General features: G+C 40.1%; 4 protein-coding genes and 1 pseudogene across 39 annotated transcripts; 1 reads left to right on the top strand and 4 right to left on the bottom strand.

The window, feature by feature from the left end:
• Positions 1-6738: 6738 nt before the first annotated feature.
• On the bottom strand, positions 6739-43930 carry WDSUB1 (WD repeat, sterile alpha motif and U-box domain containing 1). Of its 13 annotated transcripts, XM_089519945.1 has the most exons (13): positions 43895-43930; positions 42102-42195; positions 37230-37361; positions 35995-36411; positions 33130-33314; positions 24008-24100; positions 22196-22289; positions 18890-18923; positions 17201-17241; positions 17005-17111; positions 15319-15498; positions 9727-9867; positions 6739-7344 (listed from the first exon to the last, which is right to left on the bottom strand). In XM_089519945.1, exons 4-13 carry the CDS (start codon positions 36390-36392, stop codon positions 7166-7168), a joined length of 1452 nt encoding a protein of 483 aa, XP_089376071.1. In that variant the 5' UTR covers positions 36393-36411; positions 37230-37361; positions 42102-42195; positions 43895-43930; the 3' UTR covers positions 6739-7165. The 13 variants fall into 13 exon arrangements, with proteins under 13 accessions (XP_089376071.1, XP_089376072.1, XP_089376066.1 ...); XM_089519946.1 differs by lacking the exon at positions 37230-37361 and having other exon boundaries at positions 35995-36414; positions 43895-43924; XM_089519940.1 differs by lacking the exon at positions 37230-37361 and having other exon boundaries at positions 43895-43924.
• An 8978-nt stretch (positions 43931-52908) lies between these two features.
• On the bottom strand, positions 52909-343938 carry BAZ2B (bromodomain adjacent to zinc finger domain 2B). 19 transcript variants are annotated; one of them, XM_089519924.1, is made up of 38 exons: positions 343529-343938; positions 253847-253889; positions 168241-168399; positions 145434-145622; positions 139279-139440; positions 134714-134907; positions 132772-132984; positions 128879-129274; positions 125067-125685; positions 123089-123385; positions 120405-120465; positions 117174-117282; positions 116804-116905; positions 111992-112202; positions 106374-106466; positions 106181-106242; positions 104500-104565; positions 103036-103101; positions 101861-101905; positions 101571-101603; positions 100265-100330; positions 96631-96771; positions 89396-89650; positions 85728-85942; positions 85274-85348; positions 80159-80402; positions 78372-78434; positions 76958-77102; positions 73440-74113; positions 69837-70113; positions 68869-69024; positions 68430-68590; positions 66533-66843; positions 66000-66135; positions 63211-63357; positions 59495-59760; positions 57493-57636; positions 52909-54086 (listed from the first exon to the last, which is right to left on the bottom strand). In XM_089519924.1, the coding sequence occupies exons 3-38, from the start codon at positions 168395-168397 to the stop codon at positions 53933-53935; spliced, it is 6705 nt and encodes a 2234-aa protein (XP_089376050.1). In that variant the 5' UTR covers positions 168398-168399; positions 253847-253889; positions 343529-343938; the 3' UTR covers positions 52909-53932. The 19 variants fall into 19 exon arrangements, with proteins under 19 accessions (XP_089376050.1, XP_089376046.1, XP_089376058.1 ...); XM_089519920.1 differs by lacking the exons at positions 253847-253889; positions 343529-343938 and adding an exon at positions 220288-220306; XM_089519932.1 differs by lacking the exons at positions 253847-253889; positions 343529-343938 and adding an exon at positions 220288-220306 and having other exon boundaries at positions 66638-66843.
• On the bottom strand, positions 91392-93051 carry LOC149313836 (uncharacterized; annotated as a pseudogene).
• A 76961-nt stretch (positions 343939-420899) lies between the features above and the next one.
• MARCHF7 (membrane associated ring-CH-type finger 7) lies at positions 420900-445734 on the top strand. Of its 6 annotated transcripts, none has more exons than XM_089519912.1 (11): positions 420900-420980; positions 431045-431207; positions 431951-432109; positions 433113-433287; positions 434538-434702; positions 436474-437572; positions 439472-439641; positions 440116-440225; positions 441513-441626; positions 442365-442413; positions 444863-445734. In XM_089519912.1, the coding sequence occupies exons 2-11, from the start codon at positions 431055-431057 to the stop codon at positions 444919-444921; spliced, it is 2253 nt and encodes a 750-aa protein (XP_089376038.1). In that variant the 5' UTR covers positions 420900-420980; positions 431045-431054; the 3' UTR covers positions 444922-445734. The 6 variants fall into 6 exon arrangements, with proteins under 6 accessions (XP_089376038.1, XP_089376044.1, XP_089376040.1 ...); XM_089519918.1 differs by lacking the exon at positions 420900-420980 and adding an exon at positions 421108-421175; XM_089519914.1 differs by lacking the exon at positions 420900-420980 and adding an exon at positions 421110-421175 and having other exon boundaries at positions 444866-445734.
• Positions 445735-446371: 637 nt separating this feature from the next.
• CD302 (CD302 molecule) lies at positions 446372-460558 on the bottom strand. Its single transcript, XM_089519919.1, has 6 exons — positions 460309-460558; positions 453474-453584; positions 452199-452321; positions 450795-450968; positions 449454-449480; positions 446372-447798 (listed from the first exon to the last, which is right to left on the bottom strand). Exons 1-6 carry the CDS (start codon positions 460418-460420, stop codon positions 447605-447607), a joined length of 741 nt encoding a protein of 246 aa, XP_089376045.1. The 5' UTR covers positions 460421-460558; the 3' UTR covers positions 446372-447604.
• Positions 460559-463565: the final 3007 nt, after the last annotated feature.

Below are 463565 nucleotides of genomic sequence, written 5' to 3'. Positions count from 1 at the left end.
ATCACAGTTGTGTAAAATATTACTGGTGATAACTTGCTCATTTAATTATTCTACTCTGCATGGTTTGATGGGTTTGCCATTTAGTTCTTGATTACGCGTCACTGAAGATAGTATGTGAGAGCTAATTAAAGAAACATTGTCAATGCTGTCTCTTGAGCATGAGTAATGCTGCCACTCCTTTCTGACTAGGATCCTGTGCCACTTGTAAGGAGGACATGCAAGCTTCTTCTTCGTGGTCTCTGCGAATCATACAAATGGGTTTTACTGCGCCTGCGCAGTGCTGCTCGGAACCTTCTGGAATCACTGGGCAGAGTTAACTCTGCAACATATTGAAACTTTTTGGCGGTAACTCCGCCCACCCGTTATAAGGCCCCTGCCTTCCCGCTCTTTTCCCCAGTTCCTTTTTTCCGCCGCGCTAGCTGCTTCAGGGAACTTTCGCTTGCTTCGCTTGTTTGGAATCACTTTCGTTTTTGACCTCGGACTGTATCTTGACCATTCTTTGTCTCCCGCCCCTGGTAACTTCGGACCTTCGGACTGCTGACCTCGTTTCGGATCTCCCTTCGGCTTGACGTTTTTGAAGATGCCTGCGCCTTTCAAAAAGTGCGACATCTGCAAGGGCAAGGTGCCCGTTCAAGACCCGCACTCCTCCTGCCTGTTGTGCCTTGGACCCAGCCATGATCCCAAGGCTTGCACGCTCTGCGGATCCCTCTCTACTCAGGCCCGTAAGAACCGTGAGTCCCGGCTCACGTCGGCGATCGCCCTGGGGAAAGTGCAGGAGGGAGGTTCACGGTCCTCTTCTGTCCCGCCGCGGGCGCCCCCCGCTTCATCGTCCCGGGCAAGTGTCTCCAGCGTGGGATCGGGGAGAGTAGCCGTCCCCAGTGTGGTGTGCGTCCCGGCCGGGACCCCTTCCACCACCTCCGATGTGGCCCGTGGCTCCAAACCGCCCAGCGCCACCGACAAGCCCTCCAAACGCCCCCAGAAGTCATCGGGGGTTGAGGGTACCGAACGGGCCTCTAAGCCGAAGAAGGTATCGGGGGGCTCCCGTTCGAAGGAGGCTACCGAGCCTAAGGTCCATCTGGCCTCGCCTTCCTCCTCTAAGGCGTCCAAGACATCGCGCCATGCGGCACCGAAGGACGGGACCGAGCCGGTGCAAGGGACGAGGTCACCGAGGCCTTCGTCGTCGACAGCGGCCGCTGTCATCCTGGACCTCCCGGACAACCCGTTCTTCCCATCCGAGGAGCCTCCCAAGCATGGGAAGAAGAGGCGCCACGAAGAGGCTGGACGCGACCCTGCCCCTAAAAAGGCGAAGTCCTCCAAGGATCGGACCGCTACCGACCTACCGGGACCGAAGGAGAAGAAGCGCTCCCCCTCCAAACAGGCTCGCGCATCCGCTCCATCTGCTCCCCGTGACCAAGAACCGACACTGGACCAAGGGGCCCCGGTACCGGTCACGCCTCTGCCTCCTCCGACCATGGATTTCATCCACGGTACGGATGATACCGCGCCTCCTCGCTCACCGGAGCACCGGTCGCCCTCTCGCTCGGTAGCTGAAGATGAGGACGGCTTGCTCCGCGAACAAGACGTTCCGGACCTCTTCTACGACATGCAGTCGCGCCGCTACTACATGTCGGTCCCGGAGGACAAAGCCTTGAGGGAGTTCACCAAACTGAACCCCCCTCCCGCGGACCGGCCTCATCCTTCCACGTCGGTTCCGACCGTGTCTGTCTACGACAGGTCGTCGATTCCACCCCGTAGACGTGAGAGGTCGCTGTCTCCACCCCGTCGGCGCTCCCGTTCTTCGGTTGACTTTGCTCCAACCCGCCCGAGATCCCAGGTCAAGGTGACGGATCCCCTCTCTTCCGACCTGGACTCCGAAGATGAGCCGCTGCTACCCTCGGAGGCACCCTCGGACGAGGATGTCCTCTCAGGCTCGGCCTCCCCCCAGAGGATGCACAACCCGGAGCCATCTTCGCCGTCGGACGATGTCAGGTCCTTCACGGAGCACGTGATCAGGATGGCGAGGGCCCTCGACATCGAGCTCGCGTCTGCAGTGGACGACGCCGAGGACCCGGTTGAGCGTCGGGTGCATGGTCGAGTCCCCACTCCGCCGTGCCTACCTCTCCTTCCCTCTCTTCAGACCATCGTGAAGAGGTCCTGGGACTCCCCGGCCGCCCTTTCGGCACCCTCCCGCAAGGTGGAGTCACTTTACAGGGTCGCCCCGGCGAGTTGTCCCTGGTTGGCCGAGCACCCCCGGCCCAACTCTGCCATCGTTGAGGGAGCCCAACACAGCTTCGTCCCGAAGCAGGCCACTTCCCCTGTCGACCGCGAGGCCAAAAAGGTGGACGGACTCGCCAAGAAGGCGTACTCGGCTTCGGCGCTTGGGGTCAAGGCCGCCAACTACACCGCGTGCATGGGGGCCTACATCCAGACCCTCATGGAGCGGATCTCCCCCCTCGTTCCAGATGTCCCAGACGACGTCCAGAGGCAGCTGGTGGAGATCAGGGACGAGGCGCACTCCATTGGAAGCTGGCTAATCACCACTTCCAGAAACCTGGTGGACTGCTCCGGGAGGGCCATGTCAGCTTCCATGGCTCTTCGGCGCCACGCTTGGCTGAGGGCCTCCGACCTCAACCCGACCGTCAGGGCTGCCATCGAGGACATGCCGATCGACGGGACCGGCCTCTTCCACGCCGAGACCGACGACCGCCTAAACCGCAAGTTTAGGATGAAGGCGGCGGCGAAGAAGCACGGCATGTCCTCCGCACCGGCTTCTCCCTTCCGGAAGCGCCAACGCCCGTGGCAGCCACAAGGTCAGTCGCAGGGGACCTTCTCCCGGGACCGACAGCCCCAACAGCAGGGCTCTCAGAGGCAGCGCTTCCCCTCGCAGTCTTCCTCCTCCTCTGGCCGTCGTAACTTCCCGCCTCGGTACCGCAAGTCCCGCCGGCAGGACACCGACCAGGGGAAGAAGAGAGCCTGAAGGGACGCAGCGCGCTTCGTCTCCCCTTCACCCCTCTTCTTTTTGGACATCTTGAGGCCCTATCTTAACACCTGGGCCTCTATAACATCGGACTCGTGGGTTCTCGACATCGTCCGTAGGGGTTATGCCCTCGAGTTCCAAGAGCTCCCTCCAACTGGAGCCTTCATGTCCACTCCCCCCTCGGACACCCTTCTCGACGAAGTGCGCACCTTGCTTGCAAAGGGGGCAATCTCCTCCTTACCGCCCGACCAGTGTTCTCGGGCCTTTTTTTCCAGGTACTTCACGGTACCGAAAGCGGATGGGGGCATCAGGCCCATCCTGGACTTGAGACAATTGAACTTGTTCCTTGACTACCGTCGCTTTCGAATGGTAACCTTGGCTTCCATTCTACCTCTGCTCCACCAGGGCTTGTGGTTCGCGACCGTCGACTTGAAGGATGCCTACTTCCACATCGGCATCCGACAGTCCCACCGGAGATTCCTCGCCTTCGCTGTCGGGCCCGACTCGTACCACTACAACGTGCTCCCTTTCGGCCTGGCCACGGCTCCACGGGTCTTCACGAAGTGCATGGCACCGGTGGTGGCATACCTTCATCAGAAGGGCTTCATGGTCTTTCCCTACCTGGACGACTGGCTGTTTGCAGCCGAATCCCAAGACGAGCTGCGGGAGGCAGTCTCCTTCGCCTTGCGCCTCCTGGACTCCCTCGGGCTGGTCGTCAACAAGGAAAAGTCCCACTTTACGCCGACCAGGCAGGTCAAGTTCATCGGTGCCGTCCTCGACTCCGAAAACTGCCTAGCTCTCCTTCCCCCGGATCGGTTTCAGGCCCTGACAACATCCCTCAGGCCGTGCATCTCCCACAGAAGGGTGAGAGCCAGAGATGTCCAAGTCGCTCTGGGCCACATGGCGTCGACGACATTCGTCACCCCCTGGGCAAGACTTCGTCTTCGACCCCTCCAAGCCTGGTTCCTCTCCGTTTTCTCCCCGTTGGAGGATCCGCCTTCGAAGTGGCTCACGGTACCGAGACCGGTGGTTGCTTCCCTCAGATGGTGGCTAGACAGTTCCAACGTCTGCACCGGGATGTCCTTCCATCAGCCTCAGGCTCAGTTGACCCTAACAACCGATGCATCCCTGGAGGGATGGGGCGCCCACCTGCTCGACCTGGTCGTCAAGGACAGGTGGTCCACACAGGACAAGCGCCTCCACATCAACGCCTTGGAAATGCTTGCTGTGGAAAAGGCTTTGAGAGCGTTCGAGTTTGCGGTCTCGGGAAGGGTGGTCCTCCTCAGGACGGACAACACCACCGTGATGTACTACATCAACAAGCAAGGTGGTACCAGATCCAGGACCTTACTCGATCTCACACTCCGCATCTGGGATTGGTGCATCCAGAGACGCGTCCTCCTCCAAGCGATTCACCTTCCCGGAGAGGACAACGAGCTGGCAGACCGCCTCAGCAGATCTTCTTCGGTGTGCCACGAGTGGAGGCTCCATCCCGAGACGGTCAGCGACCTCTTCGATCGGTGGGGAACCCCCCGGATCGACCTCTTCGCGACCAGCTGGAACAGCCACTGTCCCCAGTTCTGCTCCAGGAAACGAATGGACGGATCCCTCGGAGACGCATTCGCCTTCCTTTGGACGGGAGAGCTCCTCTACGCTTTCCCTCCGTTCCCTCTCATCATCAGGGTGGTGTCCAAGATGGCTACGGACCGCTCGCACGCGATCCTCATCACCCCGTGGTGGCCGAGACAGCCGTGGTTCGCATCCCTTCTCCACCTCTCCAGGAGATGCTTCCTCCGTCTCGACCCTCGCCCGGACCTGCTTTCGATCCAGGACGGCCGGATTCTCCACCCCGACATCGAGAGCCTGCCGCTGGTGGCCTGGAGGATTCGGCGCTGACTACCTTGCCGGAATCGGTAAGGGCGGTGATCCTGGCTGCGAGGAAACCCTCCACCCAGCGCTCCTATGCCCTGAAATGGAGGAGATTTTGCCTCTTCCTGGACCAGAAGGGTTTGTCTCCTGCACAGGTGTCCACTCCAGTGGTGCTGGAGTTCCTGATGGCACTTTTGGATGGAGGGCTGTCTCTCACATCCATCAAATGCTACCTGTCTGCCATCTGTGCCAAATACCAGTTCGGGGGGAGGGTTTCTTTCTTGAAAGACCCCTTGATGAAGGGGTTCCTGAAGGGTTGTGCAAACCTTTACCCTCCTGTGTCGGTACCAACGCCGGCTTGGAGTTTGGAGTCGGTATTGTCCGCCCTCCAATCCAAGCCCTTTGAACCGATGGCCACAGCGGACTTGAGACTATTGACTTGGAAAACCGCTTTTCTTGTGGCCATCACCTCTGCCCGCCGTGCGGGCGAACTCTGTGCCTTACGTAGGGACCAGCCATTCCTGAGGTTCCACAAGGACAAGGTGGTCCTCCGGACGGACATTACCTTCCTGCCTAAGGTAGTGTCTGCTTTTCACATGTGCCAGGACATTGTGTTGCCCACTCTAGCATCCAATCCTACATCGGATGAGGAGCGACGCCTGCACTCCCTTGATGTCAGGAGGGCACTAGCCTTCTACCTGGACAGAACTGCTGCCTTCAGTAGGTCCGAGAGACTCTTCCAGTGCTACTCGGTACCGAAGAAAGGATTGCCTGTGTCTGCGCAGAGGTTGTCCAAATGGGTGGCTGGTACCATCCGCCTCTGCTATGAACTGATGGGCAAGCCTCTCCCTGGCAGGGTTCGGTCTCACTCCACAAGGGCAATGTCAGCGTCCTCCGCATTCCTCTCGGGGATTCCTTTGGAGGATGTCTGTAAGGCTGCTGTCTGGTCCCAACCACTGACTTTTATTAAGCACTATAGGTTGGACACCAGGGCCATCCGAGACGCAGCTTTCGGGAGGGCTGTGTTGGTTTCAGGATTACACTGATTGCACTACTGATGCTTATGCTTCAGCATTTATGTATACAATGCCACTGTTTTACAGTCTGTTGAATGTTATTTGCACATTTCATTGGGACTGGTCTTGCACGACCGTGTGTCCTCTTCTCAAGTTTAGCAATGTTGCTGCTATGCATTGATTTGGACATGAACAAAGGCTGACTCCTTTGGGGTTTAAGGTGTTTATTGTTACAATAAATATACCTTTGGTTTACCATAGCTTTGGTCTCAGGACACTCCCTCCGCCGCTACCTTAGCTTGTCAGTCTAAACCCATTTGTATGATTCGCAGAGACCACGAAGAAGAAGGACAGGTTGCTTACCTGTAACAGTATTTCTTCGAGTGGTCATCTGCGAATACATACAAATCCCACCCGTCCGTCCCCTCAGTGTCCTGCTCTCATTGGCTCTCTTCCTTCGCCTGCTTGGCGGAAAAATTGCGGAACTGGGGAAAAGAGCGGGAAGGCAGGGGCCTTATAACGGGTGGGCGGAGTTACCGCCAAAAAGTTTCAATATGTTGCAGAGTTAACTCTGCCCAGTGATTCCAGAAGGTTCCGAGCAGCACTGCGCAGGCGCAGTAAAACCCATTTGTATGTATTCGCAGATGACCACTCGAAGAAATACTGTTACAGGTAAGCAACCTGTCCTTTTCGGAGTCCAGTTCTTTGCCTGCCTAGTCAGAACAGATTGCCACTTAAACCACTGAGGATGAAGCACTTAAATTCTACAAGGGTTCAATGTGCTGAACTATAAGGGGACATGAGAGTCTTATCCCTTCCCAATAAAACTAATTTTGAAACAATATTTTTCAATTAATACTTTATTAACTTACACAAGATTCCATGAAAATTAAACTTTTTTTTAAAAAAACTCTTTCTTCCAGTAATTCACATTAGATGCCAGTACATACATCAAAGTACTTAGTTGTTAAATGCATAGGAGCCATGAGTGTAATTTGCGTTCTTATCAACTATGATCCAGCATATTGCTTAAGAGTATAGCCCTATGCATACAGCCCTGTTCAGGGGCAAATCCCACCAAGCTGAGTAAAGCCTAGGTAAATGTATAGGAGTATAAACTTAAGTGTAAAAAAAAAAAAAACCCTATCTAAACTCTTAGAAATTACAAATCATGATACCTGGTTTTTGTTCTTTGTCAAGGTACTTCATTTATAAAGTTCAAGGAGCTTATAACTGACTTGATTTCATATACCTATGGTCCAGCTTCATTTCCATTCATTAAAAAAAAAAGCTCAATCATTTTTTACGATGATGGGTTTTCATTATATTTTGGATGAGTTTCTAACCAACGATTGATAGCCATTTTCAAACTTCGGTTTGGCGTAAGTACAAGTCTCTGAAGAGGGAGATTTGTCATAGGACTGGAGTGCCTTTTTTTAATGAGCCAGTTTTCCATTGCTTCTTTTTCATAAGAATAGCCATCTGAAGAGAGAATTGAAAACATTTCTGAAAATGCATAAGTACTGTATTACGAAACAAGCCTAACTTTAAAAACAAATTTTAGAAAGATGCTTAACAGAACAAAATGAAAAGCTTCACATTCAGATTGTAAGCTTAATACAACAGAGAAAAATATTTTTTTAAAAAAACACAAATTACAGAAATGACAACCACTTGGGAACCTATGAGCACCTTTTTATCTGTATTTCAGCTCCAAGATATTAACTGAGTTGACTTTTCTGCTAAATAAATGTTGGCTTGAACCCTAGACCCACTGAATCTGCTGCTCCACCAATAAGTAAGTAAATCCTACTAACAGAGTGTGTGTGCACCCTACTTGGGACTAAACAGTGTTCAGATGACTATCAAACATCAAGTGAAGAATGAGTACTTTGCTTGTGTAGCATATTTCAAGCGGGTTGGACAATCAGGAAGTACTCATGCAAAGATTTAGCAGAAACCATTTATCTTTTTTTCTTTTAAAAAAAACCTAGCATGGGCTACTCCACAAACTACTTTCTGTATTTGTTGGATGTTACAATCAATAGATTCACCAAAGTTTCTGTCTCAGTGATGTCAAATAAATAAGCCACTGAAGAAAAGAACATACAACAATTTTCTCACTTTTTAAGAGCAACTCTAAATGTAATGTCTGCAATAGAAAAGTAGATAATCCAGAAAGGACATTATGTATGTCCAACCTATAGAAAGGTTTAACCACTGGTCTCAGGTAAGGGATTTTATGCAACAGAGCTGAGAATCACTGGTACCTGAAATTTTGGAGAAGCACTGCAGTGCAACACCCCACCCTAGTTTGATGGATTTTGTCATATGAACATATGCAGCTGCTTTATCTATTTCCTATCTGCTTGTGAATATCCAATAGATGACTCATGTGCGCACTACTTCTCCCAGAGCTGCCTCTTTTGAGGCCAAAGCAAACTTGGATTTGCAACTGTGCATACACCAAACCGAACTATGATAGTTGTTTGACCAATGATGTGTATTTATGTGGATGATACAAGTGTTTACAAGCATTTATCAAAGACACACCTTGCAAAGTGTGGATTTGCTAAGCCTTCCCTCTACTGACTCTACTATTGGTAAAATTTGACTGGAAACTCCATTGAATAGGGAGTTTCTATTTGCATATGGACATCTACAAACAAACATATCTAGGGAAAGCCCTGTTGGCAAACAAAGGGGCTTGTAGCTTCACAAAAGGATGGAGACAAACTGGATCTCAAAGGGAGTAGCTTTTTGTCTTGCTAATGAAATTTAAATTTTATTTCATGGACTTTAAGAATCTCTTGAGTACCCACATAACCAGGAAGAGGAGGAGCCTGCCTGCATTATTACCCCTTCATACCATCTGAACTGAGTACAACAACATCTTAACAAAATGCAGACCTGTGACTAACATCATTTTTTCATTCCTGTATGATTTTAACACCTTTGACTGATGAAAAAGGTCACTGTTTTCTGTGGATAAACACATTGCCAACCATACTTTTCCAAGTGTTTACTCAAGTGATTCTCAGCATATCTATTCTATGATTTTAATTGTTGTTGATTTATGGCAACCCTAAGGCAAACCTATCATGGGGTTTTCTTGGCGAAATTAGTTTACCATTGCCTTCCTCTGAGGTTGAGAGCATGTGACATGCCCAAGGTCATACAGTGGACTTCATGGCTCAGCTGGGATTCGAACCCTGGTCTACAGAGTCATAGTCCAACACTCAAGTCACTACACCAAGCTGGCTCATTTTAATAGTGGCTTTAAGATTTTTTCACCAAAGTGCATTGCAAATCTATCAGAGGAATCATCACAGGTGTTATGTAAGGTCCCTTGTGATGACATGTCTTTCTTATATAAAACACAAGCACACAAAACAGTGATATGGCAATAAATTGTAGTTGACAATCTGCATTTTAGTAGGCACTTATTCAGAACTGCTAAAAATAATGATTGCCTGGACAATTTTTCTAAAATACATTTTTTACTTAACATATAAGTCATATGCTTTCTGCAGAAGCTTGAACATTTTTATTTGGAGATAAATGGACATTTATTTGGATGCTACATGCTTTTCATCCCTGGTTTTCAAAATAATACTAAGTGATTTATAATAGGGTATAACCAATTATGGCTTTGGCTTAGTGGAAAGCACCTCTGGTCGTATAAGGTGGAGTAAAACAGTTCTTACAACTTCCCGCAACCAGCTTAGGTCAGTATCCCCATAAACTGCCCCCGAGTGGGCCCCTATTCTTCCACAGTTGTCTACCCCATTCTAAATATACATCTTCATTAACAGATGAGGCTTTATTTTGCTCTTAGATATTGAAGAGAGAAGGATAGCCTACCTGCAGCAATGACTGGCTCTTTCATAAGCTCTCTTGTTATGGGGCACAGGAATTCATCAGGTATTCCCAGACAGGCTGACTCCATCTCATTTCTCAGCTTCTCGATGTTACGCAATACTTTACTGCGAAGACCTAGGGACTCTGGAAAGGAATTTACATATTAGCTATATCAGACCAGAACAAACTTGAAAATAATTCAAACCAATTCAGTCAAATACAGAAATTTCTCCTTTTTCTATATCACTGATAAATATCCATCACTCCATCAAAAATGATATGCAGGGTTCATGTCCTATTCATACAACATGAATGTGAAATGACTCTTAAAGGTGAAAGCAGATTTTTTTAAAAGAAGCTGGAGGATGTGGTGCAAGCAAGAAGTGCTTCCTTTTATGTGAATTTCTCCCTGTGTACACAAATCCAAACTGAGGGAATAATTTAAGCTTCAATATCTGAAAGACAACTGTTTGCAGAAAGCACATAGACTGGAAAGTACTATGCTTCTCAACTAACACTGCCAAAATGAATGTAACTACTGCAGCAGCATAACCAATTTGACATTCTCAGCCAATAACGTCAAACTGGTCAAAATCACACCCCAGGAGTCACTTTTTCTGAAGGAAAATAAAAACTGTATCCAAATCTGACCAAATTAGATAATCTTGATTTATATTTATCATAATGAAAAAAATTCATGCAACCTAAGCCGAATTCTCCTTTAGAACATGGCTAAGTAACTGAACTTAATTGAATCAACTACTTATGTCTTGTAGCAATACTAATAATTCCTGATTTGTTTGATAGACTTCCATGCATAAAAAAATGCGAATGTGCTCAATGTTTGTTCAGTACCGAATATTCTGCTGATATTTTACAAAAAAACATAATAAATGAGAGGGGTAGAAGGATTTTGGTGAATGGGATGTATTTATATACATTTCATTAATCCTACTGTGTAACAGAATTGAATATGAATGAAAGCAAAAATACCTTACTTTGTTTTGATGCACTCTGCCGTCCTAATTTAAATGTTGCTAATGTTGTTATATGGCAATTAGCTTTGGAAGAGAGGCTAGTTCTATTTGCATGGTAATGAAGTATATTCTTCCAAAGAGGTGTCAAAAACAATCAAACAGCCTAATGAAATGCCACGTGAACCACCTGCTGTTCACCTTCTCTTCAATTAAAAGCCTCTGGGAGAAAACTAACATATGAGGAGAAGAACCAAGCAATTACCAGACAACAGTGAAAAGAGAAGTCCATGACTTGCACTCCCATAGTCCACAAACTTCAAGGGCACTCACTTATTTTTTTTTTAAAGACACAACAAAACAAAAAACACAACTGAAAATTGGGAAAATGTATATTTTTGAAAGGATACTAAGAGTTCTGTGTGATTTCCATAGGCCCATGGTGGTGAATCTGTGCATGCGTGCACGCAAAGACCTCTCTGAAGGTATATGCGCAGTAGCCCCTGTCATGGCAGAGGTCAGGAGGAGTGAGGGAGAAGAAGTGTTCTGTTTCTCCACCTCTACCATCCTGGAAATGCCAGTGGAAAATCTTTCCAGGGTAAGAGGGTTGAAGGAAAGGAGGCCTCCTTTTCTCCACCCCTTCCACCCTGGAAAGGCTTCCCCCCAGCATTTCCAGGATCGGAGGGGTGGAGAAACAGAGCCCTTCTTTCCTTCACCCCTCCCACCCTGGAAAGCTGGAAGAAGCCACCCCAGAAGCCACCCCCCCCCAGCACTGGGTGATACCCAGTGTGGGAATGCCACTGAGTTTGGGCATTCAGTCTCTAAAAGGTTCACCACCACTGCCATTGACTTAGGCATGTTTAATCTCAGACAGGCAGTAAGAGAAAAACAATGTGCAGCACATAAAAATGCTTGTAAAGTATGACATCCAAATGCTGGCATGCTGTTAGCAAAAAACCCAAGAAACTCATTTTCTAGTGCATGAAGTCCATATATTCAGCATGTGAACCCCAAACAACAAATAAGAAATGGTGCAATCTGATATCTCTTGAGCATCTAGCAGAAGCTAAATTAATTAATCTACCCAACTCCTCGTTCATCTTTTTTAAAAAAAATATTATTATTGAATAAAAACTACATAAAATAAGAATTGAATAATTCAAATAACAGCAACAAAATAACTGCAACAAAACTACAAACTACAAAAGATAAAAATACACATTTCTTAAGAAATGTAGCAGCTAACAGAATAACAAAGAAAAAGATGACTTCTATATATCTTCACTGTTGGTGTAATTCAACTCTAATTCCCATCCCTCCTACTTCTAATTATTAATTATACCTTATCTATCTATGCAAATAATTCATGTTAATTAATAAACGAACAATCCTCAAACTGTCCCACTCTTTTTCAAAAAGTCAATTATATTAGATTACCTCTATATGTTTTACTCATATAACAAAAATCTAATATTATTAATGATTTTCTTTTTATCCTAATAGACACTAACACCCTTTAGTTACTTTATTCCATCATTAAGCTCTCCCCACTTTCACTATGATTCAAATACATTTTTATTCAATACTTTAAATTTGTTACTTCAAAATTTTCAATAATTTCCAGTAAAACAATCCAACATTCCACATTCTCCAAAACCAAATAAATTCCATCCTCTTGCATTTATTTCTTGGGTTTATACTTCACTTGAGGTTTAATGGGAATCCCAAATAAAAATTAAGCCAAGTAAGGAAGAATCCTAAATAAATACAATCGTCCATATGAATATTTCTGTCTCTTTCCACTTTAATTCATTCATATGTTGTATGTGAATTTGCCAGGGGTAGTAAAGAGTGCACATCACCATGTTCTCTAAACCTATATGGTACAGAGTTTTTTAGACAGGCAGAATAACTTGTACTTTAGCTTTTAGTTCTCTATAACCCACATCTTGTCACTGGGAGAACTCAGGGGTACGTATGGCAGTGGGTCTTAGAGTCATGATAAAGTGACTTGGCACAACTATGTTCAGTTTTAAATTAAGCACCCAAATTTAATACAAGTCATCAAGACAAAAATTTAAAAATACTTATATAAATAAGGGCCTCATATCGGTAATAATTTTGCACTAAGAGAAAAACAGGCCCATCCAACTAAAAGACTGCCTGATATGTTTCTATTTCATTACTTTTTGTAAGAATTAATAGAAGAGAGTACATTATGCTAAGTAAAATATTTTAGATTTTGTTTACCCACTACATCACATAACCTGTCTCATTATGACAAGCTCTGCCAAATCTTCTTTTATTTTCTTATTTGTAGCTCATAATTAGTTCTCAGTGGTGTCATTAAAAGTCCCAGTAGTCAGGCAACAAGTTGTTATGTTGTTTTTTTCACAGAGTGCTAGTGTGTGCACTGGAGGTCAGCTCATCTAGGGACTGTATCTTTGGTCCCACTGCTTTCAATTTTCATATAAGCTTACCATCAGCATTATCTGATTAGTCTCAGCTGATAAACTTGGCAACTTTGTCTTCCTTGAATTTCACAGGCATGCATACATAAGCACTTTCTTCTCCCTTTCTTTCTTTTTCTTTCTTTCTTTCTTTCATTTCCTTTTTTTAAAATGTCTGACAAACTATAAACATTGTTTATGGGTTCCAATGTTTGAACAGAACGGTAAGGAGTAACTGTGAACTCTAAAGCCTGTAATGAGATCATTTATCAATTGGTATTCAATAGAGCAGCACTAGCACCACTAGGCAGAATAAAAAAATCAGAGAAACAACCAAAAGGCAATACATAGACATTTATATTAACTTAATTACACTGAAGAGAAAATAGTGTGCTAGAATGATCTAATAACTTATGACACCACCCAAACACCAAAGCATTATAGAACTGAAACAATTTGAAATCATGCAAGTCCATTCCCATCTTCCATGCACAACTGTATTCACATCACATACATTAGAGTGGACAGCCCAGAACAGCTGTTAAATAAGAGATACCTAGTACAACACAGGTTACATAAATACCGTAAATTAACCCAACAATATGCCACACAGAAAGATGAAACCCACAGCCATAATTCTGGAGAATGTTCCTTTTCGGTTCTAAGGGTAACTCCATAATTATATTTTACACTATTTATCTAAAAATGTAAAATGTCAGCAGGACAAACCATGCCTACAAAGACAAATAAATATGTATGATCAGTTGTATCTCACTCTTGTAAGTCCAGGGTCTGCAGCAAATTCAGGTAATGTGTAGAGTGGCATTTTAAAATATAATATGTCAAAGTGTTTTCACAAAAGTATCTCCCCCAACCCCCATAAACAGGAACTTCTCTTAATTCTCCAGACAAGCTTACTCTTTTTCTAACATATTTGGTTCACAAAACAGCTCTATTCAACATGCCATTTCTGGTTAAAACTATCTCTGGTTGGGAGGAAGGAGCTTCTGAAGATGATGGAACATACCTGGCTTTAAGCACAGCCCTAATTCAAATTTAATTTCTATTACCATAGTCTAGATCAGTGGTTCCCCTCTTGGGCTTCCAGAAGTTACTGGACATCAGCTCCTGAAAGACCCAGCCAGCAAGGTCAATGATGATGGAGTCTGGAACTGTAATCCAGCAGCATCTGAGGACCCACTGATCCAGAAAATCTACTTTAGATAGCATATGGTCCTCATTCTTGCTTCCTTTTATGTACACATTTCAGTCCTTATGTGCAACTATGCCTTGTTCAAGAGAACTAAAATCAGGGGATGGTAGGTGTGTCAACTGAAGAACCAGGAAACTCTGCTATTTTAAAAGACAGAGGCACTACAGATCTATAGCAGGCATGCATAACCTTTTTGGTCCCAAGGCCCACAGCCATGATATACTGGAAGGCTGCATGTGCATGCGCACTAATCCACACATATCGTATATACTAGACTATAAGTTGACCTCATGTATAAGTCGAGGGCAGGTTCTTCTTTGTGCTCTCTGCAAATCAGACAAATGGGTTTTATCTGCACCTGGCCAGTACAACTCAGCAAAAACCCATTTGTGTGAATTCGCAGATGGCCACTCAAAGAACTACAGTTACAGTAAGCAACCTGTCCTTTTGCAACCAAAATTATGGATTTTGATATGACCCATGGATAAGTCGAGGTAAAACTTAGGGGCATCTAACAAAGGATGTAAAGGACGAAGCAAAGGAAAACACTACTAAAGAACTTAGAAAATTCCAGCAGGCATAATTGTTTGTGCTCATACTAAAGGCTGGACGGATTAAGAAAATACAGGGGGGTTCAGTGATTCCAGGGCAGATGACACTTTTGCCTTTTACCAGGGAACGTTTTTTTTTAAATGAGAATTAAAGTACAGTACTTACATGGACCCATGAATGAGTCAGCTTAGGTTTTTTGGGTCAATATTTTGATCTACATTTCTAGAGTTATATATGAGTATATATAGTATATAAATATAATTCTAACTGATTAGCATATTTTCCAACCAAGCATAAAAAATACAGGTCAATTCTTTGTAAAGCTCATATTCAGCATATGATAGAACATATCAAATAAACAAACAAGAATGATCATGTAAGGCTTATTTTTTAAAAATTGATTTACCTATTTTTAAATCATCAGTCAAGCCTTCCTTTGTAAGACTCAGCAATTCTTTACCATCAATGTTGTTCCTTTTGAAAATCTCAACTAGATCTTGTAAGTCATGTCTGCACAACCAAGCTGAAACATCTTCTTCAGACCAATTATCAACAGCTATCTTTGGTTCCTCTATTAATGCACTTCCTGAGAGAAGATTAAAAGGAAAAAAAGTACATATCTGAGATAAAGCAACTGAAGTATTGCCAGGAATTTTGACCATTGACACAAAATTTTGACACATTCTGCACTTAAGTAAAGGCATATGTTGTTTCAATTATGACTTGTTTTTAATGGAGTCTATCCAGATTGCCACTCAGTATAGTTCTGCTTCTGCTAGAAGAAGGAGATAAGGTGGCAATTTTGCTGATTCCTCCTTTCTTATGAAATGTCATCTGCTCCCAAAAAACCTGGTTGACAGACTATTTCAGAAGCATGAGATGTGGCACTGATGGTTTGATCAAAACTGACAGTCTTTCCCTTTCCCCTTTTCCTTTCTTTCTTCTTTCCAGCACGGAAACCTCTGCTGGATCTTATTTTCCTCCTTTAATAGAAGATCATATTGTTTAAAAAAGATGTAAATTCATCTTGAAGCTAAATGCAAGATATATTTATTGTGTCTCTGCATTTTTCTTTTTTCTTTTTTAACCACTCAAAGCTATATTAAAGTTCAAGTACATTTCAGCTGTCTAAATTCCTTTTCAGGATCATAGGATCAGTTATGTGTTTTAATACTATACTAGTGTACCGTATATACTTGACTATTAGTCGACCTCATATATAAGTCGAGGGCAAGTTTTGGGGGCAAAATTATGGATTTTGATATGACCCATGAATAAGTCGAGGGTAAAACTTAGGGGCATGTAATGAAGGATTTAAAGGATGAAGTAAAGGAAAATAATGCCAAAGAACTTACAAGATTCCTGCGGGCATAACTGTTTGTGCAAACTAAAGGCTGGATAGATGAGAGAGTTGAAGGTGGTCAGTGCTTCCAGGGCAGATTAAACTCTTGCTTTTCACCATATATATATATATATATATATATATATATATATATGCTCGTTAACATACAGTACTTACATTGACCAATGGATAAGTCGACTCAGTTTTTTGGGTCAATTTTTAACCTAAATTTCTAGACTTATCCATGAGTATATACAGTAATTCTATGTTAATGTTCACTTTTGTATATCTTAACTGCATTATTTTTTTAATTTGTAAGCTGCTTTGTATCCCAATTTGGGGAAAAGGCAGGATATAAATACCACTGCTACCACCACCAATAATAATAATCGAAACTATTATTAATGAATATAATAATAATAATAATAATAATAATAATTTTATAAATTGTTTAATTGCTTGGTTAATTTTTATATTTATCCTTATACTGAAGTTTTTGCATAGTATTGTTTTTAAATATGTTGTTAGCCTCCTTGAGTCTCACTGAGAGGTAGGTGGGATATAAATAAATGAATAATGATAATTATACTTTGCCTGAGGGTTTGGGAAGCCAGTCCCACTCAGATAAGGCAACAGTGAGAACCAATTGTCTGAGTTGATATAGCTTCACATATAGCAGTTTCACATTTATTTCAAACCAGCTTAATAAATGGAATTGCAAAACTGTTAAAGCATAATTCCCATACTAACCTATAAAAAGCTGTTTTGGTTCAAACTGCCAGATTTTCACACACTTATCCATTGAACCTGTAGCAAATAATGGCTTATCTGGTGCAAAGGCACAGCTTGTAACATACCTAGAAATAAAAGCAATATGGTAGATGCACATGGTATGTTAAATAATCTTTTTGACTAATAGTGTGAAAAAAATACACTAAAAACAGACCTTGTATGCTGAGTCAAAGTATGCAGGATGTTTCCAGTGTTCTGTCAACAATAAAAAAAAATACATTTATTGTGGAAAGCAGAAATGCCATGTACAACCAGTAATCTAAATTTCTACTGAAGGTTTTAATCCAAGAAGTACAAATGTAAGGAATATACTTGAAATACTTTATAACCAAGGAACACAGTTTGTCGAAAGCAGTTGAATCTGAATCATTAGCAATGACAGAAAAGTATTCCAAAATGTAAACATGTAAATATAAAGTGAAACTGCTTCACAAAACTGTGCTACCTGCCATATTTCATCAAGGAATATATTGGAATATCACCTAGTAATTCATTGTTCTCTGATGACAAACTTTTAAGAATTGTGCCACACTGAAAAATAAAGCAGTAACTGAAGCATGATTGGAATTATGCTGTTATCTTTACATTAGGTAACAATTCAAAAATCCTGTGATTAGCATACTTGGCCACTAGATGTTACCCTTCACAAATATATTTTATACTCTCATTGCACTGCATTGTAAGACATTTTAAATATATTTCTTCCTCTTAAAAAGTTATTTCTTTACATTCTGTTTTCAGGAGACACTGTATTTCGCTCTTAAAATAAATCTGTTAGTCTTTCTACAAAGTGCTAGAAAAGTACTTCTGCAAATGACTACGGTAGGTTCAAAAAAGCATGCAGAAATAATCCAGTGTGAGACCACTTTAACTGCCCAGGCTCAATGCTAGGGAATTCTGGGAACTGTAGTTTGATGAGACATTTAGCCTTCTCTGTCAGAGTTCTGGTGCCACAACCAACTACAATTCCCAGGATTCCCTAGTGGTCATCGGGCCACGTTGGGGTTGGGGCGTGCATATGACGCATGCCCTGAATGCAGCCGGAAGTTGGCCCTGGGCATGGCTCTTTTCCAAACAGCTGATGCCAAACCAGCCCAAAAAGGAGAGGAAAAATCCGTGGGTCAGGTGGCGATCATGACAGCAGCCTGAATTGGGGCCGGGTGCATGCAGTTGCTGCAGCCCCAACACGAACATGCCCCGCACAGTCCTGGGGCAGCCCTTTTGGGCTGTGTGTTTCATCCCTATGTTATGCCATGGTTTAGTTTAAAGAATAAAAACTACAGTCAGCCCTCAACATTTGCAGTTTTGACACTTGCAGTTTTGATTATTTGCAAGGTCATGGCTGCGTGCCCACACTCTCCTCCTCTCTTCCAAGCTTTTACCCTCAGGAAAAAAGCCCAGGAGGGAGGGAGAAGCCGGGAAGGGTGCATGTGCCAACCCCACACCATTCCGGGTGGGATAGCTGTCTTCCCCAGGCAGCTATCCTACCGTGAAAAGGGGGAAGAGAATTGATTCCCTCCCACACCTTTCCCAGAGGGATAGCTGCCTGGGGAAGGCAGCTATCCCAGCTGGGAAGGTGCAAGGAGCCAGTTAAAGGGACAGGAAGGTGGAGAAAGTGCCTGCTCCTCTTCCCCTGCCCACACATCCCTTTAACTGGCTTCTCTGGGGGAGAGTTATTCCACATTCGCAGAGGTCTTGTTCCCCTAATCCCTGTGAATGTGAAGGGCCAACGGTATTTCTTGTTGCAAGAAAACCAGTACAGAGATATGATGGTTTAAGCCAGTTTTTATGCACTGTTGTTGCTACACAGTAATGTATTTCTTTTACACTATTAAATACTTACAGTTTCAAAAATCATTACGGTTTTATCCACTGACCTAACAAGAAATAAAATAAATGATTGATATATAAAAGAAAATTAAAAAACAAACTCATCCTAAACACTTTTGCTAATAGTAGGAAGAATAATCTTTTTGGCTTTGGACATGTTGACCACTGCCCTGGGGGACACCACTCTTCTCACATTAAGGCTACATCGGCACTGCAGAAATAATGCAGTTTGACATCACTTTAATTCTAATGGCTCAGTGCTATGGAATCATGGGATTTATAGTTTGTTTAGGCACCAGAGCTCTCTGATAGAGAAGGGTAAATGTCTCACAAAACGACAAATCCTAAAATTCCATAGCATTGAGAGATCATCCAGATCCATGAGCTCAGTATTATCAGTACGCTGATGACACCCAGATCTATCTCTCCATGTCTCCGACTGACACAGTGACTAAGGATGGCATCTCTCCTCTGGACGCCTGCCTGGGGTCAGTAATGGGTTGGATGAGGAAAAACAAACTCAGATTGAATCCTGAGAAAACAGAGGTACTCATGATAGGTTCACCTGGCCCGGGCATGGGATTAAACTTTCCCTGAAGGACAAAGTACGTAGTTTGGGAGTACTCCTGGATCCATCCCTATGTTTATCATCTCAAATAGATGCGATGGCCAGGAGTGCCTGTTATCAGCTTCGGCTGATACGACAGCTGCGTCCCTGTCCGGACCGAGGGGACCTAGAAAAAGTAGTACATGCACTGGTAACCTCTCGTTTGGATTTCTGCAATGCGCTCTACATGGGGCTACCTTTGTATCAGGTTCGGAAACTTCAACTGATCCAAAATGCAGCAGCCAGGCTAATTACGGGCACAATGCAATTTGATCATATAACACCTATTTTAAAATCTCTACACTGGCTGCCAATTCGTTTCCGGTCCCAGTACAAAGTGTTGGTTATTACCTTTAAAGCCCTAAATGGCTTGGGCCCGGGTTACTTGAGGGAACGCCTCTCCCTTCATAATCCTCCCCACACACTCAGAATTTCTGGAAAACTGTCTCTTAACCAACCTAAGGTGAGGTTGGCGTCCACTCAACAAAGGGCCTTTTCGGCCGTGGCGCCCTCTCTATGGAATGCCTTACCTGAAGGGATCCGTCTTAGTGGATCAGTGGAAGCCTTTAAGAAGGCTTTAAAAACGCATCTCTTCCTTCAAGCCTTCCCTCCTAATTCCGTTTAAGAATATATTCCCCTATCGATGTATAGTATCTATGATTTTTGATTTTAACAATGTCATTGGATGTTTTTAAATTTTGCTTGCATTTAATCTATTTTAATTATCTGCTTTTAAGATGTGGTTTTTACTGTTCTTATTGTCTGTTTTTAACAATTTCTGTACACTGCTTTGATCGTTGGAAAAGCGGTTAATAAATGAACAATTTATTTATTATTATTATGGCAGTTAAAGTAGTGTCAAACTGCATTAATTTTATGGTGCCTAAGAAGCACACCAGTTTGTAGTTTACAGCTGATACACACATGCTTGAAATCCAGGCTTCAAAATTGAGTGTGGATTTGGTTGAAGACCTCTTGTTACAGACTCTGCTATCTAGGCTGAAGGAGATGTCTGTTGCATATTCTGCTCTCTGGGTTAGTGGAGATATCAGGTTAGAAGACAATCTGCTTCCATGCTGAGTGTGGATCTTAGGTATTGGGTAGAGATGGACTGAAATTAATGCTCCGTCCAAGCAAAGAGATGAGTGCATGGAATCTGGACCCTCTCTGCATGCAGAGGTCAGATTTCACTGGGACCTGAACTGATCAAGATATGGTGGTCTTAACACAAATAAATAAACTAAGGCGCTGCACAGACAGGCCCTACAGGGTGCCGTTGTTATGTGCAAGGGGTAGTGCTTCTAGATGCGATTCGCCACTCGCATGTGACAAGGGCGTCAAAATGGCGGCGCCCTGTACATACAGGCGCCGCCATTTTGACGTGACGGACGCCTAGCATCCGCACGCCTCAGCGCCTTTGTGATGCCGCAAGTGCACCATTGGCGCCTTGTGGCATCACAACTGCGCTGCAGAAAGAACCTGCTTTTTGTGGGTTCTTTTTGCTGTGCGAGGAAGCCGCGCGGTTTGTCCACTGCGGCTCCCTTGCATAGCAAACCAGGGCGGCGGGAGACCGCCCTTTTTGGGCGGTCTGTATCCCGCCTAAGTTAAGAATGAGCAACGATCCAAAGGTCCCCCAGGCAGGCTCTTCACTGACCACAAGTAGAGCAAGTTGTGTGAAAGTCAATGGTAAAATGTAATTTTCATTTGACAAAGACTGCTTATTTTTCTTTTGTTTTCATTTATCTCAGTATTTTTCCCACTTAGTTGGACTCTGTAGCACAGAGGATAAGAGAGGACAGACAAAAGAGAATTTTTAAAAAGAAAAAGAAAAGAGGAGAATAGTTAAGAAGAATAGCAGATATGTAAGCCAAATAGTACCTCTCTGAATACCAGAGAGGTATTCAGCTAGCCGTGTTCTGGATGATGCCAGAGAAGAAGTTGAAGAGAAGAGACTGGGTCCTCAGTAAAAGTCTAACAAGGTCATGTGAATCTTGCTTCTCTCTGGACAGTGAGAGGGATAACCAATGCTATGTGGGTTGGCCCTCTCCATCACTCAAAGGAAGTGGGATTTAGATGGATAGTTTATAAGTGTAAGGGAACTATCCGACTGGGTTTTTGAAGTTCATATAAATGTCTTACACAGAAACTGGGATGTTTCCCTATTTTCAGATGGATTTGTCCTTAGAGCATTGCATATGCTATAATTAACTGTCTTCCTAAAGTATATTTGTGATTACAACATTTCACAATTTACACATCATAAATAAAACTATTTTTATAAGTATTTTATATGTTATGTACTAAATTCTGATGGCTTATGGCAGTAAATAATGCAGTTAAGGAAAAAAAGAGACTAGAATGAATTTAAATATCTGTAGAGGAGCCAGAGAGCCAGCGTGGTGTAGTGGTTTGAATGTTGGACTAGGACACTGGGAGACCAGGGTCAAATCCCTGCCCAGCCATGAAAATCCACCAGGTCACACTCTCTCAGCCTCAGAGGAAAGCAAGGGCAAAGCCCGCTCTGAACAAATTCTACCAAGAAAACCCTGTGATAGGTTCACCTTAGAGTCACCATAAGTCAGAAATGACTTGAAATCACACAACAGCAAAAGGAATAACATTATAACTATATAATGAGGCAATTAAGAAATCAAGCAAAAGATCCAAACTGAATGTAAAATTGAAAGACATAAATTAAGAAAGGATTCTTACCCAGAGATTAAAGTTTGTCCATCATAGGAAAAAGCACAAGCCAGAACTGGGGCAGTATGTCCACTTAATGCACACTTAAGTTTCAGTTCGAGTCCTATATATATAAAGAGTGGATACAAACTCAATTAATTTAATGAAAAGTTTTTCATCACATGAGAAGCTTTCCACATCTAAATAAAAAACCTGAACAACCTCCTTTACTTTTCCTGTTTTGACAGAAGCTGATTAAAGTAATGTCAGTTCAAAAATAATTTAGCAGGACTATGTTCTGTGTTCAGGCCATGTCTGTTCCTTAAATATATTGTGACCTTCATATCAAGAAAGCAGTAAATAATGTAAACAAAGCATCTCCTCTCTAGGAAGGGGACACTACATTATAGGAAGACAGTCTTTCATTCAGCTTCAATGACAGAGTCTTCTCTTTCCCAATTTATCCAAAAGCGACTCCTGACAGCCCTACAAAACAGGCCACAAGGTGAACAAGGAGGCAAAGTGAGTTCTGCTATGGTACTCATAATCCTGAATTATAAGGAAAATGCTAACAGCAGCCTAAACTGTGTTTCCTCATTTAAAAATATTATTTTATTTAAATCCCCTGGAATTAATGGCTGACAATACATGTGCACATCCTTGATCTGGGCGGCGGCATAGGCAGAAGAGAGATGTTCTCTAAGACAAAGTGTAAGTAATTTTCATCCAGAATTTTGAAGCCTTTATCATACAAAAGATGGACTTTTCCCTATCCTTATTTTTCAGCAGCACAGTATTACTGAAATAAGGAGGTTCTGTTGTTGTTTGGTTTTACTATCCAAGCAGTTTTGCACAGTAAAGTTCAGTATATATTGAAGAAGTTTCCCCACTTATGTGACCTTCAGAACTGTTGGACTACATTTCCATTGTCCTGGCCATGATGGGTGTGGATGAAAGGAGTGTAGTCAAGCACATTTGGAACGCATGAAACTGCAGAAGACTGCTTCAATTTTCAAGTACATTTATTTTCAGAGCAAGTTGTTGCAGAAGAGACCATCATGAAAGGGTTAACTAGGACAATTTGGCTGTCCCCTAAATACAATTCTAGGAAACACTATGACTATATGCTAATTTACTGTGGAAAAGATCATTGCTTCATGTTTCAAAGCATTAACACATGCAGTTTTACAGCATTAAAATTAAATTATGCGATTAAAACATGAATAATATGCAAAGGTTTACATAGCATTTCAGGGTACTGGAAGAAATGAAATGAGTGCAGCAGAAAAAAAGGGGAAGAGAAAAAATCTGTTGTTTTTAATATATGAAATTATATTTTTAGACTTAGATTATTAACATAGAGTATGAAACAAAAATGACACTCTGTCATGAACAATGAGTATTATGTCAGTCAATAAGTCATTTTATGTAGTTTGACATTTATACATTGCTTCAGGACGGATCTCTTGTTATTACTTGCTGTACCTTCCTGTGCTTTATTTAAAAAAAACCTTTGTTATGGTATTGTATTGCTTTTATCATGTTTTTACAGTAACTTTTATGAATTTGTAGTCTTACATTGCTATAAACTGTCTTCAGAACTATGACTACAGCAGAAGGCTGAGTTATACCTATGCTAAAATATCATAAATAGATTTTCTTTGTATTCCTCATTGTTCACTAGGATGTACTAAGTTTATTACTTTGCTAGTAACCCTTAATCTGTATGCACAGAATATGAACAAAACATTGTGAAGGCTAGAAAAAGTATAGGATAATAATAATAATAATAATAATAACAACAACAACAACAACAACAACAACAATTTTAAAAATACATACCAGTGTCTTCAGTAAATGAAATAAGCCATATCTTAATTGTGCTATCTTGACCAGAAGATGCCATCTGGAAATATTTAACATTTTCCTTATTACCTGTTGTTGTTTTTTTTAAAAGGCAAATATTGAAATGTGTGAGAAACACAGCAAATAAGGATTTTTTTTTAAAAAAAAAATGCATCTATGCATTTGATAAGATGGACAAATTGTATGCAATTCAAGTGGATGGGTTGGATCCAGACAAACAGACTGAGCAGATGGGCCAGGATAGCCAAGCCAGTGCTATCCTAACCCGGGTCCTGAACCTAGCAGTCCCCAAGCCGGTACGTTTTCACACCTGGCTGACACAGCACTATAGACCCACTATTGCCACATGCCCCTAAACCCCTTCCATCATCGCCTTTACTGAGAAGACCTCTGTTGCAGCCTCAAACGTGGAAATGGGACACTTGGCTACACTTGTTTTAGGTGCCCCCTTTCCACATCAGAGGCCATGACAGGGGTCATCTTAGTACAGGTGACAGCAGAGGAAGGTACTGTAAGGGGTGCACAGGGCCATCATATCTGCCAGGTGTTGCTGCAGTGTTTCCTATAAAGTCCACAGCAAACCACAGGTCTTTTTGATGCATGCCAATACCGCTTTGAGTGGAGATTGGACTGGGACCATCAGACTGGCATCCAGTCTACCCAATCCCAGATAGGAGGTATCGACCTACATCATTCAAACAGGACACCACAAGGCTGGAAGGAACACAGGCATGCCCAAAGATGCATGAAATTGGCCTGGTGGAAGGAGATTTCTGTGCCACGTTCTCTACACAGTAGTTTCTTTACCACCTTGAAAATGCTACAGATAATAATAATAATAAATAATAATAATATGGTTTATTTGTAATCCGCTTTTCCAAATATAATGTCTATGGGTCATGCTGTGGTTTAGGGAAATAGAGGCGATTCCCCCAACTAAGACAAAGGCACCTGAGTACAACTGAATACAATCTATACAGAACTCAACTAGTCATATCTTCAAATGTTCCACCCTTAAAACGTGCTCATATTCTCATATATATATATATATATATATATATATATATATATATAGCAAAAATACCATTCAGATGAGACGTGAGTGGTGATGCTAATCACACTTACTCAGAAACAAGACCCACTGACTTTAGGAAGTCACAGTTTCAAAAATCCATGTACATAATTCTAATGGGTTCTGGGAATTCAAAGGCATACAGGCGAAAGCAACTGAGCACTACTATAATCTGAGAATATTGTCTCGCTTTGATCTGGAGGAAAGGCGGTATACAAATAAAAAGTTTATTATTATTATAAATTTATTTTATTTTATTTTATTTTTATCCTGCCTTTCTCCCATATAAAACAACACATATAAAACAACACATATAAAACACAATAAAACAACAATTAAATTCATACAACTAAAATTGAAAAAAATATTAAAAATTACAAATATAAAATTTAAAACATACAAAGTAAAAAATAATAATCTAAAACCAACTCCCTCATCCCCCAATAAAACCAAGCCTGCAAGATCTTAAAAGGCCTGTTTAAATAAAAATGTCTTCACCTGCTAGCGAAAGGCCACCAGTGAGGGGGCAAGCCTAGTTAGTCTCTTCTGGAAGGGCGCTCCACTGAGAAGGCTATCTCTCATGTCCTCACCAGGTGAACCTGGGATAGTGATGGGACCAAAAGAAAGCCTTCTCCTGAGGATCTTAGGGCTCTAGGTGGTTCGTATGGGGAGATACAGGCCTGTTACAGACTGCCAAAATAAAGCTGCTTCGGGTCTCTTTGGAGGTATGCTATTTAAATGATGCATGCATCCTAAGAATCCGGAAGCTGCACCAAAGCTGCACTCCAGTGCTTAGGAATGGAGTCTGGCTTTGGCGCAACCTCCGGACTCTTAGGACCCATGCATCATTTAAATAGCATACCTCCAAAGAGACCCGAAGCAGCTTTATTTTGGCAGTCTGTAACAGGCCATAGTCTGTCAAATAGTCTGGACCTAAGACATGTTGGACTTTATAGGTCATGATCAGCACTTTGAATTGTGCCCAGAAACAAACCAGTAGCCAGTAAAGCTGTTTCAATACAGGAGTTATACGTTCCCTGTAACTGGCTCCGGTCAGCATTCTAGCTGCAGCATTTTGGACCTGCTTAAGTTTCCGAACAGTTTCCAAGGGCAGCCCCACGCAGAGTGGGTTACAACAGTCCAAATAGGATGTAACTGAAATATGTGTCACTGTAGCCAGATCTGACATCTCAAGGAATGGGCACAGCTGGCGCACAAGTTTTAATTGTGCAATTACACTCCTCGTCACTGCTGAAACCTGGGCATCCAGGCTCAGAGTGGGGAGTCCAGCATACCCAAGATGCAAGCCTGAGATTTCAGGGGGAGTGTAACCCCATCCAGCTCAGGCACAGCCCCAATTCCCTGATCTGCCTTACAACTGACCAGGAGCACCTCTGTCTTGTCTGGATTAAGCTTCAATTTGTTTCCCCTCATCTAGTCCATTACTGAAAGCAGACACTGGGTTCAGCACAGACAGCTTCCTTGGAGTCAGGTGGAAGGAGAGATAGAGTTGGCTGTCATCCGCATACTGATGATACTGCAGCCCAAAACTCTGGATGACCTCTCCCAGCGGTTTCATGTAGATGTTAAACAACACGGGGGACAAAACAGAACCCTGTGGGAGCTCACAAACCAGCAGCCAAGGAATCAAACAGGAGTCCCCCAACACCACCTTCTAGGTCCGCCCCTCCGAGAAAGACCGGAACCACTGCATAACAGTGCCCCCAAGTCCCATCCCAGAAAGGCAGCTCAGAAGGATACTATGGTTGATGATATCGAAAGCTGCTGAGAGATCTAACAGGACCAACAGGGGCAAACTTCCCATCCAGTTTCCTGCGAAGCGCATCCACCAAGACAACCAAAGCTGCCTCTGTGCCATAACCAGGCCTGAAGCCAGATTGAAATGGATGTAGATAATCCGTTTCACCCCTGGAGCTGGGAGGCCACCACTCACTCCAGAACCTTGCCCAAGTATTTTTATTAGAGTACTTATACACCGCCCTTCAGCCCTAAAGGCTATCAGAGTGGTTTACAATTATTGTTTTTAATTAGACGGTTCCCTGCCCTCAAGCTTACCATCTAAAAATATTAGATATATTAGATAATATATCTAATTTTTATTTTAAAAAAATTAAAAATATATTAGATAATATTAGAGACTGGCCGGTAGTTATCAAGGATGGCGGGATCCAGAGAGGTCTTTTTCAGTAACAGCTTCACCACAGCTTCCTTTAGGCAGGATGGAAATTTGCCTTGCTGCAGTGAAGCATTCAGCACTCCCTTTACCCTATCGGCCAGTCCCTCTCTAACTGATTTCAGAAGCCAGGAAGGGCAAGGATCCAGTATGCATGTGGTGGCCCTCACGTCTCCAAGGATCCAGCCACAGGATAATATAGAATATCTGCAGGTACTACAAGTTCTACAGATCTGAGGCAAATAAGTGGGTACAGATCTGAGGCAAATAACTGCAGCTTTAGTAGAAAGAGATTAATGTTTATTTTTAAAGAAATCTTAGAATAAGAGTGGGAATTGTGTGGCCTCCAAGATGTTGTCAGACTGCAGTTTTAGCAACCCTCGTCAGAAGACAGACAGATAGACATATGGGGGGGGGGGGATGAGATGGTGAGGTGGGCACTTGCTCCCTCTCTCTAGCCAAGCCTCAGTAGCTGTTTAAACATCTCTGGCAATGAAGGAGGGTGGAGACTTCTTTTAGGGGTTTTATAAGCAGTATTATCATATTGCCCCATATATATTTCAACCCTGGATTTTGGAGTCAACTTTGGGGCGTAAATTTAGCAATTTATAGTTGAGTATATACAGTAGTTTCACCCCATAGGTAATTAAGAAATAGCAAAAACTGGAACACACTATGCAACCTTTTTATTATTGGTACTAATACTGCTGTGATAGTCTTATTTCTACAGATTTTACTTCTAGAATACAGCTGCAACCCACTCCTTCTTTGCTACTGAAAAATTTAAAAATATTTGACAGTAAACAAAATAGCATTTTACAAGGGAACCACAAAACATCTGATATGAAGGGAAGAAAAGTTATTTATAGAATACATTCAGTTCTAAGATGTCAATTAGTAAACAACCACAGCGAAGGAGTTGATGTAACTGGCAGGTTGGGAAAAAATAAGATCTTTTGTAGTTTTCCCAAAAGAGAAGAAAAGTGAGGGGGCATTTATAGTTTGTGCATCACTGTCAAAATCAAAGGCAACAAACTATAATGTTGTATACAAGTCACAGAAATAGCTGAATTAAAAAATCAACATCTGTACCAACAGAAAACGGAGCTCTGTCAGAGATCATCTCTGATGGAATAAGTGAAAAAGAATTCTCAGCTAAAATAAAAATGGAAAATATAAAATACATACACATGTAATGTTAAAATGATTTTATGGAATAAATGTTGTAGCCACAAATCATTGCACAGAATATCCAGTCTAGAGAATTACTTCACTGTAAAATAGCTTACCCATGATATCATATAGCAAAGTACTTGATCATGACAGGATAAAGCAACAGCTGGATCTGGCACTCTGAGAGTAGTCTGACTCATTCTATCACCATGTAAAACCAGTTTCCATTCTTCTCTCAAAACAGGAAGAGGAGGTGTGATCTAATCACTGACCATGATGTGTGTTGCTCAAAAAATCTGATCGGATTACAGAGGCCAAACTAGACATGATGTCAGTCTTGTAATTAGTAATTACATGCATAGCTTTTCTGGTCACGGGATGCTGATCTGAATCAGGTCACAGACTTTACTCCTTTGCTCCTTGCTGAAGTTCCAGTCCAGGTGAATCTGGCCATTTGCTCACATTTGTTTCATAGGAACTTGCCCCCCCTAAAGTTCATACTGGAACAAATGGGAGTTAGTTTTTTGTGGGTTTTTCGGGCTATGTGGCCATGTTCTAGCAGAGTTTCTTCCTGACGTTTCGCCAGCATCTGTGGCTGGCATCTTCAGAGAATGTTTGCCTGGAAAGGACTTGGCTATATATATTGTGTGCCCTGGAAAGGCAGGAGTGATTTGCTGATGTGTGTTGTTCTGCTGCTAATGGCAGGCCTCAGGGTGTGAGGGTCTGCACAAGAGGATTAATGTCTGCTTGATAGTGCTCATTGTCTGCTGGGAGAGTTCTCATTTGCATTTGTTGAGTCTTTATCTTGCTGTCTTTCAGGACTGGTAGCCAGACCTTGTTTACTTTAAGGGTTTCCTCTTTTCTGTTGAAATTGTCCAGGTGTTTGTGGATTTCAATGGCTTCCCTGTGCATCCTGACATGGTAGTGGTTGGCATGGTCCAGAATTTCAGTGTTTTCAAACAGTATTTTATGCCCAGGATGGTTTGTGGCATGTTCTGCTACTGCTGATTTTTCTGGCTGGCCCAGTCTGCAGTGTCTCTTGCGTTCCTTGATTCTGGTTTGTACACTGCGTTTGGTGGTCCCTATGTAGACTTGTCCGCAGCTGCATGGTATGTGGTAAACTCCTGCGGCTGTGAGAGGGTCTCTCTGGTCCTTGGCTGAGTGAAGTATTTGCTGGATTTTCTTCGTCAGTTTGTAAAACATTTGCAGGTTGTGTTTCCTCACCACTTTGCCCGCTCTACAGGCTAATGGTTATTCCAGCTCAGACATCAGAAGGGCTGTCAGGCCCAGGAAAACCCAGAGGAGTGAAGACAAACAGCCACCCAAAGGGAAGGTATTTTTACCATACATCAAAGGAGTCACAGACAGAATAGGCAAAGTCTCAATCCAGCATTTCACTGGTAGTTGCAATGGACCTTTCCTCTCATAGAATCATAGAACTGGAAGAGACCACAAGGACCATCAAGTCCAATCCTCTGCCATGCAGAAACTCTCAATCAAAGCACCCCCGACAGATGGCCATCCAGCCTCTCTTTAAAGACCTCCAAAGGAGACTCCACCACTCTCCATTCTGTTCCACTGTCGAACAGCCCTTATTGTCAGGAAGTTCTTTCTAATGTTGAGGTGGAATCTCTTTTCCCTCCCTAAGTTCAATACCTTACATTTCTCTGTGTTGAAATACATTTTGTTACTTTTGGCCCAGCTTTTTAATCTATTAAGGTCATTTTGAATTTTGATCTTGTCCTCTGGGGTATTAGTGTTAGAATCCCGTAGTATTCTACCAGATGTATTCTAACTGTGGATGCTGGAGGGATGGGTTGCGCTTCGCATAGCTTGTAGGGATGGTGATAGGGAGTACTAGGCTGGACCAGGTGTGAGTTATCTAGTGTCCTGGCCTGCAGAGACTTGGAATGCAGTTTTGTTTCTCAGGGGATAGGGATGGAGGATGGGAACTAGTGCTGGGAAGGAGGGGTCCTGTTGCACGGGCTTTTGCTAGGGGTGGAGTGCTTTGGCTTCGGGGGGAACTTATGCATTGCTTTGGCTGGGAGGGGTCAGTCTCAGCTTAGAAGCTAGGTGATGTGACATCGCTGATCTTGGAACCTTCAATAAAGTTCTGTTGTTTCAATAAACAAGCTGACTGATTGATTGTCCAGGATTCTGGTCCTCACTCTGACAATTAGATACTCCTCCTAATTTGATGTCATCTGCAAATTTGATAAGCATTCCCATTATGCTTTCATCTAAGTCGTTGATAAAGATGTTGAATAGCAGTGTGCCCAGGACAGAACCTTGTGGCACCCCACTGGTCACCTCTTTCCAGGATGAAGAGGCGCAATTGCTGAGCACCCTTTGGGTTCAGCCAGTCAACCGGTTATAAATCCATTTAACAGTTGCACTGTCTAGCCCGCATTTTACTAGCTTGTTTACAAGAGTGTCATGGGGAACCTTGTCAAAGGCCTTACTGAAATCAACATATTATATATCCACAGCATTCTCTTCATCTACAGTACCAAGATGGTAATTTTATCAAAAAAAGAGATCAGATTAGTCTGGCATGACTTGTTTTTCAGAAACCAAAGGTTTTCCAAGCCCCACAGATCCAGCTTTGAAGTCCACAAGAAGCTACAGTGAAGTCGTTCTTCCTGCTCCCTGGATAATATTCTACCAAAACAATATAAACAATGGAAACTGCCCTATGTTCATCAGTGTGCATGCACTCTGGATCACTTAACTTTTAATAATTATTACATTCATATCAGATGTTTAAGTATTAATAATTAATGATACCCTAACCAAAAAGTTTCTGACTATCCATTCAGGTTCTGTAAATATGACATATATGGTAGATTATGAGGCTTGAAAATGAAGAAACAACTTAGATCATGAAGGACTAAAACTAGACCATCCTTGTCTTAAACCATGTTTCAAGTTTCACTGTAGCATTTTAACTATCCACATTATTTTTTTTAAAAAACAGGACAGATGGCACTATTTCACCTAACATAAGAGTTTTTTTTTAAAAAAATCTGAGCCACCATGAATATTGAGTTTGTATTAATAATATGTAGGAAGGTCAACAAAAGATTATTGTATTAAGGAGATGTATTTTTGTGCATGCCTCTTAAGCCCAAATATATGAGTCTCCTGCTGTCCATCATGTAGCCATAATTCTTCTCCTGCTATACACCTCAGCTTCCTCCAAATTCCAAATCCTACTCAACACAAGTACTGAATACTGACAAAGCATTATGACTGTGAAAAATAAATTTAAAAACGCACACATTCATCCTCAACTATATTAGCATTTCTGTTTTCTATGTATTGTTATGAAAGCTAAACATTGATGAAAGCTAAAAGGAAGAGAATAAATTAATTTGAATTGGGATGCTGGGAGAGAGTTCTATGGACTGCCAAAAAGACAAATAAAGGACTACTAGAGTAAATCAAGCTTACAAGCCAAAATGACTAAAATGGACCTATAGTACTTTGGACACAACACAAAGTAATATGAGTCAAATGAAAAGATGATAGTGCTCAATAAAGTAGTAGGCCATAGGCAGTACAACTGAACTCACTCATTCATAGGGTTGCCATATCACCATGACAGCAAACAATAACTAAATTTTGATAGTGAAAAATGGAAAGGGTTTCTAGTAGAGAATGGTTTTTTTGTTTTTTTTTTTAAAGACACAGAATTATATCTTTGTATCAGGGGGGCTGTGGTGCTTCCTCCCCCCTCTCTTTTTTTATGGTTTTTTGAAAACCTAAACAGGGCTGGGAATCATCATAACTTTTAGATATCTGACTGCAATTTCTAGCAGCCCTGGCCAGCAGAGCCAAAGGTGAAGAACACTGGGTATTGTAATCCAACATTTAGAGGGCTACATGATTTTCACTGCTGAGTCAAACTAACTATGAGTGGAGCTCCTTGCACAAATCTGCTAGAAGAAGGGGGAAGAGATAATCTTTTACCAGTTTTAACTTCTTCTTGCAGTCCCTTCTACCTGTCTAAAATTGCTCTACCAAAGCAGTGGGAGCATCTGTTGAATACATACTGGTCTTTTTCAATATTAGAATGGTAAGTCTGAACCCTACAACAGCCCTTCATTTTAACATATTGTACAACACTTTAAACATGTGCAAGACTTTACATTGCTCTCTGTGTTCAATGTGGCTTATTTTTCTATTTAGGGTCAGGATAGTACAGCATTAGCTCCACATGTCTGCTCAAGAATATGACCAGTAAGCTCAACTGAACTTACTTCCACCTTAGCCTGTACAAAATTGCAGTCTATTTATTCTTTTCACTCTGATTGTCTATAAAGAACTAAAGAATGTTGAACCTGAGCATTAGGAAAAGCGCATACAATTGTCTCCTCTTAGAATAATTCCCTTTATCACAAAATTTAGGATTTATCACAAAACAGTACAGAGTGCTATTAGCATTTCACATATATGTCAGCCATGCAGGTAACCTTCTAGATATTTCCCCTCAATTATGTTGAGCACAAGGTAACTATGAAGAAATGAAAAGGATTCTGGAATAGCCAGTTTCTGCTCCCATGCCACAGGCATCAAGAACAAAAAAAATGTACAAGAGCTAGGACTGGAGATGAAAAAATTATTAAAAGGATTTATTTAAATAGTAAGTTAACTAACCAGAAAGTGGCTGTGAAGAAAAGTCACAGCAGGTGACTCCAAGGTCATGAGCTTTCTCATTATACAAGCACCTCATTTTGTCATCCCAGACAGTTAAATCTCCACATGATGATCCCGTTACAAAGAAACTTCCATTAGGAACAAATGCACAGGCTACCAAAGAGCCATCTTTAACGCTACCAGATCTGAAAGACAAGGATAAAGGGATTTGAACTTTGGAAGTGCAAAACTAGGAAAACATTACACAAGTCTGAAAGATACAATAGTCAAAATTAACCCATATATGAAAGGGGAATATTTAAAAATAAATCAATACAAGGCAAACAGACAGATACACAATGCATATTTTATCCTATTTAGCTCGTTGGTAATTTAGACTATGGGCCAAACCCCAAAGCTCCATAAAATAAGGCTAGAAGTTGGTTTATTTTACCAAACCGCAGTTTGTCTGAATTGAGATGACAGGGTGAGCAATGACCAAAATTAATGGAAGTAAAAACTCCAAAAACCTTTCTCACAGCCACATCAAAAAGAGAATGGGGCCTGGGACAGAAGGATTACCATGCCTCATTCTTGTTAACAGTAAAATATGCTGTATTATAGCTGTGGGCAACTGTGGAAGGCTAGGAAGCCACATTAGCCCCCCAGGAGACCTTGGAGGGCCACACAATCCACTGCACACATGCCCTTTTAAAAAAGAAATGTTGCCCAAATGCCCCCAGGCATGGGGATATTCTCACCATGTTTTGTAACCCTTTCTAGACCCAGGCGACACCTTTTTTAAACAACAGGTCACTTCATGTTCACTTCCTATTCCAAACAAGGCCTGTCCTGGCACAAATTGGCTGAGGAAAATGTAATGGAAATGCCTCACCCCAACTCCTGCTAGACGGCATTTTGGGGCAAACAAAAGTTCTGAAAAGATTTGCAAAAAGATTTTTCTGGGGGGAAATACATAGTCCAAACACCCTTTAATTTTGGTGGCATTCTGAAGCAAAGCATAGTTGACCCAAGAGGCACTGGGGGCCACAAAAGCAGCACCAAGGGAGGCACATGCAGCACTCCTAGTCCAGTATTACATCCAAGTGAGGCCACTGAATCACATAACTGTAGGGTCATACTTTGGTATTTTAATTGCATATTAAAATGCATTTATTTATTATTTAACTGGTGTTATGTGTGTTTAATCTGTGCTTCTTCACAGCCACTATCCATAGGGAGAGGCAAAGAACAAATATACAGTAATCCTCCTCCTCCTCCTCATCATCATCATCCCAAAGTGTAGAATTTCAAGCCTGTTATAATTGATTGGACTCATGGATGGGCATTTGGTTCTCAATAGACAAAATATTAATTGTAGCTATGTTGGCACACAGTATCTTTTAAAAATGATGCTGATACCTAGGAATTTGCAATGGTTTTATATAAGTCCTTAAAACAGTAACAGTAACTGTGTAAAATTGTGTAAAACAGTTCCTTCACAAGCTTTGCCTTTAGAAGCCTTCACCATAACAGGTTCCAACCAAGAACCTAAACTTGCCGCTTCATCAAGGACAAGATATTTCTTATTACTGGAGTGGGCAATCATGTTCACAGAAGGAACTGTAAATTCGGAAAGAAAAGAAAAACCATAGGTGTTTCACTGAATTAATTACAATCCAAGGATTCACTTTAGTTCACTGAAATCTGAGGATCAAGATTTTCACTAGAAAATAATAATGATTAAAAATACAATTGGCCCTACATATTTGCAGCTTTGATTATCTGCAGATTTGGCGTGGTAGAGTGCCAAGAAGAAGCGGCCGGGAGCCACCTCTCGTTGTTGCAGAGCAGCACCACAGCAACCAAATTGCACGGCGTTGCTACACAGAAAAAAAGGACCACTAAAAAGTGGCTCCTTTTTGTGCCGTCACAAATAGCTTGCGGTGGCGTGAGCACGTTGCTGCTGCATGGCTCCATTTGGATGCCATCCATTCTGGAAAGACTAAGAGCCCTCCTCCCGACCACCATCTTGAGGGGGAGAGACGAGGCCTGGCCTGGAAAGACTAAGCGCCCTCCTCCCGACCACCATCTTGAGGGGGAGAGACGAGGCCTGGCCTGGAAAGACTAAGAGCCCTCCCCCCGACCACCATCTTGAGGGGGAGAGATGTGGCCTGGCCTGGAAAGACTAAGAGCCCTCCCCCCGACCACCATCTTGAGGGGGAGAGAGGCCTTGCAATTTTTTGTATTATATTGCAATTTTTACTGTACACCGCTATGATCATTGCGGAATCGCGGTCTATAAATAAAATATATTATTATTATTATTCACTACCATGCAGCAAGGATGCCCTCGTCACAGGCGAGGGGCGTGTGGGTGGGACGCCCCTCACACGTGACAAGGGCGTCCTTTGGAGCTGGTATGTACTGGGCCTTTGATCAATATGTTATCTCTAAGAATCTCTAGGTCCTACAGTGTAACTCAATTTCCACTGGAAGTTGACCATAGAATTCTTCTAGAAATTCCTAGAAAGAACATTTCTCCAGGCATTTGTACATCCTCTAGTGCGAGTCTATGGCCAATGTCTGGCAGAAGTTCATCACGGAGTTGCACTGCAAGACCTAGAGATTCCTGGAGAGCTGTTCTCTCAGGGGGAAAAATGTGGGTTTTTTTATTTGTCATTTTTCTACTTTCATGGACGTCTTGCTCCCCTAACCCCAGAGAATGTGGAGGGTCCACTGTACTACTATGTTTAACAGTTTTTTCCTGTGTAATAAGGTGTTCCAGTATAACATCAGGTGACAACAGAGATGCAAGTAACAACCTTTAAGGATAGAGGACTTGTGTAATACCTTTCTGCTTATCCTTGCACATGGCATACTCACCGGTACACTTTCAAGGACTGAACATTCCAAAGATTTACACTTCCATCTGCTGCTCCTGAAACCAAGCAGCTGGAATCAGGGGAAAATCGACAAATTCTTACAGGGTTTCTACAGGGGTGCTCCAGCACAGCCAATTTCAATCCATTTTGAGTATTCCACAGAACTGTATTGCCATCCGTAGAACATGAAGCCAAAGTATGTCCCAAAGGAGAGAAGCAGCAGCAGTGAACAGCGTAAGTGTGGCCTTCTAGTGGCGAATAAGGAAGCTCTTCAAAATTGCTTAAAGAATACAGACGGACAGTTTTGTCTAAGGAACATGTAGCCAGGTAGGAAGAGGAGAAGGCACAGCAGTTGACATCATCTCTATGATCTGTCAGAGTGCAAATCAATTTCACCATCTGGTCATATATGAGCAACCTGCTAGAAAGAAGAAAAGCTGTAACAGTTCATAAAGTCTAGATTATATTCCCTTTTATTAATCATCCTCCTTAAAAAAAAAACCTCATTTACCCCAATGAAAATACTGTATATGAGACGTTTGCAAAGTACTTCAATGGGGACAACGTTAAACAAGTTAATTTAAAGCAATAATCCAGGTACTAAAGTCTGACATTGAAAATATCCATCTGGATTACCAAAAGGAAAATGTTTAATATGTTGAAAATTAAGCATTCACTGTAGATTTGTATCTTGCGGTTATCTTGAATATTTGATTTAGTTAGGTGCCTGCCATAAATTGCATTAATCAGATGTATACCCTGAAGCTGCAAAGAAACACAGTTACTGGTACAGAATATTTATTTGCAAACACACTCTTATTACTGGGACTGTACAGCAGAAGGGAAAGCCCTGCCCATTGACCGCAAGATGGTTATACCCTGTAACTCCCAGGAAGAACATCACAGTTCTGGAACCATCCACTGGGCAGAGGAGGGGCAGCTTCAAGGAGCTTTCTTGCCAGAAAGAACACTTGGCTCCAACTATTAGTTGCCTTAGTTTGTTGTTGTCATTTCTGATTTATGATGACCCTAAGGCAAACCTATCATGGGGTTTTCCTGGCAAGTTTGTTCAGAGGGTTTTGTCTTTGCCTTCCTCTGAGGCTGAGAGTATGTGACTTCCTCAAGGTCACATATGGGCTTCATGGCTGAGCTGGGAACTGTACACTGTTCTCCAGAGTCGTAATCCAACACTGAAACCATTTGTACTGCAAATTGAAAAGGAAGCTCATTCATCACCTGGAGGACTAAAGATTCCTGGGTGGTGTCTGTATGGATATGTAAAGGCAGGGAGTCTCTACTGGAGCCTGTTTCCCATTACCAATATGAGGAGCTCCTCTATTTATGGGATGCAACTTTGGATCCAACCTACTGAAGAAACACCCATGAATTCTCTGTAATATCACAAAGGGTCTTAGACATGCTATTGGGGTGTGCTAATGGGCTGACACAGCCATCCTAATCCAAAAGCCTTGAGGGGACCTCCCCTAACAGTTTTGGAAAACAAGCCTGTTAAATTCATGAGAATACATTAAAGTCTCTTTCCAAAGTTATACACTGCACATTCCAGTATTGTATGAGATGGCACTGAGTCCCACTCTCAGTATTTCCAACAACTCCATCTGACTTTAGCAAATCAGGAAGAAACATCACATTCTTAACCACTTCAAAGTTTAAGACAATGGCTGCAACCGCACTGCAGAAATAATCCAGTTTGTTATCACTTTAACTGTCATGGCTCATTGCTATGGAATTCTGAAAATTATATTTTCCTGTGGCACCAGAGTTCCCTGACAAAGAAGACACAAAACTATGCACTCCAGAATTCCATAGCATTGAGCCAAGGCAGTTAAAGTGGTGTCAACCTGGATTATTTCTGCAGTGCAGATGAAGCCAATGGTTCCTAACCTTGACTCCAGATTTCTAGCTATTTATTTCAATATTTATATCTGCCCCTATGTAAGAGGATATCAGGGAAGCTTATAAACAATCAAAGTAAACATGTCTATTCACTTTATTAAAATATTTCTCTTCTCTTGCCCTATATATCCATGTACCTCAGTATTCACAGCATTCAATGAAATCAGTATAAATTGTTTCAAACAATTTAACAATTTAAAATATGAAACTGTTAAAAATAATTTAAACACTCTAAAAACACATTAAACAATTTAACAATTTCTAAAAACTAAATAATCTAAAAACCATGTATACATACAGGTCCCAAATGTTTTAATAAAATTCATGTTTCAACTTGGTGCTGGAATGGTGCTAGAGAGCAACCAGGAACCACCGCAGTGAAGGGCATTGGCATCCTCACACAGTGTATGGCTCCCATTGGAGATACACAAAGGTAGGAGGCCTTTACAGGAGATTTCAGTCCTCAGTCAAACCTATATAGAGGAAGAGATGCTACTTCAAGTCCTGAGGTGCCAGGCCATTTAGGGTTTTAAATGACGCCATCAGCCTCTTAAAATTCAGAATACTCACAATTTCCCTCTAAAAAAGCACAATATGGCTTCTGTAAGATACTCCACCTAGGTTCTAAACACACTGTAGAAATAATCCAGTTCGAGACCTCTTTAACTGTCCTTGCTCAATGCTAGGGAATTCTGGGAACAGTAGTTTTGTGAGACATTTCGCCTTCTCTGACAGAGAAGTCTGATGCCACAATAAACTCCAATTTCCAGGATTCTCTAGCACTGAGCCCAGGGCAGTTAAAGCGGACCCAAACTGATTATGTCAGCAGTGTTTTGGATCCTAGTTCATCCACCCAGGTCCTAGTAATACATACCAGGTCAGCCACAATCAAGCCACAGAGAGCAGTTGTTTGACTGTGGACTGAGCTGGCATTCAGTGGCAGCAGATGGTGAGATAACAACATAACCCAATCTGGACCATGGGGTAAGGTCTTAAGGACCAAAACAAGGGACAAAATTCAAGTATCTACTGTGGCTTTCCCTTACTTGCATATCCATTTCACAGGACCATTATCTCCCTTTGACCGAGATTACCACCATGTTCCTCTCCCTCTTCAAAGATTCCCCCAAACATATGTACAATATGTACAATAAACAATATCTGACAGCACAATATGGAATAAATAATAAGGGACCAATGCAGCAATTCAAAATGAGCTCTAAAGATCTCCTAGAACCATCTGTCAAGAAACTACAAAGTTTCTGCTGAAGAAATGTAGGTTGTTTCCACATACACATACACACCCCATAGTGCTCACCTTCTGCAGGAGCACTTAATGTTACTTTTTGTAAAACCTGCTTCTCCCTGAAGGACTTTGAAGATTGCATCCCAAGAGGGTCCACTTAATTTCTACTGTGTTCTTGGATTAGTATCCCTAGATGTCCCAGCCACCATGACTACCGTTCCAGGATCCTGGGAATTTTAATACAGTACAGCATAATTGCATGGAGGATTCCAAGGCTGGGAACCTTAGAGGAACCCACATATGTTCACCAAAATGTGTGTAGACTACCATTACAGGTTTTTTGTTCAACATAGAAAATACTAGGGAAGTCTGTAGACACAGGGACGTTAGAAATAAACCCAGTCAATACACAGGTGTGGCTCCTTCCTCCAAAGTTTATTGTAAAATGTGAAAGGTAATGTCTGTTGATGACCAATACTCCTGGATGTCTCTCATTCAAAAGCTTATGTCAAAGTCAAGTTGATGGTAAATAACAATGTCTATGACTTCAACATTTTGCATTGAGTTTCAAATTTTTACTAGTGATATTCATTCTAAGGAGTTTATTAAACGGGAAGGAAGTGCCCAAATCCCATGGATAAAGGGGGTTTAAACCCATGAATATTCAGCAAGAGCGGGATTGTTTTCAGACGACGCCACTCAAATTCGCAATTATCCCAGCATTCACCTGTGTTAGAAAGCCGCAAAATCATGCCGCTTTTTAACTTCAGGAAAATCCCCAAATTAAAAAGCGGCACAATTTTGCGGCTTTCTGCACAGCTTAATGTTGGGTTAATGTCAAAATCACCCAATATGTCTGAAAACAATCCCGCTCTTGTGGGATATTCACGGGAGTTAAACCCCGTTTATCCATGAGTTTTGGGCACTTTGCCTCCTGTATGATAAACTCGTTAAGTGAGAAATGCCAGATGTCTAAACTGGGTTTAGGAAAGCAAGAGGTACTAAGGATCATATTGCAAACTGATGCCTGATACAGACAGGCCAAAATAAAGCTGCTTCGAGTCACTTTGCAAGTATGCTGTTTAAATGATGCATGCGTCCTAAGAGTCCAGAAGCCGCACCAAAGCCACGCTCCGGTCCTAAGGACTGGAGTGCAGCTTTGGTGCAGCATCCAAACTCTTAGGACACATGCATCATTGAAACACCATACCTCCAAAGTGACCTGAAGCAGCTTTATTTTGGCTGTCTGTATAGGGCCATAGGTTGGCTAATGGAACACACCAAAGAATTTCAGAAGAAAATCAGGTTGTGTTTTATAGCAAAGCCTTTGATTATATAGAATGATCATGAAATACTTTGGATCACTCCTAAGGAAATGGGTGTGCCACAACATTTGATTGTATTCAGGATAAGTGGCTACTGTCAGAACAGGATATGGAGAAATGAAATGGTTTCCAATTGCCAAGGGGGTCAGGCAAGGCTGCATTTTATTATCCTGTGTAATTTGCATGCTGAACATATCATATACAAAACAGGATTAGACTCAGAAGAAGGATGTGTGGAAATGGTTTCAGCATTCGACTATGACTCTGGAAGCAGGGTTCAGCCATAGAACATCACTGGGTGACCTTAGATAAGTCACACTTTCTCAGCCTCACAAGATGGCAATGGCAAATTCTGTCTGTAGAAATTCTGACAAGAAAACCCTGGTCCAATCCACACTTCAGAAATAATACAGTCTGAGACCACTTTAACTGACCTGGCTCAGTACTAGGGAATTCTGGAAATAGTAGTTTATTGTGGCCCCAGAGCTCTCTGACAGAGAAAGCTAAATGTCTCACAAAACTCACAAAAAAAGAATTCTCTAGCATTGAGCCAGGGCAGTTAAAATGGTCTCAAACTGGATTATTTCTACCAGGTGGATGCACCCCCTCTGATAGATTCACCTTAGAGTTGCAATAAGTCAGAAATGACTTAAAGGCACAACAACAACAACCATACTGCTAACAGAGAACATCAAAGGCTTAGACCATGAATGAAGAAAGAGAAGAAGGAAAATGCAAACGCAGATTTACAGCTGAACATTAAAAAAACATAAATAGTGACCCCAGATGATTTATGTAGATTTAGATGAGGAAGACATTGAAACAATTCAAAATCTTCCACTCCTGGGCTCAGACGTTAATGAGAATGGAGACTGCAGTCAAGTTAAGATACATCACTGAATACTAAAGTTAGGATTGTCCATCCTAGTTCCCATTTCTTTGTATGTCTGTGAAAGATGGGCAGTGAAGAAAGCTGATAGGAAGAATATCATTTGAGATGAGTTCTGCACATACTATGGACTGCTAAAAGACAAATCAACAGGTCTTAGACTTAGAGAAAATCAAGCCTGAACTCTCCCTAGAAGCCAAGATTACTAAACTGAGACTGTTGTGTTTTAGCCATATCATGAGAAAGCATGACTCACTTTCCAAGCAGATGATGATGCTTAGAAAGGTAGAGGGCAGAAGGAAAAGAGGATGACTGCATCTCAGATGGAGTGACTCAGTCAAAGAAGCCATGGCCCTGAGTCTGCAAGACCTGAGCAGGACTGTTGATGACAGAGTGGCTTGGAGGTCTCTCATGCATAAGGTCACCATAAGCTGAAGTCAACTTGATGGCAGTTAAAAACAAATAGAGGGAAACACAAGTAACATTGTCAAAACAGAAAACCTTCTCCACGAGCAGCACATGCGCAGGATTGATGGAAAACATTAATGATACTCAAAAGTTATTTATGTTGTTCCCAGAAAAGCAACAACAGTTCTACTGTGATTAAATGTTAGTCGTGCAATTGTTTTTGTAAGAGCTGGTGTTTTTCCTTCTAGATTCCAAGCTTCCTAGTATCTAAATGTCTTGTTTTGTATGCTAAAGGCCACCAGAGGGACGCTCCCAGCACCTACCACTCAACACTAAATGAAGGTGAGAAACTGCAGCTTCTAGATCTTGCACAGGTGTTTTCTTGCCTGTATTGTATGCAGGATGAGTCTTCTTTACCTGGAATTCCAAAATACGAATTATTCCAGAAATCAAAACTTTTTTCATGGGTGGCTGAGATAGCAACACCTTTCATTTCTGATGGTTCAGTTTATACAAACTTAATAATAATAATAATAATAATAATAATAATAATAAAAGTTTATTTATATCCTGACCCTTGAGGTCAATCGGGGCGGCTAACAACGATAAAATACAATACACTGTAGATCAAAATTCCCCCCTTAAAAATTATTAAATCAATTATAATTAAAACCAACTAATTAAACAACATTAACACATACACATTATTACAAGACAAAAACAAAACAGAACAAAACAAATAAAAGAGTAAACTACGGTAGCATTTCCAAAATTATAGCATCATAGAGTTGAAAGAGACCCCAAGGGCCATCCAGTCCAACCCCATTCTGCCATGCAGGAACTCTCAATCAAAGTACTCCCATCAGATGGCTGTCCAGCCTCTGCTTAAAGACTTCCATAGAACTGAAATGCACAATATACTTGTTGCAAGCTTTTGAAGCTCCATGGGCTTCTTCATCAGGCAAGACATGACACCTTGGAGAAGCCCGTGGAGCTTTGAAAACTCGCAACAAGTAGAATCATAGAGTTGGAAGGGCCATCCAGTCCAACCCCATTCTGCCATGCAGGAAATCCCGATCAAAGCATCCCCAACAGATGGCCATCCAGCCTCTGTTTAAAGACCTCCAAGGAAGGAGACTCTATCACCCTCCGAGGGAGTTTGTTCCACTGTCGAACAGCCCTTACTGTCAGGAAGTTCCTCCTAATATTGAAGTGGGATCTCTTTTCCTGGAGCTTGCATCCATTGCTCCAGGTCCTGTTCTCTGGAGCAGCAGAAAACAAGCTTGCTCCCTCTTCAATATGACATCCTTTCAAATATTTAAACAGGGCTATCATATCGCCTCTTAACCTTCTTTTCTCCAGGCTAAACATACCCAGCTCCCTAAGTCGTTCCTCATAGGGCCTGGTTTCCAGACCCTTCACCATTTTTGTTGCCCTCCTTTGGACACGCTCCAGTTTCTCAATGTCCTTTTTGAATTGTGGCGCCCAGAACTGGACACAATATTCTAGGTGGGGCCTGACCAAAGCAGAATACAGTGGCACTATTACTTCTCTTGATCTAGACACTATACTTCTATTGATGCAGCCTATTGTGCATTTCATTGTCCAATAAAGGTGTCACTGATGGATTTTTGTTTGCGTTTGCTAAAAGGCCAAGACAGCCACCCTGAATGCTTTCTGTACTTTGCCAGGTTCATTCCTTTTCAAAAAGGCCGCTCTGGGAGGAAGGCTTTTGCCAAGAAAAGCGGCACGAAAGGGGGAAAGAAAAGTGACATGTTGTTTCCGTCTATGAGGGTGACACTTCAGCAAGAAGAGCTGTGAACACAGTTAACGAGAATAAGCCTGTACTGTTGTTGTTGTTGTTGTTGTTCCCCAGTCCCTGCCCAAGGGCCACTGAGGGAGACCCCTGGCAAAAAGCGCATGCGCGTCACTCAGCGCGAAAAGCCCCCTCCCTCCCTTCTGAAACGAGGGAGGGGCGTGCCAACTGCCAGCGATATAAAATTGAGGCGACCTCCAACCGCCTCTCTGCGCGCGCGACGCTGACTCGGTAGGGGAGGGGGGTTCCGCGAGCCCTCCTTCCTTCCCTCCCTCCCACCCAATTTTATTCCTTTCCTACCTCTTCGTTGCGGCTGCGCAGTCGCGTCTCCTCTCGCCGTCGCGAAGCTGGTCAGCAGAACATAAGCAAAAAACAAACAAGCCGCCGGTCACGTGGGCGCCTGGCTCGCTAGCTCGCGCGCGACTCGCCTCTAAGGTGAGAAAAAAGGAAAGGAGATTGATGATTCAAAGGGATGGAAAGCAGGCGGAGAGATCGTTTCCTGATGACGTCACCAGAGATGGGCGGGGCTCTCGTTGAGGGCCTTTCAGAATGGCTCCCCCTTTCTTTGGTTCTGCCTTTACTGCAGGCTACTGCCCTCTGAAGGGTTAAGAGGAAACAGAGGGGATGAGGGAATCAGAGATGTCTCTGGGAATCATTCCCATGTTGCAGCCCAAGAATATTAGTATTGATTTCATTTTGTAGACAGGCAAAATAAAAACACATGATGAAATAAAATAGGTTTTAAAAACCCTACAGTAATTTAAAAAAGTTAAAATAATTAATTAAAACAGTATAAAATTAACATTCAAAACACACCAATTAAAGCATAAATAAAACACAGACCCCATATAAAACCTCCTTCGGGATTTTATTACATTAAAAATAAATGAAAAGGTTTATGTTTGGCGGCAAAAGACCTGCAGGGAAGACTCATGGAAGGCCTCACAATTTCTAGCCCCACTAAAGAACAGCCAGCTTCCCTCAATTCACATAACAATAAGCGGTGCCCAGACTTTGGTCCTCCAGGTGTTTTGGACTCCAGCTCCCAGAATCCCAGACTTTAGGCCAAGCTGGAGTGCCAGAGTTTGGGAATCCCATGAGGCTGAGCCTCACAGTCTTTCAGGGTGCTTCCCAATCCCCAGTCACCTGCAGGAGATGAAAATATAAGGCACAGAGTTGGCACTTTCTGCTGTCAGACACATAGGTTAGGTGATCCCATCTACCTTTCTAAGAAAACCACCATTGTGGAAAATAGATGTGAAGTTGAAACCATTATAAAAAAATGTTACTGTGTGCCTTACAGTCATTCCTAACGTATGGCGAATCTAAGGCGAACGTATAATGGGTCTGTTGTTGTTGTTTTGGCAAGATATGTTCAGAGGAGGTTTGCCATTGCCTTCTCCTGAGGCTGAGAGAGTTTGACCTGGCTAAGGTCTTTCAGTGGCTTTCCATGGCTTAAGCCAAGATTCAAACCCTGGTTTGCAGAGTCCTAGTAGTCCAGCGCTCAAGCCACTATGCCATGCTGGTTCAAACTAGTTCCCATACCTAGGCTCAAACATTGATCAGAATGGAAACCTGTGGTCCATAAATAAGAAGGCTAGGAATGGGAAGGACAGCTATGAAAGAACTAGACAAGATCCTAAAGAGTAATGATATGCAACTGAGCACTAAAGTTAGAATCGTGGAAGCAGAAAATTGTGGTAGGAAGAGCAGGATTAGACTCAGAGGAAGACGAAATTAAGATAGGAGGAAGGAACATCAATAATCTAAGATAGGCAGATGACACCCTAATACTAGAAGAAAACATCAGAGGCTTGGGACAGCTACTGAAGAAGGTAAAAGAAGAAAGTGCAAAGGCAGGCTTAATGCTGACATTATAAAACAAAAACAATGATCACAGAAGAAATACGTACACTCAACCTAGATAATGAGTAAATTGAAATAGTTAAAGAGTTTCCCTACCTTGGATCAAACATTGATCAGAACTGAGACTGCAATCAGGAAATCAGAAGACTAGCACTGGAAAAAGCAACTATGAAAGAACTAGATAAGATCCTAAAGAGCAAAGATATGAGTCTGAATACTAAAGCGAGGATCGCCCAAGCCATTGTATTCACCATCTCCATCTATGGATGTCAGAGCTGGATAGTGAAGAAAGCGGACAAAAAGAAAACTCATTTGAGATGTGCTGGAGAGGAATGCTGAGGATACTGTGGATAATAATAATATTTATGGGCCAGATGGATAATAATAATTATCCATGGATGATGATGATGATAATGGCTTTCTGGATGGCAAACAAGTCCTTGAACAGATGAAGTCTGGAAACCTAGATGATTAAATTGATGCTGTTGTACTTGCCACATTATAAAAAGTCATGTCTCAGTCAAAAAGACATTAATGTAGGAAAGGTAGAGGGCAGCAGAAAGAGGAAGATCACATGCTAAATCAAGGTGACCAAATGTCCTCCTTTTCCAGAGCCTGTCCTACATTCCAACCTTCTGTCCAGGAGGGATTTCAAAATGTCCTCCATTTTGAGCATGACTAAGAAGCATGTTTTTAGCTTTTATTTTGCAATGTCCAACATTTTTCTTGAATGCCCTACATCTTGCAATGCTTTGTCCTCCTTTGCAGTTATGACATATGGTCACCCTGTGCTAGGCAGATGTACTCAATCGAGGAAGACAGGGCCCTGAACCTCCAAGACCTAAGCAGAGCAGTACAGAATAGGGGGTCTTGGAGGTTTCTCCTCCACACATGGGTTGGGTTGACTCAAGGGCAGTTAACAACAACAACAACAAAGTGTAAGTTTTATTAATCAATTGGAGGAGCAAGAACAAAACATGCCTGAATAGCAGGGTGTGTATTACTTGGTTACAAAAAATCAGAGAGAGTCTTAATGACAACTTAAATCTTAACATGGCATAAGCTTTCATGGAATAGAATCCGGTGTTATTTTTGTGGATGTGATAGGCCGCTTCACAGTAAAGCTCAGTACTCCAATTGACCTTCACACCGATGTTCAATACAATATTTCATGGTGAACCAGTATAGCAACTGGTCCACCTGCTTCCTTTTCAACTGCTTTATTTGTGTAGCTCTGCTGATATGATAAGAGTAAAGCTACAGTGCTATAATCCTCCTGGGAGTAAAACCCACTAATCTCCTTGGGGCTTACTTTATAACACGTGTGTAGGATTGTGCCATAAACTATCTTAATGACAGTGTAAATATTCTTTATTATGATACATCTTGGACACATCTGCCATTGTTCAGTTTATTCTACTGGATTGCGGCTTTTCTATATCTAAGCGAACGTCACCTACAGCATAGACTGTACATGTTTCAATCCACAAGGCATTTAAGCCTGGCAATATTTGTCCTCAGTCTGAATCATCAAGGTGTGCAAATATCAGTTGATGGTAATTGAATGGAAGCAGTTTAAATATGTAGGTGCAGGTAGTTAATGGTCTCTGACTGATACCATCTTGATTGGATTCTATTGTGTGTAGGCTAAAAAAAGATTTGAAAAACATGCCTTCAAGTATTGCTGATACTGAGCAATAGCGGATAGACAAATCTATCTGTCAGCCCCTTCACTGATTTTAATTCTCCAAGTGTTTTGTAAACCTTCATTAAACTTTGCACCATCCCTCCAATGCAGGACAAGCGTTAATAGCCCAAAAGACAAAACAGTCACACAGGTCCACTGACTATATCTCCCCAATGTGATTTCTAGCAAGTCAGTAATATTTTGAACATCTCATGCAATTTTTATCCAGTTTTTCTTTTAATTGCTCTGAAAGTGCTAACAGACACAAGTGTGAAAAGACAATTTTGGGACAACAGTTTAGGAAAACATGAGCAACTGTAAGAATTGGGTGGCTGCATTGGTCCCTGTGGGACCTTGAATGCCCTTGTCCCCCCTCCTAATTTTTTAATTTTGTAAAAATCAGTTTGGGATTTTTCAAAACTAAAAATGGCCCACAGACAGCCCAGAGATGTGATGGGATTATTTTACCATGGCCCTCACTCCAGTTTTTTTAAGACCAGGATTCAGACACTTACTCTTTTGAGTCTCTACCTTCAACTAAGGTTTTAAACTGAGTTGCATTTCACCTAACAGTTTTCCTAATGCAACAGCATGGAGGCTTGTCTACCTAACAAAGGAGCTGGTGGCCTCACAAAGGACTGAGGAAACCTGGATCTGAAAGGAAGTATATTTTTGTGTTACTGATGGAATTTAGGCCTTATTCACACAATGAAATTAATCCAGGTTGAATTCAGGTTGAATCCCTGTTGTTCACACACACTCGAATGCAGTTTTGGAGGGGTACAAAAAAAAAACCAACCCTTAACCCCAGATGTATGACACTGAGTCATTTCCCAAGTTTTTAAAAAATATATGCATTATCGGCAGTATGAATAACGATGCACACAGATGTGGATTAAACTCAGCATACCTTGCACAGGTTTCGAATACATGTCCATTGTTGACTAGTTGGCAGGGCAAGGCTCCACCTGGCTGACTTTACAAGGAGAGGCTCCTCCTCCTCTTTCCCTGCACACCCGTTGCTACGGGTGGCTTCCAGGGGCTTAAGCAGCATGTTTTCCCTGCTCAGATCGTAGAAGCAGAGTCTAGGACCATTTTTGGGGCACCACCTATTCCTAAGCTGCCATCTCCCACTAAAATCCCGAAGAGGAATGCCATTTCAAGTGTGAATAACAAAACTGGAATGCATGCGTGGAGATATTTGCATTGTTCTGGTAAAAAAAAAATGTAAATGATCCTTAAATTTTATTTTTTGAACTTGTCCACATGGCCAGGAGGAGGAGTGGCCTGCCTGCATGAATATCCCTCCATACCATCTAAACTAAGAATCACCACCACTACCACCACCATATCTTGACAAAATGCAGGCTAGTGACTAACACTGTCATATTTTTCCCCTGTATGACTTTTAACATCTTTGCCTGCTGTCTGTTTAGATAGGACAGTGGGACCACCTCCATAGCTGCCCATGATAAACTTTCTACATTCAGTCATGTTTCATGCTTTTTAGTTGGCCCAAAAAAGGAGTTGCAGTTTTGTGGAATTTTTATTTTGTTGTATTTTGCTGCATGACCAGCATGGCTACCCAGAATGTGTTTTCTACATTAAGTTGATCACATTTGAATTCAGCTTACTCTTTAGCTTCTGAGCAATGACATTCTGATGATTAAAAAGGCTATTGCTGTGACTGTGGTATATGTGTGCTTTTGCATGTAAAATTTCGCCTGGGATCTAGTCTTGCAACCACTAAAAATATTTATAAATTTTCCTGACTCTCCAGTTAAAATATGTTTAATGGCTGCAAATATATTTTTTTAAATTATACTTTACTATTCTGTGATATATGGTAAAAGTGTGTGTGTATGTGTAATGTGAAAGTAGACATCTTTCTTTCCGTCAACCAGTGTAGATTTGTCAAGAGCACTCACCATTTTTAGTAATGAGTGTGAGCATAAATATGGGGAAGTCATGTAGAACAAATCTTCTTGTAAGCCTTTGTATAGTGCAGATAAAAAGCTGATTCTAATTTGGATAAAACAAAATTAAATATTCTGAATAAGGTACTGAAATAAATTACTCACTCTCCAGCCACATGGATTAGAATTTAAGAATCATGCAATTCTAGTGCTACATAATTGGGTGCAAGGATACAATCCTGAGCACACTTCCCAGGGAGTAATACATTGTTGGTGTTTTTTAAAAACATCTCAGTAAGACAGACAGGTCAAAAGATGCAGTTTTAGGCTGCTTTGGGGTGGGGTATGTAGATGACACATGCCCCTAAAGTGGCCGGAAACCATGCTGTGTGCACTCTAAAGGAGGAAAAGTTAGACTGAAAAGAAGTAGAAATAAACTGCTCTAGCCCAGAAAGTGCACACTTTTGAACATGCATATAAACATCCCAGCACAAGACCGGAGTGCTCCATCCTAAGCCTAACCCTAAATCGGCATATAAATACACCGGTGAAGGTGGGCATTTGAAAAGGACGCAGCCAGCAGTTGTGGGGGGGGGGGAGCAATGGAAAAAAGGATAAGTGTGACACCCCCAGTGGCTACAGCTACAGTGTTTTACAGGGCACACCTCTGCTCTGATACGCTGTCCCAGTAGAGGGTCGCAAGTGCATGATCAAAGAGGGAGGCCATCCAATGAGCAGCAGGCAGTTAGCGGTTTGTTTATGCAATAATGTGCATGGATGATGGGGGGGGGGTTAAAAATTACCCAGCAGCGCAGCTTGACACTGCACCATGCAGTCATCGCATGCACATGTGGGCCACCTTGGGAGCAAGCAGAGCGGTCAGTGGGCTCTCAGAAGAAGCAGCTCCGGGCCATCCTTTCCTGCCCATCTGCTTGATGCTTGAGACTTACTTTCAAGAAGACACTAGAGCTCTGTTCTGTACAAGCGTAGTAATAAAACATTTAAAACCAAAGAAAAACACATTCCAACATAGTAAGCTTTAACATCAAGGAGAATCTCCTGGACAGCTGCACTGCCTGAACCTGGTGTAACTAACTTATCTTTTACTGTAATGAAGGGGCTGTTCTCATAAACACACCCACACCATGCTTGCTTCTCTAATAATATATCAGATGTTTTGCCATATTTCTCGCACTACACTCCCTGTTCCACTTAAAACTTATTTTGCCTAAACTCTTTAGAGTAGACCAACTAAGATACTTATCCAAGTTTAGATAGCTTTGAGTGGCAGCATACTCCTATTTGCAAGTTATATAGCTGGCATTTAAGATACAAGTGTTGGCATAAATAGACAGAAACACAGTCAGAAAGCAACAGGACAGGCTCTCGGACAGAAAGAGGCAAGATGTGGCTCCCAGGGCCATTTTGCAGCACTCCCATTGGTTAATAGTTTTTCAATTTATTTAATTGTTCTTGCCCCCAATTACCTCCACTATGTTTTTGCTTCCCAACCGCAGGGCCTGGTCAATTCATACTGTAAGAAAGGCCTGTTTTGGGCTTAAAAACATGGCAGATTTCCCCCCTGTATCCCATAAAAGGCATTTTGGGGGTATTAAATTTGTATTATTTTTCTTTGCAGGGGAGGGATAAAGCAAGGTTTCTGGTCCTCCAAAGTCCCTTGGGAAGTTAATGTGACCCTCTTAGCTTTTCACAGTTGTCCATCCTAAATAGAAGTACAAAGTTTCTTTGGTGCCTACCACATCAGCCTACTTTAAAAAAAATATTTATACAGTAAATATTGTAATAAGCATATACTGTATCAACCTTCTCAAAGCTAGTGCTCCCAGATATGTTGCATCCTGAACCAGATGGTATATATTATTTGTACTGCTTATAATGCTAAATTCAGAATAAATAGTGTTCCACTGATTTTTATCTGGAACAAATGATATGAAACTAGACCCTGAAAAAGAAACATTCTTGAAAGTATGGAAATTAATTTTCTATAAGTGGCACTTCTATCTGTAGCACTGGGTTGGTCCCTCTTTCCCCAGAGGTGAGGTAGACATTGAATCATTGATCTAAGCTTGGCACCACTTTCACCTCAGCTCATACGGCTTAGAATCATAGAATCCTTTGAGATAGGTCAACAAGGACCATCTAAAACGTCCTGCCGTTGAGGAATACACAACTACATTGTGTGCTTGCCTTACGCAGGGAATCTTGCCACGTAAGGCAAGTTCCATGCATACTTGAGCCCCATTGAAACTAATGGGGCTTGTGCGTGCAGCTTGGCACACACACCATTTTCTCTTTGATGCGCAGCTTTCAGTGTGAGCTGAAAGCCACGTATAGCGTGCCTGCATATGACGCACACTCACTGTATAGTACTACTGAAAGATGCACATCCAACTTTTGTTTAAAGACCCCCAAAGCTGGAGAGTCAACCACCCTCCAAGGCAGTCCATTCCACTGCTCTTCCAATATAGTTCTTCTTAATGGTTAGACAGAATCTCTTTTCTTGTAAATTAAGCCCATTGGTTTGTGTTCTTGAAGTAGCAAAACACCACCAACACCGACAAAAATCCACCTTGCTCCATATTTTACATGACATTCCTTCAAATATTTAAAGATGGCTATAATTTCACCTCCCAGTCTTCTTTTCTCCAAGCTAAACATACCCAGCTCTCAAAGTCATTTATCTTAAGGCCTGATTTCTAGACCTTTGAACATCTTGTTCACTCATCTCTAGATATGCCGCATTCAAGAACTGGTATCCTTGTCAGTATCCTTCTTGACTGGCAATTCCTAGTGTGGCTAAAGAGAATCCCAGTTTGTGCACTTTTAAGACTGGTCCTCCATCATGACTGAAACACAGTGATGTATGCAAGTCTCAAGTCGAGTTTCAAGTCAAGTCTCAAGTCCTTGCAAGATATGTTCAAGTCAAGTCTCACGTTGAGTTTCAAGTCTGGGAGCCAACTTTAACAGAAGAAAAGAAGGTGGTGGTGGGGTTTAGGTCTAGTCAGCAGCTTGCCCTCACTGAACATCAGAGGAGCTTTTCCTAGGAGCAGCAGCAGTCAAGATTCGCCTGCACAGCGAGGGACAGTGTGTGTGGCACATTTCTCAAAGGAGAGTAACAACACATTAGGCAATGGGCTTGAGGCAGAAGGATCCTTCTATAGCAGCAGAGACAAGCTGCTAAGTAGACGCTGACACCCGCCTCAAGCCCACTGCCTAACACATCTGCTGTTTCTGGATGACATTAGGCCAGCAAGTCAGTGGCTAAAAATACACAAGTCAAGAGTTGAGAGACGAGTGTGTCATTTATTGCCGAGCTGAGTCTAAATCAAATTACTGAAGCAACTTGACTTCAACTTGAGTCCAAATCATTTGACTCAAGTCTACATTACTACTTAAACCTGGCTGGAAATTCAGTTTTCCTTATTGTCCCCACAGCAGGTTGTCTTTTTATGTCCTTCTGTTAATAAGCAATTAAAAAATAATAATCTGAATGCAATTTACATGAAATTAAAATAATCAAGAAAAAAAATTGGTTTGCAAAACAGCCTTTTATTGTATCCGTGCCACACATACTAGTGAAAAATAACACTCCTAAAAAAAAAGAAGGAAAGAAAGAATGCTACCTTTTCCACAACGTTTTGTTTTAAATGAAACTTCAAGTACTCTTACATAGGTACAAAAAAAAATCTGATCTATCTGCCTCCGAAGGGCCACCACAACACACAGTAGATAAAACACAGTGTTTACAAATGTCTTTTTTGTTATTTCTGTGGCAAGGCAAATGGAGAGAAATGTTTTTATGAAAAAATACTGTGCGCATAGGAAATTGTCACAATTTTATTCCACATGGATACAAATGATTATACTTGAATCTGAGGCCCTGGTGGCTTGAAATTATATAACAAAATAGAAAAATGGAAAACTAATATCCCCTACACCCTGTTTTAAAGGCAGGCACTACAAAGATTAAGGAGACTCCACAGTGTTGGTAGAGGATAATTACTGTACAAGCCATATAGCTATAATTACCTTAAAACTAAAATAAAATGCTACAGTCCTTCTAAGGCATAAACAATAATGTCTGCAAACAATATGTACACATCATACATATTTAAAACAAGACTTAATATAAACAATAATGAACAGTATATACATATGCCTCATTTTTTCTTCACGGTCTCGAAATACAATTTAACTACACAAGTGATGCAGCAACATATATATAAATGTACTTGTAACTCTACAGTAAAGTTTAATTTTTCGTGCTTTTTACAGCACATCAGTGTAAACAGTTTTACTTGGCTTTGTTTTATATTTTAAAACATTCCTTGTTGTATTTTCAAGATTTAAAGCAATTTTATTTTCTAATTCTTCCTTTTCACAGAAAACGAAGAGTCTGGATGCTATTTAATCATAAATAATTCATAAAATTAAATACATTTACTAAAAAATTAACTACAAAGTAAAAAAATGAAAAATAGATATTTATTGAAAGGGAAAAGAGAACCTTTTTCCCCAAGTAGAGCTCTGGTGGTTGAATATTCAGTGCGTTTTGATATATTTTAAATTGCTATTGCACTATTACACCCCTTACGTTTAAATTCTTTGGGTGTGCTTCCCTGTTCTACCTAAAATAGTTTGATAAAACACACAAACCAAGAACCAAGGGCCATGGTTGCTGTAGGAGTGAAGCCTCAAGAATTAGTACCACACCCCTGTGATACTATAAGGAAAAATAAAACAGTCATTAGTTATGCATGTGCCTTGTACTTTAATGTAAATACAGTTCACATTGCTGGTCTCATTTGTTCTCATTTAAGAAAAGAAAACATGTCGACTGGGGTCACTTCAGCTCACTTTAAAGATCTCTGTCCATTTTTTTTCAAAATATTTCCTCATGTTGTGGCCAGCCCGGCCTATATCGGAGTCGTCTTCATTAAACGTTTCACAGTTGTCGAACACAAGCCTGACATCAACAGCAAAAGCTTCAAGATTAGGATACCTGAAAGAGTTTTTAAAAAACAACATTTTTGAAAGCACATACTGAAAGCAAGGAATCTTTAATCCTTAGAAATGAGAAAGGAAGAAAGAGAGAAAGAAGATTTGTTGAGAACTATAGTGTGCCAAGAGTTGCCCCAAAGCTTTATTATTTTTTACTAGTCAACTGTAAAGTTTAATCTCACCAAAATATTGCAGTAGCAATATACTCAGGCCCATAGTCAGAAATCTTTGAGTCAAATGGCTTAATTAACACAGCCGGCACGGTTAAATGAAAGGAAGGTAAAGCATTTAACAATGTAAATACTTCATTAAATAGGCACCACATCCTCCTGCACACTGGTATGGCAAGTGTAACCCAGTGAGATCAATGCCCAGTCTGTCCCTGTTCTGGGAGAGGAGATCTAAAAGATGTTTGAGGTGACTGATCTCCACAAGCCCCTGTGGATGATACTGATCAGCTGTCCAGAGGGTGTTGGACTCCCAGTAGCCCAAGTCTATCCAACGGTAAAGAATCATCAAAATTAATTAATGTTATTTTAATTTGCTGTCTGCCATTATTTTATTGAATGTTAACATGTACTAATATGTATTATATTTAATTATTTTCGTAGCATGTATGCCATAGGCAGGTTTATTTCATCTATTTTAATTGATTGTACAGTGCTGTGTAAATTTACAGTGCTATATAAATAAAGCTTAATAATAATAATAATAATGATAAAATTGCAGTCCAAGAACATTCTGGAAGATTGCGAGATTCATACCTCTAGTCTAAAGTAATCAGACATTACACTTAGAATGATGGGAATTAAAGCATATATATTTTTAAAATTTAATTTGGGCTGCTGTTGTTTTAAAAGAGGAGACACTTTGCAATTCAAAGAAACACACTTAGGGTGGACCACCTGGCTCTGCAAAAAAACTAAAAGGATGCCTCACTTGTTGGCATGCAAATATCTTCAGGGCCCAAAAACATGGGCTGAAACAAATGATGGCAATTATAAATGTGTAACAATGTTTTCAGTTGCCAACAGAAGGAGAGCAAGGAGAGAGCCATCCTGGCTTCTTTAGAGAGGGATTCCCAAAGACTGGGAGCAACCATTGAGAAGGCTCTCTTCCTTGTTCCCACCAAATGAGCCTGAGAAGGTGATGGGATAGAGAGAATCACCTCTCCAGAAATATTATAGCTCTGATATGTTCACAATGGGATGTATGGACCTTCAAATAGCCTGGACCCAAGCTGTACATCAGAAAGCAAACGTCTTTTGTAGTATCTATGGAGAAAGGGGGAAGCAGTGACACTCAGCATAGTTTTTATAGGGTCAGCAGAAGTAAAAACCTGCTGCCCTGTAAGTCAGGCTTGGGTGATTTTTACAATCTCTACATGTTCCCTATGTTATTGCATAGGAAGGGATTGTGAATATAATTCAACAACAACAAGTTTATTAATTAATTAGCTGACCGTATCAAGAAATGCACAATACAAATTGCAAAATACAAAATAGAAAATTTGAGTGTCAAAATACATACAAAAATAAAACTTGGTCACATCTAAAAGCTCATATAAAATTAAGACAAGAGTTAGAAGTTAAAACCAATACTAGCTAAATAAAAGGAAATTTAATAAAATAGGGTGCAAAATACATTAGACTAAAATGAGACAAACCACCTAAAACAGAGTAGAAGAAATCAATAAGGGTATTAAATAAACTCATCTCCATGACACAAGACCCTGTTTTGTATGATAAATTGGTCTCTTAAATAAGCAGCTTTTACAATAAATTTTGCAATGCATTGCACTAGGTATAAATTCTCTCCAGAAAGGAGATGGGACAATTTGACAGTGGGCTCCCAGTTGGTCATGTTAATCAAAAATGGTTGTAAGTAATGGGATCTCTCCTTATCATATAGACAACAATCGAACAGGATATGTGTAATGTCTACAGCTGAAGCACCACGAATACATGTGAATATAATTCAGTTATGAATGTGTAACTCTTGATCAGTGGTCTCCAAACTAGTTTGTACTACCACCCCTTTCCTCCTGGATGACAACTCTAGCACCCCCACCTCAAACTTGTATTTCCTGGTATTAGGTCTACTGTTCTACTGCATATTCAAAATAACCAGTCGCTGCTCCCTTAGCCACCCTGGGAGCAGCAACCGAACAACTGGCTGAGAAGTGACTGAGAACTAGCCTCTTGCCTGTGCTGGCCTTGTGGCAGAGGTGTCACAAGGGGGCATGCAGGGTGTGGGCCTCACTGAGTGACACCTTAAGTGATGAGGCAATCAGCATGGCTCTGCAGAGGTTTTAAGGGACCCTGAAAAGAAGTTTCATGCAATCCTCATTCCCACCATGGTCCTAAAGGCCACTGGTTCTCCTTGTCTTTTTTGACACCAATACTTTGACTGAAAGCCCCTTGCTGCCCCCTCCTTTTCTCCTCACTGCCCCCCTTTGATCTTTCAATGTTAACTTCCTTATCCTGCTCCTCTTCTTTCTGACACAGTTCAAATATGGGCACAGGCTGCAAAGAGTCTTGTTCAGATGGTGGACATATGCCTGAGCCCATTGCCATTTAGCCCTAGGAGGTCTATATCGCACAGTAAAATACTTTTTGTTGTGTGTAAGATGCATAGAACTCATTGAATACTGATTATGCCCTCATAGCTGAGGCTCACTGAGTATTTCCTCACTGTTTGTACCTTTCAATACATCCCTAAGTGAAATTTCAGTGGAAGCATGAAGAACTGGATACACCTCATTTAGGTCCATCCAAATAAATAGAAAGCCAGTAAATGTCTGCCCAAATTTGTCAGTATATTTTTACACTAAATGGCTTCAGAATCTCAGATAAGGAAAGGCTGGGAGACACTGGCTCCAGGGCATCTCTAGGCGTTTCTGAACTCCTAACATCACCACACTCTCCTTTTAAAAGCAAGCTATTTCACCTAACGCCAGTCCAACCATGGTTATCTTGCACATTAGAATTATCTTTATGGCAAGTCTGACATATATGTATCTGGCAAGTTGCTTTGCAACATGTGTTCCAAATCTGATGTGACTCAATTCTCTTGTGTCTTTGCCTATGTGAAAAACAAACTTTAAGCTGTGTGATACACTTTGTCAGTAACTTGAGACATGTCAGTAACTAATGACATGTCATTAGCAAACCCCACTGAAGTAAAAAGTTAACATATGGTGTGCCTCCACATCTATTCTTCAGTCTACAAATCCTCTCAGCATTTGTTTGTTTACTTGGTTACAACATCCCAGAAACTAAGTATAATTGAAATCTGATTTTAACTAAGTTGTGATTTTAAAAAGTGATATGTTTTTTATTATTGTTGTTGTTTACAATCAACAGATCAGACATCCACTTCATATGGTACTGCTAAGTTTTACTTACTGTCCACTATTTAGCTTGTCTCGAATGGTGGAAAAATCCATGGGTTTTTTGATAACTTTCCTATAACCAGGAACATGTTTCAAGTTTACAGGAAGTAGAAAAGGCCATGCATCTTCATGAGTTTCCAATTCAGACAAGAGCATGCTGGGAAAAAGCAAAACCAAAACAAGACAGATCAGTTTCTCAAATGCTTTCTGTTTCATATATTGTTTAGTAATAATTCTTTAAATAAGGATATCCCTTTCTGTAATACATTGTCAGCAGGAGATGATGAATAAGTTTTATATTTTTAAAGCAAAGCTTGAAAATCAAAATGTATATGATTTGAGAAGAGAAACAAAAGAAAAAAAAAACTGTCACCTTCACAAACGGAAGGAAAGGATATCAAGCAACCTTGTAAAGTTTTGTATGAGAAATAGGTCTTTATCACACAACACTGTTATACTGCCATAGCAGCGGTTTGGTCCCTCTTTTGTCTCAGTCTCACTGCATGATGTCATGGGAACTTGATTTTTTTTCATACTGAAAACAATTTGCTATTGAACACCTTTCCTGCTATGATTCAGTAGCCAGTTTGAGTGCAGATGTCTCACTCCCACTTCACTGAGGCCTAATTCCCACTACCTTTCAAACCAGATTGCAAAACAGTTTGAATCAGTTCAAATTACCCAGGATCCCCACTTGAACCAAATCGCTGAAGCGATTTGGAGAGAGGGGCCATGCACTAGACCCATCTAACTTGCATCTTTTTGTCACTGATTTTTTCCGTGGTCTTTTTGGATAAAGCCATTCCGTGCAAGTGTGAATAGGGTTGCCATCCCTGAGGGCCTCCAAACTGGGAAAAATGTAGGACATGGTTTTAAAATGTAGGACCTTTTTTTATTTCCTTGCCAGGAAATTAAAAAAAAAAGTCCTACATTTTAAAACCTTGTCCAAGGCCTCCCTGGGGCCTGGGAGACAGCGCCCCCCCAAGCCCCAGGGAAGGCTTGGAGGAGGCCGTTTCCAAGCCTTCCCTGGGGCCTGGGAGACAGCGTCAAGGCAGTAGGCAGGCAGCCACCCGCCTCAGCCTCCTCCTCTGCCTCCGCCTCCCGGGCCCAAGAAAGTGCCCAGCACGGAGGCGCGCCAGGAAGAGGAGGCGGTGGGTGGTTGCCTGCCAGTGCTTGCTGTCCTGGTGCGCACGCACGCGCACAAGGAGCACCAAGCCAGGCAGGCACCTCTAAGCTGAAAAACAGCCATTCTGTGAAGCAGAAAAGGCTTTTTTACAGTGGGGGAATGCTTAGCCATCCAACTCCAGTAACCTTAGTGATCATGGCTCATGAGGAGGAATAATGGGACCTGTAGTCCACAACAGCTGGAGGACTACAGATTCCACATCTCTGTGCTAATAGATAGATACCATTGGCTCCAACCCAGTGACATCTATAAATCTGAACAGTAATTTATTTTATGTGACTACTAGATACCCATCTCCCTCAAAAGACAGGCTCAGGATGAAACCAGGTGAGACAGTCAAATCTAAGTCTTACCTCCATTATTTCTTTCTTTTCTCCTCAATTTGTGCTCTAAGTAAGTGGTTCTCAACTTTCCTAATGCCACGACCCTTTAATACAGTTCCTCATGTTGTGGTGACCCCCAACCATAAAATGATTTTTTAGGCCCATCAGAAATATGTGTTTTCCGATGGTCTTAGGCAACCCCTATTAATGGGTTGTTCAACCCCCAAAGGGGTTGCAACCCACAGGCTGAGAACAGCTGCTCTAAGTAGACAGGAGCATCCCTGGAAGAAAAGTGCCCTAAGGGGAGCTTCAGGGAAGAAGGGTGATAAATCACACCCCATCAATCCCTTTGATTCTGAACAGGGTGCCCTCCAACTTTCTTGTTTCCATATGGCTAGGGAAAACCAACGTTTAAATAAATGAATCAACTCCCATCATTTGTCATTTAGGAGCTTCAGTTTGTCTTCAAACAAGATTTAAAATAAATATACGCTGACAGGCAGTACCTGCATATAGCCATGTCTTTAGATTCATCTCGTGTAGCTTTCTTCACAGGGGAAACACTTTCCTGTTTTGATGGGCTAGCAGAAGTATTTTCATCTATTTTCCTCTTTTTCGATTCTGTTTTCCCTCTTTTGACAGAGCTGCTTGTAGATGCAGAGTCTTCCTCGTCCATCTGTACCGTCAGAGGCAATTTTTTGCTTTTCTTGCATTCATTACTTTTTTTCCCTTTCATCTGACTCTTTTTTACCTTTAACGTCTGACCACTTGCCTGCATCAGGAGAAAAAGTCCCAATAAAATGAACACAATATAATAACAGACAAGCCAATGTTTATATCCATTGGCAAAGCAGTAACACAAGCATGAAAATGCCAATATTAGTTTTATCGGAAGAGTATAGTATGAAAGCCAGTTTAAATAACATACAGCTCATGTGTACAAATATACATGTGTGCGCACGCGCACAGACACACAAGTACTTACCTATAGAACACTGCAAAGATCCTGACATCTTCTTCAAAAGTTATTTTAATCCACGTGGGCACTCCTTTTTGAGTAACTGTGGCACGTTACAGCCGGTTGCTGCGCCCGGGAACCGCAGCAGCCAAACTGCGTGGTTCCCGGGTGCAGCAAGAAAGAAGCACCAAAATGGTGCTTCTTCCTGCGCCCCGGAAGGGGCACCACAAGGCGCAAGGCGCGCACTCGCAGCATCACTTCTGCTGCGTGATGTCCGGACGCTATGCGTCCGCGACGTCAAAACAGCGGCGCCCATCTGTATAGGGCGCTGCCATTTTGATGCACTTGTTACGCGCGAGGAGCAAGGCGCGTCAGGAAGTGCTGCCCCTCGCACGTAACAACGGCGCCTCATGGGCCCGTCTGTAATGTGCCATTCACACATTAAACACAACTTTCCCCTGGACCATAGGCTGTTATTGTAACTGGAGGAATGTGTACTACCTGAATGCATAATTCTATGAGTCAGGCCTAGATCTTTCTAAATTGGGGGCTGGTTCATGATAGAGTTTGCCAATGCCACCGAACAGCCACTTATGTCCTATTTACAGAAAATTTACTACCTGTTGGAAAGATGGAAACTTAATGCTCACTGCATTCATTGCATAAGCAGGCTCTCATACCCTCCAATATTTCACAGATGAAATCCAGGACATGTGTGGTCAGGCAAGATCAGGATGTGGGCAAAACAGCAAGCTATTAATGAGGAAGAAAACACAAGCAAGGAGAGGCTGCAGCAGTTTGCTTTTGCCTGTGTTTACTGAGAAGTGCAGGATTCCACCCCGCCTCTTTTCTCCCGAGCTGAGTAGAAATTACTATTGCACTTTGAACTCAATTTGCAGCCACTGAAATAAGGTGAGGACAAAAGGAAAAGGAGGAAGAGGAGAATGAAACTAGGACATTTTAAAAGCAGCTGGAAAATGGGATATCAGGATTAATCGAGAATGTCCCTGCAAAATTAGAAGAGTTGGAAGATATGGGCTATAAAGCCTCACGAGGCAGTGGCAATGTTCTGCAAGGAGGCTTTTCAGCACCTGTTCCTACCAAGAGGCCCTACTCCATACATGCCCTCTGGAGTGGCACCTGACAGTTAAAGGAAATAAATATTTGCTATCCTATGGACATGCTTGTGTCTTCTATTTGCACTGTGCAGACAGAGATTGGATTCCAACCTTCTCTAACAGAGATAGAAGCTGGGTGGCTCTCCGGCTGTTACTAGACAGCAATAAAACCACTGGACACATGTTTCCCACACCTGTTGTGTATTCAAATGCTAGATTTCTACACTGAGGTATGTTAAAACATATATGACAATGAGTCTTGTAGGGCCTTAGAGGCTACCAGGTTTTATGTAGTATGCTTCATCAGGTGAAGCCGATAAAGTTGGCTATTGTCCATGAGTGCTTATTCCAAATAAAATCCATTACTCTTTAAAGTACCCCAAGGCTCCTTGTTGGTTTTGCTGCAATACGCTAAAATGGGCAGCCCAACTGGGGAGGGGAAGTAATTAAAAACAAATCAATCATCTTAAAACTAGGGCAATTTCAAGGCCACTCTAGAGTGCCACAGCCATTCTCAGACTATGCAGCCTAGAAATTAATCACCATAATTATTGTGGTGACTCAGCACTGCTCAATCAACTTTACACAAAGACTGCAAAAATTACAGTAAACAATTGGGTAACCAAATGAAAGCATGTGTTTTAGGACACAAACTATTTAACATTTTTTAAAAAAAAATTAGATCTGAACAAAAAGCCCATAAATTAAACTGGCTCTTGATATTAAACTCTACAAAGATGTAAATGAAATGGAGATGAAAAGGGAAAGCACGCTAGTGGACACAGACAGACAACAAAACAATGCTTGAGAAAGCTGAAAGTAACATTCGATGTGACAAAATAAAAAGCTGCCTTTATTTTCAGCAAACTGATTTTAAAAAATTAAAAAGTAATGATGTATTAGCTGCAGCTACAACAGATGATATATTAGCTGCAGCTCTTGATGTAAGGTTACCTACACAAAGCAGGCACTAACCTACTTCCATCAAAGGAAGCAATTGACATTTCTTATAAATTGTGCAGATTTACATCTTTTGATGCATTAAGCAGCAGCTAATGTGAGCCAATCCTGTCTCCCGGACAGATATACCATTGTGATAGATATGCCTGCTACCTGCATATATTGCAATGAAAATGAACTGAGATTTCTTAACACACACTCGATCTATTCCATTTCTCTCTTGACAGTTATAACAACTTCAAAAATGTTTTTCCCACAAGTACATATAAAATGTTATGTGTGATCCCAAAAATGCAGTGTGTTAAGGTGCCTTGAATGCCAAGAGTGAAAAGCAGTTGGCAAATTATATGTAAAGAAATGTAAATAATTAATCTCTCTAGACTTTCAGAGATCCTGCTTCCATGGTTCATGGAACAGTTCATTTTAAAAACCAAAGAAAGATGTATAGTAGCCTCATTCTAAATGGCAATTTTCTGATCAGGGCATGTGGGCAAAATCCTTCACGTAATAGATCTATTTAGAAATTCTCAATCTTTCCACATTTCTCAGTATTTTTCCACCTGCGGTATAAGACCTTTATAACCACACGTTCACATCCCTTATGCAGAAATAATGCAGTTTGACATCGTTTTAACTGTATTGGCTCCATTCTATGGAATCCTGGGATCTGTAGTTTGTTGTGGCACCACAGCTCTCTGACAGAGAAGGCTAAATATCTTACAAGACTAATAAATACCAGAATTCCACAGCACTGAACCATGGCAGTTAAAGCGGTGTCAAACTGCATTATTTCTGCAGTGCAAATTAGATCTTAGAGGATTTTGTTTCCTTTAGAATGTGCTCCCCATCATATTAATAAAGCAACACTAAAGCATGCATGTCTCTTAACAATATGCTCATGAATAACTGAGCATATACCCTTTCATCTGGTTGGCTTGTCTAGTCAAAATTGCCTCTTTGGACCCAGACAATGAAATGTTTATAAACTGGAAGACAGTAGGACACTTCCCCTCTCCCCCAAAGACTTTCCATTTACCATGCAAAGTGGCCGATCTAATATTTTTGTGGACGACCACATTTTGCAGTCTCTGCAGGGAAAGAGTGCAGCAGTGACAATTATTGGAAGGTGTTGAACTGAAAGTCTCCAAGTCCCCTCCCCATGCATTCACCTTTAAATTAGCCTTACCTTTGCTATGCAGGCAGGACAGAACCAGTCACCATCTGGAATAGTACTGATCTTGGGCCTATGGCAATAGGTATGGCAACCTTTGTCACAGCCATCACAGAGAAGAAGCAGTTCCTCGTTATCTCCTTTTCTACATATTTGGCAGTACTGCAATACAGACAAATTACTTCAGATAAATATGCTGCCTATAATCATGTGACATGATAAACAACATATGATGTGCATGTGCTTAAATGCAACTTAAAATAATGTTCAGTCTATGAGCCATTTACACATAGAACCTGGGCAGTAAAGAAAATGGTCAACCAATCCCCCCACCTCCACCCCTCAACTATATTAGATTTAGAGACTGAATCCTACTCCCAGATTCTCAGCAAGGGATCACATAGTTCAGTTAGGGAGAATGTTTAGGAATTATAAACATTTTGTAAGCACAAACAATGTTCTTCTCAGAGGTTACACCTCTATTCTGTATCTATTTTTATAACGCTTCCTCTTCTGACATTTCCCAGATTCATTCTACTATAACTTAGCCTGTGCTAAATTTGTGATAATTAGGAGTTCAGAGAAAACCCTGAGTGTTACCAAAAATTAGCATAGCACTATATTGGGAGGAGACACAAAGAGATCATGAGTTATGAGCATATGGATAATGCAATCTCATCTGAGCAGAAAAACAAATATGCACCACAAAACATGGGCAATTCTAGTAATGTTTTCATTTGGTTAAAATCTAAAGTTAGAGCAGAAGAAGCTAATATATGAAATATCACATTTTATTTAAGCAAATCTAAATGCCATCAGAGAATTTGTGTCTTGATATTCTGTGTGACAGATTTAAAAATCACTGAGATCATGTACAAAATCAATGTAACATGGTATTTTCTTGGTGGCCTCCTACTTCCCTTATTTCTAGATGACATGATACTAACCTCTGAGCTAGGAGTATATTAATTTTGTGAGGGCAACTCAAGACAAACTTTAAAAAAAAATCATGCTGGTGATAAGGGTCACAACTTCCACCAATCCTAAGAATAATACCTTTAAGGGCAATAATTATGCTCTGGGGTGCTTTATTAAGAATTTACTTTCATTATTTAAGTCTCGCGACTCTGAGGCTCTCCAAACTGCCCCTAAGGGGTGGCATGCAGCTGCTCCTTTATTGGCCAGATTGAGGCTATGGAAACCTCATGCCATGGCCCCGATCCGGCCTCTGGAGAACACAAAAAGGAGCCGCACAAAGCAGCTCCTATTTGCACCTTCCAAGGGGTGCCATAGCCGTGGCGGCCCAGCTTTATGATGCCTCTTCAGCGCTGCATCATGTGGATACAGCACCGGAGGTGTGTCATGATGTTAAGCACTATCTGGACTGGCACGCCTCAAAATGGTGCCATGAAGTGCAGTTAGGGCACAGTGAAGATGCTGTGTCCTGACTGCCCACAGGCTGTCACAAAGTGCTGGTCTGTATAGGCCCTCTGTTTCTCAAGAAACAGAACATTTGATAGGATTTGCCTGGGCATATGGCCCCAGCACTATTTCTATGGCCTCCAGCCCCCCCCCCCCAGCTGATTTATTTTGTAAAAAAATAAATGCAAGATACATTTTAAAAATTGCTCCAGAATGCTATCAAATGCATTCTATGGGCATTTTACCACATTTGGAGGCCATTGGCCCCTCAGGGGTCAAAATCCAGTTTTTACAACATTTTTCAAAAATAAAAAAATTGCCCCCAAATGCTTCAAAATGCCAATTGGGGGCGTGGAGCCCATTTCCACCACATTCTATGGCACCCTTGGGCCAATTTATGTCCAGGAGAGGCCTTTCAAAATATTGTGAAATGCTTCCATACCCCCCCCCCCCAGGACATTTGTGGGGAATTTATTTATTAACTGCGGGAGCAGATGCAGCTCCCCCAATCTCCTAAGGGGCTAATGCAGCCCCCTAGCCTTTCACAGTTACCAGCCACTGGCGTAAAGTCAGCTTAAGATTTCTTTTTTCTCTTTTGTTTTTTCTTTCTCATTGCTTGCTATATAAATGAAATGCTGGTAATAACTGGGTAACAGTAACATGTGAAAAAGAAGTCTAAAAGTTTACAGCAAGCATAAAAGTGGGAGAAGGCAGTAGTTATTTCAACAGCAACATTATTTAATAATTAACACTTACTCATTGAGTACTATAGTATGAAAAGCTTAATTTTCAGAAATTTGATGCCCAGGATTCATGCAAAATCTCCTTACATGCATTTGCATGCCTTTTATGAATATGCAATTAACACAGCAGTGCTTGTTAATTTGTCATTTCTATGCGGAGATGGACATTTCAGCCTGTGTGCCTGTAACAAGTCGTCCAATCTGCACGTAAGTTGTATTAAGTGGGCATGCAAAGAAGCCATGCGCATCTTTTAAGCATGTACTTTGCATCTCATTTTTCTGAAAAAGCCTTTAATTGCAGTCTTTGACACCAACTCCTCATAATGGCCTTGTAGAAGGTGTCACTTTTTTCATTAGCATAGTGACCTCTCCCAAAGAGGCAGAAATGCCAGTTCCAGTTTTTAAAATCAACTCAGTTCAAAATATGCCAGCAGAAGGGCTACTTGTCATTAAGAAAGTTCAGAATGATGAAGTTAGCTACAAAAGAGCACAGTTTCATCAAAAAATTATTCTAATCAATACGAAAAGTGCAATTGAACTTCTGTAATTTTCATAGGCAGCAATGAAAGATACACTATCAATTGAGGTATCTGGAAAGGAGGAAAATAAGATACATAAAAATCAGTTCACAACACTTACAACTTTCATAATAGATTTTTCCCATGCTATTGATTTCTGTAACTGCTGAATGCACAGAGCTACCTGTGCAGCACTGCGAGCTTCTGACAATGCCCTTCTCCATACCCTTAGCCCTGGAGCAATATCCTCTTCCATTCTGCATTGAAATATAGAGAAATTAAGCAGGTCACATCCATTTTCAATCAGGTTCTGAACGCGGAACAATCATTGTCACATTGAAAGCCAAGCAATGACAAAAACGTACACAGCCAGTAAGGGTAATAAGGCTTAAGCAACTAAATTTGATGTAGTGCACAGACTGTGGCTACGTGCCTCAAAGCTTAGTCACAACCAGTTAAATGTAAGATAACGTTGCAGGATTAACATATGGAACAGGGGGAAAAATAAATCTTTACAAAGCACCATGCATAATAAACGTGATCCGTGTGGATCAGAGACATACAAGAAGATACATAGATAAAACACACAATAGAAAATAGGCTCCAATTAGCAAAGAAGCACAATAATTTTTCAAGTTAATCTCAATAACCTACCCGTCACCATCACCACTAACGGATGGTGCAGGAGCAGGGACAGTAACTGTGCCCACATTATCCAGTTTGATCTGAATGGTGGTACTTAAGGGGCTCTTCAGATACCTTCGCTCTATGTTCCGCTCCAAGTCAGCAAGTCTCGTTACAGCTATATCTAGAGGGTTGTCACTCTTCCGTTCTAGAGTACTGCTACTGCCTTCTTCTCCGACAGCACAATCACCATCACGCTTCTTGTGCAATTTAGTTATTGACTTATGTTCATAATATACCAGGTCTTCCCTTTCCGATGCAGGTTCAGGACACATCCAACCCTATATTTTAATAGAAAGGTTTGCACATGTTTGTTTGCTACTGTAATCTTCTTAGTATGGTCAATGGACCCTTTCATTGTCCCATAAATTTGTCTGCTTCCAGAAGGTTTCAAACATTTGGGGCATAGAGCTTCTTACTTTTTCTTTCCTGTTCCACTTGGATAACAAGAATTACTTTTAAGAAGAAGAAAGTTTTATAGCAACAGTATTCTGCCTAACATATAGTTGGGGGAAAAAAAGAAGAATCAGCAAGACAAATCTTACATAAAAGGTGGACATAAAGCAACATCCAAGAGGATGTTCATACAGGAAAAACTCACCTAACCTATTAATGTTTCAAAGTATTGCTTTTAACTCTACAGATTATCTTGGATAACCTACACTGTCCAACCTAATTCACATTAATTATTTTTGACATTTAATGCCTTCATATTATACATCTTGCTAGTATAACAAGAAATACTTTTAAGTACATTGGTTCATTCCCCTCCCCCCCCCCCCCGGCCCGGCATTTTATTTTTAAAGTTAAAAAGGTACCACTGAGCCCACACAACTTAATCACTGGTAAAGTATTGCATGTCTTGCCTGCTACTGAGCATTATTACAGTCCAAAAGTCTACCATAAAAATGCCAAAGAGCTTGCTCTCAAAATGGAAGCAATTCTGGAAAGTGGCTGTCAAAATTCACACTATTGTGTGTCTTCAAGTCATTTGTGGTCTAGGGCAACCCTAAGGCAAACATATTACAGGGTTTTCTTGGCAAGATTTCTTCAGAGGGGGTTTGCCCTTGTTATCCTCTGAGGCTGAAAGCGTGGGACTTGCCCAAGGTCAACCAGCGGATTTCTGTGGCCAAGCAGTGATTGGAGCCTTGGTCTCCTAGTGTCCTACAGTGATATGGTCTCACTCACACCACTACACCCACTGGCACTCAGTTCGGTATTACAAGAGAAGTTAGGATCCAATTCAGTATTAGAGGGGACACAGAACTGCTACCAACCTATCTTCCCAAAATTTAATACAGTGGGGCTCGTGCATGGCGGCACGCGGGGTGCAACGGGCACGCGCACCCATTCAATTGAATGGGACGCGCCGCCCCTTCCGCCCCGCGGCTTGAGCGCATATGCTCAAGCCGCGTAAGGCGCGCCCGCGTATGGTGCAGGCACACTGTAAAAACTCAACTCACAGGTGTGAGCCAGTGAACCAAGCAGGGAAATACTGAGTGTGATGAAATGCTGAATGTAATGATATCTAGTACATGATCCCAGGAAGGGACTCATGTGTTGCTGACAGCCACATATTCCTCACAATGCCTATTCATGCCGTTGTTCATATCCATTGTTATTGCCATTGTTCATATACTATACCTGGCTCATGTTCTCTGCTGTTTTAAAACTTTTTTAAAAAAGGATGATATATATTAATGCTAGATGTTGTTAATCTAATGAAACTATAGAGGATTTCTTTTCCAGTGAGACATTACAGAGAAAGCACTTATCCTGAACTGTAAAATAGCTGCTCTCCAAAGCTTTAAATTATCACTTTTGCAACAACATTACTGAAGAGAGATTTTACTTAAGTATATTTTACCTTAATTTGCAAACTAGCTGATGCCACTCTTCTTTCTAAGTCCTCCACCTGCTGAAGAATAGCAATATCCATGTCCATGGCCTGTTCTTCTATAGACCAGTTCTCCACAATATCTCGAGTTACCTGGTGTTCATCATTTTCATTTACTTCAATAATAGCAGCTGCATTTGGGAATCAGATTAGGTTGTTTTTAGTACACCTTCAGTCTAACAGTGTTTGAAAGCTTGGGTGTATGTGCATATGTTTGTGGATTTTGCTTTTCTTGCTGAAACAAAATTTTCCTTTTTAGATATACACAAGCTGATAAGCCATTAAGTATTTAGGACTCACCTGGATGAAAACACTTGTCATATGCGTCATGGAGGGCACAAAATTGGCTGACATGGTATTTATCATTATGTTTTTCACAATACTTGAGCTTATTATCTCAGCTACATACCATCTTTATTCTTGAGGCAGGCTAGAGTAATATAATCCATATGTTTTTGTATTTGCTTCTGTAAGGCCTTCTCTCTAATTCCCCTGAAATGCAACACTTTCTGCAAAGCTTTTAGGTCCTCTGGGTCAATAATTCTCCACCAGCCAAACTGCATTTCTGAATAAAAACAATAGGGTTTTTTTTTTCAAACAGTTGAAATGTAATATGTTTTTATAACAATAAAAATGTTGGCTAAGATCCAGAGCTAAAGATATGGGCACAGGGGAGAACTGTAGGCACAGCTGAGACATGGCTTTCTTGCTTGTCTTGCAGCCATTCCTACTACTGAGAAACAAAAACACTTTTTAACCATCTGAATAAAAGTGTAAGACAATTTCTTCTGTGACTTGGACAAAGAAAAATAAAATTAAGAAATATTGGACTGCAAATCTTTGTTTTTCTAAGAATATTTACTATCTACCTATTATTTGGATTTATATCCTGCCTTTCCTTTGATGATCTCAAGATTACCAGATAAGTATTGTACTTCTCTTTGGTACATGTTTTTAAACTGTGCATCTAATTTAATGCTGTTGATTTTGTCTTGTGTGGGAATGGTATTCTTTTATGTAATATTAACTGAGACCCACTGTGTATTTGATCTTTGCAAGAAAGATGGGAGATAAATCTCACAATAAATAAATGAGTGTATACCATTCTCCTCTTCCCACTTTATTCTCACAAAAGCCTGTGAGTCTGAGGGAGAGACTGACTAACCTAAAGTCACCCAATGACAATTTCTGGGTATCTGAAACAGATTCTTATAAGTCCTAGTTTATTTAAACCAACTTTCCAGAACTTTCTAACAATTATCCCACATAAATCTCATAAATTTAAAAATAGTCCTGGCTCTTAACTCCAACTCTGAGGGGTTGGAATAAAATTCTAGAAGTAGTACTATCTCGTTTATGGAAGAATATAGTACTTACCCTCTGGGATAGGCTTTGGACTAGTATAATCTACTGGTTTGGCTACTTCAACCACAGCAGACGTTACACAGGCCTGTTTTTCAACTTGTGGCACAGGTGATTCACTTTTACTTGTTGAAACATTGGGTGTCAAGAATGAATTGCCATTTCCTTCTAACAATCCCATTCCTGATCCTATGTTAGGCAAAGGAGATGAGAACTGAAGATTTGAAGTAATAACTCCAGTAGGCCATCCACAAAACTGAAGTCCCATTACTGGCAATCCTGTCTTCATCTGCTAAACCAAAAATATTTTTTAAAAATCACTGTTAGTTCTACAACAATTTCAGGTTGAATCAGGGAACAGGACCAGATTATTGTAATATAAAAGATTTTTTGATGTATCATATATATTATAGGCAAACACACAGTCTTGATTACTTCCCATCTTTAAAAACTAAAGAGTGAATCTCACATGAGTGTTGCATACCACTCCTGTAGCAATTTGGTATGCAAGCCATATCTCTCCATTTTGAGAGGAAGACCCTGGCAAGTAGGGGAGAAGGTTGCATGCTCCAAGATGCTTCACCAAAGGAAGTAGAGAATCAAGTGCTCAGGAGTGACAGCCATCTTCTCCTGTCACCATAGTTTTCCTCCTCCTTTCCTCACCTTCACCTCTGCTGTCACCGTAATTATGTTTGCAGGGGTGTAGGATCAACACCAAGATGTGTGCGTGTGTGTGTGTGTGCGCGCGCACGCGCGCGCGCGATTTTAATGAAAATGAAAATAAAAATGAATCATTAGAAAGTTATAGTATCCATTAAACCAGTGGTTCCCAAACAATGAGGTGGCAGTTGCTCAAGGGGGGGGGGGGCAGGCATGAGACGTGGAAGTCATGATCCCCCTCTCTTCCCAAACTTTTTTATATGCAAAATTCACACAGGCCTGGAAATAAATATTTCATTTACTTAAAAAAAAATTCTAATTTGAATGATGTTATTTTGTTATAAAATGCTAAAATATGAATATACTTGAATGTGTGAATGAAAATATGCACACTATATAAAGATTCCCCCCCATACACACATATTATATGTCAAGTGGAGGCACAACGTTCACATGTAGGTGTAAAAGGGAATCCCAAGGGTAAAAAGTTTGAGTACTACTGCATTAAACATTTTTATTTATACACACACACACACACACACACACACACACCCAACCTCTGTTTAAAAACCTTCAAAGAAGGAGACTCCAGCACACTCCAAAGGAGTGTGTTCCACTGTTGAACAGCTCTTACTGTCAGGAAATTCTTCCTAATGTTAAGGTGGAATCTCTTTTCCTGTAGTTTGCATCCATTGCTCCGTGTCCTATTTTCTGGAACAAGCTTGCTTCAGCCTCAATATGATATATACCTTCAAATATTTAAAGAGAACTATCATATCACCTCTTAACCTTCTCTTCTCCAGGCTGAACATACCCAGTTCCTTAAATCTCTTCTTATAGGGCATCGTTTCCAGTCCCTTAACTATTTTAGTTGCTCTCCTCTGGACACACTCCAGTTTGTCAACACTCACAAACTATTTTGTTTTTCAAAATGATTACTTATATAACCCAGGAACTATTTTTCATTTTAAAATGTTACTTATATAGTAGAGTTGCAATGTATAACCATTGAAATCCATTTCACTGCCACAGACTGCTTCAGGCAGAATTGGCTTTATCTTCAGTCCAAAGTAGAACTTCAGTTTGGAAGCTTCCTATGTCCCCCCTGCTGTGTGGAAAAGTGGGAATGGATGCAAACATTTATAACTTCTTTTTTTTTTAAAAAAAGATATTTTTTTAAATTACATGACATTTGGAGGCATAGTAGCTTCTTTTGAAAGGACTGAGGCTGCCAAATTTCAAACAAACAGGTGTGTGGGGGGGTGTTATGTGTCATCTTCCTGTAATACTTTTTTTTAAAAGAAATGCCTATAACATTTCCATTTCTAAGAACTAGCTAAAATTTGAAGATATTTTGAAAGTGTCCAAATGAACCCAAAGTTCAGGCAAAGAATTGGAAGGGGAGTTGTGTTAAACTTTGGGGGTGTTAAAATTATTGTTGTGGTTGTTGTTAGCTTTGTTTATATCTTGTGTGTTTGCAAGAATGAGTCTCAACGAGGCTTACAAATTAAATTGCTTACAGTGTAATGAAAATTATACAGAAAGTCAACATTAAAATAGAATCAAACCATTAAGGATATTAAAACAACTTAAAAGGCTCACTTTAAAAAACAAAAAACAAAAAACAAAAACCAGTTAAGCAGTACAATTTTAAACAATAGAGAGACCCTTTTATAAAAAAGCATCATTAAAAGCCTTCCTTTCAAAAAGGCTGTCTGAATAAAAAGTCTTTGCCTGCTGATGGAAGGAAGGTGGCATTATAGCCTCCCTTGGAAAGGAATTTCAAAGGCTAGGGGCAGCCACTGAGAAGGCCCTATCTCATGTTCCCACCAACTGTACCTGTGAAGATAGTGGGACTGAAAGAAGTACCTCTCCTGTATCTCAGGGTCTGGGGAAGATATGGTCTATCAGATGGCCTGGACCTAAGGTATATAGGGCTCCACAGGTCAACAAATGGCAGGGCTACTAGGCAAGCTTGAAAGGACCCTTTCTCGGTTGTCCAGTAGCCATACTGGATCCACTGGGTGTTCCACCCTACCGGATGACAGACCTTCTAGAGTGTCACCCAGTGTGGTCCGCACCCCTTGCACTCCTGTACTGACACCAGTTAGCAGTACTTGGAATTGTACCCTGAAACAGGCCGGCAGCTAGGGATTCACTTTCACTGGTTTGGTGGACACTTCAAATGAAAATCATATACACTGTAAAGTATTGGTGCAAGGGTTAGTGAAGTATGACAGATATAGAACTGGGTGCTTTAAACTGACATAAAAGTCCCAGAAAATGTATCATCCTTGAGAGAAGGATGACACCTCAATGAGGAAATGGATTACAACTGTACACTGTAGTGCTTGTAAACTCTTTACAAAACAGGCAACACATTTCAAAGTAAGAAGTCTGGCCTATTGTTAGCTTTTATATCCAGGATGGGAACCATGTGCCTCCCCACCCAGAGAGTGTTGGACTACAACTCTTAGTAGCCAATGGTGAGGAATGTTGGGTCCAACAAATTCAGAAGACCTTATGATTCCCATCCCTGTTCAGGTAAATTGTTTGATTGCTTTAGTCTGCAGACCCAAGGGGTATACATATCCAAGACAAAACCTGGGGGTGGGTGTGGACTAACAAGGATTGTCAGTGTTGGAAATTTACTACCTTCTACTGGCCTTGGCAGGAACACCAACTGTAGTAGATCGTGTATGGATGAACCAAGCAAGAAGAATTAAACTATGATCTTATCAACATGATACATACAGTATTGGCCTCTGCCTTAATTGATATTCCCTGAGTAGAAGAGAAGGCAGTTGTAGAGGGAGAGGAACTTGGTGAAAACTGCCTCTCCTCTGTTCTGCCAAGTGAGCGCACCCTGTGAACAGAACTCATCATTATTTTAAAGGTTAAAAATGGAGGAGTTTGCAGAACAATACTGGATACTTCCAATTACAACTGAATGCTTACCTGAAGAGGTGACAATGCAAATGGACTTAATCCCATTGGATTTGGTGAAGAGGCTGAGCCAATAAGTGGAGATGGGATAGGTGAAGGTGACTTGGATGGAGGATGAGAATGAGGAGTTAGTGAAGCAGTAGCAGCAGGTGGTGGCGAATCTATCTGGGTAATTGATGTGTCATCACAAGGAGTTCTTGGTAAAAGACTGAACCACTGTCTGCTCTTTTCTGTAAGAGTCTTTAACAGCTGGTCATTTGAAATTAATGGAGAGCTGTAAAACTTCCCTGGCCCAGTTGCAGCAGGATTAAAGAGATTATTTGGATCTGGTTTCTCAGTACTTGTTTGGGATACAGAGGCCTGGTGGCTGCAAAGTGAGGTTTTAGAGCTGTTTTGATAAGATAATGAGCACCCATTTGAAGTACTGCCATTGGCTTTCTGGGCTACAATGTCAGAGTCAGCAGGCATTTTTGCTACCTCCAACAACTTGCTTAGCTTTGAAAAAGAGCCTGGCTTTTGTAGGAATAGATTTGTGCTGTCTTTTTCTTTTAGATCTTCTTTTTGATTACACTGATTTGTGTTTAAACAACTTAATTGTTCTTCAGAGGTCTCAAACATTTCTTCTTTGATATGAACATTTTTGGCCCTTTTCAGCTTCTCTTTTTCTTTAGCAATTTCTTCTAGTCCTGTAATAATAAAAAGACAGTTATTTATTCAATTACTATACACAGTAGACACCTTTGGAAATTACACATCACACATGCATAACACAACTGTTAATCACCTTGATCTAAAAAGCATTCTCTTGATTTACAAAACAGGTTTGGTTTTTTTTTAAAAAAAGAAAGGAACACCTACCATTTGGTCTGCATTTATTTTTAAACCAAAAGTAACAAAATTCTAAATGTATCATTATGCTGTTGTTGCTTTTTAATGGGACGGAACATAACTGTAAGTACTAGTTCAAAACCAATTCTGCTGCCAGTTAGTTGTGTTGTTTTTACTGGAAAAGGTTAATAAGAGGAAAAATATGTTTCCTTAATCAGATTTTCTGTTTCTTCAAAGTATAGGATGACAATAAAATTAGGGAGAATTATTAATTATGATGCACCTTTTTTTCTAACCTTTCCCTAGCCCTGGGACCACAGTGGCTAATAAACACCAAAACTGACACAGCTACACATCATACAAAATTTATTTTAAAAATTGTAAATTACAACAATTACAATATAATTCAACAATCAACAGAATTATGTTGTTGATCTGTGCCTTCAGGTTGTTTCCAACTTACAATGATCCTAAGGCAAACTTACCATGAGGTTTTCTTGGCAAGATTTGCTAAGGGGGATTTGCCTTTGCCTACTTCTTTGGCTGAGAGAGTGTGACTTGCCCAAGGTCACCCAGTAGGTTTTCATGGCTGAGTAGGGTTTGAACCCTGGTTTCTAGAGTCATAGTCCAACATTGAAACCACTGCACTAGACTGGTTCTTTATCAAGAGAATTAAAATTACATTAAAAAGAAACTCAATGGCGCGTTACAGACCACCCAAAACGGGCAGTCTTGCGCTGCTGCCGGTTGCTCTGCGAGGCGCTTCTTCTTGCGCCCCGGATGGGACACTGCGGGGCACTACTCGCACACTCGCGGCGTCATATCCGGGGCATGTAAAAATGGCGGCGCCCGTGTGTATAGAGCGCCGCCATTTTTACGCCCCCATCACGTGCTAGAGGTGAGGCCGGTGTGGACGCCAAGTCCTCGGCCAACCCCTAGCACGTGACGGGGGTGCCGCAAAGGCCCGTTTGTAACGGGCCATTGAATATAGACAATACAGCACATTATTAAGGAGCATATGAACAATCAGTCCTTAAAGGCCTGCCAAACAAAAAGGACTTCACCTGCCTATGGAAGGAGGTTGCCAGCCTCTCTAGATCTCCAGATGCACATAACTGGGTAATTAACTGCAGCAGACTGCAGCACCACTAAAAGCATCAGAGCAAGGATACTTGCATCTGAATATGCATTCCATATATTTTTCATACAGGGAAGCATCTATATGAGGTAGCCCACAATTCCTCATATAGGGAAATACCTCCATATGTTGATGTGCAGCTGTTCTTTCCTAGGTAGAGGTGTGCAGACAGTCTCAAGCATTTATGACAAACACACCATTAGAAAACATATTTTCTATTGAAACATTTTAGATTTTTGAAATGAAGGCAACCCTCTCTGCCCCATTCCCATATTTTCTTTCTTCTAGCCCTTTCACATGTCAAAAAGCATTAATAAGATTTCTCATGAAGAACAAAAGAAAGGGAGAGCCATGGGGATAGAACCAGACAGACAGCAGGGACAGCAAGTACTCAGCATGGCAACCATTTGTTTGCTTAGTTTCTGCATCAGTTAGTGCAGCTGCGGTAAGTGGAGGTCAGAATTTGCAGTCTGCAACTGCAACGTTTTTTTTCACATTCTAGAAAATCCAATTTAATTTCAACATGCCGTGTGTGTATGTACTGGAGGTAATGTTGTCCTAATTTCTGTGTCTTCTTCTCATCAGTTTTTAAAGAGTTTGGACTTTGAGGAGACACTAGATTTGGACATTAGTGCTATGGAGTTCAAATGGTGATTTAAAAAAGGGCTCAGATATACAGGGGATTTACTATCCCAATTTACTATCTTTCCAGCTGCAGTCCATACCACATTCCAACTATTGTCCCTGATTCAGTTTCCACCTTTCTGTGTGCCTGCTGTTTTTAGCATCGCATTAAGCAAGTATTCTCTTCTCCCACAATATTTCATGTGGTGCGTGCCCAATACATTCGAAAAGGTCAGGGTGGACGCATGCGAAGAGATATGTCAACAGGTGCCCTTGCCTGCCATTTCAAGTAGAAAGCTTGCTGGAGTCCCCATGACAACAATATTACTCCACTCTGTTTTGCTTCAAGAAGCAATGTTTTTGTATCCCAACAATTCCAACTGAACAACCATTTAAAGTTTAAGATTAGCATTATCAGCCTTTACCTAGAGCAACATCAAACTAGGCAAAGGCTGAGTACCACACGGAAGGGTGATCATCTGTTCTTCCTGGGAGAGCAGGTTGGGGGCTAGGGGGCTGCATGAGCCCTCTAGAAGATCTGGCGGGGGGTGCTGTACCCCCAATTTGCTACCAACCCCCCCCAATTGACCCCTGAATAACCTCTAGGGGCTCCGGGGAGCATTTTCTCCATGTTTTTATGCCTCTGGGCTAATCTAGGTCCAAGAGAGAACTTTTGTTCAAAAGGATGTGACCAGAAACCACTTCTGGTTTACTTCTGGTTTTTTAAAAGGCCTTTTCTGGGCCTAAAATGGCCAAGGGGGACTAAAAATGGTGAAAACAACCCTCATGGCCCCCCCAGAAGACATTTGCAGTTAATTCTTGACCCTTAGGGCCCTGAGAGCCACAAAAACAGACCAGGTAGCTATAACCCCCATAACATAAGGGGGAAAAATGACAACTTTACAAATAATTTAATTTGTACCTAAGACCTCCTTATTACCTTCTCCACTTTCCATGCCTTCAACAAAAATGCCCCCACATTGGGGCAGAATCCAGTATCGACGTCGGTAACGATCCTGACCAAACATCATTGAACGCAAAGAGTGAGACGCTTCAAACAGCTTTCTTCTGTACTGATTCTGTTGCTGTGAATTATTTAAAAAAAAAGCAGTTATGTTTATAATGTTTTTCTTTAGTGTTAAGCCTAAATAGTCAGCAATTTGATAGCTCATGTGTTATTTCAAAAATAATCCCATTCTGCCTTGCCCTCCCCTTGAGAAATGAAGAGTCAAGCTGGTAGTTATAAAAGTATCACATTGGGTAAAAATGAAGTAGGTTGAAGGATGTGTACTGCAAAGCTGTTTTCTATTTTGCTTCTAATTTCCAGAGAACAACGGAGATCAGTGATATTTATTGCATGACAGCAGACAAAATCTTATCAAATGGGGTGTGTGTGTGTGTGTGTGTAGAGATAGACAGACAGACAACAGATAGGTAGCCTAGCCCAATATTAAATCTTGTAGTACTTGATGTGAAATTAATGGGACATTTCATCTGATTTAGAGAGAAAATTATGTTCACGATTACCTGAACACACAACCAGTCTTCTATCTGTCTGTCTATCTATCTATCTATCTATCTATCTATCTATCTATCTATCTATTTTGAAAATGCAAATAATGGTTGAGCTTTTGTGCTGTCATGCTTCTATCAGGCTCTTGCTTCTCCAAGCTTGTCACTGCTCCCAAGAGTGACAAGCTCAGTGGCTTACCAACACTCTCAAGTCACACAAGGACCATGCTGATCCTCAGCCCCCAGTGCCACAGAATAGGCACTGGTTGCCAAACTTGAGTGCCAAGACATTTTTGGACTACAGCTCCCAGACTCTCTGACCAATGACCATACTGACAGGGGCTTCTGGGAGCTGAGGTTTAACCACATCTGAGGACCTAAACTGAGAAATCACTAAAGAAAGGCATTATCAGGGTCACACAATCCAAATGACAGATTAAAGAATGGTGCTATGCAACCATTATTTGTAGTACTTTTAAACACTCTGATTTATCACAAAAACACAAAAGCAGCTGTGGGTACTGTCTCCAATTCTGGCACCATTTCCCACACGTTTGAATTCAGCTAGGTTCATGTTTAGCCTTAAACATTTTTGCATCTGAACTCAATCCCAAAACAATACTCCTCTCCGGCCAACTCCTCATCCAGACTTCACCTTTTTAAAAATTCTTTCATTTTGTTTCATTATAAGACTAGTCTTGGTTAGGCCAGTGCAGAAAAGCCCATGGAATCTGACTTAATGCTAAGAATCTATGTAAGAATTTGAAAAGTAACTGTCTACATTCTGTTTCACATAAGCCTAAATAAAAGGAATAAACTTTTAATTTACATAAATAGCTTACCTTGGTCAGTTTGTCAATCTGTTTCTCTAGTTCCTCCACACTTGCTGTCTGGTCCCCATCATCCTACCACCAATAAACAAAATGCAGCAGTGCATCATTTTCTAATGTACTAAATGTATTCCTATTAGCTTCTAATGTAACATTAGAGTTTCATAGGGAATGCCTTAAAAATCACTAAGGCATTTCAAAGGACATGCATTTGTCAAAGATTGTAGTCTCACAAAGCTGAATCTTTAGTCTCTGCAGCGGAAAACACACACCCATACCCAGTTCAAGCATGCCACTTGAACTCTGTTGATGCTACACAGAAAACAGACCAGTGAACTCTAGCCTGATTGATTCTACAAGGCTTGATTATATTTTCCCAAGGCAGAGCCTTATGACTGCTGGCCTGAGGAATGGCAGATTATTGCAAAAAATAGCCATGGCAGCTTCTTTGACATCCAGTTGGCAAAGGGCAAGACAGTTCAGAGAGTTATCTAGTCCTTAAAATCTCATTCTTCCTTCTGCTGAATTTGTGACTGGAAAGTAAACCCTTGCACTTTTATCTATTCCCTTTCATACAGTTTTAAAACGGACAATTATAGTGCCCAAATTAGGTCTGACTACAACTGAAGCAGCTCCATCATTGCTACTTTAACACATCCCTTGCCAACTGTTTTGCTTATCAAAACATTCCTACTTCTGTATTCTCTCAGCTTTTGCAAAACAGCTGTATGAACCACACAATTTGCTGTAGGATCCTTAAACTAGCCTGCAGCTTTCATATACCAGGGGAATGTGGACTGTGCCATCAGTGTCACAGAGAATGCAATGGTTGCCACCTTTTTTTGTTTCCAGCAGCAAAATGTTTTTGATTAGCCCTGCCTATATGAATGCTTAGCTCTAAAAAAAGCCTCCTACAGTAGACTTAATGAATCAACAGACTTTACATAAGTGTTGACTTGCTAACTTCCCGCTATTCAATGGATCTCCTCTAGTGGGAACCTTAATTTTGAAGTCCTTCAGATGTTGTGGAACTACAAATCCCTGCAGCCCTAGGCAGCATAACAAATGGTTAAGAATGTTAGAAGTTGTAGTTCAGCAACATCTGGAGAGCCATTATGATTTTCATCCTTTACCTAAATGATCAATATCCTTAGAATCCACCCAATGATGTACATCTGAAGGTTGCTTACCAAGGACAGGAAATCCAAAATATATAAAAAAAACTAGATTCTATAAAGTTTCACAATTCTTGAAAATTCATTTTAATCAGTCTTTGGCAAATATTTAGAATTTTATTTCAATATTCAACATTCCCATGAAAGGTTAAGGTGGTTTCATGAGATAAACGTGATACAATGAAAATTATACACTACCATTATTATTATTATTATTATTATTATTATTATTATTAGTGTTTTTTAAAGACAGATTAAAGTTTACAGTCATCCAATTTTCCATGATGAACACATACAATAGGACTAGGATGGGATTTAAAGAACCATGAGATTAGCACTGGAAACCAAGGTGGGCTTTACATTCCCCCCCTCCCTCAAACAGCAGCCAAGCAAACTGCTATATATAATTTAATCCAACATGAACAACTTTTGCTAAGTGTCTCTTTCTGTCTTCTAAAAATTCTTAGGAGTTATACTTTCAAGATACTCCCTTATGACTTTTCAATAAAAAAATATAAAGTTATATTTAAGGATTCTTTTTTAAAAAAAATGTCTAATCACAGATAGCTTCTAAATCTAACAACATGGATTAATTATCATCTCCTATTTATTAGAATTCCTCACCTCATCCTCACAAATATCTGCTTTCTTCCCCTTTTTGTCATCTTTGTCATCCTCATCCTCATCATCTTCATCTGCTTGATCATCACTATAATCGTCGTCGTCGTCATCATAATCACTGTCTCCTCCTTTCCGTCTCCTTTTTCGGCCAGCTGTTGGTGTACCCAGTGAATGCTGTTCTTCTCCTATGTCACCCCCTCCTGTAACATCTCTTTTGCCTGTTTTCTTAGCATGAATGATTCTAAGCCTTTAAACACATGGTAGACAAACGGTATTAACATGTACTGCTTTCACATATACAGAATTCCTCGATACTTCACCAAGACAACATCATTTGCTTTTGTGCCCGTTGTTCAGCAATTTTTTGCTATTTGAAATTTATTATCATTGACTTGGTAAACCAATAGTGTTGTTTATTGACATTCATCTCTATTTTAGATGCATATTTATTTAGTGAAAATGCAAATTATTTTATTTGCTGTGAGCCTTCAGGATACAGAAACCTTCCAGTACTGTTAATCATATTACTCTAGCACATAACCCGCCTCAGTTCAATACAGGGAGAGATGGGATGCATATTATTATTATTATTATTATTATTATTATTATTATTATTATTCTCTAGGTCAAGAGTTAATTTTACTGAATTTGCGCAGGTCCTATGTAAAACATGATAAGGTTTCTGTAGCCAGTCTTATAAACATTTATCTGGTGTGTCATGTTTTGTCAGTTATTAAAACTCTGAAATTTATCTTTTCCACACACATTTAAAAAGCCCAATGTTCACTTTTTGTGTTAGAAAGGTTAGAAAATCAATGAACACAGCTGACAACAAACATCAAGCTTGACTGTGGATTATCTGAATACAAAATCTCTTTCCAAAGCATCTTTATTCTACCTTACATGAAACTTTATTAAGCATTATGTAGGAGGGTAAGCTTGTAGCACTTTGGGCAGCAGAAGCCTTAGTTTCATTTTTATGAAACAAAAGAAGCTTACATACCAGTAAGTACAGTTGTGGTAGCCCTTCCTCATCTCTTACCCTACAAAACAAGATTCCATACAGCAATGTTATAGCTCTGGCTACCCAGAATCTAGCAGGCAAATATACTGAAACAGCCTAGGAGGTATTTCAAGAGCCAGGAAGAAAAAACCCTATTAGAATTCTAGTGCATAACAGAATGTGAGGAGATATGAACATGTGTGTTTTGGGAGAAGGCAAGGATTTTATAAGAAAGAAAAGGAAAGAGAAAGAGTGTGAATCAGGATGGCAAAAGTAGATAAGTCATGATAAACCAATGCTATGTAATTTGGCAGTCTCTTTTTCTTCCTTTCTTCCCTCATTCTACAAAACAGTATTCCATACAGCAAGTGGGTAAGATGTAGCTGTCTTCTTTAAATTAATAAATGAAAAGTAGCCTGCAGGGGGAAAGCCTAAACAGGATTTAAGGATGCCAATCAAAGCAGAGTGTGACGAAAGAAAAAAGAATCACACAGCTATCTATTTTAAATAAATTATTTGGAGGTCTTTTCTTCTAGTCCCAAAAATTGGGTTGAGGAGTGGATTTAAGACATTAACTGGCAGGCATTCCAATGGTTTGAGAAAGGACATATTTGATTAATTCTGACTATTTTCCAATTTTTTTAAATTAATGTCTGTGCTTTAAGAAACAAAGTGATGTAGGTACTCCAGTTTAAACATTGGCATGACAGTTACTGAGAGCATAGTGGTTTGAGTGTTGGACTATGATTCTGGAGACCAGGGTTCGAATCCCCACTTAGCCACAGAAACCCATGGGGTGACCCTGGAAAGGTCATACTCTCTGCCTCAGAGTATGGTAATGGCAAACCCCCTCCAAAGAAACCTGCCAAAAAAATCCCATGATAGGGTCGCCTTAGGGTCTCCATAAATCAGAAATGACTTGAAGGCCCAACAACATGACTGTTACTGTCAATGCAAAACCAGTTAAAGCAGCATTGACTTGCTGTGTGGTCTTACTCTAGCATAGCTGGAACATCCTACACTAAACATTACAGACGAGCATAAAAAACAAAACAAAACAGCTTCATTTATATACCACTTCATACTGAGCTAACAGTGTCTAAGCGGTTTACAACTGAACAGCCAGGCAGTTATTTATTATTAAAACACCTAAGAAAAATTAACCACAGTATAGAAATAGTGAGAATATAATCTCTTATCTGGAAAATGTTCTTTGCCATGAATGTTTCTGTTTCTTCACCCAAGGAAAAATCCAGATGGGTAGGCAGACCAATACACAACTCAAAACACTAGTATTAAAAAAAAGTTATTTTCAAACTTCACTGGCAATCACTGAGAACTTTGCACTTAATACAATTCGATTCTACCGTAACGGGTTTTCTCAGATTCCAGAAATCCTCTCTCTTGAAACTGCTGCAGCCAATCAAGCCCCACAGCTACCACATTTAATTCAATTATATGTTCAACTACAAGAGATCACCTTAAAGAAGATTCTGGTAAAATGTAATTAGTTTATTTTAATTTTATGTTTGTGAAGTTTGGGGCTTTACACACAGACGATGAAGTGCCGCCTCTTTGCTACACAGCATTGCCGCAGCAACCAAACGGCACGCGAACGCTGCACTGCAAAAAAGGAACCGCCTAGAGCGGCTCCTTTTTGCGGCGTGATAAGGGCTGTGTCGCAGCCCTGATGACGCTGCTTCCTGTAAGAGACGTGTGGGCGCTCAGATGCCCACACATCATCTACACACCCCTGTGTGGGCGATGCCACTCTATAATGGCACCACTCGCACGTCATAGAGCTTGGGAGTGTGTGGTTGGTGTGCGGTCCTGAGCCCTACTATCACCGCCAGGACATTGCTTCCTGGCGGTATGTACCAGGCCTTTGCCACCCTTCCTAAATCTCAGCAGAAGAAATGTGTCTCAAAATCATTTAATGAGGAGAGTATTTACTGGCTGAAGTAAAACACACCAAGCACCCAGTCTGATGTTTTAAACAATGTACTACTCCTACTATACACTTCTTACAACTTTGGAAAACATACACTTTTACAGTTGTTGTTATAAAACAAAAGGTATCACTTACTTAAGTCTCCTTTAGATATGCTTATTCTGTTTCATGGACAGAGGGTAACACTCTCTTGTACATGAGGCTCGCCTTCTAACCACAACAGAGGCACCTAAATATAATAGAGGGACTGCAATGCTGCACTTTGGAAAAAAGAACTGGATTAAAAGGCCTACTCAGGCACTGAAGCTCCTTGAATAATCTGGGTTGGTTGTTATCTCTCCATCAGAACTATCTCACAGGACTCTTGTTGAGATAAAGCTGTTGGGGAAGAACTGTGGACATTGTACTACCCAGAAGGAGAGACAGAACAAAAAACAAAACACTTGTATTTCACTCACAAGGATGATATCATGATATGGCTGCTGAGGTAGTTTTGTTTAAAATAAAGTCCAATATGAACCATTCCAATCTTCTCCTCAGATGCTGCTGACTTTTGTATTTCCTTGAACCTAAGTACCATTATAAATGCTCATGGAGATACACTCATTTTCTTTTCTGGCAAGAGAATCTAACTGAAAGCTTTCTCTTCTGCTACAGGTAAAGATAAAATACAAGGCTCAAAGGAGTGTTACATCACCTACAACCCACGTAAGACTGGCCAACGGAAATATTTCACAGTTCATCTGTTCTGCCTGATTTCAAGTGGTAAACTTAAGAGTTGGTGAACATGAAATAAAAACAAGTCTAAAGGAAATCCTCATCAAATAGGCCCTCAGGACATCCACACAACATATATGAATGAATGGAGAAGAAGGAGGTAGTCAAACTGACACATACAATTGGGAAGTGGGGGTGGTAAGGTAGGAGCTGAGAGTGGAAGAAACAAAAAAGAAAAGCTTTAGAAAAAGAAAAGGAGCCTTGCTTATGTAAGGTTTACAAAATGAGAGCTAAAGGAAGAGGAAGGGACTATGACCCTTTCACCTAAAAAAAAAATAAAAAAATCTAGTACTTACATTTGCTGAAAGGCCAGGAAAAGGTTGCCCTTAGGTGAGGGGTTGAAAACTGGCCCCATCCCATAGGGGACAGATGGGCAGCATCAAATGTTCATATGCCAATGGTGCTCAATGATAGTGCTCAGTGAGCATGAATCGATATGGAAGCTAATGACTAGAGGTGCCCCCAGTGACAAAAGTAAGCCCTGCCTAAACTGGGGGCCATTTAACATCAACAGAAATTCATAGTTATTGTATTCTTCTTGTAATTTCTTTTGTCTCTTTTTACTTCTTCTATCTCCTTTCTGCTGTTCTCCTTTTCACTTCTTCCTTTTTTTCTTCAGAGATGCATTAAGGGTGATGGTGTGGGAGAAACAGGATTAGAAACACAAGCATTGAAAACCCAAGGACTCAGTAAGGTCTCCTTGCTCTACTACATAGGAAAGAAAAATGACCGAGGAGAAGGAAATGGAGCCTGGCTATACATACCACATGGCTATGCATCCCTGCTGTGATTCACATTTATTTCAGTGTAAAATTTGATAGTAGATGGAGCTATTATGCTTGCTGTATGGAATTTTGCTTTGTACAATGGAATAAAGAGGGGCATAAAACCATCATCCTTAAAAACTTGACCGTTTCTAGTGTAGCATACAGGTAAGATTACCTCAGTAGTTGAATTATTCCCTAGAGATACCAAAGAAAATGGCAAAACCTGAGGTATTTTTAATCAGTTTCCTAAGTGGTCTGCAAGTTTTTAAAGGTGATTACAGAATAACATTCTTGCCCTGTAAATCCTTTTTCAGAACAAAGGTAAATAGGTATGATAGCTCCAATCGGCTTCTACTAATGCTAATAACAATTTGAACAGCTCCAGAAATCTTCAAATGAGAAACAGTCTTATTTCTTTCAAATAATACAAAGGGATTTTCTCCCCATTTTCATTGTTCCTAATCCATAAAGTTCATGTGTCTTTAACAGACTGTGAGAGATAAGCTAGGGCTATTTTTAAAAATCATTTTTTTAACATATCATCATTTCTTTGGAATTAGTCTGTATAACAAATTAAATAAATGCAAAATACTGGAATATTTAAAAGAAGTATCACTTACTTCCGAAGTTTGCCTTCAACCATCCACTTATCTCTCCTTAAATTCGACATGTAATCTATGTTCTTATCTATTTCACTGTCAAGATTAAAAAAAAAAAACCACCTTTAATTATTTAGGAAATTAACTGAATAACATTTTCCAAGAATGCTTTAAAAACTGAAAATGTGCTTCTCTATGCACATAAACTGCTACATATTGTAACTATTATGAGTTATGAATAAATGACATACTTCTCTAATTAAAAGTATCATATTAGCAGACAAGCAAGACCACCTCTCAGAATTTTCTAATGAAAAAACCCTTTGAAAAAATATGGTTTATAGATGACAGCCAGGCAGCTGCCCTTTAAGAAAATCATTGCTGACATTGTTATTTATGTTCTTACTTACTATCATCCCCATCAGAAACAGACATAAAGATATGTAAAATGAACACAGACTTAAAGAGGTCTTACCTTATAACACTTTTGCTACATGCTAATTCATTAACCAGGAAGGCAAGCACTGAGGCTTTTTGAGCTGGTGTGTGCGCCTGAAAAGTTTTGGTTTTCAAACTTTCTGTGAGTTCAGTTTGCCCACAGTGGCCTTCCATGAAAATCTGCAGGATTTCAGACACATTGTCTCTGTTGATGCCAACATTCAGCAAATGATCTCCAAGAATAGTTTTGGCCTGTGGGAAAAGCTTTGTCCATCATTAATTGTACACAAACTACTATAGGAATTAAAGCTTAGATGTAACATATGGGGCTGTACAGACAGGCCAAAATAAAGCTGTTTTGGGTCACTTTAGAGGTATGCTGTTTAAACGACACACACATCTTAAGAGGCCAGAAGCTGCGCCAAAGCTTCAAAGCGTGGTTTTGGCATGGCTTCTGGCCTCTTAGGACACACACATCATTTAATAGGCATACCTCCAAAGTGACCCGAAGCAGCTTTACTTTGGCCTGTCTGTACAGGCTCATATATTTACCTTTATTTGATCTGAAAGCGGGACAGGGGTGGGGGACTAGGACATGGGCTAGAGGCAGTAGTGTCTGATGATATATCTAGATTTCTTATCTTATATTTACTGGTGTGTCTCCTTTCTTCAACTGTCCTCCCAGAACAAGCTTTAATCATTTTTTATAAAAAGATATTGAAAGGTACTGTATATACTCATTGTATAAGCCTAGAAATTTAGGTTAAAAATTTGACTCAAAAAAACTGAGTCGACTTATCCATTGGTCAATGTAAGGGCTGTATCTTAACTCATATTTAAAAGAATCGTTCCATGATGAAAGGCAAAAGTATAATCTGTCCTGGAAGCATCAGCCCCCTCTACTCTCTCATCCATCCAGCCTTAAGAGTGAGCATAAAGAGTTATGTCTGTTGGGATTTTGTAAATTCTTTGGCATAGTTTTCCTTTGTTTCATCCTTTGCTACATGACCCTAAGTTTTACCCTCAACCTATCCATGGGTCATATGAAAATCCATAATTTTGGCCCCAAACATGCCCTTGACTTATACACAAGGTCAATTTATAGTTGAGTATATATGGTATAAGATATGTTTGAATGAAATTGCCTCCCAAATGGCTTACAACTTTCTGCTGAAAGTTTGGAACATATTGCTTGACATCACTTTTCTTCTAAGGGTCCTTTCACACTATACAATTATAGCATCTTTAACTGCCATGGCTCTGTCCTATGAAGGCCTGGGATTTGCAGTTTAAGGAACATTACCAGGTAAAGAGCTCCTCTACAGCCTCTACCCAAACTACAAACTCCAGGATTACATAGGATGCAACAATGATAGTTGGAAGTGGTAATACAGTGCTTTAACTGTGTACTGAGAAATGACCCTCAGTAACTGAACTTCCAGGGGGAAGAGGGGGGGAAAGCAGATTTTTTTTAAAAAAATCCCCAAACCACTAACACTAATGGGGGGGGGGGGAATATGTGGGTGACAGGTGTTCAAAGTTGAAATCTCCACTTTGGATGTTGGATGAAAACAACATGTTGTTGGGTGAGACGTTTAAAAAGAAAGGCTTGAAAAACTGGGTTGTATTTATCCCAACTGAAATCCATTGAAGAAAGAGGAACTTGCTATTAACACTTAATGAAAGAATGTCTAATGACAAAATAATCTATATTTTGATTGCTTGTGAGTCCTCAAATGTCTATGAAACGTAAAATCCTAAGACACAGATGGGCAAATTACAGTTGACAGGTGCAGGCAGCCTCCAGAGTCAGCTAGAATTTTTATTTCTCAAAAAAGTGGCATAGTTTGCCTCTGAAGTTTGGCAACGAATTGCTAAGGGGACTACAATAAATGGGGAATGGAATCAAATACAGTATAGTTAATGAGGCAGTCAATAGCATAGTCAGTTGGATTCCTTTTAGTTCAATATCAATAAATATGGCAATCAATATCATATTAATTAAAGTCAGTCTAAGTACATTTAATGTTCATTGATATATAAAACAATGAAGTATGAGTTGGGTGGGTGATTCTGATTGTTAATGAGTGGGATGATTTTTAAATCAGCTTCATCGATTAACTAGTCTAACTGGTTAAGAATAATTGATGCTAATTCTACTTTTAATTAATGTCAATTAAGTTTAATGTGTTTCACATATATGTAACTATTTTAAAACACTAAGACAAAAGAAATGTCTGGCTCTCAAGCTTTCAGCATTCCTGAAAAGTAATTCCAGGTACTTGTCTACTAGTATCTCTGGACTATTATTACTTGTCCAAACATTTCTACCTAACTTCTCTGTGTAGCATTAGCCAAGGTACAAATAGTGTGTATGTATTTGGGGGGGGGGGTATATGTGGAAAAGTAACACAAGGTGCTTGAGACTGCTCTTATATCTTTGTCAATAGAAAACATCAAGTGCCCAGAACATCTAATCAATTTAGAATCTGCTGACCCAGACTCAGAGACTGAATATATCTGTTGTTATTTTTGTTGTTTACTGTTTTTTCTATTACTAACTGTATATACTTCCTACCTTTCTAGCCCTCAAATTGAGACTCAAGGTGGCTTACAAGTTGAAATAAATAGAATTAACAAAAGGTTTTCATTCAGATATAATTAAACCAACCATCACATTAAATGATATTTCAAACATAGAACTAAAAACAATGTTTTATTTAATTTCTCCAACGTCATGGCCACTTTCTACCAAAATTATGGTCAAAGCAGTAGACAAACCACATAAAAGAAAAGATGAGCCATATAGTTATTCTGGCTTATTGTTCTGTACAGTACACTAAAAGCACACATAAACATCCACTAGATGTTAACAGAGATGTCTTTATGTTTCAATTGCCTTTGGTAGCTAAACAATAAAAGCAAGGTAACTTGTTACACAGAATGTATAGCATACAGTTATAGCTTCTTCTTCTTCTTTTAAATTAATTACTGCTGCTGGAGTGAGCATAGGGGCACACCTATTACTGGAATTACAACAAGCAGAGAGGCAAGATTTACCTGTTCTGTCTGCAGGTCCAAGTAGGACAAAAACCACACACTCCCAGTGTATCTATAAGACCTTCAGTGAAACGTCCCCATTGGTGCCAAACCCCAAAGGTGTAGCTATATGCTGTGAATGTGGCACCAAGATTACTCAGTTTGACATACCCATACAGTTCTCTTAAATTTCTGGTTTCTATTGCCATATTGGGGGTGGAGGGGCATGGTGTCCTTGTTGGAACATTCCACACATTAGCTAGCTCTCAGAAAGACCCAAGGCCCTTTCACACCACACAATCATAGAATGATGATTCCATTTTAACTGCCATGTTTTAATCTTATGAAATCCTAGGATTGGCAGTCTAGAGAGAGTCACTGAGAATTTTCAGGCAGGGAGCTCCTCTGATGCCTCTGACCAAACTACAAATCCCAGGACTCCATAAGATGCAATGAAACTAGGATCACAGTGCTTTAATTATGTAACATGAAAAAGTTCAGTTTCATTGTAATAGTTTAATTATGTGAGAATCCATGTAAAATCTGAAATGGTACAGCCCTGAAACAGCTTTATCCCCTTCTCTTTCTGAGAACTGAGACACAGTGTGTTTAATATTAACTGATTATTTTGTCTACCACTTAAGAAACTACAGGTGTGTTCATTACCTTGTATCCTGTTATTAGTCCTGGATCACAAATTGCAGCTGAGAGTAGCCTCACAAGCAAGTCTTGTACTTCTCCCATGCTATCGCCTATATTTAACAGCCCCTCCTGAAGAACACTTAAATTCGGGACATCCAAGTTCACATCAAAGCCAAGAACTTTACCAAAGTTGCGTAGAAACTGTACTACCATGAGACAGTCTGAAAACGTACTTCCAGAGAGAACCAGGCCTGGAATGCGAGGCAGCTCTGGCAAAGGCTGGAACAACAAGAACAAGAACAGAGGAGAACAATTGTCACCTGGGAGTGAAAATCATCTGCAGAACTTTAAGCAACATGTGGGGCTTTCTTCTGGGTACAATGGGACCTTGGTATCTGTGGGGGATCCGCAGATACCAAAATCCACCCATACTCCCCAGTGGTGGCGCATGCATGCAACCGCTGTGCCATTAGGGACAATGGGGCTTCAGCTGAAGTTCCATTATTCCTAATGGGAGTGCAGCCGCATGCACACACCACCATTGAGGACATCAGGGGCTATCACTACTGGTGGCACAGCCACATGCATGTACCACCATTGGGGGAAATGCAGACTTTCTGTCCATGGATGCTCAAATCTGCGGTTGGCAAGTCTGCAGGGGCCAAGATCCCACTTTATATGTCACACAATCACACTAAATCATAATGTGTCCAAATCATAATGAACTAGTTATTTGGGAGAAGATGTATTTTCCCAACAAGCATATATGTTAATCCTGAGGAACAATGGCTTCTCTATACACATGTGCCATCATGCAAAACAGAATTTTTTTCTTTTAATATTATGCAAGTTTTATTTTAAAAATGCATTTATAAAAAAACACACCTCTACAAACAAGCAACTAAGAGTGAATCCCTAATTATACAAATAGCAACAAAATTAGGAACCTACTGATTAGCCATAAAATCTTTTTTTATTAGAATTTTTTATTTTTACAATATACAATAACAACACACAGTCACAGACAACTCTCTGTATCTTCATAAACTATTAGTTGTTCAAGATTACTTAGTTTTTCAAGAAAAACAAATACACAGGTAAACTTCCCACGTGTAACATTCATCTTGTGTGATTATTACTCTCTTTTACACCATTTCCTTATATATTTAATATTCCTAGATAACTCCAGTATATTTACTTCTAAATTAATTTATATCTCTCTATTCTTCTCAAAGTAAAGTAGTACTGCTTATACATTTACTTATCTATTTGTGTTGTTTTATAATACTTTCCAGCGTTTACCACAAAAAATCTTTAATGCCTCCCATTCCTTTTCAGTTTTTTCCTCATCCTTTCCATGAATAATACTTGTTAGTCTATCCATTTCCATCATGTCATAAATTTTTAACAGCCACTCATCAGTCAATGGAATCTCATTTGATTTCCAATACTGCGCCAGAAGTATTCTTCCAGCTGTTGTCATGTAGAGAATTTTGTGCGAATGAAGAGTTTCAATTTTCTTTGGGATTTTATTTGTCATGTTTAAAAGATAGATTTCAGGAATTTGTTCAAAGTTTATACCAAGAATTTTACTTATCAATGAATGGATTTTTCCCTGATATTTCTTTATCTTTGGGCATTCCCACAAAACGTGGAACCAGACTCCTTTTGCGTTCAAACATTTCCAGCCCTGGTTGCTTTTTCCTTTATGAATTTTTGCAATCTTTGCTGGAGTCAGGTGCCACCGGAACGCCATTTTTAAAAAGTTTTCATGGAAGTTTTGACAGGCAGTAAATTTTAGTGTTTTTCCCTGGCGTTCTGCCAACTTTCCAGGTCGATGATCCTGCCAAAATCTCTTGCCCATTGTATTATGGAATCCTTTACTTCATTCTGTTCCACCTTCCTTTGTAACAGAATTTTATATAATTTAGATGTTAATTTCTTTTTTTCTTTTCGAAGTACATTATCCAGTTCCATGTTTTCGATTTCAAAGTCTTCTGTCTCTTCATCTACTTTAAACCTATTTATCAGTTGGTAGTAAAGGAACCAGTGTTTTTGGATCTCCATCAGTTTTATATCTTCTTTTCAGATTATAATTATTCGTGTCGTTTTTTATTAGAAAGTCTTCATATCTTAGCCACCATCTTGGCTGATCTACTTGATTGTTTTGACATTCCCCTGGACTCCAAAGGGAGAAGTCAGAAGCAACACACAATTCTGTCATATCACGCACTGTGTGTGTTGCTCTTTTGCTTAATTTTGGGATGGAGGATAATTTTTTCTTTCCATCATTCAAATTACTGTTGGCACCTAAACATGCCTTCTCTAAAGGATTACTATTTGTATTGATTACAGAACTGCTCTGGGTGATTGCAGATCCCTGAACCTTTTGGATAATCTTAGTTGAGCTGCTAAAGATATTGTCAAGAGGTGCATCTTCACCATCCGGAGAAAATGAAAGTGCAGGTGCCGTGCTCCCAAGGGAAAGAAGATCGGTTGTATTGGCTTGATCTCAAGACGTTCAGGTCCTTACTTGTCCTCCTAATGACTCTTGGAGACTTTTCAGCAAGGTTAAACTCATCAACTTTGGTTCTGCAATTATCTTCTTCTGTGTTACCCTTGGCCGCTTTGGCTGCTTTGCCTTTGTTACCTTTTTTGATTTTACTTTCTTCTGGCTGAGTATGAAATTGCATGTCAACATCTAAACTTTGTACTTCTCTCTCACTGAGTATATGTGCTCTGTCAATCTTTTGTATCTTCCTCTTTGGTTTAATTTTTTCCAGGAATGTTCGTTTTGAAGAAGTCAGACCCACCACAGAGGATATTCTACAATCTGTGGTTTTATCAGCGTGTTTGGAACTACATTCTTTCTTCTGGCTAAAGCTGGCCAATGGCACTAGCAGTCGACGTGCTGCTCCAGGTCTATTCAACTTGCTATTACTGCTCAGTGTGTTGCTTTCAGATACTACTGCATCATCATTATCATAATCATTAAAGATTGTTTTTGACTTTCTGGGAGAAAAGTCTCAGTTCTTTGCATTCATGCTCGCTTTGTTTAGAGCTTTGGCTTATTTGGCTTTTATCTTCTCAGAGCATTTAGTTTTGTTTTTTAGGGACACAAGCTCACCAATCTGGCTGACTTCAAGACATTCTTTAGCACTGGTTTCTGGTTCCTTTGTACCCTGAAGGCCATCATTCAGTACGTTATCCAATGGCTCCATCTGAGAATTGCTGTCAAATACAGTAGATACTGTTGTGGGTTTCTTTCTTTTTGTCACATGCCCATGCAATGACACCACACTATCACTCCATGGTCTTGTATTCTTGCTCTGGTGTATGGGAGAATTTTTACTCAGGACAGACAGTGAGCAGCTTCTGGAACTTTGTGCTCAACTGGAAAAGTTGTCTCCAAAAATTTCCTTTAAGTTAAATGTTGAAGCAGTGTCATCCACTTCACTTAACTTTTGGCCATTGTTTTCATTCGCTGTCAGTTCAATATAAGAAGAGGAGGACTTCTCCACAGCAGAGATGGGTACACTTTTCTTAGACTCAGCAGAACCAGATGTTGGTATACCTAAGGGAAGGATTTGCAAACCGGTGTATATACTGATTCCTATGTTTCTCCCATTTTCACTGTGTTCATCATCAACATGAGAGAGTAGAATTCTCATAGCTTTGGGACAGTTAGAGAAGAGCAGTGGTCAGCAGTTAGAAATAGAAGCTACTGCTGAACTAGAAAAGAAACTGAAAGCAACAAAGCAGAAGAATTTTGAACAGACAAATCAGGGAAATGGTTAGCCCATAAGTTAAGAAAAGAAAAAGAGAAAAAATCAATTAACAAAATAAAAAAGGGGAAGCATGTGGTCACACAACAAAAAGACAGAGGAAGTTTTTGTAGAATTTTATGAGAAATTGTATACGAAACAAGAAATAGAGAAAACAAAAATTACTGAATATCTGTCCAATAGCGATACAGGAATTCTCTCTCAAACGCAACAAGAAAACTTAAATCAACTGATAACTAAAAATGAGATTAGGGAAGCAATAAACCACACTAAGGTGGGGAAAGCCCCTGGGAATGATGGCTTAAATGCGTTATTTTATAAGACGTTTGTGGAGGAATTGATAGATCCTTTGCAACAGGTGATGAATGAGGCACTAAAAGGGAAATTACCAGATTCATGGAAGGAAGCTGAAATTATTTTGATTCAGAAAGAAGGGAAAGATACACAGGAACCATCAAATTATAGGCCAATCTCACTCCTCAACAATGATTTTCACATCCATTCTATCCAAGCAATTAAAAAATTGTTTAAAGGAGACAATAGATAAAGATCAAAGAGGTTTTTTGCCTAGTCAGTATATGAGGGAAAATATAAGAATTGCAATTGATATTTTAGAATATTATGAACATCATAATGATTAAAAAATTGGGAATGCTCTTCATAGATCTAGAAAAAGCCTTTGATTCTGTAAATTGGGATACATTAGTGGAATTATTAGGAAAAATAAAAGCTGGGGAAAACTTTACAAATTGGATAAGAAAAAAATATAATAACCAGAAAGCCCAGATTAAGATTAATGGGGAAAGAACAGAATTTATCAAAATTCAAAGAGGAACTAGACAGGGTTGCCCACTTTCACCCCTGTTATTCCTGCTGATCATGGAACTCTTAATAAAAGAAATAAAAGCAAATGATAATTTAAGAGGGGCGAGGATTAAAAAACATAATTATAAAATCAGAGCATTTGCTGATGATGCAGTTATAATAATAGAAGATCTCCAAGAGAATATTGAAGAAATCCTAAACGTACTAGATACCTTTGGATCGGTATCAGGATGTAGAATTAATAAAAACAAATCAGTTATTATAACAAAAAACCTAAGAAAGAGTGAAGAGAAAGAATTGGAAGAAAAAGCGGGAATGAAAATTGTGAAGAAAACTAAATATTTGGGAGTCCAATTTACAAAAAAATCAGCAGAATTATTTGAAAATAATTATAAGTCTTTATGGGCAAAGATAAAGAAGAATTTAATGAATTGGAAAAGACTAAATCTATGTATAATGGGAAGAGTGTCAGTAATAAAAATGAATGTATTGCCGAGGATATTGATTCTATTCCAAATGATCCCTATAATAATCACTGACAAAATATTGAAAGAATGGCACAAAGATATGGCTCAATTTATTTGGAGGGGGAGAAAACCGAGGGTGAAATTAAAAACCTTGCAGGATGCAAGAGACAGAGGTGATCTAAGTCTTCCGAACCTGAAACTATATTTTGAAGCTTGTGATTTAGTATGGTTAAAAGAATGGGTTACCTTATCTGATGACGGTTTGCTAGATCTGGAAGGAGATGGTATAAACTGGGGATGGCATGCTTACTTGGCATATGATAAAGATAAACAAAACAAAAACTTTTGAATAATTGTATTAGAAAATCTTTGATTAGAGTTTGGAACAGATACAAAAGAAGAATCTTACCAAAAATGGGGTGGTGGATTTCTCCTCATGATGCCTTTTTCAGAAGAGAAATGATCAAAGATTAGAGATGGTATAGTTATGAAGCTATTTTAGAATTAAAAGATGATAACTGGGCAATTAAACCAAGAGAGAAATTAAATGAAGAAGGTTGGAATGTTATGTGGTTCACACACAGGCAATTACAGGAAAGATTTAAAATTGATCAAAAAATATATGGTTTTCAATCAAGAGGAGAAAATTCAAATTTAGAAGAAATCGTAACCAAAGAAAATAATCTATAATATATTGATAGAATATGACACCGAAGAAGTAGTAGTAAAGGATCAAATGATAAAATGGGCAAAATATATCGGTCACCCTATCCTAATGTCGCAATGGGAAGACGTTTGGAAAAATGGATTTGCATTCACCGCCTCCCAAAATACGAGAGTAAATTTTTACAAAATGTTTTACCAATGGTACCTTACACCAGAGAAAATAGCAAAAATCTACAAAGTAAAAAAATATATATGTTGGAAATGCAAGAAGGAAATAGGTACACTCTATCACTGTTGGTGGACATGCAAATGGGCAAAATGTTATTGGGCAATGATAAATGACTCTATCGAAGAAGTCCTAAAGATTAAATTGCAAGTAAAGCCAGAATTTTATTTATTGGGGATATTTGGTGATGAAATTGGAACTAACTATGAAAATGTTCTATTCTATATGATCTCTCTTGCTCGTGTATGTTTTACGCAAAAATGGAAATGTAAAGATATTCCATTGAAAGAAGATTGGATGTTAAAGTTATATGAGGGAATAGAGATGGATATATTAACACAAGCATTAAGAGATAAAGCAAAAGGATATTCCTCAGAAAAATGGGATGGAGTGATTTAATTTTTGGAGTCAAATTGGGGGAAAATGGCAACTCTTAATTTATACTAATATGATTAGAGATTTGATCCATGAATTTAGCTATAAATGTAAGAAAGTCAAAACAAACAATGTTAGGCAGAATATTAATAGGAAGGAAGTCAGTTTTATGTTTGTCAGTGTGAATGAAGGGAAGAACAAAACAAGAAGAAATAGTGAAGATTTGGTTTAGAGAAGATTTGTGAAGAAAGAATGTGGTATTGTATATGTAGGTATATATAGATATGTAGGGATATTTGTCTATGTATAGTTATGTATTGTTTATGTATGGTATGATGTAGCATGTAATGTGATTGTTTGTCTAATTTTAATAATAAAAACAGTATTTTTAAAAAAACAGAATTAGTGAAAACACTGTTATCTCTTGTTTTGCTGATCCTCCCCCCGCCCAACAAAACCCCTAAAAAGAGCTAAGATCCTCGTAAGAGCCTTGCTGGATTAGGTCAAAGATCCATAAAGTTCTATGTCCTGTTTTCCAAATTGGCCAATGAGACATTTCTGGGAAGTCTCCAGACAGGACATGACCGCAAAAGTGGAGTATAATAGATGATGCTGGAAAGTGTTAAGGGATCTAATTTAGTGAGACAGTATGGTAAAAAGGCTGCCTTATATCCAAATATGAAAAGGTCCCCTGCTAATTTAAAAACAAACAAATAAAACAAGCAACCTCCTAATTGTTCCAATCTTTATTTTAGAGTTAAAACTTGAATAATGTTGAAGTAATAAGTTATCAAGAAATGTAAAGTAAAATAGGAAAGAAAAATTAATTATTGTAACAAAGGCCGATGAAGTTAAAGAAGAGCAGCATGAAAATGGGCAAAGAAATAAAAAGCAAATTTACATTATTCTGATTACCTTCTGGTCTGCTAAGCACATATCTTCATTAGGCTTCTTTAGCTCCTTAGCCATTTCTAATTCCAATCTTCGCTGTTCCAGTTTACGCTCTTTATTTAATCTCTTTTCATCACGTTTTTCTTGTTTTAACCGCTCTTTCTCCTTAAATAGCACAGAAAGAAAATTAAACCTGTACAATTCTTCTTAAAAAGGAATAATTTAAGAATTTGAAAAGCAGTGGTTACATAATCTTAGTAATCACTACAGCAATTAAAATACTAGGATTAAAGCACGGGTGGGAATTGTGTGGTCTTCCAAATTACCTATAAAGGATGGTTCCTCTATGTTTGTTTTTTAAAGTATAGATATGTATTTTCTTACTTACCTTCCTTTAATCCAGGGGTTGGAATCATATGGTCAGATGTTGTTGAACTGCTATTCCCAGCAGCCTTTTTCAGCATAGTCAGTGGTGAGGGATGATGGGAGTGGCAGTTCAACAAATATGGATGGCCACACAATTCTTACCCCTGCTTTATAGCTTGGAGGTCTACAGAGAAAGGTAAGAGACAAGAAAGAACAAATCTGTGAGCTGAATGGAGGTTAGGATGCAAATCTTGTTTTCATGGGAAAACCAGAGGAAAACATTTCATCCTAGCATCTCTACAATAGTAAGATTTAAAAAAATATATAAATCCATATATGTACGTTTGCTTTGAAATATTCAGAACCACCTGTAACTGTTAATCTAACATAAAAATGCTATACAAGTAAAGGCAAATTGTACTCTTATCACAATGATTTTGGTCAATCAGTACTATGGACAACTCTGAACTAGAGAGCAATTCAATGTCACAATAGGAGTGAAGACAAACAACCACCCAAAGGATACATCAAAGGAGTCAAAGACAGAATAGGGAAACTGGGGAGGAAAACACAACCTCCAAATGGTCTACAAACCAACCAAGAAAATCCCGCAAATGCTGCGCTCAGAGAAGGACAAGAGAGACCCTCCCACGGCCGCAGGGGTTTACTGCATACCATGCAGCTGCAGACAAGTCTACCTAGAGACCACCAAATGAAGTGTTCAAACAGGAATCAATGAATATGAGAGACATTGCAGCCAGAAAAATCAGCAGTGGCAGAACACATAATAAACCATCCTGGGCACAAACTGCTATTTGAAAACCCTGAAATTCTGGATACCTATGGAAATTTAGTCATTGTCTTTCTTATCTGATGTGGAGGTAAAATATGTTTAAAACAGTTCTATTAATTGGCTATTACATGTCCATAAGTTCCAAAAAAGGGCAAAATGAAAGGAGGAATGATTTGGATTACTACAAATTATAGTAGACCCTTGTTATATGCTGGGGTTTGGTTCCAAGATCCCCCGTAAATAACAAAATTAAATATAATGACATAGCAAAATGGTGTCCCATATAAAAAAAAATGGAAAATCAAGGTTTGATATTTGAAATTAATACCTTTTCTGAACATTTTCAAACCATGGATGCTTCAATCCATGTGTAAAAAATCTGTATATAAGAAGGGCCGACTGTATGTCTTTTGGAATTATGCAAAATAATATTTTAACCAACCTATAACTTTTACTCTCTGCACTACCTCTTATGTCCCATACAGCTGACAATATACTGTACGCTTGCATCATACACGGCTTCCAGCATATGCTGGAAGCTGCGCCGAAAGAAGCAATGGTGTGTGTGCCCGTGGCACGTACATCAAGCACTGCTGCATGCATGAGCCCTACTCATTTGAATGGTGCTTGAGCATCCACGTTTTTCCCTTCTGCAGGGTGTGTGTGTCTGGAATGGATCCCCTGTGTAAGGGGAGGGCGGACTGTACTGTATATACTCATGTATAAATCTAGAAATTTAGGTCAAAAACTTGACCCCAAAAACCTGAGTCTATTAATCCACGGGTCAGAGTAAGTACTGTACCCTGGTGAAATACAAAAGTGTAATCTGTCCTGGAAGTACTGACCTCCTCTGTAATGTCTTTTCTATCCAGCCTTTAGGGTAGACATGAACAGTGACGCCTGCTGGAATTTTCTACTTTGGCATTATTTTCCCTTTCTTCATCCTTTACATTCTTTGTTACATGATCCTACATTTTACCCTCAGCCTATGCACAGGTCATATCAAAATCCATAATTTTGGACTGCAACATGGTAGCTGAGGGATTCTGCATATTGTGGTCCAAAGAAGTAACTTTTCCAAGCTTTGTGTGGGATAAACCTTGCCTGAAGGCCCCTTAAGCCACATTATTCATTCAGCAAAGTGCTAGAAAAAGGAAGCTTAATAATATACAGCATGACTTACACCAAATTCAAGTTCATAAAACACTCTTGGCTCTTGTATTCAATTTTATTGATCTTAAATGGCCAAAGTGTACACACAAAACACTGGTAACTGTTAGATGGATTTTGTTTTAAGTAAAATTTTGGCTCAAAATCAGGCATAGCACGTTCAACAGAGAATAAGGTGGTATAAATCTTTAGTGACGGAATATTCACAGCAAAAGAATCACTCGGGTGTTGTGAATTTAATTTTCCTTTCAAATTGCTTATTAGACTATTTCCAAAACCTGAGATTCACTCCCATATTACATAGGACTATCTACAAAACTGCTGACAGAGATACTTAGTGACAAGTGCATGTTTAACGACCTTTTGTTGTTTATTGATCCTCTGACAGTTATAGTGTGGAAAGAACCTATGGTACAATTATGATACTGTACTATATGGTTTACAAAATAAACTGAATATAAATTTGTGTTTACTGTTATCTGAACTTTTAATGGCTAAAATGGAGAACTCACACTCAAAAATGCCACTGCTGCTGTCAAGCAATTGCATCTCGCATGCAGCCCAGCCAATTTTCAAACAGAGGAAGCACCTGTCTTTGCAAATTGGCTGGCTAAGCGTGACTGGGACCTGGGCTTCATGCAGGTTGTCAGGCAGTGGCAGCATTTTTGAGTGCAATAAAACCTCTTTGCAATCCAAATCATGACTGTATCCTGTCTGGGATAAAACACGTATTTTTTGTAATGTGATAAAGCTGCTCAAGCACTTTCTCTTTTGTCCTCCCTCTTCTGTGACTGAGCATTTCCCTCTCCTCACACAGGTGCCATGAGTTCTGCCACTGGTCTTCTCTTCTAACCATCAGCTGCGATTGCTTCTAAACAAGCCAAGATTCACAAGCCAAGAACATGATCCTGGCTTGTAAAGGGAGCAATAAATCAATTTCATTGTGCAGATAACATAAACAAACTAGCAAAAAGAGCCAACGGGAACCAAACAGGTCCTGAGCAAAGATGCTATGATTGCCTGGAATCTTGGCTTATCATTCCATTCCAATAGACTTAACAGATATTATATATGCACATTAGATGAAAATAAAGTCACATTTGATGAGAAAAACAGAGGTATGGCATGACCTAACTACAAAATGAAGAATAAAACAAATTGTTTTTCCTTTGCTATGTAATCTATTTTCTTGTGCTAAATATTATTTATCAATTCTGAATAAAAAATAATTGCCAGTTGTGCTATTGGAATGAAGGAAGTCTGAAAGGGAGGGAGGGAGGGAGGGAAGAGATAGACAGATATAACTCCATTTCACAATTTGCTACCCACCTCCGCTTTTTTACGGGCTTCCATGGCTTTCATAAGCATCATATGCTGCCTTCTCCTTTCCCGTTCCTATTGAAGCAGATACAATTAGCACAACACGACTCCATCTAAGAGTTGCAATTTGTTTGGTTTTATTTCAAAGCTCAACAGGACATGTTTAGCATTAATAGACAAGTCAGGGGTATATGCTAAATAAAAGACAAGAATAGCCAAGTCTGTGCATGTTTTAGTTCAGGTTTAGAAAGCAAATACAAATACAACTGAAAGCAAAAAGGTAAAGCGATGAACATGGAGACAGTGTAAAACAGAAGCATACAGATTTACTTATGGTCAGTTGTGAGGCTCCTTCAGAAGCTGGCAGAACAAAAAGCATAATGGTTGGCTGGAACAGGTCAGTTACCTTACATCTGCTATAACAGGAAGCTTGCAATTACTTGCAGAATGGCCAATTGAATTAAATTTAAAAAACAGCAATGCAGACCCTTAAAGGTAATCAAAAGTGGTTTGTTTTTTTAAAAAATGAAACCATTTTGACTACATATTGATTATAAATATATACCTGGATATAAAAGCAAGGATGCAGACAATGGATCAAATTATACTCATTGATCTTAAAACTAGTTTCAGAAGAGCTAGTTACCGGTGAACTAGAACACAAAAGGAGGATCGAATTTGATGTTCCTCTAGTCTAAGGCAAGCCACAGGAGCTGTGCCAGAGATTTAGATTAATCATAGTGAGTGCATCCTGAACTTAAGAAAATGCAAAAAAAGTATTCATTTTTGGACCAAAATAATGTGGGTTTATTTTTATACCAAAAGAGGGGAGAAGACTCTTCAGCTGAATTTGAACTTCCAATTATGTAATATTAAAATGGCAGCAAAATCATTTTAAGATATTTTATATTAAATGAAACAAATAGGATTCCCAGAATCAACTGCACAGGCTGCCAAGTGAAAATAATGTGTAACTTATTACAGGTCAAGTAACGCAATTTGGGGGCAAGGTGAATTTATCCCCAATTAGGTTCAGTAAGCCAACTTGATATTATAGCAACAGTAATTCCTGATGTCAAGGCAACAACTTTGTGTATGGCTCATAGGGGTCAATTTATAACATGTTTGAGGTAAGTCAGATTTTTTTTTTTTTTTTTACAGACAAGACAAGCAGATGTATGCAATGCACTGTGCTGGAAAGCCATGCAGCAGTATGTAATATGACAGCAGCCAGTGCTACATTTTATGCATTGCTATGACAACCATATCACAACCAAATCACAATGCGGTGTTAGATGTACAAAAATAAACATACCCATACCATATCTAGTCTATGCCTCTCCAACTCCTGGCAGAAAGAGTTGGCACATCATTATGAAACAGAAATCACAGAGTCAAAAACCACTTTATCAATCCCCAAAAGATCCCAATATAAAAGCAATGCAATTTACCCAGACATTTAAGCAGAGTTTTTTTTAAAAAAGATTTTATTTTATTTTATTTTATTTTTAAAGAAAAGAACGTGTGGACATTTGCCCACCAAATACTTTAGGTATATGCTTTAAAAACAACATATGCATTTCCCATTAAATTCCAGGTACAAACCTGATGTTTCAGAAGAACTGCTTGCTGTCTTCTCATTTCCTTTTCCTTAAAAATATGAAAAGAGAAATTGACGTATCTAATCAATGTTATCATTAACAGAAGGATATTTTTCCATCATGCAAGGGATGTAAAAACTAAGTTTTTCTTATCCTTTTTCATATTCTTATCTCTATCCTTTACTTCTTTTTTTTTCTAGTAACATGAATAGCATGCTGGACACCTTTAAAACAGCATGAATGGAATAAAGGGCCAAAATTCAATTCTTAGTCCCAGAGTAGACCCAATAAAGCATTAAGAATCAGCTCAGTGAATACTTCTGCAAGCACCACTGACTAGTCTATTTTGACTGGGAACAGCAAACGAATTTAGGCCAATGTCAGGCCAAGTCAAGCTCAAGGGTGAGAATACCTACTTTCTAAATTTTACATAAAGGTGATGAGCTGTAGGTAATATAATATCACGCAAAATCAGATTGATTTCTTACTGTCCTGTTCCCCAAAGCACTTGCGCTGTGCACACAAGGGGTCTTCCTTCATGAGTGGAATTCTCTCTCAATGACAGCAACAGGAGGGTCTGAATCCAGTATAATGATTTGGACCAGGATCTAAATAGCCACTTGCATGTTCTGAAGTATGCTTCTGTCTGCATACAGAATTCTTTCCTCCCAACCTCTGTTGATTATTTCCTCCCAGCCCTCTGGCAACCTCCTGGATGTTGCACTAAAATGTTCACTAACCTTAAAAAGAGTGTTTGGTGTGTGTGCAATAAGCAAAATGAGACCAAAGAATGGGAAATGAGGAACATGAAGATGCTCACTGTAGACTGAGAACACAGAGCTCAGCCCTTTGGACCATGACCTTGGTGTTTATGCTCATCTGAATCAACAGTGCTCTTTCCAGGAAAAGACACACAACCAGTATGTGCATCTTTAAACAGTTTTATGTCTAATTAATACCTATACACAAACTAAATACCTGATAAGTTGAAAAACATAGCAATAACTTTTCTTGCACAGACACAAAAACATACAAAGACACACACATATACAACTATACAGCAAACACACTGAATAAAATGATGTTTAAATATTTTTTCACATTATCAGTTATAGATTTGATTAGCTTTTTTTTTTAAATGTTGGGAAGAGAAAAACTCTAATGCTCATCTAAACTAACCTTTATTCGTTTCTCGGCCTCCAATAATTTGGCATTTGCTGCTTCTTCTTTCTTTTTCTTTTTAGCCTGTGCATGCAAAACAGGTCCCAAGGTCATGCAACAGTACCACTACAACTTGAAAGTAATCTCAGACTAGAAACAGAGCTTCATGCCTTACAAGGTGAAAAACGATACCACACATCATGTGTACATCATAACAGATTTCTTCCTCAGTATTTTCTGTGTTATGGAAAAACTCAGAGGAGATTTTTTTTTTGGAGGAGAGGGTGGATATTTATAATTAACAAACACACCATGGATCAAAATGTAATTTTAAAACAGTATTGTCAGACTGAACTTCAAATATATATAGATTTTTTTTAAAAAAATGAGAGGTTAAACAACCTTGGGTGTCTAATGATTATTCATTCCTCTTAGTAACTGGATAAACTTAATCTATGGGAACAATTTTAATATTTTAATGAAAGCCAATGTAGAGATCACTTACTGGCATTTGATCAGAGTATTTGTCCCTGCTTACTTTTTATAAAAGGACAGGTATGACTCCTGTGACTAAAAAGAAATCTGTTGCTAGATAGATCAGAAATGGAGATCTGAAACAGAAATCTTAAATTTAAATTTCCTCCAACTTCACTATAAATGGCACGGATACATTATACAAACCAAATGTTTACAATACGGAGACTCACAGATCTTTTAGAAGTGTAAACATGCACATTCTTTAAGATTAAGATCATGCTGTTCAAATGTCAGCTGCAAAGATGTTTTCCTAATGCTTATTGCTTGTTCTGATAATTCAACCAAATGTTGCTGTTTTTCTGTTCTGTCTTTGTGATACAGCTTTTCAACATGTACAGTGCCAGAGCTGTCTTTCTATGAATGGAAAGGTTCCTTTCATTTGCCAAAGTGACTTAAATTTAGCAGAATTTACTGCTGGAAGAGGAAAACTAAGGTTTGCCAACTCCCATTTCCACATATTATGAAACACCCCATTCCCTGTTGCTCTGGAAGGTCACCCAACCATTTGGAATAGGAGGCAAAGAGGAAGGGGTGAAAAATGTTCCTGCCCCATTTAGTGCAAGAGACCTGTGAGCAGAGTTCCATTCTGAGAAACTCTTAATCTAAAACACAGTTATTTTTGTTAAATGCCTTGCAGAGTTCTGCAAACACTTTCAACATTAAGCTGCTAGAATTCATCAAAGGTTAACAGTCAAACCACTACAAGGTCTCCTTGTGGCTGCCACACTGGAATCCCTAGATGTGTGTACATTGTCAAATAGTTCTATATACTGTATGTCTCAAATATAAGAATATTCAAGTCTGTAGCCATAGTTCAGTCAGAACTCAATCAGAAGATTTACATATAAGAAAGTACAATACTATGATACAAGATTCCAGTGAATTCTTGCAATTCCCCCTTCCCTGCATTTCCCATTAGAAGTTACTTTTAATAACTAGTAATACCTCTAAAATCTGCTGTGCCCGAAGTTCTTTTTCCATTCTGATTTGCTGAATTCTCTTAATTTTTTCCTATAATAAGAAAAGGTTTCATTTATTTTCAGGAACAGTAATAACAAATCATGTCCTCTGCAGCCCTCCTAGTTGCACAGCAGGTCATCTTGACAGACTCATCCGGTTGTGCCATGAACAACCACTTGCATCTTTGCCTTTCCATCATTCTATCAGTTTTCACTTGGTAGACCAGCGACAGTGATTTCATGTGCCATGAACAGACAGTGCCACCCATTTTTAACTTGAAGAATGCAATGGAAAGTTCTTTTGCTCCACATGGTTCTGGGGCACACTTGCACTGGGGGGACAGAGGAATCAAGACTTCCCCAAGGCTATAATCAAACTCACTGAGAAAAAAATTTGAAAGGTTAAATACAGCACTAGTTTTGGAGCACATGCACTCCAGACAACATATTTGGTTGTCCTATGGGTTAAATAAGATTTTTTCCACTGCAGGGCTGACAGTGATATTTATCAGAACTGTACAGTTTTTATTACCATCTATATAGACCTATGTGGCTATCCATGAATTCACATGGCAAGTGTAATTTTTAATATGCTCCTACTCTGTGCATTATTGAGAACCCTTGCTATTAAGCACCTGATAAACTGCATAAATACACACATAACTAGATATGTAATTAACCACAAAATATCAAATATCTCACTGAGAGTGCTACTTACACCTAGCATTTGCTGACACAGGTAAATATAATTCTCTTTTGTGGGAAGTGGGGGAGGAGGAGTGATAAGTTTTTGTCTCTAGTGGCCAAATGTTAAATCTAAAGCTCAGTTTTCTTATATATTTTAAAAACTTAGAACAACCAGAACAACCAGGCATTACTACAGGTATGTCTGAAAAACTTGTTTTGAACTTGTTTTTAAAAAACTTGTATTTCAGGTCTTTCTTTATGCATATTTATAGACTGTGTTCAGAGTGTACTGTCTATGAAGGAAAGGCTCTGCAAAGTTAAATAGGCTTCTATTGGAAGGAGGGGGAGCCAAATTTGTTGACCTCCGGCAGATTCCCAATCATTTCTCACCTCTTTAAAAGAATGTACAGGGCCACAACTGACTGAGATTCTAAACATCTATATAAAAAAGAGGAAGTGGAGGAGGAATGTAGCAGCAACTCTAAGACTAACCAGTTGTTATTTTAGCATGAGCTTTAGTGGATATACATCTAGTTCTTCAGATACAGTATAGAGTGATATATTAAAGCCTCAGGTTATAAGGCATATTTATACAGTTGTGGGAGTGAAACAGAATGACATCTACATGTCAACCTGAAGCACAGTCGTTGATTAAGGGAATAAGTTAAATTCATAAACTTCAATAATATTATTTCAAGGGTATTCCTGGAAGTTGTTCTACTTGTCACAAATAGCATGGGCTGCGTGCCATTCATGCATTGTCCTCTTCCTCTAACATTGTAGGCCACAGCAGATGTTGTTTATGTTCATATCCAAAAAGTTGTACCAGCAGCAATTTCATAGGAAGTCATAGGTCTTTATAGTTTATCAAGATGGACAAAATAACATAACAAGTTTTGTGCTTCAAAACCTGCTAAATGTATAAAACCCATCAGAATATTAGATCATGTTTACAGCTGGAATTGAAAGACATACATTACCTGTTGTTTCATTATTTTTATCTGCTCTTTTTGCTTTCTTTTTTCTTCTGCAGCCATAATAGCTATGAATAAGACAAATAAAAAATATCAGCAGTAATTAAGTGCATGATTATGAAAGCCAATTATCTTTAGATTAAAATAAAACTCAATTGCAAAGGTAATATAAGGTTCCTAGAACATGTTTCATACTTACCTTGCTGTTTTTTTGCTTCTTTGGCAGCTCGGGCCTGTTCTTGCTTCTGAAGTTTTCTCAAAAGTTTGATCTGTGCTGCTTGCCTGGCAATTTCTATAACATAAACGGGGGATACTATTAAGTGCTGTATATTAACATAAGGACACCATCTCCGTAGGTGAAGATGGAAACTAAAAGTGTTTGACTTGAGGGAATTCGTTGCTTAAAGCCCTTTCACACTCTATAGTTTTAGCACTATGATTCTACTTTAACTGCCATGACAGTATCCTATGGAATCCTAGGATTTAAAAGAGGGTGTTTAGAATTTTCAGCCAAATAACTCTAGTGCCTCAACATGATTTCATAAAGATACTATTTCTTTTGTTAAAACCATAGTAGAAAATGAAAAAAATTCAGTGTGAAATCATAGATACGTCTTATACAGTTTCTTTATCCCTCTCAACACTGCTTGTAAAGAAAGGAGTAATAAAATAATAGTGATGCTGGATCATTATTATATTCAGATGCTGGAAAGTCACTATGGCATACTCTTACTGAACCTTGAGGGTGGAGTAGTTTAGCTTGGCACACAAGGAATTCACATTCCAAATGATCTCCCCCTAAAATATTTCTCAGCATTATTGAAAAGTGCCTCTAGAAATTTATATAATCACACCTTCCATTCTGTTCCCTAAAATCTCCACACCATAGTACAAAACAGCAAATAACAACTACTCATGGCCAGTAATATGACAATATCATTTCAGTGAGTTATAAACATCATAATGAAGCTGCCTCACTGAAGTCAAAACAATGGTCATTCTAACCTAGTATCATCTGTACCATTGACAGCAGCTCCTCAAAATCTGTGAACTCTGCCTCTATCCTGGTTGAATTTCTATTTCGGTTCTTTTACACAGACAAGCAAGGAACTGAAATTGAGACTTGATATATGTGCTATACTACTGAACTGAGAGACTTTCCATACAGCAGTGGCTTTTACAGCTACTGCTAGTAGAAACCAATAGTTGCTACCACAAATTGGTCATGCAGCAAGCAGAATTCCATCACTTAACCCAAAAGAAAAGAAAGCTGACGTGGAGGCAGGGGTCACCTCAAGTTAATCTAGTGCCCAACTCAAATTATTTTAGACAAAACAAGGCTAGAATTACTGGCAGATTATTTATGCCACCAAACAAGTGCATACTTACTTATTAGTGAGCAGCTTAGGCCTATATCTATGGGAGGATGCAGAGCTCTGGTGCCACAATAAACTACAATTTCCAGAATTCCCTAGCAATGAGCCATGGTAGTTAAAGTGGCGTCAAACTGGATTATTTCTGCAGTGCAGATTCAGCTTTTGTCAACAACCATGCATTTCTGCACAGCTAACCAAGATGTCACCTTTATGCCAACTCTCAAAGAAGTGGCCATGACAGGGTTTTGCATCTCTCCCCAAACACATTGAAGGCTTATTTTGCTGTACCCATGAAAATAGCTGTTATTTTTTAAAAACAGCAATAATTATCAAGTTGTGAAACAACATCTACACACATAACATGTATAACATCTCAGTAGAATCTAGTGCCCAACTCAAGTTAATTTAGACAAAACAAGGCTAGAATTACTGGCAGATTATTTATGCCACAGATGCATCCTCTACGGAGCTATACATATGTGCCAATTTATGGAATCAGAAGCCATTGAAATTAGAATATCCAGAAGGTTGGCATGTACTCTGAAGCATGTGTGTGCCAAAGGCTGGGTAATTATCCTCCCCCACAAGTGTTAGGAGCTTGAACTCAGCTCTTCAGTGTTAATCTCATTCTGAGACACATATGTAAATATACAAACAGTAAAAATACAGATGAGAACAATCCTACTGCCAGATGACATCAAAAGGCAGGGCCCAAGACCCAAGACAGTAAACTCATCCTTTGGAACCCATACAAAAAAATCTCCTTCCCTTGGGGTAATCAAAAGTCAACAGTAAACGTAAATGTGATAACTGGGAAGGAATTATTACTGCAGTTATCCTGGTTGCCAGAAATTCTGCTGGATGCTTCCTCCACTGCTAAAAAAGTGATTTTTACTAATGGGTTAGTATGATATTAAACTTTTTCATGATCACTGTCAAAAGTGGGGTTTTGTGCTAGACCAAGCATGTTTTCATGACTGTTCCTCAGAATAGATTTACACATTATATAGGATGGGCTTTCACCTATGCAAGTATTTTTGTTGTTGTGGTTTCTGACTTATGGTGACTCAGAGGTAAACCTATCAGGGGGTTTCCTGGGGCTGAGAGTGTGTGACTCACCCAAGGTCACCCAGTGGGTTTCCACAGCCAAGCAGGAAATAGAACCCTGATCTCAAGTTGTAGTCCAACATTCATATAATTACACTATGCTGGATCTCATACAGGTATTTACCTTTAGCTATATACATATTTATTTATAGATTATGACCAATATCCTACATCACCAATTTAGATTATGAATGCATAACTAAGTGTTGTCTCCTGGTCCAACCCCCAAACCTACATTAACAGCCAGCAGCGAGTCTGAGCAATGGATGTCTCTTCTGATGGCAAGTGGGGTACAGCAGGATGATGATTTCAGCACCCCTCTCACCAGCGATTTTGTGGTGTGATAAGGAGTTGCAATAGGGATCCAGCTTCGCAGCCTCAGTTGCTGGCAGGAGGGTGCTGGAAATGTCATTCTGCTGAAGACACTTCCATGACTTGGAGCAGATCTCTGGAGGTTAAGTTGGGATCTGGGGGCATTTATGATTGTGGCAATAATTCAAGATTATGAATATGCAGTATAAATGAAAACAGAGCAGTTATGGATCCATAACTCTAGGTTATTAACCTGTAATTATATTACAGTATATCAGCTCATGTAAGTTTCTCATCCACTTAGCATCACTGTGGTTAGTCCTTATACTATATACCTGAAAATTTGTTTTACAGTAGAGCAACATGCTGTGTAATAGACAACTCAGATATGCTGTAAACAATCTTTCATTTTCCTTCTCTTGTTTAATGTTATACCAGTGATGCCTAAACTTTAGTCGTCCAAGTGTTTTGCACTTCAACTCTCAGAAGCTTTAGTCAACTTGGCCAAAAGTCAGGAATTCTGGGAGCTGAAGTCCAAAAAGATGGAAGAGGGAAATTTGAGAACTTCTGAATGGACTTTAACACACCAGCTTGCTGTCCCACTATAATTGAACTAGTTAAAGAATGGAAGCAAACTGGTTTGGCATAATTTCTTATGACACTTTTCCCCATGATAGTGCTTTGGCACCCCATGGTTGTGCGATTTGTTCCCCACACTGCCAAATGCCACCTTCCGGGCACGAGCAATTGTGGCTACTAACTACCTCACAAAGTTGACAGCTGTATGAATGTGCACATAGCAGTCAGCCTCAGGAGGCAGTTGGTAGCCGCGGTCACTCCTCCTCCTGGCTCCTGAAGCACAGGACTGTTGTATGAACATTCACACACCAGCCCCACACAAGCAACTGTGGCTGTCAACCACCTCCCACAGTTGGCTGCTGTGTGAATGTGCACACAGTAGCTGGCTTTGGGAAGCTGTTGGTGGCCACAATCACTGCAAGGGGGAGACAGGACAGGAGCAGAATCACACCCACTCACACCACATGACTGTCTGAGAAGCAGAACTGCAGCAGAAGGGAACTATCCCACGAAGGCAGTAATGGAACAGCAGGAAGACAGAGAGCCGACATATTGACATTGCCCATCAATGAAAAGGTGCAGTACAGTAATAAGTGGAATTCAAGGCAGCAGCACGATGAACACAACATCGTGTGATAAATACTGTACTCTCCAATGATTCTTTTATCCTGTTGAATTTTCGCTTTTTAGCCTCATGTGATAAAGTTCCTTGATATTAAAAAATTAGAGGCATGCATTGAAAACCACTCTTAGATCATGAAGTAAAATATTTTATAATTAGAGAAACTGATTGCATACATTAACTCCTATCCAAATTATGTGCATGTTATGTGAGCGAAGATACAATGAAGTTCTTTATTACTCAATGCAATATGACAAAGGAAAAGAAAGGGAGGAACCCTTCAGGTCTTGTATAACTGATGTGTTTAAAAATATAAATATAATCACAGGGAGATGTTGCACATATATGTACTGATTCATTTTTTCAGTGTGTAAAGGCTTAAAATGGGGACTTTCTTACTAAAAGAATAAGAGAGCATATATACTGCAGGGGTGAGGGGAAAGGATCAAGATTGCTGAACTAATAATAGTGGGCAGTGAGACCATTATTTGATAGCACTTAACACCAATAATTTTGTGTAATATATAAATGCATATGTATCTAGATTAAAAGGCAAACAGAGCATTTGTTACTTGAAACATGCACACAGACACATACATATATACTTCCTTTACCTATGAAGTGGGATATATTTAGAAGCACATATGAGACAATAACATATAGATTTCCTAAAATTTTACTGGTTAATCATATGCTGCAGTGTCACCAAAATTTCTGACAGCTATTGTGAGATATTAAGCTATATGGGCTTATAGCAGCTAAGGCAAAAGTTTAGGTTTGTCCCACAGCACTTGCTACAGCAAGAGGGTTGCTCCCTTTACTCCAGCTCTTTTCCAAGTAAGGAACAGGGCTGAAGAGCCATAACTGTATTCGCAAAATAACCCTGTGAGGTAGGTCAGGCTGACAGAAAGTGATTGGTCCAAGGTCACCAAGTGAGTTTCATGGGTCAGTGGGGACTTGAATCTGCCAATTCAACACTGTCACACTGGATGTCTTCTTTCCAACTTTTTGTTGCATATCCTGATTTAAAGGTGTAGTACAGTGTACCCGCTCCATATGCAGCTTTCAGCTGAAGCCGTGTGTCAATGGAATGAATTAATGGTGCACGCACCCATGGCGCGCATGTCCCACTGCACTCAAGCCCGAGCATACGCAGAGGGGTCCGGAATGGCAAGGGTCCACTCTATGTGCTATGTTTAAAAATCTATTGTCTTGGTTTTAGTGTCCAGTACAGTGGAGTCTTATTATCTGTGGGCTTGACATTTGTGGATTGAAGCATCCATGGATGGCAAGCCCCATTGTACCCAATGGCGGTGCATACCATTAGAGACAACTGGACTTGAGGTCCCACATTTTTTGATATCTACGGTGGGTTCTGGAACGGATACCCCACAGATACCAAGGTCCAACTGTAGTTACCTTTGACACCAGGCTAAGGCAGTAATGGGAAAATGTGGAGCTCTAGTTCTTGTTGGATTGTAACTCACATCAGCTTTCACTATAGATTATGTTGGCTAAAGCAGATATAGTAGAACGACATCTGGAAGCTCACATATCCACCCTCAGCCAAGCTAATGGTGAAAGCATTCCCCTTTGATCATGGCAACCCACTCCTATTTGTGAACTCTGATAGAGTCAATCATAAATCACAAGATGCAGGACTGCAGGGCTCTGAAATTTATATAATGGCTCAAAACTTATTAGCAGGGAGAGATGCCAAATACTTCAATTCAGAACCTGGAATATCAATTGTCCATTTGGTCCCCCCCCCCCTAGATGTGCTTTGCCAGACATTTGAAAAAACAACAATGAAGATTTTACCTTGGGCTTGCAACTTTCTCAGCAGCTTAGCATCTGTGTGGTCAAGGAACTCAGTGCTACCAACATTTGGAGGTCGGCCTTTGCGACGCCTCATTTTTGATTCCTCTTTAGCACGCTGTCTATCCAGATTGGGTGGCCGCCCTCTACGTCCTTCCATAGCTCTGATACGGGGAAGGACTTCCTCTTCTTTCAGCAAACACCACTGCATCCCCTTGTAATTAATATATTTAATAGAAACTCATTATGAACACAAAATGGATAATAAAATAAAAATGTGCAACAACTGACATACATATGTACACTGAAGCATATGTCTATATATCTGTAAGAATGGGACCTATAAGCTTGAATGGACTCACCTCGCAGACTGATGATTAACTAAAATTTGAATTTGTCTTGGTATTAAATAGTGGAGATGAGTCAGAAGGACACAAAAATTGCATGTCACACACTTGTACTGGCTTCTCTTTTTATCGAAAAAAGGAAGCCCCTTGAAAGATTAGTTCCCTTCCACTTCTGTCCAAATAAAACATGTACTACAGGATGCAGTCACTATATATTTCCATTTAGTAGCAAGTACCACATATAATTAAAGCTGGCAGGGGTAAACTGAAATCTGAATCTGAATCTCCTCCACAATATAGATGAGATCTGGATATAGTTCAGTTTCTGAAACCATGTTGGTTTTAGCAAAGTTTAAAATGATAAATATTAAATAGGCAAAATTTCCAGACTTGTGGCAACCTTTCATGCTAACACTAGTGCCAGCTTTTAAAATTAGATGTGTGCCATACAGAGAGAGAAATATACTTAAAATACATCTATTAGTATAAACTGATTTTTATCAGTTCTATAGCTGCACTCTGAATGGCATTCATTCCACTGGCTGAACATTCTAGTGATGTTGCCCAAACCTGGAAGATAAGCATTCCAGGGAAATGGCTATACAAGGTTGCATCAAGACATTGTGTGAGCAGAATGAGGCAATTTACACCAGTTTCTCCTTCCCCAGCCCCTCCCCAACTTTTGGGATGCTATGCGTAGAGCATGAGCCTACAACTGCTCACTTGTCGATGGTATCACTGTGCTACTGCATTCTTTTTTTTTTTTTTTTTTTTTTTTTTTGAAATTAACTTGCCAAGCATCAAGACAGAAACCCTCTAAAAAGGCATGGAAGCTGGTGGCAGGGGCACTGAGGGGTATAAGAGGTAATCAACAACTATTACCTCCACCCCAGAAGAAAATGTCCTCTCCATCACAGGATCCCCTCCTGTGAACAGATCTAATTGGACTCTGGGTCCAATTTGTAGCTTTCAGTATCTTTTTTAAAAAAAATGCTTTAAGAGACCATTGACACAATCCAAGAGCTTCCAAAGCCCCATTTAAATAAATGGAACTTCACAATATTTCCAGATTTGGGCGAATAATCTTTATAACTTAAAATGTAAACTGATTTTTAAAAATGATTTGATCTATCCTCAACTTGTATCAGTGGCACAGGATAGATGGGCACCACAAATAGCGATTTCGTGCATTTGTAGGATTCTACCTGGACACCCCATTCTCCTCTACCCCTTTACGTTTATATAAGATTAGAACAGAAAAGGTAATTGCTGATGCTTTTACTGAAATTATATCAAAAAGTGTAATTCCAAAGCTAATTAGTGCAATTTTAAATTAAGCACAGTAACTCCCACATATCTGGGAAGGAGAAAAGATTATCAAGAGTTTACTGGTGACAAAGGGCAGATATTCAGTAATCCCATCACATACATACCGGATTTGCAAAAGTTAGAATGAACTAAATATTACAAGGAAGTTTGGGACTGATGAAATTAACACACATATATAGACATCTATCAAAGCATAAAACAAAAAAGCACATTTATACTGGCAAGCATAAACACTGAGTTGTTACTTTGAATAAGCACACTGCAGTTATCATAAAAGTTATCCCACGTGCACATATAGCAATACAAAGATTCCCCTAACACTGAACAATTACCTTCATTTTAGTGTTCTCCAAAGTTCATATCCTGTATAGCTCCATACTAACTATAAGGCAACAGTGTCTAAGCACTCCAAGTTTCATAAATATTTCCTGACTCCACTCTAAGCAAGGACAAGGTTCATAAACAAAGAGCTACCATTCTGAAGGTTTTATCTTGCATCCTTGTGTGGAACTAATGTTAATGTGTATTTGACAAAAATCTCACCAAACATATACCAAGTATCAGACGTGACTTTGGCGGGATACAGACTGCCCAAAAAGGACAGTCTATCCGCGCCTTGTTTTGTTGCGCAAGGGAGCCACAGCAGACAAACCGTGCAGCTCCCTCGCGCAGCAAAAAGAACCCTTAAAAAGCTGATTCTTCTTGTGGCACATTTGTGACGCCACAAGTCCGCCAGGCATGTGATTGGGGCACACTTTAGGCCTGTCTGGAGAGGGCCATAGTCTTTAACTAAGCAGCTATCCCCATTGATTGGTTGGAGTACCTAGGTTCTCAGAATTATTCTTCCAGTTTTCAGTCCATGTCCCTGCACAGTAGGAATATAGAACATATTCTCCTTTTAACACAAGTATATTTCTGCCAATCAGAACTGAAAGACTATAAGAGGTGGGGACCCCATTTGCCTTTGCATGAGCAACATCTGTAGTCCAAAACAGAAATTTTACTCATCATCTGAGTGATTATGTAATTTGGATAGAACTACACAGGGAGGACACAAGAGAAACTCCATGAAATACCAAGAATGATAAATATAAATGTAATCAAGATGTAATAATATAACTAAAGGTATGTTTCTTAGCAGATAGAATCTGTTCTTTAAAAAAGGTTTTGGTACAGGATACTGCTTACGAATTAGAAGAGAAAAACTGAAGGAAATAATTTGTTATCAAACAACATGGTAAGTAATGATAAGTGTCAAAAGGAAATTTGTCATATGGTATTAACAGTATATTGATTACATTAAGCATACCATACTGCCTTAATTCTCTTCTGTTATCTGTTGACACACCTATTTTTAACATCACAGTATTCCACAAAAAACATTAAGAACTGATATTATTATATTGAAAAATTACAAATGAATTCCAACATCCTATTTCTCTAAAAACAGCCCTTAGCCAGTATGCAATATAACTATACAATCATAAAATTCAAAGAGCTGTCTGACAGTGGAATGTGCTGCCTTGGAGTGTAGTGGAGGCTCCTTCTTTGGAGGTTTTTAAAGAGAGGCTGGATGGCCATCTGTTGGGGGTGCTTTGATTGTGTATTCCTGCATGGCAGAATGGGGTTAGACTGGATGACCCCTGTGGTCTCTTCCAAATCTGTGATTCTAATGTAATGGCTTCCCCAAGTCATGCTGAAAACTGATGAAGATTCTGGGAATTCACTATCAGACATATTTGGCACCACTTCCAAACCAAGTTTTAAGGATTCCTTGTAGAGGAGAAATGCTACAAAATTTCAATCCATCATGTGGACATGAGGAAGGGCTCTAACCTAGTTTTCTCTCATTTGTGCTTTGTCTATATGAAAGTTTCGTATAGATGGTCATCTAATCATATGAGGTTTCATGTGAAATATGTTGCTATGTAATCAAATTATAAGTTTACCTCCGCATCCACTATATATAGTTTCTAATATCCAAAATGACTTCCATTATAGCCATATTTTATTGACATCTGTTTACATGTCTAAGCATGTGCACAAATAGCCATAATCCTCAATTTTCCTTCTACTACTGATGAATAATCTAGATAGCATAGTTCCCCAGGTTTTTGCTTCTGCATCACTGAATGGCAAACACTTGTTTTTGTAGAAGATGTTGTGTGAATAGGGTGACAGCCCAAAGAAAAGTGCCTCACTATCCCAGGAAAGGTATCTGCACACTCTTGCTAATGTGCAAAACATGCCATTAGAAAAGGAGGAGGAGGAGGAAACTGTTATGTATATATATATATATCCCATATTCCAAAACCACAAGGAAAGAGATATTACCTATAATACAGGAATAAACAAATATTAAGTGATGCAAAATGGATAAGGATATTGTATTATAATGTAAATATACAGATAGTATAAGAAGAAGTTCCAGTTAGGAAGAAAAATTCTTAAAAATAAATATTTACCCCAGGAGCTGACTATTTTTTCACCTTATCTACATTACATGATGCATTCTCTACAATGTAGTCTATACAGAATAGCCCAACACTCCTGTGTTGAACATTCCAACAAACATAAGAGACTATAAAGACATGATGTGCATTTGGATTCAACTACTTCCAATAACTACATTTGTAATATAACAACAGTCTAATAAATATTTAAATATATTTGTGCTTGAATTATAGGGGAAGAGAAAGGAGGGACTTCAAATGACATCCACAAACTTCTCTCCTCCCAATTTTAGCTGAATTACAGTATTTTATAAACCGTAGCTGTGAATGTTAAAATAAAAGTATGGGGGTATGAGACTCCTTCCCCCCTATAATTAGAGCATTAGGATATATGTGACCTCAGGAGTTGAAAGTATTAGATGAATGCAGTTTCCAAATTTGATTTTGTGAAGTGCAGAGCACTTGCCACTTGTGACTGAAATATACTCAATTGTGAAGATTTTTCAGTACTTTTTGGGGGCAGGTGCTCAGTCACTCACAACTAATACTATGAGGTCACATGTGTGGCCATAAGAATGAAACCAGCTAACAATAGCAATGCTCCAGAGTGTAGTAAAAACTATTTAACTTAGATTTATGATACTACTCCTTGGATCAAAGACTTTACTTTTTTAAAAAGTGGATACCTGCGGTCCATCTCTGGCTTCATAGAAGTCACCCACTCCTATTTTTGCACTGAAGCTGAAATTGTCCCTTGAGATATCCATTATTCCATTTCTGCTGAGATACTGAAAAAATCACATATTTTTCCACTTCAGGTTTTAAGTCATTACAACCCAGCTTTGAAGTAACAGCTAATATTAGAGAAGTCAAATGTTTTGCATATTTCTGGTAAGGAGAAATGAGTTTATAAGAGGTCAATGTAGGGGCAGGTTAATGTATATTAGCCCCACATCATAGGACATTTAGCATCAAGGATCATTACAAGAGGGGGAAAACATTTAAAAATATGTGCATGCTTAACAAGTGGCAGGAAGCAGAATATTGAAAGTATACCTTCACTACTTCAGGGTACTGCCTTAGCTTCTTTCCACATGGTGCATAATAGGCAACTTCTCCTTGAAGGCGGCCAGCAAAGTTCCTTATTCTTGTTTCTCTCTGCCAGCTGCAATAAAATATAATTGTTTATAAAGAGACAAACAAGGCAGAAATACTATGCACATCTACTTGACAGTAAATCTTTTCAAAGTTAGCAGATTCATTTCAAACCAAAATACACATAGGTTTAGACTGCAGGGCTGCAATCCAACATGTGCTTTCTCTGAGTAAGAGCAAGTGAACTTAGAATTATTTCCAGTCAAAACAAGTTTCCAAGTAAATCAGACTGTCAGTTTATTAACAGGGACCTTACTAACATTAAATAACTATCAGTGGTTCATTTGAACAGGCACAGAAAACACTTCCCCATGAAACAATGGTATCTTCCAATACTTTATAATTGTCATATTATTTGCTATATCTAAGGAAGAAAACAGTTTTTGAGGGGGTTTTGTCCCTGAAATATGTGCACACAAGATTCAATTAACACAGTTTTTACTAACTTCCAAAAGATGGAGTCCTGGGGGATGTCTACACTGATGCAAAAAATTCTGCTTCACCTCACATTTTCCTGGTCTGCACACGGTGACACCATTAGTGCCACACCTACTTGAAATAAACCGGACTCAAGTTGTACTGAGTGCCACACACTTCCATGCCCAAATTCAAATCAGAACAAAAAGGATGCACTTTCCCCCCCTTCCCAGCAAACCAAAATCTATGAACCAATAGCCTTACTATTTACTTGACAATCTTGCTGCCTTGCACCCTGATTGGTTGGCAACAGATTAAATGGATAAAAAAAAAGTCTTGTGGCTTCTGCCTCTGGAACTGTCATGAGGTGATATAATCAAAGGCATTATAATTGCTACTGTGCACCATCCATAGAATAGTACTATTATTTAAAGTAATGTTTTAAGACAAACTATCTACCTTTTAAGGCAAAATGATCTCAAGGCAGTTTACAAGATGAAATTTTAAAGCAATAAAGTCTAAAATATGATCTCCCCAAAACAGCAGCATAGAGCATTTCAGCTATAACAACAGTAAATACAATTTATAAAGTAAAAAGGCTGATTGTCTCATTTACAAGCAGTCTAGAATATCCACATATCTAACGACCATGTAACAAGAAGAAAGGAACCACACGTACATACAGTACATCCTGGGGTAGGCTATACCATGACTGCAATGGTTGTAACAGAAGCTTTTGGAAGATGCTTTTGATTGATGAATGGAAAAGCATGAATCAGTGGTGGAGGCAAGATACAAGCGATGGCAGGTGCTCATCAAGTTTTGGGCAAAGATAACTTAACCTTGAAAAAGGCAGTTTATTCTATTTTCCAGCTCCATGATTGAATTGCCTTGTAGGCCATTTTTTTGAAGAAATCCATCCCAATGCTCAGAATCATAGAATCATAGAGTTGGAAAAGACCACAAGGACCATCAAGTCCAACCCCCTGTCATGCAGGAACTCTCAATCAAAGCATCACCGACAGATGGCCATCCAGCTTCTGCTTAAAGACCTCCAAGGAAGGAGACTCCACTACACTCCGAGGAAGGAGAGTGTTCCTCTGTCGGACAGCCCTTTCTGTGAGGAAGTTCCTCCTAATGTTGAGGTGGAATCTCTTTTCTTGTAGCTTGCATCCATTGTTCCAGGTCCTGTTTTCTGGAGCAGCAGAAAACAAGCTTGCTCCCTCCTCAATATGACATCCCTTCAAATATTTAAACAGGACTATCATATCACCTCTTAACCTTCTCTTCTTCAGGCTAAACATCCCCAGCTCCCTAAGTCGTTCCTCATAGGACATGGTTTCCAGACCCTTCACTATTTTAGTTGCCCTCCTTTGGACACGTTCCAGTTTTTCAATGTCCTTTCTCAATTGTGGCACCCAGAACTGGACACAATATTCCAGGTGGGGCCTGACCAAAGCAGAATAGAGTGGCACTATTACTTCCCTTGATCTAGACACTAAACTTTTATTGATGCAGCCTAAAATTGCATTAGCCTTTTTAGCTGCCGCATCACACTGTTGGCTCATGTTCAACTTGTGGTCCACTTGGACTCCTAGATCCCTTTCACACGTAGTTTCACTCAGCCAGGTGTCCCCCATCCTATATCTGTGCATTTCATTTTTCTGCCCTAAGTGCAGTACCTTACATTTCTCTGTGTTGAATTTCATTTTGTTAGCGTTGGCCCAGCTTTCTAATTAAGGTCATTTTGAATTTTGATCCTGTCCTCTGGAGTATTAGCTACTCCCCCTAGTTTGGTGTCATCTGCAAATTTGATAAGTATACCCCCAATTTTGTCCTCTAAGTCATTGATAAAGATGTTGAACAGTACTGGGCCCAGACAGAGCCCTGTGGGACCCCACTGGTCACTTCTCTCCAGGATGAAAAGGAGCCATTGTTGAGCATCCTTTGGGTTCAGCCGGACAACCAGTTACAAATCCATGTAACAGTCTAGGTCACATTCCACTAGTTTGTTTGCAAGAATGTCATGGAGAACCCTGTCAAAGGCCTTATTGAAATCAAGATATACTATATCTACAGCATTCCCTTCATCTAACAAGCTGGTAATTTTATCAAAAAAAGAGATCAGATTTGTCTGGCATAACTTGTATCTCTGAAACCCATGTTGACTTTTCATGATTATGGAAGAAGAGCCCTCAGAGAAATGAAGAGGGGTAGACCTATTTACGAAACTGCTTAACACTACACACACACACACACACAAATTATAGGAAACATTATGGAAATATTTACCCCTCCCAGCAGACTCTTTATGTGCTGTCCCAGTTCCCTCAATCACTCCTAAAACATGCTCTGTAAATTTACTTCTTTATTTTTCCCCCCTGTGTTTTATGTTTCTTAACATAATTAGATAAAACACAAAAAAGGAGATTTTCAGGAAAGTATCACTGGCTTCAAGTGAACCTAAGCACCTCTCATGCCTTTCCAAAAACTGGCTCCTGTAAGTGGTTCCTCCTGTGTATCCCCTTGGCAAACAAGGGGTTTTCCAGTACATTCGCCAGTTTTCCAGTAAAAGCTATTTCCAAAACAGACAACCTGATGTAAAAATGTAGTATAATTCAACATTTAGTCAAAAATTTGATCATAATCTTGAGCACACTTGCACTCTATTAGTAACTATTTGCTACATTTTAATTTTAAAAACTTTTTACATACCCGTACTCCAGAGGTATACGTAATTCCCGTTCATCCGTTACTCTTCTTCTTTTTGAAGTACCTTAAAATAATTTAATAGGATAATTTTATAAAGTAGCAATTAGATTATAATTAGACAATCATGTCTTTCTATTTTTGACAAAAAACCCAAAACAAAACAAAAACAAAACCTTACTGAGCAAAAGTCAGTTGTACCCATAATTTTCCTTCTATCCTCTTGTGTAGCCAAAAATACATAAAAAAATCAGCAAAATACAATTTGTGAACAATTAGCATGTCTCTAATCTTAGCATACAATTTTGTACAGTGGAAATAAGTCCTACTTAATGTCGGAGTCGTTATGTACAGTATTCAGTGTTACAAATCAAGAGATGTGGGATTCATATTTTTGACTGAACAGTAGACCAGCACTCTAGTTCTAAATGCACTCATTGAAGTAGGTTTGGCTGAAATCGAGGTAACATGATTCTAGGTAATGCCTCCACCCATGGTAGTTCAAAGCTAACACAAACCAATGTGCTTGCAGCTCACTGGACTGCTGACACAATGTAACATGACATGAAGCATCTCCTCAGTTTCCACTAAACATATTTTCACACAAAGGATGCACTTCAGAGATTCATGCCTCAGGGTTTTAATGACATTTTCCTATTCAACAGCTCTCCACACTGAAGTCCTCATCCATTTTTTTTCAACTTCCCAACTTTAAAAAGCAGTTTGTGGGCTGTGAATGCTGCTTTTTGGAGAATGAAAACTGGCGCATACATGGAATTGCTTATGTGTATGTATGTATGCAAGATGAAATGATCCATGAATTATTCTGAAGAACACATGAGAAATCAAGTAGGACCTTCATTTTGTTTTATTTTTAAATGAGGGGTTAACTCCAAGTGTTGCTACACCCTTAAAAGGACTTGTATGTAACCAGTGTGTTCAAGAAGAGGATTATGTGTGCTTAGAAACAAGGTGTCAAGCAACTCTATTGCTAGTTCTCTTCCATAACTTAAATGTTTCTAATGTTACTAAAGTGAAGGTAAATCCATAAAACCCTTACTGTAAGCATAAATCAGTGGTGTGAATTTTGTGGGATTTTATCCCAAGCAACATTTTGAGCTTCTAGAGTATTGTGGAGCCATCTCATGAGAAATGCCCTAATTTGATGGTAGTTGTTATATCCAAAAGATTCCATGTTCAATCCTGGATATCTCCAGACAGGGCTAGGAAATACTGCTTACTGAAAGTTTGAGATGCTGCCATCAGTGAAGAGAAAAAAAAAAACCCTTACAAGGAATGCCTACGTCAATTACAAAAAAAACCCTACATGAACTGTCTGACTTTATATAAGGCATATATACTTGATATATACTTGATATTTACTCCTAAGATAAGTTTCCTCCAACATGGTGCCCCCCAAATGTGTTGGAATACAACCCCATCCATCCCTCCTTCCCTATCTCCCTTTATTTATATTCTGCCTTTCTCCCAGCGTGAGACCCAAGATGGCTTACAAAAAGATAGAATACAATAAAACACATAAGGTTAAAAACATACAAGATCAAGATTAGAACAGAATTAAATTACCACCACCCCTTATCTCCAGACATCTTATCCTTAGCCTACTAAGCAACTAAAAATAGGCTAAGGCTACCATGTAGAGACCTGTTGTACAGGAAAATGTCATTAAAAGCCTTGGGCCCAAGTTCTGCAGTGTATCCCTTTTGTGAAACAGCCCACAGAAATAAAAAAGATGCTTCATGACATCAGTCTAACAAGCTATTGACTATTTTGATAGCTGTAGTCCAATACATCTTGAGGACACTGGGTTGGGGAAGGCTGCTTTATATGCATACCATTTATATCCTCAAATGAAACATAAGCATGTATTATTTGTTACAGTGAATTTCACTGATGTCAGTGGGTATAAAGCTAAACTAGATTATTCTTTTGTTTAAAAAAAGCTTAGCATCCTGTTGGTTAGTCCTAACTAGAGTAGACCCATTAAATCAACTGTACAATGGTGAGTCAACATGTAGATAAATCTAATGGCTACAATGGGTTTATCCTAGTTAGGATTAAAAGAGAATTTAGGCCATACATTTTCTTTTTCTTCTTCTCTTCCTCTAGAGTAAGCACAAGAGACCCAATCAAAATTGAGACCCTTCTTTGTCTTGGAAGGCAGGGCATTACCATATTTTATGGCATTAAATTCCATACGTTTAATTTATGCACTGTGTCATAAATATTAGTCTGTAGTTGTTAAAGCAGAAGCCACTACTTTGTGCCAGAAATAAGCAACAACTACAGGTGATAAAATGATGCTAGACTGCATGGTGAAAGAAAGTTCCCTAACTGGTCAAGAAGTTTGTTGTGTGGAGGCCAAGAATCCTTAGGAAGTGGAAGATGGCCCAGGAGAGTTTATTAGCGAAAGTACCTGGGATGCAAGAGATTTTGTGCCATTCACACATTTCAAAGAGAATGCTTTTTCAGACACACAGACTAATCTTCATATCAGAAAATGTAACATTGCAACACACTGAGATGATCCTATATAGGTAACAAACATGAATCCTGGGAAAAGCTGAATAGCTGTAACCCATTTGAGATTCCAGCAACAAAATTCCCCCTCCCACCCACAACTCCCTCACATATTAACAACATGTAGTGATAGAAAATAACTGCAGTACCACTGTGAGAACTTGAAGTCAGCCCTGATGAAGGTGTGCCCACAAAGACAGGAGAAGGGGACTCAGGGCATAATGCAGCTGGAGCAGAACTTGGTGTCTTTGTAACTTGGAGATTAAGTGGTGTTGAGCAAGCTGTAAGACTGATGGAAGAACTTTTGGCAGAAGCTGTTTTGCTCAACTTAATTGCAGACTTCTCCCCTTCTGTGTCAGTCTCTGATTCATCTGGGTCTTTATCATCTTCTTCCTCATCATCGTCAGATCCTTCTGTATCAGATCCTTCTGAATTACTGTCAGATTCTTTGGGGAAACAGAGGATACCATGAATGACAAGAAATGAATTCACCCTCATTCTAGATCTCACTTGGAATGAAAAGTGTGTGGAAGTAAGAAGGAAGCACAGAAGAAAATTCCAAAGTACAGTATTTCCTGAAGGAACAACTGCTAGAATGGTATGTGGGTTTTGAACCCATCAACTGACTTCACACCGTGATCCACAATAAAAACCAATGTATTATCACCACCACCCCTTTGTTAGAAGTCTGGCCACACAGGCTGTCCATTCTGAATTTCTTTTCTGGCTGAAAATCAAACCTCACAACTTATGACCCAGCAAACCAAACTCCATACCTTGACAATAATATATTGTGTACAGTCTAGCAGACCAACTACTTGATGAACCCTGTTATTTCCCCAATCTCAGGAAAACAACAAAAACTAGATGGAGTGCCAGACATGTCTAGTGTGTTTGGACTTGGGAACTTACAAACTGAACGTGTGCTTAATGTTTAACAACCCACAATTTATCTGTTCAGAAATAAAAACTAGCACAGAACAGTGCTTGTTCTTATCACTTCAGGGAAAATTTAAGATGTTGGTTTAAACTCCTCATAAATGTTAATCAGAATATTGAACATTGATTCCTTCTTGGGGCCTGTAGGGACTGTGCATGATACAACCATATTTACATTAGCTGAAATCCTATGCATTCTTAGCTGGGAGCAAGGCTTATTTATTGTGATGATAATGAACATTTGTTTAGGTTTCAACTATCACATGTTTTAAACACACACAAATAATGTTATAATGTACCCTACGCCTATGTATGTCTACCCGAAGGAAGACCCACTGAGGATCTTATTTCCAGTAATACAAAGGAATGCAGACAAAATTATTTAAACTAACTCCTCACTCATTCCCGCTTATCTCCTTCATCTGCTCAAGACTTCACAAAAGGGATAGAAAAAAACCTGAAAATATTTTTAAATTATCCAAATGAGGTTTTCCTTCAGTATCAGGGAACCCACAAGAAGAATTATGAACTGATGAGAATATTTGCAGATTGAAACCAATTCTGCACAAAATTTGTCTGTAGAACTATTGTGCAGAAAACACTATTTTCCACACAGAAAATTACACTTCTGCACAAAAATATAATTTTCTGTGCAGAAAATGTGGTTACCTACGCAAAAATAAATTCCAAACTATACCATTTTATGCACCAGGATACAACCTGCAAAAATATAACCTGTAAATTAAGTGCAGAATAAGTTCTGAACTGCAAATAGATTTTTAAAATTGTACAGTTTTTGAATATTTTATTGCACCAGAAGAAAACTTATAACATTACTCAATGCTTTCTTCAAGCATTCCTTCCTTTCTTGTTTTAAATTGTATGTATTCTATGTCAACCTGAGATCCTGTGAGAAAAGGTGGGATAGAAGTGTTTTAATAAATATTTCAAGAACAATATCAGCAAAAAAAAACAAATATCCCCACTTCATCAGTGAGAAATCTCCATATGCTTTGGCATGTATTCATTAACCCTTACTCAGCCAAATGACACTCATAACTCTTTCTCCTTCCCCAACAAGTATGTTGCTACATTCAGGCTCAAGATTCATTTAATTTATAAGAGAAAAGATGCCTTTAGAAAGCCTGAGGGTAATCATTTAACAAAATTTCTTTAAATTAAATAAACCTGATTGACTATCATCAGAATCCTCATCTTCATCGTCCTCATCTTCATCCTCATCATCGTCATCGTCGTCGTCATCCTCATCATTTGAATCTTCAGAATCCTTACTGCTAAGAATGTCTGAATCTGTTCCTCTGAATTGCTCAACTACTGATTTTGCTGAAGGATGGTTGTGTTGTGTCTTTGCTGCAGTTATTGCATTATTGCTGACTGTCTTTTCCTTTGCTGGGCCAGGTAATACAGGAGAGGTAGAAGACATCGTGGGCGTCCGGTTACTCGGTATCTTTTTCCCACAAGTGCTTAAATTTACTGGTGAGGAAAAATTTATGTTGCTGGAAGTAGATACATTTTCATTGACCTTGGGCTGAGATTTGGATTTGGTGGTAAGTGCTAGAGGAGCCTCCTGAATGACGCTCTGAATAACTCCATTGGGTTGATGGTTACCTAAAAGTGCATTGGTCAAGAAAGGATTAGAATGGTTGTTTTCTAAAGAGGTGTGTTTTTGATGAGCTGGTGATGAACTAGTGGACTTTGGACTTGATAATGCTGTGATCACCTTCTTCAGGCTCTTGGATGACTCATGTTTCTTCAACTGTGCTGAGAATGTTTGTTTGTACTGTTCCTGCAGACAAGCACAAAAGACAGCAAAAAGTACAGCAAAATATTACCAGACATGTTCTTAGCAGTTTGGATCTGAAAAACTAACTTTACATGGATGGGTGGACTTTAACATCATGGAACGTAAGTCTGTAGAAGGTTACTAGTAAGGATGGCTGTGTGTCAGCCTTCAGTGTTAGAGGCAGCATGCCTTTTGATGCTGTAGAAAGCTAGTGGGAAAGTACTAATGCCCTTCATGGGCTGCTTAAAGGTTTTCCAAACACATTTGTTTGGCCACTGCAGGAACATAATTCTGGAGCAGGTATGTCTTTGATCTGATCTACAACAGTTTTTCATATATTCTTGTACATTGTTATGTGGCCAAGGAAGCTGCATTCAAAAATACATAACCAAATATTAGATTAATCTAGAATAATTCTAGATTCATCTATAATAATCTGGAATTGTCACACAAGCTGTTGAAGGAAGAAATGAATGTATTCCCTGTCATTCTAAAATGCTTGCCACACGAATTGGGAAGAGATGGTGATATTCTAAAAATAAATGAGGTAAGATCTCTTATTTTATCTTCCAAAACATTTACTTGATTTACTTGAGCCATGCTAATGTTCATAAAGATTATCTATGAAAGAAGAACAAGATACAAGTCTTGTCCTGCTTACCTGGAAGCAGGCTCCACTATGACCAATAGGGCTTACATCTGAATAAACTGGATTTAGTAATAAGAAGCAAGTAAGCTATCTTGGGCGGCTTACAGACCACCGAAAAGCAGCGGTCTGGTGCCGCTGCTACCGCCAGTTGCAGCGTCCGGAAATCGCAGCAGCTAAACGGCGCTGTTTCCGGACGCTGCAAAGAAGGAGTGCAAAAATCGCGCTCCTTCTTGTGCCCCGGAAGAGATGCCGCAAGTGCCGAAGCGCGCACTTGCGGTGTCACTTCCGGGTCGCGATGTGTGGACGCAGCGCATCCGCTACGTCAAGATGGTGGCAGCCGTGTGGAATGGCCACCGCCATTTTGTACAGACTCAGTCCGTACTAGGGTTAGGGGCATCTGGAAGAGATGCCCCTTTCTAACCCTAGTATGTGCTGAGCACGTACTTTCCTGCCCATTTGTAACAGGCCATAAGCATTCCAATAGAGAAAATACTAGGCAAGCTTTATGTAGGTATGGAAAAAGCATAGCCTGCAGACAGGATACATCCCAGGGCCATATCTATGACCTCAGATCTGCTAAAGGCCCTTCAGTCTTCCTGCTGTACTGAAAATGCTCTTTGTTTTAAATTAAAAAACCTGAAAAATGGTTTCCACTCCTGGAGGCTTCCAGCAATAGTTGTTTTCTTTTACAACATGGTGGAACTTATCCACCCACCCACTGCCATCTCAAATAAAAAATGAAAGGAAGAATCCAGAAGTGGAATTTCCACTTCAAATTCTGCTTTTTAAAAAATAAATGTGAGCCCTTTCAGCCCTGATGCAACCAGAGTTGCCCCCTGGACCATTTGAAGTTGCCCATTATTATTGTTGTTGTTGTTGTTTATTTCTAAAGCGCTGTAAATGTACACAGCATTGTACATACAAATGATAAAATCAATAAAAATGAAACCTGCCAATGACGTACAATCTACAAAACACGTATAAAACAATACCCACCCCCAATTGATTGGTTAGCTGATGCTAAAGTGCTTCAGTCTTTCCAATAGTGGTCTTACAGACCTGCTCATTCAAAATCTTGATGTCAAATATTATTTATGTGAATATAAATAAATTTAAACCCAAGTAATGTGTAAATTTTAGTCAGGAAATGTGGACAACAGTAACAGAAACAAAAACAAACTAAAAAACATAATCAAATGGTGTAATGAGGGAGAGCATTATGTTTGGAAAAAAACATGATATGACAGTAAATGCCATAGTCTCATGACACTTTACTATTTCAAAATCCAAAGCAAGGAATCTACCCACCGCTAAATCAGGCCAAGCCCTTCTCCTTGACTTTCCATGTGGAACTCTCCCTAGTTTTGTACTAGTACATTTTGATAGAACTACACTCTATTGACTGAATCATTTCAAGGCAATAAGAATTCAATGCTTTCTAAATATAAAAGAATGCTATAACATATAAAAATGCTAAAAAAAAACCCCTGTAATAATCTAGAATTGTCATGGCACATTTATATACTATAGGTGGACATTTTGCTTCCAAAACTGCATAAGGATCCTCCAGAGAAGGGGGGGGGGGGTTATACAGTGGTGAGTGGGAAACTCACTCTGGCACTAGTACCATTCCTCTGATAAATGGACACTAGTGGATACAACCTTTTGTAACCATGATAACAGAAATGATTAAAATATGTAAAGTCACTCTTCCATATGCATTTTATTTCTCATCTACTGAAGGAAGGGCCAAAGACTTGAACCCCTTTGGTCTCAGCAGGGGAAGTAGGAGGAGAAAAGAAAAAGGAAGCTCCTCCAGCACAACAGTAATGGTGCTGCCTCAGGCAAAAGTTCTGGAATCAGGTCTCAGTGTATTTATTACCTTTCTTTCGAGGTGGCGTATATCATTCTCCCCATCCACCCCCTTTTTTCCTTTCAAAAGCAAGGTGAGCTGGGTGGGGGAGGGAATGAGTTTCACAACTTTAATGGAAATTTGACTATTCAGTCGTACGTTCCATCCACACTGCAGATATAATGCAATTTAACACTGACTTAACTATCATCATTCTTGTTATAAAATTCTGGGATTTGTAGTTTGTTGTGGCACCAGGGTTCTCTGACAGAGAAGGCTAAATATCTCACAAAACTATGATTCCCATTGCATGGAACAATGACAATTAAAGCAGTGTCAAACTGCATTATTTCTGTAACGCAGATACAGCCCTAGGCTAACATGCAGACCACAGTGGCTGACTTTTACTGAGAATTATTAGTACATTGATGGTAAGCTGTAGCTAATGCAGATGTGTCATGGAAAGCTCTTTAAAAAATTAAAAATTATATGCTAACATGACACCATTAAACAACCTAAGCCCTATTACATTTGTAAAGACAGCTACAGAATTTTAAAACTTTTGACCATGAGGAATTAAAATTGCTCACACAGTGTTTATCTGTCCCAAGATAATCCCTCTTATATAATTTATAATGAAAAATGAATCATTCACCACAGTAAAAAACACAGAACAAGAACGAAGACCTTCTTACCCGGTTTGATCTTACATCAATGGTCAATGGGCTAGGTTCTTCAGAGGTATTTTTATTCCCTGTCTTGAGTAGATCAGGAGAAGGAACTATAAGTTTTATGAAAGTTTCCTTTTTGGCTTGATTTACCAAAGACAAAGGGTTCACATTGGGCACCAATCCCGTAGACTGTATTACGCTTGTGTGTTTGTTCACAGATTCCTCCTTTGCCTGAGAGCTTTGGAAAATAAAGGGAAGCTGCTGTGACAAAACCTGAGGCTGCTTCTGCTGGGACTGGAATGATGGGTGAGTCTGGCTATCAGACACAAGAGGTATTGGCTGGTGTGTTCTCTTTTCCTGGGGCTTGTCCTGGACTTTTTGTCCATCTGCTTTCATGTCTGGTCCACTATGCATTAGCACCTGAAGAAACACAGAATTATATCTTGATTTGTGTTCAACTACATTATTTAACACATACACCCTTAAATAATAAATAGAAAATACAAAAGAAATAAAATAAATACTCGTGCACAAATACTTGAGAGCCAGCATGGCATAGTGGTTTGAATGCTGGACTACGACTCTGGAGAGCAGGGTTCAATTCCCTGCTTGGCCATGAAACCCACTGGGCAAGTCAGGGGAAGGCAATGGCAAACCCCCTCCGAACAAATCTTGCCAAGAAAACCCTGTGATAGATTCACATGAGGGTCACCGTAAGTCAGAAACAACTTGAAGGCACATAACAACAACAATAACAAGCACACAACAAGATAAAGCTGAAGACCCATGTTGTAAGGATGGTCATGAGTTGCTAAATTGGTCTCATTACAACCCAGTACAAAAACAATGCATGGTACCCACCCACTGGCAGATGTACAAACACACACAGGAATGATAATTTATTTCTAATGTGATAATCTTAAAATAACCTTACAATAGATCTCCTTTGGCTAACGTCCCGTAAGGTCCTTTCACTAAGTGACGTTAAGGTATAGAAGGAAAAATAAAATAAAATAATATGCTTTGGGAAATTCAGTTACTTTTGAACGTATGCCACCCAATGAAGCTAACGGAACACTGAGGTTTATATTCTGGTTACTGGCTACTGGACAGTGTTAACTGCTATGTGAGCAAAAGAGCAGCTGTAAACAGAATTCAGTAGTCATAGCAACACTTCAGGACAGCTGAACCTTTTGAGACTCAGATTTCTTCCTTTGCCTGATTCCTACTTCATGTTTTCCCAGGTTATGACAAAATAAAATGGCACTGGCATTGGAGATTTCCTAGAACTCATCTGCAAAATAAACCTAAACTGCTTCAGATCTCTCTCGTTTGTGACCACACATCTTCAATATCTGGGAGCAAATCCGATTGACTTCAATAGGTCCCCTGGACTGACATGTATAGGATTGCACTGGATCTCTTTTAGCAAGAGGGAACAGGAAAAATAGAATTGCATTGCAACTCTTTTAGCAAGAGAGAAGAGGCAAATAACTAGGGCCCCTTCCAAGCTAGCTGTTTTATCCTGGAAGTAATATCACTCTGTCCATCAGTTTTTACAAAGACTGAAGAATTCTTCTGTGCAGAATTTTTCTGAGTTGTGTTCTGTCTTTTTTTCTAGTCCTTTTTTGGGGTGGCGGTGGTGGTGTTTTTCTCTGCATAATGGAACAGCAGTGTCAACATTGCACATCTAGTATGGCAAAACATAACAGAGACTTTCCAAGGCTTCTTTTCCTTTCATTAGTAGCCTCTTCTTCTGTTAAAGCAGATGGTTACTTGCCATGGTCACAAAACTCTCAAATGCTCTTAATTTCTGTTTCACTAACTGCAGCTCATTACTGCATTTTATTATCACAAATGCTGAATTGCACACCTTCTCTCTCTCTCTCTCTCTCTCTCTCTCTATATATATATATATATATATATATGAATTAGCAATTAAATCCACCATTCCCATCGCACAGGGATTCATCATCAAACAAGCTTCATTTATATATCATGCTTTCTTCCAACACTAGAGTGGCAATGTGCTTTCTCTATCATCCCCTAGGGTTGCCAGAGTGAAAATTGGAGAAAGCTCTGGTACATCTAATGGCTGTGTAGAAGATGGAGTTTCAGCAGGTGTTGTTTCTTAACCTGGTTACATGACAATTCCTGCTTAAATTCCCTCTTTTACACAGCCATTAAAGGTACAAGAGTGATTTCCAGTTTTCAGACTAGCAACTTTGTTCCTCATGTGGAAAGTGTCACAGCTGAGGAGGAGAGAGGTTTCTGTTTACATGCAGACTCTCCACTGCAAACAAAATTCTTGATTTTCCTAGGGGTTTTGTTCACAGGGAGAACCCCTACCTGAACAGTAACCTCTCCTTTTCAGGAGTGCCACTTTCTGTGTGGGGGAAGTAGCAACGGAAGGTGGCATGGCCAGGCACTGCCACTCCACTCCACTCCAGGAAGCATGTTTGGTAGTGCCTGAAGGGGCTTTATTTAAACAGGAATTAAACAGCCACTCAGAAACTTAATAATTTAAGGGACTTTTCAGGCAGAAGTAGGGCCTTTGCAAAAAGAGTCTTTCTTCTGAATAAACACACATTAGGACCTGCCTACTGAATTTCTAAATAAAAACTACTGCTTAATTGGGCCCAAACTAAACATGATAATAACTGTATGACTGGAACTAATGTGCCACATTTTAGAGACATGGTCAAGTCAGGATGAAAGGGAATGCCTAGGTATTTTGGCCCTTACCTGACTGTATGTCATCCAAATGAAGATCATTCCCCCAACCCAGGTTGGGATAATACTCCAGAATGAAAGCTTCTGCTGGCACCAATAGCAGCTTCCCTCTCAAGACTAAGAGCGGCTGGGGAGTGGCAATTTTCATTAACAGAACAACATTGGCAGAAAGGGTTAATCTGAGTCCCATAGCTCTCCTGTGGATATTGTAGGAAAGCATGGCTATCCCCCCCCCCCCTTGCCATAGTGCTTCCACTGGCAGGAAAAGACCTTTGAATTTCAACAGGCCTGTAGGAAAAGGCTTGATTTGCTGCAGAAGCAAGGGGATTTTTAGCCAGATTAGAGCTGCATTTTTCTCTTGGAATTTTAAAATGTTTTAATTTTTTAAAATGTTAATTCTATTTATACTAGCTTATTGTAAATCACTTTGAATTCTCATTTGTCCGAGAAAGGCAGGGTATGAATCAAATAGGCAAATTAATAAATAAATCATGCCTTCCCTCCCAGATGCTATTTAAAATTTGAGTGCTAGACACATTAATTGCAGTCAGACAACCGTCAGATATAGTTTGGGTCTTAAATGGCATGCAGAATCCCCATTTTGATCCTTTGGTCACTGAGTGCAGTAAAACAATGCCCTATTGTGGGCATATCCTATAGATGTGACTTAAAGGAGGTCTGGAAAAGCCCAGCCTGTGCAGCAACTCAGTTAAGGTCCATTATCAATTAGGGTCTTGAGGAAAAGCTGAGCATTTTTTTCTCTTGCTTGTCTGGTCAGTGGTGTCAGATCTCTAATATGTGATCATACTGTTCCTGCTCCCCTTGTTGGGATAAACCTAGCATGAGGCTAATGCAGACAGAAAGGACCAAGAATGACGACTGCCAAAATACATGTCACAAGATCCAATGACATAGCCCAGTGTTGGTGAACCTTAGAGGCTGAGTGCCCAAACTGCAACCCAAAACCCATTTATTTATTGCAAAGTGCCATGTCCCTCTGGCTTTCTAGTAACAAACTCTGGCAAACTCTGTGCTGGGGCGATGGCACATGTGCCCACAGAGAGGGCTCTGAGTGCCACCTCTGGTACGTGTGCCATAGGTTCGCCATCACTGAATAAAATGGCAATGTTTGCTAGTTTAAGGGACCCTTCAGAAAATTAAGGCAATGTTCAACTCAACCACACCTTGTTCTTATTTTTTTGCTGTGCTTCACTCTCCGAGTCAGAGTCATCATCTTCACTTTCTTCTGCACTTTGATCTTCCTCCTCCTCTTCCTCTTCATCTTCTTCCAGATCATCTGAGTCACTGCTACTAATGCCATCACTGGAGGTGTCTGAAGAGGAGCCAGAATCACTTTCACTGTTGCTGGAACTATCCACTGTTTTCTTTCTGGGTTTCTGTGAGGAAAGAGAAAAGGGTTGTGGTTTTTAAAAAAAATGTATTGCTATCTATCTATCTACCTACCTACCTACCTACCTACCTACCTACCTACCTATCTATCTATCTATCTATCATCTGCCCCCTTTCTCTCAATACAAGCTTCAAGGCTTCAGATCTTCAGATATATCTTAAGATGTATCAGTGTCCTACTGGACAGAGTTGGACATGAACCCACACAAACTACATTCAGATCTTGCTTGTACCCTTGGAAAATTCTTGGAAAATGCACTAAAATAAACATCGGAAAATGATTTGCTCTTGTTCATGCTGTTCCAGTGGGTAATACTTTACAAAAAATGTTTCAGCCAGTAAGTTCCTCCAAAATTCTCTCTATCATATTTGAGAAAGCATGCACATGAGCACAGAGATATGCAATTACTACTATTTTCATGCCATCTCATCTACTTACTTGGTACCTGTGTTGTCATCACTATCATATCTGGACAATTTAGTGACTATAAACATTATTGCTGTTGTTCTGCTTTGTGTTACTGCACAAAGATAAGACATGAAGTTATGGAAAGTAATTAGCACATGCATGGAGTCAGCTTCCACACATATATTCTAACTAAGGAGATTATCACACTATACTCTTAAAGTGTTGCAATTCCTTTTTAACTGCTCTGGCTGCTTCCTGTTACATTCTGGAATTTGTAGTTCAGTGAGACCTAAGACCTTTCTGCCTGAATATTCTACATGCCCCTCCTTAAACTGCAAATCCCAGAATGGAACAGGAGGCAGCCAGAGTGGTTAAAGTGGAGTAGTGCGATAATCTCCTTCATCATAAGCCCCATATACTTACTACTGCAGGCACATATCTGAATACAACGCAGCTAATGTGGTTGTGTACTGCAGGTGTGGAATGCATTTCTATCTAAACTGCAATAAAAACAGAAAGGACCGTTCCTAACCACTGTTTTATATACATAAATTCAGTCTACTTCAGTTTAGTTCATGTCAGTTAGAAAAAGTATTGCCCTCTCTTTTTAATATGATGTGTAGCTTTATTTATTTATTTATTTATTTATTTATTTATTTATTTATTTATTTCCAAGATTTATATCCCGCTTTTCTCCTGCAGTGGGAATTCAAGGCAGATTACAATATATTAAAAAATAGAACGTTAAAACATTGAATACAAAAGTTAAAAATAAACACTACTAACAACTAAAACATAGATAAAAACAGCCTAGTTCAAAACAACAGTAATCACAAAACATTAAAACATTAGAAATCCAGAAGAAAGGTACAGCCATGTTTACTTGGAGGCAGGATCCACTAAATGTAGCTCACATCTCATTAGGTATGCATAGGACTGCAGCCTTAGACACATCACTGCAACCCAATGGAACATTACAGAATATACACATTACAATACCAGATGGATATTCTAATATTTTAGACAAGTTTAAATGTACATTTGTTAATATCCCTTCAAGACCTGACCCAGTTCAAACTGTGTTTGAAAGTTCTTGTACACAACTTGTGATTCCCAGATAAATATGCACACCCTCATTCCAACAAGTTTCTCAGGACATTGAGGAAGCCCATCCACATTAACAGTAGTTGTACACAGTTATCAATCCAGCCTGTAGCCTGGTTTTGCACAAGGATTTTCTTTACTATACAGAAATGAAGGCTTTACATTGTTTCTGTCCACTGCCCATCCCACGTTCCCCCATTTACCTTATCTTTTATCTTGTCAGCTCTGGCATCCAGAATCTGTTTTTTATTTTGTTCCTGGTTACATTTGTGACTTCCTCCCACTGAGGTTATAACCTTTGCCTGTCCTGCAGAACTTGCAGTGGTCGTAGATAATACAGCCGTGCTGATGCCTGATACTGAAGTGGTACTGTTCCCATTTACTGATCCATTAACACCTTGGAAACAATAGAATCATATTTAGAAACTGAACTTTGGCAAACGTCAAAAGCAGGTCACAGTCAAAACTGGCATGCATATGTATGGAGAAACATTTTGCAAGGGATTTTTACGTAAGTATGTGAAAACTATAAAGTAAAACAAAACAATAGACTTCTTTTGTATTTTTTTTTCAAGGATATAACATGGAAATTGTCAAATTATCTGATTAGCAACAGCAGCAGTTTTGCCAAGATTTGTTAAAAACATTTTCTACAGAAAACTAGACTATATACAGGTTGATTTTCCCTTATCCAAAATGCAGTATTTCCTAGACAATTCCCCATGTATAAATTTTGTAACAAATAAGACCCTGACTAAATAATTTTCTGCAAATGGAATGGTATTTTCTGTGTAGAAAACAGTAGTTTCCTAGCAAAATAATCACTTGCTAATTTGTGCAGAGCAAGTTCCACACTGTGAATAGCCTTTTAAAAACTATGCAGTTTTTGAAGACTTTTTTTTCAGCAGGAAGAAAACTGCTAAAATTACTCATTGCTTCTTTTGAGAATGAAATTAACAAAGAATTACAGTGGGCCCTTGGTATCTGCCGGAGTTTGGCTCCAGGACCACCCCCACCCCCACCCCCACATGGATACCAGAATCCAAGGATGATCCAGCCCTATTAAATACAATGGCATAGTAAGATGGTGGCCTTTATATAAAATGGCAAGATCAAGGTTTGCTTTTTGGAATTTATATTTTTTTAAAAAAATATTTTCAAGCCAGGGATACTTGAACTCATGGATAAAAAAATCCATGGATGTGGAGGGTGATTGTATATCCCTTGTGTAAATATACAGTTGGCCCTCCGTTTTCGTGGGGGATCCATTCTGGCTTGAATGGGGCATGCCCCTGGGCGCGCACACCATTGAAAATAGTGGAGGTCGTCCCTCTGCAGATATTCAAGGTTGCGGATCTCAGATCTGCAAATTAGGAGGGGAGAGTATTACTGAACACACTGTACATCCTCCACCAGAACATAAATGTGTACAGAGGCAAACAAAGTGCAGGCCATTGTGATCAATGGCTAATCTGTCCATGCTCTAGAAAATGAGACCAGAGAGATGGCTGGTATGGCAGGGCCTCCATCTCATCCTGTCCCCTCCACAGTGGTTTTCAGGCCTGATATCACATCTGAAAATCATGTTGAAGCTCTGCTACACTGAAGTGGGTAGAAAGTAGATCTAGATCTACTGGTGGATCTATGAGTATCATGATGTAGAGCATCAGGAATTTAGGACTTCCATTTCATTAATGATAGCAGCAACCCTAATTACACCACTAAAATGAAGAAAGCCTCAGGTATCTTGGAGTGGATTTTTGCATTAAAGGAATGTGAACTCTGATATCTGTTCAGTCCTACCTTCTTCTTGTTGTTATGTGCCTTCAAATCATTTCTGGCTTATGGTGACCCTAAGGCCCTATCATGGGGTTCTTTGTCAAGTTTCCTCAGAGGGGGTTTGCCATTGCCATCCTCAGTGTCCAAGAGAGTGTGCTTTGCCCAAGGTCAGCCAGTGGGTTTACATGGCTGAAGCAGGATTTGAACCCTGGTCTGCAGAGTCATAGTCCAATGCTCAAACCGCTACACCATGTTGGATCTAGCACTCAAAACAAATTGCTGGGCTCAGCGGTCTTACATCAGTGACATAGCTGGGGGGGAGGATCTGTGGGGTCCGGACCCACCTTCCGTTAAATACAATGAATGGTGTGTGCTGCATCCAAGCCCCATTATAATGGTGGCACTTAGTCTGGACCCCCCCCTTCCCAAATTCCTGGCTACGTTCCTGCTCACATACTAAGTGCATTTCATTTGCACATGGCTCAAGTTGATGTTGAACTCCAGCAGAGTTTTAATTTTTTAAAAAAAATTAGAAGTGGAAGTCCTGGTGGTGCAGTGGTTAAATGCCTTTACTACAGTCACTCACTCACAAACCACAAGGTTGTGAGTTCAATCCTAGCCAGGAGCATCCTTCCGAGGTCACTAAAATGAATACTCAGCTCATTTGGGCAGTTAGCTTACACATTGTAAACCGCTTAGGGAGTGCTTAAGTGCGCTGATAAGCAGTAGAGAAATATACTGTACTTACTATTGCTATTGCTATTGAGGTCTATCAATCCATACCAAACCAGACTACCAGGTCTACTTAGCAGAGTGTTATGGATATTTATTGGCAGCAGGTCACAAACATCTTAAGAAGATTCCTTTGCTAGATACCATAGGCTGAATTTAAACTAAGGACTTAACCCAAACCTTTATGGCTGTGGAGTTCTACCCTACCACTTGAGTTTACATATGGTTTATCACAGAATGAATCCAGCTATTTCATGGCAACTGTCTTGTTTCCTGTCCATATTTCAAAATGCATTAACAATCCTTGAAAACAATGTTTTCCCAGCTATCTGATATGGAGGACCAGGACTTATTTTTAAAAAGAGAACATGTAACATATCTGTGCCCTATGCAGCTCTTTCTTGCTGTGGACTGGCAGCCAATGGTTCACTGACTGGCACTGATCTATATATATTATAAGTCCAGAAATAAGTATGCTGTTGAAACCAAATTTCTACTCCTATGAATCCATTTTTATAATTTTTTAAAAAAAGCCCAGCACTTAAATATAAACATACAGGTTCATTATTTTTTCAGTATGAAACCTGAACTGAGTTCAGAAGAGGAGTTATTATTACTACTACTGCTAGTAGTAGTAGGGCAAACTGTTCCCATATAGGGTTAAAAAACCCTTTCTTCATCATAGACTACCTGAATGTAATTCACAGACTACAGAGATGTAAAGAGGATTAGGAAAAATTGCAGAGCAGTACGACTCAGGGCCTTCCACTGAAGATCTGCTATATGCACATTGTCGTCATTACCTCAATATGGTAAAGATGCAAGATTCAATGTGTAATAATAATAATAATAATAATAATAATAATAATAATAATAATTTATATTTTCCTGCCTCTCCCAGATGGATCGAGGCGGGATTACAGTCCGCTAAAACACATACATCAGTAATAAAATACATATAAAAATACATCAATAAAAATACAATTAATCTTAAAAGCTAACTCATCGTCAAGTTGTAATGCAATAGATGCATGAAATGGTCTGAAGGTGTCTCTTATATAAGTACAGGTGGGTAAGCTCTCCGGAAGAGATCCGTCTTAAGTGCCCTCTTAAACGCCTCCAAGGAGGTAATAAGACGGATCTTATTATTTATTTATTTATAGCCTGCCCATTCACGGAGAATCAGGGCAGGTTACAGCAGTAAAACAATACATCACAAATCAAACAATATAAAAATGAATCCCTTCCCAACCCCCCATCCCAATCCTAAAACCAAAACAATATAAAATAGATTACAATATAAAAACATTATCACTATAAAATCAGCTAAAAACTGGGGAAAAATTTGACAGAAGAAGGAGGTAGTCGGGGAGGGAAAATTAGGTTGGGAAAGCCTGCCAGAAGAGATCTGTCTTGACAGCCTTTTAAAAAGCTGATAGAGTGGAAATGTAGCGGATTTCCTCTGGCAGGTCATTCCATAACTTTGGAGCAGTGGTGGAATATGCGCTCTGGGTAACTGTGATCAGCCTGGATTTTTAGGCTGAAGTAAATTCTTCTCAGAGGACTGTAATACGTGGAACGGACAGTACGGGAGAAGGTGGTCCCATAAGTAGTCTGGATTCAAACCATGTAGGGCTTTAAAGATAATAGCCAACACCTTGTACCATGCCCGGAATACACATACACTTTGAAAAATCACTTGCAAGAATATATACTTGAGTAGGGAATCTAGAAATGTGTGTATGTGTATGCTCATGCACGTGCATTTATGTGCATATATACATCAGTGTGGGGAAAATGTAGTACTCTGGGTCCATTTTCATTTGCAATTTTGTTGGAAAATAAATGTTTAAACATCAAATACATTGCCAAGAGAATGTGTGATATTTCGCCTTATTTTCCCACCCAGCCCAACCATTTTAGTCCCAAGAGAGACCCACAGGAAGTGACTTGGAAGTTGACTTCTGTGTCACTTTCTTTTTGGGGAAAAAAAAAAGAAATACCCTGAACTGAAAACAGGAAGAAATGGCCAAAAAGATGGTGGGTTCCACCAATGTTCTTTAGGGAGCATTGGAGGGGACATGTCAAAATTGTTTACATTTGGGGGTAGTGAACAGGTCAGCTCTCTGATGTTCCTGGGGAGGGGCAGTGTGGCCCACTGACATACCCATTCTATGTATGCTTAACATACAAATACACATATCTAGTAAGAACAGATGGTGGCATATTTTATTTTCATTACTGATCTAGAGCTTACCTTTCTCCAAACTGCCTCGGGTGCTTTTCCCCGTGGTCCTTGAATGGAATGAAGTGGAGTCATGATTTTGAGTAGGGGGGGCAAACAGAGGAGAAATTCCAAGAAGTGGTGGGAAGAAAGCCGTGCCAGTACGTGCGTGCACCTCCGCGTTCCGCCACCACTCTATACATCCAGAGCAAAGAAAAGGAAGACATGAAGGCAACATTAATTATTGTTTATTCTAGTTGTGATGCCCATTCACTATAGCTCAGATCTGATGTTAATATAAAATGGAACTGTTCCACCTAAAATTCTTAAGCAGCTAAGCTTTCATCTTTCCTCAGACTTGGAATGTGAAATTGCATCTATGTAATTACTGTACTACTTTACACACAAAAATGCATTCCTGTCATCTTTCTATGAAATACCATGTACAATCCCCAAAACTGAAAATGCTTTAAGTACAGTGGCCCCTGGTATCTACTGGGGTTTGGTTGCAGGAATCCCGACGGATAATAAAATATCGGGATGCTCAAGTCCCATTATATACAATGGTGTAGCAAAATGGTGTTCCTTTCTGGAAATATATATATATATATATATATATATATATATATTGTGGATGGTGGAATCCGTGGATGCATAATGTGTAGATACAGTGGCCCGATCACACTGGCCTTTGTAATGACATCTTATTACACACTTCTTTACTTTATACAATTTATTATATCTTTACATTACATTGATGTAGTTTGTAATACACATCTTGTTGTTTGATTGCTAGCTGTTTAAGTTAGTAATTTTGATTTTTTGTATTGAGTTTCACTGTACTGTTTATACTGTATTAAACACAATAAAAAGGAGAGGAAATTTAACATGGTCACATTGTTTTAAAATATTATTACCACCATTACATATAAAATCTAGCAAACAAGTACATTTTCTTCAAACAAGTTTGACTTAGACTTAGCAACATTACAGGTCCTGTCATACAGAGGGACCAAGTGACCAGCTGGAAAGAACTTCCTATCTGGTTGCCTAAAATTTACCATACGATGTTGTTGTTTTTCTAAGGCTGCATCTGCACTCCAGAAAGATTTCAATTTGACACTACTGTAACTGCCACAGCTCGATACTGTGGAATCCTGGGAACTGTAGTTTGTTGTGGCCCTAGTGCTCTCTTGATAGAAAAGGCTAAATGTTTTAAAAATTACAAATCGCAGAATTCCGCAGCATTGAGCCATGGCACTTAAACTGGTATCAAACTGGATTATTTCTGCTGTGCAGATGCAGCCCTAGAGCAATGTTAGCAGCTTTTGATGAAGCAAATCAACCAAGATGAAAATGATTTATAGCATACATTGTAAATCAATAATCTAAAGTTTCTTCAGTGCTGTTGATTAGCCCACCATGAACACGGGTTTTGGGTAGATTTCTAGGTGAAATAATGGAAACTCTTCTAACTTCCATGATTAAAAATGAAGAGTGGGCAGAACAATAGAAAATATGCAGTATGGATTAATCTACACAGGCAGGTTTGAGGAGCAGAGGACAAGATGTTCTCATCTTGAAATCATGCCCTACAAAACAATACAAATCCTATGAGCAATTCTTCTTCCCCTTGCCCAAAAACAAATGTTAAAAGGAAACCAGGTAAGATATGAGCTGGGTGGCAAAATTAAGGCATTACCTACCCCTTAAAAATCCTGTCCTGTCAAAATAAAATGTTCTTTCACTCTCCAAATTTCTAGCATTGCAGTAACTTAAAACTTCAATACAGCAAATGTAAATATAGTGTAGACTTCCAAACAAAAGGGGAAGGCAAAGCTCCCAAGGCAAGGTGAACACAACAAATTGAACCATTTTCAGTGTCTCATCTCCTGCAATCTGGGGACTGAAAGAAAGACTGAAAGGGAGCAGAATTCTTATTTGGAGTTTACAGTCCTTTGTTTTCCCATCCTTATAGCTATACATGACCCTCCACATTTGCAGGTTTCAGATTTCCATTTTTGACTATTTGTGACTTTGTAGCTGCTGCTTAACATGGGAGATTATCACAAGGGGAAACAGGTGCAGGTTACATGTGGTTTGTATCCGGATCTAACTGCACTGCCCCAGGCCCAGGCAGTAGGCAGCCTGTATGCAACTCGGGATTCTCTGGCAGCTTTTCAAGAATGCTCTTGTGAGAGAAGACTCTTTATTATTCACATTGGGGGAATTAAAATATTCACAGTTTTTCCACTTTCATGGGGGTCCTTGGCCCCAATCCCCACAAATGTGGAGCTGTGGCGGCACACCTCAATTTATGCCATTCAGAAACTTTATGGAATCCAGCTTGCTGCAAAGTCATTTTGGGCCAGAACAAACAGCCCCGAAGGGATGGCTTGAAGCTGCCCCTGCCGAAGATGGATTTGGACCATGGCAAACACACGCCATGGCCTCAGTCCACCTTGAACCCAGCCCAAATAGGAGCAAAAAAGATCTGCTCCTATTTGGGGCAGGAAAGAGGGGCCTTTTCCTGCCCTGGCACAGTCCCAGGTCAGCTTCATGATGTTCTGGTGGCATGTAAACACTGTGCCATCACAGCATCTTGAAGCCACCCATGTCTGGGCAGCCTCCTGTCTCCTGAACATCTTTGGAGTGTGCGGCATACAAACACCCCACTCCCAAGACGCCTAGGAACAGGCTTTAAAGGGCCGGCTGTCTCAGCCCTTTGTCTCCCACTGCTCCGCTGCAGGTTTTCCAAACTGCAAATATCAAGTTCATCCCTCAGTGAAGATAGAAACTGTGCAGACAATAAGCAGCTTGCCATCACTATGCTGATATGAAACTAGAATCTGGCAATTCTAGACCAGTTAATGGAATTAATTTACACCTGAATTGTATAGCTTTTTAGGATATTTTAGTCTTCATTCATCCTGAAAGAAGAAGGGAGAGGTTTATAGTAAACAACATAGTTTTCCCCTACCCATAGATCCCCTGGACTGTTATTTTGAATTCAAAGAGAGAAAACAGGTAATTTGACTTCCAAGAACGTTGTTAAGAAAAATGAGCAAAACAACATTAAAAGGGGTGTGAAAAGAACATGGATGTCTTCTTCTAGTTGCCCAATACACAAAAGGCAGGTTATTTAATGGATGATGACTGATGTTTTTAGAGAGAGGTGCTTGTGAGATTTTCTATCTCAGCTGAAGAAATAACTAGGCAAGCCATGGACTTGGGCAGATGGGGCATTTACTGATCTGTCTTAGGTGGCCAAATGTCTTGGGAAATCTTTCAACCAGTCAGAAGAACACAATTGTCTTGGTGCAAATGCCACTTGAGTAGATAGGGGCTTATACCTGTATAAAGATTTATGTGTCATCACTCTGTTCTCTTTCAAGGTAATAGTATCTCTTAAGCTTACATTTCTACTATCTATAGGATTCCCTTGATACCAAAGGAATGGAAACAATTGTGACTCTTATACTGCCGACAGAACTATGTGCGTGCTTCAAAACATCGATTTAGCACCAATCATCAAAATTGCTATTCATGGTTACAAAATGACATGCAATCCTAGAAATAATATTTAAGTCTGCCTGGAATTTGGCTCTGTTTCAGCTAATATTTGTGCTACAGAGTAAGTAACCTAAATCGAGATAGCGCTATTATGTGATTTACAGCACCATCATATAAATGTTTACTCAGAGGTAAGCCTCAGCAGTGTGGCTTATTTTTAGATAAGTGGGCATAGTATTACAATCCTACCAAAGAACATAAAACTGATCAATATTATATAAGTACAAATCCTTTTATTGATTAACAGAATTGAATCTTCTAAATGTAAAGAAAATCATTATAAGACAGAGTAACCTATGATAAACTTGAGTATCCAGAAGGTGTTTTTACAAAGGCCTGTTTCTCTCCTGGAAACCAATAGTGCTGAAAGGCTCTAATCTTAAAAGAACCCAAAAATGCAATTGCTACTAAAATAAAATCAAATGTGTTTTCCCCCCAGCAAAAAAGAACTTCTCTTCTGTCAGTGAAAGACAGCAGAGCACAAATCCACTGTCTGACAGCAATACCTGACATAGAGAAAATGCATGAACCATTTGACATGCAAGAGAGGGGAAAATCAATGAGGTAGGACATTGTCATAGAGACATTTAATGTCCTGAAAATAACTGTAATCCCTTCTGATTTAATTCAGTGTTGTGTAAATGGATGTCTGTGTACACCAATAGTCTATGGAGTTTATCATACGGGAGGAATTTATCTTAATTTCGAATGGAAAGAAAGTGGGGCTAGTTCAGCGAATTTACGTGAATTCGAATTGCGTTCGAACTGACTTCCCATTGCCCAAAAATAGCTTGCTGTTGCCCGAAATTGCATGTGACCACCTTTCACACAATAACGTGAAACCCCATGATTGCATGCAGACTGATTTCCCATTGCCCAAAATTGCGTGTGGTAGTCTATCACGCAATAATGTTAAACCCCATGATTGAGTTCAGATTGCCATTGGATTATACTTCCAATTTCTCTTGTCTGATAATGTCCTATATCTTTCTATCCTACTCCCTCTCCTTCCCACATACACATACACACTTAATTTGCTACAAGAGTCCCCAAATATTCTAAAGTAGACTGAGTGGGCATAGACAAACCCTCTCTGTCAGCACTATTCATTGTGGTGGATGATGAATACAATTAGATACATTCTTTCCTTTCATTATGCCTATTTATTAACTGCATATTCAGTGTAATGATAATTAACAGTCCAAATCATAACACAACACTAGCTCCTCTTCAAATAAAGAGCAAATATATATATATATATATATTCTGTAATCTGAAATTATTTATAATTTAAATATAAGCCACAAATGAATAAGACATACTATAGTAATATCTCAAACAGTATGTCACCGCTTACAGCACAACCCTTCACATGTTTATTTGTAAATCATTGAATTCAATGGGACTTACTCCCAAGCAATTATTAATCTCAAGGATGCAATGTATGTATTTCCCTCCACAAACATTCATTGCCCATCTCTGCCTTTGAAACAATCTCCAAGAGCCAGCTATTTGAAAAATCTACAGTCTGTTTATGGATTTTACTGGCATGTTATTATTGGAGCTGAACACTGTTTTCATGAGCATGGTAGCAACCAAGTTTCAGTTGGCAGACAAACTGCATTTATTTTACAATATTACCATTCTGAAACTATTACCCAGTCCTGGAAGAATAATGATGTACCATGAGACTGCCAAAGCATAATGATGATCATTTCTTTATTGCTTCTTTTTACTCTGATTATCACATTTTCACATCTTGTTTCTAAACCATGAGGGCTAGAGACCTACTGTAATTTCATTACAGCGAATTCTCATACATATCTATTAAAGTGTGTTCCACTGAGTTCAGGTCGCTTCATACAAAACTGCAGCTTAAAATATTAAGGAAGAAATTTGTAAGTCCTAGGGGGCCTAAGTGTGTTTAATTGTAGATGGACACAAAAGCCTTATTTCTTGGCAATAAAACTACAATTCTGAAACACAAAAACATCCTGATTAATACTTCGCTAATTCATACATTTTTATCTGAAATTAATTATTTAAAGACCACATTTCTTCCAATAATTTACATTCACCAGCAACACATGTACCAAGGCTAGAGACTTACTATATTGTCATTACAATGAAATATTATATATATATCTACTGAAAGCCAATGAATTTAATGGGACAAGAGCCAGCATGGTGTAGTAGTTTGAGCACTGAACTATGGCTCTGGTGACCAGGGTTCAAATACCTGCTCAGGCATGAAAATCCACTAGGTGACCTTAGGCAAGTCACACTCCCTCAGCCTCAGAGGAAGGCAATAGCACCAAAATTTGCCAAGAAAATCTTATAATTTGCCTTAGGGTCACTATAAGTTGGAAAGGACTTGAAGGCACACAACAATACAACACAGTTCCCAGATAGTGATGTTATTGGACTGAAGCCTTAATAAAATGATAATCACAAACATCCTGAACACTGATATCGTTCTTGCTCTGATGGTTGTTAAGGAGAAAAAGCTGGACTTCTGCACTCAGTAATGGAATATATGAAAATGGTGCCTATTTGTACTTAGGAACATTCATGGTTGCATCTTCTAGTGAGTGTTTCTTGAAATGCATGTTTACCTGGAAAAGGTGCTAGTTGGGGATGTGCTGCTAAGGCTGTGGGTGTACCAAGTGTCCCCAAGCCACCAAATTCTGTGTGCCCTGAGCTGGCTGTATGTAGACCAAAGATTGGGTGGCTGACCATTGGGAAGGCACTCGACACTGTGGACAGGTTACACGGTTGATCCCCAGCTGCTCTGAATAAATGTCCTGAAGAGGGGAAAAAAGCAACACTTGAAAATGTCCTAATAAAACACATCCTAATCTTTATTTATATTAATGTAATTTCTATCCCATCCTTCTCCCAATAGGGGATCCAAATCTTGTAACGTTTTGCCCTTCCACGTAAATATAACCCATATATTCAAGAACATATTTATGGCTTTTAAATTTATAATGTGAGCTGATGCACAAACACAAGCAAACTCAGTAACATTCAGCTCAAGGCATCATAATAATATAAACACTGCAAAGGTGCTACACTCATTTTAGACATCTGCAAAATATTTCTTCCAGATTCTTTCTGTGATATTTGGAAATGCACTACTGCATCAAATAACTTTCCCCATTAAACTGATATGCAAATATCTCATTTGACTTCAATGGGTGAACCAAAGAATGACTCCTTTCACTAAATAGGCAATAAATCTGAAGCAACTCAGGTTTCAATGTGCTATTCTGTTAGATCTTTTGCTAACATGTTCAAAACAACTATTATATTTTGAACATAATTGCACCAGCTCCGTATGATTTTAACACCTTTGTTTGGTGAAGAAGCCAATGGAGCTTCAAAAGTGTGCATCATGCATTTTGTGCATTTTAGTTGTTCCAATAAAGGTATTGCTGTTTTGTAGATTTTGGATGTTGTTATACATGGCTTAAAAGGAGATGCCATCTTAACTGAGCTCAACAACAATATGTTGAGAAAATGTTGGCCTCTGACTTCAAGACTGTCATATTTTTTCCCTGTATGATTTTTAACACCTTTGTTTGGTGAAGAAGCTAATGGACATCAAAAGCTTGGTTCATGTAATTTGGGCATTTTGTTTGGTCCCATAAAGATATTACTATTTTGTGGATTTGGGATATTATTGTACTATACCAGCTGTAAAGAATAAGCTAAATGTAAAGAATTCTGTCCACAGTATTAAAATAATTTAATTCTCCTTCAAAGAGTTAGTGTCATGCCTCTGAATATTGGCTGCTGAAGAACAAGAATAGGAGAGCCCTTTGAGCGCACTACCCAGAAGCATGTGGCAGGCCTTAATGGAAAACAGGATGCTGGATCACACTCTTTGTACACTCTGAAATGCCAGATGGGGAAAAGGGAGTCTTGAATTCAAATTTGCAGTCACTTATGAAGCTCACATGATGATCGTAGATCATCAACCCTATGGTTAGCTCCAACTAAAGCAGACCCAGTGAATCAATGATATTTACCTATGTGCTGACTCACTATTTGAGAACTGATTCAATCAATTCAGGCCCTAAACCCTCAGGTATACTGTATATACTCATGTATACACGCCTAGAAATTTTAGTCAAAAATTTGACCCAAAAAACCTGTGTCGACTTATCCATGGCGGGTCAATGTAAGTACTGTACTTTAACTCGTATCAAAAAGAGGACCATGCCCTGGTGAAAGGTGAGACCTTAATCTCTTCTCGGAGCACGTAAAAAAAGCATCAATCCCCTCTACCATACCATTTATCCTGCCTTTAGGATGAGCACGAACAGTTATGCCTGTCAAAAATTTTAAAGATCATTAGTACTATTTATAATTATGATTAATTGACTACGGTGGGTGGGTGGCTTTCTGGGACATTGTATTTTATTGCATTTTAATGTTTTAATGTTGTTAGCCGCCTCGATCTTAATGAAGAGGCGGGGTATAAATAAATATTATTATTATTATTATTAGTAGTAGTAGTAGTATCATTTTCCTTTGCTTTATCCTTTACATCCTTTGTTACATGCTGCTAAGTTTTACCCTCAACTTATTCATGGGTCATATAAAAATCCATAGTTTTGGCCCCAGAACATGCCCTCGACTTATATATGAGGTCGACTTATAGTCAAGTATATATGGTAGATAAAAGATAGAAAGATATTGGGGGGGGGGGGGGAATTTAGATTTCACCTGAGTTCCTTGTAAAAAAAGGATGGGATAAAAATATATAATAAATTATCATTATTATTTGTATCCTTTTTCCAGCGTCGCTAGCCACTAAGGAAAAGTTCATATTATTTTCTTCTCTGTCTCTTTCTTGCTATGGTTCTTTCTCTCTCTCTGACTGCTGATGGTGATGATCTGCATGCAAATATCGATCCTCCTCTCAAGTGGATTCATTTTCTTTTCCATTCCTGTTTTGCACTGTTGTTTCTAATATGGCTGGTGTAACTCTTGTAATGTTTGTATGTAATCACTAGGTGGTACTATTTGCATCACTACAACATTTACATATAGGAGAGATAACCCCCGTGCATTTCAAACAGCTTTACCCTTTCAAATTCTCTGTGGTAAAGGAGGAGAAACCATTACAGTTCTGTCAGAAGAAACTGCACTTGCATTATGCAAACAAGCATTCATCCTGAAGAGAAGCAGAATTTCAGTAAAAGGAGAGAATACTTGAAAATGCCACAAGAGGCATTTCTACCCGAACTCTTGGAATGCTACCAAATGCCCTGATTATTTGTGGCAATGTAACCTATGGATGGTATCTATGGACTAGATTCGTCTCAGTAGCAAACTTAGGTCAATCACACATGACCTTTTGTGAATGCTTACATTTTCCAAAAGCACCCAAGTTAGTTGCAACCTGATGAACTGGCAGGCTTCCAGTACCAACCAAACCAATCTTTGACCCAGCAGCCAAGAGCACTTGGAAGGTGGTTCCACGTTTTACCCATCTCATTTACTCAGTATTTACTCATTCCTTTGCATTCTTTCTGTGGGTGGTTCAGTAGCTGAGGCAAAGAGTGCCATTATTTTTCTGACTCTGGGCGGAAGGAGGACAAAGAATGAGGAAATGTTGTCACAGAATCATGCTGCAACAGTCATAGCACAGAGGAGCAGGGCCAACCTCTCTGATACTGAATACAGGCTTGTAAAGACTCAGATTTGCCACACTAAAAAGACATTGCACCTTGCAACTGCGTGGTATCCTGCATATACATTAAAAAGTAACAATGCTCATTAAATCAATTTTAATTCCTGAAATACATGGGGACTATCTCTCCCATGTATGAATGATGTCATGATGCAAACAGTCCCACCTAGTAACACAACCAAGTGTGGAGAAGTCAAAGAGGGATGCATAATTCTGCAAGGCACTGTAAATTGGGAATGGACAGAATATTTGAAAATATTTGATATTCTCAAATGAAAAAGGGATCTCCTGAGTGTCAGGAAATCCTGATGTGGAGAATCATGGACAGAAAAGAATCTTTGCAGTTTCTGTGCCAAAAATTCCATGAGCTTTTTTGCATTTTCTACACATAAATGTTATTCTTTGTGCAAAACATAATTTTCCTGTGGAGAAAACATAATTTTCTGTTCAGTAAACAACATTTCTGCATAGAAAATGCTGCTGTTTGCACACAACAATCTCCACATAGAGACTTTCTTTAAAATCCATTTGGGAAGGATTTTAAAATCCATCTGGGAAGGAGCATAATATATACGTTGTGTATAGACAACCCCAGACTCAATCCCTAACATCTTCTTTTAAAAGCTGTTCAGTACAACTGCTACCTATTTATTTATCCATTTCTATAATTTATATCCTCCTTTTCTCCCAGTACAGCATTCAAAGTGGCTTGCAGCCATTTAAAAACACAGTACAGAAATTTAAAGCACATTTTAACCTGTGTTTCACTTAAAGCACATCTGCTACTAATGGTGCTAGCTAGAATGATCAATGGTTTGACTATATAAGGCAATGTCTTATATGTTAAAGATTGATCACTGAAGGCGTCTAAGCTAAAACACAGTCTTTCAATGGTAAGGTTCAAGTCCAGGGGTCATCAGTGGAATCTCCAGTTAAAAGGTTCAGGCAATGGGATGAGGTGAAAAACCTTTGCATGAGACTCTGGACAGCTGGTACCTGAAGCAGACAGTATTAGGTTGCATCAGGAAAGAGCTGTTTTGAGGCAGCTTCTTACATTCTCATTCTTACCAACAGCATCCTCTCACAGGAAAAAAAAAAAACTAATTAAAATCCTCTGCATAATATAAGACAGTGTTCCCCAAAGATTGGTCTTCCAGGTTTTTGGACTTCAGCTCCCAGAAGCTCTAGCCAACTTGGCCAATATTCAGGAACTCTGGGACCTGAAATTCAAAATATCTGAAGGACCAAAGGTTGGGAACCACTGATATAAGGCAAAGAGTCCTATTCAAGTATTCAATATTTGTAAACATCAAAGTCAAGAGGAATGTGCATTTCAGATCCAATCCCACCATTTCCAATCTTCTTGTATTGATGGGGAAGGACTGCAATGGTTCTATAATTACACACATTCCCCATCAACACAGGAAAGTTGTGATTAAAACAGGCAGGGCAGAATATTCAGCCCCATTTGCTCCATGCTTACGAACACTGAACAAATTGAAAATGTCTATAGTTGAATACGTATACAGTTGTTCCTTTAGTAGGGAATAAAAATCATGCTATACAGCAGCTAATATATACTAAAAACAAAACAATTCAGCTCTGAAATTAGATGGCCATGTAAGAGGTCTGAAAAGAATGCTACTAAGGGTTGGGCTTTGGTGAGCCTTCCAAATAATGAAATGTCTTAGTGACAGGGCAACCACAGTCTATGCTTCTATACGTGCCTGGTTCTTACACAACCTATTTAGGAATGATGATGGAACACAGAGGTGGCCCAGCCATCATACACCAGTGTTGGGAGTCCCTTGGATAAGATCCATTAGATGTGGCAAATTTTTTCTCATGCTCCATTAATGGATGCTCTTTAGAAGGGGAAAAAGTAATGTATTGATCTTGTTTGCTGTTTTGCTCGCTTATTGTTGTTTGTCTGTTTATTTATTTACTGTTTTAAATTGTCATTTATTTTAATATGTTTTATATTGCAAATTGTTTAATTCTATTTTAAGGGGAGGGAGTGTTGAGGGGATATGATATGTGTACTTTTAATGTTGTAAGCTGCCCCGGTTGCCTGAGTGCAGAGGGGTGGGATATAAATAAATGTTGTTGTTGTTGTTATTATTATTCTGTTACAAAAATCATGAAGCCTGTGGTTTGTTTGCTTATGTTTTATTTTATTGGAGAATTTAACATCAATGGACACACAATGACAAATGCTGTGCCAAAAACAATGCCTCTGCCTCTGAAGATGCAATCATCTTGCTTCCTTTACAGAATTTTACTGGGAGTCTATACAAAGAAGTCTTCATGGGGAGTTACAGACAGAAAAAATATTTGGACTTCCAGTAAAATTGCATGAATGAACCAGGGAGACTGCATAATCAAAGCTTTATTTGAAAGTATCTGAAATCTATATAGAGATTCTATTTTTTCCTATTACTTCTTTAATATTTTTTCTTATCTCCCTCCCCTCTGCCCACACACAATTAAAGAAAACTGAAATGCCTACAAAGGGTCTCTTGATGCCATTCCTCCCGAAGAATCTTTGGTTATACAAGCCAAGAAAACAAAAGTTTTCCCAGTTATTTACCCCCCCCCCCCCAATTAACTATATCATCACAGGTTTGGATATATGATCTTGCGACCCTTTAGGCCTAGATTAAAATTTAAGGTGGCTACTGTATACCCGTCTATAAGTCTAAAAATTTAAGCCCAAAAACCCTAGGTCAGCTTTTTTACAAGTCAGTATGGTAATGTGATAGCAGCTCTTTCATGATTTCCCTATGCAGTGGGGAAGTAGGAAGAGTGCTGGGTGATTGATTGCTGTTAAATAAACAAACAGAGGCCCCTCCTGCTTGCGGTGGCTGCTGCTGTCTGGGGAGTGAAGGGTGAGACCAAAGTTGAAATGCTGACCCCAAAAGCCTCAGTTAGAGTTGCTGTTGCTGTGTCACACATACACACACTGAAGAAGCCTCCAAGTTTTACCCTTGACTTATCCATGGGTCATGGCAGAATCCATAATTTTGGCTCCAAAACTTGCCCTTGACTATACATGAGGTCAACTTATAGTTGAGTATATAGGGTAAATCATCTTGAGGTATAATTCTATGGTGTTATATAGGGAGCACCAAGAGCTTAATTGAAAAAATGAATTTTGTATCATAAAAATGAAGTTCTATTTTCTTTTATGTGCTTTTATGTGAAGAGGGAAGTGACATTTTTAATCCCGATTTACAGATCTATAACTTCATATAACTTCTTGCTTCTTTAGCATATTATGACCTAACTCCTATTGTTATTTCTGACTACAGTAATAGACCCATACATTCAACAGGATTTATCTATCTGTTGACTCACCATTCAACAACTTATTAAACACACTTATTCAAATTGGGAGTAACCAACAGGATTTCAGTTTGTGTCTCCTATACACAAGCATTAGGGGGAAAGGGTTTGCCCTACTTTTTGCAGTTTTAATGAATGCTTTTAGAGCATTACTTTTTTAAAAATGTAATTTTCCATGGCACATATGAGCATTAATATGGTAGTTTAAGAAAACTTTGTAATATAATGTCTAACGTGTTGAAGTAGGACTGGGGAGAACAAGGTTCAAACTCCTGCTTGGTCATGAATTTCATTGCCAGCCTAACCTGCCTCACAGAATTGTTGCTGCTAAATTTATTTATACCACATCTATCCCCCCAAGATTAAGACTTTAGGTGGCTAACTGACATTTCCTTTAAAGCTTTATGATAATACTGAAGAGGAAATAACTACCTGCAGGTCTTTAGCAGAAAATGGGCCCCATAAACATGTTAAGTAAATAAAGAATTCTGGTATACTGAAAGTGATAATAAAACAGACTAAATAAAACACTGCCTTTTTGAATCATCATGGAATTTTTCAAACTATTGCCAAATAATAAGTCTTTGGTTACATAATAGGAAAGTCATTTGGGGGAGGGGGCAGCTATATCTGTTTTGAGTTGTTTGTTGCTATTGTTGTTAGTTCACTTTGCTTTTGTTTGTTTGCTTTCTGCAAGCATCCTACATGATCATTTCCCCCATTTCTCATGATTTTTTTAACATACTGGAGCAATTGCACAAATCTCATGGGGAAAAGTCTCTCAAAGAAAATTGCACATAACGGATATACATACACACCTCTAAAACATAAGTAACAGCTATCCAATTGGTATGGCAAATGGCTGAGAGGAATACCTGGAGATTAACCTTTATTATCCTGTTTTAGGTAATAAATGGTTTAATATGTCTTTAGTTTTTTAAGTTTATTGTTGCTGTTTTTAACCCTTCTGCATTTATTTTATTGTACACCGGCCTGAACTCCTTAGATATAATGCAAGATATAAATATTTTATTTAACTGATTGATTGATTTGTGAAAAGAACCGGAGAAAAGACAAGGCCAGGTGTACTGAATGTGATGGCAATAAAAAGGCTACTTCTCATCTGTGCTAGCTACACATACAGAACAACTGGAACAACTCAACATTGTGTATTTTTATTTACCAGATCATTTAATTTCTGCCCTTCTTCCAAAGAGCTCAAGGAACTCTTCTTTCCCCACATATATCCTTATAATAAGCCTTTGCAACAAGCTGACACAGAATAGCTGGCTGAAGGACACTGAGTGAGTTCTCTGACTCAGTGGGAACTGGAGGTGGAACCTCCCAGCCACAGTTCACTCTCCTTAATCAGATGCTCAGTGAAGCATGCAGAAAAACCTCCAGTCAGTATTGCATCTGAAATCAAGAGTGTACTGTGACTATGGTGTCAGTAGAGCCATCCAGCTACAGTCAAAGACTCCATGTGGCAGAACGAGCAGAAGGACCCTCTGCCTGAAAAACAGTAAGGCTTATTTTCTACTTTCCGGGGCAATTCCACACTACACAATTATAGTGTAGTGTTACCCACTTTGACTGCCATGGCTGCATCCTAGTTTGGTCAGAGACCCCAGAGAAGTTGTCTGGCTGAGAGTCCTAAATGCCCCTAAATGCCCTGAATGCCCCTAAATTCCAGGACTCCGTAAGATGAAACCACAATAAGTGCAATCATTGCACCGTAATGGCGTACTGTGAAAGAGTCCAGGATGAAAGTGAAGTAATACATATAATGACTAGAGCTTCCTCTCTCCATCCCTTGACCCAAATAAGAGCAGGAAGTCGAAAGTTTAAAATAACATATATGTATCATTGGTTACTACAGTGGCATCTTTCCATGTAAGATCTTTCAAGTTCCCAAGTTTGCTAAGTAAATATAGTTATCACAGGAATCGCTGTTCACACAGACCATGTTCACATGTATCAGCAATATTGCAAAAGAATACAGCATTACCTGACATGTCTTTTTATATTGTATTACATCTTTTGTAGTTTTACATGATATTAGGGCCGAAACAGACTGAAGAAATAATCCACCTTGAGACCACTTTAACTGCCCTGGTTCAATGCTAGGGGGGTATCTCAAGAAACCAGGATGTATGACTAAAGAACTTTAAACTGAGCTAAATTTTAAATGGGTCAAGTATAAGAAATGGTAAATGGGGGAAATCACCCAAGAGGAATTCAAACAAATAGCTAGCATGTGTAGCAATAAAGTCAGAAAAGCTAAAGCTCAAAATGATCTCTGGCTTGCTAGAGAGTTTAAGAACAATAAAAAGGGCTTTTTTTGGGTATGTCTGCAGCAAAAGGAAGAAGAAAATGGTAGGGCGACTACGCAGGGAAGATGGCAAAACAGGGGACAGAGAAAAGGCAGAACTACTCAACAGTTTCTTTGCCCCAGTCTTCTCAGAAAAGGAAAAGAGTGCTCAGCCTGAACAAAATGGAGCAGGGGACACAACAGGGGAAATGCAGCACAGAATAAGTAAAGAGGTAGTACAGGAATACCTGGTTAATCTAAATGAATTTAAGTCTCCAAGACCAGATGAATTACATCCAAGGGTATTAAAAGAACTGGCAAATGTAATCTCAGAGCCATTGGCAATCATATTTGAGAACTTCTGGAGAACAGGAGAAGTCCCAACAAACTGGACGAGGGCAAACGTTGTCCCCATCTTCAAAAAGAGGAAAAATTGGATCCCAACAATAATTGTCCAGTTAGTCTGACATTAATACCAGGAAAGATTCATTAAACAAAGGAGTTTATCGTATTAGCGCTGAAATGGGCCCAGTGCGTTCTAAACATGTGCGCGCGCAGGTGCACACAGAATGAGATGGGGCCAAGAACCCCATATTGCTGCACAGTGGAATGCCGCCTTTGCTGCCGGGCGTTCCAATTGCGTCCCTATTCCGTCCCAGAGGGTGCCATTTCTGAGAATGCTTTAGAACAGTTTCAGGGCCAGTACAATAAACTCCAAAGAGTCAGTGCACATTTAGAAGGGAATGCCCTAATCACAAAAACTCAGCATGGGTTTCAGACAAACAAGTCATGCCAGACTAATCTGATCTCATTTTTGATAAAATTAATAGTTTAGTAGATGAAGGGAATGCTGTAGATATCACATATCTTGATTTCAGTAAGGGCTTTGATAAGATCTCCCATGACACTCTTGCAAACAAGCTAGTAAAATGTGGGTTAGACAATGCAACTGTTAAATGGATTTGTAATTGGTTGACTGGCAAAACCAAAGGGTGCTCAGCAATGGCACCTCCTCATCTTGGAGAGAATTGACCAGTGGGGTGCCATAGGGTTCTGTCTGGGCCCAGTGATATTTAACATCTTTATCAACGACTTAGATGAAAAAATAGGGGGCAAGCTCATCAAATTTGCAGATGACACCAAATTAGGAAGAGTAGCTAATACCCTAGAGGACAAGATCAAAATTCAAAATGACCTTAATAGATTAGAAAGCTGGGCTAAAGGTAACAAAATGAATTTCAACACAGAGAAATGTAAGGTACTGCATTTAGGGCAGAAAAATGAAATGCATAGACATAGGATTAAGGACACCTGGCTTAAGGAGCCTACATGTGAAAGGGATTAGGAGTCCTAGTAGACCACAAGTTGAATGTGAGTCAACAATGTGTTGAGGCAGCTAAAAAAGCCAATGCAATTCTAGGCGGCATCAATAGAAGCATAGTGTCTCGTCTAGATCAAGGGAAGTAATAGTGCCACTCTGTTCTATTTTGGTCAAGCCTCACCTGGAATACTGTGTCGAGTTCTGGGCAGCACAATTCAAAAAGAATATGGACAAGCTGGAGTATGTCCAAAGGAGGGTAAACGACCTGGAAACCATGCCCTATGAGGAGAGACTTAAGGAGCTGGGTAAGTTTAGCCTGGAGAAGAGACAGTAAAGAGGTGATATGATAGCCTTGTTAAAATATTTAAACGGATGTCATATTTAGGATGGAGCAAGCTTGTTTTCTGCTGCTCCAGAGAAAAGGACCCGGCACAATGGATGCAAGCTATAGGAAAAGAGATTCACTTAAACATTAGGAAGAACATGTTGATGGTAAGAGCTGTTTGACAGTGGAACACACTCCCTCAGGGAGTGTGGAGTCTCCTTCTTTGGAGGTCTTTAAACAGAGGCTCGATAACCATCTGTCAGGGATGCTTTGATTCTGAGTTTCTGCATGGCAGAGGTTTGGACTGGATTGCCCTTGTGATCTCTTCCAACTCTATGATTTGATTCTGTGATTCTACTAATTCTGGGAATTGTAGTTTTGTGAGGCGTTGAGCTTTCTCTGTTAGAGAGCTCTGGTGTCACAACAAACTACAGTTCCCAAAATTTCCTAGCACTGAGCCAGGACAGTTAAAGTGGTCACAAACTGGATTATTTCTGCAATCTGTTTTGGCCCAAACTTGCCCCTCCTCAAAATTTGCACTAACTAGTGTAAATTCTACATCAAGTGCCAAAAAACGATGATTATCAAATATATTCTATACAAACACAGTAGGTCAGTTTATAGAGGTAATTCAGCTCTGTCTCAAAACCGATCCTTGGAAAGCTCATAATGCAGACACTTCAGCTTTATATTCAACCTCCCAGAATGTATAAATCCAGTATGAAGTACATTAAGAGGCAGATGAATCAGGAAAAGTGATCATGGAGACAAGCACTAAAATATTTTCTCAGTTCTAACAGTAATTTTAAGATGAGTCAAGCTGGAATATCAAGCACAATTTTGTCACACTTGCATAGACTCATAAAAATAACACTGTATAACATGAAAACACTCCAGTCACACTCCTGAAAATACTTTTCTCAGAAATGCAAGGAAGATTCGAACATGGCTTGGAAACAAGAAATACTAATTTTAAAATATGCATTTAACAAACACAAGCAGTATGTTCAAAATGGAATACATTCCTGGCGTGTCCTCAAAGCAAGTCGTATGACAGCATGGTGAATTATACTGATTTCCTTCTTTCCTCCAACTCATTATCTTTTTGTTTCCTGATACATTAATATTCTGGCTAGAGATGAATATTTGTATTTCCTTTCATTTTTCGGTTTTAGTTTTTGTTCCCATTTAAAGGTGCCAGCTTTCTGCATGCATGTTTTGCATAATGAAATTTAATACAAAACTACATTGCTTAAGACTCTTGACTTACATTATAATAGGTTGAATATTTTTCAGCAAAGCTTTTGAAATTCTACTAGCCAGTACATAGATAAATGATTGAAAGTATTACCCAAAAGGCCAGCATCCATTTCGACAGTGCTGGTGTCTTAGTAACAAGAAATGATAAAGGCAAATGCCTTTATTAATATTAATGAATTTTGTGCTGCACTATAATAAGTCTTTTCAAAAGAACTAAAAGGGATAAATACTTAACTAATGCCTTAAACATAAAACACTGGTGAAAAAAATCATCTGCAAAGAAAGAAAGGGAACAAAATTGCCCAACCACCCTTCCTCAACAAGTAGCTTCATATTTAAAATAGTAGCGATATGAAGGTGTTCTTTAGGGGACGATCTCTATAAGGCAGTTCTCACAACTATATAAAAGCAGAAAAGTGATATATTTTACTGAGGTAACTGGGCTGACATGAGGGAAAGCTGATTTCCATTATTTCTCTCATTACCCAACATAACACAAAAGTAACACTCAAAACCATGCATGTGGTTTCCCCTAAAACACTAATCTTTGAACAGCTTGTTGCAACATGTCTTTCAAATATTAGATTCATGAGATTTTGTACTGGCAAATGTGCTTTCTGTGTTAAAACTGAGAAGAGTGTCTCATCATCAAGAATGGCTGCAGACTAAATTTGTTGTTGTTAACTGCCCTCAAATTGATCTCGACCCATAACAACCCTATGGTTGAGACATCTCCAAGACCCGCTGTCCTCCACTGCCCTGCTTAGGTCCTGTAAACTCATATCCATGACCTCCATAATAGAGTCCCATCCATCTAGCATGTGGCCTTCCTCCCTTCCTACTTCCCTCCACCTTTCCCAGCATTATTGTCTTTTCCAATGAGTCCTCCCTTCTCATGATTTGTCCAAAGTATGACAGACTAAATAATGGTCCCCTTTTAAATTAACATTTGAGGTAATTTGGTATGATATTTGAAGCCTGGGGGGATCTAAATGTACTACCTAAACATAAGAAGAAAGCATCAAGACATAATGTAATAACTGAAATATGTAACTTCAGATATCAAATCACAGACACAGACACATAAAGTTGAATGTTAGGAAGCATTGGTACTAGACAGTCACCATATAAATTCTCCATCTTAATGGGCTTTTGCAGTTGATTCTGTAACATAACTGTGAATTTTATAAGTTCATTTCACTTCAAGGCCTCTTAGTTCCATCTTAACAGGTTCAGAATCTTGCTGTAAAACTGAATAATTATCTAATCAACAGACTTTGCTGTGAAGCTAATGCTCTGATCCATGTAATTCATTTCCATACAGATCTACTTCAGACATGATGCCAAATTATGGGGTGACCTTGTATGACTATGCATGAAAGCATCTTGGGCTTACATGCAAAAGTCACAAGGTTCAACACCCAACTTCTCCATGTAAAATTGGTGCAGGGGTCTTGTCAGAAATTCCAAACAGCCCTTGCCTGTTATTAATAAGCTAGTTATAAAATATAGTACACCCTTCCTATCTCCAGGGGTTTGGTTCTGTCTCCCCCCCCCCCCCGGTGAATGAGAAAAAACACACATGATCAAGCCCCATTACAGTCAATGGGCAGCATCGTGACAACAATGGGGTGGGGCAATCCACCGACACTTGAGTCTGCAGATGGCTAGTTAGTCAATATGGTGGGCCTATTGTACTGTTTATCTTAGGATAACCTCTTGTTTTATCCTATTCACTTATTTGAATCCTTTAATTAAAAAATGCTCTAAAGTTGACTACATATTATACCTTCCCATATGACTACTTTCACTACTTGCCAAATTATTTGTGCATACTATAAGCTTTTAAAAAATAGGAATGGGAGACTGTAGGAAAATAATTCCCTCCCATACAAGTAGACACCACAGATCTGGATTTGAGAGCCTGATACCTCTTGGTAGTCCTTAACTAGAGCAGACACATTGAATGATGAGTCAACACTAATGTAAATCTAGTGGTTTGGATTTCATAGAATCATGGAGGTGGATGAGACCAAAAGGGCCATCCAGTCCAACCCCCCTGTCATGCAGGAACTCTCAATCAAAGCACACACACACCCAAACACACCCTGACAGATGGCCATCCAGCCTCTGTTTAAAGACCTCCAAGGAAGGAGATTCTACCACTCTCCGAGGGAGTGTGTTCCACTGTCAAATACCCTTTACTGTCAGGAAGTTCCTCCTAATGTTAATAATAATAATAATATGTTTTATTTATAGACCGCTATTCCGCAATGATCATAGCGGTGTACAGTAAAAATCTTAATGCAATACAAATACAAGGTGACAAAGGAGGGAGAAGTCTCGTCCTTCAGGCAGTCCCTGATGTTGCTGGGTCTGCCTGATGACTCCCTCTGAGGCCGAGATGACAGTTGAGGAGGGAGGGGCCTCTTCCTTCAGGCAGTCCCTGATGTTACTGCGTCTGCCTGATGACTCCCTCTGAGGCCGAGATGACAGTTGAGGAGGGAGGGGCCTCTTCCTTCAGACAGTCTCTGATGTTACTGGGTCTGCCTGATGACTCCCTCTGAGGCCAAGATGACAGTTGAGGAGAGAGGGGCCTCTTCCTTCAGGCAGTCCCTGATGTTGCTGGGTCTGCCTGATCGCTCCCTCTGAGGCCGAGATGACAGTTGAGGAGGGAGGGGCCTCTTCCTTCAGGCAGTCCAAGATGTTGCTGGTCTGCCTGATGGCTCCCTCTGAGGCCAAGATGACAGTTGAGGTGGAACCTCTTTTCCTGTAGCTTGCATCCATTGTTCCAGGTCCTATTCCCTGGAGCAGCAGAAAACAAGCTTGCTCCATCCTCAATATGACATCCCTTCAAATATTTAAACAAGGCTATCATATCAATTAGATTTCATTGGGTTTATTTCAGTTGGAATTACCAATAACATTTTGGTCTTGAGACGTGATGGCAGGGGTAGTTAATTATAGCTAGTGAGGCTTGAAATACAGTCATAGCAAATAATATCTCTGGTATATGCCTAAGAATGGGTCATATTGGCAAACTACAACTTACACTTATTCTGCAAACCATGACTGGAAACCAAGATCAACCAGTTGTATCTAAACCATTGAACAGTACTTTTAGGAGCCAACTATGAGCCAACTTAAATTGAAGTATGTCATATCATGTTTACTTTAATATTACTAAAAAGATATACCTTGAAACTCAAACATTACCTCTGAAGCATTAGCATGGAATTCACTAATTACTTGTTATAAACAGTTCTGATTTGGTTACAACTTATTTCACAAAATTCTGATTCAGATGTTAATTACTTAGCAGGGACCTGTTTTAAGGCTCATTTCAATACATCATTCCATCTGCAGAAGAGATTATACATGTAGGTAGGCTTCACAGGGCCATTTGCAGCCATGGCTTATAAGATGAATCAGACCTCTGCGAAGTTCTACCAAAGTTTGTGGGAATAGTCAAACCCTGCTCTGGAGTAAGTGGCTTATGATTCAAACTTGTAATTATGAAAAATACTATTGAAAATGTATATGTAATGTAATTACTGTACTCTAATAACAGGCAATTAGAAGAGTATTTTTCCAAAGTCACATTATATAGCTACTGTATAGCTGATTTTAGAGTATATACAGATAACATATTATCTGTAATACAATCTATTTGGCACAACACCCAGACTTTGAATCTGAGCTCAGTCTCTGTCTTGGGATTTGTGTGGTAGAGGTACTGAAGTTTATTACAAGTCTGCTTAATAGACTATTGATTACTGCAAAGAAAATAATTATATTGAATTGGAGGAAACCTGATCCTCTCTAATTGCAAACTGAGAAGAAGGTGTTTTCGACTTTACATCACTAGCAACAATAACTGCTAATACTGTATAAGATAAATAGTCAATTATATAAGTAGATTTTATTTTTTGCACTTTACACATTGGGACCAATAAACTAACAATTTATCATGTGCTTTTCAAAGGTCATTTAACAGTGAGACAAAGAGCCGATCAGAAAGAGAAGAAGACGATTACATTCCCTCTTTATACTGGAATATCTTGCAAATGTGGTATTTACTAGATGTTATTGAACCATTCAGAGTGAAAAACAATTGCATAGGTGTTGCTACAGGACTAAAGCAATGAAGCATAGACATCCCAATGGCTTGCTATTGTTCGGAGACATAACTAAATATTTGAATATGCTCTTTGCAACACTATGCAGCCTGACAAAGGAACGTGTAAAACCCCCTGCCAAGTGTATTCCAAATGTGTTATGCCAACTTAGATCAGTAATTAAAAAAAAAAAAAAACCATCTGTCACACAAACACACTGTAGCCCAAATGGAGCATTCTATCCACAGAATTAAGGCAACTGGACCACATTTGCTTGTCTATACCCATGCCAACCCATCTCCTTCTAGAATCATATAATCATAGAGTTGGAAGAGACCACAAGAGCCATCCAATCCAACCCTCTGCCAAGCAGGAACTCACAATCAAAGCACCCCTGACAGATGGCCATCCAACCTCTGTTTAAAGACTACCAAGGAGGGAGACTCCACCACACTCCAAGGGAGTGTGTTCCACTGTCAAACAGCTCTTACGATCAGGAAGTTCCTCCTAATGTTGAGGTAGAGTCTCTTTTCCTGTAGCTTGCATCCATTGTTCCTTGTCATGTACATGTCCTGTGCAATTAGGAACTATAAAGGAAACCTAAATGCATGCAACAGGCTTTCCTGAATAGGCATTTCTCCTGACACATGGCCAATGAAGTCTGGGCTCCAATGGCAATAGCAAGTACATTTCTATATCACTTATCAGTGCATTTAAGCACTCCCTAAGCGGTTTACAATGTGTAAGCTAATTGCCTCTAACAAACTGGGTACTCATTTTTGTGACCTATAGAAGGATGCAAGGCTTAGTAGACTCTGGAGCCATGCCTGGGATCAAACTCACAACCTTATGGCTGTGAATGACTGCAGTACTGGCGTTTAACTACTGTGCCACCAGGGCTCCAATAGTGAGTGTGTAGCCAATGACCATAGTTCCACTCTTTCCTTTATACACAACTTTGAATTGCATGTATCAAGCACCTTTTTATCACGCATATGGAGTAGCCAGATAACAACCCTATTCAGATCTTTACAAAAATGGTTAAAATCAATATATGATGCAAGGAGTGCATTATTATTAACCCCTCTGTCATGGCTTTCCACATGTGAAGAACAATATGGTATAGAGAACAGCATTATCTAGCCATGGAGCCTCTACTCAGAATTGGAAAAAACCCATATGGAAAGCCTCCATTCATAGTAAAAGGTTTCCAGACTGTCACGCTTCATGAGAGGAAACTGATAACGGAAGGATAAGGCTAGAATTTCCCTTTCTTCATGTACAGATGTTAACCATAACCTTTTCCCCCAAATGAATTTGCCTGAGTCTTACAATTTTGAGGGGATTGCTTTCTCCCTGTCCCCTCACCCATTCAGGCTCATGTGGTGAAGACATGGGAAAGAGGCTTTTCAGTGGCGGCTCCTGGACTATGTTATTCCCTCCCAAGAGAGGCTCAATTGGCTCCCTCTCTGCATTCTTTTCACCAGCAGGCAAAGACCTTCTTATGCAAAAAGATCTTTAGCCTTTGATTGGTTGGGGTAGAAGAATATGTAAAATATATGCTGTTTTTAATATGTAATATGTATTTAATGTGCTTTGAGTTGTTTTTACATTTATGCTTTAATTACATTAATTATATGCAATGCTTTTACATTTTTGGTCTCACATACTTACAGTTATTTTATTTTAATTCACATTGTAAACCATATGAGTCCCATATTGAGGGGAAGGAGAGATATAAATCAAACAAATAAACATTTTCTGTGAATGCCTGTATAGGCCTAGACAGGAGTGTTATTTGAGGGATGAATGCACCAGGCTCCTTGCTGTCTGCCTCCCTCAGTTGGAGACAAACATTTGCTATGAGGAGATTTTAGAATATTTTAGAAATTAGGACTCTAATGAGAATTATCTGGCAGCAGTTGGCCACTTCTGCTATAGGATGACTTGCCAACAATGATAAAAATTAGTGAGTATTCTTTACATCCCTACAGAGGACTCTTTAAAACAGACAATAAACCATGTGTTGAGGGGGTGAGACACAAAACTGGGGGTGGGGGAAAAAGAAGAATGACATGAGCATCCTGGACCAAAGTTTCATACAGACAGTACACCACAACACAACTTTTTATTAGATGCCCATCTTGTCTAAGAAAATGTGAAAAGAACAAGAATTCTGAAAAACACTGTCCTAAATTATTACTATTATATCATAGAAAATATATATTCATAACTGAAATCTGACAGATTTCAATAGTTTTTCAATAATTATGCAAAACCTTGTGTAGATTGATGTTATGCTGATGATGTAGTGATAAAATAGCTTTTTAAACAATCTGTCTCCCCTAGCATCTAGTCTGAAATCTTCTACATAAGAATCTTTCCAAAGAAGACGCTGCACTGAATTCAGATTTCATGATGTTATAAAAACATACTGTCACTGCAACTGTTCTGTGATTCATCCGTTATGCAAAATGTTCTTCTTTTATTGTTTTGGGGGTGTAATCATTGACTTACAGTTGCATTCTCCCTTTTCTAAAATGTGAGTGGGCCAACCAGGTTGGTGGGAGAGCAAACCATACATCCAGCTTTTCACTAGGACTTATGTAGCCAAGCAAGATCAGAGTGTGGTCAAGATGGCCAAAGTTACTAGTGAGGAAGAACACACACGCTAGGAGCAATTTACTTTCATCTGAGCCTACTTGGAAGATAATGTTTCTGCCCCCTCCTCTCCTCTTCCCCTACTGATTTAATTGAGTGCAAACTAATTCTGAACTTTGAACTAAGTTTGTAGCAACTAAAGTAAGGTGGTGCAAGACTTTTTAAAAGCAGCGAAAAACACTGAATGACAGAAGACTAACTGGGATTGTTGCTGCTGAATCAGGAACCACTGGAGGGTATAGCAATGTAGATGTATGAAAGAGATAGCCTGTAATTGGTTGGAGTACCAAAGTAGCTAAGAGACAGAGTTGTCTGGGATGCTGTGGGAGATCCAACTGATCTCACTTTGTTTCTGTGCCCAATGCTGAAATAATTGTATTAATGCAAAAATATACATCTACAGTACTTTCTCTGCAAAGCTGACCTGCACTTATCACCACTCAGAGAAGGGACAACACAAAATGTTAGGACAATTGCACTTGTCAGTCAGAACATTGTCAGTGAGCCAAATAATTTTTCTTATGATTTTGGCACATTGTCAAGAAAACAAAAACTACAAAAACTATTATCAACAAAATTTGATTTATTTATTTGCATAATTGTTAGACTGTTGATCATAAAATAATACCCAAGTGGTGTGTACAGGAAAAAAAAAGCTTTCAAAGTCTTCAAGCATCATGAGTCTTGATTTTATATAAAGAAATATGTCTCTGTCTAGGGGACTTTCTAGAGTCCTAGCAACCCTCCCTCTTTCTTTCTTTCACACAGTACTCTATTCAATTCTGAGTTTTCTACAATCTGTGAAAGCCCAAAGATACTACTGCACAACATACCCACCCTCACAATGCAACTTCATACACACAACTGCAACACTGGAGGCAGCTCTGCACATGCTTAAGAGCCATTTTGTTCCTAAATATTATGTCACATGTATCAGAATTAATCTCAAGCTTTTAAGAAAGATTCAGGGAGTTAAACCCCGGGGAGACCCTTCATAAATTAATTCCTGCACGGGAGGATAAAAGAACTTTTAGGGAATAAGTTGAAAAACTGTCAGATTTGCAAGACTTTGTAATATATGCAGCCATTATTTATATTATATTTAGCCCAAGTGGTTCATGGAGCTTCTATCACATTTCAGGTAACAAAACCAGTACATAGGTTTTTGTGGGTTTTTCGGGCTATGTGGCCATGTTCTAGAACTATGGATGCTGGCCATGAAAGCCTTCGACTTCACAAAACCAGTACAGTTAAAGTTCTTATCATGTTCCCAAACAGCATCCTTACCAGGATTTTGGTAGGTAGGTAGGTAGGTAGAGATATTAACAGAAGCTGGGATGGGGAAAGATAGGCATCAATAGGATTGGGGGGGGGGGTGAACTGCTGAGTAAAGATTGTTAACCATACAATTCCCCTGTTTTTTTATAACCAATCTTCCCGCCCCCAAAGCTGGTATTCTCCTGTTGAAAAGAAGCATGCAAGAATCCTTCTGGTGGCTGTACATTCTTGCCTAGAGAGAAAACAGTAAGGAGAGGACAATGTGAATTGTAGGAATGTTGTAGGGAACATTCAAATCATGTCTCCAACATGGGTCCTATAAATATTTATGAGACCACGGATCTTCCATGTTATATGAGGTCTGAAACTGAAATCACTCCTATGTGAGAAAATGGATTTATTTTGTGCTCCATTCATATTTACTTATAAGTAAGTAACGACATATCTATGGAGATATGTAATTATTAATAGTAACATTAAGTACAAAAATCACTTGAATTGCATCTGAGAGACTATCAGATCTGCCCACAAAGTTATGCTCAGTACAGTTTCAGATGTTGTAGCTGCCTACTGGCTGAAGAGCCCAAAATGAGTTAACTGTGGAGGAGAACCAATGTGAGCTCTCATTCTCCTGATATACCATGGAACACATTTGGTGTACTAAATTTCTGTCCGTTGGAAGCAAGAGAGAGAGAGACACACCCTGCTCAAAGCCAGCAGTGCTAAAGAAAATGCAACTCTTTTGTGCAGGATTCTCGACTACTCTCCTACCCCCATAGGATTGCTCTGTGAATGGGTATAGGAGGAATTTCAGTTTGTAATCACCTCGCTTTGGAAGGCTAATTTGCATGCATATTAAACACACAGTATGCAGCTAAGGTTTATTTTCTCTTTCAACTCACAAGGTAGTGTGTGAGACCCAGAACTACTCTAGTCCACCACATGTGAGAAGGGGATGTTTAAACTCCCTCCCAAATGATCATTCTCCCCACATTCATGCACTCTTCCTTCATGGAGTATTAAAAACAAGAGGGAGGGAGAGGAAACAGCTCAATGTGCAAATGGTATTTTCTTCTTCTCCTTCTCTCTCTTTTTCAGTCTTGCATGGGGGCGGGAGACAAATTTCAGGAACAACAAGGAGAGAGAAGGTCTAAACCTTTATCACCAACATTTACTGTGACATGTGGATACGGAGCTTGCACACCTACTTGTGAACATCATCAGTATGCAACACACACATACCCTCCAGCCGACAGGGGCAGTCCCAATTAATTCTCTGTTTCAGCTACTTTTAAAAATGTCCCAGTTTCTTTCTCCTCGTTCTATTTCCCCTTTCAATTCTAGCTTAATTTAATTGCTCCAAACAGAGTTTAAAGTGCCAAGTGGATTGCATTTAGCTAACTCAGTAGTTAGGACAGGAGACAAGAAGATGGAGTTCTGCTCTTCTCAGGAAGTTCAAGCAAAAGCGAACGGTTACAGCATCTCCTAGCTTGTGCATTCTTTCTCATTAATAACGTTTGCTATCTTTACCACACTCTTGATGCTATTTGGTCACACATGTACTGGTTTTGTTTGTGAAATGTTAGAGCATATTTAACACACCATGTGATTCAGCCCTTAGAGTCTAGATTAATTTTCCCTAGAAAAATCTTAAAACACACTTATTAGAATAAAAATGCACCACTTGGTACAGTCATGTTTTTGGAGTGCAGAATTGAACTAGACAGAAAGATCTACCCATGAGGACACAAGTCAGTTTCATACAGCAGACTAATGCTCACATTTAATTTTTACTCTGCTGAATAAAATGCAGGTTGTCTGAAGCACAGACATCTTCTTATTGTTACACTGCTGTTGTCATTTGAAGCCTTGCTAAAGTAAGCTTTGCAAGCCCCCATGCATCTGACCTGTGTTGGGCTCCCTTTGGGACATCACAAGTACAATGCAACAACTGGAAAAAAAGGGACAATTGTGCACCAGAGCACTTATTTTTGTTAATTCTTTACAATAATTCTATGGTTGCTTGAAGAGTCTATATTGATGACTCTGATTGACTTAGACTAGACTCGGCTTGAGATTTCTTTATTTTTAGTGACCAATTTGCTGGTGTCATTTACTTCAAGCATCATGCAAAACCCACCTCCAGAGCATGGGGTGCATTTCTCGAATGGGAAGAGCAAATGCATTATGAAATGAGTTTTGAGGCGGAAGGAGATTCTCTGATGTGTAGCAGAAACAGGCTGTCAACCAGACGTCAACCTTTGCCTCAGGCCCATTACTTAACATGTGTACTGTTCCCCTCTGAGAAACACATCATGCCTACTTTTTTTCTGTTAAAAGTTGGCTCCCAGTCTTAAGACTCAATTTGAGATTTGACTTGAAAGAATCTTGCAAAGACTTGAGGATCAACTTCAGACTTGGAATAAAAGACTTAACAACAACACCGTCTTTCACTCTGTGTGGCAAACATTCCACTTGATGGGGGTGCTACATAAAACACCATTGCTTTCCCTATCAAGCAAAAAATTCATTTTCAGTCAGGACTGGTGGCTTCCATACCAGTGAAGTGGCAAAACTACACCAAATTTTAGTCCAAACTTTCAGGGAGGTATCGAAGGTGCTGAACGCCACCCTCAACTAGATTTAGCTCCTTGGATAACTGATTTAATGTACATACTAAAAATAAAAAGCACATTCAGTTTTCACTGATATAGAAGATTTTCAGACCAGTGCTTACCCTGGAGTAAGCAGTGGTAAAACACTGCTAAAACGTTTAGGAAGCTCATGTGTCTGAAATGCAAAGTTTCAGTTGATAGGAAATTGCTGCTCCCTGAATGATTCAGGGATGCTGGAGGCAAGGGGACAATTCCCTGATGTTTAGGAAGCGCATCAGGCTTTCAGACACACATTCTTCCTACATGTTTTAGCAGTGTTTTACTAGTGCTTACTCCACAGTAAGCGCTGGTCTGAAAATCTTCTCAGAAGCCACCATGGCTTCCTTCACTCATGTAATCAGAAGTAATTGTCTTGAAACAATCTGTATGAAATTCATACACAATGCAGCATATTGCAAAATCGTGACAGTAAGGCACTATTTACCACAGGTGTTGATGGTAGAGTTTAGTGATGCAGCCCCAGTGGAAAGGCTACCTTTGGAAACTGCCAAAACAACAGACGATGATGAAGATGCAGGAGATGATGTAGCTGTTGTAGAGGAGGTCGCTGCTGTTGATGTTAACCGCTCTCCAGACTCCATATCTATATAGGGGAAATGGCAGAAGATGGATGGTTAATGGATATCAAATATTTCACTTAGTTCAGAAGTCCGAATTGGAAGTATGGTTGTGGCTCCAATCTAGTAATGTTTGTCACTCTGTTGGAAAAGAGGGTTTTTCATCTTCTTCCCACACATGCTCTCAGCTACTAAATTTGGTATCTGCGACAATCAGTGTGACTGTGCAAGGGAGACAAGCTCTACAGCCTTCATGAAACACACAGATCTCTGCTTTAGTACCATTTGATGTAGTAAAAGTCATTTCCCTAAATGTCAATAATAATGCACTTTACAAGTTATTTCACTGTAAGAGAATCTTACATTTGGCTTCACTTGCTAATGTAGCAAGTTCCCAGGCTCAAGAGCTTATTATTATTTTATTTTCATGTAAAATATTTGATACTTCATATCAGGGATGGGCAAAGTGCAGCCCATGGCCCACATGGGCCATGATGGAATTATTTCTACTTCATGGATCAGAGTCTGTGGAGAAAAAAAATGGAAAAACCACTTTTTCCTTTTTGCCCAAAGCCTCCTTTCCCCAAGAAAAACTGAAATTTTTCAAAATTGAAAAAAGTTTTTAAAAATGGATTATAGATTTAAAAACAACAACCAAGAATGATGAATAAAGTGCTTAAGAAAGTGTTGATCTAACTCCCCCCAAAATTATTTCCAAACACTATAAAACAGGACACCATTATGTAAAATAATGTACAATATCTGGTCACTGCAGTTTCTGATTCTGCTTGACACTCTGGAAGACTAGAGAAGACCAAAAAAATCCCTCTTTTACTAAGGTTACACTGTGCATCCTTTCTATGCACAAAAATATATTCATGAAACCTCTTCTGAATTACAGATTGAAAAACTGTCAAGCAAGGTAATACTTTATTTGCTGAGGTAGTATACAATTGAAGTAATTGTGATATCTTGAACTCTAAACTTTGCAGTTTGGCAACTCGTTGAAGTTGCTGGGGAAAACCCTAACAGAGTATTCTTTTTAAATTCTATAATAATGAAAGAAAATGAAATGGATATGAGATCTTATTGATGGAACAGCAACTCCAGCCCAAACCAAATCCACAGGAATGCTAGGAGGTAGAACCAAAGATTTTATTTTTACTTTTATTTTAATTTTTGAGAAATCTACTCTGAAGAGCCTCCAACTGAAGAATCATCCCAACCCCAGACACCAGGGCCATAAAAATATGGGCAATGATTTTGCTCTGGAAAATTTTCAGGGATGGATCAACCAAGCAACCCACTGCAATGTTTCAAAATTTAAGGGTAGGTCCAAAATATCTTTAAGACACTACTTTAGTTCCTTCTATGTGGGGCTTTCAGGGAAGGTTTTGTGTGAAGTGCTCAAATATTTAAATTCACTGTATTGTTCAATTTAGTGACCACTGACAGACCATTTTAGAATTAGAATATCATTTTCCCAACGCCATCTGCTCTGTTTTTAACATAGTTAATTTTATTAATTTTATTTATCTTTTATGTTAATGTCTAGCTTTTCTTTAGTACAAAATTTGATAAGCTTGGTGAGCAGCTGTCTCAGATCTGTGCAAGTAAGTGTAATTCATACCATAACACCACTGTATAAAAGAACAGGAACAAAAACACTGATATTTATTTATTTATTTATTTATTTATTTATTTATTTTGCTTGCTCCTAACCAAAGGGCAAATGCAAAAATGTTCCTTTACAGTTCAGCATCTTGTAGCTATATTTGTAACAAAAAATAAAAATGTTAAAACAGGAATCCAGTTTATAACTACTGTCTTTCTAAACTGTACCTTTATCATGATAATTTTACATCAAACAAAATTGTATAATTGTATCATATTGTTCCTCAAGTATCAAAGCGATTTTCAGTCTGTAAGGATGCTAATGCCACATATTTTCAATTTACCAAGAAATCTGAATTTTAAAAGGATAATAGGTGTGTATCCCCCCCATGGCTTCACAATTTTTGGAAATATTACACTTCTGTACTTTATTTGGTCTGGGGAAGAACAACCACTGGATCAATATATCCTACATATGTAATATATCCTACATATTAATATAGGCTAATTAAACAGAAGCATGAAACCGCTGCAAGTTGTTGTTTACAATCTTTAGTTCCACAAATATGCTGATGACATTCAGCTCTACCTGTCCTTGTCAGAAAAATCCAAGGAAGCAGTTCTGTTTTTGAACCAGTGTCTGATATCAGTAATCAGCATTAAACAAACTGAAGCTTTATCCAGAGACTATGGACATTATCAGATGGGGGACGAAACATCCTTGTCCTGTCCTTTTCCCATTCTTATAGCACAGTTTCATATAACATCACGCTTATCCCATCATTATCCCATCCAAAAAGCACGACTGACCACAATCGCATGAAAGAATTTCAAACAATGTTGTGCAGATTCTGTCATTGTCCCATCACTGAAGTGGCATTGCCTGGTATTTTGCATTAACGGGAGTTTACATCAATGCAATGTTGCTTCAATGACGGAACAATAGCTATGCAATCTGAAAAAACAATCTTGTGGGATCAGGGTTGTTGTTGTTGTTGTTGTTGTTGTTGTTATTATTATCCTTTATTTATAAAGCGCTGCATATTTACACAGCGCTGTACATACAATCTTTTAATTAGGCGGTTCTCTGCCCTCAGGCTTACAATCTAAAAAGACACGACACAAAAGGAGAAGGGAGTCGTAGAGGGGAAGGGGATGAGGGCCAGCAGTTCCTCTCTACCTCCAAGGCCTGGACCAAGGCAGATGGACTGGAGGGAGAGCTTGGCTTCTTAATGGATGGGTAAACTTCTTCCAGGTAGGCCTGTTGGAGTTAGCCTGCCTCTCTAGTAGGATAACACATATAAAATACATAGCAATACAGGAAATGATTCAATAAAACAGGCACGAAAAGAACATCAAGTAGCAAGCGACAATTATGCAACGCCTGGGAACGCTTCTCTGAACAGGATGATCTTCAACTCCGTTTTGAAGCTGGTTAAAGAAGTGGTGGCTTTTGCTCGCGGGGGAAGAAGGTTCCAGGAGGGAGGGGCAGCGAGTGAAAAGGGGCGAATCCGAGATGGGGCAGAGGAAATCCTGGGCTGAGACAGCCAACCTTGACTACCAGAACGGAGGGCCCGAGTGGGAAGGTGAGGAGAAAGAAGGTCTGATAAGTAAGGAGGGGCCAGCCCATGGAGGGTGAACAGCAGGAGCTTATACTGAATGAGGAAAGGGAGGGGGAGCCAGTGAAGGGATGCCATCATAGGAGAGATGTGGTCAGAGCGGTGGGCGGATGTGATAATGCATGCAGCTGAATGCTGGACAGAGATTAATGCTGGACAGAGGTTAAACTAAACACTACATACACAGTGGGGAAAGTTGCCATGTAGTCCATTTTTTTACTTGCAAGTAAATGTGGACATCATACTGGATTAAGGCTACCACATCCAACTAGGAAAGACTTTTTTAAAAATACCTTCCCCATCACTTCTCACTCTAAATTTACCTTTCCTATAGAGAGGATTGTTTTAACAGAAGAAAAGGGGGAAAATACCCGATTGGCACCACTCAAGTGTTTTCTGTTTTTTGTCCAACTGTGTGTATTTGGGTATGGTAATTTAAAAGAAACATTATTTTGGGAGGTGGTTTCCTCCTGTTAGTGATGATGGTGGTGGAGGAGGAAAAGTAGAACAAGCAGTACTAATGCTAACAGCAGCGGTAGCAGTCGTAGCATGTATTCAATGTATTCAATGTTTAATTTAACCTAAACATTCACATTCTGGTTATACAGTGAACCCTTGTTATACGCTGGGGTTTGGTTCCAAGATCCCCTGTAGATAACAAAATCCGTGGATGCTTAAGTCCTGTTAAATATAATGACATAGCAAAATGTTGTCCCTTATAAAAATTGGAAAATCAAGGTTTGATATTTGGAATTTATAGAGATTTTAAAATATTTTCAAACCATGGATGCTTGAATCCATGTATAAAATATCTGTGTATAAGAAGGGCCAACTGTACTCTTGAATTTTGACTGCATCTGAATGTCCAGGTTTCAGTGGCAACCAGGAATGCATTTGCACAGTTAAGGATAGTATGCCTAACTGCACCTATTCTTGGAGATGTCAATTATGGCTAGAATGACACATCTCATTGGACTACAGGTAATGTAATCTAAATGGGTCTGTCTTTGACAAGTAAAGAAAAATCTTTCCTCTTTCTTGTTATTTAATATTCTTTAAATACTTTTAGTTCAGTGCTTGACTGTAACTATTTCCTTACAAAATGTTAAAATATGAATATACATGAACGTGTGAAAGAAAATATGCACACTAAACAAATAAGTATACATAGGTATGGTGATCCCATCAACCCTTTTAAGAAAATCACATGTTAACTGTTTGTGGAAAATAGATGTGAAATATAAACTATTTTTAAATGATTAATTGTGTGTAAAATGCTTTCTGTATAATCCATCAGCACAGAAATGGAGGGCTAGGTCAGTGTGGATGTCGCACTCTCTGCACTCAACATAATATTTCAATAAAATATGAGGCTGCCCTGCATCTTAGGTGCTGGCCTTGTTGTTGCCCAGGGAGCGAGCCACTGTCTGGGCCCTTGCTGGCCCGCCCAGGCTCCCAGCATGCCTTGTGGGGTTGGGCAGGCCCACTATTGACCATTCAGCTGGATGGGGCAGAAGAGCCCTCCTATTGGCTGCCCCATTCCCCCGGGATAGTTCATTGGTTGAGGGAGCCAGGAAGGCGGTGCCTCCTTCCTATCCTGGATCCCAATTGGTTGGTGGGCCTATATAATGCCACACGACATTCCGTTTGGGTGACAGTTGCTCGGTTCTCCTGCCCTCACTTTGGTGTTGTTGTCACAACTTTTCTTTTTGGGGCAGTAGCATAGGTCATGGATCTGGTAGGCGTGGTATCCAGGGCTGCGTAGCACTGGATTGGGAGTCTTTCGTGACCTGGGAGCACTGAGGGCATGTGGTGGGGCCATTGCGGAGGCCACATCGATTCAGCATCTCCCAGTGACTAGGGGCTTAATAGCGAACAAGCGATCAACCGGTTGCATGTCTTATCCAGGTGCTTTTCGTGACCTCTATGTCATCCCAAAGCTTGGCCGTGACCAAGCAAATCGGTTCATCAACCAATCAGGGGTTGGTTGATGATCCAGATCCAGACCTCATGCTTTGGGCCAACCCTCAGACAATGAGCACTAATCAAGCAGACACTAATCCTCTTTTGCATACCCTTCCACCCTGAGGCATGCGATTAGCAACAGAACAATCCACATGCAAATCACTCCTGCCTTCACAGGTTCACACAGTGTGTGTGTGTGTGTGTGTGTGTGTGTGTACGTACGTACACACACACACACACACACATATATACACACTCAACTCCTTTCCAGGCAAGCATTCTCTGAAGATGTCAGCCACAGATCCTGGTGAAACGTCAGGAATAAACTCTTCTAGAACATGACCACATAGCCCAAAAAACCCACAAAAAATGATAGTTAATGTGATTTTCTTAGAAGGGTTGATGGGATCACCACACCTATGTATCTGGCAATGGAACATGCCAACTTTTGCATTATATTTTCATCTAGTATGGGTGATTTGGGAAGCACCCTTAAAAACTGCAAGACTCCCAACAGCCTCCTTCATGCCATGATCAGATAAATAATCATTGGATTGTTATGTGTGTTGAGGAAAGCTAACTGTTCTTCAGCAGGATTAGAACGGTGTGGCATTCTAGGTGTTGTTGGACTGCAACTCCAGCATTCCTCACCACTGGGTATGCTACCTAGGCTGCTGGGAGTCGCAATCCAGGAACATCCAGAAGGCTGCATAATATCTACATAAGAACACGGGAACTGTATGCACTTGAAATCACATACTTTCTATTTTCCATTTCCAAAGAGAGTAAAAAACTAATATATGAGCATGCCTGAGGAGGAAAAAAAGCAGAAATTTATAGTATAGCACCACCAATGCTCAACATTTTAAAGTATCTCCTAAAGACACCTCTGCAAAAATCACTGAGTGCCTCTTTGATGGATCTATTTACAGCACTTAGAAAGTAGGCCTATGACTCTCTTGAATACATTAGCACTTCCTTTCTGTTTAATTTTTTTTAAGTTTCAAAAATTGTTCTCCCACTTTTTATGTTCTATTTAGGCAACTTGCTAATTATTTAAGCTTTAAAAAGATACTCTACATAAAATTATGCAATCTGTCTTAATAGTTTCTGACAAACTGATGGGCAGAATTAAATTACAGGTGGCAATCAGTAAAATTAGTTCTCCATGGGAAAAGAATACCAAAAGATCTCAAACAGGTATAGATATATACACACACAAAGTAGCAAAGTGGCCATAAATAGTGAAGTGCTTTAAATAAAAGGAAAATAAATTAAATGAAAAATAAATTAAAGTTTTAAGAGTGGATGCCTTTTTTGCTTATATTTCACTCAATTGCCTTAAGCCAGCTAAAGTAAGTTGCAACTCATCATGAAATCTTGTATATACCTACTCATATATAAGCTCTATTGAGTTCAGTGGTTTGTTGTTGTGTCCCCTCAAGTTGTTTCTATCACAAGGTTTTCTTGGCCAAATTTGTTTGGGGGGAGAGGTGGGGCTTGCCTTTGCTCTTCTCTGAGGCTGACAGAACTTGAATTGCCCAAGATCACCCAGTGGGTATCCATGGCTGAGTGGGGGTTTGTATCCTGGTCTCCAGAGCTACAGTCCAACACTCAAACCAGTACACCACACTGGTTCAATGGTACTTACTGTCTAGTAAGTGTGAATAGCAGGAGTGGAAAGCTGCCCCATGCCATCTCAGAAGACAGCAGATTGAACTCTCAACACAACTGGAAGTTGTGTTTGGTTTCCTATTTTCAATTGAAATTTGGCCCCATTTGCTTGTTTGTTTGTTTTGGGTTTTTTGCCCTTTTCAAGGGTGGTCAGGAACATGCCATGCTTCAAGTGTTATTATTGTTTTGTTCACGTGTTTTTGTGGTGATTCTGGCAAAGGGAAAAATATGCCTTTTTGTATTTTGATGGAGGCCTGGAGAGAGCAAAATAAGGGCTAAGGTGCACATCAAGGCTGTGCATTAAATGCCCTATTCCCACATTCCTGATATATGGAATCTATCTCAATCTTACTGAAAGCAATGGAATTTAAGGCTACTATCCTATACCCATTTACCATCTTGAACTCCATGGAACATACTTCAGAAAAAACCTACGGAACTGCCTATTTTGTTATTTATGGGTACTTTGCCTCACTGATTTTTATAGGACATGAAGCATAATTCTACACTGTGATCAGTATACAGAAATTAGTCTTCAATGGGGCCTACTGCAAGATTAAGTAAATACAAGATCACAGCCTTAGTTATGGCTAACGTTAGCAAGCTGAAGAGGCAATATGTTTAGTGTTATTTGCTGAGTATACTGATATTAATATGAAGTTCTGTTAATTAAATATGAAGCTTTAAATCCAAAGCTTTACACCTAGTGGAATATACACACAGAGTCCTAGTACTCTCACATTCAGGTAAATGGTTATTCTGAGAAACTAGGTACTAAAAGATATATTTATTATATTATCTTCTTTGATAAATATTCAGCTCTTTTTGAACACTTATATCAGCGTGCTTCATCACAACTGTAATAAATGGTGCAATCCAGACGATAAAATCACTAGTAAGATTTTCACACAAGATCATTTGCCATGTATGATATTCCATAAAATGTCCCTGACAACTGGAATAAATTGAAGCATTATAAGCAAACATATTATTAATAATTTAATATGCAATACATTTGACATAAATTTATTTGTCTGAGGGGAAACAGGAAAAAATGGGGAAGTGTTAACGGTTGTCAATTATAAACATGAAAACCAACAAGAAAAATATATGAATAATAATAAAAAATCTATGTGAATTATACAGCTGAATTGTAAACATGAGCAGTAACACAGTTTACGACATGTTGATCAATGTCACTGCTATAATGAGATGACACTGAGACATTATCCATATTGTCTACCATTGTGTTTCAACAGACATAAGAATTTTGTTTTTAATTTAAGACTAAACCTTAACTGTACCCAGTTAGTTTATTACTCTAAACCACAGCAGATGGCTGACATTGTAAGAGATAATCCCTGAAAGAGTCATTAGTGAGGATCAGCAATAATTAGACTGCAGCCCCAAAGGTTCATGAGACAGAATTAAAAAGTATCAATATGTGGACAGCTCTATAAGAAAAGCAACAAGTGTTCATTACATTTTTGTTCCTTTCACAAAGAATGGACAAAAATTACATAGGACTGAGTTAAATTGAATTCTTTCTTTCTTTTTCTTCCTTTCTTGCAGTAGTTTTTAAGCATAAAAACCCAAAACAAGTAACAACGAACTAGCCATCAATAATCATAATCAAAACAATTTTCTATTATTTATTTTTCAGCAAAGAAATAAAAGGCCAATTTTACTATTAAAATATATTGATCTACTATATAATATATTAAGATATTTTAAAAGCCAGCAATAGAAATGATAATGAAAACCGCAAATTAAAGGTTAATGCTCAATGCATAACTACTCTGCCACAAGCAGTATTAGTAACAGGAGGAGGAAAGAATAAATGCAGGTAAAGGAAAAGAGAAGGAAGGTGGAGAAGCCCTTGTCATTTTTAACAGAAGGGGAAGTTGCTACCTTTCAAGTAGCTGGCTTTTTCGGTGCATTTTCAAAGTGGGTCCTTAAAAGGTGGGTCCACCTGTTTTCAAGGTGGGTTGAAGACATGGACTTATGAGAAGACATGCTTGGAAAAATCACCTGTTCCAAAAGACAAGTGGTTTTCTCAGACAGACTTTCCAGAACACCCTGGCTATGAGGACCCACCCAGAGGTTGTCTGCACTGGCTAAGATACTCTAGGGGCAGCCCAGGAAATCCTAGTCCCTTAGTTGCCCTGATGTGCCTCTGTTACCCAGCCCTCCATTTCTATGCTGCAGGGACTGTCTACATTGGCATCCTGCTGGACCATCTGGAGTGGCCACCACCACAGTGGGTCACTTGCTTCCGACCTCACAAAGACATACAGCAGCTGTGCAGCAGGAACAAAGGGCTCCAGATCTTCCTGGAAGATCCAAAGAAATAGTTTTTAAAATGTGATTTAACCTTGTTTTGCCCCAATTCTACTGCAGGATGTACCAGACAGAGTCCAGACTGCCTGTACCAAAGCTGGGTTTGGGCTGTGGGTTGTCCAAACAGGGCGACACCAGAACAGCGGGGCAACATGTCTCTTAGGCCCATGATGCAGACAAAGCCCCTGAAGCTAGGCATTGCAGAAATAGGATGCTTGGGAGTCTGCAGCTGTCCTTCCTGAGGACAACAACAATGCTTACATTTGCCTTCCCTCTCTGCTTCTGAACAACTCTACATACAGTGACCTATGCTAGAACAACAGACTGTCACACTATAGTAGTACATCAGGAAAATTCTGGCTTAAATACCTGCCAGAAGAGATCTGTTTTAGTTTAGTGTCTACATTAATATAATGAGGACCCTAGCCAGATCTGCCTGCCACATTTCCTCTAACACTTCACAGATGAAGGCCAGGACACAGTGTGGTCAAAAGCGTGTGGCCAGCCAACAAGAGGCAATAATTAATAAGGAAGAACACATAAAATTACTAGTTTAAGCACAGCCTGGAGAATCCAAACAAGGCTAATGGGAAAGGCAAAACACCACCACGTCCTCTCCTTCCTGCTGGGTTAAATGAGCACAAACTATTTCTGCACTTGAAATCAGTTTGCCACTGATTGAAATAAGCAGAAGACAAAGGAGGAAAATGGGAGGAGGAGAGAGAAACTGGGATATTTTAAAAGCAACAGAGAAAGTGGGATAGCATGGGATTAACTGGGACTATCCCTGCTAAACTGGGACAGATGGAGGGTATACCAAAAAGGGCATTCCACAGGTGAGATAGGACTGTAGAAAAGACTTTTTCCTTGGTAGCCACTCACTGCACTACTGTGTGCAGCAACAGCTATAGAAGACCTAAAGAAGAGCCTATGAAGTTGATGTGCCTCATTGGGCAACAACATATGGAGCTGCTTTAGCAAAACTAGTACTAAGTGTTGGTACCAACAGTTTGAATGACATGTAGAAACTAGCCAATGCTCTAGACACAGCAATGGAGTAATATGTTCAAAATATCCCTTTCAAGTTAAAACAAAAACAAAACCTTCTTCCTTTACTCTGCACTAGCTCAGGAATGACAGCCTCACATATAAGCACTGCAATAACTCAGGTGGGAGCATTCAGGTTCTCTGCCCAGGTGGGAAGATTGCTGGTACAGTTTGCCATCAGTATCCACAGATTTTTTATCCTCAGATTCACCCATCAACAGCTTGAAAATGGTTTAAAAATAAATAAATTCCAATCAGCAAACCTTGATTTTGCCATTTTATATAAGGGACACCATTTCAGTTTGCTATTGTATTTAATGTGACTTGAGCATCCCAGCAGATACCAGTGGCCCACTGTATGTCAGCCAAAGAGGATAAATGACATTCAGACCATTTAGGCCTCAAGTGACAGCGCTGGATGCATGAAACTCCCCAGATTGTACAAGCTGTTAATAGGCCATGGTGCAGTCCTAGTTATAAGCTTGAGAGAAGAGCTAGAGGTGGAACAAAATTTCCCAGGTCCCCCACTCCCTGTCTTACTCCTGTAGGCCAACCAGTGTCAGTGATTGGTCTAGAAAGGTGTACTCCCAATGTTTGGCAACATGAACCTGCTACCTACGTATTTGAAATGGCCCACCAGTATGACCTGTAAGAGGGATTTGGCTGTCTCCTCATCCCCCTCTCTATCCTTTGCAGTGCAAATAGTTATCCGCAGTAAGCAAGCCAAAATTGCTGCCAGTGCCAATTAGGCTACTCAGTTCTCCATACCAACTGTCCTCATTTGGCAAAGACAATCCCAGTTAACCCCACTTTTTCAGTTGCTTTTAAAACATCCCAGTTTCATTCTCCTCCTCCCACTTTTCCCTTTTGTTCCCAACTTACTTAAATTGCTGCAAACTGTGTTCAATGTGCAAAGTAGTTTGTGCTCAGTTAACTCAGCAAAAAGGAAAAGAGAGGAGGGGTGAAAACTTGCCCTCCAAGGTCTTTAATGTGGCCCATTAGCCTTCTCCAGTTGATCACCCCTGCCTTAGATAATCCTTTTTTTTTTTTCATCCACCACCATCACGTATATTTTCCAGGTATTATTTTCCTTACTCTGGCTTGGATGCAAATTTTCCTTCTAGGTTGCTTAGTGATGAGCAGTGTTTCTTATAAACCTGGGTATCCAGCTGAACTAAAAAGGCTGAACAGTATGCAGCCTTTCAAACAGCTACGGAAAGTCTTCTCTTTCTCTTTACTGACTTCTGTATAAATATTTCAAGCTGAAATGCAGTCAAGCAAACCAATAAATAAATGATCTATTTCATAAAACCCACAGTTCAATCGAATTAAAAACTGCATATTCCAGAACAAGATGAACATACCAAGGGAAAGAAGTATGGTGTAGTTCTTTTGGCTTTCTCCATATGCCTTTCAAATCAAGCACATTCATTAACACAAAGTATTGGCTTGTTCTGCTTTGTGAAGTGGATTGCATACAACTGGATTCATCTGCACGTCTATTGATCCCATTATTTCCAAAATAACAGGTTAATTTTGGACAGAATATGTTATTAATTGGAGCAGACTGGTCCCACTGGGAATGTGCAGAGTGTGAGGATTCAACATTACCTCCACTGACAAATGCTTCCAAACATTAGCTAACTCATGCCAAAATCACTTTCCAGAAAAAACACTTTCATTAATAGACCATTTTGTGAAATATACTATTAAATAACTTATTAAAATTATATTATTATTATTTATTATACATTATTATTGTTTCAACAAATATGGAGCATATTTCTCAGAAGAGATCAATGTGAGCAAGCCTATTTTACATCATGTGCCTGTCTCTCCCATAATTATTGGCCAAACAGACTTATTTATACTTTATGACAAGATCCTGAGTAAATGGAAGCATGAGATTATCAGATCTATTTTATCTTACATTCCAAATGTAACCTGGTGGAAATCCCATGGTCTCTGGAGAGTTGCCTTGTTCAGAAAAAAAGCTAGTTCACTATGTTTAAAACTATTAAAAAAAATGCACACACACCCCACCCAGAACACCCCATAGTACCCCCAGAGGCTTTAGGAGAGGCATTGTCCATCTTTTTGTTGGGGGGGGGGTCCACAAACCTGAGGGAAGAACCCTTGGAGCTAAAATAATGAACACAAGGCCTGATCAAAGTCTACAGAGTCTAAGGAACTGGAAGGAGCTGGCATCACGTGGATGCTGGATGGTGTTTTCTGCCCAAAACAGATGATGCAGCTAAACCCAATCATTCTTGAATGTTCATACTGCCTGTCAATCACAAGAGTCAGTGCTGCACCTCTTTATTCTCTTCTGCACCTGACAAAGGCTCCAGGAATCGATGTCTTCATTTTCAGATGGAAATGGATTCCCCACGTTAGATCCTTGCCTCTGATCGTAAAATTTATGCTTTATATTCTGAAGCAGTAAATAATGCCATTATTACTTTAATACTGGCCCAACAAGGACAGATCCACTGAACCCATGGAATTAACAGGGCTGGCTTACAATTCAGCAATGAATTAAGGGGGTTTAATCTTGCTTGGTGCTTCTCATGCAACCAGATGTAGAGTCTAGCAATTTTCTTCAGTATGTGGCAGAGAGCAGTATCATATTTGTGCCCATCGGTTAGAAGTGTTACCTTTTTTCTGAACACTCTCCACAGACCAATAGCATTGGGCTGCTGACTGGTACTAGCCCCGGGACCACCACTTTGAGCAATACTTACCTAGTTGGCACTAGCAGCCATCTAACATAAGAACTTACTCTTTTACATATTGACTCTTATGTTATTGTTAACATTTTGCTCATGCTGTTAGTTATATGAACACAACTATATAACCATCCATTCCTGCTGTATTAATCCATCACAACACTAACCAATACAAGTGGGAAGGGTCTCAAACACAAGAACTCATACCTGACAAGACCATACTAAATACATAAACTTGCTTCAAACAAATGATAGCAACAGTATATAATATTTCAAACAATGTTAGTACCAATAAGCCACACCCATAAGAAGTAAGCCAATGTGTCATTGTTGCTGTGTGCCTTCAAGTCATTTCCGACTTATGGGAATCCTAAGGCGGCACCTATCATGGGGTTTTCTTGGCAAGATTTGTTTAAAAGGGGTATTGCCTTTTGCATTCCTTTGAGGCTGAGAGCATGTGACTTGCTCAAGGTCACCCAGTGGGTTTCCCTGGACTCCAGAGTCCTTGTCCAGCACTCAAACTACTATACCACCATGGCTCACAAAACCAAGATAAATAACCACAAAAATGCAGGCCTGTATCGAATCCTAAGAACTCATAACATGTTCAAGTGAGACACAAAAACAAATTCCATTTGTATCCAGTCTACACATGGTGGCAAAGTCTATGCACAATACTAAGATTACCACTTCTGGGAATTTGAGGAGTTTTTTCATTGATGTTCTTCACTGGGCTGCTTTCAGTATTCAGAATGCCAGTTTCCAATACTGCATAACCTCACCACATAGTTGAACAGAGTTGTATCAGTGTAGCCTGTTAGCATTTTCCAAGACAGTATTAATAGATTATCAGTATTTACATTGCTTGAAATATATACTCATGAGAGAGAAGAAATAATTTGGAGCTAATTCCCTGCAACACCATGAAATAACCTCCCCTAATTTTAGCAGCAAGCTAAATTTTGCAGAACATTAACAAAACTGGAATGAAAGGTACATTTTAAATTCATGTTGGAAGTTAACTATCAAGACACAGTTTCATTGTCTGTCCTTGATATATGTAGCTGCTGCGACCAACACTGAGATTTCATGTTAAAGCATATATAATGTTCAGGGAGGATGAAGAATATTGGAAATGGTAGATTGGTCTGAAACAACTCAATTTCAGAAATCCTTCATCCATTATAAATGGAAAACTCATTAAGGTTTCAGCCTATCCCTCAACAATTACTTATCTTCCCCTCACCTATACTCTCACAAATGAACCAAAATGCAGGATGACTGGTGGGTGTTGTGGAGGTGAGCCTTTCATAGCTGTTATTTTTTCTGAAAATTCTCCAAACCTTTTTTAAAAATGATACAAAAAGGCTTGGCCCATCCTAAATCAAAACAAGCAGGTTACTCCTGCTTCTGGATTATATTTTTTAATGGCCATATACAACTGCTTGAGTAAAATGAACATTCCCTAAAAGTCAGCATTCTGACACCTGTCAAAGATCTTGTTTAAACAGGCATCTGCAGTACGAGTTTAGACAAAACATGCATATATTTTGATTTTCTCTGCTTATCTATAGGAGCTGCCTGGGATCTTTACTGGGAGAAAGGTAGGGTGTAAAGTGTGTGTGTGTGTGTGTGTGTGTGTGTGTGTGTGTGTGTGTGTATATATATATCCTGAAAAACATTCTTCTTCTGTAATTTTATTGTCGTTGAGGTAATTTCAGGGTGTTTTAAAACGTTTTAACCATCCTTAGCTTCCCTGAATGAAAACACTGGAAGGGTGGAATATACACTTTTTAAAATCAATAAATCTTTACTTTCATTTTTTCCTGGGTTTTCTTTCTCTGAACAAAACAAAAAAGGTTTTCATCAACAACACAATTTCCTATGACAAGTCCTGGGAATCACTGCTCATAAAAAACAACAACCCTGTCACACAATCCCAGTTGAACTCTGTTTCCACTGTGACACAAATGTATGCTTCTTACCAAGCTGTTATACCACAAAGTTTTGTTTCATCTGCCTTTTACTCCTATACTTGCAATTCTTCCTCCAGGCAAGTACATTCAACAGTTTTAAAATTAGGAGCCAATCTTTCTGCTCTGTGGGAATTTACTAGGCTAGTCACAAAAGGGTTGGAACAAGAATTACCAGGGTTTTACTCCCCTCCACATTGCACCTTCATCCATGATTATGAATCATGATGCAACAATGATTTTTTTTCAACACTAGAAGAATTGGGTGGGAAGAGCAGAGTGATTAGAAAGGCAAAAACCTCTGGAGAAATATGAGCTAAATGTCACAACACATCTCTACCCTTGCACAATAGACCCTGACTTTCAGGCTCATGCTGCTGTCTTCTGAGAACAAGAATTACAGGTAATTAATTTTATTCCTTGACACAGTGTCTTCATAATTGGCACAATGGGAAATGAAGTACATAAAATTGAGTGAAAAATGTTTAATGAAGTTTTACTAAAACATATTACATTTCAAGTTTCCCAGAGTGGTAGGGGATGGGTAGACTAACCAATGTAGGCCACTGTTTATATGCTACTCATTTGTGGCTAGTTAGGTCTATAATTCTGAAGCACATGTGAGCATTTCCCCCCCTTCAGTGGGATAGATAATTTTCCCCAGATGAAGTCTGCAAAGTGATCTGGTCTAAGGGCTAGGGCAGTGATGGTGAACCTTTTAGAGACCGAGTGCCCAAACTGCAACCCAAAACCCACTTATTTATCACAAAGTGTTGCATCCCCTTGGCTTTCTAGTAACAAACTCTGGTGAACTCTGTGCTGGGACAGCAGCATGCGTGCCCACAGAGAAGGCTCTGAGTGCCCCCTCAGGCACGCGTGCCATAGGTTCGCTACCCCTGGGCTAGGGGTTCCTCCAGAGCAGAATGGGGGATGCATAGTGAAGAAGGTGGATATCTATTACTGGGACATTTAGTGGAGTCCACAAAAAATCCAAAAAGTCATGAAGCCATTGATGACAGGTTGCGCAACCTCGACACTCATCCCTCACATATGAACACTCCCTTCATGTTTTGACATATCTAGTAGTACAAGGACAACTGAGTGCCCACTGAAAGAAAGTGGAATATCTTATAGCATGCTGAGTCTGCAAAATATGAGATGGAGTTGGGGTTGGGGTGGGGGTGGCAAGACTGCCTCTGCAGACACAGAGGCAAAATCTGTAGCTCTCATGTGGAGTAGCACCTAAACCCTACCAGGATTATGAATTAGTTGGAGGTTTAACATATAACCTGAAAATACTAATTGACTTTCAAAAGTGTGTGGCAAAGTAGATCCCTGAACAACCATAGCAAGAGATACAATTAGAGGTGAAGTCCTGAGGTGGGTTCTAACAGGGTTCTAACATAAAGGTAGAGAGGAGGAATAAATGACAGTTCTTGGAGGGGATAGGAATAGATAGGGTCCTGCAAGGATCTCTGTTCAGCCCCATGTGTTTTAAATTTATTTAGGAATGATCTGGAGTTAGGGTGAAAAACAAAGGAGGCAGGTTTGCTGAAATTACCCAATTATTTCAAATGTTTAAACCAAAAATAGATTATGAAATGCTCTAAAAGCACCTCTTCCAATGGGGATGGGGGTTGAGCAATAACATTATAAATTCAATGTTATCAAGTGGAAAGTGATGAATTAAAAAATCCCACATACACACTAATAGCATCTGGGCTGGCAATGACTAATCAAGAAGAAGAATTGAATTGGAAAAGACAGCAAGGGTCATCTAATCCAATCTTATGTCAAGTAGGTATACACAAGTAAGATTTTGGAATTATGTAGGGTATGTTAACAAAGGAGCCCAGTATGTAGCCTTTGGGAGGAAACATAAATTCAAATTTAGCAAAAGAATTTTTAAAATGAAGATAACTTTTAAAAAGGAATAAAAAATAAAACAGCCAATGTCATAATGACCTAATACACATCTACAGTGTGGTCATGCTATGAATACTGTGTTCTGGGTACTGCACCTGAAAAGGATATTATAGAATTGGAAAAGATGAAGGAAAAATAAACCACACTGCTGCAATTCTCCTCATAAAAAGTATTATGGAATTTGGGTGTTTTTCACTTTGAAAAAAGTTTATAAGGGGGGATTTAACAGAAGACTATGGTGTTTATCACATGTGAAACTGGAACTCTAAACTGAAGCGCTTCCATAGCAGAGTCACTTCGAATCCAAGGCAATTCACATGATGAACTAGCACATGTGAAGAATGAAATTGTAGTCGTTACAGGGTCAAAGTGGAGTGAGTGCACACTGTATTACCATATTGGGACATACCATGCGGATTCAACAATTTGAATCGGTACCCTTGCGTATGCTCAGTGGGGGTCTGAATGTATCGAGAAGCTTTCCACTTTCAGAGTGAAGAAGGGGGCCACTTCCTGGTTCCAGTTTCACATGAATGCTAGCCTCGTGTGAATGACAGCTTCACGTTTCCTCTTCCCTTCTGTTTTATTCCCCCTGAAACATCCGAATGTGCCATCCTTGCCAGCCCCCCAACCCCCCCCCCAGGATCATCCAAACGTGCCCTCCTTGATAGTCCTCCATTCCTCCCTGAAACATCTGAATGTACCATCCTTGCCAGCCCCCCAAACCCTCCCAGCATCATCCAAATGTGCCCTCCTTGACAGTCCTCCATTCCTTCCTGAAACATCCAGCACTTTTTCTATGGGCTTTGGAGTCCGTTTTTTCATCCTAACCAGCAGCCATTTCTATGGGCTCTGGAGTATGTTTTTGCATTCAAACCAGCACCCACTGCCCACCCTCGGCTCTGTCCATGTTAAAACATGAATACATTGGTGCTTTACAGACTGCTCAAGAAGGGCGGTCTGCCGGCGCCACTGGTTGATGTATCCGGGAGCTGCAGCGGACAAACTGCGCGATTCCCAGACACAGCAAAAAGAAGCCGCAAAAAGCGGATTCTTGTTGCGCCGCGGAAATGGCACCCCAAAGCGCCAATGGCGTACTGGCAGCATCATTTCCGCCGTGCAACATGTGGACGCTAGGCATCCATGACGCCAAGATGGCGGCACCCGTGTAGAACGGGCATCGCCATCTTGTACGCGCTCGGTGCGTACTGGGGTTAGGGGCATCCGGGAAGGATGCCCCTTTCTAAACCTAGTACGTGCGCGGCACGTACTTTTCGCCTGTGCGGAATGGGCCATTCATTCCCCAGTAGCTCTCTGCCCCTTCCCCAGCAGCATTTCCCCCTTGGCAGCAATGGAAGCAGATGGAGTACTGGAAGCAAATGGAGAAAAATTGCAGTGCTGCATCATGGGAAATGTGGGAACTTGGAGGTTTAGTGGGGTGTACCAGGGCGGAAGCAGAGTTGCATTCCACACCAGACCAATTCGGAGTGAAATCAAAATGAACTTAGAAGCGATTTTTGTGAATTTGCTTGTTACCGAATTTGCCAAAATGAGGAGTCACTTTGGATTGACTGCAGAAGCGCCTCGGAATGACTCCCCATACAAAGCAATCACATGTGATAATACATCATGTTATCATGTGAATTCGCATTGTTGAACCCACAGTGGCTTCAGATCAGAGCTGCAAATATCTCTGTGTGATAAACACCTATGAAATGATTCATGGTATGAAGAAGGTGGATAGGGAACAGTTTTTCTCCCTCTCTTTTAACAATAAAGCCTGTGATCACACACTGAACCAGAATGATGGGAGATTCAGAACAGGGGAGGGTAGAAGTATTTCTTCATTCGGTTACACAGTTAAATTGTGGAAGTATCATCTACAAGTAGTGCTGACCACCAACAAAATAGCTTTAAAGCTATCACTTTCCAGCCTCCAAGATAGTGTGCAGCAGATGCTAGGGAACATGGGAACTTGGGCCCAGCATGTAGGCTTCCAGCAGGCAGCTGGCTGACCACAGCATGAACAGAATGGAGATATTTGGTCTGAACCACCCAGGCACTTTGTATATTCTTACATTCTTGATAAGCAACATGTGTTGCTTTTGTAGGGCTCTGTAGTGACACCAGGAGTGATTGTTGACCTGTTGTTAGTTGCCATGGGTCCCATGTTGGTAAAATCGGTAAAATCACAGAATCAAAATGTTGGAAAGCCCCACCTCCGGGCCATTGAATCCAACCCACCCTTCATCAATGCAGAATTTCCATTTAGAGAATCCCCAGCAATCTTTTTCTGAAGATGTCCACAACAGGAGACTCCACCACATTTCTAGGCAATTAGTTCCTTTATCAAACCACTCTTACTGTCAATAAGTTCCTTCTAACCTTCAATCCAAAACCACCTTCCCATTATTTAAAACCATTAGACTTGGTCATACCCTCTGGAACAGGAAAGAACAAACCTGCATCCTCGTCTTTGACAGTCATTGATGTATTTAAAGAGTATAGTCATGTCACCCCACAGTCTTCCATTCACCTGGGTGAACATGCCCAGCCCCTTCAACCTTTCCTCATATGTTTTGTTCTTCTTACCTTGTCATCATTCTTATTGTCCTTCTCTGAACCCACTACATGTCTATGTTCTTCTTAAAATGAGGCATCCAGAATTAAATGATGAAGCATGACCAATGTAGAATATAGTGGGACTATGCTGCCCTTTGACTTAGAAGCTATTGTTCTATTAAGGAAAATTAAAATACATAGTATTTGCCTTCTTTTCTGCAGCATTACACTGCTTTTTCATGTTCAATTTATGATCAACAATACCAACGTCCTTTTCATGTGTAGTACTGCGAAGCCGAGTGTCCCCCATCCTACAACTACACATTTGGTTTTTGTGACCTAAATGTAGAATTTTGAATATTTCTCTGTTCAACTTAATTTTAATTTTAATAATCACTCTTCAATTTTCTAGTTTATCAAAGTCCTTTTGAAATCTGTTCCTATCTGTGTTAATTCCCCCTCCCAGTTTTGTATCTTCCACAAATTTAATTATTTCCTCCACCCCCATCACCTAAGTCATTAATAAAAACGTTGAAGAGTAATGGCACCTGGACAGAAGAGTAGTATACATACATGCACGTACACAACAACCGTCAACCAAGTGGGAAGGATTTATGGGCAGTTTTCATTTCTAAGATTGCTAGAGTAATCACAATCTTCCTCCAAGTACTAAACATGCAATGTACTAAACGCAAGACAGTAATGCATGTGTGTGTTTGTGCCTTCAAGTCATAGGGCTTTATTAAGCAAGAAATATTCAGAAGTGGTTTGGCCCTTTCCTTCCTCTGAAATATAGCCTACAGCACCCGGTATTTGTTGATGGTCTCCTACTAACCAGGGCTGACCTGGCTTAGCTTCAATGAACAGACAAGATCTGGTGCCTTTTAAGGTATTTAGTTGACGACAGTCATATAAGCCCTTGCTTAAATCAGGATCTGAAAAACACAGAATCGGAGCAAGTCCAAATAGATGCAGTGGGATTTGTTTGAAATAGGTATGCATGGGACCAAGCTATGTGGCGTCTTATTTATAAAGAACTGTGTTGATGTTCATTATAACCTGCATCAGTTGCCAGGGAAACGGCTCAACTGTCATGAAGAAGAGGTGCAGAATTATAACCTTAATTGGGATCACGGACTCTTGCCATATTCCCTGTCCTCTTTTCTAGTAGTGCCATATAGATGAGCATGGAAAGGGGTTTGCACAACTGTGCCAAATGATTCTGACTGAGGAGACTGCATTGGGTGCTATTCCCTAAACCAGGACATATTACACAATTCCGGTACGAAAGTATCAAGAATAAGGCTAAAATCAACAAGCCATGTACTCCAGAGCAGATCCACTGTACATAACAGAACTAAAATATTTAAACAAGGAAAGAATAATTCTATTGTAGCCAGACTTCAATGTATGTATTATTATCTAAAATGTTTTCCCTTCCAACAGTATCATATAATTGTAATCAAAGCCTGAATATAATTAGCAAATATAACAAAGAAGCTACTTGAGAATAACAAATTAGGAATTATACTTTTGTAAAGCCTAATTTCAACTAAATCGATGGTTGAGCTCTCCCAAAACACAAAGATAAAAATACCAAGTTAATGACTGCAGTCCTCCAATTGCTTTGATGGAGTCCTACTACAACAGGAGGGGCTTGGGGGCTTTTTTTGGTCCTCTATAATTATGCAGAATCATTTTCTTGTTTGCATATTCTAAGATTTTGGTTCAAATGTCTATTCTAGCCCTGACATGGCAGACTCTCTAAGCTTTGTTTGTGGATTTCTGTGGTGTATGAATGGTTCTAATCTGCAGATATTGAAAAAGCTACTTTTTAGCCTACAAATACATGCTGGTTGGGGATTCTGGGAAGTATAGTCCAAGAACATGGCTTTTCAAAGCTCAGCTAAGTCTGTTAGGAGCCCTTAGTACCAAACACCATATTAATGGAAAGTGATGCTTTCATTAATAACTCTCTGTCTTTGTTTCCTGTTCTCTCTCTCTCTATACACACACACACACACACACACTGGTCCCTTCACATTCGCTGGGATTAGGGGTGAAGGACTCCCGTGAATGTATAAAAACCACACCAAAAAAAAGGTATTCTTTTTACTGGTGAGAACACCTCTCTAGGAATCTCCACATCCTCCAGTGCAACTCTATGATCAAGATCGGCCAGAAATTGACCATAGAATCATGTTAGAGGACCTAAAAATGCTCAGAGAAGTTTCTCTAGGTACTTCTATGTTCTCCAGCACAACTCAATGGTGAACCTCCAGCAGAGATGTATAGGAGTACCGAGAGGTTCCTAGGGAGAACATATTAATCAAATCTGCAAAAGTCAAAGCCGCAAATATGGAGGGCCAACTCGTGTGTGTGTGTGTGTGTGTGTGTGTTTAACCACAGTTGTTCTCAAAATGTCCTTTTCTACATACAGCTGGAAAATCTGAGGCCAAAATTACTAGAGCCATACAACTGATATAATTAAGTGCTGAAAGTTTTTGTGGGGACAATGGAGGCAAAATAACTAGTTTCAGTAAGACAGTATATTCATTGTTGAAATTAGATTGTCAGCAGTTCTTTTCTGATCATTGATGGTGGCAAGTTGTTTTACTACTATGCCATCAAAGAAAAAGAAAAAAAAAACTCTTCCTCTATATTTCCTAAGTCCTTGCACTGTGTTTTAGAGATAGGCCATAGTTACAATATTGTAAAAAGAGAATTTGGAGGAGGGGAGTTCTATGCCCACAAAATCAACTTAGAGTATTCTATTTCAAGGATGTAATGGTAAGACATAGCTAAAACTGGGTTGCAAAATTCAAATGCTTGATAATACAAAATGCTAGTAACAGTACCCATCAAAATTAACAGTGCAGTTCTTTATATGTCTATTCAATACAAGGCCACATTTATTTCAGCTTTATCCTGCAACCCTGTACACACATATCTAGGCATTAGACCCTTGAATCCACTGACTGACTTCTGAATATAGAAATGTGCTATCTGATGGCAGTCCTTTGCAAACATACCTGGGAGTAAAATCCACTGAACGTAAGAAGAACTTCAATTTAACTAATTATTTTACATTTGTAAACATAATCAATACTCCCCAGTCATAAATCCTATATTTCTCTTTAAGAGTTAGAGTGGGGTGGGGGACAAAGACATAAATGCCCTTTCTCAACCTTTTTTGAAATGTGTTCATCAGAACAGTATACAAAATTCCAAGTGCTGTCACTCTGATACAAATTTTCATCACAACCATAAATGCAACATTATCAATGGTTCTGATCATGACATAGCAAAAGGGATATTGTAGAACTGGGTGGGAAAGGTGCAGACAAGGGCAACTAGAATGATCAGGGGATGGAGCAATTATCTTCCCTGCCACAAGGAACATTTACAACATAAGGGGATTTGTAGTTTAGGGGGAAAGCAAATAAGGGAAGTATGACAGAAGTTTATAAAATTATGAATTCTCCTCTGTTATATTATAACCTAAAATCATTCGAGGAAACTGAACGGCAGGAGATTTGGGAGAGATAAAAGTAAAGGTGTCTTCATACAATGTATTTGTTAAGCAATGGGATTTGCTACATTAGATGCAACAATGACCTTTCAAATTAGATGGCTGTAAAGGGAGACTGGAGAAATTCATAGAGGATAATGCAAAGTTATTTACTGAATTTATATCTTCCCTGTCCCCACATATTATCTTCACAATATCTTTGTGAGGCTAGGCTAAAAGGTGGTGACTGGGCCCAAATCATACAATGAGCTTCCTCATGGCCAAGTGGGGATTGAACCAGATCTCCCAGACCTAGTTCAACACTCTTAACTACTACACCCCATCAGATGATGATGATGATGATGATGATGATGATGATGATTACCCACCTCTCCCCATGGATCAAGGCAGGGGACAACAACAATTAACAAACAAACATCAATTAAAACACATCAATTTGAAAGGACAAATAAGATGTCCACATTTTAAAACAATCCACATCTAAAATTTATCATTTAATTTTCCCAATTTAAAAATCATCTGGATAGGTCTGCCAGAAGAGACTGGCCTTTACTGCTCTTTTAAATTGAGACAGCATATTCAGCTATCAAATCTCTTCCATCAGGTCATTCCACATCTAGGGATGGCTAAAGAAAAACATGCTTTGATTGACAGTTGCCAATCTAGTCCTGGTTGACTGGAGTATTCACCTGAGTTTATGGAGCGGATTGTATGGGAGGAGGTGATCCTGTAGGTAACCTGGACCCATACCTTATAGTTCTTTAAACACTTTGTACCATGCCTGGAAGCTAACTGGCAGTTATTAGGCATAATGTTTATATGCTAGCTCCAAGATCAAAATGCCTTGGGATTAGGGTTCCTTGATCTCAGGCATGGCTCTGATTCTTGTAGCTTGGCACCTCCTCTTTAATTCTCAGGGCAAGGGGAAGAATCTCAGCACTGCCTTGAAGGGTGGTGTATATATTCCTCATTTGTTTCACTTGGTGGTTTTTATCTGAATGGCAAGCTTTACGAAACTGTGGTTCATATTCAATGTATCATGCTTGATGATATCACCAGGGCCCACACCCTGCGACATCACAAGGGGTGTTTCCCAGGTCTCAGGTTTTGATCGTGAAATCTCTATCCTGACCTGACAACCTTTTGAGTCTGGCTGCCAGCAGCTGGAAAACTACAGGAGAAAAGAAGTATTTCTCTCATGTCCTGGTTTTGGGCTTCCAACAAACACAATGTAGGCAATGTGAAGTTGAAGGCTTTCATGGCCAGCATCCATAGTTTTTTTGTGGGTTTTTTTGGGCTATGTGGCTATGTTCAAGAAGAGTTTGAAAACACTGAATTTCTGGGCCATGCCAACAACTATCAGGTCAGAATATACAGGGAAGCCATTGAAATCCACAAACACTATGACAACTTCAACAGGAAAGAAGAAACCCTTAAAATAAATAAAGTTTGGCTACCAGTCCTGAAAACCAGTACTCAGCAAATGCAAATGAGATAAATGAGAGGCTTTCTCAGCAGACAATGATCACCAATTAGCAGACTCTAATCCTCTTTTGCATATCCTTCTACCCTGAGGAGGCCATCAACAACAGAACAATACCCAGATTAACATGGGAATCACTCCTCCTCACCCAGGGTCACACAGTGTGTGTGTGTGTGTGTGTGTGTGTGTGTGTGTGTGTGTGTGTGTATTTACCCACTCTCTTCCAGGTCAGCATTCTCTGAAGATGCCATCCACAGATGCTGGCGAAACATCAGGAATAAACTCTTCTCAAACATGGCCACATAGCCCGAAAAACCAACAAAAAACTAGACTGTAGTCACATAGGCCATTACTCTGGTGCCACAGGGCTCTTCGTAAGATTGCAACTATACATACAAAGATCCTATTTCCTCCTGCTGATGTTCTCAATATATGCCCAACATGTACCCAGAGCAGGGCCCTATTGATATAGCTGGAGTGTGCCCAGAGGAAGGTGACCAAAATGGTGAAATGTCTAGAAACCATGCCCTGTGAGAAGCGGCTTAGGGAGCAGGGGATATTTAGCCTGGATAAGAAAAGGTTAAGGGGTGACATGATAGCCATGCTTAAATATTTGAAGAGATGTCGTATTGAGAATGGAGCAAGCTTGTTTCCTGCTGCTCCAGAGATGAGGACATGGAGCAATGGATTCAAACTATAGGAAAAGAGATCCCACTTAAACTTTAGGAAGAATTTCTTGATGGTAAGAGCTGTTCAAACAGTGGAATACACTGCCTCAGAATATTCTTTGGAGATTTTTAAACATTTGTTGAGTCCACTTGTTGAGAGTGCTTTGATTGTGTATTCCTGCATAGCAGGGGGGCTGGACTGGATGACCCTTGTGGTCTCTTCCAACTCTATGATGCTATGTTTCTATGAGTGCTAAGGATGTTAAATAAGGATAAGCAAGTATCTGAACAAACCTGCAGCAGCATATGTGGCAACATCAAATTAAAATAAATTCAATTAGAAAAGTGTTTTGTTTGGGGAGTTCCTTTGCAAAATGAGGAAAGTGTGGTTTTAAGCATTTGCACCACTTTACTTTTGAAAAGTGTGCTGGGATATCTGTGAGTAATCGTGGTGGAAGGCAAGATTATTTCAAATAAGCATGTGACTTCAGCCTCTGAAGCTCCCAGTCATAAAAATGCTCTCCACTCTTCCATATTTCCAGACTCTTGTTTCCGGGTTTCTCTTTTTTCGCATACCTACATGGATCATGCTGTTTCCGAACTCCCACCCATATTCCTTGAATACGTTTGTTTCCTTTTTCAGGTCCACAGTTCCCTGTTTCTAGCCAATGTCTATTCTACCACCTCCTTTTCTGTGAGCTTTTACCCAAACTGGCATTTGAGAAGTTCAACTAATGGTAGCATAAAATAAAAACAGCTCTACCAAAATGACATACAGTAATCTTTTGTTATTTGCTGAGGTTTGTTTCCAGGACCCCCGTGAGTACCAAAATCTGTAGACGCTCAAGTCCCACTTAATACAGTGGTTTAGTAAAATGCTTATATTCGTGGATAAAAATCCATGGATAAGGAGGGACGACAGTACACTCTTTTGTTTATTTCCCTTCCCTAGTGCCACAAATTCATCCAGAAGACGGATTTGCAAAATCCAAAGGTCATGTGATTGTACTTGCCCACTCCTAAATCTTGGAAGGTTATGAAAGAGTGTCATTTGCCAATGAAACATCCTCTGTATGCCTGTTTCAGGCTTTAAGTAGCCTTTGTTTGGAACCATAAAAGTACATACAAATAGATAGTTGTACAAAAAGTTTGGAGTTGTTGAACACTACCAGGCATTCATTATTACTGATGATGTCCATAGCAATTTGTAGTTGAATAAAATGCCTTATTGCTTTTCTTTCATGTATGTTCACCCTTCAAACACAGTTCTGACTTATCTGTGGGACATGAATAAGTCCCACAGTGTTCATTAGGACTTACTCCCTTCTAAACATTCAAACGGTTGTAGCTTCAGTGTATCCTTTTGCATTTCTGCTTTTCCAATATGCTAAAAATGCTCAAAAATACAAAAAATAAAAACCAGTCTTTCCCTTCTTTTACATTTGAACTGGCTCATTTTTCAACACTTAAGAAAACATTATAGCAAAAAGAAGATTGGAGAAATTGCACTGGGGATTATGTTGTTCAGATAAATATCAGGACTGTCCAGAGGGCATTGAGAAGCAGAAAAAATAACATGCAGTCCTGAAACATTTAAAGGGTAAATAGCTTGCACAATTCCAGTACCATCAGGAACTTTTCAGCCTATTTAGGACCTCCTGAAACATTTCAAGAAGTGTCACTAGCAAGGAGGGAACAAGGTGTAAGCTAACAACTAATTATTTCCTGTATTGCTTCCAGAATTTCTCTTGACTTCACCAAATATGGTAGGATCTACACAATGTTACCAAGCAAGAGAATAACTAGAAGACAATATTTCAAAGACCTCTCTCAGCTGCATAAATATAGAAATTTGTAAATTATACGGTAACAAAATTCTTGTTTTGCCTAGGAGACAACAGGTCCTAAATGTTTCACTGTGACTTTTGATTCAGTATCCCAGGTCAACCTATACTGGTAATTCCAGTATAAAATGACTGTAAACAAAAATTAAAACTCTGGGAAATATGCTATATGGTTCCTGCCCTGTACCTTGTATCCCAAATGCAATATGTCTTACTTCAAAGTTCCAGGACCCCCCATGGATACTGAAGTCTCATTAGTTACAATATCATAGTTAAATGGTGTCCCTTATATAATAAAATCAAGGTATGCTTGTTGGAATTTATATTTCTTGGGTTATTTTCAATTTGTAATTGCTTGAATCAGTGGATAAAAAAAAAATCTAAGGATATGGAGGACTTACTGTATACAGATTGTCCAGTCCAGCTTCCATTATGTAAAAAGATAAATGGGAAATGAGGGAGAGTATTTAAAGAAATCAAATTCAATCTATATTCTTCAATGACTCAATTTACTTTCAAAGTAGGCAAGGATCGTTCTTCTCTGCAGACTAAAGGGCTCGACAGACGGCCTAAAAGGAGTGGCTTCCTGCCACCCCTTTCAGCTCCAGATGGGGCCACAGCAACTGCATGCTGCACCCTGATCTGCACTTTGCCGGCTCTAAAAAGAACAGCAAAATGTTGCTCCTTTTAGAGCTGTCAAAAAACTGTTGTTGCTGTTGCGGCAGTGGCTTTTCAGTGTTTCTTTGGTGCAGCATGTATAAATGCTGTGCCAAAGGAGAGCCATGATGTCCCCCGCCATGCAGTTGGGCACGTGGCATGATGGTGCATCGGGGTATGCAACATGCAGTCGCCATGCCCCCACTCCACTCTAATGCTGGCATTTCTTACTGGTCTGTTTAGCCCCTAAGTCTATGAAACCTTGAAGTGGAAATTGGAGGGTAAGCCATTTGACTTCTAACCCCTGAGGCAGCCAAACAAGTTAACACAGCAACCTAGAAAATTCTGAGTTCACATAGTTCATGGTGTTTCCCATAGTGTTTAGTGAAGTTTATTCCTGAAGGTAAATGCATAGCTTGGGGAACAAAATTACATTTTGGGACTACAATTTCCAGAAAGCCTAGCTGGGGATTCTGTGAGTCCATTGTTGTTGTTTTTTAAACAAGTAACTTTCCTGAGCTCTGAGTAAGCATGCTCAGGTTGACAATTGTGTAAGACAATCCTAGACATGTTTATTTGGAAGAGACGTGGGGCTTAACTCCAAGAGTGAGTAGTGAATGTAGCCTCAGTCTGTTTCTGAAGCTACAGTCTCTGGGCCCCAGTTGTAGCTCTTCTCAGGAGGACATGATGCAATTATATACATAGCACAATGAGGGTGGAGTCATGCTGAGTAATGCCTCTAGCCATAAGTGCATAAGGTGAGGCAAGGACAGCCTCAGCAACTCACCTTATCCTCCTCTATCTTTCAAGCCACTCACAGTGTTGTAATCTCAGAGGCTGCATGCAGGTGGAAGTGCAGAAAGGTGAGGCACAAACACAGTGATACATTCAGCTCAATACACACTATTACCTTTATGGGCTGCATTTGCATTGCAGAAATAATCTGGTTTGACATCACTTTAACTGCCAAGGCTCAATGTTATGGAAATCTGGAAATTGTAGTTTGTTGTGGCACTGGAGCTCTCTGACAGAGGCATCTGAATCCCAGATTGTTGGAGGCAGTTAGCTTACACTTTGTAAACTGCTTAGGGAGTGCTTAAATGCACTGATAAGCAGTATAGAAATGTACTTGCTATTGCTATATAATTTCTTCATTTGTTATTAATGTTTCACATTTGAATGGCATATTTTGTACAACTGTGCTGTGCTTGATGCTTAATGTATTATGTTTGATTACATCATGGGGGGCTCTAACATCACCCTTCTGACATCATCAAAATCCACTCCATGACATCACAAGGGGGGGTAACCTGACTTGCCATAAGCAGGAGGGGTTTTTGCTGTGACAAAGTCAGCACTGGATACAGCCTGATAATAATAAATAAAAGCAACCACAAAAGAAAAAAATCTTGTGATCTGCAATACAATAAAAGAAAATGACCTGCAAGATCCACAGACTCATTGAGACGAAGGCCTGTTACAGACAGGCCAAAATAAAGCTGCTTCGAGTCACTTTGGAGGTATGGTATTTCAATGATGCATGCGTCCTAAGAGTCCAAAAGCTGCACCAAAGCCACACTCCAGTTCTAAGGACTGGAGTGCAGCTTTGGTGTGGCTTTTGGACTCTTAGGACGCATGCATCATTGAAATACCATACCTCCAAAGTGACTCGAAGCAGCTTTATTTTGGTCTGTGTGTAACAGGCCAAGGTTATCTTTATATGGAAATAAAATGCCAAATCAGGGCTCAACTGATTTCCTCTACAGAGACTTCCAAAATCTAGCTGCAGTTTTTGGAGAAATATCTATGTGTATCTACACTATAGTCCTTGCCCCTTGCTCTAGAGGCTGCTAAGAGCAACAATTCTCATTTTTTTACTAAAACATTTGGGACTCTAGAGTCCAGGAGCCACAAAAATGGCCTTTGGGTTACATGCAGCCCATGAGTTGCATGGCCCCTCCCTGTTGTAAACAGTAAACATACAAACAACAGAGATGCAGTTATACATAGCCTAAATTACAACCACTGCACAAACTGTCATTATGCTTCTAAACCCAATTCATAGTGTTAGTGTAGCCCTTAAAAGCCCAGTTTCATGATCTAATTGGGCTCTGTTTCATGTTCTGACTTTGAATGCAATAATAAATTATGGGAGCTGCAAAGATGGCATTTACATCAGCTTCTCAAGGCTGTGGGATGATTTCATCCCATCTTTTCATTACTTCCCCTTGCTGCTTTTTAGAAAGAATTCCAGTGCACATCTTTGCCCTCCCCAAATACTCTGCTCAACATATACCCCCAAAACAGTGTACATTATTTTTGTTGCCGTTTAGTTCAGAGCAAGGAAAAGTTAATTTTATACAATTTTCCAAATCTCCTAGTTAGCATAGCCACTGCCTGCCATATGGATTGGGGGATCCTGGGAGTTTTAATATTCCCCACCCCTCACAAGTCATTATTTCAAAACTATTCCTGGCAGTTGTTTTGTTATCACTTTATTTTTGCATGGAAAGGTGGCCTAGAAATGTCTTGAATGAATGAAGCAATGAATAAAAAGGATAAAAGACTGAAGCATGAAGCAGCATAATGCCACTCCGGGGAGCAGAGCTAACTGGACATTTACATATTGGTACTGCCTGCTATAGTATATGTGGTTTCTCACCCCTAGACTTTTCTTATGTAATCAATCAACACTGAGGTGAAGACACACAGTAATGGAGGGTATAAATAGCACTCTTAAGCCCAGTTCTATTGTTGGTCTTTTTTAGAGCAGATCCATTGAATCAGCAGAATTTTCCTTCTTGTTGACTTATCATTCAACAGTTGATCCAGTAGGTCCATTCTAATTGTAACTAACATTAGGGGCAATGCCAACTGTGACGATAATCCTATGATACAGCTTCCCCCTCCAAAGATGAGTGGGATTCTACATGATAAAATATCTATTGATGTTTATTTCTTTAATTAATTTATATTCTGCCCTTTTCCTAACATGGGACCTAAGGCTTCTTGCAACAAAGCATATAAAGCTAAAAACAAAGCTAAAAAAACTAAAGGTAAAAATCTGATTTCAAAAGTTTGAACTTTCAAGACCTTTAAACAATTAAACAAGATATATTTGAACACCATTAGTGAAGTACAATGGGCCCTTGTTGTCAGCTGGGGTTTGATTCCTGGATCCCCTGTGGATACCAAAATCTGTGGATGCTCAAGTCCCATTAAATACAATAGGGTAGTAAAATTGTATCCTTACATGTAATGGCAAAATCGAGGTTTGCTTTCTGGTATTTATACTTCTTTTTAATATTTTCAAGTCGTTAATCATTGAATCTGTGGATACAGAATTTGTGGATGCAGAGGGGCAACTGTATAAGCAACTAGGCTTGCCACGTTTTCTGGAAATCAATATAGTATGTATGAGTTAGACCTATATAAGGCTGCCTCAAATCTTGTGACAGGGTGTCCTCTTGTGAGATCTTAGGGCTCCCCAAAAATCCATACAAATCTCACAATTGAAGGTCAGACATTTTGAGATGAAGACTTTACTCTGCTGCTCATTGTTAGCCCAGCTGGAGGGAAATGAGGAGGAAGAGCAGTGCCCTGCCAGTTCTGATCCATGCAGACAGATTACAGTCTCAGGAAATGTATCCCTGTCATTTGGTACGCAAGACATTTGGTATGTAATTGCTCCATGCATATTAAACCCTTTGTGGGGGAGGAGTCTAGTGGGAAACTGATTAGTGCATAGTCTTAAATACAGTACAGCCATTTTATATAATGGACATCATTTTACTATGACAATAATAATAATAATAATAATAATAATAATAATAATAATAATAATAATTACAGTTGGCCTTCCATATCCACAGATTCTTTATCCATTGATTCATTCACCCAAGGCTTGAAAACATTTTAAAAATTGTAAATTTCAAAAAGCAAAGCTTGGTTTTACCATTTTATACAAGGGACATTGTTTCTTGAGCATCATGTATTTTGGTATTCACAGTGGGTCCAGGAACCAAACCGCAGCAGAGCCCAATGTATATATAATGAGACTTGAGAATGCATGGATTTTGGTATCTACAGGGGACTCAGGAACCAAATCCCAGTATATGCCAAGGGCCCATTATACAGGATGTGAAACAACCTGTATTACCTCAATATGGGATGAGACTTTAGAAGGGGACACCTGACAATCCTGTGAGTACCTATACAGTGTTGTACCATTAATTTTTCTGTTATGCTTGCAGCTCTCAAAAGTCACAATAGATTAAAATATTGTATTAGGGATTGTCCATTTATTTCTCCTCTTCTTTTTATGGCTTAATGTATATGCCTGTTTAAACAATTTAAGGTATAGGCTTAGCCAATGTACTTTATCACTTTCTTTCTCCTTTGGTCCTCGTATTTTATACCCCCTTCTTTGTACTGTATTTATATTTTTAAAATCCAATGGGGGGGGGGGAGAGCCAGCTTAGAAAGACTAGCTGGAATTTAACATATAAAACTGTACCCTGCATGCAGATGTTATGATGAGGATGGTTTTGCTAGCTGAATTTTTTGCTTATCTTGCAACCCTTAAAGGCAATGAAGCTCTACAAGAAAAATAAAAAGGTAGCCGTCCTAAATTGAAAGCTACTTGAAGAGCTTAGAAGCACAATGACTCTTGAAATAATTTGCAGTCTTCTTTCTCGTGGCTTTAGATAAAATAAAGGTCTGTGTTTTCATCTATGTGCTAGGACTGTATATGTCATCAAAATGAATGGAAATGTCTACCTCCACTCAGTTACAGTTCTGCATACTACCATTTGTAAGCCCATTCCACCCTGTTATGACAATAACCTGTGAATATTTTAGTCATCATGACTAATGTGTATTTTAATGTAGTTTTTATCACAAAATACATTTTTCTTAATTTTTTAGATGTTTAGATATATGCACTTCTATGCAAATTTTATTCCCCAAATGAAAATGCTAGAGCGGCTTTTTTTAAAGCTCAGAATGACATCACAAACTTTGAGAAATGCAATAGCAAAAGGATAATTCACTTGAATCTGTACATTCATGTGTGAAGTGCACAGCAGATTGTGCCATTTTGTTTTCAAAATCCCAAAGATCAAATCCCTCTAATTTCCCTAGTTTCTTGGAAATCTTAAACTTGGATTCCATTTCTATATATTTAAAATGCTGGCCATTTCCCAGTCAAACACCAATAGCCTATTTATATATGAACCCAGAGAGAATTTTTTTTCACAGCTGTGTAACCCTGCCACATCATGCAAGAATCAGTAATCTGGATTACTAATCCAAAACAGGCATAAGAATGTAGAATTCAAAGACACAGCCATGTTAGTCTGGGAAATCAGTATGCAAAAGGATCTTGTAGAACCTTTGAGACTAACTGAAAGAAAGAAGGTGGTAGCATGACCTTTTGGAGACTTGCATCTACATCCTCAGATGCATGGGGACAGAAGAACGTTATTAGAACACACATAATGGGACTTTTCAGACACACACAACCTCTTCTTGAACTGGGAACATGTGTTAGACAGGAGATGCCTCTCTCACACCTTCCTCATGGTACCTTCTAAGCTTTGGTTCCAGGACTGCCGTGGATACCAACATTGGTGTCTGCTCAAATCCTGTTATATTCAGTGGCATAGTAAAATGGTGTTCCTAATATACAATGGTAAAAGCCAAAGTTTGCTTTTTGGAATATATATATATATATTTAATATTTTCAAACCATGGATGTTTGAATCCATGGATAAAGAATCCGTAGATAGAAAGGATAGACTGTACAATGATGCAATCCTGGATAATTTAAGGCACAGTTTGTTGTTGCTTCTGAAATAGTGAACGGTGGTCTGATGTCAGTTTCTGAAGCAGGAACTCAAACTTGAATCAAACTCTAGCTTATGATTCTGATTCTCAATGGATACTAAACCACAGGTCCATGGTATGTTTGGTTTCAACTACCTGAAGAAGAGAATAAGCAGCTTGTGATAGTGTGCTATTCTTTCTCAATAAACCATGTTTCCTGGCTTAGCATGACATCCAACCATAGCTATTCACAGAAAAGAAGACTCCAGTGAGAAACTAGTTTCATCCAGAATATTTCTTACAAGGATTACTTAGTAAATACAGTTGTGACGAAGAATTTGAAAGATGAAAACAATCAACTGATATTAATAAGAATGCAAGATTAACTTTGAAATCAGATCCATGCCTAGGATGCAAATCCTTATGATTGCCAATGGGAGGGGAATAATGTTGCTGCAACCATGATAAACATCAAATCCTATCATCAGGCTTGATGTTAGTACTTCAAGGGCCATGAAACACCTCTAGTTACTGTTGTCAGTCACACTGAGGGTCTCTTATGAGCTAGATTGTAGAGGTTTTTTTTTAAAATGTCTTACCCTAAAAGATAACAAAGGATGTTGTTGGAAATGGACAGAATTCCACAAACCCATCCCATTCCAAAATTCCACATTTTGGGAGGAACTGCTGCACAAATGTACTCAGACAGTTGAAGAAACTAACCACCCCTGTAATAATAATAGAATTATATATTGAACATTAAAATGCACGATAAATATATTTATAGACAAAGACAATTAAGAACTGGTGATAGCATCAAAGCACCTTTACCATCATTTTTATAACATCCACATTATTACTCAGACTACCTCTATCATTATGCTAAACTAAATAATATACTTACTAGAAAGAAGCAAAACATTATTCCTAACAGATCTTTCAAGGAGATTTATATTTCACCATTATTCAGCTGTTACTCTTTCAAATGACTGAAGGAACTATTTACTGGAGAAAAACCTCATTTTTAGATAAGCTATATAAAAAAGAAGTTGATAGTAACAGTATGACACACTGGATATCTCATTTATAAAACCTATTATTATATCTATATAATAGTGATCATTACCTATGCTTGTTGCTCCTTTATAGTGAACAAAAGCCAGAGCTTTTATTCTAATTGCAGGGAACTGTATCTTGGGTTTTGTTAAGACGGTATGGCCCAGATTTTGCAGCATGTCTCAACAGTGCAAAGTGCTTCCTACAAAACAAGTCTTAAATTATAATTATGACCATACCTTTACAAATAAATCTGGATTCTGTATTAGCAACACTGCTATCAGCTAATTTATCTGAATACAATTTGGAGCACTAAGGATTCAAAAAGTATTTTGCACAATCAGTGGTCTCTTTTCCCATCCCAGCTTCTTTCAGTCCCACTCCTTATTCAGTTTCACCATGAAAAGTGTGAGGTGGTCCACATGAGCATTCCACATCACACAAGGTAATACACTGCAATGTGAAAAAGACTGACACTCATAGACCTGTTGTATTTTCCACTGACCCGCTTCAAAAGCTTCAAAGGCTTATTTACTTCAATGGAAGATTTCACCAACTACAGTACTTAACTCAGAGTTGTCCAACTCTATCTATCTGGAATCAATGGCATTTCAAAATACTGAAGTTTGATTTGATCGGTCCTTTTGCTCACAGTCAATATATTTAGAGTGAAAAGTCACTTGAAAATAGAGACATGCACTTTTAGCTGAGAAGATTATCAGCACTCCCTTTTTCATCAACTTGTTTGATAAAGAACTCACCAAATATTTGTCAATATTTTTCTCATAGTTAAAAATAATAATGAAGCAACTGTCCTCATATTGCAATGTAGCAGCTGTCAAGGGCTGTGGGGTGCTACTGTGAGATTATTCTTCACATAAGGGCTTTCATTAAAACTTGGCATTTTCACAGAACAAACTATTTTTAAAATAAACACATCATTGTATACCAGAGGCTATTGATATAATCTGGAAGATCCTTTGAAGTTGTAAGACTGAATACATAATGAAACAGAGCATAATGTACATGCATATATATTTATGGTATCACTGCTCAGATAAGAACAAATCTGTACAACCTCTGACCCACCAATCCACTGGAGCTGCCCCCAGCCAAGTCTAGAGACCCATCAACACTCCAACTATGTTTGCCATTTACCCAGGACTGCAAAACTAGGAAAGCTTGTTGACAGATTGGCAAACCATCATATACGGTTGCTGGGCTACATTCAATGTGATCATTCCTAAGTTTTACAGACCTAAACTAGATAATTGACCTATCCTTTATCCTTATATACTGGAGGCTTCTTGTTCATGAGAAGCCACTCTTAATTATATGGTCTGCCATGCCACAAATTGCTTATATACAATCACTATATGAGACAAGCAATGGAAACAAGATACATGATGTTCTATCACAATGATAACCTTGCGAATGACTTCATCGCCAACCACCTTCCTTGAGTGTAATGTGGATTTGGCTACTCATACAAATTCACTTTGGCAGTGAGCTGTGGCACTGGAGCAAAATATGGATCCTATTCTTGTAAAAGTAAATGATGTGCAACAGTGGCGTCAGTGGGATGTGTGGTGATGGGGCCCGCATCGGGTGATACCTCAGAAGAGAGGTAACAACCAGTTGGCCATCCTCCCACTGAGGAGGGGTGAGCACCTGAGCCCTGCTTCCCCATGGCAGTGCTGGTCTCCTCGTAAGCAGGCTGCCATCCCCATGGGGAAGGACAAGGCTGAGGGCATCCAGCCATACTTCCCTGTGGCAGCAGGGGGGGAAATCACATTGTCAGAATCAAGAAATGTTGTACCTGTAACCATTTTCTTGATTCACATTCCCAAACATTTCTACTGAGAACAATTTTTCCTTTATAAATTACACTTTATAAATTATTGAGACCAGTGTGGATTTAAAAAAAAAAACCCAAACCACATTATCTGATGGTTAGTAGCCTTAACAACTAAAAAAAGTGCAATATATCAAATATATTGGCTAGCACAAAGCCAACTGCGGCATACTGATGTGAAGTTTAAGTTTAAATCCTATGGGTTAGTTGTCAGTATCATCATATATGCAATCTTTTCAAGGAAAACTAAACATATCAAAGTGGGCACAGCAAGAGAGTTTATATAATCAAACAATTATTAATAAATATCGGGGGAGTGGTTTTCGGTGCTTAAAAATCTAGTGCATGGAACAACCAGCACATAAATACAGAACTGGCCTATTTGGCTGTCACTGTCACTGTAAAAATACCTGGATAGAAATTTGTAATCACATAAAAAACAGGTAATGTTTGAAACATAACTAAGCACAGTGACATGCTAGAGGCTACCATGACATGGAATTTAAAGTGGAATTTCAGCTTCAGTACATGAGTTCATCTATGTAAGAATTCAAAGAGGATCTACAGCAGCAGTAGCTCATATACAAAATACTTGTAACTGTTTTAGGAAGTGCTCATAGCACATCTGTAACATTCAGTAGGCTCTGTTGCCTACATCTTCTTCCCCCATCAGTCCTGATATATGGAAGACAATCAGTTCAGCACCATTTTGTGTGTACATGTGTACATACCTTCAAGTTGCCTGTTGACTTAAGGCAACCCCATTAATTTCAAAGTGTTTTCTTAGGCATGTTGTTTTCTTTGTGAAGCAGAGTAGTGAAAAAGTAGTAACAAAAATGCAATTCTAGGAAAGGAGAGGGGGAAGTAAGTATATGTAGAGTTATAATAAGAAATTGGAGAAATAAGATCAGCTTTGTAGGTGGTGGTATTAAAAGTAAAAGGAGAGTCTGTTTTGCCTTTTGGAACATGTGCAAGCTGTGTTCTGGCAATCAGTTCAGCTGGTACAGCTGGCACAGGAAAGCATGTGCAAATGAAAACGCACACGAAAGGACTGCTGAAAGGATTAAGCAACAAACCTTGTTAGGTGCAAGTTCAATAAGTAGATGTGCAACAGATGAGAAACAAACAAGAAGAAGGTGTAATAAAGTTAGCTCCTTTTGCGGTAGAATACATTTTACAAATGGATTGGGAAATCTTTCATAGTGTGTTCAGAGTGTTTATGATGAACTCCGTCTTTTGTAGCAAATGAATTTTCTATGGAGGCTTTCTCAAACTTTCTTGTTTCCTCCCTTTCATTTCCCTCCCTTTGGCAGTTTCCCATTTGTTAGTAATGCTTTGATTGTGTCTTCCTGCATGGCAGAATAGGGTTGGACTGGTCGTCCTTGGAGTCTCTTCCAACTCTAGGATTTTATGATTTTAAGGAATACTCAGAGTTGGTTTTGCCAGTTCCTTCTTCTGAAATACAGCCTTTAGTCCATCTTAAAACTTGTCTGGAGAACAGAGAAGAAGTGGACTCTGGTCTGGTGGAACCATGCTGCTGCCCAATTGCTAAACCATAACTTTTAGAAGAATGCTCATGCATTCCTTGCTTTCCCTGCTCAAGAGGCATCCTCATATGTCTAATTCACAAGATAAGTGCAATTAGCATTACACTGGAATCAGTGTTATCCCAAGCTACAGCTAACCCAAACTACAGCTTGAAACCTGCTTCTGAGCAAGCTTTGACAATGTCATCTCGGACTGAATGCTTCCAGATGCAGTTTTTATTATGAAATCACCCTTTCTCAACCACAGAATTTTATTGGGGCTCTAGGTAATACTGTTTTCAATCTGTAACTCTCCCATACATGTGTGTGCACACACCCCCACACACCGCCAAATCCATAAAAAGGGAAAGAAAGAAAAGCTCCCTCTGGTCAGTAACTCTAGGAGCAACCTACAGTAACTAGCAAAAAGAGCATGAAAGATATGAAGGGGAAAAAATAATTGTAAAACGGACAGATTAAACGCCCACTCAAGAGATGATTAAACACGCAATCTCACAGGGAACTCACTGTTGCCAAAGCAAAAGAAAAGGAGGGACAATGGGACTTTGTGTGGGCATGGCCACATTTTCGCTACACCTGGGGGGCATGTGGCCGGCAAGCTCATTTGGGCATTAAGGTGTAACCAAACTGTAGTCATCCTGAGATTGGTTTAAAATTCAAGGATTAGATTAGTAAAAAGACACTGCTGGAAAGATTCCTTATATATGAGATGTATTTTAAACCATCATTATAATAGTTCAGACTGAATGGCTGTTTCCTGAAAGGCAGCGACCATATTTTTACTCTGACAGTTCTGTTCCAATATCTTCCACTTAAGAGGAAGTACTCCGTTTTTTCAATACTGTCAAGATGATTTCTACAGAAATCTCCTTATTGCCATTAAAGGAGAACATCTGAAAGATTATATCCCCAAACGTTGGCCACAGTCCAGTCCCACACACATAGTTCTATCTTGCAGTCTCTGTGCTCAAGACTAATAACCCACATGGCAGAACTCATCATATAAGATATGTGTACGGTGCTTGGATTTGCTGAAACTGATAAACTGATAATGTTGATTAAGTAGAAATCTTTGAACAATTTTAAGAAAGCCTGAGAATTGTTTATGGGTTTTTTGTTTGTTTGTTTGTTTGTTTTTTGCAATCCCACTGGGGCTTTTCATCTGTTTTAGGCTAAGTAAATTAAAGAGAGTTTACATGCAGTAGACACATAAATATCATATAAAAGAAGTTTAGTAATAGTGGAATATAACCATACGTTTAGGGGTGGGAAGTCAGTAGTGTTTGTTTTTGTTTTGTTATTTAATTGGGCTTGTTACGTATGTTGGTTTTAAATATATACTTTAAAAGTATATATACTGTTATGTTTATGGTTAATAAAAACATTTTTAAAAATATAAAATATGTGTATGATACAGACATAGGTCTAATAATTTGTAGTCATATTGATGGCACTACTGGATGCAACAAAAATGGCCAGCCATTTGCACTGGCTGGATCTTAAAGACAAACAGAGCACAGCAGCTACAGAACAGCTGTAGGAGCCAAGCTGTTCACGTCCCTTTATGTGCAGAAGATAACATGAAAAATTAGGTGCATTTTACAAACCAACAATTTGGAAATAAAACCAAAAGTGTGGGAAGAGATTTGAAACAATAGAGAGAAAAAAACAGTCTGAGGCAAACTAAAGGGAATGCCTGGGTAAAAGTTTCAATCTGAACAATCTTTTAAGGCTACGAATTAATGGGAGACTTGGGGGGTATAATCAATGGCCAGAATCCTGATGGCCATGTAACACCAGTGAACATCTCACTTTCCTTGTCATAAGTCCTCTTTTCAGCAATATGTACTGCCAGTAGCAAGGCAACAGGAAAAGCCATCTCTGTTAGGAGATAAAGCAGCCTTGTTTGCTCCCAAGCCATGTGGGCTGGCTGTCACTGCCAATCATTGTCACATCCACACTGCCACCTTCTCTTCCACTGGCAGAGTAAACACTGGCCAACAGGTTCATGCCCAGTATCCCCAATGCTCCACATAGGCTGCACCCGCACTGCAGAAATAATCCAGATTGTCACGACTTTAACTGCCGCAGCTCATTGCTATGGAATGGCACCAGACCTCTCTAACAGAGAAGGCCAAATGTTTCATAGAACTACGATCTCCAGTTAAAGTGGTGTCAAACTGGATTATTTCTGCAGTGCTGATGCAGGCACAGTCAGATATAAGGCTGGGTTGCTGCCCTTCCATCTTTCGTGGGGAAAGCAAAATACTTCCCCCCACTAAACATTGTGAATATTGTCTGCAGAATGAGCTTACTGGGGGACAAGGTTTACAAACAAATCATTAATAGGGTTATTATCTCATACTTAAAAAAGAAAGAAAGTGGTTATGCACCATTTTAGTCAAGTACATTCTTCTATATCTTGGCCAGATTTGATCTAGTCATATGAAACACGACTGTTTGAGGACACGGAGTTCAGACAATTGTTGAACCTTATCACACCCTTTTTCCCCCAGTGCCAAGCCGTTCCTATTCAAGACTGAGGCGCGTCCTTTGCTTCGGTTGGAAGTCTTTCAACCGAAGCAAAGGATGCACTTCATTCCTGAATGGGAACGGCTTGGTGCTGGGCAATGGTATGGGGACATTTTGAGGACACTTTGAGGTGCAGGAAAATGCATTTTTTCTCAAACTCATGCAGCCCCGAGCAGCCCCTTCCTGTGCCCATAATGGGGGGGGGGGAATGGGTGCAATAAGGTCTGTTAACCAAAGACCCTTTCATACCACACAATTATAGCACTACAATTCCATGTTAACTGTCTCTAGTTTCATCTTATGGTACCTTTGGATTTGTAGTTTTCTGAGTTATTTAGAATTCTCTAGAAGGGATCTCTAGTGCATCGCATTTGTAGTGCAAACTACAAAACCAAGAATTCGTCAGGATGCAGTCAGGTCAGTTAAAGTAAAATCAAAGCTTTATAACTGTGTAGTGTGGAAGTGCTAAAAAACTGGTAAAAATAATAAGAGAAGGCAGTATCTTTGGCCCCTTTGGGGCGGCCTGAACCCACCCCTTTCCCCAACGGATTGGGGCCTCAGTGGCCACAGCGGCAGCCCCAGAGGCCCTGATCTGCCGCTTTTCCAGGCCTCGGGAAAGCAGCAAAACCATGCTTCCCCGCGGCCTCGAAAGGGGTGTCCTTGGTGCTTCATGCCCCAAGGACACCCCGACAGCGGCGGGGAAAGGGAGAAAGGGGCCGCTTGGTCCTTTCTCTCTGTATTGCTGGCATGGCTGTTTAAAGGCCACGCCAGCGATATGTGCGGCGGAAGGAGCTCTGAAACGGTCCTTTCAGCGCCACAAGCGCCCTTCAGCGGTGCCAAGATGTAACAGCCACGCCACACCATTTGTATGCAACGCGGCCGTTACGTCAAAATGGTGGCACCCGTGTGTACAGGGCGCCCCCATTTTGATGCCCCCGTCACATGCTAGGGGTGAGGCCGGTATGGACGCTGCGTCCTTGGCCAACCCCTAGCATGTGACGGGGGCGGCACAAAGGTCCGTTTAAATCGGGCCTTTGTTTTTTTTTCTCTTCTTTTGCAAATCAGCCAAGACACATGTACAAAAGTAAAACAAATATCCAGCTGCTTCTACAAGTCTTTTTAAATCCCTGCACTGACAACTGACTACAGGGGCTTGCTTTCACCTGTTCTCTCCTCAACGTACCCTAAGCTCCAAGTCCTCATGAATTCCTGATACAATAACTTTAAATCACTGAACAACAACCAGTGCCACAAAGAGCCTAGAAGCAAATTAACTGGATCATTTAAATTCCTAATGGAGCTTGCAAATTAATTTGCACACAATCCAGAAAAAATAAATGGCGAATTTAAAACATATACTTTAAACAATAAAGTATTCTTACCTTTGGTTCTGAAGGCATTAGATGCTAGTAGGGCAACCTAAGAATGAGTAATCACACCACTACTTTTAAAAACACAATCATCTGAATTACAGTCAAAGCTAATTTTAAAACTCTTAAGAGAACCCCAAATACATTTATTTTACAGGGTTATTTCACTGTCTGTCAAAAAGGTCTGTTAAAATTTATGGTTTCTGTCTTCTCTTAAAGAAGCTGTTTTAAATTAAGGTACAATTAAAAAGTAAACATAATACAGGATTTCAGCCTCAAAACCACTTACTCTGAAGTAGCTTCAATAATTTTGCTGGAATGACTCCAGAGTCAGCAGACTGATGACTGTGGTCTATATTTGTTAACTGTAATTTAAATTGTGAAATGTCCGAAAAAACAATTATGTGCTAACATCTTTTCCTTTTTCTACAAGTTTAGTTTCCTGCTGTGTTCCTTATGCAGCTTTAAAACTGCTACAACAAACCTAAGCCTGAATCAGTTGCTTAGCCTTACTGTATTCTGTTTTTCAAAGACAAAATGTTCATTTTGTTATATTAAGTACAGTTGCTGTTCTTCCTTCCTAGGTATTAAATCTGGCTTTCTATCGTTCAGTAGTTAAATTAATCCCACATTGTTAATTCTCAGTGGTTACTCAGGCCAGGATAAGGTCCAAATAAAAACCCTGTAATTATCATATTCAAGGAAGTAAATTTTGAGCAGAAACAGGAAGGACTGCATCCATATTAGCTTGCTCTTACAGACAACAAGGAAGCAGCAATCTCCTGTAGCTAAACATCTAACCAGTAATGTTAATATAGATATCCAGTGTGGTGTATGGTTTGAGCACTGCACTACAATTTGGAAGATCGGGATTTGAATCCCTGCTTGGCCATAGAAATCCACTGGGCAACCTTGGGCAAGTCACACTCTTTCAGCCTCAGAGGAAAACAAAAGCAAAACCCCTCTGAGCAAATCTTACCAAGAAACCTCAGTGATAGGTTCAGCTTAGCGTCATTGTAAGTTGGAAATGACTTTAAAGCAGACAACAACAATATAACAGCTAGCACAAACATTATGGCATCACAGATTTACTTAACTGTACATGTCATATATGCATGTAGCCAATATGCATGGGAGAACATCCATTGACTATGATTTCCCTCTATCCAAGCTGGATATAATTTGTGAAAGAGCATATGCATATAAAAATTGTACATGCATAGACATTGCAATGAGGAACCTTGCTTTTTTGACAACTTATTCTGAATGTATAAATAAAAGAAGCCACAGCCCTGACCTTGCAAGACCTTGGCAGTGCTGTTAATAACAGGGTCTCCTGGATGTCTCTCATTCACAGGACTGTGATAAATAGAACCTGACTTGGTGGCAGGTAACAACAAGAACAAATACTGAATACACATAATAGTAAGGCAGGTATGATCCCACTCCTATATGCATGTTGACCAGTGGATGTGCCTTCAAGTCACCTGTTGGCTTATGACAACTCCATGAACTTCATAGGGCTTTCTTAGGCAAGGAATACGCAAGAGGTGGTTTTGCTAATTCCTTCATCTGAAATATAACCTACAGAACCTGGTATTCATCAGCAACCTCCCATCCAAGTATCATCAGGTTGACCATGATTAGCTTCCGCAATTAGACAGGATCTAGTGTCTTTAGGTTATTTAGGCTGATTAGATATATAGAACAGAACTGACTAGAACAGAGACTGCAGTTAAGAACTCAGAAGACTAGGACTGGGAAGGACAGCTATGAAATAACTAGATAAGATCCTGAAGTGCAAAGATATAAAACTGAATACTAAATTCAGAATTTTCCAAACCATAGTATTACCCATCACCATGTATGGATGTGAGAGCTGGACAGTGAAGAAAGATGATAGAAAGAAAATCAAATCATTCAAGATGTGGTACTGAAGGAGAGTGCTGAACATGCTGTAGATCATCAAAAAGACAAACAAATGGGTCCTAGAACAATCATGCCTGAGCTCTCCTTGGAAGCTAAGATGTTTAAATTGAGGTTGCCATACTTTGGTCACATCATGAGAAGACATGACTCCTAAAAATACAGTAATGCTGGGAAAGTAAGAGAGGAAAACTGTATACTAAATGGATAGACTCAATCAAGTAAGCCACAGCCCTAAGACTGCAAGACCTGAGCAGAGCGGTTGAGGACTGGGGGTCTTGGAGATGTCCCATTCATGGGTCGCCATAAATCGAAGGCAGTTAACAACAACAAAGCAGGCATTCAGATGTATATAATAAGACAGATAATCCAAAACCTCTAAAAACTTTGCTGTTTTCAGAAGAAGCACTTCTGCACAAATCTTACTTGAAACTAAACTACCTGAGGTAGAGCAGAATATAGAGACCTATCTGCTCCATCCACTATGTATAGTAGCAATGTGTGTTATTTTGGCAGCCAAGGCAGCAAATCCCATATGTACCCTGCCGCCTCCCTAAAACTGTAACAACAATTAACTAACAATGTGCTGCTCTTTCATGACACCCCCAAAATAAACAGTCTATCTGAAGCAGGGGCTTAATTCTGCATAGTAACCCTCAGCATTTTGTGCAACACTGATCTAAAAGGCTTACTTCTATTAGCCTGGTGAGCCACTAATCAGTTTTCTGTGACCTACAAGTACGCTAAAACTGTTGTTTTATTACTTACTCATAGTATACCATGCTGCATCAACAAAATAGCTGCCCAGACCTGGGCAGATAGGCATGTTTCTGTGTTTCTGTGTTCAGTCTTGTTCTTAATTTAGGGAGAAGCTACCCATAAGATAAAGGATGAAAACACAGTACAGGTTTACAACTCATTTGAAGTTAACACAATAAGAGGCTAACAGGAAGAGAATGGCTCTTCTCTCAACTAGCTACAGCAAACATTCCTTCCTATCACCTGCTAAGCACAGGCAACATAACAGATTGCTACTGAAAGATCTCATTGTATTATGTCAATTTGTGCAGCCCTTTTAAGTTTTTTTTCTAAACCTCTGTGATCATAAATCACAAATAACTTGAAAGGTAAATGATAACAAGGATTAAAGTGAATGATTAGTGAAGTCTATTCTGCTGTATTCTGATTGTTCTAAAAACATGGCAGGTAAAGGCTATTGCTATTCATTATGGAAGTGAATGTAACAGGTGGTGAGTCTCAGTTGAGAAGAGACCTCCAATAATAAAAATAATAATGATAGTACTAGCTTACATGCATCTTCCACAGTGTAAAGGTTAGCATCCTGGGCTTTAACATGAAATGCTATACTGTTCAAGATTTCAACAAATCAGGCAACACTACATATAGGAAGAATCATAATATATTATGTTTGAGGATGATGCCTACCATATGTGCAAAAGCTGTTTCTCACAGATCGTAGAATGACAATAATACTTAAATGTGCCAGACATGGGGGTAAAACAGGCAGAAAGAAGCAGTTTCCAGCCACTTTGGAGCCGTGCCAATTAGATCATGCATGCCTCCAAAACAGCTGGAAGCCATGCCGAAGCAGCACTCCTTTGGACCAGAGCAAACAGGAGCTCAGGTAATCTGACTCTTATTGGCCCTTGGGAGAGAGCTGTGTGGTCAGCGGGGTTTGGATCCGCTTCTAGACAGAGAGGACTTGGGACGCTTTTTCTGCCTGTCTGCTCCAGCCTACAGTCATTAAAAAGCAATGCTTAAGATCCAACAATCCCATGAGTTGTCCTTACAAATGAGGTTCTCCCTGCATCCCCAAAGAGAAAGGAGAGATGCAATATTTGTTGATTCTCCTCTCACTGTCCTGTATGATCTTCCTGAAATAGGGTTGCCAGATTGGATACAGGAAGAGACTCCTACAGATTTAATCGTAAATCAGTTATGGAACAGGATGAGGCATGATAAAGATCTCTCAAGTGGGACAAAGCTTTCTCTGCTCTACCTTCCGAACCCCAACCTTCTGTTCCGACTATTCATGCCAAAGAGTAATAACAAGAATACAGCTCAGCACTCCTCCATGCTTTCTCCCTCAACCTCTACTAGCAAGGCATTTGCCATGTTGGAGGGGTTGGGGTTTGGAATGTAAAGGACAGGTACCTTAGACTGGCTTGACAGACATTTATGGTACCTTGTTCTACTCCAGTTCAGGATTAAAGTTAGAAAAGCTCCCTCTTGGATCCACGTTGGTCACCCCATCCTGAATAGTGTGAGAGATGACCTGGTAGCTGTAGAGAAGAGGAACAAAGCCCTTTAAAAAAAACTAAGAGCAAATGGATTTCCCTCAGTCCTTCATGAGTGGATTTTTTTCATGAATGGAAAAAGAATACTGGGTCCAACCCTGTATTTTTAGCACTAGCAACAGACAAACTCAGGAACTGGCTCAGTATTTACAAGCATTCTTGGTAGATATATGGGTTTATCCATTTTTGAGTTTTTCACTTGTTTGTACTGTTGAAACACGCATGTTGATTATATCTCATGCACTTGATTTATATTACTGCTTTATTGAAATTGTGGTTATCACCATTTTCTATAGCCGAGGGATGCTTGGACACAAAACTTTGAATGTCCTGCTGAAATGAACGCACCTTAAGAACAAGAAGATCTAGGATATGGAAGAAGGACAGCAACCAGGTAAAACAGTTGAGAGAACTTACCAGAGAGAAGGACCGATTGCTTACCTGTAACTGTAGTTCTTTGAGTGGTCATCTGCGAATCCACACAGAATGGGTAATTCTGTGCCTGCGCAGCATTTCCGGATACTACTGGAATTGCTAGGGAAGACTTTCTGGCGGTAGCTCCGCCCACCCTCTATATAGGCATGAGATCTTCCCGCCCTTTCTCAGCTCCAAAAAGGTTCGCCGTAAGAGCAGACAAGGAAGAGAGAAGGACATGACAGAGGGGAGGATGGGAGGAATTGGGTGGATTCGCAGATGACCACTCGAAGAACTACAGTTACAGGTAAGCAGCCTGTCCTTCGTGGTTTCTGCGAAGCACACAAATGGGTTAGACTGGCAAGCTTGTTCCTCTGTGGAGGAGGGAGTGTCCTGGCAATAAATAATTTTTTTCTGGTTTAATAATTTCTGGTTTAATAATAGTGTGTCAGTTATTTGACAGGTGCCAAACAACCTTAGTGCATTCTGGAAAGGAGAACAGCTCTGCCAAAGGCTGCTTCACGTCGGTGTCTGGTATCAAGTCTGTAGTGCTTGATAAAGGTCAGAGGTTGTGACCATACTGCAGCCTTGCAAATGTCCTCCAAGGGAATTCCGGATAGGAAGGCTGAAGATGAAGCCACTGCTCTGGTGGAATGGACTAGAATTTGAGCAGGTGGAGTCTTCCCAAAAATCTCATAAGGGAGGAGAATTGTGGAAGTCACCCATTTGGAGAAACGTTGAGGTGTGACTGGAAGCCCTATTTTGGGCTTGGAGTAGCAGATGAAAAGTCTGGGAGAACGACGAGAGGATGCAGTCCTGTTGAGATAGAAGGCTAGCGCCTGCCTGACATCAAGAGAGTGGAGCCTGCGCTAAGTGTCGGTGGTCGGGTTCATTGGGAGAATGATGTCTTGACTGAGATGAAAGGTGGACACAACCTTCGGTAGAAAGGAAATGCCTGGACGGAGGACAACCTTGTCCTTAAAATTTTTCAGGTATGGAGAGTCCGTACGGAGGGCACAGAGTTCACTGGCCCGGCATGCTGAGGTGATGGCTACCAAGAAGGCTATCTTCCAGGTGAGGAGCCTGAGGTGACAGGAAGCCAGAGGTTCAAAGGGTAAGGTAGTGAGGGCAGCCAAGATGAGCTGGAGGTCCCAAGCAGGGATCGGGATCACTGCCACCAGTCTTAGTTGGCTAGGCCCTTGAAAAATTTCTTCACAAGTAGGTTGGTGAAGAAGGATGGGTGGCTAGAAAATTGGAAGTGGGCACAGATGGCCGCGAGGTAGCATTTTAAGGATGAAATGGAGAGTCCGGATGCTGAGAGGTGGTGGTCCTCTCACATGCTGATGTGGAAATAGGCATCCCGAAGGTCCAAGGTGGCTAACCAGTCTGACTCCTGCAGGAGAGGCAAGATGGAAGCCAACGTTACCATACGGAAACGCTTGTAGGCAATGAAAGAGTTCAGGAAGCACAAGTCCAAGATGGGACGGAGGCCACCTGTGGCTTTGTAGACGATGAAGTATTGAGAGAATAGGCAATGTCGGGTCCAGGACAGGGGGATGGGCTCGATGGCCCTTTTTGAAGCAAGGAGCGCAGTGCATCGAGAAGGGTGTCTGAAGAGGGAGTGGTGAGAATGATATCCCTTGGGGGAGAGGATTGCAGTTCCAGGGCATAACCCCTAAAGACAATGGAAAGCACCCAGGAGTCAGATGTTATGGAGGCCCAAGAGTGATGGAAGTGGGCCAGGCAATCCCCAAAGGGAGATGACAGAACAGAGTGTGCTGGAGAGCTTCAGAAGCGGCGCTTGCCTTGTTGTTCATCCTTCTTATGGAAGAGTTGCTTGTATTTCTGTTTTTGTTGGCATTTCCCTTACTGTTGGGGAGGGAAGCACTGTTGCTGGTAGTCCAAAGACTGGTTGGATCTACCTTGGTGGTGGTGGTGGTGGGGGGGGGGGGGGTAGGGGTGTCTTTGTCATCCCGAACAACATTGAGAAAAAGGAGAGCGAGAAGTGGAGGAAGAGGACATACCATATTTACTGGCTGTATTCTTCATTTTGTTTTTGAAGTCCAGCTTCTCATCAGTTTCCTTCCGAATCATTTGTTCAGAAAAGGGAAAAAAATGTCATGTGAAGGAGAGGGGGCCTTGAGAAAGGCGAGGGCCTGAGACTGTTGAGCTGGAGCATAGTCAGAGACGGAGTGGTCCGCAGATTCAGCAGAAGCTGATCTGGTCCTGGTGTGGGCTGAGAGGGCCTGAGTGGTTACTGGTACTGGGAACGAGGGGCGCACTTGCAGGGAGACGGCAGAGCCGACTGTGTGGGTCAAACTGGTTCCACTAGGGAAGCCGAGGAGACGCGAGACCGAAGTGGAATGGATGCGGCAGATGACCTTGGAGGAGGCAAGATAGGTTCAACAGGTTAGAAGGTTGAAACAAAACGGCCTCCATGGACTTCAGAAGGATCAAGAGGCAAAAAAATAAGTGCCCGTGGCTTGATCAAAAACAACATCCTATCAGGGGGGTTCAGCAAGGGCAGAGGATGTATCATAGTTCTGTTCATCCTCGAAACCAACAACCTCCAAAGTCTGGGAGAGTCGGTCTGGTATCACCACTTGGGTGAAAGGAGATGATTCCTCTTCACTCTCCGAGAGTTGGTAGGGTTCCGACAAGGAATGCAGGAAGGTTTTCGGTTGAGCCTGGGAGTCGGGACCAGGAGACAACTGAGGTTGAGGCGCCGACTGGGCACACAGTACCAAGCCCAGTTCGGTGTCAGCGGCCTGGATGGGTGTGTCAGTATGGGACTGGCGGTCGGAGTCCAGACAGGGACGGGACTTCTTTCCCAAGTGATGGGATGAGTCCTTGGACTTGTCCCGAGATTTATGCTTTCTTTTCTCCGGTTTGGAGTCTGAGGACTTCTTCCTCTTTGGTGAGGCTAGGTGGACAGGCACATCCTGGTCTGTAGACCTCCGTTTGTCTGGGGTTGACCCAGAGACTTCCGGAGAGGGTTTGCACTCGGTAGCAGTAGCCTTGGCAGGGACCCTCGGAGGAGAAAAAGGAGTAGTGCCCTTGGCAGTAGTCTTGGCAGGGACCCCTGAGGCCAGAGATGGGACCTTGCCCGTGGCGGCCGCAGCCTTGGTAGAGGCTCTAGAGGTAGAGGGAGGCTTCAAAACTTGGACGTATAGCATGGATCTCAGGTGCATCTCCCTATTCTTCCTGGCCTGCAGAGTGAAGGCCATGCAGTGAGGGTAGGAAGCAGGGACGTGGCCCTCGCCCAGGTAGAAGAGGCACAAGGAGTGTCCGTCGAGTGCCGGGATGTTTGTTCCACATTCAGTGCACTTTTTAAAGGAGTGCGCAGACATCTTTAGGCCAAAGCCGAGGGACGAAGAGAAAGAATTGTCAAGGAGTTCACATGTTACTGTCAATCAGAGTCCAAAATCAAGTCCAAATCACAATGTAAAGAGTAGCTAGAGTCAAACAAAGTCAGAGCAAACACAGTAAACGAAAGCAAAAGCTAAGGAAGGAGTGATTCTAAGTGAAGTTCCTAAGCTGCTCACACAGCAGACAAAAGGAACTGAGAAAGGACGGGAAGAAATCCTGCCTATATAGAAGGTGGGTGGAGCTACCGGCAAAAAGTCTTCTCTAGCGATTCCAGTAGGATCCGGAAATGCTGCGCAAGCGCAGAATAACCCATTTGTGTGCTTCGCAGAGACCATGAAAAAGAAGTTAACACTCATACAAAAATGTGTTGGTCAGGTGAAGATGATCATAGTTCATGAAGCAAGTTTCATCCAGAGTAACATAAGGAATTTTTGCATAACCATCTACAAACTATCATGTCACCTTGAATACCACCTGCACATATGAAGAATCCTATTTTATATTAGCAGCTGGACAAATTCATGTTCACAACCAGATAATTATGAACTTTGGCAAAATATCTACCTCCCTAGCTCTTTTCCTACTAGCTTCTCAATAATGTTGTCAAACCAATTATGAAACCAACTGTGTCCAGCATCAGTTTATCATGATACCCTCACTTTCATCAAAATCTCTTAACATCTAATTTTACAATCTAAGAAATTTTACATGTTTACTTTGACATTTGTTCCAATTTGAGTTCAATCACACTTATTTCCCTCTGAAGTACATACAGTATACACAGTACTATGGTCTTAAGCAATTTAAAATAATAACTATTTTTAATTTGGTTGTACCTTGCCTCTTGGTGTCAATTCCCCACCCCACCCCCATGTAACTATGACACTTTTTCTGTAAATTTCAGTTTAGTTTTGGAGCTGGTATAACTGAACTGACATTCTGCCCCCAAGCAGTTAATATTTGACCTGCAGCCTTCATTAACACTGGATTTTGCTACTAAATCTACTAAAAGTATTACAATTATGGATACAACTGAATCAAAATAATGTAATCCCTGCTCATGTCAATGAGAAAATAAGGATATGCTTAATTATTTCTTACTGAACTCAATGAAACAAAATTCGTTTTCGCTTGCTTGCAACTTATGTTGGGAAAACCAAAAGAGTGCATGACGTACTGATAACCAAAGTTAAATTTTATATATCTTCCACATTATTCCCCCAACTCTCTACTTATACAATGCAATGTGATATATATTAGAATCAGCATAACAACCTATATAAAAAGTAAACTTAATTTTAAAAATGGATTGTGCTTTAGTCTAGAACAGATGTACAAAACAATATTCCACAGATGACAAAACAGTCAACTGCCTCTTGTTTCTTCAGCTCACATAATGTGGAAAACATTTGTCACTCACTCTTCCTAACAATATATGGCATCTCACTTCCCAAGAATATATTTCCTCTGATGCTTATATCTTTAATTCAGAAGTTAAAACACAGCATCTAAATATAAACAGTGCATACGTAAACTCACAGATGCATATATTAAAATGTTCCTTCAGCTCTTCAGTACTAAGGAAGCTAAACAATTCCCTTACTTTAAGAAGAAAAATACAAAACAGAACAAAAAAAGGGAAACGCTTCTCTGAAATGAAAGCTTTTAACCCACATCCCATAAACATTTTAAACCAACAATTCCCTGATTATTTTTTAAAAAGAGAATCACAGAGCACTCTTCCCTTCACAGGCGAATAGAGATGTAATACGAACAGCTTACTGTGGATAGTGGTTTAATCAGGAAGTAGCCATTATCCTTTCGATACAGAACAGTGACAGCTCTCCAAAACAACAAGCCGTGATATTTCTTTTTTCCAGTTAAGAGGAATGAAAGAACAGACACTATTGTATCCCAGCTCTACTGACCCCAGAGGTCAGCAGATGTCTATTATCAAAAGCTATCAAGGAAGCATAATCCGAAGCAAGCATTTACAACCGTTCTATTTGTGGAAACACCTAAAAAATCTCTCCAACACAACCTCTCTCTCCCTCCCTATGTTACTCACAAAACATGGCTGTCTTATTCAGAGATTAGCAATTATTGTAATGAGATACTGCCGGAGAGGGTCAAATAGTACTTCCTGCAGTTTGCACATCTTGATTTCCTGGTAAACAAACTGAAAGGCAGGTGGAGCACTTAGATCACCAGTAAACATCCCTACTCATGTGATCAAAACCAACCCAGGTGAAGTATGTGGCTTGCAAAATATAAGGTAGAAATTGTTCTGCTGAACTCTGGCAACACCCATGAATTAAAAAACACACTCCACAAGCAAAAGGCTCACCTCCCCCCCCCCCCCCATCCCTTTTCCCTTGACAAACAGATCACTGGAAATTTTTGTTCTGTCTGATCCTTGTTACCAAAAGAAAAACTTTTTAAAAAATTTAAAAGGAGAGGAAACTGAAATCTCCTGAAATGTAAGCAAAGCTTAAATGTTCACCCGTGATATAAAAGTAGCCACTGCCAAACTTCTCAGAGAATAAGGAAGCTGCATCAAGCTTCAGATAGAAACACAGTATATACAAATGTCTGCTTTGAAAGAGAGGGGGAAGTGATTGTATAAAAAAGAAATGCTGAATAGTTCCAAGTATAAAGGTTATGCACCGGGTCCTTTTCATTTTAATTCTGTTGTTGCTGCTATGTGGCTTCAAATCATTTATGACTTAATGGTGATCATAAAACCTATCTTGGGGTTTTATTGGTAAGTTTCTTCAGAGGGGATTTGCCATTGCCATCTTTTGAGGCTGAGAGTGTGTGATGTGGCCAAGGTTACCCAGTGGGCTTACAAGGCTGAGCCAGGATTTGAAACCTGGTTTCCAGAGTTCAATGCTGAAACCACTACACAACACTGACCCTGTTATCACATATATTACTGGCAAATTAACTCCTTGAAGTCTGGTTTCCAATAGCCGCATGAGGACCTAGCCAATATAATACACACACACACACACACAGCGCCAATATAAAATCACAGCTCTGACATTTTCAGTTACTAGACCACACAGAATCAAAGCACTATGGTCCTGTCACACCATCCCCAATGAAAATTCCCACTAATAGCCTACTTAGCTGAATGGACCACTGTCACATTATATATGGATGAAAATATCTTGAGATGTCTAAAGATAACAGAAGAATGCTAGCCATTCATAAATGTTAAATTCTGAGTATATCTGAGCAGCAGTGAGAATAAGAACCTAACATCAGCTTCAGGAGCATCTTGCCTTTGAATAAACCAGCATCCACTGGATTCTAGTGAGAGCAAAAATGTATCATATCATTGGTATGGGGCAGTGATGGCTGATGGTTCCCATGACTAGATGGGTGGGTGGGTGGTTAGTAAAGGGGTTAATCCAAACTTTAAATGAGCAATGTGGGGCACTGAATCTGTTTTGGAAAGATGGCTCAACACCTTAGACAGCTCCTTAAAGGTTTTGGTGTAGACCAGCAACAATTCACTGACCCACTGATACAGCAACCACCAGCCACCACTGGCAAGAAACTTTCACCAAAAGTGGTACCTCACCACATGATACTATCATGACGTGTTGCATCATCAGCATCATATTGCTTCACCAGTGCTGAATATCTTGATATTGGCAAGGAAATACACAAGATGATGACCCCACAACACCGGGAAGTATCATAGGTGCTGTGGCAAGAGATCCTGTCATCGAGATAACACTTCAGTGGCATGGGTTTTTTTATTGAGTAAAACATAACACTTGCCTCATAAGATCTCACTCTCTTCAAACTAATCTCTCTGTCACCAAGCCTATAAGCCAAATTGCACAACCTATTAATGCCTATTAACCCCTTTAGCATCCATTTCTGTTTAGGTTTTTTTAATACTAGGGGCAGTGGATATAATATTCATCAATACCACAGCATGTAGAGAAAGGAGGTTTAATTCTCTTTTTCCCAGCTGCAAATTTCATCAAAATCATCCCCTTCATTAGAAACTGCAATAAAACTGCAACATTTTTCATACGGCTAACGGCAACATCTGTGAATCTGTGTGACCGGCCTTTCTGTCTGGAGTGCAACTAGGGGAAGAAAGGGTTAAATCTCTCTCCAAGCATACTGTTGCCCTATGAAAATCAGTGTGCACGTGCATGCACACACACATGCATTCATGTACTTAGCAGTATTTTTTTAAAAAAACAAACTCAGATATAGTTTCTGACAATGCATTTAGTGTCACACATAGTTTGACCCCCTCAGCCTTTGGAAACTAATCAGAATGAACCTTAGTACAAGTGATACAAATCCAATGTACTTTGATAGCCCAACAGATGGTAAATCTGCTACAGGCGAGCCATAGATAGAGGACATAGCTTCCTGGAAAAGGACGAAATTCTTGTGAGAAGAAAGGAACTGTTTTATCTTCCTTCCCCCTGCATTAAAATATTTAAAGAAATCTTGGCAAATAATTTCACCATGCATTTATATTTCACCAAATAGTAAATATTTGGTAAACATTCTTTGCCACAGAGGTAGGTAGAATTTAGGTTTGTGTACAGATGCATCACAGCCTTATATTGCACTATGCAGGTAGAAGGTCATTTTCCTACTTCCCTCCCACTGCAAACACATCAACTTGGCCCTTCATAATCCACTTTCTCCATGTTTACCATCAGATCTAGATATGCTTAAAATCATTTTTTAAAAACCAAAGATCTCCTGAATGCCTTAAATAGTGATTTCTTGAATCTCTACAAAATGTGTCTCACTTGGTCTTCTTACTAAAGTCTTTAGCTTGACGGGTCTTTCTCTGGCTTCTTGTTAATCTGCACATTCATCTATAATTTCTACAATTACTCCTATATACCTCTGTACATTCCTCCATTGTTCTTTTAAGTGATGATGGGAGAGGTGGGAAAATATTATTATTATTATTATTATTATTATTATTATTTATATAAATAATAAACCATAACACCTGTAAGCCTACACAACAACTGTCTTGTACAGACACATCATCCAAAGGAAGCTGCCAGCTAGAAATGCATGGTAAAGTATGATGAATCATATGGAGAAAAGTAGACTTGTGTACTAATAAGTGAAGATTTTATTTTTCTGCCGTTTTCCTCAGACATGCCCAATTTTCCTGGCATAGTGGGAGAAGCAAATGAAGAGGTGCTGTGGTGTCAGGATCATGCACTATTCAATATCACTGCAGGGTTTGGGGATCAAGGCAGAACATGTGAATCACTACTTCATTACTTTCTAAATATTTTCCAAGGGAAGAACTTCTGCTCCCGAGTCTAACGATTTTGATGTAATAAGACTAGGATCTCACGATTTGTGTTACTGCACACATTCCACACACCAGTGCCCATTGAGGCACTGGTTACAACTGTTATGTGCATTCAAATATGCAACCATCCCACACTGTTCACTGAACCCAGACAAAACATTATCAATAAAGATTTGAAAATGGTGTCAATTAATGAGAGGACACAAACAAGGAATGAATCAGGGGAAAAGAGGTTGGGAAGGTAGGTATAGGGATTTCACCTGTCCTTTGAACAAGCAGGGAATGCACACACTTGGTTAAACAACATCCAAGCCACTTTCAGATAAAAACTGATTTATATGGAAAGAGTGCCATAATATGTTTTGGGTGGACTTTGGAGACACTGTTGTTGTTGTTAACTGCCCTCGAATCAACCCCAACTCATGGTGAACCTGTAGATGAGACATCTCCAAGACCACCTTGTCCTCCACTACTTTGCTTAGGCCCTGCAAATTCATTCTTGGAACCTCTTTGACGGAGCCTAGCCATCCGGCATGCGGCCTTCCTCTCTTTCTACTTCCCTCCGCCTTTCCTAGCATTATTATCTTTTCTAATGAGTCATGCCTTCTCATGATACAACCAAAGTATGACAGCCTCAGTTTGATCATCTTAGCTTCCAGGAAGATTTCAGGCTTGATCTGTTTAAGGACCCACTTGTTTCTCTTTTTGGCTGTCCATGGTATTCTTATCACTCTTCTCCAGCAGTACAGCTCAAATGAATTGATTTTCTTTTTATCCGCTCTCTTCACTGTCCAGCCCTTACATTCGTATATGGTAATGGGGAATACAATGGCTATCAAAGAAATAAATGTGCTATCAAATAAATACGGTTAGGCTTGAGGACTGTAGTGCCACAGCAATGCCACAAATTTTCACATTGTGCTGGCCCTGTGAAGTGTGTGACAATGAACAATTGCAGCTACCTCAGGAGTCTGTTGGTACAATAAGTATACACCCAAGATGAATCACATTTGTCATCAAGTCCATGCAAGTCCCAATTGGCACTGGATGCTTGTGTGCTGCACTTTAAAAATCTACGTCTGAACATGCAATGATAGGTGTGTGTGTGTGTGTACATGTGTACGTATGTGCATACAAATAGCCAAGTTATGTCCACCCACTCCACTCACATCTGAATGCTTAAAAATGATCTGTGGGAAAATGTATTTCCCAACCCAAATGGAAACCACTCATCCACCCAGGATTTAACTAAACTGTAGTACTAAAGCAATTTGACACTACTTTAACTGCTATTACTCTAGCCTACAAAATCCTGGGATTTATAATTTAGTGAGACAACAAAGATCTCTGACAAACCAGGCTAAATACTTCACCAGACTACAAAATCCAGGATTCCACAGGATGGAGCCAAACCATTTAAAGTGGTATCAAACTGCTTTGTTTCTGCAGTGTGGAAGAACAGACAGTCTGCTCTCCTAAATCTGTCTCAGCTGGCCCTTCAGCTCCCCAAACACATTCCCCTCTTCTCTTTAAAAACACACTGGGCACCAGAGGTTGTTTTTTGATGGCTAGGCAAAGTTATTTTATCAGTCTTCTTGGAACAAAAAGGTTACTGTCCTGCAACCTTCAGGAATCTCTCAGACAGGATTGGATATTATAATTCCAGAAAGTTCTTTGACACTTTAGGACACTCTGGGGTGATCAGTCATTTCCTAATGGAAGGGAGCCCAATAGTAGTGAATCACAAGTCTGATTCAGCATGGCTAAAGAGAGCACAAGAGTCCAGGGTCTGCTCTTCCCAGCACTCATCTGACTAGGAAATAGACATAACCTGGGGCAATTTCCCATTTCTCAATAGGAAGGCCACCAGTATTCAGTAATGTAACAGTAGAAAGAAATTAATTTTAATACTAAAACAACGTGGACAGTGGATACTTGCCATGTTTCAGTAGAAACCTGCACTCCTGGATCCCCACCCCTAGAGATTTGCAATTCTCTTCTTTAAAAAGGTGCATCCTTTCCGCATCCTTTGTTCAGAATGAAAATGTGAGTGTTTGGCAACTAGAGGTAGGGTTCTTGTTGTTTACCCAATTGGCAGCAAGTGGGTGGAAAGTTGTAACAAAATGTCTAGCTCACAAAGGGATCCATAGGATGGGTGCAATTACCATAAAGACCTTCAAAGCATTTAATCACCCTTGTAGGTATGCCTGACTCCATTATATTTTCATAAATGTGGGCTGAAATGTCTTGGAAGAAATTTTCAGAGAAGCTTTCTGATCATTTTCTTTTCTGCCCCCCCCCCCACCTTTCCCCTGCTCCCACACAGGGGGTCATTTTGAAGAACATTCTACATATAGATGGGAGAGAAGCAGCTGCTAACCTCGTCGAGGTCCTGGGATGACCTTAAATTATGCTACTATTTCTTGAAGAAGCAGACAAATTAACCTGATTGAATACACAAAGAGGCCATGCTGCTGCTGCTGCTGCTGCTGCTGCTGCTAATGATGATGGTGATGATGGGACACCCTACCCTTATGAAACACTTGAGCAAACGTCTTATCCACCTAGAGAATATTAATGAAAAATATTACTCTCAATTTCATAGTAGGATACAGAATTCTTGGGTGGTCACTTTTGCTCAATTCTTTGCCGTTGGTTTCATAGTCAGTGGTAGACCTTCTCTCAAGCTTTAGGCTTCAGCAGCTGTAGTCCAAGAGCTAGCATGGTGTAGTGGTTTGAGTGTTGGACTATGATTCTGGAGATCAGGGTTCGATTCCCCACTCAGCCATGGAAACTATGGGTGAGACACACACTCCCAGCCCCAGAAAACCCCATGATCAGTTTGTTGTAGGATTGCCATAAGCCGGAAACTACTTGAACACAAGAACATCTGCAGTTCATCTGTGGCTGAAACACACAGGCTGCTCAGCAATAACTCAAGTTCGGAGTGACCAATGTCCTCCTTTCCCAGGATATGTCCTACATTCAGACTTCTGTCCAGGAGTTCTAAAATGTCCTACATTTTGAGCATGACTAAGAAGCATTACCAGTAATTTATATTTATATTAATGTTTTTAGTTTTGATTTTGGAATGCCCTACATTTATCTTGAATGTCCTACATTTTGTGGAGCCTTGTCCTCCTTTGTAGTTATCACTCCCTGTGCATCCATGTTTTTCCTACCATGCCTTTTATATTAGCCCATGGCTTGTGACAGTTTCTAAAGCATAGCAATCCTATGGGAGCAGCAGAGAGAAAGCCCTTGGCAGAAGATAGGATGTAAAAGGAAAGTAAGTACAAGCACATCTCAGTTATCAAAGCCTTTGACAAAGAAGCTCCTTTTTACAAAGGTTTTTTTTTTTATGGGAGGGCACCCAGCCTCCCTGCATTCTAGTTTTCTGTCTAGCTGGAACTTTTTTGCATCGTTGGCATGAGCAGAGTGGCAATGGAGGGCTGGAGAAAGACAGACTTTCAGTGCTGGACAGCAGTAGTGTGTCTGTAGTAAATGAAACAAAGCTTGACGTGGAGAAGAATGGGATTCTACTATATATGATGCTGCCAGAATCACTTACTGCACACGTGTAAAGAGCAAAACAGAAAGAAGAGTGGAAAGCAGATTCGCCTGCTTTACCAGCTCCCCCGGCATGTTAACAAAGCATAGATCTAAAAGTTTGGCTACCAAAATAGAAATCGTAAGGAAAAGCTATTGAAAGGGGAAAAAAATCACCCCGGAAGTCACTTTGGAAGAAGCTTTCAAACAATCTGTATAAGATTTTTTTAAACCCATACAAAGCTTATGTGACCAGGTAGTTTCATTTCATATGTGTTAGTTTTGAATAAAAAGTTTGTTGAAACATATTGAACTGTTCTTCCTTTTTATGGTGTAGGAACCTATCCCTATTCTTTCCATGTTATTTCCATTTCTGGTACCAAAGTTTCTGTTAAAGAAGTAAGGCCCAGGAATCCATGTACTTGTTAACTGTTGTATGTCTGTATGCCAGTTAGAGGGCTTCCATGGTTTCCCTTCTTTGTCAGAAGGATGTTAGGGGACTAGGAGGGATCTATTATGCTAGCCACATAATCAACACTCCTTTGATGTGCCCCTTCCTTCCCCTTGTCATTATTAGAGCACCAAAAATAGGATAATAATAATATTTTTACTGCAATGAAGGAACTCTTGTCTTCGGGCTTTTTCTTTGCTCACAAAAAAATAAAAATAAAAGGAGGTCTACGATATCTTATGGTCCCTAGGATGTCTCAAGGATGACATGAGGATGTCTCAAGGATGATATACATCTTTTAGCCTAAGTCTAAAACCATACTCAGAGAGCCAGTGTGGTATAGTGGTTTGTGTGTTGGACTATGACTCTGGAGACCAGGGTTTGATTCCTTGGCCATGAAACCCACTGGGTGACCTTTGGCAAGTCACATGCTCTCAGCCTCAGGGGAAGGCAATGACAAACCTCCTCTGAACAAATCTTGCCAAGAAACCCCCATGATAGGTTCGCCTGAAGGTTACCATTAGTCAGAAATAACTTGAAGGCATGCAACACACACAAACAAAATGACACTCAAAGAAGCATGGAGATCTTTGGGCCCTCCCATGCCAATAACAAAGTCTGTATCTCAGCTCTTCAGTGTATGTTTTTGGGGAGATGAAGGTGGCTCTGTCCTCCTCCACATACAGTGAGTTCTGTTCTTCTACAATGGTAACATATTATAAAAAGAAAGTCACATTACACACTTCTTGCAACAGCACTTTAAAATGTTTCATCAGATTTAAGATTAAAAGGTACAGTATTTTGATTCTAAAGTTTCTGTATAGAATTTCAACAGGGTAGTTTATATCTAAAATTTCTATTAATGTGATTTTCTGATTAATATTACTACTCTGCTTTGGTATTCTGGTGTTTTGACTCACTGCTTAAAGCTATTAAGCTTGATTTTAATCAGATGCTAATTATTTGATACATCTCACATTGACCTTTAACATGCTATCTAGGAGAACAAACTCCCAAAATAATAACAACATTTGGGGTTTAGAGTTTAGCAACACTTTAAATCATTTCACTTTGAATCATTGGCAGCCATGTTATTATTTAATACATTAATGGGTCTGGCCAATGTTACCATCCATCAAGATATTTGTGGCAGGGTACATGCAATTTCCAGGCGGTCTTCCAGATAGTGTATCTATACCAGCCTTTCTCAACCTTTGTACCATGGAGAAACCTTTGAAATAAATTTCAGATTTCAGGAAACCTTTGCCAAAAAAAAAAACTTATTTACAGCTCAAAACAATAATAATCTATTCTCTCTTGCAGAGCTACTAGTGACTCTTGCATACTTAGTATTTTCAGAAATGTAATGTACGTTTAGCAAATAAGTCTAAGGCATCCCAGGATACTGTTTGATGGAAATGACAAGTGAAGTGGGATGAAACTACATCTTAACTGCATCTGAAGAAGTGGATTTATATCCATGAAAGCTTATGCTAAAATATAAATGAATTCATCTCAAAGGTGCTGCTACATTCTTTTTCCACCCCTCTCTCTCTTCCTCCTTTTTTATGTTGTAAGAGACTAACACTGCTACTTCTTTGAGGCTTCAGCAAGGTGTCTCCTTCATGAGCTCCCCTAACCACCCATGAAACAGTAAAGCATTTACGCTGTTACTAGTTTCACTGATGTGTTACTGCACCTGATTTACACTATGTCACCACCACATGATGTTAACTCTGCTTGGAAACTGTCACAACAAACCAGCCACTTTTTAAAAGATGAAAACCTATACCCCAAGTTTCTACTAGAGTAGATCCATTGAATCAATTAGGCCCTTGTGAGTGAACATTTATGTACGTACCCTTGATTCACTAAATTACTTTGAAACATTTTAAAACATTTTACATTAAACATTTTAAAGACAAGATTTCCAGTAAAAAAATATAGCTTTAGTCTTTATCAAAGTGGTACAAGAGCACAATATTGGTGCTCAAACATTCAGAGAATTATGCTGGGTTGAGGAGAATCTAGTATTAACAAGGCAGTCCACTGGTGATGTTGCACTTTTTTCTACCAGCTTGTTATCATCTGAGCTGGATTTGAATCAGGAACTTAGAGAATGAAAGTCAGCCCCCTTCCTTCTTTTTCTTTTTTTCATTTTTACCCTGGAGAAATATAGAACTATTATAGGGAACTCCTGCATGAAAAATATATTTATATCTAACATTATTTATTTATTAATTAAATCACAATTTTTTGCAAAACCACTAGCAAATGCTCAAGGAACCCTAGGGTTCCAGGGACCCCTGGTTGAGAAGCCATGCTAGAAGTAATGCACTGTATCCTCTCTGAAGTCCGGCTGACTATATTTCTTCCTATATGCTATGACAAAATCAGAACATGGCAAGGTAAGCATTTTAACTGTAATTTTCCACATTTGCACTACTGATGTTGTTGTCCAGAAAAAGCATTCAGATTCCAAGCCAGTTAGAGAATATGGGCATCTATTTATTTATTTTTTATTTTACCAGATATAAGGAAATTACATCCCTGTATCAGCTTCATACGGAGATGATAGGAAAAGATTGTATCTGAATATTTGCTATTATACAGATTAATAAAGCTCTGCTTTCTCGGAATGACAGTGTTCAAAAGGTTTTCAGCCTAACATCTCTCCCATAGCACAAGAAAAAAGGAGCTGAATGCACACTGACTATCTCCACTGTAATGCTAGTTAATTTATACTGGATTGTATGTATTAAAATATTCATTAATATACAGCTCTTAAAAGCTTTAAGGGGGGGAAGGGGGGCACAGAATCCAAAGCTCTGCTTTTTTTCTAGAAAATTCATAAACGACCATGAAAAGCAGTAAATATATATCCTTTCATTTATCCATCAACAGAAAATAGACACACAGCCTGTGAGAATACAATATTCATTTTGCTGCAGAAGAACAGACATTGCATAACAATGAGATTTGCTAATGAAATCAACCATCAACCTGGAATACATATGTATTAAACCAAGACCTCTGTGTCATTTTCTTTTTGCATCGTTTGTTCTTTCCCCGATTACCCCCACCCTCACCGCTTTCAGAATTTTGTCCCCCCCTTCAGTTTGCACAGCTTCAAATACAGCACTACTGCACACCATTGTGTAAATATTATAAATGCAGCACTTTTTATTTTAACACTTCCCCCTTGCTAAATGTAGATGTGAACTGCACAGGTTCCATCAGCATTGTTAATGTACCCTTGAAGGAAAAATCAATGGGTACTAAGGAGACAAAAGACGTTTATTTCTTTGGGAAACTTGGGAATATTTTTTATCAAAACTGTTTGCCATTCACAATGTGTAGATGCATGCGGCCACTTACTAATATATAAACCCATATGGAAAGTTTAAGAACAAAAAGAGCATGAATTAATACTAGTCTTCTTTGTCCTCTAATAACTACAGATGACTGTACTAAAGAACTATAATGTGCAATTACCTTTTAATTTATTGATACACAAGGAGAACACCATCTTATTGGATGTTATTAAAATAACCTTAAATACCCTTATGATATTGCATCCTGTCTCCTGGTTATACATGCAGACATATATCTTAAAGAAACAGAGTTCTAAATACTATTTGTAAATTGTCAGTGGACAACAGTGTTCTTTTGAACATATAAAAAATAAAACCCTCCAACATGTAGGGTTTAGGTTTCCAAAATATATTGTTAGAGTGCATAAACTAGGTTTAATTAACAACTAAGAAAATGATCAGTACATCCTTCTGGTGGTGTAATTAATCCTAATTCATGGCACCCATAATTTTTGAAATAGCTGCATTGCTACTAACTAAAGGAATAACTCATCAACCACTGCTACCATAGAACCCTAATTCAAACTGACACAGCTTACGAAGGCATCTGCATAAACTACACCGGAATTCATGAAGAAACATTGGTTGGTAAAGTGCATTTGACCAATATACGGTCCCTGTGTTGGCTGCCTTTTCACTAATTCTAATTCATACCTAAAGCTACTTCCTAATTAAAACACATACTAACAATATTATAATATGTATAACAACAACATATAATAATATATTAGGCTACTACTGTCCTCAGTCTTGCTCACATGATGCTGTCTAGTACAATAATTGAAGTTTAAAAAAACAACCCACACAGTTGCATCCTGGCATCCCTGCCCAAGCATAGGGTATCTGTGGCACTATGCCTGGGGTGAAGAAATTGTTTCCTGACTATCCTAAGCAATTCTGTGCTGGTGTAGCACAATTTTGGAGTAAGTTAAAAATGCAATCATCCCTAATTTAAGATTTCATGTGAGTATCTATAGAATAATCTGGCCTGATAACTGGAAACGGAATATTTGTTGGAGAAATAAAAGCACAAAATTAATAGCAACATTAGAAGTCATAAAATAAAGGGGGGTGTAGAAAGAGGATTCTCAAGAGGTTCTGGAGACAACAGACCTGTGAAACTATGGATCTTATCACATGGGGCTCGGGGAACGCAAATGGTGTGGAACAGAAGGGAGAGGGAAGGGAAGGGAACGGGGAAATCACCCATATTACCACACGGGGGAACGCCACTGAGGCTGCCCAAAGTCCCCTATCCATTCCCCATCCATACCACAGGAGGTGATCTTCAAGAACTGTTCATAATCATCCTTCAAAATCGCCTCCTATGGAACTGATAGGGAACAGACTGGGGACTTCCGGCAGCATCGGTGGCATTCCCCCGTGCGATAATATCATTATTTTCCCATTTTGTTCCCTTTCCACTCCCTTCTGTTCCTCACCATTTGCATTCCCCAAGCTCTGTGCAATAAGCTCTTAAATTGCATAAACATGGGCCCAAGTGAGAATCCAGCTTGTTTTATGAAACAAGAAATGCCCCTCAGCTATATGAGACCACCAAGTACTCTGTGATATGACATATTAGTTACACAAAGCTTGAAAGAAAACATGAATTTCACAGGACTAGCACAAGCCTAAATAGCTGTCAAATACAACTGAAGGATTTCCAGTTATTATTTTGAACTTACTGAAATGAGAAAGTTATTGAGGGAAATGCTATAGAAATAAACAACAATAATAATGATAATGATAATAATAATAATAATAATAATAATAATAATAATAATAATAATAATAATAATAATTCAGATGGTCATTCTTTGCACAGCATTGCAGTCAGTCCACATGGAAATTATATGCCAGGAAATTCTAAATTGTGTTTTTGGGGACTGGATCTGCACAAAACTCTTCCATTGCAGTATAAGCTCATGTCAAAGAAGTACATCATCAAATTCCTTTCATGCTGTCACGCTTCACACATATCATGTACACAGATGCCAATCTTGCATTCCTTACCAGTCTAAATGTAGTTATTGGCATCACCATAGACTTGGGAGTTCAAAGGTCTTTAATGTCACTTCCATTTCTGACATATTCTTACTTTCTATTCACTCTCAAGGTTGAAGTTCCATGACAACTGTCAGCTAAGAAGCTTTCATAGATCTGTTGTAATGGCAGGGCCTAATGCTAATTAAAGTGTAAGATATTAGGAGGGGCAATAACATCAAAGATGTAAACTAATCTGAATCATCATTTTGAAATCATTCTGAGGATTATTTTTCTTCCTTGCAGAAATCCATTCATAGTACATTTACAAATGAATTGAACACAGGACAGGGAACAATTAAACTGAGAGTAGATTCACTCTGTGAAGCAAAGACTATAATCACAAAGGTTTGAGATAGAACAGATTTTAATGCTACAACCTTGACCCGGGAAAGCATAAGGTCACTTTCTTTCCTGATGAACTGCAATTGCTTTCTATAATTCTAACAAATGTCAAGCAGGATAAAGAGTAGTCCAGCCAGGTTATAGTTGTGAAATCTTTGCTATTTTAAATTTAACAATTATTTATTACTGCAGTACAGGTCAGTGATCCAACTGAACATTTTTACATGATGTGATGTGCTTTTAGGGCTACTGACATCAATACTTCCACTACTGCTTAAAACAGATGACCCTTAACACCTACAAAGGATCATATAAATTCAAGAGAGTGCCATCCTGAAGAAGATTCAAAATTAGTTAATTAGAGAATGCTTAAAAATTATTATGATCCAGATTTACAAAAAATATTTTAGTCACATGTCTCTCTAAGGATAGAACTTTTTATACCACTACAGAATGAACTATGAATTGTAGTTCAATGCTATGAAGTTAGTTGAACATTATTTGCACTAGATGCTTGGAATAGATGTTTTTCATAGAGTAGCCTTTTAGGCAAATGCCATTCTAAATTGGTTGACAAAGCACTTCAGAAAAATCACTGTCTTGACTAAACAAAATTAGAGCCTTTTGGAAACAATTTAAGACCTCAACTCAGACACACATACACATGCACACATAATGATTTGGAATAAAAATGCATTGTGTACAAATGCAACATATTTTTACACAATTATTGCATTTTATTGTGAAAAATACTGTTTCTGATTGCAAGCAAAACTTTTGCAAAAAATATCAAAATATACAAAAAAAACTTTCAAATTGTGTTGAGATCTGTAAAGATACCCTTTATTCTCTGAAGCCAACACAATCCAAAAATATCCTTTGCATCATTAGTTTGGACTAACACCAAAAGATGTAAAACAGTTTTTCACTTCTTCAAATCTAGCTGGCCTCAACAAACATGCAAAGAACATCTTTTATTCTTTCCTTTACAGTAGACTATTCAAAAGGCATAACAGAAGGCTGTATTAGGCAGAAACAGACCAGCATGATTCTTTCCTCCATTATGCTTTGCAGTTTCCAATCTTTGTAAGTTCAAATCAATGAAATAACCTATATTGACACTTAAATCTGCTGTAGAATAATATAATCCATCAATAATGGTGAAATATAACTTAACAAATAATTGCTAAAAAGTTCAGAAGCTACTGTTCCACATTTTCAATCACCCTAGTCAGTCACAGCAATGTATTTATTTAATATTTGCATTCCTAAATGTCTTATATTTAACTCTCTCCCCTGGGTATTCATAAGCAATGCTAGCTTTAAAGAACGAGAATAATCTTTTACATTTTCATTCCTTTTTTAATCATGAAGCTACAAAGCAAAATAAAATAAAAATAAAACAACAACCTAGTTTTTCATTCATTCAGGAAAGGAAACAGATGTAAAAGAAATTGGTTTAACGTTTAGGTACTAAAGCAGGCTTACGTTCCTTTTCTAATGAAACAACTCAATTTGTCTTGAATTATGATGACTACTATTTATCTACTTTTAAAGAATAAAAGCAGAAGACAATTTATTATAGCAAGAGCGTAACTCCTGAACACTGGAAGGTCACAGCCTGTGAGCTGAGCTGCTAGCAAAAACATCTCTGATGCTCCAGAGCTGCCATTTTTCTTCCTTGACAAAGACTCCATCTGCCACAGAGCCATTTACAGCCTCAGAGTCAGAATATCAATGATTTCCAACCATTCTGCAAGTCTGCTTTCACCTTGACATCACCTCTGTAATACATCTAAAACAGATGATACATACATCCCTCTGCAAGCTCCACGCCCATGCTTTATGCAGCTGATAGGCATATTAAGCCAGTTTCTGATGAGCCATTTTATATTCCTGCCAAATTGGAAAAGATGGAGCTTAAAACTACTAACATTTTGTACTTTTTTTGTTTTGCCTACATGCCTTAAAGGAATTACAGATCAGCTTCTTTCAAACTGTGGGGACAGAAATTTTTAGTTTGTTTACATATTTAAGGGGGTGTTTGTAGAAGGTTTGGAAAAATACATGTGCCAATTCAGCACATTTGATTCTTGCTTGTCTTATGATACTGTACATTAACTGAAGTTATCCTTTAGTATTCTGCACGGCAAACTGGAGTGGTAACAGGGATAGCCCTAGTATCATAGCGTGTGTCTACACTGGGGAAAACCCAGCACCACCTCAGTTTCCTGCTCAGCAGTGACCCCCAAATGATCCTGTTAACACTACACACAAATAGACAAAGCAAGGTGACATCAGCCCAACCAGCCACACATTTCCCCCTGACATATACACTTCAGTGCCAAGGGGCAATCCACAGGTCCTCTCTTTCACATTATTATCAACCACATGGCTGTGTGTGCTCACTTTGGTTGGATGCCTCCCTCATCCAATCCCCTTTCTCCCTTCACTGCCACAGTGATTGAGGGATGGACCTTTAAATATGCACATACATACACTTAAATTAAGATACAGTGAATATGTTGGGGTTGTGATTCCTCCTCCCCAATTATTCACTCACTCACTCATTCATATGGAGATCTGCATGCCTACATTTACTTTCCACCTCATCCATTTTCATCTAATCACTTTCTCCACCCCTTTCATTTGATCACTTTCCCCGCCCACCAGGTAGCCTGATCTACCCCATCATTGCTGCTCTCATAGTTAAACATAAAACTTTGTGATACATACCAGGCTTGCCAGAACCAATCAGTCCCACCCACCAAAAACTTTTCCCAACCTCGTCTCCAGACAAAATCTGCTTAGGGGCACCCGAAACGGATAATCTGGATTTGGGGGGAAATTTTCAGGTATAAGGTAAGTTTTGAAAAATTGGACTAAAGCCCTCGGATTCTCTGCAAATTCCATGTGAATCATCCAGAATTCATGTGAATTGATCGCAGAGACTACACCCCCTTTCATTGGGTACAGATTGTTTTTTTAGCCTGCAAACAAGCCCATAATGCACAAAGAAGAGAAAGACAGAGACAAAATCATGAACAACATGTTACCTTGTCTCAGAGAAAACTCCCCCCCCCCTCTTCTCTCCTCAAATGGAGAACTGGGAGCAGATGTGCCGTCGCAGTGTGGAATTATTCTCTAAAATTAGCCGTCTTTGTTCACATGATGTCATACTAATGTCCCCAGCAGTATAGAAACTCATGAATATAGTGAAAAACATATTCACTCTATCTTAATTCCTGAAGATAGTGAAAAGTGAACAAGAAGTGACATAAGCTGCAATATATTGTATGAAGAAGCTGTTTGATATCCAAAAGTACAGTCAGGGTACCTTGGCTAAAGGTTTCACTAACCCCTGCTATTTGTGTGATCTTCTCTTATTCATACCTTCCCATGTTTACATGCACATGCACATGCATAGGCACTTACATACAAACACAAGGAGGAAGAGAGATTTTGATAGATTTTAAATGCAAAACCTAAGCCTGTCCCCAAGTTTTAGGATATGTGTGTATCAATCTGTAAAATTTAACATAGGAAGTAGTAGCGTCTCTCTGTAATATTGAAAATGAAAAAAGAAATACAGTCGGCCCTTCTTATACACAGATTTTTATACACAGATTCAAGATCCATGGTTTGAAAATGTTCAAAAAAAGTATAAATTTCAAATATCATACCTTGATTTTCCATTTTTTATAAGGGACACCATTTTGCTATGCCATTATAATTAATGGGACTTGAGCATCCACGGATTTTGTTATCCAGGGGGGATCTTGGAACCAAACCCCAGTGTATAACAAAGGTCCATTGTACTCAGTTGATTCTCATTTGAGGAAGCAATCCGAGTTCTAATTATTTTATAGTAAGGTTTTATGCTAAAGCTGAGACAAAATGCCCATTTCTTAAAAAAAAATTCCATGGGCATTCAAGTCAAACATAAATATTAAATTTGCTGCAAATGATGCAATTCTTCCTCCAAGAACAATCTCCAAGAACAATTTACTGCTTTTAATTCTACTCTTGGTTTAATTCTTTTTACTTTTTTTATATGGTAAGAATTTTAAAGCTGTATAGCTTTGTACGATATGATGTGATTTTTCAAGGGGAAAAGGTAGGATATTTTAAAGGGAAAAAGTAGGATATAAACAACAATAACAAAATAACATCAATGCAAGTAAAATGTGATGGACAGACCCTAAGGGACTCCTGGATAAAAATCTCATATATGTTATGGTCTTAATTCTATTTCTTGGAAGACTTTTTCTACAGAAAACTCTAGAAATCTTACAGATAAAATATTAAAAAGTGTACCGTAAATATATATTTATGTCTTTTGGGGGGAAGGGTCAGGGAAAGATATTTGAACCATATACACACTATGTAAAAGAAATATATACAAAAATATTATATAAAACAACACCTCACCTCCAAGAACACATTTTACAGATAACACATAGATTGAAGGCCAATATTTAAAACCCAGCATCATATTAAATAACCGGATAGCTTAATATGGCACTGAAAAAGGAAACACTGAAGTCTGACGGATTTTCCTGCAGATAGCATTACACATAAAAGGCCCTCTTATTACCACTCTTTGAGCTTTAGATATAGGAGATGTGTTCCAATAAATATTGAGGACCTGAGCCACATAAGGCTTAGGTTAAAGGCTACATATAAAGACGACATTTAAGGTTAAAGGCTACATTTTGAAATGGATTGGCACCAATCTCAGGGCTGGCCCAGAATCTCCAGCTTTTGTGAGTCATCTTCAGGTGAGAGAGGAGGGTACTAATTCTCCAGTTTTGGGAGAATCAGCTCCAGGCATAAGGAAAGGACTGTGTCCAAATCTGCAGTTCACCTATCAAAGTTGCACTTTGCTAAAAATGTGCAAAACTTGATTTGTTACAACTTGCAAAAAGTATTCAATGGGCCTAAGTATTTGCTTTGTTATCTTCCTCCTTCTTTCCCAGTTTTGTGGCACTAAGATCACCCTCTCCTTTCTGCTCTGCATACACCTTTTGCCTAGAAGCAAAAAGGCTAGGTTCGATGTTTCATATTCTGTTTTCTTACGTAAGTAGATGAGAAGGAGAACTCTCACTTCACCTTGATCTGGGAACAGCCCCTTTAGCTAAGATTTCTCTCTTTATTTCCAAACAGAAAAACATGTTACCTGTGTATATATATCTGAATGAAATGCTATGAGCAACTGTGATTGATATTTAATGCATAATGCATAGTGACATCACCAGGGGCCATCCCTAGGTCTCAGGTTTTGGCCTCGAAAACTCAAGGCATGTGCGAATCCTGAACTAGCAATCCTAATTGTAGATGGGCCAGGTGTTATATGATCAATCCATCTGATTCCTGTGATCAATCTAGGGACTGCATTCTGCACTAGTTGTATTTTCAGAACTGTCTTCAAAGTCAACACTACATTCCTTACCATTGTCTACAATACTAGCTAGCATAGACAATAGTAAGGAATGATAGGAGCTGCAGCCCAACAATGTCTGGAGAGCCACATAATTCTCTCCACTGCCTCAGACAGTAAACCTGTGGGCAGGGCCCATGTTATTTTTAATTTATGTGCCATGCTTAGCAATTTGAGGAATAATCTTACCACTTTTTGTTTAGAATTTTTTATATTTAACATCAATAAATCAGTGGTGTACCATCATTATTTTCAGTGGCTATGGACTACAGTGCTGTAATCCTTCCAGACAGCTACAGTATCTGTCTCCACACTTTAAAAAAAATCACACCAGTAGAATAACATACCAGAATTTTCATTTTGCATCCTTACAGAAGGCTTCAATTCTAAAGAGTTTTATCAAATGCAAACAAGTGGGGTTCAGGAAATGAAAAGGCACTAGGGATCACATTGCAAACTTATGATGGCTAAAGCAGTGCACAAAGGAATTCCAAAAAGAAAAAAAAGTGAGTTCTACCACTGACTGTGAAAAAGTATTAGATTTTATCAGTGAAAGGACTGGAATTCTTGTCTACTGTGTATTACAGTATACCACTGATAAAACTTGTGCTATGTTTGTCATAAAAAAAACCCTTGGAGATGCCTGGAACTACATCCAGTTCTGGAACAAGACAACATGTACAGGTCTGTACAATTAAGATATGTTATTTGTGAATGCAAGTTCTAAAACTCATGTTTGCTGACTTACATAGAATCTTTGGCGGGATACAGACGGGCAGGGGAAGACGTCTTGGAGGTGTATTCTGCTGAATACGGAGCCTCCAGACCGCCCACCCCGGGGGCGTGGCTCAGGTGATGGGGCTTCCACATGGGGGGCAGTGAAGACGCCTCACCTGGGGCCGTTTCTGACCCGCACTTTCCAAACCGCCGCCTCGGAGGACGCTGCAAAGAGAGAGGCAGCTTCCTCACGCCGCTGCCACCGCTGTCCCCCTGCCATCCCCCATCACCTCCCTTGTACATATGTAAATATTTAAAGTTTTAGGGTTTTTTTATTGTTAGGTGAAAATGGCACAGGAATGTGTGTAGGGGTTCACTTTAAATTCCAATTCCAAACTTTCCCCGATTCTAGCAGCGCATGCGTACATGTTGCTCTAGGGTTAGGGTTAGGGTTAGGGTTACAAGTCTTAAAATGCGCTGCAGCTGTGCTGCAGCTTCCACACCTGCATGGCAGCTGACGCTGCAATTAAAGCCTGACTGCAAACTGCGCATGTTCCAGGACCCCGACTCATTATGTGACGCAGCAGACACGGAGCTTTTAAATGGGCAACTTAAATTAGCAGCGTAACAATTCTGGCGTACCGGTGCAGCAGCTTACAGACGGAGCTGTGCAGCTGCGCATCATACAGAAAAGAAGCGGGGAAAAGCAGCACCTTTTTAATGCCGCTTCTTCCCGCTTGGGGCGTGCGGGCGGCGTGTTCATGGCGGCATTCAGGTAAGGGCCATCTGAAGGCTCTGCCTTCATGACGTCATGAACACCCCCCCCTTTGCCCATCTGTATCCCGCCATAGAAACATCATGTGGGGCAGACTCTGGATATAAGTGAAATCTTTTTTAGGAATAAATTTCAGCACTCTGTTTGCAAATAATAAGACTAATATTTGTTTCTTAAAGACTTAAACATAGGGTAATTGTTCAAAAAATAACTATAAAGGACATTCCAATTGCATCCCACATACATTAATTATCTGAACTGTCTTTTCCTATATGTATAAACCTACTAATATATTTATCCATTAAACAAGTTGGATTTTTTTTTTGTAAGCAACAATTGTCTGATATGGATTTGGCACTTCTACAACTACAGTAACAGGAACACTAAAGGTATTTTCAAACATATTACTGCTATTTAACTAATAAAACCAGCTGGTCTTAGTCATAAAATGGTATTACAGAAAATTCAGTTTACATCTAAATCTTTCCAATTGCCATCTGTACAATAAAGCTTAACAAACTACTTATTCTTCTTAACAGACACTAATCATTAGACATCAATAAGCAATCAAAATCTGTCTTTAACCCTTTCAGGAAAATGAATACTTATAGGGCAGAACCAGTCACATCTACTCAGTAGCAAGCACCAATAAGTTCCAAGAGACTTAGGACATCACTGCACGATCCCACATCTCGCTGCAACTGTGCTTGTTAAAGAAAACAGATTTACTTTTATTTTTCACATATATTCAACAATAAGTCAACCTCACATACAAGTCAAGGTCAAGTTTGTGGGCCAGTATAGTCCACCCTTCTCTTACACAGGGGATTCGTTCTGGACACACACACACACACACCGTGTAAGAGAAAATATGTGGATACTTAAGCCCCATTCAAACGGATGGGGCTCATGCCTGCGGCGGCACGGCAGCGGCACATGGAGCGCATGCCACGGGAGCGGGACGCGCTGCCCCTTGCGCCCCTCACGCTCCCCACAGCTTGAGCGCGTACGCTCAAGTCCACATATAGCACACCCACGTATAACGTGGGTGCACTGTATTATGGATTTTGATATGACCTGTGGATAAGTCTCCCTCTCCTTTTAAGGGATATGTAACAAAGAGATTACTACATGAGGGCTGTCCCGTCCCTCTCTCATAATTGTCCTGTCCTTCCCACTCGATTGTGGGAAGGATTTTCACATGTCATTTGCACGTATCCCATCCGGGAAGCATGAATGACAGCAATGGCACCAAATGCTTTCAAATGAAGTTGCACCAATCCTGTCAATAACCTGTCATGAATCTGTCATTAAAGCGACATTGGCCAGCATTATGTATTAATGAGATTTCCCATTATCACAATGCTGCTTTAATGACAGGATCCATGCTGCCGGTGTGAAAACCTTTAGCGTCAGCTGTCATTTGCTCTATCAAGGACAGGATAAGGATGGGATAAGGATGGTGGAGCGATCATGTCTCTGTCCTGCCCCCATGTGATAATCTCCAACAGATCTAAAGGATAAAACAAAGGAAAATTTTTGGATTTGAAGAATAGAAGCGTGGACCAATAAGTAGAGATCTAATTTTATATTTTCATTTAGAGGAGGTAAAAGAATTTAATAATTATAACCATCACTCAGTAAATTAGAAATCACATGTTTTCCTTTTTTTCCCCTTTTTTGTTATTTTATTATTATTATTATTATTATATGTAGTATGTCAGTATATGTAATGTGTAAATGTAGTAATTTTCCCCATTTATGTTGTTTTATATTATGACAAGTTGTGTTTTAATAAAAATATTTTAATTACATTAAAATAGTTTGCCTGCTTACCAGAAATATAGCAATCTTACTACAAATAGCATGTTTATCTTCTGGCATTTTATTAGATATTTACCCTGTACTTCTAAACAGATTTACATTGAAGTGATGTACAGTACTTTCAAATACATATTACCAAGCAGTTTTAATGTTGTTTTGAAAAGTCTTCATATTTGATTTTATCCATGTACAGAAACAGATAAAACAGCCTTCTTATTTCTGAAGGTCAGTGAGTGATTGTTGCTTTTGTAGCCAAAATAGTACAAACCATCACAAAGCAGAGATGTTGTCATGCTGAAGGAAACCCCAAGTCTAAGGAAATACATAAAACCGTATTGGCTTTGTAGCTAGGAAACCCCAAAACAACCAAATGAAGAGTGATCATGGTCAGTTACGATGGAATGTTTACTCATTTGGACAGAAAACGGGTGGAAGAGAGAATGGACTGGAATATCATGGAAAATGGCATGACTGACTGAACACTGAACACAAGATTGCAGCATTTTTTAGCAAGTGTCAGTCATACATAACTATATTTTTTAATAGTAACCTAAATATGGTTGAAACCCTACTGTTCATTCCAACTAAAATAGACCCATTACATTAATGGGACTTCCAGAAGTACTGAACTATCAAGGTCCCATTGTTTCTACTGTGTTGCTATTATGTACCTTCAAATCATCCCCAACTTATGGTAATGCTATCATAGGGTGTTCTTGGCAAACTTTAATCCAATAAGATTTGCCGTTACCTACCTCTTAAGCTAAGAGAGTGTAATGTGCCCCAAGGTCACCTAATGGGTTTGTCTGACCAAGAAAGGATTCAAAGCCTGGTCTCCCAGAGTTCTAGTCCAACACTCAAACCACTACACCATGTTGGCTGTCAAGGCTTTATCACACATGGCTTTTAAGCTGCAATTTCCATGGGAAAGAAGTGGCATTGGCAATGCTGATTGCATGACGCCACTTCCTTCCCATAGCTGCCCCATGCCTGCCTGACCTGTTCCTTTTCAGTCATGGGTGTGAAAAACCATTCCCACAGCAGTCATGTGATTGGTAGTCATATGGTGTGACTGTCTCCTCCTCCCCAACCTTTTTTTTGGGGGGGTGCTATTTCAGAGTGCCAAACCCCCAAAGTTTCAAAGAATTGTTTTAAGGGACCAAATGGGGCTGCGGAGCTCCATAATTTCATGAAAAATGTTGAAAGAAAAACTAACCCCCCCCCCCAAAAAAAACACCCCAAAAGACATGCCAGGAAAGGCATAATAGAGGAAAGGAGGGAGAGATGAAGGGAGAAAATGGGAACGGAGTGCAATACCAGCAGCAGCCCCAATCCCACAAGGAGAAGTGTGGTGGTGGCTGCTTCTTTGCCGGTATGTTAGCGTTCTATTTTTAGCTCACACGACTGCAGCATGAAAGGTGATGGTGTGATAAAGCCCTCCATCTACTCTCATTGGCACCAATAAATAGATTTATTTGGGAAAATTTTACTTTTCTAGTCACAGTGCCAGTATGTCTCAAAAATATTATAGTTGCCCCATGGTATTCATGGATTCTTTATCTACAGATTCAACCTTCCACAGCTTGATAATATATATTTTTACAAAATTCGAAAAAGCAAATCTTAATTTTGCCATTTTATGTAAGGGACACTGTTTTACTATGCCATTGTATTTAATCGAACTTGAGTATCCACAGATTTTTTTATTCATGCTGGGTCCTAGATACCAAGCCCCAGGGGACAACAAAAGCTCACTGTATTGTCTTATTCATTATATTATCAAATATACAATTAATGGGGGACAGCATTATGGCATAAATAAGTAAATGCTGTTCATATCTGATTGGAGAAATGGCAATGGCATGCCAGAGACCATCACTATATTTGTTTATTTCCTTCCTGGAAACTTTTAAGGGGCCAGCATCCAGGGACTCAGAGACCAACTCTGATCCAGGGTCCACATCTTTGAGTAGCACTAACCCAAGGCCAATCACTAGAGCCAACTAGAATAGATTGATTGAATCAAAAGAATGTAGAGGTGGAGTCACCATTCAGCAAATGAAGTATTGACTCTATCTTTGCAGAGTCTAAAAATGGGATTCAGGCCACTGTCCTCCCAATACTTTGCACAAAGCATTTTTTTCTGAAGTGATGATGAAAGAATTCTCAATCATTGCACTTCAACGTTTTGGTGTAAGGATTGAGGCAGAGTAGAGGATTTAACATTTCAATGAATATACTGTGCAAAAATAGTTTCTCCATTGCCAGTTTTCTCCTTCAAGCTAATCTGTATTCCTCAGTCACACAATGCAGATTTTACTTAATCTTTACTGCTGATTTGTCAGCAAATGAGTCTCTGAATTACAAACACCAAGCAACTCCATATTCATTTGTGGTACTTCATCCTTAATATTTGTCTCTTTATACTCTACATGTATGTTTTCCCAAACTATTTTCTTTAAAAAAACAATCTTGAGATGTGTAATTACTTCTTGCCTTCCATTTTAACCAGTTTTACTTATTGCAAACACTTAGAACTGTGTGTAGAGATCTCATTCTTTTAGGTTTCTCAGTTATAATTATTGTTATTATATAGGAGCAAAGGTTTAATTAAATCTGCAGGTGCTGCACACATACAAAGTGGTGAATTTTTATTTTTCTTTATGAGCTGTCTGTAGAAAAAAAAACCTAACAGTGTTTCCATAATATTTCAAGATATTAAAACAAAATTTGTGGCTTCATGCTGGGTCTGAGAATGCACAATAAGCAAAATAACATGAATCATCACCGTTAAGTGAGGGAAGAAAAGCCATAATTTGGGGTATTTACGTGAGTAGACTCCCTACTGACTAATGATAAAATATCAGGAAAGGCTTACATCAGTTAAGATTGCACAGAAATAATTAAAATTTAAGGCTGATCTTTTAGCAACCACACCCTGCCTTTCAAGGTATCAAAGGAGAGGTTAATTGAGAGAAGGCAGGAAAGAGAGAGATCAGCCCATGTGGCAAACTGGTATGTCTGCACTTCCAGCCCTGCAAGGTAGGACAAACTTAAGATACCCTTTGTCTACTGCTCCAAGGGAGTGCTGCTATTCACTCATGGTTTTAATAAATTGTGTTTTTATACTATATATATTATATATTCTCTCTCTCTCTCTCTCTCTCTCTCTCTCTCTCTCTATATATATATATATATATATATATATATATATATATATATAAAATAAAATGAGGCTTATTGGTAGATAGTCTGCATACCCTAACCTTCAATATTTCACAGATAAAAGCTAGGACAAATAACATCAGAGTGTGATCAAGATGCCAAAATGTTATTAAGAAGAACACACAAGCTATGAGAGGTTGTAGCAGTTTGCTTTTGCTTGAATCTAATGGGAAGGGTAAGATTCTACACACTCCTCTACTGAGTTAATTTAGTAAAAACTACTACTGCACTTTGAATTCAGTTTACCACAACCAATTTATGCCTAAGACAAAGGGGGAAAGTGGGAAGAGGAGAGAGAAACCCAGAAGAGTGTTACCCAGTGGGGTGGTACATCCGCACTGCTACTGGACAAGTGGGAAAGGCTGCCAGCAGCCATCCAGAACTTAAATGATCGCTCCGGAGGATGCACTGCCACCTGTCATATGTAGCAGTGGCTGGGGGTGGGTGGGTGTCAGTGTCTTTGGCATTCTGCACAGCAGCAGCCATGTTGGACTCCAAAGGCTTGGGGGGCCCAAGGAGTCTTCAGAGTCCTGCACAGCAGCAGCCATGCAGGATTCTGAAGGCCAGAGGAGGTAGCGGTCTGGCCAAATGTGATGGGCATAGCAAGACAGTTCTTCCTCTGCCCCAAGTGACACCAACCAGGGCATTTTGAAAGAAGGTAAAAAAAAAGTGAGATGACAGAGGATTAATCAGCTCTGTCTCTGCCAAATCAGGGCAGCTGGAGGGTACAGTATAGACATAACACATTATAACGGAGTATATAGCTTTATGATTTTATCAAGCAATTTCTTTATACAGACACAGAAGCTGCAGTGAGCATGGTGGATTTATGAGAGCGGGTAAGATGATAGAGGAACAATGGAGAGGACAGAACAGCCCCCTTGAATCCTATGAACAGATGGATGACCAAAGGCTTAGACTGAAACCACCCAGGATCAGACAGTCATCAATTAAATGTATCAATTAAACAAAATAACTTTACTCAGTTGTTTAAGTTCCCATGTGATTATGATTGCATACGAGAGTAAAAGAGTGGAAACAATCCTGGTGCCTCCCACCAAACACTGCATCCTCATCAGCAATGCTTGCAGCCCTCAATAGTGCTCCCTGCAAGATTTACAACACAGGAAAAATAAGGGAGGGGAAGGAACAGGCCACAAAACCACAACAAAGAGGCCAGGTCCAATGGGCTAATCTCTACATCTGCCCCCCCCCCCTCAAATTCAATTCTAATCACATGATGAAAGAGATTCTGAATAGTGCTAACATGGTCAGATGCATATAATCACAGTTAGGAGACTGTGGCAACATGGCTACATGTGTTAGCTGACCTGGAAATATCAGATGGATATGATCACAGAGTACAGATAGCACTGCCAAAGATGTCTCTTTGGTCCTCTTATTGTGTCACTGTTACAGCTGACATTCCTGAACAGGGACATAGCCAGGATTTTGGGAAGGGGGGGTGGTCCAGACTAAGTGCCACCATTATAATGGGGCTTGAGTTCGGTGGCGCGGCAGCACACACCATTCATTTTATCTAATGGAAGGGGGGGGGTCTGGACCCCAAGAACCCTTCCCCCTTGGCTACGTCACTGTCCTGAACTACTCTATAGGTCCTCTGAATCCACCACTATGCCTATATTGACTGCATTGCAATATTTCCAGGACAGAAGGCAATTTCAATGCATAGTTCTTCCATCTCATCAGGAAGCAAAATAACTTGTGTCAACAGTGGGTGAAGGAAGTGCCTATGCAGGTGTAAACTCTGTGAGAATAACAACTAGATAAGAATACAATAGTGTGATGAAAACCTTTGTCTAATCTTAGGATATGGTTGTACAAGCCTGCCCTATTTGTGATTCATCAAGGCCATTACAACCATCTCACATTCACCAAGAAAATCTGGTTAGAACTTTTCAAATCAACTACTACAACCACTATTACTACTATGACTACTACTATTATTATTATTATACTTTATTTATAATAGATTTACACAGCGCTGTACATACAAACGATAAAACCGATAAAAATGAAACCTACCAATGGCATACATTCTACAAATTACATATAAAACAATAGATAATAATACAAAATAGAATTACAGTGGTACCCCGGGATACGAATTGATCGCGTTACGAAATTTCCGGGGTACGAAAAAGTTAGATTGGAAAAAACTGTTCCGGGTAACGAAAGATTTTTCGGGTTAAGAAATTCATTTCGGCGCGTTTCGGCGCGAAATTCAAATCCGAAGCGCGGCTAGCGGCTTTCCAGCGCTAACGGAAAGCCTTTTCGGGTTGCGAAATGTATCGGGTTACGAATGGCGCCGCGGAACGAATTAATTTCGTAACCCGAGGTAGCACTGTACTCCTCCTAGAAGAGTGTTCAGAAACTTCAATTGGTCCAAAGAGCTGCAGCCAGGCTGCTAACAGGGGCAGATTACAGAGATCATACAATCCCCCTGTTGAAATAGCTCCACTGGCTGTCAGTTTGTTTCTGGGCACAATGCTGATGATGACTTACAAAACCAGGCCATTTGGCAGACCATATCTCCCTATATTAGCCAGCCCAGGCTCTGAAATCTGCAGGTGAGGCCCTTCTCTCCATCCCACCACCATCACAAGCATGGTTGGTGGTGACAAGAAAGAGGGCCTTTTCTGTGGCTGCCTGTAGACTCTAGAACTCCCTGCCCAGGGAGACCAGAATGGCCCTTTCCACCAACAGGCAAAAACCTTCCTCTTCAGACAGGCATTCAAAACAGAATACTTTTAAAGACTGGCCTGGGGTACTATATTGTTTTAATGTATTTTAAGCATTTTTATCTTTTTGAAGTACTTGATATTTTAGTATTGAATTTGTTTTAGTTATTGTAGCAATTTGATCCTATTTTAACATATTGTTTTTGTATGTTTTTAACTGTATGGTGTTTTTAATGTTGTAAGCCGCCCAGAGTCCCAGTCTTGAGAGAAGGGAGGGATATAAATGAATGAATAAATAAATAAATAATCCCCCACCTGTTTCCCAAAACTGGGACTCAACCAGGTTACATTTAAAACAAGTACTATATAGCTAAAACATCCAAAATAACATCATTAAAATAGAATTATATTAAAACAATTTTTAAAAAGAAGTTAAAAACATTACAGTTTCAAGCAATGCAGCACCCTCTTAGTAGCCCTTGCTTTAAAAATCTTCATTTCTAAAAGCCTATCAGATTTTTTTTTAAAAAACAAAACCATTGTCTACTAATGAAAGCAAACAAACAAAGCCAGCAAGGAAGAGATAATTCTGGCTTCCCTGAGAAGGGAGTTCTGGAGCCTTGGGGCAGCCACCAAAAAAAGCCCTACCTCACACCAGCTGTCACTGTAAAGGTTATGGGACTTAGGGGTGAAGCAAAATGACGGCTTGGAGAGGCCTCTGGCTGCTCCAGTGCCAGTTGGTCCCCAGTTGGCTTGGGACCTTAGCAACCAGACACCCCAGTCCTGAACCTGGGCACTGTCACAGTCCTGAAGGGGCTGCCGGCAAGGAACAGCCTTTTGTTGCTACTTTTCTGGTTGGCTTCAGACCCCCTTAGGTGTCAAGCACATGAGGCAAAGGGGGGGGGGGCAGAAGCTGTTCCCGCATCAATTGCTGTGGGACCATGGCAATCGCATATGCCTGGTCCCAATCCATGTTGCTGCTGCGCCACCAAAAATAAGCAGATGACCCGGCTCTTCCAGGTTAGGGCGGGCTTGGCGCAGCTTCCAGCCATGTTCGGGATGTGCATTATATAAACGCCTTACCCCCAACACAGCCTGACAGTGGTCCTTTTGGCCTGTCTGTTTTGGGCATTAGGTGGCCTCAGAGCAACCTCTGGCTGCATGGGGGGGTGTCATCTGCACATCCCACCCCCAATGTGGTGAGAAGCTGCACTTTTTGGTCCATGTGTCTGAGGCCTCACAGAAAGGCCTGGGCAGGCTCATATGAGAAGATACAGTCTATGAGATATACTGGACCTAAGTTCTATTGGGCTGTATAGGCCATAAACTAATAACAGTGGCTTAAACCCAATTGTTTAAACCCACTGAACAGAGCTGACCCACTTAATCCATTGAATTTACGTAAGTACTGATAGACTACATTTTCATTTATTCAGAATGTCTAACTCTAGTCAAGATCTAACAGCTAGATTTAACCCATTATTTTTCATCTAGAACTAACAAGAGTGGACACTACTAACAAGATGCTTCTGCCATGAGGGGATGGGGGGTAGGAGGCAATTGTTGTCTCCTGTAGCCCCTTTCTGCCCTGCTAGACGATTACAAGCAGGGTGGGGAAGATTCTGCAGAATAGATGGGGAGATGCTCAGGGGCTAGAGATAGAATCAACAAAACACCTTTCCCTCCTTTCTTCAGCAGACATCACCACCAGAACTGAGTTCCTTCTCCAATAAATCCAATCTGTTTTTCTGCTCAAGCAAATTTTAGATTGTCTGCTATCTAAAGTAAAGTTGGGGCCTTTCTTTTCCAAAATCAGGTGTTCCATTCTTCACATGGGGCCAATTCATTATTCCAATCACATTTACCATCTTACCTGGTTCTGTACTTCCTGTATTTTCTTCAAACTTACTCATTGCAGGTTAACTTATCATCTTCCTCCTGTTTTGCTGTCACATCACAAGCATGCTGCTGAGCAACATATTCGCTACAAAATTGTTCTTTTGACCTTTAAAATCACTTGTTCCTTCCTATTTAATAAATTTGTGCTCTCTATATACAAACCCGGCTGTTCTCCCAAATCAGCACATTCTAGTTCCTATTCCCATTCCTAAATATTTTTAAGGTTGCACGTCATGGCTGTAAATAGTTTTTACATTCAGTTGTGGAATATGCTGTCAGTTCTAAGCAGAAATCATCCCCAACTAGTGAACCTTTCAAATCTAGCCTTAAAAAATATTTCTTTTAGTCAGCATTTCTAAAATGATTGTTTTAGCAATTTTTTTCTGTGCTACCCGATCTAATTTTAACTTTACTGATTGTAAAGCACCCCTGGGATGCAGGCATGAAGGTCGCTACCGAAACACAAAGATTGCAGAGTATCGTAAAATATTCAGCTTGCACTGAATAAGGGAAGGAACATTTTATGCAGCACAATGTTGCCTGAAACAAAGGAAAACCACAGCAACACCAGATAACTGCTTACCTTTATCAGTGACTCTGTTGTTGTTGTGTGCCATTTCCGACTTATGGAGACCCTATGGTGACAAGGTTTTCTGGGGCTGAGAGCATGTGACACCCATAGTCACTCAGTGTGTTTACATGGCTGAGCAGGGAACTGAACCCTGATCTCCAGAGTAATAGTCCAATGCTCAATCCACTACACCATGCTGGCTCTCTTTGACTACCAAGATGGAAAGCCAACTCATTTTCAACCAGAAAGTTATAAAATCCTTTCAAACTCTTTCTGTGTATAATTGACTGTTTCTGAAAGAGCTCCCCAAAGGTGGCACCTATGCACCCAACCCGCAAACAGACAAATTTTCCAAGTGCACAATTGGCTCTGTGCAATAAGGATGGTTTGAACATGCCTTTCTCAAAGGCTGCCATTCTCTGTGCCACATGTCAAGTTATTTTTGAAACTGAGAGGGACATTCAAAGTGGTTTGTTATATGACACAAGAGTGTGCTTTACTCAACCTATATACATGGCTTCTGCAAAGAGTAGTTTCACCTTGCCATTCAACAATTTAAGATTGAGAGTATCTACCAAAGAAAGATCCAATATTATGTACTCAATTTTCCAAAATGTGTTTGACAGTGGTTGTCACCAGAAACTAGGAAAAGAGGGAAAATCAACTATAGGTTAAGTCTCCCTTATCCAAAATCCTAAATAAACCAAATGGGTGGCTGAGATAGTGACATCTTTGCTTTTTGATGGTTCAGTGTACACAAACTTTGTTTTATGCATGAAATTATTAGAAATGTTGTGTATAAAATTACGTTTAGGCTATGTGTATAAGGTGTATATGAAACATAAATAAATTTAATGTTCAGAATTGGGTCCCATCTCCAAGATACCTCATTATGTGTATGCAAATATCCCAAAATCGGAAAAACTCCAAAATCCAAAACACTTCTGGTGGCAAGCATTTCAGATAAGAGAGACTCAACCTGTATTGATCACTAACAGATTAAAGAACAGTAAACAGAGTATAAGAATACACAATTTGCGCTATGGAGGGAAGTAACTGGAATGCCCTCTTCCCACATAAACCGGGCTGTTTAACATTAATACATAATTTATGAATAAAGTGAAGAAGGGAGGGAGTAGTGAGGTAATCAAGATTGCAGATCACACCAAATTATTCAACATGCAGTCCAAACAGATTGAAAAGAGTTCATAGAGGATCTCAATAAATTTATTGAATGGTCAGCACAACAAATGAGGTTTAGTGTGAGTAAATGATGCAGACTGGGGCAAAAAAACAGAACATGATAACAGAACATGAGGTAAAAACATGGACTAAGGAAAAAGAGTTGACAATTATGGCAGTAGAACCATGTTTTGTAATGTGATATGTCCGCCATTAGGTTTATGATCCAATCCTAAACATAAAGTAATCAAATGAGATCCTACCATGAGCACTAGAGGGAACCAAGAAACCACATACATGTGATACAAAAAAAAAAAAAGCTCCCGAAATGCAAATTTAAAATAATCAATGTTGGTTCATTAGGAGGTATCTAGCAAGCTTGTTTTGAGTTACAACTATTATTTGCAATTAAGTCCTATTAATTTCAGTGCAACTTCCTTCTGCACACTGCAATTAGGATCATAAATTCAGGGCCATAATTTTTGTTTTTTAAATTTGACAGAAACAATCAAGAACTCACATTCTTTACTTTCTCTAATAGTTTTAATTCAGTTAAATATGACTTTCAAAGGAGAATGAAAAAAAGGTTTCATAATTTGTACCAATGGCTGAAAATGGAGCACTGTGTGCAGCAAGTACAATAAATGAGCCATGATAATGATAGTATCAGCACCCAGGGTGTAATTTCACTTAGAAATGAGAGGCTACAATTTTCATGTGTGACAACATTACAGGTATAATAATGGAATGCATTCTACAAAATGAACATTGTTACATCAGTCCAACCAGTGCTGACCCAAGGCATTTTGCTGCCTAAGGCTGCCTGGTGTCCCTCTCCCATCTTGTATATAGAAGATGGCCGTAACCGCGGCTGAGTCTTATTTTCAGTGCTGATGGCAATATAGCATCCTCTACTGCATCTGCGAACAGCAGATTTACTTAGGGAGTGAAAGGAAGGTTGTGTCACACTTCAAATTCTGACCTCCAACACTACACCGTACCACATTCCAGTACTTGCTGCTTGAGGTTTGGTTACATTGTGCCTAATGGCAAGTCCTGGACATCAGCAGGACTCAGTTTCAGTACTGACACTACCCTTGTGGTTTTTCTCCTGAACATTCAGGAGAGACTGTCAAAATTGGAACACTCACTCATTACCCAGGATTAAGCAACAGTGCTAGACACTTTCATGGCCCACAATGCTTACCATTAGAGATGTGACAAACCATTTTCGGGCTTAAGTCACCCTCACCCTCCATATTATATACAAACAAAGGACTAAGGCTGTTTTCTTACCTTTCTTACAGAAGTTCACTGCACATTTATGCATAGTCTAGCAACATACTAAAGGCTGAGTCCTAGTTTGTGGGGTATATAACCAGTCTTCCTTCCTTCCACCATACCTTTTGCACTCCAAATCCTCTCCTGGAGCTGCTCATCCTCTCTGTCATCAGCTGCTTGTTACATTTGCAAGCATGTAACATCAGGATAGTCCATATGTGACATATGCCAATATGTGTAGAGTGGAGAATTGGATTGCCCCCACTGGCTCCCTCCATGTGCATTTGTCAGAATTTTTTTTAATGACTTACTTTGCATTAAGACAACCACACAGACACTATGTACACCATACAAGAATGGACTTTTCTTAAACTATGGTAAATGCATTTAGGGTTTGGGGAACATGAGCAACTGAGAGTGAAACTACTCGGGCAATGTATGATATATACTAGCCTTCCACAGTCTGATACAACCCACATCTTTTGGACTCCAAATCTCATCAGCCTTGCTCAACTAATTGTCAAAGATGCCTAGAGTTGTAGGCCAAAATTGTTGGAAAATAGGTTAGTGTAGACTGACATGTACATGAATCAAAATATACAAATTTAGGAGCTGTCCAAGGTATGCCATTCTAAACACAAAGTTTAGGCCTTGGACACCTTTTTTAAAGTTCAGGCTAAAACCTGGAAAGGATTTATCATCCAACTGACATGGGAGTCAGCAACTGACACTACATAGAGAAATGTATAACTGTCTAAGTATGATTGAGACAAACCAGATTTAAAAATATAAACCATGCTTTTAAGTTTCACTGATTTCCCCATCCTTAACTTCCTCTGGATTGTCTCCCATATTTTTATGTTCTCTGATATGATTCACACTTCTCTGAAATCTATCATGTGAGTTAGTATAAAACTACTTACTGCGATGAGTGTGGTCAGTTCTGTGGCATCACTGTTTCACAAGCTGAAACAAAAGGAAGGTAAAGTTCAGCCAATTTATTCACAAATGATAAATACTGTTCTGTGAGCAGACACATCAAATATAATATTCAGGGATTTCCATAATAAATGAGAAATCAGACAATCAACATGAAGCAATTAGATAATCTAGATCATAGAAACCATTTAAGCAACAACAAGGCTGCACCATGACTCCACACAGGCTTGCAATATAACTACTCCTTTCACTGCCCTACTACTTATAGGCCAGGCACAGCCCTGCTGTGCCAGTCATGCTGATCAGTGCTAGTCTAATGATTAGCAAGGTCCCATTCCCAATCAGTACTCATCCCTCTATGGCACATAGAGTTTAAAGTGCTGCCCTGTGTACGGTGCTGCCCTGGTGTGACTCATCTTCTTTATGAAGAAGAGAAATCATACAAAGAGGAACCACATTTGGATATTATCATTCAACACTAACAAACATGTGAGGGACAGTTGGACCATGCACACTGCCCCTACCTTTATGTTGGGAGGAACACACTTGTAATAGGAATCCTGGTCTACATACCTTGGATTCCACATCACTTAGAAACCTGCATCATCAGGGTTTTAAATCACAGGGATGCTGGAGTTGTGGACCTTCATGAACATGCTTCTTGGGACAAGTGTGCCTGCCCCCACCCTACACACTGATGGTAGGGGGTGGAGTTGTGACAGTGGAGGAGAGGCCAGAAGACCTGGGGTCTTCATGTGATTGCCAAAGGATAACACTGAAATAGAGCTATTGGCTCTATGGCAAGAGAGCCAAACCAACTATGACCTTCCAGATATTTTTGGTGAAAGATTATAGTGAAAGATTATAGAGGTTGCACCCCAAAAACATCTGGAGGACCACAGTTGCTCCTTCCTCTTCTATACAATAATGCATTCACAGAGAGGGCCCAACTCATATTTTGCGTCATGTGCTCAGTGGAATAAAGGACACATGACTTCTCTATGTTTCATTGACTAAAGCGCACAAACTCTGTCCATCATATTCTGATACATCAGATGAGAACAGTACAGAAAAAAGAGGCCCAGCACAAAGCAGGAAAACTAACGTAGATATTCACTTGATTAGAAATGAAAAAGGGAAATCTAAAAAGACATACTGAGAATGAAGATGGAACAAAGATTGAATTGCCAATGGATCAGGTCTATTCTTGTGCTTCTGACAGCAGCTTCTTCACTCAGCTCCTGTGTTTTAATAGGAGCTTATCTAGCGAAATCAGCACTGATGTTTTTATGGCCTGGAAATAAGCATTATCATCTGCTAATGACTGCAGAGGTTGGGGGGGGGGGCAATGTCAGCAAGCCTAATGCAGTGGCTTTCTTATTCTTTTTCCAGTATACATTCAGACTCCTTCACACTCATCATGAGGCAGAAAAGGTTGCAGATTTTGTCCACTTGCTATCTCTCTTCTGTTTTTTTTCCTGAATTTTGATGATGGAATCATCAAGACAGGAGGAGAAAAAAGGATGTCCCTGTACAGTGGGCCCTAGATCTCTGCTGAGGTTTGGTTCCAGAACCCCATATGGATACTCAAATCCTATTAAATACAGTGGCACAGTAAAATGGTATCTGTTATATAAAATGGCAAAATCAAGGTTTGCTATTCAGAATGTATACTTTTTCTGAATATATTTCTAGCTGTGGATGCATAAATCTGTGGATAAAGAATCTGTAGATACAGAGGGCTGACTGTACTGACACTATCCTAGAGTTTAGCAGGAGCTACAACAGTAAAGACATTGCTTAGTCCTTACCAATCTCAAGCTTTACAACATGGTTCTGAGTCTGGCCCAAGTTGTGCAAATTTACTGTTCCATATCCCTCCCTGAAAGTAACATCTCAAAGATTTTTGGAAGGTCACTTTTAAAACCAGAAGCACCTTCTATATTATGCATTTCCAGTACCATCCATAAACAAAGTGAACAAAACCAATCTCATAATGAAATTTAGCACTGTGCTTGGTAGTATGGTTTGGAGAGTGTAGCCAAAGAGTATTTCAATAAAGCCTACCAGGAAACAGAAAGGATTTTACAAGACCATCTGCTCTGACTGAAATCTTCCCAAAGATGGTGAAAGCTGCTTCATTTGTAACCCTTAAAAGAATAAAGGTGACACTGGGATAGAACTGTTGAATTACAGGGCAATGTCATTCCACAAACATTGCCGAAAAGACTTTACTTTAACATTTCTCAACAGGTTATACCTGCTATCACCAAAATAACAACAACAAAAGCTAATATACTACCTGTACAGCATCAACACAGCAGATTGTGATAAAATATTTTTCATTCTTGACTACTCAGTCCAGACGCACGAATGATGCTCTACAAATGTGCAAAAGCCGTATGTATAAAAAAGGAGTTATAAAGAAAAATACTGGAAATGTTTTCTAAACAGATGGTTGTCCATCCCACACTTTCTTACATCAGGAGAGAATAACCTTCTTGGCCTTGAAAGCCACATCCAGTGTCAAAAGGGAACCATACACACACACTTAGCATGTAGGGAATTTACACCTCCTCTCCCAGTTTGCTGAGATCTAGGATGGATGGATGGATGGTCTGCATGCATGTATGCATTCATGTGTATGCAGATGCAGCCAGGCAGGGAAAGTGAAAAAGTGGATGGGTATCACCTAGTTTGTTAGGCTACACAGTAACATAAAATCATCAGCAGTATCAGATATACAACAAGATGAAGTTATTGATAAATCCAAAAATATCCCTCTTCACTAACTAAACTGGTTCAACATCACAACATCGAGAGAGCCAAACGCTTCTCTTATTTTCCTGAAAATCTTTCTGCCCAACATTATCTTACAGGTGGGAGGAAGAAACCATTTTTGCCATCTTGTACTCCTCCAGGAAAATACAAGGTCAAATGAAGGAGCAAGCAGAGGAGAATACTGACAAAGAAAGGAAATTAAGAGCAGTAATTGTTTCTATGTAAGAAACAAAATCCAGTTTGCATAAAGTACATATGGCACCAAACATGACGATGTGTCTATATGTATTCAAAAGATAATTCACTTTTTAAAGTTACACTTTGCTCTTCTTTAAAAGGAGTGAGAAAAGAAAAATCAAACAATATAATTATTAACTGTATAGAAAGGGTGGAGTGGAACAGAATTCAGGTACACCGCTCATGCTTATTTAAATCATATTTAGTAAAATATATTCTTCTGTTGTTATGTGCCTTCAAGTCAATCCAGGACTATGGCAACCCTATCACAGGGTTTCCTTAGCAAAATTTATTCAGAGGTGGTTTGCCACTGCCTTCCTCTACAACCTCATCAAGTCCAATTCTCAAATCACCACACCATGCTGGCTCTAAAATATACCCAGTAATTCCTAAAACATCATTATTATTATTATTATTATTATTATTATTATTATTATTATTATTAACCTTTATTTATGAAGTGCTGTAAATTTACACAGTGCTGTACATGCATTACATTACAATTTTATCTACTTTCTATCACTTAATTTATTGTACTCATTATTACTATCCCTTTGTATAACTGCTCATCAGATGATACCCATTTGGGTCAAAGGGTTATTTCAATGTTTCATCTTCAGGATTACCTAATAAAACAAAATTTCTAGGGAAGTCTTCTCTTGTATTGTGTCCTCCAGCAGATTGCTGTCTTATGCACAGGAAGCAAAAACAACTTGAGGGAGGCATCATATTCTAGATATTCCATGCTTATCTGCTGACCATCTGTGCATAGACTCACAGAATCACAGAGTTGGAAGAGACCGCAAGGGTCATCCAATCTAAACCCCTGCCATGCAAGAATATACAATCAAGGTACCTCTAATGGATATCCATCCAGCCTCTATTTGAAAACCTCCAAAGAAAGAAGACTCCACCACACTCCAAGGTTGTATATTCCATAGTTGAACAGCTTTTACTACCAGAAAGTTGTTCCTAATGTTTAGGTGGGATTTTTTTTCATGTAGCTTGAATCCAATGCTCCATGTCCTAATCACTGGAGTAGCAAAAGTTTGCTCCATCCTCAATATGATATCTCTTCAAATATTTCAACATGGCTATCATGTCACCTCTTAACCTTCTCTTCCCCAGGCTAAACATACCAAGCTCCCTAACAGATGCCCTTCATAGGGCATGGTTTCCAGAACTTTTAACACTGTGGTCCCCCTCCTCTGGACATGCTCCAGAGGAGTGCAACCAAAATGGTGAAACCATGCCTTAAATGTAAAAAGATTCTTTGTACACATAGCTTCTCCTTGAAAGATTGGGTGAGAGAAATCCTGATGGATCCAGTTTCTCTATGGAGAAACAATATGCACAAAAGCTGTCCACAAGGAAAGGCCCTCCATATAACCTCTGAACAATGTCTTCCAGTGATGCTAACATGCATGGCCTGCGGACCAGATCCAGCCCGGCGAGGCCTTGGGACCGGCCCCAGCCCGGTCCTGCTGCTGATTGCCGCCCCCGCCACAGCTTCCGCGCAGCTCTGGGCACCATTTTGAGTTTGGCCCCCCAGTTGTCTGAGGGACAGCAACCCGGCCCCCGGCTCAAAAAGGTTGCCTACCCTTGTGCTGACTCCTATATATGGACAATCAACGCATCTGTGGGAGTTTTGTGACTGTAAATACACAGTCTATGCTTGTCACACATATGCTATTTTGTTTATGTGCAGTTTATGCTAAGGTCCATGTATGAGGTTGGGTCCTCCATCCAGTTTGTAGGTTCTACCAATGACTTTTATTTCTATGCATATTGTGTGCATATGTGTGCCCAAACACTCATACATGCAGAAAATTGGTGGATGGCCCTATCTCAAGAGACTCTGTACTTGCATCTTTTTTTTTTCTTTTTTTTTTGAGGATGCAAGAACCTGCTGAAAGTCAATTATTTCTTCCTTGTCTATAAGAGGCCAGCAGTCTCAATTAACCTGTCTTATATTACTGGGATTTGCTCTTTCCATTTGATAGACTATAGCAGTTTTTTTGTTCACACCTTTGGTTTGCTGCTTTTGAGAGCTGCTTGCTATATATTGTTAATCACAGCCAAGGGCATTTTACAAATAATGCTGCACTTCAAAGACAACATGTCCATATTTCACATTTTTTAGAAACTGCTCAGCTATGTTTAGAAATTGATCATTTCCTTGCGCTTTTCCATTGTTTCCAAAGCGTGCTGCAGACTGCAAGGTCACAAGTTAAAAATGATTGACGAATGACTGGTAACAAATGTCTTGTAAGGCAGAAGTTAAAAATATTCCAGCCTCTCACCATAATTAGTAAAAATCGTCATGCTCTCATTATATTCTTAAAATAACTCTCTTTAAGAGAAATGATAATGTTGCATAGACTCTGGTTATGATTTCAAATGATAAAGATTAAAGCTACATGATGTATTTGCATTATGTTCTGCATTATGTATGAGAAACTAGAACTTCCCATATAGTTTAGCTCTTTGTGGTTTTCAGAACTCTCTCCATCAGTATTATTCATTCTTACACAGACCATTTTGATTTAGGAACACCTTATTTCTTTAAACAAATTGGACTGAACATACTAACCATTTCAGCTCCAATGCAACTTTTTTCTGCTCCCTTTGCTTTAGAGAAGAAGTGAGACTTTTTTTACAGACCACGAGATGTTGTTGGACTGAAACTCCCTTCAGCACTAGCCTGCAGAGCCAGTGGTAAGGAATGTAGGGAATTGCAGTTCAACAACATCTGGAGGGCCACACATTTCTTACCGTTTCTTTATAGCTTTGTGACAATGATTACACTCATTAGATTTTAGAGACACAGGGACACAAAATAATAATAATAATAATAATAATAATAATAATAATAATAATAATAATAGATTGGGGTCAGATTTAATTGTACTTCAGCCAAACCCACTGAAATCAGTGGGACTTCTGTTAGTCATATAGCTCAACACTTCTCGAGGGCAACATGTTGGAGAAGATGAGTATCAAGGTACACAGTGCATCAGAAGCACCAAAAATTTGTTCTTGTGGAATTAATAGGTAAAGTTTTCACATCTTTGGGATAAAGGCTGGTCCTCAGATTTTTTTAAATATATATATTCGTTGTAATCTGGGTGTCCATTTTATGAACATCTTTAGCAATTACCCATATTGTCATGAATATTGTTATATGTTATCTATATTGTTTTATTTTATTTTGATTATTGTTATTTCTCATTGCTATTGCTTTTTGTTGACATTCTGGTTATTCTAATTTTTGTATCATACTTTGTATTAATCTTTATCACTGTTATTTGTATACTGATTTCTTGTTTCAGCTATATTGCTTTTTTATTGTTACTGTCATTTATTTATTTTGAAGATGTATTTATACATCTACAATCCCTTAGTTTTTGGTTTTTGACAACTCTAGTGCTAGATGTATCATTATTCTTTATAAAACATATCTTTTTATTGCTCTAGAAGAGTGGAGTAGACCTACAGAAATAAAAGGGACTATTTTCAGTGTGTATACTATATATAGACCTTAGGGTCACCATAAGTCAGAAATGACTTGAAGGCACAAAAACAACAACAAACTATACATATGGCTAAATTTCAGTCTAAACATAGATGTGAGCTACACATCAGGCTGTTGTTACAAGTATACACTGGTTATAATTCATCCAAACCAGAGGAAACCACAGCTGTAACTTTTCTTTTAAAGTTTCCTTATCTTTCTTCTAAAGATTCTTATTTTTGCTCTAGAAAGATGTTGAGCAATTCTCAACCCATAAAATGGTCTACAAAGGGATGTAACTCCAACAAACAACTTTTAAAGCATTCTAAATTCTAAATGTAACAAGCAAATTTTTGTTTTTTAAGCCTGGGCAACTTTCATGGAGGAGAGAGGGAAAGTATAAGAAAATACCCCCCAACACTGGGAAACTAAAGTTAGCTGGGCTCCAGAACACTCAATTCATTCCGCTGCCAAAATACTTGGCATACATTCTATTGTCAGTGCATTTGGCAGCCGCTGCTGTGCTAATGCCCAATTGTCCTAAACTGGGACTTTGCCAGCTTCCTTGGGAAACTACTTTGCTGGCCTTATAAATCTCAGTGTGCAAAAGATTTCTTGATATTAGACCTAAATTTGCCTTGCCTTTGTCCAATTATCTCTGGTTATGCACCTTTAGACTTTGCTAAACGACTCCACTCCACCCTTCCACTTAACTCTTAAGAAAGAAAGGGCAATGAAATGCAACTTGTGTTCTCAGTGCCTTTGAAAACATAGAGCATGTGCTCCAAGAGAGGAGCATTTGTACAGAAGCATGTCTGTGCACACAGCTGCAACCAAGGCTGCAGGAGGCACATGACAGTAAAGCCATCTGTAACCAAGCAAGAGTAGCTTGTTCAACTAGAAGACATGAGAGGGAAATTATATGCTAGTGCAGCATTTCTGTCACGGATATTTTCTACAGGCAGCTGGGTATAGACAAGAAATTCAAATCTGTTTTAACATCTGAATTTAAAAAAGAGAAAAAGAAAGCAAGGTTGGAAACAAGAGTGCCTGCTTCAGCGCATCAGGACTATTCTTCTCAGGCACAGGTACTAATAATTGCATTGAAAACCACAACGTGAGAAAAGCTTTTCACCATAACCAATTGAACATTATACCTGTTACAGTGAATACAAAATTGTATGAATGTGACTCTTCATATTAATATTGACACTTCCAACAAACAAGTGTTTTGAATGTTCCCAAAGTCAGAGATGCACAGGTGAATGCTGAAAGTCATCTAGATGTGATATATTTGCCAGCATTTGTTCCTCTCCAGAAAGGTATACTTTGGGAGGAATTTCACCCTCCCTGGTTCCAGAAGTGTTTCTAAAGCAGCAGTTCTTAAGTTCTTTGGTTTGGCAGACCACTAGGATGTTCTTCCCCATGTGACAGAGACCAGCATCATATCTGTACCCATTGACTACAACTGTTTCTTTCCTGGAAACTTGCCCAAAGCAGCAGCCAGTGGGTTATGGATCAACACCAGTCCACAGACCATCACTTTGAGTGCCACTGTTCTAGAGCAGTGCTACTCAAAGTGATTTTCCATAGACCAATGATGTTGCTCAGCCCTTTGTTATTCTTTACCTTTGGAGAGGAAGCACTCTGTGAACAAAGTATGGTTGCCAGGTGAAATAAGGGGCAAGACTCCTGTCCCATTTGTGGCTGTGTAGAAGAGCACATTTCAGCAGGTGTTGCTTGCCTGACCAGCAACATCTGCTGAAACTTTATAATCACTTCAGGAAACTAACTAACTAACTAACTATGTGAAATTAAGCAGTTGGTTCAAAAGGTGTACATAGTCCCCTTCAAAAACTCATCCTCATAATTCCCCTAGAGAGTGATCTTCTAAAGCTCTCTAACCTTGATACTTCCCTTACTAGAAAAAGCTGTAATTTTTATTGGATAGCTTATTGCGGCTTGCTGTGCTGCTATCACTCATAAAAGCCACCAGCCACAGCCAAGCATCCAAGTTACTGTATATTTATAGGGGGCCCTGATGGCAAAATAAACTACAAGAACAAAGCATGAGTAGCTTGAATATCCTCAAGAGTGAAAGACAAGCAAGCTTCGCTCCATATCTACAATATGAACCATGGCATACGTCAGACCATTTAAAATATGTATTTCCTTGCTTGTTAATCACTCAGGGTCTTTATTCCTTGGAAGAGATTCATATGCATGAAGCTCTAAGTCATGGTGTACTCCAGTTCTTGAAGGCAGAAGTCATAAAACAACTATTCTTATTTTATAGGGCAGAGGATGTGTGTACTTGTTTTCCACTTTTATTCGCAAACACTTCTGAACTAAAGGCAAGCACAACCATGCCGTAAGATTCTAATCTTTTACTCACTTATCCAAGAGAAAATCCCAATAAAATCAAAATTTGCTATCTTATCTCCTCTCCAGCTAAACATTCCCAGTTCCCTAAGTCACTCTCATAGGGCTTGGTTTCCAGACCCTTTACCATCTTGGTCACTCTCCTCTGAACATGTTCCAGTTTGTCAATATCCTTTTGGAATTGCAGTGCCTAGAACTGGACCAAGAACTCCAGGTATTATTGTTGTTATTACTATTATTATTTTATCCCAACTTTCTCCCAATGTAGGGACTCAAGCGGCAATAGTAGTAGTAGTAGTAATAGTAGTAGCATTTCAAATTACTGGTTGTTAATCTGCTGCTTACTTTGTCTTTAATGTATACTAGTTAGTATTATTTTAGAGATATTTTAATCATGCAATGTTGTTGTTTTAGATTGTATGCTGATTGGCAGGTTTTTATTCTAACCCCCCGCCCCCTATTTTATTTGACATTACTATGTAAAGTGCTGTGCAAACTTTATAGTGCTCTATAAGTAAATTTAAATAATAATAATAATAATAATAATAATAATGGGGATGCGGTTCACTTTTCAGCAGTCATATATACAGTAACATTGCACTGTAATTCTTTTAGCACCCTAAACAATGCAATCCCAACACGGGTCTCTATGTAGCTTGCTTTTTTTCAACTACTATGAAAACCATTTTCATTATTCCTATCCATGATACCATTTTATAACATATAGAGACCAACATTTTAGGAAGCATTTATAACCCTCCCATATACACTCCATACAATTTAATGCACTGTTATTATTCATTTGCTGATCCAGATGACATTTTCTCAAGGTAGCAGTTCTCCTTTGTGTTATTTTGTGTTTTTATCCATAAGGAAAATTCAGTTTTTGCTACCAGACTGCACATTAATTCAAACAGCAAGTGCTAGGTATGGTTTCTAAAGTCTTACAGGTATTTAATGCATATTGCAGTATAACACCACTAATGAGGAATGACAGTATCATTTACATTTTGAAAAATTATGCAGAAGATCATCACTTCCTAGATATATTTCTCCAACATGAGTGTTATAGTGATAAATGTGCCCTCTTTTAAAAATACACAGCAAATACCCCCCACTAACCTACATGTACAGCATTGTATTTTTGCAACTTCGTGTACAGTATGTAGTTATTGCTTCATTCATTAGGAGCCATGTACTTTCTCCTTCAAAACTAGAATGTGGAACTCCACTAATCTTGTAAAAAAAAAAAAAAAGCAACGAAGGAGAAACAGAACATACATCATCCCTTGCAATAACACTAAACCATTTTCAGTATGTCATCCCACACACCACCACTGGGAGACTTATCACACAGAAAATAAAGCCGAAACAGAGTGGGAGAGTAGTGGCTTTCTCTGTGCTTCTCTGCATGCCACTGTAGCACTTCTATTCTCTTCCTAAGGGAGATGGTCATAAAAGCGTGCCTTTGATCATGCTGGAAAAATCTGTTTGGCAAAAGGCAAGCTTTTATGACCTTCTCCCTTGGGAAGGAGAACGCAACTATGACAACATGCAGAGAGGCATGGAGAAAGCCGCTATTTTCTCACTCCATTTCTCTCTCTCTCTGTACCTTTTCATTTCAGGGGTGGGTGTCATCTTCCAATGTCCGGGAAAGCAGCCAAAGGGCTGATAAGGCAGCTAGTTCTCAAACAAACAAACCCCCTCCCAGCACAGCAAAGTCAGTGTAAGCTACACAGTCCTGGAGATTCGCAGTAGTTCTACCAAAAGGGATTACCAAGAGAATTGTCAGACGGTCCGAGGTTCAGGGTAACAGATAGGCAGGTCGATAAAGCAGTCCAAGGTCAAGGTTTCCGGGTAGTCAAGACAAGAAACCAAAGGAGCCAGAGACAGAGTCTTTCCTCTAAAAGAGTCAGATATCCACTGGCAAAGAACCACACATGCTCCAGGTGCTTAAGAAGGCAAGGAGCCGGCCTTCAGCTGTGTCTGATTACGAAGACGCTTCTGATAAAGCCTCCGAGATCTTCGAAGGCCCTCTCTTTCTGCTCGACGCTCATTGAAGGTAGGCACACTGCCCAGATCCTCCTCCATGTCCACAGCCTCGGCACCAGGCAAACTTGATTGCTGAACCTCTGGAGGGGCCATAGACTCTGCTCCAGCAGAACTAGGGCTAGCCTCTGGCTCCTCCATTACAGGTGCAAGCCCCAGGGGCTCTGGCTCCTCCATTACAGGTTCAGGTCCCAGGGGCTCTAGCTCATCCTCTGAGTCCTCCAAGCCATCCTCCAGGCTGGGCATGACATCCAATCACTTATCACAGCTTTAAAAAGGAGGGGAAGGACGGAGATTTTTCTTTTCTTCTTTCTCTTTCTGAATTTCTCTTCCCTCTTCCCTACTTCCCCTCCTTCCCTGGGGCTTTTCCTCAGGGGCGGGCTGGGTCTCCCTGGGGTGAGCCTTGGCAGGGAACAGAGGCCAGGGCCACACTGCCTGGGCATTTACCCCTTCCTGGGGCTACGGTAGGGATGTGGGGCTGCTTGCTTCTTGCCTTAATGCATCTCAGTCCCTGCTGGGCCTCCATCGCTCCATCCGCCAAGTGCATGGAAGGTGCCCCCCGTCCTGGGGAAGGAGAGATGCCTATTCAGGTTCCCTCCCTCCACTGTTGAAGAGGAGCTGGGGTGAGGAGGATACACATGTATCTGAAGGGGGCTGGGAGCAGGAGGTATGCAGGCACACAATGATGACATTGGTGTCCTCCAGCAGAGCCCCAGAGCCCCAGACTCACTCAGGAGGACCAGTAATCTTCTTTCATGTGAATATCCCAGCCATGTGCACATGGTTTCAGGTGAAGTCCCCTTGTCCCTAATGTATGCACCATCACTGGGGACAATGCAGGCCTGCCATTCATAGATACTCAAATCTGTGGATGGCAAGTCCACAGATACTGAGGGCCAACTGTATATGGTAGTTGGAACTGTCCCTGTCAAATCAGGATGGTTGGAGGTATGGTATCAGAGCGAACCATCAGGCAGTAGGTCAACAGAAAGGAAAGGAAAGATTATGGAAAGGCCAAGCATTGTTGAATGTTTGATTTTCAAAAAGGAAACACAGTTAAGGTCCTATTGTTTGCCACCAACATACACCATGAGATGCTTCTAAGTGCAAAAATCAAACTGCAGTTCCCACATTAATCTGCCAGAATCACTTTGGAATTGCTTCACACAAAGGAGAAAATTCTATTACAAAAACTCTGGTTGTAGAATTCTAACCCCCCCCCCCAAAAAAAAAAAGCATGGAACTAACTTGACTTGTCTAATGCAAACAATTCACAATAAGCAGAAACTTTCACTTCTGTGCCATACTGTGTCAATCTTAGGTTCCATTAACACAAGCCTAAATCAAATTGTTAGCTCTAACCATAAAAGACCCAGTGAATCAATTGGTGAATAGTAACTCAGGAGTCGCATAAATCCCTTTTATCCAATGAGCCAAGCTGTATCTGGGAACAGCAACTAAATGTTGGTCATAAAAGTGAGCAGTTTTCTGTAGAACTTAGCAAGTGTTTAAACTACAGAAGTACTGCAGCAATATATAAATGCTTGAAGTTAAGAAAGTATCGGGGGGGGGGGGGGGAAGGTGGTTGCATACCATCCAACATTTCACAGATGAAAGCCAGGACACATATGGCCAAGCAACATTAAAATGTAGCTAAAATATGAAAAATTATTAAAAAGGAAAAACAAACAAGCTAGAAAAGGCTGCAGCAGTTTTCTTTTATCTGACTGTATTGCGAAGGGCAAGATTCTGCTCTCTCCTCTCCTCTTCTTGCTGCTGAGTTAATAGAGTGCAAGCTACTTTTGCACTTTGCACTTTGTTTGCAGCAACTGAATTAAGCTGAGGACAAAGGGGGAAAGTGGGAGGAGGGAAGAGAAACTGGGACATTTATCTGAAAAAGTGGAATGAAAGAGGATTATTTGGGACTATCCCTGCCAAATCTGACAGTTGTCAGGTATGTATGTGGTTGTTTCAGTGGTAACCCCATAAAATCATAACAGATCATAACAGGAAAGAAACGAAAAGAGCTGTTTTTGTCAGAAAGAGATTTTAGTACTCAACAGGATCTCACTTTAGCAATTTTACAAAGAGGAAAATATGCAGGCTTGCTTCACTGTGAACTTTTCCTTAATATGTTAAAATAGTAGATTGTTATTTGATGACAGACTAGACTGAAACAATGCCTCTGGTAGGCAGACTTTATAACAAATGGAAAATGAACTCAGTCTCAACTGTGAAGATGTGATCTGGCATGCAGCTGAGGAAGTTACACAATATGAACATGTTTATACAATAAATAAAAAAATCAGTCAGAGTCAAAGGGACCTTTCAGATTAACTGGTTTCTTCTCAAAAAGGCTATTGTGCCAATGCATGCAATATTTTAATGTGAACATTTTCCACTACTAATAAGAGTCATATGGTAATGCTGAGGTCTTTATTAGATTGTTGTTGGTTTTTGCAAATTTATGTGTGCTGTGTTACTTCATTAAAAGACTGTTTTAGTGATATTTATTTTTAGGCCTCATTAGTACGAATAAACACATACACTGCCTAACAGGGGAAAAAAGTTCATTCATTTACATAGCATGGCTACACAATTAAAGTTTACAAAACAAAGCTAAAGAAACCTCTAAACTCGGCTTCCTCACAAAGATTATGCCGCACATTATAATTTTTATACAATAAACTGAGACAGCTGTTTTTTTTTCTTTTAAAAGCACACTTCTTTAAATTCTATTATCAAATTGCAAATTTTATTTCTGCTCAAAAAATGATTACAGGGTTGCTTTTTTGTTGCATAATTTATATATCACATTTATATCCCAAGTTTCCTCCAAGGTATTAATATGACAGTCACATCTGCTACATTTATCACAGAAGGCCTGATTCACCCAAAATATTCCCGTCCTATTAAACCATTGTTTCTTGATCTAGAAATATGTCATGTGCTGTCTGCTGCCCTTCCTTCCTTCTTTCCTTTCCTTTTCATCTCTTTCCCCCCTCCACACACACTTGCTCTCTTTCACTTATCTTGGTTTGTTAAACAACTTTCATATCATGCCCAAACTGGAAGAATGGTTTCATATCCCCAGTTTAGAGACATTGCTCAAGCCACACTTTTGCAGACTGTACATCATAGGAAACAGTGGTTTAACAAACCAGGCAAATGAATTGAGCGGCAGGGGGAAAGGAGAAAAAAAGATGGAGAATGAAGGGACACAGTTCATTACAGTCATCTTCACTTTGTTTGTTCCATCATAAAAGCATGCCAACCTACAATCCAATAAAGGAGAAATAACAGCACAACTATTTCTCCATAGCTTGCCTATCCCCTGATAATTACAGAAAGGATGTTGTGCTACGCAGGACCTGAACAAGTACTGAGTACTGATGAAGTGCCAGAAAGTACTCAACCTGTCGTCTAATTGCATATATAGTTAAGATGTTGCTCATAAGCATTCGCAGTTCATGTGCAGTTCACAAACAGAGATTTTATAAATGTGAAGAAAAGCTTTTAATATGAAACCATTATCAAAGTCATTGAAATGTTGCGAACATACTAATACAAATCTGCCAGTTTCAGTTTGTATGCAACACTACTGCTCCTATGAATATTTCACAGACTTGGTTCAGGCCTTTAAGGAAGCTTTGCACTGTAGATATGTGGTTTAACTTGTCCCCAAGGGACAATCTTCCCATTATGCAGTCTATCAAAAACTATGAACACCTATAAACTCTTTATACACTTACTTGAAACAGAGGTTTGGTATTTTTCTTTCTTTTTTTCCTTTAAAATTTTTATTATATCAATATATATATTATATATTATTAAATTCTGTAGAGTGAAAAGGAAACAGAAAAATAAACGAACAAGAGAGAAGTACCACAAGGCTATATCAGGTAGATAATTAGGACAATAGATCATTCAAAAGGTTACTATGGCCTGTTACAGACAGCCAAAATAAAGCTGCTTCGAGTCACAGTAGAGATATGGTGTTTCAATGATGCATGCATCCTAAGAGTCCAGAAGTCACACCAAAGCCACACTCCAGCCCTAAGGACTGGAGCGTGGCTTTGGTGTGGCTTCTGGACTCTTAGGACGCATGCATCATTAAAACACCATACCTCCACTGTGACTCGAAGCAGCTTTATTTTGGCTGTCTGTAACAGGCCTATGAGTTACAAGAGGATGGAAAATAGTATTGTTATTCTTGGAATATGCAATAAAAGGTTTCATTAAGTGAGCCATCTATCTGGTCATTCTATACTTTTTGTGCTGTACAGTTAATTTCTCCATGAGTGCTGCCATAGCTTGCTCTCTCACTCATATGGCGAGAAATCCCTCTCTCCCTTCCATTTTTTTGGGGGGGGGCAATCAATAGTTTGGCTGCAAGACAAATACATATAAATGTCTTTATTTTTAAGAGTTACAGTATCTCCATGGAACATAAGCCCACCTCAGGCTTTGCAGGACATGCTGATTGGCAATTTTAGAGATTTTCTCAAAAGCTCATAACCATAATTGGTGAACATTAGGACCGAACCACCACATCTGGAGGTAAAAGTCCATCTCTTTCTTGCATCTTCAGCAAAGGGGACTCATATTTGTTGAGATATAACTTAATCTTAATGGAATATTGTGTACCAGTTCACTATTTTAATTATATGTTCTTTTATAGAAGATGAAATGGAACATACAGGACTGTTTGACAATAACCTATTCCATAGGGTTTCCGCTAAAAGCAGAACAAATCCTTTCCTCAAACTTAGGTAGCATCAATAAATATATAATAATTCTTTGAAAGCAGACCTCTAATATAGCCACGCCACACTTTGATAGTATTTGTTCAAAGCCAGTTAGGGCTTTCTGTGCAGTTGCCTTCACCTCAGGGTAAGATATAAAATGAATAATCTGAAAGCCCTGTAGCCATTGCCCTGGTAAATCGAATAACTCAGTGGTCCCAAAACTGTGCTCTTTAAGAGATTTTGGACTTCAGCTCCCAGAATCCCAGACTATTCACCAACATGGCCGAGGCTTCTGGGAGCCGAAGTCCAAAATCTCTTAAAGGGCACAATTTGGGGATCACTGCTGAATTATAATCTGAATGACTGTTTTAAGTAAGGAACCTGTTAATAAATCTTTCATCCTGTTTAGACCTTTTTCATTCTGTTCTTCATTTGTTGGTAACTGCCCTCAAACTGACTTTGACCTATGGTGGCCCTGTGAATGAGAAACCTCCAAGTCAGCCTCCTATCAATAGCCCTGGTCAGGTTTTGTAGACTCAGGGCCATGGCTTCCCTGATTGAGTCTATCCATTAGGAATGCAATCTTCGTCTTTTCCTACTTACTTTTCTAGTGACACATGTCATCTCATGATATGGCCAAAGTATGAACGTCTCAGTTTAGTCATCTTGGTTTCTAGGGAAAATTCGGGCTTTCTATTGTCCTTCCAAAATGGCGGCTTGGACTGTTTCTCCCTCTGATCGTGTCGTGGTTGCCATCTGCTCTCTTGCTTGCTTCTATCAGCAGCCAACTGCTTGCAGTGCCTCTGCAGATGTCCTATCTTCTTGCAGTAGAAACATTTTCTTTGCTCCCTCGAAGAAGCTGCCTGGTCCAGCCCACGTACATCAGGCTTGGCTTGCTCACTTGGCACGCTCTTAGAAGTTGCTGCGTCATTCCTCTCAGACAACCTCCTCTGGTTTTCTTCCACAATCCTGGCCACAACTAAGTCTCTCGTCAATTCTTCTGCCGGTAAGTTTTGCAAAGCATTGGTGATGTTGTCCCAAGTAGGGTCTACTGATTCAATCAAAATATAACACTGCTGTTCTCTACTTATTTCTACTCCTCTTAGCTCAGCCTGCACAAACAAGTTTTGCATTGTTTTTAAATGTTCTATCACACACTGCCCTTTTGCCATCTTCTGCCTATAAATTCTCTTAGACCATAGCATTTTTGCAAAGGCAGTTGAAGGAGTGTGTAGTCTTTGCAGAGTGTCCCACACATCTTTCGCAGTTTGTTTATCCCTTACGTCATTAATCAAGTCTTCTTCCAGCATTAGAAAAAGACAAGCTTTGGCTTTATTATCTTTCTCTTTCGTGGCTGCATTGGCGTCTGCTGGCAGCCCGGCTTCAACTGTGGCCCATAAACTTTCTTTTACAAGTAGAGACTGGGCATAAATCTTCCAGGTGGAGTAGTTGCTTCTATTCAATTTACTAAACTTCAAAATCTCCATCTTAATTTGTGCAGTGACTCAATTGACGCAGTCCTTCTGAGTATGCACAGCTGACCCCTTTCGGGCTTAATCAAAACACAGGAGGAGTTACTCACGGAGCTTATCAGTGCAGCGCAAACAGCTTGCTCTGATCTGTCTTCCACAAAACTGTCTTCCACTCTCTGGAACTTTCAGCTTCTGTGGATGCTGGGTGCTGCAGTAACTGGGCCCATAACCCTTGTCAGGGATGATGGGAGTTGTTGCTCTTCACCTCTGGCTCGAACTCACCACCTTGTTACGCACCGGCGCTGACCAGTTTTGGCCAGTGGTTAAAGCTTTGCTCTAAAGCAGCAGAGTTACAGAGAATAGGCTGAAGACCCTGACAAACTCTCCAAGCCTTCTCACTCTTGCTTCCACAGAAGTCTTCCCACTTCTTCAGGATCCAGCTGGCTCTTGTACCTTCACTCAAGACACCAGACAACTCAGTAGTCTTATATAAAAGATCTACTTTATTCTACTATATATAGCTCCAAAACTATCCAACACTACTACTACCCACAAAATACATTGGGATTCATAGCCATTATTATAGTCATTGCAAAATACCACCCACTGTTGTCTGTTTCCACCCAGTGGGCGTGTACATCCACTCTCATTGGTTCTCTTGGTTCAACCCACAATTAATGATTTCATCATCTCAGCCTTGACCACTTAACAATTCTCAGGTGTGTTCAATTATCCACTTTACATTTCTGTCCTTGGCATTTAGGACTTGCTAATTCCATTACCTTTTACACCTGTGTGGCTTCTAATTGCTTCTGCTGAGTCACCCTGACTCTCACATACATGTTTTATTTCATTCACTGTATATCCCATGTTGCATTTTCCTTAACAAAAGAGTGGTTTTGAAAAGGTATTATTGGGGAGGACACTGAAATCAATTTTCTTTGACACTTCTTCCAAGTTTTAATAGTATTTCTTTTAAAAGGTTTTTCTAACTGAGATACATATAACTGTGATATTGGAAGAAAGATTATCCCTCTCAAATGATTCATAGTGGTATTGTCAGCTTCCAATAGGGACTATGATGTGGCAGAATTATCTTCCAATATATAAACTAATTGCTTTATTGGATATGCTAATTCTAAATTAGGGACACTCAACCCTCCTTTTTCTTGTTTGTTATATAGTATGGTCTGGATATTCTGCACCTTTTCCCCAATTAATGAGGCAATTAGTAACTTTTTGCCAGTGTTTCAGTAGAGATTCAGCTACTCCTACTGACATGGATTGGAACAAATAGAACAATTCTGGTAGGCACCTAAATACCCTAAAGGCACCAGATCCCATTTGATCTTGGAAGCTAAGCAGGGCCAGGGTTAGTACTTGTATGGCAGGCCACCAACAAACACCAGGATATATTTCAAAGGAAAGAATTGGCAAAACCACCTCTATTCCTTGTCTAAGAAACCCAATGAAATTCACATAGTCAGCAGGAGAGGTGACTTCAACACACACACACACCACTTTTACTGCCACTATCTCCCCACACTAGGAAGGTTTTTTTTTCCCCACAGCCTTTTTAAAAAGTTGATTTTCACAAAGAAGAGATACATAATTTAGAGTGTTAGTTTTATTAATACTACTTGTGGAGCAAAGTTAGTGGCAAGAGCAAAGAACCTGAAACAAAGTTAGTAGAGAGAGCATGAATTGAAGACATATGCTGGATGTTGTGAACATCAGCTATGAGAACGCAGCAGCAGCAGCAACTGAGACGCTCACTCTTAAACAAGATTTACTGAAACCAAAATAAGGTGTACCTCGTGGACCTTTAAAAGTCATTCTACATGTATCCAGTTTCTTTGGAGAGTCTAAAATAGCAAAGAGTAAACAGTCCCTTCAAAGTCTAAGAAAGTATAAAGCAAAGATGGGGATCACATAGCCCATGGGCCTCTTATGACATTCCCCTGTAATTTTTTGGCCCCTGGTCACTTCCAGGCCAAAAATAGAGAGTCGTCACTGTTGAATGGCTCCAGGACTGGCAGTCTCCTTTAAACTGCAGAGACTTGTTGGGGAGTGGGGGAGGGAGGAGACTTTCCTGCTGTTCTGCAGAATTGGGGGGGGGGGGGGAATGGCCACTTCCTATTTTGAGGCATTTTGAAGGAAAACTACATTTTAGAGGGGCTAGAACACCAATATAACCCACAGAATTGGCCCACTCCTTTTATAAGGGCTAGCATCAGGATCTCTTGGCAGTCAACCTGAGCTTGGCAACATGTTGCTGAGACCGAGGAGCCAGCAATTGTAGGGCACTAGATGAAATCCCATTTGATTTTTAGGTCAGGAGATCCCCCTGAACACATAAATTCTAGTACACCCTTTAGCCATCACCTGAGATCAGGTCAATCCACTCTGGCTGAAAATTTCTAAAGTGGTGAAAAGGGCATTTGGGTCTCACAGCAAGAGTATTTGTTTGAAGACACCACTTTGCTGCCTGGAATTATCTTTCCATACAGGAGACAGTGCTCCTATATAAACAAATTTATATAGAGAAAAAAATTGTTCCTGCACTGGGAGGAGGTTGGACTACATGGCCCTTCAGCTTTGTTCTGTTACCGATCTAACACTAGATTTGATTGTATCTGAGTGGAAGTAGGAACCTCTTTAGATTGTTCTCTTTTTGTTGGAAAGAGACAATGACGTCCTCGATTCGCTTCCTAGATGGATTATTCTCTAAGGTCTTCTCACAACATTCAAGAGTTCAAAATTCAAGTATTAAGCTCACAGACTCCCGACAACAGGTAGTAAATGACAGTTTCCTTCAATGCAAGTTTTCAGCTTTAATATTCCTTCATCATGGCCTAAATCGGAAGTGGGAGGAGTCCTTTCTTTCACCAGGCTACAAAGAGAAAGGAATAGTGCATGTAAATCCACTCTTTTATTCTATGGGAGAAAAGACAGCTAACAGCTATCTGGTCTTTGAAGTTAAATTTACACCAAATTCAACAAATGTCTTCTCTCTCTCTCTCTCTCTCTCTCACACACACACACACACACACACACACACACACACACACACACTCACACACACACACACACAGAGACACACACACTTTCTCATTCATAAACCCATACATACTTCTTATTAGGAAACTATTAGAAAAGCATTATGGAACACCTCTTTTTTCCTTCTCTCAAAGCATACACACACCAAAGCTGAGTAGACTTGGAGTGATAATCACGGCTTTGTTTTCAGTTGTAGTGAAGTTCTTTTGTGTCTTCGGTGTTATTTTTTCAAAATCTCTGACTAATGAAATATCCTCGAATGGAAAGGAAAAAAGAAAAAGAAAGGGAAAAGCAAAGAAGAACTTCAAGGAAGATGAAATAGCAAAGTACAAAAGGAAGGGTCAGAAACCAAAGAGAAAATGGTAATGAGAAAACAAAGAAAAAATACAAATCAAAGTAGCCTGTGCAATTCTATTCTAGTGGGCACTGGGCCAGTTTTATTGTATTCAGCAGAAGCCAAGACGTAGCTGGCTGCTATGAAAAATCCCAAGCAAATAAACAAGGGCAAGGTGGAAGTGGCCCTCAAACACAGCTCATAAGAAACATCTAATCTAATATTGTCTTAAGCTTGAAGTTGTCCTTCTGAAATTTGTCTTAACTAGACCATTCAAAAGCGATAACTTTAGTTTTAAAAAGTGTTTGTAGAATAAAAAATCTTTACTATCCTTACCATAAAGGCCTAAATATATTGATTACTGCCAACTAGAGTAGACCCATTAAATCAATGAGAACTTGGTGAATTACCGTATATACTAGACTATAAGACGACCTCATGTATAAATCGATCGCAGGTTTTGGGGGGCAAATTTATGGATGTTGATATGATCCTTGGATAAGTCGAGGGTAAAACATAGGTTCATGCAACAAAGGACCTAAATGATGAAGCAAAAGAAAACAATGCTGAAGAACCGATAAAATTATGGCAGGGATAACTGTTTTAACTCACACTAAAGGCTGGTTGATAGAGAGAGTAGAGGAAGGTCAGTGCTTCCAGGACATATTGCACTCTTGCCTTTCATCAGGGGATGGTTCCCTTTTTAATAAGAGTTAAAGTATAGTATTTACATTGACCCATGGATAAGTCGACCTAGGTTTTTGGGGTCAATTTTTTGACTAAAATTTCTAGACTTATACATGAGTATATACAGTAACAGAGCTCTGTTTGTCTGGAAAATCAATATGCAAAGGGATCTTGTTGCACTTTTGAGACTAACTAAAAGAAGGAAGCAGATAGCATGAGCTTTCATAAGCTTGAGCCTCCTTCCCCATGCATCTGAGGAAGTAGACTCAAGTCTACAAAAGCTCATGCTATCAGCTTCTTTCTTTCACTTAGTCTCAAAGGTACTGCAAGATCCCTTTGCATATTGGTGAATTAGCACTTATATAGCACTGATTCAGTGGGACTAACAACTGGATTCAGGGCAAAGAATGCTCTTGTTTAGGATTCCATTCAGTTCATGCTTTCCATAGACAGACTCTTACCAGCAGAACAGAGGGGCTGAACAGATTGGGGGAAAGGGGCAGCCAGAGGCCGTCCCTTTCCCCCCTGGATGGAGGCCACAGAAGACAAATGCTGCAGACTCCGGCAGGTTCTTTTTAGGTCATGTGCAAGGCACCAATGACACCCTTGTGCGGAATGATGAAATCCATGCAGCACGGCACAGTGCTGCCCCATGCAGACATCATTCTAACTAATGTATAAGCAGCCTGGCATGGTGCAGACGTGTCACATGTGCGCCGCACTGTTTGGACACGGCGCATGCATGATGTCATCGTTATGTGCCCTGTGTGGATGGCACCACATAACGATGGTGCCGTCCACACATACTAGGGTTAGGGAGCGTGAGGTTGGTGCACGCTCACTAGCCCTAGTATTGCCGGGAGCACACCACTTTAAGGCGGTATGTACCGGCCCTTTGTTCAGTAATCATTCCAGATCTTTTCTGTTTTCTCCTAGGACAATGGTTAACAACCTTTATTTTGGATTTCAAAATCCTCATCCCGGAACTCCTTTTGGGCCCCCGCATCATTGGTGTGGCATCCAAACGGCCGCGCCAAAGATGCAGAGGAGGCTGCCCCTTCCTCTTCTTTAGCGCCGGTGTGCCATTGGCACCTAAGGCACAAGGGCACCTGTTTTCCAGGCCAAAGAAAAGTGGCTTTTGGCCTGGAAAAACACTGTATTGGGGCTGCAAGGCTGACAGTGAGATTGCCCTGGCCCCAATCCAGCGCAAAAAAGGGGCAGGTGCAGGTCACCCCTTTGGGGAGATCTGTACCAGGCCAAAGTCAAGGAAGAAAGTGGAAAGGCAAGTTTACAGTTGAACTTTAAATGTGATTATTGAAATAACCGTGACAAATGATGATGACTGACATAACCTTAGATGATGAAGACACTGAAATAGTTCAAGATTTTCCATACCTTGGCTCAGTCATTATTCAGAATGGAAACTGCAGTCAAAAAATCAGAAGATGACTAGGCCTTGGAAGAGCAGCTATGAAGGAACTAGACAAGATCCTGAAGTATAAAGCTATATCATTGAATGCTAAAGTTAGAATTGCCCATACCATCATAATTCCCATTTTGATGTATGGTTGTGAAATCAATTCATTTGAAATGTGGTGCTGGATAAGAGTTCTGTAGGTATCATGGACTGCTAAAAAGACAAATAAATGGGGCATAGAGCAAATAAAAAATGAAAAACAACATAAAATTCTGCAGCAAAGACTCCTACCATGCATGGAGTGAGGAATCCCAGACACACAAGCTGGATTTGGGAAAGGAAGAGTCACTAGGGACTACATAGCAAACATACAATGGATAATGGAGAACACCCAAGAATGCCAAAAGAAAATTTACATGTACTTTATTGACCAAAGCAAAACCTTTGACTGCATAGACCACAAAAAGCTAAGGAATGCTTTCAAAGAAACAGGAGTGCCACTAAATCCAATTGTCCTAACCTGCATTCAGGACAAGCAGCTGAATATGGAGAAACAGAATGGTTCCCAATTGGGAAAGGGCTCATACTGTTGCCAATTGGCAAGGCTCATGCTATTACCCCATCTATTCAACCTGTCTGCAGAAAATATCATATGCTAAGCAGGCTTAGAGGCAGGAGAAGTGAAGATTGGAGGAAGGAACATTAACAGCCTAGGATAGGCAGACAACACAATACTAGCAGAAACCAACAAAGACCTGGAACAATTACTGGAGAAGGTCAAGGAGGAAAATGCCAAGGTGGGATTAATGATGAACATTACGAAAATAAAAATAATGACCATGGAAGATCTGCAACAATTCATCCTAGATAATGAAGAAATTGGAATAGTCAAAGAATTCTCATATCTTGAATCAAATATTGATCAAAAAGGAGACTGTGGCCAAGAAATCAGAAGAAGAATAGGAATGAAAAGGGCAGTTATGAAGGAACTGGGCAGGATCCTAAAGTACAAATATATAACTCTGAACACCAAAGTGAGGATTATTCAAGCCATTGTATTCCTTATCACCATTTATGGATGTGAGAGTTGGAGAGTGAATAAAGCTGATAGAAAGAAAATCAACTCATCTGAGATATGGTGCTGGGGAAGAGTACAGAGAATACCACAGACAGCCAAGAAGACCAACAAATGGATTCAAGAACAGATTAAGCCCTAGCTCTCCATGGAATCCAGGAAGATTAAATTGAGGTGGTTGTACTTTTGCCACATCATGAGAAGGCATTGGAAAAGACAATGATGCTAGGAAAGATAGAGAGCAGTAGAAAGAGATGAAGGCCATATACTGTACCAGATAGTTTGATTCAATCAGAGAGTTCATGGACATGAGCCTATAGGACCTGAGCAGATCACGACAGGGGATCTTTGGATATGTCTTATCCACAGGGTCACCATGAGTCGAGGTCGACTTGAGGGCAGTTCACAACAACAGCAGAACAAATCAAACTTGACTGCTCCCTAGAAGCCAAGATGACTAAACTGAGACTGTCACACTTTGGCCATATCATGAGAAGACATTAGTTAGAAGACAGCAAGAAAGCTGAAAGACTGCATTCCAGATGGATTGACTCAATGAAGGAACCCTAGGTCTGCAAGACCTCAGTTGATAATAGGGTGACTTGGAGGTGTCTCATTCACCAGGTCACCATAAGTCAAAATCAATGTGATGGCAGTTCATAACAACAACTACAAATAAGGAAGAGAATAAAAGAACTAGAAATTGTCAAATGCACAATACTAGGTAGATGGGAAAGAACTGGCATTTGGTGGTTTGATGTCTTCCTAATCGTATATTGGAATCTTAATAATGTGGTGGGGATTCATACAAGCATTCCTGTGCAACCACTGACACTTTGCACAAAGCACATCAGCATTAATCTTGCTCGCATTCCACACTGGTGACAATCAATTCAATTTGGAGGTCAATACTGTCTATTTGCATATTTAGTCCACTTAACTCTTAAAAGAAAATGATTCATTTTAAAAAATATATGGTTAATTGGATGTAATCATTTGAACCATTTGAAGCAGAGCAGACATTATTGAAAACCAAAATTTGCAGCCATTTTGTTTCAAATGTAAGTCCGCAAAATATCATTTTACCCCCCAAGCTGATTTTCAGTGGAATATTTTAAAGCATGTCACTGGGAACAGTCCCTTTGAACATGTACTTATATGCAGTGTGCTCTTGAAAAAGATATGCATCTGAGCTATGGCAAGTATATGCAAAAGGCACTCTTAAAACCTAGTATGTGTGCTAACACATTGCCCTGATTAGTGAAACTGCATGAATGAAATATCAAGACAGCATTTTCCTAGTTGTTCACAAGTATTGCTAATTTGTCATTTCTGCTTTTTTTCTTTTCCTCCAATCTTTTTGGAAGCAATGGTCAATGAATACTTGATTTCAAGTGATAAAAGTATAGCATGAAACATATAAATATGAAGCAAAACAATACCAATAAAGCACCATTTTTGGTACAGTTTTGAGCCCTTACACTATTTTGAAATGGGATCAAATATTCTTTCATAAGGTATGTGTGAACTGTTGCAGTGTACCCAATCATAGCCTGGCATCAGATGGCACTAGTCTTTCAGTGGATTCTCTTTTCACCACAGTCTTTACTTTTTCAACAGCATAATAGGATGTGAGATAGATGAGTTGTTGTTCTTTTAGTATGCACAAGGGCTCACCCAGTACATAACTGAGAATGCAGGGTTTTATTTTTGGGTTAGTCGGGGGTTTATTTGTAACCCCAAAGCTCTGTCAGCATTTCCTCAGACACAGCCCAACCATGAACCTTGCCACGCCATGTGGTTATGACAGATAAAAGTAATGATGTCAGCAATGACAAGAAGTTTACATCGTGATTTTGTATTTTATTCAGGATTCATAGCTAGGGGAAGGTCAGCAAAGATTTTTCCAGCATGCTTTTTTTGTGTGCATGCTTCACTGAATTCCCATTTCACTGACTCAAACATTCTACGCAAGGATATTGGATGAGCAAATTTTGCAATAGCTGAGTAAAAGAAAATTCAGCCTCTCTGTGGCACCTTCCTTAATCGAGACTTTGCTCATTTTCTGACAGAGAGGCACAGTTCTTACAAGTTCAGTACTGCCCAACGTAAGTGCCTATAGTACTAGCCACATTAGTGTAAAGAAAAAGTAAAGACTGTGGTGAAAAGAGAATCATTACAATAAACATACCAAGGAAGACTTGCTACATCTATTGCAATATGCAGCCTATATGCAGTATACTTACCCAGCCTCCTGATTTATTTCCCCCAAAATGTTGGTACTGTATTCTCTACTCAGTTGTACATTGTGATAAATCAAACCCCACTTGAAATAAGAATAATTAACAGTTTCACAAAATAAAACAACCAGCAAATCAGCTGAGTACCATTATTACAAAAAATACAATTTTATGTTCTTCAAGCAAACATTGTCTCCAAAGGTTTAAACAACAGGAAGAAGGACCATGTGAGGAAATCTCTTTATTGGCAAAAAGTATGAAATTATACCAAATTTGCACAAATTTAATCTTGTTTTTCAGGTCCTTTCGTTCATCTTAAATTATGAGACATTTTTTCAGTAAACATAGTGATCCATGTTCTGTCCTATCATGGATGGATAACACATTCAATATTTCCTATATGGAGAGATCGCCATATGTGCAATTCAACATCCTGATTTATTAACATTAAAGTATTATCCAACAAAGACAGCTGGCATGGTGTGGTAGTTTGAATATTGCACTATGACTGGACATCAGGCTTCGAATCCCCACTCTGCCATAAAAACCAACTAGGTGACCATGGGCAAGTGACACTCTCTCATCCTCAGAAGAAGGCAAAGACAAACTTCATAAAAAAACACACCTTAGGATCAAGAAATTATCCAACAAATTGAAGAAGATGAGCTCACAGAATCATAGAATCACAGAGTTGGGAGAGACCCCCAGGGCCATCCACTCCAACCCCCTGCCATGCAGGAACTCACAATCAAAGTACCACTGACAGGTGGCCATCCAGCCTCTGTTTTAAAACCTCCATAGAAGGAGACTCCACCACACTCCGAGGGAGCTATTGATAGTGGAAGGTGAGTTTTGGGGGATTATCTTTATTTTTCCTTCTGATATTCAGCCAAGATGAAGGGAAAGCTGCCTTCCACACTCTATGAGACAATTCATTTTCTACCGCTGTTTGTCTTAAGAATTTTGCAAAGTGCTGTGGATGCACATACAGGCTCACACACAAAAATAAAGCAGGCCACCCTTGCTATCTCTTTTCCAAATAATAGTATGAAAATAAAATGGTTTCAGACTTCTCTCTCTCTCTCTCTCACACACACACACACACATACACAGAGAGAGAGAGAGAGAGAGAGAAAGAGAGAGAGAGAGAGAGAGAAACACAGTCTGGAAAAAGAGAACAGGAAAGCCATGCTGTTAATTGCTTTAGTAAAAACAATAATTTAGGCACAAACACTGAAATTTTATAGCCATTTCAAGTTTAATTGAAAGGCAAAGAGTTCACTGTACTACTAGTTAAGACTTGTATGCATTCATCTTCTCCTTTGGAAAGAAATAATTCATTCATTCATTTTTAAACATACAAGTAATTTTGTTATAACTTCTATGATAACTTCTATAGACTCCCAAGATTTCCTGACAAGGTTTTCTGGATTTAGAGCTATCTGGCACACATTAGCAGATTAAAATCTGAACTGGTCATAATGGATCGATTCAGACAAATATTTCCTCCTCTTCTCTAATGCTCGTAGTTACTATATGGTGGGAACCAAGAGAAGGACACAACAAACACTCGCATGAACTTCACATGACCTAGTTTTATCTAATGACTGACAACATCAATGTACAATGGGGAGATTCTGTACTCTGGGGGTTAGGAGTATAATTTTAACAGAAAACCTGTGAGCACGGAAAAGCTCTGTAGAAGTCTAAGATGTCTAAAGAGGGAAAGGAGGAAAAATGCAGAGGACACAGAAGATAGAAAAGGGCAGATGAGAGCGGAAAGTATAAATACCCATTATAATTCTTAGCTCTCCTACTGTGGTTGCAGATAAATAATTCAAACTTTTTATTTGTAACCACTCATAACTAAAAAGAGACCAGGTGCTGACTTATGACATAATTCATTTTGCGGGCTTGAACAAGATGAGAAATAGAGGGAGCAAAACTACCACCGTGGCAGTATTCCCCCCCCCCCCCAGTTTATTTTGCTCGCTGCTTTTTAGAGTTCATGAGAAAGACGTCTGCCCTTGGAGAGAAAACAGGAGTGACAACAGTTCTGTAACTCCTAGATCCGCATTGGAGGAGGTCACTGAAAGGAAAGGAAAATTGGTTCCACTTCCTGAAAAAGCATTTAACCTACTTCGGTCCCCAACACACATGCATACACACCAGCACACAAGTCCAAGTAAAAGCAAACCCCTAGTCCTGCAGACAAACAAGCAAGGCTATATTTAAGTGTACAGCCAGCAAAACACAACATGAGGAGTTGGAGTCTTCCATTTACTCATTTACTGGCACTTCAGTTAGTGCAAGGATTCCCAACCTGGGGTGCCCAAGGGGTACGAGACAGAATTTCCAAGAGCCTGACAAAGATGCTGTTTACAATTTTTTTCCTGAATAAATTAGAATTGCTCAAGCTTATGTTTTTAAGTTAAGTTTGTTCACTCGCACTATTGTGTGTGGTTCAGTTTGTGATCCAAAAATTAGAAATTAGACTACTTTATCTTCAAATATGATGTTACTTTTGTAGAGGGTGCAAACATTCATCGAAATTTTGCTAGGGATGTGGGGCATAGAAAATGTTGGCAGCCACTGATTTAGTAAAGGCTAAAAACACAGTGACAAAAATGTATGGCGAGAAACAGGTTCAGAGCTGGGAGCATCAGCACTAATCCAATAGGTGCCCTATCCCTGCTAAGCCAGGTTGAGGCACCAGTCATGGTATTTTTCCTCCCTCTGAAAATGGATGGAATGACTTTTCCATACATTTGCATGGGAGGAAGGGAGATGCCCTCCTAAAATCAGCTGAAGGCAGATGGAAGTGCCCCCCCCCCCATCCCTTATCCATTTGAGACAACAGGGTGACTTTCTCAATTCCCTTCCATCATACATTTTACCTCAGTAGATCTATTCCACATACAGTCAAGTGAAAATTGTAGTGATCCCACTTGCTTTAAAGGAGAGCTCAAGATGCCCAAAATAACTAGGAGGAGAAGCCTGCTGCTCAATGAAGTCTTTTAGAGCCATGCTTCTTAAGCTATCTGGTGTAGGGGACTGGCAGTTTTCCCCCTGCAAGCGTACCAAGGATCAGCACCATATATGTGTCCCATGACTACAGCTTTCTTTCTTTCTTTCTTTCTTTCTTTCTTTCTTTCTTTCTTGAAAACTTGCCACAAACCAGTAGGCAATAACTTGTGGCCTAGCATTGGTCCACAGTCCACAATTTTTGAGTAGCACTGCTTTAGAGGAACAGAATCCTCAGTAAGGAGTGGGCTTCCCACCACTTCCAGACCATTTTCTGAAGGGCAGCATCCTCTCTCCCTCTGCAAACAAAAGGAGAAAATGGTTCATTCACGTCCATAGAGGGAGGCAGTGAGAAAGAAGGCATAGTGAGCCAGGGCCTCCAAAAGAAATTTTGCAAGATGCAACAAGGCTGCTTTGGGGCCTGGGGTTGCGGGGGGGGGGGGGGGGGGGCAGAGTTCCTCTCAAAGGTTAAAGGTCCAAATGAACTTTAAATCCTCAATTAAATCTATTCAATAAAGATAATGAGATAACATGAAAATTTAAAGTTGCAGATTTTCCTTTTTTTGTAGAAAATATGGTTATGATAAAATATGAACAAAGTAGACAGCTTTTGGTGTATGATTGTGAAAGCATAATTGAACATGATGGCTTATCGCTGGCAATTATTATGACCACAGTCATAATAAACTTTCATAAATGCTTTATTCCATCTGCATCAGAATGACCAGATGATAATATACTTCACACTTTATGCAGAGCAACAATAGCCTAATCAGCTAATAAAATTAGCTTTTCTGGCTTGTTTTTTCCCTGCAAAATTTTGAATAATACTATCAAAATCAATTTCTCTAACAAAGGTTGATTCAATACTAAACCAACAAACTAGATTTGAGACATGATAGATCTTTAAAAGTTTTTGTTTTATTTTGGTAAAAGATATTTTGGTTGATGTTACGGTAGCTGAAATTGTCAACAATATTCTCAAACTAACACAAACTTTTGGAAATATCTCACCAAGTTTGTAGCCAGTTAATAAATTTAGCAATTCTAAAGGTTTCAGTTTAAGTTTTTCAAAATTTGCTGTATGTACTGATGGTAAATGTTGAAATTCTATTGTAAAATCCTCATCATGAACATCAGTGGGATATACGAGTGCTAAAGGACAGGCCCTGGTAAAAAGCCAAGAAAATGCCTAAAGGCTGCATCTGCACTGCAGAAATAATCCAGTTTGACACCACTTTAACTACCATGGCTCAGTGATATGGAATTTTGGGAAGTGTGGTTTTGTGAGACATTTAATCTTCTCTGTAAGAGAGCGCTGGTGCCACAGCTGCAGTTCCCAAAATTCCATAGCATTGGAACCAAAGAGCTACATTTTTCCTAACCTTTGGGCCTGAACAGATAGGCCAAAATAAAGCTGCTTTGGGTCACTTTGGAGGCATGCTATTTAAATGATGCATGTGTCCTAAGAGGCCAGAAGCCATGCCAAAACCATGCTCCAGTCCTAAGGACTAGAGCATGGTTTTGGTGCAGCTTCTGGCCTCTTAAGATGTGTGTGTCATTTAAACAGCATACCTCCAAAGCAGGGGTAGGCAACCCTTTTGAGCCGGGGGCCGGGTTGCTGTCCCTCAGACAACTGGGGGGCCGAAGCCAAAAAATAAATAATTAAATAATTTTTAAAAAATCAAATAAATAAATAAACCAGGACAAATGTAGGACAAAATTTTCAAATGGAGGGCACTTTTTAAATAAAAATAGAGGACACGTGAAAAAATTTGCTAATTTTAAAAAAAAATGTTAAGATAAATGCATGTTTCTGAGGCTTCTATAGACAATTGACCCACAATGCCCCTCATGTGAGACGCCAAAGGCCCCGGCAGCAATCGGCGGCAGGACCAGGCTGGGGCCGGTCCCAAGGCCTCGCCGGGCTGCATCCGGCCCGCGGGCCGCAGGTTGCCTACCCCTGCTCCAAAGTGACCCAAAGCAGCCTTATTTTGGCCTGTGTATTCGGGGCCCTTTATAAAATAATGCAGTGGAAGGGGGCTGTAAAGTGGTGAGAGATGAGGCAAACAGAATTTTACAGAATTCCACCTGTCTCTCCAGATCCTGGACTGATGTACCCTCTGAACCCTCCTCTTATAGACCCTGGGGGGAACTCATATGTAGCCAAAAGCTAGTGCACAGAAAGGGGCACTGATGAAACTCTCTTCCAGGTGAGTTCTGCCATTCCACCCTTTGGGTGCCTATCACTCATTTTGCCTTTCTGCCCTCAGGATCCCTCACTGGGATCTACTATTTGTGCATCAAGGTGACTGCTTCTTTTGGACAAGTGGCTATGTTGATCAGTGAGTTCAGTGTAGTAAACCATGGCCAGTTTTTCTTAATTATTATCAAATTCAAATGTTCACAGAGACGTAGAAAATGAAACCAGCAGAGGTTTATTATGCAACAATTAAGGCCGAAATAGACGGGCACATGGAGGTGGCTTTCGGTCACTCCGGGGTGTGTGGCATTTACATGATGCATGCCTCCAGAGCACCTGGAAGCCACCTTGGGGTACCTAGGGCGGCCCAAAACCAGCCCCAAAAGGAGCAGATATTTTGGACTTCATCTCCCAGAAGCTTCAGCCATGTTGGCCGATAGTCTGGGATTCTGGGAGCTGATGTCCAAAATCCCTTAAAGAGCACAGTTTGAGGACCGCTGCTCTAGATTATATTTCCATTTCATTCACTGGCTCTGTCTAGGCTTGTCCAACTTCTCACTTCGCAATATTTTTGGTACTGGCCACTCCTCCTCTTCAATATTCTGTATACATTCACAAGCACTATGTTTGGAAATCCCTACTTTTGAGTTGTTGTTTTATTGTTGTCACTCCTAAGCACATTTATATGTAGGGTTGCCATACCTGACGACCTCCAAACCGGGAAAAATGTAGGACAAGGTTTAAAAATGTAGGACCTTTTTTTTCCTTAATTTCCTGGCCAGGAAATTTTAAAAAAAGGTCCTACATTTTTAAACCTTGTCCTCCTTCCCGGCTTGGGAGGAAGCCTCGGCCTCCTCTCAGGCCGGGAAGGGGCTCGGGGGCCGCCCATCATGGCAGCCATCACTGCGGTGGCAAGCGGCCTCCTCCTCCTCCCAGGCCCTGGCAAGGCCTTGGAGGACTCCGCGATTGCGGAGCCGCCTCCAAGGCCTGGCTGGGGCCTGGCAGGGAGCGTCTCCACGGCCGGAGCTCCGACCGCGGAGAGCGCTCCTAGGCCTCAGTGAGGCCTTGGAGGCCCCCGCGGCGCGCGTGGGGGCGGAGGTGGCCGCGGGTGGTGCTGTCCCGGTTTTGGCACCAAACCGGACCGGGTTGGCACCACCCAAAGCGGGATTGTCCCGCCTACATGCAGGATATGGCATCCCTATTTATGTGGAACTAAGCCTTGGGGATTTCAATAGAACCTATCTTCAAAATTAGAGTGTACAGAGCCAGTGTAGTGGTTTAAGCACTGGACTATGACTCTCGGCTCCAGGGTTCGAATCCCAGCTGAGCCATGAAACCCACCGGATGACCTTGGGCAAGTCACACTCTCTCAGACTCAGAGGGGGGCAATGGCAATCCCCCTCTGAAGAAACATGCCAAGAAAACCCCACAATAGATTCACCCTAGGATTGCCATAAGTCGGAAAGGACTTGAAGGCACATAACACACACAGAGAGAATTGCAGCCCATGTAATACACTTAGGCTCATATGGAAAAGTGGTAGAAAATTTCTGCCTTTTAAACATTAGCTGAACTGGATTTCTATCAGTTTTCTGTCAGAGCAATCAATTACTGACAACATCATTCTCCTTGCTATTCAGATAGACTTAATAATTGCATGTTAAAAAATGACTTCATTAGAAAGGTGTCAGGAATATGTACCATTCACTCTATTCACCTTCTTAAATGTATGTCACTTGCATATTAAAGGTAAAGGGTTGCTATAATATCATATTTCTTTTTAAAATGCTTGTATTGATTTTCCTCCCTGAAAAGGCACTCATTTCTAGATAAGATTCTCTTTCTGTTCTCATTGGTCTATATTAACAGTAATGATTTGTTTAAAATTATTGGTCTTTTAAAATGAGATGTTCTGTCAATATCTTTTGGTCCTAGGCAATACAGTAAATGGTAAATTATGGAATACATTTAAAATATATGCAGCTCTTATTGCTAATGATACAAGGAAATATTTCTTTGAGAGTTGTCAACAGTTGTACTTGAAGAAATTGGTTTAAATACATGTATATACAATGATAGTTACCATTACAGTAATATCACTTCAACTGTCATGGCTCCATCCTATGAAATCCTGGGATTTGTAGTTCAATGTACTTATTATCCTCTGATTTCCCAAGCACTAAATCACTTGATCTCTCTAGTAACAGAGAATTCTCAGTTCCTCGCCAAACAAATTCCAGCATTCTAAAGGATGAAGACTTGACAGTTAAAGTGGTATCAAACTACTGTAACACTGTAATGTAGACAGAGTCTTGATAGTTAAGAACAGATCACCCAGGAGCCGCCTTGCACAGGAATTATGGTATTGCATCAAGTAGAAGTTACCATTCACCAAAACATAAAGCTCACTGGTTTCAGGGATCATGGAAGTTGCAAGCAGCGCAAAGGAGAAAGGCAAGTCCCCATTATGGGATTGAAAGTCCTTGCACAAGATGTTGGATGTAGCTATGGAAGAAGCAACCTGTAAAAGTTTAATTTAAAGAGGTCACTGGATGACAGAAGCTGAGAGGGGGCAATTGAAGTATAGGATCTGATGCAAGAAGGCTTCTCCTTCATGCTGCTATTTCCCTTTCTCTTTCCCACAATATTGTCCCATTTCATCTATTCTTACTAGTCAGAAATATTACACCTCCATATAATTGTTGTTGGAAATGGTGGGAGTAGCATGTTTTACTACTGAACACTAAAAATTTGTGTAGAGATTTCCACTCTCGTGATTCTCATTCCTGTCCTTCCTGATACTTCTGCTCACTACCCTTGTGTATAGCTGTCCCATACACATAGAGCACATACAGAATTTTCCACAGTGTATTTTCAACAAACTTTGCAATGCAACATGCTGATTCACAAATTAGTTAAGGCTGGAATCCTGTTGGTATATTGTGCTAGAATCACAGTCATATTAATAGTTACACTTGACCTTGCTTGTGCAAAGAGGAAGGAAAAAGAGCAGCAGCCACAGGAATAGAAAATGTCAGCCTTTAACCCACTTGTTTCCAAGTGCCTGGCTTGGGGAGGGGCGATTCTTTGGAGCCAAGGCACTCAGGAAGAGAAGACTAGGCCTATTACATGTCCTGTTGCACAAGCCACTGTCATCTCTCCCAGAGTGCCTCAGCATCAAGAATCTTTTATCCAAGCAGCTGCACATTGAGAAATAGAGGGTTCACAGCCACTCATCGCTGCTACTTGTGGCCACCACTGCTGCCTTTCTGATCCTATTTCTTACTACCACTGCATCTGCATGAATCAACAGTGTGACGGAGCAGCTAAAAAAGTCAACATGATCCTAAACTGCATCAATAGGAGTTAAGTGTTTAGGTCAAGGGAAGTAACAGTGCCACTGTATCCTGTTTTGTTCAGACCTCACCTAGAATACTATATCCAGTTCTGGGCACCTTAATTCAATATGTTCCATTCAACAGGAGAGTTGACAAGGTGGAGCATATTCAGAGGAGGGTGATATTCCAGGGATGGGGCCAGCTTGTTTCCTACTGATCCAGAGACTAAGACACAGAGCAATGGATACAAACTACAGGAAAAGAGATTCCACCTAAACATTAGGAGAATTTCCTGACAGTAAGAGCTGTTTGACAATAGAATACACTATCTCAGAGTCTCCTTCTTTGGTGATTCTTAAACAGAGGTTGGATGGCTATCTGTCGGCAATGCTTTGATTATGTATTCCTGCATGGCAAGAGGTTGGACTGGATGCCTCTTGGGATCTCTTCCAAATCTATTAGGATTATCACACAGAGGCTTACTGTGGTTAAAATGCCGGCAAAACACTCCAGAAGTGTGAAAGTGTGATAGCCACTCATGCTTCTGAAGTGTCACTGAAGCATCCCCTTACATTTCCCGTCAGCGAAACATTCACAGAGCAGCCATTTCTTCATAACGGAAGTCTCTGTTATTGATGAAATGGCTGCTCTGCGAACACTTTGACAATGGGAAAGGAGAGGGAATGCTTCTGGAGCATTTTGCCAGTGATTTAAACACAGTAAGCCTCAGGTGTGATACTCTCCTAGGATTCTATTGAGATGTTCTCAACTTGCCACTTCACCTTCACTTCTGCCAGCAGTGTTCCTGTGTTCCTACAGTGGTGGAGCTCACATAACTGTCTAAGAACACAATTCTACAGCACCAGAGGTGCGTCATGAGGCTGTGTGCCATGTGGTGTGGTGCACAGCATCATGCCACCCTGGGGGCAGAGCCGGGCCGTGTGCCATATGGACGCTATGCCCCAACTCTGCCCCCAACCCAGCCTTTCCTATCAGTGTGCACAGCCCCTGTGTTGTGGTCCCAGTATATAGAACATTTTATTTTCATATAAAATGTAAGCGCTCCAGTGAATTCTGGGTGTACCTTTAACCCTGTTAAAATAATTTAACCTAGTAGGGAAGGTTGAATAAAATAAAGGAAAAAATGGGAATGGAAATGAATGAACAGGAAAGGACAGATAAGCCAGTGAAACACTGGGGTTGGAGGTGAAGAGCTAAATTATTAATGAATATTTACAATGGACAACACATGGGAATTCCGAAATAATAAAAATATGGGAGAAACATGGCCGTTGAGGGAGAGAACAGGCTGGCCCAGCGTCATCAGGGGCTGGCCTGAAGACAGAGTGCCCTCCCTCCATAACTGTCATCTTTTGGCCGTTGAGGGAGAGAACAGGCTGGCCCAGCGTCATCAGAGGCTGGCCTGAAGACAGAGTGCCCTCCCTCCATAACTGTCATCTTTCGGCCGTTGAGGGAGAGAACAGGCTGGCCCAGCGTCATCAGAGGCTGGCCTGAAGACAGAGTGCCCTCCCTCCATAACTGTCATCTTTCGGCCGTTGAGGGAGAGAACAGGCTGGCCCAGCGTCATCAGGGGCTGGCCTGAAGACAGAGTGCCCTCCCTCCATAACTGTCATCTTTTGGCCGTTGAGGGAGAGAACAGGCTGGCCCAGCGTCATCAGAGGCTGGCCTGAAGACAGAGTGCCCTCCCTCCATAACTGTCATCTTTCGGCCATTGAGGGAGAGAACAGGCTGGCCCAGCGTCATCAGGGGCTGGCCTGAAGACAGAGTGCCCTCCCTCCATAACTGTCATCTTTCGGCCGTTGAGGGAGAGAACAGGCTGGCCCAGCGTCATCAGAGGCTGGCCTGAAGACAGAGTGCCCTCCCTCCATAACTGTCATCTTTCGGCCATTGAGGGAGAGAACAGGCTGGCCCAGCGTCATCAGAGGCTGGCCTGAAGACAGAGTGCCCTCCCTCCATAACTGTCATCTTTCGGCCATTGAGGGAGAGAACAGGCTGGCCCAGCGTCATCAGAGGCTGGCCTGAAGACAGAGTGTCCTCCCTCCATAACTGTCATCTTTCGGCCGTTGAGGGAGAGAACAGGCTGGCCCAGCGTCATCAGGGGCTGGCCTGAAGACAGAGTGTCCTCCCTCCATAACTGTCATCTTTCGGCCGTTGAGGGAGAGAACAGGCTGGCCCAGCGTCATCAGGGGCTGGCCTGAAGACAGAGTGTCCTCCCTCCATAACTGTCATCTTTTGGCCGTTGAGGGAGAGAACAGGCTGGCCCAGCGTCATCAGGGGCTGGCCTGAAGACAGAGTGCCCTCCCTCCATAACTGTCATCTTTCGGCCGTTGAGGGAGAGAACAGGCTGGCCCAACGTCATCAGGGGCTGGCCTGAAGACAGAGTGTCCTCCCTCCATAACTGTCATCTTTCGGCCGTTGAGGGAGAGAACAGGCTGGCCCAGCGTCATCAGGGGCTGGCCTGAAGACAGAGTGTCCTCCCTCCATAACTGTCATCTTTTGGCCGTTGAGGGAGAGAACAGGCTGGCCCAGCGTCATCAGGGGCTGGCCTGAAGACAGAGTGCCCTCCCTCCATAACTGTCATCTTTCGGCCGTTGAGGGAGAGAACAGGCTGGCCCAACATCATCAGGGGCTAGCCTGAAGATACAGTGTATCTTAATTGTAGATTTTTCTTGTACTGTTTTATAATTTTCTTGTACACCGCTATGATCTATTTGGAATAGCGGTTTATAAATAAAACATATTATTATTATTATTATTATTATTATTATTATTATTATTAACAGACAGAGGAAAAATTCCTGCTTATTGCTCTATTTATTGTCCATGTTCTCAGAGTTTAAGAAACAATAACACAGATACTGTTTTCCTTTTCATGAAATATCCAGTTCTGCAGGGGAAGACCTATTTTATTCCTACCTAAAATATGGGTTTTTATTTGAGGTTAGATGGCAACAAAATCACAATTTTTCAAGCAGTCCAGACAGTTTTGAATCTTACTTGTACTGTGAATGGGAGCACAAAGTGTTTATGCCGGAGCAGTAAGATTTTTGAAACATTGATCTTTAGAAAACGAAGGCATGCCCACCCAGTTCTCCAGAGCCCATAGTGAACAAAGATGCAGAAGTTATTTCGTTGTCCAATTCTCTATAGCATTTTGAAATTTGAATGTGTATCTGCCAAATTGCCTACCCAACGTCTTTCATCTTTTCTCACTTCTCCCCAACTAGAGCTCGACAGATGGATTGAAAAATGTTTTTCTAGGAAGTTCCAGTGGGTGAAGCTTTTTGCAGCAAGGTATCTTGATTTTTTAAAAATAATAATAATAATTTTGACAGGTCCAAATATACAGGCTGTGGTTGTTGCTGTTTGCCTTCAAGTCATTTCCAACTTATAGCAACCCTAAGGCAAACCTATCATGGGGTCTTCTTGGCATGATTCTTCAGAGGGGCTTTGTCACTGCAGTCCTCTGAGGCTGAGAGTGTATGGCTTGCCCAAGGTCACCCAGTGGGGAGCTGGGATTCAGACTCTTGTCTCCAGAGGCCTAGTCCAACACTGAAACCAATACACCATGCTGGCTCACATGTATGGCCCTCCAAGTATGCAGGAACAGCAATAAAATCTTTAAGTGCAGAATGCTCCTATTCAGTGGCTCAACCCTACCATCCATACTCTCTCCGAAGATAGTGAGCTTTATTCCTTATCTTTTCAACATGGTTTACATTTTCCTCCCTGCAGCTGTACATATTCTATGTCCACTGAGTATGCTCAGTCCATGATGGGATGATTTTGGATTTCCCCCCACTTAACTTTGTTTTAACTTCTCAAGATATTTTGTACTTCTGGAAATCTCTGGTTTGTTTGAACACTGCTGATACCAATCTCTTGTGAGTGATGGTGGTACTTTGACTATATAAGGAGTGCCACTCTGAAAACTGAGAATGTATTAGGATGGATAATGCAGAAAGTGAAAAGTCATAATAAATAAAAATTAGAAATCCCAAATAAAAACTTTGAAATTTAGTCCTTGAAAATAGTTCCCAGACTATTAAAAGTGTTTAATTCCCAATACAGTGATGTATATAGAATCACAGAATCATAGAATTGGATGAGACCGCACGGGCCATCCAGTCCAACCCCCTGCCATGCAGGAAATCCAATCAAAGCATCCCCAATAGATGGCCATCTAGCCTCTGCTTAAAGACCTCCAAGGAAAGAGACTCCACTACACTCCAAGGGAGTGTGTTCCACTGTCGAACAGCCCTTACTTTCAGGGAATTCTTCCTAATGTTGAGGTGGAATTTCTTTTCCTGGAGCTTGCATCCATTGTTCCGGGTCCTGTTCTCTGGAGCAGCAGAAAACAAGCTTGCTCCCTCCTCAATATGACATCCTTTCAAATATTTAAACAGGGCTATCATATCGCCTCTTAACCTTCTCTTCTCCAGGCTAAACATCCCCAGCTCCCTGAGTCGTTCCTCATAGGGCAAGGTTTCCAGACCTTTCACCATTTTAGTCGCCCTCCTCTGGACACGCTCCAGTTTCTCAATGTCCTTTTTGAATTGTGGTGCCCAGAACTGGACACAATATTCCAGGTGGGGCCTGACCAGAGCAGAATACAGTGGCACTATTACTTCTCTTGATCTAGACACTATACTTTTATTGATGCAGCCTAAAATTGCATTTGGCCTTTTTAGCTGCCACATCGCACTGTTGACTCATGTTCAACTTGTGGTCTACTTGGACTCCCAGATCCCTTTCACATGTAGTTTCATTCAGCCAGGTGTCTCCCATCCTATATCTGTGCATTTCATTTTTCTGCCCTAAGTGCAGTACCTTACATTTCTGTGTTGAATTTCATTTTGTTAGCTTTCGCCCAGCTTTCTATTCTATTCAGATCATTTTGAATGTTGATTCTGTCCTCTGGAGTATTAGCTATTCCTCCTAATTTGGTGTCATCTGCAAATTTGATAAGTATGCCCCCAATTCTGTCATCCAGGTCATTGATAAAGATGTTGAATAACACTGGGCCCAGGACAGAGCCCTGTGGGACCCCACTGGTCACTTCTCTCCAGGATGAAAAGGAGCCATTGTTGAGCACCCTTTGGGTTCGGCCGGTCAACCAGTTACAGATCCATTTAACAGTTACTTAGTCTAGCCCGCATTTTACAAGCTTGTTTGCAAGAATGTCATGGGAAACCTTGTCAAAGGCCTTACTGAAATCCAGATATACTATATCCACAGCATTCCCTTCATCTACCAAGCTGGTAATTTTATCAAAGAAAGAGATCAGATTTGTCTGGCATGACTTGTTTCTCTGAAACCCATGTTGACTTTTTGTGATTATGGCATTTCCTTCTAGATGTTCACAGACTCTCTGTTTAATGATCTGCTCCAAAATCTTTCCTGGTATTGATGTCAGACTAACTGGATGATAATTGTTGGAATCCTCTTTTTTCCCCTTTTTGAAGATGGTGACAACATTTGCCCTCCTCCAGTCTGCTGGGATTTCTCCTGTTTTACAGGAGTTTTCAAAGATTATTGCCAATGGCTCTGATATTACATTTGCCAGTTCTTTTAATACCCTTGGATGTAGTTCATCTGGTCCTGGAGACTTAAATTCATTTAGATTAACAAGGTATTCCTCTACTATCTCTTTACTTATTCTGTGCTGAAATTCCCCTATTCTGTCCTCTGCTCCATTATCCTCAGGTTGAGCACTCTTTGCCTTTTCTGAGAAGACTGAGGCAAAGAAGGTGTTGAGTAATTTTGCCTTTTCTCTGTCCCCTGTTAGCATTTTGCCATCTTTTCCCTGCAGTAACCCTACCGTTTCCTTCTTCTTCCTTTTGCTGCGGACATATAAAAAAAAAAATCCCTTTTTATTCTTTTTAACCTCTCTAGCAAGCCTGAGTTCATTCTGCACTTTAGCTTTTCTGACTTTACCCCTACACGTGCCTGCTATTTCTTTGAATTCCTTTTTTGTGATTTCCCCCTTTTTCCATTTCTTATACATGTTCCATTTCTAACTTAGCTCGGTTGAAAGTTCCTTACTCATCCATCCTGGTTTCTTGAGACACCTCCGATTTTTCTTTCTCACTGGAACTGTTTGAAATTGTGCCTTCAGTATCTCTCTTTTGAGAAACTCCCATCCGTCCTGAACTCCCTTCCCTTTTAGTATTTCTAACCATGGGATCACCCTCAATACTTCTCTAAGTTTACTGAAATCCGCTCTCCTAAAGTCTAGAATGCGTGTTTGACTATGCCTGGCTTCTCCTTTCCATTGTATAACAAACTCCAGGAGAACATGGTCACTTCCACCTAAGGATCCCACCACTTGCACCCCATTAACCAAGTCATCCTTGTTGGTTAGGATCAGATCCCAAATAGGTGACCCCCTTGTTGCCTCTTCCACCTTTTGGGCCATGAAATAGTTTTCCAGGCAAGTGAGGAATTTGCTAGACCTTGAGGATTTTGCTGAGTTTGACTTCCAGCAAATATCAGGATAGTTGAAGTCGCCCATCACTACTACATTTCTCTTTTCTGACTGTGTGGGCATCTGTTCTAGAAAGATATCATCCAATTCCTCAGTCTGACTTGGGGGTCTGTAGTAGACTCCCACCATAACATCCTTGTTGTTTCCCTCCCCTTTAATTTTTATCCAGATGCTCTCCACCTGGCTTCCATGACTGATGTCCAGGATCTCTTCACTGGTGTAAATATCTCTGACATATAGTGCTATTCCTACTCCTTTCCTGTTTGGCCTATTTCTCTTAAAAAGGTTATACCCCTCTATTTCCACATTCCAATCATGAGACTCATCCCACCAGGTTTCAGTGATGCCTATTATATGATATTTGCTTTGTTGTACTAGGAATTCGAGTTCATCTCGCTTATTTCCCATGCTCTGTGCATTAGTGTAGAGACATCACAGACCACGGGTCCCATTTACTTGCTGCTTGTGCAAGTTTATTTGCCTCCCACTGTTGGGTCCTTGCACTGTTTGCCTTGTTTCCTCTATGTCAGTTTGACTATTTTCGCCATCCCTTTCGCCTTCCTTAATATTGTCTCCCTTCCCCTCGGAACTCAGTTTAAAGCCCTCCTGATCAAGTTCTTGAGACTGTTGGCAAAAACATTTCTTCCAACTGGCGTGAGATGCAACCCATCCGTTGCAAGAAGTCGCTCCTCATGGAACCGCAGCCCATGATCAAAGAATCCAAATTGTTCTCGGCGGCACCATCTGCAGAGCCAGTTGTTCACATCCGCTATTTTCCTCTCCCTTCCTGGACCGTGCCCTTCAACTGGCAGAAGAGACAAGATGACAACCTGTACATCCATTCCTTTCAGCTTCCTACCAAGTGCCTCGTAATCCCGTTTAATGTTCTGCAGGCTGTATCTTGCAGTATCATTGTTTCCCACGTGGACCAAAAGGAAGAGGTATTGGTCAGTAGGCTTGACCAGTCTTGTCAGCCTCTCTGTCACATCACGGATCTTTGCCCCTGGAAGACAACACACCTCTCGAGACATCTTGTCAGGCCTACAAATCACTGCTTCTGTACCCCTCAGCAAGGAGTCCCCCACTACGACCACACGCCTCCTACGAGGATTAGCAGCGGCTGTTCCCTTGGGAGGTACTCTCAGGCTTGCCTGCTCTGTCCCTGAAGTCTGTCCATGCTGCTCTTCTTCATCCTCCTTGATAAGGGAAAGAGCTTTGAATCGATTCTCTAGCTGCAAGCTCCCCGAACAATCCCTTCTTGGCCTACTTCTCTGTGTGACATTCCTCCAGCTGTCTGCCTCCTGTGTATGTGAAGTGACCTCCTCGGCTCCAGCATCTTCCTCTGCGTTGTATTCGTCCAGGATTGTTAGTTCTGTTGTGTCCAGGAAATCCTCCTGCTCCCTAATATGCTGAAGTGTAGCTACTCTGGACTCCAACTGCTGCACTTTCTCCTCCAAGAGGGCTACCAACTTGCACTTGGGGCATGTGAAGTTCCCCACTTCTGTAGGCAAGAAGAGAAACATCCCACAAGTGTTGCAGGTGACTGCCATGGTTCCGTCAGTGTCCATACTGAAAAGTCTTAGGAAATTACTGGAACAGGATTGTGGGCTTCCTCAATGGCTGCCCAGCTACCTCTCTACTCCTCTCTGTAGCAGGAACTGCCTGTATATACCTGTATATAGAGAACAAGAGATCCCCCCTAAGTGATGGAAGCAGATAGCACACCACTATTGTAGGAGAAATATTCCATAGTTCAATGCTATGAAAGCACTTATTTGCCTATCGTGTGAAGCTACACCAAATGATTTACTGAAACAGTTGGAATAAACTAATGAACAAATGAGTGTATGTGAGAAAGTAAACTATATCTGAAGATTAGAGAGGTGACAGATGACCATAAAGCTAACTGTAAACTGATCTTTACAGTACTGTTAAGCTTTGCTATAGGGATCCTTTGCAGCTATTCCTGATCACTGAAATAACAAATAGGTGTGTGCATCCTTCCTGTCTGAAACTTGGGAAGCTGAATTACATCAGTAGCTAGGATCTGGCTTAGCAATTTCTTTTACCACAGCCCAGGAGTCACACACCCAAGCTGCTGCTACCCCTTAATTAAGGAAGATGTACTGCTATACTGTCAAAGGTGAGGACATGAACCAGAACAGAATATAAAAGAATATCCACTAGTCAGTCACTGAACCCACTTTGGTGATGAACCAAAGATTTCAGAATATTACTATGTTAATATTTGGAAGGGAGACTTCCAATGAATACAGTACTAGGTGCTGTAAGATATATTTCAGAGGAAGGCAATGACAAACCACCTCTGAGTACTCCTTGCCTAAGAAAACCCTATGAAATTCAAGTCAGCAAACAGCTTAAAGACCCATATACACTAAGTAGAAAAAAACAACATTCTGATAAGAGATTAATCATGTCAGAACAACTGGCACTTGTATCATTTCACAAGATAACATTTTCTCTGAAAATTAAGGGAAAAAGTATATGGACAAGACAAGAGCTAAGGTTTGACATAGCCAGGCACTTGCTGAGAAGCTATCTCAGTACAGGGTCTGCTGTCTGACAAGAAGGAAACTGAAGACATAGCTGTATTAGTCTGCAATATATATTCCTTCAAGGGTAAATTTGAGATTAACAACTTTAAGACTCAGAGAAAGAAGTTGGTAGCATAAGCTTTCTTTTATAAAAAAATATTTTTTTAATTTTTTATTAAATTTCACATTCAAACCAGCATAAACATGTCACATATAAACAAATAAACATACCCTTTTTCCGCGATACAACAATAACAATTGCAATCAATACATTAACCACCATTACCTTCAAAATCATTCATACACTACTCTTTACCCTACCTTCCATCTTCCATTCTAATCTTCCTTTCAATATGTTTCCTTTCCATTATCTTCCTTCTCCCTTCCTCTTTCTACTGTTCCCAACCCATTCTTCCTTCACCACCCTTCACCTATCCTTCTCTTCCCTATCACCTCCTACTAACTTTCATTCCACCAACTTTCTCACTTGCTCTAACCTTCTACAACATACTAAAACCTTCTTTCTTCTATCCATTCAAACAGCTTCCTCCTCCTCCTTTTTGCTGGTTGTTTTATTTTGTAAAAGATCTAGACTTTCATTTGTCTTCTCTTCAAGCCTTCACTTATGCATTTCAAACTTAAATCATATTCATCTGTTTTGTGGAGGTAGTGCAAACTAGATTCTGCTTATTGAGACTTATTTAAATCCATTATTTCTTTCACGATACCAAGTTATGCTTAGCATATCATATAATTGTGGATATCTGTATTAATAGATTTATTATGTATTCCCGATCTTCTCAAGATATTCCAATACTCTTCCCCATGTTTGATCTATTTTATTTGATGTCTCTCCTCTTAAAATTAGAGTTAGCCTATCCATCTCCACTGCCTCATACAAACTTACTAACCATTCATTTATTTCGGGAATTTTCTCTGTCTTCCACAGTCTTGCCAGAGATATTCTTGCCAAAGTGATTGCGTAAAAAAGAACTTTGCCATGTTCCTTCTCTACCTCATCCTTCATCATATTCAGCAGATATAGTTCTGGAAGTTTTTGCAAAGTAATATCCAACATTTCTGATAATGTTTTATTTACCATATCCCAAAACTTCCCTATTTTTTCGCAAGACCACCAGCAGTGGAAGAAGGTGCCCTGTTCTTTTTTACATTTCCAACAAAGGGGTGAGTTGTTCTTATATATTTTCGAAATTTTATCAGGCGTTATATACCAGCGCAAATATACCTTATAGTAGTTTTCTCGCATCCTTTGTGAAGCTGAATATTTGGGGACATTACGCCATGTTCTCTCCCATTTTGCTAACTCCAAATTATGTCCTACATTTTTAGCCCATTTGATCATAACATCTTTGACCACCTCTGTTTCTAAACTTTCTTGTAACAATAATTTATATAGCTTTCCAATGGTGCCTTTTGAATATGTTGTAATGATTTTAAAGACTTCAGGTTCATTGTTTTTTTTAAACAAATCCAATATAAATATAAAAAAATATTTTATTGCATTTCAAAATTTATAAAAAACCAACAATCATCCCATCCAACTGACACAGACATATGAATACATAACACTTAAAATAAATAACATAACATTTACATCACTAGTTATAACTAATTTAACAAATAACAAATAACATAACCTTATAGGTTGTATTGCCCTTTAACTATGTAATTTTCCAGACTCTCTTTTTCCCACACTGTTATTGAGATTTCTAAATACAGTCAGCCCTTTTTATACATAGATTTTTTATACATGGCTTCAAGCATCCACAGTTTGAAAATGTTCCAAAAAAGTATAAATTTCAAATATCAAACCTTGATTTTTCCAATGTTTATAAAGGACACCATTTTGCTATGTCATATTTAATGGGACTTGAGCATCCACAGATTTTGTTATCCATGGGGTATCTTGGAACCATCCCCAGTGTATAACAAGGGCCCACTGTATTTCCTTTTACTTTCATTTTCTATTTAGCTATTATTTAATTTTTTTCTTTCACCCTTTCTTCTCTTATTCCATCTATCCCAATAACCAAGAAATCTAATTATATTACACTTCTATACTTTATAATTCTGTTCTTTCCAAGCTTATCCATATTTTAACCCAATATTTTCTTATTAACCACCACTCTTTCTCTCTCATCTCTGTTGGTTTATCCTGAAGTAGTGCAGTAAGAATATACATAATCATTATTTCTCTGAGTTTTATTAATCATTCTTCTATAGATGATATTTCTTCTTTCTTCCAATATCTGGCATAGGTAATTCTAGCCGAGGACAGCATATATAATATCACTTTTCCAAATTTCTTTTCTACTTTGTAGTCTAGGTAGTATAAGCTTTCATAGACTTAAGTCTACATCCTCAGATACATTGAGTAAAGTGCCTAGGAACAGACCTTAATAGCTATGAATTATCTGGTTGTGTGTTTGAATACCAAGAGAATGGGAAAATGTATGGGTGTGGAACCCAGTTAGGGAGCTCAATCCCCAGAAGGCATCTTGCCCAAATGCCTCCCAAAATAAAGAATTGACTCATGCAGCTTTCTGAAAAGAGTGCTTGCAAAGGAGCTGACTCATGAACAAGCAATAGAAAAGGTTAACAAAAAATTAGTTTGCATGAGATTATATATCCTGTCATCTATCTACTCACATTGTGGTAGAAAACAGATATGCCCATTGTCCATAAGCTAGCTAATACATCAGTAAGACAACAAGCACATTTGTTTTTACAAACCACTAGGAAGGGGGGGGGGGCAGCTGTTGCAGTTCTTTAGAAACCCAGAGTGAATCAGTATCTGCCTCAAGTGAATTCCACTAAAACCACAGCTGTGACCACATGCCACATCTCACCTTGACATATTTCAGGGAGGCAGGGGAAGTGGGGTAAGGTGAGAAAACTCTTATCTTCAAGAATAATAGACAATTTGGATCTTCAAACAGATAGATTGTTGGTGTGCTGAAGGCCAGAGTTATAAAAGCATATTGTCTGGCATGGAAGAAACAGCATCTGTAAGCAGCAAACTTGGGAGGAGAAGTGGACAAATAGAAGACATTAAGATTAGCATCCAAGTATCGCCAAGGAATAGCAGGTACTTTAGGCCAGTACTACTCATACTTGTTACCCTTGGGACCCTAGATATCATCCCCCCAACATGACAAAGTGTATGAATAAAAATATTTTGTTTATTTAGTGTGCATAGTTTCATTTGCACATGTATATTCATATTTTTAACATTTTATAAGGAAATGACAACATTCAAATTAGAGCAGATGTATTTAAGTAAATTCAATCTTTGACTTAAAACATGTGTAAATTTTACACATTAAAAAATTTGGAAAGAGGAGTGAAAGAGGGATCAGGGCCCCCAAGTCTTGTATCCTTCCTTGCACAACTCTCTTGTGTGCCCCCTAGCGGTCCCATCCCACCATATGAGAACCACAGCTTTAGGCTGTTTCAGGGGAAGGAACTGGCAAAACCACCTCTGAGTATTCCCTGCCTAAGACAGACTCGTGAAAAATTAATGGGGTTGCCATAAGTTGACAGGCAAACTGAAAGTGCCTACACATAGACATACATAAATGTAAAGTTATTTTGCTATTCTGGAATTTGCATTATTGTGAAAGTGTGTTTAGAGTTTGCACTAGGAATGCTACATGAAGTAGTTCACATTGCGTTTATTAATATTATGGTGGCACTAGTTAAGGCAGATCTCTGGCTTATCTACAATCTACTCTGTACAATGACTGGCAGCAGCTCTTCAATGTCTTCAAACATAGATCTTCCCCATCCTTTCTCCTGCAGAACTTTTGGGGCGGAGATACTGGGGCCTTCCACATGCAAAGCTGAAACCCCTCCCTAGTTTCTATGACACAAGTTGCTTAAACCCTTCTCATTTTAGCTTGCTTATTTGTTCATTTATTAAAGCATTTATAAACTGCATATAAGGGCAAAGCCAAAGACTAATTACAACAGATCTTTGAAAAATAAATAAACCAATAAAGCCAATAAGAAAAGCAATTATAATGATTAAGCATTATATTCAGGCCATACTAGGTAGACAACAGCCTCAATAGAATCCTAACTTAATTACAGAACAAGATAAATTGTTGACTCTTCAAAAAATACTTGTGAACATCCCCTGGAACACAATTTTACAACTGGAGGTGACTACCAAGAAGGCCTTGCAGCCCTTCAACAACTCCCCTGAAATTTGGCCAAAATCATATACTGTATACCTCAGCAGCCTCTGGGGACACAGTTTGACTCATTAGACTTTAAAAGGATTTTTAGCCAAGAATTACTGGCTTGGGAGGGCAGATTTTGCAATTGCAGGGGAACCTCAGTGTTATTGAGCAGGGGCTTTGGGATATGTGTCCCTCTAGTATTTGGGGGAAAGGGAAATACCCCCTGGGCAGGGACGTAGCCAGGATTTTGAGAAGGGGGGGTCCAGACTAAGTGCCACCATTATAATGGGGCTTGGGTGCAGCAGTGCAGCAGCACTCACCATTCATTTTATCTAATGGAAGGGGGGGTCCAGACCCCAAGGACCCCCCCCCTTGGCTATGTTCCTGCCCTGGGGCCCCCAGAAATCCCCCCACCTGAAATAGTGCCTCCAGATCTGCAGGGTTAGTATGAGTTTATCAACCTGAACATGAAGCATCTAGCCATGTTCATGCACAACGCCAGCATTAATTGCCACTGACTGCTTAACCACACAGTTGTAAATGGACGCATGACGTTTATAAAAAATACATAAATATTCATGTTGATTGTTCAATGCCAAGTACTCACATTGTGTAGTTGTGAGAGTGTTCTATGTAACCACTGTTTTCAAGCCATTTGTCATGATGTTGGGTCTGAGAGAGACAGTACCAGTAAGCCATAGAATAACCAGAGCTAGAGAGCACAGGCAGCCATTCAAGATCAGGGATGAAGGCTGAGCCAGCACAGCCCATACCTGAAGTAGGAGTTTTTTATAACTCTAGCAACAGGTGGGCTTGCTCTCCTGTTTTGCAGTTGCCTTGGTATCTCTGTTGATGTGAAAATGGTGGTGCCACCACCACAGGTATCACCGCAACTGTGTACATACCTTCTTCCCTTCCTGCTATCAGAAGCAAAATAGACACCACAGTGCTTCAAGGAGATACCTTAGAACTTTGCTGCCCCAATATGTTACAGGAGGCTCTAAGAACATATTGAGGGTAAGGCAGTGGCGTCACTAAGGTTGGTGTCACTTGGTGCCACTGTTGAAACAATGGAATTGAAAAGGCCAAAAGCAAAAGATATTAAAGGCCTGACAGAGATGGGCAGGAAGCGGTATGGCGGCGCCAATTCTAGGGTTTGGGAGCACGCACCAACTGCACGCTCCCAAACCCTAGTCCTTATGGACACCGCCATCATGGTGGCCTCCCGTCCACACGGGGACCACCATGATGATGTAAGTGTGGTGCCGCATCCATATGTCGGGGCACCGTACTTGCACCGTTGATGCACTATAGTGCGCTAATGGCACAATGATGGCAGCACGTGCCAAAAAGAACCCATTTTTTCAGGTTCTTTTTGGTGTGGAGGGAGCCCGCATGGTTTGGCTGCTGCAGGCTCCCTCAGGAGCTAAAACGGATGGCTCCAGCCCACGCTTTTGGGGCAGTCTGTCAAGCCCCATAAATAATCTTGATCTATATCTGCTTAAAAGGTAACAAAACAATGTATATAACAAAAGTATTCAAAACCAATATATGTAAAAGATACAAATGAACCATAGTAACAATGGCAAACAATACCACAAAATAGCAAATACATCAAATGATAGCAACCACATTGAAGCAAGTAACACAAAATATAATGCAACAGAAAAGAGACAAAGGCCCCACACAGACAAGCCAAAATAAAGCTGCTTCAGGTCACTTTGAGGTATGCTATTTAAATAATGCATGTGTCCTAAGAGTCTGGAAGTCGTGCCAAAGCAACTTTATTTTGGCCTGTCTGTATGGGCCCAAAGAGAAAAGACGTGTGAGACAGGAAGAGAAGGAATCACAAACAATAGCTAGCCTTATGAAGGCTCAACAGCTGATTAGGGCAATACACACACCTGAATATCATCTCCATCGCAGTAGCTTGCCATTAACCCTATAATGGCCATTAACCCTATAATGACTCAATTTATAGATTCTGTTTCTGTTTCAACAGCCATAACTCATGGTGCCACTTCCCAATGACCTCCTCCCCTACCACACCATATAGAATCTGTGGCCCAGTATAGACCACGGAAAAGGGACGGTCTGTAGCTGCCCTTTCCTGTGGAGGATTGGGGCCAGGACAGCTATACCAGCAGCCCAGAGGCCCCAATCCGGCGCTTTTCCAGGCCACGGAGAAACGGCAAAAGGCCTGGAAAAGGAGTGTCCTTGGGGCTTCATGCCCCTGGACACCCCAGAAGCCAGAGCCATGGGAGAAAGGGGCTGCTCGGGAATGAGGCGCAGTGCGCCCAGAAGGAGCTCCATTTTGGACCTCCTTCTCATGCCACAGCCAGGCTGCCATAAGTGTCCTGGGTGGCACAAAGGCGTCACACATGCGCTGTGTCATTTGGACGTGGCACATGTGTGATGTCATAATGGTGGCGCTCATGTACACAGGGCGCCGCCATTATTGGGGTTACGGAGCGTGTACATTGTGCAGACTCCCTAACCCTAATGCTGGTACACCATTTGTTGGCGGTCTGTACCATACCCTTAGTAATTAGATCCATACACCATATGGAATCCTCAGAGAAATAATGTTATTCATAAATCACAATTCGCTTAAATCACTGAATGAAATGGTAACAGTTACGACATGAAACAACTGGCTAAATTAAAATTGTATCTTTAAATCAGAGCATCATATGCAAAGCCTAAATATATTTACATGTACATAATATCATGTTGTTAAAGTGAACAGTTTGTAAGATTTGATGCGTTGAAAGAAAATTTTAAAAGAATTAATTTTTTTATTTTTTTATTTTAAATTTTAATTTCTTAAAAAAACTGGGGCCCCTTCTTTCTCCTCCCACTGAGCCTCACCCCACTCGCACCATCTACTATAAGGTGTCAACTGGTGTGTCTCCCTCCTCCCCCCTAGAGATGATACTGGGCTAAGAGAGAGAGGAAGAATTGAGTCTGACAAATTGAATGCTACCCTTCTAAATAAAGAAGCAGATAGCCAGTGCTAAAATCCCTGGAACACTCCATGCCAATGGATCCTATCATTCCTGGTTGATGACCAGCATTTGCTAAAACATAACCATATAACTGGCTTCTACAACTTTAACAATCAGAATGAACTATATGTGGCCTTATTTCATAGAAGGACCTGAATGCAATCCCTAATCATGGGAAGACTTTGGAACTGGATGCACCAAGAGATCACTAGATGATTAGAACTAGATTGAGGGGTATTTCTGAATTTCTTAACAGTGGCAGTAATATTATGCCACCTATTAATTGAATTGGTGCTATCCATTAATGAATTTTGGGGCAGAAAGTCATAATCGCTATGCAGTTCTGGTACTCAGAAGAAATTCCTGAACTCTCTTTGAGCTGTGAAGCCTAAATTGAGTTATTAGCTGCAAAAAGACCTGTTGTAACAATGAAAAATATATATGTGTTGTTTTAGCAAATTTTCATTGATGTGCTGGGTCTACTATCACTGGAAGTAATAACTTGATTTAGGCCTAAATGTACAGTGGACCCTTGTTATATGCTGGGCTTTGGTTCCAAGATCCCTCATGTATAACAAAATCCATGGATGCTCAAATTCCATTAAATATAATGACATAGCAAAATGGTGTCCTTTATAAAAAATGGAAAATCAAGGTTTGATATTTGAAATGTATACTTTTTTGGAACATTGGATATTTGAATCCATGTATAAAAAATCCATGTATAAGAAGGGCTAATTGTATGTTCTTTCCACCAGGGTGCAATGGGTGGATCTTGGAGTTTGGGTAAAAACAACAATAAGGCAGGCCCTGCAAGTGTGGAGTCTGTCTATACAGAATGCAGACTATCACAAAGTCCAATCAAATCAACCTCTTCTTCTGGGTGGAACCCAACATTAAGTGACAATTCCTGTATTACAGTGGTGTATATCTGGTAGAACACACATTATCAAATAGAATAAACTTGTAATCATAAAGCTAAGCACAAGAACATTCTACAAAAAACACAGAAAACAAATCCTAAACATATAGAGGATCAGAGTGTGCATTATACTTTAAAATGAGATTCATTTAACTGGAAAGGGATAACATTTGTTGTATTTATATCAATGCTTATAAACTGTATCCTTTCTTTTAAAACAGCCATTACAGGTTATCCTAAAGTTATCCTGAAATTTTCTATAATTCTATCGGTAGAACACTATCTTCATTCTGAAATAATCTGATAAAAATATAAACAACCAGCACAGACTATAAACTATTCAATTGCTAATCAACATATTGCTAAAAAAATCTGAATATCAAAATTCTTCCTTGGTCACAAATTACAGTGTATGATGCATTTCAACATGGTTCTTAGATAAAGCTGACAACTTGTTTCACAAAGAAACAATACTAAGGATGAATGTAAAAGGGGATTTATTAGCCAGCATGCCTGATACAAAACTAAGTATTAGACTCTGTTTCAAAACCAAAACAACCATTAATGTTTTCACACTAGCTCCAACAGAGAAAGTCAAGGAAACTGGAATATAATGAAGGAAAACATCAGCCATTTTCTTTTCCACTACTGCCTTTCATCGCTAGTGGTTTCTGTAAAGAAAAACAGACTGTGTGGTCTCTGAAATTAATAAACAGAACTGCAGTGTGAGACGCTAGGAGATTCTCTAGGTAATGAATTCTAGCATGACAAAATCTACTTGTTTTTAAAGTGGCTTGTCAAGTTTTTGAAGCTTCTCTCAGTGTCACACAACCTCAAGTATAATGGAAGGTTTTAAATGGATCAAAGCACTAATAAATGTGACAATTAGGGCATACAGGATTATATATGATGAATGGTTGGTATACTCTCTGGTTGTTCTGTTAAGGTGGCCACCTTCTCACTGAAACCTCAGTTGCCTTCTCAGAAAGTGGTAATTTCTTCCAAGTATCACAGGGTTTTGCTACACATTCATGTAAACAATGAGTTGTTAAAAGTTTGTAGAGCGTACATATTTATTTTATTCATTTATTATTTCCATTTATATCTCACCATTCTAGCAATAATTAGGCTCAAGGCTGCTGCAACATGTTTAAAAACAATACAGATTAAAACTATATTAAATCTTCAATTAAAGTATAAATATAGTAAATTTAAATTTCTTGTTGTTGTTAGCTGCCCTTGAGTCGACTCCGAATTACAGCGACCCTATGGATGAGACATCTCCAGGAATCTCTAGCCTTCACTGTCTTGCCCAGATCCTGCAAGCCTTTGTTCATAACTCCCCTGATTGAGTCTATCCATCTGGCTTGTGGTCTTCCTCTCTTTCTTTAACCCTCTACCTTTCCTAGCATTATTGTTTTTTCTAGTGATCCATGCCTTCTCATTATGTGTTCAAAGTACGATAGTCTCAGCTTGATCATCCTAGCTTCCAAGGAGAGCTCTGGTGTGATCTGTTCAAGAACCCTTTTGGTTGTCTTCTTGGCTGTCCACAGTATACTAAGTACTCTTCTCCAGCACCACATTTCAAATGAGTTGATCTTCTTTCTGCCTGCTTCCTTCACTGTCCAGCTCTTGCATCTGTACATGGTAATTGGGAATACAATGGACTGGACGATTCCGACTCTAGTGCTCAACTATATATCTTTGCTCTTTAATATCTTGTTCTTTCATACCTGCCCTTCCCATTTCTGGTCTTCTTATTTCTTGACTGCGGTCTCCATTCTAGTCACTGTTTGATCCTAGATATGAGAATTCTTTAACTATTTCAATTCCTCGTTGTCTAGATTGTGTATTTCTTCTGTGGTCATTATTTTTGTTTTCTTTATGTTTAACATCAGACCTGCCTTTGCACTTTCATCTTTGACCTTCCTTATTAACTGTTCCAATTCCTGAATGTCTTCTGCTAATATTATGGTTCTGTCTGCACATCTTAGGTTGTTAAAGTTGCTCTCTCCTATCTTCACTCCTCCTTTTTCTGATTCTAATTCTGCTTTTCTTATGATGTTTTCAGTATATAAGTTAAATAAGTAAGGTGATAGGATGCAGTGTTGCCTGACCCCGTTGCCTATTGGGAACCACTCTGTTTCCCCGAATTCTGTTCTGACGGTGGCCTCTTGTCCTTGGTACAGATTCCTCATCAGGACTATCAGATGTAGTCAGATAAATTGAAATACAATTATACAATTACACTATTTAAAATATTAAAATATTAAACTGAAATTCATTTAAAAATACACAAGCCTTAAAAACATTTGAGCATTTTCAAACAACACTCTCTGTTATCACTTGGGTATTTCTTCCCCTATTTATGTATACAGTGGGCTCTCAGTATCCACAGGGGTTTGGTTCCAGAATCCCCTACGGATACCAAAAAATATGGATGCTCAAGTCAGTGCACTATTTAACATTTCAAATTACCTGGGTGACAAGGTTCGAGTACCAGGGAGGCATTCTTCCTGCACTGTTTCCCACCTTCCCATCAGGAAGGCTCTGCCAGAATTTAAATCCTGTCCTGACTTTATTTCCCACCTTCTCAACCTTCCCATCACTAAGCCTCTGCCAGATTTTAAACCGCTTTGCCACCAAGCCATCTCAGAGAGGGAAAGCAGAAGGAGTCGGGCAAGGAACTGTATCGGCAGGAAAGGGGTTTAAATTCTGGCAGATGCTTCCTTGTGTGAAAGTGGGAAACAGAGTGAGGCAAGGGTTTAAATTCTGGCAGAGGCTTCCTTGTGAGAAAGTGGGAAAGCTTGAGTTGAAAATCTGGAAGAGGCATCCTTGTGTGAAAAAAGGAAAGCAGGAGTTTAAATTCTGGCAGAAGCTTCCTTGTGAGAAAGTGGGAAAGCAGGAGTTGAAAATCTGGAAGAGGCATCCTTGTGTGAAAACAGGAAAGCAGGAGTTTAAATTATGGAAGAGGCTTTCTTGTGAGAAAGTGGGAAACAGAGGCTCAAAACAGGCACTTGCCTTCCAGGGTGACACATGCCCTCCAAACCACCTGGAAATTGCTCTGAAACCACCTAAGGCAGCCGCAAGCCAGCCCAAAAGAAAAAAGCCACTCCTGCTAGTGGTCCATGTGGGGCTGTGGCAGGGGTCAGTTTTGGAATCACGCAGCATCTGGTCACTGCAGTCCCAGAGCGATCGAGGCTGGTATGACCTCTGGCTGCTCCTTTGGCCCAGAGTGAGGCAGGAGTTTAAAGTCTGGCAGAGGCTTAGTGGTGTGAAGGTGAGAAAGAGGTTTAAGTTCTATCTGTAGCATTGTGGTGATACTGACTTCCATGGCAGAGAGAGGCATCGGCCTGCCCAGGTCTTGCCACAGCAGCTTCTGCTATTGCCCTGGGACTGCTTCTCAGCCTAATTATTGCAGGTTTTAAAAAAAATTAAATGTTTCTTCATTTCAATCCATGGTTGCTCAAATCTGTGGATGCCGAACCTGTGGATACTGAGGGCCCACTGTATTCCCCCCCCCCCCCACTGTGTCTTAGAGGCCAAGATGACTAAATAAAGACTGTTGTACTTTAGATGCATCATGAGAAGACAATAATGTTTGGTAAGACAGAAGGCAGTAAGAAAATAGGAAGACCATGTTGCAGATAGACTCAATCAAGGAAGCTACAGCCCAGAATATGGAAGATCTGAGCAGGGCTGTTGAGAATAGAGTGACTTGGAGGTCTCTCATTCATAGAGTTGCCATAAGTTGAAGTCAATCTGATGACAGTTAACGACAACAACAACATTCTGCATACATGCTGATTTTCTCACACTACAAAATTTACTACTAGCGATTAAAAAGCAACAGATGCATCGATGGAATATTCTTTTCCAAAAATGAATGTTTTTCAAGATAAGCATTTCAAACTTTTTTAAGTATAATCTATCAGGGGGAAAACATGTTCATGTGTTGCTTATTATGTTTTGATTCGTGTCCTGTCTCTTTAAATATACAAATGTTTACAAAGCACCTTATTAATAAAGTCAGAATCCTATAATAAATTAATATTCATTCAGCCCTACAAACACAGTTTAAAGCTATTTGTTGTAAGTTTAGACAACTATTTTATTTACACAAGCATTCCTGAAAAAGAATATAGTTCAAAACATTTAGACATCAGCTTTTTTAGTTAATCGCACACTATTTATATAAGAATCTTGTGATGCTTCTGTTTCTGTAAGAAACTTGTGATGTTCCTATTCATAGCAAAATCAGGTAGAAAACTGGTTGATTCCTTCAAGGTACACAAAATCTGTATACCATTTTTTATGAAACTCAGAATAGTGGTGAGTTTACACCCCTAAATCAATAAAATATTAGATTATACATTTCACTTATAATCACCTACTGATTAAATTAGCTCAGAACATTGGCATGTGATGAAGGATGGCATCTTGAATTTTTTTTTTAAATTAAGCACAGAGGTCTGAAAAGTGTGCTTTACTGTCATGCCATAAATCCAAACTAGCATCAGCATTGTTATATTGTTGTGTGCCTTCAAGTCATTTCTGACTTATGACAACCCTAAAGTGAGCCTCTCACAGGATTTTCTTGCCAAGATTTGTTCAGACGGGGGTTGTATGTGGTTTCCTCTGAGGCAGAGAGCATGTGACTTGGCCAAGGTCACTGCCTGGAGATTTGAACTGGTCTCCAGAGTCTTAGGTGTATATCACATGTAGGGTTGCCATCCCTGAGGACCTCCAAACCGGGAAAAATGTAGGACAAGGTTTTAAAATGTAGGACTTTTTTTTTTTAATTTCCTGGCCAGGAAATTTTTTTTAAAAAGGTCCTACATTTTTAAACCTTGTCCAAGGCCTGGCTGGGGCCTGGGAAACAGCGTCTCCCAAGCCCCGGCCAGGCCTTGGAGAACTCCGCGATCGCGGAGGCGCCTCCAGTGCCTCGCTGGGGGGCATCCCAGGGGCGGGGCCAAACCGGGGCGGGGCCATGCAGACCCGCCCCAAACCGGGAAAGACCCACCCCCAGGTGGGATATGGCAACCTTAATCACACTGAGGTTTTTGCAGCTCAGATCCGGGGTGACTCCTGGTTCAGCTATGCGAATTCACGGCGTAACATGAATGTTTTATCACACCTGGTTGCCCTTCCGTTGCCCTTCCGAATCGAGGGGGAATCGAATCCAAGGCAAGTCACATGATACGGATTCAAGCAAAGCAGAGTGAGTGCAACTTGTATTACCACACCAGTGCATACCATGCAGATTCAACGATTCGAATTGGGACCCTTGCGCATACTCAGTGGGGGTCTGGACACTGTCCTCCTTCCCTGCCCCCTCCTTAGCTGTTATCGGGCTGAAGGAGCAGTCAGGGGATGATGGGATAGGTCACGGGGGTCACTAGAGCCAGGATCAGACTGAAGGAGCAGTCAGGGGATGATGGGATAGGTGGCAGGGGGTCACTGGAGCCAGGATTGGACTGAAGGAGCAGTCAGGAGATGATTGGATAGGTCGCAGGGGGTCACTGGAGCCAGGATTGGACTGAAGGAGCAGTCAGGGGATGATGGGATAGGTCGCAGGGGGTCACTGGAGCCAGGATTGGACTGAAGGAGCAGCCAGGGGATGATGGGATAGGCGGCAGGGTGGCAGAGAGGATGAGATGGCATGAAGGAGGAGGAGAGGGATGAAGGAGCAGGACCCAGGGGGCCAAGGGGGATGACAGCAGAGTGATCTTCCACACCAGACCAATTTGAAGTGAAATCGAAGTGAGCTTGAAAGCGAATTCTGTGAATTCACTTTTTTTCCGATTTCACCAAAATGAAGGGTCACTTTGGAATCACTGCAGAAAAGCCATGGAAGGAGCTCCCATAGAAAGGAAACTCATCTGATAACACATTCATGTTATGACGTGAATTCGCATCATGGACCCGCAGTCACCCCAGATCTGAGCTGCAAAAATCCCCAAAAACTTCCATGTGATAAACGCCTTAGTCCAGTGCTCAAACCTGGCTCTCAGCAGGATATAGCAAGAATGAAATATTTAAAAGCCACTGTGGTATAGAGGTTTGAGGGCTAGACTGAGGGACCAAAGCTTGAATTCCTGCTCAGCCACAGAAACCGACTGACTGACCTTGCACAAGTCATACTCTCTCAGCCTACCCATCTCCTCTGAACAAATCTTACAAAGAAAACCTTGTGATCGCTTCACCTCAGGGTCATCGTAATGACCCTAAGGTCATGACTTGAAGGCAGACAATAACACCCCCCCCCCAAAAAAAAAAAAAAAAAAAAACCCGAGAGACCATACATTCTGGTATATGCATTTAATTTATTGGGGTGTCCCTGAGAGGACTCACCTTTCAAAAATGCTCTGGAAAAAGAATCCTAAAATATTACAATTAGTGCTGCAGCAGTCATGTTTGAGGGCTAATGCATAACAGATTATAAATAACATTTCTCTCCAAATTGGAGCTGGGAAATAAGTCTGGGAAGTCAGGTCCTGAAGCCAGCGGAGGTTGGGAATTTGGCAAACATTCTGTTCTCCGCTGCCAAGATGGACCATGTTTATTTTTGCTTTCCCCCAGAGCCAAATCTTGGAGTGGTGATGATGTAAGGCTTGGCCGTGTAGTCCAGAACCATACAGGCTGAGTAAAATGGGCAAGAGATGAAGGAGAGAGATAAATAAAGTATAAGAGAGAAGGCTCAAATGTAAAAGTAAATGACAACTATGGCATTTTATTTCCTGCTGCTTACAGGTTTTAAATGTATGGCCCCAGCAATACGTGAAAGCACCTCGCATATGTCCTTAATTATAGCCAAGAGTAAGAGCTCATGTTACATACCACTGTGCCTGTTGCTGTCATTAGTGAATACTCACTCTGGATTTGTTTTGTTACAGTGCTCACCTTGTACTTCTATTTACTTTTTCCTCATCTAGGACTGCTCAGCCCAAATGCAAGCATGGACTAGACTTGTCTGGTTGCAAAGGCAAAAACAAGGTGGTAAAGTAACCACTGGGGTGGAGATTGTTGTCTTTAAACAGCTGTCACAGGATATTCTTTTCCCCCCTAAGTGTTGCAAACATGAATTTAAATTTCAGTAACAGCAGTGGCAAAAGGAGCATTTTTAAAAACATATGTATTAAGCATCATAAAGATAAAATCTATTAAGTATCCTTCCTGTTCTTTTCCTAGGGTTTATGCAGCAGAACTCTCCAACACATGAATTTAGAGCAGATATCATACACTGAACCTTTCATTCTTATATCTAAAAAAAGGTACAGTGTTGCTTTCAGAAAATGATATAGAGCAAACACGGGCAAAGTATAGGCCTCCAGAGGTAGTTGGACAGAACCTCCCATTGGCAAAACTAACTACAACTGATGGAAACTACAGTCCAACAATGTAAAGATAGCTGAACTTTGCCTATATGTAGCATCACTGTAAGGAGAGGGGCTATAACCAAGCTCTCATGAGCCTGACTGAAACTTCCTTCAGGTTGGCTGGTGGTGAGGCATGATGTGAATTGTAGTCTATCAGAACCTGCAGAGGTGTAGGTTCCCCACCCCTGATTTAGACCATCAGGGCTTTCTGTTCACGGAAGCGCAAATCCACAGATGGCAAGCCCGTGGATAAGAAGACCCCACTTTATGTCTAAGAACAACTTGTGTCATATCTGTCTAAGAACAACTTGTGTCATATCTGAGACAGCATTCCATGTACCATCCCTCTAGAAAAAAACTCAATACACCCTCAAACCTAGAAACAATGCTCAATGGAAATGTGGGTACGTGGTAGACATTTAGGGATTTATCGCATGAGCCCCATTCTTGCAGCAATCACGTCAGGAAAATAAATGGAAACACACCACATTCAGAGCCCCAACATCTTCAGAATTACATGACTGGGGCTGGGACTACCATCATGCTTTCTTCCCGAGTCCCTTTTAGCCCTATCTCCATCTTATTCTCTACATACCATGCCTTCTGGTATTTCCATTTTTTCATTTTAGTTTTTTTTTTTTTTTTAATTCACACAGTTCTGGAACTCTACTATAGCAATGTTTGTAAAAAAAGTTTTAAAGAAAAGAAATAGGGGGGAAGGGTAATCAAGCTTCTTGGGAATAGTGAAGGGGAAGAAGGATGGGAGGAAAGCAGGGGACACTGACACTATGTGACTGGCAAAAACATGACTGCCTCAGCAGGGATGTTTCACACCTGGGGACTTGTGCTGCTGGCAGTTCACTGACAAGTTCCCCAGCAATCAAAAGGGATGCCCTATGCATGGTTGGGGGCAGGAGCTTAGGGTTGGAGACGTCATGTGATAAGTATCGCCAAAGCTGCTTTTTTCAGATGTAATTACAGTTTAAGCACCTTATGTAGAAATCTCCATATTATAGAGCCTTAGTCAGTTCTCACAGATAGCTAATACACTTTGGTCGGTGAGTTACAAAGTGTGCAAACCTCCTTCCCAAAATATGATCCTTAAAACTATATACAGATTTAGATGTATATTACAGTGGGTCCTCCACATTTGCTGGAGTTAGGGGCACAGGACCTCCGTGAATGTGGAAAAATCACAAATAAAATAAGACCTTTTTTAACCTGCCAGAATGCGTCTCTAGGAATCTCTAGGTCCTCCAGCACAAATTGATGGTCAACATCTGCCAGAAGTTGACCAGAGAATTACACTGGAGGATCTACAAATGGCTAGAGAAGTGTTTCCTCTAGTTTTCGGTAGTAATCTCTAGGTCCTACAGAGCAACTCTACGGTCAGCTTCCCACACAGTTGTAATGGAGGACCTAGAGATTCCTAGGGAAACATATTAATCAAATCCACAAATAATGAAATTCGCAAAATTCAAAGTCACAAAGGTGGAGGGCCAACTGTATAGATCACATACAGTATATCATTTTTCTGGGAGATGCTCTTATCACCTATAAAGGGAGTGGTTGCAGAAAAAATAACTTTTCATTTTCAGTCAGTATTTGTTTTTCAAGATGTAGTCTATACTTTGTTGATAGAGGAATTGTCAGACAAGCAGCAGCAAGTGAGACAAGATTACTACTAAGCTGAATAACTTTAAAATGAAGATATGGGAATTGAAGATATCTAAATATCTTCTTACAAAAACAACAAATCCATACATATAGAAAACTAGCATGGAAGGGGAAAGTATATACCCTTCTCCATGACATCTAGTTTTCTATGTGGTGTTTTATATCAATGGGTGTTCAGTCACACTTGCCCTGTGAAATGTACACATCCGGGGGAAACAGTTGTATCATGTGACCACTCCTGATATGAATTGTCCTTTCCCCAATTGCCCCACATTTTACATGATAAGCCAATTCATTTAAATCCTAATTGTTCAAAAAACTGCTGATGTCCAATAAACATTGCTTCACTTGCAGATTAGTTCGAAATGTTATAACTCCAGGAGCAAATTACCATTCCTCTCCAGATTTACCAATCCAAAATACTATAAAGATTTTTTATGACATAGAAATGTCCAGATTTTATTGGACCAAATGTTTCAGTTTTCTAAAGGCGGTAGGATGTGCCCAATAAGTTCCCTTGGATTTAATGTTCAGTATCTCATGACTATTTTCCAGGAGTGAAAAGGTTCCTAACATCTTTCCAACTGTCAGCAAAAATTGGTTGGCTCAAGCATGTATTAATAATATGATTTAAATGATATTAAAGTAAGGGTTAGTAAAGGTTTGCTTAAATCTGTCAAACAGGTTTGAATCTTGCTAATCTAGTTTACAGTTTAAGATATGAAAATGAATAGAAAATCCACTGTAAGCTTGAAACCTAGCCAAAAGCTTTAAAAACACATCCTCACATGAATTACAATGAAGTTATTTTAAAAAAGATTTTATAATCAATGATTTTCATCTGAATCAACAGTGACTGATTAAAATGAAAAAATCCCACATTTATTAGCAAAATTATAATCAGCTGTGTATATGGCCATCATGGAGATGAAAACTTTTATGAGGCATAGACAGATTTTTGTTTTAAAACATCTAAAACTAAAATGAAATGTATGCAAAAACTTACCCATATGTCTTTTTGGCTCGTACTTTGTTCCTAACAGTCCTAGGAAGATTACTGAAAGAGAAGTGGTATGAAACTATACAGCCCCTTTTATTGAGCAGTCTAGAGCAGAGATTTTTATCCTGTGGTCCATGGACCATAGGGGATCCCTGGCTAAGCTTTAGGATGTATAGAACATGATGTTTCCTCCTTTGATTCTCTTACTATTACATTGAAATTTATGTTTACATTTTCCCCCAGCGGAATCAATCCATCCTCTCACCTTCCTGATTACATTCTCAGAGAGGTCTGTGACCCTCTCCAAAAAGGTTTAAAATAACTCTAGGACTAATACTTGAAGCAGGGATCAGCATCACCATGATGGATTTGCCATACACACTCAAGACACATCATTCAAAACAAAATGAGATGAGACAATCTCTCCTGCAAATCAACAGTTTTGATACAGATCATGTTCCTGTCACCTTGATGCTTTCAGATATCTTGGACTACAACTTGCATCATCCTGAGATTTCATGGCTATTGGAAAAAATGTGGTACAACAATAGCCATCCTTATGGTTTCAAAAGCAACACAAGGATAGAAGAGATGTGCTATGGAAATTAGTACATTGACTTTTCTTCCCACACTAGGCACAGGATGTAAATGCACAGGAATGGATTCTATTGCACAGCTCCATCCCCAGGCAATACTCATCCTGTACCCAACCCAGGCTTCTCCTGGTCCTTTTAGAGAATGGGATTTCCCCATTCTTTAAAAGGACAGGGAGAAGCCTGGGTTGCATATGGGATAAGTACTGCCCAGCGATGAGATGTGCGATAGAATCCATCTCTGTGTGTTGACATTCCACACCTAGTGCGGGAATAAAAGCCGGTGAACTAATCTCCTATGTCACCCAGCCCTTCTTCCACAGTTCTCTTTGAAAAATTACTTCAACCCTTGCCAAACACCAGTAACTGGCCACTCATCTAGCCTGAGGTGAATGGACTCTAGGGCCATGTTATTTGAATGGTCATAGCAGTATGCATGTGCGAAAGGAAGTGGGAGAATGGAACTATAATGCATTGGAGACGGGTCTAGGGATAATGTTAAAAACTATACTATACATTCACAGCATCAAGTGGTAACCTCAGTATGGCATGGTTTAATACATATGTAACTTATCAGGACTAGAATCCTGGAGAGGAACAGCATTTTTTTCTTCTTCTTCGTTTTGTTTTACTATTTCAGACTACAAAAGTGGGACTGCCATTTCTTAATGCTTCTCAAAGTAAAAATATATATTTTAAAAATTATTTAAAAAGAAAAATTATGTTCAGAGCCACTTTGTAGAATCTCAGAAAGCACAGCTGTGTTACACCAGGGAAAACCTAGCTTTGTGCCTGTTATTTACTGGGAACTTAAATTATTCTTGTACAGTCCCTACATTTCCTTGCAATGAAGGTCTACCTATCTGTTGAGCCACAGCTGCAGACACAATTGCCACTACATCTGGGACAGAGCTCTTCTGAGGAAAAAAAAAGTTAGCTTGACAAAACTGCTGATATATATCTAATAAATACATTGAATATATAATAAATACATTGAGACACATCCATTGGTGGTTGGAATCAAAGCAGAATGGTGGGGGCAGTGTATGCAGTTAACAGGTTTCTAGCACTCTTTCCTTATCTGTGGCATATAACATTTTTCTACATTTGCAGTCATATCCAACCACACATACTGTATATACAAACTAGAAAATGATGCAATTCTCAGAAGGATGCTCAGGAGAAAAAGAGTAGGAATAAGGATACTTGTACCGGAGAACCTCTATCTGGAAAGCTGAATGAAACTGAGGTCTGCATGAAATCAGGCTTACAGCAGCATGTGGCTTTGGGGCTAGTTTCCTTTCCCCAGCTTTAGTTGCTATTTGAATGCTGGCATAAGACATTCTTTCATGACCCCCACTGTATTTGGGCTCCTGGAACTGCTATTGCTATTAGTTGTGGGTCATATGCTTTAAGTGGTAAACCAATGGGATAAAAAAAAATTATGTTAACAGTGACTTTATTTTCAATGTCATAATAATATTGACTTGTGTTATTAAGTAAAAATGTTGGAAAACATATATTTTCCAAAATATTAAAAAAACAATGGAATGCTACAAAAGAATAATTTAGGAATATGATTTTTGAAGAAGAAGAAGAAGAAGAACTAGTATTACAATGCTGTTTTTAAAGCCATTCAAAAATATGTTTAAAAGTGGTGCCTTAGATAAAACAAGAAAAGGAATATTTATAATAAATAACTTTTCTAGCTGAAGGAAGTTTTTGTCAGGCAACACTTTTTTCATTTCAGCTCACAGCTGTAAAACATTACCAAACTTGCACCATTTCCTAATCTGTATAAAGTATTTCTGTCTGCCAATGGCATTGTGAAAATGCTGACTTTTTTCAAACACAAACCATATCTTTGACATATCTAGTATTAATGGAACAATCCTCACTGGGGGCAAGCTAAGGAGGAAAAATCAGTTCTACAGCCTCATCTACATTCTTGTTGCCTCTCACTGTTCAAAACAGAAAATTGGCTGTAATTTAATCTCCTTTTCTTCAGACTGGCATAAGTATGTGGTCTGGATCAGGCCCTATTTTTCAGGATGGGAGTTTGAGGGCTTTGTGAGATGGGAGGGCTGCAAAAGCAGGGTCCAGAAGCCACACACCGCTTGTGGCTTACCCTTTGTCCACTGCAATCTATTTAAAAGATTAATACCAAAGATGGAGCAAATTTGTTCTCTGCTGCTCCAGAGAGTAGGGCCCAAAGCAGTGGATTCAAAATACAAGAAAGGAGATTCCATCTCAACATCCTGACAGTAAGACCTGTTTGAAAGTGGAATATACTCCCTTGGAGAGTGGTGGAGTCTCCTGCTTTGGAAGTTTTTAAACAAAAGCTGGATGGCCATCTGTCGGGGGTGCTTTGATTCTGTGTTCCTGCATGGCAGGGGGTTGGACTGGATGGCCACTGGGGTCTCTTCCAACTCTAGGATTCTAAGAAGGGTCAAGAAAGGAGAGTACTTGGGCTGAGTCACTTACATATAATATTGACAACTGAGTGAAGGTATTGAGTGAACCTCAGTCCTATTGTCTAAGTAACAAGTCATTTTACACATTGAGATTATTCACTGGCTGCGTGGAGTTAGGAGAGATTAATTTAACAACAACAACAACAACAATAATTTATATACTGCCTTTCCAACAGATCAAGGCAGTTTACAAAAATCCATAAACAATTACATAACACATGCACAACTAAAAAATTCATCCCCTTACCTTAACTAAAATACCAACATCAAAATACAAATACAAAATATTAATTAGTTCATAAAGGAGACCAGAGGAAGAACCATCTTTGGATTTTACTGAGGACTTTATAGGAATACCAGCTAATCCTGGACCATTCAGGTATGTCACAAATGGAAAATATGTGACCCTCCAAGTACTACTGTAGTACAGTTTCTCATCATCCGTCAACATTGGCTATGTTGGCTAATATCTACAGGAGTTGCAGTTCAGCAACAATTGGAGGGCCACACATTCCCCATAATTGATGTAGGGTAGTGTTCCCCAAACTGTTCTCTTTATGGGATTTTGGACTTCAGCTCCCAAAAACCCAAACTATTGGCCAACATGGCTGAGGCTTCTGGGAGCTGAAGTCCAAAATCTCTTAAATGGCACAGTTTGGGGACCACTGATGTAGAGTGCACTGGTCCCAGGTTTGGAAGATGTTCTGCTTAATAGCATCCCTCAGTGAAATTCAAATACAGTTCTTCCTCTGAATCTTCTTTTTGACCAAGATATGTATTTATGCTGGTTTACTAGATTTTAATGGTGTACGTTTTGGTATTACAATGGCATAGAACATTGCTACTAAATTTAGAAAAGCTTCATGTATTAACAAGAATGCTCAAAGGAAGTGCATGTGAGAAGTGAACAAGTGCAGTTCCTATGGTAGGGGATGTGCATCTCCAGGAAGACCAAAGATGAACATGAGTTTGCTTCTTTTAGCCCTTAACAGTAACACTGCACACCATCCTTGGTGCTGATTCATACATAAATGCTTATTGTTTATATGGGCAACAAAAGTGGTGACTTCAAAGTGCGAATGGAGGCTGGTCTACCACACATACAGCAGAATGACAATACAATTCTGAGGGGGAAGAAGCATGTTACTACTTAAAACTCCAAGGGCCCGAACAAACAGGCCAAAATAAAGCTGCTTCAGGTCACTTTGGAGATATGCTGTTTAAATGATGCATGCATCCTAAGAGGCTGGAAGCCATGGCAAAGCCACACTCCACTCCTGAGGACTGGAGCACAGCTTTGGTGCAGCTTCTGGCCTCTTAAGATGTGTGTGTCATTTAAACAGCAAACTTCCAAAGTGACCCGAAGCAGTCTTATTTTGGCCTGTCTGTTTGGGCCCCAAGTTTACCTATTTAAATCTCTATTGAAAAGAAAAGATCTCAGCAGGTACCTAGGTTGAGGTCTCAGATCCTCCCTCAAACAGATTAACTGTGGAATGTTAATCATTTTGAAAAGAATTATCTGATTACAGAAGTAATGTCAGTACTTCAGTGAGGAAATGCAAAGACGTTTTCACCAAAATAGATTATATGTCACTCCTCAATGCTAGTAGTGCATTTGCAATGTACATGTCCTTTCCAAATCTAGATGTAAACACTGGTGATGAAATTACAATGAAAGTCAAGAAAAAAAAATTTCAAACCACTTTGGAGGGTGTTGCTTTTGCTTTTTTTAGGATGACAGGGAGAAAAAAAAAGACACGCACACAGGGGAAAAAAACATGGAATACAACACACAGTCTGGATTCTCCAGTATACCTGAATGAGAATACACAGTTTATTAATCTTGCCTGATCAGAGAGAGACATGTGTCAGTAAAAAGTAGTCTGGCCAAGGGGTTTGGGAAAGTGGGACATTCAAGTCTTGCACCACCTTTCAGGAGTCATAGCCATAGTGGCAGAACTCCTATGTTGCAAGTGTGTGTGCTGTGTGCCTTCCAGTCATTTTCGAGTTATGGAGACCCTAAGGTGACACTATCATGGGGTTTTCATGGCAAGATTTGTTCAGAGGAGGTTTGCCATTGCTTTATTCTGAGGCTGAGAGGGTGTGACATGCCCAAGGTCACCCAGTGAGTTTTCATGGCTGAGCTGGAAATCACACCCTGGTCTCCAACACTCAAACCACTACACCATGCTGGCTCCTAGAAAATCCTACAGTATATTAAATCACTATGCTTTTAGCTGAAATATCAGGTAGCAGATGACAAGAAAACCCATCCAGAGCTAGGGTTGCCATAATTGTCCACTTTTACAAGGGACAAAATGTGGAACAAATTCAAGACCAAACTGTAGGACAACTGCAGGACAAAACTCAGCCCAAAATGTAGGACATTGAAGAAAAATGGTGGACCTTAAATGTCCTACATTTTGAGCTGAGTTTTGTCCTGCAGTTGCCCTACAGTTTGGTCTTGAATTTGTCCTACATTTTGTCCCTGGTAAAAGTGGACAATTATGGCAGCCCTATCCAGAGCAGACATTTCTGAGTTAGCCGGACTAAAGTTCTGATAGGAGCTTTATATGTCTGTCTGAATGTCAATTCTTTAAAAAGAAGCTAGCATTGAAGCATCCTGGGTTAGAACGGCATGTCTTGTGATATTTTTACTGACATGTTTAAAGCTCTCAAACCAGTAGGAACCTACAGAGAGATATATTTTGTTTCTCAATGGGACTAGCTTCCCCATAATTTTTAAAATTGCTATGTAGATGTCAGGAGCGTTTTGATTCCTGGAGCGCCAGGAGTTTCCCAGCCAAAACTACCACTTTGAAGTTCTCCCCTAACTGCCATTTGCTGAAATTGACAAAAAAGTAAAAATAAAATAAAAATAAATCCACATTGTCATCAGTCTTTTGAGAGTTGAAACTAAGCAATAGTTTCCAAACCTTTTGCTTGTTTTCTGTGGTAAGAATTCTGTTTCCATGGAAAGAGAAGCAGAAACAGGGAAACAAGCAGATTATCCATTTCAGTGGCAGGCCTGTTTCCACTTCCATTTCAAGTTACCAGTTTCCATGGCAACCAACATAGCATCAGAGAACATTGTACAAAGTACAGTTTAGTGAGAAGGAGAAAAAAAATGTTAGGCTTCAAAATAAACAACTTTTTGTTGTAGAAAAACTGTCTGATATTAATCCAACTAACCTAAGTGAAGGCTCAATGGGACAATGGAGTCTCCAGTTCTAAAGTGAAGTTTCTTGGACACGAAATGCATTTCAATAATTGGCACTTGCCTTCAAGTACGTACATTTTAAGTTTGGCTGTAAGTGTGCTTTGAAACAATGGGTTCCTCCGTTAAAGGCAGAGAATCCATAAAACCAAGGCGAAATATGGAAAGTTGCCAGTGCAAATTTTTAAAAGCTTTCCCATGATTACCGCTTTTTCAGAGGGAAATTTGCAAACTGAAAGAAAGAAGGCTTAACTACAATCTTCATTTCTCAGAGTTTTGTAACACTGAGTTATCACAAAAAAACACATAGGTATCCGTGCTACTTAAAATGGAAGAGGGGCTACAGCTCAGTTACAATGGAGATTATCACACAGGGATCAGAAACAGGAGAAAAGCACTATGCTCTCCTCATGTTCGTGCAATTATTTTCACACAGCATCATGCACATACCGTACTTGTCCCATCATCAAAGCGTCGTGCTAGTGCAACTTCTCATTAACGACAAAAAAGCATTAATAGCATCGAGAATGTGTGAAAAGCAATCACATTTCAATAGCGTCATTGAGAATCCATCATTAAACCCTCAGGAAATAAACTTAATGCCCCAGTTCCCCATTTGGCAGAATCACTTCCTGTGTCCCACTTGTGAGGCATAGGAGAGTTCCTTAGCAGTGAGAGATTACCTAGTTTATTCTTTCTGATCACAACCCCTTCTTTCGATGTGCAGAATGTAAAAGCGCTAGTTTACCATTCGTGAATAGTTAATGCCTGTTATTGCGACACCATGTGAAAGTAAGCATTGCAATTTCGCCATTGTATAATTCTTGTTAAATAACGTTAGAATAGCACTGTTAGAGTATAAATAGCCCTCATGTGATAATGCCTAAAATGTGCAAAAGGCTTATTCTTGGTATCTCCAGATCCCTTCTGGAAGAAAGGCAGCCTACAAATGAAATAAATAGAATATAAATAGGAAGGACTTCTGTCTGAAATCCTAGAGAGCAGCTGCAAGTCACTATAGATAATACTGAACTAGGTGGATAGTCAGTATATAGGGCAATTTATGGTCTTCCCAAAGAAATGTGATTCTGTTGCACAGAAATTTAAACACTTTTCCAACTTTGTACAATTGTGCAGCACTATGCAACCCCATGGACTTCCCCAAGCCTTCACAACTTTTTCTAACCCACTCAAAAATTGGGTTACCTAAATACAGCTAAATAGTGCTGTTTCAGCCTCTAATACTGAAATAGAAAAAAAAATCCTAAAAATCAACTAAAAGTTATGTGATGTCATTTCTAGTCATCCAAAATGGTTACCAAAATGCTGTGTTGCAGAGCTTTGGAGAGGCAGAAATGGGATGGTGCAGCCCTCTCTCATCTCTCTCCTTTCCAATGGATACCATTGTGCTACCAGCAGAAGGATCCAGAGCTGGTTCCTACCCTTAGTAAACAAAGTGAATAGCATTTGTCACAAGTACCTTATACCTCTCTTTATTGAAAAACTAGACGGGTTAGTATTAACAACACAAAGCGAAACTACTTACAGATATGCACCTGCTCTTAGTATTCTTAAGCTGCTGATCAGCAAAACAGGAAAATATTAATGGCTTCAATTTGCTTTTATTTTCTTTGTCCCATAAAGTTTCTATGAATAATTTTAGCATATTCCTACCTAGTAAATTATGCCATCAAGCTATTCAGCAATTCCAGTGGTATGAACAGTAATTAAACAAAACTTGATACTGTCTAGCACCTTCCACTATTATACAGCTTGAGGCAGAGGGAAACAAATCTACAGAGTAGGGCAATGATTTACATGTTTACTGCTGAGTAACAGAACACAGCCTTCAAATCACAATGCATACAATATCAAATATATTAAAGTATGTGTCATGAAGTATTGGCTCATACCTGGGCTTTGCAAAAGAAGAAATGGCTCAATCTTTTTCTAAACAAAAAGAGAGGGGGAAACAAGCATATGGAGGAATTATTTTGAACATGAAACATGTTGGTGTTCAAAACCTGGAAAACAGTATCTATTAGAATGCTACAAATCTTATAACAAAACAAAACAGGACTGAAATGAGAAACTGACAGATTTTGTATATACGCTCTTCCTCACATGCCTTCTCTTTTAAATCTCAGCACATTTCTAAAGCAAAATTGACCATGGATATCTGAATCACTTTACAGTAGTGAACTGGACCAAGATTTGCTCTGACTAGCTTCACTCAACTAGGATGTTTCATTAAACCCTGCACTGTCTCTTCACCTGTATTGGCTGCATCCCCACTGCAGAAAAAATCCAGACTGATGCCACTTTAACTGCTACATTCAATGCTATGGCATTCTGGGATTTGTAGTTTGTTATGGTACCCGCATTCACTGACAGAAAGGGCTAAAGCCTCATAAAGCTACAGATCCCAAAATTCCACAGCACTGAGCCATGGCAGTTAAAGTGGAGTCAACCTGGATAAACTGTTCACATATAAACTGTTAAAACTTGCCTGTTCATCAATGCCTTTGGGTCTCATTAACTCAACCCATATACTGTTGTACATCATTTTTGGTGGGGTTTTCAGGCTATATGGCTGTGTTCTGGAAGAATTCATTCTGGAAGAGTTCATTCCTGATGCTGGCTAAATGTCAGGAATAAACTCTTCCAGAACACAATCACATAGCCTGAAAACCCCACAAAAAAACTATGGATTCCAGCTGTGAAAGTCTCCAACTTCACACTGTTGTACATCATTTTAAAATCTTATAAATCTGTTTTGTAACGCATTACAATATTTAATATGTTTTCGCTTATTTAAATTATTTTACTATTTTAAAATTGTTTGATCTATTTTCATGCTATTCATAAGCTGTCTTGTGATCTTTTGATATAGGGCAGGGCATACATATTTTAAATAATAAATTTAATAAACATGAGGGGAAAGAATTAAAGGTATATTTTTCTCCCCTGCAGGGTACTTCAAATGTATTCTAAGAGATGCAGAATTCACAATTTTCTACAATTCTACCAACATTTTTAAATGTTGGTTAAACCATAGCAGACTCTCAGTCTCATACATTAAAAATCTCTATTCTCTCATTCAACAGGAGTCTGGATCAAAAGTTAATGGGCCAGTTCTAAGACCTGCTACATGAACACATTGGGTGGCAGACACCACCAGAGACGTTACAATGTTGTAATGGCAGTTTAGATCAGTGATACAAGAGGGTAAGTTTCCACATGTTTATAGGTTTAGGGAATGTGCCAGTGCACCAAAGTATGTTTTCAATAATTTGTGGTGACATCATTCAAAGGCAATTTCACTTCTGCAAACTTCCACAAGCATAATGTATGATTATGAGATTATTGCAGTAAACAGATAACTAATAATAAAAATGACAGTTCCACAGATATCAATGTTCTACCTATTACACATTTTTCCTACATGCAGTACAAAGTCTCTCACAAAGACTCCCTAAATAAATTCTTAGGGTTTTGTTCTGATTTTTAGCCCTTTCTACATTAAAGACTCAAGAAAGAAAGGTACACTACAATCCTACAGTGTACATAACTGAGGTACAGAGGACAAAAGTGGGAACCAGTTTTTGGATATCAACTCTCCCAACTTCAGCTGTAAAAGGGTTAGGCCAGGATGCCAAATTTGATCAGGGCAATGGTGCCTTCCCCCACTCCTTAACTTTCTCACACACTTACTGTGTGCGCATGCGCATGCCTTCAAGTCATTCCCAACTTATGACAACCCTATGGTGCACGTTTAATGGGAGTTTCTTTGCAGGATTTGTTCAGAAGAGGGTTGCAATTGCCTTCCTCTGAAGCTGAGAGTGTGTGATTTGCTCATCACCTAGTAGGTTTCTATGACTGACTGAGTGGAGATTTGAACCATGATCTCCCAGAGTCCTAGAGTCCACCACTTGTCCACCGCTTAAACCACTATACCACATCATTTCCACACTGACTCTTTCCTGCTAAATTACTACTGTATATTCTCATGTATAAGTCTAGAAATTTAGGTTAAAAAATTGACCCACAAAAACTGAGTAGGCTTACCCATGGATCAATGTAAGGACTGTATTTCAACTCATGTATATGTATATGTATATATAACCATACCCTGGTGAAAAGCAATCTGCCTTTGACCCCCTTCTACTCTCTCATCCATCTAGCTTTTAGAATGAGTACAAATAGTTATGCTTGCTAGAATTTTGTAAATTCTTTGGCATTGTTTTCTTTTGCTTCATTCTTTACATCCTTCATTACATCCCCTAAATTTTATCCTCGACTTATCCATGAGTCATATCAAAATCCATAATTTTGGCCCCCAAACCTTCCCTCGACTTATATATGAGGTCAACTTATAGTCTATATATGGTAATACCCTTTTTATAGGGGAGAAAACAAACATTGTCTGTAATCCCTACTCCTCAGTAGGAGGAAGGTTGGGAAAGAGTACAGGTAAGTGAGAAGGAGTTAATCCCTTCCCACAAATGCTACTGCTCTAGTCAAAATGAGAGCCCTTCTCCCATGTCACCACAGCTTTAAAGTTTCAAAGTTCCTTGAGAATGAAGTATTTGGCCCTTATTCTCACTAGGAGTGAAAAATAACCATTTATATGGGAGAAAGCAAAGCAAAGAACCTGAGGTCACCATTTATTGGGAGGGAGGGAGGTCAAGTAGAGCTGCTATCTACCACTGCTGGCTTTAAAAAAAAGAAGAGGACAGAACAAAACATTATTTTATTTATTCACTTTGAGAACTCTCCTCCCGCATACCACTCCATTTCAAATATGCTTTTACAAAAAATATATACACACAAGTACCCAGCAGAACCACAGAGGCTGTCCTTGTATGAAACACCAAAGCATATCAGCTAAAATGCACTGACAACTCCAGGGCACCAAAGTTCAGAGCTAAACTAGTTTAACAGTTAACTGCCTCCTATCTTGAAATGTGGTTTGCAAAGGTTGTGCTGTTGGTTAAACAGAAACAATAAGGCTGTGAATACTGACAAAACAGAAGTAATGCATACTTTAGTGACAAAAAGCAGCCTTCAGATCAGATCATAGTTGCCAGTACTGGACTGCATGGAATTCTACTTTCACACCGTGAACAGGCAAAATTTATTTCCTTATTGTCAGTGCCTAATATTTTCAGAGCTTCTTAGGCAAACTAAGTATCCTCAGAAGGTTAACATTTCCTGGTATTCAATGGCTTACGCATATACAGAACAGGTTTTTTTTTGTTCTGGTTCGTGCACGTCAGACTACTGATGCTCCTACTCACCTCATTTTGGACCCAAGACAAAAAGAACTATGTAATGTGGGCTCATTCTTTCACAAAGGACTCAGAGATATCTGACATGAAAAGAATCTTTACCTTTTGCAAAAGAGGAAACTTGTTCCCCAGAGTTACATTCAAAGGCAAATTTACAAATAAAATATGCAATCAAATATTCAGCTTGCCTTGCACTGAGTAGCCCCAGAAATCACACTCTCAGTCCCAGAAAACCCTGTGATACCCCTGCCTTAGGGTTGCCATAAGTCGAAAACATATTGAAGGTACACAACAAAAAAAGAACATGTACTTATACAGTAGCAAATCCCACTGGAACAAACAGACGTTCTTATTACATCAGTTTTTTCACATTTATCATGGCCACCGATTCCATATATCTCACTTGGCAAATGACCTAATAGCATTAACATGGCCATATTATGAATTAACAAAAAACCAGAATCCTACTTAGGGCCTTTCCTAACTGTCCAATAATTCTGGAAAATGTTGGGAAGTTTTTTTTCAGGATTTATTATTATTATTATTATTATTATTATTATTATCAAACTTTATTTCTAAAGCGCTGTAATTATACACAGTGCTGTACAAAGTCAGTAAAATTAAGGAATATATAAAAGCCTGCCCGAGGTGTACACTCTAAAAATAATAACAATTGGATAGAAGAATAGATAAAATTACAATATAGGAAAGAAAAAACAAGTTAAAAAACATCAGATATAAAAGCAAATCACATCAAACATTATCAGACAGCCAGATGACAATCACAAATTCCCTGAGAACGCTTCCCTAAACAATATGGTTTTCAGCTCAGCCTTAAAACTGGTTAGGGAAGTGATGAGCCGTGCATGCAGAGGAAGAAGGTTCCAGGAATGAGGGGCAGCAAGAGAGAAGGGACGGATCCGGGATGGGGCAAAGAAAATCCTGGGTTGAGAGAGGAGACTTTGGCTACCAGAGCAGAGAGTGCGAGTAGGGATGTAGGGAGAGAGAAGATCAGTTAAATAAAGAGGGGCCAGCCCATGCAGGGCTATAAAGGTGAGTAACAAAAGTTTGTACCTGATGCGGAAAGGAAGAGGGAGCCAGTGAAGGGAAGACAACAGAGGGGAGACATGATCATAATGGCGAGCAAGTGAAATAATGCGTACAGCTGAATGCCGAACAGAAATTAATGGGTGGAGGTGAGAGTAGCAGTGCATTTCATGCACTGCCACTACATCCAGTCATCCCCTAAATACTCAGTATTTTATCACTAGTTCTAGCACTACCCTGAGCCACAAGTTTTGTTATTATTCTTTTCTCACCTTTGAGGTGCAGTTGAGGTGCAGGGTGAGCATGGTTTCCCAGCATCCACTCCATAAACTCAGCACCCATCATCCCCTCTACAAACTTAGCATCTCCCTGTTAAATGCTCTTCTGTCTATATCAGTGTTTCATGTCTCCTCAGCTCTCTCTTTCTTGGTTAGTGTTTTGTATAGTGATACTGCTAAACAATAAGTCTAAAAAAAATGGGCAGAGGAAGAAACATTCAATCTGTTAACTAGAAATATAATGAGGGAGTAAAGGTCAGTGGAAAATCTTTGCAACAAAGGTCACACCCCCATTCAAAATTTAATCTGTGCAACTGCCCCAAAATGCAACAGGGGGATGCAAAGGATACAGACATGTCACATTTACCCAGCCTGTATGAGAAACTCTCAGTCAGGAAAGGGAAAATGCCACCCCCACCCCACTGCGTAATGGGAATAAAATGTTGCAGCTAGTACTTGAGATTGATGAGAATAACACTGGAACAGAAGTAATGTCATTAGCATAGCAGGAAAAAAGTACAACTATAATCCCATGGCTTTGGTCCATTTGATAAAAGGGTGGGCTAAAAGATTTTGATAATTAAATAAAAATAAAGATACTCTTATTCTGAACAACAAACATTTTCACATCAAACAAGGCTACCTTTAAAAAAAACTGTGAAGTATCATCCTCAGTTTGTTTAAAACAGAAAACAAAACACAAGCTCTCTAAATTCAAATCAATTCTAAGAATACTTCAAAGATGCAGGGTTTTCTTACCTACCAAAGATTGGTTATGTGTAACTTTCCCTTTTTTCTTTTTCTTTTTATTATTATACACTCATATGAACAAGCAAAATCTCTGTGTGGGGGCAAAGCAGAAAAATAATGCACTGCATTTCAAGAGCTGTGGAATCAAGAGTGTAACCTTGACTAAATCTGTTTCCTTGCTCAAAACTCCACAAGCAATCAAAGGATTGAGAAGACTGAAGAAACGTGTTTCCAATAAATAGTACTTTCTGCATTTAAGATGTGTGGTCACCACTGATCCATACAGGTTTGTTCCTTCAAGGCCTGTGCACTTTATCATTTTCCTCAGCATTTAGTTAAAATTAAATATTTAAAATTGAACCTCATCTATGTTGCAAGCACAGCGAAAATGAAAGGCCTCCCTCGACAGCAGTGACTAGATTTTAAATGCATGTAGATCAATAAACCAGGGTGGGAGGACGGAGCTAAGACCAGGTTCCTTGAGTGAGTCGAATGGTCTATAATAGCTTGCAAATGATTGTTTTCTGGCTGTAACCAGCTGTTCTTAAATTATGAATATGCAACCAATTCATGTTAAAACCAAATCCCAGCACTACTTCAACAGAGAAATCCCAGTTGTTTTCCCTTGTTCTACATGTTAGTTCTGTTAAGGATACAAATAGTGGTAAGCTTCTGAACAAATAGGGCCAAACTATTGGCATTTCATGCACTAGGTCCATTATCACAGCAGGGGTTGTCAATCACTGGCACATTCCTATAACAGCTCAGGCAATATGACAATGATCTTCTAGGAGAAACGGGGGAGGAAGAAAAATCAAAATCTCCGCAGCATACTCAAAGTCCCCTTGCCAGTCTGATGCCTTTTTCCCCCTTTTGCTTCAGCCAATCAGAATGTGAGCCCTGACCTAGTAGAAGACTTGCATCAAGCTTCAAACATTTAAAAACATCAATCATAAAAACAAAGACAGGACACTGAATTATGCAGTATTAACCTCCAGGGTTTGCATACAAAGACCTTAGATTTATTTATGTCCCAGTGCGTTAAGAGCTTCAGTACACCGTTCTTTGCACCAAACCGGCTGCCAATTTGATGAACCTCTCCGCCCTCAGCAGGAGTGCAGCGTCTTTGATTAATGAGTGCATGCTTGTGGAAAAGTGTAAGAACAGAAAAACAGGGTTAAAAACACACAATTATGTCTCTGCACATCCATTGGATCAGTGCAATCATTATCTTCAAGCTGGATTTCCCATCAGAGAAAGAATTTAAGCTGTTTTTGCTTACAGTGTAGACTTGTCCAAACGCTGCAGCTCTTGTAATGCTTGTATTAATAAGAAAATATAGAGAAAGAGTATTCCCTTTCTCTATATTTTCTTATACAGTACAAGCGTTATTTCTTGTAAATGGGTTTGTGTTTTCAGTGTGACCCTGCCTCTTACAACCATGGCTTTTGATTTAAACTATATATATATATATATATATATATATATATTTCCTGTTAACATTTATTTTAGATCCATTCTTAACATATAAAGTAAAAAAGCAGCAGCATTCTATTCAAAAGGACATCTTCCATATGGACCACTTAGAACAGAAGTATCGGTATAAAAGTTTCACTCTCGGAGGACCAGCGATCAAAGCCTTTAAATCATGATTAGTGTATTTATTTCTCTTTTTCTTCAAATCACCACTGAGGGATGGTCAGTAAAACAGTAATATTAAAAAATGTCCAAATATGAACTGCAACAGAGAGATAATCTTTTAACGTGTACTGCCATCTGTAAGTATTTCTTTTCTTCAATATTTCAGATTTTAAAGGAATGCTGTCAGAACACTCCCACAGGGGTGATTACATGGAAGATACAAAGAATGAAATGGATTTTTACTATGTAGATCTAATATGGCTGGATTTCTAATCTAATACTACTAAGGCTAAAATTGTACAGTTGTCCCTCTGTAGCCATGGATTCTGCACCCATGGATTCAACTATCCATGGCTTGACAATATTTTTTTAAAAAGAAATTCAAAAAACAAACCTTGATTTTGCCGTTTTATAAACAGTAATAGCATTTCACCATGGCACTGTATATAAGGGGACTTGAGCATCCATGGATTTTGGTATCCACAGGGGATCCTGGAACCAAACTCAGCAGATACCAAGGGCACACTGTATTGTTCTTTTAAATCATGAGCATCTTTGAGTTTCATTTTTGGGGGCGGAGGTGGGAGTGGGATATAAATAAATATAATAGCAACAACAACCTGAGTAAAAGTTAGCAAGTAACTGAAATTTAAGTATCTTGAATAGATCTATCCTGGATAGAAATTTCAGATATTAACATCTGGCTTTCATACTGCCATTACATTAAGTCCACATGAACTATGTTCAAAGGTAAAGGCCAGAATCTCCAATGAAGTTGGTGACATACCTCCCTCATTACACCAGTAATGTGCAAGAAGGTTCCCAGGATCTCTTGCACAATGCATTTACCCTAGCTGCACAATAACAACCAGACAACTGCCAGCACAGCTCTGACTCCTCAGCTCCTGATGGGCCGCAGGAGTATACTTATCCATCAATCAGCAACAGTTGTACTGCCATCAAAGAACAAACAGCTTTCACCCTTGTCTGGAGGGTGGATGCTGCTCATTCTTCCTTAGCTGCGCAACAGCAGCTAGATGATTGCCAACTGTACCCCTGTGAGCAACCAGTGATAGTAGATAGAGCTGCTTCCAGGAGCCATTGTGCAACTGTGAAAAAAGAAGCAGACTTCATCTCCTGTACCATCAGAGTAAGTACACTGTTGGGATTTTATGGTCTTCCAGTGATCCAACAACAGCTTGATCAAAGTCATACACTTCAGTTCAACAAACATGACCAAAACTCAAGCCACTCACCTTGTCATTAAACGAAACAGGTTAATATGCTACACGATAATGCTAAAAACAGACAGTGAGTATCTGTATTGTCATGTGCACATTGGTCCAAAACACACTGCAGAAATAATCCAGTTTAAGACCACTTTATCTGCCCTGGCTCAGTGTTAGGGAATCCTGGGAATTGTAGTTTATTGTGGCACCAGAGCTCTCTGACAGAGAAGGCTAAATGTCTCACAAAACTACAGTTCTCAAAATTCTCTAGCATTGAGCCAGGGAAGATAAAGCAGTCTCAAACTGGATGATTTCTGCAGTGCGTTTTAGACCAAAGTTAGGCTTTAGAACAATTATGCATTAAAATCTTCATTTTTCTCTCTCTCACCCATACACATGGCAGCAATTCTATGAACAGGTGCCTGTGAGTAAGCTGTATAAAATACAGTGGGTGATATTTCCAAGAAAACAAACAGAGAATTGAGGTATAAGTGTTTTAAAGCTGAAAGCAGTATCAGGAAGCATTTCTTCCAAACAGTAATCCAGCAATTTAAAGGAATCCACATTTAAGGATGAAGTTAGGGATGCTTGTGCCCAATGAGCTTTAGGATGCAGTCCTGAACAGCCTTACTACAGAACGCATCTCCATGTGTTTTTGTTGCTGGATGGTAAAAATGAGTCCACCATTTCTATCCTTGTAGTGAAGGCAAATATCTGTCGTGGGGAGTCTTTTCTATTTCTGGAAAAATAGGGTTCTAGTTCATGCCATTTAATTATTTTATTTCATCCAATATGGGACTCAAAATGGCTTACAATGTAGGTTAAAACCAAACAGCTAAAACATTTTGTATAGTACAAAAGGTGAAAAAACATGAAACAACCAACCCAACAAGTCTCCATAGACAGAAAAGGCCCCATCCAACAGCATAGATTTGCCCTTGTTATGCAGAGGGTAACAAGAATTGGGCAATACTAATCATCACACTCCTAAGTTCTTTAGATCTACCCTGTTTGAACAGAACTTAGAGCAAGCCTCACTGAACTTACTTCTGAATGAACATGCCTCGGATGTGACACATGTAAATTTAAGTAGCAAGTGATCACAGAGTTTGACAGCATCCAAAAGTGTATCTGCTTCTTTTTGCTGTGTGAAAAAACTAATGAAAACACAATTAACAAGACTATTGTACAAGGGCAGCTGACAGCACAATTACATATTTGAAATACATTCTTATTCCTTTGCCTTATTTTGCACATGCACATACATATATATATACACACATGAAGCTGCCCTTGCACAATGGTAGACAAAACAGAGAAAAATGGAGAGAAAACAATGTTGTTTTGTACAATTAATCTGTCTCACAAATGTATCTCTCAGCTTTATAGATCTAACATTTAAAGCTAACTCTGGATACAATAAATAACTTATTTTTCCTCTAAATCAAGTTTAATAGGAAATGGGCTGGTTTATCTTAAAATGCTACATTTTTTTCATATAAAATTCAGCTGTAGATATAAAGGCCAGCATATTTTCAAAACACACACTTCTGTTCGAAGAAATGCATTACTGAATACATTCTGGCAGCATGGAAGAGATGAAAGATCTACAGAAGTAGCGCCTTCAAAGAATCCTATTTTCATTCCCATGTGAATGGGGAACTCTGTGAACAGACCTCTTTGTTCACTCAAATCAAGAGTGGGCAAGTGGTGGCCCTCTAGGAGTTGTTGGACTATAACTCTCATAGACAGGATAGCTGCTGATGAAAGATGATGCAAACTGCAATCCAGCAACATGTTTCAATTATACTGTATTTGCTTTAATTTGTAAGCTACCTTGAGTCCCACTTTTAGGGGGAAAGGTAGGCAAACAACAATGTTTGGAGAGTCATAAGCTGGCCTCCCTGACACATAAGCTAAACCATGCAGACTCCTTTGTCTGGGGTCTCTTTCTCCCACTTCCTCCTCTATTGAAATGAATGGGGGAAACTGCAGAGGCAGAGAATGAATGGGGAAAACCGCAGAGGGAGAGAAGCTCTCTATGGCACTGAAACCCTTAATGTATGGATCATTGAATCATGCTGGATATGTACAGAAGATGTCCTGTAAATACACAGAATCTATCAAAAATACTGCTTCAGTGAATGAAACAATTACTAAAGAAAGTCAAAGAAAAAAGTGCTATGGTAGGCTTAATGCTGAATATTAAGAAAGCAAAAATGATGACTATGCTGCATGAATTCATCCTAGATGATAAAATAGAAATAGTCAAAGAATTCCCATACCTAGGATCAAACACTGATCAGAGTGGAGACTGCAGTCAAGAAATCAGAAGAAGGCTAGTACCGGGAATGGTAGCTATGAAAAACTAGACAAGATCTTAAAGTGCAAAGATATAACACTGAATACTAAAGTTGGGATCATTCAAGCCATTGTATTCCCCATCACCATGTACAGATGTGAGAGCTGGACAGTAAAGAAAGCAGACAGGAAAAAAAAACTAATTTGTGATGTGGTGCTGGAGAAGAGTGATGAGGATACTGTGGACAGCCAAACACACACACACACACACACACACACACAAAAGGGGAGTCATAGAACAATCAAGCCCAAACTCTTCCTGGAAGCCAGGATGACTAAATTGATATTCTCATACTTTAGATATGCCATGAGAAGGAAAGACTCATTTGAAAAGGCAATGATGCTAGGAAAAGTGGAAGTCAGCAAAAAGAGAAGAAGACCACAAGCCAGATGGATGGACTCAGTCAGGAAGACCATGGGCCTGCAGCATCTTAGCAAAGAGGTAGAGGATAAGGGTTCTTGGAGATGTCTCATCCGTGGGCCCGTGATGAGTCAAGGCTGACTTGAGGGCAGCTAAGAAGTGAATGCACAGTCTACATCTCAGCTAAGGTGTAGACTACCAGCAAGCACTCGGTTTTTTCATCCCAGTAAGCAAGAAGGTAAAGTGCACATGCATTTTGTCATAAAACCTTCTTATATGCACATACTGATTGCGAGGAATCTAACATTTGTACAACAATCCTATATGAATATACTTTTAAATAGGTTAGAGGGGACTTCCGAATAGATATGCATCAGACCAGGCTGCCATTTTTATTCCACCAGAAAAATTTGAGTAAAATCCTATATCCATTTACATTGCTGTCAGTTTATTCTGATGAAGATTTAGGTATTACGCTTTAATTTATTCCCATTATTTCCAATGACATTTAGTACATTATTTGTTTTTTTATTTATCTCATATATAGATGTAGGTTTTCAAAACATTAACTATAAGTCAGTCCTAGCATTACTTCAAAAGACATCTCCTTTGATTTCAAAACAAATAATGTGCAAGTTTGAATAACCATGACAGGTAAAGAGGTACACGTAGCTCTACAACAGTGTTAGCATTGTTTGTTGTGTGTTTTTTAAAAAGATTCTTTATTTATGATCCGTGGGTTGGGGGTATGATGAACAGATGAAGTGAATATAAAAGTGGTAGTTAATTACATAATACAAATGGTTTCATCTTAGATGAACTGACCATATATTATTGTGCCTTTTATTCAGCATATAGGAAGGTACAACTTCACAACAGAATTTCAGGATTATAATACAACCATTGCAGAATTATACATAAATACTAAGAGAAACAATGAGGCTGAATCCAGACAAATCCCCAACTATATACTACCCTGAACTTAAAGCAGGAAACTATGCCTCCCCCCCCCCCCCCAGTAGGATTTTACTGGGACACAAAAAACCTTTATGGACAGGAGACATGCTCTTTACAGCCATAGTTTCACTAATAAACTTCCCATCCACACACACAGCTGAGAGTTTGGGAATAAAAATCTTATTCACACCAATGAGGTATTTTCCCCCTAAGCCCTGGAGCTATATAATAGAAACTATTACTGACAAAACTACAGCTGAGGAAGGAATTACTCAACTTCTCTTTCTTACCCTGGACTCCCCTCACCCCATATTGGACTACCCCACCTTCAACAGAAAAGATCAAACTGCTACCATGGTGTGCTACACAAACTTTTACTTATTTATATAATAAATATTGTTTTTAATTGTTGAGGCAGCATGGTGTACTGGTTTCAGTATTTAGTCTGCAGACGAAAGGTTCAAATCCCCACTCAAATATGTAAACTCACTGGGTGGCCTTGGGCAAGTCACACACTCTCAGCCTCAGAGGTAGGCAAAGGCAAACCCCCTCTGAACAAATCTTGCCAAGAAAACCCTGTGATATGTAGGGTTTTCCATAAGTTGGAAAATACTTGAAGGCCCATAACAACAATTTTTTTAAAATTCACCCATACCTGTCAATCCTTTCAGCTGAAGAGCCATGCATTAACACTCAACATCAAAGGTGGACAAATTGTGGCCCTCCAATGAGAGCTGCAGTTTAGCAACATCTGGGAAGGCACATTTTTACCAACCCTTTCTGAAATAAATACAACTCTAGCTATTTGTCAATCAAGACAGGTACTGTCTCTTCTAATTTAAAAAAAAAAAGATTATCCACTCTTTTTTTTACCCAAAGGTGACAGAGACTCCAGCATACTGGTATGCTATTTGTGAGATATATACTGTACAGTGAAGTATGGACTCATGTAAGTCTTGCTGAGTTACTGTGTCTCAATGTTACTCAGGTTACATAGAGAATGATCGGGAAGATCCTAGTTCAAATCTTAAGTAAGCCACAAACTCACTAGATTACCTTGAGTAAACCATTATTCTCTTTGCCTCAGGCTGTCATCTACATTGTGGGAATGATACTACTTTCCTCCTTTATAGTTTCCTTGTAAGGACTATGAAAAGACAGTATTTGCACAGAGCCCTCTGAACACTTCAGATGTACTATACTAATGTTGGATACTGCTACTGTTATTTTAATAGTTCTCTCAACATTGTCCTCCCTCCACACTGACGTACAAACATGGCATATGAAATGGTTTTATTAATCTGTCTTGCTAAAATATGTCTCCCTCTCCATTGCTTGATTTCATTAACACACAGATTCATTTGCAGGAGATCAATTCTCAAGCAGCCTTCCAATGTGAATACATAATTGTCTGACTTACTAACTTTGTCAGCATTTTTCTTGCCTATTCTACCATTTCATAAATACTTTTTTTTTAAAGATCATAGATTGTTGTCAAGACCTAGTTAATTGAAATGACCAACAGGAATGTCTATTTGGTAATAAAATGTAAGGACCTTAAGTACATTTTTTTCCAAACAGAATAAAATCTTCTGCATCTCTTCCTCACTAGTATTATATTAATGGTTTCAAATGCACAACACACTCAACTAAAGACAAATGTAATTCAACCTCTATTTTAAAACAAAAGTACCTATGAGCTATACTGAACCATGGGTCTCAGTCTTTCACATGTGAAATATATTGTTTTCAATTGGACCTAAGTGTGCATAAGTATGTACTAGACTGTGGTAAATATTTTTAAAACTGAATTTCACTCTTGAAAACAAACAGTGACCAGTCACTGTTAGTCTCAAAGGTGCTTCAAGATCTCTCTACATACTAGTACTGCTATTGGTTTGGAAGGAATATGGTGTCAGTTCTGAGGAAGCTTTTAACCTATCATGTTCTTTACATGTTTTATTTTCCTCCTATATCTGTAGGAACAAACCATATTTAAGTTCTAAATATGGTCTACTAAGAATATTTATCCTCTAAAAACGACCAAGCATCAGTAACATACTTTCACTAATTCAGGAAAATCAAAAAGAAGGCATGAACTTTTCTGCAACTGTGATATTCGACATCTTGTGCAGGAACACAAAAGTAGCAACAAAGACATTAACAATTGCAGTTCAAGCTGGGAGTGACTGTTCTGTTTCAATTCAATGACACCACTAATGGCTTCTTAGCAGCTCCATGAAATCAACCAGCTGTCAAGCCAATGCATCAGAAGGAACAGTTACGCACTCCCCTAAGAAAAAGCAACACATCAGGATGTTTGGCAAAACATCTGCTCCTTCACACTGCAGTTCTATAATAAACATGCAAACAAAGAAATGAGGGAAAGGATAAAGGCAACTTCAAAATCTCAGGCTTCCATTTCCCTTCTATTTGAATGTTTGGTGTCTTGTGAGAAATTTAAGCAATTTTAAAAAACAACAAAAACATTAATTTGTGTTGCATCTCTCATCTGACCACGTACCAGGTATAAAGGACAAATATTCTGACATAATCAAAAAGTACGCTATTTGGGTTCAATATTCTTCATACATTTAATAAAGACAGCTCCTTTATTGTAATCAAGATGTATCCAATTATTATCCATAGATCGCCACTTCTCATGCACAGACACAAACATGGAGCAGAGAGATTTTAACCCTTTCACACTGAGTAGGCATTACTCTTAACCTGAATTACAAGTAAGAAAGCTACTTTGTTGGCAGTAGCTCAATTTCTGACTTTATTCCAAGGACAGATATTGGTGATATGACAGTTAAGCAGTCCAAGAAAAAATACTGTTCACTTTTTTTTTACTATTTTTTAAACTAAAGTAACAGGATATTATGGAATTTTAATTTTTTAAAAAACCCTACAGTAAACCCTGCCCCACTTAAATGGACAGAATAACACAGAGTCAGTCCAGAATCATGTCATATGCATGTGTTTCTATCAGGTTTTGTTTTAAAATCTTCAAAATCTCAGGCTTTTAAAAAAAATCTTCCTTATCAGGCTGGCTCTTTTGTGACATTATCTCAACCTCTAAGATCCACCTCTTAAATATTTAAGATTCCCAACCTGCCACACACAGATATATCCAACACAAAAAAAATTGTTTCATCTGTAATTTTCTTGATATTTCATGCTATATTGATTTATGAACTATTGTGCCTAAACTGTGCACAGTTTACAATAGGCGTGAGGTATCAAATATACTTAACTACCATTTTCTTAAACTGCTTATCTTCTGTTGCTCACCATTTATAATCTGCCAAATCTTCCAAGCCTTTGTTGCATGTATAATTTAAAGCCATCTGTTCTATGTGCTTTTAACTATTTCAACATTTTCATCTACCTAAGATGCACATAACTGGCAGCCCTTCAATTCAACCAGGCTTTCTGAAGTGGCTTTCTTTTTCAGAAAAAGAAAAGAACATATTAAGGTAAACAGCTTACTTTTGTAAACATGAAAGCATATTTTCCCACCCAAGCATTAAAAAACATGCTAAATTTGTCTCTTGGTTTTGAGTGTATTGAAGAAAAGAACATCTTGAGATGCTTAAAATGTGCCTGTTAGTTTCCATGTTAATTGTAGTCAATGCTAAGTCCCCCCTCCCCAACATGAAGACAAAGGAAATGCAAATTAAACACAGGGAGTCTCATGTTGTTAGTGCAAGCCTAAATGGATGGAGAGAAATACCAAACAAAAACAGGAAACAGAAGAAAAAAGAAAAACTGAATTTTATTTGAAGACCTCCTCCTTACAGGCAGCCCCCAGTTTTCATTAAGTTTTGCCCTGTGATCAGAGTAACTTTTTGGTAAAATGAAAGCAACTATATGGTGAGGAAAAGTACATGGACAGCACAATACCTTTCATTGTTCCGCTTTACAAAACTGGAGGCATATGAGCTGCTCGCCAGAGATAATAAGATGGGAGTATCTTTTTTCTCGCTTGCTTTCTTGTCTCTCTCTCTTTTTGGGGGGGGGAGCAATTTGGGAACTCAGCCTTTAGTCAGGGGCTGGGTACATTTTGATAAAGCCTGGCACAAGAGCATCTGGGACCAAATCTAAGAGGTACGCAAGGTCTATAGGTCCTCCCCAAAAGGACGATTGTCGAATTCTGCGCTAGTAAGTAGCGTAATAAGAGCAAACAACAACTTTTTTAAAAATGCATCTGCAGGCAGTGTCCCCTTTGACTCCAGGTAAACCAGGTTCTTAAGAAGTCAGTTGTCATCTCCCATGCTTGCCTCCTGACACAGGACCACTTGCAAAGGGGAACAAGTCTTATCCATCAGTGAACTGCTGTTTAACATATAGAACATGTACGTAGAGAGATTCCTGTGGCACCTTTGAGACTAACCAGAGGAAAAGAAATTGGCAGCATGAGCTTTGCTAGACTTCAGTCTACTTCCTCAGATGCATCTTATTATGCTACTTACTAGTGCAGAATTTGACAAGTGTCCTTTTGGGGAGGACCTATAGACCTTGCATACCTCTTAGATTTGGTCCCAGATGCATCTGAGGAAGCCGACTGAAGTCTAGGAAAGCTCATGCTGCCAATTTCTTTTCTTTCAGTTAGTCTCAAAGGTGCCACAAGATCTCTGTACGTACCGATTCTACAGACTGACGAGGCTATATCTTTCAGTTATATAACATGTCTGTTAAATAGCAGAGAACTGTTGTTTAACATATAGAACAGGTTGGGAAAATAAATAAAAGCCAACCTTGACCGAAAAAATAAAATAAAGATATCAACACCTTTAGACTCAAACCCATGACAAACCCAGCTTATGAAAGCAGAGGGGGACCTATCCCAGTGAAGATTATAGTTTCCTCCACCTGTTAGCCAAAGCACCCTGGCAAGTATAGTTCTCCTCTAGTCCATTTCTGGAAGGCCTTTCCTTTCCGCCGAAGGAAGATTTCCTCTCGCTTGGAAGGAACTTGTTTGACCTGAAATCCCTTTTTTGCCAGAAAACAAACATTGGAGGTAGAAAAGGAAAGAAAGAGAAAACCCTTTTCTCAAACTTTGCATGACGTCACGTCAGATTCCCTAAACTTTCTGCCTCCTCCTCCTCCTCCTCCTCCTCCTCCTCCTCCAGCAGCACTTCTTGAAGGGATTCATTCCCCCCCCCTTTTTTTTTACGCTTTAAATAAAGAAAGAAATGAGGGAGAAAGGCAGACACACCACAGAGACCCAGACACCTGAAAATTAAAGAGAGAGAGAAAGAGAGCAGCAGAAGCAGCCCAAGATGGCGAGAGGCTCTTGTTCTTTTTAGAGGGCAAGGGGGGGGGGACAAAAATGGAGGATATTGTAATATACACAAAGGGATAAATTTCAACAACTCCGCCAAGGGCTGCTGCAGCTGCCGCTTCTCCGGCTTTATAAGGCAGCCCCACACAAAAGAAGAGAGAAAGGAGGAGGGAGAGAAGGAGGCTGGGAAGGAGGGAAGAGAGAAAGCAAGGGACAAGGTCCCCTCTCTCTTCTGCCCAGCCCCAAAACCACAAACAAGCCCCACCACAGAGGGGTTGGGGGTCAAAGGGGAGGTTTTGAATAAAATTATATATATATATATATATATATATATATATATATATATGGCAACCTTTGGAGGAGGAAATGTAGAGGAGGCTTGAGGAGGAGGGAAGGAGTTTACTGTGGGATGGGAAAAGAGCTCAGGCATGACTGGGAAGGAAGGGGAGAAAGGGACCCCTGCTTTCTTTCTTTCCCTCATGAAAAAGGAAGGAAGGAAAGGAGAGGGAGGGAGGAAGGGAGAAGGAGCAATGTGGCACCACTTTTAAGGCTGGGCTTTTTAAAAAACGCATGGGCTTTTCTGCCTGTTTTCTCTCTGTATGCAGAAAGGGACCTAGCCCCATTTTTAGGGTCCCCCCCGACCTCTGACCCGCCCGCTAGTGACCAGCAGGGGGGGCTACAAGGCCAGGGCAGCCCTGCCTCCCAAGGCCTAGGGCTGGCTGCTGGGCTGGCTGGCATGCCCAAGGCAATGGAAAGGAAGGGCAGGGAGAGAGGAAGAGAGCCCTTGCCAGGAGGAAGGCGCCAGGCCAAGAGGCTTCTCCCTTAGCCCCAGCCAGGAGTTGGGGGTTCCTGCTCTTTCAAAGGTTGGGGCCTCTGCCCAAAGCTAGGCCCAAAGTCCAGCCCTCTCCCTCAATGGGCCAAGCCCCTCAGCTGCCCCTCTTGGCCTCAGGGCCAGTTTCCCTTTCCAGCCTTGGCCCTCCTTCTGCCACCCACAAAGGGACTCCTTCTGCGACTGTTCCTCTCCGCCAAAGGCACCTGAAGAAGGCTCAAGCCCAGGGCAACCCAGCTTCTCCCTTTCACTTCAAGATCCCTTGGCATACTACTACCACTACTACTACTACTACTGTCATTGTTTATTATTCTTAGTGCTGAACTGGTTGGATGCCTTTGCTTTCTCCTGAGGAAGTAGGATCAAGTCTGGGGAAACTCAGGCTCCCAGCTTCTCCCTTTCATTTAGTCTCCAAGGGGCTACAAGATCCCTTGGCATACTACTACTACTACTACTGTTAGTGCTGCGTTGACTTGGTACTGTTGCTTTCTCCTGGACAAGTGGGCTCAAGTCTAGGAAAGCTCCTGCTTCCAAATTCTTTCTTTCAATTAGTCCCCAAGGGGCTCCCTTGGCACACTGTTGTTGTTGTTGTTGTTGTTAGAGCTGAGTTGCTTTGATACCTTTGCTTTCTCCTGAGGAAGTCTGGTCAAGTCTAGGAAAGCTCATGCTCCCAGCTTCTCTCTTTCACTCAAAAGGACTACAAGATCCCTTGGCACACTGTTATTATTGTTGCTGTTGTTAATGCTGAGTTGCCTTGATACCTTCACTTGCTGCTGAAGAGACTCAACAAGAGGAACACTTAGGCTCCCAGCTTTACTCTCACAAGGAGTTTCAAGGGGGCTACAAGGTCGCTTGGCATACTACTACTGTTATTGTTATTGTTAGTGCTGAGTTGCTTTGATCCCTTTGCTTCCTCCTGGGGAAGTGGGCTCAAGTCCTTGAAAGCTCAGTCTCCCAGCTTCTTCTCCCTTTCAGTTAGTCTCGACTGCAAGATCCCTTGGCTTATTATTATTATTATTATTATTATTCCTATTAGTGCTGGGTTGCTTTGATACCTTTTGCTTTCTCCTGAGGAAGTGGGCTCAAGTCTGGGAAAGCTCCTGCTCTCAGCTTCTTTCACTTTTAGTCTCTAAGGAAGCTGCAAGATCCCTTGGCACACCGATTCTACTACAACTGCTACTACAACTACTACTTTTACTGCCACCAGGCACGGCCGATGCTGCCAGCCTCATAATTATAAGAGATAGATGGGCAGATAAGACCAGCCAGACGTCCCTGGGATGCACCCACACCTTCTCCCCAGCAACAAAGAGACGTGACAGAGGGGAGCCAGCAGGAGAAGACACACCAAAGGACCCCCCCATCCTTTCACCTCCACTCTTTTTCTCCTTCCCCACCTCCCCAACAACTCCAGACTGCAAACAGCAAGGCGATTCTGCAAACACCATCCAAAGACTTCCACCTTAAGCAATCCTCCCCCCCTTCACACAAACACTCCCCATCAAGCAGCCCCAAAATCGAGTCTGAACTCACCTTTACAGTTTGGACGAGAGATCGCAGCCCCCTTTGCTAGGAAGGGAGGATGAGAGAGAGAGAGGTGGAAAAGGGGGTGTCAGGAGGGTGGGATGCCTGTTAGCTGGGTAAGCACTGCTTTCCCTCCCCCTCCCAGGAAAATAATAATAATAATAGTAAAAATAATAATAATAATAATACAATGAAGTGCCTAAAGGAAGGAGTGGAGAGGAGATCTAGCTGGGAGGATTCCAGTGTGACCCTCTCTCTCTCTCTCTTTTTTCTCTCCTCTCTTTCTCTGTGTGTGTGTCTTTCTCCTTCTTCTTTTTCTGCTGCTGCTTAGTTCCTTGCAGCGGATTGAAGCCTCTCTCCTCCTCTCCTCCAAGGTTTATTCAGCTCCACTTCCAGGCGAAGCCTCCACGAACCCAAAGTGACGTCAACCCACTCGCTCGCTTTCTAACAATGAAAGTTGCTGCTGTGCGAGAAGAGAAGAAGGAGAAGAAGAAAGGGGGCCAAAGAGCCAGCCAGCCCTGCTCTCCCTCCTGCTCTGAACGCAGGGATAAGAAGGGATTCCCCCCCCCCCCCAGATCCAAAAGGGAGACAGGCCCTCCTTTCCAAAAGTTCAGCTCTTCTTTGGGTTGCTGGGTTTTTTCCTCACTTGCACTCTCAGGGACACAGAGAAGAAAAGTGTGTGTCGGTGTCTCCCCTCCAGTTGTAAAAGAAAGTTGGGCAGCTTTTGTGGGGTGGGTGAGTGGGTGGGCTTGGGGAATTTCTGTAGGGTGGGAAAACTAGGGCATCCCTTGAGCACAACTCTTTATGATGACCAGCTTTCAATGTAAAATAATATGAAGGAACTAGACAAGAGCCTGAAGAGTAAAGATACACACAACCTTGGATCAAACATTCATCAGAAAGGGGATTGCAGTCAAGAAATAAAAAGACAAGGAATGGGATGGGCAGCTACGAAAGAACTAGACAAGATCCTAAAGCATAAAGATATATAATCTTGGATCAAACATTGATCAGAATGGAGATTGCAGTCAAGAAATAAGAAGACTAGGAATGGGGAGGGCAGCTATGAAAGACCTAGGCAAGATCTTAAAGAATAAAGACATATAAACTTGGATCAAAGACTGATCAGAAAGGAGACAGCAGTTAAGAAATAAAAATACTAGGAATGGGGACGGCAGCTATGAAAGAACTAGACAAGATCCTAAAAAGTAAAGATATACAAACTTGGATCAAACACTGATCAGATTGGAGATTGCAGTCTAGAAATAAGAAGACTAAGAGAGTTTAGCACACAAAGGAGATCAGAAGTTTATCCCATGAATATCTTGGAAAAATTGTGTAATTACGTATAATGATTACACATGATGTCTCACAAAAATGCCATTAAACACAAAGAAGCACCAACACACATCTTTTTTTACTTTCAGGATTTCAGCGACAATACATTTCCAATATCACTTTATTTGCGCAACTGCGTGTGATAATCATTTGCATAATTACCATTTTCACTTTATTTGCAGGATGCTTTAAATGTGCTTTAATTTCTCTTTAATGTCGAAATTAGCCCCAGTGTGATAAAGGAATGGGAAAGGCAGCTATGAAAGAACTAGACAAGATCCTAAAGAATAAAGATATACAAAGTTGGATCAAACATTGATCAAAATGGAGATTGTAGTCAAGAAATAAGAAGACTAGGAATGGGAAGGGCAGCTATGAAAGAACTGAACAAGATCCTAAAGTGCAAAGACATAATACTGAATACTAAAGTTAAGATCATCCAAGACATTATATTCCCCATCACCATGTATGGATGTGAGAGCTGAACAGTGAAGAAAGTGGATAAAAAGAAAATTAATTCATCTGAGATGTGGTGCTGGATGAGAGTGCTGAGGACACCATGGATGGCCCAAAAAACAAACAAATGGGTCCTTGAACAGATCAAGCCTGAATTCTCCTTGGGAGCCAAGATGATGAAACTGAGGCTGTTGTGCTTTGGCCACATCATGAGAAGGCAGGACTCAGTAGAAAAGACAAAGGTGTTTATCACATGGAGGTTTTTGCAGCTCAGATCCAGGGTGACTCCTGGTTCAGCTAGGCAAATTCACGTTATAGCATGAATGTTTTATCACACTTGGTTGCCCTTCCGTTGCCCTTCCGAATCAAGGGGGAACCAAATCCAAGGCAAGTCACATAATGCAGATTCAAGCAAAGTGGAGTGAGTGCAAATTGTATTACCACACCAGTGGGATGCAACGATTTGAATCGGCATCCTTGCGCATGCTCAGTGGGGGTCTGAACATATCGTGACCTTGTACGTTTCTGGGGTGAAAAGGGGCGCAAGTTCTTGTTCCCTGTTTCGTGTAATTGCGTGATTGCTTGCGTATTTGCCTCGTGAATATTTCTGTGTCTTCTTCATCCTTTTTTTATTTTCCCTTCCATTTCAGCAATTTCAACACACACAGACCCCGCGTAAGGCAAATTCAAGTGAATGGGGCTCGTGTGCACGGCGGTGTGGTGGTGCATGCACGCCATGGACACGCGCCCCCATTCATCAGAATGGGATGCGCCACCCTGCGTGCTCCCACACAGCTTGAGTACATAAACTCAAAGCTGCGTATAGTGCGCCTGCGTATAACGCGGGCACACTGTACATATATATCTGTATATTCACATTCACGCACATACACACATATAAAAAATGAGTTGCCCTGAAAGTGAAAGGACCACTGAAAGGAAATGGGGGAAAATTGCAGTGCTGCATCATGAGAAATTTGCAACCCGGGTGGGAGGTTGCGGTGGTGTTTCAGAGCAGAAGCAAAGTTGCATTCCACACCAGACAAGTTCAGAGTGAAATCGAAGTGAGCTTGAAAGTGAATTCTGTGAATTCACTTTTTTTCCGATTTCACCAAAATGAAGGGTCACTTTGGATTCACTGCGGAAGCCCCAGGGAAGGAGCTCTCATAGAAGGGAATCTCATCTGATAACACATTCACATTATAACGTGAATTCGCATCATTGTACCTGCAGTCACCCCGGGTCTGAGCTGCAAAAAGCTGTAAAAACCTCCGTGTGATAAACACCAATAATGCTAGGAAAAGTGGAGGGAAGTAGAAAGAGAGGAAAACCATATCCTCAATGGATAGACTCAGTTAGGGAGGTCATGAGTATGAACTTGCAGGATCTAAGCAGAGCAGTAGAGGACACGAGGGCTTGGAGATGTCTCATCCACAAGGTCTCCATGAGTCAGGGTCAACTCAAAGGCAGTTAACAACAAAGTCTGAGGAAAGGTGTGAAGCAGACACGGAGATACTACTGTCTCAAGTATGGGTGTGATAAAGTGCAAGCTATCAAGTGATACAGCACTTTTCAAAAAATAGAAAGGGGAGTGTGTGGGAGTGCCATAGAAATAGTAGGTAAAGCCATCAAACAACCCGTTTTTTCATCCCACACTCAGCCGTTACGTGATGCAAGTGAAGTACAATGACAGCCAAATGCATTAAAAGGCGATGGTGCTTTAAGATTGAAGGATTACATCTCTGGTCTTCAATATTCCTCTTTGGAAGTAGGACATCACTAAGCAACATCGGTTTAAGATTAAAATCAGAAGTAGTTCTTCTGCTGTCCTTTTCTTATCATATCAGAGAATACTCAGGCCAATATTTTGAAATGTGATTATTATAACAGATAAGAACAATTAAATCTGTGTATGAGATTCGGGGGGGGGGGGATAGAAAAGAGGGGAAATAAGCAGTACTCTTCTGATTCAGTAGCTTACTGTGCATGTTCTCTTTCCCTCTCCACGGCCCAAAAGTCAAGCTAAGTCAGGGTTAAAGTACACTGCAAACAAAAAAGAATTGCTTCCTGTAAAACTATAAAAGTAAAAGCTTAAAATACAGCCAAGAGCGGTGACTAGCAATAGAAGGGAAAATGCAAGGGGATGTTTTCTTATACTCTGAAAGTGGAGCGTGTAAGTGCTGACGATGCTTTTGCACTGTCAAGGGCCATTTGAAATGTGAAGGTTTTAAACATAAGATCTGAACAAAAGCTGGTTGCAACATCAAAATAATATGCACATGTAGAGAGATACTATTGTGTTGTGTTTCCTTTACAGGCACTGGCTGTGATTTTAATTGTGCTGGGGGATCTTCATTAGTATTAGCACATGGAGAGATTTCACAAAGCTGCTTCATTAGGAAAAAAAAAAAGCTTGGCAGACTAGCTCTTTTTGCATGCAATGAGAATGTCAGCCTTACCTCGGTCATTTGTAACATAATAAGTGCAAGCACAATGATTGCAATGAAGGAAGACTGGGGGGAAGGGAAGAAACGCTGCCTGTCTAACAAGGATATCTGAAAAGCTCCTCGTTACACAGGAAAATGTATTCTCGAAAAATTAGTAGAAATTATGTCTTGGCAGACTGATGAAAAATCAGTTAATGGGCGATGATTTTAATTGTAATATTAGTGCTAGTTTATTTTCTTCCTAGGATTCACATTCGGCAGGAAAATTGTGCTAGCATTTATTGATTTTTTTTTCTCCGCCACATTCCTGGAATACAGATTTTAATCATTTCACTACACCACACTCAGTAATTTCATTAAAAAAACTGGACCCTTCCATCCCCAGAAAAGCATTTAATTTCAATGACACACGATTTCTCTTAGCAGCATACTGTCTCAACAGTAAAAGCTGGCCTAAGGTTCAGATGCATAATTTAATCCTGAGTTCTCCATGCTCTGCATTCCTTTGAAGCTATAATTTGACTAACTACCTAATAACTGTAATAAGGACAATGATTTCCTTATAATATATTATTAACCCATATTTAATTAACTCAGAGGCCAAGCTCTATACATGTTTGATTGGGTCAGTAGTTCTATAACCTCAAAATTTACTAATAATATTCTTGGAGAAAAATGTGTCATAAGAATAGGGCTATGAATATATCCAATTAGATATTTCATTCAGAATGGTACACATCAAAAGCTCATAAATTTTCTCAGAAAGCCAATATTGCCTCTCACATTATAACCATATTTTAAAGAACACAAAAAGTAAACAACGGATTTAGATCATTCACACAGTACATTATACAGTTGTTATGTAGATACTTTACAAATGAATACCACTGTTTTATGTAGAGACGCATTTCTGTTAATAATAGTGTTCGATAAAAGTAGAGAGCAGTCAATCAACTTAGAAATATAGTAAAGATAATGGCTTCAAGTGTTGTTAAGAAATATCTTTACATTTTAATGTGATAATATACAAATTTTATGGTGCAGTTCTGAAAGTTGCTTTGCTGGCAAATAAATGCATAGAATAAGGAATGCCAATTGCTACCCCTGTGCAACATCAAAAAAATAAAATAATATGATGAAATAGCAGCAGGGGTGTCATGTGAAACAATATAGCCTTTCGTTTGTCCAGAAAATATAATGGACTGAGGTGATTGTTGAAAACTGTGTATGTTCCTAATAATGTTCACCGATGCTATTCAGTGTGGAAAAACTACATTATAGTGAGATGCATGTTCCCCCCTGTATATATTTCTTCTTTCATATTTTTTACAAGAAGTTCTTTTCTGAACCATTAGAGAATTAAAGCAATATCTGTCCCATTTCATGGAAAGCAGTTTATTGATTTTTTTAACTTCAATTAGCACTCCAGCATATAGGAAGCTCCATTGATGGTGTCTGTAGTCCAAATCAAATGGCCTACAAGAGGGGAAAAAGAGTGATTTTTGGTCTGAAGAATCAGTGCAGAGAAACCTGTTGTATTCACCAAAATGCCTGTTTTAATATTATTTGCATGGGTTCAGTCAACATAATGCTTAGTTTGGGAAACTGTTGATTTTTAGAATGAGCAATTACTGTATATCAAAAATGCACCAGCTACCTGCTAAATTTGGTTTCCTTTTCCAGACAAGCTGTACTTCTGTGTATGTTTTAAAATACTACATATATACAATATAGATATTTCTTTCAGTATGGATTAATTCTTTCATTTTTATAGATTCTTTTACTCTATTATTTTTAAATTAGTAGTAAGCTTCTGTTGTTGCTGCTGTGTGCCTTCAGGTCATTTTCCCAATTATGGCAACCCAGTTATGGGATTTTCATTGCAAGATTTATTCAGAGGAGGTTTCCCATGGTTACTCTGTGAGGCTGAGAGAGTATGACTTGCACAAGGTCACCCAGTGGGTTTCATGGCCAAGCAGAGAATCTAACTCTGATCTCCAGCATCATAGCCCAGCACTCAAACTGCTATGCCACTCTGGCTCTTAGTAAGCTTTTCAATTTACTATACAAATACCATTTGGGGGGGCGGGGAAGTCAGTAAGCAAAGTAACATTAGAAATATCTAGCATGGTTATTTTGGTTACTGTATTTTTACTGATTGTCTTTCTTATCTAACATGTTCTGTTAGTAGTTCCATGTATTTCAGTCTTTATAATGTTTACTAATTATATAGCGATAACTTGGAGGAGACAAACATAATTATTGGAAGAGCTAAGGCTTGCAACGTTTCCCATAACTTGTTCAAGAGAGTAATCTCAGCCCGTTGTGTATGCATAAATAATTTTGAACTGGGAATTTTCAAAATTCCTATTCTGTGGGCACTCTTTCCACAGTCTTGCCTGCAGAGGAACCCATAAAATATCTGCCACCAGACCAAAGTATTCCAGGTCATGATCGATGATGGACTATCTATTGGCCTGCAGTGCTGGCCAGGTCTTTTGGACTTGATAGTTGTTCCACTTAAATTGAGAGTATCTCCTACTATACTTATACCTGCTCAGTACCTGCTGTGTTGTCTTTGAGGAAATCCTGACCACCCTTATAGATCTTACTGAAATGACACTAAAAAAGCTTCCAAAGAAAACCATTGAATTCAAGTATGTTAGATTAGAGAACCTAGATTTCAAACTACATTATGAGTATAGACAATTAGACCTAATTGTGGGACTGTTTCCATTTTTTATGCACATGCCATATTTTCTACACATATATTCACATGAGAAATGACATGGAAAGTGATGTAGGTCTCATGGAGAATGACATGGATATATCATATTACTTATGAATATCTATGGAAATTCATCTTACATTGATCTTATATACTGGGGATAAGAACCTGTGGCATGCCAGATTTTGCTGTATTTTTATTCCAATTATAATCATCCAATGGTCAAGGATGATGAGCACTGTATTCAACATCTCAAAGGCCACAGGTTCCTCATGCCTGCTCTGCTGTATGCATTTGTCTAATAGTCATTCCCATTGAACTCAGTGGGGCTTCTTCTAAATGGAAATATAAAAGATTGCACTGTGAAGACTTTTTAAAATATTTCTGCAAGCTTTGCCTTGACCATCCTTCTAGTCAAGGATAGAAAAATGAACACGAAGCACAAGCTATTAATATAAAACAGAAGCACTGAAACTGATTTATTAAAAAGCTAAATATTTCATTCAATTATGATGCACAATCTATGCTTTAAAACACTATGCTTAAAAGTAATACCTCAGTGGAAAGCTGTTAGAAGCATAACCTTGGTGCTTAGAAAATTTACTCTGGGTTTAAGAGGTTTATTCTTATCACAGATACTTGTTGGCACAGAAGAGCTTATGCTATCACTCTCTGAGGGCTATTTATACAGTTTAACATGTCTAAGTAGTCCTGCCTTTATGCTGCTACACACCCTGTTTTATGATGTCACCTTAGAGCAGTCAAATGAACAAGGAGCTACTTCATTTCCCCATAATCAAAGAGTGCAGGAGGACAGAAAGCTTGGGCACACTTAAAAGATAATGCAGCTTAAAGGCAACATAAAACACAACTTTAATAGCTTTGCAGGTAGATTGATTAGTTGTTGATCCCTGTGATTTGTATGCTCTGATGTAACTGGCCCATTAAAAATCAACTTACAAAATATAAATGCACATTTATGAGAATTAGTCAAGGTAAACTTGGTCCGTATCATTTTGCTTGTGTGTAAGCCAAATGGTCTTCTCAATGATGACCACATCACTGATCATCCATGGAAACAGGTTTCTTGATCTTGGAACATCACATTTGGGAGAGAGAGAAAAGCAGAAAGAAAGTGAGATCCTCTGGTTCTCTTGGACCATTTACTAGTTATTGAGACAATTAACTATGGTATCCTTCTTGATAGGTTGTCTGTTCAGGACCTCAAGAGTACAACTATTTTATTCCAGAAGGTGATGCTGGGGGATTACAGTTCTATTAATGGCAATTACACTTTGGTATTCCAAGGGGCTCTTTTAACCTTCCATGCTGTTTAACACCTACGTGAATCTGCTGAGGAATTCGTTATGGGATGTAGACTGAAGAGTCACTTATATGCTTAATGTCTCCAATTCTTCCTCTCCTTTTCTTCTAGTTCAGGTGAGGCTGTCAATGTTATGAAGGAAGTGCTCAGGCACTGTAATGGGTTGGATGAGGGCCAATGAACTGTTCAAGAATGACAGAGGTTTTATTAGTGGATAATTCATTTTCCCATTAAGATGGCACTCAGAATATTCTGGAAGGAAGAAATTCCCTCTAAATCAGCTTTCTCCAAAATGCTACCACTCACAGATGTTTTAGGACTACAGTTCCTACCATCCCTAGTCAGCAGGGAGGGCACCAGCCTGGAGGAGGCTGCACAGGATGCTCAGGTTCACAATTTGGGAATGCTCTTCAGCGTAACATTATAACGGGAAGCACAAATAGTCTCCATTATATTTTTCCCAAATCAGTTTAAGCTGCTGTGCAAATGATGACACTATCTGGACAGAGATATTGCTATGGTGATCCTCACTTTAACTACCCAGGTGGTGGATTGCTTCAATGTATTCCATGTGGGATGTCCTTGAAAATGGTCCAGAAACTTCTACCAGTCCAAAACAGGACAGAAAATCTGTTAACTAGGACTAAAGAATATGATCCTGTGACATGAGTGTATTGGCTTCTACTTCGTTTCTGGCTTCGGTTGGAACTGCTGTTATTAATCTTAGAAATTCAAAATGGCTTGGGGGCCATGTTGCCTAAAGGACCATATACTTAAATATCTACCTGGATCCTAAGTTAGTCTTGTGAAGATCTTCTCTGTGCCTACATGGAATGAGGTGAGATGGGTTGCTATGACAGAGAAAAAAATTTCAGTGAAATGGCCTGGCTATGGAATCCCCCCCCCCATCCCCAGAGCAGAAGTACAAGTCCCAAGAACCAGCAGAGCCATTGGTCAGGAATGCTGAGAGTATTGTCTAAGAACATCTGGAGAGCCACAGATTGCCATTCTTAACATAGTGTTTTGCATGACATCTTTTCTATGTTAGGTGAAAACCAGAACCATGGAGTTGGAGTTAAAGTTGTGGAGTTGCAGTAGGAAGCAATTTTGGATGGAGTTTGAGTCAGACTCCAACTCACGCTTCAAATTAAAAATGTATAATATTATAAATATATATATGGCAAATATATGTTTAAACTACTATACTTAAATGTATTTTATGCTCTATCAGACTAAGTTGCCTGATGAAATGCCTTGTGCTACCATGTTATTACAGTAAATTTGTTATTATTAATATAATTAGCCATTTGTGTGGGAGTTGGGATGGTCACTACAAAAACAGAGGAGATGAAGTCAGATATTTACATACAAAATTAAAACTTTTTAATTCTAGCATACTTTTTAGTTTTTCAGTTTAAAAAAACGGGTTTTTCAGTCTTTGTACTGCTGCTAATCTCTGCTGTTGTTGGTTTTACCTTGGTTTTTATTTTGTGGCTATTTTAGTTTACACTAGTTTTTACATTAATTTATTATGTTGATGTATTTTATTTATTCATTATTTTTAGGAAATATATTAATTGCTTTTCTGCCCACATGGGTGTTCAAAAGAATGTGCAAGAAAGATATTTAAAACATTTTTTAAAAAAAAATATTAAAAACTATTGTAAAAGCCATTATAAATGCAATACAGTTTTTACTACCTGCCAGAAACTCAATAAGAAGAAAGCCATCCTAACCTCTCTTTGGAGGGATTTCCACAATCAGGATACAGAGAAAGCACTATCTCATTTAGTTGGTAGTACAGCTTCTTGGGTATTTTATTTTTATTTATTAAATCTAACCCTTTCCCCCAACTGGAGACTCAATAAGTCTTACTACATAAATTAAAATGAAATACACATTTCATTTGAGCCAGTGTAGTGTAATGGATTGAGGGCTGGACTAGGACTCTTAAAACCAAGGTTCGAATCCCCACTTGACCATAGTAACCCACTGAGTGACCTTGGGCAAATTACACTCTCTCAGTCTCAGAGGAAGACAAGGGCAAAATGCCACTGGAACCCCATGATAAGTTTGCCTTAGCATCTCCATAAATCAGAAACATACACACAAGATCCAATGGTTAAAAAAGTTTTAACTCTGTTTTGTGAATTGCTCAGAGAGTAGTGTAGTAGTGTAGAAATGCAGCAAACAAATTGGCGTCTAATAATCACACAATTTCTGTAACAACTAAGATGTTATATTAAGGTAGGAGAGAAAAACACTTTAAAAGCCACAGCACTGAAATGTGGATATTAAAGTATTCTCTACAAAAGAATACGTCTGTATTCCCAGCAACATAATATTACATTATCTTTTAAAAATAAAAATAAACAGCCATTGAAAACAGTGGCCAAGCACAGAATATATTACAATTGCATAGCTTGAAAGGTTACAGGAAGGACTGCAGATTTTTAAGCAGATGAAATTGGTGAAAGCATTTCAGTTCATTGTTAGGACTTAGAGGTCCAAGCACAACAATGATACAAGAACATCCTGAGCTATAAATGGAACTAACCAGGGTAATTTGCTCCAGTTCATATATTCAGGAGGTGCCAAATGTATGAACCAGAATTTCTGTACTGATGCTTGGTTGCGGGAGGCCCTGCTTATGTGATTTCCAAACACACTGGCTGAGAATCAGGCATCAGTGTGGCTTATACATTACATCTCCCACAACTATGTCAGGGCTTTCGAACAAACGAAGGTGCCTCAGTGCTATGGGTGATGAGAAATCCTGTGTCTGTTCCTACTCTGCCTAGTTCAGTCATATTTAATTTCAGTCAACCCATCATCCATATCCAGTTCCATTCATAGCCATATGCAGAGTAAGCACAGAGATTAGAAGAACTGACATGAAAGAGAATGAAAACAATAGGTGGTGGTTTCCCCACAGAACACTATTCAGATTTCCACATGATCTTGTCCAGCAGTCTTGTTTACTTGTTGATGAAAAGTGAGGATGAGACAGACCCCCATGGGACCTATAGGGAAGTCTTGGTAAGTTTACGAGCAATCGTGCATCTGAGCTCTTTTGGAAATCACAGAGCCTAGCAGGCTACAGAGTTGCAGCACCAATACTTCATAATCCATGGTTTTAGAAGCTGCTGAAAGATCAAATAGTATCAAGAAGGCAGACTATTCTCTATTTGTGTTACTGTTGCTGCACACAGTACTTTAGGATGGGAAGTGAAAACAATACTGTATACAGTTTAAACTACTGGGGGATTAGATGAGACAAATATAATTAAGCAAGCAGAAGTTTAGCTGGGTCACTGGGATTAATAACTGTGTTCTTGGAGGAAATCCCACAGACTTCTTTAATTATTACATAGTAGAGCTAAAAGCATAAATTAATTAACTGATGTGATTGACCAATTAATGGTTTGATTTCAGATTTAAAACAGAGCTCACGCTAATCGGGGCCAGCAATCTGTTCTCTCCTGTTCTTTTTTCATGGACCTATGAGTACTCTATTGTCTGCCTCCTCCTCTTGTGGCCTATCTCAGCCCATAACTCCTTGATGATAAGGAGCTCATGTGAACCTCCTTTGCCAGAACTCTGTGGTAGACTAGAAAGATGCCAATGGGCGGGGGACAAGGAGAAGAATGGGAGCAATGTTTTGTTTTCTTTCTATAAGAATGAAAAGCTTGATCAGACACAAGAGAAGCAAATCAGTGGGGCAGGAGGTGTTTGGTTGCACTTTTCCAAGCCTGGTTAATATGTTCAGTTGGAGAGGGCATTGAGATAGTGGGAAGGCTATTACTTTCTCTACCACCTAGACAACGTATCAAACTGCATTAATTCTGAAGTGTGGATGTAGCCTAAGTTGTCATAAGAATTTACTGTGGCATGTTTAAAGGATGGTAATAAAAGAGCAGCAACCATGAATGCAGTGTCTGATCTGAAATAGACTAAACATCCTTACAAGTATGATGCACCACACTTTTACTAGTGGTTTACTAATGCTTAACTTTAGAGTGGTAGCTTCTCTCAGTTGTGGTGAAGCAGACCTTGGTTTTACCCTAGAGCTGTCCAATGTGCTGAACATGTTTTGGGTGTAGCTCAGCACCTTGGATAACCCCTTAAAGTGTAGGAGAAAGCCAAGGGCAGATTCACTACAGCTCTGATATGTAAGCCACTGGCCACTATTGATGGAGAGCTAAAATGCAATCATAGTGCTGTGCATGGATCAAGCTGTAAATGTTTATGGACGGAAGATGAATGAACAGATGGTTGGTGTTATGGTGTAGTCTTAGGTCCACCTTTCTGTAACTCTTGTCTAACTGAATTGTTGTTTGCGTTTTGGCTTAGTACACTAGAGATATGAACACCCACAACACATGGGACTTCATGCACAGTGTACTGCATTTTTGAATAGCATTAATTCACACTTTTGACTTATGTCGTAGTTGCCAAAAAACTAGCCACTGCTGCCTTACACTATATACAACACTACACATACATTATTTCAGGAATTCCTATAGCAGCTCCGCATGCTAGATCAGAGGGTTTATCTGCAAATAACTTTCCACAAAGCCTTGGAAGACTTTCCATTAAACCTTGCTTAAAGACTGTGGCTCAGGCAAGCTTAAAAACATGAGATTTTCTGACATCCAACATCCTTTTGAAATGATATTACATAAATTATAGTGCACTAGTGTAATCAACGATTAACTTTCAGAAAAGGAGAACAGCTTGTGTTTGAATGGAATGACTGGGCTCAGTTTAGACACAGTGTTAAACCAGATGCAAGCCTTAGGATTACTACTTCTTTTCTTAAACACAAGTAGAAGAGGAAAGAGAGCAGGATTACACACTTCTACTTTGCAACAAACCATAGTTTATCCTTTCATCTAATTTTGGCAAACTCTAATTTGGGCAGACCATAGTTTGCCGCATATAGAGGAAACAACAAAGCATTACTTGCTACAAATTAGGTCTCCAATCTCCTTTTCTCTTTTGCAAAGAGAGAGAAGAAGGAACACGTCAGCTGATGACTCTCCATTTCTTAGTGCTTATTATGATAAACTGACATTTGTTGTCACATGTAAACTGGGCTGTAATGTGAAAGGCTATAAAATAAATTCTAAAATAAATAAAAAATTATACTTTACATTGTAACACTGCTTTTGAATAGAGTGGTAAGTACATTTTTGAGGGTACCTCAGCAAGAAAACTTCTGCCCTCACCAGTGAGAAAGCATCACTTATTCACAGCTAGCCCTTTTACTAAAGGTGGGACCATTGGGCACATCACCCCACAGCAGTGTCCCACCTAGGATTATTTTTCAACATTTTTTAAAATTTGTGAATTGACAGTGACAGCCTCTCCTTAAAGAATGACTGTTGAAGAATAGTAATAACTGCAGCATTACAAACTTTAATTGGGCTCCAAATATATACATGTGCTCATTCTTTTGGGAGTACTTCTTGATGGCAAGGCATGAAAACAGGGCCTCAGAGGAATAGAAACCTTGCTGTGCATGCTACAGTTAGCTGGCTGGACTCACGTCTTATTTCCACTTTTCCCCTGAATGCATACACATTGGCAAGATGAGGTTTTCTCAAGGTTTCTAGGTATAAAAATCCACCCAGAAACCGTCCAGTTATTCTCCACAACTAGTTTCCAATTTTCAACCTTGTCTTTCATGTGGCAAACACTCAAACAGTAATGTCTTGGTTGTCTAACAAAATGGAAAATCTACAGCTATATCAGGAACATGGGCTAGAAGAAAGAGTTAAGGCACACCCTAAGCTCAAAGTCTTTATCTGTTCTCTGTCAGTCCATAATTAAATTATAATATGGACAGATTTGGATGGAATCAGAAACAGAGATACCTGGCCCTGTAACACCGGCAAGCTCTACAGCTATCAGTACACTTTTATAGCTGCATATTCATTGTTATTTCTTATGTGGGGGGAAAGACATAGGCCATTCATGCTGCTAATTATTATTGTTGTTATTTCTAAATGTAGACTTGTATACAACCCTTCATGCAGTGAATGCTTTCTATGCCTTTAGTAGTAGTCTGGAGGAAGGTTGTTATTTTCATCTGGCCTCACATCTTTTCTCCTAGAGAAGAGAGAGGAGGAAGTCACACATAACAATAGGGCTGCCCCACTACTCCCCAATGCTCCCCAACAGAACTGAGGAACAAGAGTTCAGAAGAATGCAGGGAAACTTCAGTTAACAAGGCCTCTGACAAAGAAATTCCTTTTTACAAAGCTTTTGTATGCCTGCTCAGTTCTCACTTTCATCCTTCACTCTGTCTAGCTGGAACTCTCTCTCTCTCTCTCTCTCTCTCTCTGTGTGTGTGTGTGTGTGTGTGTGTGTGTGAGAGAGAGAGAGAGAGAGAGAGAGAGAGAGAGAGAGAGAGAGAGAGAGAGAGCTTTTAGTTGGGATAAAGTGGGATTCTACTCCAGGCAATCCTGAGGCCATCTGTGCCTGCCTACAACAGGCAAAGTGAACAGCAGTTGCCTCCAGAATCACTTACTGAGCATGTGTGGACAGCAAAACAGAGAAAAAGTGGGAGACCTGAGAAGTCTGTCTCACCAGCTACCTCTAGCATTTTAAAAAAGCATAGAACTACATGCTGCCAAAATAGAAGTTGTGAGAAAAGTGGAGGCTTAGGAAAGAGAAAGTAATGTCTGGATGCATTTGAGATGAAGTCTTAATGTGGTCTTTAGAAGGTTCAGAACGTTTTTGTTTACTTATGCAAGGTTTGATTGAACTGTGGCTTGTGCATAGCATTAGATTTTGAACTTTAGAGATTGCTGAAACATCTTGAAATGCTCTTTTTTGTGATGTAGGAACCTATCCCTATTCTTTTCATGTTATTTCTGCCTCTGGTACCAAATTTTCTATTAAAGAAGTAATACCCAGGAAGACATCTACTTAGTTAACTGGGTAATGTGAAAAGGCACCTGGTTAAATAAACAACTACAGGTATGTGTCCATGTTCTTGGAAGAGTTTATTCCTGACATTTTGCTAACATCTGTGGCTGGCATCTTCAGAGAAGATGCTAGCCACAGATGCTGGTGAAACATCAGGAATAAACTCTTCCAGAACACAGCCACGTAGATAACTACGGATGCCGGCCGTGAAAACCTTCGACTTCACAACTACTGGTACATTTATTTTTAAATAGAGAATCAAACTACATCACAACCTAAATAAGGAGAGCTCAGCTGACTGAACCATTTGCGGTTTTCCCTCCAGACAAGAGGCCCCAGTACAGATCATCACATGTAAGGAAGGATGACTATTTCTTCCAGGGTATTTCCTCCTGAACTCTCATCCACACCACACCATTGGCCTGCCATTTAAAAAATGGCAGCCCTGACCCCATTGATGCTACTGGTGGATGTTGGGGATAGTTTTGCTGCTCAAGGGCATGATTTGGAAATGGGACTGACTGGAGACTGGAGTATGTACTTTTACTGTGGAATTTAAAAAACAAAAGGAAAAAGAGGACAAACATCATACTATATAATTAACATAACATGAAGATTTGGATGTCAGAGTGGGACTAAATCTTCCCAAAATAACAGCAATAGGATTAGAAATGCAAAGAGAACCAAACTAGAAGCCAGTCCCAGGCTCTAATCAAAGCATGAAAACCTCTCCTTCCAAAGGGAGAGGGGAATTAAGCTCAGCTTTCCACAACTATTTCAAATGTTTTGCTATTCATTCCAGAAGTTGGTTTTTACAGAGATTAAATGTACTATAGTGCATTATATATGAGAAGTTCAAAAGTATTTATCAAAAGTATTTCACAGAACATTGCAAAATGCTTTTAACAAAAATGGTGTGTCAAACATCCAGATTCTCATTAACTCTTGCCAACCTGTTTTTGTTTTTAAAAATGGAACACCATGCATTTGATTTAGGATGGGACCTTTGATAGTTTTTTGGCATCCTGTGTTAAAATGGAGCCATGTAAAGTGAAGTTGCCTTTGTGCCCCTAGTGATGAAGGGTGCAATTTGGGGAAGGAGAGGAGGTGCACAGACAAGCAAACCTTTGTTGTTGCTGCTATTTGTCTTCAACTCATTTCCAACTTAGGGTCACCTGAGAGTTGCCATAAGATAACCAAACAGAGGACACTGGAATGGGTTAAAAATGAGCAGATCTTTATTCAATACTATCTTGACAGAATTTAGCATTGCACAGGGCAAATATCAGTCATTCCTGATATTACTAACCTGGCCTGAGTGCTGGCATGCCAAATAGATATTACTGGAGGCAGAAACCTACTATGGGGTATACCAAAATGGCTTGGGCAGGAGAATCTATTAAATCCCAGCCCATAGAGCTCTTTATGCAGGAATCTCACCCCTTGGAAAGCAGGTAGTCCTACCTCCTTCTTCTGAAATATATCCTGAGAAAAATGCTACAGTATCACAAAAAGACAGAGGCCAAGGACAGCCACCCTAGGAAGAATAAGGCCAAATGAAAGTGCAGCCTGGCCTTCAACGCTCTGAAGACACATTAGACAGAGAACAGCTCCTTTTTCCGAAGTTCTGCATGTTCCCAGAAGCAGGAAATCAGCATTGATCAGCCAGTGTGGCTTCCAAACATTCCCCTGGCCCTTGATCCACCATCAAGATGCTCAGGATGGTGCCATACCTTGTTTGTTTTCCCGCTCTGCAAGAAGCAAATTGGGTTTAAAAGGTGAGTTGGGACCAGACTTTATCATCTTTTGATCCCTATTGGTTCAGATTTTCTCAGCCTTCTTTAAATATCACTTGGTTTTGGAATCACATATAATGCCACAACCCAATTGTGTTTTCAACAATTTTCAAACCTATACTACTAACATATTCATAGAAAGCAAGACTTATGAACATTCTGTTTTGAGTTGCCAGACTTAAAATTGGAGAGGGCTCCTGTACCTTTAATGGTTGTGTAACCAGGTAACACCTGCTGAAATTCTTTCTTGTACCTATCCTTTAAAGGTACATGACCCTGCTCTCCAGTTTTGACTCTGGCAACCCTAATTTATGTTTGTTTCTATTGCTGATATAAAAGTACATGCACATATTCCCTATCTGTGGGAGCTTAGAAGATGGTTCAGAATACTGCAACAGACACAATTCAAAAAGGACATTGAGAAACTGGAGCGTGTCCAAAGGAGGGCAACTAAAATGGTGAAGGGTCTGGAAACCATGTCCTATGAGGAACGTCTTAGGGATCTGGGGATGTTTAGCCTGGAGAAAAGAAGGTTAAGAGGTGATATGATAGCCCTGTTTAAATATTTGAAGGGATGTCATATTGAGGAGGGAGCAAGCTTGTTTTCTGCTGCTCCAGAGAACAGGACCCGGAGCAATGGATGCAAGCTGCAGGAAAAGAGATTCCACCTCAACATTAGGAGGAACTTCCTGACAGTAAGGACTGTTCAACAGTGGAACACTCTTCTTCGGAGTGTAGTGGAGTCTCCTTCATTGGAGGTCTTTAAGCAGAGGCTGGATGGCCGTCTGTCGGGGATGCTTTGATTGAGATTTCCTGCATGGCAGGGGGTTGGACTGGATGGCCCTTGTGGTCTCCAACAACTCTACAGTTCTATGATTCTACGACTCTCTTCAGTTTTACATATTCAAACGTTGCATAAGAAAGCACTTTTCCTAGAAGCCCCTTCATATAACAAGACTATTTTTGTCTTGTCTGGAGCAGACATCTCTTTTCTCTCTTCCCTCTCCTATCCCCACAACTTCTTTTAATTAACTCCTTTTGTTTCATGCTGTATTTAAACCACATAAATTCATTACTATCCCCCATAGAGAATTTTTGGCAAGACTCTGTGAAGGAGAAGAGAGTCTAAAGCTCTTTCTGGCATGCAGTAACAACTAATTTGTGAAGTCTGTTCTATGAAGTCACAGAAATTCTCATAAGTGGGGAAATTTATGTCATGTTTGAGTTATATTTTAATTATAAATATGGATTGTCTTCTTGAAAGAAAACTGTTCCAATTCAAATTCTGGCTCCAAAAAAGTAAAATAAAGTGTAGTCTTTTATATCATTCTTGGATGAAAAGAAAATAAAGACCTTCTTCTAGGATGTATGTAATGTCTATGATGTAATTACTAATTGAAACAAATCAGATAATTTTTCAAAAACGTGAACAAAAGGGCAAATAGCATGTCCCAAACCAAGCATTTTATATGTTGAATCACATTTCCTGAATGAAGACTAAAATGAACTGTTTTAAAGTAATTAATACTTTAGCAGTACAATCCTGTACATATTTAATCAGAAGTCCCATTGAGGTCTGGTCCCTAGTATATAGGTATAAGATGGCAGAATAAATTGTTTACATTTTATGCCTATTTCCTATTTCTTGCATTCCCGCAGCCTCAGTAGGAATAGGATCTTTGCAACCATTACACAAATTGAGGTGGCAGTCTCAGGCAGCAGATTTTGGATGTTATGAAAGGACAGCAAATTATTAATTATTTAATTAGAGACTGATTAATCAAGGAGATGTGATTACAGGATTTTCTCTGTTGGGTGCCAAAACAACAGACAGCACAGGATATTATGCTTCTTGACTTGAAAAAGAGGGTGCCATTTGCTGCTCTACTGAAGATTAGTGCATCAGTTCCAGCTAGGATTTCTACCACGTCCACCATCATGACAGACCATGCTGTATTGGTTTCCACTTTTTCAAGTTCTTGAAGACATATAGAGTGTTTCTATACCACACAGTGACATCTGTTTAATACCACTTTAATTACCACCCATAGGCTCCATCCCATAAAATCCTGGGATTTGTAGTTTGGTTGAGCTACTTAGAATTCTCTGCTGCCAGAAAGCTTTAGTGCTGTAGTTCAGGGGCATGCACATGTAAAGCTCAAGTGGAGAAACCATCCAAAGTACTTGATCAAATTACAAATCCCAGGATTGCACAAGATGGATCCAGGACAGTTAAAAGGGGTATCAGAATGCTATAATTGTGTAATGTGAATCAGTGCTTCTCAGGATAGCGGCTCTGGGGTGACCTGCAACCTCCCCCTCCCAATACCATAATTGTATCTATTGGTTACATCTGTTTCCTTCTTCCTTGGAAACTCTCCATAGACTGGCAGTCAATAGCTCACAGACTAGTCCAGGGACCACCACACTGATATAGAAACACTATAGTCTCAGCTATGTCAAGTCAACCAACAGTTAGTCAAGATCCTTGGTAGGAGACATAAGGCATCTTACATCTTACATGCATCTTACTACTTACTAGCATACAAAGCACCTATTAACTGAAGTGACTCTCACACACTCATCACTTTTACATGCTACCAGTGTAATGTGACAAGGAGGATCTGGTGCTCCTGCACATACCTTGATTTCAGTGGAGGGGCCAGTTGTATAACTGTGGCTGCCCTTTCCACTGAAATGGGGAAAATATTCATTGCATACAGCGTTGAAGTTTTTATATTAAACTTTGGCCTTACCGATAAGCAGCAAGTTCCACAGTATTATTTTGTTTAGCTCCAGTCTAGATATTTGTGTGGTGTATTAAGAAATGGTAAAACTGTCTGGGTTATGCAACGAATAGTGTTATGTGAGTTGTCTCACACAAGTGAAAAATTACTGGCTGGGTGTGTGTGACAGAATATGTTTATAAGGCAGAAGTGAAATAGTTGGTCATCTTCCTCATTCCATGTCATGCCATGTCTGAATAGCACTAAGCAGGGCAAGAAATAATTTGCCCAACCTCTTGCCCATTAAAATATCTCAGTGGACTGATGTTCTGGTAGTGGTGTTGGCCTACTGTAACATAGGCAATGCATGTGGTATAACATTGGTTTTAAAACATAACATAGAAAGATGCAGTGAGAATGGAGAAGACAGCAAGAGAGAATGAAAGTTTTTACACTATAAACTTATACTAACAGGAAGAACTACATTGTGTCTCCTCACCTCACCCTACTCCACCCTGAATATTTTGGGGGTTGTAATTTGAAACAAATGCTAATAAAGATGTACATACACAGAGAGAGGCAAACACAACTATATTTCCAGAGTTCTTTAGTTAAACACGTGCTTGCCATCTTATATATTACAGCCAGAGAAAGGGAAAGGGAAGAAAAGATGGAGGAAGAACTTATACATGACATTAGAAAACTATCTCATAATATAATTTTGTATTAATGATTTCAGGATCAAAAAGACTGAAGCTCTCAGGGAACTATACAGTCCTACAGACTATACATTGAAGCTATTTACTGTATATAGTTTCTGTGCACATAAAATATGTATCACATTCCCATCTCATCACTTACAGTACAATGTGAAGGAAGGCAAAATTAAGACAAACCAGTTCTTCAAGGTGTACTTGCAACAGCACAAACAGCAAACCAAACTTTCTGCAAATGAGCAAACAAAGCAAAATTCTAAATAAAAGAAAAAGAGAAGCCTTGAGTCAGAATCCTGAAATTATTTGCTTAGGAGCAGTCTATCAACAGGACAACCCTTGAGTAAGTGGACTGAGAATGAGAAATGCTAAGATTGGTTTAAGCATAAATTATACAAAAGTATGTGCTCTCAGGGCAAAATAATTTTAATGGAAAATAAAGGCAAGCTGCAGTCTTCTTCAGGAGGTCAGAAATAGGGGCAGGAGGACCTGGGTTGCATGCTCTGGTCCTGATCATCCAACCCCTGTGCTCCTTGCCTTGACAGGGAAAGTGAAATTACATAACTATGTTTGTTCAAACATGGTTTAATATATGGCTTATCTCAAACACCCATAAACAAGATTGACAGCCCTACTGATCAGATTTCCCTAATGCACAGATGATTGTGACCATATCCAGCCAGGAAGATCAGGGTAAAAGCAAAACAACAACAAAGCAGTTAGCATCCCCATTTCTTCTGTAAGTATTCTATTTCAAAATGCAATATGACTAAAAATTTGTTGGAATAGAGACACAAGACATTTGTCATGTTCCTCTGTGAGAATAAGAGCAAAGCTGCAAAGAAGCTAAGAAATGAAGATGTGTGAAATAAATATTTGGAAAGAGGACTAAAACTGTTGCATGAAAATTAAAATAAAGTGTTAGTTTAATTGATCAGCCCCATAGGTTGCTGTTTTTTAATAAGGGTCCTGACTGATCCTTGAAAGTACAGTCGCATTTTTTTACAGTTAGTTACAGCTATGTGATATATTACTCTTGTGCATTATTATTATGTTTAGTAATACAGTACAATTACATTAGTATGCAAATAACTGATACAACAAAAGAAACATGCCTATCACCAGTTGGCTGACAGGCAAGGACTCAATTTACTATGAGCCCATGCTCTTTTGCTTGAACTATAGGCACATATCCAATAAAGTGACTGAGCAGTATGTATCCCTTTCCTTGTTACAGGAAATGTCCTTGGTAATTTTGGCATGACCACAAAAGTGTTGGGGACCATGCCAAATTGATTTAGCTAACTTCTGTGTGTGAGATGGAAGAGATCACACTTTCAGGTGTTATTCAGTTCTTCCAACATATTTCCAAAGCCCATAACTACAATGGGAAGATTGCAAGGTTATGATTGGATTTGCCAGAACATGCCAACCTCAGCAAATGCATTCATCAGAGAAATCTTTGAATAAAATCTGTCGAAATTCCTAGGTCTGGCTAGCAGAAGGTGTGTACTTTTTATAACATGAAATAGTGTCTACTTTACTAACTGCTTTAGTGGGCAATACTGTATAGCAAGATGTGACACAAAATAGCACACGATTTCAGATTTCATTTCCCACTTTGTCTTTGCATTCCTAGGTAGGTACACATCAAAAATGTGTTTTTTCATCACTCAGCAATAAGAACTGAGACCAGATTTGTAGTTTCACTATGGAATTCTTTCTTGGCTCTTCCTAGGGGCCATTCAGACTACCTTTTGAACTGAATTATAACCCGGATTAAAACTCGGAAGTTCCCATTGGCACTGGTTTAAACACATCAGAATTAGGGTCTTTCACACTCGATCCAGGGCAAATCCCCCTTGGAGTGGTTTTTCCAAAAGTGGATTATTTCCCGTGTCTTTTAGGAAAACCCATTTCTTCCCTGCTGCCGGCAAATGTGAACTTGGCCCCGGTCATGATCAGGTCAAATTCAGGGGAGGAATTTAGGTGAGGGAGGGCAGAGGGCGGAACATGCCTCCCCTCTCGCAGGCAGCTCTCTCTCTCTCTCTCTCTCTTTTGTAATTTTATTTTTGACAGATTATGAGAATGCTTGTTCTACAGGTTGATACATATTGATAGAATGTGTCTGCTTGTGCTACATTTTCCTTTCGTTTGCTTGCTGCCCGCACGGCACATCACTTTTCTAGTGGCATTTTTAAAAAATCATTTTGTGTGTGTGTGTGACAGAATATGCGAATGCTTGTGTTTCCTTTTAAATTTGACAAATTGATACAATGTGTGAATGCTTTTGCTACATATGTACTGTATATGTATGTAAGGCATTCTGGGGTGGCAATCAGAGGCAAAGAAAGAGGATGCAGAGATGGCATTCTGAGGTGACATATTATTATTATTATTATTATTATTATTATTATTATTATTATTGTGACGGGAAGAGGATGGCATGGGGGGGAGGCAAGGGCTTCGGAGGTGGCATTGGGTTTGAAGGGAAAGGAAGGGAAGAGGTTCCAAAGAGGAGGAAATGATGGGCTGGAAGCGAAGGGGAAGCTAGAGGCTGGCATTCAGAGGGAGGGCTGTGGAAACCCATGACTTTGGGGGAGTCACACTCTCTCAGTCTCAGGGAAAAGGCAATGGCAAATCTCCTCGGAATCAATCTTGCCAAGAAAACCCCAGGATGGGATTGTTTTACAGTTGCCATAATCTGTAATGACCCAAATACACACAACACACACACACACACCGGGAGGTTTTTAAATTTGATAAGTTAATAGAATATGTGCACACTGCCGCCAGTTTTTTTTTTAAAAAGGAGGGGGGAAAGCACCCATTCTGTTGGCCAATGGTTGTAGGATATGTCACGTTTGACGAAAGCGGAAGTGAATTTGATTGACAACAAAGGAGGCTCCATTTTAAAGCGGTACTGCAAATGTGAACTTCAGGGGGGCAAATTGCATCGATCGAGGTAAAGGGTAGTATGAACTTCTTTCCAAGCAGATTTGGGCCCCATTCCCACTGGCCCAATTAACGTGGGTGGAACTGGGTAGAGCCGGATGCCCCTCCCCCGAAGCTTCTGCTGCATCCATTTCCCTACATCCCCCAGTTTGGCCCCACAGCCCTATTTCCCTGGGCAATCCTCCTCCTCCTCCTTCCTTCCAACCCTCACCTCCCTCTGAGCTGCCCTGGCTCCTTCATCCTCCTCCTCCTGCTCCATTATAGGATGCCATCCATGGCTCCCTTCTTCCCAGGACTCCTTCCTCCTCCTCCTCCTCCTCCTTCTCCTCCATCACTTTCTCCACTACCCCCCCACCTCCCTCTGACAGCCCTTTACAGCCCAAAAGTCACCCTGATTTCCCCTTTTATCCTCTTCATCCTTTGCATCCAGATTCTCCTTTTTCCTTTGGCTCTTTCCTCCTCCCCCTTCCCTCTGATGAAGGGAGGGAATGACCTCTGCCCGCCCTCTGGCCTTAATCCCTCCCTGGATTTGCCCCGATCATGATCGAGGGCAAGTTCATATTTCATGGAACCCGGGTCTTTTGAGAAAAGACGGATTTTAGCCCGATTCTGGATAACCCGGGGTAAGGGGCATTTCCTTGTGCAAGCCTCGACATGGATTGTGACAGAATAGGGCCCAATATGAACTTCACGTGGAAGAATCGATTTCAAAACCAGTGTAAAAGGTAATGTGAATGGCCCCTCGGTATGGGAGCAACCAGATCTGCCCAGTTCTATCCAGGGCAAATGAGCGAGTGGGAATGGGGCCCTAGTTTCTTGTCTGAGAGAAGCTCTTGCCCAAAAACAATTCTTGAGATCACGCAATCCAGATATAAGGTTGCTTCTTCCTATGCTGTGCATTGCCATGGTTCATCTTTTGTTTCCTGTGGGCTCTTGACTGTGTTTCTCCGGGAAGAAGATGCTACTACCATCTTCCCTGGGCCTGCCTTATCCTGGGTGCCATCTCTGCTAAAAGAAGAGAACAAAGGCTACAATGGCAAGGTGATATCCTGCCTCTCTACAGGTTTGCAAATGCCTTAACAGCAAGAACTGGCCCATGGTTAGAACCAAAGATACCAGCTGGTTACCTGTTAAATGCACTCCTCTTCCCAAAGTAGTAGTTCCTCCCAGATATATCAGCTTCTTCCTGTCTCTTGCTTAGGATCTGGGGCCTTCGGCCATAGGCTCCCAGACCAGCTTACATGTCATTAATTTGACAATTCCCTGCCCTCAGGCTTACAGTCTAAATAAGACTTGGCACATAAGAAAAAGGGAATGGCATTGGGGTGGATTTATGTCCAGAAGATACTAGCTGTTCTTCTCTCCCTCTGAGACCACAGCAATGGCAGTTGGAGCATGGAGACAGTGGTGTCACTAGGAAGGTGCAGGGGGTGCGGACTACATCAGGTGACACCACTGTTCCTCAAACACCTACGTTCTGGCAGAAACAGGATGTGACAATCATCTGCTTCCCTTTAAAATGCTTTAAAAGATGGTGGGAGTTGTGTGAAGCTCAGCTGGAGGAAAAAGGAGAGGCCCCAGAATTTAAAAAAATTAAAATTTCAAATTTCAAAATTTGAAATGTTTGATTTTTAAAAAAATTTTTTTTTACATTTCTTAATTCTTTTTAAATTTTCTTGAAAAACATCACATTTTAACCAAATCTTCACTATGTATATGTAAATACATTTAGGTTGTGCATATGATGTTGTAATTTGAAGATATACATTTTAATTTTGCTAGTTGTTTATGTCACAACTATTAGCATTACATTCAGTGATATATGGGAATTATGATTTCCGAGTAATTTTAGTGCAAAAAAAAATTACTTAGCACTCTTTATGGTGTGAAATGGGAGGAGGTCAGTTGGGGGGGGTGACACCATGAATTACTGCACCATATGACACCAACCCTAGTGATACCACTGCATGGAAAGAGGGCCTCTCAGCACCTGCTGGGCCAAGGCACCGAGGAGCTGTGCCTGGCGGCTCTTCTCTCCCTCAGAATCCAGAGCAATCACAGTTGCACCATAGGGGCAGGCCCTCTTAGTACCTGGGGGGCCAAGGCACTGTGGAAATGTGACGGGCTGTTCTCTCCAACATGATTAACAAGAAGCCCCCAAATATTATATAATGCATTACTCAAAATGCAAAACGCCTTTTTATGAGACCTATTCAAAATTACAACTTTCTCTTCGATCCTGTGTATGGACTCTTGTGTTGATATGCACATTCTCCACCCAATGTTCATTACAAATCAGATAAAATCCCTTCTTCTTAATAATATAATATTTATGCAGTCACCTTGAGCCACTTGTAACCTCTCAGCCTTACCTATTTGACAGAATTATTCTTAGAATAAAAACAGGGGGGAAATAATGTGCAATGCATTCTGTTTCAGGAACTAAATGAAACGTAATTAGATAAGAAAGATCTAGCTGGAAAAACATGATTGTTATAAAGAAATATGTATGTTTCAGTGGCCTCTGAGAATGCCTCAGGCTGCACCCACACTGCAGAAATAATCCAGTTTCACAGCACTTTAACAGCCATGGCTCAGTGCTATGGAATTCTGGGAGCTGTAATTGTTGGAGAACCAGAACTCTCTGATAGAGAAGGCTAAATGTCTCACAAAACTACAAACTGAGCTATGGCAGTTAAAGTGGTGTCAAACCAGATTATTTCTGCAGTGTGGATTGGTCCTTAGAGTTCAATCTATGAGTTAGTGCCATTAAGAGTTCTAAATAGATATGTATATGACTGAATTGTTAATGTAAATGGAATGTTGTTTTCAGAACAAAAACCTCTTCCATAATAAGCAGAATGAAATCAACCTCTACAGGTTGAACCTCTTTCTACCTTATAGTTTCCACCTCTGCACATATAGAAGATTGGTAAATAAAATAGGAGGTGGGTGGAGAGAAGCAACACAGCAAAACAAAGCTTTAAAATATTAGGTTTATGCAAATAAAAAAAAAGAGAGAAAAGAACAAAGGTTAAGTGAGGAAAGAAAAAAAATTAAATCAGGAATGATTCTCTGCAATATTGATCCTATTTTAAGCAAATTAAGGGTGCTGGAGGGGAGCTCTGTGTCTGTGAAAAGGAGAGATTGAAAGAGCACCTGATACGCAGTTCTTGGGGTGCTGTAATTCCAAGGAAATCTCCTCAAGGTTTGCAAGAGTATTGATTCCTTTTGTTTGCCTCAATAAGCAATTTGGAGTCATACAGTACAAGTCGTGCTGTTCAAAAGCTAAAGGAGGCTGCAACAGTTTGCTTTTTCCTTGCTGAGCCTATTGGGAATGGCAAGGCTTCTCTCCCCTCCCTTTCCTGAGTAAATTGCTTTTGCACCATGAAACCAGTCTGTGCCAACTGAAGTATGCTGAGGACAAAGGGGGGAAGCTAAAGGAGGAGAGAGAAACTGGAACATTTTAGAAACAGCTGAAAAAGTGGGACAGCGGAGGATTAAATAGGGCTATTTTTCCCACACCAGGACAATTGGAGGGCATGTACTTGCTGTTCTGGCCTCAACATATGCTGCCTTTAGCTGTACGTTTTTCCAAACTGTTAACCTACATCCAACTACACTAAGGTAAATGAAATCTCAACTTTATTATTGAATTAAATACCAGCAACTAAAAAGGGAGATAAAGGAATGGTGAGATGATTGGTAAAACGAGAGGCAGGAGGAGTGGAAGGATGAGGTAAAGGAAAAAAATGAGATAAGAAAACAGAACCCATTAGATTGAAGAAAAGGATAACAGAGGAGAACAAAACCAGAGAGATAAGAGCCGCTAGGAACCACCAATCAAACACAACACAGGGAGTCAGGCCTGATGAACTGCTAACATATCTGCATACAAACACTAACACATCATTATAAGCTTTGTTGTGTGCCTCCAAGTCATTTTTGACTTATGGTGACCCCAGACAAAACCATTATAGGGTTTTCTTGGTATGTTTCTTTAGAGGGGGTTTGCCATTGCCATCCTCTGAGGCTGAGACAGTATGGAGGTTATCAAATAGGGGACAAAACATCCTTGTCCATCCTTTTCCCATTCTTAGAACAATCGTAAGAAGATTTTTATACAACGTCATACTTATCCCATCATTATCCCATCCAGAAAGCACAATTGACTGTGATCACATGAAAGACTTTCAAACAATGTTGCACAAATCCCGTCATTGTCCTGTCATTGAAGCGGCATTGCCTGGCATTTTGCATTAATGGGAGTTTGCATTAATGCAATGCCGCTTCAGTGACAGGATAATAGTGCTATGATCTGAAAGCCTTTCACGGGATCACAGTCAAATATGGGATAAGGATGGGGGAGTGATCCCATCCTCATTCCGTCCATGTATGACAATCTCCTGTGACTTGCTCAAGCCACCCAGTGGCAGGGATTTGAACTCTGCTCTCCAGAGTCATAGTCCAATGCACAAACCACTACACCACAATGGCTCTTGTTAAGCAGACAGAGTTGGTGTTCCCACTTGGCAGATAAAACAGATTATATTGGCGCGATTCTGATTCGGATTATGTTCCAGGAATAATTCAAATTTTTTCCATCTTTTCCATTACGAAAAGGGGCAAATTACCTCGATTCATTTAGACCCTGTTTTCATTCCCATTTATTTTAAATCGCTTTATTTTAAAGCGGATTAACTTGCTCTTCGTTCCCATTTGTGTCCACAAGCTGTCAACCAAGTGCCTAGGCTTCAGAAGTCACAAGTCTTGGGGTTGGTTTTTTTTTTTTTTTTTGGGGGGGGGGGGAGCCAATGAAAATCGGCTGCATCCGAGGCTCTTCCGGTGTCTCCCCAGACTAGAAAGAGCCTCTATTCGTCCTCTTCTGTGTCTCCCCATATTAACTGCCATAACTCAGTGCTAGGAAATCCTGGGAATGGTAGTTTATTATGGCACCAGCACTCTCTGGCAGAGGAGGATAAATGTCTCACAAACACAACAGTTCCCATAATTCCTTAGTACTGAGCCAGGTCAGGTTAAGGGGTCTCAAACTGTATTATTTCTACAGTGGGTTTTGAACTACAGATGAGGTTTTTTTCGTACATTAAAAAAGTTGTTACTTTATAATTTACTTTAGAAATACACACACACACACACACAAATATACACTCATATGTGTATATATATATGTGCATTCACACACACACACACAAATATGTATGTGTGTATATACACCTATATGTTTGTGTGCGTATATATATATATATATATATATATGCATGTGTGTGTGTGAATATTCATATATAAACATATGTGTGTGTATAAAGATTGTCTGTCTGTCTGTCTGTCTGTCTGTCTATCTATCTATCTATCTATCTATCTAGTGTGTGTGCGTGTGTGTTTGCCAAATCGGATCAAGGAGGAGAAGGCAGCGGGCTTCAGTGCGGAGAGACTCTTTGGGGATGAGAGAAGAGAAAGCTTGATCCCCCCCTCAGATCCCTGGGCATCCAGGCGTCCAGGCTCTCCTGTGGCTTCCCATAGTTCCTCTGGAATGAGCCTCCATTCCCCAAATCCCTTTGCCTCCCCCATTGCTCCCTGGGCTGTCTGGGGGGCGATCAAGCAGGCATGTACTGCAAAGCCCATCTGCTGCTCAGGTGTCCAGGCTCTCCTGTGTCTTCCCATAGTTCCTCTGGAAGGAGCCTCCTTTCCCCAAAATCCCTTTGCCTCCCCCATTGCTCCCTGGGCTGTCTGGGGGGCAATCAAGCAGGCATGCACTGCAAAGCCCATCTGCTGCTCAGGTGTCCAGGCTCTCCTGTGTCTTCCCATAGTTCCTCTGGAAGGAGCCTCCTTTCCCCAAAATCTCTTTGCCGCCCCCATTGCTCCCTGGGCTGTCTGGGGGGCGATCAAGCAGGCATGTACTGCAAAGCCCATCTGCTGCTCAGGTGTCCAGGCTCTCCTGTGTCTTCCCATAGTTCCTCTGGAAGGAGCCTCCTTTCCCCAAAATCTCTTTGCCGCCCCCATTGCTCCCTGGGCTGTCTGGGGGGCGATCAAGCAGGCATGTACTGCAAAGCCCATCTGCTGCTCAGGCGCTCAGGTAGAGGCGAAAAAAGAAAAAAGAAAAGTTTAAAATGGTGTTCAATGGCTCTCCTCACACATTGGTCTATGAATGAGGAGCAGAGGGGAGGTTGCAATCCACCGGGGGAAAGTCTATGCGAATTGAAGAAAATGGCGCTGGTGATGCAGAAAGAGACCAAAGAGGGTGACACCCCCCAGGCCAGCCCCTTGAGAGCTGCTCCTCCCATCTCCAGGTTCCCGAATAAGACACCCTTTCGTTCCCATTCGGATACCGCGAATCGGACCAAGCTTTCAAAAATAACCTGTGTTATAACCTACTGCTTTTTTAAACCACTTTATAGGCATATCATTCGAATTATTTGAGATAATCCGATTCAGATTCGAATCTCTATGGGAACGATTCAGGGGCAATGCAGGTCAAATTCGGGCTTGAGTGGAAACGATACCCCCTAAATTCGCATCATGATCCGCTTTATAGGCGAATGGGAACACTCCCCCGAGAATGTAACAGAAATTTGCTGTTGAGGCAGAACATTTGCCACCTATTATTTTACTACTGCAGAGGATGACCCCTCATCTGTAAAATGTTCACACAATCCGATGTTAGTGATGTACCCTTTAATCAAACATGCATTTGTGAATAACTATTATTCCTAAATAATTTGTCATCCTCTCAATATTTTCCTTCTCCCTGATGTAGGAAATAAATCACAAAGAGAAAGTTACTGGCATTTACACTATGAGATCACACCCAAATTCCTCCTGGTGCACTGTTGTAGTGCTTGCACTTTTTCCTGGGTCACATAGCAGTGGCAAAAGAAAGCATTTATTGGCTTGAATCCAATTATTAGCCTCTATTTCAGAGGAAGGAACTGGCAAAACCACCTCTGAGTATTCCTTGGCTAAGAAAATACTATGAAATTCATGGGGTCACCATAACTTGACAGGCAACTTGAAGGCGCACACACATACGCTAGAGTAGACCTACTGAACTAATGTGACATAGGAGTTTATCACATGGGGAAAACTGGAAGTTTAAAAGGGGTAGATCCTGTGTTTATAGCACAAATTAAGCATAATTGCGCAAGTGGTTTTCACACAATATCACATGCAATCTGCTATTAATCAGATCCACCATTAAGGCATTCATGGGGAAATATTGTGAATTCATTTTCGCTTCATTCACAAATTCGCATAATTTGCACAATTGCTATAGTATGAAAGCTAATTGCTGTTTATTCACAGAATAAGCATCGATTTTGAGCTTGTTGCTGGATTTCCCATGATTTATTGGGGCGAGTTTGCCTCCGGTTCTGCTTTGTGGGAAAATGTGGCTGGCTGGTGAGAGGGTCACAACATTTCATGCTCTGGATTATTTCTTTTTGGTATTGTTATGTTCTTTTATGCATGTGGTAGGAAATGCAGGGATGGATATTGAAATAAATAGATAAGATGAGGATGATGCGGATGAGTACAAGGAATCCTTGGTATCTGCTGAGGTTTGGTTCCAGGCCCCCACTGTGGATCCCAGTGATACAGTTACTACTCATGCGCACATGCATGAAAGTCGCTATTTCCAAATCATTAGCAGGCTATTCTACCCTCTTTACCATGTAGGTAATGTGCCCTTATCACATCATTGTCGGCTGTGTGTGAAAACCATTCACGCATTTGTATGCTTTTGTATGATGCAGACACTTTAATACTTTAACGGGATGGTGGCACATATGGTCTCTGTGTGATAAAGTCCATAGTTAAATGTTGAGTTATCAAGTCACCATACAGCCAAACGAGCCCACTCTAATTAGGATTAAGCAATAGGGTTCGGGCCAAAATTAGCTGGCTTCAAACAACCTGTTTTTCCAGTGCCACACTTCATGTCTATTGCACCTGCTATATTTTTCATCTTATATTAATGCAATTATGCTATTAGTGTAATTATGCGTTTGCATTCTGACTGCTAGTTCCTTTAGAAAAAAACACCATTTTTGGATCACTTTCAAAATACTGAATCTCTTCTGCTGAACAGGGTGGTTCAATGAGACAAAGTATACACAGGAAAACATTTAAAAGGAAACCATCTTTCCCCTTTGAACAAAGCAAAATAGATTGCTATAGCAAGTGGCCTGTATTGGAGAGGATCTTGCCCCAAACAAAAGTGCCATTTAGAAAATTCTAAAGTGTGCTATTGCATTCAAAGTGTACATTTGCATTCAAAGGAGATCACCCATATTTGGAAGGTATCAGAATACTATATAAAGTTTCAAATGCGGAAACACCATTGATTGATGAAAGCGCATTGCAATACTAGATTTTATAATTTCAGTTACCATAATCATCACCACTAATACTGAATTATCCTGTTTTACTACTGCCCCAAAACGTTCAGACATTTTAATTGAGCAAACCTCAACCTCAATCTCAGTCTCAACCACAACCTCAAGATCTCTTACCTAGAGAGTTATAGCCACTTCAGATTCAATCAGTGCTCCAGTTTGTTGCACTAGTATTTATCAATTTAAGGCGGGATACAGACGGGCAAAAAGGGGTGTGTTCATGACGTCATGAAGGTATAGCCTTCAGACGGCCCTTACCTGAATGCCGCCATGAACACGCCGCCCGCACGCCCCAAGCGGGAAGAAGCAGCATTAAAAAGGTGCTGCTTTTCCCCGCTTCTTTTCTATATACTGCGCAGCTGCGCATCTCCGTCTATAAGCTGCTGCACCAGTACGCCAGAATTGTTACGCCGCTAATTTAAGTTGCCCATTTAAAAGCTCCGTGTCTGCTGCATCGCATAATGAGTCGGGGTCCTGGAACATGCGCAGTTTGCACCGAGGCTCTAATTAGAGCGTCAGATGCCATGCAGATGTGGAAGCTGCAACACTGCTGCACTCTATTTTAATGCTTGTAACCCTAACCCTAACCCTAAACCTAGAGCAACATGTACACATGCGCTGCTAGAATTGGGGAAAGTTTTAAATTTAAAGTGAACCCCTACACACATTCCTGTGCCATTTTCACCTAACAATAAAAAACCCCTAAACCTTTAAATATTTACATATGTACAAGGGAGGTGATGGGGGATGGCAGGGGGACAGCGGTGGCAGCGGCGACAGCTGTGGCTGTGCATTGCAGATTCAGCAAGAGCATGGGGACCAAAGGAGAGGAGGCATCCATGATGCTGGTGATACTACCAACATGCAAGCGGACAAGGATGCCAACACCAGCTGATCACCAGCTTGCAGGAGACCACCACTGTTCTTGGGCAGGGCGAGGGAAAAAGTTTAAAGGGGCCTGGGCGCTTTAAATGTGCACATAGGTTTTCTGCCGCCGGTGCTGAGCGGCGCAGCGGCGCAGCTGCGCATCTACGCATCTGCCAGCTGGCAAAAGAAAAAAAAAAGCCCCGTTTTTGGCTGCCCGTGCAGAAGCTGCCTCTCTCTTTGCAGCGTCCTCTGAGGCGGCGGTATGGAAACTGCGGGTCAGAAACGGCCCCAGGTGAGGCGTCTTCACTGCCCCCAGTGTGGAAGCCCCATACACCTTAGCCACGCCCCCGGGGTGGGCGGTCTGGAGGCTCCGTATTCAGCAGAATACACCTCTAAGACGTCTTCCCCTGCCCGTCTGTACCCCGCCTATATTTACACTGATTTTTCTTCTTTTGTTACCCTTTAGCCAGGTTTATGGAAATTCTTTCTGAGTTCTTCACATTCTGCTTAGATTTTTGGCATTCTGAATGTTCAAATATGGCTTCTCCTTTAGATGATAATATATGAACAGATTAAATAGCGCCAGTCCCAATGCATATCCTTAGGAGATCCCACTGCTTATTTCTCTCCATAATGAAACATGTACATTTCTTAATAGGCTCTATCCCTGTTCTTTATTTTTAAACACATGTTCGTTATTGAAGGCGTGTGAAATAAGCTCCAGAATAAAACCGTTATCACCAAATGTGTGAAAACTACTAAAGAAAGGGCAAAGTGATTCTTCCTGAGAATAAGAATTCTAACCTTGGAGCTAGGATTGAAAATGCCTTGGATGCTTCCACACTGCACAATTATAGCACTATAATGGCTGCATCCTATGGAACTCTATGATTTGTAATTTTAATGGAAGTTAACATTCTCAGCTCAAGAGGTCTAGTGTCTCACCAAACTATAAATCCCAGGATTCCATGGGATGCAGCCATGGCAGTTATGGCAAGTGCCATAATTATGACACTTTATGTTTATCCTTTGTTGCAATGCTCCACACTTCTTTACAAAGTAATCTAACAGTATAATAAATTGTGTTAAATCCTGTATTCATGCTATTCTCAAAGTCAAATAGTTTTGTGAGGAAGGACATCTCTTTGCAGAAGCCAAGTTGATTTTCCCCCACAGCAATACTTGTTCTTCTCTAAGTCTAGCAATCTAGTTTTAATTGTGCTTTCTTTTAATTTTAGGCTGATGGATCTGAAGTTTTTTGGATCTTCTTGGAATATTTTCTTTTTACAATGGCTATTTTCAACCCCCTTGTGCCTTTAGTGAAACTTGGCCTCTTTTTACTATGAGTCCTTTAGCTCCATAAGGACATGGGTATATGTCCCCTGGAGCTGGTGAATTTTTTACTTCTTAATTTGTGAACCTTTTAATCTGAGAACTTTCCAACATAATCTCTTGTTAACTTTATTTGATTTGGTTTTTCAGATATCATCTTCCACAGAAAAGAGGGCCAACCCAACTAATTTGTTCAGCTTCTCCACAATGTCTCTGTCCTCCTTCAGTAATCCTTTTAGACCTTTGCCACGTTACAAATCAACCTTCATGTACTAAAGCAATGTCTAAATTCAGACATTTAACTGCTGTCAGTGCAGGATGTCAGTAACAGCAGAAACAATGCTGAATGCTGTTGAAATGAAAGCACAGACAAGGGCAAACTGTCAGCAATTAGTAGATTTCACACCATTAGAACCATGTTCAAAGGACTAGATTCAGCAGATGTGTCTCTTACTCAGCAGGGAAGGCATTAGTAATCTGGAGCCAGGTATTGGGAGATCAAGAGAAGCTAGAGACAGGAGAAATGAGGCTAACAATTGCTAAGCACCTGTAGGGCTGCTGTTAGGAGGCTGAAATTAGCAGCAGGGAAACCTAATAGCATGGAGTTCCTGTTGTTACCGTTGCACAACCTTGTCAATCAGCAAGACCTTTGAGTCATTCTCTTCCATCTCTTCATTTCCAGAGCCCTTTTGGGAAATGAGTTGATTAAGGAAATGGCATTTTCGTTATCCTTGTTGAGAGTCAACTTTCCATGCACTTGTCTAGCTCAAAGGTTTGTTTTCAGATCTTGAGACCTTGAAGCTTGCCTGGATTCCCACAAGTATTTCCCACATGATTTGGTGAACTGTTCAGATAACATAGTGTAACAGAAGATTTTTGTTATGTTTGTGGTCAAATATGAAGTGTATGTGTCCATCCCTCTGAAGCTCTGAGACTTTTGTTTCAATACTGAGAACTGCTAAAACTTTCCAGATCGTGTCATCTTATCTTTTTTTTTAATTCAATGCATATACAAATTAGGGAAGGAAATAGGAGAGACCTTTCAGAAAGTGAAATGGCAAGAACTATCAAGACTACATCATTTTCAAGTGGAAAGGAAAGACCCTCAAGTAGAGAGTAGCTGATTAATGAACTTAGTCATTAATAGGGCCAAGTTAAGGTTAGACTGTGCTGCTTAGCTGACTTCTGCAGTGGGTTTCTGATGTTCCAAAAGATTAAAGCCCCAAATGCTAAATATATCCTTCTGATGGTTTCTTTCCCAGTAGCTAAAGGCATTTCTCTGTGGTCAGTCTTGATTTACCTGAGGTTTATCAGCTCCAACTGAGATGCCAGAAGAAGTGGGTAGATGTGCACAACATCCTCCATGATGGCTAGCTGGGGAACACAGACAGAAACTTTGTAGCCAAGGACGTGGCTGTTGCCTTCTCTGTTTGTTATGAAACACATTGTACCTGATTTGTACTACCTTACACAGGTTTGCCTAACAATGCAGCCATCAAATCATCTCTCACTCATGTGATGGATGCACTTGTAAGTCAAACTTTCTAAAGAAGTGAATCAGCTATGGTGGGTTTCATGGCTAGGAGCCAGGCGGATCTCTGGTTGTCATTACTTCATATAATATTTGACAGATAACAGAGGAAAGGTCCTGTAGACGGTGGATTCTTTGCTGGTTCACTTTGTTGCACTTATCTAATTCACCTAACATCATGAAATTTCTAGGCGTTCTGGAAACATTGATCCAAAAACATACTGCAGAAATAATCCAGTTTGAGACTTTAACTGCCTGCCTCAGTTCTAGAGAATTTGGGGGACTGTAGTTTTGTGAGACATTTAGCCTTCTCTGTCAGAGAGCTCTGTTACCACAATAAACTAAAATTCCCAGGATTCCCTAGCACTGAGCCAGGACAGTTAAAACAGTCTCAAACTAGATTATTTCTGCAGTGTGTTTTGGACCATTGTCTACAATCTGTTTGTATCTGTGCATAGATATAATGGTGGTTAAGTTTTCAGAGCAAAATAAAGCTTCGCAAAGCATGAATGTCATTTGGGAACTACATGGAATTTTTTGTGTTCTTGTCCAACAAGGAAAATATTAGCGGAATTATTTGTTCTTGCCTGCAAGAACAAAAAACATGAAGATTTACATCCTCATTTCCTATCTTTCCAAACACTAGAGTTGAGCTATTGTTTGCTGCTGATTTGATAGATGTTTTGTGTGGTTTATTTCAGCATATTTTTATTACTCTGCTCACACTGTTTGCATCCATGAGGACCTTGCTGAAGATAAGTGAAGGAACTAAAAGATGCAAGAAACAAAACAAATGAAAAGAAGTAGTTTGTCTCATCATACTTGGATTGACTTTAGACATAAGAAGCAAAATCTGTATCTTCATTTAGGGCTTTACTATTTGCATCCAAATGTTTCAATACAACTGAGTAACACAGGCAAAAAGTCTTGCATTATAGTCTTGCACTGGCACTTCATTGGATACTTAGAACTTTTGGGAAAGTGCATATGTGTCAAATTTAATATATAATTGGTTTTACGGTATATATGTATGTTGTACTGTATAATTGGTTGTACCGTATATATGTATGTGTGTGTATGGATTTAAATTGTGACTGTGTTTGTAAGAGATACATCCACATAACACCCCCTTGCTCCACCCTCTGGAAATCTTATTTGTGTTCAATATAATAACAAAATATACTGCAATAACAAAACATACAAAAACAAGAAGAAACTAACAGTATATTCTTATGACCCAACAGTCTAAAACCAACATTTTAAAAAGCCAGTTAGGAACCCAATGAGTAATATTAAGTATCAAATGCAATATTATTTCTGTTGGGGTTATCTGTGTCTAATAAATGCTTAGCTGACCTCTACCTGCTGTTTAAGCACACAAAATGTTTCATTATAAACTTAAATATTTCCTTGAGAACTAGTGCATGTTACTATTGTGGAAATAATAACACAATGGAAGAACAAATTAAGCTCCTTAAATTTATTTCATGTGTTTCTACATCTGAGTCCTGGAAAATTCTGCTCAGCGGCAAAACAAAAGAAAACAGAGCAGAATAAAACATGGGGATATGATTATAGGAATTAGGAACATTTGTCTCTCCTCAAACTAATACAATGTTTCAGGACCCTGCAGTCACATTTAAGTCTGGCTTCTCTGGCTTACTATCCAAAAGGAAACTTCTGGCTCTTTTTTTTTTTTTGGGGGGGGGGGCATGTGTTAAGCTTTCCTTTTAAAATACTGGTTTGATATTTTCTCAATAAATAACCTGCTGATATTTCTCTCATGGTCAAATATATCGGTTCCTCAAACATTCCTGTTTAGTGAAATATTACTGACAAGTTCTATTGCAATTTGCAATGTCTTTGTATCACTAGGTATCTTTAAATATTGGCATGAATTAGGAGAGAGTGTGGTTGTGATCTGGTTTATCTTCTCAATCATTTTCTGTTATTTTATTTATTTTTAATGTATTTATTGAATGTATATCCTGCTTTTCTCCCAAGATGGGATTCAAGACATCTTACAATAATTTTAAGAAGATTAAGCTAAAACATTCATTTCCAAAAGTGAATAAACATGATTCTGTTAAAATACTTAAAACATATTTTCTAGTAAAAGATTTAAAATATAGCACACAACTTTACACACAAATTACTGCTCCATAATTCGTATTCAAAGATATGCCCAAATAAAAATGTCTTCAGTTGCTGATGGAAAAAAAGTAGGTAGAGGGCCAACCAGACCTCCCATGGAAGAGAATTTCAGTCATGAAGAAGGCTCCCTCCCGAGGCCTCACCAAATGTGCTTATGAAGGTGTTGGGACTGAGAAAAAAACCCTACACTTCAGTTTGCAGTGCACTGACTTGTACAAAGGGACACAGTTTTTCAGACAGTCTGGAGCCAAGCTGTGTAGAGCTTTAAAGGTTAAAACCAGGACTTTGAATTCTGTCTGGACACAGACTGGTAGCCAGTGAAGCTGTTTCAACAGGAGAGACACATCATCCATGTAACCAGCCCCGGGTCATCACCGGCGTTTTGGACCTGCTAAACTTTCCAAACAATGTCCGAAAGCAGCCCCATGTAGAGTAATCGAAATGGAATGTAATCAAGGCATGTGTCACCGTAGCCAGATCTGACTTCTCAAGGAGTGAGCACAGTTGGTACATTAGCTTTAAATGTGCAAACACAGACCTGGCCACAGTTAAAACCTGGACATCCAAGCTCAAAACAGAGTCCAGGAGTACAGCCAAGTTCCTATGGTTTATGTTATGGTTTAAGTTATGATTTAAGGTCTTTTTGGATCTGGAAACCAACATTTTTATGAAGATCAAGGGGTGGCTAAATTTAGGTTTTGGGGCTGTATGTGACTTCTAGATATGTATCTGTGCCTTTCAAACTCTTTGGATTCTCCAGAGTGCAACCAAAGAGAGTGCCCCCCCCCAAAGGGGAAGCACCAGGTGCAACAATTCACTTCTAAGTAGGTATCAGGGCTTCCCCTGAACATCTCTCAACAGCCCCCTCCCTCCCCCCCCCCCCCAATGCTGCTTTTCAAAAGCAGAAGCAGCAGACTTCCAGCCACTTTTTGATCTGGAATACTTCTGGCAGTAGGGGTTGCTCCAGGAGGGCCCCGGGGACAGAAAAGTGATTCCCAGAACCACCACAACCATTCACCCCAGATATGGATTAGTGCACATGGTGATGAAAAGCCAGTGTAATTTTCAGTTGTGTGAAATTTGTGTCAGGTACATACTTGCCTGTCTACCTTGGCTGGGCAAGCATCCAGGTAGGAAAGTACTCCATCAGTTCATTGCAGAGGAACAGCGCAGCAAGCTTTCATACTGAGAAAGTAGCAGATCTGGGGGTTTATATAGCAGGTAGTGGTATGGTATGAACTTTCTATCGATGGAGTTTATCGCATGGAGTTTATCACATGGGAGGAATTTCTCTTAATTTTGAATTAAAAGAAAGTGGGGCCAGAATGCATTCACGTCAATTTGCTAGTTCAGCGAATTTACATGAATTTGAATTGCGTTCAAACTGACTTCCCACTGCCCAAAACCAGCTTGCCATTGGCCAAAATTGCCTGTGATCACCTCTCACGGAATAATGTGAAACCCCATGACTGTGTTCGGATTGACTTCCCATTGCCCGAAATTGTGTGTGGTAGTCTATCATGCAATAACGTGAAACCCCATGATTGCATTCGGATTGCCATTGGATTATAGTTCCAATTTCCCTTGTCTGATAATGTCCGATGTCTGATTCCTATGACTGACCTTTCACACTACAGAATTATAGCACTATATGTAATCAAACTGCCACGGCTGCATCTCATGAAATCCTGGGATTTGCAGTTTAGGGAAGCACTAGATCTCTCTGTGACTGAAAATTCAAAATGCCCCTCCCTAAACTGCAGGTCTCAGGATTTCTTAGGATGGAGCCATGGTAATTAAAGTGGCATCACAGTGCTATTGTTCTGCGCATGAAAGGGACCAGAGACAGTTCTACTCTCATACACTACAACATTCCGCAGATGAAAAATGGGACATGGGTGGGCATGCAGTATCCAGAGTGTGATCAAGACGGCAAAAGGAAGAACACAAAAGCTAGGGGAGGCTGCAGCATTTAAGATCTAAGAATCTAACATCTCTCAGCCTCAGAGAAAGGCAAGGACGAACCCACTCTGAAGAAATCTTGGGGTTCGCCTTAGAGTCACCTTAAGTTGGAAATGACTTGAAGGCAAACAACAACGAGAAGAAGATCTTTGGACACTGCCCTCCTTCATTATTAATAATCATGTATAGGTCAAGTGATTGCATATTTTAAAAAATATATATTTCAAATAAGATGGCATATTTAGCTCATGACATATCTGCAAGACAATCAGCTCAGCTTCTATGTGGGAGAACCAGGCTAAGCAAAACCTGTACTGCTACAGGGGTGGTGAATGTTTGCTGTTTCAGATGTTTTGCATACAATTCTGTAGTCCATTAGTAGGCTGGTCCCATTTGGGTTTTAATGGAAGCAAGACCTGCTGATTTCTAAAAGGTGTAGAAATCTGTATTACAAGGTACAAGTCTACCACCAAATCCGTATATCTGTAGTATTTAAAAGTAGTAAAGGTTTTCCACATATATTTGTGCACAAAATTACAGGAAAAGATAGGGTGGTTACAGAAGATTATGGATTGCAGAAGATGATAATGATGTGGATTGCAGAAGATGATAATGATGTCTGAATCACCTGTAAAATTCCATGAATGAGCACCTGCTCAATAAATCAGCTTGTTTTTGGTGATCTCTTGTGAAACCAGCCACACCTTATACTGGCCTAACTCCTTTTGATAGTCTTGACTAGAGTAGATCCATTGAATCACATTTATCTATATACTGACTTACTATGCCACAACTGATTGAAGGGCATCGCTTTAGTTGGGACTAACCACAAGATTTTAGCCACCAAAACCCATACGTGTCACTATTATGATTTTCTTGCAGTACTGTTGTCTCTCATGGAAATAATAGCACAATTTCTAATCCTGACATGTTGTTATGCGCCTTCAGGTCAATTCCGATTTATAACAATTGTAGCAAAGGGTTCCCTTGACAAGATTTATTCAGAAGAGGCTTGCCATTGCTTTCCTCTAAGGACTTGCCCAAGATCTCCCAAAAGATTTCCACGGTTGAGTAGAAATTTGAGCTCTGGTCTCCTGGAGTCATTCCCATCACTACAGCACACTGATTCTATACAGAAGAAGATATCATTTGAGAGACAGTGCTCACTGTAGAATACAATAGTCTGGAAGAAAAACCATGCTTTAGTTGGGATAATACTGGATGCATATTGCTGTGTTGATACCACAAAGCAATGAAAAGCTCTTCTGTTAAAGAGACTGACACTTTCTGGGCCAGCCCTACCATTAGCAGAGTGATGCAAATACTTCAGCTGGCGACAGTTCCTTGGTTATTCTGGCTGAGTCTCCTGGCTCTTCGCCTCTGTTGGACAGAGGCCTTTGTCAGACAATCCTTCATGTTTCTCTAAACTGGCCTACTTCCAGGTGTGGTGCTACTTCATTTCAAGTATCCAACTGGCAATCCTAAGTCTAATGTGCACTGCAGAAATAATGCAGCTTGACATTGCTTTAACTGCCATGGCTCCTTCCTATGGAATCTTGGGATTTGTAATTTGTTGTGGCATCAGAGCTCTGACAGAGAAGGCTAAATATCTCACAAAACTACAAATCCCAGAATTCCATAGCATCGAGCCATGGCAGTTAAAGCAGTATGAAACTGCATTATTTCTGCAATGCATATCAGCCCCTGGTAAGTTTCATCATATAGAATGGGGCAGCAGCACCATCTTATCCTTCACCTAATACTTTGAGACCCTCCTGGGTTCCGATTTCTTTTTCCTCTGGCTTTTAGAGGACTTAAAAAATCAAGCCAGAAATCAGGAAGGAGGAAATTAATTTAGAATTAGCTTAAAATGTGTGTACTTTTTCCAGTGGTGGCAGGACTGGGGTTCATCCAATAATTAATTCAACAAACACATTTCTATAAAAACACATGGTTTTGCTGGGCAGTTAATGTCCTCTTGTCATTCCGAAGGATCACAGTTTTGTATCCTGGTCCGTTTTGTGAAGGACACAACAGGCAAGGCTTGAATACAAATAATCTGTTTCTCTTGTTTCTTACATTTTCTGTCATTATCTAAAGGGCATCCCCACAACTTCCTTCCAGAGAGTAATCAGATCAGCAAAGACAGTGCCACTGATACCAGGGGAAGAATTTAATTTTCCTATATTGTCATTTCAGTGTTGGGAAACTGTGTTATATCCATAACAGTAGCATTATTTTCAGGGAAGATATTTGGATCTCATCTCACACAAACCAATTAGAAAATGTTCAGAAGAAAAACAAAATGAAAGCATTGATAATTTTTAGAAAAATCATTAGCCTCAGCAATAATACATGCTCCAGATTACCATAGAATTTTGAGTGGCCTTCAACAAGGTTGCTCTTTCTTCGTGCCCATTATTCAAAGAAACAATACTGTTTTGAGGATGGCAAGAAATAGATAATGTAAAGAGGTTATTTGCAAGGCTGCCCTTGAAAACTGCTCACAAGCTGGATAGATTTCTAAACTTTTTGTTTAAAAAAAAAAAAACAAGCAGCTGAGAATGCATTAGAACCATTTTGGATTGGCGGTCAGTACATTTCCCCATGCAGTTTAAGGTACTGTTAACTTTCCTTTAATGTACTAAGTGCTGTGTAAATCATGCAGATTTTATTAAAGTATATTGCTGTTTGCTTTAACTAGTGCCCTCACACTGTCTTGCTTTCAGGGCTTACTTCTACACGTATGTTGAGCAAACAAAGCCCACTTGCCTTTTTGGACTGTTCTTTCATGAGAAAATCCAGTTATTAGCTTATCTGACAATACTTCACCACTACATTTTGTTACATAAGAAAAGAAACGATTTCTAACTTGATAGAATTTTGATGCTGATGCCAAAATTGCTCTAAGTTTTCTTTTGGTTCTCCAGTATATAGTCAGACACGGCAGAATGGAATAATGTTTTTGCATATAACGAAGCAGACAAAACTTTGTCCACTAGATCATTATTTGAAGGTTCCAATAATGAACAATTGACACACTGGGAAGCTTTGGAACTCCTTGAAAAACAAGCTATTAGGCTTGACCTTCATGCAATAAGTAGTATTGCGAATGTGAACTTGTACCTAGAGGATTACATACAAGAAAATATCCTGGTTTATTTGTAAGTGATGCTAAATTCTGCCCTTCTTGCTAATTCTAGGACTGTGTGTTCATCATTTTCTTTACTATGCTTGTTGGTTTTCTCTTTACAGTTGCTGCTGTGGGAAGGATTGTGTGTGAAAGAGATGACATTTCATTTTGTGTTTTTAGTCCTGGTGGGGACATCAGTTCAGGTACTCTGAAAGGAGACAATGTGACCAGGGCCTGGCTTGTAGATAGGGCAGCAAATTTAGGAGCATGAAGAGATATACTCTCTAACTTGCCAGGGACTGTCCTGATTAGTCTTCTTTTTCAGCTGCTTTAAAAATATACCAGTTTTTCTCTCCTCCTTTCACTTTCTCCCTTTGCCCTCAGTTTACTTCAAATGCTGCAAAGTGAGTTCATAGTGTAAAAGTAGTTTGCAGTCAATTAATCCAGCAGTGGAGTGAGAGGAGAGGAGAAGTGGAATCTCACCCTTCCCAGTTGGCCCAGGTAAAAGCAAACTGCAGCAGCCTCTCCTAGTTTGTGTGTTCTTTCTCATTAATAACTTTTGGGGCAGTACAGATGGGTGGCTGGAAGCTGCCCCTTCCTGCTCTGGACCAGTGCTGCAGCAGCTGCACACTGCAGCACCAACCCGTTCCCTAAAAGAAGCTGCTCTGAGCAGCTTCCTAGAAGGGGTGTCACAAATGCTCTTGGCACCATGATGACACCCCTTCTGGCCAGCACTGTTTGGGTGCTGCGCACCATTGACATCATCATGGCATGCACCATATGGACGGGCGTGTGCCATGATGGCGGTGAGGTGGCAAAACTAGGGCTGGGGGTGTGTGGACGCCCAGCTCTAGTTCGCATACAGGCCAGGATAAACTGCCGGTCTGTACTGCCTCTTTTGACATCTTGACCACCCTCTGATGTTGCTTGGTCACCCTTGTCCTGGTCTTCATCTGTTAATTGTTGGAGGGTATGCAAAGGAACAGCAGTGACAACCCCCTTGGCCACTTGTCCTCAGCCCCCCAACTCTTCTTCTCTGTTGGAGAACAAAATTAAGCACGTGACACAGCATGACCTATGCATACTAGGCTAGCTTACTGCTCCAAGTGCAGCAGAGGAGACTCCCTCTTGGCATGGTTAAAGTAAGATTTAACTGTTTAGTCGAAGGGTTTCATGGCCGGCATCCATAGTTTTTTGTGGGTTTTTCTAGAACATGGCCACATAGCCTGAAAAACCCATGAAAAACTAAGATTCAACTGTCTTTATAGTCGTCTCCTGTACACAGAATGAAGAATGGCATCTTGTTCTCTGTCTCAGACAGCAAAATGTCTTGAGTCAGCACTCAATGAGAATGTATAAACTAATCAAATTAACCTAATATATGAAGGAATACATTAATAAATGAACACTGCTACCTTGAACATTATATGTAGGGCAAGCATCTCTGAACTAAACAAATAACCAAAAACATAGCATACCGATATGTTGAACATTTAACAGAAACATTGCCATTGTATTCAGTTATTATTCTGCTTGTCCTAAAATTTAATTGACCCAAGGTCTTAAACTTAACAGATAAGCAATAATCTTCAGTTCAGCACAGCTATGCTCAAACATGCAAAGAATGTTTTCTCCCTGTATAGTGCAACACATTATTTAAATTCAGACCAAATATTCCTTGTTCAGCAATATGCTAAGTTCTTCTATTACAACCTGAGCTGAGGAAGAGTGATGATCTTGAGAAAGAATCAGTGGACAACTGAAAAACCTATGACGGATTTCAAAGATAGCTGGGGCCTAATTGATTGAGACCCAGAAGGTGGGGGGGGGGGAGAGAGGAGGAAATGTCAACCATTATGATTCTTGTTTGCTAGAAAGACTTTTCCGAGCTGCAAAGACAATCTTCTACGTTGATAATGACATACAAACAATGAAACTGGTGTTTTTGCCAGCAGCTACACAGCTACATGCTTTATAAGTGCAAGGCAGTGGAAAAAAGAGAAGCGGGGTGGGAGAGACCTTCCAGATTTATTAAAAGACAGAAGCTTGGACATTCAAGAAAGAAAGAGAGTATCTTAGCCCCAGAATATACACTCAATCATTCAAGTGATGTAAAAAGTGACCTTGTCCTCCTCACATTACGCTGGAAAAGAATGCATAAATTACACAACACAGCAGTATGATGTTTTTGCAACAAAGCAATTTCTCAGGAAGGTATTTAAAGTCAGATGCAGATTGCTGAGAATAGCTTGGTATGCTTTGTTTGTCTGTGGCTTTGTCAGCTCTTTTTTCCCCCTCTCTCGCCTTCAAGTTAATGCTACATAAAATTAAAATATTGCTTGTTTTGTGTTTAGGTGTGCACAGAATAGGAACCCTCAGATGAATGCTTTTTTTTTATACTGAATAATAAAATATAACAGAAGGAATCTCAAAATTATCTTTATAACTGTCCCAAGTTGCTGATTTCCCTGTGTCAAACTGGAGGCTGATATGTTCATACAACAAAGAGGAATGCATGTCATGAATGAGAAAAATAGACACAGGAGGGGGGGGAGAGACTTAAATGGTAATGCATGGTTTCTAAGAGATCGGCTGAGCATGAGTTACTTTCTTCCTAACTATGAATAATTTTATAAGGTTTACTAATCTAATGGCAGAATATAACAATAAGGATCATTTGTTAGAAAAGCCGTATTTATGTGTTACAGATTCACCATTGTTTGTCTTGCCTGTTTGGAAAGATGCATAAAAGAGCAACAAATACTATATTGTTTACAACCCCACCTAGTGGTCTTAAGTTTCAATTTTCACTGTAATTTGCATTGTATGTATAAAGTGTACTTCTAGGGCTTTCTAGGAATGTTTATTTTAAACATTTTATAAACATCAACAAACATTTTAGAACTAAAACTGGATTTAACAGCAATTATATCCTACTTTAAATGCTGTAATCACACTACAAGTAGCATGTGTATTTGTATTTTTATCTTAAATGAGCTATATAGCTTTTAAACTTAATCACCTGATTACGAGGTTAAAAAAGCAGGACAAAGAATTGTCCAGAATAGAACTTTGTCCACTTCCGCACAAAATAGGTATGGCTGTATGACAATTCAGCCCATAGTTTGTGCATGATTAACCTTTCAACAGGTAAAAGCTAATGTTTTGGTCATGTTACTATTGTAGAAGATTATTTTCTTTTCTTTTTTAGTGATGTTGTGAAAGAAACGTGTGTGTGTATGTGTGTGTTCATGTATTTTGACCACATTTTCAAAGTGGTCAAATGCATTTCCCTGAGCAGTTACTACTTTAGCAATGATTTGGTGGCTATGGTGGTGAGGTTACTAGAGATGATTTGTTCATTGGAGATTACCGCACTGTGTTCTGAGAACGTTCTCAGAATGTGATGAGAACGGAACACTTTTAAGAATACTGCACATATGTGTTCCAATCGGGTTCTCAGAATGCTCTAAATGTGTTCTACATGTGTTCCAGGAGGGGACGGATTGAATGTGTTCCCAGCGAGCTGAAACGTGTCGAGAACGTTCCAACAGAGGTCTGTGCGGTATTCTTATCCGTTCTCAAATCCGTTCTCTCATTCCTCCATCTCCTGATTGGCTGAAAGAATGACAGGCAGGGAGGCAGGCAGGCGAGCGACTGCAGTGAGGGAACGTGTGTGTGTGTGTGTGTGAGGGGGGAAAGAAGGAGGGAGGGAAGGGAGGAAAGTTGGGACAAGGGAGAGAAGAGGAAAGGAGGGAAAGAGAGAGAGAAACAGGGGGCCAGGGCAGAGAGCAAGAGGGAGAGGGTCTGGCTGCTTCTACGGGGGGGGGGGGGGGGACTCTGGTGTCATGTCCAGTGGGGCTCCTGTACTGGCAGCCTGCAGGAAACAGGGATGGCAGGGATGCCCAGGACCTTCTCCTCCTTCCCTCCAGGAAGGAACCCACAAAAGCTCCTCTGTTTGGAGCACCACACAAAAGCAAGCAAACAACTCCCAGAATTCCATAGCAAAGAGCCAGACAAGAATTAAAGCGGGGAGGGAAGCTCACAGGCCCCACCTGGAATATTGTGTCCAGTTCTGGGCACCACAATTCAAAAAGGACATTGAGAAACTGGAGCGTGTCCAAAGGAGGGCGACTAAAATGGTGAAAGGTCTGGAAACCATGCCCTACGAGGAACGACTTAGGGAGCTGGGGATGTTTAGCCTGGAGAAGAGAAGGTTAAGAGGTGATATGATAGCCCTGTTTAAATATTTGAAGGGATGTCATATTGAGGAGGGAGCAAGCTTGTTTTCTGCTGCTCCAGAGACTAGGACCCAGAGCAATGGAGCAAGCTCCAGGAAAAGAGATTCCAGCTCAACATTAGGAGGAACTTCCTGACAGTAAGGGCTGTTCGACAGTGGAACACACTCTTTCCTCAGAGTGTAGTGGAGTCTCCTTCCTTGGAGGTCTTTAAGCAGAGGCTGGATGGCCATCTGTTGGGGATGCTTTGATTGTGATTTCCTGCATGGCAGAATGGGGTTGGACTGGATGGCCCTTGTGGTCTCTTCCAACTCTATGATGGCACACATTACATGCGCACACACACAGGAGGCAAAAGAGTGACAAGCTGCCAAAAAGGGGAATTGGGATGACAGCAGAGGACTCTTCTTTTCTAATTGGTTTAAAGAGCTGCTATGGCTGCTGGGGCTCTGCCCTTGGCCCAATCCCCTCCCTGGCAACTTGCTTTCCTTTGGCTTGAAGAGACCTGCATGGAGCTCCTCCTTCTTCCCAGCCTTGCAAAGGAGGTTTGGGATACAACTTGCAAGGCTCATCTCTCCCCATTTCTCTTTCTCCCTGCCTTCCTCCCAATCCCAGCCTTGCAAAGGAGGTTTGGGATACAACTTGCAAGGCTCATCTCTCCCCATTTCTCTTTCTTCCTGCCTTCCTCCTGATCCCTCCTTCTTCCCTCCCTCCCCTCCCTCCTTCTTTCCCCCCTCTTTCTCACACACACACACACACCTTCCCTCACTGCAGTTGCTCCCCTCCTTGCCTCCCTGCCTGTCATTCTTTCAGCCAATCAGGATACGGAGGAATGAGAGAATGGATTTCTCTCGGCCTTGGTGGAATATGTTCTCGGAACGGTTTCAAGAAAAAGGAAGCGCTGTGCGGTAAAATGCGTTCTGATCACGTTCTAGTTTGCTAATGCGGTAATATCCGTTCCAGGAACGTTATCATCATGTTATGACACGGAACGTTCTCAGAACACAGTGCGGTAATCTCCATTGTTTTATCAAAACCAAACAAATATAATGGAATGGGTGTGTTGAGAGCTAGAGGAAAACATCCATTGGACATCCTCCACTGATGGAAGGCTCTTTGATCCTGTGAAGCCTTCCATCAGTGGAATAGGGAGGGAAAAGATTTTTGGTAATGCCCTCTTCCCTCCTGTTTCTAGACACAGTTCAGTGATGACCTGTAAATAGGTATGTACACCTGTCCTGGACTGCAGCCAGCACACACAAACAACACCAATAAGGATGGCTCAGCTAGGTAATTAGCAAGCAACTGGGAACAGTCCACAAACCTGCAAGGAGTGATAGTTAAGGAGCAAGCCGAAAGCCAGAGCCGAAGTCAGGAAAACAGAGGTCAGAGTAGTCAGTCCAGTCCAGGGTCAGGGCAGCCAGAAGTAGCAAGAGTCCAGTCCGTTCCAAGGTCAAGAGTCAAGGCAACAAGGAGTCAAGATACAGGGAGCCAGTGCAGGCAACAATCACACCAAAGGATCATGCAATAAACTCTGACCTTGAATTGGTGTCTCCCTGCTTCTTAAGTAGGAGATTCTCTCCTCGGTACCAGCTGAGGCTTGTTTGCCAATTGTCTCTCAGCAATCCTCCTGGACCTACGTCTGCCAGCACTCTCAGCCGGGAGCCCTGCATTGTTTAAAGGAGGGAACCTCCAGGCCTGGTTCCTCCCCAGAGTCACCACTAGGCTGCAGTGCCACCAGAGGAATCCCATCAGCACTAGGACCTGGCTGAGCCTCCTCCTCTGGGGCTGGGAGATCAGGGCTGGATTCTGGCAGAGCAAGATTAGCACCTGGTGTAGCCTCAATTACCACTTGCACTGGAGCAGGATGAGCACCTGGTGTAGCCTCAATTACCTCTTGCTCTGGAGGAGCCCCATCCTCCTCGTCATCCTCCGAGACCTGCTCTTGGCTGGCCATGACAACACCTTGCTCTTACATGCAAGAATTAAAAATGTCAAATGTCTTCTCCCTTGTTGTTGTTGTGTGCCTTTAAGTTATTTCTATGAAGTTGAAGTTGTGCCTATGAGGGGGAGAGTAGGCTGGCCCAACTCCATCAGGGGCTAGCCTGAAGAAAGAGGCTCCTTCCTCCTTAACTGTCATCTTTCGGCCTGGGAGGGAGAGAATTAGTCTGGCCCAGCTCCATCAGGGCTAGCCTGAAGAAAGAGCCTCCTCCCTCTTTAACTGTCATCTTTCGGCCTGTGAGGGAGTGAATAGGCTGGCCCAGCTCCATCAGGGCTAGCCTGAAGATAGAGGCCCCTCCCTCCTTAACTGTCATCTTTTGGCCTGTGAGGGAGTGAATAGGCTGGCCCAGCTCCATCAGGTCTAGCTTGAAGAAAGAGGCTCCTCCCTCCTTAACTGTCATCTTTCAGCCTGTGAGGGAGAGAATAGGCTGGCCCAGCTCCATCAGGGCTAGCCTGAAGAAGAAGAGTCCAGGCCTCAGAGGGAGAGAAGAATGCTGGACCTGATCCCCTCCCCCCTCACCATTCCCTTCTCCTTTAGTTTCGTGTCTTTTTAGATTGTAAGCCTGAGGGCAGGGAACTGTCTATTATCCCCTCTGTTGTAAACCGCTCGGATTCCCACTGATTGGGCGGTATATAAATAAAACCTATTATTATTATTATTATTATTATTATTATTAATTCCCACTTATGGCGATCCTAAAGTGAACCTATCATAGGGTTTTCTTGACAAGATTTGTTCTGAGGTTTGTCATTCCCTTCCCCTAAGACGGAGAAAGTATGACTCGCCCAAGATTACCCAGTGGGTTTTCATGGCCAAGCTGGGACTCAAACCCTAGTCTCCAGAGTCACAGACTGACACTCAAACCACTACACCACACAGTGGGCAACATTATAAGCAATTTCCCCACATTTTCAACTGTACTTTGTATTTTACAGAATATCTCCCCCCCCACTCCCTCAAATGGGTGGAATCTTGTTAGGCAATTGCAAATGCATATCCTAGAGTTACGCACTTCTGACTGTTTCATATTCACAATCCCTACATAGCCTCTAGTTCAGAAGTAAATAGGGACCATGAAAGAGCACCAAACCCTACTTACTAGGAAGCAGCTACTATAATTGATGAGGGTCTGTTCCCCTTTTGATTGAGAAAGGGTTGGTTGATGGTCTTACCCCACCTCCCATGAGCAATCTCCGAGGGAAGTGCAACAGAGGCCCTGCTTCTGACTCTTTCAGTGGAGATCACTCAAGGTTGGGGTGGGACTATCTGTTAGCTGCTTCCTGATTGAGAGGGGAACAGACCACCATAGATTCCAGCAGCTGCTGCCCAGTAAGTGGGGACTGGGACAGGAGTCAATACGTAGCACCAAAACAATGGTGCTTATGCACTTGCAACTCCTCAATAGGATTCAAGCCAGGATCTATGGAAAGAACATAGTATTTTGTACAAAAATAATTGTTTTGAGTGGGGGGAAAACAGCATTTTTGAATGGAAAACAAATTTCCCATTTAACCATTTTTTTTACATTTTTTCTGGTTTATATCCCTGCTTATAAACAAAAGCCTATAAAGTGTTAGGACCAGGGTATTATCCCAAAGAACTTATTCTTCACATAGGAACAGTTATGCCATTGTGGAGTCGAAGGCTTTCATGGCCAGCATCCATAGTTTTTTGTGGGGTTTTCAGGCTATGTGGCCATGTTCTAGAAGAGTTTCTTCCTGACATTTCTTCCTGATTGAAGTTGTGCCATTGTTTGAGGCACAATTTAAACCATTAAAATCTTAAATTTAAACAAAAAGTTATGGTTAATATCCTAGAATCAAAGACATTCAGACTGAAGATCAGTTGCCCCTAGTGTTAACTTAAGATGGGGACATGTTAATGGATCCCTCAGGGTATAAGAATGGTTGAGTAATATGCCCATTTATTTATTTTTTAAAATGAGTATTATATGGGGGTAATCTGTGGACCAAATTTCCTTGTTTTATTTATACATAACTTCTTGGTTTCAGATGATTTCTTTTTTTCTATTTGGGGAATTTCTCTATTTTTGAAAATGTAGGAAGGCATCAGAGAAATAAATATAATTATACAGTGGCTGGAGACATAACAAATTGTTCTAACTGGTTTTCTAAAGAAAACCATACCCTCCAACGGTCTGGATTTGGCAAGGACAATCCCAATTAATCCTCTATTGCCTTACTTTTTCAGCTGCTTTTAAAACATCCCAATTTCTGTCTCTTCAGCTTACTTACTTCAGTTGGTGCAAATTGAATTTAAAGTGCAAATGTAGTCTGTACTCAGTCAATTAAAGAAGGAGGAGGGGAGAATTGGGGGCAGAGTCTTCCCCTCTGTAGACTCAGGCAAAATCAAATTGTTGTACCCTCTTCTAGCTTGTACACTTGTCCCTTTGCATTTGCATCCCACAGTCTTTTGTGGGGGACAAAATGGCGCGCACAACCAAAGGGGCTTGAATACATGTGATTTTTCAGGGGTTTTTGGGAGGGGGGAACAGATCCCATGCAAAAACGGAGGGACAACTGTATATTCTTCCTCATTAATAACTTCCACAGTTTTCACCACACTGATGTTTATTGGCCATGTGTGTCCTAAGTCTTGTCTGCACTGGCTAGGATACTGGCATCAGAGCTGCCTCAACCTCCCCCTTTTACCTCAACTTCTCTGTTCTGATGCCAGGTGGCTGTTCACACACACATCCTGCTCTGCCATCCAACATGGGGCCACAAGTTGCCAGCTTCTGAAGTCAGAACAAAATTGGCCGCATGTCTGGACACCTCATTCTGAGTTTAATTGCAATGTCAATTGTCTCTTCTTTGTAAGTTGGGGGCCCATTCACACTATACCATTATAGCACTATATGCCTCTATAACTTGTCAGGGATGATGGGAGTTGTTGCTCTTCACCTCTGGCTCGAACTCACCACCTTGTTACGCACCGGCGCTGACCAGTTTTGGCCAGTGGTTAAAGCTTTGCTCTAAAGCAGCAGAGTTACAGAGAATAGGCTGAAGACCCTGACAAACTCTCCAAGCCTTCTCACTCTTGCTTCCACAGAAGTCTTCACACTTCTTCAAGATCCAGCTGGCTCTTGTATCTTCACCCAAGACACCAGACAACTCAGTAGTCTTTATATAAAAGATCTACTTTATTCTACTATATACAGCTCCAAAATTATCCAATACTACTACCCACTACTACTACCCACAAAATACATTGGGATTCATAGCCATTATTATAGTCACTGCAAAATACCACCCACTGTTGTCTGTTTCCACCCAGTGGGCATGTACATCCACTCTCATTGGTTCTCTTGGTTCATCCCACAATTAATGATTTCATCATCTCAGCCTTGACCACTTAACAATTCTCAGGTGTGTTCAATTATCCACTTTGCATTTCTGTCCTTGGCATTTAGGACTTGCTAATTCCATTACCTTTTACACCTGTGTGGCTCCTAATTGCTTCTGCTGAGTCACCCTGACTCTCACATACATGTTTTATTTCTTTCACTGTATATCCCATGTTGCATTTTCCTTAACATAACTACCATGACAACATCCCATGGAATCCTGGGATTTGCAGTTTAGGAAAGGACATATAGAATTCTCAGCCAGGGAACTCCAGTAACTCACAAGACTACAAGCCCCAGGATTCCAGAGGTTGTTGCCATGGTGGATAAAGTGGCATATAAGTGGATAGCATGAATGGGCCCCCATCTACAAAGAAGAGGGAATTGCCACTGCAATTAAACCCAGTCTCTTAAAAGGACAGTTTCTGAACCCTATAAGGCACTGGTTCCAAAACTTTGATTCTCCAACTATTTTGGACTTCAGCTCCCAGAAGCCCTGTCCAACTTGGTGAATAGTCAGTCATTCTGGGAGCTGAAGTCCAAAACATTTGGAGGACCAAAGGCCTGTTACAGACTGCCAAAATAAATCTGCTTCGGGTCTCTTTGGAGGTATGCCGTTTAAATGATGCATGCATCCTAAGAATCTGGAAGCTGCACCAAAGCTGCACTCCAGTGCTTAGGAATGGAGTGTGCCTTTGGCGCGACCTCCGGACTCTTAGGACCCATGCATCATTTAAACAGCATACCTCCAAAGAGACCCGAAGCAGCTTTATTTTGGCAGTCTGTAACAGGCCAAAGTTTGGGAATTACTGTATAAGGTGTTACACGTAAATGTGCCCTGGAAATAGGGTGTTGCTGTGCTGCTCAGTATTCAACTGGGAAGCACACTCCAGGATCAGAAGAGGAGGACTGGGCTCTCATGCTGTTCCCTCCAATCCTTACTTACTGGGAAGGATTGAAAGGACAGGCCCAACGCCATCGGGCCTGAAGGGGAAGAGCCCTCCCCTCCCTCCTTCCAACTGTCATCTTCTGGCCTTAGAGGGAATGAAAGGACTGGCCCAATGCCATCGGGCCTGAAGGGGAAGAGCCCTCCCCTCCCTCCTTCCAACTGTCATCTTCTGGCCTTAGAGGGAGTGAAAGGACAGGCCCAACGCCATCAGGCCCGGCCTCGATTAAGAAAAAGAGCCCTCCCTCCAGTCCATCTGCCTTGGTCCAGGCCTCAGAGGGAGAGAAGAATGCTGGACCTGATTCCCCCCCCCCCCCGCTACCATTCCCTTCTTCTTTTGTGTTGTGTCTTTTTAGATTGTAAGCTTGAGGGCAGGGAACCGTCTATTATCCCCTCTGTTGTAAGCCGTCCGGATTCCCAGTGATTGGGCGGCATATAAATAAGTCCTAGTATTATTATTATTATTATTATTATTATTATTATCATCTGTGTTGTACATGTACACACTTGCTTCTTGTCCTTATTTGAGCAGCCATGATGTTAAAAACAAACGTATATGCGTACGTAGTATTATATCTTGTTACTGGCAAGGAGGAACAATGTAATTTACATAAACACAAAAACTTTGTATTTTTATGGTTTCTCTTTCTTACTTTCCCTGCAATCCCACCCCCCACTATTTCTTCATTTTCCCTTCCCATTCCCTTTTTCTTTACAAGTATCATATGTCTAGGAACTCGCAGAGCAGGTATAAAATACAAATCAGAACTTTTGTTTTCTCTTGGACTATGACTTTATTAGAGTGGCCTCCTTGGATTAATTTTTACATTTAGTCCAGTGGGATTCTTTTAGAAATAAATCTGTTTAGGGCTGGAGCATTATTGGAGGATCATCAAGCTGTTTTTTGCTGACACATGTGGCCACTCAGGGTTTGAGAATGCAAAACCTGAGCAGCTATTTGAAGAGCTGTTTCACAAGGAGTGCCATGAACTCTGAGATAAAGTAGGTCATTGTATCTTGGCAAATACAGTCTTTGTTTAGGGTTTTATCATCCTTTTCAAAAAAGAGTCAGACCAAATAAAGTCTAATGTTAGCATAAGAGAAGCTGCCAGGCTACTGCCACCACTGAAGAGCTGGAGGAGGAGAGTAAGCAGCAGAAGGTGCTGCCATCACTAGAGAAAGGAAGGGGATGGATGGAGGAATGAAGTGGGTGGGCAGAGACAATTGCTACCTCTAGCTGCCTGCCAAACTCTGAAACCGAAGTGGAGCAAGTGCCAGAGCACCCAGGTCACTGCCTCAGTTTTACCCTGGAGTCCTCCGAAACTGTTCTCTCTTTTGCAGGTGGGTGCTCACCTCTGCTCCTTCCTCCCAAGTGCACCCCAGCTGGGGTCCTCTGCCATGCACCCCTTGGCTGTCCACCCCCTACCCCTGGAAGCGGCACCCAGCCTTCGTGTTTAGCAGTGAGATTGCTTCCCTTTCCCAAAGTTACTGAACCAGGTGACACCAATAGTGATGCCACTGTACTCTGGTTTGATACTTTGGGCTCGCTTTATTTATTTATCTCACAAAATACTAGCCATAATCTCAGAGCACCTTAATATTCCCTGGAACTCGGTGTGGAAAGCTATAAAATCATGGAGTGGATGGGCATGATAGATATGAGATTTGGGAGACTGAAAGTGAAAGACAGGCTGAGCGCTAGACCAGATAGGGCCTAGATCTAGAGTGTCTTTAGCAGCTCTCTCCATCTGTTCAGCTTTTGAATGCTGTATTTTAAAAATTGTGTTTGTAGCCCATTTCACAACTTTGGTCTTCTCCTGTGATAGAAGGTGATAAATGGCAAACTGATAAGATGAGCTGATTTCTAAGCAACGTGAAGTGCTTCCTGCTACAGAGAGGAGGAGGAGAGAAGTAGCTGGGTGGCCATTTTGAGTGGTGACTGTTTGAATTTTTTCTAAACTCTAGGGAGAGTGCGCTTGTTGCTGAGGGGGTGGAGCTTCAGTGAGTCACATCTGTGAGTCACTGGGGGCGGAGCTAGAAGTCTAGCTCTATATCATTCCTCCCACAGCCGCACACCTAACGGCACACAAATTCTTTTTCATCCAAAAGAGAACTACAGCAGAGGCTGAGTTGATTGAGCTCACTGCCAGAAATTGGTGAAACATCAAGGGCTTTAACATTGGTGATTTCTGGAGGAATTTTTGAGGAGGAAGCCTACAGTCCTGTTCCAGTAATTTCTTAAGACTTTTCAGTATGGACACTGATGGGACCGCTGCAGTCACCTGCAACACTTGTGGGATGTTTGCCTTCTTGCCTACAAATGTGGAGAACTTCACATGCGCCAAATGCAAGTTGGTAGCACTCTTGGAGGAGAAAGTACAGCAGCTGGAGTCCAGAGCAGCTACACTTCAGCATATTAGGGAGCAATAGGATTTCCTGGACAGGACAGAACTAACGATCTTGGATGGAAGTTGCTGGGGCGGAGGAGGTCACTTCACATACACAGGAGGCAGACAGCTGGAGGAATGTCACACAGAGAAGTAGGCCAAGAAGGGATTGTTCGGGGAGCTTGCAGCTAGAGAACCGATTTGAAGCTCTTTCGCTTACCGAGGAGGACGAAGAAGAGCAGCATGGACAGACTTCAGGGACAGAGCAGGGGAGTCTGAGAGTCCCACCAGAGAGAACAGTTGCTGCTAAGCCTCAGAGGAGGCATGTGGTCATAGTGGCGGACTCCTTGCTGAGGGGTACAGAAGCAGTGATTTGTAGGCCTGACAAAATGTCTTGAGAGGGGTGTTGTTTCCCTGGGGCAAAGGTCAGTGATGTGACAGAGAGGCTGACAAGACTGGTCAAGCCTACTGTCCAATATCCCTTCCTTTTGGTCCATGTGGGAACCAATGACACTGCAAGACACAGCCTTCAGGACATCAAAAGGGATTATGAGGCTCTTGGAAGAAAGTTGAAAGAAATGGATGCACAAGTTGTCATCTCATCTCTTCTGCCAGTTGAAGGGCACGGTCCAGGAAGGGAGAGGAAAATAGTGGATGTGAACAACTGGCTCCACGGATGCTGCTGTCGAGAATGATTTGGATTCTTCGATCATGGGCTGCGGTTCCATGAGGAAGGACTTCTTGCAACTGACAGGTTGCATCTCATGCCAGTTGGAAGAAATGCTTTTGCCACAGTCTCAAGAATTTGATCAGGAGGGCTTTAAACTGAGTGTCGTGGGGGAGGGAGACAATATTAAGGAAAGCAAAAAGGCTGGAGAAAATAGTCAAACTGACATAGAGGGAACAAGAAAAAAAGTGCAAGGACCCAACAGTGGGAGGCAAAAAAACTTGCATAGGCAGCAAGTAAAGGGGACCCATGGTCTGCGATGTCTCTACACTAATGCACAGAGCATGGGAAATAAGCAAGATGAACTTGAAGTCCTAGTACAACAAAGCAAATATAATATAATAGGCATCACTGAAACCTGGTGGGATGAGTCTCATGATTGGAATGTAGAAATAGAGGGGTATAACCTTTTTAAGAGAAATAGGCCAAACAGGAAAGGAGGAATAGCACTATATGTCAGAGATATTTACACCAGTGAAGAGATCCAGGACATCAATCATGGAAGCCAGGTGGAGAGTGTCAGCATAAAAATTAAAGGGGAGGGAAACAACAAGGATGTTATGGTGGGAGTCTATTACAGACCCCCCGTCAGATGGAGGAATTGGATGATGCCTTTCTAGAACAGATGACCGCACACTCAGAAAGGAGAGATGTAGTAGTGATGGGCGACTTCAACTATCCTGATATTTGCTGGCATTCAAACTCAGCCAAATCCTCAAGGTCTAACAAATTCCTCACTATATCGAAGACAATTTCATTGTCCAAAAAGTGGAAGAGGCAACAAGGGGGTCAGCTATTTTAGATCTGATCCTAACCAACAAGGATGACTTGGTTAATGGGGTGCAAGTGGTGGGATCATTAGGTGGAAGTGACCATGTTCTCCTGGAGTTTGTTATACAATGGAAAGGAGAAGCCAGGCATAGTCAGACACACATCCTAGATTTTAGGAGAGCGGATTTCAGTAAACTTATAATAAACTTAGAGAAGTATTGAGATTGATCCGTGGTCAGAAATACTAAAAGAGAAGGGAGTTCAAGAGGGATGGGACTTTCTCAAAAGGGAGATACTGAAGGCACAGTTTCAAACAGTTCCAGTGGGAAAGAAAAATGGGAGATGTCTCAAGAAGCCAGGATGGATGGCTAAGGAATTTTCAACTGAGCTAAATTTTAAATGGAACATGTATAAGAAATGGGGAAATCACCAAAGAGGAATTCAAAGAAATAGCAAGCACATGTAGGGGTAAAGTCAGAAAAGCTAAAGCGCAGAATGAACTCAGGCTTGCTAGAGATATTAAGAACACTAAAAAGGGCTTTTTGGATATGTCCGCAGCAAAAGGAAGAAGAAGGAAAAGGTAGGGCCACTGCATTAAGAAGATGGCAAAATGCTAACGGAAGACAGAGAAAAAGCAGAATTACTCAACACCATCTTTGCCTCAGTCTTCTCAGAAAAGGCAAAGAGTGCTCAACCTGAGGATAGTGGAGCAGAGGACAGAATGGGGGCATTTCAGGACAGAATAAGTAAAGAGATAGTACAGGAATACCTTGTTAATCTAAATGAATTTAAGTCTCCAGGACCAGTTGAACTACATCCAAGGGTATTAAAAGAACTGGCAAGTGTAATATCAGAGCCATTGGCAATAATCTTTGAAAACTCCTGGAGAACAGGAGAAGTCCCAGCAGACTGGAGGAGGGCAAACGTTGTCCCCATCTTCAAAAAGGGAAAAAAAGAGGATCCCAACAATTATCGTCCAGTTAGTCTGACATCAATCCCAGGAAAGATTCTAGAGCAGATCATTAAACAGAGAGTCTGTGAGCATCTAGAAGGCAATTCCATAATCACAAAAAGTCAACATGGGTTTCAGAGAAACAAGTCATGCCAGACAAATCTGATATCTTTCCTTGATAAAATTACCAGTTTGGTAGATGAAGGGAATACTGTGGATATAGTATATCTTGATTTCAGTAAGGCCCTTGACAAGGTTTCCCATGACATGCTTGCAAACAAGCTGGTAAAATGTGGGCTAGACAAGGTAATGGAAGGGCGGGGTCCGGACCCCAAGAACCCCCCCCCCCCTTGGCTACGTCCCTGCCAGAGGACAGGATCAAAATTCAAAATGACCTGAACAGACTAGAAAGCTGGGCCAAAGCTAACAAAATGAAATTCATCACAGAGAAATGTAAGGTACTGCACTTAGGGCGGAAAAATGAAATGCACAGATATAGGATGGGGGATACCTGGCTGAGTGAAACTACGTGTGAAAGGGATCTGGGAGTCCAAGTAGACCACAAGTTGAACATGAGTCAACAGTGTGATGTGGCGGCTAAAAAGGCCAACACAATTTTAGGCTGCATCAATAAAAGTATAGTGTCTAGATCAAGAGACGTAATAGTGCCACTGTATTCTGCTTTGGTCAGGCCCCACCTGGAATATTGTGTCCAGTTCTGGGTGCCACAATTCAAAAAGGATGTTGAGAAACTGGAATGTGTTCAAAGGAGGGCGACTAAAATGGTGAAGGGTCTGGAAACCATGTCCTATGAGGAACGACTTAGGGAGCTGGGATGTTTAGCCTGGAGAAGAGAAGGTTAAGAGGTGATATGATAGCCCTGTATAAATATTTGTCATATTGAGGAGGGAGCAAGCTTGTTTTCTGCTGCTCCAGAAAACAGGACCCAGAATAATGGATGCAAGTTACAGCAAAAGAGATTCCACCTCAACATTAAGAGGAACTTCCTGACAGTGGAACACACTCCCTCGGAAAGTAGTGGAGTTTCCTTCTTTGGAGGTCTTTAAGCAGAGGCTGGATGGCCATCAGTCAGGGATGATTTGATTGAGATTTCCTGCATGGCAGGGGGTTGGACTGGATGGCCCTTGTGGTCTCTTTCAAATCTACGATTCTATGATTCTATAAATCTATTATTCCTGTAGGGGAAGAAAGTCCATTTGCACTACCAGAAGCTTGCTGGTGTAATACTGGATCTTGACCCTTATCCCCTTGCCCAAAGCCTTTCCTGATCTAGCTGGTGCCCTCTGATGGAAGACAGGCAATCCCACTGCAGCTAGAAATCATGGGAAGACAAGAAAGGAAGGATGATTTGTCTAGATCCTAGTTAATCCTGCATTTCTAGGGCTGCCACAAACACAGAATGAAGAGGTACCTGCCACGTCATTCCACTTTCACTGTTGGCATTTTCATTTGGCTTTTTTGTGGGACAGCCTAAGCAAAAGTGGCTCAGTAATCTCCAAGCCAGCTTCTTGGACACCAGTGCATAGTATACTTAATGCTGTGCTTGACAGATTAAACACAGTCTGGAATAAAGCATTTGCAAAGAGGTTACTTGCTTCCTCCCCCCACTCCCCCAGGCCAAAAAGTTAAAGTATTCAATTTTCTGTTTTAGTAAAAGGAAATTTCCATTTCTTACATTCAGTTTTGCAATTAGGACTCAAAGAAAGCCCACAGGGAACACGTTTTTGGATTGTTAGGTCTAGCATTAGACTGGTGTAACACACCCCCCCCCCCCCACCACCATGAAACTCATAAAATTGAAATGGTATCACAATTGATATATAAAAATTGCACTTTAAACAACCTCTCTACAGAACTTTATGTCAGGATTACACAAAGAATTTCAGTGTCATAAATTAAAATATGTAGTTTCTTGTTCTACTGTGCCTGCATGTTAAGGCTGGGGAAATTATAGTGAAATGTACAATGTATTAAGCCTCAAATCTCTGCAGACACTCAGCTCAGTGGGGACGATGATTGCCATATAAATCCCTTATTTTAAGCAGCCCCCTTTTTGCAAGGGAACATGCCATATTTTACAAAATCAGCGCCACAGAATATAACTGACATTCCTTATTTCAACATACCCCAATTCAACATGACTTCTTCAAGTGTAGCTTTAGTGGAGTGTCCCTTATTATTTTTGCAAAGAAAGTTTAATCTGTCACAACTGAATTGCACTGGGATCCAGTGTAACGAATCAGAATTCTAGTGCTAAGTTGAAATGGTTTGGTAATCACAAACACATTACGGCTGGGTAAAAGGATAAATGTAGCATACGTGTGAGTTCTTCTGCTTATCTTTATCTTTATATTGCACTAGGATCCAACGAAACACATTATAATCTTCTAAACAGAAATGGTTTAGCAAACTACAAACACATTTGTGATTGAGCAGAAGGATAAATGTAGCGTATTTGTGTGTGTACATCTGTATGTGTAGAGTTTGAATTCTTTTTATGTATCTTTATCTTTAAAATAATTGATTCAAATTACCATCACAATTGCACGCTAATCCCTTTGCAAGATGCCTTTCTGTGAATAAATGTTAGAGTAAAAAGCCTGCCCAAGAGTGCAGTATCATTAGCTACATTTTTTTCTTTGTATCTTGCATATGTTAAAATGTATGCTAATGTGATCTAAGGAGCTTTGGAAGTTTTATGCATGAACTTTGAAAAGGCTGTTCCCCCAGTTCACCCCAGACATTCTTTTGTATCACACACTAAATAACACACATGCTATTTAGTATTTAATATTTCCCAAGTAGAAAAACACTTCAATTAATTATGAAAAGTAATTTCACTATCACTTTTTATTTTAATTCATGCATTTTTTTAAAAAATGTTGAGCACTCTAAAATACTGCTATAGTTAATATGGAAAGAAAGTTGTGCTATAAAAGATCCTGGACCTAGCACTTCACAATTCTGAATCTGTTTCAAGTGTCTATAGATGTATTTACAATGAGACACATGATCAGTTACTGTCAAAAAATTTGGTTAACAGCACAAACTGGTGGTTTTAAAGTTCCCCCCTTCGCCGCCACCCCCAAAGATATACAATACTATACAACATGGAGTTCACTAGTATGAAAGTACTACTACTTTTACTAAGGATCTAGTCATTTGCAACATCCTCCCATCTCTCATGGTCGCCATCACCAACCTGCTTTCCCTGTTAGATCTGTTCCATGCACAGAAATGAACATTTTGTGAATGCTACATGTACCTAATGAAAGGAACTTACTACCACCCCCATAATCCTCCCATTATTGTCCCTATATACATTTGATAGTTGTGATGAGAAAACTGTACTTAGGTCAAGAGGCTACTGTTAGAACAGAACGTGGAGAAACAGAATGGTTCCCAATTGGAAAAGGGGTCAGGCAAGGCTGCATATTATCACCCTAGTTTTTCAACTTGTATGCAGAAAATATCATATGAAGAGCAGGCTTGGACTGGGAAGAAGGAGGGGTAAAGATAGGAGGAAGGAATATCAATAATCTAAAATATGTGGATGACACCATGCTACTAGCAGAAAACATTATAGACTACGAACAATTACTAAGGAAGGTCAAAGAAGAAGGTCAAAAGCAGGCTTAGTGCTGAACACAAAGAAAACAAAATTAATGACAACAGAGGATCTACAGTTGTCCCTCCATTTCCGCGAACTTCAGATCCAGGACCCTTGCTTACTCTCGAGGAACAAATGGAGGGGGTTAAAATGGGGCCTGTAGCCACTTGTCGACATGTGCTCCCATTCAAGCCTTGGGGCTTGAATATCTGCGAGTTTCCATTTTTGCAGGGGGGGGGGGATCTGGAATGGATCCCCATGAAAATGGAGGGCTGACTGTACATAAATTCAACCTTTATAATGAGGAAATCAAAACAGTAAAAGACTTTCCATACCTAGGACCAAACACTGATTGGAACAGAGACTGTAGTCAAGAAATAAGAACAGTAGGAATGCAAAGGGCAACCATGAAGGAACTAGATAAGATCCTAAAATATAAAGATATACAACTAAGCAATAAAGTTAGAATCGTCCAAGCCATTGTATTCTCCATCACCATGCATGGATGCAAGAGCTGGAAAGTGAAGAAAGCCAACTGAAAGTAAATAAACTCATTTAATATGTGGTGCTGGAGAAGAGGGCTGAGGATATCATGGACGACCAAAACAAATTGACCGTAGAACAGATCAAGCCTGACTAAACTGAGGCTGTCATACTGTGGCCACATCAAGAGAAGGTATGACTCTTTTAAAAAGACCATAATGCTAGGCAAGGTCATGGTAAACAGAGAGAGGAAGACCTCATGGCAGATGGGTTAGGGGGAGACTCAGTCAGGGAGGTCATGGTCCTGAGCCTGCAGGACCTAAGTAGAGCAGTTGAGAAAAGGGAGGAATGGAAATGTCTCATTCACAGGGTTGTCATAGTCGGGGGCGACTCGAGGACAGTTAACAACAAAGCAGCAAACTAAAGATAAAGAAAGGCTGAATAAGACACAGCAGTTCCTGGATACTAGATGTTCCCATTACTTACAGCTATGCTATACTTGCAAATAACCACCTGATCCCAATTCCACCAGTGCTAGGTGTGAACTCTATGAATGTAGATAATAACCCAGGCGGGGTGGAGGCAGATAACTGTAATAATGGGCGGTCTATAACCTGCCTATGTTAAGTTAAATGTTCACTATGTGGTCATACATAAAATCATATTTTGGCTTCAGATCTAATACGAGTATCCTTACAATCCACTGACATCAGTGATATTTGTGGGTATAGCCACCCTACCTTGTGGCTGCCAGCATCATGTTATTAAATATATATCAAAGTTTGGGTTGTTAATATATACATACTTATTTTTACTGGCATCAACGGTATTTCATACACAGGGTTGGTACTGAATTATTAAATAAAAACAGATATTGTTTCGTATGAAAGTAATCAGAGCTTTGTCACCAACTTCCAGCTAACCTCTTTTTTGAAAGGCAGATTAATGCTATAAGAAATGGCCTACTTGTCATTTTATATCAATTCAGGAATGAGCAGGGAAATGCTAAATAGGGATTGAAATCTGATTCATGAAATCCAATAAACTAATCCATTAGGTATGGTTTACTAACCTGAGTAAATGTTTCAGGAGCAGTTCCACTATCTCAGCAACCAGCAATATATCAGTAGGTTTTTCAAATGAAGTATCAGCAGCTATGTTTGGAAAAGAGAGGATCGAGAGAAGAATGTATCTAATTCCTGCTAAGCTTTTCCTAAGTCTAAATAAATTTCAAGGAAAATATATTTAAATATAAAGGTAATTAAATATGTTCACTTTTCATATAATCTCATAAATATGAATGTTGAGGTAATAGTAATACTGAAAGCGATGAAGTAGTACTAAGCCTACTTTCTTTGTACAAAGATTTAAAGATGAAATGTATAAACTGATTCTGAAAACTGAAATGTGTTCAGTTAACATGCACAGAGGCACAACAGAGTCTACACCAACAACAGTAACCTCTGAGTGGTATTATTCTAACAATATTTAAATGATGTGCAGGGGAGGAAAAGAAGAAAAAAGTCATTGATGTAGCAGTAGTGGTCCTGTAAATTTTAAATAAACATTAATTATATCACTCTAACCTACTTCAAGGGGACAAAAAGTGAGTACCTTCAGCAACTCTTTCCCAACAGTTGTCAGTAGTGTTTGAGATTCAAATGCATTTATATGCTGGCCTTTTGTTAACAGCAGTAAATACCTCATGGTTGCCAGGAATACCTTATTTTGCATGAATCCTGTCTCGCTTTGGCACTGTGGATTCCTTCTGTGTATAAAGGATGTTTTTTAAAAAAAAATATTGCAAAAGATGGTTTGTGGAGATCCTGCTCTCTGACCTTTATCTGCATTTAACAACAGCTTAAATTCCACATTTTCTCAGCATAGCAGTCACACAAAAGTCTCCTAAATAGGCTCCTAGAAGCTTCTATTCAGAGCCTGAACGTTGCTCCCATTGTACGCTTTTTCTCCCACATTTGGTTGTTTTAGGAGTAAAGTGTTACAGCATCTCTAGCTTTATTCTATTGAAGCTCCCTCCCCACTCACATTCTTTCACATCTTTTAATAGGAGAGTACAAATGGGGCGGGGGGGGAGTAGTCTGTTGTATATTTTCCCTCTGTTGCCTTTCTTCCTAGTAAGGATGTTGGAACAGCAGTTGGAACATCAGCAGTATTTATGTTCCATTCACAGCTGCTGGGATAATTCTTAAAGCACTTATTGAAATGTTTATCTATTTATTTACACACACACACACACACACACACACACACACACCGATTATCTGTGGATTGAGTCAACCTCTCTTAATCTTCCTGATAAATAATGATTAGCTAAATTAATCCCCCCCCACACACAGATTTTCTCCCCAATCCTATATACATAATTATGGACAAAAATAAGGAATTGTAATAATGTCATGTAAAACATATCTTTGAACAGAGAGAAGGAAAAATAAAATAAAATAAATCTGACTAAAAAATCGATTGTAAGGCTTAAAATAATAGGCTGAAAACATTTCTACATTTTATCAACAGAAGGCAAAGAGGTACTGTGGGGAGGAAATAAATTAATCTGTTTAGGAAACAGTTGGTTAAATTTGGGTGATTATTCTTTCTTTACTAACTGAAACTTTTTAAAAATCTAATCACCAAACATGCAGGACTTCCCTGTTATCGTGCTGTGAAGAAAGAGTTTCTTGTTGTGCATTTCTTCACCAGATTGCAGGAAAGCCCTATGTTTAGTGCTTCCTCCTTTTTAGGAGTGTCAGCTAGAGAGGAAAGTGACCTAGTCTGAAATGCATCAGATATTTACTAAGATCTATTCATTCCCTCCACTGCGCGCGCATTGGACCTTCTGTCCTCATCTTTGCTTGTTCTTGCCGGGTGCTGTTCCCCTTTGCCCCCATCCTCATTGTCTCCCAGAGGCTACATTCATGTCATGTTTTGCAGAAATCTGTGAAAATAATGGCTTGAGCAGAAGCCTAAGAGAGCTGAAAATCTAAGGAGGGAAATAAGCAAAATATGCAGATAATTTTCTTTTCTTTTAGGAGGCATAGGAGCTCAGTAATATCAATACTGAAAGTCATTGGTAATTCATAAAATTGAGTAAAATATTTAATGTGTATTGGAATGTCAAAGAAAAATTGTGCTTTTAGTAAATATTTAGATTAATTCCATCTGATCTCTGGAGAGCTCTGCCCTGTATAACTATAAAACTGTACTTGTTGCACTAGTTTTAATGTTGGTAACTTCTTCCAGTGCAAGGAAATCAGACTACTCTAATAAAGTGCACCATCTCCACCATTTTACCTCTTCTGCTAGCTAATTCTATGAAGGATGGTGGCTCTGACATCAATAGAGAGGTGAATTTGCTCAGCTAATACCTGAAAGGCACCAGATCCTGCCTGATCTTGGAAGCTAAGCAGGGTCAAGCCCTAGTTAGTAGTTGAATTTAAGACCGCCAACCAATATCTGGTGCTGTAGGCTGTATTTCAGAGGCAGGCACTGGAAAAATCACTTCTGAGTAATCCTTGCCTAAGAAAACACTGAAATTCATAAACTGACAGGCCACTTGAAGGTGAAGCCAGGCTTATGCGCATACACACATTGAACTATAACAGTGATATCTAGGGCTGCATCTGCACTGCAGAAATAATCCACTTTAACACAACTTTTAACTGCCATGGCTAGGGTTGCCATATCCTGCCTGGGGGGTGGGACAATCCCGCTTTTGAACCAGGCGGGGTTGTCCCGTCCTGGTTTGCTAACTGACCCGGGTTTGCCCTGGGTCAGCTTCCGCTGCGGGAGGCTATAGTGGCCACACTTGCTGCGGCCAAGTTGTACTATGTGTGGCTGCTCCTGTGGCTCTCACGTGGGGCTGCTCACGTGGGGCTGCTCGCGCGCGCTCATCTAGGGCCGCTCGTGCTCTGTTGCGGGGCTGCTCACACAGGGCTGCTTGCACAGGGCTTCTTGCACTCGCTCGTGTGGGGCTGCTTGCGCTGTCACGGGGCCGCTCACGCGAGGCTGCTCACACAGGGCTTCTCGCACGCGCTCGCGTGGGGCTGCTTGTGCTCTCTGTTGTGGGGCCACTCGTGCGGGGCTGCTTGCACAGGACTTCTCACGCACACTCGTGTGGGGCCGCTCTCGCGCGGGGCCGCTCGCGCAACCACCACTGCGGCCGCCACCAGCGCCGTGGCCTTGCTGGCCCGTGGGCACTTCCGCTGGCCCTGCGCGCATCCTTGCAGGGCTGCATGCAGGGCTAATGAGGAGGTGTTCCTCCTCCTGAGGCTGGGGCTGAACAGCCCGCCCCTTCTGCAGGCCCGAGCCTGTCAGTGCTGGCAGGGGGCAGGGCTGTTCCAGCCCCAGTCTGCCCCCATTGGCCAGCCAGACTCCAGAGGAGGAGCTCCTCCTCTGTTTGGTCGTGGGCCAGCCGGAGGGGAAAGGAAAGGGCCATTTCCTGGTGCCTTTTTTGGCGCCAATGAGGAGGAGGAAGAGGAAGAGGAGGAGGAGGAGGAGGACGAAGAGGTGGGTGCCCATTCCCAATACTGTATGTATTTTTAAAGTGCATTTTTAAAGTGTATTTTTTAAAGTGTAGAAACATGCATTTATATTAACATTTTTTTAAAAATCATCAATTTTTTTCATGTGTCCTCCATTTTAAAAAATGTGTCCTACATTTGTCCCGGTTTGGAAGTCCTGACTTATGGCAACCCTAGCCATGGCTCAATGCTATGGAATTCTGGGAACTGTAGTTTTGTGAGACATTTAGCTTTCTCTGTTAGAGAGGTCTGTTGGCACAACAAATTACAAATCCCAGGATCCATAGCATTGAACCATGGCAATTAAAACAGCAACAGACTGGATTTTTTCTGCAGCACAGATGCAGCCTAAGGTACTGAATCTGCTTGGAGGATAGGGTTCATCAGCTCAGAAAACATCTTTAAACTTCAGACAAAACCCCAAAGCAAATTTAGTGAGTTTTGACACTGATCTGGGAATGCACCTGAGGATTATTTGCTTCTTGTGAAACTTTCCTAGCACAACTTGCTCTGGTGCTAAATTCTAGTCTGAGGGCCAGAGTTTTCCTGCTTGAACTACTACACTGTATGTTTACCTTACATAATCCCCAGCAATGTGTCCATCTGAGTCCAGAATCAGGTCCCATAAAGGTTAAGATAGTCAGTTGTAAATGACTGTAGGGGGCGGTGCTCATCTCTGTTTCTAAGCCAAAGAGCCAGCATTGTCTGAGGACTGCTCTGGTGGTCATATGGTCAGCATGACTGCACCAAACTCTGTTACCTTCCCACTGAGAAGTGGTACCTATTTATCTACTTGCATTTGTATGCTTTCGAACTGCTAGGTTGGCAGAAGCTGGGACTCGTGATATTAGCATCATGCAGCATTCAGGCCTCAAACTGCCAACCTTCCGATCCTCTGATCACTAGAAGTGGTGTCTTAACCACTAAGCCACTGCATACTTGCATAGTCCCCAGCAATGTGCCCATTTGAGTCCAGTATCAGGTCCCATACATGCTGCAAAGTTGCCCACTAGCTTGGTGAATCTTGAGCTCAACTATAATGGCTGTTCTCTGTGTTTAAAATGTTTTTGGGATTGTGGTAGACAAGTAAGCAACTAGTCCATGTGGAGCAGACTATTAAGGAACATGGATTGCGTTTCGCATATTCTTTTTAATCTTAGTTGAAACCTTTAAAAACATTTAAAGGTGAAGCCAGGCTCTACTTCCAAATCTATTGTTAATCAAATTGTTATTTGGCTCCTAGGGCCCTAGTGACAGTTTAGTCTCTGTATTGCTGTTATCAGGGGCATCACGGGGGGGGGGGGGGGGGTTGGCTACACCTTTTGAAGGAAATAGGATCTGGCATTCATTTGTGTCCTTTAAAATACTGAAGAGATGGTGCGAATGGGATGAGCCTTGCTGGGAGGAGAGGCCCCAGTTTTAGAAAAATATATATTAATTTTTAAATTTGTGAAAAAATATTTTAACTTTTTAAAAATAAAATTATCTTACAGAATCCTAGGATGTGTAGTTTGGTGAGGTATTCATTACTAAAGAAAGTCAAAGAGGAAAGTGCAAAGGCAGGCCTAATGTTAAACATAAAGAAAACACAAATAATGATCACAGAGGTTTTACATAAATTCAACCAACATCACGAGGATATCAAAATAGTTAAAGATTTCCCATGCCTAGGATCAAATATTGATCAGAATTGAGACTGCAGTCAAGAAATCAGAAGATTAGGAATGGGAAGGACAGCTATGAAAGAACTAGACAAAATCATAAAGTGTAAGGATATACAGCCGAACACTAAAATTAGAATCGTCCAAGCCAGGGGCTTGGAGATGTCTCATTCACAACAAAAGGTTTCCAGCTTGGTCTGTCAAAGAGCTCTAGTGCCTCACCAAACTACAAATCCCAGGATTCTGTAGGACAGAGTCATGGCAGTTAGAGTGATGTCAAATTGCTTGAATTAAATTCCCTCAGTTTGTAGTAAAGATGTTAAAGTCCAGAACTGTTCTGACTTCATTCTGCTCAAATTGAAAGCATCCCCATTAATAACAGAAAGCTTGAATGGCTTTCTCGAGAAAATATTCACCACCACAGTCCACCATTTTCCTGTCAACCAACTCTCCTGGCCATGCTTACAGTTGTAAACCACTTAGACAATACTAGTTCAGTATGAAGCAGTATATAAATGAAGCTGTTTTTGTTTTTGTTTATGTAGGCCTCCAAATTCCCCACTTTTGGGGGGAAGCTGGTTCCACTTCTCTAGTTTGCACTGGCTCTATTTATTGGTTATGCTTCAATACTGCCTCATGTGTATGTGAATATACTAACCAAGCCTTTTCTTCTGCATAAAGAATGTCACATATATGTGACAGTTCAGTATAAAAACATTAACAAATAACTTCTGTATTTTGGGATATTAAAAGTGAGTGGGTGTCAATTAATTCCCCAAATTAGAAACAGCTTTCCCCATCTGAACAAATAAAATAGTGCAAGAATTTCTGTTCACATATCACATCTCGTTTTGGCCCATGTGAGTGTGCAGCATGCTGGTCCATTCATGTGTATAAGACCATGAGTCAAAAATTGGCATGATCTTCTTCCTTCCTTCTCATTTTATGTATGAAAAATGTCTGAACAGGACTGGTGGCCTTAGTGTAAGCCCAGGAGAAGAAGCCTCTTGACTGCTGCTATGGATCTCACTCTTTAAGTAAATACTACAGTTTTGTCTATGTTACATATAATGAGCGCACATCTGTGCTGGCAATAGCTGCCAATGTATGAGGGTAATAATGTCTCTCCACTAAGAGGGGATCATAACTGGCTGAGCAACCAGTCCCCTTTCTGGAAATGGTTGACATCCTGCTACCCTGGCAGAGATCCACTAGCTAGATAATCCTTAATGCTGCTGGATATCCCCAGATATGGAGGCAGAATGTTCCCCAAGCACAGATGTTCCCCTGGCAGTGTTCAATGCAGCTGGTGAGTTGGAACAAAGTTTGATTCTGCTTGTTAGGGTCTGAATAGGGACAATAGTTCCCTCTTCCATTTCAAGTGTTTAACTTATTCAGCCATGTTGAATGATTGTGTTAGAACCCATGGCTATTGTTGTGAATTGTAATTGTGCTTATTTTGCATACCCTTCAGCATGAATTGAATTGTTGCAAGACACAGATCATGCTCTTTGTATTACATTGCCATTTATTTAAATTTTTCCCCTTTATCCTGATGTGTGTGTGTTTAAACCGAAAATAACAGTCCATCCATTAAACTGGACTCTAATCCATAAAACCATATGTCCTAATAAACATTTTGTCTTTAAAGTTACACAAGATCACTTCTTCCTTTCCTTTTCCTTCATATTCATCTTCCTTCTACTTTTTACTGCAATACTTGGACATGGCTACCCCACTAGAAATTGTTATCTTAAAGAATTGTTGCAAGGATTATAGCTAGACAATGAAGTGCTTTTAACACCTTAAAGCATTATGCAAATGGTAAATATTATCACATGCTAATATTACAGTACATCATACAAGGCTGATGAATTAAGGAGGCTGCAACAGCTTGCCTCCCTTGTCTGATATGTAGAATAGTGATAATAGTCTACTTGCATGCCATATATGTATCTCTCCACCCCATTTTGAATGCAGTTAGGAGACATTACAGTTAGACTATAGTTATGTCCTGTCTGGCTCTAAACTAAAGAGTACAACTATGACTAGTTCATCTCAATTTGCTTTAATTACTCAAAAGCATTCTTGCTCACAATGTGATCCCTCCTCCTGAAGGAGATCCATCAAATTCTTCTCAGCTACTGGTGCCTAATTACACACTTCCCTGAACAACCTCTTTTTAAGAGAGAGAATGAGAGAGAGAGAGAATTAAAGATGTGCCAAGTGGAATTTTCAGAGCTAACACAGGTAGGCACAGCTCAGTTTGTGACCCATCAAGATTCACAGCCTATGTGCCATGTATTTCAATCTCAGGCAGGTAACAAAAAATTAGAAGATGTATCAGGCCCCTTTATCGCTTTAATTGATCATGGGCAGGCCGAAGGTACAGAAGGTATCTATTAGTAAACCTTTGTGTGCTTGACATAAGATGCTCCTGAGTTTCTGACTTTTAAGGGGTTTGTGTTAGAATTCTTGATCTACTATTGGAGCTGTAGATTTGTATTTTGATGGACAGCAGGTGACTCACAGGGTACAGTATGGTACAAGTGGCTCTGATTAGAGGAACTTATGATTCTGGTATGCTACAAGGAGAACTTAACCATGCCATAGATGATTTGTTGGCTACATTTTGTTTGTATGGGTCAGAGGCTGTGCATGCCTAAGCTAATGGCTGAAGGATTCCTTTGTTGGTATTGAGCCAATTTGCAAAGCAATTTACAGTAAGCCCACAGTATCCGCAGATTCTTTATCCGTGGATTCAACTATCTACAGTTTGAAAATATTCCAATAATATATAAATTCCCAAAAGCAAACCTTGATTTTGCCCGTTTATATAAGGGACACCATGTTACTGTGCCATGGCATTTAATGGAACATGAGCATCCACAGATTTTGGTACCCACGGGGTGTCCTCGCTTGAATCAAAGCCCAGCAGCAGATACCAAGGGCCCACTGTATCATCATTACTTTGTTTTGTGCTTATAGTATGTTGTTGTGTGCTTACAAGTTGTTTCTGAGTTATGGCGACCCCTATATACAGGAACCTCCCCCCCATTTTAACTCATGTCTTATAATCTCATCTATAATGTAACCCAACATTTTATTAAGAATTGTCACAAGATTCAACCAGTGATAGGGCCATTCAGTGAATCCTTGTTACATTTAATTCCCTCTTTAGTTGTGATTTGTATGCTCATGAAACTGCTGCAGCTGTTTCAGTTCTGCCTACCCAGTCCCCCCCCCAATAGAGTTGCAATTCCTCTATTTTAACAGCATTTCAGTGGTTAAAAGTTTATTGTACAGCAGGAAATGAGAATGACAAAGCAAAACTATGCTCTATATCTGCATTAGTCAGTAGGCTGGTTATATGTGGATGCCAAGTAACCAACATCATCTGCTCTGAATCACATACTAGGAACACTTCCACCACACCTTTCCTCTTCTTGGGGCTATACTCCAGATGCAAAACAGTCCTGCCCAACATCCTGTAGACTAGAGAAGAAGCACTAGGAGATGCCCTAGGTGAGGTATGAGTGTTGGACTACAGCTCTAGAGATAAAGATTCGAATCCTGTCTTGGCCATGAAACCCACTGGGTGACCTTGAGCACATCACAGTCTCTCAGCCTCAGAGGATGGCAATGGCAAACCTCATCTGAAGAAACCTGCCAAGAAAACCCCATGATAGGTTTGCCTTGAGTTCACCATAAGTTGGAAATGACTTGAAGACTATAAAAACAGAAGCAACCAAAGGTTTCCCTCCCATTCATCGCCATGGATAGGATGTTCAAAATTTGGCCTAAAACCCAGAATGGATTCACTACTCCACTTACTGCCACTGCTTTATGGCAAAGAATTATTATTATTTTCTTTCCACAAATTTAGAAACTATAGTGAGCTGAAAATAAAGATTCCTCTTTCAATGTCACTTGATGGAAGCCTTCTGAAGGCTGAATGAAGAAGGAGTACACATGGTGAGGACTCTAATGCAATTTCAGGGAAAGACCAGCAAGGAGACAATTTTGAAGATGTCATCTTCCAAATCCAGGACTGGGGCAGGAAGTCAGCAGTAGAAATTGCTGATGAGGAAGTCTTGAGGTACTTGAAGTCTCCCAGCAGGGAAATGTCACCACTACCAGCCTTTCTACATACACATGCATGCCTTCAAGTGCCATAGTGGAAGGTCTGTTGAGCACAGGTGCCAGAGTTATGACTGAAAAGACATTCCTTGTCTAATGAGTTCTTTGAGCAATGGGTTCTTCTGGGGCAAATTGAGGTTGCCTTCTAAAAACAGTATTTTAAGTGTAATTATTCAAGTTTAATTATTCAAGGGATGCAGTGGCTTAGTGGTTAAGACGCCAGTTTTGATGATCGTAAGTTTGGAAGGTTGACAGTTCGAGGCCCAAGCATGACGGAGTGAGCTCCCATCACTAGTCTCAGCTTCTGCCAATCTAGCAGTTCAAAAGCATGCAAATACAAGTAGATAAATAGGTACCACTTTGGTGGGAAGGTAACAACGTTCCATTCAGTCATGCTGGCCACATGACCACCAGAGCAGTCCTCGGACACTGCTGGCTCTTTGGCTTACTAATGGAGATGAGCACTGCCCACTACAGTAGACATAACTAGACATTCATGTCAAGGAGAAACCTTTACCTTTACCTTTATTCAAGTTTAATTAACATTTCTGTGCACTGTTTCTTGTATGATTGCTCAAGTTCAGATCTGAGAATCCTGTTGTGCAATTTCTTTTTAAAATTCTATCATGCATTTGTTTTTATTTTTCTTGTCACCCTAGGTGTGCTTTGTATCACAGAACTACCGATTATAGCATTCCAGTGTTGTAACTGCTTTTCAGAAATAGGAACAGCTCCCACCTTAGATACAGAGAAGCCTGGGTTTGGATCTAGGGTACAACACCACACAGTACTCCTGGCTGCCTGACAGTGGAACACAACATGGACTTATAGCTCATCTCCTTCATAAGCCAACTGGCTACTTTGAACTACATCTCCCCTTTGCTATACCTAGGCCAGCATTGGCAGGTAGCATTCCCTAAGAGCTCATTACTCTCTTCTTTCTCACCCCTTGCCCCCCACACCATATACTTCATATACTCCAGGTAGCAGCTATGTGCACCCACAGAGTCGTGTGATATTTGTGACTGAGGAGAGAAAGGAGGTCATTGGACCTGAAACTTTCAAATTCCTTGTCCATTTGCAAAGCAGGTTATGACCTATAAAGCCCTATATGCCATGTTGTGTACCCTATAAAAGTTCTGCCTCCTCAAATGAATTTCTCTTTCACTCCACTAATTTCTAGCATTTCTTTGGATGCCTAAACTGTATTTCTAAGTGAAGTGTTATATAATTGTAGTGCTAGAAATGTGGAGACTGAAATAAATTTAATGAGCGGGAGCAAGAATTCTTGTTTTGGGAGACAATGCTCGCATTTCGCCCCCTTCTCAAAGCTATATCCCATGTACTCAACTTATGCGGAGCAAATCCATAACTCTACTCATATGGAAAGCCCCTGGCCACTACTGATAAAAATGGCTTTAAAAAGATTAACAGTTCAAATGTACTGTAATCTATGTGTGATCAGAAGTAAGTAGCTTTTAATTCAGTGGTGATTACTCCTGGATAGGGAATAGATTGCAGTCTGATAGACAAAGGGCCCGAACAGACAGGCCAAAATAAAGCTGCTTCCAGTCTCTTTGGAGGTATGCTGTTTAAATGGCACACACATCTTAAGAGGCCAGAAGCTGCACCAAAGCTGCGCTCCAATCCTTAGGAGGCTGGAAGCTTTGTCATGGCTTCCAGCCTCTTAGAACGCATGCATCATTTAAATAGTATACCTCCAAAGTGACCCAAAGCAGCTTTATTTTGGCCTGTTTGTTCAGGCCTAAAGTGACTCTGAAAGGGGACTTTTATCCCATATTCTCTGAACTGCCTTCCTTCCTTCTTGATACAATACAAGCTAGCACTTTAACCGTATGATACTCATCCACCATTTAGTAGGGCCACACCCCTGCAACTGTAAAAGTTAATAAAACATGGTTTATTAACCCCTGGGTTTGTTTACCCTGTTATTCAGACATGGATGCCCTCTCTAGTTCGTTTTTCTACCAAAATCCATAGAAACTGACCAATCACCAGTGCTACCAGAGTCCTGGAATCCTTTTCTGTTTTTGTTGAGAAAGAAATAACACAGAGAAGAGAAGATGACTATGCTAGGGAAACATGACCCCCCAAAAATGGAGCAAAACTCTGTGGTTTCTTCAGAGTCTCCAGCTACCAGCATAATCAGTAATACTGAACACGAGTGAGAGATGTGAGTCAAGTAACTCTGCTGTCCATCTCCAGGACAGAACGCAATCATGGGGTATCATGTTATTGCGTGAGAGGTGATCACACTCAAATTTGGGAAATGGCATGCTATTTTGGGATAATGGGAAGCCACTTCAAACGCAATTCTCATTCACGTAAATTCGCTAAACTAGCGAATTCACGTAAATGCGTTCTGGCTCCACTTTCTTTTCATTCAAAATTAAGAGAAATTCCTCACATGTGATAACGTCCACACTGAAATCAATGAACCAAGTCAGTCATGACTAAAGTCTCATTGATTTTAGTTGTTCTACATAAATTTAACTAAGCCTGGATCCAAACTAGCATACTTCAGCAGTTGACATTTTCCATGACTTTGGCAGAAAGGTATTTGCTATATTTCTGTGTGCAACATTTTTATTAAAAGAGTTAGGTAAGTAATCCATGAGTCAGGCATTGATGTCCACAAATATTTAAAAACATGATAAAAAGTTTAAAGAATAAGAAAGTGACCATAACTGTACAATTGTATATACTGTATTCTAGTTATGAATAATTCCCACTGAGTTCAATGGAGTTTACTTCCAGGCAGGTGGGTAGAGGATTTCAGCCTGAGTTGGCTCCCTAACTACCTATAAACAAACTATTGTCATTCAGGATAATCAAACTATTTCTTACATTGCAGTTATGGGCTATTTACATATGTGACTTTAAAATCCCAGCCAAACTAATAGTTGCATGTTGGTACAATGTGATTCTTGACAGTTGTTATGCTAGATGATCTAATGGGTGGTTGTTGAACCCCTTGGCCAAAGTCATTAAACCAGTTGTCTGAAGACATTGAGATTTAGGTACAAATAAGAAACTGCAGTGTAGCTCTTACATAACGCTCTTAATTAGAATCCCTTATGTTTTGTCCTTATTAGATTTTAGAGGAATATGTATTGAGACTAGATTGTCATAATCCTCATTGTTAAGAGTTTTGAAAAACAGGTTTGGTGAGGACAGGACTAAGGAACAAGGTTGTCAGGTCAGCTAGGATTTCCTCTACCTGTTTTAATATTATTTGTTGAACAGGTTTTCAAAAGCAAGTAAGCCAGATCATTGACTTTAAATCCTTAATTTTGTTGGTAAAGTATATGTTAAATAGATTGGATGTAGATGCAAATGAAATGGATAGACATTCCTGACCTCATGCTTTCCCCACCCTTCCCCAGAGCCAGAAGAAAATCCATGTCGTAAACAATGTGAAGGCACACAGCAACAACATAACATCTATGTAAAGCATCTGCATGCCTCTGGATGGGTGCATGGATGCTCCACAAGACGTGCATGTATGTTTTAAGGGCAGCCATCATCGAGTAATGCTACAAAAACAGATTCAAAAGATTTAAATTAATTAAAGATTGAGTTTAATAAGTGAAGTGCTGCTACTGTACACTAAATGCACCTGAGGAGTTAGTAGACTCATGCTGCCAACTTCTTTCTTTAGATTGGAACTTATTAGAGGTTGTGTATTTGGGGGGGGGGGGGGAGCCAGGAGTAAAAGGCCTACTCCTGGCATAATTGCACAATTGTGCTGAAGATTTTCAGACGGCGTTACACTCATCCACTTATCATGTGAAGATCCAGGAATGCTCCAGCAACAAACCATTCACTGGACAGAGACAGTGTCTCACAAAACTACAGTTCTCAGAGTTCCCTAGCGTTGAGCCAGGATACTTAAAGCAGTCTCAGACTACAGTACTAGGTTATTTCTGCAGTGTGGATTGGACCAAGAGTTCAAATCCGTTTTAGCCACGGAAACCGACTGGATGACCCTTAGCAAGTCACACTCTCTCAGCCTCAGGGGAAAGCAGTGGCAAACCCCTTCTGAAGAAACCTGACTAGAAAACCCCATGATAGAGTTGCCTTAGGGCTGCCATTAAGTGGGAAACAATCTGGAGAACAACAACAAAGCATCCACATTTTGCCCTTAAGAAGTGGACCTAGGAATCCAACATAATAATAATAATAATAATAATAATAATAATAATAATGTTTTGTTCATGGAAAGCGAGAGACAAGGCAGAAAAGGTGGCATTTATTTGTTGTTGTTGGACAAAACACTAATGAAATCAAGTTCTTCTTGAACAAGGCTGCATCTGCTGCACTACAACATTAATGCAGTCTGACTCTGCTTTAACTGTTGTGGCTCAATGCTATGCTTAATGAGGCATTCAACCTCCTTCTCTGTCAGAGGTAGCTCTGATACAAATCCCTGAATTCCCTAGCATGGAGCCAGGGCAGTCAAAGCGGTGTCAAACTGCATTATTCCTGCAGTGCGGGTGCAGCCTGGGGGAAGGTGACACGTTGTACTGGCTCCTGGCCTCCTGAAGGTGGCGCTCTTGTCACTGTCCCAACTTTCCCCCTCCCTTTTCCCTTTCCAACGGCCAGATATGAGCCGATGACGTCACGGCGGCCAGTGACGCGCCCTCGCGTGCGTCAGAAGCGCGAACGGCCAGAGCAGGAACTGGGGCCGCAGGGGCCGACGCGCCTTCCGCTTTCCCGGCAGCCTCTGGGCTTGCGGGATTTTTTTCCCTTCTCTTTCTTTTGGCACGTCGACCTCACAGACCTAAGGTAAGGCCGAGAGGAAGGAGGGGCTCTCGCGAGAAGTGGCACCTGCGCGTGCGGGCCAGCGATCTGGGCGGTGATTGGCAGGCGGCGCTGGGGAGGCTCCCGTCCCTGCCGCCATTGTGCAGCTGGAGGAGGAGGAGGAGGAGGAGGAGGAGGAGGGAGCGGCGGTGGCGACGGCTGTGGCTGGCGGCCCTGCAGGTGGTGCCTCTGGGCTGCTCTGGGGAGGGAGGGAGGGAGGGAGGGGCGGCCTTGAGGAGGGCGCGGGGGGCTCCGTCGCTTGGGTTTTCTGGGGGGGGGCAGAGTGACACCCTTCCGAAGCCCCGGTCGGTCTCCATTTTGTGCGAGTCTCTCTCTCTCTCTCTCTCTCTCTCTCTCTCTCTCCAGACCGAGTCACTCTCCTTTTCTTTATTTTCCTCCCTATTTCCTTTTCCTTTCTCTCTCTCTTCTCTCTCCCCCTTTTCTCATCCTCTCTCTTTTGCTTTCTTTCTTTCTTTCTTTCCCCCTCTATTTTCTCTTTCCTCTAGTTTTTAAATCTTTTTCTTTCTCTCCTTTTTCTTTGCTCTTTTACTCTCTATTTTCTCTCCTCTTCTTTCTCTCTCTCTCTCTCCTTTTTCTTTTCCTTTCTCTCTTCTCTCTCTTAATCGTTCTTTCCCTTGTTTTCTTTCTCTCTTTTCTCTCCTCTCTCTCTCAATCTTTCTCTTCTCATTTTTCTTTCTATCTTTTTCTCTATTTTTTCCTTCTGTTTTTCCTTTTCTCTCTCCTTTTTGTTTTCTCTTTCTCTTTCTCTCTGTGTCTTTCACATACACTTTGTGTGTGCTCAGCCCTGCCATCGAGGGTTGTTGTTATTGTTAGTTAGCCTCAAGTCACACTTGACCCAATGAGAGATCCCCCGACTGGGGCACCTCCAAGACCCCCTGTCCTCTACTTAGTGTTATTAATATTATTAAGCTTTATTTGTATAAGGCTTTAGGCTCAGGCCATGGCCACATCACCAGAAGCCTTGACTCATTACAAAAGGCATTAATGCTAGGCAGCAGAAAGAGAGGAAGCCTGCATACCAGGTGGATAGACTCAACCAGGGAGACAGACCATGGCTGTGTCTCTTCTGCTTACTGCCATGGAGCTAGAACATTTTGGGAGATTGGGGGGGTTAGGAAAAAGGGCCTCCTTATTATCATATTTGCATCTTTTTGTGTAATTATGTTTGTTCTTCTTCCTCCAAGGAATGTACAAGTGGCATTTCCAATGTTTTCTTGCGTGAGAACACTGAGGTGGAATTCAAAGGCGTAATCATATTAGTCTGAGGAGTCGGTGTGCCAAGGGATCTTGAAACACCTTGGAGACTAGCTGTGAGAAAGAATGAAGCTAGGAGCATGAACTTCCCTTCCCTCTACACTTGTCCTTCCCTTTTCGTGGGCTTAGAGTCTGCGGTTTCGCTCTTCACTGGAGGGACAAGTGGGGAGGGAGAAAAGGGCGGTGCGTGGCCCTGCCCATGTGTCTCAGGCACCAGTGCCACTATTTTCAAGCTGCCACTTTCGCAGGGTGGGGTCCAGAACAGATCCCCCACAGATTGGGAGGTGTTACTGTATTCCTCATGCACTTGAGAAATTTGGCTCAGGTTTATGAAAGCTTATGCTTCCAGCTTCTTGCTCTCAAGCTGCAGAAATAATTCAGTTTTACATCACTCTAACTGCCATGGCTCAGTTTTGTGCAATCTTGGGATGCTCATTGCTATGGAATCCTGGGAATTGTAGTTTGTTGTGGCACCAGATCTCTGACAGAGAAGGCTAAGTCTCTCTCAGAACTACTATACCCATAATTCCATAGCTTTGAGCCGTGTCAGTTAAAATGGTGTCATACTGGATTGTGCTTCAGTATCCCCATGAGCTGGGTTAATCTTGGAGATAGGGAGGCCCACAAAGTAAGATGAGTTGAGCCAAATATCAATACGTTGTACCTTTGGTAAGCTCTGGAGAATGTTTATGATTTGTGTCAAGTACATGTTCTAGGGCAAAGTCTGACTTAATCAGCTATTCTTTATATAGCTGTCTTCATCCTCCTCAATTGTGCTGTATCCTAAGGGGCAGCTTGACACACATTCTGGAACTGCTTCATTTTTGTCATAAGCTAATGGCAACCTTCTTGATGCAGCAAAAAATAGAGAAGTTCCTGGTTCCACTTTGTCCTTTTGCCTTTTCTCTTGTGTCACCGTTGGCCTAATTTGAATTTTGCACCTGCACTGATTGACTGTGTTCTTGTAAGGGGAGAAACTGACTAAAAAGTCCTTAACCAGGACTTTTAAGAAATCACGTGGTAAAATCAAACCCCCCACCAGACTGTAATGCATGCATCTATATCACTTTAAGACAAGTTAGGGGCAAAACAGACGGCGCCTTTGCGCTGTCATCTGGGCAGCTTCAGAGCTCAGCGTTTTGATAACGCATGCTCAGAAGCCGCCTTCATGCTGCCCGGCTGCCAACATGTGGGCCGGCTTCCAGGTGCTCCTGCTGTGCGGCGTTTACATGCCGCATGCTGCTGGAGCGCCTGAAAGCTGGCTTCCATTTGCAGCGGGGTGGAAAAGCCAACTTTTTGCTGGTGCAAAAAAGAGCAGCTATTTGCCACTTCTTTTTTGGCTGGCAAAAAGGCAGATTGGGGCCATAGCGTGCAGTTGCTGCAGCCCCAACTCAGCTTTTTCGGGGGGCAGCTTCAAGCTGCCCCTTAGTCACTACTAACCAAGTGATTTATGAATATGTGTAAAGTTGGCTATAAATGAGTTCAGAAAAGTCTCTTGCAGACATGGAACTACTTAAATCACTGAGACACTTTCTACCCAGTAAAGCTTTTCTCCTGGCTGAAAATGAGGGAGCAGAACGTGATCTTTGCCAGTTCCCTTCTGCCCTTGAAGCCTTCTCTTTCTCTCCTCTCCAGTCATCTGCTCCAGATTGTTGGAGGGATCTTCTGGAACAGTAGGAGAAGTGACACTGTGGCCTACAGTGGAAAGGAGAGATTAGCAATCACTTCTCTCCCTTTCCATCAGCAGGAGTTTCTGAATGGGACTCAGCTAAGTGAACGCACCCCCACGATAGAAACACTGGATTCTGTGTTTAATATAATTGCATCATGTAGCACTCATGAACTCTGCTTCTTTATACAATCCATAATGTCTAGATCATTTTTGAGATGGCTCTGGAAATGTTTTAAGTTTTGCTGCTCATCCTGAAAAATGGCTGAATATGATATAGAATAGCTCCCCCTCCCCAATCCTTGAGAATTTAAAGTGGATGTTTTGCTGGTAAATGGATGGTTTTAAAATTTGCAATACTTTCAAGGTCTGCTCTGTATTAAAAATTAGCTGTCTTTGTGAAAAATGGATATAAGGATTTGCCAAGGGAACAGTAGGTACCATTATATGGAACCACCGAGTTGGGAATCATGCTATCTTCCAGATGTTGTTGGAATACAAGAATAGCATAGCATAGTATGTGGTGAGAAATGGTTTGAGTTGCAGACCAACAATATCTGGAGGACTATCTGACTTCCATTCCTGATGTTTCCCAAAAATAGCTGCAGTGGCTTATCTGAAGTGTTTTCATTATCTTAGTTCAACTAAACTTGTGCCCAACTATGTTGTGAGATTCCTTGGAGCAGCTGCTAGGAAAGCATGAATTAAGAGACAGTTAATGGCTTGTGTTAGGATCAGTAACATGTTATAGAAGTGACTCATAAGTGGTGCAAGCTTTCAGACTCATCCAGATCTCATCGTTAGGCATGATGCTTTAAAATTTAGAGGATAAGGAAAGAGAATCAAGAAATATGTCCTGGTGGATTAATTGTTGTGTGTTTCTGCAACTGCAAGATGATTATTGCAGGCTCACTGAAGAGAAGGGCTGTTAAAGTATCAGTTTTCCCCTTGCTGAGATGGACAGTTAATGAATTCTCTTCTCCCCAACAGAGCAGACTGATGCTCTTAAGAACTGATTATTGCCTTTTCAAAGCTCACAGGCTCCTGAGATGGCTTAGAACAGCATGGAGCAGCATGATAGGATCTGTATCAGTAAAACTGGGTTCTTAATTTGGGTGGTTCACTAGTCAAAAGGCTTTGTTGTTGTTGTTGTGTGCCTTCAAGTCATTTTCAGCTTATAGTGACCCTAACACAAACCTATCATGGGGTTTTCTTGGCAAGGTTTGTTCAAAGGAAATTTGCATGTTCATTTTCCTCACCCTTGGCTTATACCACTCTCGTGGATAAACTTCTACTTCACTTTGCCGTGTGTTGTATCAACTTCTTTCCATCCTGTTTTCCTTCCAGTGTGAAGAGGACTGGCCTTGTTAGCTGGGTATATGGTCCAATCGAACCTCAACTTTCAAGGGTTTAACTTTCATGAATTGGATTATTCAGGAGTTTGCCATCAATAATTAAATTGGAATTTTGGGAGGAGTTTTGCAGCCTACTGTGGAAAAGCGCAGATGATGTGCATAAATGAGAAAATGTACAGAAAACTTTTAAAGGTTTAGTAAGCCATAAATGCATAAAATAACACAGAGTATCCATTTTCCCCTTCCATCTCTGGATCCTCACCTGGCGCTGGTCACTCCTCCACAGCTGCTTTACTTCTTTCCAGCCATATCCAGCACTATAAGGCTGGGCCTGCCATGCAACAGCAGGATGGAAGCAACACTTTGCTCCAGTTCCTTAGCCCATAGAGATAGGAATATAGACTGAGATTTGAGGAGCCTAGAAATATTTGCAATTTTTTGACTTTTCTGGTGGTCCTGCTTCGCTAGTCCCATGTATGTGGAGGACCAATTGTGTATTATTTAGATTAGTGATGCAAGTTTTCTTTTTCCTCATTTTTGTCTTGGCTAGGGCCAGTCCAAACATTATGGAATCACAACTGAGCTTGTATATGTTGAATTATAAGAAGGATGTGGAGAATAAGGAAGCTAATAACTCTTCTCTTTAAAACTGTTGCTTCTGAGCCATTTTTATTCCAGAGGGGATTACTATCAGACCAAGAGTCTACTGGTAGATAGGGGTGCAAAGTACTTCGGACTAGGAAGTTTGGATGGGGAATTTTTTATTCTCATCGGCCTGAATGATGCCTCTCAATGCCTCTCACCCATATCAAGTTGGCAGCACTCCAAAACTTACACATTAATGTGCTGATGTCACACCTTGTTTACTATTGAAGTGTGCTGATTCACAGCTGCATGGAAATGAAGCACCACAAACTCAACTTTATCTTCAGTTCCTTTCTCAGTTAATTTTGATCCCCCTCTCCCCCCCCCCCCCAGAAAACATAGCCTTGATCATTTGGGTAGCTGAGTTTCTCATGTATAGACATGCTGCCTGAATTGGCAGTTTATTTCTAATTTCCCCTTTTTATGCAGGATAAGTACAATTGCTAGTACAAATGTCACCATTATATGTTCTCATAACTGAGATAACTTCTGTCAATACCCTTTTTTACTCATGTACTATTCAAAAGGCTAATATTTCCTCCACTGTTATTCAATGAAGTGAAGGATTTCCATACTTCTATGAAGACAGAACTGAATTTATATGTCACAGCAAGCCATGGTGTAGTCTGTTGAAATTTTAATTGCCGTGATGTATTATGACAACTTCTGCAATTATGGGTCAAGAATACAGATTGATAAAACAGTTTTTTTTCTTTCTTTCTTTTCTTTTTTTGTAGAAAAGGAAGCAGAAATAGGAATAAATGGAAAGTTTTAATAATGGAGGGAAACAAATACTGGCCTTTAGAGATAGGTACTAAGATTTGGGCTTCTGGCTTTTAAAACAGTGAAACTTCATGGGGGAAAGACTTATCAGTGCCTGTTAGCCATGGTAACAAAATGGATTCCATTCAGAAAAGCACTATATTTTATCTACCAGTTATTGAAAAAAATGAGTTATATCAAAAATAGTTTGCTTTTAACCTTAAAGAAATGAATAGATGTTACACTAAATACTCCTCAAGTGAGTCACTGACTTACCTAGTGTGTAGGATACCATTAATATGGCATGAACAATAACAGATTCCAGAGGCATGGAAAGTTTATTTTTAATGGTAGCACTAAATGGAAATTATGAACTATGCCAGTTAAAATATAATGGCTGAGTGGGGGGCTTGAGTCCTAGTCCTGGAGAAAAAACAGGATATATATACAGTTGTTGATGGTGACGGTAATAACAAAATCTAAGATTGGGATTCAAGCTGTTTTACAAAAGGCAAAAAAATTAAAATAAAAGCCACATATCCAGCATTCCTTCAGTGAAGCATAAATATCCATACACTGACCTATGCTACACTGAACTACCGTACTGTAAAGCCTTTGAAGCTGCCCTGCATGGCCAGTCTGTGTTTTTGAAGAAGCAGGCAGGATTGGAGAAGCATCTCAGTACATCCTTAGAGCCAGGCACACAATGATTACAGTGGTGCTGAGACCCCTGGAGGACCCTGGTGGATCTCGACACTGATACAATCAGCCCTCCATATCCATGGATTCCTTATCCACAGATTCAGTTATACATGATTTGAAAATGTTTTAGATAGCTTGGCTGTGAAACCCACTGGGCGACCTTGGACAAATCACAGGCTCTCAGCCTTAGGAGAAGGCAATGGCAAACCTCCTCTGAATAAATCTTGCCAAGAAAACCCCTTGATAAGACTGCCATAACTCAGAAATGACTTGAAGGCACACACCAACAATATAGTCATCTCTCCCTTCTTGTGGTCATCGGACTTGCATTCATTGCTTATGCACAAGGGACGAATGGGGGGGAAAGAATGGGGGCCATGCCCAAGCCAATGGGGCTTGAATATAAGCAAAACGCCATGATCACAAGGGGGTCTGGAACGGATCCCCATAAAAAAGGAGGAACGACTGAATTCCAAAAAGCAAAACATGATTTTCTCATTTTATTTTTATGTGCATTGTATTTAACAGGACTGGAACATCCATGGATTTTGGTATACACCAGGGTTGCTGGAGCCAAACCCCAGTGGATAGCAAGGGCCCATTGTATTACCATTTTGTTTTTGGCTATGGGGATGTATCCAGATGGTTCTCTGATTCTTCTTGCCCACTTTGAAACATGGAATGGTCATGGCAGGGGGGCTTCAGGTGCTTTACAGTAAATCGGGGCTTTGGGTGCTACAGAGGGAAGAAGGGAATGCTAACCCCTGCAGTGCCTGAAAAAGGACATCCACATAAGTAAGGGACACTTGTGCATGCCTATGTCTCTAACACAATTCTTGTGATTGTTAAAAATATACAGTTTGTAGGCAGTCTGAGAAGTGCACATAATAAATGCCTTCTAACAAGATGTTATGCTACCTCCAGCTACATCTGACCTGGATTAGCCGTTGTCCTGAAATCTGTTGATAGATCCTTTGAGTCATAGTGTTAACCTGTGGGTTGACTAGCCATTCAACAGTTGATTCAGTTGGTCTGCTCTTGTTTGACTAACCAATAGGGATCAAGCCATTCCCTCTGTGACGAACTGACTTACAAATCAGCCAATCAGAAGCCAGAGACCCTAAGCCAATCAGGTGCTGGCTGAGGAGTTTAAAGATTCCACTTGGCAGTTGAGTTGGGTCAGTTAGGGTTTGGAATCCTGAGGGATGAAGTTGGAGTTCAGTGGGGAAGATAGTTAGGATTAGAGAATGAGGGAAAAGTATTTGGATACTAGACCAAGGAAGGGTCTGTTAGGTCTAGAGAGGGACCATATTAGTTCTGGAGAGTCTAGAGAAGACAGACTCAGTGTAGCCAGACTCAGAGAGAGAGGGATTTGGGTTACATAATTTCTTGAGGGATAGTATAGCCTGTGTGGCTGAGTTATTATTAGAGGGTTAAAACCAGACTTGTATACAGTGCGCCCGCGCCATACGCGGCCTTGAGCATACGCGCTCAAGCCGCGGGGTGGAAGGGGCGGCGCGTCCCATTCATTTGAATGGGCACGTGTGTCCGTTGCGCCCTGCGTGCGCCTGCGCCACTGCGCACGAGCCCCATTGTTTCCAATGGGGCTCGAGCATAGGCGGAATTCGCCTTACGCGGAGGGATCCGGAACGAATCCCCCGCGTAAGGCGAGGACGGACTGTATATGCAACAAAAGAAGACATAGTACCAACTTCATGTCAAATTTACCTTTGCCTATTCTGTGTTAAAATAAACTTTTATTCTTGTTTAACTATCCACTTGGCCTGTGATTTAACATCCATCCACGCTACTGACCTCTAAAAACCCACAGGCGAGTTGAGTCACAAAGAAGGAAATAATTGTGAGGTGGTGGGATAACAAAATTCCCACGCACCTGCCACAATGTGGCAGAGGGAAGCAGTAATGGTGTGGGAACGGAGCACATTAACATGATCTTTCTCTATGATGAAAAAATCTGATTTCACAAAACTTCCTCAAAGTGCCTTAAACTTTACAGTAAAAAGGTAATCTAGATATAGATTATTATTATAACCAAAGAGCCAGAATGAGGAAGACACTGATGCTAGAAAAAGGAAGGAATGTGAATGTTTTCAAACCAGAAGAGCCTGTATGTGTATGTGCACATATGTGTAATGATGGAGCAAACAGTTATGGTTTTGAGAAATCAAGGGGAAGGATGCTAGAAACATAAAGGCAATATTTCCCTTTAAATGTTGAAAAGACAGCCTAGGCAGTTAGTAACCATTTTAGAGAAAACTGATGCAATATTTCTGGTGAACAAGAAGGATGTATGTGCAGCATTGCGCTTGCTGGCATCTTGATAAGTTGCCTTGCATGTATGCATGAAGTATGCCAGAGGTTCTTGTTTTGAGTGGGTGTTGCACTGCCATGCTAATGTTTCATTATTTAGTGGATGCTGGCCCAGTTTAAGCAAGGCCTTATGAACATAGGTTGCCACACAGTATGCTCTGTTGACTACTTGAAATTCTCTTTCAGTGGAGTCTGTATGTATAGTAATAACTAGGTATATGCAGAAGACCACAGATTAAGACAATAGGCTTGCATAAACATTTTGAGGAGATTTTTTGTTGCATGTATGTTAGCATGTTAACTGCTGAGTTAGGTGTGTTCTCTGTTGAAATAAACTAGAATTCCACTTGGCTGATTATTTTCTTTACTGACAGGAGGAAATGTCTTGATTCTGTGATACAGGCTTAGGTTACTTGTTTGTGTACAGATACACAGGATGGTAGTGATCTTCTTACAGAATAGTTATTATACCTAAACAGTATTCATATGGCTTTCAGTGGTTTCTGTCAAGATGTGTGGCCTTTTTGCTCTTCCCTAGTTTATGTTTCAGAAACACATTGGGCCAGAGGTTCTCTGCCCTTCAGGCACCTTGGTTTTATTTTCGGTTAATGCTGTCTTGTGTATTTTAGCTATACCTTGATATCCTATGTTGTGATATATACAGAATTTCTTGCTCCAGTGGTAGGAACAGTTTTCAGCACACATGCATGAACTCAACTTGTCTAATCAGTAGTGGAGTTATGCGTCAAGCTAGAGTCATGGTAGCTTGGAACCATTCCAGCTGATAACTGCCTAAAACATTTCTTTGGCTAAAATCACTATTGCCACCCCTGTCTCGATTTGCACATACATAATTTTGGCCACCATGGATGATTTTATGGCTCACTTCCTTCTGTGCTGCTTATATGAAATTTTAGTGTGTTGAACACTATATTTTTACAGGTTGCCAGACAACATTATTGGACTGTTTAGAGTTTTATGTGTACTGTTTTGTGAAAACTATAAGAAGGCAGTGCCACACTCATTATTAAATAAACCTAATCATCATTTCTTTATTTTTATCTCATAGAATCTCAGAGTTGGAAGGGCTTGAAAGGCCTTGTCTAAAGTCTACGTCTTAACTGATATGGTCCTGTTTTGCAACTTTGATTTAACTTTAATATATTGGTAGTCAGGCTGCTATATAAGCACTAAAGTAGAGTTTATAGTTGTAAGCCATATAACCAATTAATTCATAACCTTCACTGGTATATTATTCTAAAGTACAGACTCCATTATCCAATTGAGAAACCTGAATATTTATTTCACAGTATACAGAAAATGGACTCAAAGCCGTCAAGAATTCCACGACGAGTATCTGTTCAGACATCCAGCTCTCGAAGTGCTAGGACAGGAGCTGGAAGTGGAGGAACTAGTTTAACCGACTCGTATCGTACAAGAGAGTCTCCATTGAGATCAGAGTCTAGATGCCAGGTAAACATTCTTTTGATGACAGAACATGATTCAGTCTTACTCAGTTGTTGTGTTCATGGCGTCTCAGAGTGACAGTGTAAACTCGCTTATATAAAAGATACCTAATTTGCACCAACTTTGGTTTGACTAACAGTTCAAACAGTGCAAACTATAATGAAATGTATTTCCATAAAAATAAAAAAGAGAAAAAGTTCCACAAAATAGAACTGAATGGAATATCACAACTTACACCATAAAGGCCAGCACATATGGAACACACATTATATTTATATTGTTATAGTTTTAGGAAGAGTTCAGTGCATGTTGGCTTCTTTGTAATTTATGGAATGTCATTTAGTTCCTGTGTTTTTGGTCATATTTATTACAACTTTTGATAGTGATCCATATGTTTTGATCTTTTTCGTCTCTGGAGCAGGAACTGTAGTGGTGCTACATTCTACTTGGAAAATAGTTAAACTGAAGAAGAATTCTTTCTAGGGTCTAATCTTATCTCCTGTTACGACACATGATCTGGCTGTGCCCATTTTAGTTCATGTGAACGGATATATTTTGGTAGACAAAAATCACATTTTAGATAGGTCCTGGCTAAAAGCAAGAGCATCCCAGTAAGATATGAATAATTGTCCAACAGTATAAACCTCTTAAATAATCTAATGCTGTTGATTAATATCTGAAAATGCTTATTAACTATGAGATATGATAACTGGAACAGAATTGACGAAGATAACAATACTGCTTTGTAGGAATCTAGCCAGCTGCATAGTTCCAGTAGAGACTGGGCAGTTGGAGAAAGAGAAGCATATGAAAGCCCATGGAAGCTTCCAACTTCATCTCCAGCTCGCTACTCAGGAACATTTGATCGTCCATGGTCTGGAAGATTTTTGGGAAGCAGAAACAGATTGGTAAGAGACCTTTAATTTTCCTCTCAGAGGTTCTCTTTAAATATTCTCCACACCAGGAAAAGCTGGTTAATGCCTAGCTGATTAATTTCTTTTTTTTTTTTTGGGGGGGGGGGGAATCTCACAAAACATGGAAACAGCATCAGTACTTTAGTTGTATGGTGTTACCACTGGAAGTTATAAAAATGTATCTTAATTTTAGGCAGTTGAGATGTGTCGGAATTACAGTGGAGTAGACGTGGACAAAGTGTGAACTTGTATATAGCCACCAAACGTTCCCACACCTGCTTCCCCCCAAATTGAGAGGCCAACAATCAGTTTACTGTAGTTTCAAAATGACAGATAGTGTCTTTCCCAGTGTCTGGAGGAGTTATTTTTAAATGCTGTTAGATGTTTTATGGTGGTATTTTATCCTCCTTTAAGTCTCTAGAGAACATCCTTCAGCATATGCACCTATATAGCCTTTACAGAAGCCTACTTCCATCTTTTAAAAATATGGAGAGAAATGGAAAATAGTGCTTAAATGTACTGACTTGCAAGACTAAGCTGATACCTGCAAGTATTGGCTAAGAGAAGCTGGCTTTGCAAGAGAAGGGAATTACTGCTATTTCTGATTACCGGACTGAACTAACAGTAGGGATTGCTTAGTGCTACTCACTGTTAGGAGAGTCAAATAGCAGCAATTCCATTCATTTCCAGTCATTGATCAGAGATAGAAGAGGCCCTTCTCCCTGAGAGGGGCAGGGCTTATACCTAGGAACATCTATGCCTTGGATGAGAAATGTCTGTAAACTGGAGGTTCTGCCCTGATCTAAAGGTACACATGTTCTTCTTAAATTAACTTCATTTATATGCAAGCTTTCTTTCTTGTCTAACCCAAAACTTTTCACTAATGTTTGATTTGATTTCCTGCTACCTTGCTTGTGTAGATCAGGTTCAGTGACATGTTGTAGATCCAACTCTTTGCAGAAAAAAACAATTAACCATTTCAAAACATTGCTTGTAGTCTACATCATCATCTTCGCCTCTTACATCTTCTTGGTTTGGTGACTCTGAAAGAACTCAGGGAGCATATTCTTCAAGACTGCATAACCAGCCACAGGATACTGATTCTAAGAGACCTAAACTTTCTTATACATCTACCTCTAGTGTGAGAAGCAACGGCTTAAATACTGTTTCAGGTAAGTTATATAATAATAAATAATAATAGAATTTATATTTATATGTTAAAAGCTACAAAATTTGACTTTATCTTGCTGTAAAATCTGCTTCTTGCTAATCTGTACCATGCTTTTATATAAAAATATATATTAAAATATTATATAAAAACCCCAGAGAATAACACGGCTCCTTAAAATGTTTACAGTATTGTCCCTTTACTGAAGGAAGAGGCTTGGATCCTAGTGAGACTTCCTTCAGTTGTCTCAATTTTTGCTGATTGTCTCCTCTGTTTGTACTACTTGCCATGGGTCCTGCTGGAATTTGGGCCCTCACCTTTACCATTCCACTAATGGAATCTTCTGTTATATCCAAGACCTTCAGTTGGCGGATAGTCCCCACTGAATGTAACTTAACAAATTTATTATGACATAAGCTTTCATATACTGAAGTCCATGTCACCAAGTGGAGATAGTGTCAGAAAGGATTATATATAATGGGACAATTAAATATATGTAACACTGTAATTCCGAGTCTGGAGTTTCTTATACAGTGGTGCCCCGGGTTACAAAATTAATTCGTTCCGCTGTCAATTTCGTAACCCGAAAGGCTTTCGCAAGCCGAATTCCCATAGGCGCTAATGGGGAAAAGCCGCGATTCCGTGTGAAATCGCGCCGAAAAGCACCAAAAGTTTTTTCGTAACCCGAAAAAACTTTCGTAACCCGGAACAATGTTTTCCAATGGGATTTTTTCGTATCCCGAAAATTTCGTAACCTGGGTATTTCGTATCCCGAGGTACCACTGTAAAGAGTTTTTCTGGCGGACCATGAAATAATGTTTCTTAAAACTGTTAGTAAATTCATAGAATTGTAGAGTTGGAAGAGACCACAAGGGCCATCCTATCCAACCCCCTGCCATGCAGGAAATTACAGTCAAAGCATCTCCAAGAGATGGCCATCCAACCTCTGTTTAAAGACATCCAAAGAAGGAGAGCCCACCACACTCCAATTAGTATAGTCAAAACTAAAAAAAATTTGGGATTACAGTGAAAGTTACCTGAAAAAACATAATGAGATTGTGGTAACTTGCCGAAAAGATCAAAATGAAATGTCCAACCTCTTCCCTTTTTTGCACGGAAATATAATAATATTTAGAAGAGAGAAATGTGAACTGAATAGGACGATGTGCATTCAGGAAGACAGGAATATGTGTTGATTGTTTGAGGCGTGCAGGAAGGAATCAGGAAGACATAACCGATTTACTTACATCTTAGATTCCCCATGGAGGTACAGTGAAGTCCCCAGATCTTCATCTTTGGTACTTGGATCATTAGGAACTGAACTTGTGAGAGAAAGGAGAGAGCTAGAAAGAACAGACCGATCTGTTAGTAGTCTGGTGGACTGTAGTCACAGGAATGCTGATTTCCCATCTTCATCATGTATGTATTTTGACACTTTGAGAATTTTTGGGCGCATGTATGTTTGGTTCCATTGTAATGTTCACAGATGATCATCTGACTCTTGCTTAGATACAGCCACTGTTCTTGTCACATGCACTTAACAAGTACTGTGGTTGATAATGTCATCAATTATGGTGGTTGATGCTTGGCAGAACAATTCTCCTTGGTCTTTCCCCTTTTAAAAATGCTTATTGGTGTTTTTTTTTTTTTGCAAGAAAAGTGTACAGTGTCTCTAGAGGTGCATCTGTAGGAAGAATCGATTGTCTTTTTGACAGCGAGGCAGGGTAAAAATAAAGCTTTTATTTGTTTATTTATTTATTTGGAATATAATGTGTTATCCAGACCATTAGTGCATGAGTAGCCATTAGCCCAAAAGTGATTCTAGTGGGGCCCAAACTTTTTAGAGCCACAGAATTTCTACCAGAAGGCTATGGCTACATCTGTGAGTGGCATATAGCATGAATTGTGATAGCCATGCTAAAGTGACTCTGGCAACAGTAGAGACTTTTTGTGTAGAAATTTTTGTAGGATTATTTTATTATTGCTATCTTAACCACAGTAATTTGGGGGAAATTTATGATTTGAAAGCAGAAAGATTAACTACAGCTGATCAATTAGGTTTTTAAAAATTTGGCTGCTTTTCAAAAATGTTACTCAGATTTGTTTTTTTAAATGAGATTGAAATGAAAGCGTCACTGACTTTTCTGATTATTGTAGCAGTGTTTAAAGTTCAGCTTGAGTGAAACCAGATTTGCACTGGCATTTTGAAATCTTTGTGATTAACATTGTATTGACAAATTAAGCAAGATTAGTTTTGTATTACATAACTGCCATTATAGTTTACATTTGACTAGAGTTGTATTTCTTGTTTGCTCTAAATATTGGCTTGGATCCAGATGTTTTCCTGTATGAGCAGAAAAAAGGAACTGGAGAGGCAGTGACTTGGTCACTATAATTTTGATATAATGATGGTGGAGGGAAGTGGGAAAATGTTGCATGGACAGAATTTGGTTCATCTATCTCTGGATTCAATTAATCATGTTTGGAAAAGTGAAGAAACTTTAAAAGTGAAAGTGAAATTTAATAACTGCTTCTTTCTTTATATATGAGTTCTACTTACAATTGCTGTCAACTGAAAATTAAAATGGCAGTTATACTATTGAGTCATGTGCTTTGTTGAAAGGATACTTCTAATGGAAATAACTTTATATACAGCATAAAGACATTTGTATTTGTGGGGCATTCTGGACACATACACACCCCATGCAGATACGAAAATCCATGCATGCTCAAGTCCCATTAAAAGTCATGGTGGCGTGGCATCTATTAGCATGGTTGCGTGCGCACAGCACCATTAACCAAAAGAGGGGCTTGCTGTCTGCAGATGGTTAAATCCCCAGGTGGCAAGTCCACTGATAAGGATCGTGGGCTGTGTAGGGAACTTAATATTCTCATTGACAAAAATGCTAATGTATTTTCATTTTTGTTGTGGTGTAGTAGTTAGTACCAAGCTGGCACTAGGAGGAGTCAAAGTCCAGTCTCTCCTCTGCCATGAAACTTAGTAGAGCATGAGGCAGTTTCTTTCTCCCATTCTACGTTTTTCCTAAATAAATATTCATAAAATTGGATTGTGGAAAATACACTTCTGTGGCTGAGTTAATAATTTTTGTTTGGTTAGATTGGGCTAATCTAACAGTAGGTTATAGTTGACTCTGACTTAATAGCTCTTTTGTGATTGTTTCTATGGTAGATCTTCAGGAAAGATCTGCTTCTTCATATGCACAGGGTGCAAGACCAAAAGAAAACTCACTGGGCTCTTTGAGGCTGAACACATCCATGAACCGCCAGTTGCCTTCTGAACATCAGTCCTCATTACTCTCTAGAGAACATAGCTGGAATTCAAGATCCAACTATGTTCCAAGAGAGTTGGAATCTTCTGAAAGGAATATACAGCCAGAGTTCATCCATGGTCCCATGCGAGGTGGAACCAGTTCCTTAAGCAGTTCTGAAAGAGTCATGGCCTCCCAAAGGTCACTGAGTGAGCCCCCTGCAGATACTGAAGGAAGGCGCACAACAAGGCAGTTACTGTCTCGTTTAGCCTCTAGCATGTCCTCCACATTTTTCTCCAGAAGGTCTAGCCAAGATTCTTTCACTTCAAGACCCGAAGATTCAGCTGTTCCAAGAGCTCAGACCTCGACCCAGGCTAATGCTGCCAACACAGCTACAGTTTCTGAAGGTACAGAAGCTCAGACTCCTGATGTCTCTCAGGGATTTAGTTTTCTTAGACGACGATGGGGCCTGTCAGGTGTTGCACCAAATCCAAGTACTGATTCAGAAGCTGAAAGTTACAGACAGGAGTCTGAAAATAGAAATGCAGGTTCCTGGTTATCATCTTCTCTCAGGAACAGATGTACACCTTTGTTTTCCAGAAGAAGAAGAGAAGGAAGGGATGAAACTGCAAGAACCTCTACCTCTGAAACACCTCCTAGATCTTCGCATATTTTTAGGAGAAGAGAGTCCAGTGGGGAGCCAGCTCTTGAAGCACAAAGTGAATCTACAAGGCCTGCTGCAAGACCACCAACACCTGCAGTACCTAATGGTGCTTCATCAGTTGCCTCTGGGCCAGAATCAGTGCATGGTAGAAGAAATTCAGGAATATCAGGAATGTTTCCTGGTTCTCTCTTCCGGTTTGCAGTGCCCCCAACACTGGGAAACAACTTATCTGACAATGTTATGATAACAGTAGATATAATTCCCTCAGGCTGGAATCAGCCCGATGGGCAGGATAATGATAAGTCAAAAATACCTCCTTCAAGAGATCCTGAGCGTCTTCAAAAAATTAAAGAGAGGTAAAGTGACGTTTCTGTAACTTTAATATAATGTTTAAGTTTAACCATAATGCCATAAATAATAATAATAATAATAATAATAATAATAATAATAATAATAATAATAAATCTTTTCTTTAGAAATGTTGTCTTGGATCCTGTAGTGTGGTGATTTGTATTAATGTTCTTTCAGTTGCAGCTCCTAAAACGTTCCCAGTGATCGCCAAGACCTTCAGAGAAATTCATTAGGGCGTAAAGTAGGGTGCTGAGGAAAATTCAGTAGGATGCGGAGGGAAGGTGGGGGGCAGGGACGGGAAACCTCCATCCTATGTAGATGAATATCTATCAATTCATGGACAGAAAGCTGGGTTTTAATGTAAAACTTTCAGAACGGTTGAAACCATAGGGGGAAAAAATTCTGTTTTCCCATTTTCTAAAATAAAAATGGAGAAAAGCATTATCAGCACCCTAGAACCAGCCATATAACACCAGTCTTAAAAGACCTCCATTGGCTGCCTATTCGCTTCCGGGCACAATACAAGGTGTTGGTTGTTACCTATAAAGCCCTAAATGGCTTGGGCCCAGGGTACTTAGAGGACCGCCTCTCCCCGTACAATCCGCCCCGCACACTCAGATCAACTGGGCAGCAATTGTTAAGGGTTCCAGAGGCCAGATTAGTTGCCACCACTAAGAGGGCCTTCTCCATCTCGGCCCCCAGCCTCTGGAACGCGCTGCCCTTTGAGCTCCGCTCAGCCGCCTCCCTTACCCAGTTCAGGAAGGGGTTAAAGACATTCTTGTTCGAGCAAGCTTACCCCTGACTCCCTGACCCCTAAAATATTCTCTCCTCGCCCCCTTCGTCAGCATGTCAAGCTGGCACGAATTGTGGTGCTTATTGTTTTATTGTAAAAGGTTTTTAATGCTATGTTTTGATGTTTTTATATTGCTGTATTGTTGTATGTATGTTGGAAACCGCCTTGGTCTTATAAAGGCGGTATATAAATAAACTTTTACTTACTTACTTACTTACTTACTTACTTTACAGATTACAACTCATTTTGTTACTTTAGGTAAATAAAATACTGTGTGCGTTGCTTGGTTTGGCAAAAATTATCATATTCAGTAAGAGTAAAAATGCAATTTATCAAGAATACAAGTGCAAAGCATATTGAACTGTTAAGAAATACCTGAACTACAAAGTTTTGCCAGTTGGAGAAGTAGGCAAAAAATCTCCAATAAAAATGGAGGAAAGCATCAACATTAGAACAGTTGGCACTCTGTATCCATGGATCCTGAATCCATGGATTCAACCATCCACAACTTGAAAATATTCAAAAGAAAAATTTCAAAAAGCAAACCTTGATTTGCCATTTTATATAAAAGACACCATTTTAGTATGCCATGGTATTTAATGGGACTTGAGTATCCACAGATTTTAGTAACCATAGGAGTCCTGGAACCAACCCCCAGTGGACATAAGCACACTCAATTCCCATACAAAGAACTGAGAGAGGGAGACCAGAAATTGTAATGATCTGGTACCATTCAGAATCATACATAAGTTTTTCTCTTACATAATTTAAAAATTATATTGTGGCAGTAAACACCTTTCTGAAAGGTTTCGTTCATTATTCTGAGAGAAAACATTCCATAATCCATACATTTTTCTGGAAAAAAGGTTTTTGGGGGTGGGGTCCTCATTTTTTTCTTGATTTTTTCCCCCAGGCTCTCACCTCTTTAGATTTAAGCCACTGTTCTTGAGAATGATATAGTATCCCTAGATGAAAGATGTCTTTTTAGCATCATTAACTACTTAAAATATTAATTGGTTGTAAATGTTATAGTTGCATACTTTAGATTGATCAGTATTACCAGGAAGGCTTATTCCAGTTCTGCACAACAAATATTTGTTTTTGCCTTTAGTCTCCTTTCAGAGGACTCAGAAGAAGAGGATGGAGACCTATGTAGAATTTGTCAGATGTCATCTACGTCTCCTACTAACCTCTTAATAGAGCCATGTAAATGCACTGGAAGTCTGCAGTATGTGCACCAGGAGTGTATGAAAAAGTGGCTACGATCCAAGATTCACTCAGGTAAGGCTGTTTGATTTTAGAACAGTAGTTTAGGAGAAAGAGAATGGAATGAGTTCTCAGTTGCCCTTCAGTAAGTGGAAGTGGCTCCAATAAGTGGAAACTTCTGTTAGTGTAATGGGTTATTTCTGCAGTGTATTTTGGACCTGAGTCTTTAAAAGCTTATGCTACAAACTCCTTTATCTCAATTGGTCTCAAAATGTGCATTTTTAACAGTATAATTTTAAAAATATGAATTGCAATGTGACATTTCCAGTGGATATTTTAAAAGATGCATGTAAGTTTCAGAAGTGAAAGTTAAGGGTATCTGATCATGGATGTCTGTACTTGGAATTTTGTCGAGCTCGCGCTAGAATATGCAAAGATATTTTTGTTTGAGGATTTCTTTATAGTTAACATAGTTAAAATCTGACTTAGATTTTGAAGAAAGTTTTTGTTACAAGATTTTAAAAAAATGGAACTTTCTTATTTCTTGAGGTTCTTCATTGGAAGCAGTAACAACTTGTGAGCTGTGTAAAGAGAAGCTACATCTCAATCTTGACAATTTTGATATCCATGAACTTCATAGAGCACATGCAAATGAACAAGTTAGTATATTTTGGCTAATTTGGTAAGTGTCAGTTTAGTGCTGTGGCTCAGGACAGCATGTTTTCTTGAAGAAAATATCTGTTCAGTTCAAATTTGAGTTATATATACTGTACATGTGTAGAACACACTTTATGTTGTGTGTGTGTGTGATGAGTGTGAGAAAGAATGTAGTGTGTTTAAATTTGCCCTCCTGTTTGGAAAGAGATATGGTTTAAATATGGTTTAAATGTGGGAGAAAGAATGAACATAGGCAGTCTAACCCCATTTGCAGATTTCTTTAAGAGAAATATCCTGGGGGTTATGGAAGTCTTTCAAGCAGAAGGAACCTCTTTACCTTTGGTAGTGACCGTTTTTGTTTCTAAAGAGGTCTCTAGGAGAACATTGGGATGGAAGCTTGAGTAATTACTGAATGAGTGAAAACTAAGTTCTGCTGTCAAGTAGAATATAGACAATATGTTTCCATAGATGGATAAGAAGATACCTAGTCACTCAGAAGAGACCTGCTCTTTATTCTGTGGCATCAGTATCCATCAGCACTGTCTTTTTCTGATGCCGTAGATATTAACCTTGTTCTTCCACGCTGACCCTGACCTCCTGTTACTGGCACAGGCTTGCAAAAGAAAATGTATATAACATGAGGATGTGAATATGGTAGGGGACAATGGATGAAAGGCATACAACTGCTTGGAGGTGGCCTGTGAAACTGGCCACCCGATGATACCATTATTATCTTCAGTGGAATGTCCTTGACACTAACGGTTCAGGTGTAAGACTTGCATGTCTTATTTGCTAAGATATGAGTGAAACACTTTTTTTTGCCCAAGTTTAGTGCTATACAAATGTGGGTGTTAATTTTTCAGTATCAGTTTATCTAATTGTAATGTATTTTGTTTCTGTTTTTTAATACTTGGTGCTTATTTCTTTATATTTAAACTATTGGTATTTGAGGTTTGGGTATTTCTCAAGATCACTCTTTTTATTTAGCAAACAGGAGCCTCAAAAACTTGCTGCTTTTTAACTTACTCTCAAGCTTTACTTTTCATAAGATGGCTATTTAAACATAGAGCTAGCCAGTTTATTGAGAGAAATTTATTGGGAAGTGAGTTTTGTCTTGGCTAGATAATTTCTTTTAAAGCACATCTGTACTAACTTCTGTATTTTCAATGGATATTGTTTAAGGAGTAAGACTCCTGTGTATACATGCACTATTGGGATAGCGTAACATAGCACCAGTTGTGCTTTTCAGGCAACTTAATATTTGACTTGATGATACCCTCTCTCTCCAGGCAGACTATGAATTTATCAGTTCTGGGCTTTACCTTGTAGTGTTGTTACACTTGTGTGAACAGCGCTTTTCAGATATGCTGGGAACTACAAGTGAGGCTAACACACGTGTCCGGGTAAGTGGTGTGTGCTTCTTATGTGATAGAGGCAGATTGTGACACTTATTAAAGTGTGTTCTATGTTCTCCCAAAATGTGCACTGGGTCAGAATCAAAGGATTGTGTGGGCATTTCCCCTCCCTCCCCCACCTGCTCTAGTCTTTCACACTCCCAAAAAGCATTAACCATGTTTAGTGTGATATGGGGATACCCTTTTGAACAAATTTGGGCATTGCAAACAGTTCAAGTCCAGAAAGTCTAAACAGTTCTATTTTAAGATCTGAAAATATTTGTATGTATTTCCATAAACTATAGGGAATAGTACTGAGCCTGCCTATATGTCAGCCAAGGTTAAATTTTGTTCTATGTGCTAATACATCTCCTAAAATTTCTCCTACATTTTGAAATGTGTGTTGTTAGCCATCTGAGGCTCCTGTGATAAAGGGTGCAACTCAAATAAAAGAAAACGAACAGATAAATGTCCCTACCTCAGCTTTGCATGTACCACTTGTGACTTGTTGGAACATAGTTAACCACCACTTCCATGACTGGAGTAGACTCTGTTGTAGTTTCCACAATTATTAAGTGATTAAGTGTATTTGCAGGTTTTCAACTTTCAAGGTTGGGACTATTCATATATAGACGAAGAATTAAGAATGTTTTAAATTCTTGAAAGGCATAAACTGAATGTTAATGATTTAAAGTCTTATGGTGATCTGCAACCTTTATATCTGCCTTCTTTCTGGATTGCTTCTAGTTTATTAATCTTGCAAGAACTCTTCAGGCACACATGGATGATATTGAAAGTAGGTGGTTTCCCTTTGTTTAGTTTTAGTTTTATTTGAAAGATAAAGGAATAATACAAATCTGTCTTGAGATGTATCGCATTAGGATCTTGATTGGGTTGAGCTGCAGATTTTATGCAGTGACAGGCCTCATAAAGCTGAAGAGAGTGAGTTGTTTTATGTAAAACTGTAGTAAAGGAATACTGAAGGAATCTAGTTTAGCATTTATACAGATAAGTATCTTACAAATTCACTAGTAAATGCTTGCTCATCTATTCATTAGAAATCACTAAAATCTGAAGTGATTCATCTTGGCTGGATTTTGTCCATAAGCCAGACCAGTCCAGCTGGATCATAGAAGTTATTTTTTGGGGATTCTACTTGTCACCTTTAAGCTTATAAATAAACATTAACAATTTGTCTAGTTGACTTTCAGTCTTTTTCTAAGAGGATAATAATAATCTTCCCAGGTACTAGCAAGAATTCTTAGTTGCCTTCAGACAAGAAGTTTAGCAAGGATTCCATTTAAAGAAAGGGCAGTTGCTGTATGACCAATGACATTAGTTCAGCTATGTGTTATACAAGCCATCTGGCTTTGCTATTCTGCGTTTTTGAGCAATATATATATGTATTAACTCATTAGCACCCACCTGTAATGCATATTTTTTTGCTTCTAGGATGATACAGTACAAAAATCAGTATTTGCAAGGGGTCCCATTTTCATAGTTGCTTGACTCTGCTGTCATAAAGGTGGCCTTTGTTAGTGGGACAGCAAGGTGAATAAAAAGGACTGTGAGCATGCATGTTTGGTACACTACAGACATGAATACCTTCTTCCCCTTGGGGGCCTGATTGCAGATACCTAGTTTCATGCCCCACTTTTCCTTCCCAGTGAGTAGGCATCCAAACACTTGTTTGGTACCAGCTGATGTTGAGCTAGTCTAAGCTGTCTGCTCCTTTTTCTTCTGCTGGAACTGAATGAAACGTGACACATGAGGAACCTGGAATATGTGAACTGGTTCACAAAGCAGAATTTCTCTCCCATAATTATAGGGAAGTATTAGTCTTTGTGAAAAGTAGAAAAGAGTATTGGAAGGATTTAGTTATCTCCACTTTGCTCTTTCCCACTTACTTGCTGCTGTTTCTTATAGAACTGGACACTGTTCAGCCTCTTTTAATCTTCTTCCAGTATTTTCCAGTCTTTGTCCCTTCCTCTGTTAATTACTATTTCCTTGTCTGTTGTTCCTACAAATATAACTATCTGTACTATTCAAGCATGTATGATGAAATATATTTAATTGCTGTACAGTGCGCCCTTGCCTTACGCGGGGGATCCGTTCCAGACCCCCTCTGCATAATGCAAAAAGCACGTATGCTCGAGCCCCATTATATATAATGGGGCTTGTGTTTGGTGCACGCGTCATTCTCCCGGCGTTTGGTGCGAGCTCACTGTACTCCATTTCATGGATAGATTTTTATCTTCCTATTCAAGGAACTTTAACCTCGGCTGCTTAAACACAGAGAACATCTGGCTTGTCATTTTAAAAATGTGTTTTGATTTTTTTAACATTGAGATGTCTCAAGTGTTAATCCTAACTGTATATTTAATTATGTCTCTTTCTGGGAAATAAAGCTTAGGTGGCTTGTGCAAGCACTGGAGGTGGCTTTTAATGTTGTTAATGTGCCCTCCATGTAAATACATTTGAACAAAAGCAAAGCAGATTTGCACATAAAGTTTCTTCTGCTACACTGATACCAGTCTGGCCCTTCATTGTTATTAAAGTTGAGCAGTTGTAAATCAAATGGTGAAATTCAGGTCAGTTTGTTGAATAGGCATTTTTGCACTGCCCCGAAGTAGTTCTGAGAGACTGTGTGGAGTACTTCACATTAAAACTGTTAACATAACGTTGCATTAGAGAGCCAGTGTGGCACAGCAGTTTGAGTGCTGGATTATGACTCTGGAGATCAAGGTAATTCCCAGTTTGGCCATGAAACCCACTGGGCGACCTTAGGCAAGCCACATGCTCTCAGCCTCAAGGGAAAGCAATGGCAAACTTCCTCTGAACAAATCTTGCCAAGAAAACCCTAGGATAGGGTTACTATAAGCTGGAAAATGTCTTGGAGGCACCTAACATACACACCATTGCATTAACATTTAGCATTTTTTTAAATGATGAGCTACTTTAAAGCCTTCCAGGAATGTGTGATTTGTTGTCTCACTGTTTTACCTTTAAGGCCTTCTCAATGTTTTTCATATAACTTGCTGAAACAACCTACAAACTTCCCCATTCCATTTTAGCATAAATGTGTATAGGTGTTCTCTTCCATTTTCAGTTCCAGTAATGATTGAGGTAATTTTGGTGACTGGCTTTCAATTTGTGATGGGCTCCTATGTTCGTACTCAAATTAAACATGACATTATGTAACTCAGACTTGTAGAAAGGTTTTTGATTGTATCCTTTATTTCCAGCAGCCTCAGATGATGATTCTGAAGATGGTGATGTTGAGAGAACACTCGATACTGCATAATTGCAAAAGCAAGGACTGGATGCTCAACAGACACAAAAACCATCCATATACATTTTCTTAGTAAAACATACTGAATACTATTAGATTTCTGAAGCATTGCTGAGTTGAAAAATCTGCTGTTGCACACTGGTATTCAGAGACTTGAACATTCAGTCTGCAAGAGTGTGTGTTCCTCCTTTGAAATTATGACATGTATGCCTTCTAAAATATCAGATTTTTATGTGTAAGGAAAATTTCCTTTTGTATAAACTTCTTACAGTAATCAGTTAAAAGTTCTGGGAAACACTTCTCAAGTTTTTCCTCTTCTACTGGCTAAATGGTAATGTTAAGTGTGTTCTCAAGTCCAATTCACAAGGAAGGGATAATTCTCTGTTAGCTTTTCGTTTAAAAATACCTTTGGGAAGTTTCATCATTTTGCTTCCAGTGTTAATAACAGAGGGTGAATGAGTGAATGAGTGGGTTCTGTGAAGTTAGTGTTCAGTTTCTAAGTTTTTCTTGGATTGGTTAATTCAAAGCAATAAACATGCAAGGGGCTACTAATATGCGTTAATGATGGCTTTTATAAGTATTGATTTCAAAACTGCGGATTATATTTGATAACATTATTATGTAGATGTTCCAGTAAGGAATTACAGCTGTAAACATTGGCATTTCAGCATTCCTGAAAGGAAGAAAACCTATGGTTCAGAATCTTAACCAAATTATTTATCTTAATGAACCTTTTTTAGAACCCACATTCACTGCTGAAGCACTGGTTACCATTGTATTTTCTAGTGTTGTCACCTGTTTGTTAAATAAAAGTTGCAATGCATACATCTTGTCTGCCTTTGTAAAATACAACAGATGTGCTGCATAAGTAGTCTTGCTACTTTGGGAAAATCTTTGCAAAGAGCAGCAAACAGCTGGAGAAGTCTATCGTGCATACAGAATCTAATAGTTCAGTTTGAAAAATACAAGTGGACAGGATAAAAATACAGATTTTTTATACTGCTATTTTCTAGCAGTAGAAAGGGCATCCTGATGTCGGTTGGTCACCCCTCTTTCTCTAGTAGGCAGATGTCAAGACTAAAGTCTTCATGTGCTTCTATTTAAATTAAGAGATCAAATAGCATAGTGAAGATGTCCTCTGTGTTCGGGCATTCAAATGATGGTTTATTACAATGTAACCCTGTGTACTTACTCCCATGTAAGCATCCATAGGATATGTAACACAACAAATGCTAGTTCAGTTACTCACTGTAATTTAACATGCAGCAAACTTGTTGCATAATGTGCCTTAAGCAAATACTTAACTTGCTTGGCCATTTTAGAAATTACTTTTTAGTTCTTTACACTTGTCAATACTTCCCTATGCTTTTCTAAACACTGCATTGTTTTATGTATACCATTTTAGAGAGGCTTCTTAAAAGACCATGTTCTGCTTCCTGCGTGTTCCCAAGAATAACAACAGTTAAAATAGGCAAAATCTTTATTCATCAATACGACACTTAACAAAGTTACAGAATTTGTAATGTAGATTGTGGTACTGTATTCAATATAGTGCTACTGGGCCTTCAGTTGTGGAAAGTATTTAGGACTCCTGTATGAAAGTACAATCCACAACTTGAAAACATCCTGAATACTCCCACAATTTATGGCCTGAAATGACTGATTTACCTGTTTTTAAAATGTCACATCTTTGTGCAAGTAGTACCCGGAGCAGATTTTTTGCAGCCTTTGCTTTACTATCAGAATTTAAAATCAGAGGTTCCTTCTAACCCATGACAAGAATTCTGGTATTTGGAAAGAATGGAAATAGAATTGTCACTGCTGTTCAGAAACAAGTTTTAGCAGAAGTGCTGTTGAGCAGGAGCAAATGGCCCAAAATTAACTGCTAATCCCAACTAGAATAGACCCACTGAATCCACTGTAATTACCTATGTGCTGACTCATAATTTGGCAAGTGATTTAATGATCTACCCTAGTTGGTATTAGCAGTTGCTTAAACATACATCCGATAATACTATCACTTCTGTACCTGAGGCAGATTTTAAAGAGTTTTTCTGATTAGTTACCATTCTAGATTAGGATAACTTGTAAACATCAGATGTTATCTAGCTATAACTAAGCACCTTGAAATACCATAACTTCACTTGGAGATGTTAAACATTCCCCAAGGGTTTAATGCTAGGTTGAGCATGATTGCTACATTCTATGCATATACAATGGACCCTTGGTATCTGCAGGGGTTTGGCTTGCAGAACACCCCATGGATACCAAAATCTCTGGATGCTCATATTCCATTAAATACAATAGCATAGTAAAATTGTGCATGTATATAAAATGGCAAAATCAAGGTTTGCTTTTTGGAATTTACTGTAATGGCTGAATCCATACAGAATGCATGGATATGGAGGGTTGGCTATAAATACTTTTCTGCAGTCATTTTTTAAAAAACAACCATACCTACAAATCATTAAGCTTTGTTGAGACTACTGGCATGGTCAAAAATACAATGAAAGTAAACGGCAATTTACAAAAGTAAAGGACAAATTGCAGAAAAATGTGAAACAGTTACATAGAAAATGAGGAAGCACAATTACATTAATACTTGAAGATTAAAGCTGTTGTGGGTTCTTCCATTATTGTTCACAGAATGTGCTCTTGGTCCTTTCTGTAACTATGTATTATAAATGAGTGGAAGTTAAGCAGTGTATTCATTTTCCTCTTCTATAAGAACCTCTTCGTCACTGTTTGATGAAACTTGAATGGCAGGATTGTGTACAATACATCTTGTTCCAGAAGAAACCCTCCTTTGGTAAAGGAACCAGAGAAATGCTGCAGACACTGCCACAACTATTGTTGAAGTTATGACTAAGGTAGTTGTCCAGGCTTTCTCTGAAACAATACAGGGATTCCATCCAAGGTATATAATCAAATTACGCACATTACTGCTGCAGCAAAGTTGTAAATGTTTGTTAACTGTCAAACTAGTCTAGCAGTTACTGGAGATTTCTGTGGAATTACCATCTTATAACCTTTATTTCATATTTCACTTCTACATATTACTACAAGAATGGGCAATTGGTTTGATACTGACATCCCCACATTAACACTTGAAAGACCTTACATATTAACCAAATGTAACAGTCCAGATATGTTTGGCCTACAAGTCCCCAGCATAGTAGTGATTATGGAAGTTGTAGTCCAAACATCTGGAGAGCCAGTTGACTAGCTCATCCTATAATGCAGGATATTGTGGGGAATGGTGAATGGTGGAAGAAGGGAAATAGCCAGCCAACCAGCCATGCACTGCCAAAGGAGTGGGTCAAAGGAAAAAGACAATGAAGGAGAGAAAAATGGTAGGTGCAGGAAAGTGGGAAACAGAGAAATAAAGACAAAGGAAAGAGAGGAAACTAACCGGATATAGGAGCTGGACAGGAATTGTGATGAGAGCTGCTGAGGAAAGAGATAAAGGAAGAAACTGAGGGTGTAGGGGACACAGAGAGAAAAGAGACAGGATTGAGCAGTATGGCAGGGTGTAGAAAACCAGTGGAAGAAACAACTGGCACCTCGTCAAAAGAAATTCTGGAGAGAAGCACAGGGAGGGGGGAAAGTGGAAGAAGGAGGTGGAGAGAGAGCCCTTCTGGTCAGCAACCAAAGAGAGCAAGGCAGCTGTCCTCCAGCCCAGGAAGGGAAGAGGAGGTCAAGAAGGAGGCGCTGGAGACCGTGCCCTCCACAAAACTAGGCTTTGTGTAGCAACAGCATCTTCTCTGCAGACTCGCAATTACATTGACATATACCTACGAGGGCCATAGCCAGTGTGTTCATTCAAGATAAAGCTACCCCACATCAACTATAGAACTCCGCACTGAACTGTGCATAAGTTGATCCAGATTTTCAAAGAGAATTCTTTTTACTAAAATTTGTCAATTTGCAAATATAGGTGGTATCTACTTTGGCCTCTTTTTTCTTACATTTTACTTTGTACTATGTATTCTAACTCCAAAAATGCTTGTTTCCTACCAATCAGCATCATTAACAACTATGCCCATGTAAGATTTCTAATTACTCTTGCTGTTTCTCTTTCATTTGACAGCTCCTTTGGTACTCAATCAGGGACCTACTCTGGTGAATAACAAGAATAACAGTTAATTGAAAGTGCTGGGTGGAGTTACTAATAGCTTATACCATCAAAATTTAATTCGGCCTGAATGCTGAGAATCTGTTTCACACAAAACAATGAAGAGAGACCATTAACCACAAACACTTGTGTATCTAGGCAGACCACATGGACTTTGATCCAGATTTAGTCGATAGTTAAAAAAGCAGAATCGTTTCAATCAATGGGAATTGACTTGGTCATTGCTAATACCAGTCCCAATTGATTTCAGTAGTCTGCTCTAGCAATAATTGAATGTGGATCCAACTCTTGGTAAGCAAGAACATTTCAGTTTTCTTCAGACAGAAAGAACAAGTGCTAATCATGACAAAATACTGTCTTACCAGAGTTTGGCTACAGGAGAACATAAAAAACAGAAGAGTATACTCACCCAGTAAATACTCCTTTTCATACAGAACTACAAGTGTACATGCAAAAGAAAATTTAAAAAAAATTAATGTTTTTTAAGCATTCTACTCAGTCCCCAAAAAGAGGAGTTACAATACTTGCAGAGCTATACTCAATAGACAATGAAAGGTATAGCCAACTAAGGGGTCATTCCTACATTCTTTTTAGCATGACTGCAAATAATTTCAGGCATTTGAGGTTTGTTATTCACACTGTGGAACTGCTATGCTCATCTTTGAGTTTGGTTGCTCATATGTGTCAGCACTCAAATAACGATGGAGTCGATTATGCAAACATATTCAAAATACATTCAAGGCATGCAGTTTCATCTTTGAGTTTGGTTGCTCATATGTGTCAGCACTCAAATAATGATGGAGTCGATTATGCAAACATATTCAAAATACATTCAAGGCATGCAGTTTTATCTTTTTGGTTTTTTTCAAGGGTGGTGGTCTGGAACAGATCCCCCACATTTATCAAGGGCTGACTGTACTACTGCATCACGAGATGCACGATTGGTACTTGCTCCTGCAGTAGTCTTCTAATAAGCCTGTAATATCTAGGAGATTTTATTGACTATCTGAACCTTCTAATGTTCATGTTACCTATTATTTATTCCTTTATTTATTTACTTTATACAGTGTGCCCGTGCCAACTGTGGGCTTGCCCTACACAGATTTGAGCTTCCATGGATGACACGCCCTAGCTTTTTAAATGAGCATGCATTGAAAACAACGGGACTTGAGGTCACAAGGTTTCTGCTATCTGTAGGGGGGCGGGTTGTGAACTGGATAGCAATAGCAGCTTCATTTATATATGACTTCATTTGTATACTGCACTGAGTAGTCTCTAAGCGGTTTACAACTGTAAGCTAATTGCCCCTATCAAATGCCTATTGACCTTGGAAGGATGCCAGGCTGAGTCAACTCTGAGCCCCTGGCTGGGATTGAACTCACAACCTTGTGGTTTGTGAGTGAGTGGCTACAGTACATGCATTTAACACTGTGCCACCAGGGTTCCTTGTGGATAGCAAGGGATAACTATCTTTTTCCCCAAGGTGGCCTGACATGAAAAAATCAATTTGTCCCCTTCCTTCTTTCAACCAACGGGAAAGCCTGAGTGGATAAAAAACCTCAACTCTGTGTAACAGAAGGAATTAACCTGTCCATGGGAAGCTTTCTCTGGACCCAACCCAACCCACTTTATCCACAAGAGAAACTTATAAAGACCTGTGTGCAATTCAGTTATCTATGGAATCCCCAGGATCATACAGAAACACTTTACAGTGCATCACGAAAAAAATCTTGTCACATAATTTACATACTGGCAGTTTCACAGAGGATCTGAGTCAATGGGAGGTCCTCACAAGTTGTTTTTTCCCATCCACCTGAGGTAGTGTGCATAGTGGCACAGGTGTTGAGGAGTTCCTCATTACTTTCTTCATTCATCCAGTTTGTAAAATTCACTTTGGATTTATCATACCATTTGAAAGTATCATCTGAAATAAACAACATGGAAAATCCAAAGAGGCATTTGTTGTTGTTTTGTTCAAAAGGGCAGACCAATAAAACAAGGGGGGGGGGAACCTTTAAATGCCAGAACACTGGTAATACCCATATGCAGATTTGTTAGATGGGCGCAGAGAGAGAAGAAGCCAAAAAAAAAAAAAAGCACTACAAAGACTCCTGTGTCACTTTAAGCAGAAACTGTGCAATTCTAAACACGGGCTTGAGAACTGCTAAGTTCAACAGGACCAACTTCTGAGTTAATACATTTAGCATTGTAGTGTGCTATATGTTTTTGTGGACTAGAGCTTGCTTTGGAAAACACATTGGCTGAAACTTGCATTGGAAGAAATGGCCCCAACATGTTACTGGAGAAGATGGGAGTGAGCAGAGCTGCATCTGTCCAGCTCTCTTCCTGGAGCTGGATGCATTGCAAAAGGCAACTGCAGGGACCATCTACAGAGAACCTCCTATAGAGCTCTCAGGCATTTGAGAATGCCTGTTGTAAGCACTCCAGGAAGAGAGGTGGAAACACCTTTGCTCATGCCAGTGCTCTCCAGCAACACATAAATGGCCATGTGGGGGGAGGGCAGGCTATGCCCCTGAAAAGGTGTGTGGGGAGAAGCAGCTTTTGGTCACTGCATGCACAATGGCCATAAAAGTGAATTGAGATGGTATGAGTCAGGCATATGATGTCATAATTAATAAACAAGGTAACAACCATTAAATGCTATCCTCAGAGGATAACATTTCAAAGAGTAATTTATGTAGTATGATCTAGTATCTAATATGATCTAAATTCCTATCAGCACCAGGCTACCCCACTTCATCTTCTTTCCAACCAGTACAGTGCTGGAGGCTGTATACCACTCCTTGTGTTTAATTGGGGGGGGGGTCAGTCTTTGTACTTCTCAAGGATTATTTTCTGTGGCCCCCACATGCTCCTGCTCCCAAGCCTGGGTGACCATTTCCAACAATAGTGTTCGCTTATGTTTTTAGCTATCTTTGGGGAGCTTCAAAATAGTTCTTTCCATAACAGGTAGCTTTACTGTGAAGAACCTATGGAGTTTTTAAACTGCGAATATGTATCTCCCCCAAAAAAAGAAGAAAAAGGAAAAGAAAAATATACTGCCATGAGATTGTATAATGTATTATGGGGATACAAATATTTAGGCAGGGAGGGAGGGAGGGAAGGAGGGGAAGAATGCGTCTGAGTCACTTACCATCTGTGTCAAAAAACATGCCCAACGATATATATTCAGGGCCATGCCAATGAGTGTGGAAACTATTTTGGATAAAGGTATTTTCTTCTTTGTTATTTATGCTAATAATATCAGCTCCAGAGGCTGCATTAGTGGGGAGAAAACAACAAAATCAAATTTCGTAACTGTAGTCTAAAACAAGCCAAATGCAAACAAATCACATGCCTGTTACTTCATATTTGTTTAAACACTACCCCATTAAATTTTGCTTCTGTATATTTGTTGCTGTGGAGAGTAGCAACCACTATGCTATACACAAGTCACAGTGTGAATTACACAAAGGGATGGTAATTCAAGAGTGAAGACACTAATCATTTAGATTCCATGTTTAAAAACTATCTCACTAGGATAAAAGGCAGGTATTTGTGGGGATTTTGAAAGCTAGACAACCTAAACTGCCTTTAAAATGTTCAGTAGATGAACAACAAAGATTGTCACAACATCTGGATGACATAATTGGGCTAGGTCAGTCATTTTCAGTTATTGGGAAATCTTGAAAGCTGCTTAGGGCATCTGATGAAGAAAAACTTAACAGTGGCGGATAAACATTCCTCAGAGATAGCCTTTTCTGTCCACCTCCATTCCTCCTCTCCAACAATCTGTAGTTGAAGGAGAACACTGGGTGTCTTAAGGCATATTCTTTGCTTCATCTGGTAATGGTAAGCCCCAACACTCCAGTTCATCACATGCCCCCAAATATACAACACAGTCTGCTATGACATAGGCTGGAGAGAGGTGTTATAGACAATTCCATGTGAAAAGTATTTCCTAAAAATAAAAAGTCGGAAACATGTTGTGCTAACAGAGGGGAAGGGGGTAACCAGAAACTACTGGACTACAACTCCCATGATTTCTCTCTTATGGAAAACAGTTGTCCCCCTGGCTGCACATTCCAACCGCATCTACATAAAGGCTGCCAATGAGATCAATTAACTGAAAGATTGTGCAATTGTATTTTTGCAATCAGAACAAAAGAAAAAAGAACTAGTTAAATTGAATGAAACAGCCATGAAGCTTTAGGCGCAATCTCAATATTGTTCCTAACAGGATAACATCTATCCAGATTGGTGTAATGCTCTGTGATATATAATCATCCTTATTATCATGACTCTCAGTATTCCAAACAGTAATTAAGATGCTACAATAATCAAGCTCTCCTTCACATATAGCCTACGCTATCTCATTAGTGAACTCAAAAGGGGTGGCTTGGGGTGGGAGAGAGATCAATTGGATTACCATTGCCTTTGCAGTACTCCCTGGCATCATCAATACTGTGAGTCTCTAACGGTCCCAGAAGCAAAAGATAGCAGCTCTTTCCAAATGAAATCCAAGCGGAAGATGGACATTCTGCACAAGGATGAGAATAGTTATCATCATTGCTACTATCCTACCATTGCTACTAACAATTCAATTGACACAGCCAGCGTGTTGGGAGTCTTGGGCACTTTACAAAACAAAAGATGCAATTATGGTTCTAGATATTTCTCTAAAAATAAACAACAAATTCAGCTGCTAGTCTGGCTTGAGCCATCTTGACTATTCTATTAGTAACATTCTAGCTAGATCTTTAGTCACTTGCTTCTCTTATTAGTTTCAACTAGTCTAGTGCAACAGGCAGTGGCCAGATTATTGTCTGGTGAGCACTTTAGAGACTATACAGTACATCACTGTTTTTTGACCACCTAAACTAGCTTCCAAGATCACCTAAACCTGGTTTGGACTTTAAAAAGTTTAAACGGCTTGTGACTTGTTGTTATTAACTGTCTTCGAGTCAACCCTGACTCATGGTGACTAGGTGGATGAGATGTTTCCAAGATCACCTCCTGCACTGTAGATGAACCATTTCTCAGTTTAACAATACCATTTCTGTTCAAATTGATCCATTTGCCACTGTGGCAAATTTCATTCATTTTTACCAGGTTAAGATAGTGTGCTATATAAAAATATGATACCAAGCAGTATGAAATATATCAATAATCATATTTCCAGCGTTTTCAACCGATATAGTAAAAAAGTTTGTTTTCATTTCTAGTATCATTGCAACCTTCTTAAATCTCTGATTTGCTTCATACTGATTCATGCTAATTTCAGTATTCAGTATGATTCTGACATGTAGTCAATGAGACTCCTGGCCTAGTTAACACATTCTGGAATAACATTAAAGGCTAGGAAATTCTCCGTTATTATATATATAGTTTTACCATAAAGTATTGGTACAGCAGTTTGAGTGTTGGATTACTACAATACTCTGGAGACCAGGGTTCAATTCCCAGCTTGACCATGGAAACCCACCAGGTCACCTTCAGCAAGTCACATGCTTTCAGCCTCAGGGGAAGACAATGGCAAACGTCCTCTGAACAAATCTTGCCAAGAAACCCTCATGACAGGGTTGCCTTAGGGTTGCTATAAATTGGAATGATATGAAGGCATACAACAAGAACAGCAACAACATGGCAGGGGGTACCATTTGAATTTTCTGAATCAGGCACCACAGGATCTTGGGCTGTTTCTGTTGGAATTTATCCCGGGCAGCCCAATTTGCAGCTGGTAACCTTTTAGATGGAGCACCCAGAAAATATTAGTTTTGATCTAATGAAAGTGCCAATCAGGATCATACTGCTCATCTGTTAAACTGTAAATAATCTACCACTGAAAAGTATGCTGGGTAAAATCTAAAACTAAGCACCCCTCCTAAGAATTCTGGTTTTGGCTCACATGTCTTAAAGTTTTTAAGATGTTATTTTTAAAAATATGGGTGATTTCCAAAGCATCTTCTAAAATTCACCTTCATTCACTCTTACCTCACGTTTTGGTATTAAGTCAGGTTTGCAAACTAGAAACAGAATTAAGGAATCCTGACCTTTTATGAGTTAAATCAAGTTTGCGGGACCGTTGGGCCTCCAAACGTTCATCCTACAACTCCCGTCAGCTCCATCTAGCATTGCCAATGATAAGGGACTATGGGAGATGGAGTCCAAAACTTATGGAGAGTCCAAGGTTTCCCCTTTGATATACAGGAACTAACAAATAGTGCTTGAAAACTCAGTATCCAATTTGAAAAATGATAATCTCATCATATTTAAAAATAATAGTTCCTCTTCGAAATCAGTTTAAAAGGAAGTAAGCATTAAATGTTAGCATGTTTGTCTTCTCCAAGGCAAATACTGTATTTCTGAGGAACAATTTAGCAGAAGAACTCAGAATATATCACATTTTCTTTAAGCAGTTCAGTAGCTCTAACAATGATCATTGACAGATGCTTATCTGTGCCAGTTCGTCTTGATGTAAGTGACTCTTCCATACTTGCAATAAGCCTTTCTAACTGGAGGGATTGTGCCACCCTCCAAATGCTACTGAACTACATATCCCAGCACACCATTGGCTAAACTGGCTAGGACTGTTGGGACTTGCAATCCAACAACATCTAGAAAGCTGCATGATTCCCACCGTTTATTTAAATTATGCATTTAATTACAGTATGTTCATCCTGCAAAAGACAAATTACATCAGCTTCATTAGTAGCAAAACAAACCGGAATGCAAGAGGCCCAATGACTTCAAGTGTAGGCAGTTTCTAATAACTATTTCATAAATGGCCTTCTCACTGGCTTCCAGATCAATCAGCCAATGGTGAAATGACAGAGAATATGGGTTTGGTTTGCCCCTATAAATCTCGCCCACGTTACTCATGGCTTGCCAAAGACCAAATTCTTTGTGTGCCAATAGTCATTTTTCAGAACTTTACCTATAACCTGAGGTCTCTCGGTTACAATTGACTATCCCCCCCCCCCCCCCAGTAGTTTCAATGGAATAAAAAGGACACAGGAATCACTCACAAACCTCAAGTTCATAATTGCACTAGGTCTCTATTAAACATTCTAATTTATAAATTATATGTGGTTTTGGAAATGCTACATTATTTGATGGCCAGCCTTCTGTTTGCACATAGGGTAAACAGCAAGCAACTTTCTGTTTACACATAGAGTAATAGCTGCCATCCAGTGATCACTGAAACACTCTTACATTCTGCACTGAAATAGAAGGCTCAGAAGCCGTGGCTTCTCCTATTTGAGTCCCTCAGTCACCCACCCTCCCTGCCGCATCACTTGAACAGAATGCATGGAGTCCTGATCAATAACAGGCAAGAGAAACAGGGGAATAGATGAAATGATAGTGGAACACACTCCCTCGGAGGGTGGTGGATTCTCCTTCCTTGGAGGTCTTTAAACAGAGGCCAGATGGCCATCTTTCTGGGGTGTTTTGTGAGTTTCTGCATGGCAGGGGGTTGGACTGGGTGATCCCTGTAGTCTCTTTCAACTCTGTAATTCTATGATTCTATATAAACTGTGACTGCCATTTTCCACTTCCTCTCTGGATTGCAGTCTGGGCACATGACCCAATTGGGCATAAAAGCCCCAAATCTTTACAAATCTGATTTAACAGGAATGAGTGAGGATGCTGGTGCATGCTGCTCCACCACTCCTATTAGTCATACTCCTCCCAGTATTCAGAAATACTGGGAGGAGATGGATGTATGTAAACTCATTCAAAAGCTAAATTAAGACTTACAGGATCGACTTTGTTTTTTTCTAGAAACAAAGGCTTATCAGGGCAGAGAGAGAGAGAGAGAGAGAGAGAGAGAGAATAGAGGATGGAGCTAATTATTTTCTGCCATCTGGGTTCCAGAGACTGTTGACTTAAGAGTTACTACAGAGCAAAGTTATTGCAGAAATAACACAGTTTGACACCACTTAAAGTGCTGTAGCTCCATCCTATAGAATCATGGGATGTGTAGTTTTACAAGGTGTTCAGCCTTTTCTGCCAGACTGCTGGTGCTTTACAAAACTAAAAATACCAGTGTTCTGTAGGATGGAGCCACTGCAGTTAAAGTGGTGTCAAACTGCATTATTTTTACAGTGTAGATACACCACAAGTATGATTAAGTCCTAATCCATCTCAGGGATCTCAAGCCCATAGCAACCAGGTCTTATACTTTTGCCTCACCCCACCCTAAGTGACTTCTCCCTTGTTACCAGTTATTTCACAATTGGGTCCTCACCCTGACAGCAAAACAACATTTTGGTGCTGGTGTTGTATACCTCCAACTTGTTGTGATGCTAAGGCAAATCTATCATAGGGTTTTCTTGGCAAGATTTGTTCAGAGAAGGTTTACCATAGCCTTCCCCTGAGGCTGAGATGATGTGATTTTCCCAAGGTCATCCAGTAAGTTCATGGCTGAGTGGGGATCCAAACTTTGGTCTCCAGAGTTGTAGTCCAACACTCAAACCACTATGCCACAAATTATGACTGAGTTCAGTTAGCTTTTAATAATTTTGTGCCAGGCATATTCCTATCATTGCTACAGACAATCTTGTTATAGAAATGAGACTGCACACATGCTTCCCCGGACACATTTAGTATAGGGTTTAGAAATTAATTTGCATTTATTTGATAGAACAGATCTAACTCTGTTAAGGCTTTTCTTCCCAGTCTCTATGTCTGAAGGCTTTGTTTGCTTTGCTTTTGTGTTTCTCAATAGCTATAGTCTCAGCCAAACAGACTTTGAACAAAACAACTCCCCAACATAATGCAACTTTCTCATTTTCTTATGGACAAAACAGGAAATTAATATCCCCATCATCTTATTTGATTCCTCTGATGATGGTGGTGGCTGAAAAACATGACACCACATACTATATTGTAGTACACATTCACTTATCCTGGCAAAACCCTGCCTTCATTCAGCTGTGGACTCAGTTCATAATATCTACAACCAAATGTACTGAAATTTTTAATATATTTGATAAGTGAACACACTTCTCTTCCTCTTTTTTTTTCATAGGTCTTATTCTATAGAAAGTAGAGCCAGTCTGGTAGTGTGATTTGAGCACTGGAGACCAGGGTTCAAACCCCTGCTCAGCTATGGAAACCCACTGAGTGATCTTAGCCAAGTCACACTCTCTCAGCCTCAGAGGAAGGCAAAAGCAAACTCCCCCTGAACAAATCTTGGCAAGAAACCCCCATGACAAGTTTGCTTTGGAGTCACCACAAGTTGAAAACAACTTGAAGGAATACAGTAACAAATACTACAGAAATAACTTGTGGAATAAAATTTAAGGGCTAGCACTAGCGCAAATGTGAGTTTATTGGGATCTTTCATTGTCATATTAGTCAAAATCATATTGCTAAATCTTGGCAGGATGAAATAATCATAGTCAGAAATTGTCCATTATTTTTTGCAACAATGATCCAACAACTTCAGTTTCTGCTTTATATCTCACATGTTTTGTTTCACTGTTTAATGAGAGAGAGATGCTGGTATGCAAGGCTTCTGTCATTGTAAACCATCACATTAAAAACAGACTCAAAGGAAGGTCTTTGGCCCAGATTAAGCCTACAATACAATGCATATTTATTAGGGAGCAAACCTGAAATCTGCACACATGCTTATTAGGATGTCTACAAAGATGTAGTAGCCCTGTTAGTATGTTGCAGCACCTTTAGACAGTTATTCTTAAAGATGTGCCATATTTCTCTTTTTCCCCCTCCTCCTTTTTATTACTGGGAAGCATTAATCCCCCCCCCCTTCCCAATGAGAGCTTGTTGCTTCAGAAGCACCCACAGCCCTCTCACATTATCCTTAGGACGACAACCCTGACAACGGGGTGATCAGAAGTCATAAGTGCAAAGGAGGACAAGGAACCACAAAATGTAGGACATTCAAGAAAATGTTAGGACATGACAAAATAAAAACTAAAAATAATAAATGTAAGTTCATGCTTCTCAGTCATGTTCCAAATGGAGGGCATTTTAGGCCATGTCCTGGAAAAGGAGGACCCCTGGTCACTTTGCCTGTGAGGCTAGTTAGGCTGAGAGGTTTGTCCATGATGAGTTCGTATCTATAAGGAAATGTATTAGTTAGTTGTAGGGCTGAGACAGTGGGACACACTCCTTTCTAGGAGTGGAGTCTCCCTCCTTGGAGGTCTTTAAGCAGAGGCTGGATGGCCATCTGTCAATGGGGATGCTTTGATTGAGAGTTCCTGCATGGCAGAATGGGGTTGGACTGGATCAGGGCCCTTGGGGTCTCTTCCAACTCTATGATGCTATGAATATATCATTTAAACTCAGGTCTCCCTAGTCATCCTAACTTGCCTCTACTCTCTCTACAATGCCAACTGACACCACTTTTTAAGTGCCAGGACTCCATCCTAGGGAATACTGAGGTTTGCAGTTTGGTGAGGCACCAGCACTCTTTTGGCAGGGAAGGCTGAAGGCCTTGTAAAACTCCAGATCCCAGGCTTCCACAGCACTGAAAGAGGTGCCAGACTGCATCATTTCAACAGTGGCACTGATCTTACCAGAGACATTGCTCCCTCCCTTTTGGGCGCTGAGGTGAGCATGGGTCAGGAGGAGACAGGGGGACCAGACGCCCTCCTTTCCCAGGACCTGTCCTACATTTCAGCCTTCTGTCCAGGAGAGATTCCAAAACATCCTCCATTTTGAGCATGACTAGGAAGCATGACTCTACATTCACAGGAGTGCTTTGAGCTTGTCTTTGGGAATATCCTCTTTTTCTTGAAGGTCCTCCATTTTGCGGTGTGTTTTCCTCCTTTGGAGGGAGGACTTGTTCTGCTCAGCCTCTGAGGAGAGAGTGCCATTTCACTGTAAAAATAACATTATAAAGTGGGATGTCAAAAAGGAGCCCGAGGGAGCGAAGAGAGAGGCCCGACATTTCCCATCTTCTGAGGGGAGACATTCCCAAAGGCCTTCCATTTTGAGCATGACTAAGGAGCATGGATCTGCATTTATATGCGTGTTTTTAGCATTGCTTTGGCCATGCCCTCCATTTCCCCAGAAGGTCCTCCATTCTGAGCATAACTAGGAAGCAGAAATGTATGTCCCTGTCAGCGTTTTTAGCTTCTTTATTGGCCCATGATGCCCCCCTCCCCTCCCCTCCCCTCCCCGTGTTTGCGGTGCCTTGTCGTGGCCCTCCCTCCATGGCCGCCCCACTGCCCTCTGGAAGCCCCAGCAGGAGGGAGGGAGGGAGGGAGGGAGAGGAGGACAGGCCTTACCCACGGATCCTGAGGCGGCGGGCGAGGGCCAGGCGGCGGAGGCACCCAGGAGGAGGGCCAAGGCCAAGGCCAAGGCCAAGGCGGTGCCAGGGAGCGATGTAGGGGCGCCCATGGCCCCGGGGCCCTCAGCCTCCCTCTCGGCCTCGCAGCAGGCGCAGGGGGCCAGCCCTAGTGGCCATTTCCCTTCAGGGCCAGGCAGGGGGACGGGGATGGGCCTCAGGCAACGCCAGGCCGGAGGAAGGAAGAAGGACGCCTCCCCTAGCACTTATTAGTCACTTATTTTATAGAGATAGATATATAGATATAGATATAGATATGAGTAGATTTCTTTTTTCTTGCTTGCTTTCCACTAGAAAACGTCACATACGGTTATTACGAAATGTTGTTTTATGTTTATATATATATATATATGTGTGTGTGTGTGTGTGTTAATCTTTTTTATTAATGTTTGTATTTTAAAATCTCAGCGGAGGAGCAGAAGTTTAAATTATGTGTAAGATCAGTAGAAAAACCCAGGAACTTATATCTCTCACTTGTTCTCCCACACAGCTTGTATGTTTGTGAGTTGTTTGGCTGCGTTTTAGTCTGGTTTTTGTTTGTTTTTGTTTCTCTTGGTGTAGCTGACCTTTAAAAAAGTAATCTCTATTTATATTATAATAATAATAATAATAATAATATATATATATATATATATATGGGGGCGTTAAATTTTATTTATTTATTATATAATAATTTATTATTAATATTATATATGAGAGTGTTATATTCATTTAGATTTATTATTATTTGTTATCTTTATTTATATAATAATATTAATTTATTATTTATATTATATATATATTATATATTATTGTATTATATTTATTCTTTAAATTTATTTATTATCTTTATACAATAATGTTATTTATTATACATATGTGCATGTGTTTGTGTGTTATATATTATTATATTGTATTGTATTGTATTGTATATTGAACGATGGCTAGAACCATTCTAGTTTTATGTTTTTATTATTTTATCATTTATGATGTATTACTGTTTTTTGTTGATGGGCCTCTCTTACTAATTTTACCATTTTGTTTTATTTGTGGTTTTTGTGCCTTGGTTTTTGTTTTATATACTGTTTTTGTATTTACTGTTTGGATCTATTTTATATTGTGACAGCTTTTAGCTTTTAACAATAAACTTCTATAATGTTATATTTATTATTTAGATTTATTATTTATTATCGATTTATATAATACAAATAAGAATAATATATATGTGTGTGTGTGTTACATTATTACATTATATTCATTATTTAGCTTTATTATTATTCATATTATGTGTACATATATAGATATTATTTTATATTTATTATTTAGCTTTATTATTATTTATATTATGTGTACATATATATGTGTTATAGATTATAATATTATTTTATATTTATTATTTATATTTATTATTATTTATTTATTATATATTATCTATTTATATAATTATTATTTATATTTATATTATAAGTTAAAGATTATTATATTATATTTATTATTTAGGGTTGTTATTACTATTTTTATTGATTTATTATCTATTTATGTATTACTATTTATTATATATATATATATGTGTGTGTTATATATTATTATTATTATTATTACATTTCAACCTTATGCCCAGGACAGAGTGGCCAGAGCTGGGGATGGTCATCCTTTATTATTCCAGGACCTAGCCTACATTTCAGCCTTCTGCTCAGGACAAGGTGACCATAGGTCCTCATGGCTGAGGGGTCAAGGCACTGCAAAATGGAGGACCTTTTGATAATATCCAAAATCCACCAAACAGTGATATTATGGGCCAGCCAAAATGCACAAAATACATTTTGCAAGCTTTTGAAGCCTCATTGGCTTCTCCATCAGGCAAAGGGGTTAAAAACTATAGGGGAGGGGGAAATGAAGATGTTAGTCATAGGCCTGCATTTTGCTGTTTTTGTTCTCAGTATGGATCTTGCAGTCTGGCCTTGTGGCTATTGGGATATTCTCAAAGTCCAGGAAATTTAACATCCATTTGCAACACAAAAAGGTACTTGCTTTGGAATCCAGTATGTCTCCAGCCTTTGTGAAGCAGCAGGCCCCTCTCTTAGTCAGGGGATGCTGAATTTCTTAAGAAGCCTTCATGCATTTGCATTAGGAAAGCTTTAGGTGGTGTTGAGGTAAAACATGCCAATCTAGTCCCAATTTCACATTCTATCTGATACTTTTTGAAAAAGTTTTTTTTTGGCAAGCATTGCAAATTTGGGTCATGAGTTACCCTTTTCTGTGCTATGATTAGCTGGCCTATTTTAAAATGTTAATTTCCAAGCCTGTCAAATGTATAACATGTGAAATTCCAACTAAATTAATGATCCTGATATTCACAAATTACATGAACTGGAAAATCAGGCTAACAGAGTAAACATTTCTTTTTGCAGAGCTGGGCTGACCAGTCTTAATATGCTCTCTTTTTCCTTTTTCCTAGGTCCTCTGTTTTACCAATGTGTTTAAAGTTACAAAATGCCAGCGGGCCCTCAGAATTGCTTAACAATTAAGGCAGACAACATCTGTTAATAAGCGATACTGAAAGCATACACTTGCTTAAGAAAACAAAACATCAGAAGCATTTTGCTAGAGGAGATTAAAGCATTTTTTGCAAAAATCTGATCCTTGATGATTTCAATAGAAATAGGTCAGTGATTCCCTGGTGAACCACCACTTACTCATCTAGTAAATGAAGCACATGGAGAAAAAATAAAGCAGCATAACATGTTAGAAGATAATTACAACACACTCACTGTGATGAATGGGGGGGGCAGGGACACATCTGACTTTTCGTATTGTCTTTTTTACTTACTGCATCCAAGACATAAGGAGGCTAGGAACTATGATGCTGGCTATCATTATATCCTTTACCTGAATTTTTTCCCCCATAAGTTGATACATACGTACACTTTTTTCCCAAGTAGGTTCTGGATCTTTCAAGTAGGTTCTGAGTTTATCAGTCTTCAAAGTGACTTCCACAAATGGCTGCTTTTCATTGAATAGTTATATGCACTTTGACCAGCAGAGGGTATCAGTGTTGTTTTTATTAACACATCAACAATATATGACTGCGATAACACATTGCTATGAGATTCACAATCCAGCCAAAGTTAACTACTCCCATTGATATTCTGTTGAATTTGACAAACAATGAAAATGCTTACCATAATTTGGGAGGATTACTTATAGTTGGCCTGGGTC

This window comes from Sceloporus occidentalis, unplaced genomic scaffold (genome assembly GCF_023333645.1).
Source record: "Sceloporus occidentalis isolate IW3139 unplaced genomic scaffold, rSceOcc1.0.p SCAF_4, whole genome shotgun sequence".
Classification (NCBI taxonomy): domain Eukaryota; kingdom Metazoa; phylum Chordata; class Lepidosauria; order Squamata; family Phrynosomatidae; genus Sceloporus; species Sceloporus occidentalis.
This window is presented reverse-complemented; position numbering and strand designations above follow the sequence as displayed.

Coding starts and splice junctions, on each gene's coding strand:
- BAZ2B (XM_089519920.1), bottom strand. Junction 104,566..106,180: donor TAAAAATAATGAAACAACAG/GTAATGTATGTC, acceptor TTCTTATTATAG/GAAAAAATTAAGAGAATTCA. Junction 66,136..66,532: donor GTTAGTGGTGATGGTGACGG/GTAGGTTATTGA, acceptor ATTTCAATGCAG/AATGGAAGAGGATATTGCTC.
- WDSUB1 (XM_089519945.1), bottom strand. CDS start 36,392: ATGGTGAAATTGATTTGCACTCTGACAGATCATAGAGATGATGTCAAC. Junction 24,101..33,129: donor TTCTTCACAGCCACTTTCTG/GTTAGTTAACTT, acceptor AAACAACAACAG/GTAATAAGGAAAATGTTAAA. Junction 7,345..9,726: donor AGAGCCAGTCATTGCTGCAG/GTAGGCTATCCT, acceptor TTCTCTCTTCAG/ATGGCTATTCTTATGAAAAA.
- CD302 (XM_089519919.1), bottom strand. CDS start 460,420: ATGGGCGCCCCTACATCGCTCCCTGGCACCGCCTTGGCCTTGGCCTTG. Junction 452,322..453,473: donor GGAGTACTGCAAAGGCAATG/GTAATCCAATTG, acceptor CCACTAATGCAG/CCTCTGGAGCTGATATTATT. Junction 449,481..450,794: donor GATCCTCTGTGAAACTGCCA/GTATGTAAATTA, acceptor GTACACTTGTAG/TTCTGTATGAAAAGGAGTAT.
- MARCHF7 (XM_089519912.1), top strand. CDS start 431,055: ATGGACTCAAAGCCGTCAAGAATTCCACGACGAGTATCTGTTCAGACA. Junction 437,573..439,471: donor CTTCAAAAAATTAAAGAGAG/GTAAAGTGACGT, acceptor TTTTGCCTTTAG/TCTCCTTTCAGAGGACTCAG. Junction 440,226..441,512: donor GAGCACATGCAAATGAACAA/GTTAGTATATTT, acceptor CTCTCTCTCCAG/GCAGACTATGAATTTATCAG.